We start from the raw sequence: 490441 nt of genomic DNA, 5'->3' as shown, positions 1-490441 counted from the left end.
GATTATTCATGTATATTTTGGATGTAAATACTTATTTTTATTTATATTACTATTTTTCAACTATGAAGTACGGTTCAGGGGCTACATTCAGCCTGCTTATATGATTTGTATTGCTTTCATTAAAAAAAAGAAAAACAAATGACAAGTTGTAGGTTTGAATGCAAACAGCACACGTTCTGATTAAGGTGTTTAAGAGAATATGGTAATTTAAAATGCTCTTTGCAATCCATTTGTTTTTGCAAAAATGTCTTTTGGGTGTGCGTGGGCCTCGCCATCTCCGAGGAGCAGATTGAATAAAGAAACAGTAAGATATCATGAAGTTATAAAAGGAGACAGTTTTATAACACTAAGAGTATTCCTAAGCATACTCACCATTTATGAAATCATAAGTCACCTCTTCACAGATGGTGAGGCAAAGCTTTTCTAATGCTTGAGGGCCTCTTATTATTCTAAGAGTTCCTGATGTGTATAAAAACATTTTTTAAACAGAACATTTCATTGTGGTTGGAATTCAGGTTTTGGTTGTAAAAGTGACTTTTTATTAGGACTTCTCAATATGAAATGCCTTGCAGTAAAGGAAACAAAGAAAATATCACCATTATATGATTATCCTTAAGTTCGTCAAACATATTGAGTCTCTGCAAATAACCCTGCATTTACTTACCAATATATTGAGCTTGAATTTGTCGCCATACTGCAGAATACAGTCTGTGGTGCTTATATGTGTTGCAAATTTTAGGTATGTTTTTTAATGCTCTTTTAAAGTAGTCTCGAATTTCTTAACTATGTGGAGGCATTTCTTATTGCTGGGAATATTAGATAAATATTGGCAGACTAGCAGTAATGCAAATCACTGGAAACTAATGGAGAAAAATGTTTCACCAGTGTCAGTGCAAAAGAACTCAGCTAAGGTTACATTCTGTTTGGATAATTCTTGTTTTCATTGGAGATGACATAATTATGGACAGGCTACCAATATCATGTCATATGCAACTATACATCTGCACCTGCTCATGCTTGATGCTGTTTCCAGTGAAATAAACACAAGTATTACTACCTATTTTAATACCCTTGAGAGCAGAGTTCTGCTGGTTTGAGGTTGGGTTTGGGGTTCTTTTTTGGCAGGGTAATTCTTTTGGGGTGGCACATGCAGTGAGTTAGTGTTCTGTTTGAGTGTGAGTTAAGAGACAGCTTGAAAGTGAGGCTATTGTAGTTGATAGAGTGTTTGGGAACTTTTCTCCTTCTTACAAATTAATGACATTATATAGATTAAATCAATTTAAATGGAGTGAGACAGTGAGATAATGTGCAAGCCTTTCAATCTGAAAATCTCTCTGCTGTTAAATTGACGGCAGAAGGCCAGTCTCTAATGGATGTATTTGTCTATGTTACAGAACAACTTCCTGCAGTCTGGACTTTTGCTTCAGAGAGGCTGAGGATTTGGAAAGTACATTTTTGTACCCCAGAATGAAAACATGCTAGTAGAGCTATGCACAGTATGTTTATATTCTGCACAGGAATTCATTGTGTTTATAATAATCAGATTGACATCTATGTTTTCAGTGACTACTTGGATGAAATAAAGAATGAAGTGTTAGTGGCTGAGCATGATCTCTGCTTTAGAGGAACTAAAGAGATGTTTAAAGTCATTTTCATACCTTTCTGATTGTGGGCTTTATTATAGAAAGCAAGCATTCTGTGCATTGGATACCAAAGAGTGTACAGTGGGAAGTCCAGACTATGCTTCTCCCAAGTTTAATCACGTTGTATGTAGTATCATACGTGCTTCTGTTCACTGTCATTTTCCATCATGAATTTTCTGGTTGTCTGTGCTCTGTGTTCACACAGTACCTCCCTCCTTGCTGATTGGCTAGTAGCACCAAGTAATCAGCTCATGCAGTATTTCTTTAAATCCCATTTTCAGGCATTTCATGGTCTGTGCATCCTGCTCCACATCTGCATGTCTACTTCTTCTGTAGAGCCGTTCATTTGTCTTCTGATGGGTTACAAACTTCTTAGTCGTTAATCTATTGTCTGATTGCTTACCTGTCACATCTGCAAGTGCCTTGTTATGCCATCACTCATTGCTGCTGTGGAAGACACAATACTGGGCTGGATGGACAAATATGCATGCCCAGTAGGCTATTTTTTATGTTCATACTTCAGTTACACTGTACTACCCTGCTTTAGCTTATATAATAGTTTGTAAAGGAGACCACAAGGAGGCCATAAGTTCATGTCAGTGAAATGAGACATCTATTTTCCAAACACATCATGTTTTCCTCAAATGTTTCTATTCCACTGGAAGCATTATAATCCAGGCTTTCCTCTGTCAGTAAATATATGAATGTTCTGCCATACGGTATCTGCAAGTGTTAGCATATAAAAAATTTCTGAAACCAGATAAAATACTCTGAAATATGATCAGTTAGAGCTTAGCCAATTTCACCAAAGTCTGCAGTTTAGCAGTACCATAAGTTTGCTTCTTCCTGTGGTCGTGGAAGCTGAAGCAAAGAGATTAAGGATTTGGGTTTGTGCTATCCTGCAACTGCAATTACTGTGAGGTCTGAATGTGGTATAAATAGACATAAAACTGGATTTTTCTGCAGGATATTAGAAAAAAATAATTGAGTGGTCCACCTGCTATAAATTGATTCCCTCAATCATTTGTCTGTGTACTTGCAGAGAGGGAAGTCTAGCAACCAGAATCTGCATGTGTTTTAGGGGAGAGTTTAGGTGCTTAGCCTTGACCCTACTAAGAGATTTCTGAGTAATTTTCAGATCAGCTCTGACTACACTGTTTGTATTCTACTGCATAATAAGATCTCATTTTCCGTCTTTGGTTTTAGTGCTATAATTTTTTCATCCCTAAAATGTCATCAGATAATCTGTCTAATCATAAGGAAAAGCAGATCTTGGTAGTCAATATGAGTTACGCAAATTAGTTCAGGGACACTACTGCTATGCAAGTATAGAAACTTTCAGATCTCTCTTTCACATTAGTCCACAATTAGAAGTAGGTATTTTTCAGAGTTTCAATTCAGATATCTTGGTCCTGAGGCATAACTGAAATCTTTCATGGACTCTGATATTAAATTTTGGCATTGTAACATGTCTTAATTTTGAAGCATGTGTCTAAAACATTTATGACACGAGGCACTTGGTAGTGGCTTCGTGATTACTTTTAAATTATTGACAGCACAATTATCTAGAAAGGCCCAAACAGCAGTGTCACAACGCTGTCCAGCATTCACTATCCATACGGTTACATGACAAAAGTTCAGCTTCACATAATTCAGTGTCTTTTTGCAGCAGGAGGGTGGCCACAAATGGCAGCCAACTCCGTGTGAGGCTTCTTGGCAGGAACCTACTCTCACCAGGAGGGCACGGGTGACCTGGGTTCATTTGCAGGACACAAAGCAGCAGGATAATGAGAGAACCCCTCAGAGCTATTTTTGGGGGAAAAGAATAACCCTCTGTATCCTATGTAGAACAAATTACTATACCGACTAGTAATGTTACTTCTGGGCTTAACTGCTGTGTGTTTATTGGCTTATGAAAGCTTTGATTGCTGCGCGTGACAGCCTATCATCTCAGCAGTTCACTTGTCCCATTTGGTTCTCGAATGATGTTAGAAGCTACGGGTCTGATTTGAGTTTACAAAGATATTGACTTACCCCTGTGGCTATCACATCCCACATGATATTTGCATCTCTGCAACAACTAAACCCAATGAATTTATGAAAGGTCTGGTGTTCAAAGAGTGGTTCTTCTCAACAACTAATTGAATTCTTGTGTGGTTCCCAAAGAGGTAAGAGTGACCATGTACATCACCATTGAATTATTTTACCTGTAGGTGAGGGTAGAGGCAACCATCCAAACACTTCCAGTTAGAATTTCATGCTCAGAAGCTATACTCTGAGCCAAACTGTGTTTCCAGAAAAAGTATGTACAACTTGATCCTTTCTAATTCTTTCTGAGTCATTAGCCCTGTAGGAACAAGTGTCTGCACTTGGATGAAGCCTTTAAGGAGCCGAGCTGGAGGCACAACTGACAACAAGCCAAGAAAATGAAGGCCCAGGGTCATCCAGAAATGTTTCTATTGCTCATCCCTGTTCTCTTGACTCGGGCTGCTTTGAACTAGTTTGACATTCAGTCCTCATGTTGTGAAATGCTGAAGCAAGCAGATCTGTGTTTATAATATGCTTAATATAATGGAACCTGTCCTGATTAGATCTTGAAACCGTGCTGTAATGCACTATCCTCGATTCCTGCGTGGCAGCTCATGTGCTGAGTGAAGTATTTCCATCCATTCAGTTTCTCTGTTTTTTTATTCAGAAGCTCTTAAGCCCTGTCTCTGGGTCCCCCGGAATTCCCAGGTGTTTTGAGCTGTTATGTGTACCTGGGGTGCTTGACTGGAGCATCAGATGTGCAGTCTTGCATTTCCTCCTTCTCCAGGCAGCAGAAAGCTAGTTGCTGTATTTGCAATGTATGTACCGCATACGTCAAAATTCTGTGTTCAGACGTAGAGATCTTGTACTAGCATTAATGAATTTCCATGAACAATTCGGCCCAGTGCTAGATCACAGCCCGCAGAGGGCAGCCTGGCCTCATGTTGTACTCCAGCGATGCACTTAACTGGAGAACTCAGTAGTCTGTTGGCATCTCTGTCAGTGTAACTTGCTGTGGAATAAACAACTGAATGTTGTGGACAATTAGCATCAGCCCTAATCTCAAACAGATTCAAAAGTGGACCAAAAAAAAAAAAGTGACTAAATTAAACCTTCTGGCTTTGTTTTTTGTTTGTTTGTTTGAACATATTGCAAGAAAAAAATTGCATGAGAGAACTAGACCTTGAGCTTTAAATATCTCACATGTACAACAGATAAGTTTATTGGTAGATTTCAATAGGCAAGAGAAAGAAAATATCCAGAATATGTGTACCTGAATGTACTGGGCAAGACTAACAGGAGAAAAAAAATCTTTTTCTTTTTGTCCGGTTCTCTTCAGGAATCTTTTGAGATTTGTGTTTTTTTACCATGATTGTAAGACTGTGCCTTTGGCTGGTTGGCCCATGTTCTTTCCCAAGTTTTTCCTGAATCTTTGTGAAACAGCCATCACAGTTTCAAGGAGATTTTGTCTAAGACGATGTGTCTACACGCAGGCATGTGCCTTAGCTGTTAAACTGATCAGTGCCAGGTTTGGGACTAGGGGTTGCTAACTTGACTGAGTATGACAAGGAACAAGGCATTTAGTTCCTGAAAAAGGGCCAATAGTTTGTGTCTCTCAAATCAAATTACATCCACCAGCCAATTAAGGAATGATCTTGATATTCTCCGAAGGGAGGCCTGTCCACTTCTATACTTCTCAGCCAGAGGGCCCTGCAATACAGTGTTCAAAATGGAAAATAGGTAAAAAGAAAATAGCATTTGAGGAGTTAAGACAGCCTCAGCAACGCATGAATTCCAGGAGTACGGGAAGAAACCTAAGCATCTTTTATGATCAGATGTGAAAGTACTCACCGATGTACCAGTGGCCCCAGACCTTCTACCCCACATAAGCATGGCTGTTCACAGCAGAATGTATGCATTTCTCAGAGCCTGGCTCATTGCAATTACAAATGAAGGTGAATTTTTGCTTCTGATTGCTAAACTTTCTCTGTGTATACGAGCACTGGGAGATTTTGACTCTGGTTTATTCAGAATATTCTTTGCTATTCTTGCCATGTTATTCATAAACATCTTTGCTAATGTGAACTTTGACCAAGGAAATATGTGTCATGTTTTACATTGATAGCATGATGTAAAAGTCACTTTATGTAAAAATGCTTGGACATTTAATGAACTCTGATTGTGTAATTTAATTCAGTTTAGCCACAACAAATTCTTTAGGGTAAAGTAGAGCACACAGTGAGATAACACCCTTACTTGATGCATATCTAAACCCTCTAATTTATAATCAACAACAAAGGCAGTTTATGGAACTACCTCTGTATCTCCTGAAGGCATGCACTGAATAAAAAATTAGAAGAAAAAATTATTAAGGCATCAAGATTCATAGAATCATAGAATAGTTTGGGTTGGAAGGAAGCTTTAAAGGTTATCTAGTCCAACCCCTGCTGCAATGCGCAGGGACATGTTCAACCAGATCCAGTTGCTCAGAGCCTCGTCCAGCCTGACCTTGAATGTGTCCCGAGATGGGGCATCTACCACCTCTCTAGGCAACCTGTGCCAGTGTCTTGCCACCCTCATTGTAAAAAATTTCCTCCTTACATCTAGTCTAAATCTGCTGTCTTTTAGTTTAAAACCATTGCACCTCATTCTATCACAACAGGCCCTGCTGAAAAGTTTGTCCCCATCTTTCTTACAGGCCCCCTTTAAGTACTGAAAGGCTGCAACAACATCTCCCTAGAGCCTTCTCTTCTCCAGGCTGAACAGGCTGAACCCCAACGCTCTCAGCCTTTCCTCATAGGAGAGTTGTTCCACCCCTATGATCATTTCTGTGTCCCTCCTCTGGACCCACTCCAACAGGTCCAGGTCTTTTCTGTGCTGAGGACCCGAGCTGAACACTACTGCAGGTGGGGTCTCACTAGAGCAGAGTAGAGGGGCAGAATCATCTTCCCTCTACCTGCTGGCCATGCTTCTCTCAATGCAGCCCATAATATGGTTGGCCTTCTGGGCTTCGAGTGCACATTGTCAACTCCTGTCCAGCTTTTCATCCACCAGTATCCCCAAGTCCTTCTTGGCAGGGCTGCTCTCAATCCCTTCATGCCCCAGCCTGTATTGATATTGGAGGTTGCCCCAAGCCACGTGAAGGACCCCTCACTTGGCCTTGCTGAACCTCATGAAGTTCACGCAGGCTCACTTCTCAAGTTTGCCCAGGTCCCTCTGGATGGCATCCCTTTCCTCCAGCATATCAACAACACTACTCATCTTGGTGTCATCTGCAATCTTCCTGAGGGTGCACTTGATCCCAGTGTCTATGTTTTTGATGAAGATATTGAACAGTACTGCTCCGAATACAGGCCCCTGAGGGACACCACTTGTCACTGATCTCCACCTGGACACTGAGCCGTTGACCACTACCCTCTGCATGTGACCATCCAACCAGTTCCTCATCCACCAAACATTCCATCCATCAAATCCATCTCTCTCCAATTTAGAGAGAAGGATGTTGTGGGGGCCTGTGTCAAAGGCCTTACAGAAGACCAGATAGTTGATATCCATAGCTCTTCCCTTGGCCACTGATGCCACTCATCATAGAAAGCCACTAGGTTGGTCAGGCAGGACTTGTCCTCAGTGAGGCCATACTGGCTGTCTTGAACCATATCCCTGTCCGCGTGCCTAAGCACAGCTTCTAGGAGGATCTGTTCCATGATCTTCCCAGGCACAGAGAGGAGGCCGACAGCTTGGTAGTTCCCAGGGTCCTCCTTTCTACCCTTTTTACAAATGAGTGAAATGTTTCCCTTTTTCCAGTCACCAGGGACTTCACTTGACTGCCATGAGTTTTCAAGTATTGTGGAGAGTGGCTTGGCAACTACCTCAGCCAGTTCCCTCAGGATTCTGAGGTACATCTCATCAGGTCCCATATACTTACGTATTCAGAGCTTAGTCATGGTACATACTTCATATGTGAGCCTGTGAGAACCTGGTGCAAAACCTGATTAAACTTCTGACTTTTTGTTGGGTTCTTCCTGATAAGGATGCACACATAGGGGTGGGTGATGCTGAAGTTCTGCAGCAGTAAATGCTGGCCAATGTTCAGCTGATCTTTCCAAACCTGACTCTTAGAAATGAATTTGTCATTTTGGCCCTTGTGTCCTAAGTTCCCACAGGTACATTAGCTGTTTTGATGCAAAAGCAATATAGACAAGATATTAACAGGCTTATTTGGGGGCTTTTCCTTAGCTGCCAGGATTACCGATATTTCTTGGTTGTATAAAGTCTATAACATTTATGTGATAACAAGATTTTACATAATCCATGTAAAAAGTTTTGAGTTCTTGAGTCCAGTAGTCAGTACTGACTTAGGATAACATAGGTTCAATATTATATTTTTTGCCACATAAGTATATATACCACAGACAATATGAAGGGTTGAATAACATGCAGAGTATTAAGAACACTGGTTCTATACAATGGAAAAATAAGAAAGATGGCTTTGGGATTTGTCTCACTCGGGGAACTTTCTTATTTGATTTTTTTTCTTTTTTCTTTTTTTTTTTTGTTTGATGGTTAAGTCTCTTTGTATATGTGGGATATTTTTGGGGGAAAAAAACTTCAGTAAAGCTTTTTTATTAATATTTGCTGTGAGTAATTTGGAGCTCAATTCTCCTTTGAAAGACATAAATGGGATTTTTTTCTCAAAAGAGATTAGCGGCAGCTGCCCTTGAAGCTCGCTGAAATCAGTGAAAGGCCATGTATTGATGTCAATATGCTGTCCCTTACTGACTAATTGCAGGTTCTAGTAAGAGTCTTATATTGAAACTAAGAGAGCTGTCTTGCTTTCATGTAATTCATGTCACAGACAACTATTTATTGTGACCTTATTAAAATTCTGATTAAATCATGTAATGCTGTAGATTTTTGTTCCTTTCTAGTATGACTGCTATAGGTCTGATTTCCCTAAGAAAGGAGCCAGTTATGTAGAGTTATGGTAGAATATGTGGTAAAAACTTGTAGAAAAATCCTAGTTTCCATCATTCTTCACCATCCCAATAACAATTCAGTGAATAATTCAGGACAGTTCTGGCCATCCTTGCCATTTTCCTTGCATACAGAAGTGGTTCACTGAAGCCTACTTCTGTAAGAATTTGTCTTTTGTTCAAAAAAAACCGCTTAACTTTTTTCATTGTCTGATTTCAAAAGGAAACATGCTGCATTGCGCCAAGATGGGTATATTCTGACTGATGAGTTATCTGCATCAGTCAAAGACATAATTCTGACTTCTACCTGCTTTTTCATCCATGCTAAGTCATTCTCCCCTGATTTTCATGAAAAAAAATTATTTCCATACAACTCACGGGATTTTACTTATTTTGAAAACTATTATCCTCTTTTTGTATGTGGCAAACTGGTTCAAAAATGATGAGGGACAAACAATGATATTATGAACCTCACTTTCCCAAGAATCCATGCTAAGAATACAAATGGTGTATTTATTCTTTTTGGGAAGTTGAGGAGAGGGTAGAGAGAACGGCAGGGTCTGTAGACTGGTACCAGCAAATTGTTGGAAAGTCAAAGCACAAAACTTGCAGTGATGTGTTACACATATATAGCATATTACAAAGATGGTATGGTGTCTGATGTTAGGTGTCCGAGTCTTGGTTCAAAAGCTGAAAAGCAAAGGGAGAAATTCTCACCCATGTTGCTCTGCAGATCATGAGTGGGGGCAGTGTATTGGCTGTAAAAGTTCAGTAATGATTAATGTTTTAACTTTTCAAACTTACAGGTCAGCTGAACATTATGATTCTTTTAAGAATTTTCTGTTTGTTTGAACCCAGTTTGCTTAATGGAAGGAAAACTGAATTATCTTCTATATATTCACACAGTGGCTACGTGACAGTGAGATGTGCTGCACGGAGAATACAGTCCAATATCTAGGATACTTTTCTTTGAAGATCCAGGTTCTGGTCTTTGTTCTGGCATAGATTTTCTTTGTGACCCTGGACAACATACATAGCTCCTCAAAGGCACTTAGGTATCTGAAAATACCAATAGGGGATTTGAAAACACCTATTGTTTGGTAAAATATATTAATCTGTTTGGGCATCTCTAAAAAAAATCCCGAGGTGCCTGTTTGCATCTCTTAAAGCCCAAATGCCTTTAAAAAATGTTGACCTTAGTGGATCTTTTGACACTAACTTGAGTTAGAAGCCTAGGCTGTCTGTACTAGGCTACTAGTACATAGGAGAATGTAGGAGGTAGAATCCTGCTTCCCAGCTGACTGATTCAGAAGCCTCAGGTAGATGCCTGAAATAAAACAATGTCAATCAGTGCTCCTTAATGGACTTCTAAAGTAGTCAGGAAATGGCTCAGTCAATCAAACAGCCTAACAGCTTGCTGCTGCTCAAAAGGATCATCTCTCTTCCCTCTAATGGTTCTTCCTCACCCCTTCCTGGCTGTGCAGTTCTGCACTCGCCTTCTGTCAGCTCCAGTGTTTATCTGAGTCTTTGGTTTCTTTCTCTATCCTCCTGTATGCTTACCTGGCAGAAAACTAACCCAGTGCAAGAAAGTGGGCACTTCTTTGCTAATTAATGAGCTAAAGCAGTTCCTTGAGGATCAAACCAGTGGTGATGGTGTTGCAAAGAGGGAAGCAGGAGCAGGTCGAATGAGAGAATAGGGAGCATGTAGGAGAGTAGGTGAGCACGCCTTGCAGAAGCAGCAATGAACTCTTGGACTGTCTTGTCCATCTTCTCTGACTCAACATCACTTAGATAAGCACCTGAGATCTTAATCTGTAAGATAGTAATAATGGTGTCTCACTTCTCTGTACCTCCCCTTCCCACTCTCTTCAGCTTCCTTCTACATTCCCTAGATATTGGCAGGATCTGAGACAGATGGATCTGAGGCAGCAACTACAGGAGCAGATTCAACTGCACACATGCAGACTGCCTGACTGATACTAGTGGCTGATGAAGATGTGCCCTCCAGAGCTGGTAACTGTTGAGTTCCCACTGCAGCTTTTCCTCTTCATTTTAATTTCTCTTCTTAAATCCTAATTGCTACAAAACTTGTAGGGATGTAGAACTCTTTCTGAGTTATACCTTTTAATCCACTTGAAGTGAAATTCTCCATATCCAGATCTGAAAATTTGGATGGACAGACAGGAAAATAAAACTCAATCAGCCTCAATTCCTCTGGAAACCCAGATAAAAAGCTCTTTTTAATAAATCAGTGCTGTATCTGATCCATTTTAGGATACTCTTACCAACATGTCTGTTGAATTTCTCTGCCTTAGAAACTGTGTTCTATAGAAACCCAAGTTACAAATACCTTTCCCTTCCTACTTCCTAGCAGTATAAAGAAAGGAAGTTCTTCATTAAAAAGCTAATTTCTGCATGTTCCTGAACCTTCTTTTTAAAGCCATCTATTAAAGTTTCACACAGGAGAACCCTTGATAGTGGTAGTCAGAAACTCACTGAAGGAAGTGCATAGGAAATGACTCAATTAAAAATACAAAATGCTGCCATGCTACATTGACTGAGGCTCTTTTGGACAAGAAGGAAAATTTGAGTTGTTTGCAAGTGGAAACTTCTACTCATTTCAGAAAAGACTGGGAAAGGAACTGTTTTACAAGTGGATGTCAGATCACCAGCTAAGGGTAATGCCACAGGAGTCTGGAAGGAGAAAACCACCTTGTGATTTGTTTCATTCCTGCTGCAGGATATAAAAACATTTGCAGTGGGCAAGAAAACAGAATGACATAAGGAATATGATTGAGCTGAAGTGTGGGGGACACTGGGGTTTGCCACATGGCAAATATTGCTGGATATGACTCAAAAGTCATTGCTGCATGTGAGCACAAACACAAATTCAGACAAACAGATGTGCCAATTCATATTTTGTGTATGTATCACCCAATGAGAAGGCATGTGCGTGCTGTCCATTCTGCTGCTGCATGCTTTCTTCTTACGTGCACGCCCTGCCTGCTCAGTTGGCATGGTGGGGAAGGTGAGCCGCATAACCATGCTGCCGGTTGGTCTGGTAGCGCAGAATGCTGGCTAGGCTGCACTTTGAAACAGCACTGGGAACACGTGATACATCAGTTACTAGCACCCATCTCTGCTCTGTGGACACGGTGTGATACAGTCTCTGCCACCTCTCGTTTACAAAGATTTTGGTAATTGGTTGTTTTGATGGGAAAATTGTGTAGGCTTCTTGCTAGTATGAAGATATATAGTGTATGGCAGAGCAAGGCGGAGGAGTGTGATTCAGCCTTTCCTGTCGTTTAGTTAGCGTGCTGGCTCCCCACTGAACATCACAGATTGGGCTTTCTGTTTCTTAGTTCATAGTTGCCCATTCTGAAATTGATGAGCCTGCTCTGATGTTTTCATTTCATTATTCTGCTGTGGTCTTCCAACCTGTTATTCTTGACAAACTAGATCATTGTTTGGCTTGACTCTTGCCAGTATCTAATAAACCGGTGGCATAGGGGTTTGCTTTTTCATGTGGCTTGGGAGTGTTTGGCTTGCTTAGGCTGGAGGCTCGGGTGCCCCGCGAAGGGGTGGCCACTGGACCTTCAGCTTCTTCTTCAGGACTCCCAACTCTCTCTTGAGGACCCTCAGCTCGTTCTTCGGGGCTTTGCAGTGGGCTGCTTGCTGCTTTCATTAAGGTGCCAGGAGAAAGCCAAGTACTCTTGCCTGTATGTCAGCACCAGGGCTGTTTGGCAGACAACATTGCTGTCATTTTCCTGTCTATTTACTACTTACACGCAGATGTGCAGGTGCACAGTCGCTGTTCGGTGGGTGAATTTCAAGTTGCGCCACAGACTTCAGCCGTGAACGAGCCGAACCGCGGCCGAACGGCGCTGCCGGCGGTTCTAGCAGCGGACCCGTCACCCCGGCGCTTCTCCCAGCGCTGCGTTGGCAGCCGCGCCGAGGCCGCGGGGCCGGTGTCGCCCCGCACGCCCAGCGTGTGGCACATCCCCGCCGGCGGCGCCGCGCCCCGCCGGTACCGGCCGCAGCCACGGCCGCCGGCAGCCGCGGCCCCTCCGCCGCCCCCCCCGCCCCCGCACAGGCGCACACTCGCGCACACGCACCGCAGGGCGGCCCCCGGCGCCGCCCCGCACCGCGGCGGGCAGGCAGCGAGGGAGCGCGGCGGCGGCGCGGACCCGCCCGGCCCGGCCCGGCCCAGCGCCGCCGCCCCCCGCATCGGCCGCCGCGGGCCGTGCGCCGCCGCAGCTCCGCGGCCCCTCGCCCGCCCGAGCCATGTCTGCCAGAGGTGGGTCCGGGGCTGCGCCGCGGCCCCTCAGCGACCGGGGCGCGGGCGGAGGAGCCGCGCTTGACCTTGCGCGCCTGGCCGCGCTGCGGCGCCCCGCCGGCTGCGCTGGGGCGGAGGGTGCGCGGGCGGTGTGGGAGCAGGGGGAGGCGAGGGGATGCCCACCGCCCGGTCCCGTTTCGCAGCCGGGCGGTGGAAGGGGCTCCGGAGCGGGCTGCAGCAGCGCTCGGCGCAGCCATCTCCGGGGCCGGGCGCCCCGCCGCACCTGCCGGGCGAGGCGCGGTCACCCCGCGTCGCCTCGCCGGGGGCGGCTGTGGCAGCGCGGGGGGCGCCGCGGTTCGGCGCGTTTGACACGGTACGGGCGTGTGTGCGCGCAGAGAAAGGAATATGGTGGCCGGGGGGCTCTGGGGTCCGGACTCGGGGGTTGTCCGTGCGCGGGCAGTGTTAGCTGGTCCGCACCGGTGTGTCCACTGGGCGCTGGCGAGGCAGGCTGGCGTGGCCTGGCGCTCGAAAAGCAGGTGCTCCGGGTGAGGGGGGGTGGTACCGCCAGGCCGTACCTCTGGTGGGCATTTGCATCTGGCTTGAAATTAACATTTAGAAGTTTTACTTGAGCTGCACATTTGTTTCGGTCATAGCCTGAACTCGGATAGCCTTTGTCCTTCGCGTGCATTTCTGCACAGACTCTGACCGTGGGTTTGGTGATTCTGGGCTGGGGACGAGCCGACCAGGCTCACTGACTGCAGATCCTGGCTTGTTCCAGTCTCCTGCTTCCAGTATGAGAAACTGATGCAGGTGTGGCCCAAAGGCTGGTGCTTCAGGGGTGTTTTTTTTTTTTGTTTGTTTGTTTTTTTTTTTTTTTATTACAGTTAGTACCAGTTCAAGGTCTGGAGGCACAAAGTTAAGCATTTTCTGTCCATTGTCATAACAAAGCAGAAATATTTGTAAGCATCTCCTGAAGAGAGAAAATTATCTGCAGGATAATGACAAGTAAAAACACTCCCCAGTTATCTGCAAATTGAAAAAATACTTTGTCAAAATTATGTATTACAAATTAACAAATGCCAGAATGTAGGGATACATCTTATTTGTTCATCCCTTTATTTCTTTGTATCTTCATGTCTTAAATACTGCTCAGCATGGATCAGCTCTTTCATTTGCTTGGATTCCTGTTGACATCCGAGTGAACTCCATGTACATGGAAGGCATCATGTGACCACTGAAAGGTTGTCAGCATTTTGTGGTTAGGACCGTATTTCTAAAGCACCGCACCCATTTTAGATATAAATAATAAATGGTGTTAGAGCAGTGTATTTCTTCGTGGCGCAGTAGAATTCTTGCTTTAGGAAGAAATGGACTGTATTGGTCTCCAAAGAATCCATTTCTGGAAGAACACTTAACTATATTAGCATCAGTACTGTGCTAAGGCTGCATTAGTACCTGTGAGGAAAACCCAGCAAAGCTTTGGAACATGGATTAGATTTGCTGTCTTCAAAGGGGTGTCTGGATTTGAGGAAGTGACAGAAAAACTTTGCAATTTCAGCTCTGCTGATGACTCCCCAAAAGTGGACCGTACAGAACAGGGAGCCATAGAACATTTCCAATGGCCATATTCCTTTTTCCTCCCCCCACCATCCCTCTTTCCTATTCATCTGCACAACACATGATGTTTGATGCCTGCTTGATTCTGCTGGAGAGCTGCCTGGAGAAGAAGGGTGAATTCTTTCTCAGCCTCTCCCATGCCGTCTATTTTTTTTCAGAGTAATTAATTGGGGGTGTGTGGTGGTGTCCATAGGACTTTAAAGAAGTAATGAATAAGATTCGTAAAATAAAGATTAAGTTGTTAATTTCTATCAATATCTGCTTTTCAATCTGAACAAATGAAATTAGTTGGAAAACAAGTGTGTCTGTGCGAGTAGTTATTCAGTAGCAACCAAAGGCTGTTTGTGTGTAAAGCAGTATAGACCATTGTTATTATTAAGCATTTTAAACGCTACTGCTGTTAAAATCTTACATATGAACTTATTTCTACGCACTTACATGGTATGATGGGTCTTAATGAGGTTACTCATGAGAATGTAGGTCAAGAAGTGAGTCTTTAATGAATTAGGGCTTTGTTTAAATATCAGATAGGGACCCTTTGCTTCATGAAGGTACATTGCCTCATACATATGCAGTCTCATTAAAACCACTGTATCATTAGGATCTGCATGCTCAGCGAATATTGGTTGTTAATATTTTATGTTTTGTTAGCTGTCCAGAAGGTGATCATTGTTATTCTGAAGGCATCAGACACTTGGAGCTGTCTCCTTGTTGATTATATACACCAAACGTAACAAGAATAGCAAAAGAGTTAAACATTCACCTGTGCCATTTTTATTGCTAAATTGCAGAAGATATGCAAGGGTTAGTAAAGGACATCACAAAATTAGCATATTCAATCTGTGCAGTTCTCTATTCATCTCTTTTGCTCCAGGAGGCAGCATGGTCTAGTGAGCTGACTGCAACAGATGACAGAAGAAACTCCTGAAATCCAGCAGTACCTCTGTACTTTTGGACAATTCCTTTTAACCCTTCTACTCTAGTTCCCTGTTGTTATTTAACCAAAACTATCCATACAATCACTGACATTATGACGGATTAAGTCATAACATAAAGCATAACTAATAACAGAACTTCTTGTAATTTTGCCTTAAATAGAACTCTGGATGAAGAGTTTTATGTTTCCCTACTTTTACAATGGAAATAATGGTAGCTAACTTTTTCAGAGGGGTTGCTGTGAAGACTAGTGGCTCACTTGTGCTTTAGGATGAATTTGCTGAAATTTTCCTTTATTTTCTTCCACCTTTCACAGACTAGGTTGTTGGAGTCCTTCACACCTGTCCCTCACCTCTCACGGTTATGAAAATGTAAGGTCTTTAATATTCTTCTGCTGCTTTCCTCACAGTACAGCGCTCTAGCAGATGTTTTGACCAAATGCCAGATGAAGCAGCACAGACAAGCGTTCCCAGAAGCTTGAACAAATAATCATTTTGGAAATCTGGTGATTGAACAGGGAGATGAAATGAACTTTGAAAATCCCTTTTCACTTCCCTGTCAAGTTGGAGGCACTCTCGCAACCTGCTCTGCAGCCTGTTGGGATCGGTGGAGAGCTGCCATTGATGGGCTTTTCAGTTTTGCAGTTGGCAAAAGGCTTCATATTCTACTTCGTGCTGTTGTTAAGTAGTTGCTGTTAGGACTCATACATGACTGAAGTTGGGTGTTGAAGCAAGCCCTATAGATTGTTGCTTACCTAAGGGCTTGTTTGCAAAGAGCTGTAAATTCTCTGGATGAAAGACATTTTTCTAAAGCCAAGTATAACTGTGACCTACTTGTGCATGTTATCTTAAACTGCTTAAAAACTGTCAAAAGTACTTGTTATCATGAAGTTGTAAGTTAATGGAAAAATGGCTATTTTTAACTACTATAAACTTTGGTTAAGCTAGAGCAAACAGGCATAAAGCATAATGTTTGGTATGGTCAAATACAAAGATTTTTGCTAATATTTTTTTTCCTAAATGTTGAAAGAATTAGCATGAGCTGTATTTAGTCCAGTAGGCAACTACTTCAGGAAAATGAAGGCAGGTAAAATAGGAGGTTTATAAAATAGTGGTGTCTTTTCAGCCTCTTTTGTGCCATAAAAAAATTAATGAATTTTGACAGAAGCCAGTGTTAAAGAAATACTGTTGGTGTCTCATATTAACAGGTTGTACTGTGCCACTCTGATGCTGCAGATTGTGGGTATTGATAATTGCATTTTTTAGCCTACTCAGTAGTCGGGTTGTTAAGCTTAAGATTTTATTTTATACCACAATCCTTGTCTTTTCCTATTTGATTTTCTAACAAATGCAGATCAAACATTTCAGACAAATAAATCATCGTAACAGTGCTGTGAGGGAGGTTTTGTGTGCCATTTTACAGGTGAGGCAGGAACTGAAATGATTTTTTTCTCTTCTCCGAGTCTCAGAGCCAGGTCAGAACAGGAGATTTTCTGCCTTCTGGGCCTCTTCTCAGGCTCCTTGTTTGTTCTTACGCAAGTTGAAAATAGATTTCTAACATAAAATGATAAACTTCCCCTCATTATGTTTTACTCTGGTAACAGTTCTTTCTTCATCCACACTACACACATCACTTGATTGATCTGTCTCACAGATGTTAACTTTTGTGTGAAGAAACCAACAATTTTCCAATGAGAAATTTACATACTAAATCTTGAGTTCCTCTATATTCCGCCAATAACCTTTATTTTTCTTTTCCAAATCCTTTATTCCTCCTTGGGTAGCTATGGATATGGCTGCTGTTGCTGGCAGCAGTGACTTTGATTGAGGTCTATGCTGACTGGTTTAAAAACGAGCTGCTGTGAGCTTCTGGTCAACATTTTATTATGGCCTGTGATTTTCACAGTGATATTGCTCATATCTGAAGGAGCCGGCCACTTAAAGGATGGCCATATTGTCTGCCATGTCCTTTCTGAAACCAACTGCTGTTTTTTTGTCTACTTGCTGTCAAGAGGTATTTCTTTCAGGTGTGTAATAGCATCCCTAATTTGTGGTGTGAGTAGTACATGGCTGTAGTGAAATGCTCTCAGGCTGAGCAACCTGGAGAGTGGGGCAGTGTGAGCTGGCTGGACATTTCCTTAATTTTAGAAGTGGACAAATTTAGCATGTTCACAGTAGTTAATTATTGCAGCTTCAAAAGCTTGCAGTCCTAGCAATTTCCACCATTTTCCGTGGTATAATGCTTCATAGCCCGAAGGAGCACGTTCTTGGCAGGGTTCGGTGCTCTGCAGCATAACCCGAGACAGAGCTGTGTGTGCAGTCATGCCGACACAGCTGTTTCCCACTTTGAATACCTATGCAGTGCAGAATTTGGAACTGGCTCTGAAGGTTTTTCTCTCCCCAGCTTTTGTCCTGGATTTCTGCTGTACTGATTTCATACTGTTATTTAATCCTATCTGTACTTTCTATTTCTTCCAAATACGTGTAATGACGTATGTTTTTTTTTCTAGTTACTCGGTTTAGGGTTTGAACCTCAATTTAATGGCTTAAGTAGCTCAGGATCAGCACCTGGATTGTCACTGCAAGCTGTCCTTGTCTGTACATGAGAACCAGTACCAGCAGATGAATCTTTAGGCCTGGTAGAGTTTTTGTTTTGGTGGGGAAGAGTATTTTACTGAGGTATCTGACTTAAATAGTAGTATCTCTTTTAAGCTGCTCCTTTTTTAAGTTTTGCTTCTTTGGCCCATCTTTTTTTTCCCTCAACAAAGCTTAGTCTGTGCTGTTTAACTTTTACGGATTAATGAAAATTAGTCCTGAATGCATGGAAAAAATTGCATAGACTAAAGACAACAACAAGAGGAAACTGGGACAATGAGGTAGAATCTATTTTAGATGCATGGCTTTGAAAGGAATTGCACAGAAGGAAAATAAGCATCAGCTTATGGATGGAAAAGCCAGCAAAATTGCTTTTAGTTAAGAACACCAGAACTTTGTGTTTTGCAGCCTCTGAAAACAGTTTTTTGGAGTTTGGGGTTTTTTCCTTTTTCTTTTAATAGGTTTGAATTTAGTGTTTGGATTATTTTTAATCTAACCTGTTAGTAACGGAAGATGAAAACCACACAAGGCTAGTTCTTGGGGCTGGTATAATATTTCTTAGTTTTGCAGGGTAAAGGCAGAAACGTGCAGTAGAAAGAAGACTCTGGTCTCTGAGACCAGCAAGTAGTCCCTAATTTTTCTATCGCTTACTGTTTAGGCTACAATATAATTAGATGTTTCTCTTTTTTAAAATCCAAAGAAAACTCCTAGACATCATATGTCTCAATAGCAGAGAAAAAGTGAAGAGACACACTTTTTTTTTTTTTATGCTTAGCCCTTATTGTGGGATGTTTACAGAAATAACTTCATTATTAGAAGTTCAAATCCAAATAAGAGTCCCAATCCTGTAAACATTATTGTGTATTACTTTTGGTATTTTTACCAGTCCCTTCTGTTCTGTGGGGAAATCCTTAATTTGTAAAAAAAGTTGGACCAGACAGGCTTCAGCAAGGCACACCTGTGATGGAGTGGTCTTGTGTTTCCCTTTTCCTGTTTGTAAGCCAGAATTAGCGCTTTAGTAAGTCAGTTTGTTCCATGTAAACCATGAAATATGGCCACATCCATAATGCAATGCCTGCTGTTTACATGCACTCATTTGAGTTAGACTTGAGCTCAGTGTGGTGCTGGTTGGTTGTGCAGAGCTTTAGCGAGTACCTGTCTGTTGCAGCACTCTCAAAACTAGCCAGCTGCAACAAGGTCTTTTACCATCATATACCAGGTTAACTTCGATAAGCAGTTCCTGCACCTTGCCCTGGCACAGCCACCAGTCCCCCACGAGGTCTCAAAGGTCCATCTACTGTTTGTGCTGTTTCTTCATACTCTTCAGGCTAGTCCCTTTGCTGCCTTCTCCTTGTCCTTCCTCATCCAGGGCACACTCCCTCTCCTCCTTTTGCTTTTTCCAGGTCTCTCTTCATTGGATGCTCCTTTTACATACCCCTTAGAGCTATTTAACTACTTGTTAACAGAACCAGCCACAGCTGCACCTTATCCACATCAGCCAACCCACCGCCCCTGAAGCCAGCCCACAGCTGTGTATTATCAATGCTAATTAACCCAGCTTCATTCCTCCACGCCTGAGTACCTGCCCTTTTTGTTGTGTGGGTCTTGCAGCCTGTGTTGACTTGTGTGCTGTTGCGAGGAGTTTGTTGTGGCCAGTCTTACGTAGCCTTGGAGTTACATGTCCATGGTTGGAAAAGCCTGCGTGAACTTCACATTTGTTGAAAACTATTAATCTGTTCATCTGAGCTCTACGTTTTGAAGTGGAAGGAGGATCTGTATCATCAGCATAAGAAAGACTGATGCGTAAAAAAGTACGATGAACCAGAGTGCTTTGTGGCACCAGTATGCCCTCTGCCGCCAGAGATGAGGTGCTGGGGTTCTGCTGTGCTGGTAGGGTCATGGTGGGAGAGACAACAGGAGAGAGGCTTGTTCTGTGCAGCTGTGACTGAGGGGCACTCTGGATGGAAGCATGGAATAGGAAGGATCCAGAAGACAGTGTTCTCAAAGGTGAGGCAAAAGGTACTTCTTTCCCCTTGTGATATGTGCATTTTCAGCTTAAAGGGTGGTGCAAGAAAATTAGTCCAAGCCAGCAAATTGGAGAGGCTCTGATTCCCTGAAGCCTTTAGACCTGTGCTTAGCTCTGCAGCATGCTGAAAGGTGCAGTACAGTGTTCACTGATGAAGCCAACAATGTCCTCTTTTATTTCATGCTCATAGACTTTTTTTTTTTTCTTGGTAACTTACTGGCATAGCACTTAGCAGTGATTCTTTTGGAGACAGGTCAGAGCAGCGTGTGGTCTTATTACAGTGGACTTTACAAGGGTGGCATGATAAGAAGTTCTGGTTTACTGCTTGCTTACTAATAAAGATATTTTATTCTGTTTCTGGAATGGCAAAAGAGGTCATGTACTGGCTTAAAGATGCATACATTTTCATCCAAACTGCAAAGCTCAAACAGTTTCTGTACCATTTTTTTTTTAGTACTTATCATTCCTTTTGCTGTACCTGGAACCTCAACTTCATAATTTCTAATGTGTTCTCATTTTAACTACTGCTTCCTCTAGTGTAAGTCTTGTATGAGTAAGGACTCTGGGATTTCATTCAATGAAAGGATTCTGCTTTAATTACTGTTATTATAGAGCTGATTTTGTTTCCATCGCATCAGGCTCGTATGAGGCATCTTTGATCAACAAAGTCAGCAAAACGGCTGTTCAAATTACAGTTTCCTTTTAACTAGTGATGAAAGCTTTCAGTTTATTTTTGGCATTAGTAAGTCTGGGAGACAACCAGGTTAGATAAGAGCTGAAAGCTCGTTAATGATAAAGGAACATAGCTAAGGGAGTGTGGTAACAGCTCTGAAAAAGATGTGCCTGCTCTAACTCTGTGACCCTATGTACAGAAAACGCAAACAGTTTCTGCCAAAGTCCTGGCTTTCCCTGGTGTCCTTGGTTGCCACTTCTGTTACTCAACATCTGTGGAAGAGCTGACTTCAATAAAGACTGTGTAAGGTAAATGAATTTCATAGAATTAGTGTGTAAAATAAGATATGGATTTAGCACTTGCTGTCTCACTGAAGATAATAGTAAATACCTTGTTCAGTGGAACAGGAATATAGTTGAGCCTATGGTCAATAGAAAACATGGAAATCACTGGTTTTCTCAGAATGAAAACTGAAAGGAGAAAAAACTTTTTTTCTTGAATGAAAGCACACCTGAGTGAAGTACAGATCTTAGCACCTTTATAATTGGAGGTGGTTGCAAAGGGAATTGTGCTGATTATTATCCATGAAGTGATATTTTATGCCTATTAATGAAAGCCAACATAACACAAGTATACTAATTTTCGGTGCTAGGGACTTTCTTTATTCCAGTCAGAAGGGTGTGTACATGCATGAACAGGCTGTGCCGAGGTGTGTGTGAATGTCTCCGTTCCAGAAAAGGAAATCTGGAGAGGTCTTGCATGGTTTATAATGAGTAGAGCTGTAAGACCTATTACCTTTCACTGGAATTGTGCCCAGTTTTATTTTTTTAATCTTAGCTTCACTTGTTTTCATGACTATCCTCTGCATATGAATGTAGGTACACAAGACAGGATTTGAATGTTTCTATGGCCTTCTGCTACTGTTGTAATTTTCTCTTTTATTGTCCTAGTAAGCCAATAAAACAATTAAATGATAATCAGACAATCCACTAAAAACCTGTGGCATATGAAAATAAGAACAAAATTTACTGCAAGAGACAATATTGCTATATAATAATGTGGTTATCCAAAACTGTTTATTCTGCTTCATGAGCTGGAGGTAATCCCAAAATTATCCAGTCCAGACTTTGATCTAAGGAAGAATAATAAAACTTTGATCATTGTTGAATTGGCACTGCTATAAAAAGCCAATGTCATATTTCTCTCTTAGTAACACTAGCTAAATCCAAAATAACAGATAAAAGAATTTGATGATTGCAGCTTAGGGATGATTTCTGACTTGACCTGAAGTAATCTCTGTCCAGAAATGTCTATAAATATTTTTTCTATTTTCTGTGGCCAGATGTTTTGATATTTGAGATAAATGTTTTTTGTGTACTTAGCTGTGCAATGCACATTTGGAGTCCAGTGTTTCAGAGAAAGAGGCTCTGGTTAACTGGTTATGTTCATACATAATATGATTAATTCTCAGTAAAATTCTGATGCCATTATCTTGCTTTCTGTCTTTCTGAAAATGTAATTTACAATTTAAAGATTTTAAATGGCTAATGTCTATGACTGTGTTATATAGTTGCCGTGGTGATACCATGTTTCTTTCCACGCTTGCAACTATTTTCCTACACCTTTGACTAGGAAAGCACTGCTGGTGATGTTCTTCCTTAAGAGCTGCAGCTGGACAGTGGCAATTTTTTCTAGCTTTAATATTATGAAGCTTAAAGGAGAATTAAAAGAAGAAAAGAATCCAACCTTTTTTTCATCATAAATTGGGATTTTTGAAAATTCCGAAACTGTATGGGTCAACAGAGCTCACTGACTAGTAAAGCTTCTTTGGTACTTTTGAATTTCTATCCATAATACATCCACTAAAGAAAATGGCTGAAAACTTTGACTGAAATGGCTGTTGATTTTAGGATCTTTAATGCATTTTGTATTTCTAGATATAACATGACCTTAGTGCTTAGGTAATGCAGGAGGTTTTCAAATCTGTGTGGCAGGAATGTTGAGAGGCTCATGTAATGTTTGGTACAGAGTTTCAGGAGTGAGGTGCCATGAAAGAGCTACATCTTGTTCTTCCTTCTGCCAGGGTGACACGGCACTGTTCATTAGGCTTGTACTGTACCATCTGTGGTGGTGCACAAGTTCAGCAGGGCAAGAGTCAACCATTGCCTTCTTTTGCTTTGAGTTTTCCTGCTGTCTCGCTCCCTGCTTGATGCATATAATCTGCAGATCTAACGTTTTCTTTAATAGCACTGCTCTTGTGTTTTGGGCAGTAAAGCCTATTGAGTTACACATGTACAGAATCTAGGTTTGGGAGATTTTGTGACTTTTTGCAGTAGCAATTTTCCCCTCTTGTCCTCTGGTGACAGCATGTGTGGATGCTGGCAGTTCTCATTTTTCCTTCCTGCAAGGCACACAGGCCAAGCAGACCAGTGCTATAAGATGCACTTTATTCTATGTCCATTGTTGCCACTCCATATTTATCAAAAGCAAAAAAGCTGTGTGCCTGAAGGGGGATTAAGAATCCTACCATCTTGCTATTTATGATGCTCAGGAGTTATTTTTAGTAAAGGTTGTTGGCGCTGCTGCCCAAGGGAATGGCTGAGAGAGGGTAGGTCAGGAGGCAGCCAGCTGAAACCAAGTGCTATGGCTGGAATTGCAGGGAAGAGGTAACCCCAGCAAAGATCCCTTTGGTGGTTGTGTGCGTGTGCATGAATGTGTGTGTATACACATAAACAGATTCGGAGTCTATGTATAGAAAATAACTAAAGAAACTATAATCACTTGTGCTCACTGCAGGTATTTGAATGAGGGGAGGAGATTAATTCTTGCTCTGTTCCACACAATTCCTCTTCTTGGAAGATTGTCAGTTACATGGAATGGTTTTTATAAGATAGTCAATTTCCATAGCTGAACCATCCCTCCAAATGTACAGATCCAGGAAGTTCTGTACGTTGCTAATACAGATTATGACTCAGTTTTCTAAGGAAGCAAGGTCGAGATTGAGCCTTGTTCTGCCCTGGTTATATTTGCTTCCTACACTTCCCTCTGGAGACTGAGAAGTCACGAGAGCAGTGGGTGAAGGAGGCAGTGAGTAAGAGCTGCAGAGAGTAGAAGAGGAATAGAATAGAAGGGTACCTGAGAACCGTGAGCATTTAAAGCAGAGCGAGGAAAGAGAGTGTGCATGGAAATCCTTCTTCCAGCTGGTACAGAGGCAGAACTGACACAGACCAGAACTGGCCCTGAACCTAAAAAAGATTAAAAGATACGGGAGTAGAGAACATTTAGAGAGTTACAGGAAGGAGTTACAAGCATTCTGATTTAAAAAGCTTTTTGTTTTTATTTCTTTGTTTTGTGGACACCCAAAGTGGGCTAGCAGTCAGTCAAAGGGAGTATGTGCTGGTGCAACTGTCCTTACAATTGCTGCAAATACTTCTGTGGTTTTCTGAAGAGAGCAGAGGGAAGTACTGGTTTGTAATCGCCTGAGGAAAAACTCCTAGCTGCCTGAAACCTCTGAATGCTTCACAGACTGATCTAGGCTGGTGCTCTGCCAGATCCTATTTTTAAGCAATTAGGTTTCTCTCTCAACTTTATGAAGTTATGCTTCTCTAGCAATATCACAAAAGCATAAGGCCTGGAAAGGGAGGGGGGAGCACGTGTGCAAGCAGATGACTTTTGAGGGGAAAAATATAAAACTAAGCTTGGTGCCATGTTTTCATGTTTGTGTAGCAAAGAGCTCATCCTCAGTGCGACTGAACAGCTCCAGCACTGGTGTGTTTCCATCCTGCTGAATTACACAGTCTGTGTTGCTCCTTAAAAGCAGAATCTGCAGTTTTCCTTGAATACATAGTTAATTCTTTTCTACTAATTCTGTCTTTGCACTGGGAGTTGATGTTTCAAACAGAAGTATTAAGAGATTTCCTGGAGCAATTGGGAAACCCCATCAGCTGGGGCATGTAAAGAAACTAGAAAGCACAATGCCAACAGAAGTCCTGTGTTAACGCACTGGGAATGGATTAATTACGAGATCAGCTGCGATGTCCTTTTGATTTCTGACATGTCTAAAGAGCCCCACAGATGCAGCCAGAACTGATCAAAAGTTTTTTCAGGAATATAAAAAGTAGTTTTTCTATTTTCATTTACATGAAGTGTATTTTGTAATCAGGAAGACAGAAAGAATAACTGGAAGAGAAAATAAAACTGCTGCTGCCAAAACACTAGTAATACTATTAACAGTTCCAAACTTAACCGTTTTAGTCACAGTATATCTTCCTTCATGCTAGCAGGAAAGCTTAGTTTACTCAGTGTGTTCTCATTTTCTGAATTCCAGCAATAAATATTATATCAAAAGTGTGGCCAATGGATCACAGAAGAGTTAGTAAAGCATGATGTTTTGACACCAATATGGGAGTTTTCAAGTGTTGCTCCATTTAAAATGCTGTTAGTATACCTGCTCAGAATTTCTTTCAAGTGTGGACTTCTTAGTAAAGTGTTCCTTGATGTTTCTTCCCCAGACTGTATTCCAGAAACAGTACTCATCATGGACTGAAATTGTTCTTGACTACTGTTAAGTTTTATTTTCTGCCCTACCCTCCTTAATTTCTGTAATGCAAAATAACTCAGTAGGTAATCTTTAATTCAGCTTTTCATTCTGTCCAACATTATTTACTGCTAATATTTACGGGTTCTGTAAGCATGCTACTCTTAATATTAATAGTGTGTCTTGGGAGTGCAAATGCTTAGCATCAAATTCATTTTCCACTAGGAACTGGATGTTAAAAGCCTTTCTAAAATGGTTATTTCCCTGCTTTATATGTCTTGAAAATGTCAGGCAGTGCTGTTGGCTACACCTGAGCATAGTATTCTGCAGTATCAGAAGGTAAGACAGATAAAACAATTTGATCTTTCCTGAGTGTTTCAAAAAACATTCAGCATGCCTTTTATTTTTCGGATCTATTTCTTGCATGATTGACTGTTTCGAAACTGCGGTGCCTGCTTTATAGGTAAAGTATATATTGACAAAAAATCGTTTGGTAGTGGAGCTCTTGGAACACAAGCTGTACTCACTTGGCTTGTGTAAATCTAGAATAACTGTGGAGGCCGGGAGAATAATTACAGATGTGTGGAATCCTCTAGTTAGAGAGATGAGTTGGTCAGATTTTTGGTCATCATGTGAAGTAGAGGAAAACACTGAGCAGAGGAATGGTTGTAGAGACAGTTCATCCTGTCCCGAGACGGAGAGGCACAGAGCTCTTTAAAGTCCCTTTCACTGTTAGAATTTTGTAACTTACAGGGTTCTGTGCTATGGGACATACGGGTTTATTCAGCTGTGTTCAGTCAGAAGCCCTATTTTGGAGTCTTTCTTTAAAATGAGGTTTTTTTGCATGTTCATTAGTATATGAGAGCAGCACAGAGAGCCTCAACAATATATTGCTATTTAGAAATTTAGCTGATAATGAAGATAGTTATACTTTGGCATATATAAAAGAATGTTAATTGTATACAGTGGTTCGTAAGCTACATGAAGCTGAATAAGCATTTCTGCCCCCCTCCCATTTGTAAGTATGAAGGTAGGCATTGTGGTCGTTGGGGAATCATTTGTCCCAGCAGTTACAAGAGTACAGGTAAAATCTGTATTTCATCCACAATCTGCTTTATCTGATCTAGGACATGCTAGATTACATGCTATCCTAGAAGAAGGGTGTGAAAATTACTTTCAGCTGTTTCTAGAGTGTTATGATTGACGTCAGGTATATGTTAGTGCAGGGAAGAGATGTATAAAACTAGAAATTTATCCTACTGTTGATGAGTTCCAGTTCTGTTTAGTAATCAAAATATTGCTGTCCCTTCCTCCTTCTGGGCTAAACCCTGCACTGAACTGAGTAGCTCTGTTGAATTCACTTGCTGTCCTGGCAACCATGCTGGAAAACTGCTGGAAACTTGAGGAACTCTACAAATTGTAGATGCATGTGTGTCAATGGTTTTTTTCAGTTATTCATGATGAGCTGATGATGATCATGATTTCTGGGTTAGCTGAACAAACAGGCAAGTAGCATAGTTTTCTTTCTAGTCATGCCTTACCTTCTGTAAAGGAAGTGCAGTATCTGAACATAGTTATGATTTAGTTTTAATACCTCATTGGAATAGCTTGTGTGCCAGTAGGGGCATGGAAGTCTTACCCCTAATCCAGAGTATTGTGGTTTTCTGTCTTGGAGGACATAAACACTGTCAGCAGGTTGAAGAGAGCTGAGACATTGTTCAGTAACTAGGGGCAGAGATTTATTGTGTGTTTTTGTGACCTTTGCATCTTTTCATTACATTTTACAGGGTAAATACCTTGTAAAAGTGAGCTACAAAAGGGAAGACAGTGTGTTGAGTTATGTTTTCTGATGCTGAATTTATTCTCCCTCTTTGATTTCTCTACTTTTTCCTTTTTTTTTAAGCAGAGATTTGGCAATTGCTGTTTTTCAATTTATTTGACACTTGGCCATCTGGAGCCGAGCAGAGCTTTAGTCACACACGTTAGCTGTGTGAAGTGGAGCAATGTAGGATCTAGGGGCCAGATTCGACTCAAAAGCAAGCACAGTGGAATTAGCAAAGCTGTGTCAGGATTGGAGTGGGTCTTTCAGATGGCCGTTTGCTGTGCAGGTTACTGAGACATTTCACCTTCTTTTCCCAGCTCTGAGGGACCTTGGTGTGAAGATTCTTGGGATGCTTGGGGTAAATTTCTGGACAAGTAAATGGAAACCAGTCAGATAATTTCCGGTACTTCGTTTCTATCCAGGTTAAAACAAATAATAAATACTTCTCTCTTGGTAATGCTCTGTAGATCACTTGGGACCTGCTAACGGCCCAGAGCTAGTGCTTGCACAGCCTATACTTCTAGGCTGCGTTTAGGGTGCATCTTATTCCCTAGGTATCTCCCCAAGCCCTGCATTGCTGTAGCTTTGTGCCTCAGCTTTTCCAGAAGGGATGGCTCCAAAAGCAGAAGAGAGTGCATACAATGTTATTACGTGGTTGAATGATTTACTGCTGATTTGTGTGTTGGGTGTAACTGTGTACTGGCTGCAGGGGATGGTACTGGATTCAGTGGGCAAGTTCCCTTATGTAATAGTATCTTTTTTTTTCCTTGAAAATAAGGCTGTCAACACCCTTCTAGGCAAAAGTGTATATTCCACAAATTATTAGTGGGGAGGTTTCCTCCTCCCATGATGGTGAAGTCCAGCTTCCTTCTGGGTCTCATGAACAGTCCAGAACAGTTTTTTGTACCTCCTGTAACAAGGCAGCGATGGGCTTGTGTCTCCTGTCTGCTAACTTTAAAGAAGCTTGTATTCTTCTCCCTTTTAAGTTAGGAACCTGAACCCTTTGATTCCAATTCTGTGTCTCCATGTGAGGCAGAATATTCCTTTTGTGACACTTGCCCTCTACTTGTAAATTGTCACGGTTTCCTGAAGGCAGAGCCTAGTTAGGAGACTGGAAATGGTGCCATGTGCAGGAGTGTGACTGCATACCTGAACTTCAGCAACAGCAATGTAGGAATCAAAGCCTTCTGTTGCTCCTGTCTACTGATCAGGGGTGTGATTGTAACTTGCCACATGACATAACATCTTTAACTGAGATAGTTTGGGTAACAGTATGAGGGAAGTCACGGCGGCTTGAGTTTTAGGAAAGAACCTGTATGTTTTGGTGAATAGGCTGAGCTGAAATCCATTATCACTGTGAATTAATTGTTGTTAGTTCCCAAGCTTCATATGAGTTTGAGTATGGCTACTGCTGCTGTGGTTATGCTTTTGATGTGGTTTTAGGCAAGCCCCTGAAATTAATTTGTGAATTCCTCTATCCTTTTTGGTTGCATTCTTGCAAGTTTCTACTCAGTATGCTGCCCAGACTCTCATCAAGGTTTTCTCCCATGTGTGGCATAGCTGGGCAGAATGAAAACCAGCAGGATTATAAGCTGTATATAGCTTCAGGTGTTACCTTTATTTTGTCAACATGTAGTCTAGCTAGCACCTAATGTCTTCCTTGCTTCTTGGCCTTTGGTTTCTCTGCTGAAGACAGCAGCTCACAAACAGCTGTGTTGGTCCATTTTACAAGCCTTTGAGGATTAATGATTTTAATGCACAATACAGTAGAGGAACTTTGTTGAATCAATGCTCCCTCATTTGGTAATCAAGCTCTTTAATAATTAAAATAATTGCCAGTAGCGGTATTCTGCCTTTCCTGATGTGCAGAAGAGTAGCTCTAGACTTGACACAAGCGCATCTATTACTGTGCAGATGAGCTGAAAGCTGAGCCTAACCGCTGCTGTAATGTAAGGTCAGGAGCTGCAGAACTTCCTTTTCAGCTGCTCTGAGAAATCTTCAGGCAGGTTGTAGAAGCTGTTCTGCAGAGTCACCTCACCCGTGTTTACAAGATTTTCAGATTTGGTATAGAAGAAATGGTTAAGAAGCGCAAATTATGGGAGATGAAGAATCACATAGCCCACATACAGAATCGCTCAGTGAGAAAACATGCTTACACTTGTGCTAGTTTTAGTGAATTTCATCATACAAAGTATCTGGTTATCAGGCATTTCCTGAGACTTACATGCACCATCATAAATTTTATTGCCAGAAGACAGACTGGATGGTGGTAGATACCTTAAAAATCAGTCAACTGTGGAATGAAAATAATTTGAGACAGCAGTCATGGAACACATTTTGAGTCTGACCTCTCACCATCATAGCCATCAGCTGTCATCTCTAGGTTTGGTCTTTGAGTGCAAAGTGTCATGCCAGTCCAGTGAACAAAACTGCCTGCTGAGGATGTGGGACAAATGAGGTGGCTCAAGGCCTTGTCTGGCAACATTTACTCTCGTGTTCTAAACTCAGACTGGAGTTTGCAGGGTGAAGTGGCCTACATCACTAGATTTTGGGGATTTCATTTGAGAAGCATTTATTATTTAGTTCTGTCCACTTCCTAAGTGAGCCTGAATTTGTGGTTTGCTGAGCATGCTCGTAATTGAGAATAGTTGGGTCTTCATAGCAAGTCATTGTTAGTGTGTTTAACAAGATTCCAAGCACTGCAACTGGGAAGTTTTGTGTCTGTGCTACCGCTGATGTCATTCAGAGCTGACTGTAGTTCTGCTATGCTCCACTTACAAGCACAGGCTAACTCAGGCTTCCCTCAGTGCTGCAGCTTCTCCCCTACTCTGTGATCCAACACACCAAGGGTCAATGGTTAGCGTGATCTATGATGGCAGGTGCAGGTCGTGATATAGGAGAGGATATATAAGATGAGGCTGTTATGTCCAGGGGGGTTAGAAAGCACAGATGATAGCATAACCTAGTAATGCTCTGTTGTTCCTTCTCTGTCATCTAGTCCACTGTGCTAAGTATGTCTCCCGTTACCTAATCCATAGTGGTGCCGTCTCACTTGTGCAAGAAGAACGTTAATGATATTTGGAATAGGCTTAAGTAGGATTTAAATGTCATGCAGATGTGGGCTAATCCTTTCCACAGGGTTTTAGCAAGCTTTTTATGCAAACACGTAGTTAGCCTTTTTGCTCAAATGTAGATAGGTACAAAAATCAATGGTTTTGAATTATAAATGCAAGTTCTTTTAAATCTACTTGGTAGCCTAGGGAGTGTCACAGTATCTCTAGCACGCTGTCCTGAAAAGATATAACAAACATTTACCACAGCATTTTATGATACAAATGCATTTCTAGTTGTTATGTGGTTATAGGGAAAAAAGTTGGGTTTTTTATTTCTTTGAACAGTGTGAGTTAAAAGACAAAATCAAGTGTTCCAGCTTTACTGCTTTAAAAGAAAGTTTCAGTAGGAAAATCTCTGTAAATGTATTTTTGCTCTTACCCACCCAGTCCTAAATTGATATATCAGATGATCAACTTGGAGGAAAAAAAAGTACAGGATAACTTAGGACCAGAGGCTTGTATTGAGGCTACATTAGGGAGCAAAATAGAACAGGTTTAAAGCTGTGTTTGGATGACCTTCAAATCCCATCTGTGGATTTCTTTTTAGCTTCAAGTTTCAAATGTCAGCTGCTAGTAGATCATTGCACCAGAAACACTTAGGCAATAAAAGATCAAGGATGTCCTCTCTTTGCATTTGTTTTAGAGGGGAGAGAACTGTGTTGCCTCATTAGGAACTGCTGTCTGTGGGTAGACTGATGGCTCTCGGAGGAATTGGGAAATTCTGCACACTGGGTTGATGCATTAATCAAGGGTGAATAATGGGAATATCACCACTAGGTAAAACATAAACATTAAAAATCCACTATCTTAACATATTAAAACATGATCCTTTGGTCTGGTGTTTGGGTTTTATGCCATGAGGCATGAATATCCACGGCTAAGGGCTGTAAAGAGTGTGTGGAACATTAGAGAGTGGGGGAAGAAAGCCAAAACAATACTAGGGTATAGGTGAGTATATTTAGTCATCATTATGATCTCTTGCCTCCTTGAACTACAGAATTTGCCAACAAATCCAAAAGGCAGGCTCAAGGGAGAAATCATCTCTCATCGCCCAATTTAGCTGTGGGCTTTTCCTTCGTGCTTTCATTGCTTACATGGAAGAAATGGGGATAAAGGGGAAGTATAAGTGATGCACTGTTATTTTAGAAACAAAACCTTAGGTCAGAGGTTTCCATCAGCCAGGATGATGCCTGAGTCCAGTAAAAACATACTGAGCCTTAGCTGCCTCCAAGAGGCATTTGGCAGAACTGAAGGGTTGCTCAGAGAGCTAAGAAGCAGCTCTGAAGTGCTGTAAAGGCTTCAGGATCTTTAATTCTTATCACTGATGTCATTTAACACTAATTCCCACTGGAACTTCCTCTGTGTTAATTATGGTCCTGAGGATGATAACTTGGACAACGCAGCTGCATTGCTGTTGCATCAGTTAATTAATCATCCAGGCTGGATTGGAGAGATGTGTTTCTTTACTCTCATTATAAACAGCTGTAGAGAAATGGAAAGGTTTTGATGATTGAAAGTCCTTTTCCAGCTGTGTTACAGTGTGAGGGCTTGCAGGATCTTAATACTAGTGTGCAGTTCTCATAGGTTCATGTTTTCAAAGGCACAGTAGTGCGTTTTCCCCAAAAAGAAATACGAAACACATCAAGCTCTACAAAAGCAGATCATCTTAGACTCCTCAATACAGCTGTGAGAAAAAGCTTTATGAATGAAATTAATCCAGCTGTAATAACTTTTTAAAATAACTCACAGGTGAAGGAGACAGATCATATTAGCAATGAACTGAAGATACATTGGGGTGGCTTTCTTAGGCAAATGTAGAGAGATTATTTCTGGGGTGGCTTTGGGAATAGTTTGCGTGCTCTGGTGATGTTGATTTCGCTGTAGGGTTATTAGTCTTTCCTCAGTGTCACTCTCTGACCTGCTGCTTGAAGCAATGCAAACATCTGAAGAATGCAGCTCATAGGATTCCCTAGCAAAGCCTCAGCTGTCAGAACGTGGCCTTTGAAGCGACCTCTGTCAGTTCGCCCCTGCAATGATCTGACCATCTCTTTATCTGGTCCTGTTAATAGTAAGGAATATTTATGGAATGTCTTGTCTAAAGTGCAAGCTGTAGCACCTGAATGTTATTTCAGCTAAACTTTGAAGCTAATGAGCTGACATGTATTTACATTGCTGAACTGGGTCATTCTTTTGTGAAATTTGACTTGGAACGTGCTGGGGTACAGAAGTAACACTTTTCTAACACCATTATTTGGTTGTTCAGGCAGATAAAAGCCTCAAGCTGCTTTGTGTAATGTGCCTCACAGATCCTCATGTTAGCTTTTTCTAAGGCAAAAATAACTTCCCGAATGTCAATAGAGGTGAGAAATTATTATTTTAGAGCTTGTAAATTAAACTAACTGCACAGAAGACATTTTCTTTGTATGTGGTGACAGGAAATGGTGATAAATATGATGATATATTCATAGTGATAAAGATATCCTAGAATCTGTAACTATGTTCTTCCTAGTTTGTTAAATAACTGATATCTGTGGCATTCTTGTGGGGAGGGGAGGGCTGTGTTTTATAGTAGGGCACTGCAGAATTTGGTTTGCCTCCAGCGATTTTTCAGGACCAGGCTGTGGCTTAAGTAGTGGTCCGCATTGTCTTTCTTTGGAAGCACATCTGAGTCTGGAATGACCTTCCTGGTATTACCTGGGAAAACCTCTTGCAGTGCCCTGTGCTTGGAGTATTCCCCAAGATGTACTTAATCATGCTACAGATGACCTGCCTTTGTAGTGACAGAGTAAAATAAAAAATGACCTGACATCCTGCCTTGCAGGGTGCTGAGGTATCTGCTAGAAGGGCCCTGGTATCTGCTGTTGCAAAACCAGTAAGATTTGTAGGAGATCTGTATTAAGTTCAGGCTTCCAAAAAGATGTTATGGACAGCTGGTGCTGTGTTTCGGGAGCCTCTGGTAATCTGGGGCTAACTCAGGAATGATTCGTTTGCAGCTGTATTGCTTTAGATATGCCTTTCCTTTGAAACAGTAAGTGTAATTGCAGTGTTTAAGGTGGATGTGATCAAGGCCAAGGCATTAAAAATTAAAAAAATTACAGGTTTCCAAACCATTGTCCCTTCTTTGACACTAACCTCATCTATGAAGGCAGCGATTTTCTCAGTACTACCTTTTTTTGTTTGTTTGTTTGCATCCAGTTCAGGTCACACACAGTGAAATTGTACTTTACCACTGAAGTAAACCTGCCTACTCTTGGCTGCGCTCGTAGGGTCATAGGGATTTTGACAGTGATAGGTGAGAGAGCACTTGCCCAGCAGGTGAAGAGGCTGAAGATAACAGTGTGAAACTGCTGCACAGATTGCTTCCTTCGGAATGGTCAGGCCACCAGACCCTGCGGCTCGGTATGCTCCGTGGTGGTCCTTTTCCTGAGCACTGTGTGGAACCATCAGTCACAGCCAAAAGTGTGCTGCCAATCGTATCTTTATTCCTACAGTTGTTTTTTTTTTTTTCTTTCAGTTTCGTTTCCACTTGCTGTAGCCTAGTAGTGAGGACTGACCATAAAACACCTTTCCTTTTACTCCTTGGCTTAGTCTTTTATTGTAGGCTACTTTATGATGTGTTGTGATTCCTTGCGCTAAAGTCTGAAAATGTTAAGTTGCTGATTGGAGAAACAAACAGTTTTAGTCATGAGATTAACAATTACTGGCTTTTTTAAAGACGTGGATTTTGATTTTCAGAAATATACTTGCCATAAAAAGTTTGCCCTGTGCATTTAAGAATTCATTACAGAAAATTGGTGAGGGAATAATACTATTTTGCTAGTCTCACAGGGTTTCATTTTTGAGGAAGAGCAAACTTCTTTTGGAAAAGTGATTTAAAGTCATTTAAATCTGTTAAAACCATTTTTCCTCCCACTTTTAGAACTGTAGGGATTCCTTTTAACACTAGCTGTGTTGAGTTCATCTAAGATGAACATTTAGTTTGAGAAATACTTCTTCCTTTGAGGCAACTGACCCTGATACATTGACCCGACTAAGCACATGTAGATATGGCACTTAGGGACATGGTTTAGTGGTGGACTTGGCAGTGTTAGGTTAATGGCTGAATTCAATGATCTTCAAGGCTTTTTCCAACCTTAACCATTCTATGATTCAGTGACTAAGATGAAATTTACTGGGTCTGATCTGAACGATTGCTGAGGAATAAAAAGTGTCATTCATCCCAAAAGATATATGACAAGGCTGATGAATGTTTATATGTATTTTTTAATGGCAGTTGGAGAGAAAGCTTTGATGATTTAGTGTGGAGGAGATGCGTATCTTTTGGGCAGCTGCTGATATGATAAGGCGAATCTTGCTTTAAAAAACTGCTTTATATTATTTAGATTTGCACTGGGAATCCCAGCAAGGCTGGGGTGAATGATGGGCATTGTGCGAAGTACCATTTATACATGGGGAAAGATCCGTGCCTGCGAACTTGCTAATCCAAATAGACAGCAGAAACAGAGAAACGATTTGTAGCCTCTATTTATTTACTTATTAATAAAGCAAGCGATGTAAGGCTTTTTTAGTAATTTGGGCTCTGAAAAGCTGTTGTAAAGGAGCTGGACTGGCAGGCAGCTCCGCTGAGATTTTGTCAGAGTAGCACAAATAAACACAGTTCATCAAACGGATTAACCATAACGTATATTACAGGTACACTTAAGATGTTGCAAAATGAGTGACAGACCCTGAATCAGTTTAATGAAATTCACTTTGCGTGGCAGAGAGGCGGACCCTTTGTTGCAGATGAAGGGAGGTTGGCCATTCCTCAGGGAAGGCTTTTCCTCAGAGGTGTGTGCCGGCGGAGTGCTGCCTTCCCAGGGCTGTGAGGTAGGCTCGTGCCTGTCCAGCACGTTTTTAACTTTGGCCATTATGGCCCAATATGTAGAGGATCTATGTAAAAACTGCATTTAAAAATAGTTTCTTTATTCAGATCAGAACACTGAAATAAAGCTACACCTTGCATAATTTTAGCTCTACCGTACTGACTGATCCCTAGCAAAGCAGTAAGAATCCCAAGTATTTAGAACACCAGTCAAATCTATCTTCTACAAAACCCCAAAAGCTGAAACTGGTGCATGGGGAGGCCCTTTGCCATCCTCAGATGGTGGCCACAAACGCAGGTCACTTCTGAGTCTTAAGTACTGAGGCTATCAGGTTCTCAAACAAGACTTGGCCGCCTGCAGCACGCGTAGAGGAAGGTACTTGAGAACAGGCTGCCCGGCAGACAGGCCTCCCTCATCCTCAGGCGGATCTTATGGGTGCGGGGGAGAGGCTGCCCGGGGTGACGGGCTCCTCAGGGCCCTGGCAGCGATTTCCCGCGCTGCGTCCGCTGCCGAGCGAGCCCGCCGCCGGCGCAGGGCGAGAGCGCGCTGTGAGGCAGCCCCTCCCTTCAGGGCGCTGGAGGCGGCGGCACCGGGGGCCCCTGGGGCGGGCTGAGGCGCCGCCGTGGCGCCCCCCGGTGGCGGGAGGCCGTGAGGGGCCGGGGCAGTGCAGGGTCTCTGCAGGCGGTGCCGAGCCCTGGGCCGCCCTCCCGCCCCTTTCTGCACTCAAAGCTGCAGCCTCAAGGCAGAAGTTCTCAGCTTTTTGCCGGCGTTCAGCTCACGCATCTCTTATTTTGCACAGCCTCATGCTCTTCCCTTGTGGTCACTTCCTTGTCCACCTGTAATTTTCCCATCTTCTCCAAATACACTCACCTCTTCCTTTGTGGCGCAGTATAAAATGCTGTTGATAAACTACATATACTGAATTTTCCTCACCTAAAGATAATTATCCAAAAAGATAACTGGGATACAGCCTAATTTTTTGTAAACTTTGTTCAAAAAGCTTGAGCATTTACATCTGAAAACCAGGTTTAGAACCACGTGGATCTCTGCTTTCTGTTTCCTAACCACAGCTGTGATGTGTGTTCTTGCATATTCTTATGATACGCCTCTAAATGAATAGAATATTATTTTTTTTTCGAAGTAGTTTGTGATTTTTACATGCTAGTGCATTGTTCTAAAATGATCAGGTTCACCTGGTTTGAGTGCATACACAGGGTGGGGGGCTTGGGAGGGGGCTTCCCATTTTGTCAGCTTGGCTTTCTCCCTGTATTGCCTGTATGTTCAGCACTGGATGTTATTGAAAATTGAGGTGAAGGCATTGTTTAGATACTAGACTGTACATACTGACCTCTGTGAGTGTTAAGACCAAACTGCTTGACCACTCTGCTGGGTCTCTCTCTGGTTACTCTGAACAGTCGTTCAGAGTTGAGTGCTTACCTGGGTAAGGATGGAATCTGCCCGCATCAGACTTTTTTCACCCTGACTTTCACTGCAGATAGTTTTTGCATGTTTGCATTGGATCTCAGACTCCTCTGTGTCAATCTGCAAGGCTTTGGCATCTCTGCATGTCTGTAAGTAGTTCTCTTAGTTCACCAGATTTGGACTTGTGACATGAAATAGTTGCAGTCCTATGGTATTTTCATTCAGTTTAATCATCTTGCTTTCATGCTGTTCCAGTGTGTAAACAGCTTACCCCTTGGGAATAAATGAATGTCTTTGCTGTTAGTTTGTTTTTAGATATCGATTTGATTGGCATTAGCCTTCCCAGACCTCCTGTGAGGCAGTTTTGCATTCCCAGCTTTAAAATGGGTTTGAATGAGAGAAAGGAGGAATGCATTACAGCCACTGTCAGACATTGCATCCAAAGGAACTTGCTGCCTGTAATTCTGTTTCTGAAGTCTTTTGGAACTGTGTCTGCAGGTGGCCTAGCCCTGGAGCAGGTAAGCTTTGGTCTTTTTTGACTGCAGACATCATAGCATTGTAATTGCACTGTGTGACCTCCTTGGAGCACCTCCATCCTTCCAGGTGGTGACTCTGGAATTACAGGCTTCACCTGTAAAAGAAATAGGCAACTCAGTTCTTCTAGCAACATGTAGATTTTATATCACTGACTAGTAGGTATAAGGAAAAATCTTAGGCTCAACAGATGTTTGCACAGTGTTTCACAAGTTCAGTTTGGTCTTGGAATGGGGAATCCACATCCCAGATATTTTTTCAGAGTGGTGCACCCTCTCTGACTCTTCCAACTCCTTTAATCACTTTTAATTTCCCTTGACAAAGAGGGTCGGTGCCCTAGGGTTGGAGTCATTTTCTGTAGCATCTGTATTTCTTCCCAGTTAACACTGAAGTGTCGGGGGTGAGCAGTCTGCCTGTCTGGGCTAGGCTGGGACCCTCGCCTTTTTCCCCGGTTGTGAAAATGTGCCCGCTTCCAGGGGAGAGGGTAAGGAAACTGCAGTGAACCTAAAATGAAACACTAATGCTTTGCCTGACTTCCCTAACCTTCACCCACTGAGTTGGGCTTTCCTTTGCTGAAATAGATCTGAGATACCAGATAATGTGATCTTGAAGCAATAGGGTAGGGAGGGTATCAAGGTACTCACGTCTCTGTTGCTGTAGTGGTATTTTTTTTCCTTGTTAAATTTCCTTTTTCCTGGTGCTATTCTTTGAAGACCAGCTGCTTTTATTACACCAAACAGAAAAGAAAAAAAGTTCACAGTTTCAATAAATAATTTAAAACAATTACAGGTTTTATTTGGACTTATGTGTTTCCTGTTTCTACTGTTTGTGGCAGAGAATAGTGTGAGAGGGATTGTTCAAATAATGTACTGCTTTTTCTGTTATCAGTGTGAGCTGGTGGCCTGCTGGGATCCTTTCTTCTGTGCCCTCAGTTTGTTATGGGAGAGAAGCAAGCAGTATTTTTATTTTTTATCTCTGTTTGGTTAAACACTCTGGCATGGGTGGCATCCCTTTTCTCTGTCTTGCAGCCATTTAACAGTAAATTGTTCTTTCATTTCTCTCAGCAGTGCAGTCTGGAAGTCTCCAACTGATTTGTTCTATTTTCCTGCCAGTGCACGATTTCAGAGGCAGTGAGGGAGCAGGTCCCTTTTTGTTTTGGGTAGAGAAACTTAAACTGCAAGACAGTTTCACAGCAATATGTTACATAATATTGCGCAAAGCGAAAAGTCATTAACGTGGAGGTGGGAAAGATGCCCTTACTACTCAGTGCAAAGCCGGCTTGCCTTTCTGACAAAGATAGTTACCTCCTACCTCTTCATTTCCATAAGAGGCTCTCTCAGAATCCCAAAGATAAGAAAAAATAATGGGAAAATTGTCTTTAATCTTTAGCAGAATCTGACAATACATGCCATAGGTTGAGACTATATTATTCCGTCTCCTCAGCTGCTTACTAGTGAGGAAATAAACAGGTGAAAAAAGACCCAGTGCCCCCTCCTCAAAGTTTCAGAGTGCTACATTTATCAGACCAACCATATTCTCATCTCATGCTATACTGGAGAAAGTCTGAAATAACCTGTGAAACTAAGGAGTTTTCCCAGTATGGCTAAAATCACAGTGTCACTGTGCATGGAACTTAGGAAAACTTCATTCTGTCTAGCTGTTGAGTTACAGTGACTATCGAAGAATCCAAAGAGGTGAAGCTCTCCTGGAGACGTTCCCCACCCAAGAAATGATAGGACTGCTCAGTTTTCTCTGTTATACCCTTTCTGAAGCAGCCCTTCATAAAGAGTTGTTTTGCAGAACTCTGAAGTTAGACAGGGGTATGATAACAAGAACAGTCTGGGTAAGCCTCCTAAGTGGTGCTCATCTGACTTAGACAATGTATAATCATAGATTAAAAATACCCTGAGCTTGGTTACATCCTAAAAATACTATTCAAAGTTCTTAGCAGCTGCTACTAGAAATAGTTTACTATTGGCTAGGCGGTACAGTAGAAGCTGAAGATGTAAAGACTAGGTATCTCTTTTTCTTTTAGATTTTCATCATGACTTGAATACACTGTGTTCAGATTAATAATTCACAAGCGCTTGCTTATTTTAGGCTGTTTATAAGGATTGAAGTGGCAAGTGAAAGGGAGTAGGGAATGTGGCATACAAAAGGTACTGTTCATTTATGTTGATTGGTTACGCAGGTTTTCCTGCAATATTTTGCAGTTCTGACTACTTCATCTCAGACTACAGAGAGTTCGGAGAAGAGAGACTAACATGATCTATACTGGAAACACATGATGAAAGACTAACCCCCCTGGGATTATCATTTTAGGCTCTATCCTTCATCCCCTTTCTGTGTCATATCAGTTGCTAAAATTATAAGTGGTATAGAGAAGATGGATAAGGACTATCTATTTTCTTTCCTCTTCAGAAAAATACCAGGGCGCTCAGTTAAATACAAGTCATGGGAAAGCTGTAGAGGGAAAAAATGAGAATGCTTGGTTAGATTTTGAAACTCATTGCAAAAGGCTTTTGATGAAATCAAGAAATTAACGAAATGAAGAAATTGAGTCTGTGAGACTAATGTATCCAAATGCTTAGTTTTAGTGAAATTAGAAAATGACTGATTTTGAAGTCCTGGGTATTAAGTGAGAGGGTTATGCTTAGACACTATCTTGAGGGCATCGCAAGACTGAAGAAAGGGAAGATGCTATAGCTGTATGCAGTATTGCATTTTTATAAAAAGAGTTAAGATTATATGCTAGTAAACAGTTTTTAGATGTCTGTACCATGACCGGCCCTGGGTGTGGCACCTGTGCTTCTAGGACTTTCCAGGTCCGAGCTGCATTTCTTCCTGGAATAAATCCCCAGAGATGCAGTTAGGCCAGTATTTTTTCTGCAGATTGCCAGTCCATGTTCGCCCCTTGAGTGGTCTTCATGTTAGCTTTCTTTCTGGAACCCTGAGAGCTATGCAATTGCCTGCATCACAAGAAATGCAGTCCTAGGGGTTTGTTTTTCTCCAGAAACACTTTCTGTGTCCTTTTAAAAGTTCAGAGAATTGTCACTAGAGTATTTGGTGCAGTATTTTTTTTTTTGTCTGAAAAAATCTGTATGTCTTTTGCTTTTCTTTTTAAAGTTTGAGGTTTTGCTTTTCATTGTAAGAACTTAGTTTAAAATCCAGAAAAGCTTCAGATTATGTATTTATATTTTTATATAAGTATTTACTTTTTATAGAAGTTTTTTTCTTCTGCGATTGTCCCCCTAAGACCAAATTGGTGTACGTATTTTGTAAATGCCACTTACACAATTTTTTGCCATATGACAGATCTTTCAAAATGTGTTGTGCTCTTCACAGGTGTGTGTGTTGTGAACACAAATCCACTTTACTGGTAGATGTCCTATAATCCTCTCGGTTGCCAACCCCCTAAATTCACTGAAGTAAACTGTATGTTGTCTGGGCAGAAAGTGCTTTTTGTATGCAGTAAAAACAGACAATGGCAAGCATGCTAATCACCTTAAAGAACGTATTAGCCAGTCAGTGGTTATGGGGCATTCTGAAGGAGTAGCATCATTAATCTTGTTACCACCTTCAAATTACATTCACCTTTTGCCTGTGGAAAAGATGCTTCTGTTTGCAGAGCATAGCCGTGTTGTGGACATGTGTGGACATGCATGTGGCGTACTTCACATCAGGAGCGAAGCGGCTGAATGTGCTGGTAAATGCCTGCTGCTCAGCACTCTATGGGCAGCTGCACTTGCCTGCGGATTCCTCTTTGCGCAGGGGCTGTAGGGGTGATGGTACTCCATAGGAACAGGATGCATAGGGTGAACTTACCAGCTGAAGGCTTGCATGCCTCTTGGCACTTGCTGGCAGTCTGAAGTGTGTCTTGGTAGTTGGTGAGTTCTTCAGTCCCCTCCTAGGTTTCCTTTCTCTTTCAGTGCAATGAGGAACATGTGCTCCAAGCTACATGAGACCTTTAATTTATATCTTCTAGGATTAGGAAGCTCGGCAAGCCCACCTTGGGTAGTTGCTGGTACTTTGAAACAGTGGTACCTTCATTGTCTTAGTAGCATTGAAGAGTTTTCCATGTAGGGATTCTAAACTTCCATATGCCATCAAATGAAGACTAACTGTGAGCTTAGAAGAAGAAAATACAAAGTGTTTATCAGTTACTTACACGATCTTGTAGAGGTTAAGTCTGCATGGAATTATGTTGTATGAAACAGTTTTAGAAACTTCCTTTTAGCTACTGATCTGTACATACAATGTTTGCACCCTATGTCAGATTAATTGATGTTGCTAATACTAGAGGTGAAACGAACAAGCTTGGAAATGTTGACTTACCTTTGATTTTGCAAGTAATGTTGGTGAATGTAAGGGGCCTAGAATTACAGACCTGTAAAGCAGACGTAAAGTTTTCCATAATCTGTCACTGACTTTTGTTTGAGACGAATGGTTTTTTCCAGACTGTTGTAGAATTATTTATCTATTCTTTTCATATCTCTTCCTTAAACACTGTCCAGTGTTCCGGTTGATTTTGTTTTGTTTACTTATGTGTAAATTATAAGTACGGTTAGATTGCCATACTGTTCTAGCCCAGGGAAGGCTGCCTTTAGTTGCAGATAATGCCAAAAGATGTCTTTCCTGCTAGCAAAATATTTGTAAGATTTGGGGTGTTTTTCAAATAAGTTAAGTTTGCAACACTCTCTGAGATTTATTTGAGTGAAAGAGTATAGACGTTACATCTGCCATTTGTATGTGTTTCTTCTTACTGCAGTCTGTTTCTAGCCTTGCAGCAGAGTAGAAGCTTCCTAAGAGCTGTGACCGTGGTACACATACATCATTACAAGTAGCTGCAATTATCTGACTTGATGTTCTGAATAATTGTTCTCTAAAGTATATTACATAAGGTAATCAGTAATATCTTATCTGTTCCTTTTTTAAAAAATATTGAGATTCTGTTTTTTAAACCATTATGTTTTACTTCATATTCAAATGAGAGTAAGAAGATTAACTTCTTTATTTTTGCAGCTGCATGCAAATGGATAGTATTTCCTTTACCAAGTATAAAGGGGATTTGGCAAAAGGCAGACTGTACAGTAGCTGCACGGTTAGGTGACAGATGAGACTGACATGAGGAAGTTATTCTATTTTTTTAAAAATTCTTTTTGTTTTAAACCTTGTATCACTTATATCCTCTTTATTTTTGGTTTGTGAGTAATCATCAAAGTGGTAAATGAAAGAGGCCTGAATTTTTCTGGACTCTTTTTTATAGTGTGGACTCCATAGCTGTAAAAAACTTAAGACGAAAAAAATTTCCTCTTTTAAAGAGTGTAACCTTTCCCCAGTATTTTTTAACTGCCGTAATTTTTTTTTTCCCATTTTGAAAGTTCAAAAGTGTGGGAGTTATGAAAGTTGTGTGTTTATAATTTTTTTTGTTGTTTTGAAGGCACTGTCACTGCAGTATAAAAACTAAAGAAAGAACAGACACCAGAGTTTTACTATACAGTTAAGTTTGAAAAAGTCACAGAAGAAGCCACGGTAAAACCTTACGACTTGTACGGGAGAAACAGTGCATAAATAGGCAAATAGATGGGGTCGGCTAAGGAAAGGAAAACCAGAAAGACTTTAGGAATATTCCCTTGCCTCTTGGCTGTCTGGTTAAATTAGGCAGATATTGTTTATGTGGCTTTGTGTCTGTAGTGCCTAACATTTTTTATCTTGTCTAGAAAATTCACCTGATGAGTGAAGATGTACAAGTTTAATGGCAGATTTATAAGACTTTACTTTCTGCTATTAGAATTCCCTTGCCCCATGGAGTTCCCAGAATGCCCGTAACAGGGATGAGGATTAGACGGTTGTCAGCATCACTTTTCTTCATTTCAGAACAACTGACTTGCCATTGTTGATGACTCTGACTTTTCTCTCTCATTTTAAAGATTTAAATAATTGGCATATTTTAATTAGAAGAAATGCAACTTGCTTTAATCCATTGCTACTGAAGCATATAGCTGTTACCAAGTGTGTAGTGTTAATATTTATGTGCAATAATATAGCATGAGGCTGAGAGAATATTTATAAGGCTGTGTGTATTTTCTCCACAAGATCTTAGGGTATTTTGCAGGATTTGGATTTTAAAACTGAAAGCTGCTTTGAACAAATTTGGGTACTCTGGGAGTTTGATGCTGTGGTGACAATGCTGTATGAAGTTTTAAGGGAGTAGAGAAGAGAGCAGCATTTTACAAATGAAAAAGCTGGAGTACTAAAAATTCAGGTCAATAGTTGCAAATTATATTTTCATCCATATGTGATTTTTCTTTGAATTTTGATTTAACTGAAATGGAATGGTAGGGGTGGGCCTTAAAAGAACTGAAAAAAACTTGACTAATGTCTTTGGTGTACCTACTAAATTTGGGTACAATAGTTTTTGGTGCCTGTTTCAGATAGTTAGAATTTGATTTTTGACAGGTGACACAGAGACCACCTTTAATCAGGCAAAGCAAGAGATTCAATGATTTTCTTGGAAATTTTGTTCCCAGTTCTGTTGGCATCCCTGTCTTGTTCCTTTACCCCCACTGTGTTGCCTGTTTGAAGCAGTATCAAGGACGGTCTTAGAGACGTGAATATGGTGTTATATTTAGTGTGCTTTCCAGGCAAACTTCTCATTCAGTCCTATATAAACATTCACTTACAGAAAAAAAAAAACAATGGTTTAAACCAAATGCTTTAAAGAAGTATAGACTATGGATCTACATCTGCCAACTTTTTTTTCTGAATAGATAATTCCTATTCAATTGAAACGGTCTCTCAGAAATATCCTAAGATGAATCTGTAGTCGTGAGCAGGGTTACTAATCAGCTTTACCTGAACACTTGTTGAATATTGATAAGATGAAAGGTGGAGCAGCATCATGTGTTTTCCTTAATACAGATGTACCTGACAGTCTCCTTTTTTGCCAGTGGAGATGATATGGTACAAATGAGTGTGAATTTGAAACATAATAGCAGTGCTTAGAAGAGGTTTTAGAATTGGAGACGTACTAGCAAATTACTGATGCAACGGACTGGAGGAAAATAAAAAGTTTCCTATTGAGGCCTCATCATGATGAATAGCAGAATAGCATGTTAGTTTTCCCAGGCTTGCTCTTCCCTTCCTTGTTTAGTCTTCTCAAGAGGAGAAAGTTACTGTGAAGTACTGGAGTACCAAAGCCAGCCAGTCAGTCTGGAAGCAATACTTCTAACAAGTGTTTGCCTGCCCATTGACAAGGCTAGAAACAGACTATAATAATAAACAGACGTGATATGGGAAGGAAGACATAAAAATCACTCCAGTACACAGAACACACTACTCTGAGCGTTTTGTTTTTAGCTCTTACCAAGAAAATGCTGTAAGGAATATGACAGATGTTTGGCCTATCAATGATATTGATGTTGGATATTTGTCAATTATACTTCAAAAAATTTAAAGATATTTGTCTTCGGTTCTCTGTGAATCTCTTCTATCAATGTTCTCATCACATCGCTTCTTATGCAATTTTTGTAATGCAAGGCAGTCTCAGATGACTCATCCTCGAGTGGGCTTGGGCAAAGGTGAAAGGGGATGCCTGCCTGGACTTCTGCAGGGTGCACTCTTGTCCCTGTGTCAGGGCTGAAATGGCATTGCAGTGCATCAGTGAGCTCATCGGAAATCAAGTTTCTGACTGCACTGAAATTCCTGAAACCATTTCAGCAATCTCAGATGTGGTAGTTATTATTTGTTTGCCTATTCCATATATAACTGTTTGCTGTACTTTTAGATGTATCACTGAATAGTTTATAGGTACGATAGGCTCTGATTACTTGATTATGGTACTTCCCACTTCTTGTTTCAGTGTTGCAAGAAATCGCTAGCTTCTAGTCCTAAGCATTACAGTGTGCTTATACAGTTATTGCATGTGCCAGTTTGGTTCCTTTTGTTTTGTTACAATTTTACTGGTAGAAGTCATCCCACGCAAGACTGTCTTCTTTCAACTTGTCTTCATTAGGCTATGCATTTGAATACAAGCACATAGAACGCTCAGCAAAGTGATAGGTCACCTCATTCTTAGCTCTTCTTAGCTTTCCTTTTCCTCCCTCTCCGTCTTCAGGGTTTTTTTTTGTTGTGAAGGGGGTAGAAGTACCTACCTGCATGTTTTTGAAAGTCAGCATTTGACTTTTTATTCTATGAAAAAATGTAGATGGACAGTAAAACAAAGAAGAAAAAGTTGTTCATGGTTAAAAGTAATTCTTTCATAGTTCATAATTTTCAGACAATCTGTTGTACTCTCAGGGTATGGATTTACCCTCAAGCAGTACTGTTCTACTACTGCATTTGCAAGTCTTATCCAGCAGGTTCTCTGAATGTGAAACCCCTGCTGCTCACCAAAATGGAAGTTTCACGTATCAGGACTTTGTGTCAGCCTACTTCATATTCCACTAAAGGTTGCAAAGTTCTTCAAATTCTTTGGGACAAATGGTGCTACATGTGTAATTCGGAGAACAGCATGGATGGCTGGCATACAGCAGCCATTATGCAGCATAAAGTTAGGTCTGTTCCTCCTTCATCTCCCGCGTGAGTGTTACAACAGAAGTTTCAGGAAACCTACAATTAAAGAAAACAAAGCACTTTTAAGGATTTATATGTTTTTTGTCAGTCTAAGACTGTGGTAGACCAAAGGTCAGTAAAAACAGCTGTTGTTTTCCAGTAGATATTTGTTTTAACGTGTGAGAGAGAGCAATGATGTACCCAAGTCTCCTCAGAAAGTCTGGCAGAGCTGGGGTTTAAGTTCAGACATCCTGGATGCTGTTGGAGGCTTTTCATTACCACCTCCTTCTTGCTGTACCATGCTTCACTCTTGCTGCCTTCCTGTTCAGAGCTGTGTGCTGTTAGTAAGCTATGTACTGGTAGTATCTGCACTTCCATAACAACAGTCACCTCCTTGGGCTTAAATACACACACTCAGACATGCATGTATATTGCAAACCCATAGTAATTTAAATAGGTGGCAACATAAGGACAAATTCTCCTGGGTTTGTGCTATTTCAGGTTTCACTGACAGTACAGCTCAGTCTCTGGCGTCCCAAAGGTTTACACTCATCTGAATTTCAAAGTCACTGGTGAAGTGTTCAGTTAACACACCAGGCTGATTTTCTTTAGGAAGTCAGTGTTAGGCCGATTTGATCAGTGGAATGCTGCTGAACTCCAGCGCTCACTGTCTTGCAGATGCACAGGGGATAAATACAGATTCTGGGCACATATGAGAAGACTGCTCTTCCAATTAGGCAAAAAGGTTGGCTGACTAAGTCTGTTCTTTAGTAATGCTGTAAGAGAGTAGAAGGTGACTTAAAAATCGTGATACTAGGGAAGATGTGATATTTGAGAAAGTGGGGGATACTGCTTACAGCTTGTTGTGGAAAATATTAGGAAGATGCTTGGCAAGCAGCATGAGTTTCTTCTCAGCTTGTTTTGCCTCCCATCTGTCTGCTTGACTTTGTTCCACTCTGCAAATGTAACTTCCTTGCATTGTCAGCTGGTGAAAGGGTGTTTGAAGGAAATGCTTCATCAAAACTTCATTACACGTTTAGGGGGAAATGGCAAGAGCAGTACATCTGTCAAAACAGGTTATTCCTGTCCCCAAATGAGGCAGCTGGCAACCCTGGTTGTAAGGAAAAGTCTCAGTGCTCAGTAGCTGCTACCTCTGATCCTTGAGCCTACCTCCAGCTCTGAAGACTTTTGTGTAAAATGCAAGCCGTTTGGGTTCATTGCTTTGAGCTCCTTCTGCAGCCTCCAAGTGCAGTATGTTGTCTGCACTTGAGGAGAAGCTGAGGGCTGTCGAGTGTGGCTCAAATCACAGCTGGCATCATCCACAGCATTCAGCTGCGATTGCCTTTGGAGTGAGGCCTGACAGATGCGTCACTTGCTTTTGCTGCTTTTTCTGGTGTGAAGGCATGGTGCCCTGTCACTTCTGACACACTGTGTTCATTGTCCCTCACTGACCTCCAGCCACAGGCTGACTTTTTCAGGGGACTGGAGGTGGGAGAAAGGCTGTACCTAGCTATTGCTAGGGTTGCTCTTCTGGAGTACACAAGGCTTTTGCTGCCAAGTATTCGTGGGAAATAATGAACAATTCCCACTTTTCTGTAACGCTGTAATTGGAGATGGTACTGGATATGCTGTCCCCACATGCATCAGTGAAGTCACCAATGCAAAGACAGCTCTGCTAATGAGATTCAGGAGATAGTGAAGTTGGATGATAGAAGGATTTTAGATATGACAGATACGTTAATTGTTTGCTGCTCCTGTCATTGGCTTGAAACCTTCCTGGGAAGTTATAATGGCTGAGAAACTTTGTAGATGTCAGAGCCCTAGAGAAAAAGCTGAAATATATGAATGGAGCAACGGAAGTGTTTTTCCAAGCATTCCAGTGGTAATGTATCACTTTCAGAGATTACTAGGGTATTTTCCCTTTATCTGAAACAGCGAATTTTACAGCCACCGTTGTGCTGCTGTTAGGAGCAAGAATATAACAGCCTTGTGCAAGAACATGTTATGTTTCAGGGGCCTCAGTGTAAAGACCAGGAAAATAATGCCAGAGTGTTTGTTTCTTTCCAGTTGTTCTCCACCCACATAGTTTGACATAGTCTGATGGAGAGACATAGGAACAATTAATCCAAACTAAATAAAGAAGTGATTTCAGAGTTGAAGGGGCTCTGATTGATCTTAACTTATTCTTGTAATGAGCCAACTGAAATTGATTAAGGTCACTCTTACGAACAAGTGTCCACAAAAGGCTTTAAAGTAGTTTCTGTAGTCCATTTCAAAAGTTAATTTGAATTAATTTTCTGAAATGTCCACAGGCAGAAGACCCATTACAGTGTACGTGTAAAGACTGCAAGCACTCAAAAATAAATCTACCTGGTGACACGTCCTCAGTACCACAGTACCTAATTGCTATAAAGAGGGAGGCACTGCAGTATCCCAGTGGGCCATGTCCCCAGTGTCCAAGTCTCGCCTCTGTGCAAAACTATTGCCTGGAGCCTGCACCAGGGACTAGGACTCCTTCTAAACCTGATGAATTTTTACCTGCCTCCTACTCCCAGTGCAGTAATTTACATTTGCTTTACTCTGGCTCTGATGCAAGCCATCTTCACCCACAGCTGAGAGAGCAAGCCTTTAAACACTTTTTCCAGCGCTTAAGACAGAATTATTCTGTGGTTCAGCTGCTGGATGAGATGAGTGCCAGGTTCCCCAAGGAATGAATGCACCACCTGGCCAACGAGCTCCAGTTGTCTGGCTCTGTGCCTTGAAGGCTTCCTGTACTGCCAGACCTTGCCAGTTAGTCCCAGCATGTAATTTTTTTCTTGTTGCTGCAGTTCTTATTAGTGACTCAGCCAAGATTGTTTTGAAGAAGCTCAGTCTCCTTTTTAAATTCAGAAAGGCTGTGAAAAAGGAGGAAAGGTTGGGTGCATGGGAACTGCTCTGAGCTGTTTGTAATGTTCCCTTTCTAAATTACAGCTGGAGTATCACTCATGCTCTGCCTGTGCCACTCTGCCACATGGAAATATTGTTTGAGAATATTCTGACGGACTCCTTTCTCTGCTGGTTGAAGTAGGATGTTTGTTTGCGCAGCTCCTCAAATTCAGGGCCCTGTCATACGGTATTATTAAAGGGTTGTGCTGGTCACAGGCGCTAATTCAGCAGCACAGGAGATCCCTTTTTTACTCAGAGCTGCCTAGAAAAGGCCTCTGCTTTTATGGAGTAATTCTAAGGGATATGCAGAGGTGGTTTTGTATCTTCGGCCTTCTCAGATGCTAAGTGTCATGACTTCCCAAGAGCCACAGTCCCTTGCTGTTGGATTGATTGTTTCCACAATAGTACTGCTGTGGAATAGGGCTGTAAAGAGATGAGATGGTGCGTTAGGATCACAAAGGAAGAGCTGCTCTGCATTGTTACAGGGACTACCAAGCCATTAAATACTCTGGTACTTCAAAGCCTTGCTTGTGAAGCTGTAGCTGGGGTAAAGACTGAGCCGATGCATAAGGGTTATATATGGAAATTGTCCAGGAGCTGAAGTCAGTGTAGACTGTGGCTGCCCGCTAATTAAGTTGTTTTTGTTGCTGCAGTGCCTGGGATGTGTGCTGGCAGGCTGTCAGCAGCTGCTACGTGCCAGCAGTGGTCTGGGCCGGTTAATGCCTCTCTGCTTTCTCCCAGAGCATGGCGGTGCTTGCGTAGGTGATTCTCATACTGTCCTGAGGACAGCTAAATCCTTTCTTACGTGTTTCAAAGGCGGAGACATTTGTCCCCGGTTCTGGAATAGATGCTGTCATCTCAGAACACAGCGTTGTTTTTCCTAGTCCTCTGGTGGGGCAACCAGGGACATAACCTGGAGGTCACTTGGACTGGCAACAATGCCAGCTTGTTTGTCCGGCCCTAGTTTGTGAGGCTGTGAGTATTTGTTTGCAGAGACCTTACTGCTCCAGTGTGTAATGGGGTTTATGCAAGGGAAGAAGTTTTAAGTGGGAATTCATTTAAGGGAAGATTTGGAGCCATCTTCTCCAAGGGTAGTTTTTTTCCTTAAATAGATTCGTTTACAGCTCAGGAGAAAAAAAAGGTTGTCACTCAGGCAGGTCTGGAACATGCATTTCGGCTACTTTTGAATAAGCATCTATATTATTTAGTTCTAGTGCAGAACAGTTACCTACCTCTCCAAGGCACTGGAGCCATTTGAACTATTTCCAAGGTGTTTCTAACTCATCTCCCATCAGATTGCCTTACAATAGTTTTCTTCATTGCATGGATTTAAACTTATGAGAAGATGCCTTTAGGTTTCGGTTGTGTTTGTGTTGGAGAGGAGCACGTATTCTGTGATGGCAGAGCTGAGTAGGAAGCAGTACCTTCTAGTGATCCAGGATTTTTCATCTGCTTTAACTGCATTATATGCTCCAAGTTTTTTATTTTTTAAACAACTTCAACAGGACAGGCTTTTTTTCTGGTTTTGGTGTGGTTTTACCCCAAAGTAATACTGTTTGCATAAAGCAGCAGTGTTTAATTTCTGACAGTGTGACTAAAATGCTTATCAGGACATAGGTACTGCTGATTATTCCTAGTATTACATCTTTTTTTCTATTCTTACATGATTATAATTGAAGTGTCATAGACTTACAGAATGGTTTAGGTTGGAAAGGACCTTAAAGATCATCTAGTTTGAAGCTCCCTGCCGTGGGAAGGGATGTTCCTATACTAAGCTCCTGTGTTTAGTTTGGAAGCTGCTTGTACTCTCATATTTGCTAAAACTGGCTTTTTGGAAAATGGGATTCTCATTCTTGAGTTCGAGGAATTACTGCTTTGCAAATTAATTGGTGGTAATAGTGAAAATTATGTCTGTGATTGCTGAGACAGATGACTAGGAAGTGAGGGGGGAATTGGTATGGTCAGATCGGTTGGAGATTTTAAAAACCAGTTGTATAAGGTATTCTGGTGCCTCTTGGAACAGGATATAGGTGGCCTGGAGGTGAGGAAAATTAAAGTCTCATCTTTGGATACAAAATGACCTCTTTTAAATTTAGAGTCTAAGGTGCAATACAGCATTCAAGGTTTTTGGTTTTATTTTTTTAATTGATGGTTAACACCACAGTTTATTAGTATTTTAGGCTGATGAAGAAAGAATAGTAATTGTAAGTTTAGTCCAGACATCACCAAGATAATTTTCCTGGCACTAAAAAAGCATGAGAACAATTCTAAATGCACCTTTAAATACACAATAAAATTAAGCCTAGCAGTGAGCCAGAGTTTCAGGTTAAAAATAGCATTCAATCTGAAGCTGAAAATAGTTCTGAGCTGGAAAAATTAGTGACACTGTAATAAAGTTATCTGGAAACTGAGCTTCCAAGAATATGTGATCCATGTAAAGGTGTCTACGTAAAAAGGACAAATGGTCGGAGTGGAACAAAGGATTTGTGTTTCCAGTGTAGGTGTCTTTAAGGTATGCGTTATCCAGCCTTTCAAATCTCTGATCAGAGACACATACTCTAGGTGGAATTTGTTTTGAACTGCCTTCTTTGGCAACACAGTTGACCTTGAGTTAGGCTTCTGATTCCCTTTAACGTATACAAACAACCTGCTAAAAGGCCAAATGATTTATTGGGTGGGTTGGGAGTTTTTTGGTTTGGTTTTTTTTTTTTTTTATGTCACTTTTGATTTATCATGGAATGAATGTGAAACTCATGATAAAAATTAGTAGAATTAGTGTGTGAGTGTCATCAGGGTGCATAAATTGCTCACTAAGTGTTTGGTGAAATGCCAGCTAAATCTTATTGGCTTGTATTATTTTTTGTTCATAAAATTGTTCCATGGGTTCTCAGATGCCAAGGGGTGGAATTGTTTTCTGATTCATCTGTGGTGGATGGCTAACTGTGACAGCTCATTCTTTAAATAGAAGAAAGAGGCCACATTTTAGCTGCTTTCTGTTCTTTGCAGGAGAGTGGATTAATTAATAACAAGAGAATGAGGTGTTAAAAGGCCTTGCTGGTATCCCTTTAATGAACATAATAGGAAAAAAATGAACAGAAGGAGTAACTTGTTACTAGTAGTACAGGGGAGAGGGAGGAATTCCCAGCTAGTGTCCCAAGTGTGATTGTTTCCATTTGGGATGCATGCATACGCACACCTTGGGCTTCTGAAATGATGAAACATCTTTTCTTACCACAAACAACTGTTAAGTTTCGCCCAGCGGCGATCGCCCTTTAACCTGTTCTGCCTGGACTTCGGTGTGTAACAGGTGTGCAGCTTTGAACTTGAGTGTGCTCGCTGTTCTCCAGGCCGGTGCACAAAGAAATTGATCTCATATAGCATATTTGCAGCCAAACTGGGGATTACAGACCAAAAAACTACAAAGTTTGTGAAAAACTGGCTAGCCCTTCAGGCTCAAAGTATTAATGTTTTGAAGTCCAATTAGCAGCCTGTGACAAGCAGTGTTACCTCAGGGCGTGATGCTAGAGTTACTGCGGTTCAACATCTTCATCCGTGACCTGGGTGGTGGGGCAGAATGCCCCCTTAGCATGTTCACAGCATGTTCACAGGTGGCATCAAGTTGGCAGAAACAGTCAGTGCGCTGGAGGGAGAGCGGGACTGCCATTGAGAGGGACTGAAGCAATCTGGAAGAATGGGCCAGCGGGAAACTAGCGACGTTCAGCAAAGCCAAATGCAGTTTTGCACATCGGATGGGGTAACCAAGCAGACTGAGAGCAGCTGGCCAGCTAGCACTTTTTCAGAAAAGGACTAGTGGGTCCTGATGGACAGCTTGAATATGAATAAGTATGTCTTTGTGACACTGAAAGCTTATTGCAGAGTGGAGTAAGGTTTACAAGATTTGAAGAATGTAGCTGGCAGATCAAGGGGAGCGATTGCTCCCCTCTGCTCAGCACTGAGGCCTTCCTCTGGAAAGGTTTTCAGTTTTTTCCAGTTTCACCCCTACCCTCCTGTGGAAGAAATACACTGACAAATGAACAACTGCAGCAGAGTGCTGCTTAGGGATCTGGAGCTTGTGACCTCCATGGAAAAGCAGAAGGAACCAGGTTTTGTAGGCCTGGGGAAGAGAAGGCTAGGGGCAGACACAGTTGTTGGCTTCAACTACCTGAATGGATCCATGTTTTCTATATGGCCCACTTCTCTGACTTGGTGCGTAGTGGAAGGGTGGAAGACAGCAGTCACAAATTACACCAAGAGAAATTCCAACTAAATAGAAGGAATTTTTTTTCACAATGTTTCTGAGCCCTTGGTAGGGTTACCGGGAGAAGTTGTGAAATCTTAGGAGATTTTCAGAAGTTGATGAGAAAAGGCCCTGAGCAGCTTGATCTCGTTTTGAAAGCAGCCCTGCTTTGGGCAGATGGTTGAACTAGAGATTTCCAGAGGTCCCTTCCAGCTTGATTTATCCTGTGCTTCTCTTTTAAGACTCTGGGATTCTGATGGCAGTAGACTGCGGAGTGTAGGGGCTCCTGCCCTTCAGCAAGGCAGTCCACACGCTGCAGGCTGCAGTCGGTAGGCACAGGCTGTACTTTCTTTAGGCTGAAATCTTTTCATCCTTACTCATATCTGAAGGGCACATTAAGTATATCAGTGGGCTGCTTGTAAAATAAAGCACTAGCCATAAGGTAGAATCTGGCACTGGAAGAGTTTCAGCATTCACATAAGCAATGATCTCCTTTTCCATCCCCCCAAGCATTGCTCTTGCTTGTCAGGGCTCTTCCTTTTAATCTTTCCTCCTGATGCTGAATGACCTGACAAATAAGTGATGGTCAACGTGATTTTCTGTATCTTTGGTCTCTTGTCCCACATGTGAAGTTCTGGCTGGAATTCTGCTTACTCTAGCAGAAAATTTGGTCAGAACGGAGAAAGGAGCTGCGCTCAGATGAGCTCCCTGTGCTCCTAGTGTGCAGTTCATAATGCATGGGGCAGTGAGTAACAGCAGTAGCAGTGTGGAACTATGGATTAGATATGGCAGGTAGCAGTGGATGTGGTTCTCATTTTCTTTCCTCCGAAACACAGAAAATAAAATAAACAGAACCACTGATTCTGTGAGGCATCCCTTACTCATTTCAGCTAGAAGCAAATGCCAATGTCCTACTCCTAAAGAAAACATGCAGGTATAAAAGCATATGAATGTGACTTAAAAGAAGAATAAACCTCCCTTTCTTTTGACTAAACATCCTCTATCAGTTTTAATCCTGCATATTTCTAAGTGTTTAACTTTATTTTAGTTTATTTCTTTATTTTATTGGTTAGATAAACTGAGTGCAGATACTCGGGAGGTCTGTCATGCTAGCACTTTGTTTTCCCTGCTTACCATAACAAAATAATAAAAACAACAATAAAACTCCAAACTTTTTTACTCAGTTTCACTAGTGGTGAACATCCTGATATGTCCAGTAAGGCTATGGACTAGACAGGTGTTGAATTTAAGGTTGTAAAAAAGCCCCTTTTGTTTAGGTTTCTGTGTCACCTTGCTTTAATCACAGCGATAAGAAATTTTCTTGGTCTAGAGTCACATCTTGTATGTAGTAATTCCAGGGGTAATAACATTTTAATGAAAGAATTTTTAATATAGTCCAATAGGCCATGATAAAAATTGCCTTGCAGAAGGAGGAAAAAAGAAGTTATAAGGCATCACTTGAATTATTCCAGTATTCTTATCTATCAACTGTGCTTTGTACTTAGAGCACATGGAGGACTACAAAAGCCTTTAACTGTTTCAGATTTTCCCCTTTAGCAAATTTTTGAGCCTTGGTCTTCAGATATATTGGTAATTTATATAAGTGACAGTTACCATAGGAGAGACAATTATTTTTTAGTTGGACTATATTGTTCATTTGGTCTCATTTTTAATACTGCCACTAGACACATCTATACTTAAAGCAAACAAACAAAACTGAAAAACTGCCTTGTGGGTTCCTGCCTAGAGTGTTCTAAGATACCTAGGTTCTCTGCCTGGCTTTGTTACTGATTGGTGGTGTGCAAACTTAGATGAATTAATCTCTTCTATGTCCTAATTTTGTCTCCTGACCATGGTTATCTTACCTGTTCAGAATTTAATTGGGACAGGAATGTTACTATGTTTTTTACAGATCTTAGCCCAGTAGTGTCTTACCCTTGGTAGAATCCTGTAGATATTACTGAAATAAAAATGAAAATGGCCACACATCTTGTTTTTTCCTGAAACAATGCTGTGGTTATTCTTGAAATGCAGAGTATGTCAGCTGAGTTGAACACTCATTTGAAGACATTCTTAAGGATAGACCTTAACCAGTGTTGTTTTTATTCTGGGTACAGAATGCTTTTGACCTGACTTGGGTCAGCAGAACAACTTAGTGCAAGATTGACTGACGAGGGGTCCTGTTTTGACATGGTAATATAAAACAGGGCAAATGAAATACAGACAGCTTTGTAAGCTTGAATATTGTTCTTGAGAAATTGCTAGTTAAGGTGGAAGAGATTCCAATTCATACCTGAGTTGTAAGGTAGACAAGAGAGACAGGCGTTTGCTAATGAAGTGTACTGGTGACACATTTGGGAAGTGTATTCAGCGTTGAGTGGGGATTAGCATACTGCACAAACTGTAGAAAGAGGTTGAAATCCGGTTTTACTAAGTAAGAAACCTCTGTGTGCTTGGGGACCGAAAAGAAAGGGGTTTGCTGTACAGTAGGAGTCTACCAGTGGGGGAATGACTGTAAGAGAAGAATGTTGATGCCTTGTTTGAAGGCAGGATGGTGATGAGTAGGTCTCTAAACAAGGTTGTGTTGCTTCAACCTAACAAAAGAGAAAATATACCTGTCAGGACATACATCCAGAAGTATATGACACTTGTGAAGGAAAAAGAGCCATTTTAACTAATGTCTTCCTAGAAAAAAAATAAAGATGTAAATACTATTCTGCTACTGACAGAATGTAAATATTTTCCTTTTCCTTGAGGACTGTTTGACAACAATCACAGTTGTAACAAACTTGCATCAAAATTGGGACCATTCAAAAAAATCTGTCGTAAAATTTTTAAAGGCAATGACTGAAATCACATCAGGATTTCAGTACGTAGTACATCATTTAGTAACTCCCCAGAGCTGAGGCAGAAAAGATGGCAAGGGGTTAGGATTCAGTTTGTCAGCTGGTATAAACTGATTCCTCCACTAGCATCATCTTTCTCAAAGAGAAAGGGTGGGGATTTTTAGTGTCAGAGAGCAAAATTAACCATAACTAGCTGAGGATCTGGCCCACTGTTATTTATTGTAAAGATCTGTTAAATGCCAGCCTCTGACAGTACTAAAAGTCACTCTTAAGCTTAACACACTTTCCTTCTGAAAGAAAAAACATTTGCTTAACCAACAAGTTGCCAATAAAAAACAGAATTATAGAAAAGTTAATTAATGGGATAATTTTAATAGGTCCTATTTTGTATCTTGGCAACAGAGAGCTTATGACAGTCAAGTGTCTGCCAAATGTTTTATCTTCATGTTATCCATTTGTGATCCATTGCCTGGCGTCTGAATTAAAAGCCAAGTAAGGGGAAAACAATCAGTATCAGCAAGTTCCCAAGCTGCCTTTGAGTGTGGAAAGTGAGGAAAAGCAGAGGGAGGTTGCACGTTATTGTAGCTTTGCAAACACTTAGCTTAGCTTAAGGAAAGACAAAGTTGTTAAGTAAATCTTTAAATGAAGTGTAATGGGAGACTGCCATTTTAGTCTTAGAAACTATTTAAAGCTCAGTGTATAATAGCTGGAATATTTGCATTTCATGCAAGTGTACGTTGAAATCCCAGTAGAATTGACTCAGCCTCCTTCCTTCCTGCATGGATATGTTGGGGAGCATGCAATTTACTCCTTCTCTTTGCCTTCTGATAATGATTGTAAGGACAAGGATGCCTGGGCTTTTTCATCAGGGCTGTCAGTAGCTCAATGTGTGACCTCAGAAAATAACTTGGCGTCTATGTGGGTGGAATTTTTAAAACTAGCTGCCTAAAATTAGACATCTAAAAATAAACAGCTTGTACTCTTGCAGATGTAAACTCTTGTTTCAGATTATTTTCTTGGAAAAATTTGGCTTCTGTGTTTGTTTATCTGTAAAACAGTGTGGTGTTGAGACACAATAAAATATTCTAAAAATCTTTGTGCAGAGAAAGCATGTAGAGGATGATTGTTCATTATTATTGTTTTTGTTATTTTATTTTTTCCTGAGGATGCAAGAATTTTGACCTTAACCTGATCAAATCAGCAGGTGACAGACTTAAAAGCAAAAAAAAGCAATTCTGGAAGTGTTTCTTCATCTAGCACTGGCATACAGGATGGAGCTCAATACTTCAGAGTGCAAAGCAATGAAAAGGAGGGATGTATTCCAATAGGAATTAGGAAAAAGTATAGAGAATAGGTGCATTGGTAGCTGTTAAAACACTGCTCTGGAGGCAGTCTCCAGCTAAACCACCATTTTGCTGCAATGTGGGAGAAAAACTAGAAGGATCGTTCAATATTTGTCCTGGTTCATATGCTTTTTCCCTTAAGCACTTCCTCTTGAATACTAGTGGAGGCATTGCAGGTTTTAGATCTTTATTTATGCCTTACGTAATTAAAATACTGTACAAGTTAATTAATGTTTTTAAAACATTCAGATCATCAAATGAAATGGATATGCAAGAATTTCAAATGATGTCTGAAGGGGTAGGGAAGGTCTTTATCTAACTACAGAGATGCAGTGTTGTGCCATTGGCCCAAATCTCTCTCATAATGCATTTATCTACAGGCTGCTGCACTGGATTCTAGAGATGTCTGGGTACTAGTAGTTCTGTATGAATATAGGCCTCCTTTTAAAACCGTGTGACAGTTTACAAAATGCTCTGGGATACACTAGGATGAAAGGTACATAAATACATGTAAAAGGTTATAATTAAGATGCAATTAGCAATGCACAAGAAAGAAGCGTTTGCCTGGCTACGCTCTGTATGTTTATGAAGTTTCATTTTCTGGAGCACAGAATGCATGGCATAACACTTGTTCTAAGCAGTTGCACTTGGAAAGAATTGCTGTGCACAGGCTCTGAGGAAGTTGCTGTAAATTTTTTTTCTGCTGTGAGACAGAGGCATTGACAGTGATGCAATAATTTCACAGGATGGGGAAAAGATTCTGGAGGAGTCACTGCCGGAAACTCTAAATGAGAAGAAGAATGATTAGCAATCACTAGTCTCAGCCTAGATTGGGAGGGGAGGGAAATTGCTGAAGTACCGAGGAAGAGTCTGCGGGTAATTTTCCTGTGGTGATCTGTTGGTTCTGCTGTGCTGTCACTTGTGAACCAGCTCCCGTGAAAAAGCTGTGGCATCCGCAGGAGCTCTGCAGGGGCGTTTCGTATTACATGGGATTTGGAGTGAGAAGAAATAAGGAGATCAGCTATGAAGGAACAGGGTAAGTTAATTTCCTTTGATAAGAGTCTCCTTTAAAGTCTCTTGTATTTTTTCTTCTGTGGTTTGGTTTTGTTTCAAGTAAATAATTTTATTTAAACAGAAGATGTAATGGCTAGACCATTGTGTTGGGATTCATGAGACCTAGATTCAGTTTCCAAGCTGGGTATAAAGTTTTGTGGTACTGGACAAATCACTTAGTTTGCCTGGTGTTTTCCTCATCTGTAGTATGGAAAGAAGATCTCAACAGGGATGAGATCTTCCAGGAAGCAGGCTGAGCTAATATGGTCTGGTGTTGTCTAGGAAGAACTGCTCTTGAGACTTGAAGGAGAAAGGATGATGTGTGGTGTGTCTCCCACTAGAAAGGGACAACGGGAAGATGCTGACGCATGGGTCTGTGGCTGGCTGAAGTGACTGACAACATTCTTGATTAGTAGGTTTTCTGATAGTACGTAGTTCATGGTTGTGGGGGCCTCTGTTTGGGTTACATGAAGTCTGGAGGGGGGGAAAAAAGGCAATAAAAGAAAATTAAAATCACACAAAAGAGCTCTTAAGTTGAAGAAATGTTAGATTGTTGGTCTGTGTAATGGAGTCATGGAGAACACTGATGTCTTTCTGTTTTTCTGGCACCAGTGTCGTTCTGCATATCCCTTGCAGCATGGGGATTGATTATTCTCAGTCACTTTGTGGGAATTACAATAGGCCTGAGAACTGTGTGGGATGGCATAAGCTAAATCCGATGAAATTGCTGGAGAACTAATAGCAAGTCTCTGCTGAGCTTTAATAGCCAACAAATACATCTCTCTGCTGAGCCTAATAGACCTCAATATTTCAAAGTCTCGTCGCTTGGTGCCATTTATGTGGTTTTTTTCATGGGGCAAACTTACAACGTGTGTGATGGCAGATTTCAAATTACCTAGAGTTTCTGGAGGCTAGACCTTCAGCATTCAGAAACATGCAGAAATTCTTGAGGTGAGACTTGGGACTAGTGCAACGTGTGAGAAATGGTAACTTCTCAATGGTGTACAAAACTACTAGGTACGGTTAGTGAATTTAACACTAAATAAAATCAACATATAATCAGTTGTATTACAGAGGCAATGTGTATGTACATACAAAGCCATGTAGAAGAGTTGAGTTTATATGTGTCTCAAACATAGCGTCTAATGCTATAGCTACTAATAATACCTAGTGTGAGCGTGATGACTTGTACAATATGTAGGTGTATGTTGAATCATTCTCATTTTCCTTCTCTTTCATCTCTTCACCTAAAAAAAAAAAGTATAAATGTGGTTAACTACAGAAGTCACACTGGCATACTTTAGGAACTTGTCTCTTAATGAGGACAGAAGAACTTATTTCTGAACCCGTTTAGCTCCTCTTCACCATTTTCTCTGAGACAGATACGCAATACACAGTTGTATCTAGAAGCAGAGTAAATAAAATGAATACATGTTAGTGGTCAACACTTCCTGGGAATGAAGTACTAGTGCTTTAATTTTTTTCATCTGTTGAACAGCAATAATTGTATCTGCTTACCACATCAGAGTGGTAGTAATGGTGATTAAAGTGTGGAGTGCTTTGATTATTAAAAAGAAGAATGGGAGCAGAGAGAAAGCAGTTTTTCTGATGAGCTAATAATTTTCAGTCAGGCAAGTTAAAGTCCAAATGGAGTGAACGCCCTGTCCTGCACTGCACTTAATTTGGCAGCAAATAAAATGTATAAAGCCAGAGGAGAAAAATGCCAGACTGAGAATAAAGGTGGAGAGAGCAGATTCTGTGCCTGTGTTTACATTTGGCTGTGTGGCCACATGAGTGTGTGTTTTTAACAAACTGCCTGAGAAGATGACAATTCGTTGTGGAGAAAATGAGGGCAAGAGTTCAGGAAATTCAGGATTTAGTGTTTGAAGCAGAGAATTAGAAGTAGTTGCCCAACATTTGCTTGGATTTTGCAGTTCCCACCCAGGAGCCCCAAAAGGTTTTTCTGTTTCTGGCATCTTTTCATACATGTTTAAAGGAGAAAGAGCACTTTTTTGTCATCTAAAGTGAAATCTTAGGGATAAAATGGGATCCTTGTTACAACAGCATCTCTCAGTCCATAATAGTGTACAGAGTTCAGTGTGTTCTAGAGAGCTTTGGGTTGCAAGTTGTCAGCTTCAGCAGCTTGTGTTTGGCTGCTTTTCAGCCTCATTTCCTAGGACAGGAGGGTTGTACAACTACTCTGTCAGTCTTCCCTCTCTCTGCCTTTCAGCAAAGCAGAACTTAAAGGTACCATTAGTGGGGGTACAGGAGAAAGGGGGCAATGAAAGGAAAGGGTGCAGTTTAGGAGGTATGGGTGGAAATTGAAGACACTGAAGAAGCAGTTGAGGAAGACAGCTTAAGGGTTCTGTGGATGAATTTAAAGGACATGGGAAGGAACTGGGAACGCAGACAAATGGAAAGGAACTGAAAGCATTTCTGGGAATGGTATTGCCAAGAGGATGTTACATGGAGGTAGGGCAAACCTGATGGGTGTTGGGGATGTTGGACGCAAATCTGTCAGGAAAAAATGATTAATTAATTCAGCTGCTTATGGAACAGTTTGTCTCTGGATACGTACAAATGCGTAGAAGGAAATGCCTGGAAGTCTACCCTTATGGCCAGCGTAATTGCCTCTGTGCAGGCGGAGTGTGCAGGAACCTGGGGAAGGTGCCTGGGACTTTGGCTTTCCCTGCTCTAAGTGTGTGTGGGAAGTGGTCACTGTGTCTTTGATGCCCATCTTCCACAGGCTCGCTCTTACTCTTTTGTTTAGGTGCAATATAGCCGTCAAAGACAAACAGTGGAGCAGGGATGAGATGCAGAGTAAAATAGAAAAGAGTCTCAGGACAAAATCAAGTCCGTTTGCTATCAGCCTTTGAGAGTGGTTAGGATCCTTTTGTGTGAAGAAAATTGTTGATAATCTCAGCTGCTTTGAGATGGTTAATACATTGGGACATGTCACTGAAAGACTACATGCCACAGTCCTGATGATTAATGGAATATCTAGAGGAAAATACTCACTCTTCCTTTAAACTGTTTGGGAACACAGACACACCTATTTTGCTTGGGCCACTCCCTTTAGTACTGTTCAACCCAGGAAATACTAGGAGTAAAGCCATAGAGTGAACCACCTCTGAAGGATCTGGGTTGTTCCTCCAGCTTGTCATCTGTGCTCTGAAAGGCTGTAGCTTTTCAGGTCCAGGAACATTACTGCTTGAGAGCACAAATGGAACTAGAAATACATCAGAGCTCCACAAACAGCAAAGGTTTGTCCTGGGCTATAGCTCTGCTATGTAAATCTCTATTGATAAATTACATAGGTTAAGCCATCCACAGGACATTAGTTCTTGGATTATACAGAAGGAAAACAGGCTGAGGAAATTCTGTTGGACTGAAATTGGAATGTTTCTGATAGAGTGATTTTGTTATTTAGTTTGTTTTTCTTTACTAATTTGACAGATAAACGCCTCCCCAGCCTGGTGTATTTTATGAACAGTGGACTTTGTTAGGTGGCTGAACAGTGCGTGCATGCATCCATGTGTTTCTCCCCGGGACTGGATTTTTTAGTGTGAGGAGCAGAGCACAACTCAGTGGGGTTAAGCAGTCATGTTATCCAGCTCTGACTCCATGTGTATTTTTGTGAGAGGTAATTCTCTGCTCAGTTTTGCAGTTTCTTTGTCTTCTAGGTAAAGATGGTGACAGCATGCTACTGCTGTGGGGTAGGTTCTGTAAAAAGAGGTTTTAGAGGGGTTTTTTTTGGTTGTTTTTTTTTTTGTGGAAGGTGGCATAAAAGTTTAAAGTATTGTTAATCAATGCTTTGAATGAAAAGCTGATAACCGATCTGTTTCAGGGTGCTATGGAGGGCAGCTTGCTTGGCATTTAACCTGAGGAAACATTGACTGAGCACACCTACAAGTTCTTGGCTGCCTTTGCAACAGTCTGTCACTTGTGTTTGCTGTTGCACAGAGAGGCAGGCAGCAGGATGTTGAGCAGCTGTTGCTGGTTTAGCGGTGCTTTTTCCTTGTTCAAAGGTGCTGCAGGTATGACTGTGCAGTACAGAATGGCAGCGTGTAGCAACCTGCAAGGAGTTATTAGGAGATGAGACTCATAGCACTTCGCTTCTAAACACCAGAAGCACATTCAGCACAGTTTTGGTGGTAAGTTACAACACAGTGATACAAAGTGGATACTCTGCATCCAAGAGGCATGCAAATCTTAGTTTGCTTAGTAAACATTTCTCTTTATTTGTACCATAATCTTAGAAAAAGGGGGAAGAGGTATACGGATAAGAAGATATGTTTCACTTTCTTGGTAACTCAAGTATGGGTAGTTGCTTTCTCTGTTATGCTTGGACAGATAAATAAACCCTTGGGGTACGCATTTGGTTTCAGGAGTTAGAGCTGGAAGTCAGATCCTATTTTTTCTTTGCGTTGACTAATCCAGTATTTGTCTCTTAAAAATAATCTCACACAGATATCTGTATGGATCTAGACCTGAAAAATATGCAGGTGGACATAGTAAAGAACCATGTACATCTCTTTATGAAAATTATCACTTTACATTAAAAAAAACCCCACCCACAACCCAAACTTTCTACCAAGTGTTTATAACAACAAATATTTTTTTTCCATTGTTAATTTGTCTTTGTAGACCAAACACCTAACCTGATGTTGAACTAGATGTAACAGTTCTGTTTCTGTTGTTTCTCTCAATGACTGCTGAATTAGGTGTGCAAAATTACTTCTTTTTCTGTCCTTATTTATTTACCATTTTATTTTTACAAGACCACTTCAGACTTATTACATTAATATAGATTAATCTCCACAGAAGTACAATATAATAGCATTCGGTGAAGTTCAGCGGTTTCTATATTGTTGTGTTGTGGGAAATTACCATATCATTATGTGAATGTACTGTTCAAACGAACATTTGTCCAAGTCCTGTGGGATTCATTCTAGTGAGATTAGGCGAATAACTGGTTCTCCGTTCCTGACCAGATAAATGGAGAGCTGGGGAAGTCTTGCTTATATCTCAGCCTGCCTTGGCCAGTGCAGGTGATCTCTTGTGTGGACATGGAAATCTCTTCTCACTGTTGGATCCTGGTAGATGAACTCCTGATTGCCACGCTGATGAAGCACAGGAGGGAAGATTGATTCCTTCTCCCTGCTACTCTGTACGTGTTTGCTCTTTCTCTTCCCTAGCATTAGGAGAAGGTTGAGAGTTGAGCCCTTTTGAAATCTAATATATAGAGAGAATCTTTTGAGGATATTTTTTTGTCATTTCATTAAAGTGCATAGTGAAAATAGATTGTTTTGGTTCAGTTTTGTTTTTAATCAGTTACACGTGCTGGCTTTCGTATTCTAGAAAAATGATCTACTACTTTTTGTAACAGTCTACTTTGAGTTGGAAGGCCTGACCTTATTCTGATGACAATCCAGTAAGCAGCTGGAGAACTGAAATTTTTTACATCTTCAGAATCAATTAATTGATTCTAGGAAAGGTACTGGGAGAGTTTGGATTCCAAAGAAAGCATAAATGTGGGGAAAAAACTCAATAACAGAACTATCAGAAAAGTACTACAAAATAATGCATTATCTTGTAATTCATTCATAGTTAAAAAGGAAATAACTGGAAGCTGCCAACTGGTTTCAGTCTGAAAACTTGCACAACATATGTTTATGACATAAGGTTGTCTACTGATAAATCTTGTGGTGGTCAGCACCTGTTTTAACTGATTCATCTGAAAATACTGCTCAGTGCTGCTAGAAGAAATTCATCAATCAATTTTTATTAGCACAGCCTGACAGGTTGGTTGGCTCGCCTACTTTCTTTAATTGTTGTTGTTTTGCTATTCTCAATTGCAGAGCTATTCCTAAATCATAACAGGGCAAAACTCCTACCAAAAAACTCAAGATGCATAGAGAGTGTTAATACCGGAAGGGATGTTGAAGCTGAACTGCATGGAAAAGGGATTTCTTTTTCGGTCATTGATTTGTGTCAGTGGTAAATCTGTATTTACAAGTACCACAGTGGTGATGTCAACACAAATAAAAGAAAACTAAGTTTTACCTTAGACTGAGGGATTATTTACACTCAAAAAACCCCAAACAAAAAAACCTCCTAGTATGGACTAGTAATAGTTGTTTGCACTATACATAAACTGAAGAATCAGACCTCCCATTGTGGCTCAACTGTCTAGGTGCAACATTTAATGTATTTTAAGTCCCAAGAAGTATAGAGACTCTGTAATGGTGACTAAGAATGCACCAGCAGATTCTGTCTCGAAGATGGCCAGGGACATCGTGACTTTACATTATGTTTTTCAGTTTACTTTAAAATAATTAAACCCCACGCTTTTGTTTAAAGTTCACATGCTGGAAAAAATACTTTTGTTAGTAGCCCACGACACACATGACCTTAACTGGCAAAACCAAATAAGCTCATATGGCATTTGGTTAAGCAGTGGCAGGATGAGATCAAGAAATTCTTGCTGAAGAAACACTGCTGTAAATCTTTGTTGCAAGTATAATATTAATCAAGCAGTCAACATAGTGGTCTTTGTAGCTATTCCATTTGACTCATTCACTATTCCTATAGTTTATGATACCCCTGGAAAGGTTTTTCCCAGTATCATAAGACTTTATATCCTATCTTCTATTCCAGAATTGTAGTTTGCTGGACACCGAATGCCCTCCACTTCCACTGCAGGATCAAGATTCTTGATTTAGTGCTGTCTTTGAGTAACTCTCACAGGATTTGATAGGCACAGCTTCCCAACATCGTACACGTCAGGGAAACCTCTTAAGATACGACCTGTTCTGTGCTGAGTGGCACTGCTAAAGAACAAATCCTGCTGTACCTGTCATCAAGTCAAGAACACGTTTCTCCTTTTTAATGTCCTGTCAGCTTCGGAAGTTTGCTGTGTTCCTCTGACTGTTGCTTTTCCTGTTGGTGCCAGATTACAGAGTTTATTTGCGTAGATTCCTCTTAACTATCAAGAAAAAAGCAAGCAAAATGAGACCATGGGATACCCAAGAGGACCAGACCCTCAGTTTATCAAATGCTGTTAGTTATATGGGATATGTCATTTCCTGGCATGAATAAATTGAACTACATTCCTAGTCTTTTATCTGCCCCATCAATGTGTTTTCAGATGTGTCCGTGCTTCGTTTTTGCCTGTACAGAGTCACTGTGTGAGAAGTGAGCTGCTCATGGAGTGATAATTTTGCTTAACTGACAGTTTCTTAGTTTTTAACACGGCTTTTGATCACTTCTGTGTATGCGTGCAGCTGATTTAACCAGAAGATAGTGCTGACCACAAGAGGAAGGGTTCAACAGTGCTGCAGGATTTATTTAATTACAAAACAAAGGTTAGCCAACACAGCATATTTAAAGCTGCTTTTAGTAGGAATGTTGGCAGTGGATGAACTGATCTGAGGTAATTTCTGGCATCCTGTAGCAGTGCCATATTTTCCACTATATAGAAAGGTAACCTCCTATTCTTAGTTTTGATGGACATTGACAAAAAGTTTGTACTGGCTTCTGAAAGGTCCTTAAATTAGTCTTTAGAGCACGAAGAAAGAATCTCTTTTAGGGCTTCACTGAAGCTAGGAGAGGGCAGTATGAGTGCAAAAGTTATCCTTTTAGAGTTATGGCATGCTCTGAGAATGGCTGTAATGTTGGAGAACTTGAGAGTTTGATGCAGCAAAAGAAATACTTAATTCTTCTTCTCATCATTTGTGCTAGTTCTACATCTGCAGGAGAAGGTCCACTGTTAGGAGAGAATGGGGAATGTTTAGTAAGTCCTGCAGTGACCTAGAGTAGACATTCTTTTAATATAAATCTTTGTTCAGCGCTTCAGTAAAGTTGCCATGTATTGTTCTGTAATTGTGTGACTTGTCAGAAGAGAGAGTATAATTATATCCAGTTTATTTTAATACATAACAAGAGGAGTGGTGCTTTCTTTGATGTCATGCTTGTAACACATTGCATTTTATAAAGGTACAAGAAATAATATAAGGGTTGAAAGAACACTGAGGTTTCAACTTTGATCTCTTTGCTTCCCAACTTATTTCTGTCTCAGTTACTATGAGGTCTACGTTGCAAAGAGAATGTTACTAAGAGTTTCTCCTCTCAGCTGGAAGGAAAATGTCAAAGTTCAAGAAAGGAAAAGTAAAGAAAAAAAGTCTGATTAAAGGAATTGCATTTATCTTGAAAGGCTTTGCTCTGTTTGAATAAAAGGTACCTACACATTGCTGAGGAGTAGAAAAAACCCAACAGTTTCCTACTGAATATCTGAAGGACTGCCAGCTTCTGCCAGGATCCTTTTTGCTAATTATTCCCTGGAGAGGCTTAGGCGTCTCTTTAACTTAAAGCATAGTGCATGGCCCTACGGAAGTCATGGGATTATTTATAAGTTTTGAGATAGGGAGGCACTTGAATTGTGTTGTTGAGTCAGTTGTTCAATCACAGACTCTTGGGAGTGCAGCAGTTTTTATATTTATATTTCATATAGCCCTCGCTATATACTACCTACAAAATTGCACCAGTTGTCAGCAATTGCAGATGGGTTTTTTTCCTATGTATAAGTAAAAAGATTTGGTTTTGCTGTAAGAATACATGGTGCAGTGTTCTTGACATTATATAGATCAATAGCTTAGCCTTGTGCTGCCAGGAAATAAAATGCTGAGCCACCTCATCTAGTAATAATGCAACAGACTGATCCATTAATGCGCACAGTTATTTTGTGTCTGATAATACTCTGGCAGATATTTTTGTCCATGACTAGTCCAAAATAAACATTGGGATTGATAAAGTAAGGTAAATAGCCTTCGGTTGAGTCATGCCTTTTGTCATTACTCGATAACTGCACTATTCTAGTCTCAGCAACCAGACTAACAGTGATTTTCCTTCTTTGGGGCAGAATAGCTAAAAATGGAATTTTCAGATCAGAGATGTACAGAATTATGTTTGCCTTATCTGGTAACATGATTCTCCAGGGGAACTGAGCACTTTTGGTGTTAAATAAGAGCTGCAATCTACTGGAATCATTAAAAAATAGGGTAATGAAGTTGGAAGGTAATTAAGATCAAGGAGAAGCACTCAGCTATGCTTTACACAACCTCTTTTTTAATGCTGACCAGTTACGGCCAAGTTGTTATCTGTGGTAGTTCTATAGTTTCCATTATCACAGAATCTATCTGAAAACTTCAGTCTTTAATGTACTTGTTGTCACAAATCCCTAGTGAGGGGGGAAAGTGATACAGGGAAACAGAAAGAAAGAGATTAAAGGAATGGTTTAGGGACAAACAAGTCTGTGGGAGAGCAAAGGCTCCATGTTTCTTAAATCCCAGGTTATCATTCCAGCCCTTCAGCCTTACTTTCTTACTATTAATCTCACTATTTATTAATAATTGGAATATTTGATTATGGAAGCAGATACTTTGGTAGCTGCGATGGCATTAAATGCTAAAAATGGATTTCAGCAAATAGAATTTAAATAGAGCAGAATAGGATCAACACAGGCAGTGCTGGATATGGCAGTAATTCATCTGGATGTTGGTGACATTCTTCACTAGTACTTGTTTTAGCGTAGCATCATACCTGAGGCCTTGGGTCGTTAACAGGAAAATACATCGGCAGATGCCTTTAAGCATAGGTGTTAGAAAGCATGGACACTTCAAGATTCAGTAAATGTAATTTTTTGTTGTTTTGTTAAAGGACAGCTATAGCCAGAATTGATTGCAGAATTAATCTTGCATGAAGATCAAATGATGCAAAGGGAGTGATGAAGCCACATAGTTTGGTTCCTTTGGCAGACTGAGGGTCAGTTCTGAATACACGAACTTTCAGCTTTCTGCCTCCAAAGAGGGCCCGTTTTGTGTCACCATTTGGGGATTTACTTGGCTGTCTCTGCTGTAGCTTTAAACCTGGTGGAAGAAATAATTTAAAAAATGAAACCGGATGACCTTTACAAATACCTGCTTCCTGCAGAAGACAGAAAAATAATTTGAGAAATCTTTTGGTAGATTTAAAAAATGTTACGATTGGTGAGTTGGGAATGACAAGGAAAGTGAAAGTTGTTTGGTTTGGGTTTTTTTTCAAGTTTCACAACAGTAATGTAGGAAGAGTTCGTATTTTGGTTTATGTTAGTGACTTTGAAGTTTTACAGATAGTTTTGTTTCTTGCTTTTAGATAAGCTTAAGAGATGCTTTTTAAAAACAATTTATGTTTGTTTATTTGCAGTAATCTTAGTGGAAGTGGATTATCCAATACAGAAACAATGTAGTTATGAAATTGATTTAAACCATTCTTTCATTTCCACTGGATGTGTATCTGATCCCTGGCAGTGGCCAATACCTGATGCTTGAAAGGAACGTTTTAAGACTTCTAGAGGTAGTAGAGAGTACTTTGCTAACTAACATTATTGTTGGTTTTTTTTCCTAACGTACTTTGAATATTTCATCTGGTGATTGATTTCTCTCTGTACTATTTCAGCCTAGCTAATAATTGCAGATGATGGTAAATGGCTGGTGTTTCTCTCTCTTTTGTCCAAGAAAAAGATGATTAGATGTAATCTCAAGCATATTGTTTAGATATTTTTGTTTGTTTAATCTTTATGTGCACTGCTTCACTGAAGGTGGATGCTGGAGTTTAGGGAAGTGAGTCAGATTAAATTTCTGAATGTACAGCAAAGGGAAAAGCATTCCCAAGAGCTTGTTATGCTGCCTGTCCAGCTTTACAATGCACTGCAAAGCTGGTCTTTTGTTGTCGAAGGCTCATGTGCCATGAAAGTTATCATACGTAGTTGATAACAGGAAGCTGAGCACAATGCTTTAATTCAGCTGAAAGATTTTGCAAATGTCATCAGTTGGGAAAGGAAATTGTCACCATGTGGTCTTAGTTAAATCTGAGATAGAAACGTAGTTGTGTTTTCTCTTGCGTTTTTTCTTGGTTGCAAATTGTAGCAGAAGAATAGAGAACAAAGCGATGTTTAATGTATGTTTTGAAAAGCACATCAAGAAGAAATCAATACATAAAATTTTCTTTCTTATTTCTGAATTAGTTTAACAAAATAGCTTGTGCATGCACATCTTGCTGTTAATGTATAAAAGTGAGATCCAATTTGCAGTGTGCCACCTTGGGAGATCCCCAGGTGAGTTTTCAAAGAGTTAATGTTTGATATGGTGTAAGGTGATACAAATGTAGCTGCTTCTTGTTCAGACTTGAACTTGCTGTTGTCCTTTCATACAGACATTCAGACTTTGTGGACTTGACAGACTTCATAACACACTGTGTTTTGCATGTGTGTGCTGCAAAACCAGGTGTTTTGGATGGAGTTTGGCTAGTGATTAGTTAAGTGTCAGTTAGAATAGTAGTGAAGGAAAAAATCTTGACTTGGCAGCTTGATAACAAGCCTAAATGGCAGACTCCTGCTTAATTGGGTTACCCAGCTGAGTTACAACACAAATAATTTTACCTTTCATATCACTTTAACCTGAGTTAGCCCTTTTCAGCAAGTCACTCTTTTTTTTGCTGGTAAAGATATGCCCTGTGGCTTCGTGGTCTTCATGTTTCTCCTGCCATAGGCAGTAGTGTAGCTTGCCTTATAGAACCTTGTATGGGTTGAAACCAGTAAATGAACATGGTAGAGACCTGTGGACTGTAAAATTCATATCTATATAGATCCTTCATAGTGTTTAGCATAATAGAAGATATTAATGCCCCTGAGTTCTTTTTTAACTATATCTTGTGCTTTTACAGACAACAGATTCTTGAAGTAATACTAAATAACCAGGGTTTTCAATCTGTTGTGAGCAGAATTTACGTCTAGATGTATTAGCACAGATCTCTTATTTAAAGCATCTACTTAGTAGTAACAGTGCTTAATGTGGACATCAGTAGTCATTATATGATCTCTGCTAAATATTTTTTCATAAGTGGACATTATTTTAGTGAGGAAGCAGAAAGCATTTAATGAATGGATTAAAAGCAAGCATGGTAGACAAGGAGGATATTTGTCTCTGAGGAATACATATTCTTTGCTGGAAATGGTCACCTGAGTTGAGAGTATAGCCAAAGCCATTCTGCAAGTATTTAGCTCAGTAGGTGTCATTAACTGTGTGAATTGTAGCGGATTTTCTTATGTGCTTTCTCCCCTAGTTAGTCTGATAGTGCTCTGCCCTTGTCTCTGAAGAGCAGAGCAGAGACAGCTATGTGTGGGCACTGCAGCTGGCTGGGAGCAGGGCTGCTGAGTCAGTTCTTGTGTATTTTCTTCTCAGCCAAGATAACAAGATTAGGTGGGCTTCATGTTCTAGAGAGTGAGCTGAGAAAATACCCTCTTCCTTTTGCTCCTGGATGTGGTGCCTTAGTTCTTCTGAAATATGTTGTGCTGGAAAGTACCAGAAAGTACGATGATGTTAGTACCTGGGCTCTTTTTTTTTTGTTGTTTTTTAGTCCCCAGAAGATATATAGCATTGAGAAGTGGTTCGTGGTAATTATATGATGAACTGGTGGTGCTTTTATAGCAGTGGACATGTCTGCTTGCTGGAATATGTCCTAACACATTTCAGTGGTGGTGGTAACACTGTTTCTGGGTCTGCACTAAGTGAACATATTAAATTTCTCACGGATCTGAACATAATCCCAACAATATCTCCCCGTGTGCACCAAGAGAATGGGTTTTGTTGCAGTTTGAAAGTATTTTCTGTAAACTATTGGAATATAATAAGCTGAGGTACTTCTTAAGGACTAAACCATGATTACTTCAAAAGCCACGAAGTAGCTTTGCACTACCGGTTTTTAAAGCTCAGCAATTTTTACGTAGCACCTGAATTATTAATGGCAATAATTGGAGGAGGAAGCTCTGTTGTTTTATCAGTCTCAAGCAAGCAGTAGCTGGTTGACTCTGCAGAGAAGGGCAGCTCCTTCTGAAGCCATGAGTGAACAGGTCCTTGGTGAGGCAGCCTGCAGCGAGGATGGCTTGTGTCACTATGCCCAGAAGATGACTGCCTGTTTTGGACGTTTAGGTAAAGAAATTAAAGGTGTGCATGTGGATTTTTTGGTCTCCGTTATGTGGATGAAGTGTTTTCTCAAGTTTACAGTAAATAGCTGGATGTTTTGTACATCAGCCTGCGGTCTTGAGTAAGTAAATTGTGTGTCAGAAGTGAAAAAGCTGCACGTGTGGAGTAATTTTACCACAAGTAGAAAGGTTTTTTTTGGTTGATTTTTTTTTTTTTAACTGGAATGTTAGAATTTTTTTTTTCTCTTGCTTGCTCTTTTATTTTATTGCTTGGATAACTATATTTCTTGGTATAAATAGACATAGTGCTTGCTAATTTTTCATTTATGTGAAGCTCCCACCTCTCCCTTTTTCTATACTCTCAGTATCTTTGAGATTTCTTACATGGGAGATGAAGATAATCCTGTCGCCTTGGACAGATGCATGAAATGTTATTTGGGGCTATCTAGCTGTGCAATAAATGTGTTACCCTCTGAAGTGGTATAAGGGAAAAGGAAGAAAGATCATTTTGTTTTACCTTGGTGTCTGTGGTTTTACTTCAGTTTTTCTCTGCAGTCAGGTTTTGCTGAACTAGTATGAATGACTTCAATTTCTCAGTTTTTTTGGTTGGGGTTTTTGTTGCTTTTGGTACAAGGATAAAGTGATGCTGAAATGCATTTGCAGGAAGTTTAATTCTGATGGCAGAAGCGATTAAAGACAGTATTAGCGCACTACACTTTTCTGGCTTTTATTTACCTGAAGGGCCAGTTTAATCCTCAGTGTTGCTCAGGAGGATGGAGGTGTATTTTTTCTACTACTTTTGTAGTAGAAGAAGGGCTACTACATTAGCCCTTGGTGTCTAATTTTTGCAGTTATTCGGTGCCTGCTATTCTGTTATGCAATTTATTTGTGGATTGCAGTCAATTTTTTTTCATTACTTCTGTTCTGGTAGCATTAGTACAGAAGCCTCTGTTCCTGGTTGTATATGAAATTTATATGTATTTTTATCATCTGGGCAGCCAGTCGGTTTGGTGAATTCAGAGGGGATTGAACACAAAATGCTTTTGAGAAGGCTGAAAATATTTATGAAGTTGGTAATGAGATAACATATTTAAAGTAGCTAGTCTGCTTAATTCCTGCCTCACATCCAACCCCTTGTGAAAACTGCCAGTCTGGAAAGTACCCATACCTCAAACTGTGCTCTGTGAAGGCTTGAGCCCTCAGCACCGGCTGCTCGGATCAGCCAGGGCTTTGACTTGGCAGGGCTTTAAAAATGTTTTGCTACTTGGCAGATACTGAGGAAGTTTCCTCAACACTACTGGGTTGGGCGCCCTGGATTCCTGAGAATGCCTTTCAAGAAACATAAGGACAGGGTTGTGCCCTTGTGTTTTCTGCCTTTTTCTTTTCTCTTCAGCAAGAATATTAGAAATTAATCTTTGCCACTTAATCGAGTGCTTGACTTAGGTGGTAGGAGGTTGCCACAGTCTTTTTGATTCTGGCTAAGGCTAAATCCCAGCGCTTGGAAACAGTGTTCGTACATGGCTGTCTCAGGCCTTGTCCTTTACCTTGGACACAAGGATCTGACCCTTGAAGCCAGCTGCTCCAAACAGCACTTTGTCTGATTTGGGAAGCTGCTGTAATGCTTCTTGGTCTTGTTTTGCTCACTTCTTGTCGTCTTGTATTTCATCTTAACAGGATGGAGGCTTTTAAAGACATACACTGTATTTAAAGATCATGAACAAAAAAATCATACTGTTTTGTGTTATAAGCAGCAGCTAGTAGTGATCTTTGAGACTGTAGTTACCAGACAATGACAGCAATAACCAGGGCTGGAAAGGGACGTCATTAGTCTCTCTCAGAGGAAGAAGGACCTTATCTTCAATTAAGCAGGATGCTTCTACAGTGCCACGTTAAGGTCACAAACTGCAAAACTGAGCTGTTCCCGTGGACCCCACCAATCCATGTGTCTTGGTGGCAGCAGGAGACTGGGTTGTCCTTTGCTATTTGAAATACCATTGGGCCCTTCTACAGCGGTCACAGGCTGACTGCTTCTGTGGAGGAGATGCTGTGGGAAAAGGGCACTGATCTCTGCCGCCTCCTGAGCTAACACTGCAGTTGCTGCACCTGCAGAAGCCATGCCTGCTACATGCAGGAACAGATGGGTCAAAGTGGGTTAAGCCTCTTTGCCTTTGCTCGGCCCGTTCACCTGTATCATTTATTTGCAACTCTTCTGGGCAAACTGCAAGTTAAAGGAATCAGCAGAGGCTTTATACAGCTTATATGGTATCTGATGATGTGGGAGAAGACTACAGTTTTGTCTGACTGCTGCTACACCACAGATCATCCTAGTTCAGTGCTTCCTGCAGTAGCTGGTGTAATGACTGTCTGGTGAATGTAGCTGGAAGGTTGGAACCAGCATGGCTGGTTGCAGCGGAAAGCGGGGAGTCAGTCTTAAACCAGTGCATCCATACTCCAATGAAGGACAAGCTTTTTTTCTGGGATGTACAGCCAAGCTGTAGCAAGTGTTGGAACAGTTTAAAAAGTTACCGCAGAGCTCCCCTTTCTGCTTTCTGAGGATTAACTTCTGCCGCAGAGTTAATGTCAGGGCAATGTGTGCTTTTGCCTCACCTACCTCTACGGGCAAAGTCCACCTTGACGTGTTGGTCAGGCTGGATAGTTGGCACTGCTGTGTCAAATGTCAACAGCCTTTGCCAATTATCCAGCAACAAACAACACCCTTATACTGAGCTGGGAGATACTTGTGTTAGAGTGCATCCAGCTGTCTCCTATGAGTCATCCCTCTGCTTTAAGCACAGATGGTGATCCACCCTAGGCTGAAGTGGTAGAAGCTTTTGGAGTTTCAGAAGATCTGTCTTTTCAACTGAGTGGCTGTGGTGTGTAGGTCTATAGGTTGTGAAATCTGGGAGGGATTGAAAAATGGCTGCAAAGCTTCATTTCCTAGGGGGAATACTTAAAACATGGCTTTTGCCGAGATCTCTGATCTGATAGAAGATACTCTAAGACATAAGTCAAATTGCTATATTTATTGAGTCAGCTCTTCCTAAAATATGTATTCGCATCACCCCGTTAAAATTAGTGGCGCAGGTTTGTTCTGGCTTTGTTCCACTGTATCCATGGTTGATTATAAAACCCAGAAGAATGGCTGTTTAAGGGGAACTGATTTTTTTGGCTTGTTTTCATGATAACATTAAAGTCATACAACTTGAAAAATAAAAAAAAACAATTGACCTGATAGGAGGTGTGTAATAATAGATGATCTGTAACAGTCTTCTCTTCAAAGCCTGTCCCCATCTGTAGATATTACTTGAACTCTGGGTTTTGAGGGAAGAGTTGAGTGACAATTTCTTACTGTGCTCAGTAAGCCTATTTGTTAGTTTTTTTTAACGTTCTGGTTTAGCAAAAGCCTTACTGGAAGCAGTTCAATTATTACACCACGTCATTTTGCAGCTACAGGTAGCTTCTGTGTGTTAAGGGGAATTGAAAGCCTGGGCCAAACACTGTCTGCGCAGCTGTCTCTCTCTGGGGGTTTGGCTGAGTAAAGAATCTAAAGTTGTCTCTGAGCAGGTCCTGGTCTGGGCTCTACTTGTAACTTTCTCGTACAGATGATGAAAGTTGGTTTAGGTTGGGTTTTTTGTGTTAGTGTTGTGGTTTTTTTTTTTTTTTTTTTTTTTTTTTTAATTTTTGCTTTGGCATTTCCTGCGGCTTTACAGTGCCCCATCGATGATTAACTCTGCCTTTACCCAGGGAGAAATATTCATTAGATGATTAGATTAGCAAGTCACTGAAATTGGATTAATGTAAATACTTCTTGTAAGTGAAGCAGGAAAGGTTGGCACAGTATCTGCAAAGCTTCTTCTGTCAGCTACACAGGAAAGTGGAAAGAGCACAAGCGAACCAGTCCTTAATAGTTAGGGGAAAGCTTAAGTGCTTTTGTATTGAATAGGGAGTGAAAGCTGCAGAAAGGATTTCTCCAAAGAAATCTGCTCATGAATTAGTGCTAGGCAGCCTTCACACATTCCTCAAAAAGGAGGACCAACAAGCGCTATGTTTACTATAACCTTTTTGCTGTAGCGCATGTGCAGACCTAGCACGGAACAGGGGCATGGTAGATCAAAAGCACAGATGTGCGTTTGTAGCTTATGATGATGATTCTTCCATAATAAGATTTTTGACACAGCAAGGTTTTTTGATTTTAAACTAATCCTCTTATATAACTCAGTTACGTTCTTTCTCTTGCCCTGAATATTAATCTGATTTTCAGATACTCTTTATGATTTTGCTTCCAATTTTTGTGTTCTCAGGGATGAGTTGCAACTGATTACAATAGTTGTAGATGCGAGTCACCTGATCAAGCATACTGTCGTAATCTCTTGAAGATAATCACTAAAAATATATCTTCCTTAATCGCCTTTGCTGGATAAGAGAAACAGAGAAGGATTGGTATGGGCAGTGTGCCGTGAGTAGTAGACTGACTACTTGCACTACTGGTTGCTTTCCCTAGCTTTTTCTGAATAGAAATGCCATCTTTCCCCATTTTAAACAGCGTTAGGAAGCTGTGTGGATCAAGTAAAACTGAAGAATTGGTGCTGGAAAAGGTGAAATTCAGAAATTCAGTCAAAAGGATGTCAGTTATTGAGGATGGGGATATTGCAGAGGTCTTGTATCTCATTCCTAAGCAGAGTTTACTGAAGCAACTGCCCTGCTTGAATCCAGATGACTACTACTTATGTGAGCAGTTAATTGACACTCCTGAGGATCTGGGTAAGTGAGGACTGGCATTAGATCTTGAGTTTTGGTTCGTGAATAGGCTAGATAGCTTTAGAGGTAGATTATATTTTTGTAGCAGCAGGATGCTTTATGACAGCAAGTGTGCTTGGGTGTGGAGAAATATTTTATCGCTGACAGAGGAGAGAAAGAGGAGTAAAAAGCCAAACTAGAATCTGAATAGTCAAAAGCAGTTGATGGATATAGTTGAAGCTGTCTCTATGTGGCCATCCTGGGACAAAGGGGGCCTTAATCTGCAGAAATTCTCAAGATAGAAAAATACTTTTTGAAAGCACAACATCCTGTGGTAATGTCTTCCGGAGCTTTCCTATGGGTTTTATGAAACTATGTTCCCTTTTGCTTGTTTTAAACCTATTGCCAAGTAGTTTCATTTGAAGCTGTCTCACTCTTTCATTGGAAGAGGTGATTAAAAGTCTGTGTTCACCTTCTTGTCACTTGTGAGTTTATTAGGCTTCTGTTGTAGCTTCCTTTCCAGGATAAGCAGTCATAATTTATTTAAAGGCTCTGTGCAGGAGCCAGTCAATGCCTTTGACTATCCTTTTTGCATTTAATTTTCTAATTCTACTATAACCCTTGAAAAATTGGGGAATAGAACTGTATTCAACAGGTAGCATAACATGGCTGTAGGTACAGTCATAACAACGCTCTTTGTTCCTCCCAGTAGTTCCTAAAATTTGGTGTATGTTTTTAATTAATATTGAACACTGGTTTATTTCTTCATAGAGCTGTCAGTGGTGGGAGGGCTTATATCTGGAATTCATCAGTTTAACTGATTCGTTACAATCCATTAATTTTTTTTTTTTTTTAAAAAGTTTTCTGGAAACCCCTATCTGTGAAATTGGCTATAAATGTTAATCTGAAGTTCTCAGATAAATTGCAAAAATACTCCCTTCTAGGACTTGCTTTATGGACCTCAGTTTTGGTCACCCAAACTGCTTATGTGGTGGAATTTTGCCCATACTTAGCAGATCAAAAGAACTGCTACATACTTGTCACTCTGCCCAGCTCCTCAGAATGTTAGTGCTGATTGATTGTGTATGGTGAGCAAGTATTTTTCAATGATCTACTTTCAAGTTTGTTGTTTCATCAGTGCCAGGTAATACTTTTTCATCTATGGAAATAGCTTTTTGCTAGTCAGCTCTGTACCCAGTGAACTTCACACTCTTAGAGTAATACTGGCCAAAACCCATATGCTGTTTCAGATGGTTATTACTTCTGAGTAATCAAATATTTTAAAACTAAATTTTTAATTCAAGTGTTGCTAAAACACATGTCAAATATATAATAAGGCTGTGAACCAGAAAAGGCAACTACCATTGTGCCTTGCCAGCCCCCACAGTGTTTCACATTGATATTCTGGAGAAAACTACAGACGATTTAGGCATTTTTATGAATCATAATTTAGGATAGAAAACTAACTGAATGAACAGTGTCCAGCTGTATGATCAATCCATGCAGGACTCCAAAGAAATTCTTTGCAATCATAGCAGGCTATGAGCCACCTTTTTGCACAGGTGCAGTTTTCTTCTAATTTGTATGGGGCTTAAATCAGTCTAGAAATCAGCAGTTTTGCAGTTCTTCACTCATTTGTAAGCAATCACAAAGATAGCAGGTCAGGTTCTGATTAACATTGTGCTACAAAAGATAATGCAAATAACCACTGGGGCTTTTTTTCCTTTCATCCTACATTTTGGGTCCCACTATTCAGTAGGATGGGTGTTGTGGTCCTGCTTTCCAGCGCGATGAGTAATGCTAGCTGAAAGGTTGCAGGCTGTCTGATGTCTCAGCTTTACTTAAATTACAACAATTGGAATCAGAATCTCACCAACTTAGAAGAAAAACAGTAGAATGGTTTTTGGAAACGGCCTGATTGTAAAAGCTGTGTATGACTTTAAGATGCAAAACGCATGTCTGTCTCTTAGGCCATGTGCCTGATTGCGGATTATAGTGCATCAAGTACTACAAGATTTAGCAGCTTATATACCCCGCCGAAAGACAGTTTGCTGTCTGTATTTGGCTTTACAAACAGAGATTGGAAATTAACCTGTTCAAGGCATTTGAAGTCACTAAACATTTTCCTTGCAGCTCGTAAGTGGAATCTAACCAGCAGGAAAGGCCCCTGTTTTAGGTTTTTGGAAGGTCAGGAATTGTCAACAAGTGCAGAGCTATTTAGTATTCAGGAGGCGAGAGTCTTCTGAGTCTCACTGATTGAACCCGTTACTTGCTTTTACTTAGCACTTGTATCCTGAAATTCTGTCCCCTTCTTAAAGGGGAAGTTCAAGTGGTGAAAGTTAAACTTGCCTCATCAGGTTAAATGGTGGCATGATACCGATAGTTAAAGGTACTCTAAAAATTGAAGAAAACATTTAAAAAAAATTCAACAAGACTAGAAAGGCTTTGTTTCACTGAAAGGACCCTCGTTCTGCATTTCCCTTGAGTTCATTTGACCAAAGACTGATGAGCCACCTCCCCTCCTGTTTCTAGGGGAGGAGGTAAGGGACTGTTCCCCATGAGAAGGGTGGCTGGCTGCGTGGTTTGCCGCAATAAAATCTGCCTTAGCCTAGAAGACCTGTTCAGCAAATGGCCTTGATTCTCTGGAGGCCAGGCTCTGACACAAAGGGTTCTGTGGAAAAATGTCTGACATTCAGGACTAGCAAAAGTTGAAACTTCATTGCAAAAAAGCAGTGGAATTTTAAAGCAAAAATTGGCTGTGAACTGTGTGATGTTGCTTCTTGTACGAGATACTGTTGTCTGTCGCTTGTACAGAAGACACCTTATGTGCCCCTCCAGGCTGATTACTCTTTGGGTGTGACAGTGGTATGCACCTGACAGAAAGGAGATGTATACCGTATTACCTAACCCAGCACCTCTATGACCTTTAGTAACTCTATGCAACAGTGAATTTAAAGCATGGCTTGCGAGAATGGCTGCTTGTGTTGGATTAGCTGCATGTAAAGGAAGGCAGAAGGAACCTGAGAAGATGAGAAGGGCATGGGGGGAATCCAGAGAGCATGAAAACAGCTTGATGGTAAGCCAGGGAGCAGACTGGACTGGTACAAGAAAATTTATGAAGAACCAAGACCCTATGTACTCTTTGCTGGGTTAAAAACTGGCTGGACGGCTGGGCCCAAGGAGTGAATGGAGTTAAATCCAGCTGACAACCAGCCACAGGTGGTGTTCCCCAGGGCTCAGTGTTGGGGTCGGTTCTGTTTCATAACTTCATCGACTATGTGGATGAGGGGATTGCATGCACCCTCAGTAAGTTTGCAGATGACACCAGGTTGGGGGGCAGTGTTATCTGCTGGAGGGCAGGAGGCTCTGCAGAGGGACCTGGGAAGCTGGATCAATGGGCCAAGGCCAGTTGCATGAGGTTCAACAAGGAGAAGCTGGTGAAGGGTCTAGACAACAAGTGCTATGAGGAGTGTCTGAAAGAACTGGGGTTGTTAAGTCTGGAAAGGAGGAGGCTCAGGGGAAGAGACCTTGTCATTCTCTACAGCTACCTGGAAGGAGGTTGCAGGCAGGTAGGGGCTGGTCTTTTCTCCCAAGTAACAAGTGATAGTACAAGAGGAAATGGCCTCAAGTAGCACCAAGAGAGGTTTAGATATTTTCTACTTAAAGGGTTGTCAAGCACTGGAACGGGCTGCCCAGGGAAGTGGTGGAGTCACCATCCCTGGAGGTATTTAACAAATGTGTAGATGTGGCACTTAGGGACATGGTTTACTGGTGACTTGGCAGTGGTAGGTTAGTGGCTGGACTTGATGATCTCAAAGGTCCTTTCAAACCTAAATGATTCTATGATTCTGTTGCTCTCTACAGCTTCCTGAGGAGGGGAAGTGGAGAGGGAAGTGCTGATCTCCTCTCCCTGATACAGTGATGGGACAAGTGGGAATGGTTGAAAGCGGTGCCAGCTGAGGTTTAGACTGGATGTGAGGAAGTATTTCTTTACCAAGAGGGTGGTCAAACACTGGAACAGGCTTCCTAGAGAGGTGGTCGAAGCCCCAAGCTTGTCGGTGTTTAAGAGAGATTTGAGCAATGCCTTTAGTAACATGCTTTAACTTGGTAAGCCCAGAACTGGTCAGGCAGTTGGACTCGCATTGTAGATCACTTCCAACTGAAACAGTATATCCTGTTCTATGAGAAATGGGGTCTGGGGAAAAGGTCTGTTTTTTCTGTCTATGTTTGCAGGGAGGAGGGATCCAAGAGATCAACATGGTGATGTGAGGGAAGGCACAGAGGTAGGGTGTTCCTCACAGGAATGGGCTTTACAGACCCAAAGTAAAAGGTCCAATTATAAAATACTAGCTGTAGCATAAACATTTGCTCACTGTTGTACATTGAAGTGTCCACACATCATCTTGCTTGCATCAGTAGAGTTTTCTTGCTGTGTTTTGGCAAGACAGCTAGAGCCCCCTGCTAGGGGAGCAAACAGGCACTGTTTTTTGCCCCATCGTCATTTTCCTTTCATAGTACCAAGATGTGCCCAAGATAACCCTGCAGACTGCAGTTTTTTTAATACCAGTCCCTGTTGTTACCTGGACAGAAAGAAGGAAGGCGGGGACGGGAAAAAAAAATTTAAAAAATTTCCTATTTTAATTTTTGGTTGTACCTGCTACTGGTGTTTGTAGTAGCTCCCCACAGAATGTATGCTTTATGTAACCTACAGCCAGCGGATTTTAATGGGGCTGTGTGAACTTGTCAGGTATCCAAAGCTAAGCTATCCTGAATGCAAGTGGTGATTCGAGAGAGAAAAATCCAGGTTCTGTTGTCATTGTAGTAGGCAGTACTCTTTAGATGCTGAGAGGTGCTGAACAGACTGCTCATGTACTTCAGATAAGGTGGTTCTTTTTGATAGTTTTTCAAATTGATTCCTTTGAGTGATCGATCTGGCCTGGCTTCAGTCCCTACAATTTATTTATTTATTTAAGTAATGCTGACTTACATGATTGAATAAGAAGCGTGCTTTTAAAGTTCTGTGTTAATCCAGGTTTAGGAGTGTTATATCATTCTTCTGCAGGACAGTGTCTGAATTCAGAATAGTCTTGATAAGTCAGCTAGATGGTTTGAAGTCATGTAGCAGAATTTCAGAAACTAAAAGTGTTAAGTGTTGAACTTGCACAGATAAGAAATGGAAAATAGCTAACAGTACTCCAGAAAAGTATACAGAAGATAATGATACTTAACACAATGTATTGTGTTATATATCTATATATTGATGTGTATCGACTGTATAAAAATGCTGCAAACCCCCCCATTCTTTTTCTGGGATATGTTAGTAGGAGATATGTACAGCAAGGTAGATAATTTTTCTCTGTTCCTGTTACTGAAAAGGACTCTGCTGGATACTGTCTCTAGTTTTGGATGTTGCAGTTCGAGAAAGATACTGGTAAATTGGAAGGAAACTATTGGAAGGCAGTGAGAATAGCATTAGGAAAAAGGACTTGTGAGAAATGATTAATGGAATTAGGTTTGCCTAGTCCAGAAGAATGGAGATGAGGGATTTAGTCACTCTTCAGATGAATAAGGGGTTGTCAAATGGATGTGTTCTGCATTGTCCCGAGAAGCACAGACAAACATGCTTGTGAAAAAATGCTGAGTAGTGGTTTTGTGTTTGAGTAGCAAGTACAGCTGAAACTGCCTGTGTTAGGCACTAATGGTCTTTGCTTCTGTAAATATGAAGTTAGCTTGATTTTTTTTTTTAAAGATTAAATTTAAAAAGAAAATTTTGGACCAGTTCTTCATCCTCTGTGTGTCTGCAGTATCTCTACTTCAATTTAAACACCGCTGCCAAATTTTTACTTGAAGTATTTGAACACGTAATGTCTTCTTAACCCTTGGTGTCCCATTTCAGATTTCCATTTGCTGTGGGGCAAGTTGTTGTCCATGTTTGAGGTCAATCCAAGCTAATTTGCTTAGGAGTACATCAGTGGGTTAGCATTAATCTGCATTAACGTAGCATGGTTTAGAGCAATGGAATTCACCTCTGTAGGTCTCACTGCTCCATCTCTGCCTAAGTTATTAGCTGTTATCCGATAAACAAGAACAAAATCACAGTTCCTACCGTTACTAGATGCTAGCAAGAAAGATGAGCCGAATCAGCTTTAAGTAGAAAGGAATAATGAAAAATTTGTGGGTTTTCTCCGTGGCTGTAGGCAATAACAGTGGTGTGAAGACTGTTAAGGGGAATTGAAGCAAAGGTACTGCTTACTCTGTTGCTCCACAGTACTGAGGGGTGTAGGCAGCTCTGACTGGAAAGAGCATATGGTGGCTACACCACCCCCTCCGCCCCGTTCTTTACAGGGAGTCCCGCCTTTGTGCTGTATCTGATTGAAACTTCCTCTCCCATGTCCGTCCTCTGCAGTTGTATAACCTTGATAGTTTAATCAAACAGCCAAGAGAGAAATGCAGTCGCAGTGCCGGGCAGAGGGAGCAGGACAGCGGCTGTGGGCTGCCCTGGCTGCTCAGGGCCACCACGGCCTGCTGCCGGCAGCGCGGGGGCATCCAGGCATCTGAGGTGGAACCTGGTTTCCAGCTGAAGAAGGTCTAGCCTGTTTGCCAGTGGATAAAATACTGGTGACGGTGGGATGGGGAAAGGAGAAATGGAAATTGCTATTTCTTCTGTGCTGAAAGCCATCCCTTGGGCCTGCTCTGCTCATCCCGAAGGTGAAATAGTGGGAGAGCTGCAGAGCAGTGAGAAGGGCATAGGAAATAGCTGTTGTCACTGGCTCCAGCTTTCACTTTGGGCATGGAGGGTGTAGAAGAGGAGAGAGAAGCTTGGTGCACGGCCTTTTCCCTTGCTTCATCCACTCCCATACATCCCTCATGTACTGCTTGGGGAGAGGACGAGTACTGACTGCTGTCAGCTCCTCCTCCATGCCTGAGAGGCGGGGATACCACTAAGGAGACTTATATGTATACAGGGACCTCAAAAGTGGCTTTGTCTGAGAGAATGATAGCTATTTGGTAGACCACTGTGAGCTGCTTTTTTCAGTGAAAAGGCAAATAGTTAATGGAAGGAGAAGGGAAGAAAGGGAAGTGGGAATGTTCTCCACCCAGGTGATGCAGACAAGGTACAGCTGAGACTGAAAGAGGACAATGTTAGAATGGGCGATTGTGGTTACACTATTTATATTATCCTGCTTTTGGTTTTTCAGTTATTTTCCTTTAAGGAATGGGTCTTTATGGTGGAATGCAGAAATTCTGTGGTACCAGGGAATGTTTATCACTGTTTGTTACCACGTGAATTAGACGGTGGAGCTGCCTGTGCAGTTTTCAATGTAAAACATAGCAGCATCTAACTGTAAAATGCAAAAATACAAACCCCATTAGCTTATTGGTAGACATCAGTACTTGAAGGATTCAGTGTTGTTTGTTTATTTTTTAAGTTGGCAAACTCTCCTTTAAAATACATGAGTCTTTCTTTTGGAGCAGAGGCAATAATCCGTCCGGTTTGGTGTAAACTAACTGTGAGCAAACCTTGCAGAGCAGCAGCAGCAAAACAGCTTTTATAGTTAGCTTTTAAAAATTCCTCTTGGTGCAAAAGTAGGAATCAGTTATGCCTGTTCTGTTTTGACTATTGATTGGTTGTATGTCTGCTTAATATTTTGATGATCATCCTACTATTGAAACAGCAACAAATAATTCAAAAGAAAGCTTCAAACATGTAAGTTTTTACATGCTGGAACAAGTGACCTCCCTAGCTAGCAGATAAAATCAGAGCCACTAATAGGAAAGTTCCAGAAGCTGGAGTGAGGTGATAAGAATTTGTGTGCTGTAAAAGCTTTTTTGAATATATTAATATTACACTATGTAGCCAAGTTGTATCTACTTGGAAAAGGTATTTTTATTTTTTCTTTGAGGTCCTTTGTAGTTCATTTGAAAGGATGCTGGACTGGGAAATAGCTGTTGGGAGTGAGATAAGTTTGCAGGACTGATACAGGTGCCTTTTTTAGAGTCCTTTTTATAGTTTAATATGGAATCAGAAGAGAAGGCATTTGTCACTTGGCACAGTGAAAAATGACTAGTACAGTTTAAATATAAGAGTAGTATATATCTAGTGTCCACATGGTGGGTTGCCTGATCTTCAGGGATTGCGGACTGGTGGTGTTGCATGCTTTGCTGTGTATTGTATTGCTGAGGCAGTTAGTGCTTAGTGGGATACTCTGGCAAGTCACTTGAGACTGCAAAGCAAAAAACTTGTTTCTTTGCTCGGCAAACTGATTGGTGGAAAGCTGCTTCAGTCCGGTGTTTCATGGACCTTTCACGGAGAAGCTCTTAAGACTAGTGAGTCTTTCCTGCATTCCTGCTGATTTAACTGAGCCAACAACTCTCAAGACAGGCTGTGGGGGTTATTCTGCAGAGTTAATCCAATTCTGAAGTGGATTATCAATATCAAATCGCCTTAACCTTAGGCATGCACAGTAAAGCATGACACTTGGAATCATAGAATCATTTAGCTTGAAAAAGACCTTTGAGATCATTAAGTCCAACCATTGCCTGTATGCTTTCCTGTTGGGGATTCCTGCCTTCGTGGAAGTGAGTTGCAGTTTTCAGCAGTAATTGTGGTTACTATCAGTAATGGTTACTGACAGTACGCTCCTGTTTTTATCAGCAACAATACTGGTTGTAATAATGATTTGGCTAGATGAATTAAATTTCTAGCAGGTGAATAGTGATGATTTGATATGGTAGTCTTAAAGAAAAATACTGAGTTTAAACCACTGTCACTACAGCATACTACTGTACTATATATCTCAGTTCCGTGCCAAGTATGTATGCATAATGTGAAAGTTCACACACGTGTTAAGAAAGCATGATCTCCTTTCTAAGGATTAGCAATAACATAAGCAGTTTGGAAGCCAGTTGTTACATCAGTAATATAAATGTGTGTTCAGTGGTTAATGTTTGTACATACCTACAGGCAGATTACCCACCATGGAGCTTTTAATGTTTTCGGGTCTGTTGCAAAGAAGTGTAATGTAACTGTCTTTTCTCAGCTGTTTCTAAAGATTATCTGGAGGTTTCAGGTGCTTTTTACATCTGTGTGTGTTATAGGCTTCTTAATGTTTAGAGCAAAGCCAAGTGTCCTTGTTTACTTATTTTGTTTTGTGATAATTAGTTTTATCAGTATTTTGCAGACTATTACTGTTCTGCAGAATAGCACCTACTAAGAAAATCTTGCTTGCAAGAACCTCAGAAAACCAGATTTTGTTTTAAGAAATCCAGACCTCTTAATAAATCAAAACCTGAGAAATGTTTTATTCCTGAGGAGTCTAATTTGAAAGAATATTAATAAATGGTTCTACTAAAAAAGCAATAAACCCCCAAGTCCTGTCAGATCAGAATGATCTTTTGCTGAATCAAGTGATTGATATATCTGCTAAATTTTAATTTCATGTAATATAAAAGAATGGTGACACATGATTATAAACACCAATATTACAGATTGGAGGTATCCAAAATATCATGACACAAGCTACGAAAGAAAGCCCAGCACAGCAGAAGAGATGTGGGTAGGACCCAGGCCATCAGGCAGTACTTGCTTGGGGATCAGCCCTATCGGTAAGAACATGATTATCCTAAGATGTAGGATTGCGGGGCTGTAGTATGTCCTAAGAAAGAACCATATTCCCCTCTGGTGGGTCTGTGTATGCTCCTCTAGACTTTAAAACTTGTAATAGGGCAACATAGAGGATCTGAGGTGGCAAGTCAGGCTGTGGGTCCCCTATAGCTGCTTAACATTCTGCTGGTTCCACACAGGGCAGCATGGTGAGGAGATGGGCTTAAGGAGAGGTTGGCACAAACTGCAGTCTGAAGTGATTACAGAGCAAAAACTGTGTGGAGGAAAGACTATAGGATGACTGCCATAAAGGAGCTTCCCGTGCAGCTTGCCTGCGGGCTTGGGAAGACTAGTAGGTTTACTGGAAGAACCTGGAGAGACAAAAGAGCAACACATGCAAGAGCAGCCTTACTAAACACCTTACGTTTATCGTCGGGAGCGAACACCCAGCTGTTCACAGCTAGTAATGGCAACAGATTGGTCAGGTACAGGCTGAATTCTGCTCAGCAGTGTGTCTGAGTGAATCTGAAAAACTCCACCAACGTCATCAACTGTGCCCAAGTCGGTTGCCTGGCTTCTTTTATACTACAGTCCTTAAAAAGCATTGCTGCTTGAGCTGTTTTCAAAAGATGGAAAATGTGTTAATTGTCCAAGTGGTTGAGGGAGAGGCATCAGAGGAACAGATTTCTGGAGCAGGGTATGTTCAGGAGAAACAGAAGCCAGGAAATACTTAAATGTATGGCTTTTGAGAATGTTAAAACTGGAAATTGTAGGCTTCCCTGTCAGAGCACTGGGAGCGCTGCTCAGTTTACAGGTCTTTTGCAAGAAATCCCATGTTGACGTTGGTTTTTCTCCAAGTAGGCATAGTTAGATCAGGATAACAATTAGAGCAGGTCATGAAAGTGCGACATTTCCTTCCTGGAGAAGGGAGCATTTTGCTAAATGCCATAATCAAGACTTTATAGAAGTGATGGCTCTCAACTGACCTAGGTAGCACAGTGGTTAAGCTGTGGAAGCCTGTGGCAGGCTTTCTTGTCAAAACTGTTTTTGCCGGAAGCAAGGACATTAACCAGAGGGCATTTTCCTGGATATTAATTAATAGAACAACTTCTCCCCTTTCCCTTTCTGTTTTCTAGCAGACATGATTGATGAACAAGAGATATCAGTCGGTTTTGAAGAAATTGTCAAAAACCTGTCCGCTGATACTTATAAGCCATGATCTCATCTGTGAAGAATGAAAGCAAGATAAAAATATGAAAGTCAGCTTTTAAAATGAGAACAACAAATCGTAAATCATAGCTCAACTGTGTAGTATCTTACACTTTTTCAACACTATCAAGGTACAAGAAAAGGTGAAACAAACAGGTTTAACTCTCCCTTTGTGGAGCGACCTTGGTGTGGTTCTCATGCCCCTTGCAGAATGCACAGGATAATTTTCACCAGAAAATAACAACAACATAAGCATGTTGTTTAGCTATAGTATATTCATTGCGACTCTTCCACCTACGCTGTGTTCAAGGGAGACTCTCCATTTATTTTGTACCATGGGAAAGGTTATTTAAAGGAAAAAGGTTATTGTGCTTTCCTTTTTAAAATTGCCACCTCTAAATAACAATAAGTACCAGGGATTTGTTTCCACATTTACTATTCCTCTTTCATCTCCAGTTTAGGATATCTGAGTAGACTCTGAATTGTACAGTGGGGTAAATTTTAGTCTTCAGGCTTAATACAGTGAGATTAAAACCAAAAACCATCCTGGTTTAAAACATTTTGTCTGCTCTTTGTATCTCTTTATTCAGGAGTAAATTACATTTGACTCCTAAATCTCCAGTGTAATTTACTGCAGTCAGTATTTTGAAATTTATTTTTATGTGCATGTTGTAGTCTAACATTGCAGCTTTCCATGGCTGAATGATATGAGGAAGGGCTTCTATTCAGCTATGGGTGAGATGAGATACAGCAGTGCTAATCTCTAGCACATGTGAAAAATGGAAATAATGAACTCGGAGAACAGAAATCCAGATACCAACAGGCAGCTTCTGTGTCAGCAGCTGCTGGAACAAAAAATGAATGATAATCATTGCCAGCCTTGTGTCTGAAGCTCACAGGAAAGGGTTAACATTATCCATGCATGTGTATCTATAGACTGTACTCTGCACATCAGATCAAATATTTATGAATGAAGGGCAGATGTGCCCCTTTCGGGAGGGTGCCCCTTTTGGGAGGCTGCCCCCTAACTGTTTACAAAATACTGTTTGAAAAAGAACACAGCCAGGCTGAGTTACAACCTGACATCTCTAACGTGTCAGAAAAGTGACATAATGGATTATGCCTCAGTGTTGGTGGGGTTCAGCCTGGCTCCCCAGTTGAGCCTCAAATGCTATTAATAGTAACACGCTGAGTCATAGAAGCAACAATGTCAGACCGCCTGGGCTGTGCTTCTCTTAGACGTTAAGACTGCTAACAATAGAAAGCCAGCCTAGATTTGTTAGAATAGAATAACTATTTTTTTTCCATGCATGTGCCTGAATCCCTATCTCTCCCTTAGTTACTTATTTGTTCAAGAATGTCACTGAATAAGAGAGATCTTTTGGGTGAGGCAGACTGGCTTGTTTAATTTCTTTCTGTTCTGGATGGCATTTACACAAAACATTTATAATTTATTTACTGCAAATATTTTTAACACTGCATGCATGCTCTCATTTTTTTTTCCAGCAGGTATCAGCCATCTGCTGCTCTGTCTGGCTGATGCCTACAGCTTTTTTCTTTACATTAATTTTTCTCTCCCTACATATAGTATAGCATTGAGAAGGAATTCCCTTGTGGAGGCGTGAGCTCCAATTTAAGTCCAGCTCTCGCAAATCAGAGGTTCTTCCAACTCTGCGTTGAACATAGCTTTTGCTTTAGGGTGCGGTATAAATGTAATTGCACCTCCATGTAACCTAAAGCACATTTTGCACTGAGTTGTGGTCAAGTTGAAGCTATAGACCAATGAATCTGCCCGTAATCTAGCCCAGAATCTCTTTGTATGTGACCCAGTTCTCTACTACTGATGTTACATTTGTGTTTGGCAAGTCAGTTCATTTCCCTTTGTCATTTTCTCCACCTCTAAACCATAAGTATTAAAATTTACTGTCCAAGCAAAGGTATGATGACATAGGTTTCTATTGGTGAAGTCACTTGTAGCTAGCTAAAATGAGGAACGAAGTAATTTATAAATAAGAAAAAAGTGACCTATAGTAGCAGAGAGAGAGGTTCCTCAAAATCTTGATACTGGCAGTATATATGTATTCAAAGTAATACATGTTAAGTGGTTTTTAATAGGCATTCAGGGGTTTGACTAATCGTATTTCAAAGCTTTTCTTCATAACTGCAAATGAAAGGATACTTATAAAAGAAAAGCTTTGTTTCTCATCTGACTCAGACCTGTATCTTTTAATAGAAAAGAAATATTCTGAATCTTGTTACAAGATGATGAGACTTGGCAATATTGTCTGGGTTTTTTTTAACATTAGCTTGCTGACCAGTCCTTTCTCAGAGTGTAATGCCTGGAAAACCATAAATTGGAAGGTCAGTTTGGTGCCCAGGTTCAACACTGGTGCTTTGTCTTGTTGGGGCTGTGAAATGCGTGTGGAAGTGCTGCTGTTTCAGTATGCTCTGAACAGTTCCATGAGGGCTCATGGCTATCATCTCAAAAGGAATAGCGTAAGAGGAGCTGTGGTTTACAACTATTTGATATTTCAGAATACAGCATGTACCTTGACTCACAGCAAAAAAATTGTTTCTGGCACTCCCTGGCTATGCTTCTGAACCCGGGTGTTCGCTGAGTGGTGACAGTTCTCTTTTTTTTTTTTTTTTTTTTTTTTTTTATTGTTATTCAAGGTACTGAATATAGTCAGTATACCCAGCTTGCACAGGTTGTATGTTACTCTCTTCTGTACTACAGTTAGAAGGCATTGAGAGACTATTTATTAGCATGTTTTGTGTTCTAGTAATTGGCATTTGGTAACAGCTTTAGAGTAAAACCAGGAGTGGATAAACAGTGCTCACCATAGAAAAGCCTCTGTGCCGCAGCCTGCCTCAGCGTTTGCCTGTGTTCGTCTTGTATTTCTCCTCTTGATCCTGGCTCAATTTGAGTAAATAAAGTAATAGGAAACTCACAAATGCTGCTTTAGCTTTCTGTGTGTGTTTGAACAGCTCTGCTGTTCTCTCTCACATCTTCTCACTTGCAGCCTTTTGCCAGTCATTCTGGAGCAAATTACGTTGCCAGCTCCGTTCTGCGAGGGCAGAGGAATGCAAGGTGGTGTCAGTGGCTGGAAATTAGGGACAGTGGAATTCAGCATTTGTTCCACAGCAGCAGCTGTAGCTGGTTGTTTCAGCACAAGGGGCAGAGTCCACAAGCAGGGTATGAGCTGCCATTAGCCATAGGAAAAGACCACAGTGGAAGAAGATAAGTGGCACAAGAAGAAAAGACATGGTGACGAGCAATCGGACCTGATCAGATCTTGTGGGAAATCTGACCGAGGAAGATAATTACCTGGAATAAGCTGCCTTTTTTTTTTTTTTTTTTTTTTTTTTTTAAATCCACCTCAGCCGGACACTGCTGGAAAAGAGATTGTGTTTAAATTACTTCAGTTAGTTCTTTCTGCTTCCAGTGCAAAGAAAATTTGTTTGCCATGGTGAAAGAAAAAGGTAATTATGTTTGTTGATAGACTGGAGATGAAACAACCTCATATGTCAGCCATAATAAGCTGAGGTTTAAACCTTCAAATTTAAAATGAAGCATGCTTTGATTGACAGTTACTGTTTTCCTTTCTATAAAAGTGATGTGCCAAAATCTGCAGTGGATTGCATTGATTATCTTTGTACTTGTTTTAATAAGGGTAGAGTCTGGAACACACACAATTTAGCATGTGTGTGCAGCTGGGTTCCTTCTGTGTGTACATGGTTTTTTTAATGTTTTTTTTTTATGTGAATTAACCCAAGTTTGCTGTTGCCTGTTTTTTATCTGTATTTGCTACATACAGTTCAAAGAGCTGTGACCACCAAAGCAGTTAGCTTAAAATTTTAAAGATAAACATTCAGCAAGTCCAGACTTGAGAGGGTCATATTTTACCTTTTTAATGAAAAAATGGATTATATGAGATTTTGCATAATGTTTGAATTATGCAGCGGTAAATTAGGTAACTGATACCTATAACATTTTAAGCCTCCTACCAAAACATTTACTAGTCAAAGAATTTAGAAACGGTTGTGGGGTCTTTCCTTGCTCTAATAGTGCTCTATAGCATTAATTGCATTATGAAGATGTGAAATTGTATCTGAGTAGTGGATTGCATCTGGTTTTGGAGCATTATGTGATCACAGATAGCTTCAGACAGAACTTCTCTGTTCTGTGAAGAGGGGGATCTGTGTTCTTTACTTTTGAGGACTTTGTAAAAGATAATGTGGGATAAATTCAAACTAGGGAACAAACAAATAAGCATGCTGAGAAAGAGTGAGCGGTTTTTCACCTCTGAACACCCATGTTAAGATTATTTTTTTTATGCTGTAAATGAAGTAAATGGAGTGAATTTAGCTTCATAGTTGTTTAGATTGACGAGAGTGGGACAAGTGCCTCATTAGCCTGCCATAGTATCAGATGTATCCAGGGAGTTAGTCATAGGCATATACTGTCTACTGATAATTTTTGTTGATGAAAAGCAGTGGCCCAGCATAAATAGTATTGGCTACTTAGCAGATTTGATATGTTACATTTACAAGATCATTTTTATAATGTCAGTGGTGAGCTGTTGACCTGCTACCAGTATCAGTAAGCCATACCAGCGATGATTTAAGTAGCAGTTTCACGCCAAATCCTTGCAAGTGCAAGTTTCAAAATCATTTCAATCAAGTATACCACTCACTTTTAAGAAAAGTGTGTTATCGTTCAGCTTATCACAATTGTTTCTTGTTTTCTAAGATCCAATTTAAAGATGGGCTGCTGATTTTCTTGAAATGTACATAAAAAGTCAAGCCTTTAGTTGTGCACTCAGTTTTGATCCTCTGATACATTTCTGCTCCCCACCCAGCTGATCCTCAGTTCTTTGAGCTACCGGTGCAACATGGGGCTGTACCTTAGGAGTACGAAGTACAATTTTAGCATCTCACATCATGAAAGTTGTTGTATACCTTTAAGAAAATTAAAATAAACCCATTATTTTTATAAAAAATGCAAGGGAGAAAACCTAGAATACTGGGAAAAATTTACAATAAATGGTTAAAAATGTGCAAAAGACTTGTGTTTAAATTGCCTGCTTCCCCCTCCCCACCAAGTTTAATACATTATTTACAATGGCTATTAATATTGATGTTGGATATATTTTTTTTTCCTGTTCACACAGATAATGGACTGAAATAACTGAATGCTGTCTTTAATTTTGTCGTACATTTACTGATATTTCATATCTCATGGCTGCAGAGTAAGAAAGATAGAATCTGTTTAGTATTTTGCTTTTCTACCTTATTACTTTCAAATAATCTCTCCAGCAAAGTTGTTTTTTTAAATTATTTCTTTTGTGGTTTCCTTTTTTTTTTTTTTTTTACACCCCCACCCCCAACTTCCTCCACCCACTGACTTTAGTCAGGAGATCAGGAGTTACTGCTACTTCAAAGCTGCTACAAAAATTACTCTCTAGAGTGATGCCTTGCAAAATGCAGGCCAGTGCAGTGTGGCTGGTACCCTTCCTTCCAGCCACTGCTTGAATTGCTGTTTGAACAGGCTGAAAATGCATTTAGTCCTGTGTTATTTCATAAACATATTAACTAGGCACTGGAGGGGCTGGTTTCAACTAGGAAAATGCAATTCCGAATCACTGAATTGCAAAATGGTTAGTAACAGTTTTTAGCAAATTAGCATGCTTCATTATGCTCATATTGTAGAATGATTTCAGTGTCTGCCTGGTTAGTTCATACACAAAAAAAATCCTGAGGCCAGGGTGTTTTTTGCTGACACCAAATGGCGCTTCCTGAATTATGTCTGACTGATACCACATTTTCATGTCTCTGACTGTGTACTTATCTATTTCCAATTATGAGCCCTTGTTATCTAGTTACTCGGGTAAATTATTGTCACTCTGTTGCATCCAAGGGCAACTTTCTTTCTTTATAACCTTTAACAGGAAGAAATTCTTACGCATGTCTTGTTATTAATTCTCTTCTGCAATATAAAACCCATACTGAATGATCTGCGTTCTTATTGAGGTTGATGTGTTAATTGTGACCCTGCTAGCCGTGTTCCTGGCTGATGTAAGTGTTGCAGCTTCATTTTTACCTCCATTACTTCACGTAAACTGAGGATTTAGCCCTGATTCTTGATTTCACGACCAGTTGGTAAGAAGACCATCCTAGCATTCACTTGCTAGTCTGTGAAAGCATATCGGGAATCAGCTTTGTACCTGATGAGATCTTGCATTGGATCATACATGGGCAAACCTGTGGAAGTGGATTAGTATCTATTCATGCCAAACTTATACATGCTTGGCTGCATAAAAGGAGAGAGAGGAAGGGTTGAAGATTTTTTGAACTGAGGAAGTGGATACAGAGGCTCTATGATTTCTGTTCTTCACATGTTGATTCTGTTGAAGGGTAGGTGCTGGCACCTACTGGGTACCAAGTTGCTGTAAGTCAGATTGTATTTCCATGTTCTCACAACTGTCTCTGTGGGTATTCAGTTTGTGCTGGCTTTTCCAGTAAACAACAGAGAAGATGTAGTTCACCAAATATTAACAACATTCCCTGTGTAGTTTGGCGTATGGCCTAGTTCAGTCTTGTAGAGAGGTTTAGTTCTCTGCTGTGTTTTCTTCATACTTTTGATAAAGCATGTTACTGATACCCCCTTAAGGTTTTGACCAAGAGGACTGTTTTTATGCTTGCAGTAGCTCCAATCTTGCCTTCTCTTCCATTGGCATATCCCAAGAGCTATGAGCCTCCAAAGCAGCCTTTAGTCTTAACTTTTTCTTTTGTTGCAAATGGAACGGCTTTAGATGGGGTTATTCTTGAAGAGCATGCAAAACATTACCTGCATGTTAATTTAAAGGTGTTCTGTGTCCGGAACACTATCTCTCCAGTGCTGTGTGTGTTTGCAGTCTAAATGTTTACTCCCAGTGAGAATCAAGAAAATATTGAATAATGGGATTTGGGTCCTGACACTGTCTCAGTGTTATAGTTGTTAATGAAACATAGTCTTGATCTGAACTCATGACTTTGGAACTTTTAACCCCAGGTGACCTGGGAAAGTCTCCAAGTTTGTTGCTTTTGGAGCACATGACAAGATTATGCAATCACACGTTGGCAGGGGGAGGGTTGGGGAGTTTTATTTTCTTTTTGCTTCAGTTTACTTAGTTTTAAATTTAGTTCTGCTTGACAGTTTGCTTTTGGAGTCGGGCATTTGGGGTTTTGTTTTGATTAAGTCAATGTGTTACCTTGTACAAGCCACAGAAGGCATTTTATAAACATACGTAGTAGTATGTGTTAAAAAAAAAAATACTCCTCTAGTTAAAGTACTGAATTATAGAACAGTTCTCTGTTGAGAGACTCTTAAGGTGACCTTGGGGAAGGAATTTGATCTCTCCTTGTGTTAATCTGTAAAATGAGGGTAAGAACATTCCTCTTGTCTGCCTTGATTATTTGAATAGAGGTCTTTGGAGCAGAGTTTCTTTTACTTTGTTTCACAGCTGTGGCAAGGAAATCTTAGCCTTGGAATGTAACTACTTCCACTTGTACAAAAAAAAATTTAAAAATATTCCAGTGTTGTGTGACTCTTCTATAAACAGCTTATTACTTTCTTAAGACAAAACTACTGTAAAGGAATTAAGTTTTTATTGAAAAATTTATGGTGTTGGGTTTTGTGTACTTTCTCTTTTATTTGTTGTTAATATTAGGTTTCAAATTGCATTTCTAGTGTGCAGCATTGATACAGAGAGAAACAAAAATAACCAAGGAGATGCCAGCTCAGGCACTGCATTTTTGTTGGAGAGTTTATTTTTTTTTAAATAGCAGTGCTCATAGTTCATATGAGGGTACGAATATTCATATCCAAAGACTCAAGCAAGCACAGTGTGCAGTCCTGCCATGCCTGATGGCTTCCCGTTTCTCAGCAGTGAAATTCCATACATTCCTTGCATCCTAGCTGCACTCCAAAGCCAGCCCTCTGAAGATACGATGGCAGCTATTTTATGTTGAGAAATGGGAGAACTTCTGCTGTTGATCTCACTGGAGGGGAGGGCTTAGTGGTTTTAGTCATTAAATTTGAGACCGCAGAGTTCACGGAGTCAGGCAGCAGCAGAGGCAGTTAAGCTGTTCCTCCGTCTGAAACAGTGAGTACTGTGGGCCAACCCCCCCCCAGCTTTAAGTAGGGGAGGTTCAATCAATTTGATGTATTGGCAATTAATAAACTTTTAATTACTGATTCAGGTGTTGAAAATAAAAGCAAGCAAACACACACTTGGAGAAACACACCCCACCTTCTCTCTGGACACTTCTTCCCCTTTCTGGTCTCCAGGCCACATGCCACACATTATACTTGGAACCTTTGTTGAGGTGATGGTGATGCAGGAGTCTGGGGTCAGTGCATTGTTGTTCCTTTTATTTTGTTGCTTCTTTTTTCTTACTCAGTTATTTTGTCATGGGTTTCTCTGCTGGCCCCGGTCCTTTTAGAGTCATACCTGCTCCTGAGTCTTCTCTTTGTCCCTGCTTGGAACAGCTAGTTTGCCTCAGCATTTCTCCTGCCCTGCTGACCCTCCTGGCCTGGCATCATTTTTGTTTCTGTCTTACCCATGCTCTGGTGTCTCACCTGCCCTGGCATAGTCTCCTGTGTCTCCTCTGTTTTTCAGCACCCCTGGTGCTCTGGCATATCTGTATTGCGTCTCCTGTGTGTGTCTCTTCTTTCAGTGTTTACTGCCCATTTCTATGTATATTTTTTTTGCACAGGTGCTATGTGTTTCTATGGTTCTGTTTTGATGTGCAATGGGTCTATTTTGTCCATTGCTGAGCTGGTTGGAAGAGCTATGACCAGCACAATGCAGTCCATGTTCACCTCCTACACAAGTCACCGCTGCAGCACCCTTGCCACCAAAGCCCTGCTGATCAAGTTGAATACAAGCAAGCAGACCTGCAAATTATGTAGTTGATTTTCTTGGGCAAAAATTCAAAAGGCAAGGCTTTTAAAGATAGGGTCTTGGCATAGTGAAATTGTGCATGTTTAAAATACATTAAGCTAGGACAAAGAATTTTTTTTCCAGAGGGGAGGTAGAAAGCTTGGTAGGAAAGAACGTGCAAGCCAGGACAATAATTTGGCCTCTGCTGTAGGAGAGTCAGTTCTCTTTGTGGAAAAATTAATGCATACCCGGGGAAAAGACCAAGTTCCACCAATCGAAACGTGCTGTGCCCTTTGGGTGGGAGAAGCCAGAGAACAGGATTTCATTGTTTCTGGGGGCAATCCATAACTAATTTAGAAAGGATTATTTATAACAAAGTTGGTTTTCCACCTAGAGAATAGTCAGTATCCCCAAACGGATGATTAATCCTTGCCTTCGTTGAACCTGGATAGCTTTCAGGCTCACTAGGGATCTGGCTGAGGAGAACACTTGGGCATTGTCTTAAGCCTGTTCTGTTCAGCAGAGTATCTTGTTGAGTCTAATTGAATCACTGGGATTTAAAGCTAAGTAAGTGCTTCAGTGTTGTCTCAAAGTTAGACCCTTTTTTGGAGGCTTTGTAATGTTTTTGCAGCAAAATTATATATATTATTAATGGCAGTCATTTCACATTGTATGTTAGCTGCATTGCTATGTAAGAGGCAACAAAGAGAGAAATAATAGTGGCTTTTATGTGGGCTTATCATATAGTGCTATAAACCCAGAAATTATAGATGTCTCGTGTAGCTCAGTTGTGTAGGTTGTCTGTTATTATGTTCCACACAGACTGGAAAACAGAAGCAGGAGTCTCCTCCAAGCTGCAAAGTAAGAAGTATGTACTAAAATAAGGGTCAAACCAAGTAATGCCAGCTGTTGGGAAGTGAAATCTTTTTTATGCTATATGTGAGCCTAATAGGCAAGGTTCTGTAAACAGTGTCAACGGGATAGCTCCCTAATTCCCAGTGTTGTTAGCACCAGTTCGATATCACAGATGTTAGGATAATCTACATGGCAGTATTTTGGAACTTTGTGTTAGTTCAGCATCTAGTACAGAAGCAGCATCTTAAAATGATATCAAATTAAAGAAGTGATCCAAATGTAAATTCAGCCTTGCAGAAGAGTGCAGGTTATCTTTTATTGCTTCTGGGTCAAACAAGAGTCAATACGTGGCTTGTTTGTTCAAAGAAGCAGTTGCATTTGTGGTTGGTGTTTTTTCTCTAAAGGCACCTCAAAACAGGATTTGATGGATTTGAGGATCTACTTGCTATCCAGCACTTGAAGTGCTAGCCAGACGGACAGGCCATATTCAGGAGTACTGTATTGGTCAGTGCATTCTCCATGATAGTCCCTTTACCATACAGTGTTAAAAGTTCATAGACTTCCAGAGCACACCATTATTTATTGCTGAGATAATATACTTCAAGGAATTGACTTCTACACTGCAAGTGCTCGTAAGGTCTAGGTGCCAACAAGAGCAGTTAACCACAGGGCAGGGCCTTAGATAGTCTGGTTTATCAGCTGTGTACGTGGCAAACTATCCCAGGAGTCAGGAGCCACACGGAGAGTTCGGTTGCTCATGAGTATGGCTGTCTAGTTTAGCTTGAGGCTGTCAGTCCTTAGAAATGCCAGAAGTGAGGGCGGTACTGAATGCTGGGTATTTATAAGATAGGTCCTTGGTTGAAGGAGAGAGTCTGAGTGTGGGGGATAGAGCTTCCATGGTTTAAAAGCAATGGCTGAGGACAGCTCTCTGTGAGGGTCTTGTGTAAAACCCTTGGAGAGGTTGCCGGTAGTAACTGAGGGGAGATTTTACTGCAGAAGCTGTTTCGAAAGATCTTTATGACAGACCTGTTTCTGTGCAGGCTTTCCCTTATTTTTCATACACACATCAAACTGCAGTGATGGTACGTCATTATGAAGATACCAAAAGGTACTTGGGAGACCGCTGTCTTAAGCAGGCCAGTGGTCCTCTTCAGATAATCTTAGGGTAAACAATGGGAGAATTAGCTTTTAAAATTAGCATTTTTATATTGATTTATCTCAAAAGGGAATTTAATTCCTTTTACTGTATGGAATGCTTCTGGCAGCCTCAAAAAAGGAAGCATAGGGGAACTCAGCTGGAGTTTGTTGCTGCTGACTGAAATCCCCACATAGGTTGCTGTTAAGGTAGTGAAGAGGCTTGTTTGACATTTGAGTGTTGTTATGGGTAACCACCACTCATCAATAAGCCAGAATTTCCATGCTGTCTGGAAAAATCAATTGCTTTTTCTGCTAACTTCAGCGACTTGTTTCCATACAGCCTTGAGGATCCTTGAGGATTTGCAATGAATAATGTGACACTTATTTTATTCATTGTTTTGAGTAAGATTTTGATGTGGACATGACATCAAGTGATGTGTATGAGCTGGTTGCTCAGAGTACTCTTAGGAGCTCTTGAATGTATACCCCTGTCCTATGTTAGGAAAAAAAACAAACCAACCCCCAAAATACTCTCTTGGAATAATGACTGGATCTTCATGTGTGTGGTGGGTGCATTGAAGGCATAACTCAAAATTATTTTACCACTTACAAGGCTGATAAACAGTTCCTACATGTTACAGGCTTGTAGATGTTGGGTGTGAAATGTACACTTAGCATGGTCCTCCGACCCTTCAGAAGGAGTTTTGAAGGGTGAATTGATTATCTTGAAATACTCTCCCTTAGTAAGTCAGTTGTGTAAGTAATTAAGAGAGATCTTTTGTAGGAGTGATGAAGATTAATAAGGGTGTTCTCAGAACATTAGATAAAGCAGTCTGGGTTCACTATCTTTTTATCACCCAATTTGTATCATGATCTGTTTCATGAAAAATTACTCTGTACTAATGTAGAAATATGGCAGACTAAATTCACTCCATGCCTCTTCCCTTTGATTTGCTAACCACTAATCAGTAATCCATCTGTTAACAATCGTGTTGAGTAATGCAGTTTTTGATTCAAAGACTGGCTTTGCTTAGTCCCATTTGTTTCAACATCATCTGTTTCACAGCATGTCTTAGCTTGCTGCATACTTCATTGCAAGATGAGTGACTTTTTGTTACTGAAAATAGCTTTAAAACTGCCTCTTGCTTTTCCTGTTCGAGTTTAAAACTACTCCTGATCATACTCAGTTAACAAGCTGTTCATGACTCTTCTTTGAAAGGTTTATAATTTCTTAAACGGTAATTGTCATATAAGAAATGTCCTGTAACAAATATAAATGGAATAGTTTTGTCAAGTCATTTTGTTTCTGCAGTATAGATGATGCTATAGAATGTGCCTTTGTTCACCTACCAAGTGACCAAAGGCAAGCATGTGTGGACAGACATGGTGGAAGTTGTTCCTCAGCAAATGAAAGCTAGTACTGCTGCTGTTTTAGACAAACTCTTCTAAATAGGCTCTGATACTTTTGTGTGGAGAACAGCATCAATAATACTGCTACAGTTTAACTGAACCATAGAGCTGAGTTAGCAATTAGGTATGTTTGTACAGGAGAAACTGAGAAATTGCTCAGGCTCACAGTGGGTTTGAAGCAAGAGTAGAATATCATCCCAGAGTGCCTAGGAAGTCAGGCATAAGTGCCTGCTGAAAATCGGTGAGATTTATGCTTTGTCACAGAGAAAGTGAAAATTGCACACTAAAGCTGTAGAATATCAGAATCTGTGGTATAATCATCAGAGCGTCTGGATAAGGTTATAACGCTAAGTAAATGCTACCAAATTTTCTCTCAGTCACTATTGAAAGCATGGCAAACTGCATCCATCAAGCCCATTTATTTTAATCACAGAACTATCACAGATTTATTGTAGCACACAGAGTTTTTATGTATGTTGTAGAAGGTGATCACTTTTCAGAGAGGGTCAAGCACATGCTGGTGTTAAATATTTTGCTTAATACTGAGCCATTCATGTGTATAAATCTTGGTAGGTCTCAGGCCTTAAGCCCTGATCTTGCAGTCTGTTCTGTGGGGAATTAATTGCAGCATCAAAGCTCTAGATAACAGAAAAGGGATGGGAAGAAAAAGGGAAAATACAGAGAAAATAAGCATGTTTGCAGTTGTGTTCTGAAACTATGAAACAAATATGATTTTTTTCCCTGCTGTATTTTAAAGCTCATTATTTCCTAGTCTTTTTGCATGTTTGTATGTATGTGGCACAAAGCTTTTTATTTTTGTGTGTAAGTAACATAGGAGTCTTCTCACTTTCGATTTCAAGTTACAGTAGTTAGTATTTTGAGTTACCTGGCATATGTGTCTCTAAATTTTTTTATTTAATTCTCTTAGCTGTATCAGCTCAATCCATGTGTTATGCATGCTTAGAAATATTTAGAAAAGTATTTAAGTACTGGCTTTCTTATTTAAAAATAATATGTTTCATCTTTTCTTTTTGGAATTTGATTTCTGCTATTGAAATCTTTGCATCCTATTTTCATGCAGATTAAGTTTGATATCTTTACTTACAGTGTTTTCTAAAATGTTTTTCTTATGAACTATCCTAACCTATCATCCTAGTTTAACTAGTTAAACCTGTTAATGTCTTTGTAGCTTACTTTTGCTTTTAAAGAATCTGTTTCTCAGGGTAGCAGTGCACCTCATTTCTAGGCTGGACATGTGCCTCTGTTTAGTGTTTTTTTTAAACTTTCAGTTGCTACAGTACCTGCCAAGGGGTGTGGGGGCTGGTGTGGAGAGAATTGATATAGATCTTGTAGTCACCCCCACATCTGGCCATGAGATGCTGTTCTGAGGGCAGATACTTCTAGTGTACTTTGTTGATTCTAGCTGAAAAACTGAGGCTGAGAAGCATATGTTATGGTGATAGTTGAATAGGATACATGAGAAAAATATCAGGTTTTCTTAGGTCTTCTCTTTGTTAAATAAGTAAAGAACAAGACCAGAGACAGAGGAGTAGGGGATTACCAGTACTTCTTTCTGAATCTAAACCAGAAAGACATGGGCTATGCTATCCACCTTTACATGACTTTCTCACATAATCCAGCCTTCTTTCCTGTGCTGCCCTACTTGCCAAACTCTAACTTTCATCGCACCAACACCCCCAAAACCCCGAATCTGAGTTAACGTGGGGGAGAGCTGCTGGTGCTTTGCCCTGTCAGTGTGAATGCATTGACCAGCTAGTATGCTCTCACATAGGAGTCTTCTCACCATCTATGACCATCAGTAGGGCACTGCCTGGTACAGTGCTGGAAGAGATACTGTCCCACTGTGTTCTGATTGCTACTGTGGTCCTGTTTGCATCTGCTGTTTTCAGCAGCAGGCTAATTGTATGGGCAAAATAACAATGCTTTTATGAAAATTACCAGAAAACATGTAAAAAAATTACGGCAAGTAACTACAAGCGTAAAAAATTTTTTCTGCCTTTTTTTAAAAATAGCTACTCTGGTTATATGTAGACAGAGAAAATAGTTTTAAGACACATTAGCATGCTGTAGGAGTAATGCACATAAATTTATAGGAAGATAGTTTTAAAATAATTCTTCAGATATGATTTGAATGGCAATACTATGAGCAAGCTACAGTCTAGGATTTTGGCTTAGGCTTTTTCATACATGTGTAGGCATGCAGTTCACCAGTAGTATCTCTTTATGGGAGTACCTCCTTCCGGGATATCCTGGCATTCCTGAAGATCCCTGTCTGATACCTGTGGCTAGTGACTGCAGTGGCTTCTTATCTGTCCCTTACAGCTGGGAGGTTTGATTTCAGTCTTAGTCACTGTTTGGTCACCTTAGCTGATAGGATTCTTACAGATTTAAGATTCAAGAACTGAGTCTGCAGATAAGTAAAACGACACTGTGTTTTTCATCCCTTCTTTTTGATAGGTATTTCAGTAAGTCCTCAAGGCTTCACTGTGCTGGGCTTTCATGAAAGAGGAATTCCTCAGAGAGTCTACAGGCTATAGACAGACAGGCTTTACAAACCCGAAGATATAGACATTTACCTCTGTGAGAAACACAAAGGACGGGGCAAAATTACTACTCCTGTCTTAACAAAGAGAGTGCAGAGAAGTGATAAGCCAGATCTGGTTCTTGAACTTGATTCTCTGGTGTCTCTCTCACAACTTTCATCCCAGAACAGCTTTTTTTGCAGCTCGTTTTGCTGTGCCCAGTGCCTACCTGTCCCAAGCAAGTGACTGCCCAGCTGGAGTAACAGTACAGCTGTTTAATAGCAGCTGAGATTGAGGGAATTTTTATTTTGAAACCGTCAAGTTTTGAACTTCAAATCGTGTAAATTTAAGAAATGATGGCCTCCAAAGCCTTATCAGGTACTAAAGAGAGGGCAGAGAACACTGCTGCCTGTAGAAAGATATGGTTGCATTTACTGCCTTGGTAATCTCTAGCACAGTCATCTTGCCTTCATTCCTGAAAGCAGAAAGGAATGAGGAAATTTAAAACAGGCTAGCAAAAAACTATGCAATAGTTTCACACCATTAAATCTTTGCTATATTTTTCATTCTTAATAGTTCAGTCTTCAGCCAAGAAAACACAACAGCCAATTGAAAGTTGGCATTTCAGAGCATCCTGTTTGTATTAGGCCACTCTTAAGGTATAAAGGACATGGCTGTGAAATCCTGAGAGTCCCCTTGCCCACGTTGCGATGGGCACAGCATGTTCTTAGCGCTCTGCAAAAAAAGCCTGTAGGTTGTGGAGCTAAAAATAGAAATTGTATATCCTAGCATAAAGTTTGAAGTTACACCTGCTACAACATGGTTAGAGTTGACTGAGCATAACTCCAGTTTTATTTGTGGAGGTAGACATGCAAAGGTGAAAACGACAGAAATTAACTTTTAAGAGAACAATAGCCCATATCCTCCTCCTGTTTAAATTTAGAGGAAGCTGCTTTTTACTTCTGTTTAGAGCAGAACTGAACCCAGCATGTTTTGCTGTGACCTCTGCTTTGCAGCATACACATAGCAAGGCATTTCCCAGAAGCTTCTGTCTGACTTCCAATAAAAAGCTGAAGTATTTTCTGGGTTGCAGCAGAGACATGGAGTCTTGCCAGCAAGAATCTGCAGCTAAGAGTCATTTAGCTTGAGTCTTTGGTTTCCTAACTGTTCTGTGTGCAGGGAGAAAATCATCAATAAAGGAAGCTGCAGTGTTTATTTCCATTGTTTTCTTTTACTCAGCAACTGTTACTTTTCAGGTAGTTGCTGTAATTTCCATTTCAGCAGGGTTTGGTACGAGTACCGAGGTCCTTTTTCTGGCTGACACAGCAAAATATATAATTGCTATTAAAACTTTGTACAATGATCTGCTCTATATAAAGCACTACGGACAGCACAGTTTTAAACTTTCCACAGCAAATTAATACCTTCATTTTGCTCAGAAAGTGCCATTGATTTCTCATAACAACATAGAGTTGTTACTTGTCTTTTCTATCTCTTTTTCTTTTTAATGGTTTCTTTGCAGATCTGGGATTATTTTGAGATGTTTTGATAAAATACACTAACGAGCATGCTCAAGCTGGTAGAGTTGCTTTGAATTTACATCAATATAATGCAGTTGCTAAATGTAATGAAATCAACATTGCATGATTCACAAGGGAGTGTAGGGAATGACAGAAATAGCGGTGTATGTCTAATAGAGTGATGTTAGCACAAAGCAATACTCTAGACAAAGATCGTCTTCCTCATAGAAGAAGCTGCTGTTGATTTTTTTATTCTTTTCTTTTTTTTGCCTTCTGAATTAAACAATGTAATCCAGACTTGCTAGTTATCCTAGTCAGTGTATGTGTTACTCCGGGTAAACTGGGTATTTAATGGGACATTGATTTGTCATCTTGGAAGTCCAAATGAGCTTAAGAAAAATGTTAATTATTCATTAGTTATTCATTTAAGCTGGTCTTATAAGCAAGAGTGGAAGTCTCAACATAGCTTGTCTTGAAAAGTTCTTCTGTGTATATCTCTGACCAGAGATTTTTTTTGTTAATAAAGAAAAAAAAAATGTCTTCAGGCAATGCCCAGCAGCATTGGAAGTTAAAACTGTTATAAAGCAACCTGAAAATTCAGGAAAATTTTATTGATGATCGCTTGCAATTAGTCTCTGTAAAATTGTGAAGACTATGACAGCTTAGACTTCTCTAGGTACTTTAGCTTTCATAGTTAATCTTGAAAAATGCTGAAGGAATAAAAATAAGACAAAATTGTTGCATCTGTTTGAGCTGTGTGCCTGCTTCCAGCATCTGTTTGTCCCAGTGTAGACGCTGCACAAGTTTCACCAGAGCCAGTTAAAAAACTGGTTTAGTTAGTAGCCTAGGTACTTTGGATGGAATGACATTTTTTTTGAAACTAGATCCATTGTTTTAGTAGGTGTTTGCACCTTGCCGATGTGGGCTAGACCAATAGATAAATTGTGTTTAATCTTACACAAAAGGATTGATGTTATACTGATATAAAATCACGTCTTGACTTAATCTGACATGTGTAGACAAGAATCTGTTCACATCAGTATACTGGAAATGGTAAATACTTGACTTGTGTTTATGTTACATTACCCATGCAGCAAGTATGTGCCTTATGATAGGAAGAAAATTGAACCCCAGTACTGAACTAAGAATGTATTTCTCTGATAGCATCTCTCAGAAAGCTGTTAATTAGTGTTCTTTTAATTTATTTTAATTTGGAAGATAGTTGCAGTGTTAATATATTTGGATTTGACACTTCATTAAAGGCAACACAGCTGTTCAAGTCAGTGTTTGTCCACTCATGCACTTTCCAATAAATGCTGCTTCCAGAAATATGGCAGATGTGGTATATGTGACAATCAGAACTGACTTATGTCTTGGGTGCTTAGGCGACTCTTTCCATCCCAGTGACTGGGAACCTTGTGATCTGTATTTATTCTCACAGTAGGGTGAGGCTGACAGTGCTGATACACCTGGTTTACAGTCAAGGACAGTTAAAACACAGAGAAACTAAAACATTCAGATAACCTAATTTTAAACTGATAGGTTACAGGCTCATATCTGAACTTAAGTGTCTGATTTTAGAGTTAAGGGCATGCCATCATGCCATCCAAAGAGCCTAGATATCTGCTGTGGAGCAGGGGTTGGAATCTAGGTTATCCAGATCCTAAACTGTTGTCTCGTCACTAATTGTACTGGCTGGAGTCTGATAAAGAGTTGCCTTATTGCACCATTGCTGCTAGTGCATGATGCCTGAGTGTATGTCCTCAAGCATGCCGTTGATGTGGAGAGGGCTGGTGCAGGCAGAGTCCAAAATATTTACTGTCTCAAGATATGAAATCCCTGTCAGGAGATGAACCTAGCTTCTAGCTCAGTTTTCAGACCCAGAGCAGCTCACAATTTACATGTCTAGTAAGCCAGCTGGACTTCAGTCAGAAACATTTAAATAAGGTGCTTATAAAGGTATTTCTCTTTCTTTCTTTAATTCTGTGTTCTGTCCTTACTTTATAGTTCTAAAGGGTCACCTCTGCCACTGAGAAGCCTTGTGGTTGTTGCATGTATCTAGAGGAAAAACCTTACAAGCAATTCTTTGCAGGGGAGCAAAAGTCAATTACATAGTCTTGACCTACAGTGCCAAACTGAGGCCAGTAAGACAAGCACCTTCATTAGCTTCACTTAAAGAGATCAATCTGGAAATAGCAACTAGCAGTATTTGTATTCATTTACATGGCTGTAAAGGCAAAACTGGAAAGAAGTTGTATCACTGGACCAGTCTTAAAAACATCTATTTACTGTCTAGTAAAGGGCAAAACCGTATATTTCACATCTATACCAGATCTGGATTCTGGCATGCAGAATACGTTAGGGTCTCCTCCACATGTGAGTTCGAGAAAGCAGAATGTGGAAGGTACAGATTTCACACTGCAGCATGTAAATCCTAGGGAGCATTTGCCCAAATCCGTGATCCAGTTCCTCATTTGAGCAATTTTGAAAGTCTGTTCTGTTACCTTTTCTTCAGTTGGCATCAGGCCCATCTCAGGCTGTCTGGATCTGAGAAGGAATTTTCCTTGTAATAATTTAATTTACTAGCACTTGTCTCTATGTTTGTTTCTGATTTTCTCTTTCTTTCTCATTGCATAAACTATGTGTTTCCTTGGCTACAAGTTAATAGTTAATAGTCTTGTTTGGAAGAATAACTTTCACTCCAGAAATACTATTGCATTGCAGACCGTAAGATGAGGTTCACTCAAGGCAAGGCATTCACTGGGCTTTTATTTAAATAGAGCTGCTAACTGAAATACTGGGTTTTGTCAGCTGCATGCTGTTTGCCAGTATGGGCTGAATAACTGCTTAAGGGAAATAGTTTAAATGAGGTTACCAGAGGAGGAGGTATTTAAAACTTTGAGTTTGAGTAGAAGAATTCGGCCATTTACCTTGAAAACTGAGGTGGGGGGGTGGGGGTGAAGAACAAAACAGCAGCTGCCATGCCAGCTTGGTGGGACTTAGACCAGAAATTATTGCTTGGAATATGTGTTATCCTCTATTCCTGGTGCTGTTGCTCCCCTGATCACAATTTGGGCTTTTTTATTATTAATCTTGAATTTATATAATGCAGAATGATAGCAGCATTTCTTCACAAAGGCATTTATAAAGGAGGGTAATATAGAAGGGACTTCATCAAGCAATGGGGCTTTTTTGCTAGAAATTCATTGAAGAAGAGGAGGAAATTGGTGCAGTAAATAAGAGCAAGGCATCTGTTGCATTGCTACATAAACAGTAACTGAAAAAATACCTAGAATCCTGGCTGGGGAGATGTTAGGAATTGATCAGGAAAGGAAAAGAGCTCCATAAAACACTGAGATAAAATAATGAAGATGATTTCCAATGACAGTGTGATGTAGGTCTATCAGCACTCAGTCCTTTGCAGGACAGGAAAGACAGGACAGGAATGGTATAAAGCCAGAGGCATGGGTAGAGAGGTGAGTTTTCTCTGAAATGTTCTGATGAGCATCACTATTTTGAGAACAATATTACAAGGAGGGCAACTTTCTACTGATAGAATGGCATGTGGGAGGGACATCTGAAGGAATATCGTTTTGTTTGGGAACATTCTGGGAAATGCTTTCTACTTCAAACAGTACAGTTGATACTTTCTACTTCAAACAGTACAGTTGATACTTTCTACTTCAAACAGTACAGTTGATACTCAATCTTGCTCTAGCTTACACCCGTGCATTTCTGTTGGGGCCCCAAGCTGCCACAAGACACAGTTGAAGAGAAAGTTAAACATTTTTTTACAGAAGCCAAATGTGAAACAATAAAACTTTTATTGCCACAGTGAAATACATAGTAAAGCTGACACAAAGCTTTCCTGTTCCTATCCAAGCTCTGCTTGGGGCTGTGGAATAGCTGATCAATTACCAGTACCTGGAATTTTGTCTCTGTGACTATATTGCAGATGCTTTGGTCATTTCTGTCTGCTCATGTTTCTTATTTGCATGCAGAAAGTTGTTTCTGCTAGAATTAATGGGAGTAGAAACAAGTAACATTGGCTTCTTTTCAGATGTGCTTTCCCTGTGTTAGGTATGTGCTGTGTCAAAATGGAGATGTTTGTAGTTTATGTTTAATATATTAATTTGCATGCGAAGTCAGGCTGCCTGGTTCATCTGGTTTCCTAAAACATGATTTGGAATTGCTTTCCTTTCAATCTTTTTGCTTGGATTGTATTCTTTCTTGGATTAAAATAGCCTGGTTCTTGTTGACTTGTGTGTTCATTGAATGGTTTGCACACACTCATGCTCTCGGAAAGAAAAACTTAGGCATTCTGAAACACTTTGTGGCACTGAAACTGGGGAGGGAATTTTTCCTCATCTTTCCATGGCAGCCTCAGTGGAAAGCAGTAGCAGTTGATGTGAGCGGCTTAAACTGCTGATTTTTGAAAAGGCTATATATATATATTTTTTTTTTTTTTTAAAAAGTGCCTTTTTACATGAGTGTAAACTGTGAACAAATACATTGTATCGTGATGAAAAGCATGTGAGAACAGAGATTTAGGCACAGGAGGAAACATTCTTTGTGTTTGGGTTTAAATCATACTTTTTTGTTTTACAGTGGCCCATCCTCAGGAGCCCCACCACCCCTCTGAAAAGCCGGTCATCCACTGCCATAAATGTGGTGAGCCATGTAAAGGTGAAGTACTCCGTGTTCAGGCCAGACACTTTCACATCAAATGCTTCACCTGCAAAGGTAAGACCTTGATATTCATCTGTTAGAAATCAGTCATTTTGAGCAAATGTAATGTACCTTGAACCAGTGATGAGAGGTCACGCTTCCTGCCATCGGCCAGTTACAGGATATTCTCCTTGTTCAATATCTGAGGGATTTGTGGTTGGGGAGGGGAAAGAACAGGGGTGAAACGGCTGACTTGCACATGTACAAGCAGCAAGGTGATTGGTACCACACAGAAAAAAATAAATATGCAAACTTTTATAATTTAATTGTATGAGACATTTGATTTTATTGGGAGGGGATAAATTGCCTCTACTTAAAAGACTCAAAATAGCACATTCTGCTCTGAATACTTAAGTGTTCATTCTTTTTCTTTTCAACTGTTCTCTGGGTGCAAGCTACACAATAGATAATTATACCTGAAAAAGATTTTTAAAAAATCTTTGTTCTTTTTAATATTATTTCCAATGTTATTTTCTTCATACAACTCTATGTAGACAGCCGGTTTCCTATATTCCCAAATAGCGAATTAGTCCTAATTAGAATCTTGCTGCTTTGGAGAATTTTTTTTCTGTTTATTTGGGAAACAGTGGAACAACACTAAACATCCAAGATGAAGAGCTTTATGGAGAGTCACAAAACATAGGAAAAAGAAAGTATAGCCCTAGCATCTACCCAGAAATCCAGTGTAAATACTTGACTTGGTTTCAGATGTTGTGTTGTATATATTTCCTGTTGTTCCCACATACGGGGTGAGTGTATGTTTAGATTGTGTAGTGTGATGGAGTGAAAAGGAATATAGTGTAAGTATTCTTAAGAAAATTCTGTCTTTTTATAGTTTTTAAGTGCTTTTTCAAGGATTTGGATAAATCTAGATTTTTTTTTTGAACTGTTAATAGCAACTATAGAGGAATTATAGAAGAATGAAGGGAGGTTAATTAACATGGATAATATACAGCTGTGGGCTGGCTTCAGAAGCAATGGGTTGGCTGACATGGATAATGTACAGCTGGTTCCTGCTAAGTACTTAAATAGCTCTAAGAGGAATGGGAGAGGAGTACCAGATGAAGAGAGACCTGGAGGGAGGAGAGGGACATTCCCCCCCCACCCCCGCCGATGTAGGAGAGACTAGAAGGGGGCCTGGCTGAGGAGAGGCTGGCTGGAAGAGGAGCCCAGAGAAGGAAGACCTGGGATGCAGCAGAGGCAAGAAGCAGGATGGACTGGCCTGAAGAGGATGAAGAAAAAGCACGGACAGTAGATGAACTTTGGAAACCTTATGGGGGATTGGTGGCGGTGCCGGGGCAAGGGAACTACTTATTGAAGTTAACCTGGTATGGGATGGTAAAAGCCCTGCTGCAGCTGGCTAGTTTTGATAGTGCTGTGACAAGCAACCATTGCCTTTCATTGCGGTTGATAAGGAAAAATAAGCTCCTTTTAACTAATTACTGAAAGTAAGTACCTGCATTCAAAAAAAAATAACCCACCAGAAAGCCCTTCTGATGGATACTGCCATGGGAGGGAAGCATGCAGGGTGGTCACTGAGGGATCTGCTCTGGGGTGAGGGGGAGCCTTAGCCATGCGCTGGAGAAGAGGTGCTGCCAGTGAGTGAGCAGTGCAGAGGATCGTTGCAAAAGGGGCAGGAGCAGGAGACAAGGTTTATCTATAGCAGCTGTGCTGACACCTCAGAAAAAGCCGAGCTTTTAAGCTGAGTGGCCAAAAAAATTTTGTTTGCATTTCTTGTGATTGGATTTTGCCTAAGTTCAAGAAATAGCAGTGTGTGCACTCTTGTGCACACTGTATATGTGTGTGTATCTATACATACTTGTGTGTATAATTATATGCACATATACGTGCACATGCTTGCTGGGGGGCCTCCGTTTTTCTGGGCTTCTAGTCTGTGAGGCTGGGCCTTCTCTTTCTCTGTGGAATAATTCTCCTCTTTCTCCTCCACCTCTCACGGGGTCTCCGTTCTCTGGGCCTCCCCTCCCACATGCTGGGATTCTCGGGGCATCCCACTCTTTTGGGATTCTGCTCCCTGTATGCCTCCCCAACTCCTGAGGTCTCCACCTCCATGGGACTTTATCCTCTGAGCCTCCAACTGCTTCAGGCCTCCCTCCTTTTGGGGCTCCCTCTCGCTTGGTCTCCCTGACTCACTGGGCCTCCCTCTCCATGGGCTGGGATTTTCTGGGACTCCCACTTTTATGGAGGCCTCCCCATTTTTTTGGTGCCTCATTCTCCTGGGAGATCCACTTGTGAGCATCCCACTCGCTCCCAGCCTTGTTGACTCTCTTGTCCTCAGCCTCGAAGGGCTTTAAGTCTCTGAGCCTCCTGGTTTTTTGGGAGGCCTCCAACAATTTTGGGCCACCCCGACTCTATACAAGACTCCTCTGTGTTGAGCCTCCCACCTTTTTATTGGCTTCCTGTGGTTTCAGGCATCCTACTCTTTTGGGGCTCTGCTTACCCCTCCCCAACCCCTGGGCCTCGCACACACACTCATGGGTCTCCCACTAGGGCTCTCCCTCTGTGGGCTGCTGTTCCCTGCGCCTTTTGGCCTGGGCCTCAGAACTGCATGGACCTGCATGAGCCTCTCCCAGTCTCTGCCCCTCACTGGGCCTCCACTCTGAGCCTTGTCCGCAAATACGAGTATCTCTGTATTTCTGTATATATATATTGCTCTACATATCTGTATTTGTATTTGCCTAAAAGCTGTTGGGAAGCTGCGTGGCAGGCAGCTGGGTTCATGGCAGAGCCTTGCCTCCTGCCAGCCCCTGTTCCGCAAAGGGGTTCTAAGGCTTTGGGTTGTGGAGCTGCTTTGGGAATGGGGAGAGCCCTGCCCTGTCCTCAGGGCAAGGAGCTGAGGGGCTGCCAGTAACTCCAGCTCATGCCACTGAGCCCTCTGTGACCACATCAAGGACTCGCTGTGGTGGGTTTTTTTGGTTTTGTGTTTTGGTGTTTTTTTTTTTTTTTTATAAAAAAGAGGTTTAGCAAAGCATTAAATAACTGTAAAACTAACCTTTGTGAAATCATCACCTTTGAAGGTGGGTGTTCTGAAGCAGGAGGCAATCCTGACTCCATATGGTTTCTATTTAATGGACAACACAGGGTTGGCTGAACTAAGTAACCATGGTACATAGGATGAAAGGTGGTAATATGGAGAAGTATACAGGCCCATGAGGAACAGGGGAAGGGTTGCTTCTGTAGGACCAGTGTCTGCTGCATTAAGTCTCAGCACAGCATAGGATAGATACAATGAAAGGGCTTCAGGCTTGAGGTTAACATGGCAGAGCTGGTGGGGAGCATTAGAAAAGATGCTGGAGTAAATCAGAGTGACTGAGTAACTGAAGCAGAGTAGCAGAATCTATACTACAGAGTCTCTTACTTTAAACCTAAGTTATCTTTTCTGAAAGTCCCTATGTAGCACGTATACTGCACATTCAGACTTTGAAAAGTGCCTTGAGCCCAGTCCCTGACTTTCAGTTATATTTTTCGTGTTCCAAATGTGGATGGAATAGTATGGTATAATGGTATAATTCTGTTCTGTTGTTTTCTAAATAAATGGGATATAACAAAAATTAGAAAAATCACTTGTGTACTGAAAAATGAATGACTAGAATCTAAGAAATTGTGTGTTTGCGCTACCTGTGATTTTTAGTTAAATACAGCTTGACAGCTCAAAAAATACTTAACTTTCTCCTGGATATTGATGTTTTTCATCTGTGTCAAAATGGAGTGGTATCAGCCCATCATGGAAGGCAGAGCAGGGCACTATCTGCACTATTTCTGAAATGCTTGGGGAAATGCATATGTCTTTCTGTATTATAGTTGCAGTATTTCAAACAGAATTTGATATATAATCCCTAAGCAGTTCAAAACCAGCAACAAGTTATTTCTTTCTGCCCATAGTGAGTAGTGGTTTCAATTTAAGGAAGATGCTGGATTAGGCTATTTCCAGCAGCAGACCAGCTGAGACACTTTGAGTCGTGAAGGAGAATTCAGGCCAGGCAGCAAACAGAATGCCTAGGACCTCCCGATAAAGCAGGGGGGCAGGTGAAACAGGGCTCTTGAGTTCTGCTGGATACAGGTTCATCTTGCTTTTTTGGGGGGTCTAATTTCTTTTTTCACTTTTTAGTTATACACTGCTTTTGTGACTATTCTGTTGCAAGGCTTGTTTACTAGGATACTTCTCCCCGCCCCCCCCCCCCCCCCCCCCCCCCCAACACAGGCAATATCTGAACTCACTGTAGCTTCCATTTATGAAGATATTTCCAAGATGATGACAGTTTACTATTCAGTGATATTATTGACCTCATGACTGCTTGCATCATGAAGATCACTAGAGAAAGGAGACCTATAGAAATATATCTTTTTGGTGGAAATGAAGCTATGATTTTTATTATCAGTTTGTTGGGGAAACTTTGAGCTTGTGGAAGGTGACTGGTTGCATGTGTTTGCTTAATTGTTTAGGAGGGAGAGAGATGACAGCGTGGCTTCTGCCTGTTTGTAGTATCTACAAATCCTAGTTTGAACTGAGAGGGCCAGTGCTGAATCTTCTCTTGCTGTTCATTCAGTCTGTGCCTTATTAGTTGGGTTTGCCAGCAAGTGAGTGTCATCTTTTCTGTGTTCATTTGTCTTGCACTGGGAGAAAGGAAAGCAGTGTATATGGGAGGTTGCTCCAAGTCCTGTTTTGAATCTTATACATGGGCTTCTTCTTATACATGCAGAGCTTCTTTATTGTTGGCCTCTCATATTTAAGTGAATGCAGTTTTTGTTTAAAACATACAGTTATTTAGTTAAATTGCATGTTGTCTGACCATATGGTTCATACAAGTGGGACACAGCTGTTCAGGTGTTTTTTTCCCTCTTAATCTAATGGGGTTTTAATTTGACATGACTGTGACTCTACAGGAGGTGGAGTTAGACCCCCTCAGTTTATACAGTATGTTGTTAGCTAGAGGAAACAGCTGATACTGGTACCAGAACGTATCAGCTGCATCTACAGGTGGCTTGGTTGGCTTTCTCCTTTCTGTATACTAAAGTTTGCTCAAGACTTCAACTTGTACATCTACAGTGTGAAAGACTTAAACAAGCTCATTCTTGCCTGACTGTCATACCTGCTGAAAACATTTTAAGCTTTTACCCATAGTCGTAGTCTGGTGAAGATGTGGAAAAGATCCATTTCCTCATAAAGCTGTCACACTAGTTAATAGTTAATATAGTTGTATAATAGCAGTATGTATAATAATATAGCATGTATAATAATGAAAGCCCCCATTCAGTGTGAACCTGTTCTAACTTTGCTCTGTATGAGATTCCTTTCTTTGGTTTTTTTATTGCTGTCCATGCTCTCAGCTTTGTGTTTACATCATGCTGTTAAGTGTATTTGATATGATCATAATCCTGCTTCCCTAGGTTATGTCAGAAACGCATAGGCACTCCATGATTGCTTGGCATGTGTGTCAATGGTGCTGTTGCACTGCAGGAACACGGTGACTTAAGCGTCCAAGCTGCATCAGCCAGCTTAGGACATGCTTGTGTGTCATGTAATACGATCGGTCATCTTCCCCTGTAGTTTGGTGCTCTGTCCATCCCTGGAATCTTTCTCAGAACAGGATAACTGCTTTCTGACAAAGATGGCAAGTAAAACCTCCACTGATTGACGTGTTTCTGTACCCTCACGATAAGTTGCAGCTATCTGTTACTCCCTGCCTGTTGAGAAGCAAATGTATACAGCTGCTTTGTCCTATGCCTGGCAAGGCTGGCTAGTTCTATTTGTGACTTCAGATAAGAGCTGATTAAAAACCAAAGAGGTGAAAATGATGTGGCCTGTCCCAGAGAAGGTGAGCTCTGTCTGGCCTCCTGATAGGCAAAGAATCTCAGGCAGTCAGCAGCTGACTGGGAGCTGCAGTTAACAGGGGAAAGATGGAAAGAGGAGGGATAAGAGACACTGAGGGAGTGAAGCTCCAGCAGCACTGTTTAGAGCAGCTGTCTTGGGCTGGTTTATAACAAAGTCATTTACCTTGCTAAGGCGTGACACTTGCGTGTTACAAGTTTCATTGCCTTCTGTATTACCTCCTGTTGTAATACCTAAGTCTTAATTTCTGTCTTAGAAGGAGTACACTACTCTTACCATACCAAATTGTTATTGGTTACCAGGCAATGGAAGCAGCAGGCTGAGAGGAGAGGGGTTAGAGGAGTACGTTGGAGGGAGAACAGGCTAAGATGGAGACCTCATTGGTTTACTTTTTGTCTTTAATAAGCATTAACATTAACAAGAATTCATTAGTAGCTTATAAAGAAATAAAAAGTTTTTCTTGTAAGCCTCTATGTACATGAATAACTTATCAGGGAAAACGAAGATTGCAGTGTCTGTTATGTATGCAAATGTATGTGGGATCAGGCCCTGAATTATGATGTGCATGAGCAGAGGTTTTAAAATCTCTATTTAAATTGTGATCTGATACAAATGATAATTTCCCATCATTTTCAGTTGATTAAAGTTCGTTTTACCCTGCTGCACGTACTAGGAGAGGAAACTTTGAGGCTAGCAAAATTGCTATAATAAGACTTTATTATTAAGCCTGTGAATCATCTTCTGGGTTAGAGGGAAATGCTGGTTTCAATGCAGTGTATTGCTTAACAGAACAAGCTTTGAGTTTCATAGTAACAATGTAAAAGTTTACATAGCTTGATTTTGGTACATGTAGAGATTGGTTGCATTATTTTAAGACGGTAAAGTAGTATTTGTAGTAGGAGTATTTCAAAGATTCAATGTCCCTGTTCTTGATGTTGAATATAAATTGGAAAACGTAGTTAGCATCCATATGGTAGCCTAAACTAAAATAAAAAAATAATCTCATAAATAACAGTCCTACCATGAGAATATGGATGGTGTCCTAAAGTTTTCTAGTCCTCACTATGTGGTATAAATGTCTGTAGTTTTACTAGGCTATGTCAGGTGGAAATGTTTTACTGTGTATGAATGTTTTACATGCTATAGTGATACCAGATACCAAAAGGCAATTACCAGCTAATAGTCTTGCTAATTATAAGGCAAAGCCAAGTATTGGCATACAGGAAACATTCCACAAACCTGGAGTATCCCACAGAGAATAAATGTTTAATTTACATTAAAACATTGTTATAAATCAGCATAAAGCAGTTTCTTAATTGTGGAACAAATGTGCTAGTTTTCCTCTTTTGAGTTCGATGCCTTTCAAGCTTGTTTAGGAACACCCCCATCTATAGGTATTTCCAGAATCCTCTGTGATATGTTTAGGTTCCAGGCACAAGTCTGTTTCTTTTATGCGGTAACTTTTGTGAGGCTACATTAACTGTAGTTCAGTGAGCTTGACATGGAAGGGGGAGGGTTCCTAAGTTTAGATTTTGAGATTCTCGCTAATCTTTGACTTTGAACTGGATCTTCCTCCCTTGAAGGACTGGGCAGAAGTTAGGGTCATGTAAGCAGACACTGTATCAACAGGCTGGAATGTGTTTTAAATCACTAGTTCTTTGACCTTTGATCTGTCATCAGATTCCTTCGATGGTGGCAGGAGGAGGCTGTTAACTGGCTGCTGGGTAGTTAGTGCTATTAATAGTTTGGTGTCAGTGGATGTAAAGTTTAAATATGAGGACATTCTTGTAGTAGATATCCAGTGTAGTGTTTGAAAAGACCTCTGCATTTCCACAAATATTTCTGAAACAAAGATGGATCTGTGGACACGGTAACATAACTGGTGGATAGAATGTGCTCCTTTCTGAGCATCTGGAAATTATACAAGGTCCCTTGAAGCTCTGGATCACTGAACGAAAGAGCCTTCTTTATGTAAAAGCTCTCCAGGCTTATAATTCTCTTTCAGTACACGATGGTTCTGCTTGCCAGCTTATGAACTCCCTTTTCAGCTTGGTTATTGAAACAGCCCTTAACATCATTAAGTCTTTTGATTTTTCTCAAGTGTTTGTATTTTCATTTTTTTCCTAAACCTGAGTGTCTCAGCTTTCACTTAAAGAAAAGGGCATTTCTAGTCATTAAAATGTGAAACATTGAAAAAATATGAGCCTGAAAAGCTCTAACAGCAGAATACAAATAAAAAGGACAGAAGTGTTACAGTATCCTGGTTTGGATGGTCAATTTAGGACTTTGGGAATCTGACTCAAGATCTTGAAGGACTGCAACTATGCATCCTTCATCCATGGTAGAAGGTCCCATGGAAGGGAATAAGGAAGAGGTTTTAAGGGTGACAATGGAAGAGAAGTACTTGCTGCTGAAGAGATTAGTAAACAAATTAAGTGAAAAAGCAAAAAGGGGGGCATGGTGTTTATCTGTATGCACAGGTGGACCTCATGAGGGCCAGCAAGAACATGTTTAAGGCAGCAATCAAGTTTGAACAGTTTAGAAAATCCAGGCAGCAATGGATTCTGCCCTTCCTGGGAAGCTAACGGAGGTTAAAATCTCTGCCATGACAGGAAATGGGATTCAGTTGTGAATTCATGTGTTCAGGTAGCTTGGTAGGAAAACAAGCCTCAGTGGCAGCTGGGAGAGTAACCGCCATTTCTGTATCTGCATTTCTCAGCTGCTGTGTCTGGAAGGCTGTTCTTTTTCTTGCAGCGATTCATATGTGTATTCCATTTCAGGTTCAGGCAAGGGCCTGGGAAGTTTGCCCTCAGATAGGCTGTTTTCCTGGAAAACAACCGTAATCCTCCCATAACCTGTAAGCAGCAGGGAGAGCTCTGTCTCATTAGTGCAATTTGGGATGTAGCCTTTGGGATAGCAATGGGCTGTTTCAGGACTGCAGCAGATTTTAAACTATATCCAATGCGTTGGCAGTGAAAGCTACCAGTCATCCTCCACACTTGTGGAAAACAGTCTCTGTGAGAATTCCTTGAGGGATCCCTTGCTCCCTGCTGAAGAAGCAACGGTGAGTGATGTGACTGTGAACTTTGATAGTAGGGCTCAGACTATACCTATAGTTCTATCTCACGCTGTTCTCGGATCCTCTGACCCTTTTCTGCCTTTCCATTTGTTTTCAGTAGCAATGTCCTATTGTATTCGGGCCTTTTTTTCCAAGTTATTTTTTCAATTTTCATATAAAACACTGAATTGTTAATTTTTGGTTTAGGTGTTTACAGGAAAAAAATCCCAAGCAGTTTCATCCCATTCTGAAATGGATCCTTGTTTTGCTCTTGGAGTTTTAATGTTATTAGTGACACGATCTTCGTTCATTTGAGCCTGAGGTCTCTTTCAGTGACCAAGCACTTGACAGGAAATGAAATTAATTGCACTACTTGGCTGATCTTGATGAATGCTGACAGATGTCATGTCAGATTTTAACAAGCTACTGGATCCCTTTTGAAAGTAGAGGGTCAGCAGGATGCTTTACAGGTGCTTGATGAGTGGGGCAGAGCATCCTTACGAGAATATGGAAGGTTGCTTAAGTTTGTTGTCAATCCTTCCTTTGTCTGGCTTAGGTAAGGTTTGGGTTTGTTCTATTCTTACACCCTTGGTTTGCTTATTTATAATCTTTTTTAGAGAGATCTCTCATCTTGATAATTACATCCAAGCTGTCCCAGGCTAAACTTTGATATTTTTCCACTAATTGCATTTTCTTCAAGGTTCATTTCCCATAGACTCATAAATGACTTTGATCTCCACCTATTGCTTGGCTTAATGTGAAAGGTGTTTTAAATGGTTGAATGATTCTTGAATACCTTCATGGATATTTCAGCTGGGAAGCTGTCACATTGCTACATTGGATACAGCTGTTGTTTGCTTGCTATTTAAGCTCAGGTATTAGCTATTGTCTGTTAGATTGCTGGAAAGACTGAAATGCATGTCAGGTGTGGACGTGGAGGTTTTCCTGTGCAGTATTGTTTGTATCTCCAGTATTGAGGAGAAAACCAAAGCAAGCTGACCTTGCAGGACTAAAGGCAGTGTCGTGGCATTGATTGGGAAGTTAAGGCAAAACTCTGAGCTTATCCAAAACTCAGTCATCACTAGGGATTTCAGTTGAGTGAATGCTTGCACGAAATGTTTGGAGGTTTTGCTCAAGTATCCCACTGAGAATTACATGTCATAATGACAGTGGCACTCATAGTCTTGCAGGCAGGATGTTTGAAATGGACAGTCAAGGTTTTTCAAGGGAAGAGGAGAAGGGCCTGGCTGGAGGCCAAGGAATGCTTCTCAGACCAGTTTAAGAGAAGGGGAGAAATGCAGTCTCATCTTTTGCTCAGGAGGTATTTTAGCTGCTAGACCTTTCTTCCAGCTGGTGACTAGATAATGAAGCAGATTTTAACATCACCTGTATTTGTTCCATGTACATAAAGCTCTTTTGACTTCCTAGGGTTGTTTCTGAAGTCAGTCTGTTGAAAAGAGAAGAGATTCCAAAGCCACTGGGAATGCTGGACACAGTTCCAAACAGCTTGGATCAAAATGCATAGTCTCATCAGTGTATGGCAAAAAAACCCCTCCAGTAACAGGAATGTAACAAACAGTTATTAGGATCTCAGTTACAGCTTTGGCAAAAAGCTGTATGCTATTTCTTAATGGTGCCTTGTGCACCATCTTTCTGCAATGATAGCACTGCAGCATGGTTTCTGAGATTTACCATTCTCATGTGGTTTTCTGATGATACTTTGTCATTCATTCATTCATTAACTTATTCCTTCAATAAAAGTGTTGAGAAGAGGAATAAAACAAAGGCAGAGAAAGACTTAGTTTATTTGAAATGTGGAAACTTTAAACTTTAATGAGAACGTGAACCTTGCTGTCATCAATACAGGATTTGTTAAGCTCTAAGGCAAAAAAAACACCCAACAAAAAACCAACCCAGATTTTTCCTGTATATTTGTTTAGATGTAGGTGATAAACTGAAACATTGCCAAATTCCTTTCTGCCTTCAAACAAGAAGTCCATTATGTCCTAAGGAATAAATGTTAGATGAATATTATCCTGCTTGAGAACAGCCCCATTATTCTATGAAACTTAAAAATACAAGAAAGAAATAAAACCCCAACAGGAAATTGAATTTGCACCTTATTTAATGCATGGTGACAAAGCAGATCATTAGACTTCTCCATTTAATGAATAGCATTCACGTCTGCAAAGTGAGATGCTGTAGTCATAGAGTTTGCTTGTGTGGTTTTGTTTCTTCAGTGTTGAAGTAATTTTTACTTAACATCAACGTTGAGTTATTTTACTAAGGGCCTGTTTTTTCAGCTCACTGACAATAACCCTATGGAAATCCTACATAATGCTCAGTAGGATCAAATCCTCTTCCATTTTGAAAAAATCTGATCTCTTCATTTTCATAGTCTCTGTTAAAGCTTGGAAGTGACTTAGCTTAAGAATAGTCCTGGTGCCTTGGAGATCACAGGCAACTGGGTAGCTCTTGAGCATCTGTATTTTGTCATAATAGCCCAGGCTTGCATACACTGACCTTGTAGCTTTGAGAGCTGACAGCAGCATTGACAGTATCTCTGATCTTTTTGTGTTCCAAGGTTGCATAACAGTAGCTCCAGAGAGGAGTTCAAGAGAGAAAAAGCTAGCAGGTTGGTGTTTTCCATGCAGTGGGAAGCAGAACGCTATTCCAGTTTATTCCATTCACAAGATAGGCGGGATCGTCTGTTTGGAATATGAAATTCTTTGATATACAGACTGAGAAAAAAAGCTGAGTTCTTTCAGGAGCTGTTGAAGATTATGGTTTTCTTTTTTCATTTAAAGAAAAAGCTGATTTTTTTAATATTTTTTTTTTTTTGTCCCTACACTTGTGGTACCTCAGGGAATAGAAATGCTCCCCAGTGTCTCCTGTTGCAGAAGTTCTGGTCATGTAAAACAATTTCTTCCATCCTATTGAGCAGGAAGAGTCTTGGGGAAATGTTATTCTCCTGTAGAACTATTTCCATGTGATGTATGTTTACAGAATACCTCTTGCTTTTTGCATTCTCAAACATGGTTTTTGCATTGCTATTGGCTCCACAAAGTAATTCTTTCAAAGTTGTTTTCCCCAGCAGTATAGGAAAAAACAGAAGAACACAATTTGATGTTTCCTATTAACTGTCACCATTTTGGTATTAATTTTTCTTTGATGACATGATACTTGTATTGCAGCAATTGCCTAGATCACCCTATTAGGATTTATTGTACATATGTAGCTATCACAGCTGGTCTAGCTTTATAATAAAAATAATCAAAATTCATCCATCTTTTTCTGTGGTATTTCTACAGTGGTCATAAATATCTGTGCTAAGGCAATATGTTTAAACTTGAGGGAATTTGTTGTCATATCCACGACTTACGCACAGTTGCAAAAAAGGAGGGGAAAAAAAGCTGTTAAAATCCCTTCCTTGTTTGCACATGGCATTGTACACCAAGTGTGGATACAGTCATGTTCATCCTTTCTGATTTGATCTCTGACTCAAAGTGAAAGCAGCCGACTGGAACGGCATTTTTCCAACCATGGGTGTTAACAGCCTGGGTGACCCTTATTTTGCCCATGTAGCTTAAAGCTGTGATTAGTGATAGGAACACATGTACTAAATTGACTGCAAAAATCCGTTGTAATGTGAGGTTGCCAGGACTTGTCTTTAATTCTTGCAGATTGGTGTGCGCTTCCTGCTGTGAGTATGCCAAAGATGATGAATCTGCTGGTGGTTCACATCAGAAGCAGTTCTGCTTGTGTCTGAATTCATGATTGCCAGCACGAGAGAATTTAACTCACTCTGAGTTATTGACAAAAAGAATAAGAAAGGGGACTTGATAAAGAAAAGGGCAGTAGAGGGATCTTCTTTTTAATAATAGTAATTACAGTCTTTAAAAGACTGGCCAAGTAATTTTATCCCCCATTTTCATTGTTAGGCTTCAATCCCTGTGGCCATGCAAAAGGGATAAAGCTTAATAATTGTGAGTGTGTGGACCCTTTCTTTCAAAGTTTGTAGTGGTTTTTGCAAGCAATGATCTGCCACAGACCTCTGTACAGTACTGGATTAAGCTGGATTTTCAGAAGAAGCTAGAATAGTGGTTGCATTGAAAGTTACTTCTCATCATTCTACCTTATTAGGCCCATTGCCCAGGCAGGTAAAGAGGGCCGTAATGACTAAACAAGTTTTTGAAAAGGTGACTCATTGGTAGAACTGGGGACCATAGTAAAGAGCCAGAGAGTTCATATATGCAGCTTCTGATGCAGAACCAGAAGCATGCCGAGTGCTTTCAGCTTAAAGCTGAAATTTATCTAGACCTGGATGTCAAAGCTACAAGCTAAATGACAAACTGTAATTTAAGAAATTGCATAGGCACATGAGTATTCCATAGCTCGTTATGAAGTTTAGCAGCTTCTGAAGCATCTAGTATTGACCACTCCATGACAATACTCCGGTTCATACACTGTAACTACAGGATCTAACAGTCTCAGCGCTGAAGTAATCCCTAACAACTTTTAGACATTGAAGTAGAATTCTCGGTTACTCCATGACTTAACTGTAAGGAATTGTAAGGCTCCACCAAAGGTAACTTAGAAAAGCAAAGCTATTGCAAGCGGGCTTAGGTTTCACCTCTGAACCACCAGTGGAAAATGATGAGATGGTTCCCGACTCAGGAAGGGTCTAAGGTGATGTGGTGTAGAGGTCACAGTATTTTCTGCCTTAGTGGTTGCATGGTATTATACCAGTAGTTTGAAAATAATATTTTAAACAAAATGGAGATCAGTAGAAGAAAACAAAACGGAGGAATGAAAGAGGGCTGTTTTTTTGGAGGTGTACCTGAAAACCAGCTTGGAGCATTTTAAAGCATTATAATAGAGCTTAACAATAGTTCTCTGTAATTCTCTTAAGTCACTGATAATTGAGTTTTGGTTGCTTGAGGATTTAATGCCACCATGAAATGTAGTTTGTTTGCACATGGTATATTAACACTGTTCTATGCAGAAATGTGAAACTGGAAAAATGCTAGTATACTGCTTTAATTCTAAGCTGCATTTTAATCATTCTGTTTATTGTTATTCTATTAATTATTGTTACAGTAATAGTCATTAGACCTTTGGAGCTTGGCAACAGGCAAACAGAATTTGCAATCCCTGCCCCAAACACCTTGCAATTTTAATTTTCAAGGCAGGTAGTTAATAAGATATTAGCCCATTATAACAGGGGAGAGAACGAATGGTGTGCAAATATCATGCTTGGAATTTGTGGCAGAAGGATGAGTTGAACCCAGTTCCCCTGATAATCTTCCTGCATTTCATATTGTCATTTTTCAAGGACTTTGTAACTGCAGGGACCTAGAATACTGCTTAGATTTTTTTCTTAATAATCAGAATTTATGTTATATGATATTTCTGATATTTGATCCAAACATACTTGAATGTTATGAAGAGTGATGAGATGCAATTACTTGCAGAGTGAGAGTTAAGCTAGCATCCTGGGCTGCTGTGAAGAGTAGTTTCTCATAATGAATTACGCAGAGCAATATACAGACGAGCAGGAGTGGCTGAAACCAAAATGCCTGGGAGCACCCATATATATATATTTGTGTAAGAATTCATCTAGCAGCCCCTATTTATGCTTTCTCACTGAGAATAAAGAGGACTTTTTAAAGCTTGCATGAAGCAAGTAGTATTTTTGGTGCTACTGTGGGATGTTAAATAGGTAGGTTTAAGTCCTTTGTTCAACCCAACCTAAAGCTCAAGTGTGAAATTCAGTCTCCTATCTCCCATGGCATTTTCTCTTCATAGGATTTGGCTGTTAACAGGATGGATTGCTTTCTGTCTCCTGTCTCTCTTTCTTAAAGCAGAACAAGCACCTGATTGTAATGTGTTTTGGTTTGGGTGAATAAGCATTGTGGAAAAATGCCAAATCACTGAAATCCTTGACTGATTCTTCACCCTCTTACTGATACAATTATTTTTCCGCAATAAGGTTGTATGTGGCCACAAGTCTATATCCAAATATTAGAGTTGTTTATCTAATCCATGATGTACAGGGAGTATAGTATATAAAAGACTAACACAAGACCAATGCAGATCAGGCACTCAAGGGTAACAGCAGTTCTTAGGGCATTAACTTGTTCAGAACACAGGTGGGGAATACTCGTCCAATTGGCTTTATTCAGTGTGCGATATACTGTTTTATAGTTTGACTGTATATATCATGAAGTGTATATGGTGGAGGTGTAGCTAGATTTTTAATGCTTGATTGTCTCTTCACTGCCACTTTCTCCCAGTATTTATGTCTAAATTAATACTGTAAAATCACCCTGAACATTTCAAAGGTGATACTTTTTAAAGCAAAACAAAAAGTATTGCTGCAGCAATGGTGAAGCAGGTCAGTGTGATCTGGGAACTGGAGGAGTTAATCAAAACCGTACAACATACGTAAAATATTCATTGTTTCATAAAGAATCAGCACCTTGAAAGCTTTTTAAAGCACATGGTTGCAGGAAAAATGTATGCTGGTGCATAAAATAGCAAAATCTGTCCTGTTTATGGAATCATTTATTTTCTTCTGCTCATCTTCAGTCCCAGAAGGGAAAGCAAGTTTGCATTGGTACAGATAACTCTGATAACGTGATTAACAGGATGATGTGAGGTAACCAAGGTCTTGGCAAGGACCAAATACATGAAAGCTATGATGATGTAAGATTGCTCTAAAGAAGGTCTTTATTACAAGCTGTCTTGTAGCCAGAGAATACCAACCATCTTCTGGGACGTCCAGGCATGTAGTAACAGGAGGAGAAAGTAGAAGTCTGATAGAAGGGAGAAAGACCACCAGGGTCCTCCAATTTGTCAGCAGCATCGACTGTTGCTGACATCCTTAGCAGGTGTATTTTCCCAATATATTTGTGTGTTTTGTTTTGTTTTTTCTTTCAGTGTGTGGCTGTGACTTGGCACAAGGAGGCTTTTTCATTAAGAATGGGGAATATCTTTGCACCTTGGATTACCAGCGCATGTATGGTACCCGCTGCAATGGTTGTGGGGAGTTCGTGGAAGGAGAAGTAGTGACAGCTCTGGGAAAAACTTACCATCCAAGCTGCTTTGCCTGTACTGTTTGCAAGTAAGTTATCCCTTTCAATTACCATGGTGTGAACCCACTACAAGGAAAACAGGGAGAAAGGTGTCACCCTGAGATACAAATCTCAAGACATTTCTCTTTGGGGAGCATTTGGTTGGAAAATATCTTCTGCAAGTCTGACTTTGAGGGTCTTCAAAATACCACTCAGTAACAGCTTGTCTGTTACATATAGTTCCCTGTTCCAGAAAGCTACTGTCACAGATGAAAGGATTAAGTACCAGGCTTACATATTGAGATAATGGACATGGGTTGAGTTGAGTTCAGGTGATCAGCCCAGCTTAATGGGAGAAATGAGATAAAGCAAAATTCAGGATGCTACAATAGTCGTTTCGGCTATAAGGACAGTTGAAAAATTGAAAATATACTGGAGACTCATTTTCACATCATGTAAGAAGACATGGCTTTCAGAAACTGTGATCCTCCTCTTCTTCCCAAATACTGTTTCTGTGCCCAGTAAGAGAACCAGTCTTCAGTTTTACACGAAATAAAAAGAAGTTAGCTAAGACTGTGTGGACGGGACAAAAGGTGGCATTTAAACTTGTTTTTGTTTAAACTCTCACTAAGGTATTAATACACAATTTAGACTACTGGGCAAAATTTCCACATGCTCTCATAGCCCATTCATTTGCACAGTTCTATACTTGAAAATCTCAGTTGAGCTTTACAGCTTAAACTTGATGCAAAGACCCTGTACATACTGTTCTTTACTGGCTGGCTCTAGCACTGAGACTATGCTAGAATTTAGGCTGTCGTAGCAGATACATTACTGCTATGGTGATCAGTATAACATTTTGGATATGCTAGGGGAAATAAAGCTTCTGCAGGTCTTCATAGGAGTGGTACATTTTTATAGTAGTAAAAATAATCTTCTAGACATAAAGTGGAAGTGATATAATGATTCTACAACTTAACTAAGCTAGAATTAAGATGAGCATCAAGTGGTTCATTTCTGCAGTTCTGAGCCCTGGAAGTAAAAAGAAAGTTTTCTTAAGTTTCAGTGTAATGTCTGAGGTACGCAGTTGTAGGTAGATTTCATAGAAAGGGAGAACCCAAAAGAATGGGGCCTGTTCCTTTGTAGTCTGGAAGAGAAGTAGGACAGTAGAGTTCCCCAGAAGTCAGAACCTGGCAGCAGTTGAATTGTCTGAAACTTAATAAAGGAGGATGACATGAACAAGAAAGGCAAGAATGTACATTCTGAGACAGTACCTTGTTGGAGATTCCATCATATGATGTGTCTGACAGACTTGCAAGGTGTTACCCTAACCTTTCACAGCTGTCTCTGATGAGTAGTCCAAGTGCTTTGTCCTAGAGCCTGGTACACTTTTTAAGATCTTTTCTAATGAAAGTATTTTGATTGGTCTTCCAGTTGGTTTTAAGTAGTGTGTGAATTTACTGCATATTGATAATCATATGATGTGTATGTTTCAGTTTTATTTCCCAAGGACAGTGTGAAAGTAGATGATACAGTATGAAACATGCATCAGTTTTCTGTACGTTGATTTACATCAATCTTTTTATGATGAATGAACAAAAGAGGAGTTACTGGAGTAGATTAATGGAATGCAGCGTTGCTGCTGATTTATATATGGCCCAGTTAGGAATGGCAATGGAAAGGAAACTAGAACAATGCCTTAAACGTTTTGTGGAAACAAGCAGATGTTCATTTGTTAAGCACAGTTTTGGAGTGAGGTGTGGTGTGGGGGGTCTGTACTCAGCAGCTAAAGCTGCTTACTAAAGATTTGGATTTGCTGAACCTTCTTATTTTAGTGAAATCCTCATACAAAATGTTGTTCGTCCTCTGTTTCATACACCAAATAAGAGTTAACAGCAATGTCAACTTATGCCTAACACACATTCTTAACATTTTATTTGGATCAGCAAATAATATCAAACTTCCATAGCCTTTACATTTCTCCTAACACCATCTGCACAGTTAGCAATTACAGTAGTGTTTCTGTAATGTAGATACTTATTGTAAATCTTCAAAGAGTGAATGTGGGTAACATTTGATATTTTTTTGCAAATGACTACATCTACTGTAATGTATATCATTGCTGAATACAGATGATATTAGTGTATTTATGAGTGACTAGCTCCACATTTCTTCACTAGCCTCAAGACCAATTCCGGTTCTTCCTTTTGAGTTCTCTTTTGTACCATTTGCTGTCCACAACATCATGCTGAGACCATCACAAATGTAGCTGTTGTGTCTAAGCAGATTTCACTGTCGTCTCCTCTTTAGATGAAGTGTGCTTGATAACTTTTTTAAACCAAAATACAAGTCTAACCTCTGCTCTGTTTGCATCTACAGATTGTATTTCTTGCAGTGCCTGGCTTTGCCAAGGCCACATTGCAGAAACAATTTGACCTCCGTTTCTGTAAAATATTGATTGCACTGGGTTGGGTGGGGGAAGGCAGCAAACTTAAGATATATGGAACAGAGGAAAATTTCTGGCGTAACCTTTGCTAAACCACACTTTTCTCTTTAACTCTCCAGGCGTCCATTTCCACCGGGTGATCGGGTTACCTTTAATGGAAGGGACTGTCTCTGTCAGATGTGTGCTCAGCCCATGTCCTCCAGTCCAAAAGAACTGTCTGCCTCGAGCAGTAAGTATGCCATCTTCCGGCTGAAGCCTCTCACTTTCCCAGGCTCGTCAACATTGGGTTGAAATGAACTTAATACAATCATTCATATTTGTTTTTGTTTTTTTTTCACCTTTAGAAATGTAAACTATCTCTGTGAACCATCTTTTTTCTCTTTCTTTTCCTACACCCCCCCCCCCCCCCCCCAAAAGTGCCTGGTACTACAGGTGGGAAGACACACATTTCAATATGTGTAAGATATTTTCAAAATTACTTTTCCCCAATGACTGGATTTTTTAAATGGCTGATTTTTCTTTTACAGGCACTGGAAAAATATCTAATTGATGAAATCTGAGGTTTCAGAGTTGGTAGATTCTGTTTTTTTTTCATGTATAATTGCACAGGTTTAACTATTCAAAAGAGGACAAAGTCAAAGGAAATTAATTTTCTTCTACTATTTAACTTTGATTTAATTAAATTAGCCTTTAAAAGGACTATCACCAGGATTATGATTCCAGTAGACTGCTACTGCAATGATACTGTGATTAGAACCTCAAGAAACCATTGTAAAAAAGAGAGAAAGCAAGTAGAGGGGCAAGGAAATGAAGACAGTTTGGGAGGGAAGTTAACTTGGTTTGCTGTTGGGTTTTAATGCTTTTAAAAGATAATTTGTAAATTACTGATATTAATCTCTGCCTCTGGTAGTTACTTTTGTAAGTCTTTGGGGATTTCTGATTCTTTCTCTGACTGCTGGATTGTATTCAGCACTCCAAGCTGTAGTGACTTACCCAATACAGTTTTATAATCCAAAATGGCTGCAGATTTCCTTGTGACACTAGGCAGTTTTCCACCAATGTTGGTTTCCTTCAGGGAGACACTCTGCATTTTGTACTGGTACTTGGCTTTGAGATCCTAGGATTATAAAGTGCAATGTAAAGGCAAAGCTGGATAATATTTGTCTCAGTGGATGAGTCAGGTGAATCTCGGGTTATCTGATTCGCCTGAGAATATGTAATCAGACACTTAGTAAAATGGAAAATGAGAGACTTTTTTTTTTTTTTTTTTTTTTGTTATCATGCCTTTCTGTCAAGTGATACTTTTCCAGTGTAACTGTAGATTGGGAGCTGAAAATGCATAGGCCTAATCAGATAAGGAAGAGTTTAGGATCCTGAAAAAAGCCTTACAAGATTTACAAACCAACAAAGAAATGTGTGAGGAACTTCAAACACCCACAGTCCTTTTGAGACAAAGGAATGGTGTCCAAGTTGTATTTGAGTTACTGATATTTAGGAGGCATAATTGGCAAGGAACAGCAAGGCATAGGGATCTTGGATAGTACTGAGGTTTTTCTAAATGTGTCACAGCAGTGGTTCGCAAACAGCTGGTGTTCAATAATAGAAGTATCTGGGTCACACTACATCTGGTTTATAGAAGGTGACACGCTTATCCAGCAGTGTGGCTGCTTCCCAGATACATGACTCCAGGTGCCAAAACGTCTCCTAGCAAATGATAGGTTCCAGTTGTCTGAGAGCAGGTGAAGGAGCTGGAGAGTCACTTCCTGACAGCCCCAAGTCTCTGCTCGAGTTGCTTCTTGGTTTCCATACTGAAGACATAGGTAGCAAGGATCGTAAAACAATCTTTCCTCCTACTTAAGATGTGATTGATTTTTTTTTTTTTTTTTTTTTAATCACAATTGGGTCCTGCTGACCAGACTGCTTTATTAGTACACACAGCAAGAGAGCTCCTGCTCTTGACAGCTTAGAGTGCACTACTTCAAAATCTTCAAGTACCTGCCCCTGTGCATCTTGTTCTTTTATGGACAAAGACTTGTAGAAAGATATAGTGTAGAGTTTCTGGTCATTTTAGAGCAAAACTCTCCAAAACAGGACAAAAGTGAAACCACCATGTGTTTATAGCTTCAGAAAAACTCAATTAAAATAATACTAATGAACCATCCTCTGTCTTCAAAGATTTGCCAGCTGCTGCTTTAGCTTTGTGCAAAAATTGACTTAGGTATGGAGAATTCTTTCTAGCTGACACTGAAGAGTAAATTTTAATTAGTGTGAACTGTTCCAGATTGTTTCAGCCAGCAGGAGAGACATGTAAGCAGACACACTAGATTTTTCTAATCCATTGCCCTTTTTTGAAAGGATGCATTTTTTAACACAGCTTCTTTTAGAAGAGATGCATATTCATACTACGCACCTCTTCTACATCCTATATTTCTGTCAGTTTCCCCTGATTGCTTCCAAGTAGATTATTAGAGGAGGCTTTCCTTAAAGTAAAGGAAATTGGAAGTGAGGAAATTCAATTGACTGAAAGTGTATCAGGTTTGAATTGGTTTATGTAATGTGAAAGGAAGCCTTCTATCCACTAGAATGTCTGCGTTCATGTTGACATGCCATTTTTCTGAGATCTGTTACTTCACAGGCTTATTTGACAGCATTGATGATTTCAAGGAAAATCAAAAGTCTCTAAATACAGGGGTTAATATCTTGAGTAACATGAACCTGAATATTGTAACACTCATTTATAATGCACACCAAGGAAAATCAGGAGGAAAAATACTGAATAATTAATATTTATTTTTTGCTTAATATTAGTTGGGTCCATGACACTTATTTATGTTGTTAATATATTTCTTTTGCTGCACATGTATTGCCTGGAATAATTATAGCTATTTTCCAGAAGAACGATTTCAGTGATTCCTTTTTTATTCTAGCTTTCTAAGACACTCTTTTTCACTATACAGATGCTATAGAGTAAGCATAATTCATAATTTAGTCAACCCTATTTCTTAGACACTGCTAGATGTACACGGTGCACTAACTTTGGGATTTTCATTCATTCAGCAGGAAATCTAATAACTAAATATGTGTAAGCAACTTTGCAGACAAATAAAATGGGTGTTGTTCATCTTTGTTACTGTTTTATTTCATATGATAGCTTGATAAATGAGGTGTGATCTGTAAGGCAAAATGATGCAGAGCAGCACAGAAGCAGGGGACAACTAGAAAACACTGACTAAAAGTGTTCATGGCTTGGATAGTTCAGGGGTTTCAAGGTTCTGACAAAGACAGGTAGTTATTTTCTTTGGGGCTCAGTAAAGGAGTAACGTAAGTAATTTATCCTGGTATTTACTATTTATGTTTTAAATGGTGTCCAGGTTTTGTGTACAACATCATGATTATCTGGTTTGTACTGTCTTCAGCTCTTCCTGCTCTCTACTGTGTTACAGCTACATGCAAACACACCTGTGCTTGTTATGGTCCATATTGTCTTTCCAGAAAAGCAGTTGTGCAGGCATCTATTATTTCTAAATTTTAGGCAAGACTGCAACTTGTGTGTTTGGTTATTTGGTGGTGGGTGCCCTGTTTCTCTCCCCTTCCCCTCCGTTTTACCTTCTTTTAATTAACATCTGCTGTATTGTACCTCTGTCCCATAGACGACAGCCTCATTTCACTGTCCCTCAGCATTTTGTATCTCCTATTCAGTGGACCGTCTTTGAAAACCACCTTCAAAAATCTGCAAATTACATTTTTTTCCTGATTTCATGCTGTCTTTTAAAGTGAAAAAAGTCATAGCCGAAGTCAAACTTATGATTTTTGTTGTTGCTGTTGTTGTTACTGTTATTTTCTGTTGTTTGGGGATTCATGGTTTATTGTTTTCATGTTGTCAGAGGAGTGAATTACTGGTTACTTCCCTTGGACCTGGAAATTCTACGTGTAGGCTTTCTGGTTTTTTCATACGTGTTTTATGTATCAGGGTAGGTACTTAAATTTCAAGGGTCTGTTCTCTACCAACAAAATGAAAAATAATGCTGCCCAAGTTTACATGTGTTGCGGTTGTAAAGCAAAACGAAGGTGGTACGGTGCTTAGATGATGCAGTCCTTAGTACTGTACTACTGCCCGAGTCTTACCTGTTGGTGCTAAAGTCACAAAAATTAGAAAGTTTGTGTGTTTTTTACTTGTGTAAGGAGAAATTCAAGAACCTGAAGTCTGCCTAAATCTTTGTCCTTCAGCCGTGTTAAGGTTAGGTACCTTTGAAAGAGTAGGATGAGCTTTATAATATTCTTTCCAGCCCCTGGCATCTCAAACTATTTTATTTTTGCAGCAGCCAAATGAGTAGTGACTGAGGGTGCGTGTTCTCCATTTCTGCTAGCACTAGTGTGTGAAGCAGAGGCAAGTAGGCTGACCACATTGACAAGCTTACCCTCTTTGATACTTCTACATTAGGGCATTTTATCAGTGAATTCTCACCAAGGCAGCTAGTAAGTGAACTGATGCAAGCATTTGAAGATAAAAATCCCTAGTTTAGTCAGACCTTCATTTTTAAAAAGTACCACACTGGTTTGCATTTCTTCTTGAACACACAAGAGGTGTCATGAAAAGTATAGCTGAGAGCAGAGCAGCCACAGAGAGATCCCCCACACTCAGGGGTAGGCACGTGAGGTGTTGCCAGCAGTCTGCACTGGTGGAGCTCAAACCAGCCATCTTGGGGCTCAAGGCTCATCTCTGAAATTCTCAAGAGACTACGTGTCTTTGAACACAGTTCAATACATTTCCCTCTTGCTCAAGTAGAGATTTTTCCGTTAGGCATTCCACTTAAGTAATAAGAATATTATGTTAGTTCTCCACCAGAGGTTGAGCCCTGTCTCAGCCGGTTCCTTGTATGGGTGCTGGTAAAGAAGTTTTAGTTATTTCTGATGACCTTTTTGCTGAAAGGTTGGATCATTTTAGCGATGTACATGAACTAACTAAGAAATTGCATTTCAAATAAAAGGAGGGCTTTCTAGATGAATAGGAAAAAACTCCCCATCCAAAAGACGCTGAAGCGTTACAATCCCCTAGCAAGAGTTTTCATTTTAAAAATTAATCATATTTTTAAATGATGATGGAGACTTTCAGTTTCCTCTTCTTCAGTGAAATAGATACTTGTGTCCTGTATATGCCAAGATACCCAGTGAGGATACTGTTGAAAAGAAGCATGAGAGTAAGCTATTTCAACTCCCCTTTCTTTGTAACAGACTCTCCTGTGAGTTAAGAGCATTACAGTACAGCCAAGATGTGGACCAGAGTTTTCAAAATGGCCAGTGTTACATATGCATAAATAATCTTTGGTGCAGCTGTTCCCCGACCAGCCGGCGTCCACGTGGAGATTTCACAATACTGTTTTGTATGTTTGTCCTTGTCTGTTTTGCACATTATGTTCTGGTTCAAAGAATCCAAGTTCTCTGGGACAAATGCTTTCATGCCTATCAGTAGAGCCTGACAGAGTTGGATCCTGGCTCACAACTGGGGATCTTAGCTCTACTGTGATATAAATAATAAACTTAACGCTCTATTAACTTGTGGGAGAAAGATATCTTTGTTAATTATTCAATAGCCTTATCATCTTCAAATAAGATGCAGTCAGTAAAGCTCCCAGTAAACATCTGAAATTTCCAACAAGGTTTCTGGTAATGTTGAATTAGAGCAGAGCCAACATACCTTGCCTCTTAAAGAAGGGGGGCAGGAAAAAATGGGAATTATCTTTTGCCTCACTACCCAGAAAGAGGGGTGGGTGTGGGTGGGAAGTGAGGTTGTTTTTTAAACAATGAAGCATCAGAATGGAGAGGAAACAAATTTACTTGCAGTCCTCCTTTAAAGACTCTCTAATTTGTAATGCAGTTTTATATTCGGGACAAAACTGACTGTTCATTAGAAAACAATATAGGTGATTGTTGCCAGTATACAGAAATAACATCTGAGCTGATTTATAGGCATCACAAACTGCTTCATTAGAAATTAGCTGAGTGATAAAATGGTTGCAAAATTCCTTTTAATTGTAGTTCTCATGAAAAGTCTGCAGCTAAGATTTGTGAATCTTTAGCCACATTTTACTCAGTTTTTATTATTTTGTTCTTTATCCTTTTTTTCCTGAGCTGTCTGAAAACTCCTTCAAGTCCATTGGGAAGACTTAAATAAGTGAGGTGGATGAGCTTGGCTGACTGTAAGCAAGCTATCTGCAATGATTTTTGGCCTTAAAGTGTTTTAAGCAACATCCAACACATGATTTTGAGCTCATTCTTAGGAAATACCATACAATTCCACACTGTGTGTCAAAGCTACATAGTGTATAGGTATTGTACAAATACGTGGCCCAGATGTGGATAGGCTTTGTGTGTCAGACACGGAGCCTGTTTTTTTGCCTTAAAGGATACACACTCACAACATAGTGCATACCCCAGGGAACTTAGGATCAACAGTTTTGGGTTTGAACATGCATTTTTTTAAATGTATTTTTTGAAATCCTGTGTGTAATTTGGAACCTTAAATGTTGAATATTTTTTGTGTGCTATAACACAAAGATTTTGTTTCATAATTGCTGGCTCATCTGCTAAAGATACAGAAACACTCACATACCTTTGTGGCATTAAAGCCTGCATACCTGTGTTTAGGTACTGAAGATTCAGTTGAGGATTTTGGGGGCTTGACAGAAGGGTGTCTTGATGTGCTTTGACTATTTGATGTAGTCTTATATCTCTTTTTTTGATTTAGCGTAGAATAAAAATGTACCACAGACATGATTGATTTCAAACACTGTGATTTGAGTCACTGATTTTAATCATGGTTTACCTAATAAAGCAGGAAACCTTGATTAGAATAACTTTAACCTTGTTTTACATTTAGATTTTAAATTATAAAAGGCTAATTGATAAGCATGAGGATACTCCATATCTGTACACATTTACTTAAGCTAATATAGGTTCTGCATAAATTCATCATATTCTTTAACATCTTTATTTTGCCCTGATGGCTACTTTTGCTCATGGTTTATGTCAAGCTCTATTTGAATGGAAATTGAAATTTAATTGGAATAAATAAAATAGCATTATGGATTTTTTTAAATTTCAGAAACTTAGTAAAATCTGCTAGACACACAAAGAAAGTAAATACATTAAAATATATTTTAATTTTGGAACTGTTGATTTGTCGAGGGTCTGTAGCTTAAAAAACTATTTACTTTCGATCACTGTGTCCTTTAAGATTTTAAATGTGGCAGATCTTACCATCCTGATTTTGTTCATATGTAGGAAAAGGAAAGCAAGTTTCTTCTTTGTGTTTTCACTAGGATCTTTAACTTTGATTTAATTAAAATTTTAAATTCTGATTTTTAAATGAAGTCCTTTATTTTTAAATGTCAGTATTTAATTCACCTGACTTCAACCTAAATTTGATTGTAATAACCTTGCAGGGCAATTACATTTGTGACAATATATTGAGCATACAGAGGATCTAAAATTTTACCCTGCCCCCCTTTTTAAGAATAAAATAAGCTAATCAGCATGTGTGAAATGATACAAAATTTAGAGAAATTATGCAAACCCAAGCACAGTTCCTTTCTGGCAAGGCCATTAGATTACACCTAAGAATATGCAGCTATTCCCCTGATAAATCCTTCCAATGACACTGGCCCATTTTTGTGATTACTCCAAGATTTACTCTTTTGAAGAATGTTTGCAAATTTTGAGGCGTTTTCGTAATTTGAATTGCTTTCTTGGATGAATTTTAGTCCTTGCTTATGTTTCATAACAATGGCTGAATTGGTCAAGTAGCCTCCATTTACTCAGCTATTTCTTATTTTACAATTATTTTTCACTGCTGCTTTATATAAATTGCCTTCGATCCTTCTCTGGAAGTTTACAAAGCAGTGTTACAGAGTAACTTTTGGGTGATAGAGACAAAGCAGTAACTGTACTGAGGCTATAGTTGTGGCAGAGCAGAAGGTTACTGATTTATGAGTTTTCTATCAGAAAATGTTCCTTCACAAGAATTAATGGTTTTCAGGAATGTGTTTTCAGTCCAGTTTGCCAATTCTGTTCTATAACTTCTGTGATACATATAAATTGGGCAGAAACAATTGTGAATAGACTATACAAATGTACTAAATAAGTATCAGTTCTTATTTCTATAAGCATAACCCCACCCTGAACTTGGAAGTCAAAACATACCCATCTCCTTAGCTTTTACCAGAGAGGTACTAATCAACAGGTTATTCCAATGAAAGTTCTGGGGGAAGTGCAGGGAATTGCTCAGTAAAGGGTGTTGCGTAAGAAGGCATCACTAGCTTGGAAAATACAACTATAGGGAGAGATCCGCAGAGCTAAGAGTATTTGCGAATTGTCATGTTCAGAAAGGCTGCCAGGTAGGAAGTCAGGAATCAGATCTCACTTTAAAAGAATGTAAAAAGTGAATTAGTTGTTAGCTAGACTGTAGTTTGCCACGGGTTATCAGGGCATAAAAACCTTCCTAAAAGTTGTCATCTGTTTCATTCCTATCGCTGGAGGTTGTATCCTGTAGAAATTGCTTGTTTTCCAAGAGTAGCAACTGAAAATTACCCAAAATAGTCTGCCGATGAAGAGACACAATGTGCTATCCATGAGCTGGGTATTAAACAGTGAAGCTTGTTCGCTGACTAAGCAGTTCACTTGGGGTACTAGGAGTTGGAATTGTGAACTTGTATTCAGCTGGAGCTATCAGGGTACTGAAGTGTGGTAAAAGAAATAACAGGGTAAAGACTTGCCTCAGCTGAGGTATACCTGGCTGTGGTTTATCCTTCAGTGTAGTTTTACAGTTGGGACTCTGGGGGTGCTGAGCTGCGGGGGAAAATTCATCTTTACCTTTCTTTTGCAGAACAATTAAAAACTCCTCCCTTAGTTTGTAGCACATCTGCTCTTTCTTCTTCCTCCTGTTTCATTCAACCTTTGGTTTTCAGTTCAAACCCCTGTATAAAGGGTTTGGTTGATGTTACAGAAGACTAACTTGGTGGTATGTTGCTTGCAGGGAGAATTTGCAGGAGTACGAGGTTAAAATATCAATTGGTTTGGCCTCCTTTGGGAAGGAGGTGTAGAAAGAAGGGAAATACAGTTTACTTTTCCTGTGTAGAAGACTAACACAAATGCTTACATCAATACAGAGGGGGAAAAATAAAACTCCTTTGATAAAATGTTGTGTTAACTAACTAGAGCTGATGAAGAGCATTCATCTTTCCAAAGCACTTTAAATTACATCAGATGATGAAAGAGCTATTTACAGTAGTGATACATCCTAGATGTATATTAACCTGTTTCTTAAAAAGGCAAGTCAGTGTTACGCACTCACAGATGGTTAACAGGGACTTGCATTGTAAGCAAAGAATGCTAGTTCATGCCACTGTGACTTCTTTCCATATTTTATTAAATAATTTTATTTTCTTTAAATATTTATTTTGAAAATATAATTTTTTTACCAACTTGTCATTTATAATAAACAGTCAAAGCTATACTCCACTTCCCATGGGAAATGTATTTCCCTCCATTGTATGCACTCAGCCTTATTGTTAGATTTCAGGAGTACAAGGCTGCCTGTATGGGTTTGTTTTGCCTTTAGCAAAAGGGCAATAGTGTGTTTTGTTCTGACAAACATTTCCCATCCTTGCATTGGCAAAGAGGAAAGGCTCTGGCAACAGATTTCTTGAGTTACATAGTGAGATCTAAATCCTGGATGTGAAATTCCAATATGTCCTTCTCTGACTTCCAGAACTCAAATGGTTCAATGATCAAATGGTTATGGTTTAAATTTGAAAGCATTTATTATACTGTAAACAGACAAAGTGAGTTGGTATTTTTAGCTTTGACAGAAATATCTTGATCTGGAAAAGCCTGTGTAATACCATCAAAACATTAACTTTAAAACAAGGCTTTAAAAGGCATTGCGTGATCTGTGGTTAAAGGGGACTGAGGAAAAACTCTGGCCTTCCTAACTCTATGAGAAATGCCCAATTCTTCAAATTGCCACAGAAGAATTATTGGCATGCAAGTTGTTTTTCAAGGTGGCTAAGAGTTATTTATAATTAGAAATTTCTTGACCTTGAATCCAGTTATAATATTCGCCTCTTTCTTCAATTCCAAATCACTGTTCCTCATGACTTGCTTTTTAGGTCCAGCTATGCTTGGCAATATATTTTTATGTAAGTCCAATGAAAACTTGTTTATTTCTTCTAAAAAATAAAAAAACTCCAAACAATAAAACTTTCCCCACACACCCCTTACTTGTTTCAGGGCAGAAGCCTGCTTGTGTTGTCTTTATAAAAATAATGTATCTGTGTTTTATAGGGAGGGGAGCAGTAACAAAAGAAGTGTAATAAAAGTATCGCTCCTGTGACTGGTGGGGGTTGTGGCAGCTTCAGACTTTATCTAGACATGGCAATGGCCATCAGGATTGTAAGGAACTTTTTGGTGACTTAATCATGCATTGTTAAGTCAGACTGCTACTAGCTCTGTTCACAGAGGTGACATTGCATGGAGTAGAGTTGGTATGCTCATGCACATGACTTTGCATAACCATGTTCATTAGGACAAAAGAGGGTAGAGATGATTTCCTTTTCCTAAGTTACGTGGGGTGAGCAGAGAATGTGAGATAAAGATGTATTTGCTAGAAAATTGTCAAAGCAATCCAAATGGGAGTGGGGTAAAGTCATGTGCAGTGTGCTTAGGGTTAATACAGCTGTATCTGCTCCAAGTCCACCTGTGCTGTGAGGAGGCTGCACAGCAATTGGCTGAGAGAAGGGGAGGGAGGCAAAGGAAAAAAATCTACAGCTTAATTTAGGCAGTTGCTAAATTAATGAGTTGCTGTGCAGTATGTTTCACTTTTGGATGTCTGGGGTGATGCAGATGCTAAAAAGGGAGACACATTTTCTCATCTTATCTTTACAAGCAAGGTGTCATGGGTAGCAAGGCTCACTCTGGCCTACATCTTTTAATTAGGCTGCGTGGGGGGTGGAGGTCTTAATCATATAGTATATTATAGTGCCATGGTACTTCCCTTTGTCCTGTCCCCCCACTTTTCCATGCTTTTGGGTGGGCTGACTCCAAATCACAGCCCTTTTGTCGTGGCATTGACATTTGCTTTTGTATCTGAACACACCAAATATGACACCGTTCGGGACTATTTTATCCCAGACCTATAGCTTAAATGTATTAGGGTATATCTTCAAATTGAGCAGGCCAAGCCAGAGTATGTGAAAGACACAGCAGGTATGCTTAAGCATCTCTGGCAGAGAATCACATGAGAAGCCTTTGCTTGGCTAAAAAATGGTGCTGTCAGCTAATGCTGTTATGAGAGTGAGTGAAATCAGTCTGAGCAAGTGGACATAGCTTGTGGAGGCATCACAGACAGCCCAAGGAGGCTACACTATGCTTTGCGTAACTGTATGTCCGGTGCTCTCTGATACAATCTTTTTCTCCCTGCTTAGGATGGATTTTGGGGGAATACATTATTTTCCTGATGTTCCCGGAGAGCATTCTTCTGAGTGGGTCCCTACTGAAGTCATACTGCAGTGCTTTTATTGAGAGATGGCTGTCATACAGCTGAAGATTCTGAGTATGGGTGCAACACACACATTTCTTATGAGAATCAGTGCCATGGAATATCTAAAATCTTCCTTCAGCTTAAATGTAATTCCACATAGTGTTTTTTGTGGTATGCTTTTCTTTAGATCATAAGTGCGTATAGGAACTGTACTGCTCACTCTGGATTTTAACCAGTATACTACACTTTCCTCCTCCTCCTCCTTTTCGTTATCTTGGCACAGCTGTGTGCATGGATGTACAAGGAAAGGGAGTAGGAAAGAATCTGGGTTATATGACAAAAAGAAAGCACAAAAAAGGTCAGGGAGTGCAGTCTCTTAGACCCAAGTATGAAGCCAGAGAGAACCTTGTGAGTACCATTGCACAAAATTTTGGGAAGGGTTTTCAGAAATTTTTTAGTCCAAGTCTGCTCTGGCATGTGGTTGTGGACCACTAGTCTTACCTCACAGCCCTTTTATTTGCAGTATGTGCTGGTTACAGGTTATAGGCAGCTGCAGGCTGTGCTTAGTGTGATACTGAGATCCTGCCTGTATATGTTGAGTGTTGGTGACATTCAGCCAAAGGCTTTAATGTGCCTCATGGAGGCCTGAGATCATAAATAGGTTTTATTTGTAGAATTTGGATGAACAAATGGTCTTTTCTTAGCCTAGCCCAGCCTTATTTGCTTTCTATTTTAGGAGATAATGGTAATTGCTAGTTTTTCATGTATATACCCAACTGTTGTTTTTTTTTTAGTTAAAAGCCATCTCAGCCTATAAGACAGTACTGGACCGTTGGTTTACTTGGATTCTAGACATTCAATGTATCTGTGATATTAACAGAATGGAAATAAGGATTTTATTGTAGTCATGCAAAACACTTCAAGGAAGCCAGAAAGAGTTAAGTAAACATCATTGTTGCTATAGAATGATAAAAGCATGTTATCAATCCCTTGTATTGCACATGAACACAACAGTAAGTGTGGCGATATTACTTTTAGCTTACGAAGAAGCAATTAAACAGGTAGAGATACTTAAGAGATCCCTACTTCCTCCATGTAACCGGTTTTGACACCGGGAAAGACAAAGATGCTGGACTAAGTAGACCTTTTATGTAAGGCAATTTTTCTTTTCTTCACTGCTTCAGAAATTTAGTTGGAAGCAAAATGAAGTGCTTTAAAAATCTCTTTCTTCATTCCATATCTGAGAAATCTAAGCCTTATGGAAGCTTCATGGATAAAGCTGCAAAAAGCATGGAAAATAGAGCAGGTATTTGGAAGGATTAATGTAACAGGGAACCTATTTGGCAGGACCTCAGGTCAGGAATGTGGAAGCTGGCACACTAGGGAGAAGCAGTAGCGCTAGGAAGCTGAGAAACGGGTGCTGTTTAAAACTGCAGTTCAGCACTCGCTGAGACTGGAGGAAAGATCCCATTTGTTGTCGCAGTTGGAAGGCAAATCACATGGTCTCAGATTTAGCCTAAGAAAAAATGAGCTGGAAGGTACCCCAAGACATGATGCAGTATCCTCCCAAAACCAAAGGTAAGATCAGATGTCTGATTGCTAGTCCCCTGCGCAGCCTCGTGCTGGAAATTCCAGAGCTTCCCTTGGTGACTTGTTCCAGCCTTTGCTGTCATTACAGAGTGCCATGGAAGAACAGAGGGACCTATTACATCGTGTCAGTCCTTGGCGTTTCATGATTTCAATTTGTAACATTTGCCCTTTAGAGCAGAGTCCTGATATCGGGACTTCTCAGGGTTGCTTTTCAAGTCCAAGTCATGTCAAGAGTTTGTGGCTTGCATTTCATCACAAGATACCATGTGCTTAGTCCCCATACTGCCCCCTCCCCCCCCCCCCCCCCCCCCCCTTTTTTTTTAAGGGATTTGAGAAGAAAAACAGTGACAGAATGAGGGACATGCTGCAAATGGTGACCTGGATAGCAGGAATGCCCAGCAGGTATCTGAGGCTCTCTTGGCTCATTATCCAGCAAACAAAAGTCAGGCCCTTTGGTGTCAAAAGGAGTGACTCCTCTCATTATCAGTTGCGGTAATAAACTTGGACTTGCCCTTTTGTGAGGTGTGGTGCTTCCTGGGCTGTAAACCCATGAGGAGATGGAGGTTTTCAGGGTGTACCTGGTCAGTCAGCTTGAGCAGTGCAGCCAGGATGGTCTTTTCCCTGGTGCCTGGGCTCTGACTGCTCAGATTGCTCTGTTCTTATTGGGCTCCATTTGTTGCTATTTGTTGATGTTCTGGGCGTATGTAGAGGGTGTTACATTTGCCAATGAAACGCTGAGTTTTGGGTAATAAAATATGGAAAATCCTTTGTTCTAGGCTGTGTCCTCTGTGGTTTTCATGTGTGCCTCAGTTGATGGGCATTCCCTTTCTGCTTCACTGGTCTTCCAGGCCTTCCCTTCCCTCAGTCTCTGTCCCCCGAGGCTGGGCACAGAAGCTGCAGCACAACCCTTGCAGTTCAGTGCTGGCTGCCACATCAGTCTCTTCAGATCTTGCCATGTGTTGAACTGCCCCTTACCAGGAAATCTCTTTGGGTGTTTTATGTTTGAATGGAGAGGAATGGGAGCTTGGGGCTGAGCCAAAAATTTCTGATGTGACATAAGATGTTGTGGCATCCTCTGGGACAGAGGGCATTCTGTGCTCCTGGCTTCAGCTTTGCATTCTGCCATCAAAGAGTCTTTCAGAATCACAGTGAAAATTGAGTGTCAACTGCCAAGGTAGTACCGAAATCCCTGCGTGAGAATCCTTATGCCAGCTAGAGAGCGTGAGAACTGCAGTTTCTCACACCTGCAGGTGAAAGACAGCATGCCCTGCCCTGCCCTGCAGCCATCGCTGCTGGCATACTGTCACCCCTGCCCTAGGCTCGCCCTGAGAAGGGGTCTCTCCCTCGGTTCCTGGCTGAGACGTGCCCCCGGCCCTGACGGGATGGACACAGCGGGCTTTGCTGCCACCCAACGGGGGCGCGCAGCACCCCGCCGGCGCTCCCGGGCCGCCCGCGCCAGCTCCGTGTCAGCTATCGCGATCGTGCTCAAAGCAATGCGAGGAATAATACCGATGGCTTTAGAAGACAGGAACTTTTTGCAGTGATGCTTTGTGTAGCTTGTTCCTAACAAAGTCTGAATTTTGTTCAGAGCTTGTCTTTGAGTCATAAACAGTGTGAAAACCAGAAGAGGTACTTTCCCTCTTCTACTAAGTATGTGTGTAATAAGGAAGACTAAACCTTTGTACAGGACCTGGAAAGTGTTTGAGGGAAGGAAGACATACATTTGCGTTGCTGCGTAGTTCTCTCCTTCCGTTATAGAGTACTGCAATGAGTGTGTGGTTAATGAGGGTTAATGAACTAAGTAACTGACAACAAACATGTGTGTTTGTTTATTTGCAGATTGTGCTGGCTGTGGAAGAGACATAAAAAATGGACAAGCATTGCTAGCTCTGGATAAGCAGTGGCACCTGGGATGCTTTAAGTGCAAGGCCTGTGGGAAGGTCCTAACTGGGGAATACATCAGCAAGTGAGTAACTTCTGCATCTCTTCTGCACTCTTGTTGCTAATGAAGAAGAGCTTGCAGCAAAATTCATCTTTCAAAATCCAGTTCTGAGCACCTTTCTGTATACACCAAAATCTTTGTTCCCAATGAGAGCTGAGTTAGGAAAGGAAACTGAAAATTGTGAGTGGAAGGTGGTATTTAATGATAGTAGTCTATATTTAATACCAGTATGGAAGAGGGTATATCTCCATGTTCCTACAAAGAATTAGCTGAATTCCTGCATGTTTTCTGTGTTAGCCAGGTAAAGCTTTGTGCCTTTATGCTTTCCAACATGAGATTTTGAAGGGGTTGGGGGGGGGGAAAGGAACCTGTCCATTGCCTGCCTTTGCTAGGGGATAGAGTAAGCATGATGATGTAATTGACCTGACACTATGTTTCTCATCTCTTTTATAAGAAACTGTTGAAGAGAGTTTTGAGCAGAATGAAGTGTAGAGGAGGAGAATGGGGAAAAGTAGTGTAATGATGAAATAGAGGGAATGAAGATACAGTTTCTGTTCCCCCTCCTCAAGCATACAACACAGTGAAAAAATAGGGAAACTGTTTCAGAAACCTGTCATTAAGGGCTATATAATATTTAATAAAAAAAAGCATCTGTAATTTCTCAAGAAAAGGTCGGTGCCTGAGAAATACTCCTAAGCTGACTAGTGTTTCCACTTTTACTGTATGTTCCTTATTTGTACTAAAAAACTACGTAACTTACACTTAAAAGTAACTGCTTATACTCTTGTAGGCTACCAAACATTTTTTTTTTTTGCTGAAGTGCAAATTGCACCACCTGTAGGTGTAGAGAGTATGTTCTAAAGAATAAGATTTACTTCAGTGGATGCCTTTTCTTGATGGGACTTTAAGGAATAATTCCAAGAGGCACTAATGAGAATAGGATTTTTTTTTTTTTTTTACAACAAAATATTTCCCTTGAACTCTCTCCCATTTACCTATTGCTGTGTATAGGAGTTTGAGGCTGAAGGCAAGGCAAAAGTGTAGGTCATGGTGTAACCTGTTTATTAAAAGGCGATTTGTGAATTTTCTTTTTCAGAGATGGTGCTCCTTATTGTGAAAAGGACTATCAAGTTCTTTTTGGAGTCAAATGTGAAGCATGTCACCAGTTCATTACTGGGAAAGTCCTAGAGGTATGTGTTTTGTAAAACAGAGTGTAAGAATTGGGCCATGTCCCATTGTGTCCTCATGCAACCGCAGAGAATACAAGAATTCTCATCAGAAAGCTTTTTCTACTGATTTTAAGGCAAAGTTGCTAATTTTCAGAAATATTTTCAGTGGTTTAGCTTTGCAGTCATCAAGAAAAGTATGTGATAGGGAATTAATTGCACTAGTTTCTATGGATCTGTGGTTTCTGTGTTTCTCTTGTAATGGTGACGTACAGAGTCTGTTGCACTGCTTGTTCTGTGTCAGGTTTGGTATACTTTTAGAAGTAACTCGAGTATTGGAATCACCTGTGGGAACTGTAAGTTTGCCAAAACTTATGACAAGAGATTTCTCTTTTTAAATGAGGCCAAATGATCTGAATGAGGCTGAGAAGGTGAGAGGGCAGAAGGTACTGGAGAGGTAAATTACATGTCCAGAAATGAGAAGGTAGAAACCATCTGAACCACTTCTTTTGTTGAGTCTTAGTTGGAGTCCTCAGTGTTCTCATTGAAACTGACCAAATCTTTTTAGACTTGTATCTTTTGTTGTCAGTACTGGTCTCCTTCTCCTGTGGCTGTGATGAGTCTCCTTTGAGCTGGAATCTTTGAACTATGCATGGATTCCTCTGTGTCATCTTCAAAATGTTTAAGGGGCAAAAGTGCAGAGGACTTTCCTTGTCACGCTGTCATTGAGATATGAGAAGCAAAACTGTTTTCTCTTTTCCCTGTAGGAAATTCTGTTCAATGGAAGGAACCTAAGCTTTGAACTCAGGTCTGGAGCTGGGTGTATGGCTTGACTCCAGCTTTAGTGATTTTTAATACCCTACTTTTCCTTGAAAAAAGGCCTTTACATAATAAAGTTTGTGGAATAAATGGGGAACCACAAAGAACTTCAGTTACAAGTGTATTTTGTGAAGAGGAAACTGGATGTACTGTATGTTTTTCAGTGAATAACAGAAAATAAACCTGAAAGTGTTACAGAAATAAAAGGAGCTGGGATTTGCTGGTGAACATGTATTACAGGTTCTCCTATTTGTGTCGCATCTACTACGGGTTTAAGACTGTGTCAGCCCTCATATAAATAGTTTCAGGTTTGACATGAAGTGGTAAAAGCTTGTGGTTCTAGTTCTGGAGGTTTCTCTAGTCCAATATTTGGAATATTAACCAGGCTGGTAGCCACCAAATGAGGGACTCTGAACGCATGTGGACACGCCGTGCATTTGTCACTGCATCTGTTGGAAGGAAGTACAATTTTTTAATTAGCCAGGTTCTTGAATCTGCCTCCTTTGCAATGTGTGTCTAATTCCTTTGGAAGCCTGCATAGATAATTAGAACAATCTGAGTTTTTCTTTGAGTAGGAAGGCTGTGTCTCTGGCTTTAATCTAGTGGTCTGCTACCGTCTGCTTATCTATTCCCATCTACTGATGAGTTTTTCATTTTAGTACTATGTATTGGTGACACCATAGTTGCATTCCAGTGCAGTAAGCACTGCAGGAGAGAAGTGAGTTTGGGAAGCATAAAATAATTCTAAACTTATTTTAGATGACATGATACAAGCAATGCAGCCTGTTCAGAGACATGGAGATGAAAATTATAAAAGGGAAGGTAATTGGAGCCTGTGGAGAGCTGGGAAGAAATTAAGCTATTCCTATTTGGAGCCTTCTGTGTGATGGAAGTGAATATAGCAAGCTTACACTCATGTTACTCTTCCTAGCATCAGTGAGAAAGAAACCTAGCTTGCTGAGAGGATCATGAGCTGTATCCTTTCAGAACCGAATAAATTGAGACTAAGGAAAGATTCAGTCGATTGACCTAGGATTTAGGTGTCCATCATAACCTGAACTTTAGCTTACATTATCAGAGACATTGTGTCCCAGGCAGAACCTTGATGCAGCAATTTGGTCCCAGGGTTGGTTTCTTACTCTCCTGGTAGCTATTTATTATCAGAAGAGACAACGTTTTGGTGAAGCAATGAAATATGACCAACCTCTTGCAAGAATCCACCTCTTCTAAGAGTCAAAATGAGATTACAAACCCAAAGATTTTTCCATTTCACCTAGCCCCTGCAGAATCAGAATATGCTGATGAATTAGAAACATAGACCTTTTGAATGATCTTATCAATACATGGAAATATTAAGCATGTTGAGTTCTGGGTGAGACTAGAAATTTTGCTTGACTATTTGTGGCTCTCATTGATTATCAGAGGCATAACTCATAATAATACAGTAGAGGGCAGCAGCAGTTCTCAATATGTAACTAAGACCAAACTCCTCTAAAGCCTGTAGAAGTTGAATTACACATACAGTGCAATTCTTGAAGGCTGAAACTTTCACTGTAAAAATGTGTACTGTGACGTCAGGGAGGCCGGTCAGACATTGGCTTAACTGCATTACAGTATGTATTGACAGTCTGAATAGAATTATAGAACAAATCACAGAATGGTTTGGGTTGGAAGGGACTTTAAAGATCATCTAGTTCCAACCCCCCTGCCATGGGCAGGGACACCTGCCACCAGACCAGGTTGTTCCAAGCCCCGTCCAACCTGGCCTTGAACACTGCCAGGGATGGGGCACCCACAGCTTCTCTGGGCAGCCTGTCCAATGTCTCATCACACTCATAGTGAAGAGTTTCTTCCTAATACCTAATCTAAATCTGTCCTCTCTCAGTTTAAAGCCATTCCCCCTTGTCCTATCACTACATGCCCTTGTAAAAAGTCCCTCTCCAGCTTTCCTGTAGCCCCCTTTAGGTACTGGGAGGCTGCTGTAAGGCCTTCCCAGAACCTTCTCCTCTCCAGGCTGAACAACCCCAACTCTCCCAGCCTGTCTTCATAGGAGAGGAGCTCCATTCCTCTGATCATCTTTGTGGCCTCCTCTGGACCCGCTCCAGCAGGTCCGTGTCCCTCTTATGTTGGGAGCCGCAGAGCTGAATGCAGTACTCTGTCCTGGTGGGGACTCGCAGGAGTGGAGTAGAGGGGAAGAATCACCTCCCTTAACCTGTTGGTCATGTTTCTTTTGATGCAGCCCAGGATTTGGTTGGCTTTTGGTGCCGTAAGTGCACATTGTCGAGCCATGTTGAGCTTTTCATCCACCAGCACCGCCCACAAGTGCTTATTCTCAGGACTGCTCTCAATCCATTCTCCACCCAGCCTGTATGGATACTGGGGATTGTCCCAAGCCATGTGCAAGACATTGTACTTGGCCTTGTTGAACTTTGAGATTTGCTTGGGCCCACCACTCAAACCTGTCAAGCTCCCTCTGGATGGCATGAATAGTCTGTGAATAGAGTTCTGTAGGTACCACCTGGGAATGCAGATGCAGAGGAGACATTCAAGCAGTTTCTGTCATTAAGTGATGCTTCAAAATATTAGAAGATAAAGGTGAGCAGCTAACATTCAATAATCAGAGCAATTTAGCAGAACCATGGACTAGTTTCTTGGCTTGTCCTAGAAACCTTTTACACTGTCAGAGATGTACTGTTCCAAAGGGGCAGTACTGATGCATCTAAATTAGACTAAAGGAACTAATAAGTCAAAACTTAGGATCAGAAAATCATGTGTCAGCACGTATGCCTGCTTTGGGCAGAAAAGGTACTCTTAAGGATGGGGTCAGAGCATGACATAAATCCTCTGGTAATAACGGAGATGAGGTATCAGAAGCAGCCACAGAACATAATTCACAGAACAGGATGCCACAGTTCAGGGAGGGCTTGCACCACTGTTTGAGGCAGGACAATTAACAGTCTCCTTATCCTGTACAGGAAATCACCTGCAACCTTTCAGTGCACCTGGAATTTTAATTCTGATGAAGCTTGAGATTCTCATGGGAGGATTATTGTCTTCCCTCTTTGTTTCCTTTGGCAACATTTCCTTGGCAAATCTGGGTATTTTTCAGGATGTATATCATGTGGTTGTCTCTTGTCCTGCTGCATGTCTTGGGAAGGAAACCATCATCTTGGTGTGAAGCAGCAGAATTACAGGAACTGTCTAGGTATAGGTTATAGCATCACTGACCAGCCCGAGTTGTACCTACTAACATTGTGGGGGGGGGAAAAACAAACCACTGTATTTTGTCTTTGTTAATAAATGGTAGTAGTAAATACACTGAGCAGTATTTTTCATTTTATTTTTCAATAAAATTATTTGTTATGTCAGAACAGAGTATACTATTTCATCATATTCATCTAAAGAAATTATTGGAAGAGATTGCTGGGAAGTATATAGTACACTGTCTGCAAACACTTCCCTTTAATGAATCAGAAGTCGTTAACAGCATGCCACTGTAGTGCTGCTTTATTTTCTCCTTATTCTTACTACATCTGGGACAGTCTGTAGAAAAACTGAAGGGAGATGAAAGCGTGAAGCCAAGCTTTGGGTTCATAGAGGCTGGTGGTATCTTTTTATCTAGTAAAACGTTTTTGGGTTGTTTGGGTTTTTTTTTTCCAATTTAAATAGAAATTGAGATTCTTTGCATCATTGCAGGCTTGCAGCTCCTGCTCATTTTTGTCTCTTAATATGGCTCAGCACCTCTGAAAAATCAGGCTTTCAGTCCTCTACAATGAGTAGCCAGCGAGAGAGACAGGCGCTCCTGGTGTGGTCCTCAGAGTCCTTGTCTCAGAAGTAGCTATGCCATGCCCCTGGTAGGCACCATCAGTAAAGTCTGTCAGAAAGTCCAGGTTTGAGTTAAGCCTTAAGATTCAGGCCCTGAGAGGGTGGACTCCCTCCAGCTATTCCGTAGAGGTGATCCCTCTGCTGAGTTTAAGAAATGCATTACTAGAAGCAGTACTTATTGTGCAATATTCGCATATCTCAGAAGAATGCTCTTTTTTCTAGGCCATAGATCTAACAACTTTCAATACTCATGAAAATATGCAAGAAAAATACCACGTGCATTTATGTCGGCTCGGGTATTTCTCATGTATTATTTGAGACATAACTTTCTGTGACAAATAATCGCAGATGATAGATGAGTGCACGCTAACACAGTAAGTGTGATTAAGTATCCAATATGAAATAAGATATTGCGACTTCTTGAGCATACTGGATACTTTAATACTTGAGTATTTCAGGAAATGTTGTCAAGGCAATAGAGATGAGTGTTTTTCCTTGGGTTTCTCCAGCAGAAAAGAATCTTTATTCATAAAAAATTAATAATTTTCCATTAACTCTGATGAAAAACGTTTTTATTGGGTAGTAACAGCATAGTAAGAGTGAGGTTTTTCACATAGACTTTTCACTAAGCTATTTTTTTCATAGCTTCAAGGCTTGCCTATTGAAAGATGCCTATTTGACCCTAATCCTGTAAATTTCTATGTAGACATGTATAACTCCAGAAATCGAAGTAAAATTCAGCACATGTTTAGCCATTTGAAAGATGCTAGCCTCCATAATTTTTGTCTAATGTGGTTATCATACACAATGTAACTATTCTCCAATGAGAAGCTTTCCATTGACTTCAGAGAATGGTGGATCACACCAATATCTATATATTTCATCCTTGCTTATCTAAAGTGTTTTACAGAACTTCTAAGTAGTATTCTTTTAGTTCTGCAGAAAGACAACATCAGGCAGAAACAGGTGGAGATTTTGCATGAAGTCATACAGAAAGCCTGAGAATAAGATTCAGGTCTTAAGATTTTCACTTTTTTTGGCTTTTGCTGATATGAACAGGATTTGATCTCACAGTCTAGAGATAAAGATGTATATATCTGCTATCAAATCCCTCAACCGTTTTGCTACTCTACGCATTTATTTTCATAATGGTACTTGCTTAATATTCATTTGCAAATAAAAAGCCATTGTGTGATTTCTCCTGGCTGTGCATAACTCAAGTTCCTGTTCTAATGGGCTGCTGCCTGCCCTGTGTTTGTTTTCTGTGCGCTATTGAAACTTACACCCCACCTTGTAAGCAGTGGCATAACGTCATTTTAACAGATGGACCTGAAAAGAGAAATGCCAGGGCACCAGAAGGCTCCCTTGACTTCAGCCTGCAAGGTCAAGTTTAAAATGTGGTTTTGATATTGTAATTTATGGTGAGCTTTGCCTGATTTTAAAGAGGAGTAGTAATTTAAGATGCAGCATTTAATGTGAAGGAGGTTTAGTACTTGTAGATAGTGTTACTTCAATGTGCCAGTATTCATGACTCTGAAAGAAGTCAATTCTGAGACACCTTGACTTCTGAAGTTAGAAATAAATAACAAAAGGGGGGGCAGGAGGAGGGGAATCCAAGCAAACAGCGAAAGCTGCTGTGATTGTCTAAGGAAACTGTATCCATATTTAAGAGGCAAAGAATGTGAGCCCAAAGAACCCGTAAGTTTCTCCAAGTATTGTTTTCAGAGCTAGATCTAGAAACCTGTGCTGTGAGGTGTTCAGAGAAGTTTCTGCTGGTTCTTTAGATGTGAATGTGTCTGTTTGAAATAAATAACAAATAGATGACAGAACAACATTGCTGTTTCATATATGAATTGTAAATTATTTATTCAAACAATGCCTGTTTATGTTGTTCAGGGATGTGCCTTCTGCCAACATCCATGTAAGCAACTTTGCTCATGTAAGTGTATTAGTGTTCAGATGCTTCAGTTGATTGACTTTCAGGGAAACTCAGTAGCCTGCATGTTTAAGTAATTTATTTTAAGGAGATTTATGCTCATAGCTCACGTGAAAACATCACACTTCTCTGCAAAGATCAGTACAGAGTTTAGTTTGGTATTTCAGTACCTTCATGCATCTGGTCCTGTGCTTTCTAGGTTGAGGAACCATGCAGAGAATCTCTTATAACAAATGAGATTGATTTCAATTCCATTCAGAAATGTTAAATGAAGGACTAACATGTATTATTCTGCTGAATGAAGTATTTAGTAAGGCTGTTTTCATAGTAGTTATGGAGCAAGTATCACAAAATGTGTCATTTACTGGATTTTAATGATGTAACCTATACTGGTAATACAGGTTGAGGTGTTGTAAAATTTTAAAAGGCTTATAAATGAAGCAATTAATGAAATGAACAAAGACTGATGGTATGATGGATCCATAAGGGTTTGGTTTTGGTGGTAAAAGCGGTCATTAAAGTTGTGGTAAAATAATATCCCTGAACAATGTATTACCATTCTGTTTTCATAGCACTAGGCATCTGCTGGTTTGGGCGTCTTACAGGCTCGGGAGAGACTTTGCTCTCAACCAGTATCTCCCAGTTACCACTGTCACCTTTACACACCATAAAAATGGAGGGAGAAGGGCTACACAGCAAATGAGAAGTAGTGGAGCTTAGTGCATGCTTTGTTAGGTCTGTCATTTGCTTTGTGTGTTTAATTTTAGTGCTGTTACAGTAAATGAGAAAACATGTTGCCTGAATGTCCCAGGTAAATGGTAAGAAAAAGCAGCAGCACTGCTGTGGTCGTTTGCCCTTGTAGTCAGACAGGTATATACTGCAGACCACAGGGCCTTTTTGATTATGGAAAATACCCGTTGAGACATCAGATGTGGTCAGTGCACAGGGCCCGCTGTAAATTCATCCAATGTTCATAGACTGTGTCTGAAGCGTGATCTCACCCCGAACGTGCAAATAGGATAAAGGGATACGTGTAGCAGCGGTGTGAGCGGTGGCCCCAGCACTCTGCCTGCATCTATCTGAACTGGACTAGAATACAATGTCAGTGTAATTGTTTCTGACAAAACTAGACTAACACTCAAGAGGCTGTATAAATTCTTTGATAGCTGTGGAAATAATATTTAATAAATTCTAGAGAAAGACAGCACTAATCTCATATTCCACAGACAGCTCTCCCCAAGAGAAAAACGTTCTGAGTTGTAGCAACATCAAATAGTGACACACAAGTGATGAGAAACGGTCCTGCCCCTGCCTGGGCTGGTGTTTTTCCCCCTTTTTCAGAATAGGTTGGCTGAGTTACTGCTGGAGTGGGTTTGATGTGCAGGGAGGATTATTTGGTGTTTTGGTGGGTGTGTGCAGGAGAGCGCGTGAGTGCGAGCAGAGGAGGAGTGAGACTCGGGGCTGGGTGTAGTTACAGCACTTCCCTGTGAGCTGCTTCTGTGAGAACACAAGCCATCTGCACATTGCTTCTGGTAGTGCTCCCAGTCTGAACGGAGGTGCAGGGAGTCTGCCCGCCAGGCTGAGGAGGGAATGGATTTACACTGAAGATTAGCAGAAGGTAAGCCCCTTCCTGTGAAACTAGATCTGAACTGGAGGGGTCATGGCTTTCTTTTGGCAGGGAGAAGGTGGTGCAGCTTTGCGATGTGACTTACCATACAGTGGTATCAAAACAGGGTACTTGTAATGTTGTTCTGTGCACCAGAAGGAAAGGCTGTGTGTAGTTATGTGGTTTAGATAAAGGGAGGGCAGATAACTCTCCCTTTTTTGTTTTTAAACTGCCAGTAAGAGAGGAGAATGGCATGGGGCTTGGGCTGTCTGATTGCAACTGCTTGCTGTTGTATGGAGGAACAATGCAATTCTTTATCTCAAATCATTCTTGATACAATTTGTTGGCTCTTTTGATCACTTCTGGAGATTTGTTGCATAGAAATAAGGTTAAGGTTTGTTTCCAGTCTCACTGACTGTTGGCTGAGAAACATGTTTTATCAGTGAATGTAGAATACTGATTTTTTTTTTTTCCCCCTAATGTGGGTTTGTTTGCATAAAAATGGGGAAGTGAAAAGTTTAATAATAACTCAGGGTATGGGTAGATGGTTCAGAAAGGTTGTCTAGGTAGCAGAGTAGTAATGTAGATTTAACTTAGTTTGGACTACCCTTCCCTGATGAAAAATATGCTGCTGTAATTGCCTAGAACACCACACTATGTGCATGGTCAAAAATCTAGAATAACTATACTTCCAGAAAAATAACATCAATTGCTTCAAGTAAAAACCTTTCTAACAGCATTTTGGGGATTCCACCCCCATATCAGAAGATTGAATTTGGCAAGAGGGGTATCTGTAGTTGGGAAAGACTTGTCATATAAAGCTGACAAAAGAGTATCTGAAGTTGACAGAGCCCCAACAGAAGTTCAGTTGCTGTGGCAGCATAATCAAGGCGTCAACTTCTCAGCAGTGGTTTGGAAACCATCCTTCAGTCAATTTGAACATCAATAGGAAGGGGAGGAATGTTAAGAGGATGTAGGGGTGGTGAATAAGAAGCAAGTTGTAACAAGTAATTTGAAAAAATAACCAATAAAAGCTTCCTTATTGCCACAAAGGGATTTGTGAAATCTTGCAGGTGCTTATAAAAACATGGCTTATCTGTAAAAAATGCTTTTGTGAGTCGTGTTGCTGATTAGGGTCTCTATTTCCTAGCACAGCATCTTCAGCTTCTACCTTTTCTTAGTTAAATGTTCTCTAGTGTGTTTCTTGCACTTAATATTACTGAAAAACTCTAGCAAGCTGATCAAAATAATTCAAAATGACATAATGACATTTCAGTAGAGGCATTTATATTAGTATACCTGTCACCAACAACAGCCTTTGTGATACTCAGGCGTTGCATGTGTTCCAGTAACACACAACAGATACTTCAAAAAAGTAGGTTTTTCATGTTGTAAAGGTGCACATAATATGTATCAGCTTTCAGCAGAAGAGTAACTTACCTGAGTGACTTTATTTTACTTGGTACATAGCTGTATTAAGAATTCAATGGCATGGTTGTCACTGCAGAGCACATCTTGTTCTCCTTTCGGAACAGACTGCTTTAGGGAAAACATAATACTCTATTTTGTAGCTCATATTGCTGCTTCTGTTCATCTTTTAAACCTTTGCATTGTGCTAGTGCTACCTGCTCACAATCATCCACGTCAGAGATACAAAATTAATAATGATCCCTGCACCAAAATACTTTCACTGAAAACAAAAGTTCCTCCAGTGTCACAGTCTTACCGTCGATTGGGCTGTAGGGATAGGGGTGAGAATGCACTCTGTAGCAATATAAAATTATTTCAGCCGCTTTTTGTTTCTCACAGACTGAGATCACCACAAAGAATGGGTAAAGTGGTGAAATATTTCTTTGCAGGATTGTGCTCTTTCATTTTTAAGTCCTGCTTTCAGTGGAGAGTTTGCTGCTGGCTTCTAGAAAGAGCAGGATAGAATGTAGACATGTCCCCTGTGAAAAGTAGTTATTGGGAGGAATGCAGCAATGACAGGTTTGAAACTGGAGAAGTGGAGACCAGCCTGTTGGGGCAAGCCTGTAGCTGTCACCTGTTTGTAATAGGCTCCATCCTGGTATTGTGCTCACTGCTCACTCAGGGAGGACTCAGTCCCCTCTTTTGTCTGCTTTGTCAGGGTACTTTCCAGGGGGCAGGGGGAAGAAAAGAGAAACAGAACCAAAGGATATGTCTGGAATCTGTAAGCACTTTGAAATCCACAGAACTAGCACCTGTCTTTACTAAGCAGGTGCTTTACAGATGAAGAAATAGGATACACATGAGTATTTTGTGGGTGATTATCTGTTTGAAATGGCCACCTGGAGCACAAAATGGGTAGATTTTAATTACATGCTCATACCACAGTAAAAAATTATACAGGTCTAATAGTTCTTCGGATAGATACCTGGTGTGTATGACATTTATGACAAGCCTTTTTCTTTGTAAGAGGGGAAAATAGGACACAGGAAGAGAAGCGCTTTTTCATCACCAGCAACACGGATACTCTGGCATTGAAACTGTCTGTGAAACTAGCTTAGGATGTTTTGTGGTTTACAGAGGTCTCTGGAATGAGCATTATAAATCATTTGAATATGAGTTAAAATGTTAAGAATTGACTTTTACATGTAGGATATGGAGAAAAAGATTTGTTATCCATACAGATCGATCTGCTGTTGCTTTGAATTCTGTAAAGTAGTTGCATGTTGGCTGGAAAATGTTTTTTTCCTAGCAATGAGGAGGGTAAGAACTGAGGCAGTAAAAGACTTTATCCAGACTTATCTTAGCAGCACCCTTGAACTACTGCTGCTGAGGCAACAATCGTGGAGACCCTGTACTCTGTTGAAAACTGAATAGCAGCAAATTATGTTAGGTATCCCTTTCTCCTTCATGTCCATCACCTCTTTCCTGTTCATCACCATAGTAATATGTTATATCATGGTTATTTTGTTGGAATAGTTTTCCCATGCTAACTAGAAATGTTGATTTTATACAGAGCTGAAGAAAACAAGGTGGGAAGCAAAATTCCTGTATCTTGGCTCTGACAAACATACTCTTACGGAGTGTTCATGCCAGTGAGAATTCAAAAGTATACTTGCATAGTTTTGCATCTGTAATTGGAAATCACATTTATCAGCAATGAGAAAACTGACAAATAGGACAAAAAATGGACTTCTGCCAAAAATGAAAGGCTCAGCTTTTAGCAGAGTACGTATTTGTGGGCTGACATTTATTCAAAGTTAGTCTATTTGAAAAAGAGACAACTATTTCTCTGCACTAACTGTCCACTGGTTACCCTGATGTTCTTTGATATTTCCATTTTAAAATAGTGTAGCATAAACACTTTGGCCAGAATTACAAAATGAGGATTCCTGAGAAATGTCTGGATGTAGTCACATCCAGGCTCATAATTATATATGGGTGACTGGAGTCAAGAGAAATGTGGTTATGGAGAAAAATATTTGAAGAAAATCTCTCCCTCCCCTAGATTGTCATCTGTTGCTTGTTGTTACCTCTTTCTGGAAGAAACTGTCAAAGGTAGTGAGTAGCATTGGAGTTCATCAAGGATAAAACTCATTCTTTAGGCTTTTTAAAGCATTTGCCGATCAGAATAGTCATAATGACAGTGACTTTTAGGATCAGTTTGCTACAAGAGCAGGCTCTAGGTACTAAAAGAAAAAATACTCTCTGCTCGATTCACCTAACATGTTTTCCTATTAGAACAATCTATGAGTCTCCCAGGTACAAATTAGCATAAAGAGAGTCCTTCATGTCTGCTTAGTTTCTTACGGACTACCTTTGTTTTATATTTTCTGGTTATATTCTACGGATGTCCTGGGTCTGACTTCAGGCTTAGTTTCTTTTCCTCCCTCCTTTGGCCCTCACAACTTTTATTTCTCTTTTGTTCTTGGGACACTCCCTCTGAACTGAATGCAGACATCGGAATGGAGAGCAGGCTTTGCTAAATCGCATGCCAAAGGTTGCATGGTTCCTGAAACAGCCTTCTGACAGAAAACTGGAAAGTCAGTTTTGTGTTAGATTAACAAGGAGATCAGCTGCAATTATTTAGGTCTTGTGGTGTGCTACATGGAGGTCCAGCAGGGCTGGGAGTCTGAGAATTTGAGTTCTCTGCTTGGCTCCGCTGCAAGCATGAATTTTGATCCAAGGTGAGTTTCTTCATCTCTCAAACTCGCGCTTGCTTCATCACTTAGAAAGTGGTTTGCACTTGCCCACTGAAGAGTTAACATGAGTTTTGCCTACTGCTACATTGACCTGTTTTCTCAACCTTCCCCATACTAGAGAGCCCTATCGTACTGCTGGACTCGCTGGGTCGGCACACTCAACCCCAGAACCTGGTGCTGCACTTGAGCTGTCTCTCTGAACCACAAGCCACATCAACAAAAGCTCCCTTCTAACAGCAAAACCCCTGCTATACCAGGAATTTTGCTGCTTGGCTTAGATGGGTCTCAGTCAACTGATTCAGCTCTACTGGAAATTTTTCCAGTGTAACCTTAAACTCTAACTATTCTGCTGGTTTGGTCCAGACCTGTGCTGCTTAGGAGGAGCCTGATGCATGTGTAAAAGCTTTTCTCTATGTAGAGCCCATTGGAATGGATTTTAAGGTCAGAGAAGTGGCTAAAATCATCTTGCTTGCCCATCTCTTTTCAAAATCATAGAGCTTTTCCACAGAAACCAACACAGAAAGCTTATCCTTAGGGAGATTATCCTGCTTTGTCCTGGCAGACTCCAGAGCGATTGTAAGGCCAAAAATTTTCCCTCTTGCTGCTTAAATTACCTTTACTTTTTAGAAACTTCACCTTATTTTGAAGTTAAATTTGTCAAACTTCAGCTTTTTGATGTTGTCATAGTTTTTCCAATTGAATTGAAAAGCTTATGCTCCTTCCTGCTGTTATCTCTTTTCTTTGCTTTTAATCACCTATCCATTGTGATCTAGTCATCGCTGAAGCCTCTCTCTGAATAATTATTTCACTCACAGCTGAAGATTCATGTTATTTTAATGGTTCTCCACTGAAGTCTCTTCTGTAACTCCACATGTACACACTCATCAGTATTATAATGATGATGTTGCAGTATCTTTAGTCAAAAGCAAAACCTTTTTTCTGCTTTTCCTTTATATTCTTTTTATACATTAAATGATCAGAAGAGCCAGGCCTTTCAGGTACCTTGAGAGCATTCTTCTGGGAGATTATTAATGATGTTCTCAAACCGCCTCTTTCAGTTGCTGTTGCCACAGTCTCACAGGGCCCTGCTTTCTTGATTTGCAGGCATATTACGTTAGATTATTAAAAGATACTTGTTTGGTTTAGATAGCTTAAATTAGCATTGTCTTTGAGACATCAGCAGATTTACCAGGAAAGGTTTTATATTCTTGTCCTAGCCAGTAGTAGAGGTACCTCATGCTGTGGGTAGGAGGAAGTGATCTCTGAGGTATCTGGCTCAGCTGAGCCTCCCCTGCTAACATGTCCATCTGCCAGAGAACTGCCTAGCTGTAGTTTTCTTAAGACTCTTGAGTACAAATTATTCAAGTCTTCTAATTTGTAAACGTTGATTCATGGCAAACACTATTAAAAAAAATCTTGTTCAATAGATAGTATCAAACAGGAAAAATGTCTTTCAGCATTGTCAAATACAGACCATAAAGATACACTTTGCCAATACTCCTGCCTTTTCTGTGTCATCTTTCATCATTTTTTATCCACAGCGCACAAGGGATCTTTGCCTGATCATGATTTTTTTAATCATGTTTTAAATAGACTCTTATTGTCTTTAAACATATTGCCCATAGTTATTTCTTTGTTTCTAGCTTTCTTATCAGTTGTCTTTATTTCTTAGTGACTTAGCCATTGATGATTATTTTTTTTTAGTTAATAGTAACTCAATTAAGATTTTTTTTCTGTGCATTGAACATATGGACCATGATTACTTTCTTGTTTGTAATTTAGAGTAGATAATTTGAGATGTTCAGTAGGTTGTCTTAAACATTCCTGGGTTTATCCTTTTATGGTTACTTTAAGAACTAGTAATATGTATCTTCCTTTAAAATTCCACATGCACACACACATATATATGTGTTTATGACACAGCTCTTTATTTCTGTCGGTCTATACATGCAATCAAATCATGATCAGAATGGAGATAATTGCTGATTTGGGGAATGCAAATAATCTTTTTATGTTAGAATGAGGTCTCGTATTTATTACCTGCTGTCAGGTGCAAGACTTTCTGATTTATGAAATAATTATTTTGTGGTTTTTTTAAGATAAAAAGAAGGTTTGTTACTGACTTTTCTAGCTAAATCTCAGCAGGGTGAAGTCAGCTATAGTTCTACTAAGTTGTTTCTCATTAAATAAATCGGTAATATCTCAGTGTTCCAAGATACTTCCCATTGTTTTGGAGATACCATTGCGGCACTGCAAATACTGCTTCAGTTAACGTGATCTGCTAATCCATATGCGTTGAGCTGTGTTGTTAGAAGTTCACCTAGAGGGACAGGCCAAGGGACTAACAGTCACTTCATGCAGAAAGCTAAAAGGACAAAGATGGTTGTTTTTCATTCTTGAACTCATATATTCCTGATAACTCAGTGGTCCTGTTACCACCAGACAAAAGAAAACGTGACCTACATTACTCGGAAAGTGGGAGATTTCTGGTGTCATGGAAGATTGCATATCATATGCATCCGGAACATAATTCACAAGACTTCATGCTGTCCCTTGACGTGTGCCTTGTAATTAACACTCGGCAGCAAACCAAACTAAGAGCTTTGCTTTGCTTTCAGCAGGCTAACAGCTGTGGCTGAAGTGGCTTTCTCACCTTGCTGCAGAGAGACTGGTCTCTCAACTGCAGAGCTCAGCAGACCTACACAACACTCTCAGTAGTCAGTAGAGAACTTTTGCTGGCTGGGTGAGACAAAGTTATAGTTATGCCAGTATTAGGCTGTTTGAAAATGCCCTTGGCGCTGTGTGAAGATATCGTAAAGTAGCTTTGCTGATTGATTCTGATTCCAAACTAATCGAGCAATATGAACGTGCATCTAATCACGTCCTTTAGATGAAGTATCTTTTCATGTCAAAACATCTGTGCTGGACAAAATGCATACAAGATGAAGAAATACTTAGTTCTCTAATGCTTTGTGAAGCCTAAATATTACAGATGACGTAGAAGGTCCACACCTATACTTATGAACTGGACCTGTTCCAGCATTGTTAAGAAATAGAGGAGGGTTTTGTATCAGGCCTTGCCAAATACTTGCTGTTGAGAAGCTAAAAAAAACATCTCTGCAATAAACAATATTTATAAGAAAATTAAATTGTGGATACTGGATTTTGCCCTGGTGCACCTAAAATAAGGGTAATGAAGGCAGTGAATTAACAGATCTGTATTAGAATGAAACAATAAAATCTAGTGCATTCCTCTAGATTGTTTCTGATTAACCACATGTTCAGTCACTGGAATTAGGTTTCTCTGTGCATAAATGTAACCCAGGATCCTAACAGAGATGATGTTGAAATGCTGGCAATAGGTAGTAAAGATGTGTTTGCTGTTGCTTTGCTCCTCTGTACAGCTCACAGTATTCTAACTGGCCACTTTGGGCTACTGTGGGTACACTTCTTAGCTGGAATTACCTTTTTAGAGTGGAATTACCTTCTTTGTACGACCTCCTGCTGTTAACTGTTTAAATAATACGAAGTTCTTAACTTTGGTTCGGTGTGTAGCGGTAGGTGGATTTGTCCCACAAAGTCAGAATGAATAGCTGCCATAAAGAACATAGTTAGTAGTTAAGCTTCTCACCTGTGTGCAACTTGCTCAACATTGGATGTTGCGGGAAAGTAAGAACTGAAAGCAGAGCTGACGCTGCAGTCACAAGCAACTACCAGTTTATTACTGAAGTAAGTCCAGTTGATATTCAGCCGCCATGAGGACTGTTTCTTCATGCCAACAGAGCAATTGCACAACTGGGGTTTTAGCCTGAATCATTACTCACATCTTTGCTATAAGGAAAAATTATATTACACACAGCTACTAATTGCATTGCTATTAGCAGCAACTAATGGGTATAACAATACTGTATGCTGATGGAATTAATACTAATCAGTTACAATATTACAGTCCATCTGTTAAGGAATATGCTAGCATGACATTGGCAGTCACTGTTGGAATGCTGGGAAGTATTTTTTGTATAAAAATCAGAAAGTGGGCATGAATCAACTGTGCAAGTGTTCATAGCAGCAGGGCAGATGCAGTTTTGGCTTACCCAAGACAGCACAGCAATCAGTGGATGGCGCCAAGGGTCTTCCATATCTCTTGCCTGCATGTTGTCATTCAGATTTACAGTCATGGCCTCACGCTCCATTTCCCACTTTCCCCCAGTCTTCTGTCTTGTAGCCCCATCAGCTTGGGAACTCCCAGTGTGAGCTCAGCTTCCCACTGCTCCATCCTGTCTCAGGTTGAATAGAAGGACAGACTGCCGAGAGCTGTTTCTATTGAGATGTTATGACAGTAGTGTTAAAAACAGCTTTAGAAGGTCCTAGTTTTAAAGATACATATCAAACAAGGATTTATCAGCTGAGAATTTTTTCAGCATTTAAATCACTTTACTCTTTCCTTCCTTTTGTAGTAATTATGGTAGATGTTGAAGTCCTTTAGAAGCCAGGTAAGCTGCACGCACTTCTGTATCTAAGCATAGATATTTGTAGTGACTTGCTAAACAGATAAAAGCCTGGGAAAAATGAGTGGACAGTTTGGGTCAGGATGTTATTAGAGGCAGATTTTGGTCTTCATAGTGTTTCTGCTGTTCCAGCTGCTTGTGAGCTCACAGAAGCCTGCAGAGAAGGAAACAATGGAATTTGATGTTATGCTGAACATCAAACAGGGTTGAAGGTTCTCTGACCTCTGCAAGTAATTAAAATAAAGCTTCACTGGAAAATGATAGGCTACTGCCACAGTTCCTGTTTAACAATTCACAACATTCCTTAAGGGGTTTAAAAGATGAGTCCAAGTTATTCTCTCTTCTGCTCCTTACTCCTTAAGAGACTATAAGAAATCAGGTCATTCTCCTCAGAGTCATGGCAGAACTAAATATTTGATTAGGTTTGTCTATCAAATGGGCCTATTATACCTGTTCATAAAAATTTTACAAAGAAGGAAAAGAAGGGGAGGGGGGGAATGACACACTTTTACTCTTAACTGCACAGCATTTTTTGTGGTATTTAGATAGCATTAGAAAAGTAAAGCTTTCTACATGTTTAATAGCTGTTTGTCAGGTAAATGCTAAGATGGCTTTGAATGGAGAATGAGTGCAGCTGTGCAAATGTAATGCAACAAATATGCACTTAATTGTGTCCTTTGGCCAGCAGAAAATGTCTGTTGGTAATTAGTTCTTCCTCTACCAGACCCACTGGCATGTGAGCTCTCCTAGCGGGATTCTTGTTATTGTTCTCTCTGGCTCTTGTTCGCTGTTATTCTGGAAGGAAGGACAGAACTGAAGGCATGAGTAATAGGAAATCTCAAGCTCTCACGTTCACCAAAGAGGAAAACATTTATTTAATCAGACTAGAGCTCTACAAGCACTCAGAGAATAAAAGTTAGTCTTGCGGGGAGTGAGGACAGAGTGGGGTGGACTCAGAAAATATAATCCTTGGCTTTTGAAGTACTGTTGCTGTGGGGTTAAAGCTGGATGTGTGCTTGATGCAGGTACTTTTATACTGGATTTCTGGGGCACATTGTGTCAGCTTGTGTACAGCTGTGTTTGTAGCTCCCAGGTTGGAGTAATTCTTGCAATACCCACCATTGCTTTCCTTGACACCTATGAGCAACAGTACAGTTTTGGCTTCAGGAACTCCCCAAAGGCATCTTGATAAAGTGAAGGCAAATGGGTGTTGTGCACATTGTGAAGAGGTTGGAGCATCAGCTGTGTGAAAAGGGGTTGTACAGGAGCTCAGTGCATTGTGTTCAACTGGTGCTTCAAATACCTCCCTACCTCCCAGCTTTTTAGTTTACCTTTTGAAGTGCAAGAGGTTTTTTTAAGCTTGATGGACACAGTGTGTAATGCAATGGCCATGTTCTGCCACCTTTCTTGTTCTAGACTATCGCACAGAGTTATTACCCCCACATTTAAGGGAGCCTTCAAAGTCCTCCGTAAACAGTATACGGTGGCTTTTAAAATGGCATTGCAGTCTGGCTTCATCAGCTAAGGAGGATTTGTATGTCCAAGTTGAAGTCATTTAAGAGAACAGTATGGTGGAAGAAGGCTAAAAATTGATAGCTGCTGAGCCTGAAAAGGTGATCTATGAAAAATTTGGTCTCTCATTATCAGCTATTATTAAAGGTTTTTGTATTGTTATAACACATAGTACAGCTTGTACTTTCATTTATGTTACCTGGGACGTGTCCTCTGCAGAATATACACATCCAGCTGCCCTACGTAGCCCATGATCCATGAATCCTGGCTACTGAGCCTCCAGACTTCATTCATAAGCTTCACAGAAGAGGTGATTATGTCATTTTATTCTCAGAACTGGTCATGAGGAATAAATTTCTGTGATGGTTTTCCTTAGTAGTGTTTCTCAAAAATATTTTATGAAGTTCATTAAATGTTAATTTAACCTTCGTAGATTGGGAAGCTGAAGCTCAGTGTTGCTAAAGACTTGATTCCCGTATAAATCTTGAAATTACCAGAATAAACAGAACCTTAATGCTATCTAAAATAATGTTAAAGCCTATTTTCTTTACATGAATATGCTATAATGCACGTATTGTGTATAGTGTATATCTATTCAGTAGTATATAGAAAATAAATAGAATGCGTATATCAAAGGTCAATCACGAATCAATGAGACTTGCCGAACCATGGGAAGCTACTCAAATTTAGGATCCATATATTTACATTACAGTGACACAGCTTTGGCCACTGTTCCTTCATCCCGCAGTTCTAAGGCTCTGGAAGTATTTGGTAAATTAGTACATACTACTACTTCTTTTAATCTAAATTTTTCTGTCTACTGTGTTCACATGGAATTTAATTTGAGAACCTATTTTAGATTTGTCAGTGTGGGTAGAAGATAAACAGGAAAGAAGAGATTGTATATTGTTATAAATTGATAACTGATGTTCTTCGCTTTTACTGCAAATACAAGTGCCAGTTGATTTAACAGAAAATTTATAGGCAGTGACAGTAATACAAATATCTAACTGCAGTGTGACATTCATTGCCTTGGACTTAGATGGAGATTTAAAACAGTGTTGGGCAAATTGTGGATAACAGATAGATTGTGATGTAGCCTCTAGCCAGGAAGTCCTTAAACCACTGATTACTTGAATGGGAAGGTGTGAAGAAGAGAAAAGGCTGTTCTGTATTTTCTTATTTCTTACAACCTTTTACCCCAAGTAGTCGCTGCTGGTCTCCGTTGAGGACAGGGTACTGGACTAGATAGACCTCTAACTGAAGCAGTATGGCAGATCTTGCATTCTCATCACTGTTTTTGAATGATGAGGGCAATATTTAACTGTAACAGGTGAACTAGAAGAGAAATGGCAATCATTTGTCAGCAAATGATGAGTGCACATAAAGCAGTGCAATGCGTTTGTCCCTCATTTCCCTTTGTTGTTTTTGTTTAGGCTGGTGACAAGCATTATCACCCAAGCTGTGCACGATGCAGCAGGTGCAACCAAATGTTCACGGAAGGAGAAGAAATGTATCTGCAAGGTAAGGATGTCTCCGTTCCAAAACAAGAAAATCGGACTTTGTAATCTTTCTGTTACAGACCTCAAGAGTTTATAAACCATCCCTGTCTAATACAGGCAAAGAGCGCTATAGCCATCCTATCTTCAATAATGCTCTTGTACTTTTTCACTTGAAACCCTTTCACTCTAGTAGGTGGCCATAACAATGGCTTTGTATTGACTCTACACCCTAGCTGAGGCAGACTGTGTTTTCAAAAGCTGTGTAGCAAAAAGGAAACTTACTAGGCTGCCTCTTAATTTGGCATCTCATGGGTAGCTTACCACACAGACTGGTATATGAGATAGCAAAGTGAGAGGGTTTCCCCTGAATTCTGTGCTCTTCTGGATCACTCTCCAGACTAAAAGGCAATGGGAAAGCATTTAGAGGCTGCAGTGAGCTTGTTTTGCATCGTGTAGGTCTCATTCCCCATGCGCACTGACAGAGTGTCTCCTCTGGTTCTTAATCATATTTGTTTGTCTTGCCTGCTTCCCTTTTATCTGGTCACATCTCTCTTTATTCCCATTTACTTTATTTTTATGTTTTTCTACAGTCACTTCTTTCTTTTATGTTAATTTTCATCTCCACTTTCTTAATAACACTCTCACGCTTGCAGGTATTGCCAAGCACATTTTTTTGGTGGTCTTCACATAAAAAAGAACATGCTCTTTTCTTTGATTGAAAAGTATCCTTGATCTGAATTCTACCTACTCAATGAGAAGGTAGCACATTAACTACACAGCTACGGTTATTTTTATTACTTGAGGTAGTATTACAATTAATGTTGGTAGAAAGATGTATAATACATGTTTATGCAAGCCAGAAATCAAGGTGAAAAAGGGAGATACGTGTTGGGATTTTATATGTTGTACTTATGTTAGAAAACTTGCTTGATATACCTGAAAGGGCTGTAAAAGAATAGGAAAAAAATAATGCAAGTGTGGTTGCAGCCATCTTTTGAAATCTTGAGAAATTCTTTCTGGAGGAATTCCAGAATAAGATAATATTTTTAAGGAATTCCTTTGAAGCTAACTTGTGTTATTTTGTAGCTTGTCCTCCCTTGCAGTCCATCTCTCTCATCTCTTGCTGACCTTACACCGCAGTCATCTTATTCCAGCTGTGCACAGAACTGGCTATCGAGTTGTGTAGCAGCTCTGTATTGCAAGAGCAAGGAGAGGCTGAAAGAGGGCTGGGTAAGAAGTACTGCTTTCTGATGGCACATTGGAAAGACTAATTTGAAAGCAGCAGTTACAGCACCTGACAATCTTAGTTTCCTCACATCATCATATGATAAAGTACAGGCAGAATTCAAGATGAGCCACCAGTTCATCCTTTGCTGTTATTAATAACAGCTGTTTGCAACTGATGCCATTTCCACCAGTCTATCAGAGAGTGGGAGATCATCTTGATTGGGCAGGCTGTGGTGTAGATTTCTGCAGATCCAAATAAGACAGAAGGCATTGCTTCTACTTAAACAGGGCTAGATTTTGTCCTGGCCAAGTTCAGGTGATATGAAAAAGGAGAGGAGAGACTCCTGGCTCCTTGATCTGCCATCATTCTTTTCTTGGCTGTTATCTCCCTTTCTGTGTTTTTGAATTAATGTTCTTCATGCTCACTCTGTTTCAGAGTGTCAAGCTGTTTTCTGACTAAACATTATTCCTGAGTGTGCTCCAGACCATCCTGCCAAAGCTTTCCTTGCTTAATTCAGCATGCTTGTAAGTGCAAGGGACCTAAAAGCCTTTCCTGTGCAGAGCTCTCAGCTGAAATATATCTCCTGACTCCGTCCAAACCATTTACCCTAGGGTGTAGAATAACAGGATTCCAAGTACTTATCTGAAATAAAAATAAAACACCACAATGCTAAAGCTAGAACCAAAATCACATTATGGATAAAATATATGAAAGTATATTTTCAGCTTCCATCTCACTTCTAATTGTCCTTTCCACAGGACATAAAAGCATTGCTTTGTGTAATAGGGAGACCTGGCAGGTTTGTAATAGCCCCTTGTATCAGAAATGTGTGGGAAACCTGCAAATGGATGAACAAGAAGCCTATTTGGGGGTTTTCTGTGTTAAGACTGGTTTGAGTAATGCTAGCAGAAGCACTCTGGCTTTGCCCTGTTCCAACACAGGAAAATGAAAAAGAAGCAGCATCAGAAACTTTCACTTTCCCATTGACCTCCTAGTAATATATTTACTGTAAGGACTGTCCCAGAAGACTGTTGCTGAGCTAGGATGTTGCTCAGCATTTAGAGGGATGTTTCAGTTGATTCTCACACAGGCTTGCAGCCTTGTTCAATGTTCAAATAATAATGTGAGTTACTGATTTTTAAAGCTGTATGTTGAAACAACACAAAGTAAAAAGCTTAATAAATGAACATGTTGGTTGGTTTCTGCCATGTGAGCAAACAAACATTTGTTAAGAATGGGAAGAACCACAACTTGCTGAACACTTTCTGGTGGGAAAAAGAGGGGCGATGCAGTTTAAGAATTTGTACCGTTCCAAGCGTTTCAGAATAGGTTGGCATGCTTGGATGAATGAAGTGTACAAGTTGCAGGTGGCTCAGAGTTCAAGATCATGAAAAATATTTACATTGAACTTCTTAAGCCTGCTTTATCTGATTTGAGTTTTTTAATGTCACCTATTTCAAACCTCTGATTAACCATTAGCTAAGTTTCACCATGAAAATGACATTCAGACTCTCTTGCATTTCTTGTTCGCTTTCAGTAGCTGCAGTACTCTCCTGGGGTGTCCCAGGTGTCCCTAAAATTGTGCCAGTTTGTGCTAAATACTGCCCCAAAATGCAGTGACAGCTTTTTCTTTGATGGTAGGGATAGTTTAATAGAAACTAATCTGAAGTACAAAGGAACAGAGATAATTTTTCTCAGGGTCACACACGAAGCTCACAGCTGAATTTGAGAGTTGAACCTAAACCTTCTTAGTTCATCAGCATTATAACGTGAACTCCCATCCTCATGAGTCCTTGGTTCTGTCTGACCTCCTAGGCGAATGCACAGGGCATGTGTGCTTCTTCTGATCCTGTAGGCTCTGTGGGGTCCTGGCCCTGAGGCTGCTGTTTATTTACAGAGAAGGCAGTTGGTACACTTCTCCCTGTTGTCTGACCGTTTCCTCATGCCAAATGCACAGTTTCTTCTTCCTCGGCTTAGACTCAAAGCCAAACATCTCAGACCCTTGATCCAGAGTCACAGCATTCTCTTCAGTCTCCTGGTGATGCTTATATTGTGTACTGCTGGGAAGTGAAATCATTCCTGCTGGTCCTTACTTCTGTACCAAGCCATGTAAGGGTTTGTTACAACAAAATTTCCAGGGATCCTGACCCATACCTCTCCTGGGCTCCCAGGGTGAGGTTTCCTCTGACTGCACTTGAGCTAATAGTCACCCACAGGAGACTTGGACTTTGCTCTGTTTGGTTTCTTTGTGGACAGAGTGAAGAGGTGATGTTTCCCCCTGCAGACAGACGAGGCTCTGTATTGGCTTTGCAGTGACTGGAATGAAGTTTGAATTTTGCTTCAGCTGCAATCACTGTTAAAAATAAGTATGAGCTTCTACTGCGTTTCAAGTTGGCTAATACCTGCCAGCAGCTTCCCAGCGGTGATCACAGTTTACAGTCTGTTCCAAAGGAGAACTGAAATGGGATGGAAGTGCTCCTTGCCCCTGACACTGCCCAGCCCTTGGAGACAGCCAGATATTTCCATTTTTACAGCACGAGAGAATCCCATGTTTTGGGATGCAAACAGCAGAGACCTTGCCTTTTGTAGGAGGATGTGTAGCGGGAAAATGCCAGTGCTACACATGCCACTGACCCTGCAGAGCAAGGGGTAGACATGTGTGCCAATGGCAGGTATGGTACGCTGTGATCCAGGGAGAGGCTCTTTCACATGCTGCTTTGTACCACCTGTGTCATACTGGCTTTGAAGTTGGTGAGGTACAGCCCTGACTGCTGCATTGTGCATTTTCTAATTTTTGTTTTACTGTTGCATTTTGCATAATTGCAGGGAAGAGGTGATCTGACTAACACTTTACAGTAACTGAATATGACGCCTATTGCTCAAGGAAGTCATAGGACTTTCCCAGTATTAATGGACTTATAATCAGATCTTCCTTTTTATGTGTGGTGCAGTACGTAAGGGGAGAACAGGTCAGGTAACCGTGGCTCAGTTCTTTTGTTTTTACCCTCAGTCCTGCCCAGAGTCTTTCAGTTCCTCCAGCTGATGCTTGCAGGCTTCTTCGCTGCTTGAGGCTGTTTGAGTTTTAATCAAGATACTGTGCAAAGTGCCTCAGGAAGAGACTGCTGTAGATGGGCCAAGGATTTGAATATTTTTTTGTTTCACTTCTATTTCTCATGAGGTAGAATTGAATGTGAATTACTTGCAAAGTTCATACAGATTCACCATCTGATGCAATGGAGGATTCTCTTTAATAACTGACTTGTCATGACCAGAACTCATCTGCTTTGCTCTGAATAAAGTTTTTCCTCCCTCAGGTTCCACTGTCTGGCATCCCGACTGTAAGCAATCCACTAAGACTGAAGATAAGCTACGGGTAAGCTGAATGCATGGCAATGACACACCAGATATTTTGTGCACACAATAACTGGATGATGCTTTTAAAGAATTACTTTTTCCATGTTTTTTTTGCATTGCGGTCACCGCTCTGGCAGAATAAATCGTGGAGGCACTTCAGAGGTATTTTTCTGATTTTTTAGGCTCACCACCTTCACATATGTGTCTCAGTGCACTGCCTTAAAGACAGTGCTATTTACTGACATACAGACATGGCAAAGTCTCTTAAGACACTTCATATCTCAATTATTGTGAAAGAGACTTTGAAGGAGAAAATGTGAATCGGGCAAATGCTTTGATATATTTTAGTATTTTTGCATATCTGTATAATTGCTCTATAGTTATCCCCTGTTCTGCCTGGTTATTTACAGCATTTAGACAATACAGACTCTCCTTCCTTTGCCAGCCCAGCCTAAAGTGATCCCAATTTGAATGCAAGAAGACCTGCAGTTACCCTTGGAGTCACATCAGTATATCCAGAAAAACTTTCTGGATCAAGTCCTTGATGGCAATAATGCTGCACCAATAAATGGTGGAGCCTAGCTTTTTGCATGCACCAGGCAATTCTAAGCCTATAGTCACTAATTAATCTTCTGGAAAATTTACTTTTTTTTGATGTCTAAGTTGCTCCTTTGAACTTTTCTAATTTTTCTGCATATGAATAAAATGTCTTTCAGACAAGGAAACTTAAGAGGTACTGGCATGGAGATACCTCGGATATCCTGTATGTTGTGTTCTATGTGTGACTCATGCACAGGGAGCCACATCCTTTAGAATTTATTCAGGTGCACTGGTCTGTAAAATATCCCCTGCAGAGAATTCCCTGTGATTGTAGGCAATGTGCAGATAAATTCTTGTTGAGCACAGTTCATGTTAGTGTGGGCTGTACTGATAATGCAGAAGTGGCCCTAGATGGGCATGTGATCTAGCATGGCCAACCATCCAGCATTTGCACATTGTTCTTCCCTGATTTCCCATGAGAAAAGGGAAAATTATGCCAGTCTGGATTTTCTTCCTAATTTAATAATTTGAACACAAGACAGTGTTTTGGCCCTGCTGAAGTGCCAGCATGCTTGTGCTTTGTAGTGAACGGTTGGGGTACAATACCTGCTTTTCACTTGGACCCAAGAGTGATCAAAGCACTCCTGACTACTACTGTGGCCTTTACAAACCTTCTTCAGCTGACCTTATACATCAGTCGGCTTATTTCCATTCCCCATGGAAATGGCCAAAGTCCTCTGCAAATATTTTTCCTTTTTTCTGTCACACATTCAAGCATGTCAGTCGTCGTCTACCTCAGCAAATTTTAATTGGAGTCAAGTAAATTAATTCACCCACCTGTAAGACTTTGCCTAAGTGAATTCTTGCAGGAAAATGAAGCGAAAGAATGCATATTAAGGGAACATCTGAGAAATGTTACAGCACAGCTATCCAAGGTGGATTTGTTCCTGGATGAGAGCTTCAATGCAGAGGTTTAATATGCCTTTAAAAGGCATTGACAAGGCGCTGTGCTGTACTGTACTGTAGAGATGGAGAATTTTTAACTTCAACTGTACATCACAGATTGTGTCTACTCCGGTGCAAAGTCAGAGCCCCTACCTTAAAATCAGTTTGAGTTCACTTTGACTGACACATTTTGTTCTGCAGCAAACAGGTAGGTACAGCAACAAGTGAAACTGGGGGAACTATGTGCTATTTGAACATGTTGCCACTAAATTATGAACTGTACTTTGACTTTCAATTTCTTATGACATACATTTAGACATGATGTGAGAATTGCAGTCTGGTTTGTGAGTTAACAAATGCATGATATAGCCACTTTCAGGGTCAGGCCTGGATTTTGTGGTGGTTCTGCAAAAAGCCAGTGACAAGGCCTATTTGCTCTGCTGGGTTTCCTTTCCCTATAGAGCAAAACAAAACAAAACAGAAAGCCCTTTCATTGTTGAAATACCTTAGAAGTTTTCATCAAGTTCTGTTTTCTCTCAGTAACTGAATCGTGATGTAAACTAATCAGCATTCTAGGTGGTCAAGATCTGAGAGGGAGTTCATAAAAACAATGGCTTCTTTAGATCTTCTCCTCGCTGGATTTTTATGGAAAATTACAAAGCCAAAACAAGCAGAAAATAAAGCAACCATATGTATGTTACAAAAATATTCATGGCTTAGAGGTTTTTTACAACTGCCTGGCTCTTAGTGATTCTGCAGGGATCAGTAAGCAACATAGGTATCATAATGCATGGATTATTACCTGTCAAGTAGTAATTAGTAACTTGATTGAAAAAGAGCTTAACCACTGAGCTGGGGAAACTGCTTTCCTTTTCACTCATTTTTCCTTTTTGTGTTTCATGACAGCATTCCTCATCTGAGTTCTTTTATCCAAAGAGTCTGGTTCTGCGCAGGCCACGCTCTGCAGAGGTTTGCTGTTGTGTTTTCATAGTGTTGATAACGGTCTTCTTTACTGAGAAGATTCTTCGTTATTGTCATTTGCTGTGCTTGCTACTACTATTGCCACACAGCTTTCCTGCTATCACTTGCCACCATGGTTACTGACGCTGTATTTTGCATCATGTGGTGCAGTGTTGTTTGTTAATTCTCACATTTTTTGTTTAATGCTTAAAAATACATATTTTTTTTAATTCAGATGAGCTTTTGGGGGCTGTAGTATTGTTCTTCCAGTGTTACAGAAAGTTCTTCTAAAACAAAAAATTAGACTGTAAATATAAAGCAAATTAAAATGGTGAAAAGGATCTGACTTTAAGGTGATGGCTAAAAAGAAATAGTTTTTCATGAACAATGGCTCATGTTTTCAGAAAAAAAATGCCATCAGTTAAATCAGTTCCTTTTTTATATGTATTGAGCAACTACCCATGAATACTGTAGTTGGGAAAATATTTTAAAAGTTGCAAGTTTGGACTTGTTCTGTGTGCTGCCAGAGAGCATCTGCCTCTCTCTGATCTGGGGCACATCCACATCTGAGTTGGGTGGATGGAAACCTAAGAACCTTGTCCTCTTGATTCTGGACTATCTTTCTACTTTCAGACTTCCTTGAGTTTGCTTTGCACCTAAAACCACCACCCATTTCCATTTCTTCTCCTTCAGGGCAGTGCTTATTTATTAGTTGTGTCTGCTGGGTGTAGGGGGGACACATGGCTGTACTGCATGCAGGCACACCTGAGGTAGTTTTCACCCGGTAACGAAGTAAAAATGTACTGGTACGGACTTCATACAGCCTATCAGTAGTCAGACAGGCTGATAGAGTCCATGCCACTGGATTTCCATTCTGTCTGCTCATGCTGCCTTCACATCTCTAATTGCAAAGTAGACATAGTCCTGTCATCAGCCAGGGCAGGATGTTTGTTAGGTGCAGTCTGCAGGATAGTGTTATATGGTTGAATCCAATGCTGTGATTCAGTGGGAGTTAATGCAAAACTTGTACCCTTTGTCCTGCACAGTCCTTTAAGATGTTGCAGTGCATTCACCACTCTTGAATGCCGCGCTCTGTTAGCTACAGATCTATGTATCAAGAAAACACAGCTGTAAAGATGTGTTATCAGTGCTCCTAAGGAGAGGAATGTCTCTGCAGTCCTAGGCTTTATGGAATGAAATGTTAAGTCTGAGAACAGCCAACTGTGGGACCATTTAACTTGCCTTTTAGGCTAGCATAGTGGCTTTTTGCACTCAGCTTAGCATGCACGAGTCTGAGTTTCCCATATTGAAATCCAGGAGCCTTAGGATTACAAAACCCAAATCCTCTCCAACATATTAGAAAAATATGCAAGGCAAACTATGAGCAGTCCATGTCAAAATAAAGGCATTTTTTGTAGTAGTCTTGCTTTGTAGACTGTGTAGGATACAAATACCTTAGGGTCAGGTGAATATCCTCTTGTGTAAATTTGGACAGTACTACATTCTGTTTAGATTTACATGCTGATTATACAACATGTAATTCAAGGCAGATTCTGCCTTCAAGTGTTCTTCTTCAGAGTGGACACAAAGATGCTATCATTGCTGTTGCTGTAAAGGTGGGAAAAGGCTTGAATCTGCATGAAAATTGTAGGTTGAAAATTGTAGGGTGAAGTCCTGTGAATTCTCAGAGATGTTTGCTGTTGAATTCTGTATGTTCTGGACTTCCCACTTTATTTTCTTCTGTTTTCCTCCTGACTTACTCTTGATGAAGGCTACGTTTGCATGAGTAGTCTTGTAAAAGTTTGTTTGGTAGCCACATGCCTTCAGTGATTATGTGCTGAAAATTCATTCTCCTCCCTGGCCTTTGTGTCTAAGAAAGGAAAGAAAAACCAGTGGTAACTTACTAATAATGTGTGTCTGTGTGAGTTTGAACTAAACCTGTTCTCTAGTTTCCTCTTGATGCATACATAGTGTAGGGTTTTTAGGCAGAGAAGTAATGAATGCATGCATTTGAAGGAAATACTCTTGTAAGGAGAAGGGCATAGTTAAACTAGCAGACAGGCACAATGAATGCAGTAACACTGAGGTGCTTTGTTGGTGTTGTACATGGCTGCTGAAAATTACTGAAATCCACAGGAAGTGTGTGTTTAATGAACCAAACCCTGGTTCCAAGTCCTAAATACCTGCTTCATCAACTGCAAGGTTTTACAGTTAGTCAGAGTAGCAAGTGTTATGAGAAAGCCAAATTTCTTGCTATTGCAAGTTGTGTCTGCCTATCAGAATAAATTACATCCTAGTCTTCTATTAGTTTATTTATAAACATGCTTCACTTAAAGTATCTTCTGAGGTTTAGAGAATTTGCTTAAGCTATAATGTTATTAAGTGAAAACATATTCATTCTTCTGCAGCTATTATCACCGCCTTGCATAATGAACTCTATCAAAAAACTAAGGCAGGTACAGTAAACAATGCTGATGATGCCTTTGTTAAACAATGGTGCATCCATTTGGACAGATGTTCTTGGGATCAGTTTTGATCTGGTTGCCTGTAAATTTTTATAGAGCATGAGTCTGAACATCTGTATTTGGGAACGCCAGAGCCACCACATTGTAGCAGCATCTGGATGATGTGAATGGCTCTAGCGTCAATTTATTTTTTTAAGAAGTTATTTATTTAGAAGATGTGCTGTGCATGATGACATTGACAAACTGAGGTAAATTCAGATTAACATCTTAAGATTTGCAATCTAATAGTATAATAATCAATTTGGAGCGTATGCATGGGTGATATGATAATTGAGCATTGACATTCACAGTGAACCTAATAGGATGAGCATGATGGTTGGTGTTACCTCTGCCAATTTGAAAATGAAGTTGGTAAAGAACTTTTGCATTGAAGACAAATGCATGGAATGAAGAACAAAACCATGAAAATAAGAAGTCTGTGATAAAGTGGGAAATAGAAGTCTTGCAGATACTTCGTATGCTTTGTGACCTAGTTCTTTCCTTTGGCTTCTTTAATGACATGCATGAATTTTTATTAACTGAATTTCTGTTGAATCTTTTTCATATACTTCGTAATCTTCCTGTATCTGGTACAGACATCCCTTATTGATACATTTACTACAGTTACATATGTCTGGGTGGAAAAGGAAAGAAAAAAAGCAATGACTCTTTTACTGTCAGAAAATGTGGAGAAAGGCCATGCACCACAAGAAAATTAAAAGAAGATCAGTTCTTCATAGAAATCTGTTTTAAATTTCTCTATGCCAAGGTGGCATTATGAAAAGCTCTATTCAAATCCTTCAAGAACAAGAGTAATCATATAAAGAGCGGTCCAGATCTGTTTGTAGAAGTCAGGCAGCTTAACATGTTTTGTTGCTGGGAGTGTAGAACAAGTGTCACAGGACCGTTGTGATGGAAGGAAATACCTTTAAATTAATGTGCTCATATTAAAGGATGTTTTCTCTAATTTCTTTACCAGTCTTCTTCCAATAATATGTGCAAGAGATGTTCACATGATGCCTCCACTGAAGGTTTGGTTACGTCAGGGATAGCCATTATTCCTGTTTTATCTGTGTTCTGATCAGTTCTCCTTTTAGGTGGAATTTACACCCCATTGCAGTTACATCAATAGAGAACTTGGCCTCCAGTGTGTCTCTTGCCACCTGTTTAAGATACAAAGTCACAACTGTGGTACACAGGGTCAGGGATGCTCAGCTGCTAATGAAGATGTAATATATGATCTAATAAAAGCCATACCCCATCACAGATTTTCAGTCTGGAGCTATTATATGCCTCTTCGGAGAGGAGCCAACCATAGCAACTATAAGTATGCCAGTAGAACAGCTTATATCAAGGAATCTTTAGTGCATGTTTGTTAAGGCAAGCAGCAGAAATATTTTTAAGTGCAATGCAATAGTCTTTAGGGGAAAGTGCAAAACTCTGAAGGATTCCAGACCACATGGGAAGCAGCAGAATAGGAAATAACTATCTGCAATGGAAACAGTGTGTGTAATTCAAAACAAAAAATAGGGTAAAGTGAGGCAGGAGGGGTGAGAGTAGATGTAAAAGTCCTCTTTTTCATGCAGTGTCTTCAGGGGGTTGTTGTAAACTTAAGCAAGATACAAGACTGGGAGTGAGTAGAGGAGCAACAGGTCTGCTTGGATTAAGCTCCTCAGGAGAGGAATGGTGTGTGCCCAGGCAGTGTGGAGCTTTGCAATAGATGGTAAAATGGATGTACACAGGAAGAATTACAGAAAATAGAAAATTGGTTTTAAAGGGTGTCATACCTGGCTTGTTATGGCCATGTTAATGGGATGGCAAGGAGTAACTTGGAGCAGAAACACAGTGAGGAAATGAAGAACAGGTGCTGTAACTTGCCAGTCCGTCTGACAACTGCCCCTGTACTCCAGGGTTAAGAGCACCTAAGAAAGTTGTTAGCAGGACGTGACTGAAACTGTCTTCTGAAGGTATTGAACTTTATTTAGTAAATTCAGAAATTATAAATACAAGTGAGTTTTCCTTTGCTGTAAAGGTTTTTAGCAGTGACACTGAGATGAGACTGAGGAGGTGGACCAAAGGTGGAGAACAACTTGTTTTCTGAAGTGATTATAAAAGATCCAGGGTGAAGAGCAGCCCAGAGGGCCTGCCAGCTGGGAAGATGCCATAACTGCCTGTAACACTTTTTTTCCTACAACAGGGAAAATTGAGCAGACAAAACAGACAAGTATGTCTGCCAAAAGCCAGAGGTAACAGGCACCCCTAACAGTACCTCAACTACTTAATACTGTTCTCTATGTTGTAATGAAAACAATTGTTTTCCATAGCAACTGCAGTAACATGCTACATGTGTCTCCACTCAGGCAGTGCTATGGAATGGCAGAATGGAAGGGGGAATAGGAAAAAAGTGTTTCTAAACAACATTCAGGTTTTCCAGCTTAATTCTTGTCACATTTCCATGAAACAAGTGGTTGTTGTTGATTTTTTTGCTTTGATTGCATCATGGGAGCAGCTTAAGGGCAGCTGAGAAATTTCTGTTCCCTTTTGAGAGTAGGAATTTGCAGCTACAGAGAGAAAAGGAAGAAACACATAAAGGTCCAGCTGAGAAAGTGTTCTCAAACATGCTTCGGAGAGGATTTGTGATTTTGTCAGTCCATGGCCACATGTGCTCTCTGTTTGATCTGAATCTTCACATTTTTTGGTGGAATATGTTCAAAGCCTTTTATTCTTCTGACCCTCCCTGAATGTGATGATTTCACTTCCACAAATGAAGTGAAGAGAAAGCTCATTGTATAAGCCATGACTAGTCTTGAGCATTTTTTATGCGGATAGTTCCAATAGCTTTCCTGGGAATGTAATAGCCAGGAAATGAAGGGTAGAAATACTCTGAGGTCTGTTGAAAGATCCTCTCAGGAATTATATGCTGAGAGATAAGAAGGGTTCAGTAGCCTGGTTTTCTTCAGTCCAGGTATTTCCTAAGAAAAATCAGTGAGCCAGGCTGTCAAGCCTTGTTTCTCTTCAGTGTGTGCCTGAAGGTCCCTTAGTTCAATGTCATAAGCTGGGGAGGTACGGACTTGTTTACCAAGATTTAATTTTTAGTGTCTTTGAAGTATCCCACTGCACTAGTGTTATCGGAGTCATCTGCTGATGCCTTGCATTGTGATGGGATTTAGCTCTTTGCAGTCAGTCAGGAAGCAAAAATTGTTGATGGTTTCTCAGTTGAGTGGGGTATCATTGACTACCTTGGTGTGTTTGTTGCATGCCAGGTTTAGGAGTAATTGCCACAGTAGCCTGGGTGACATTTGATCAAACAGGTGTTTTTCAAATTCATCAGGTTTTCAGGATCCCCACATCTCTGTGATAGGTTGTTTTGTCTCCTTTCACGAAACTTCCTCCAAGGAATCATGTCAGTTTAGTCCTGATGAAGTGCTGGAAAATCTCCTAGATGTGTAACAGCACTCGCTCTGTAGGGGTGTAACTGTTCTCATGAATTTCAGTTCACTGAACATTGTCATTAAACATCAGAACTTCTGCAACATGGGGAAACATGAAATGCCAATCAAGAGTTTAGCTTTCATGTTATATCTAGATTGTGCTGCAGATGTAGGGAACAGCTCCAAGCCAAGGATTTCTGGTGCTTCTACTTAGAAGGACCAAATCCAGTTCTGTATTCATAATGGAAATCCAGTGATTGAACATCTGAAAAGTAGTAATGTGTGTGCTGTGCTCCTCTCAACAATTTTGTCTGCTGAACTACTGATACCTTTAGCTGTTTGTGAACTAATGTTTTGATAAAATGACCACCAGGACTATCCTGGATTGTATTTTGTATGGCTTCTTGCAGTGTCTCTGGCAGGTGTTGTTTGATTTTGTTCATTATTGTTGTCAGTCTTTTACATTGTATGATTTAGAAAAACTCTTTCCCTTTCACAGCACTCCTTCCCTTACCAAAAAAAAAAAAAATCCCGACAAAAAAAGCACACTTGCCTCACAAGATTGTGAAATTTGCCAGAATGTTTGCATTTGTGTTGACATTTTTTCCTGAATTCAGTTAATTTCAAAATGTATGAAGATTTCTTCACTTAAAATCAAAATTACCCATGTTAATGGCTTCAGGTTGCTCTGAAAAGTTATTTGTTGTTTTTTCAGCCTACGAGAACATCATCGGAAAGCATTTATTCCAGACCAGGTTCCAGTATACCTGGCTCTCCAGGCCACACTATCTATGTAAGTATTCCTTCTGATGAATAAGCTGCTGTTCCCTTGCTTGCACAAGAAATACTCCACACTGAAATATGTAACTTTTCTACTGATGCTAATGCCTTTATTTAGTGATTAAATTGTTAAAATTCTCGCCATCAGGTTTTATAACTACAGAATTTCAAGAGCAAGGGTAGGCCTTTTCCAGGACTTGTTTACCTTAGAAAGATACAATAAATCTCTTGAAGTCACTTGGTGATGTGAAGAGGGAGAGAAAGCAGACAGGTCATTTGATTTTGTTAGGGGTTATGTGAGGAGATCTGTGCACTTCGATATGCGGTTCGTGATAGATCTGCTGTCTGCAGTTGCAGGACATGGGGAGGAGGGTCAGCTACACTAAAAGAAGCCTGGCTGATACAACATCTTCCATTTCAGAAGTCAAATGTTTTGGTTGTGGAAGGAAAGGTGGTTTTTATTTAAGAATAAAAATTATATTAAGCATCCTTCTTTTACTAAACAGTGCTGAAAATGCAAAGCTACTGATAGACTATCTGTGGTTACCTGAAATGTAGAGTTCAATGCGATTCCCTGAGTAATCAAGCCTCCTCTTTCATTAGAGGATGGCTTTCACTTCTTGGCCTCATCACTGGTACCTTTTGAGCCCATAAAATCTGAGAAATGAGAAGTGGAAATACACTAGCAGAAGGTTGGCCTGGAATGTTCAAAGGAATAAAGTTTTTATCCCCTTTTCATACTACTTTTCCAGGTATTTCAGTGTTTTAAATGTCAGTACTTTTTTTTTTTTTTTTTTTTTTTTGGCAGAGAAGTCTATAGGGTCAAAAAAAGAAAAAGTCGTCTTTGTGGCTGTACTAATCCGGTTCTAAGGAGGAAGAGCATGAACCCAGGTGTACTTGGGTGAATAACAGTATAATGCAGCCTTCTCAAACTTGCTGTATTTCCATGCATATAACCTACACTTCCAAAAACTCACATCCATTTAAGAGTCCTGTTCCTTGAAAGCTCATATAACCTTTGTACTCATATAAAACATGCTGTCAGATAACCTGTGGAAGATAACAACTGTGGAAGGAAGTCACAGGAAGGCAAGTTAGTGAGAGTCCCTTATGAGGAGAGCAAAAACGAAGGTATGCTGGGAAGAACAGACAGACTGCAGTCAAACTTTCTTTTCTGTTACCTATGCATAATGCTGAACCACTGATTTTATAGATAACCTTAGGATTATATGAGTGAAAATGTAGTGTAAGACAGAGACATTTATCAGTTACATGTATAATAATGCAGAAAAAATTACAAATCTCGGTTCCTGCGTTTGAGTTAAGTACTGGTTTTTCAGTGCATTTCAACAACAGCAACAAGAAACAGCTGATATAGTAAAAATGTTTACACTGCAGTTATCAAAACACAGAGCATGTCTTGGAGAACTGCCATTCTACTGGTAATACCAACTTCATAAGCTGTAGCTTATGAAATCTAACTGCTGCTCAACAGAGCAGTCAGTAGGGCAACACCAGGGTCTACATAAGTATCTACAGTAATTTATACTGGATTAAGACATATTTGCAACTCATTAACAGACTGTGGTAAAAATATTACAGAAATAACATACATTAATATACCTATGTATTTTAAGGGTTGAATTGCCTTGAAGTATTTTGTTATATCTGGTGAGTAAAATCTAAACAGATTTGAGGCTGTATTTAAAAAGTGAATTTCCTACCTATTTTGAACCTTACTTCTCTGTCAGAAAAGTTTTGTATTGTTTCTAATTCATGGCATTACTTAAAAAACACCAAGGCCAGTGGTTGTTAGGAGAGCTTGGGAAGGCAAATGCACTTTAATCTGAAAATACTAGGTGCTAGTACTCGGGAAGAGTGGAACTGAATGTGAGTAGAAACAGATCAGCCTTGCTTCCGTGTGCAGCCTATGTATTCATCAAATGTATTTCTGTAAGGTAGGTAAAAATGTATGATGATTTTTTTAAAAGTTTTAAGAAAGAAAAGACGTTAGCTATGTAAACTATATGTAAGGCCTCTCTCTAGCTCTTTTTAATGGGTACAGTTGTCTTTGGAACTGATTTCCTACTTCTATTTTTTTCACTAGTCAAGAGCTCCTTGCAGTTTTAGTGAAAAAAATAAGACAATGTTAGGACTATGTAGTACGCAGTTGGTAAGTAACATATGCCTTAGTCAGAAGCTTGGGTGTAGGTTGAGTGGTGAGTGCAATGTAATTTCGGTTGGGAGTTTGAATACCCAGTCCTGACAAATAGTCCTGCTTGCCTTTTTATTTCCTTGTAATAAGTTGTTTTTCCTCTCGTGTGCACAATTACAAGTTGAATTTCTGTCTGTGGTCTTCTGCATGGAGTCCTCTCATAATCTCTGTAATCTGCAAACTAAGTGGATGTTATCACACATTTTACATACGGGAAAACAAGAGCAGAAAGGTGAAAATACTTGCCTGAGGCCACAAAAAGAGTAATCTGCAGAGCTGAAATTTCCAGCTCACTACGGGGGATCAGAAGCCTTTGTATTAGCTCCATATATGCCATGTTCTTTCCTAAAGTGAGAAAACGGCGTGTGCTTTTGCAGGGGAAGCCTGCTGGAGCAGAACAAGAAGCAATCACTTTGCATATAGAGTGCCAAAAAAGGTTTTCCATAGCAACAGTGTGACAACAAATACACAAAAATCATAAATTGTGTAAACCAGACATTACCAGTGCATTTGTGTAAGTTAATTTATCTTCTGTCTTTGACCTTCAGGCAAAAGTAGACAATGAAATCCTTGATTACAAGGATTTAGCAGCCATTCCCAAAGTCAAGGCCATTTATGACATTGAACGTCCAGACCTAATTACTTATGAGCCATTCTACACTTCCGCCTACGAGGACAGACAGGAGAGACAGAGTCTTGGAGAGGTAATGAACCGACAAGCAACTCATTCTGCTAATACGCTGTATTCAAAGCCTGCTTCGCTTCTATCCTCTTTTGAAAGAGTTTCTAATTGACACTCCTAGATATTGTTGCTGCTGCTGTTCACAGTGCTTTTTTGTCTGTTTGGTCTGAGTTTAATGGAAACAGTCATGATGATGCCTTGTGTGCAAAACTGCACAATTAAACGCCTCTATTGACACCAGCCGCTGGCAGAGGAATGGCGGGGGGAGGCTCACAGGCTGTCCATAGGTGCATTCTCACAACTAACACGGGTATCATGGTCTTTGGGCACAACAAAGCCCAGAAGGTGAGGGAGAAGCCAACCTGGCATTGTGATGTGGAGCACTGATATTCACAACAGAATATGAGGAATACCGTGACGTTCTATGGGAGTAAAAGGATTAAGAACAGTGGGATGCTTTCTCTCACACATATGGAAGGGAAATACATTTCCAGAGCGTTTTGCCAGACTTACTGGATAAAATCTGAACTAGGTCAGGTTGAAGTGCTCTTCCACCTGGGAAAGCAGGTTAGTTGTGTTATGGAAATAGCTGCCTCACATTTTAAACTGCTGACATTTAGTAGATTATTCCGTCCTGCAACAATAATAAAAAACCCCACAACCCTATCTAATTTATTCTCTTAAATTTGTATTTAAAGGTGTCTTTCAGTTTTCTCAGGTGAACTTCCACAGCAGCAATTAGTATTTACATGGTTCCAGTGCAGATCGTGAAGCAGGTTTTGTCATGTAATACCATCTGGCTGTAAATCTTGAATGCAAATCTAAATGGACATGGAAATGGATTTACTTCCTTGCAATCTCAGTGGCTTTATGGACCGTAACTGAACTGAGTATGAAGACGAGCTGAGGAAAAAGGAAGTACAGTAGATCATTCAGGTACCAGTGGTCTGAAGATGCCAGATCAGTGACTGATAATCTGCTTGTTTAGTAAAGTGTTCTGCCCACCAACAGACCAGAGCTGCCTCAGTTTTTCCTCTTTTGTTCTTTAATGTTTTATAGGGATAGTCTTTGAAATTACAACGTGAGTTGGAAATTCAGAGACTGTTCAGCTCAGGGATAACATAAGAGATTAACAGATCAGAATATTACCGAATTTCCTTCCTCAAATTTGTGTTGGTAGTGAATCCAGCTGGCAGCTGGTTCAAGACCACTGTGAGATGCATTGGTGACCTCTGACCAGTTCCAACAGGCATGACCCATTCATTCCACCAAACCTTCTACAAACCCAAGTCTCTTGTTAGTCACAGAGGAGGAACTAATGTCACCCAGAGAAGGTGAATGATTTATTAATTCTTAAGGGACAGGTTCTCACTGGCAAAGCTGTATGGTGAAAGCTGTCTGCTGTTACATGTGTTCTGGGGATAAGCAAAAGCCTTTGGGGTTTTCTTACCCGGTATTTTCACCAGTCTTAAATCCAATTAATTTCCGGTGACTAAAGAAATTTGTTCTGGAAACAGAAGGGCTCTCACCTTATTTCAGAAGATCTGGGTTTTCCACCCAATGCTACTGCTGACTTCTGTCACCTTGGGCAAGTTACATCACCTCTTTGTACCTGTTTCTCCTCCCTTCCCTTGCCCTAATGAGAACACAAGCCCATTGGAGTGATCTCTTCCTTTGTTTGTGTTGTGGTAATTGAGTGACGATAATCTTGGTATATCACACATCAGTCACCATCATCTTTAAAAAGCAGAGGAGGTGACGTGTGTAGTCATGGCAGGGATTTGCAGACTTTGAGTGATTTAACCTGCGTTCTCTTTGTGAAGTGTGTGTATGTGGTGGTGTTAAATAAAAGGGGACCCTGAATTTAAGCTTGTGCACAAGAAATGCCCTTTACCATAATTTGAAAAAAAAGAAAAAAATCACCAAACTCAGCTAAGAAGGATTTCTGGGTGTACAAGGGAGATGTGCAAAAGCCACCAAAGTTAATCCAGAAGTGGAGACAAACCTTAATTACAGGGAATGAGCTACAAGAAAATTATATACTTTAGCCCTAGAAAGTGAGAAAACACAGCATGAAACTTTCTACTTTATTGCTATGGAAGGGAAATGCTTTGAAAAGTTTCTCACTCATAATCTCTCCTGTTTAGTTAAATCAGTCTTCTTTCTCTGGAAGTCTGTGATGAAAAATGTGTTCACATGGCACCATCTAGCGGGACCAGGCATTTTAGTTACAGACCGGCCAGCAGTCACTTGGGGAAGAGAGAGGGAGTTCATGAAGAGGTGGTTTAGCTTCTAATGCAAAAGAGATAAAGAGATACAAAATGAGATCTTTAAACAAATTTTCTGCTACCAAGGCTGACCCTTAGCGTAGTGATAATATTTCCAGAAACTGTCAGTTAGTTACTCAGCTTCTTTACGTCCTATAACTTCTGCCCTGCTCGCAGCAGCCTGATTAATACTGACATAGTCTTTTCTCAGCACTTACTTTTGTTGCAGAAATACTGAGAAAAGCAGCATTTTACATGCATGTCCTTTGTCCTTCTAGTGTTCTGCCTGTTGAAAGCACTGAATGTCTGTAACAGCTTTCAATAAACAAGCTGATGTAAAATGAGGAAAAGATATTATTTTTTTTTTAATGTGGTAAGTGCTTCAAAATGGAGCAAGCATCCTACCTGGTAATTCCATAAAAAGACAGTTAAAAGGAGGTCGGTGCAAAATGCTGGAACTTCTGTTATAAAATGACACCTGTAAAAGTTTGCATAAATTTCCCGGAGCACAAACTGAACTCTACAACCAGGTATTAGAGCAGCCCCTTAGATGTCAAAGTGATGGAGCACTGAACGTCTTGCAGTGAGTTGAAATTTCAGTGTAAATGGTTGGAACAGGCTCTTTACCTAGACTTTTTCTTTCCTTTTTTCTGGTTTGTTTCCACCCCACCCATCCCCCTTCTCTTCCTGCTTAATCTGGAGTCATCACTCTCTATTTCCACTGGTTTTACTATCCTGGAACTGAGCTGTTTCTTCTCAGACAACTTCACAGTGTATTTAGAACAGACTAATGTAGACTTCTGTGATAGACCAGATTTTAAAAGATCTCATAAATCCTGAAGAACCAAGCATTCCTTGGCAGACTCAGTTTGAGATATAGCAGTTCACCTGTGCATGATAAAGCATGTGCGGAGTGTGGTTCCATTTCCTGGAAGGCGGTGAGATAGTCAGGGATAGATAGTCAGGTAGTGATAGAGTAAAAATACATGAAAGGTCGGTCATGTATTCAGCACGTTATTTTCTGGGATGCTTTCCCAGTCTTAGATTCCTGTGACTACCTTTTACAGTAGTCATTGCCTTAGCATCTAGGCGACTGCAGCAGATTATGGAAATTGGTTGATTTACAGTAACACATAAACTACTAGTAAAAAACGTAGGAACACACATCACAGTGTGCTTTTTTCATTCGTATTGGAAGTTTTCAGATTAGCTCTCAGTTTTTTGTGGAGAATGATGTTACAAAGCACTGTGTACAATCTGTTTCATGTTCAGCAAAGTTTTTATAGCTGCTGCTGTGAGATCTATAATGAAATGGAAGTTTGCTGTATAGAACTTGTGCAGTTATAAGGATTAGGAAAACAATGTGAAAGATATTCAGGGCTTTGATGGAAAGTAATGAAAGCAGTCTTTAAAAAGCTTTATGAAAACTTGCTGAAAAGGAGATATTCTGTACGCAAACAAAAAGACGTCACTCCTTTGTTTGGATACTTTGCATTCACAGTGTCACCAGTTCCATGAGAGTTAATGGTTTTACAATGCAAAATGCGTAGCTGGTTGGTTTTTACCAGAAATTCTGCATACGTTTCACACTACCGCTGTTGTAGGTTATTGTAGTAGTTAGACCAGAATCAGCAGTTTTGCTGCATTATCTTAATAGTTGTATCATTCTATAATAAATGTGGTCTTATTTAAAAGCATAATCTCTTGCCCAGTTTATTATGGCAATTAAATAATATTGAAGTTTAGTGCATAAAGAAAGTAACTAAATCCTGATCTTCCAGCTTCAAATTGTTTTGTGATTAAAGGGTACATAACTGGTAATTATACATAGTCTTTATTCTTGTTCATGCCATCAATGTATGCATAATCCTATGTTTAATTTCTAAAGGTATTTCTTGCCTTGATTTCCCTATCTCTGAAGCAGAAGCTTTTGATAATATTATGCATATTTCTGCCCACTGGCCTTTGTGCAGTTCTTTCAATATACACGCTTGCGATTTCTGTCTGTTCCCCTTGCATAACCATGGAAGAACACAGAGATTTAAAGGAGATCATATCAAAGAAATGTTGATAACAGCTATGTACTCCTTTGCATGGGTATGAAATGTAAGCCTTGGGGAGAAGGATATTTTTGCTGGAGTATGTGTGTTGGAGGAAAAACATGCTTCATCTTGGAAGTTTTTCTGTATTTCTGATTTTTCATGCAAAGCTCTGAGTTAAGATTATTTACTTTTGAATTCCACTTTAAAGATTTCTTCCTAACGGGCATGGCTATTAAATTAATAACCCTTTCTGATTTTGATCTTCACAGCTGTTTTAATTACCGCAATGAGTAGATGGCTGCGAGATGATGTTGCATGATATTTGACTGAATTAATCACATTTATAAAGATTCTCCCAGAAACTTTAATTGCTTCAATGTTTTATGGACCAGTTCCCGAGCCGTGCAGAAGAAGCAAATTCCAGTGCTGCAATGGCCTCAGTAATTTCTGCATTGCCGTTCTACCTTGCCATATATCAGTGTGTCTGCAGCAGTGTTTAGATTACCATTTTCTGGCCCAGAACATGCAATGTTTTTTCGTAACCTTATTTTTATGTCTTTGCAGTCTCCAAGGACATTATCACCTACCCCTTCTGCAGAAGTAAGTTTGGTGGAACCTTTTGGGGTAGTATCTTACTGTGATTAGAATTATTCACTTCAGCAAATGTAGGTGTTTTTGTTATCAGTCTGGTCCATCTCTGTTTGCCACATAGATGTGTTTTCTGAATATTGAAACTTTAAGAAAAATTAAAAAGAAAACATTGTGTTCTTATTGACAGAATGTACAAAAAATGAAGCTACTGCTCCCACCTGTTGTCTGTAAAGCAGAGTAATTTGCCCAGCAGAGGTCACTTCTTGTACATTCATCCTTCTTGTGGACCGGGCAGACTCAGATATCAGGAGCTGGATCATTTACACAAGCTAAAATGCTTCTCTAAGCATCTAAATGATGAGCCACGTTTGCTACTAAAGTGCAGTTTTGTCTTGAGGAAAGCATAACAATGGTTTGGTTTGGTTTTGCTTTTCCATTGGAGTTATTTTGATCATCACAATAACATGAAACATTTGGGAAGTCATTTGTCAGGATACCATAGATGCCATTGCAGGACTGTTATCATTTTGGGGGTGGGGAGTGTTGCTTATTTGCAACATAAAAGTTGTAGTAATTGCTACTTATTAAAAAAGTGACTATAAAATTTTTTTGTAAACCTTCACATGCATTAACAGTAATTCTGTCCCTTTTGTCCTGCTTTGGCTTGCTTTGTGGTTTGTCTATTTTTTTAATTTTTTTTTCTTGGTGTGTGTGTGTGTAGGTGTTTTATCTGTTTTGGTGGGGTTTTATTTGGTTTTTCATTGGATTTTTTTTCCCAGGGAACCAAGTAAATTGAATTTTGCTATACAAGAAGGTGTCATGTTTTCAGATACAAAGGGAATCTAATTTGGCTACTAAATACTTTTTGATGTGGCTAGTCAAGATGTGGTAAATTAAGCCACAGAGAGCTCTCCGCTTCAGCTATTGAATTATTGCTGATCTCCACATTAGCTGAAGGTGAGCTCATGTATCTTGTGCAGTACACGCTGGGACCGACATCTTCTGGATGCAGCTTCCCTTATGGAGTCACAGGAATGTGGGCAAATCTAGGATTCTATAGAATTTAATAGTACTTACAGGTGGAGTTGGAACCTTCCAAGATTAAACTTTGGCCCAGACTATAAAAATGGATTGGAGTCTTTGGAACCAATCATTAGAGAACAGTAATAATGAAGCAGGTTGAAAGCTTAAGGGATATTGTTATTTCAGTAGCTTCTGCTGGTGTATTCAGTTCTGTGAAAGTTAAGTGATGCTGAAAATGTGTAATGTGCATTTACATTTATTAGTGAATGCTTCTATTCTGCAGGGTTATCAAGATGTTCGGGATCGCATGATTCACAGGTCTACTAGTCAGGGCTCCATTAATTCTCCAGTGTACAGTCGTCATAGCTACACACCGACCATGTCACGTTCCCCTCAGCATTTCCACAGACCTGGTAAGGGCAACTGCATTAGAAGTATACGTAAAACTGTAGTTACTTTATTATGTCACTTAGTAGCACAGCAAAGCACTTGTTTCTCTTAGCAGTGAAAATTTAGGATTGAAAAATTGTTGAATACTTTAGTATCTCCTGCCTGGCTTTTTGTTCTTGATTGATGCACTCTTTTGCACTTGACTGATGAATGTTTCTTACATCATAAATATGGATCTTCTGGGTTTGTTTCTGATTAATGATTTTTTAAAATCTTTATATGTTTCTGAAAGTGAGCAAAGATTTGCAGCAGTGAATCACAAACTTCACTCTGGAATTTGGGAAACGTATCACATATTGAAATCAAAAGTTATGGCTTGACTACACAGAAGTCAGTACCATAGGATGCTTCCCTCCTAAAAATTCATTTAAAGCTTGGTGCAGCTATAGAACGTCAGATTCAGCAGCAAAACCCCCAGATACTCCAAATTGCTAGTAATTTTTTAAAACAGAGACTCATGGTTTACAAGGTATATTTCTAAATTAAAGCTATAGGCAATTGCCTGGGAACATTTTAAAACCACAAACTTTCTTTACTGGTTTAGCATGGATGTACAAGCTCTATGTACAATAGAGAAAATGTACAGGTCATTCAGGTTCCCAGTGCATCCAAAATTACTGGTTGTGTGTATTAAAGGAAGATATGAAAATGAGCTGTTCATCCATGCCCAAATTGCATAAAAATGTATCTCTGAAGTGCTATTCACTGAAGACTTTTCAAGACTGATTTTATTGTTTATGGTGATGAATTAAATCTTTGTGATCTGTTTTTAAATTAAGTGATACAATCATGCAGTTTCATCTTCCTTGGTGATTACAGCTGAACAGTTTGGATGCCAAAAGCCCATATGCAATAGGAGCTGCATTTTTAAAATTAAAGATTTATAATAGAGCCGCCACTGTGGAACTTGAATGCTGTAGCCGTTTCCTAGTGGGGGTGGGCTGAAAGCAGCTAATTGTGTCTGTTAGTGAATGCCTTATTTAAAGGACCAAAAGGAGGTGGGACAGAAGCAAATTGTGTCTGATACTCTGATACTTAGTGCTGACAACATGCCTGTGTTTTAAGATGACGCTACAATTGAAACCGAAAGAGATTTAAAAGCGTGAAAAAGCTGCAAACTTCTGTATCCTGATTCTGGCAACTCTGAGGGGATTTTTCCATTTGTATCAGACATATGAACAAATCCAGACCCTATTCCAGACTTCACTGTGATGGAGTTTTGCTGTCTGCATTCAGTCAAGGACCTTCCCCAGAAGCAGTCTCTGTTTATGTAACTCTTGTGATGGGCGGATGGGCTTAAGCCGGAGTTTGGATCCAAATGTAAAATCTTCAAAAGTTCACACCCTGAGGGATATTATGAGACAATATTTGTTCAAACTTATCTCGGTTCAGATGATCTCATCTTTGGCTCACCTGTATCTGTTTCTCAAATGGCACAGAAGTAATTCTGTAGAATTCATCATTTTGATCTTTGCTATCCTCCTTTGGGGTAATTGTTAATGCTACTTCATAATTTTCCTACAGTAATTATTCATGTTGAATGATAGCACATGTATATTTACCATTTCTCTCCTAATGGCACTTCTTATCATCATGTTATTTGCAAGAATAATTTCTCTCTGAATAAACCCAGTGGCCCCAGATAACTTCTCTTTGCCTCCCAGCTAGCCTTTGAGAGAGAAGTGAACCACTGTGTTGATGTTGTCAGCATAAGGTTCTTCAAAAATTCGCGTGCTACAAGTTTTTAAAAAGTTTGCAGCCTTTTCCTCCTGCAGTGCCTTAACTGATGTTGGCAACATTTTTGGAATGTCTTAAAACAATAGAAAACAGCTTGCATGCCTCTTGATGGACATTTTTTGGTCAGACACTTTTGAAAACAGCTGCTTTTTTAACTAACTGAGCATCAAGGTTTGTGATGTTTGCATGCTGGTAACAGGCTACTTTTTGGTAACAAGGCATAGATCAGAAGCTCATTGAGCCGCTAGATGTTATGCTAAATTAGTGACACAGTTCAGATCTGAGCCTCTCTTCTAATACTTCCTGTAATTTTGTCTAACACTTATGAACCCTTTGGTACGTCTTTAACCTTTTTTTTTTTCTCCTTCCTTCTTTTCAGAATCCTAATTGTTCAATGCCTTTTTTTTTTTCTTCCTTTGAAGCCTCCTTCCCTGCCTTTCTCTTATTGTTTTTCTTTGTTTTCATTTTGTTCTGCCCCCCGATTCCCTGCTGCTGCAGAGCTGCTCTCTACTGGTGTGCAGCGGTTGTCATACCTGCGCACTAGCAGTCTCAGCTCCACTCACCATGACTCCCGCCCCAACTCCCCCTTCCGACACCACTTCATCCCCCATGTCAAAGGTAAGGAGCCAGGCCTCCCCAGGGAGTACCCTCCAGGCTGGAGATTTATTAGCATTCTCTCAAAGCTAATAAGGTGTATCTCCGTAAGGCTGTCATTGGCTGTATAGCTCAGCATGCCTCAAAATGTGCCGTTACACTTAAAACTACGTTAGAATAGACATAATGTCCTTTTTTCAGAGGAAATATGTCATTTCTAAGGGCCCTAGTTAAAGAGTCATCAAACAATTACCTATTAGAAAAGCATTATCATTTACTATTCAGAACCTACGTGTGCCTAATTTAGCTTCTTTCTAAAGTAGTATGTAACAATCACTACGGCAGTTAGCATATGAAATTTAATTATTATTTCCACATTCTTAACACATGCATTTAAAAATTGACTATAGATACAGCCTGGATTGAGAGCCAGGTGATCAAAAATGTGAAGAAGAAAAAAAAAAAAAAAGATCAATGGCAACAAGAAAGTTAATCACATTGGCAATAATTAAAATCTCTAGGCCTCTCCTCAACTAGTGAGAGTCAGCAGGCTCTGCAGTAGAATTGCAGAGATTTGCACTACTTGAAGATCTGGTAATTTATCTTCTTTTCAATCTGCTATTTTCCATGGTTTGATTTGAAGGAGGATTGTTCTTTCATTGTGTCCCTTCAAGGAGCTCATTCAGCTCAATAAGCTTTTAGTTCTGCTTCTTACTTTCTGTGAATGTGGTTTTACTTTCAACCGGAGCACTCTCTAGCTGTGCCGTCTCTTCTGTTGGGGGAGAAGGTCATAGCTTGTATCACCTACATGAGCTCAAATCGAGGCGGTTGAGTAAGTTGGACATGGGTTCTATTCTGGCACCTTTGATTGATGAAGATAAACTGGAGATAATCAAAAACAGTTGCAAGGAAGTTGTTGCCATGACCTTTCAAGAAATGCTAATAGGTCTCAACATTATAGCTCTTCATGTGTTCAGGTCACCATTACTAATTTTACTTTTGCATTTTCTTAGATGGTTTTTATTAATATGCACTTGCAACTTTCCTATTATGTCACTATAAAAAAAAATATCTCACTTCAAACTTAAAAGATTGGGACCCTTAAAAATAGATGCACTGCTCATTTCAGCATGCAGTTAATTCATAATCCTTTCAATTTCAACATTTTTTTGCTGTAAATCCAAATTAATGCTCACACTCTTTCAAGTGGCGTTTTCATTCTTTTTCTGTTGAGAAAATAGCTTCTTCAGTAGATAAATCAGAAGAACTATCGGAAATCCATGCCTATTGTTTTCAGATTTCAAAGAATTACCCGGTGTGTAGATTAGGTATGTATCTCGGTTATTGGTACAAAAGGCCAAGTGGGATTACAAGCACTATAGCAGGGGTCCTCAAACTACAGCCCGTGGGCTGGATACAGCCCCCCAGGGTCCTCAATCCAGCCCCCGGTATTTACAGAACCCCCTGCCCCCCCCCCCCCCCCCCCCCCCAGCTGGGGGTTGCAGGGGGAACCAAGCAGCCGCAGATGACTGCCTGCCACTGCATCCCTGCGCCAGCCCCCTGGTTAAAAAGTTTGAGGACCCCTGCACTATAGACAAAGGGGTGGGTATGCTTCTTATCAAATAATGTCACATAAGGCATTGTAAGAATCCACAATTTTCTGAAAATTTTACATAAATCCTGTCCAGGCCTAAGACCTTTATGTGTTGTAACTCAGCAAAGCTCCTGAAAGCTCAAGTTCATATCTCTCTGACAGTGTACACCATCTGAGGATGTGGTACGTTTGAGAAGGGGCAAGCAGCAGTACCCACATCTTGTAAATCACATGTCTGAAGTAGTCTTTTAATAGTTGGTTGAGAGAAGGAAGCACCTTCTTAAGGTGACGCAAGTTTCATGCCTAGGTTAATGTGGTGGGAATACCTGCATGGTTTTACTTTCTTTTTGTTTCCCCTCCCTGTGAGGGAAGATGACTACTTAAAAAAACCTAGAAATACATTTATGTGTATCAGTTTAACACTGCAAGCTGAGTTCCCTCAGAACACTGAGCCAAACTCAGACATTTATAAAATGTACATAGTTAAAGTAATTGGGGGTATTTTTGGTAATGGTTTGGAAGAAGACATTAAATGGTATAGCAGAGTTCCCTGATGACATGCAGACTGGGAGAGTAGTAGTCAATAAAGAACATGAGCAACAGTTTTCTCAGTGAACAGTGTAGCCAAACATAAGCCATGCTTCTAGGCCACGTTGTCCATCTGTACGTGCTGGGAAGAGCAGTGACTCTGAAGAAGATTTGACTGTTCCAGGGGACGTTAGGATGGGTGGGTGGGACAGCAGAAAGAGATGCTGCAGCTAAAAGAGCTAAGTAGAGATGTTAGGTACTTGAATAAGATCTACAGGGAATTGAATTGGTAGGTCCACAGTCCCTGATAAGTGACATAAGAAACACTGCAGGAGATTCAGAGGACCATCAAATAATTCCAAATCTGATAGCAAAAAAGTTATGGCTGTTAATGTATTACCACTATCAAACAGAAGGTTTTGGTGGTGATTTGTTCATTGTCTCTGTACCTGCGTGGTAATAGAAGGTTCTCCCATATAGCAGACAAAGATACAATAAGATCCTATGTTACACTTCAATTAGATAAAAATCATGATTATGTCTCTGACTTGTTTAGGGTGAAGTTATCTAACTATTGAAACAGCTTAGGAAAGTCTTTGGTTTCCCATTACTACAAAATACTGAAAGCTACAAAAGGTCTGAAGGCCTGACAACCTTTGTAATTTTTCCAGCATGTTAAGTGATCAATGAAATGCTCACAAAACATTAGATGAACAAATATTCATAATGTTCCCTAAGTCAGAGCAAGCTTTGGCTTGTCGTGTAAAAGGGATGTGATGGAGGATAGTTCTTAGTCAGATACACTCTGAAAATACACATCATGTATATACACGTATATGTATTAACAGTGCACATGAACTTAAAGACAAAATGCTAGGGACTGGTAAAATTTTTGTTAAATAAACCTTGCTACTATTAAATGTAGGTGTGTTTCCATAGGAAGAGACAATATAGCTTGCCCACTATATAATTTGGGGGGATTGTGTGTGGGGGTTTAACATTTGAGTAGTGTTGAGTGAAGTCCCGTTGCACTGTGTCGTTTTCACTACTTCATGCTTATATGTAGATATTTCGTTATCAACTGAAGAGGTTGATCTGGGTTTCCCACATGGTTCTTCATTTGTCCTCCTTGCATACCACATGTGTCCAACTACCCCCTTTGTAAGTCTGTGTGGCAGAAAAGGGAGCTTTATTGTGGCACTGGCTGCATCTAATGCAACTCCCTGGTATTCTGATCTGTAGGGGTTTGCCTTGGGTCTTCCAGGTGTCTGTTTTAAAAGTTTAAATAACTGCATTATTTCACCTTCAGAGTAGCGTTTCTGTGTCTACTAGGGAATTAGACCCTTGTTAATGTGCCTGAAACGACAACTATAGCACTGTCTGGGATTAATTAGATGTGATAAATACATTTGGAGTGATTCAAAGAAGAGACATCATGATCTTCCCTTTTAGTTGGTCAGTCTTTCTCAAAGCCACTTTTAGCAGAAAGGTGAACTCAGTGTAAGTTTGTAAGATTTCATGAAGCTATAGTTTTGGTTTGTTTGGGGTTTTTTCCCTTGAGGAGTCAGAGAACATAGATCATGCCAAAACATAGATCATGGTAAAGGGGCGTAACTTCCAGACAGCATAATGATAATGAAAGCAGCATATAACACATTACGCCTGTGTTATTTTGTATCATCAAGCTAGAAAAGTAGACTTTTAGACCAGTTTCAGTGTGTTTTCGTACAACATAATGCTTAAATAAGCATCATGCTCAAGCCTTGTAGGCAAGGCCCAATGTAAAGAACTTTGAGGAGTTAAGGGGCTAAATATGCCTCAGAAGAACTTAGTGAGACTTTGGTGTTGTAACATGTATGTTGAATGAGCTGGAAGAGAGTGTAATATGCATCAGCTTAGACTTCATTTAATCTCATTTGGATTCTCCGTTAAATTTGCTCATGTCTCAATAAAGTACTGTCTTTGCTATGAAAGAATCAAAACAAGTCCATGAATGAAAGAAACCCTGGCCCTACTGAAATCAGAGACAAAACTCTCATTGAAAGCCAGGATTTCATTTCACATGCCTAGAATTTTTCAGAGGCATTCAAGAATATTGCAAAGCCCCTGTAAGATTTCTGTGTAAAAAAAAAGCTCCACAGTAATGTGTATTCCTCTGCTCCCAGACCTTCCCTTAAGGAATCAACCCACCTTCATAGTGAATCTGGGCCTTGCTTTTCACAGGTTCCTACTTTACTTCCCTGAGGCAGGTCTCTGAAATCAGATGCTCTCTGTGTGTGATAATTATTTCCAGGGTTTTGTGGATGCAGCTGAAAATTCTGCTCTGGAAAACGGCTGTGCTTTGACTGTTTTGTAACTTTCAGTTTTGTGCGGGAAATAAAGGCTACACATTTGGACAAGACGATGATTCATAGTTTGACAAAACCTTTATAGGACTTAAGAGTTTCAGGTGCTGTTGAGCTTTTTCCTCTGTCTATTCAGAAGCAGAGCAACTAAATTACAAGTTGACAGAAGACTCGGTGTTGGTTGTGTATGGGATTTTTGGTCTGATTCTGTGAACTTACCTTGTGAATTGCACAGTGAACCCAGTGACGAATACTTCAGAAGGCAGCAGGAACCTACATTACACTGTGCTGCCTATAGGCAAGCAATTATATTCTTGACTGCTCAGGGAACCTGCTTAACAAATCGAGCCATAGAAGATGGGAACTACCTGATGGACCAAACAGAATGAAAAAAAAAAAAAAAAAAAAAAAAAAGAAAGCCTCTGAATTTCACTTTTGAGCCCGCTGTGCTCAAGTGATTGCTTTATATATTGAACTTACTCAGTTATCTCTTAACGTTCCCCACCCACCTACACATACACATGTTTGACTTCATGCCAGGGGGGTGGGAACTAGTTTTTTCCTATAGTGTTGGCAAACTGGAGTGCTCTTGTTGCTTTGTGGAGTTAACACTAGTTAACAGCATATCTGAGATAGCAAGAGAGGCTTTCCTGGGCAGGCACATCAAGGAACCCCAATTCAGAGCATGCGCAGCCCCTGCCTTTACCTAAAGCTGCAGACAGGCCAGCCAGGAGGCCCTGGGAGGCAGGTACAGATGAGCTTTTTTGCTTTCCTGCGTGCATATGCACTTTCCACAGATGTTGGCACTGCTTGCGTAAATTGTGAGTGATTTTACAGTGGCTTCTGAAGCACTTAAGCCTTGTTACAGGAGTGGACTCCTCAGGGATGCTCTAATGAGAGTCAAAGTAGATGTACCATTCCCTCCTGCAGTGGTTGGAAGTAATGCTACTGCCATCCTAGAAAGTGTAAAGGAGAGTCATTTGTCAGTACTACTGAGAGTCATTGGGAAGAGTGGCTGCTCAGGAACCCCAGGAATTACAAGCCAACAAAGCACTGTGTGCAGGAGGATACTGTGCTGTCTGCCTGATACTATATGCGTTATAGAACATTACCAGTTTTTTCTAAACAAATTATTTGTGTACCAAATACAATTTTAACCAACATACATTTATGGATGTAAGCATATTTAGTTGTGTGTAGTTGAGATAAAGAGAGGGGTGTAAGAAGGATTTCTTTCCTGTGTTTGTAGCATTGGTGATAGAGGCATTGTAAAATGAGCACGCCCACGTCTTGGCTACCAGTTCCCAACAGATGAAATGTACTTGTGACTCCTCTTTTGTGCCAAGTCCACAGGTCAATAAATCCCTTTTGATTATTCTCTTTCATTGGATATACTAATTGCTGATGGAAGCAGAAAGGCAGAATGACATGTCTCTATAAAGGTTATAAATTTTAGAAGTAACTATATCCTGAGGCCATGTCAATATTAATGGGGTTTTTTCCCTAAAAAACAATGATTTTGCTGAAAAGTAACTCATAATTTCTCAATAGAAACAAAAGACGTTAAGTAAAATCAGCTTAAATTAGGTGTTTCACCATCACAGTATCTCAAAGGCTGGACAAGTAGAACACGTCACTGGAATTGCCAAGTAAAGGACCGTAGATTTAGATCTGACAATATTGGTTGAATTAATTGTTCATACTGCTTTTCAGAGTTAGTAAACCTAGCGCTTACTGCTACCTGGCCAGAAGCTTAGCATTGCTGGACCCAAAGTAGAAAACCACCTTCAGTTTGTGTAGTTGGAAGAACATCATGTCATTTAGGGTTGAAATATCCAAGTGGTAAATATAAAATTTTGCACATTCAATCTTCTGGGCAGATCTTGTCCAGCCAAGCCTCCTGAACTGTGAATGTAATTTTCAAAACATGTATATGTAGATGGATTAACTTGTATGCTGGCAGAGGCCTCTGTGGCACAGGTCTCTCAGTGAGGTTTGTAAAGGGCATTTTTTTTCTCCCTTTTGGTGCCTTTTAGATTGGCAGATGATCATTGCAGTAAAAGAGGAACTTTTGTGTGAATTATAAAGAAAATTTCCTTTTTCCTGCACCTTCCTTGCCCCAAATATATAAATAAGAACTGTACCAAGTCCAGGGTTTTAGGTCCTCTAACAGGATGCAGGAAACCTGTAGCTGAAAGGAAGCTTCTTTTTTGAAAAATAAAAAGTTGTTTCTTTTTTGTTGTGTTTTATAACCCTCCTGTATTTGTGTGCCCGCTCACCTCCTTTTCTAGGGTTTTTTAAGCCCTTGTGCATACCTGAAAAATTGAAGATGTTTGATTCTCCCCTACTTTTCACCATTGTGATCACCCACACCCATGTAAAGTAAGCACCTTTGCGGACAGTTTTTGCTAGTGTGAAGAATGGCACAAAGGAAAAGGCAGCAACATTCCTTTTTGGTACACATACAGTCGTGTGTTCGGGTATTTGGCTGTTAAGTCTTGATACTTGGGGATCAACCAGCATAGTTCTGCAACAGCCCTCTCGCCCTGACAGACATGGGAACTTTCAGGGCCATTGGATTGGTGTGGTGGATTGTTAGGAGGCAAAGAAATAGTCCTGGTAAGAGTAATCCTACAAATGGAACAAACCGTGTGTGCAAAATGGAACTAAATTTTTTAGACATTGGATTCAGATCTGCCCCAGCAGCAGCGGTGAGGTATTGCTACCAGCGCCAAATTTGGCATTGGCAAAGGTTTGGGGTGGCACCAACAAAATGGGTGCAGCCACCTGATGGACTGCGTTGCTTTACAAATTCTTTTACCCTATCAAAATTTTCCTACCAGAGACCTAAACCAATGAAAGAGTGTGTAAGGAAAAGTTATGCCTTTTGATATGAGCCAAGTGACCTACCAGCTATTCTCCATCTTTAGCTTCTGTATGCTTTTGGTTTAGGGAACTGTAGTAACCACCAGCATCTGCTTCTATCTGCTTGGGAGCTGGTTTCATTTTGGGTTTGCTTATCAGCTAGAATGCTCTGTGTCTGTGACTTCTAACTCCAAGTAGCAATCTTCGAACTATATCATTGCTAAGTAACCTTCCATTCTTCTTTTCCACGCTGCCCATCTAATCACCAGCTACGAGCACACAGCTCCTGCCTGCATGCTGTCAGAATGAGTCTGAGCTGCTCAAACCTCAACTCCAGCCTGAACATGAATTTTTGTCTCTGCAGGAATAACAGGAAAAAAAAAAAAGTCACCAGGGCTACCAGTTCTCGTTATTGGTTGTGTTTATATTTTTCAACTACTTTTCTCCCTGGAGGTTTTGATTCCACCAGTTTTGTTTGGGTTTGATTGGGCTTGCTTTTTTTTATTGCTCTCCCTCTTCTCATTTTGTTTTCTCCATTCTTTCATTGGAGGCAATGAGCCGTCCAGCGGTCGGAACTCCCCTGTCCCCTATCGGCCCGACAGCCGCCCTCTCACTCCAACTTACGCTCAGGCCCCTAAACATTTCCATGTTCCAGGTAGGAGCTGGCACTGTATATGTCTCGGTGTCCTGTCACAGCCTAGAATGTAGCCTTTGTAACTTTTGTCTTGTCTCCATCGTTTCACGCTGTTTACCATGGGGTGCACCCTCAGGACTTGGAACTGCTCCTGGGCTTGCTGAGAGGAGTAGTGTGTTCATAAATGGTGGGGGTTCCATTGTGATTTTTAATGATTCTGTTGGTCAGGTGTTTCACATGCTAGAGTGCCTTGGTTTCCAGTGTCGGTTGATAGCCTGTGAGTTGGTTAAGAGCTATGTAGGGGTTGATTTTTCTCCCAGTTGCACCAGCTGAGCACCAGTGTAACTCTGCTAACTTTGGAGGAGCTGGTTTTGATTTACATGCAGAACAGAGTTGACCAGTGAGCCATCACATATGTTGTACATTCAGACTGCTGTGACTTGTTTCAGTCTTGAACCCAGTAGTTCTTTTTTTTTTTTTTTAAAAAAAAAAAAAAGCAAGCAGAGGAAGGTGCTTCTTTACTTGCTTTGTGCAATGGCTTGGTGTCCTCAGAGAGACCTGCAGATTCATAAGGATATGTATGCCTTAGGATGTCCTCTTTATGAAGGGCAGTCTGTTCTGAAGTGAGCTGCACAGTTCTTCGAGCCTCTGAGAAGACCATCTGTCTTGGATTTTGATGGGTTGAGGGTATATGTCCCTAGGGTTGTGGACATGCATCTTCTGACTGCATCAGTGCTAGCTGAAAGCCTTGTTGTACCCAGTTATTCTTCAGGTCCCCTTCAGTCTAGCATCCCTTCACACTGCCAGAGGTTACTGCTCTTCCTCCTTTCCTCAGATGTGGCAGATAAACTGTGGGACCTTCCCTTTCAGTCAGTGTGACCTGGCTTGGCTCAGGTAGGCTGTTTTAACTGCTTAAGCTAACCTGGCTCACTTTGACCTGCGTAAGCTAAGGCGCACTTGCACGACTAGCTCTGATTAAGTAACTCTAGCATGGTGGGAGAGCTGTCCTCTTCAGCTGGTGCAGTTCCACCACAGAAGGAGCTGTGTTCCCATGCTCCTCATAGCTTTCTGGTATAGATGTGCGCAAAAGTACTGCATGACTGCCCTTGCAATGTTTGTACCTATTTGCTGGTCAAGTAGCCATAACAGATCACTAACAGGAATGAAATACCTCAGTGTCCTTGTATGCAATTAATTTGCCTGTTTAGTCAAGGGTGTAGAGTTCTGCAGGGTGAGATTTGCCTCTGTTTCAATAGATTTTTGGGGTTAGCTTTCCTTAACACCAAAGGCTGAGCTGTCTCCTCCTATAGCACTTTAATTGGATCGGCAGTACACAGCATGTATTTCCAAAATGCTCTTTCATCTTTCATTCTAATGTAAGTGAAAACTTCTTTTCAGGCAGTATGAAGTAGCAAAATGTGTTTCTGACGTTAATTTTCTAGTTCCCAGTAGCTTATCTTGGTCTTCTAATAAGAGGCTGACAGATTTTTGCATTGTAGTACTGATTTTGGATTAACTTCTGGAAGTGTTGGCTTGGGTGGGAAGGTAGTTTTGAACAAATTGGTTCCTGTCTTAGATTACTATTTGTAAAAATATGGTATCTTTTAGATATGCTGTAGATCTACTGCATTAGAGTTCGGGAAGTGTTTTTATTCTGATTTACATTGATAATGTGCAACGTGGTGGGCCTTACATAAGAAAATTACAGAAAAGAAATTAAATCTATCCTTGTGGCTTGAGAATTAGTAGTATATCAGTTAACACTGCATAAAGAATCCCTTTGACTCACTGAAGTGTAGCTGCTGTTGACTATTCAAACAAGTAGGTTAGGCAGCTATTTTGTTCTCTGGATTTTGAAGTGAATTTGGGGCTTGCTGCATTCTCCTCTGCTCAATCCCGCCAGTCAGTTGGAAAGAAAATTGAGCTGTTATGACTGAAGCACAATTTTCCACAAAAGTTATTTGGGGTAGTTTTCCCCAAATGGCTTGTGTCTTCGCCATTGAAATGTCTTGCTTGTTTTCATTTCTTCTCTAACTTTTATCCCACTGTTAATCTTCTGAATGTTTAAAATTAATGGTTCATGACTCGGATGCATCCACATGTTACAGAATCAGCTCCAAAGGACTTCATATCACATGTCTTTGACTTTTCACTTGTTCTTATGTTTTCTTTTCTTTAAATAATCTGATTTTGTATAATACTAGAAATAGCTTTCTGGCTTTTTCTTGTGCTACGTCCTTGATTTGGTCTGTCTGTTGTTTTAGTGTTGAAGTTATCTTTAGCTACAGCTGAAGTAGTTTTTATATTCCCATTTTTCTGTTTCTCAATTTCACAGATCAAGGCGTCAACATTTACAGAAAACCGCCCATCTACAAACAACATGGTAAATGGCCTTTCCCTTTTCATTTCAAAGCTGGAGTGTCAACTACATGAAAAGGCATGCAGACTAGTGAAAAGCATTAGGGTTTTACACTGTAAGCATAAAAAATTAGTAGCCCTAGCTTGAAACAGCTGTTATTGCATGTTCTGCTGAGTGATTATGTTTCAAAGCATGTTGTTTAATTTGGATCATATGGTTTAAGTCTTGGCCACATTGATATTAATGGCAGAATTGCCATTAACTGGGATTTTTCTGTCTCTTTAGCATTAAGATGCCTTCCTGTAATTCACTTCTTTAAGTTTGTACTTTCAGAATAGAGGTACAGATCATGTTAAAACGAATTAACAACACACTGTTCTCTAACAGGGACTTCATGGAATATCCTTGTTTTAAACAAAGTACAATAATATATTTCAACAGCAAAGGTGGAAATGTTACTGTCAGACTGGAATTCCAAATGTACCTGTGACTTTAAATAAGAATCTTTAATTATTGAAGATAATATAGGTGTCTTAGCACTGGTAGGGCTAATTTGATTCTCAAGACCTGTGATACAGCTCAGGTAGTATGCTGTACTTGTTTTTCTGGGGGTTTGAATTCTAAGTTGGACAGCAGTGTTAGTGCTCTAATCTTTTCAGTGTGGACATTGTTACAGCAAGCCTGAAGTAACAGTGAGGGCAGAAGCCCACTGCCTTGCCAGTCTTTTGTACTGCAGAGCAAGGTCCTGGTTATAACGGAGCGTGTTCACTCTTCTGCTGGGAACAGAAACCTTCAAATGGGAGATGATTTGTATGTAATGTGGTGAAAGGCAGATGAATCCACTTTTTAAAGACTTTGAGTTTGCATCCCTTTGCAGACCCTTTATCCAATGAAATGTATTTAGGGTAAAGTAGCAAACCAGCAGTCTTACAGGTTTTAGGTGAACAGTTGGCTGAGAGCAGTTGAGCTGAGATGATAAGGAAAAGCCCAGGAAGCCCATTGTGTAGTCACAAGTGAGCATTGCAAATAATGCCGCTGCGATACTACATCAAGGGTTTTTTTCTATTTATTTTTTAAGTTTCAAACCATATGCTCATTTTTGAAAAAAATCTTAACATTATTTTTGTTTATTTTTATGGTTTTAATGTATCTCCTCACCTCCCATTAACATGTGAACATTTAACCACTGACATCACCAATTCTAATACGTAAGTACTGTTTGAAGTCATGCTTTTGTAAACTCTGGCCAGCTTCCTCCATACTTGCAATTATGCTTAGTTTCCCAATCAGAAACTGCACACGATTCCCAATAACGTCTAATACTGATGTTTGTAGTTACTATGAACATGTTGGATGAGCAACACAGTGCTTCACTTCGTTAACAGATGCCTTTCTGTTAAAAAAAAAAAAAAAAAAAAAAGGGAAAAAAAAGTCCAGAATCCTTGCTTCTGAAACAATAGCTTCAAATAAGCAAAGATTTGAGCTAACAGTTTGCAGATAAGAGGTAGTTAAAGCTGGTTTTAATGTAAACTGAATCCTATTGGATTTTACTTTTTTTTTTTTTTAATGTCAAGAAGTGAAAGCCATAATGCACATCCTCACATGCGTTTTAAGAGACTGGCTTAGACTGCAATCTTTAGTGGATGCCCCACTGCTGAGATGTTTTATTGGTGAGGTTCATTTCATTGCAAGTGCCTTTCCCTGCCAAGTTGATCTGAATGGATCAGGTTTGGTATTTATTAATAAATTCACATCTGCTTTTACTACTCTTGCATCCTAATAAGCAAGGGCATGCAGCAGAAAAAAATCCACTAGCTAAACAAACTTACTTCTTTCAGATTTCCTTTTTTGTTTTGCAGCTTTTCACAGAAACTTAGGAAATAATTAGCATCACTAGAGTTAAAATTAGAGCTGTTCTTCTGAACTATTTGTTTTCTTGCCCTAGAGGGGCAACAGATCAGTCCATAAATCTGCTTTCATTTTCATTAATAATCAGTTGTCCTTAGGAGATACTGAAAAATACTGTTAGACTGAATGTTCTCACTCTTGCCTAATCACTCTAACACTGTGCAACCCTGTTAAAATCCAAAGCTGATTTGGGGTTATTTTGGGGGTGGGGATGAGGGAGGAGATGAAGGTTTGATTCCAATCTGTTGGTGGGAGAAAGACATTACTTTGCTTCAAATTGCAATTAGAAAAGCTAAACATGAAAATGTTTGCTTTTGAAAATTAACTTATTGTGAAGTATAATTTTTTTCCAAAATAAGGAAGACCTTTATAATATTGATACAGATTATTACATAGCTAAGTTCCCTGATTGCCATTTAGATGCAGCTGCTTTGGCAGCACAGAGCAAGTCCTCCGAGGATATCATCAAGTCCTCCAAGTTCCCAGCAGCTCACGCACCAGCACCCAACGAGATACCAAAGATTGAGACAGACCACTGGCCAGGTCCTCCCTCCCTTGCGGCCATAGGTATGCAAAAAAAAAAAAAAAAAAACCAACAAAAAAAACCCAAGAAAAAAAACCAAACAAGTGATGTGGCTTAAAAGGTACTGGTAACCAAAGCAGATTAATACTGGAGCTGTAAAAAATGGATATTGAAGATTGCGTCTGCTCCAGGTGTTCACCACAAGGTGCAGTTTTTCTGGTGAGACCTCCAAGTGCCTGTGAGTTTAAAACTACTGAATAGTGTTGAGTAGCAGAGGTTTTGCTAAAAGACTTTGGAATTGATCACACAGATATTAACCCATAGACAAATTATGTAAACTCCTGTGCAGTAGCTTTAAAAATGTGGTATGTCACACAAGCCTGACTTCTTTCAGTTATTGTCTGTTTAATCTTTTAGTCCTAAGCTAATAGCAAAATTCCACAGAAAATATGATTGCTTCCAACTACATGACTAATTTCATGGCAAGAAGCAGTGACTGAAGTGGAATAATTAATGGACTAAAAAAGTCCTGAATTTCAGAGTTACACTTTCTACAGGCTTTGTATTTTTCTTCTGTGTTGTAGCACTTAAGGTTTTGTATTCTCTTTTGTTTAAATCATGGGCATCATCATTTCTAATTTTGTTTTGTTTGGTTCCTCTGTTATTTTATTCTATAGGGGTCAATAAAAATTAAGCTATCTAGCCTGGTTCATTTATGAAGTCACATGTGAAACACTGAAGGTGTTGCCCGTTTCAGGTTTCTGTGAAGGAGTGTAGGGTTCTCATTGCAACGGGGTTTTCAGAGAGATGCTGGAAGAGGAGGCATGGGGTGGGAGAGCTTAATGACCAATTGAAGGAGCTGCATATGCAGCGGCAATTTTTTGAGAATGTCCTTCATATAGGATTGCAGCCTGACAAACATTACAGTCACAGGGATAACATCTACATACTTGAAACTCTCCTGACAATGCTTGTCGTAACTACAGCATTATTACGTTGTATATCTGAGGTGGAACTTTTGCTGGAAATTTTGGCTCTCATCTGAATCTCTAAGAAGTGGATGACAACTTTTAATTGTTTCCAGTATAACTGCTTTGTATATTGGCTATCGAGTGATTTTGTTACACCTGGGAAACTAAACAGGACTGTTTGGAAACTGTAAAGGTAAAAATGTGCTCATTGGTTTTACTCAGAACTAAGAAGGCATCATACAAGTTTAAAACAAACCCACAAGTGCCAGGTTTCCCAGCTTGTTGTCTGATTTTGAGTGTGATATTTTGCTTAAAGAGCTAGAATGAGCTCATGTCAAAAAAAGGAATATTACTGCTAGTGTACTGAAAAATCTCGTGAAAGCCTGAGAGACTAAATGAAAAACAAATCGTTTCTCCATAACTTTTTGTGTCTCTACATAGCATTAATTTAACACTGCTATACAAAACATTTAATTGATACAAACTTTCTGATACTTCAGTTGAAAAAATTTAATTTTCATTTAAATTGCATGCTGAGGTTGTCTAGCATAGGATTGGTGAATATATCAGGACATAGCTTGTGCAGAAATCATACAATGCCGTCTAAATATTTACAGCAGTATCATGTCCTGTGTATTCATGGAAGCGTCCTGGTGTCCAAATTGGACTCTTTTTAAAGAATATTCAAGAAAATAAACATTTTTCAGTAGAAGTCAGGAACTAAAATGTGGAACACCTGTGTCTTAATTCTAGCTTTATCCAATGGATCAAATCAGTTTGCTTTGTTTTAGACTAAAAATAATGCCTTGTTTATTCAAAATATGAATGTCCATTTTGGGGATTAATGTAGTTTAATTTTCCATTTGAAATGTTAATTCAGATTTGCTTTTCTGAATCTAGATAAAAGTATAAATGTAAATCAGACTTTATGTTTTCAGTCACTGATACAGTTACTGGTGCCATTAAAAACCCCATGTTTCCAGAACTAGCAGTCTGAACTCCTTTTCTCACTTACATTGATTCATGGCTTTTGTATCCAGGACTGTTGCTTGGTTTGGAAAAAACACTGCCTTGTTTATTCAGTAAATCAAACTGACCAGTACTTTGAACTAGCATTGAAATCTTCAAGCTGCAGTTGAACTGATATACAAAGCTCTCCCTGTACTGTGGTTTTATGGAATTAGGAGCTGACATGAGACGCAGATCAAGTGGAAGAGAGGAAGATGATGAGGAGCTGCAGAGACGCCGACAGCTGCAGGAGGAGCAGCTTATGAAGGTAGTTATAAGCTTGTCTTCATGCTATTTCTGAACACCATCCAAAAAGTGCCCCTTTGTTTTCTGTAAGCAATTTCTACTAATGTCTCAATCAGCTTTATTTTATTGTGGTTTTTTTGTTTTTGCTCATTTATAGCTCAACTCTGGTCTGGGACAATTGATATTGAAAGAAGAGATGGAAAAGGAGAGTCGTGATAGGTCAGCCCTTTCTGCCAGTCGTTACGATTCTCCAGGTAATTCATGTAGGCAGTAAAGCTAATAATGAACATTGAATAATGAGCACCACATATACACATACCAAGTGGTTTCCCAGAAGAGACAGCACTGGGAACACTTGATAGATGTGTGCATGGTGTTCTGCCCTGAAAGAGTGACCAAATTCATTAGCTGGTTTTGGTGAGGCGGGTAGTGGGGTGGTGGGGTGGTGGTGGTGCTAATTAGAAGAAATATGAGGTTGAGGATTCTCAGGCACTTTTGAGGAGAGAGATTTTCTAATATAGATAAGGAGTGAGGTAAGTTAATCTGTAACTATCACATCACACACATGCTGATAGGCTGGGTTATTAAATTACAATAACACATATTGCTTAAACTAGTGGTTCCTATCAGTCTTCCCTGCCAGAGACAAAAAAACCAGCAACATTTACCGGTGGGGCTGCGTATTCCAAACACAACCAGTCTTTTGGCCTTGGCTGACATCTTGACTGGGTGTATTCTGTTCCAAAGCAAAGCGCAAAAGTCGGCTTTGGTTAATTGGTGGCTTAGATTCTTGGCTTTGTTGTATTTTGATGTACATCTGTGGCTTTCTCAGATCTCCAGGGAAAGGTTTGGGGTTTTTATTTCACTCTTCATCCACTGGTCATTGTAGCACAGCAGTTGTGCTTTAAGCCAAGAAGGGACAAGATGAGACTCTTTGGAGTCATCCACTGGAGTAGCTGCCAAGCAAACCAAGGTTTCCTTGTGTTCTCTGTTGTGTGAGTCTGTTCCCTGTATTTATGGTCATGAAGAGAATGTCTGTGGCTCTCCCTCACTATCTGTAATTTTTACAAGGTCAGAGTCTGAGCTGATGATTTTTTTATTCACCTTAGCACAGATAGGAGGACTTCTTTGTTGGAGATGTGTCTGTCCCTCTTTGCAGTGATAATCAGTGCAATCATCAGTTGCCTTTTGGGGAATCAGTGGCCTTTCCCAAAACCGCTTATTGCTGGCAACAACAGTGCCTCAAGTTCTACATTCTATGACTTTCTGTGGTAAAAATAGTATTTTAGAAAACCAAAAATTGCATTCTTATATGGGGGATCTTGTCTGAAGGAGCTGTGTTAACAGTAGAGGTGCTATTGATCATTATATGGACAATCTTTCTATTTATCCATCTTTTTATCTGTTATTGAAAACACATGCTTGACATTTCCACGTTGTCTTTATCTTACTTGTGCAGTTTCTGACATCAGTACAAATGCTAAACCCAATGCCCCCAGATACCTTATTTCACTTTCATTTTAGATGAAAGCAGGAGTCACAGAGCTCTGTTGAATTGTGTTATGTTACATCATGTACAGAATAACTATAATTTTGGATCGGAATGCACAAGTCTCAGTCTTGTTTGAATTCACTCAGCACTGCCCGTTGCAATCATTGTCCTGTTGGAGTCAGTACCAAAATGTCAATTAGAGTGTTACAGGACCAAAACTAAAAGCCCTTTTCTCTTTGTAGCAAAAAGTGGTGAGCTGAAGCATGTGACTTGCATGTATCTTGGCTCGTGCAGCAGCAGAAGCTGGTAGCATGAGTGTAATAATAGTTGCAGTAGGAAGGATAGAAAGGAAATTATTGAAAGTTTCGGAGAGTATAATAATATCTAAACTGCGTGAGTGACCTGGGAGAGTGGAATTGAATGGACTTGCATGGGAGACTTAACAGGCAACTTATCCAGTCAAATAATGCTGATCTTGGATTCTCCTTGTCCTTTATCTTGGTGCCATCATAAGATGCAGCACAATGCTTTATGTAGCTAAGGACCAAAAAGTTATTTTGCTCAGTTTTCTTACTTTCAACTCAGTGGAGACCCCTTTGATTTTGAGTCTGGCAAAATCACAGTGTCCCTTCTTGATGACCTGTTACCGTGGCATGATAAAGCTGTGTGTAACTTACAGAACGTATGGAAGGCTGTGATGAGTTTGGGGCTGAGATGTTAGTTTCTTAAAGTCAGTGTGTCTCAGTTGATTATGCATATTGTTTTTTAACTGTGTTTTTTATGCTAGTTGATTCCTTAAATGTTCTTGGTTTTGAGTTACCATGGGATTTTTCCAGTAAAAGATTTTTCCCTTCCTCATTCAACAGCACATGCTTCAGCCTCCAAAACTTCTTCTCTCCCTGGCTATGGAAAAAATGGACTTCACAGGGTAAGGAGATGGTGGGTTTGAGAAGCAAAAGGTGGCTGTAGTTATCAATGGTATTTATTTCTGTGTTAACTGTATTGGGTTTTCAGTTTGTCAAGGTTTCTTATAAGACCACTTGAAGTCAGATGAAAACGAATTTCCATTCCCCACAAACTACATTGCTAAAAAGGCAAGAAAGCAATGCAAGAAATGTTTTTAAAACTGAGGGGGGAATAAAAGGCTTAAAGCAATTGATTTCTCCCTATATACCAAACTACTTGTAAAGTCATGAACTGTGAATTCATGCGCATGCCCCTATTTTTCTGTTACAGCCGGTGTCTACAGATTTTGGTCAGTACAACAGTTACGGGGATGTGAGTGGTGCTGTTAGAGGTAAGGCTGAGGAGCCTTTTTACATGCTGCTTCACTACCGAACATGTTATGATGCTTAATCATTTCTGCTCTTTTGTTTTAAGGCTGTGGATGTGGTTACTTTGTATTTGTTCAGTATATTTTAACTTCCCCTCATTAACTCGGCAATAAACTCTGCAAATACCTATTAAAAGTTCGGGTTTATTTTGCAAAATCTGCTATGTGGAACTGATCTTTGTTTATGCCAAGGGACTGCTTTAGCATTGGTGCAAATGGAAAGCTGGTAATGTGTATATTATAAGGGATATGACTGAGTTATGTCCAGCAATTTCTTTGAAAATTACCGTCCACTGCACAGTCTGAAAAATGTGCCACAGTGATGAAGGGAGTATAGTGCCTTCTAATCCCCCTTGCTGCTCATGATTTTCATTATGACTTTGAGCTAGATGTGATATTAGTCATTGCCTAATAAAAATTGACAATATTTATGAAAGTTCTGAAACTTTGAGAGGTAATGTTTTGAAATGCTTTGAGCTGAGAGAGAGGCTTATCTCCAAAGTGAGATTGATCCTGACTATCTATGATCAGGCATCTTCTGCTGATTCTTATGTCTATGGGAGAATCTAGACAGCTACATGATGGTAGAGGTTAGGTGAGGTGAATCCTGTTGTAAACGTTTGAATTTTAATTGGCTCTTTATTCACTTGATTGTGGTTTTGTGTCTCTTAGTATTTCCAAAGTGACTTGCTTTTCCTGAATGATAAACCTGCTTGAAATGAAAAGGGCTGCAGTATTTGAAGTGTTTGGCTCTTTACAAAGTCCGAAAGCAGGAAGGTTGCTGGCCTTAGGGGATCGGGTGGGATTTTGAAAAGAAAAGGTAAACCAGAAGACACAAGGATTATCTGGTAGGTTGTGACTGATTTCTGTTCTTCCACGCTCTAAAGCTGATGAGATTTCTCTTTTGCTTTTCAGATTTCCAGGTAGAGTACGGGTTTTCATCAATCAACTGACCACAGAACTAAAAGCATCTACCTATTGAAGTCTGAATTTCTGCTGCAGGGAAGGGTTTCTTAAGACAGTAGCTTTGATTTTCTTGCATGTTTAAGCATAATCACCAATGTAGATTCATATCAACAAAAAACAGGCACAGCCTCAGATTCTTCCTTGTTACCTCCCCAGAACTGGGTTGAGACATCTCGCACCAGTTCTGGGACTTGCTCTGTAAAAATCCACTGTCTGTTGGTATATGAGTTATCTGTAATAGTTCCCTCTGGACAGCTGAGGGTGGATTTATTTCCAGCCTCTGTAGTACCAACCTCAGAGACATACAGTGTCTCTTCTGGAGGCAATTTTCTCCCAAACCAGGAGCCTTGAATTCCTCGTTTTTACCCTGGAATTTGCTCTCCAGACAAGGTGGCTGATCAATAGTTTTCTACAGTGCTGCCATCACAGATGAGCGAGTAAGAGGTGTGCTTGCAAATATAAATCCTTTTACTCCAAATACTCTCTGCAGGGTTTTTTTCCAGAATGGCTTGAGTCCGGTTGGCTCCTCGGCAAAATCCCAATATGAAATGGGAATTTAAGAAAGGGGTTAATTACTTGGATAATTTTGTTAATGGTATATCAAAATCATCATGATTGGAGAAGAGAGTAAGATTATGGGAGGAGAGAGGAGTTGTCCATGTATTGTGCTCAAAATATTATTTCTTTAGAAACAGTATCTGTGTCAAAACAGCACCTTTTTACCCTATTCCTGTTTGTGGTCATATTAAAAATTTCCAATTGTGAAGACAAAAAAATAAATCCCTCAGCTGATACGGTGACAGGAAGGAAAGCCCGGAGGTGTAAGAGTGCTTCGTATGCTCTCGGGTGGGATCTGAATTAATGCTTTTGCAGATTTTTCCACTTAGTCACTGGGGTGGGAAAGGGCCCACCACTCTCTTGGGGTCTGCAGCGTCCACCTGGGAAGTGAGGTTGGTAGGTTCAGTGGGGAGCTACTGCCAGCCTTAGCAGTGACAGGAGGCTGGGGTGGTAGAGAGGATCAAAGGTTCCCTCTGTGTGCCTCAGGGAAGTAGCAAGCGGGAGCCACGGCAATGATCTGTATGATAAGACTAAAATATAAAGACTCGAAGGAAGTCTCAGGGCAAATTCTCCTTTGTTTTCACCACTACTTGAGTGCCTTTACCCTCTGTGTGTGTAACCTATGTGTCTGATGTATACCTGTATCTGATGCAGTCCCTTCCGGATGGTCATGTCCCTGGAATGAGAATGGACAGAGGAGTATCTATGCCTAACATGTTGGAGCCAAAGGCAAGTGCAGATGTTATTCACTTTCCTTCAAGACAGTGAAGATTTGACTGTGAAATTCAGATAAAATATGGGAAATGTCTTAGTTCCCTTGTTTTTCTTTACCTCACCTCAGTCCCTGCTCCTTATGTGCCAAACCTCTCCCTTTGTTGTGGACTTTGCCTGTTGCAGGCGTTAGTACTCGGGCAGGCTGAGGGTAGCCCAGGTGTGCTCCTTGGGTTAAGGAGGCTTTTCTAGAGACAAAACAGAGATACTGAAGATGCCCAATAGCTAGGTCTCTGTCAAGCTTCCACTAGCCAAAAAGCCGAACTTGATGGGAAGGTCTCTCAGGTCTGACAGGTTGGAAAAGTGATGCAGATTATTGTGGCTCACAACACATTGTTGAAGCCATGTTAATTTAAAAATTAATGAATACATGGATCTGTGTTTCAAATTTGAAGTTAGATACCCACGTCTGTCTGGATCTGTTCCTTAGCTCTCAGCACTGTTAGCCTGACACCATTCAGTAATGTTGAATTCCCCATATAAGAAATTATTCAGGAAATTTCTTGGGAAAAGAGGCGATATCAGCTGAATATAATTTAAGATATAAATTTAAATGCTTTGGCAGCTATGTCTAAAGATACAGTTGTTCATTCAAAAATGAACACAGAGAGAGAGGATTCAACCAGGGCTGTGTTTTAAATCTTCTAACTTTATCTGTTGCTGGTGAATCTTTCAAGAAATCATGATTTTGCCAAAGTTACAGGGATCAGCATTTCTGCAGTTAAGCGAGGAGCTCGTTTTTCAAACCGGATTACTACTTGTGCTTCCAAGTCACCTCCAGACAAACTGTATAAGGCAATAACCCAAGTTATATAAGCTGAGACCCCAGTGCACTGTATATTTACAAGTGGGTTTATATATTATATAAATAAGACTTTGGGGACATCCCCAATTCCTGAGATACTCCTTTTTATTCACACTCCTTTTTATTTCAAATAAGTTCTTTTTCAGTGCAATAGAAATTCTTACAGCCACCACTGCTGTTGATGCACCCAGTGATTTAGAATGTTATTTTGGGTAACAAATTCTGTCAGTATTATTAGTGAAAAAAATTATGGGAATTCTCATGAGGTAATAGATCACTTTCTGTTGATGTTTGTAAAGATGATGCCAGACCCTCAACATGTGTAAATTGGCAGGTTTTTTATTCATGGCAATGGTCCAACACTAACTTAAACCTGATAAAGTAAAAGAAACCAACTCAAAGTCAGCGTAAAAAACCTGAAAAGTGAAAATTAATAAATTTAAGAATGAGCAAATCTTACCAAATGGTTCTCCAGAAAGGACAGAATTTGTGCATCCTGCCAACCCAGATAGAGACATGCCTTGTTGTGAATATCTAAATATAAAATGTACTTAGGATTGTAGATCTTGACTTAAACTCTGCCTGTTTAAATATGAAAAGTTACATTTTAGTTTCCTATAATGCTGTATAGGTAGCCATTTCCAGTATCAAACATAAGCAATGTATAGACTTAATTGTACGATTGTGACAATGTTAGAATCTCCTAAGAATCTTATCTTACAATTGGTATGTAAACACACGTTATTTAAATTATTATTACTTACAATAAACTCAGTGGTGTGTTCATTGCTGCCTGAATCTTATTTATTGTATTTCTGAAAAGTTCATTGGGATAATTGCTAACAATGGAATGAACTTAATTGCCTAGTAATTGCACAAAAATTGACAAAAGTGGATTAGGTTGAATTTCTTCTGATGTTAAAATCATTTAATTAATAGCATTTGAGAATAGCTCAGCTATCTCTCTGGGAGAGTTTTGGTGGTCTCGCTCCTGTTCCCAGTGGTCAGGTAAAGACCCATAAATAATAGTAAATGCTGAGCCAGTTGCCACTGAAGTCTGCAGAAAAACTTCATTGACTTCAATAGGGGTTGGACAAGGAGTCTGGGAATGCTGTTCTCCTACTTGGCAGAGATACGCAATGAGAAGGGCTGTAGAGAGGCTCTGTTAGATAGAACATGAGCTCTCCTGAGTCATTCCAGGCATTTATGGAACTGTCTGCCCCCCCCAAAAAATAATCCTAAAACAGGGTTTTATTTGCAGGGATGATTCCAGAAACTGATTTTAAGGCACATGGTTTTCTGAAATCCTTTCTAAGCAGCATTGTTTCTATTGGATTAAACTGATTTGAGACCCACTGACAGCGAACATTTTACTTCAAAGAACTTGTACGCATAAAACAAAAGCAAAATCATTTATGCATTCAGGAATTGATTATTGGCCAATAACTGATATGTATAACTTCTGGATGTTCTTTGCAATGTAAAGAGAAATCAAGGGAAATGCTAATGGGAGATGTGCTGGACACATAGTCTTCTGAAGCAGATGAAGATGCGTAAAACAAATATGCCTACAAAAGTATTTCCTTTAATCCATGTATGTATGGCACAGCCAGCAAGCACAGTGAGCAGTTGCTTGAATTCTTTAACTATCCAAAAGGCAAAGAAAATCATGTGATGGTTTCTGTTGAATGCAGTGGCCCCCACAAATTAATATCTTGCTTATTCAAATTTGCTGCTTTTTTTTATGTGCCTTCATCTGTTTCATCTTTTGAAGTCCACTGAGTGTGTGTCCTTAGAGCTGTCCTTTGCCACTTTGCCAGCCATCACTTAAACCAATGATTGACAAATAAATTTACCTTAATAAACTTAGACATTGATGGATGGAAAGTATATTGGCTAGAGAGGACTCTGACCAAAGCCAACTGATGTATTATATGTACCATAAAAATCAGTGGGGTGGGCAAGTACATAGTGGCTCTATAATCTGAGGCAGTTTGATACTAAACAAGTTTTTTTGGTTATGAAAATGAGACACATTTTGTTCTTTCTGCTTTAGAATATAAATACATCTCTTTTTCCCCCTTTTATACGTTGTTAACAGATTTTTCCATATGAAATGCTCATGGTGACCAACAGAGGGCGAAATAAAATACTAAAAGATGTAGACAGAACCAGGCTTGAGGTAAGAGAAGCAAGTTCCTAAATGCTCTTTCCTGCTGAAGTTGTTTGTTGTTGCACACTTGGAAGCTCAAACACTGAAGTGTGGGTCCTTGTTAGACTGGTAACATTTCTCAGCACTGAGCAGGGAAAGAGGAATCTGACAGTGGGAGGAAGCAGCTGCATCTCCATGAACAGTGCTGGGCCAGGAGTCCCACATCTCTGTCTCCCTGCTCATGGACTGAGCTTCTCCCAACACCCCTATGTTTTCTAGCAATTAATTATATACTTGTAAATTGGTGAAAGGCCCAAAACTTCTGGAGTGTTTTATGGTCATAGGATCCATTTTGGAATGCAGCAATACTTTGTTTGATCCTGGATCTCTTAGCTAAAAGTCCGTGACAGCCATCCTTGAGGATCAGAAGTCTAACTTTCTTTAACTTAGCCACGAGTCTTATGAATTAGTTAGACTGGCTGATATCCAATAATATGAGGACTTAAATCTCTGCCAACAAATAAAAATTGTCTACAGCTTTGTGGATTAGAAAGACTTAAGCAGCCCAGTGGAAGGCTGGGGATGTTTAAGTCATTTGTAGTTAATCTTCTGTGGAGATGAATGTAAGGGGCTGTGAAAATTTGGGTAAGTAACCATTTATGCACATTTTTATATAGTAGATACGTGATCATCGATTGGAATTCAATGCTGTGTTACATTAGTGCTAGAGGGAGACACTTACCCCATCCAGTATGCTCTAAAATGGCTGAACAAGAAGTAACTTGTGCACAAGACCACATCAAAAAATGTTTCATTGGCCATAGAGAAATGTGCTGGACAGTTAGTGTGGCCAGACATCTGTCTTCTCAGAACTTTGAATGTAGCATGTCAACCTGCAGCCCTTCTGCAAAGCTCTCCTGAAACCCAGTGTCTGTTGGAACTTCCAGATGTAAGCAGAGGTTACTAGCTAAAGCCTGGGACGGGCGTGCAGGAGCTGGTTTTGTTCTCTGGTCTGTCTCTGCCTGTTGGGTGACTTCAGACAGATCATTTTTCTGTCTCTTGCTTATTCAGCAACTGAAATAGTTCTCCTGATTTCCTCTGTAAACTTCTCAGTCTTAGGAAATTGCAAAATTGTATTGATACATTGAGCCACCCTCGCTCATGAGGACTTGATTACGTGTATTGTCAAAGCATTATTATTTCCTGCAATAGCTCTTAAACAGTGACATGATATCCCTAAGGCAGTCCTTTCTCCTGTTGTGTCTCTTTGGCTTTGACTGACCATTGTCTTCTCTCCTTTTTTTTTTTCTCTTTTTTTTTTTTTTTTTAAAAAAAAAAAACAACACCAAAAAACCAAAGCGTCACTTAGCACCTGAAGTTTTTCAAGAAATATTTGGCATGACGATACAGGAGTTTGACAAGTTACCTCTCTGGAGACGCAACGACATGAAGAAAAAAGCAAGACTCTTTTAATCTCCTTTAAACAAACCAACAAAAAATGATGCATAGTGTCATACAGTCCAAACTATTTGAAAGCAACTACTTATCCACCAAAAAGGGAAAATCACATAGTGGCACCTCTGTATGCAGCAACTGAACAAGATGAACATTTGCCCGCCTGAAACACAGGGAGAAAATATCTGGGCTCAGAAATAACACTGATAGGTTTCAGAGGTGTCACCCTGTTACATAAAATTATACAAGATAGGGAACTGCTCTGTTCTTCTCCCTCAATGATACTCCCTTTACTTCTCTCCACAATATGATGGACTTTATTGCTAGAGCCAGGAAGTGCCCTTAGGATGCCTTGTAGACTAAAGTAGTTGTAACCACTTCAAGAACTGGAAAAGAATATATATATATATAAATATATATATATGTATGTGTGTTTGCGTGTGTGCGCACATGTATTTATATCTCTCCATCTATCTGTGTGTGTGTATGTATGTGTATATATGTGTATATATGTGGAGAGAAAGGTAGATGCTCTGTAGTGAAGGAGAAGCCCTCTGTAAGTTATCTACGTGGTCACATTAAGTCTTTCACACAACTGTTTCTTAATTGGCACCCTTTTGAAACGTCATCTTCTTGGTGTGGTACAGTCTGCAAAGGTGGGCAGCCTGCTCACTCACAGTACATACCAGTTGAATTTGTGGGAAATGGACTCCTTGTACTTGTACATATTTGCTAGGATATAGGAAGTGGATTGCTGTGTCTGTTGTCAGTCTTCCCTCTTCTACACTTTCTGCTTGAATGAATAAGGCTGGAGCTTAACCAGTCCTTTGAATAATTTAGGATCACTTAAGTAATGGGAATGATGGAGAAGAGTCAGTTTTCTTGTCATTTAGTCCGGGAGATGGGTGGATGGGGGTGGGAGTGACAGAGTGAGAAAATGCTTTTCTAAGTGTGCCCTGGTTCGCACCCAGAGATTTCAGGACAGACTCCCTGCTAGTAATTACTAGTACAGCTCATCAGATTGCAGTGGAGTTGTAGGATTTTACATCAGCAGGGAATATGGTTCTCTGCAAGCTAACACATAGATTCATCCCTCTTGGGGAGGAATGTTTATGAATTAAAAGGTACCATCAAGGTGCCATGCTCTGCCAATAGAGGCTTTTTGATTAAATTGCGGTTGCTGTTGTCAGTATGGCACAGTGCATGGGGCCAAGCACTCTTTTTAGTTAATGTAGTTTTTCACTTGTGCTTGGAAAAGAGGGCACAGACTTTTTCTTTTTTCCTCTTTTGAAGCGTCAAAGCTCCAGCCTTGGTTATTTTTATTTCCCTTTGTGCCTGACTTGGTTTTTGAAGACAGAGTAATCATGCAAGACAGTTCCTGAGCTGCATTAAACTCCTTTACTGCTTTCAGTCTTCTTCCAATATGCTGCAGCTTAAAAAACTGCCTGTATGTACCTTAACTGCTTCTGAGCAAGTCCTATACAGAGGAGGACATGAGCACCAAAGTAATTGAATGAATGCATCGTGGCTGCAAGGTCAGCTTTTTCTCTTCCTTGGTGCTTAACCGCCAATGCATACTGCACTAATGAGCCCATCTCCTGATACGGGAGAGGGTTACGTAGGTTCTGTGTCTGTTAAAGAATATCAAGGTTTCGGTTTTAATGCAGAAACTTTTGGCACTGGAGACATCAGAGCCTTTGTATTTTCTGTTATATGAGACATTGGTATTAAAATCTGGAAGTCAGGAAGGGGAAACAGTCCCATGTAGTTGTGAGATTCATTATCACCGTGTTGAGTTCTGCCTATCACCAAATGGCATTTCACCATGACCTGTGCAGGACAGCCCGAATCCTGCTTCTTCTTTGCTGGTTTAGGAAATCCTGTTGCAACAGATCACTGTGGTTCCTTTGATAAAATCTGAGTTGAAGATTCAGTATGTGAGAGAGAGATACAAGGGGTCAGCACCTGCTCCGTGTCCCTAGAGCTAAGGGAATGATGAGTCTGGGGGACAAGCTGGAGAATATGCTGCCATGTAGATCTGGCATCACAGTCCCTACTGAAAAGAAGTCCTCAGTGAACACTGTGACATGTGCAATTGTGAGCAAGCTCTCCTGGATATTACTGAGAGTGCAGCATGGATCAGTTCAACATGTTTTACTTCACTTTTTTAGAACAAGCATCTGAAAGGGGTTTGAGGAATGCTGAGAAGTAAATGGGAATGTTAGGGGCACTGGCAGTTTGAGATGTGTTTTTGAGTGACTGCTGAAACCAAATCCATACGACAAAAGAATAGCAGTGGTTTACAGTCACAGGCTTTGTGAATGCTGGAGTCTCAGAAACTTAGTGTTTGTCACCTGCAAGGTGTGGCTTAACTTTGAGATGGACATTTGAGGTTTAATGCATTTGAAGTATTAAAATTCTCTAAATTTTGCCAGCCCACATCCTATAGACAATACTGTGCTGCTGCCTTCCCAACACAGTAGGCATTGCAGGTCTTTTAGCCCGAGTCACCTTGATAATAAACCTTTTTGATCTGAAGACCTGCTGTCTCGAGGATATGAGCTGCCAGTCTGCATTTCTCTGTCCCCATCTCTAGATTACTATTGAACTTCTCACACAATATATGAATACTTTATCCAGTCATTTCAGAAATGACTAAGCCAGGTTGTTCTGCCTCCTCTCACAAAAAAAAAAAAAAAAAAAAAAAAAATAATTGTTTTTTTCTTTTTAATAAAGAGCCCAGCGTCCTAGCCTGTGAAGAATGACAGGGTAATTTGTATCTGCCTCATCAGCTGAGAATTTTAAAGTGCAATTGCAGCTTGGGAAGGAATGAAGAGGAGCCAGCTTAGATGCTGCCGAAACAATAAATCTCTAACTGGATTTTTGGGCCACTGCTGGCTCATATCTCACTGCTGTGGAGTATAGTCGTTCAGCTCACAGCCCTCTTCACTAGACTAATTACTGCTTTATTTCTGATTGAGAACGTGAAGGGTTTTCTGAGCTGCAGCTTCATGCCTGTAGTTAATTCCCCTTAACTATCGCAGCTATTTACATATAGACAGACCCCAAGACATTGCAACCACACTGTAGCCAGCCACGGGGAGCGGAGGGGGTGGGGGTGTTTTCTGTAGTGGGCTGTTAGTTGTCACTGCAACATTTCTGTTTTTTCATCTGGTCTTCCCACCTAATAAGAACCGAAATGTACCTCCTGGGAGAATTTTCTTTGTAAGCAATGGATCATTTTCCTAGTATCAATTGAGTAGCATTTTCTTGGGCACTTCTTTTTAATTTCCCTCTTCAGTGTTCCCTTGAGACATGTCAGGAGTTGGACTAGATGATCTTTAAAGGTCCCTTCCAACCCAAACCGTTCTGTGATTCTATTAATATGCTTTAAGTGCATGCTTGCATTCTTCTGTCTCCTGCAAAGCATTTGAGCTTCTGATAAAGTCCCATCAAACTCGGTACTGTCAACAGAATGTCATTGACAAAAGCACTGAAAACTGATTGCTTTTGTTTTATCTCCCCCTTTCTGCTTTAGGAGTGATGTAAGAGCAAGGACCTGTCGAAACATTACAGAGTAACCACACGTAATGTGCGAAATGGCATTATGTACACATGCAGGTTCTCAAACACAGGTGCACATGTAGCATGCATACTCCCCATTTGGAGTTGAGGTACTATGTGAGTAGTTACCATGGAATTTCCAAATAGTGCGTAGTGGTGAATAGATAGTGGTCATTAAGTTACGAAGGTTGTCACTTCCATACATGCTTGCATCTGCAGGGCTCGTGGATACGTGTGGTGTACTGAGTGTGCAAAAGGTGAAAGGGTCAGTCTCTCAAATCAGGGAAGTGCCAGGCTGGCCACAAGTGATATCATAGAAAAGGCCTCCCTGGGTATATGTGAAGGTTTCCAGCACCCAGCCCTGGCAGTGCTTAGGTGGAAGGGTAATACCCTGTGCAGTAGTCTTCATAGTAACGCGGAATCCAGAGATCTGATTACTGGGTTTGGTGACCTCTGCAGATACTGGTCTGATAACTTCCATATGAACAAGTAGAGAACTGTTCCGTGTTACAGTGGGAACAGCTGGCCATGTCCTCTATACGTGTGCCTTAACAGCATAAGGTTCAGCCTACTGTGAGTCAGAAGCTGAAACAGATATGTTGAAATAAGTATGTTGTTCATCATCTCTGATGGTAGTAGAATTAAGCCAACTTGAAGAGCAGATCTGGAAATTACTAAACTGTCCACTATTTCTCAATGAAGCGATGTGATCTACTGTGGCCTCAGTTCAGGAAGCTGAACATAGGTAGCATCTCAACTCTGCCAGTGTCCTATCCAAAACCTGCTAAACTTTCTGTACAACTGCAAGTCAGTTTTTATGAAGTTTGCTCACAGAATTTCTTCCTTTTTTTCTTTCTTTTTTTCTTTCTTTTTTTTTTTTCTTAATTACACCAATGTCATGCTGGTTTCATTTCAGACATTTTAGAGGCATCTCAGAGATATATTTGTTTTCATTTTGGTTAGTAGCCTTTCATGAAATATGGTTTGTGATGCTTTGTGGACGTAGCTGCACTGTGCTGCAAGAGGTTAGACTAGGGGAACAGGAAGTTTCTTAATAGCTGCATGTGGGGCAAGATAGCTCTGTGGCTCTAGCAGTGCTTTTACTTCTGTCAAGACAGATGTCATCTCTCCTTGCAAAGTCCAATAGCCCGAAGTCTGTGGGCCCAGCACTGAAGTGCTTGCTGCCCTTTCCCTGTTGCAATTTGGAAGTCCTTTCTCAGCCCTGTAGTTCAGATGTCTTGCTGTTCAGGGGAGGTCATTAGGAGTCACTTTTGTAAAAGTTTGTTATGCTGAAATCAGATACATTTTGAATTTGATACATTTGAAGTGAAATCCCTTTCCACCAGCCATGTTTTTCCTGGTCGGGTAAATCGATGGATGGAGAAGGATTACGTTCTGGGAAGAAGGAGAGCTGGCATAAGCTTGATTTCTCCACGGTTTGCCAGTGTGGTGTTTAGCAGACCTAGAAGAAAACACAGGCATGAGCCTGTGGTACCTATTTCAAATTGGGTGGGAGAGTCAAGTTTGGAGTCCAGAGTCCATAGCTTATAAGCATCTACACTGAAATTAATGCTATAAAGTGTTAAAACAAGTGACAGAAAAATTAACCAAATTTTTTTTACCAAATGGTAAAAATATGAACATCCTCTAAACTCATCTTGAAATGACTTACCTTGGCTCATGCTGACTTAGGAGGAGATCTTGGCATATTTGGGCCATAGCCTCGTAGAGCAGGCTAAATGGAAACCAGCCTTTCTCCCACTCCATGATTCACTGCTTTCCTTCGGAAGGCATTTGTGGAGGAGGATGTCCACATCCTGGAAGTCACCTATGGCGGTGTGATATACCAGTCAGTGATAATGGTGATACAATAAAACATGTGCAGGAAACAAGAATATCAACTCATCTGTCCTAGTGTGAAATGCCACTCATCTTTCCATGCCAGAGACACGCTTAGGGCTGGACCCCACAGCTCCCTTCCCCATTCAGTTAGCCCCAGGTCATGGCCCAGTTCATGCCCCATCAAACTTTTTGGCCCTGTCAAGACACCTGCTGGACTCCAGCATAGTCTTCAGGGCAGACCAGCAAGGGCTGGTCTTGACAGTATGTGTTATGGTTTTACCCCATTGCTATGTAATGAAGAGTTAGAGCGAGCTACTGAGCACTGTGATAGCAGTACAACGCGCCTTTCTCTTTTGGTGTAGAAACACCCCTGTCGCTGCGGGTTGCAGTACTGCTCTGGCTGGTGAGTTTTGCCTTGTGATTTCTCCCACACACCTTTATGTGCTTAATAAAATAAGAAAAAAAAAATCTATAGCAATGCGAAGATACAGAGTTCTTAATCAGACAACTCTGCTGGCAGGAGCTATGCGATGCCCGCATTTTGGCAGGGAAAGAATAAGAAGTATTAATTTTAATGTAAGCATCAGTGCAGGAAGTGAGAAGGTAATTGGCCATTAATGTTGTTTGCCTGTATGCAAAATAAATTATTTGTTGCCCAAAGGGCTTGTAACAAGGAAATAGATTTCTGCTAATGATTTGCTAAAAAATGCTTGTCTGTGTGAAGAGGTAATACTTCCACATGCATTGCGGTCTTTCTTTGGAGGTAAGAAGAGATGACTGAAGGCAAACAGTGACCTGTTTTGTCAGGATCACCGCAGTTAATACAAATGTTTCTCCCAGGACTTGCAAAGCTGAGGTCCACAGGACCTTGCTCCTAGGCATTAGGAGATGAGGCATTTCAAGCAGTAGAAGCAGCGACGGGAATTCCAGCGGTGCCTTACCAGGCCGAGTCTCTAGCTCCCTTAGGTGCTTTGACAGGTCCCACTGGACAGTTGCCTGGGCTTTTATGGCTAAACACTTTCAGAATGCACTTCCCCCCCCCACCCCCCCAGATGCAAAACCACTGATATCAGCGGAGCCTCTCACATCCGCACGCTTTGGAGCAGGCTTTTTCTCGGCTGGCTAAACCAGGAGAGTCTCTGACCGCTGTGCACGCCTGCAGCAACGAGCTCTTTATGTCATTACCAGATCAGTCCTATCCAAGCAGTGCAGCTTGGTCATTGCTGACAACTCTTCCTGTAAGGGGGCCTTACAGCTGGGGGCTTTTTTTTAAGCTTTGGAAACTGATACTAATTTTTCAAAGGTATATGTTCCTTTAAATCAGTAGATTTTGGCAATAGGGTTTTTTATTATTTTACTTTCCTCTTCTCCCTCCACATGTTACAAACCAGCGTTTCGGGGAGGTGTCCCTGTTTTTCCATTCATCTGTGAGACAGCTCTCTTTCTGAGTCTCTGTAAAAGTGAATCAATGTCTTGTCCATACAGTAAGTCTGCTTGTATGCATAATGAAAAGTTGAGCTGGATTGCTGTTCTGTACAATTAGTGTTTCCACTGTCATACCGCAAACAGCACATATTGCACCCCTGTGCCACTGTAATCTGCATCACTGTTGTACTCAAGTCAACGAATAAAGTTTGGAGCTTTATTCTTAATTGCTGGATTCATGTTGCCTCATTTATCAGGGGTTGATTTTTTTTTTTTTTCATTTTGCAGAGTTATATCGAAGTCCTCTTACAAAACAGGATGTGCTCTCAAAAAAGAGAGGGAGGTGAGATATGAACGAGCAGAGCGAGACAGATGAACAGTTACACGGCTTCAGTGTATGGCAGAAGGTTTGAAAATGAACATGAGGCTTCCTGTAACTAACCCCTAGAAATAGATATTTGTACAAACCACATAGGAGTGTTAATTTTGTGTGGTTAATGTGTGGTTTAAAAGAACCCAAGATATCGGTGAGGTCAGCTAGGTCATGCTGTTGGTGGGTTCACAGGCTAAATGATTTCCTTTCTTTATCTGTACAAGTTCAGGTAAAATTTTAGTACCGGACTTGAAAAGATGTTTACATGTCTTAGTACTTAAAATTAGGTGTTGGCTTAATTACACAGAGTTTAAACTTGCCAGCGTCAGTCTGGGTGTAGAAAGTAGGGGAGGACACCATTCAAAGAGATAGGGCTATAAAACACCTATGAATGTGCTGAACGCCCAGGTCTCCAGCAGACTGTAATAGCAGCAGTATTAAGCACACTGCACCTCAGAGGAAGCCTCAGCAATCCCTGTCAGTACTTCAGAAGAAAGACATGTCAAGGGACTTCACTCATTATTGCATGTAGATATCCCCTGGAAAAGAAACCACTCACACAGCTCTCTAGAGGACCTGCCAAACATCATCACTGAATTAATTTGAGCCTCCTGCAGTTATGGGACCTGGAGCAACCAGAGCTGGAGCCTCATTAAGATTGGCCTCTGGGCTTGTTTGCTGAGGGGGAGGCGGGGTATGGTGGTGTTACTATTTGAAGTGAAGCCACTTGGGGATCAATCCTAAAAAAAACCTCAAAGCGGGTGGGAAAGAATCTTGCTTCAGGCCATTGATCATCTGAGCTGCAGCCCTCTGTTCAGGGGCAGGCACGATGCAGCACACATCCTGCACGGCACCCTTGAGCCTACAGAAAACCCCGGCAGCATCAAAGTCTGTGTCCTACAGAACACATTCTCCATCTTCTCTTCTACCCCTCAGCCCTCACAGACTCATTCCTGCCCTTGCCCTGCCTTGGTGCTCTACACAGGTTCCCTCTCACAGCAAAGGCAGAGGTTTCCCTGGGGTTTTACTTCAATGTACTGAATATATTTGAGGACTGAGTCTCGGATGAGGTGGGGGGTCAGGTTCCTGCTTGGAGAGCAAGCAGGGGAATTCAACACCAGTGTGAAGCTGGCCTTTAGCAATCCACCCCATTCACATCCCAAGATACGCCTAGATTTTTGTTGTGTTGTATGTGTGCTGGAACTTGTACAAGAGAAACTGCTGTGGACAAATCCAGCAAAGCGACCTGGTGGCAGTTAGATGCTTACTTTCTTTGGATGGCTTACCCCAGAGATTGGATTTCTGCTGTAGGTGGGACAAAAATCAAAGCAAAATCAGAAAATCAGATTAATTTATTGCAACTGCTGGAAATATGAGTCAACGAAGGGCAGAAGCACCGCTTCAGTGGAGTATTTAAACACAGGTTTTTGCTGTCTGTATTACTGCAGCACGTAGCTGGAAGAGACCTAATCCTGAACCAGATGATTTGCAGGTACAAGGTGGAGATGACCATTGCTTTGAACGTTTAATGAGCAAATTTTCAACAGGCATGTAGGTCCATGGACTTCAGCAGATTGGCACATGTGTTCCAGTATCCCTCATTTCTCTGTTTCCTCCATGTTTAGAGATGTTTCCTGCCCAGCCACTTCACAGCCCTCAGAGCGGTCAGACCTGGTATGAATGAGGCCATAACAACTCCTTCTCTCTGCTCTTCTTTTTAGCACCAGCACTGAGAAACTTGTGAGCAAACCTGGGCTGATAGCACACGGTGCTGTGCAGGTTACTGGTGGGTAGTGCTGGGCAAACATGAGTCAAGAGAAGAGTTAGGAAAAGACAGGGATGTTTTTAAACATCTGCCCTTTCAGCTGAAAGGCAAACATAGAGTCTAAGAGAGACCTCTTCATAGAGTCTAAGTGAGACCTTTCTTCAAAAAAGTTCTGCACTGCTTATTTCCCCTTCCCCTGGACAACCAGACGCCAGGGAGATGTTTCCTCACTCTCTACGGGGCAGGACCCCAGTCACCATCCGCCAGCCTGCAGCCCCCAAGCACTTCCATGTTAGGTGCTCCCTGGGCACCTCCTGCTAGCCTCCCTGGACATCTCCACACGGTCAGGGAGCGAGGAAGATCAGTGCATGGGGTATCTGCTTGAAAACCCACTAGTGTAGGTCTATGATTTGGCCTTGGAAATTTTCTTGAAAGTTTCCTAGCCATAGAAAGCGAGGAGAAAACCCAACCCAAAGGCTCTGTTTTGAATTATCGGTTGAAAATCCACTGCCTGAGTCTCAGCTCAGCAACAGTTACTGTGTAGAGCCAGCCTAGGACCTGTCCTGCCACCCCAAGCTCTGGAGGTCCTAAGCAGCCATCCCCCAGCCGAGGATCTCTGACCCAGCAGTGTAATGGAGCAGTTGCTTCGTTGCAGCCTTCCCCAGCCCGGAGCAGTTGGGAATATCATCGCTGTGGATGCGCGTCTATGCATAGAGCAAATTCACAAGGGTCTGTTCCAGTCATCAGCCCCACGGTGTGACAGCGCCAGCCAGTCTAAGTGCATTTTTAATTTCCCTCCAGTTAAATGTACAAGCCTAGTGAAAATCCAAGGGTTTTTTGGTTTTATTTTTAATCGTTAGACCATTTTGCCCTGCTCCCCTCCTCCTCACAAATAATGTGAGGTTTATGACCCCTGAGTAATGACTGTGGAATGCACTGCATCCTACAGCCATCCCAAGGCATCTGGCAATGGGAATCTTCACAGCATGTCAAAAATACACAGATAATACCACTGTAAATAGCTTAGATCAAAACAAGTCAAATGTCAATGCTAATTTGCTGTCAAGTATATAGCTCGAGACCACTTCCTCCTGCAAAAAGAGAATCCCAGTTCCCAAGTGTGACTTGCTCCCCACCAAAAGCAGCTTGTTCTCCACCAAAAATCTCCCCAAACTCTGAATGAACAAGAGTGGTTGTTTTTTTTTTCCCCTTGCTGTTTTATTTATCTGTAGCTTTTGTGCCTGTCTGCTGCTGAGTCTGAGGCTGGGAAATGCAACTTCGGTTTTGCCTGCCATTTTTCTATTGTAAAAAAAAAAGGACTCTTGGGAGAGATACTTACTGTTTTCTATGGCTCAGTCAGAGGGCGAGAGAGAAAAGTTGTTCCAGGATTTCCCATTACAAAGCATTTTTTCACATAGGCTCACTTTTATTTTTTAAGGACTGGGAGATTAAAGAGCCGGCAGGACTGGAGCAGGAAGTTTGCTGTACGTCCAAAGGTCAGGTGGGTCTCAGACAGCCACTGTTTCCAGCTCTCTTTTATATACACACTGCAGATTAAAATGTACATCCCGGACTGGATGTAGTCATGGTATGATGGGGGCCCAGCGGTTGGGGGGGGAAGGAAGAAAGGGGGAGCAGGAAAATGACACAGCACAGTCTCTCCTCAGGCTGGGATTTCAGAAGACAAAGCACTGGGTGGCTGTTCAGTGAGCTTAAGGTATTCCCACGCCCCCACAGCTTTTTCCTGCCATCGGATATGTCAGCATGACTGCTTGTGGCGTTGCTCTCAGTGACATTCGGGAACTGATCCTGCTTAAAAAAAGCATCTTTTACTTTTTATTTCGTCGCATAGAGTTGGGTTTGTTGGTTCTTGCTTTTTTTTTTCCTTTTTAAATGGAGTCAGCTCCCTGCTTTGCTTTAAGCAGTGGCCTCACAAAGCAGTTGTGCTGGCATGAAAAATGGGGTGGGCACAAGTGGACAACAGGGTCTAAAGAAAGAGTTAGAGCAGAACACGTCAGACTGCTAGGGATATTGCACACCTTGTGTCATGAAATCACTGTCTCAAGGCCATGGCAGAGAGGGCAGGTGCTGGCACTACCTTACTTCCTTCAATTCCAGCCATACTGTCGCATGTATGGCTAAGTAGTCAGTCAAGAAGGGTATAATCGTTTCCAAGAACTTGAAGGTTCACACTGCTGGAGTCGGATGCTTTTGCAAAGTCAGGAGTGTTTCAGATGTCACCCCAGACTGAAAGAGGGAAGCAAGGAGGTGGACTAAAACCCACCTTCATCGTGTATCCTCTGGAGGAGATGGCTGTTCTGCTGGGAGAGTAGGCCAGGTGCAGACTGGCCCTGCCTGGAGAGCCACCATACTGGCATGTTATCCTATGTCCCGACTGTTCCACTCACTCCAGGACTGTGCCCAGGTGCAAGGGGATGAAATACGGTATTTCATCCGATGCGGGTTTTTTTCCCCTTTAGGTATTCCTCATTGTCTTGTGTCTAGACAACAGGTCAGGAAATGCAAGTCCAATGATTTCACCTTTTTGAACTTGGGCGAGTCACTGAAATTCTCTAGGCTTCACGTTTCCCTCATACCCTTTGTGGTCTGTTTTTGCGAGAGATTGCCAACATGTCCCATGGATCAATCCAGTCTGCAAGGCAGGTTAAGCCCCATTAAGGCTTTTAATTGAACAATGCATCAGTGAGTGTGGGCAGAACCTTTTGCTTGCTTCTGCCACCTGCCTTGATAGACTGGTCAAGGAGGCACAATGCAGGCAGGGTCTGTGGGCCAGAGGGCTGAGGCTCACGCTGGATAGTTAACTGAAGCTCTGAAGATTTTGCATTGTCCTTGCATTATTGTCTCTGCAAGGAGTTCCGCTAAGCTAGAGACTCTCCATCCCTGCTCAGGCTGCAGGAGCGATGTCCTGAAGAAGGGCATTAGGGTGGTGGGTTGAGCCCTGGGAGACGTACAGCCTGTGCTAGGTGAGCCTTCAGGGCAGAAGGTGGGAGAGAGCCTCTGCCAGGCACGCTTGCCTTGGTGGATATTATAATGTCTTTGCTAAAAACTGCGGCAATATTGTTTGGACATAAGTCTGGAGAAGATGGTCTCTACAGAGTAAAGCCTTTCTTAGTGAAATTTCCAATCTTCATAGCTGGCAACAGTATGGCCAGCTGGGGCCAAGGGGCTGGATGTAAATGAGTAGAGCGTCCCTGGGCAACCCAATGAAGAAACATCAAAAAGCAAGTCAGGCGTGGCAGGAGCTGGAGGCTGACTGCTGCTGGGGATCTCCACACTTGGGAGTAGATCCATTTTCTGTTTCCCATTATTTGGGCTATCCCAGCTCCCACAGCGCCGTGTATTGGAGAGAAGAGTTGATGGCAGAACCAACCTGTCTTCAGGACTAGCTCAGAAGGGCTGCCCGAAGGAAACAGTGCTCCCCCTTGGCTGACTCTTCTGGATTTAGGCTAGATATTGCAGAGAAAACAAAATGCAGCTGAGACCATTCAAGGAATTCATTGACAAATGTTTTAAGGTCTTTACGTGAATGTGTTTGCTGTGAAACGGGAGACAAGCTAATAATCGAAACAGGTTTTACAACGAACGAACTGCTGCTGAGAAATGGAAATGCCTACTTTACAGCCTTGATACTATGCTGGATGTTAAATGACTGCCAGGAGCAAACTGTGGTGTCTCAGTTGGCTCTTACCCTAATTATCGTTTACAGAGAAGCCCCAGCTAGATGGATGAGGACTGTAATATGAAGGACTTAAGTAAGATTTATTGATGTGACTACATGAATAATTCCCCTTGCAATGATGCATTTATGAGCACAGATATTGTGGGAGGAGGAAAGCCAGTGTTTGATATTTTCAAACATTTGAAAGGGTGTGGTTTATTTTTATGGTTCTGGCTTTTGCTGTTCCCTCTACCTGCCCCCCTTCCGGGGGGGGGGGGGAAAGAAAAAAAAAAAATTAATCCTCTTACTGGCCAGGTTTGTGAAACAATAGTAGGTAATTGAAAATAAACTTCTGCTGAGGCCAATAAATATTGGATCTACTAAATGGACTGTCATGGTGCTTAAGCAACCCTGAGCACACCAGCTTCAATGCTCCAACGTTGCTCCAAACTCTTGGCACTCAAGGTTTGGGTTTTTTCCATAACTAACTAATTGTTCAGCTTCCTGAAAAGTATGTTTGTGCTTTTTCTCCCTCAGGAGCGGTCCCAGCAGAGGACCCTCTGGAGAATTTTCCTGTGTTCTGCCAGTTCTGGCTACAATGGAGTTACCACCAGGGCAGGCAGATCACCCATCTGATCGGGGGGGAAAGCTAGCTGAAAAACTGACCCTGGGAGGAAAAAGCGAGAAGCTTTTAGTCGTGTCAGCAAACCCATCAGCCACGACATGTAGCCAGCCTGCCGCCAGCGCTGACATAAGGGAAGGGGTGAGGGAAGGCATTACCATTCGGTGGCAACATGTTTTTAAATAACTTGCAAACACCTCGAGCAGTGCAAGTCTGTAAACATGTAAGCTGGTCGCAGCTGCTGCTGTCCTGCCGGGCAGCCCTGGCCATTCCCAGTCCCGCTGAGGCTGGGGAGACCCCACGGAGGCGGTAGTGGATGAGTACCCTGAGCTACCACAGCTGCAGGCACTGTAAGGGCTCTGCCGGGTGCCCCATCCCCATGGTGACCACACCACTGAGCCACCCGAGTCTGCAAAGGAAATAGTAAACCATTCGTTGAAGACTGGAGTCAGGAATGAGCCTTCAGGAAAACGTGTCCCCAGAGATGATCCCAAAGGATCTCTGCCAGTTGCTGGTGTCCCTGGTCTGCTTTCGCCACTGGAGCCACCTCCCTTAATGAGGGACATTCCTGCGATTCTCCGTTCTCTGCAGACCCTGATCCCCTTACCTCGTCTTTCTTTCCTCAATCAAACTGTCAGTACGGACAAACATGCCCATTACCGTGCTTGATCTTTTTGCCTGGCAGACTCCTAGCTGTCTGTGTCTGCTCCCACAGGTTTGGCCTTGCCCCACCGCTGTTCCACCAAAGCAGAATTTAACCCCTCCACAAGTCCCAGAATTTGACATACTCTTCTCCTCAAGGAGACGCCCAGGAAAGTTCACCCAAAATTAACTAAACTAAATTTATTAATCACTGCCTGCCCTGGGTGTTTTCAGCCTGAATTAAAATGCCTTTAGTTAGATGAGCTCACTGTGGAATAACGTAAACCAAAACAAACTAAAGACACTTAAAACCTGAAGGTTTGGTAAGATCTTCTGCAGGTCTCCTGGGAGGTACTGAAGCTGTTACTGCTCACCAGCTCACCACCACTCCTCTCCATGGGTCAGTCACCTCCTTACATTGCAGCGCTGAAGCAACGGAAGGTGCAAGCTCTGTGTGCAGACATGGGCAGGTTATTTCAAGGAACCATCCTTGGTGGTTGAACTGCAGTAGCTTTGTGCTAAGAACCAAGTGTCACAACAACAATACTACCACCGCCACTGTTGGTGGGTGGCCAGTGAGAAGCCAGGAGGAGGCAAAACACACTGAACAGGCTCCTGGATGAGATCTCTTGATACAGCTTCAGTACTGACAACACCCATCAGTAGAAACCTCTTCCTGTAGCAGGAACCCACACATTACCTTACTGTGTCTGTCTGTGGGGAGGGCCAGAAAGTTGTGGTCCAAGATGGACCATGTGCACTTGCACAGTCACCTCCCAGCCCACATTGTCTGCTGTGGCTGCAGGTCCGCTCCCTGGGGATGGGCAGATGACAACGTGAATGTACAGGGGCCTCAGGCGTTGCAGGACACTCTTTGCTCCTGCCACTGGCGCACGAGGTGACGCACTTAGCCGGTGGCAACCCTCGTGGCCTGTGCCCCTGGGCAACTCTCCCAGTTGCTCCCCCCTCTTCCAAAAACCCCATTTCTGGGCACCTGGCCTGCAGTGTGAAACAGCCTTTGTGTGATATTTTGTCAGCTACAAATAATTGAGAGAGGCCTACATAAAGTCCTAATTGTGTCACTGAACAGGCTCTTCAGTCATCCATCTTCCTATTAAACTTGTGAATTTCAGCTACTCAGCCCTGTTGGAGTTATTTTCCCCTTCCCCTCCTTCTTCTTTTAAGCTTCTATTTATATTCTCTCAGTTGTCTCTGCCAGAAGATCTCATGTGGATACATTAGGCCTTTTCAAAAGGAAAGTTGGATTACAGCGATTTTTCTCCCCGTAGGACACAACAGCTTCATCATTCATAACAGAGCAATACACTATAACTTCATTATAGATGGCATGAAGCTGGCCTATTTAAACAGAATACTTAATGATAGTCAGGAAGGCAGGAGAAATTCAGCTCCACTGCTCTACGTGGGAAAAGGAAAACTGGTTTTGGTATTTACTGAGGTGGATTTCTTGACTCTTAATTAAATCTCTTTTCACAGGAACAAAAAAAAAAAAAAAAAAAAAGTGGAAGGCTCAACTGCCATGGGAGAGATCTGTTACCTGGTAGTTACTTCCACTTTGTCAGGTGGTTGGACATACCCTAACATCTAATATTAATAGCAGATATGGGGGCTGGGAAGGAAGCTTGGGCTTCTCTGCCATACTTAGCCTCCACTGAAAGAAACTGCAGTTTGCTGGTGCTCTCCTGGATGGGCCACAGGTTCTCGTTCTTTTTGCTTTCTCACTTCAGCAGCGCTGACCTCAGAAGTGTGCTCTGCTTATTGACTGAGGCTGAGTAGAAGTGGTTTAGGACTAAAGAAAAGCTGCAGGCTGGAAAAACACCCTCCTTTTTGGGAAAATGCCAGAGTAAACACCTTCTGTGAGCTCACAGTTGACATCAGGCCACAGTTTGTGGTGAAGATGGGGGAGGCTTAAAAAAATCCCAGTGAAAATGTAGTAAGATGTAAAAATTAACATTTTCCCATATGTTGATAAAATTATTTTTTCTTCTCACCTGGTTAAGTTTTAGTGGTGTTGAAAGTTGCCAAGAGTTCAGCTCTGTCGACCGAGTCCTTCATTGACAGTTTGATAGTCCATACAGAGGGGTTTGTGCCAACTTGGGAGAGATTTTGCTCAATATTGGTTTACTGGTAAAATCCATGTGAAGTTTCTAATATTTCTTAGCTGAAAGCCATGATTTCCTATCCCATCCCCTCAAAAACTAGGACCACGACTAATTATGTATCAGAAATCTGTATCAGAAGCCTTTAGGAAGCCAGCAGCCATGTGCTGTGGTGCCTGTGGGTGTTACATGCTGGAATACAGGGCACTGGTACCCGATGGAGTCTGCTGGTGTGAGCATCCCCATGTGGAGTTTGGAGGGGAGGGGAACAAAGAATGTTTTTTACTTCTTTAACTGGTATTGAACACTGTCAAAGAAAAGGTGAGGGTCCTCTCTGGAGGGGAAAAAGGGTCTAGAATGAAATATAAAGAAGAAATGGCTCCAGGAACAACAACTGCCCTAGCTGTTGAGCACACTCTCTGGTCAGCATGTCTCCTATATTGGCTAGAAGAAGGTATTCTGTCAGGGGAAAGAAAACTATTCATGCTATTAGAGCTCCTCTGATTTGGTCTACAAGCAGTTTGGACTCAACAACTGAAAAGGAAATGTCAAAGAATGGGAAGCCAAGAGAAGCTCATCAAAAAGACATCTGGTCCTGCTGTCCTTAATGGGAAATCCCCCCTCCCTCCAGCCGCCCTCTTCCCAGCCATGCTCTTTTGAAACAGTTAATGTCAGAGAGAATCCAAAACATTGCTGGAATGTATCACGATGAAGCTTTTGTATAGCTGAGCAGCTAAACAGCTCTGGTTTTGTTTGTGTTAGGGCTGATTGTCTTGCCTTTCATGAGTGAAAGTCAGAAATGGCTGGACAGAAGTCAGTGGAGCAACACCAGTGTAAGACCAGTTTAAGCTGGGGGAGAATTTGGTCATCTCTTTTATGGCCAGAATCATGAAGCACTTCACAGGGAAGTGAGAAGACCTCAGAAGGGACACCCATAGACAGCATACATGCATATCTTCTGAGATGACGGGTTCATGGCCCGTTCTCCAACAGAGTATTCACTCCTCTTCCAGTAAGTAGCTTTGCTGGCAACAGCCATGCTGTCCCAGTGACCCATCTGCCTCTCTGTTTCTTCTGGCCCTTTCTTCACTGACTAAGCCCTGGCAGGCTCCCAGTGCCTTTCTGGAACCCAGGAACTAGTCTGGTGTGCTATAAAGCACCCATAAAGGTTATTTATGGGGAAAAATGTTTCAGTGTTGCTTGTGCTCCTGAGGTGGTAGCCCAGGTTCCTTATCTGCAGAAAGCCACGTGGCAATGTCATTTATCACAGCTCCTCTGACAAAGCCATGTTCCTGAGAGGCCAAGAGTTTCAGCATGGGATGTAAAGTCTTTGACCATATGACTCAGGACAGTTAGCAGACCCCAGCTGCATCCCCTTGGAGGATAAGCAAAGGGCTCCGTTCAATTTCCCAACAGCAACCATTCCCTTCACCCCCCCTCCCCCAAATCAGAAAATTATATATATATATATATATATATATATATATATATATATATATATATGCTGAACCCCTGCCAGTGCCTGCTCTGTACTCCTGGATAGAGGGAAGATCAGGGAGGACTTTCAAGAAGACAGCTGAGCTCGTGGCTGATGCCTTTTATCTACATGTGGTCCCACCTGCTTGTGTGGGTGTGCTTAGGTGGTCTTCTCCTTCCAGCTGCATGTGCCTCCCACTTGCCTGCTATTGTCCCTGTCTTGCCTGACTCTACTGTAGTCCAACTCGGGCCCCTCAGCTGGGGGAAGAATCTGCCATTTTCATTTTCCACCATTTCAGCAGGGGCATTGGTCCATTAACTGTGAAAATTATATTAGGAAGAGAAAGATCATTTGGCCAGAAGCAGGGGGAGGAGAGAGAAAGAGACTTCTCCCTTCCAGAGATGGCAGTGATGTTTTGATGGCTTAGCTGTCCCTAGGTCCACAGGCTTCATTGCTGTTCAGAGGGATCCACATGCGGACAAAAGGAATTCTCCCCCCTTAGATTACGGCAGCATTGCAGCCAGGGATGCCAAAATGAAGAAGCCTTTGGCTTCCTTGTTTCTTGGCATTTCACAGGACACAGCTCAGATCTGTCTCAAAACCCACCTCTGTTCAGACCTCTCATGTCAACTGCTCTGAAATAGTTTTATGCCTGCTTGACCACCACTGTCCACAAGAGATGTTACACCCTTATCTAAACAGGTGCCTGAGATGAAGTTTGAAAGAAAAGAGGACACAGGTGTGCCACCACTGATCCGAGCACATCTCACCGCTAACCCTAGTCTGCCAAGCCATCTTCTTTCTCCATCTTTCTCCAGGTGCTTGCACACATGGAGTGTTTGACACGGCTCCCAGTCTTTCAGGAGCTTACAAGACCAAGTGAATTTTACCTCTGACTGAGCCTGGTCTTGCTGAGTAGACTCCTGAACTAGATTTTCACAGCTTTGGGAAAGAGAGAAGGTAAAGCTCTGTGAAACGACAGATACCCTTCATGTGTGGAGGAAATTTCTACCTTTTATTCTGCCAGCTGGAATATTTTCCCTGAAGAATGGCAGAAGCTAGACCACTATGGACTTCTGCAATTGGGGGGAACAACATCTGGGAGAAAATACCCCGGGGAGCAGCCCTGCACAGTCTGAGTCAGATGTGATTCTTCCTGAGAATTTCCATCGAGCATAACTTCCCTGAAGTCGGCGGAGGGCACCTGCACTCAAGCTCTGATGGTAGGATTCCCTCTGACTTTCACAACGGAGAGGTCAGTAACTTTCACCAGACTTCGACTCATGATTAGACCAAGGACAGAGCAAGTCAAATGCATCCAAAGAGAAGAAAGTAATAGCAAACATTTAGACAAGCGTTAGACATTAAAAACTTTGCTGATGCAAGAGGTAAGTGTAACAGCAATAATAATGCTAATGAAGCAATGTACACCTGCTTAGTCAATATTTGGGAAAAAAAAGAAAAGCATTTAGCATCACCAGTGGGTAAAAGAGAGGATCATGCTTCTGAACAAGGTATGTAGCAAATAATTCTAACTGTTTATATAGAGTTTGTTTAGGCTTCTAAATTTATACTTGACTCCTTCTCTGTTTCATGGGAAACAAAAGTGCTAAAATGACAGTACGTAAGGCCAGAAAAGCAGAATCGTATTGACTGAAATCCATAGCATGGTACTTGAGATCTTTAGCCAAAGGTGATATCTCACTAGTGGTCAGACTGTTTATTAATACAGCATGAATATGTAGGGGGAAAAACATGACATGTAATCTATAGTGTGATCCTCTGCACTGAAGGATAGGATGTCAGCCACGTATAAAAAGAGAAGATTTGAACAGCATGAGCTTGGCCCTCAGAGCTTGTCACACCTGAATCATCACTAATAATAATCATCACTAATAATAAGCAGGAAAAAGGCAAGAAATACATGGGTACACAGGTAGAGGGTTGGTGTTTTATGGGCTTCAAGAAGCTCCACCAGGAAAACCAGTACATAAGTGTTTGTTCTAGCCAAGCACAGTGGTAAACATCTAGACTTCAGCACCGAAGCTGGGAGTATTAATTCCTCACAGTAACAGAGTCTGAGTATTTCCCAGTTTTATTAAACTGCAGAACACAACAGCCTGTTCAAAAAAAGAATATCCCAAAGTATTTTAGATACTTCCTACCACAAGAGGAAGGGGAAAAACAGGAAGAACTTGTATTCCACTGGCATTAGTAGTTGTCCCATTATCACTTCCCAGCAATTGCCATGGGCTTAACCAGCAGCCCTGGGATTCCAGAGCATCCTTATCATGGCTGGGAAGGGGAAGGAAGGGACAAGCAGGGGATGTAAAGGCTCTGTGGCCTGAAGACAGGAATCACAGGTATCTGACCTCTTGATCTTTCAAATAATCTTTAATTAGTTTAACTGGTATTATCCTTAATTAATCTTGCTGAGTTCAGAACGACTACTCACCTGCTTCGAGATACAGGCATGCTTCTAAAGTTTGCAAGATCAGGGACTTGCCCTGCTAGATTTTGAAAGCTAGAGCCAAGAAGTAGCTGGAAAGAGCTCTAACAGAAGTATTGCTACATGACAGATGTATTTTTTTTAACCTGTTTTTTCTCCAGTCATTCAAGACTGCGATCTGCATGCCAGATCTGATGGCTTGCCTGTCTTCTTGCATCGTAGTTACTCACTGGCAATGGACAAGACATGCTCCAGCCTCAGCTTCCTTGAGCAGCGATACCCCTTCATCGAAACTTGTTCTCGTATGACAAGTTTCTGTGCGGCAAAAGCCACTTCCCGGCTCTGCCAGCCACGCAGATCCTCTGTCACCCTGCCAAGCACCACCTGGGAGTGGGGGGACAGAAGGGGCACGCAGGGACCCACCCAATGGCTGGCAGGACAGAGCCCTTCCAGCCTGGCCGCTCACCTCCCCTGTGAGCCAGAAGAGCCTGCTTATAGCTGGTTTTGGAAAATGTAAGGAGGGCCATGTGATGGAGGCTTGGGGTTTTTTCTATATATGCATTTCCCAAGGCTGCCTTGGACTACAAATGTCAGTGGTCTGTGGACTGACAGGTCCAAAATTGGGAAGCATGGGTTCTGTGAGCATCTCCTTGGCTTTGTCTGACTGTCCTTCCCTCACTGACACCATGACCCCGCTATTGCACAGAAACAGTGATGCTCCCCCTACCATCTTACTCAGGTGGATATGTGGAAAGTACCATGTGTGAGTACCCCAGGCTCTTCAGATGCGAGTTGCTGGCCAAGAGCTCAGCCTGCAGAGCCGAGTCGAGGTGCAAGGGGGGTGTGTAGTTTGCAGAGCTCAGCAAGAAAAGGTTTGTTTGCATTGCAGGCCACACCACCATCTTCCCGTCCACGCTTCAAACCCTGAGCCAGGCGCAAACTTTATTTTGCCCAGACCCCAAAGCCTGCAAGTTTCTTGAGAGTCAAAGCAGTGGGATAAGGATTAATCTCAGAACAATGTGAGCTTGGTGTGACCCTGGCATGGTGTTCATCCTTCCCTGGAAGGAGGACTAGGTGCTCACACAGGAAGCCAGTGGATGTGGCTCTGGTGAATGATGCAGAGCTGGCTCCTGGTTCCTTGTCTTTCAGCTCTCCAGGAGGGCAGTTGATTTTCTAGGTAATGGTTCTATCTCTGCCCACAGGAAGGTGGTCAGAGCAGATGCCTAGCCTCTCCTCTTGCCTGGAAGGCCTTGGAAAAGGCAGGTATGGCTCCCGTGGCTCCACACTGACAGCTTAACCTTAATTCTGAAGAGAAAACTTACTCTATAATCCGTGTGGACCTTGTCTATTGTAACTGCCGATGTTTTCATTATCGATATTAAATTCCTGCAGTGCCTCCCAGATACTGCCCTCGGATCACATTGTCACCAGTGCCTTACAGTGAGGTCAGACTGGATGGGCATTTCTCCATTCTCTGTGCACTTTGGGCACGCCAGCTTGGTCCGCGGTGGTGCAAGCCAGGCACCGGAGCTGCTGGAGCCCAAGGAGAGGAACATCTTGCTGTGAGGTGTGCTCTATCCAGGGGCAGGTCCTACCAGGAAGCCTTAGTGGAACCGCTGGCAAGGGAGAGCACCAGCTCAGCGTGGGGCTCGGGGTCGTGGCCGGCAGCAGCCCCGGGAAGGTGGCAGGGGACCCCAACGTTGCAGCCGGGCAGCCCAGAGCAGGGCAGAAGGGGGCTCACCGGCGGGCTCCCGCCTGTGCGCTGAGCACCGGGAGCCAGCGGGACCACACACGGCCGTCCCGGGATAACCGAGACCTTTCCCTGAAGGCGGCCAAAGCGCCCCCGCAGCCAGCGAAGTCCCGCACCGCCCGGAGCGCAGGAGGCAGGCGGCGCTCCCCCGCCTTGGGCACAGCGCTGCGAGCAGCGAGGGGCGCGGGAGCCCCCCGGGCGCCCGCCCAGCACCCTGCGCCCCCCCCGCCCCCAGCCCGAACCCCGCTCCCCGCCCGGGCGCCGCCAGCCGGGGGGATCCACCCGGCGGGGAGGGGCCGCGCCGCGCCGTGCGGGACAAGCCGCAGGGCCGCTCCCCGCTCCCCGTCCCGCGATCCCAGACGCCCACCCCGGGACCCAGGTCCCCAGGTCCCCGGTCCCCATCCCGGAGCCCCGATCCCGGCCAGCTCCGCGGCTCCGGGGCGGGGCGGGCGGGGCGGGGCGGCCCGGGCCGGCCGGGGGATCCGGCGCCGCCGGAATAAGAGGCTACGGGAGCGCGGTGGCGGAGCGCAGCGCAGCGTCCCACAGCCCCGGGGACCCCTGGGCCGCAGCCCCCATGGATAAATACAAAGGTGAGGTGGGGCGTCACGCGTGCCCCGCACCGGGAGCGCTGCCGTGCCCGCCGCGGGGGTCGGGGAGCCGCGATGGCGGGGACGGGGCGCTGCGGGGTGGCGGACCCGCTGGCGCGGGGCGCGGCGGTTTGCTGTCCCCACGCGTGGGAGAGCGCGGGGGCGGTGTGTTGCGGCGGGTGGGGGTGGGGGGGGCAGCTCCGGAGGCGGTGTTTCCCGAAAGGGGGACCAGGGGTCAGCTGCCGGGGAGGGGATCCCCGTGAGGGGGACCCGAGCTCGGTGCCGGGGGGGGATTGTCCCGCGAGTGGGACCGGGCGGTCGGAGCGGGGGTCTAGCTCCGCGAAGGGGGCGGCCAGCAAGTGGGGCGGGAGCCAGAGGCCGGGGGAGGCGAGCTCCGCGCGGGGGGAAGCGGCCCCGCGAGTGGTGCGGGGTGCTGGGGGTTGCGGGGAGGTGGGAGGCAGCACGGCCCCGCTCCGGGATGCGAAGTCCCCCTGTCCCTGCCCCGGGTTACAGCATCTGCGGATCCGGAGCTTTTTGTGCCGCTGAAGAGCAGCGTCGTGTTTCGTTTTCCGCAGCCACCGGCTGTGGCTAACGCTGCCCGCTGCCTCTCTCCTCCCAAATTACCCGTTTGCATGGACTTTCCACCCTCCCAGGCTTAACAAGGCACGACATGGAGTGTCCTGTTTTCTCAATGCAAATAGGTCGGTGGCGAGGGAGAGGGCAGGTGAGCTGCCTCCCTGCTTTCCCTCCGGCAGATGCCATCGGGGCTGGTGGTCACCCACGGCCGCTTGTTCTCTGCAGTCAATGGCTCTGGCGCTTCCTACGTGACGCTGCTGGGTCACTGCCACCGAACCTGGTGCATCTTGGCCCTGTGGGCGCACTTGGAAACTTCTCAAACTTCAGTGTTCCTTGCCAGCTGGAGGAGGGAGGGTTTGGGGTGAGGTGCTTGGGCTTGGGGTGCTGGGGCATGTGTGGGGTACTCTGATTTCTGCTACTAAACGGTGTGTAAAAGTCTCCCTTGGAGGAGGTGGATCCAGCACTTCTGTAGCACAGAACAAGCCTCCAGGAAATGTTACCTGTTGAGAGGAAATGTAGTTCTCCTTCTAACTTCTGCCCTCCTTATGCAGCTTGAACATTTAAGTGGGGAACTTGGTACTAAACAAATACATCCCTGCCTGACCTCATTTGGGCTTGTTACTGTCAAACTGGCAAGGTTTGGCGGGCCCTCAGCAGATGCATTCAAGCTTGTAGCCCTTGTTCTCTAATCCTGCTTTCGCAGGGACTTGATACGTCAAGGTATCATATTGTGTGAAGTTAATTTTTGCCAGGAATGTGTATTTTTTTGACTGTGCAAGCACTTTAGCATTCTGACAGGGCTGGCACTGTGCTGCCTGTTGCATTTTGATCCTTTTCCTCCTTACAACCAATACTTTACAAGCCTGATAAGCATGATAATAACATCCTGCAAAAGTGATGTTATTAAAGACTGTATTGCAAGTCAAATATTGTGTAGCTGTTTGGGTGGGTTTTTTGCTGGCAGGGTCTGTACAATTCTATTTGGTTCCAGTAGCAAAGCAGCAGATTCATTAAGATTCAGTGATGTTTCATATATTGTCTTTTTAAATACGCACACTGCTCCCTCAGAGCAGTGGGGATGTTCTCTGCACATGTGTATTGAATAACGAGCACAACTGATTGCAGAGCCTTGCCAGTTCTTTTTGCATTAGTGGTAGTGCACAGGTGGGAGTAGGGGTGTGTTAATGTGGGTACTGAGGCAGCTGCAAGTGATGGCAACAGTTCATTTTGTGGGTGGGAGGTGTCCCCAGCACGTTGGGGTGGCTGGAGTCACCTGGGGCTGCTGAAGTGGGTGGGAGGAAGGGCTAGGGGAGAACGTGTGGGAGTTGGGAGCCCGGAGGAGCAGGTGGAGAAAGCAGGCAAGTTGTTTATTAGTAAGCACAGGGGATATGTGCAAGTTCTGGTGGGGATATCTTGTTGCTGCCGCAGTTGATGTGAGGAGTCTGCATCCTTGCTACAAGCCAGGCAGAGCACTTGTGCAGGGAAATCCTTTAATGATAGAGAGGGATGGACTCAGAGGGATGTTGAGCAATGAAATGATGTTCTGGGAAGAGGAATTTGACTACAACAACTTTCCTATGTTGCAAGCAACATTATGAAGGTTGCAAGCATCAGCAAACAGCAGCATTTCTTTGCTTTAAACACGGGCAGGGGTGTGCTTTAATCCGAACTCTAACCTGGTGCACACAGGAGGTGTCCCCCCCCTGTCCCAAAGGCAGGGTGAAGCAGCTGGGTGCGGTGTGCAAGGCTGGAGCTGGTGGCTGGTGGGGTGGCACCCATGGAGCAGGGAGAGCTCGGGCTGTTGGACTTGCATGGTGGGAAGTGAAGAAGGGATTGTGAAACTCTCCTGGGAACGGGTTTCCTTTCCCAGCCTCTGCAAATGGGGTTGCAAGGCCAGATGCAGGAAGACATTCTCTTGACTCTTGTTAGGGTCTTAAAGCTCTGAAGGATGATCTCAATATATGGCAGGGTTGACTTTTTTTCTGCCAGGCGACAGTAAGGAGTGTCTTCTGTTGGTGAAGGTGCTGTTTAAAAATCCACCTCCTCCCTGCGACTTAGGAAGTATGTGGGAGACATGAAGAGCAAGAGACCAAGGGGACAATAGGGAGACCTGCAGAGGGTGGGTGTGCATGAAGGTGGTCGCTGTACCCACAGCTGTGTAGTGACAACGACAAAGCCCCTCATTTCTTCCTCCTCCTCTGTTCCCTGCAAGCGCTCTCTCCCTTCTTTCCCATACGTTTGCCTTTGAGATTTGTACAACCATCCTGTCTTGTGCTCCCTGTTACAGTGGCACTGTGGCTTCTTGCCTACTCCTTGCCCTGCTTGTCAGACATGGCTGGCTGGTCACAGACCAGCCAACTCAAAATCCTGGGGGGGGAGAGGTGCTAAGCGCACTGTTACTGGTGAGGGGTGTGTTGGTTGCACCCTCACTTACCTGCCACCCCTGTCAAGCCCTCTCAGACCAACCCCTTGTTGCTGCAGCCAGGGGTGATTCCCCTGTGATGCAGCCCCATGTCGTCTGAAATGTCAAGTGATGTGAGCATTGAGATTAGTATTGTATTTTTAGTGTTAGAGCTCTGTAATGGAAATCAGAGTGACTCGCAGCCCAGTTCTTCAAAGAAAAGTGCTTGGCATTCTTGTTTTACTGCCTCTGAGCACAGACACAAGGTTCAAGTTTCTTATCTGAGGGTCTCCCCGAGCTCTGCAGGGCTTTGGTAGTGTTTGCAGTGCTCTCCCCAGGAGACAAGCATTGTTCTATCTATGGAGGAGAGTTTGTCTCCTTGACAGAAGTCAACAGTTTAGTATTGATAAGGATTAAAATGCTGGCTTGGTTGAAGGATGAGGTGTCTGCTAGGTAGTTAACATGTTTTAAGTGGGAGGAGAAAGGGGTGTGGGTCTGTTTGGGACTTCAGCACGTGTTCTTTTTAATAAGTTCTGGCAAATACAAGGAAACATGCTTGGGATTAAACTGCAAAGTGGAGACATGAATGAAAGACACGAGCCCTGGTAATAATCCGAGGCCCTTTATAAACACTTGCTTATCAGAATCAGAAATGGATTGATTCATATTAACATGATCTGGACTCTATACAAACGTATGTGGTTTCTCCTCAGCTGGTCATCAACACAGCTGTTGTTTAGCTAATTGTCTTGGTGTAATTGGGAGCTGGAGAAAACAGGACAATGTACTGCACTGTACCAAATCAATACAATTTTCAGCTGCTGGGCTGAACCTTCTTTTAAACGCAGGTGAAAATTAATGTCCTGTGTACCCTCATAACCTATATAGTAACTCTCATGTAAGAGTGAACCTGGTTGGTTTTGGAGCATGGAATGGACTCTGCTGGGGCATAGGCAGCAGGAGTGCAGAGTCATTTACCCAGCAAGGATTTAGGAGATGAAACCCTTTTCTGTGGCTGAAACCACAGCCTGCTTCAATTATACATCTACCAAGCCTTCTTACGCACTGTCACCTGTGCCTGTATAATATTTTTGGTCTCCTCTAGCACAGCTGCATTTCTTGTGTAAACAGGGCACCTGAGGATGCTCTGAGTTGAACTGGGTGCACTTGAGCCTCTCCAGACCAGGACAGGTTCACTGTAGATGGTCATGAGGCTGTAGGGATGCTGGCTTTAGCCCCATTAATGAGCAGTGATGGTCCTTGAGGCGGGTGTGTGGCACTGCCAGGCCTGGAGGTGCTCCTTTTGCTACCCCCAGTTTGTCACTGGGCCTTGCTCTGTTTCCTGAGAGTAAGGGGCAGGGATCCATGCAGTGAGGGACAGTGGGAGTAGAACCCCTGTAGCTCTGGGGACTGTTCCCTGCCTGTGTCCCTACCAAAACTGCCAGGAGCCCGCTGCTAAGGTTAGTAGATGCCCAAGGGCTCAGAGCTTGTGAGCACTGCTTCTGGAGTGCTCCTGGCAAGGCACGAGCTCTTAGTTTTTTCTCATGGTGTTGACTAGTGTGTGAGGCAAGCCTTGCTCCCATTCCCCCAGGCACCTTTGCCACTCCCTGCAGCAGCTCTGTGCACGCTGTGCTGGGAACCAGAGATATCATGTGAATTAGTTTATTGTTTGGGGGTTTCACTGATTGCTTTCATTGAACACCCACAGCCCAGGAACACAAGGAGCATCTATCCAAAAATGCCTGTAATGCTTTATTTTGGAGCATGGGTGGCTCTTTCAGCTCCTAGCAGCAGTGATGGACTGGGGGCAAGCTGGCAACTGGGCAGCTGACATTGCCTAGGCTCTGCAGGGCTGCGCACCAAAGCACCACAGGCTTTAAAATCTGAATTCAGGGTGCCTGCTCAGCTGCACCCTTGCTCCACAATGCTTCCATCTCAACATACAGCACATATGAAGGATTTAAGACTTGACCGACTCCTTCAAGATTTTATGGTAAATCCAGAACCTGAACACCAAGCTCACTAACCAGTGGCTATTTCCTTCCTTGCAACTGTCCTGCCTGGATCTAGGGAAATCGGGGATACCGTTCTCTTGAAGTCCTGTAAACTCTAATTTGCTGTACGCTCTGGAAAGGCCGGAGTCCTGTAAGGCAGGAAAGCACATCTTCAAGCAATAGCAACCAGAGAGCCTAGAGCTTCTGGGGATATCTTGGGGAACCAAAAACCAGAGGTGCACCTATGATTAAAGATGATGCAGAGCACGTGCACCTAGGACACAGGTGTTCCTCTTTGAAGCTGCCTGCCTGAAGCACAGATCCAGACCCAGCAAGTAAATTGGGATCCTGCAGTCACACAGCCAGTTTGACGACCTGCATGGAGTTGTTTGTTTTGTGTTGGAAGTAGTCATTTGTGCTTTTCTCTGAGGTCAGCAGACAAGACAGACTGGTCCGGTCTGTGCTGCAGACTGTAGGTCAGAGATGGGTCTCACATGGCCTTGCCCCAAGGAGCTGCTGGTGCAAGTGCCAACGCAGTTTCTGGGTTGGAACCACTTACTTGGCTCTGGTTTGGGGGTGGATGGGGAAGTGTTGGTGAACAGGAGAGTTCCTTGGCGGTAAGTAGCTGGGAGAAGGCATTTCCATTGAAAGAGGTATGCTGCAATTTGCAGAGGAGGGGCTAAATTTGGGCACTTGTTGCTCTGTGCTGCAGTGCATGGTAAAACCTTGTGTGAACTGGAAGAATGACTGTAAAAGTTCAAAAAGAAAAATCTGTTTAGAAGTTTTCAGTAGGAAGACACTGATCTCCTGGTACCCAAAGATCGTGGGTGGTTTTTTGTTTGTTTTTTTTAGGTTTTAAAAAATAAATAATAAATCCACTTGAATCCAGGGAGCAGAGCTTGAGAAGGAAAAAAAAAAACCACCCAAAAACCACCAACCTCCAAAACAAACACAAGTTGCTAAGGGTGGCCAGAAGAGCTGAGCCCTTTGAGTAGCTGCAGCAAAGCAGGGCTGGCACTGTGCCTGCAGGCACCCCTGCTGCGGGGCTGGGCATTGGGTCCGCATCCAGCTTCCCACTCCGGCTGTAGCTGAAAGAGAGAACAACTGGGGCAGAAATCACCGAAAGTAGTTGAACTTGTGGCTGGTGGGCCAGGATGGCTGTGAGAGCAACTGTCACTGAGCGCGAGGCTGGTAATTCCTGCTGGCAGGGAGCGTTTGGCTTACCATCGCCCATGGAGGTCGGCTGAGGCGGCGCAGGACCCACAGCATAGCAGGGTGCTGCGGCGAGGAGGTGTGGGAAGTGCACTCGTTTGGTCTAAAACTCAAAAGATGAGGGTCAGGACTCGCTAAAACATGTTTTGTTTGGGCTTTTTTCTTCCCCCTTGACCTATTGCTTTCTTTGTGGGCAAAATTCCATAGAAAGCATGTCTGAGGATGGTTTGGTGTATGGCAACATTGTCTTTGGTTATTGACTTCCAGACAGAGCTGTTTATATCTCAGACTTATGGGATCAGACTGAAACTCCCACATAACATAGGGACTTGGCCACCTGCAGTTTAACAAAAGCCAGTATTTTCCACCCTTGGGTGGACTGTGCTCTGTCATGTACGAAGATTTTTCTCATGTCTTTTTATTCTTTTTCTCTTTTTCCTTTGGATCTGCTTAAGATAAAAGCGTAGTGCAAGGCTTAGAAAAAGCTAGGGAATAGGGATCCACAAGCCTTAGCTGGCAGTTCAGCCTGGGGGCTTCTTATTTCTGAGTGTAGGAATCTCTTCTTGAGAAGCTCAGGAGCCGCAGCCACCCCCAGCACTGGGGTGGCACACTGGTGTTTTTCACTTGCTTTAGGAGACCAAATATTGTAAAAAAATATCTTTAGACTCGCAGTCTTGCTAATAATCAATGGATCTAGACTTTCCAGAGTCGGCACTGAGTTTGGGGTGCAGAGGTGGGCAGCTAAGCTTTGAGGTTGGCATGCTTTGTAAATAAGTTTGCGTAAGGCTTTGGCAGCAGTGCTTTGAAAGAGGTGAGCCTGAGCCAGGAGGTTCTTGCAGTTCATGCTCAAGTCGTGGCTTGAGCCCTTCCCTCTTGGACTGAGTTAGATGGGGAGCAAGTCTTGGGCTGCTGCAAGGAGGGGATCTCCTCCCTGTGCTCTGAGGCAGCCAGCTTAGGCAGGTGGTGAGGGGAAGTTTGTGTGCAGGCTCCTGTGAGCTGAGATAAGGTATCTGCAAAGAAATCTCTGATCCAAAGTTGCTCTGCAGATCTCATCATTGCTATTTATCACTACAAAGTTATGACAGTTATAAAGGCTTGGGAAGAGTAAGCTGGCTCGAAGAGAACATGCATTGCTCAAGGTTTTGTGATGTTGCTAGTGGCTTTAGCTACTACCATGTGAAACATGGAACTTTCTTCCACTGAGGAATGCGACCAAGTCATCTGCAGCCTTGCTGATTTGTCATCTCTGGAATAAGCCAGTGCATGTGTCTGGTCAGTCCCAGTGCCAAACAGCTCTGACTTCTGGTGGTCCTGCTGTGAACGAGCCAAAATCAGTAGTAATGCAGAGATGCTCTTTGTCGCCAGCAGGGAACAAGTACACAGTTGCAGTAAGGTGGCCACCACTTGTGATAGCAAAATACCACAGACTTAGGAACTGGGGCTGCCTTTAAAAGCAGTCATGTGGCAAGCTCAGACTCCTGCAGCGGCTTGTGACAGCTGGAGGCAATCTGCCCCATCCATCCCATCTGCAGCGTCCTTTCTGTTGCTTGGCTAGGGAGCATGTCCTGGCTCCTCTTTTTAAATCTGGTGTCTTCGAGGATCTTTTGTGTTTTATTACACTCTCTAAAAATGTGCTATGTAGTCCTGAACGGTGAGAACTTCTGCTGTTTTTACTGTCATGCTTCTTCATCGCCCTGGGGTATACAGAATCAGGCAGAAAGCTGGGATTGTAATGTACAGTTCCACATCTGCTGTAGGTTTGCTTGATCTTGGCAGCTGCTGAAGTATGATAAAGCCTGGCTTCAGAAGAGAACTGCTTAGACTAATTGAGCCCAATTAACAAAGCAGTAGAGGTATCTTTACCTTGCTGTAGTTAGTTGGGCTGAGGGGTGGGATATCCATCCATCTCACCTAACCACAGCTGGCTTTTCGGTCCCTGTTAGGAATTCGGTATGTTTGCACATGGGTGAAGGCAGCCTTTTGCTAAAAGACAAGCAGAGTGTGAAATTGCATGAGCTAGGTCTGAGTGGAGGTGCAATGCAAAAGCAGGCAAGCCTGGCTGCTGCCTGTGGTCTGGGAGCCATCCTCCCCTCGCCTGAGGCCACGGCAGAGGAGGCTGCACACTGACCAGGGTGGCTTTTGCTCCACTGTCTGCTGCTGCAGGGGTCTGGAGCCTGCTGGGAAGCACAGAGACTACGTGCTTTCTCTCCTGAACTCTTTCAGGCCCATGGGTGCTTTGCCTTGTCTGGGGCATGTTGCACTTGGTGCCTGGGGCTGTAAGCGCAACCAGCGCTGGAGCTGCAGGTGCTTTTGGACTTCAATAACTTCGCTTGTTGTGTTGGTGCAAAGTCCCCAGTGAAAGGCCTATGTGACTGTTTTGGGTGAGTTTGGTTTCCTCCACACCCCCATATTAGTGGTCCCCACTTCTGTCTCGCTTCCCTGAGCAGCAGCGTTGGACCCAATTGTGGTTGTCGGTGATGCTCAGCCTATATGTGGTCACGGTATCTTTAAAAGCCAGCGACCTCTGAAACAAGTCATCTCTGCAGAGCAGCTTCTTGTGCACTTTGCCTCCTCCACCCCACCAATTCATCTGGCGCTATCAACTTTGGCTGGTCTGTGAGAAGGCTGTAGGAGAATGTGAGGACTAACTTCTTGTGATGGTCCTAATCAAGTGTTCCCGGGCTCTCTCTATAACCTAACTAATTCTAACACTGAGAAATTAATAATGTAAACCCTTTACTGCTAACAAGGACTTGTCTCAGGGCCAGGGTTATATGGGGTAAGGAGCAACCCAAATGTTCTGAGGTTTACAGCAGAGATGTACTCGCCTTAACACAAAATCAGAAGGTCCTGTTTCTTCTTACTGATAGGAACCAGAAGTTAGCTACTACACAGTTCAGCAGAGCAACACTTGCAAATGATTTACTCTTGAGTTAAGCATGGTATTATTTTATATAAACACAGGTTCTTATTACTGCTTCAACTTTATCCTGTCTTCCCTTCCAGTCACATTGTAGGATCCATGCACAGTGTCTTTCAGCTTGCTCTGATGAGCAGTGCTAGGTGATATTATCTAGTTACCTAGATGCTGTGTCACTTTAATTTGCTGTAGTCAGAGCTTTGAAATTGTTCCCCTAGTGAGATGATACTTACTAGGTTTCCTTTCAGGTGCTGAAAGGAATTACTGGCTTGTTTGGTGCTGGTTACCCTAATGCATTACTTGTACAGAGCCTGTAACTGATTAAAGCATGTCAGAAATGTATCAGTGCTTGCAAGCGTGGCTTGGATTATATCTGAGTCCATCTGAACTCTAAAGCCTGGTTCTAGGAAAACCCACTGATTTCGTAAATCAGTCTCTAAGTGTGTTTGTTACACTAACCTATACTCTTGATTTCTGATATATGTTGTAATTCTGTCTCTGATCCTGATCAACAGCTATTGAGACACTGTTAATGTGGTCTGTCACCTGAGCGCTTGGATTATGGTAGCTAGTCATGCTTTCAGCTCGGCGGGCTCTTGATTGAGTCACCTATCTATGCCAAAATACTGATCAAATCTATTTGAATGGGTTACGCTGGCTTATACTGAGCCAGCCCAAACTGGCGGTCTGTGAAGCAGAGCAGACCTGGGCGGGGATGCGGTTTGCTCTAAGCCTGTGTCTGTTAGCACTCTGCGCTCGTGAACTTCACTGGATGTAGTTTTCAGATCAGGTTGTTCAAACAGATGCTCTCTGCGTGTAGAAGAGGTCTTTTTCTGGAAATTGAAGTGGGAGTTGGCAGGGTGGAGGGAAGTGAAATGGCAATCAAAATTCCCGTACGTTATCCCAAAGGCTGAATTCCCACGTCTGGCTAAGAGGGGAAACAAATGCTTTCTAGACCCAGGAGGCTCAGCATTCCCCAAACCAGAGTGATTTATTTTTAATTCTGATAGTTTGCTGGAGCTCTTAAACCAAAAGAGCAATGACAGTTTTATTGTACTGCTTAGAAATAAACGCAGGAGCTCTGGGCACTGCTGAGGCTGGGAATCGTGGGGTGCTGTAGGAAGGGATTACCGGGATGCCTGGCAGTCGGGCATCCCCACCAGCACAGGTGGGTGCTGGGGCAGCACCCAGAGGCAAGGTTTGGCTGTGGATGAAATTGTATTGAACAGCACGGGATTTCACATTCATGTTTCCTTGGCCTGGCTGCGTCAGCCTTCCTTCAATTCTTTGGCTGAAATAATGACATCCCCCTAAGGTTATGTGCTGGGTTTTTTTTTTTCATTTGCTGCTGGTATAATTCCAGCTATGGTGAGTTTTTTTATTTTTGTGGTGGTCAGTTACAAATCCCGCAGGAATGTCAAAGGCATGGGGACCAACAGGAGCACAGGCAGGTGTTGAGCACAGAGAATGGTACTTGTATAAGAGGGTTTGAAGATCATACATAGGGTGTCCTATTAGTGCTGTGCGTGTAATAAAGTGGAGTCTCCTTGCAGTTAACATAAGCTGTTTGCTGTCTCTGAAACTAGTGTTACTCCAAAACCAGGATGAGAACCAGGGACTATCGCATACCACTTGCAGATCACATGTTCTTGCATCAGTTTGCTGCTTGGTGTCTCCGTTAAGAAATGCGTAGGTCTGGAGGCTACTCCAGTGCTTTATTTAAGGTATTCTTATAACATTTAACTTGGGGCAGACAACCTCACACCGACAGCCCTTATTAGCTACAAAATCTTTGCAGTTTGCTTTTGTTCCCATGCTGGATTGAGGTTTTTTTGTTGGAAATGCTCTGTTTTCAGCATATGTTCTTGTTTTTCCTGATAAACATGAATGTGTGTTGGCCCATGTTTAGAGGAGGTGGGAAGGGCCAAAATAATTCCTGGTGCCATTCCAGCGTAGTCAATGGGCTGACCACAAGGATCAGGCTGGATCTAAGTTTTAAATAAGGTTTACTGCAAGTTTTACCAATTTTTATTGATACATTACTTAACCATATTTCTAGTGCAGTTGATAAAAGATGCCTTTGACATGGCAGGACATCTACATTTAACGTGACAAAAGCTGACTTGTGGTAGAGGAGGAATGCAGAGCTGGCGACTCCTTAGCCAAAGAGAAATGTTAACAGTTCCGGGCACTAATAGCACGGATGCGGCTGACCCTTACTCCAGACAATTATTTGGACCGTAAAAGACGAGGAGGCTCTACCACACTGGAGACACGCTTTATGGAAATGCAGCCAAATCGTCTGTGGGCACTTCAGGGCTGAGGGCCCCTGGTGTTCAGGGCTTTGGAGCTGGTAGTGGAGCCTGCACCAAAGCACAGGCCCCAGTGGTTCATGACATCTTCAACTTCTCTAATGCTTTGGGCTGAAGCCTCTTCAGCTGCTGAAAAATGGTGCTCCTGAGAGTGTTTGCTAATCTCATATTCTGGGTTGGAATTTCAAATCTTCTTTCAACCCGTGATTTTAAGATTGCCTCGTTCATGCATTTGGTTTTTTGCCTGTTATTCCCAAATGTGCAGACTTGCTCTGCCATAGTACAGGCAGAAGACAGTAAAATATTCTATTTTGAATATATAAAGGGAGCTGCTGCTTAGCACAAACAGAGCTGGCTTCTAGATGAAAGAGCCAAATGCCAAGCTGTTGTGTTTCAATTTGAGCAGGAGAAGCTTTGATCTGGAGGAGATGACTCAGTCAGTAGCAGGGAACAATACTTTACAGTGAGTTTAGAAATAACACCCCAAGATTTGGGCTGTGATGGCTTTGACACGTCAGTCATAGTGTATATTATGTGAAAATTAAAACCACAACATCTGAAATGAAGTGTAGAGGCTTTTCTGAAAAGAGAAAAACCACTTCTGATGTTGGTTGCCAAGAGTTTTCCTGAAGCCAGAAAGAACTGGGGGTGGGGGATTCCTATCGAGATAGGAATAATGAGCAATGTGGACAAACCAGGAAGGGGAAAGACTTCCTGCAGCACAGCTCAAGCCAGTGGTGGAACCAGGATGAAAACTGGGATCTCCTGGCCCCAGGGCAAGGCTCCATGTGTGCTGCCTTCTCTTCACCCCGACTCAGTGTGTCCCCTCTGTCACCCACCGCTCGCAGCACTCTGGATGGGAAGGCAGATGCGATCAGAGCCTGCTCAGTCACGGGGTTGGCTCCAGTTGCATGGAGCAGGGATGGCCAGCTTCTCGCTACTGAGCTGCTTTTATCTGGAGCCAGGTGTCCAGACCCAGGTCAATGCAGCTGTGTTTTGTGGCACCGCTGCAGACTGAATAAACACAGCTGGACCTGGTCTGGGTCTCAGCACCTGCCGCAGCACATCTGTAGAGCGAGCTGTGTGATTTGGTTGGCGTGCTGTGTGGCCAGGATCCTGGGGATGTGGTGAAACACATCTGGCTTGATGCAGCAAGCTGTTGGCAATTTCCAGGACTAAAAGAAAGTGTCACTGGGGTTCATTATTTCTGTGGCTTTATTCTACATTCAGCCACTGACCTACATTTTGTTCTGTGTTACTGTCCTCTATATACGGAGAGGGCCTCGGAACATTTCTTTGTTCTTTTTGGTGGCTGTGTGCACTAGGCAATGGAGACTTCTTTGGCACAGTCATCTTGTGAAGTATCCTGCTATCTAACTGTTTATTTCTGCTAAGAAGGATGGCCCGGCCCTCAGCCTTACAGTCCTACCTCCCTGCCTGCACCGTCTATGGCACTCATTCTCCTTCTCGCCAGCAGGCAGCTACTGGCTTTTTACTATGTTATTTTGCTGCTGGCTTGGCTCACTGACAGACTGGGCAGCAATGGGAGCAGGAGCATTTTACTGGGGAGAGGGACCAGTCCATTGGTTAACAAAACATTGTCAAGTGGGCTCACTTGGAATGTTGGAGATGTTCAGGTCCTTCAGAGATGCCTGTTGGCAACTGTGTCCCTACTCTGTGTTGTAGCCCTGGTCACACAATTTGTTACAAAACAGTAGTCTGATTAGGTGGTCCAAGCTAGGCAGGTATAGAGGTGATGAAATTAGAGAGGGGAAAGATCCTTTAAGTCATCTAGTTTATCCCATGTTCCAGAAAGTGTGCATCTCCCTACTTAAATGTGGTGTATTGCCATTGAAGTGACTTGCTTCCTTTGTCTCGGGATTATTTCATGGACTGTAAGGTCTCATTACACTTATGGATATGATGTATAAAGGCATCAAATTATTAGTATCCGATGTATATAATGGAGAAGTAAGATAATTTCTTTCTTGGCATGGCAAAAAAAGGCCATTTTTGCTGATGCCAAAGGACAGCCAGTGCTGTGATGTGAGAACTGGAGAAAGTGTGTCTGTACCAGGGGATGCATTGAGGATGCAGCTACCCACATTGCATGCTGTCACCAAATCAAAACCATTCTGGCTCCGAGTCTCACGGCCAGCCTGTGCTTGGCAGGCAGCTGCTGTCCTCCTGCAATGTCACCGTGCAACTGGTCAGCTTGTGCATGTGTGAGTGCAGAGGTTGTGCTTGGGGATAGTTCAGAAGCTCAAGGCTTGCAAACAGAAAGTGGACAGAGTGTGGTTGGAGGGAAGCAAGGTCTTCCCTGGGTGCAGGCAGGCAGCAGGGACTACTCGCGTTGTGGCTGAGAGGGCTCTCTTTCTCGCTGCAGCTGGTGGGCAAATGCCCACCTCTGGCAGGGTGTGTGAGTGAGGGGCTGACCCCTAGCTGGTACAGAGCAGGGCTGATGGATTGCATCCCTTCCTCGAGAGGAAGGGACAGGGTCACAGGTGCTTTCACCCTGGGGGTGCATGGGAGGGAGATGGAACCTGCTGTCCACCCTACAACAGAGGGCTGAGAGCTCCCAGATGTCACCAAACCTGTCTCTTCCTTTTTGCAACTTCCCTTTGTACATACCATTATCATGGTCTGTCTTGCTGATGCATTTCCAGGAACAACTACCACTTTCAAAGTCCTGCAGAGATGGGGAAAGTTCTTTCTATGAAGGCTTGTGGAACAGGTGATTGCATTATTTCTTGTTTTAAATAGTTTTACTGCAACCGTAGCTCCCCTGCCACAGAGAGCACTCCTTCAGCCCAAGAATCTTTCTTTTAGGTTATGTCTTCCCCTAAATCCCAATCTTTTTCAACAGAATAGTTTTCAATGTATTTTTACTGATGCTTTACTATTCAACTCCAAAGGGACTTTGAGAATTCTCCACCCCAGCCTCCTGCTCGGAGCAGGCTCAACACTGAACTCAGACCAGGTTACCTGGGGATTTGTCCTGTCAGGTCTTGAAAACCTCAGAGGACAGACTTGCCGCAACAAATTTTCATGGAGAATTTTTTTTCCTCATGTATCCATTTGGCACATCCCTGTTTCAATTTATGTCCGCTTCCTCTCCCACTTCTCTGAAGAGTTGGGTCATCTTGTTAGTGTCCTCACAGGTGTTGGAGGGCTGCTCTTAGCCCTTCTCCAGACTGTGCAAGCCGTGCTCATCTGCCACTTGTGCCCTCCTGCTTTGTCTCAACTCCTTGGTGTGCAGGATTGGGTGCTGTTCATGCAGCTGTGGATGTTGTAGCCTTTCCTACAACTTTCTCGAGTCACTTATCAGGGCAGCTTTTGTATTAGTGTTGAACAAAATGCTGATTTGACAAGAAATCTGAGCCTTGCTCAGCCAGGAATTGTACTCATTGCCTATGCTTGGACGGCTGAAATTTGGGAGGTAGGTGTGAATATAAATTAGGGAGGGAGGGAGGATGGGAGGAAGAGTGTTAGGTGAATTTAGCCTGTTCTCTGACTAGTATTTACAGATGGGATCAACATTGTAATTGAGCTTTTAAACCTTAATCTACAGAAGTGCTAAGTATTTCTGCTAACTCTAAGTATGTGACCACTGACTCTGGTAGAGGCTTGCATGGTTTCTTGGGTTAGAGTTAGCATAAAGGTGGAACATAAGTTCAATGAAGCTGGAAAGAAAAAGAAGGGATATTGCAGGGATGCAAAAGGGATTATGTTTGGTTGTGTCAATGGAGATGGAGACAGAGCTAAACTGACCATGACATAGAAGCAAATGAGAGCCCGATGGACTTGAAAACACATTGCAGTTTGGGCTAATCCCAAACAACCATCCAGCAGTACGTAGCATGGCAGTACAGGTGTATTCCTAGTTTCTGGTGGTGCTTTTGATATTCCTGTGCTTCAGTTTACTCCTGTCTTGAATGCATAGCATAAAAAACAGTTCGGGGGTGGGAAAGGCTTTACCCAGTGGCACCACTTGAATGTTAAAGGAAAAGTGTTTTCTTGTGAGTAGCACTGGCAATGTGTACGTTAGCAAAGACATTAGGAATGTGGGCTCCAGTCCTCCAGGAAACGGCCAAAAGGACCTAACCAGAGGTGTTACTGAGTGTTATCAGAGTGACACCTCTGGGAGCTCATCATAGTTTTACCTCTTGACAGAAACAGCCCTGTCTATTGAGTGCACGCACACAGTGAGAATACTCATCTACAGCTATAAAGCCTTTGCAATCAGTTGGGGTTTTTTTGAACAACTTCTAGATATCATAAAAGTGATCCCCATGAATTATAAATAGTAGTAAATGCACCTGAAAACTTGGGTGCCATAATGGTTATTAACTACTCCTAATGTATGTTGTAACAAAATGTAACTTCAGTCCAGAATTGATGGCTATCCTCAAAGCTATAGGTGTGTCCAATACTGCAGTATTGTCAGGGAGGTCTCTTTTAGATTGATGTGATAAACGTTCTATCGGAAACCAAAACAAGTCTGTAGAAATTTCCACTTGCAGCAAAGGCCATAATTTTTAAGTATAGGACAAAGATGATAAATCCAGCAGGGAACAAGGAAGTCATGTAGCAACTGCAAAAGATCCAAACATATGGAAAATTCAATTCTATGGAGAATTAAGTCACTATTATGTAATCAGGATCAATGGAAATGAGCTGATGTCAGTATTGGACTGGCTTAATGCATGGATGGAAAATTGTGTGCTTTCAGAGAGACCTACTAATAGGAGTGGAAGCTCCATGCACACTGCGGTTCCATTAACTGTTAGGGTTTTTTACCTAGGAGGGGCCTGATCCAGACCCAGCAGAGGTAAATAGGGTTTCTGCCAATCTGAAACTGATTTGGGGTCTGAATCTAAAAGATCTGTGGAAGATGGCAAATGGTAAGAGCCTAGGATGAACACCTACCTCATACTGGTGGTTCGGGGTGAAATATCCCTTTCTTTCCATCTCTCTGAGCCTTTTACACTACAGGTTACTTGCTCATCTCCAGGTGGAGCTACAGTGGATCAGCAGCCTCGAAAAGCCCCTGCCCAGGTAGAGATTTCCTTCCCAAACCTGTAGCTGCAGACTGGAAGAGGCTGTACTTGGCACCAGGAGGGAGGGGTGTCCCCTGTGCCCAGGGCATAGAGACTCCAGCAGTGCTGCATGCTGAGAGTGTTGCAAAAGCACCCAGAGACCTTCCTAGCCTTCTTATAGCGTGACTGTGATCCTGTGAGACAAGAGCATGTGGTAGGGAAGGGATGTAGAGCGGCAGAAAAGCCTCTGGAGCTGCATGAGGTGTCCTAGAGGAGGGTGTGTAGCCAAGGCACCCATGCAGGTCCTGTGCTTGAGTCTTTCTTGTGACAGGGCTTGGTAGCAGCAGTCTTGTAGCTTGTTGCTGAAAATAAGCCATCATCAGCCTGGCAGCTGTGCAGGAAACACCAGAGCATGCTCTTTGGAGTGAGCACACTCTAGCAGATGTTACTGGAGGCTTGGCCTTGAGGAAGGGTGGCAGCAATGCATAGCTCAAGGTATGCATGTGTATGCTCTGGCTAGTGTAAAGGAATTGGCAGCACAGAAGTACACTGTGTCACAGAACCTCCCTCCTGGAAGAGCTGCTTGGGTTCAGCACAACTTTGAGCAGTCTTCCTTTGGCCACTGGCTGTTGGGCACTTTGCTCCTGAGAATCCAGCCAAGCATTCTTCCTACTGTTGTGAAATCCAGGAGGAGGTTTTGGGGGTTTCTAGGGTGCAGGTTAGGATTTTTTTTGTTTGTTTGTTTGGCTATCTTTGTGGGAGTCTTGGGGTTTAGGTTTTTTGGTGTGGTGGTGTCTTGGGTGGGGTTTTTTTCCTGGTTTGTAAGTGAGGATAATGGGGAGAACATAGCATGTAATGGTTCAGTGAGAGTTTTACGCTCTGGGTACCTTGGGGACCGAGATAGTGATCAGGGCACAGCACTGTGACTTACTGAAGGTGCATTATTAGTGATGAGCATCAGTCACATATTGAAAAGGAAGGAACTTCTGGGGGGAAGCAGCAGGCTTCATACGGAATAGGCTTGATATTCTGGAGTGTTACTGTGTAAGAAAACATGCCTCCGAATCAACAAATTGGGGGGGGAAATGTCAGTTGTTAAATGTTAGTGGATGGAGCTGTCACTGAAGTGGGTGTGTGGGTGGCTTTGAATTAACAGATGCCAGAGGTGGGGAGAGAGTAATGAGAGCAGAAGGGATGGGTTAGTCTGACCTTCGACAGTTTCCAGTGAGAGCCTGAAGGGAGTGGGCGAAGTGAGTGTGAGGTCTCTAAGGGTGTTGTCGCAGGAGAGGACCTGAGTTGCTAAACACCTCACGCCCACTGGAAAGGGGAGCTGCCGACATGCCCTTAGCTCTTCCCACAGCCAGGCACTCCTGCTGCTTGCTCTATCCTTGCTCTGACAGTCAACCCACCCCCTGGCTGATTCACCTGGCCAGCCTAGTAGCAGGGAGAAAAAGAAAAACAAAATCCAAACAAAAAACCCACAGAAAGCAACCCAATGAAACTATTTTGTTGCTGCGTGTGTCTACCCCTGAATTACAATTGATATGGCTCGGTGCAGGGTGTGCTGGGTACCATAACCAGTGCAAGGGAGGAGTGAAAGTAAGTAGCCAAAGGCAGGGAGAAGGAAAGAAGAGCACAGGGGTCTCATTAGCTCTGTTGGTTCCTCATTTGGAAAGTTTCTGGGTCCCTGAAATAACCTTGATATTTCCCAAAGTGAACTTATGGAAAAGTATATGGAGGGGGCTATGACATGCAGAGGACAGACAGACTTATCTTCAGTTCCTTAGACAATTCTTCCCTATTTCTAGTAAGCCTGTTCAGTTTAACTGGAGAAACACTTTCTGTGCTATGGAATAATAGCTCTTAAAATGGTGCTAGAGAGGTGAAGGCACCCTTGACTCTGTGAGCAGTGTTAAAATGATTGCTTCTGCTTCCTGCCCTGCAACTGTGCAGATCCCTTGAAAGTTAGCCAGTGTCTTTCCTGAGAAACAGCTGCTTAGAAATTTGGGAGGAAAAATATTTTATTCCTTTCATTCTGGCGGATTTGAGCCTCACCAGCTGGTTGAGAAGCCTGCCAAGGCTCCACATGGTTGTGGAAACATACAGTAACTGGGCATAAGTAGCTCTAAGCCCTCCTTGGACTTAAGGGTGAAAATGTCTTAATGCTGGGAAGCTGTTGAATGTCTCTTTCAAAGCAGAAATAAATCAGAAGGGAATTGCTGTCTTTGCCAAGAAATAAACTTCGTCCTGGGGAATTTGCTGTCCCTGTTTCCACAGCACCTCTCAGGCTGTGCCTGTTGGCTGGAGCTGTCCAGGCCCTCCTGCTGTTAATGTCTGTGTCTGAAATACAATATTCAACCTAAAACCCCAGTTCTTAAACTAGATATTCTTTTTTGACTGATTGTATCTGTAACTTGTGTTATTTCAATCTGAGGACCAGGTTCTCTGTGTCGAGGAAAGCTTATTGCTGATTTCAAGGAAATTTTCTAGTTGTAGCAGGCTGGGTTAAACAAGGAGAGGCAGACATATTTCTGTCAAAATTACTTTGCTCTAACCAATGCCATTTCTGACTGTTTTTGTTTTTTCTTTTTTACCCTGAGTAAACCACACTGATTTGCTTCTCTCAATTCCTTTCCCACCCACAACATGGAGAAAAGTCTATATGAATATTTTGTTTGACTGCTGTAAAGCAAGTATTTTGTTTGCTGTAAATTGAAAAGAAACATGTTTGTCCCAGTCCTAAAGCCTATCTCTGGATGGAAAGCTAGATGTTCCCTGGCTTAGGATGCGGTAGCGGTACTCAGCCACAGGGACAGCCTTGTCCAGCTCAAATGTGTGCCCAGGCTGGGATGTTATGGTCCAGGGGGATGGGTGGGCTTGTAGATAAGTAAAGAACTGGCTGGATTTTGGGGCTAATGAAGAAAAAGGTTGTGATTTGTTCTCTGCCTGAACTCCTGCCTTCAGGGTGTGTGGGGAGGGCCCTTGCCTGCAGGGGACGGTTGAAGGCTATGTGGGCTGATTTTAGTCTTTTTGTGAGTTCTGTATACACATTCTATCTGCCAAAGATGCTCTTGTAGCCAGGAGCTGCCTGTGTGTGGCTTTTGCAATGGGATAAAAGCTGTAGGTGTTGCCAGTGTAGTAAGGGCTCTCCAGGTAGACTTCCCCTGCCTGGCTGGAATAGGTCAGTGTACTTGTAGCAACCCTGACTGCTGGTGAAACTCAGATCAAGGTTTCTTTGATGTAGAGCGAATTGTTCTCTTGGGATGGAGTTCAGGCTGCAGGAGGCCAAGAGCCCAAGACTTTAACAAAGCAGCATCAACCTATTTGTATTTTTTCTTTGTATACACTATACAAAATTTCTGAACAAGATGTTCTTCTAACCCTATGAAAAGAAAGGCCAAGAGGAAGCGTGATGCACTAGTGGGAGGCATTCAGATGCTGCTGAAATGGCGTGATGTAACTTGAAACGGTGCCAATGTTTCCACTGTAAATGGAATGCAGGTGAATGCCGATTAAAATGAGCCCGCACAATATCTGTCTGCTGCATCTGTCGTTTGGTTTAAGGTAGCATCTAGAAATACAGGTGAGGGAACCAGATTCTGTCCATCTGGTGATATATGAGTGTTCTTATCTCTGTATTTTCATCCTGAAACAGAAACCCAAACAAACCACAGATATGCAATGTTACTTGCTCTAAATAACTATGTAAAGAACCCTAAACACACATTACTACTTATGTTTAGTTTTTGATGAGTAGACAGCTTGGGGAAACGTTAGCTTTATTTATTACACCCTGTCATCTTAGTCTTGATGTGTATAAAACTCCGATAACTGGCTTGGTGACTGAGGGGAGAGCAGTGAACGTTATTGACTTTATTAAAGCTGTCAACATTCTCCCGTAACATCCTCCTAGGCAAACCGATTAAGCACAGGCTACAGAAGTGGACAGTGAGGTGAGGCGAGGCAAAAACTGGTTGAACTGTGATGCTCAGTGGGTTGTGACTGGAGGCCAGTCACTAATGGTGTGCCCCAGGGGTTGATACTGGGGCCAACACTCTTCAACATCTTCATTAATGACCTAGCTGAGGGGCAGAGTACATCTTCTCCCAGTTGTGTTATCTATAGAACTGCTGGAGTTGTTCATACACCAGATGGTGGTTCTGCTGTTAGGAGGGACCTCACTAGCCTGAAGGAATGAGGCAACAGGGATCTCCTGAAGCTCAAGAAAGAAGGGCAAAGCCCTGCCCTTGGCGGGGGGAGGGGGGGGAGGGATAAGCCCAGGCACCTGTACGTGCTGGGGCCAACCAACTGAAAGCAGCTTTGTAGGAGAAAAAACCCAAACTTGGGGGTCCTGGTGGACACAAAGTTGAACATGAGCCAGCAATGTGCCCTTGTGGCAACAGGTCAACAGCCTCTGGGGCTGCATTAGGCAGAGTGTTGCCAGCAGGTCAAGGGAGGTGGCTTTCCCCCTTTATTCATCCCTGGTGGGACACCTGAGGCTTGCTGGCTCCAATGCTGGCCTCCCTGGTACAAGAAAGAAGTGAACGTATTGGGGCTAGTTCAGGAAAGGGCCATGAAGATGATGAAGGGATTGGAGCATCTGTCAGAGGGAAGGAGGTTAAGACAGCTGGGACTGCCCCTCCTGGAGGAGTCAGTTGAGGGGTCTCATCCATATCTATAAATGCCCAGTGGTGGGGAGTAAAGAAGATGGGGCTTAGTGGTATCTGGTGAAAGGACAAAACGCCATGGGCACAAACTGGAACACAGGAAGATTCTGTTTTAATATAGGAAAAAGTTTTTTCACCAAGGGCTGTCAGAAAGTCGAACAGGTTTCTGTGAGCAATGTGCTGCAGCTGCCCCTGCTCCAATGCAGGGGCTTGGGTTAGCCAGTTTCCAGAGGTGCCTGCCCATCTTACCCGTGGGAGCAGTGAAGCCTCTCTGTCGTCAGCACAGCCCCTCTGAAGGGATTTTTGTCATCAGTGAGAAATCTGGGATGGAGTATGCATTGCTCCAGGTCTAGCAGCTGCTCATGCTAGGTACACCCTTAGTAATGGAGGAGGAACTTCTAAACAAAAGCGTATGCAAGCCATCCTGTCGTGCTTCTCCACAGAGGCACAATCTGTATCGGTCAAGGGAGTTTTAGCTTCCTGGAGCAGGGCCTGTGTTCCCATAACATGTGACACAGCTGCATGGACAAACACCCATCCCATCACGCTGGATTTACTTTTGGCACGCTCCAGGTATCTTGAGTGAATTCCTGGCTCTTAAGCTATTCCACAGATGAAAATCTTGAGTGTTGACAGTGTACTGTCAGGGCTGGAAAAAGAGGTTTTTCTGTGCTAATGGATTTACTGCTTCCTCGATTTCCTCAAAACACTGCTGAATGTGTCATGCAGAAAGGTGGTTTCATCAGCAGTTCAGTTTGGCTGGAGGGAAGATGCTCTCTTGGTTGGTTCAGCATGAAGTCTCCCTTGGCAGGTTAGTTCCCAGGCACCACCAAGCTGCTGTTTTCCGTTCCTTTGCCATGAACAAAAGGTGAGCTCCCACCCCTGGCCAGCTGTGGTGGTTGATGTGGGCAGAGCTGCTTGCCAGGTTGCCCTCCAGCCCAGCCAAGCGTGGTGTTTGCCTTGTCGATCCTTCTTGGCTGCCCTCTATTTTAAGAGGTTTGGAAGTGTCTCTACGATGGTCCTTGCCAGAGGATCTGGCACTTTGGGTCTCCTACACATACTGGAGTTCAGCTGGGCAGGAGGGAACTTCTAGTGGAAAGGCACATCTGTTACTCCTTAAGCGTGACCACTTTCAAGGTTTCCATCCCTACAGCAAAGCAGTTCTTAGCCAAAGGCTCGGTAATCTCTGGTTTTTCAGGAGGAGAGGGAAAAGGGAGTAAGTCTTCAGGATAACAGATTATTTTTTTAACTGAAGAGATGAGTTTTGTTTTAAATTACAGCATATTGAGTCAGTGTCTTTGACACCCACAGCTGTGTTGGTGGCAAGCTGCCAGAGGGCTTGGTCAGGCAGGACCCCACGTGGCTGCTGTAGCCTTGTGCAGGATGCACCTTGCAAGGAGCCTCGCACAGCGGCTCGTGGAGGATGCCACACGGCTCCTGGGCCTGGCTTTGCTTCTCCGGCAGGAGTGTTCCTGTCAAAGGGTGCAAGCCTGCCCAGCAAAACAAATGACATTGTTTTCACATGGTGTAAAACCACTCCCTCCATCTTCCCCTGCACCACTGCCTGTATCCCGCCTGTAAATCCTGAGGGGAAGCAGCGGGCTGAGTCATCTGGCACTGTGTGTGCATTTACAAAATAGAAAGAGTGGAACACTGCAGAGGCTGGGAGGAGAAACCAATGCACAAAAGATCTTGGCCAGAGATGGTGGGTTCCCCCATGCTCTTTTCCTGTCCTCGGGCTTGGTTGCTGACACAGACTGCCAGGTTTCAGCTGTGAGGTGATCAATATGAGGTGGTTCAAGAAAAGAGTCGATGAGGCATTAAACTGCTGGGCTAAACTTGCTTGATTTTCCCTTGGAAAATCTTACACGTGAGGCTTTTCAAGACGGGGACAGCAGTATTGAAGAAGGCTTGCACAGGGAAGGGCTTTGAAGATGTGTGATGCTGGCAGCAAAGATAAGAGGACTGGCTGTGCTTGCCCCACAGCACCCAAGGTGATGGGGAGGCTGCCTGCGCAGCTCTGCCCGTTTCGGCCGCTCCCTCCCTGCGTTAGCTGCAGCCTGCAGCAATGTAGCTTTGATCTTGCTTGCCCAAGGGTAAGTGAGAGGGAGCACCAGGGCTGCTCCTGGAGGTTCCTTTGGAGTAGGGTAGCCTGCTGTGGTGGGGTGCAGCCTGTGCTGTGACGCAGCGGGGCTGAGCCTAGCCTGGTCCTGTTCCCTCAGGGTTAGCTGGTTGCTTTGCAGCCTCGCCGCATTCTTTCCTTTCCTTCTCTCTATTCTCCTTTCCTCCTGGCATGACAAAATCTGAGCAGGGAGGTTTGGGTTGCTCTGCTGGGTCTCTCCTTCCACCTGCTCTGGCAGCTGATCTCCTCTTAATGAACAAAATTGCCTGGGGATGCCATTTACCCAGGGGAGGCATTTCCCCTGCACTATTGCATTGATTTAGTGTGGAAACTGCATGTCCAACCTGTTTATGGGTGCTGTTATCTCTTTCCATGCTTTCCCTGGAAAAGCTGCTTTTTCAGCAGCAGGGCTGTGTTGGCAAGCTTTCTCCTCTGTGGAAGGGGCAGGGTGAAACACCTTGCGGTCCTGGTTTGTACGACGGGAGGCGGAGGAGGAGAAGCGAAGTGGGGAGGGATTGCTCCTTTCCTCTCTGCATATCCCACCCACACTATGAGAACAGGGAGTTTGCTGCTGAAGGAAATGGGAAGTGAATAAAGGAAAGGGCTCCTTCGCGTGCAGTGTGCGCAACCTGTGGGACATGCTGCTCGGGCCAAAAAAGTCACTCCTATTAGCCTAGCCTTTGAAAAGGGCTTGCTAACTGGACATGACCCAAATCTGTCAGAACTCAAAGCGGTAAGCCTCCACTGTGCCTCGTGGCCAGGCAAAATCAACCTGCATGCTTGCAAGGAACACAGAGCAAGTATGTCGTGGGCTCCTTGGTCCAGGGGGTTGTACAGCAGCTGGCATGGGGTGGGGTGGTCCTACAGGCAGCACCTGGAAAGCCTAAGCCTGTCCCTCACCAAGGCAGTGCAGCCCAGGGTGGGAGAAGACACTTTGTAAGATGCACTGGCAGTATCTCTGTAAAGACTTGCTGTCCCATCTGGTCGGGGTTGTGCCATACCGAGACTCAAAGCTTCGGCACCCCAAAGTGCAGAGCCAACCCGAGCCCTGTCGGCTGTTTCGGTGGCAGGTCTGCTCCGCTGTGGAACCTCGGGCATCAATTTGGGCTCACTGGCCCGATGGCTTCCAACTGCTGCTGCATCCCCCTGGCTCCCCAGGATCCCGGTCTGGGATTTGAGGCCGGGGGATTTCTGTTTGTTTGTTTAAGAATGTTTTATTCATTTATTCCTAATTGCATACAGTTCTCATCATTGCTCAGGCTGTGGCTTTCAGCTGTCTTGAAATGAAAAGAAAATACATGTTTGTCTTCCAGCACCTTGGAAGCCAAGGGAAGCCTTAGCCAGAGCCAAGATGTAACGTGGCAGTAAAAACACTAATATCCGATGTTCCCCTAGATTTGTAATTAAGAGCCGATGATTTTCCCAAGGTTACCAGACGGGCACTAGCCTACAGGACCTAGTTGTCTGGCTGCCATAATGCTAAACCTGTTCCTATGGCAATTAGTTGTTTGGTGTTGGGTTTTATGCTGATTTCAGGGTTTTTTTACTTTATTTCCTTTACAGTGAAGGCTGCTACGTATCACCCTCCTTCCTGAGGCAGCCAGAATCTCAGCACAATTTCTCGGTACTGCAGCATCCCATAAGGGCCACAGGCAGTGCCAGGCACTCCGCGGGGACATCGTGAGAAGCAGCCCTTTTCCCAGGGGTCTGTCGGTCCCAATACCATCGCGGAGGTGAAGGGGGCCACTGCAGCTCCAGTGGCTTCTACGGGGGGCTGTGCTGGGGCTGCCACTTGGTCATTTTTTCTCATAGTATTTTTGTCAGAGGAATGCACCTCCTGACCTGCTGCTTGCAGTGCTGCCTGGGAGAGCAGAGGGCTGGGAAGGGGGGTCCCGGCCGTGCTCCAGCTGTGACTCGCCAAGCTGCTTCTATTTTGGGAAGGGCTGGGTGTTTCCAGGTCCCTCGGGTGCGTGCTGCGTTTGCCTTCTCGCCTTTGTTAATGCTACTTGGACAATCACGAGGGCCTGGAAACCAGCCATAATTAATGATTATTTTTTATTATTATTAAGTAAGAAAGAAACAAAATGCATCCTGCTTACCTGCCTCTCCCTCTTCTGCAGAAGGGATGCCTGCCTGAGTGGGAAGGGTGCAGGAAGGGCTGTGTTGGTGCAGGTACCAGCCAGTTCTTTTGCCAGGCTGGTGCTTCCCAGGCCACACCTAGTGTAGCAAGGGAAAGAAAAGATATTTTTGCCCTATTGAAAACTTGGCTCTTGCTTCCTGCTTATATTAGAAGGTGAAATGTGTTAGGAATGAGCACAGTGTATGTCTCGGGAGCTCCTCTCCTCTCTGCTTACTGGTTGGGAGGTTTTAAAGTGACTGCTGGTTGGGAAAGCGCAGGCTTGCTCCTGCCTGCTTTACCGCTGAGACATCCCTGCCCCAGCCTGGGCATGGGCTCGGATCCTGTCCCAGCACAGGCTTGCGTACAAGCGAGCTGTGCGCACAAGGACGCGTCGTCAAGGGATGGAGTTAACAGCATGCTTGGCTGCTTTAGTTGAACCAGGGCCATAAACAGGCCAGTCACAACAGTACAGCGTTTTGTAAATGTCTGCCCTTCTGAGCTGCTAAAAGATGGGCTTATTAGTGATGGATTAAGGGAAATACATGAATTTAACACAGCCTTCGGATCATGTGCCTACTGGGTACATGCAGGGGCTAGAGGACTTTGCTTCAGGTTGTGTCTAAGTAACAGCTGTGCTGAGCAGGGATAGCCATGGGGATGGCTCCCTCAGGACCCTTCAGCTCCAGCTCCTTCCTTTGCTGCATGACTGTAGCAGTATGTCCCAGGCTCCTCATTTCCCTCTCTTTCGTGGGCATCCTGAAAAGTTTTTGTTCAGCACAGCTCCCATCTGAAGTACTGCTGGAAACCAGATGTGTCAGCTCAGCAAGATGTCTTGCCTAAATATTTTCAAACAGAAGTTTAGGGTTGCCTTGTGACTCTTCATTCAGGAGTAGTTTGGTTTTCAACATTGACTTTCAGTCTTGTGGCCAGCCTTCTGCAATAAGGACGGACCTGATCTGACTTTTTCCTGTCTTGCTTTTACCAGGAGCAGCTCATAAAGTCTGATGCTGCTATCCTTTTGCACTTACGGCAAGTAGGTTTTTCTGCTGGACTTTTCTCTTTTTTTTTTTTTTTTTTTTTTCTTTTTTTTTCCTCCTCTAGAAAATCCTGACCCATCAGGAGCTTGCTGGGGGTTTTTATTTTTTCTAAGTGAAGTTGCACAAGAGTATTTTTAATGAAAGTTTCTCAGACCCTGACTGGTATTTCTGATCTCAAACAGCCTTTGTGGTGGTGGTGCTGCTGCCCAGGAAACCCAGGTCCCCAGGCCTGAGCCTCAGAGATCACTACCTCTTGGAGGGACTCCTATCCCAAGGAACAGTAGTAGCATGTATACGTATATATGTAAGGGAATGACTTAAGTGGGAGAGGGCAGCTCCAGAAGAACTGGTGTTTGATATGTAGAGGAGTTGCTTGTGCTGCTGAACAATCTGCGCTCAGTTTTGGTCTCCGGTTCCTCCCATCCTAGAGGACAGCCCCAGTAGCCAGTGGGGTTATTGGCTATTGGAGGGTGGTGGATTCTGGTTATTTTGGGATCCCCAGAGCTGGACGTCAGGATCTGATGTGAATTGGAAAAATTCTGCACTGTCTATTTGTGCCTGCGTAAAACTGGAGTTTCCTGATAAGAGGGCATACCTCTTCTCTGTGCTTAAATTTAAACTTTTGGTAGGCTTCAGTGGGGATATATACTTATAAAATCTGCACCAGATGGAGGTGCAGCTTTGGTAGATACCTGTGGTGATTGCACAGCAGCAATGTGATCTTTATGTATACTGGAAGCATTTCTGTGCTCTCAAAGAAATGCTCCTTTTTTTATGTAACCCATTTTATTTTAAACCCAACCTTCAGGGTCCAGGGAGCCCTGCCTAGCCCGTTGAGCTGACGTAGCTAAGGAAGACCCATTTGCAGCCAGTGACTATGGAAGTGAGCATGGTGAGCATTGCATCTGCTTGCCTTTGGTTCATGGCCCAGATACCCAGGTGGCTGCTTGGCTGATAGTACCACTGACACCAGTTCAGAATTTGCTTCAGGAGGTATCTTGGCTTCTGTAGCCATGTGCCTTTGCCAGTTTGCCACTATGCCCTGAAATGTGGCACCTGTAGTATATCTTCTCGTGATGAGTCCTTGTTCAGGAGTAGATGCACTTGTACAAAGATTGTTCAGTTTCCCTCAAAATTTTGTCAAGACCTTGTGATAGAGAGGCCCTGTGAGAGCTGGGGGGATAAGTGATGGAGCGTGAAAACTTCCATTCCTTTGAGATTATGGTTGGATCCACAAGCTTGAAGCAGATGGGATCCAACACAGCTTGAATGAAATTCACAAGGAGTATTTGAATGCTGAGACATTTTGCAGTAAATGCTTTGTGTTAAGACATCCTGTGAGCTTCCACAAAGTGTTACTGGAAGCCTGTTTAAGCTTGGCAAACTTCCAGAAAATTTCTTTCTTGCACACTTGACAGATAAGCTACTCAAGTGCCTTAACTGCAGTGACCCACTGAGCTGGGAGTGGGGCTGTCCTGAGGGACGGGTGGTGCTGGGTGCTGCTGCTGGAGCTCATTCCTCCAGCCTGACTCACCACATCTCTGCTGCACCTGGTGAGACAACACAACATCAGCTCTGTTTGTCTTCAGAGAGCTGTTCGTTCATTTTAGTTGTCTCTGTCACTGTCTGCATATGAACAGTTAGCAAAAAGAATCTCTACTATAGGGGAAAGGCTCAAGGAAAAGGGTATTAATGCCCTCAGGTAGGAACAGACAACCCTGGTGGAACACCATCTTTGGCTTCACTGCAAAGCTGCAGGTCTTTTGGCCTTGGATTTTACTGCAGACCTCTAGTTCTGACTCTTGATTTTCTACAAGTGTTGAGACCACCTGCTGGAAGGACCTACACATTGAGTTTGTTGTGAGCTGCGGAAAACCAGAACAAACATTTCTGCTGGTTTCAGCTGTTGCAGCCTCAGGTTTGTTTGAATCACCAGTTCAAATAGCAGAGATCTCAAAGCAGCAGAAATCTAGCAATGCTCCTTGGTGACTGGAAACCAGTGAGTTTTGCATTTAGTTTGGTCTCTGACTAACATCACACCTCTCAAGCTGGAGCAGTGCTCCTGACCTGGCAGGTCACTCAGCAAACAACAGTACTCCATCGACCCTAGAAGACTTTGGTTTAAAAAAACAACAACAAAACAACCAAAAAAACAACAAACCCACACAAAACCAAAACAAACAAAAAAGAATGAACAAACAAACAAAAAACCCACAAACTTGCAATGAAGGAAGAGAAAATGTGCCATGTACAAAACCGGTTCTCTAAGAAATGTCATGTCTCTGAGAGCTTTGCAGAAACCCTCTCCTGTTTGGGAATGATGAAAGCAAGACAGCTATTAATAAGCTGGGAAGAGAAATAGGAGCAAGAGGCATCTAGTTTTTGACAGTGGCACCTTTCTCATCTTTTCAACAATTGCAAGGGTTTTCTTCAAAAATGTTTTGAGACACATAGTCATGAAACTGCATTTCTAATATGAGCTAGGGAGCACCGGGAAAGCTAAAGAAACTTTTTTGGCAGCAGTTCATCTTCCTTAGTCTAGTGTACTTACTTGCCCAGTCTGTGTCCCTTTTAAATTCTAATTACTTCCTTGGGCACCACAAACACTCTGGCCTTGTCACTTCTCCTTTTGAAGTTTGCTTCTCATAATGCAGCCTTTTCTGAAGCGCTTCTGCAGTCCTAACTAGGCAGCTAACTAGTCCAAAACACTCCCTTGCTTCAAAATCTCTTAATTCCTTTTCAATTATAAAGAACAGCTCTCCTACTGCTGGCTGCTGACTCTTGTGAGAAAGGTAGGGTGCCTTGTGTCAGGCAGGAGAGCAAGTCCCTGCAGCCGCCTAAAACAGGGCAGAAAACTTGAAAAGCGAGGTGGCTAGAGAGGTCTAGATGCAGTGAGGTGTGTTAAGAAAAAAATGTGTCTCGGAGCTGAAGTGTCAGCATCAGTTGGTGCTGGGTATGTATCCTTGCCAAAGCTTGGGGTATCAGACCCATCGCTGAAGTTTTGTGCTTTGACCTAAAAGGCAGCCAGGGATGAAGGATGAACGCTGAGGAAAGTGCACTTCTGAAAAATCTCTGAAGTATTTAACTACACGGTAGTCTTTTCCAGGTTTGCAGGCCCAGTTTATCAAGTGTTGCAAAAGTGGAGTCTGCAGTTTGGCAGAGATACTTAAACAAAGAGAGGCAGAGTCTGTGAGCACTGTGCTGCCCAAGACACTGTTTGCAGGACCTGAGCATGGTCTCTGCGTAGTGTCACGCTGTGTGAACATGCCAGCCCGCTCGGGACAAGGTGGAGTTGCTGCAGCATTGGAGGATATAAACTGTTGCACACTTTTTTTTTTTTTTTTTTTTTCCTCTTGACTGGCCTTTCCTCCCGCTCCCTGCTTTATCCCCCACTACCTCTGCTCACACCCAGCTAGGAGCAGACTCGCTGGTTCTTACTGAGGTGTTTTGGCCTGCATCGGGGATTTCACTTGGTCTGCTGCTGCTTTATACCAACATGCCATACATCCTCAAATGCCCTTTTGAGATGATGCCCTGAGACAGGTGTACAGAGGGTGTAGGTAAAATGTGCTGGAGCACTGCCTCTAAAGAACTCTGGATGAGGATGGATAACCATGGGCAGGGAAAGCGTATTACTTTGTTGCTGAGGTTCCTATAAATCCAGTTTCTCTTATACATCTCTGAAACGGTTTCCTGTGTTTTCCTTGCACCCCAGGAAGGGGAATTTGTAGAAGCAGAAGTTGGCAATTTCCACCTGGAAGTTTCAGACAGATGTTATTCAAAATGAAGAGGAAATTTGGATCGTACATCTCTTGAACAGCATGGAGGAGCCAAGGACTTTGGTTTGAGCAGCCCTTGGGAGCTTGGCAGCCCTTGTGCCTATGGTTTTGAGTCTCTGCCTATGGGTTTTGGACTGCATTTTGTGCAGTGTGTGACCTGTTCAGCAGTTTACCCAGGCAGCTCTAACAGATGTCCTTGCTGAAGGCTGAGATGGAGTTAATCCCTGCTCCCTACCCTCTCCATCTGGCTGCCAGGCCAAGCACTCTTTCCCCTTCTTCATACAGGCAGCTGTGGGTAGGCAGCAAACTCCTGTTGGTGCTAGTGTGAAAGAAGTTACTGCCCTGGGGTCACTGCCCAACAGGAGTCTTGTTTTGGGTGAAAACAGGCTGAGTTTGCTTTTCTTTTTAACCAAAGTCAAGTGATGAAGGACTAGGTACAACAGTAAGTAGAAGCTCTTCAGTGGACCAGAAGGAAGTGCATGGCGGTTACATCTCAGTTGCTGTTTGAGGTGGGACTCTGTGGGTGGGAAAGCCCATGCTCCTTCCCTTCTCTAGTAATATAAGTGGATGGAGCAGCCTCTAGAGAAGACTATTCAAATCCCTGCAGAGGAGGCACCTGAATCTACCTCCATACCTCAGAGGCAGGGGTGAGAGGGCATCTGTCCTGCCTTTGCAGATCCAGCCACCTCCTTCCCCTACTCTTTTTCTTTCTTTTATTTTTTTCCCTGAAAGAAATGAGTGAAATAAAGCTTACTTTATCCTAAAAAAACCCCAAATAACAACAAACCACACCTCTTATTCTTCTGAGTGACTTCTGCAACAAAAATATGTCTAGCCCTAAAAATGGGGAGTCTTTTTCCTAGTCACTTGTCTTCACTTTGCTTTACCTGTCTGTCTGCTTCTTAGAAAGCCTGGGCAAGCAGGTAGCAATAAAACAAATGAAACTGCAGGAAACAATCCTCATTTTTCCTAACCCAAGGAGAGTGGAAGGCTCTGTGGCTTTGCCTTTGGGACTGGAGCTTAAGTGTAGAACGGGTGGAAGGAAAGTCAAAAGGTTGAGTAGATGTGTGCAGTGGCAACCTCCAGTCCTTCACTAAGCAACATCCAAGATTTACTGCTCCCTAAGCAGGTAGGCTAAGCAAGGTCTTTGCCGCCTCTTTTTCTCTGGGCTGTCGGCAGGTTGGATGGCCAGCAGTTCCCAGTACCTTCTCTGCAAAACTTGGAAGGCTGCTGGGTTGGCTGCGGCTGGCAGTTCCTTACCAGCCAGCCCACAGTTGTGAGGATGTGTGTCTCCTTATGCTTGTGAGCACAACTCTCTCAAGACCAGCCCCTGCTCGCAAGATGCTAATCATGTCCTCGACTGAATTGCTTCCAGCACCAGAGGCAGAGCAGTGGACTAGCCAGGCTGTGCTTAGTAGTAGGTAAATAAAGAGTTCCTTCAAGTTATTACTTTCATTAATAGCTATTAATTTATTAGTGTCAACATTTAACTATATTATATTTAACTTCTGGATGGAAAACATGGCAATGTGATTTTTTGAGCAAGGACAGTGTGGGCTGCCCTAACTGCGGGGAGCCAGGCGTGAGCTGCTGATCCCAAACCACTGCTGCCTGAGTAAGCCAGGTAGGAAGGGATCCTTAGTTACTGAGGATGATATAAGTGTTCGTTAGCATGTAATGCTGAGAAAAGAGAAATGCCAGGCTGGGTAAATCATCACCAAGCTACAAGGACACCTCTGAAGTTTGTTAAGAGGGAGATGAAAGAGTCAAACACGAGTTTTGAAAAGCTCCAAGGAAGCTGAATTTGCTGGAAGGGCTTGAAGTCATTCATCAGCAGTTTCTTGTCACAGATTTTCTGCTGAAATGGTAAATGAAAATAATGATCTAACTCTTAAATCTGTGATAGGATTAGTGATACCTTCGGCATATTTATGTAATGGGTTTCAGAGATTTAATTCAGAGTATTGTTCCCAGTCTGGATAACTGGCTCTCGTTCATGTAAACAAAGTGCAAGACAGACAAAGTAAGAAAATCTTTTTTATCCGGTAAATGGTTGTTTTGCTGGTTTGAGAGCTGTCTTTCATTTCCTATGCCTCACAGTCAGGATAGAAAGGGAGAAGTTTTCCAATTCACATGGAGGAAAAAAAAAAAAAAAAAAAAGAAACGCCAGTCTTTGTCCTAGTTCTCGGCTGCCTCAGCCCCCTGGGCTCCTGCGGGTCCCTGCTGGGGCAGAAGGCGGAGGTGCAGCACTGTGCCCTCACTCTGAGCCTCCTCGGTTCCACCTCAGCATCTCAGCGAGTCTGACTTGCTGCTGTTCGGCGGTGAGACTCAAGGCCAGGGTGCAGGTTGTGGCTTCTCCTGTGTCCCTGATGGTAAAACTAGGCTTATTTCTCAGTCTTGGCAGCTCTTTCACTGCTTGCCCATGCCATACCTTGTCAGAGACTTTCCCCCCCGTGCAGCAAAGCAGCTGTGGACAGTGGGAAAGGTCCATCACCATGAGTCTAACTAAGAGCTGTCCATTAGGTAGGTCACTGCAGAAGTTGCTTATCTCAGGAGGCAAATGTCCATGGCTTCTCTGATCTACACTTCTTGAGTCTGATCATCACACCACATGGGGCCTGGATCTGTAGGGAGACAAACAGGTTGTATCTCCTCATGCAGTGATATGTAGCTCCAGCAGTCTCTATGGCACTGGCATCCTGACCCTTTACCTCCACTGGTATCACACTAGTTAGCGTATTACTGCATCACTTATCCCAGTGCGCTCCTGGCTTATGAGAAGTATTGTTTTGCCATTTTTCCTCCAAATATTGTCACCTGTGTTTCAGCAGGACAAGTTTCTTTCATGTGGTGAATGGGACCGAAGTTGGAAAAGTAATGTGCGTGCAACAATTGCATAAATTGGGTGGCTTGGGAGAGGCTCTCTCCTGGAGCTCTTCCCCACGAGTGACACTTGTTTTCTCCAAGGCAGCCAATACTTGTTTTTATGAGTACTGGGCAGAGAGGCTGCGCTATGAAAACATATTTGGGACTTTCTTGGGCAACGTGGATTAATAACACAGATGTCAAATGGTACCAGAAACTTGAACCACATTTGAAAACCTGTTGAGTGATGAAAGTGATGTGTGGCTTGTGAAGCAGGGCAGAGCCTCGGTTTCCCTGGAGCATCACTGCAGCATTAAGACAACATTGGTGTTTCCCCACAGGCCACATGTGTCTTGAAACAGCTCATGTGGTGCCCAGCTGCTTTGGTAATCCATAGCAAACAGGGGAGCTGCCTGCTTCTGGGAGGCTGCTCTTCCACCCTGACTTCAGTGAAACGTCACGTTGGAGGTGTGGGAGAGGTATAAAGGTGGTATCTCTTGGATGTAAGTGAGGGCATCCTGCCCTGTCCTCAGATCACCTTCTTGCATCTGTGCTTTCCCCATGCTTGTGGGAGGGTGGGTGGGAGCAGTGGCCTGTTGTGGTGGCAGATGTTGGAGCCCTGCTGGGAGATGCTCACCGGGCACTGGTGACTCCTGGCAGGAGAGGGTTCGTAATTTGACCTCTGCAGTACTGTGTGGTCATTCCAAAACCTTCCCTTTCCATTTTCTCTTAACCCTAAACTGAAGTTCAGTAAATATTGGTTTGCTTTGAATCTTCTTGATTGATATCTGTAGACCAGGGGATTGTTTTAGGGGGGTGACATGTTAGTTTTTTGTTGTTGGTTGTTTTTGAGCATATTTCTCTGCTGCTGACTACACACTAGCATTCCAGAGAAAATCTCTGGTTTGCACGTCACTGCATCAATGCTGCTCAATGCTTCAGCTGCATGATGCTCCCTCTTAGTGTTTAGGCTCCTAGGTTACCCTGAAGAGGATGGATAAGGACTGTATACAATGTTTAAGCAAGGGGTTGGGCAAGATTATTAAGAAAGAAATCTAGAAATCGATAGCAATGTTGCTGTAGGCTCTGCCAGCCTACCCTGATATACTCCAGGATACTTCTAAAACCTGTTTTTCCCATGCACTAGTGCAATAGCCTTGTGTAGTCATTCCGCTGTTCAGCTGTAGGAACAGAGGCCCAGCCCTTGGTTTTGTGGCCAGCATAGCTTGAAGAGTCCTTGCTACAGAGGAAACAGCAAGGAAAAGACTGAGGACTCCAGGGCTGTGTGTCTGTTTGTGTCTCTGACCCCAGATCTCTTGCTTTTGCTTTCTCAAACATAATTGCGTTCCCCTTCTGTAATGTTTCTATTGTTTGTTGGAGAAATGATGCCATTAAATCAACAGAGAATGGTGGGAAAATGCTTTGATATGAGGCTTTCAGAGGGTGTGTGCATGTGTATGTGTGTGTGCACGTCCTCTCTTAAAAAAACCCAAAAAATCAACACAACCCTCTGTGTATCTAGCAGCTTCCTTTAATTTGTGTCTTGCCTGTGAGAGAGAAATTTACCTCCAAATATTTTTGGCAGTTAACCTCCTTTATTTGTATTGAATTGGTACAAACTGTGGGGTGTTGTTCCAGGGTTGTTGTTCACAGTCATTGTGATAGTTAATCTCATTAGGACCTTGCATTTTCCCAGTCTCTGTTTTGGGGATGTGGTATCACAGGCCACGGGAGGAGGAAGCCCGTGGCTGTGGGCTTTGGCAGGCATTAGGACAGCCCTGTGCCTGCTATTTTGCCGCTCTTCTGTAACGCAGAGAGGGGTGGAAATGTGCTTTGCTCTAGACATAGCCATGTGGAGTGATGAACAAGGATGATGCAAAGTCTGCAACAGTGTTTTGACTACAACCATGCTCCTTAACCCAGAAGCCTTGGCAAAGATCTGAGCTGAGGTACAGGAGCATGTGTTGCCACCTTCGTGGAGCAAAGATGGCATTAAGGCAGAGGAGAACAAGGCTGGGCTGAGCAGGCAGCTGCGGGATGCCTTCTTGTGCTGGGTTTGAGCAGTGGAGCCCCACAAGTTTGTCATACAGTTGAGATTTTTTCATGTTTCTCTTTCTTGAAGACGGCTGCTCTGTTTGATCAGACACCTCTTAGTAGCGCCTTCCTGGATATAGCTATGCATTACATTAGCAAACAACGAATGTCCTTTAAGTTGCAGGTCAGGTGGTCACGTACCCCCCCAGTGAAGTCAACCACATAGCGATGGAGAGGAGAGAAAAACTTCATAAGACAGGGAAAAAAAACCACCAACCATCAAACAAACGGCAAAACCCACTGACCTTAGCTGAAAAATGAAGGAGTAAGGGGGAAAAGAAGAGCAGAAAGGACTGGGGAGAAAAGGTAATCAATGGTGGCAGCTTTAGAAGAAATAGCACGTCTCTCTGTCACGGCATTGCAGGATTCAACCCTGGGGCTTGGCAGCAAGCGATTCCTGCTTTGTATGAATTGTTGGGATTGTTTTCCTCCCCCACTGGGAAGGGAGCCCACTAGGCCCTGCTCTTGGGGATATTTGCCTTAGAAAGGGTACCCTCTTCAACATCCTGCCCTGCCTGACTTGGTCCACGTTTTCCTAGCTGATGGTTACCTTGATTTGGTTTAATCCTTACTTACCCTTTTGGCTACTGTGCTGATGTTACTTCAGTTGCTTCCTTGATACTTTCCTTGCTTGGTCCTGCCCCGGCAGGAGTTACCGCATTATACAAGGTATATGTATGCTGAGGACGCAGCACTTCTCAGGGTGACAGTCTGATCAACCCCACGTCCCAGCATGGTTTTCCATAGTGCTTTGTGATATGGAAATCCCGCATTTGATGCTGCATGCGTCACTAAGCACCTGAGCAGAGACCTGCAGTCCATAGACTAGTAAAGCTTTGGGAATCTTCTGAGTCTGATGGGCAGGGCAGTCCGCTAATACGGCATGCTGCAACAGGAAGAAATGCTGACTTGTCTCAGATGTCATCCAACAAATTTGTTTGGCAGTCTGCAACCTCCAGTGACTCGCCAGTTGCTCTGTCGTGGAAAGACTGAGACCCTTTGCAAAGAAAGATGTCACTGTGTTGTATTTATGTGTATACCCTCTATTGCATAAATAAAGCAATATGACAGTGAAATACAAGACTTCTCAGTAAAAACTCCTTACAACACAGTAATTTTCATGTTTTGCTTCTCTATTCCTTTTTTTTCTTCTTCCCCTCAATTTTTCTTGGATGCCATTTCCCACCTTCCAGCAAAGGGAAGAGAAGTCTGTTTGCTCAGCTAACTGAAAAAAAGCTTTGTGTGCATTTTCTGCTGCCGTTTTGTTAAAGTTCAGAGTTCCTAGGTTAGAGCTGCTGCTTCTCAATACGAGTCTTGTTCGAACTTCCAGAGCAGCCCACGCAGAGCTGCTTGGGTTCATTTGCGCAGTTCACAGCCCACAACCAACCAGCCACATTGTTTGCCTCTCTCATTCCGTGATTCATACTTTGCAACAAAGACGAGTCTAATGCTCCCAACGTGAGTGTTAAGCCAGGCAGTACTGGATTTTAGGTACATCAATAGAAGCAGTCTGGGTGGGTTTTTTTTCTTTCTTTCTTCCTTGTGAGCACTCATTATGTTCTGAAAATCAGACAGCTTTGCGGCAGTGGTCATAACCATCTGACACTTGTCTGGCTTAATAGTGAAACTGTGATAGGAATTCTCCAATGTTACAGTTTTGAGGGATTTGAACTTGTCTCGGGTTTGTGAATTTTGCCTCTTATTTTGTTTCATCTAGCAGTGATTCGCCAATGAGAAAGGTCACTGTTTACTGGAAGCTTGGTGGGGTTTTTTGTGGGTATTCTATTTTTCTTTCCCCTGATAAACACAGCACTTCTCATTTTGCTGTGGGGAGATTTCTTTTTTCTAAAGTATTTATAATTTTATAATTATTTTTCTGTGGAAAAAAATGGAGAAGTTTCAACTCAACAGCAATGGGCTGGCCTTCTTATTATTTTTTTTTTCCATTAAAAGCTAGAAGAAGGAAGGCTGGCCAGTCATTGCAGATGCGTGTCTGGGAAGAAAAGCCTGGTTTCTAATGATCAAAACCGTGCTGGTAAACTTTAGTCCATACTTGTCTGTGTTGGGGTTTTTTTCTGCTTATCATCCTGGGTGAATGCTGGTGGGGTTTCAGGGTGATAGGGATGCTTTTTAGCAGAGGAGCCTTCTGGGGTTCAATGGAGGTGTTGCTTCTTCCTAGCTTTGCATTTGGGCAAGCCGTTCACCATGTGTCCTTCCTGGCACTGCAGTGCCCCTGCACACCGAAGCCAGTGGCATCCAGGGCACGGCAGATGAGCCGTGACCGCTGCAGAAGGGCCGGAGCATTGCTGAACCCTGTTCTTCACTGTTCCTCTGCAAGACCCTGAAGCTGGCAGGATGAGGAGGGTCAGTTTGCCTGAGGAAGGATCTGCTTTGCTGTTTTGGAAAGTGGCCCCGTGTGTAGGGGTCATCCAGCTGTTACAGCTGTCACCATCCACGCATCTGCCTTTCCTCACAGCTGGGGAGAATGGCCTTCTCTAGCTGTCATCGTGGGTGACTTTTTCCCTCTTGCAAAGGCCAACTGTTACTGTAAGACTCCAAATAAGCCAAGGAGGCCTGGGCTGGGTCCTTCAGCTTTGCTGACAGCACTCGCTATTCAGCAGCCTGAATGCTGTCTCTGTACCCGCCTGTCCTCTCTGCACGCTCATCAGCTGCCCTATTGATTTTATGCAGCAGAGAAAAAAAGAAACCAGGGCAAGAAAGGAACTGCTTTCTGCCAAAGCAGCCCCTGGGGAATCCCAGTGCTGCCAGCCAGAGCCGGTCAGTGGGAAATGGGGGCCGAAAGGCTGCCATGGGCTGTACTGGAGAGGAGGTGTTCCAGGGAGGCTGGGGATGCGCAGGTACCTCGAGGTGCCCCTTGGGAGCCCCTCTGCTTCTGCAGCCTGATGCTTGCATGAATCACAACGTTGTCATTGGTTTCACTATCTCTGGACTTCTCGAGGTTTTTGAAGCGAAAAGCTTGGCATTCCACAGGCTGCAGGTATTTACCAGCTGCCTGCATACATGTGGTTTGCCAGCAGCTGAGCCCAGCCCCTTCTAGAAGGGGTGAAGCCAAAAGTACCAAACCCAGATCCTGCTTCAGCAGGAAGGTGGGAAATCTCCCAGCAGTTCAGGATCCAAGGAAGTGTGGTTTGGGAGTGAGATCTGCAGGCTGGGACACAGGAAAGCTAGATTGTATTCCTGATCTGCTGGAGAATACACCCATATCCTTGGACAAATTGCTTAATCTCTCTCTGCCTTAGTTTCCTGTTAGCAAATGATACTCCTTATCTTTCACCTCTCCTCTCAGTAGAGGAAAGAGTCTGTCTTTTAGTATGTATCTTATTACAGTTCCTTGTCCGGTGACTGAGGCCCCTCTACCTTGATAAAATAAATAATTGATTTTAGATTAAATGGTCTAATATAATCCTGCCCAGTGGTTACTAAAAACACTTGAATGAAAGTTCATTCTGAGCCTGTCTTTCCATTTCCTCATAAGGCCAAGACACAAAGTAATTAGATGTAGACGTAGGTTGTTATTGTAGCACAATGGCAAAGATCAGTGGTTGTTGGTAGGAATGGCTTTTATAATCTAGTTTAATGGTCATTTACCTTTCAGTGACCTTGGTGTCAGGCGAAATTGGCAGCTCTTTTGCAAGGAATGTGCTTCCTCAATGGGGGCTTTGCAAGCTGCTGCATTTTTGGCTCTCGTCTCACATGAACTAGGATAGACGCTGCTGCAATGCAAGAGACTTTCTGTCTGCAAAGAAAGGCCGTAGACTCCTGCCAAAAGAAGCCCTTTTCAGTGCTGTCCTGCTGCCACTGAATTGCCGTTGAAACAGACCGGCCGTGTTTTGAGCAATTCTTTGCTTATTGCTGAGACCAACATTGCAGCCTTCGAACAGAGAGAGTCTGCTGTGGTCAGAGGTCTGCCCAGGAGTTTCTGTAAATAGGATTGCGTTGTCTTGGAGTAAAAGGAGGGAGAACATTTCTCATCCAGTTAAGCGCATCCAGGAGGAGCTGGTAGTTCTGGTTGTAACCCCCATGCTGTAAGTCCTTACTACGTCAATAAAGATGTGATGTTTCTGTACACCTTAAAGTTCAGTCCTTTCAGTGATGATCATCCATTCACTACAGATGCAAATAAGCCATGTTTTTCATTGACTGTGATGCTTCTGTACCTCCCTCTGTCGTGTGTTGAGAAATCCTTATGGGTTTTGTCTAGTGACTGATGCCTGTGGCCATGGAGAAGAATAGCATGATATGGGGTACCATTAACCATCACAGCACAGCTCGTATCTGTGGCCATCCTTTGTAAGGAGACGGAGTAGGTCATACCCTGGGGCTTGAGAGGACTGGATTCAGCAGAGGTATTCACAGTGATCTTGGCAAGGTCTCTTAATTCTTCTGGGCCCATCTTAACCTTAGAGGTAATCTCCCAGTTTCTGTGGAGTAGGCTGAATTTTTGCAAGTGCTATGGAGGTATTTATTTCAGATGGTGCCAGAAAGATTACTTGAGTCACATTGTGCTTGGGGGTTCACGAATAAGTGCTATGAGAGTTGAGAAGAGCCATGTAGCTGTGGTAGGAGGTTTCTCAAAAGCATCTCTGAGAATTGCACTGCCTTGTGACCCGGGCTCTGTCTACTTCAGATCTCTCATCCTGCTGCTCACAGTCATTTGATTTTGGAAATGCATTGCTTCATCTGTTAACTGTTGCCCTGCAGAGCAAGCCTAGCTACAGATGTCATCTCTTTATATGCTCTTGTTTCTAAACTGCTAAGATAAGGAGCAAAAACCAGTGCGGCTTGGAGCAAGAGCCATTTGTTTCAGGCTGCCTTGGATAACCACCAACCTGTTTTTCCCATGAGCATGTTCAATGCATCATCACCACAGCGTGCCAAGTCTTTAGCTGAGATCTAACAATGGTTTCCAGCATTCAAAATCCTGAGATGGTTTGACGTACATGGGCTTTCAGTTGTCTTAGTCCTGTTGACCTGCTGCAACACTTGCTTGCACAGAGGATCTTATAGACCCTCATTGTATTAATTCTTCTTACTTCTCACGCTTATCGCTCCCCAGTAAGTATTAGCTCGTTCTCCTTCTGATATAAGAGAATGAATGGTCACATTCATTTCAATGGCAGTTTATTTTTGCAGGTATCAGGTTTGGATTGGGAATGTCCAGCTGAGATCAAAGAGATACTTGCACAGAAGCAGACGGTTTCTATGCTGCTTCTTGCTGAAGAAGAGCAAAATGAATCTCTCTTGAGTCCCTGAAGTGTGAATCCATTGAAGTCTGACAGAGTCTTTCCACTGACCTCTGTGGCCCCAGGATCACATCCTAAATGAGTTGCTTTGAGGCACTAGAAGCCTGAATTCAGCTTTGGTGGGCTGGAAAATGTAACCTACTGTATGGGCTGTGCTATTCATAAGTGCTCGGCCCTGTGTGAGTGCTAGCTGTGGATGCCTGGGAGAAGAATAAAGTCATTTTCTGCAGTCACAGGGGTGGAGGAGGGAATAGGAATTATACACCCTTCCCTGTGAACCCAGTATCATGACATCCATGTGGGCAGCTCTTGGGAGCTGGCCTGCTTCTGAAGCTTCAGATTAAGGTTAGGTATTTTTTTACGCTGTTTCTTCCGATTCCATCCCTGACACAAATGCCCTGTCCACCACACCTGACCAGCAGGAACCAACCTCAATTTAAATTTTCTGAAATGGGCCACTGAAGTACATGAGTGATCATAGAAAAGCTGGGATTTACCTTGGTGGAGTTTAAAAAAACTCAGAAGCAGCAGCATCGTTGAGGCTTGAGAGAAGCCGGTTATGAGCATGTTTGACACCCAATGCTCACAGTTCATTGTGTAATGATATCAGTGGCATCTAGTATTGTTGTCAACAAATAGTACCTGTTCCCTTACAGTTTATGAAAAAAGCTGTTATTTCTTGAAATGATTCTTGCTTGCTCTGGGCAAAACAGCAGCTACTCAAAATATTCAAGTTAATGCAGCATGATATAGGTGTTTTCCATTCCCTACTGATCCTAAATCAGACCAGAAGAGAATTAGTTGGGTGTAGAGGGTATAAAACAAAGTGTGAAGAGCTGGGTTCCTCTGGAGCCGTTACTGAGTGATCTGGAGTCATTAGACTGCTTTACAGTCAAGCTAGTGAAGATTAATACAGTTTGAGAGCAGTAGCATGTTTTTCAATTAATGGCTAGCAACATAAACCTTTACAGTGTAATTTATGCTTTATTTATCGGTTTGCCTAAGGAATGGTTGCCTCATGGCTAAAGATGGGGGGGTAAGGGCAGGTGAGAGCCATCACCTTCTTAAAGAAATATTCTTTGTGACCTTGGAGGTGGTACTGCTTAAACTAGATATGCTGCAAACAGTTCGTACTATGAAACCAAAATGTTAACACTTTTCGCATTCATTGGTGTGAACTGTGACTCGCGGGGGTACCATGGGAGCATACAGCGTGGAAATGCTCTAAGTAAAGAAAATGGAGCATCGCCCCAGTTAAATCATCCATATGTCGTGTTCCTCGGTGACGTGCTGGAGTCACAGCCCAGCTCGCAGCCTGGCAGTGGCAAACCCAAGCTTTGCTGCCCATCTCCCCCGCAGCTCCTTAGCATCAGGGAGTGATGGAGTGAGGTAGCAGGGGAGCCTCCCAAGGCGAGGAACAGCCCCAGCTGTGTTTTCCACGCTTTTCCCACACACCATCATTCTTGCGTGGTGTTTCCTCTCTCCACATAATGCTCTGTTATTTCCTCGCTGGACCGGGCTCCTGCCACTGCTGCTAATTAGACCACGATAAACTTTGCTGTGAACAAAAGCAAGCAATTAAACGCCTGTTGCTTCAGCGTGAGCCCTGTCAGAGAAGTGATTTGTTGTTGGCAGAGCTGAGTAGCACCTCCTTGGGAGGAAAACAAACCTATTAGCCCGGCTTAGCCACCAGTGCTGGGAGCGGTGTGCTGGATCTGCCATACGGCAGGTTTTCCTGAGGCTGTCTGGGGCGCTGCTCTGTCTCGGGTCCTTCAGTTCCACGTGGCACAGTGACCTGTGTGGTCACTACCCAAGCAAGGTGGCCTGAGAAGTTACTGGATTATGATTTATGGATGTGGAGGTTTTGGGGTGGGGGTTTTTTGTCTCTTTTGGGGAATACACGTAAACGTTTTCAAATTGTTACAGGCAGAGAAATGAGGAGGAGGCGGCTTGGAAAGAGGGAACAAAAAGCAAGGTCTTTAGTAGATCCCAGTCTACGTGAAGTTTGAATGATGTTTACCAGGACTCAAGATTCAAGTGTCAAGATCTTGCTAGCTGCTTTTGTGTAATCTCAGGCCTAGTGCTCAGCATCCCTCGGGGCTTTTCTCCCTTGAGCAAAGAGCCCTGTCGGAAGCATAGCTATATACATGGGATTCTGTTGCTGTACGAACAGACTAAGGGAACATGGAGGTTTTTAGGTTTTGGGACTCTCCTTTCAAAACTAGGGGAAGGGTTCAAGCTGGAAAATGAAACCTGTATTATCCCTGGGCAGAAAAATGGAAAAAAATCTTGGAAAACACAGAATTAACATATGTCCTGTTTTGACACGCCACCCAACTGCTTCACCAACTGTTGTCTTTGTTGCTGTTGTAGCTCTCGAGCAGCTGCTCACAGAACTTGAAGATTTTCTGAGGATACTGGACAAGGAGAATTTGAGCAGCACTGCCATTGTGAAGAAGAGCTTCCTCTCCGACCTTCTGCGGGTCTACACCAAGTCTGGTGGTACAGGCAAGGAAAATGGAGGATGGGACAGTGGGCTCTCATGGGAATTGCTACGGGGCCTTGAAGCAACGTTTTCTTGGAGGCTGGTGGGAATGGGAGACATGAAAATTAGAAGGAGAAAATGAAACAGAGGTTATTTTTGCAGTGACCTCTAATGTTTATGTAAAATTACTGTAGTTGTGTGTCCAGCTTTACAAGCAAAGGATTCCCAAGATTCCTGATCCTTTCTGTTTTCCTTATTAAACCTTAAGTTTATTTAATCCACTTTGTAAAATACACAGGATGTACTGTTTGGCCAAGTGAATGTTTAAGTAGAAATTTTAACTTACGGAATTTCCTGACTATAAAGCATTTAATTTTTTTTGCTTTTTATTATTGCTTGGGGTTTTTTCTGCACATTGCCTCAACCAACATGCTCTCCCCAAATGTATTCAGCAGAAACACTTTTTACGTTGGCCTTTGTGGAAAAACTTAGCAAGATGAAAGCAGTGGGTGGGTAAAGAGTTCACTTCTCCCTTTGGTTGCAGGTGGTGATGAGGAATATATTTATATGAACAAAGTGACCGTCCATAAACAGCAAGGTGACCAGGAAAAGCAAGACAAAGGTAGGGAAGTGAAGATTAATAGTTGCATCGCATCTAACAGGGTGAGGAAGGCACATAGGTGGTTAGAGGCTTGCTTTACCAGTGCGGGGTGGGGGGGGGGGGCTCTGGCAGCTCTGAGGGCTGAGGCAGTTGATGGTGTGGAAGGACTGCCGTTTTCATGACATTCCCTTAGAAATAGTAGTCTTTGCCAATACTGTGAGGTTATTCCTGGAAGTAACGCTTTGGAGGGCATTATTTTGGGATAAAAATGTTGCCTTCTAAGGCTTGAAGCTGCAGTGTCTGAAATATTTCAGGAAACCTTCATGTTTCCTTTGGCCACAAAGCAAGGCACTTCACCTCTTTGAGACCTTAAAAGCACGTGTCATCTTTAGTGTGTTGCTCTGTGCTAGCCCAGAGGGTCTGTGTCACCCCAACCTTGCGAGGCGAGCCCCCAGGTGCAGCCTGCACCCTCACTATCTGCACGGGAGAGCACCTTCGTCTCCCGGGGATGCGAGACTTCTGCAGTGTACAAGCCAAGAAATTAAACCTAGATAAAATATTCATTTCCAATTTAGATTTCCCAGCTTTTGAATTTGTAACATGGCAAAGAACATAATTGTCTAAAAATGTTCTGCTCTTTGAAGTTCATCATGAAAGCTGTCTTTGATAGTTGCGTAAAATGAGATTATTGGTGGCACACATCTCCTTAATGCACACCTAGCTGGAGGCTGACCCTACCCCAAAGTTTTCCATTCAGATAGATGAGATGAGGACACATCAGTGCAGCCTGCTGTTGATGTGCTGGTCCTGCAATAGTTGGGATAGCTCCACTCCAGAGTTGTTTGTTTTGGGTTTTTTTGTTTTGTTTTGTTTTGTGGTGGGTTTTGTTTGTTTTTGTTTTGTTATTTAAAATACCTGCAGCTGAATTTAGGTCAACTTCAAATACTGCTGAAGACAGGATATCCATCCATCCAGGTTACACATGCAGCCTCAATGTGATCTCCAGACAGGGCCCTCTGGGTGATGCTGTGATGCTCCGTAACAGGATTGCCCAGCGTCCTGGTAGCTCCCAGCTGCTAGGCAGGAACAGAAACTTCTCTTTATATAAGTTCTTTTTTTGGTGGATGAAACAAGGCTTGCAATGATCTACCATGCTGAAACACAGGGGCAAACTTCAGACAATTTATTTTTGGAGTTTGTTCTTTTATTTCAGACTTTTCCCTATCAAGGCCATGAGCCTACCCACTCAGACACTCCCTGTGGGACCTGGCACTTCTCTCTTTCTCCGTTTTCAGCAACCTCCCTATTCCAAGTAAAACTTCTGAGTTATTTGGAAATGCTGAAGTCAGTGAGACACACATATGGAATCTTAGCCGTAGCTGCAGCTGGGTGTATGGCCCTGATCCTTCCTCTGTAACTGGGTGGAGAGGTCTGTGCCTGTCCGGTCTGCAGTGGGACCTGCAGGTTCAAGTGTAGCAGGTGGAGGGGCCCTGGTACCCACTGGTGCAAGGGGCTGTGATACAGAGCTCCAGTGATTATGCAGCTCCCTTTACCCTTTTTGTCTACTGCCACTCTGTGCTCTTGGTCTCACCAAAAAGTCTTCAATGGGATGTGGTGACCACACTCTTTTGGCTGAGGCCAGCAGGACCTCTTGTGCCCTGCAGGGTCTCTTCACCACCAGAACTGTGCTCAGGTGTGCTCCAAGCAGCTCAGGGTGAAATGCTTTCCAAAGTGATAATACATCAGCTCCAAACCTCCCTCCTCCAAACCTTAAAATATGCGATTTCTACAAAAAACATATTTCACTGCTCACTGTATCTACTTGCAATTCTGTCTGTAGGGATTTAAGCGAACAGTACGCTGCTTTTGAGATGCCTTTTTATGGTACAATAATTGAATTCACTGAAGTGAGTACCATCGTTTACTTGATCTCATTTACTCGAGAAACGCAGCAAGTCTCTACCCTGCAAGTCTACGTAGCTCTTCAGTGAGCCAAATGCGATCTCTTCCTGGAGGGATCAAGGTGCAGGAGTCTGGGAAGCGTAAGGCTCCTGGTGATGCACGTTGCAGTCCTCTTAGCCCAAATACTAGGAGACATTTGCTTTTACAAAGAACTGAGAGTACAGACAAGTAACAGTTAGTACAGATGTGAATTTTAGCAGTCTTTTTGCTGTTTGTTCTTCTTCCTTCCCTTTCCTAAATGCTCTCCAAATTCCAGGTTTTAGAGAGACATCTTAATCGGAAGACACCTGAAAAGTGTTAATGCTTGTCTAGGAGAAAATAACTGCTTCCCTCCCACCCAGTAAGGGAGCAGCCTGTGATTTGTGGCCCTGTGTGTAGCAGAAGGAAGGGGCATGTGCAGCACTCTCCGTGCAGAAAGCGTGTGGTCACTGCTTGTCCCCATAGGCTGGCCACAGTGATCGCAGCCCTCTGCAACCTCAGAGCAGAAAACCCCGTAACCTCTCCCAGGGGTCTTGTCAGGATGAAGGTTAAAGGGGTGTTTCTTCCTGCACAGAGCCTGAAAATCAAAGCTCCAACATGTCCTACTCTGCTCCTCAGCTGGAGTACGTGGGCATGTGTCCATGGAGGTGGGCAGGTTTCCAGCAGGGTGAGGACTGAAGCTGTGGTCCCCGTCCTGTGCCCCAAGGTTGGGGGGAGGAGGAACCGCTGGTACAGAAATCAGACAGCATTTTCCTGGCACGGTGAGGTTCAGTGGGATGATTACTAGGTTTGCTGGAGAGTAGAGAACAGATGGCCACCAATTGTGAAGGGTTTGGCAGTGTTTTTTGCTGCTGCAGGGATTTCTCTTCTGTGGAGCTGAGCATAGGAGGTTCTGCCTGATGCAGGAGGACGCAAGCTGGCCTGCTTCTCTTTGCTAAAGAGGCCCCTAAAAAGTTCCCTGATGTACAACTGTGAGTGCAGAAATAATCCCCTCGGGGAGTAGCCCATCTGGGGCTTTAGGAAATCTCAGCCTTTTTTCTGATGTTTCCAAAAGTAGCCATGGCCTCAGCAGCTACTGTTGGTGGAAGGTGTCTGCCCGGACAGTGCCGTCTCCTTGGTCCTTTACAGAAAAGGCTAACCTCCCACAGCAACCTGTAGAAGTGTGTCTGGCGGTATAATCATGGGGTATTTTGGTAGGTGGGTCTCCCCACGTCCTCAACTGCTTTACTCTGAACCTTACAAGACATCCAGCAGCCCCACTGGCAGGGTGCAGGCAGCTGCTTGAAGTTGGCATCTGTTGATCCAAGGATCTCCATGCCCTCCTGACTTGCTGAAGTTAGCCAGTGCTGATGACCAGTAGATCTGCATCAAAAGGAGAAATTTGTCACAAGAGATGTCTTGGGCTCTTGTGCCACCAGGCCAGGAGCTGGCTACAGCCTGGCAGGGCAGAGCTGTCATCATGGCTTCCAAGCCCCAGACGTGAACAAAGTAATGTGGTTTCCAGCTTCTATTTTTAAAGCCCAGAAATATGCAGCAAAGTCCTGGCCCACGTCTTCTGAGTGCAGTGCTAACCACTGCTGGGCACTGCATGATGCCTTGGCGGTTTCTGTGTGTGCCCAAGGAATGCGGCTGGAGCATCAGCAGGTGACTAAGGCAGCCGGAGCATCAACTCGCTGCAGATTTTGGACTTAATTCCCTCACTTAATTTACTGGACTTGCAGAATCTGGATACCTTAGCCTCATTTCTCCCAAAGGATTTGGCAAGAGACACTGTGCAAAAGGGACTTCCCCTCTACACAGTATAATGCCTTCAAAGTCCTTCATTTTTCAGCCATTTGTGCCTTGCTCCCACTTGTTCCTGAGCACTGCTGCATTGTGCTATCTCAGAGGTCGTGGGATTTGGGCACTTATTTGAAGCCACCGAGGAGTTTTGTGGTGGGGGAAGAGGGGCCGAACACGAGATTTCTGAGCTTTTCGTTTACCCTCCGGCCACTGAATCACTCTGCATTCAGCTGCTTGGAAAATCTGACTTTCCAGAGGCAGAGGCAGATCGCCTGGAGCAGTTCTGCTGCCATATGCCCTTTCACACGTTTGTCCTGGGCTGCTTCAAGAGCAACTCTTCCTTCAGTAGCGATTAGATTACTGTTCTTGGCTGCCTTTGGTAAACCGTTGTGCATCTCAGCTAGGCAGCAACCTTTGCAGTTTGCTGTGGGAGCAGGGTGGTATGAGCTCCAGTTTTGTGGAAACACAGTAGAGGCAGGGCCAGTCACTGATCTGTCTGCTCTCCGTAGCAGAGATCAGAGCTAGCAAGGACTAAAGTACTATGGATTTCCAGGCACTCTGTAGTGTCTGCCCATGCTGCTTCTCAAGACTCTTTAAAGTTTCAGCAGTAGGTCTGGGCTTCCCAGTTTTCCCCCCAGAAGGAAAAACATGCCCTAAAACCAGAGGCCAGCTCTTTTGCTGCATCTCCTAGTGCCACATTCCTGGGCATGGCCTGAAATGACATGGTGGCCCTGCAGCACTGCCTGTAATTGTCACTCTGGTTCCTACTGAAATAGCACCTCGCTGTTCCTGCACAGCCCCGGGTAGCGAGTGCGCTGCTGGGAAATGCCACATGTCATTGATATAATTGTGTTTCTGGCTTGCAGCGCTGGACCGGAGAGACTCCTTGACCAATGGAGACTCAGGACTGCATTCATCCCCTCCTCAGAAGAGCCTGCCGGACCTCCCCCCTCCAAAGGTATGTTCTGCAAATCCTTTGCTTTTCACTGTCTAGCCCTCAGCCTGGGGATCTGAAACCCCAAGACGTCACTTCTGTTATGTACTGTGCAGCATGGCTAAATGGAGAACCTCTGCCTGTGTATGTTAGTGAGGCAAGTAAGTCTTGGTGAGCTTTATTTAAAGAAATAAAAAAAAAAAATTCAGCTAAGGCAGGGGTCCTCAAACTACAGCCCATGGGCCAGATACGGCCCCCCAGGGTCCTCAATCCAGCCCCCGGTATTTACAGAACCCCCCGCCCCAGCCCGGGGGGGAACCAAGCAGCCGCAGATGACTGCCTGCCACTGCATCCGCGTGCCGGCCCCCTGGTTAAAAAGTTTGAGGACCCCTGAGCTAAGGACTCCCCAGTGTCCAGGTTTCCACCTTTACTTGTCGTCTTTATGAACAGTGCAGGTCAGCGTGCAGCTGGTGCAGGCGCTGCAGCCGGCTGGTGCTCCGAGATGGCTGGGTATCCAGAAACCCCTGTGTTTCCCAAAGCTCATGAGCAGATGGAGCAGGCAGCTGTGGGAGCCTGGGGCTTCACGTGTGTGTGCAGGAGTACTGTGCAGAATGGGCTGTGTTCCCTGCCAGGGAAAACCGCACCCATAGCGTGGCAATCCAGGCAGACAGAAGGAAGACAACTGATGTTTTCAAAGAAAGAAAGAAAGAAAGAGATGGTGGCTCTCAACTGTTGCTTTGGAAATATCCCCTGAGATGTAAAGCAGGTGTGCCTGGGCTGCTGATAGGAGCTTACAAAAGCCATTATTCAGCTGCAGGGCAGCGGGGCGATCCCCAGAATCTCCCTAGCTGGCAGAGCCTTGCAGTTTGGCCATCTGCAAAGAAGATCAGGTTTGCTTCCAGCTGAAGTGCGTGGGGTTGTCTGTGCATTGGGCGACTGTCCTGGGTGTTATGCGGGTTGTGCAGCCCGCTTATCCGCAAGCTGTCGCTGGGACTGTAGATTTTTTCCATAGGGCAGCTATAAATCTAGCAAAGGTCCAGTTCAGCACCATCAGCTTTCAGTGGGATTTCGTCTCTGTGCCAGTAAGCCAGCTCTGCTGTCCTAGAGACACAGGTCACCCTTGACACATGGATATTGCTGTTTGGTAGCTGGTCCCATGTGGGAATTGCTGTAGCTGGAATTTTGGGATGTGAAAGGAAAGGAGGGCAGGGAGTGTGCATGGGGAGGACGGAAGACATGGAGGGGTGGTGCATTCATCAACCACGGAGAGAGATCTACTCCTTTCCCAAGAATGAGGATGCAGGGTGATGCCCCAGGACTTCTGCTCAGGGGGCTGTGTGGCTCAGCGGGGGTTCACTGGAGGAGCTGGGAAGACAAGGGGATAGAGTGGGATGCAGCCAACAAACCCTTGGAGGCAGTGCATTTGCCTGATGGGAGCTGCTCCAGCCCCAGGGAGCCTCTGCCCATGCAGTGGCTCAGGATATGGCGCTGGAGATGGAGTTGCCTGGGAGCAGTGCCCAGAACAGGAACTGCTGTTTGGCTTTGGATTTCTCAAAGCGGGAGGGGGTAGTGGCTGTGGCAGGGAGGGAGGCAGGAGGACAGCAGTGCAGTGGAGTTGAAGGCATGAGCAGTGGAACTGAGTCGTGACCAGGGAAGCAGCAGCTGGGTGTCCCCCAGGCATCTCTGCTTGTACTTGGTGCAGCCCAGCATTCTGATGGGCACTCAGGAAGTTAAATGAAGGAATTAGAAAAAAAAAAACAAAACACTCTTGGATTTTAGCTGAGAAGGGTACCTAAGCCACCTGTCTTCTCCCAGGCCTGTGCTGGAACTGCCTCCTCCCCCCTGCTTACCACTGGGGCTGACCTCCCTTGGATAAAGCAGTCAAGTACCTCCTTGCTGTGAGCATCTGAGCACCAGGGAGCTGTTGGCAGCAAGGGTGCCTGAGCATACCTCAGGGGGTGGGGCTGGGGAGAGCTTTAATGTGATCTCAGGTAGTGTGTGACAATCGCTGCTGTGGGGACATGAATCTTCCCTGCCGTGTTTGCTGCTCCTGGCAGGGGCCGGAGCCATGGCCACCTGGGCAGTGGAGGAGGGAGAGGGGCACAGCTCCTTACACAAATGGGAATGTTAGGAGAGGACCTCAGAGTATACTTACTCTAGCCCTGCAGAGTTTTCTTTGGTTTGGTGATGTTAAAGCACCCTGTGGTGGTGTTCTAAGCTTGCTTTTTGAGGCACAGGAGAAATTTGGTGGTAAAGCTCTGCACAGCAGATTGTCCCTGGTATTCACTGACACCAACAGTCAATGGGCAAACTGACAGGGGTGGCCCAGTTGGATCCCACTAATTCCTTTGGATTTGTCCCAAAGCAACCTTTAACGAGTGAGTCCTGCAGGCTGTGGCTCAGATATCAGTGACTTTTCATCCACAGTAGCCCTGGCAGCTCTGCCGCTTTCTACAACCGTTTACTGAGAAAGTCGTGCAGATACAGATGCCCAGGATGGTTTATTTGCATGTTCCGTTGTGCTGTAATGCAACAGGCAAATGTTCTGTGTGGACCAGCCTGGGTTAAATAACACAGTATAAACTCTTTGACTTAGAGACAAAACTACTCCATGCCTTTAGGGAAAGAGAAAAGAAAAAAAATAGCTTCTGGGGCAGCTGAGGTGCAGTCCCACCTAGTCCCTGTTGGCTTCCATAGTTTGGAACAAAACAGAGCAACCCCTTTCCCCACGGCTCCTTCCCTGACACCTGCGGGATGGTGCCAAACAAACCCACAATGTTTCTTTGTGTGAGCTGGCTACATGCAGGAGGCCACCACAGATGGTAATTGCAGACACATTCCCTTCCCAGGGAAGGGATTAAGTAAAGCTTTGGAGTGGCTAGGTTTGGGTTTGTTTCTTTAATTTAACACATCAGGACAAGTTCTAAACCTCTAAGTGTTTGGAGGCAAGTGTTTTCCAGCAGTCCCCCCCTGCATGGCTCTGGAAAGCGAACTCAGTGTCTGCTCACAGCATCTGGCAGACCCACACAGGGAGGAGTTTTCATCCAAGACACTTGAGAAGTTTGCAAGGTTGGCAGAGTTCGTGTTCTGTACCATGTGGGTACAGAGATGCGTGATTCTGGCCGGTGTGGTCAGGGCTCCTAGCTCCCTCAGGCTCAGCAACATCCTACTTCGTGGGAAGCTGCTGACCAGAAAAGTCTTTTGCTTCAAAGCTTCCTCTCTACTTCTAGGCAGCAGTACCTGTTGGTGGAAGTAGCCAAGGCAGGATGGGCAGCTTTGAACCTGCTTTTGATGATGCTGGCACAACCTACAAAGAGATCTTGCCTTAGACTGCTCTGCAATGCTAACGCCCAGCTGGCCCCTCTTCTCCAGGACACCAGGAGCAATCAAGTAGGCTGGCCTGAAGGACCATGCATGATCCATGACATTCAACGTTGCTGTCTCTATAAAGAGAAACCTGCTCTTCTGCCTGTGCTCCTGGGAGGAGTGGGGCTTTAGCCCTGCACGCACTGAACATCCTATCCAGGGTTTGCATAGGTCTCGGTCAGAAGCCACTTGAAGCGCTGTGAGGCAGAGCATACCCTTGTCAGATGACAGGGGGTGACTTGGCCTGAGTGACACCTCCCTGGGGAGCAGAGGGATGCTACTGTCAGGTCGTGAAGGGAGGTGGGATGCCAGGTATTTTGGGAAGAGCACAAGCTGTGCGGTCATCCCACCGTGATCTCTGGCTCCACTGTCCTGATGTTCAATAGCTATGTGAATTGGTTGAAAAGTAAAAAGTTTGTTTCTTCTTATCTCCCCCCGCCCCCCGCGTTGGTATTTCTAAAGGATCAAGGCACTGTTTTTCCTGCTAGCCCTTGCTTGTGTTTAGGGAGGGGTTTGGCAGGCACCACAGGGATTTTCCAGCACTTGGATTCTTTTCAAAGGCTTGTTTTCCATCAGTGTTGTTTATCCGTTTCCTTCATATTTTGCTCAGAGCACATTAAAGATTCCTGATGTAGTTCCTAAAGCAGGGATTTTTAGCTGTTTGCTCTCAGTTAGAGACTTGGAGACGCGACCAGCAGCCGCTCAGGCTATGCTTTTCAGTGTAAAGCCAGGATTGCACCAAATGTCTGCTCTTCTGCTTCCCTGCTCGGACAGTCAGTAGCACAGAAGTTCATCCCCAGTTGCAATAAGCAGCTGGGTGTGTGTGTGTGTGTGTGCGCAGCAGGCAGAAGTCCCAGTGCACAGTAAGGCCAACAGGTTGCAATTACTGCTTTTGAGGAAACTTAAGAGTTGATCTTGCCAGGGCTTTCTGCAATATTAAATAAAATAACAGTTATGACACAATTATACAGTCATTTTGAAGAACTTTATGTCTGAGCTAACTGTACACTGGAAACCCTCAGCAGTCTTTCCTCTTTGTCATCTCAACCATTTGACATGGAAATTCTGGTATACACGCCTAAAAGATCTCATCCACTAGGATGCACTTTAGTGCATCTTAAAAAAAAAAAGAAGGATGCCCCACTTTTTTTCAAGGATCTGTTTTTACCTTAAATCATGCTTCCTTTATTTATTCTGCAGATTCCCGAAACAAAACAACCTCCAGTCCCCAAGATGGAATCCCCAGAGGGATATTATGAAGAGGCTGAGCCATATGATGTCTCTGTAAATGGTATATCACAGCTAACTCTCAGGGTGGGGGTGTGGGAGATGGAGGACTTGAGATATATGAGAACAAGTAAACAAAAGCGTGGACGTTTCGTACAGCTTGTGAGACAAAACTGTTTTTTAATGCTGGTCACAGTTGATATTGCAGATCTAATGGTAGTTGGAAAGAAAAGGCTACTGAATTACTCATTTTTAACTTTCCTGTAGAAATAAGTAGTACACTTGGGTTAATATAATATCACTGTAAAATAATATAGACCACTGTGTGTTCTTTTGGTGGTTTTCTGGCAGATAGGCTGTAGTCAAATGCAGGTTTCTATTCAGGAGTGAGTGGTGGAACTTTGGTGGCTTGCATTTGTGTCCTATTGCTCTAACTGTCCCTTTGAGGCTCAAAATCCATGACTCTGGTCTGTTAGACATCATCACTGTTTTTACAATTGGCTGATTATTCAACTCTGTCTCTTGTGGCAGCTTAACTGTCTGTAAACTTGACTAAAAAGCCACATTTCATGTGAGGGGACAACATGCGGGTTCACTCACCACCCGGGTCGGTACCTCCCAGCAATGTCCCCAGCAGTGCCACCGCTACCTGTCACCGGTGGGCTTTCCACCCCTTCCGGCATCCTCCTTTTGTTGAACACCCTTCATGAGAGATTATCTTCCTCTGATGTGGTAGCAGAGATTATCTTGTCATTGCTTTATAATCCATTTAAGCCCAAATGATGCAGATTATATCGCTTTGCTGCAGAAGCCGGTCTCTGCTCGTCCGCCTTGGCTGCAGCAGGGTGGGGGAGGTGACATACGTGGCGTGGGGCAGAGCTGAGCGGAGAGAGTCGAGGCAAGCAAAGTGAGAGTTCAGGGTAAAAGATCTGGATCTAAACCCTTGGGTGTTGAATCCTAGCTGCTTATATGAGAAGCTGAGTCCTTTCCAGCCCTGGTGTGCACCACCAGGCTCAGAAGCTCCCTGGCAGGAAGGCACCAGCAGTGCCACTGTTTTAAGTGGCCAGGGTTTGGTGTAGCCAAACAGCCCTCACTGCACGTGTGCGCCTTGCGCTCCTGGGCAGCTTGTAGCTCGCTGTGGGTCACTTCTCACAAAGGCTTAGGAGTTACGATGCTAAAAAAAAAGGGGGATGTAGAAAGTTCTTAATTTTCCTGAACCATCTTGTTTCGACTGCAACCGCGTTACAGTGGTGAACAGGAAGATTGTGTCCAGCTCCGGCACGAAAAGGTGCAGCCTCATCACGGCCAGGGTGAGCCGTACCATTTGGTGCAGAGGAGAGGTCCCCCAGCTCTGCCGTGCGTAGTTAGGTGTCAGCTTGGTTTTGCCAAAGTGCTCTGGGTTGTTTGGCTGAGGTCAGGGCTGTGATGTGCAAGGTGCAGGGGCTGAAGCCCTCCTGCAGCCAGGGCAGCACAGGCTGCTGCAGCCTCGTCCCTGCAGGGATTTTCCAGCTGCCTGCACTGCAAGATACGTGAGCTTTTTTCTCCCTGCTGCATATTGGGAAAGTAGATGTCATGGCTCTTAGCACATTATCTAAAGACGTACAGTGGATTAGCTGGAGTATGGCCAGGGATCGTGTGCTGGGAGACCCAGGTTATGTTATCCAGGCAGCTCCATAAACTCACGTTCCGTTCAGAGCCTTGGCTGGCAGGGGCGATAAGCACACACTCAGCTTAAACCTCTGCTTTTCCTCGCTAACCTGCAGCTCAAAGATGCAGATACACCCACCATCCATTGAAATCCAGGCCGGTCAGATGCCTAAGGAAATAAGAGATCAGAGCCCTGCAAAAAAGGAGAAAAAGACCCATACGATGGCAGCACTGTCAAAATGAGCAGTCTGCCTGCTATGAGTAGCTGGTTTTGTTTGACACTGTGATACTGAGCAGTATCACGCCGTGAGCGGAGATAGGAGCCCATGAAGTGAGCAGAGATGGGCTGGGCAAGTCCAGGCAGTCCCTTGCAACCGAGGTGTGTGATGCCTTTGCCTCCTGAGACTGCTCAGCCACCCGTCCCCTCTGCAGGTCCCTTCTGCACAAACCGCCTGGTGTGCTGTAGTGCCCATGGCTTTTCAGGTGGTTTGCGTGAGAAGGACGGCAGCAGCATGTCACTGAGGATCTCTGTGCTTTTTGGCAGCCTCATGTTTGAGGTGGTGCCTTGGGGTAAGTGAGAAGGAGGGGCAGGGAGAGTTGTGGAGCCGCAGGCGTGTGGCCGGAGGAGGCTGTGGGGGCTCAGGAGAGGGTGAAGCATGGTGTGCTGTGTGGAGGGGGAGGTCAGGTGGCGATGCAGGGAAGCTTCTGATGCCCCAGTTTGCCTTAAGAGATCAGGCTTCAAATTCCATGATGTATAGGCAAACCTGCAGGTCTCAATCCTGCCTGTTGCTTCCACAAGTACAAAACTGGGCTCCCCATCCCTTTATCTCATGGTAATCATACCCTGTGCCTGTCCTACGTGGAGTGATGCTCATTGCTAGCGACTGCCTTGAGACCTTGATGTGACTGCTTAAGGGCAGTCTGGACATGCATTGGTTTTCCCTGGCCAAAGATGCTAAAGCCTGACTCCAGTAACCCCCCAAGCCCTCTGTGCTCACCCCCTCCTCCCTACAAGCTGGGTAGGGAAGAGGCCAGCGGTCCAGGGAGGTGCCAGTAGTGTTTCTGACGGAATTACAGCATGAGCCTTGGAAGACACCCATGAATCTCCAAACAAATGGGCGTAGTGAAATCGAACAAAAATAGGAACACCACTAAAATTAGTGGGTGCACTGCCAAGAAAGGACATCAAAGCAAGCCTCCAGATGGGCTGAGGAGATAGAGTATTCATGCAGCGTCAGAGGTGGGACTTTGAGGCACTGTAACAAGCCATGGGTGAATTAATTAAAATGAAGCAGGCGGGCAGATCCGCTGGGTCTCGGGGTCCCTCTTTCATCAGCAGGATTCCCACCCCTCCGCTGGGGGTGCCTCTGCCTTTCATTTTACAGCTTCAGCAAATGCTGCTGCTTCCCTTCCCTCCTGGGCTGAAATGTGTTAAACCGTTATCGTCCTCGTCCTCGGCTGTGTTTGCATAATTGAAGGGTGCGATAAGAAACAGAGTGAAAATGCAAGGGGCGACGTGACTGCCAACTGAGCAATAATTATTCTGGCTGAAACAGCTCATCTGCCCTGGCTGATTTTAATTACAGTGACGATTCTGTTTTAAAGGGAATTGCCTTGTTTGAAGGGATGGGTTGAAAACATTGTCCCTGTTTGGAGTGTCACCGTACAGCACGCTCCTCTGTCCACAGCAGGGATGGGGCAGCCTCACCGACGAGGGGGGAGCTTGGGCTGGAGCCAGGCTGATACTCTTGTTCTCCACATTTGCTTATCTGTGGCTTTCTCTCTTTGTCTCCCTTTCTCTTTCCTTTTGATTGTGCAGGTCTTTTTGGTAGGCTTGCTGCGGCTGGACCCAGGCCAGGGTTGCAGGTTACTGAGGGCGTTATTTATGCCACAATAACAATGGGTATGGCATGCTTTCCAAACCTGAAGTGCCTTTCTTCTTTTAAAAAAACAAAAACAAAAACCCAGAAACAAATATACAAAAAAACCCTCTAACTACTCAGTTTTAGCAAAGATGATCAGGTGCCTCCCTCCTGGCATTGCCCGTTATGTGCATGGAGGGGTAACCACCTCTCCTCTCTCTCTGCCCATGCTGGCTGTATGCAAGGTAGCATTTTTTGTGCCTTTCCTCATGCTTAAGATGACAAGGACGAGAACTTCCCTAGCTTTTATTCCCCTGACTCTGTCACTGCTGCGGGGCTGATATGTGGCAATGCTGGTTGTATTGGCAAGTAGCGGTTCAGCGAAAGTTGGAGGTGCCCTGCTCGGGCACAGGCAGCTCTGGTGTACAAGACAGTTGGAGCTTCCTTCATCGTGGTATTGATTTAGCTCCTTGGGAGCTCATGGGAAGACAAACAGGAAAGAAAAGGTGGATTAGATAAAGACATCCAAGAATGGGGCTACAATTGATGTCATAGCAATGAGAGAATAAAACTGTGGTCTTAGCTGAAACCACCAGCAGGGAAATGGAGACCTTACTGAAGTGCCTGAGCTATATAACTCGGGATTGAGTGCGCCTTAGTAGTGACAACGGTTGCCTCAAGTCACCCAAACAAGATTTGTCCCAGTTTGCCATAGCCCGGAAATCACCTTTCCATCATGAGGCTATAGCCAGCCAGCAATGGCTGCAATAGGGAAGAGCTCATCTCATGAGGCACTTGTGGTTGTGGCTGATGCAGAAAAGAGCCACCAGGGCTCCCACTGAGAGCATGGAAGAAAAGTGTTATTTCCCCAGGAGAAAGGTGGCAGCCCTAATGCCGAGGTGAGGGGCACTAGAGACACCCACAAGGGCCAGAGGGGCAGTTAGCAATGTTGCTAAGGAGGGAGATTTAGAAGATAAGATTCACTTTAGGCATCCTTGCTCCTGCTGCATGAGGAAGGGTCCCTGGCAGTGCAGAGGTTCAGCTTCTGGGTATTTCTAGGGGTGAGAAACCTCAGCACTTCTGCTCCATCCAAATGTCTGCCCAGGGTGCCTGTGGACAAGGCGTGCACAGTGACAGCGCGCTATGGGGTAATGTTCTCCCATAAAAGACGGGCAGTCCAACACGCTGAGGGTACGGAGGTGGTGAGCCAGCAGTGTACTGTCAGCACCAGTTGGAGACTTTGAGAGGGAGCATTTGCTTTTTAGTAAGTTTAATTGGTGCAGCTTTGATTGCTTGAGGGATGTTACAGAGCGAGATTTCACTGGGGGTAAGGCTGTAGCTTTGTTGCTGCATCTTCCTTTTATTTTAAGAACAAATAAATCCAGCTTAAGAAATGTTCTTCAGTGAAGCTCCTAATGCTTTTTTTTCCTCTTTTCTGGCTGCTTTTCCTCTTTTTATTTTGCACTAATCTGATAATGTTACTTTTACATGGATAATAAGATTTGCTGAGAATCAAAATTTGACTAAATTCTGATGAGGGAAACTTAACAATATTGCTCTGTGCTGTTTGGTAGGAAAAGAATGCAAAACCCTAAACAGGTGCTGCCCAAATCTTACCATCTTGCAATGTGAGCTTACTTTGCAAATAAGAGCCCTGCTGTAAACACCAGCAGAACATTGCAAATTCCCCTGTAGTCAGTGGGAACGCTTGTTCCTGATGAGCCTGGTACCAATGACCAACTGTTCCTACCAGCTGAAAACTCCAATACCTACAACACCTTAGAGGTGGGTGTTGGAAAACCCAACTCATCGTAATAATGTAGTAATCCATTTAAGAATGAACACAAAAAATACGATTACTGTTATTTACAGCTGCCACTTACGAGTAATTTTTGCTGCTGCAACAGTGTATTACTTCAAAGTCCCTTAGATGCCGAGTAGAGAGACACCTGCTAGCCCAGAGAGGGAAAGTGGAACGACACCTCGGATACAACAAATCATTGCTTGCTGCATGCATGGCCTCACAAATACTATTTTTACTTCTGACATTCAGAGGACAAGGGCTGATTATAGCTTGCTGTTGCCTTAAAAATTGTGTTTGGCTTGAAGTGGAAAGTAGAAAAAGCATCTTGGGGGGGCGGGGGGGGAAGCAGTGAACATCAGAAAATGTTTAAGGGAATGTTGTCTAAATTGCGGTCAACTGAGAAGTGTCTTTTGAGTGTTTTCTAACTGAGACTATTAGGCACAAAAAATTGCAATAATATCAATATTGGGCTAGAAAGAAAAAAGGATCTATGAGGGTTATTTTCCTATTGATTATCTTCCTGTAGGAGAGCCTCAAAAGACACGTCCCTGTGATGAAAGCTTTTGCATGTGTGAGCATGGTTGAGGCAAGCAGTAGGCTGAGCTGTCCTAGAAATGTACGTAATGATAGAGCTTTGCTTTTGTTATAGAAGATGGTGAAGCTGTTAGTAGCTCCTATGAATCTTATGATGAAGAAGAGAGCAGCAAAGGCAAGTCAGCAACCCACCAGTGGCCATCCACGGAGGCCACCATTGAGCTGATGAAGGATGCCCGCATCTGTGCTTTCCTGTGGAGAAAGAAGTGGCTGGGACAGTGGGCAAAACAGCTGTGTGTTATCAAGGACACCAGGTTGCTGGTAGGTAGATCCTCCACTCTCTGCCTAAAACAACTTATTTGCATGAGCTGGGGAGGGAAGTGGCACCTCAGGCCATGTTAACTAGCTGACAAAACCAAAGTACCGGTAGAAGTAGTGCTTCAAAAACAATGTCCCAGAGATTTGGGGATCTCGTTCCATTTTCAGAAGGGATGTGGTCATCGGGCTGCTGAGGGGGGCACAAGGGCACATTTGCAGCCAAAATCCCAAACTCTCCAAATGCCTAGAGATGCTTTTTGGGGAAACTTTTTGAGGTGGTTAAGCAGAAGGGACGCTTACCCCACTGGCTAACCACATGCTTGACCCTCTAGCAGTATCTGTGAGAGGTATTTCAGACTATACATGCATGTACATAGACGTATGTGTATCTCTAGACATACGGAGATGTCCTGTATGTAGTCTGTGTAGACACTGCAGCCTTGTAGGACCTATAGGACTTTCTTGTGTTCAGTGCACTTAATATGTGTGTGTGTGGTTGCACCGAGCCACTTCTAGGGTGGAGTTTACACCAGTGAGCGAGAGGGAAAGCTCGTCCTCAGCCTCTTACTACCTGCCCTTCCATCTTCCTTCCCCAGTGCTACAAGAGCTCCAAAGACCACAGCCCTCAGCTTGATGTGAATTTGCTGGGCTGCACTGTCATTCACAAGGAAAAGCAAGTGAGGAAGAAAGAGCACAAGCTGAAGATCATCCCCATGAACGCTGATGTCATCGTGCTGGGGCTGCAGAGTAAAGACCAGGCAGAGCAGTGGCTCAGGGTCAGTGGCGCCTTTGGGGCTTGCACCTCTGGTGCTCCCATGCTTCTACTCTGGCTTTGCTGGGAAACCATATCTTATCTCAGGCCTGTCCTTGTGTGCTCTGGCTCCCTTCCTCACTGTAAGCCCATACACAAATACACCACTTCATTTTCATGCCCTGGGATGGCTTCTTCCCGCAGCTCCCTTGCTGTGGAGGGACCTCCCAGCCAGCTGCCGTGCCCAGGGATGTCTGGGGTGGGTGCCCAGCACGAGTTGGCTGAGACTGCGGGAAGATGTGGCCCTTTCCCTGAGACAGCAGCAGCAGGAGCCTTTGCGGAGCCCGGAGCAGCAGCGGGGCTGCGAGGCACCGGGACTGCCTTTGCTGGCAGCCTCTCCCCGGCTGACTTGGGTCCATCTGGCGGCTTGTGCTGGCTGCCTGCTGCAACACCAGGAGAGTCCCCAGGGTCGCAGGGAGAATAAACTATACGCCTCCCAGGCTGCTGTGGTTTTCCCTTTCCTGGGTGGGGAAGAAATGTTGATCCCGTTCCTGCAGCTCTCTCACAGGCTATGGCTTCCTCTGCTGCACAGGTAATTCAAGAGACCAGCGGGCTGCTGTGTGAAGGAGGCAGTGAAGGCAACCAGTACATCCCAGAGTCGCAGCGGCTCAGTTACCCAAAGGTACGCCTTGTCTCTACAGAGAGAACTAGCACTTGGGCTTTTCCACCCCGTTCCTTTAATAAATAAGAGTTGTAGGTACAGTAATTTTATCGGAGAAAAGACCAATATGAGAGTAACCAGATCCCTGTTCCGCTTAAAAGGAGCGTTACTGGAACAGTCTTCCTTTTCCTTGCCATGTCTTTCTCCCAAAACTGACTCAGCACTGGGCTCTCCTCCATGCAGGACTGCAGCCACTCTCATCCAAAGGGACAGCTGTGCTCACCAAGAGCTTTGGAAGAGACACGCACCCTTGGATGCCAGGGTTTGGGCCAGTCTCTCTAGTCCAGGTTTAGGTGGCGCTTTCCTGGGAGGCAGCTTGTTCCAAAACAGCGAAAGGAGAGATAAACCTTCATAAGTCACTGGTCAACACCAAAATGGACCTGTCTGGGCACCTAGCCAATTCCTGTGCCCATGTCCTGCGATGGGGACTGGCAAATGCTCCCACCAGCCAAGCTGCAGGGCAGGAGGCCAGGGGGTGGCACTGGTGGTGCCACCGTGCCATCTCAGAGGCAAGCCCAGCCGGGGCAGTTCATGTGCTGGATCTGCTCGTGCCAGGCTCAGAAATAATGTGAGGGCACGGTGTGAGCGGGCAGGTGAGGGAGGTCTTAAGAGGAGGGTGGGATCTTGTAGTTTGGGGAGAGGGAAGGCACTTGCAGTGGATGCTGGCTGGAGGAATGTCATGTGCATCTGTGGAGCTTGTGTCTGGTGCTTGTTGACAGGTGGAGGTATCTGAGAGGTACTCTGCAGCCTCCGAGAGTGGGAGCAGCACAGATGGCCACCCAGAGACAGCAGAGACAAAAGATGGTAAACCCTCACCCTGGGAACGAGAGGGAAATGGAGCCATCGACCCTGCATGTGGCAGGGGGGGTCTGTAGCTTCTCCTGCTCCCACCGTCTCAAACTGACCTGCTGCAGGGTGAAAGCTGCGTGTGAATTCCCTGCCTGTGAATTTGATTTCAGTGCCTTTTTCCATAATGAATTGACAGGTGGATGTTGGGATTTCTCAGCAGTTACGGCGTTGGGGTAGGGCTTGAGAAACCTGGGTGTGATACCTGCTGTGCCAGAGAGATCCTGTGCATGACTCTGGGCAAGTCACTTTGGGATTGTTTGAGATGGCATAAATGCAGCCTAAGTGACTTTCCTCAGATCTCTCTGCAGAGAGACTTGGAGTGCCTGTGTGAGATGCTGAGCTGTCTCCAATGGGACAGTTACACCTTCACACTAGGGCATCCAACTCTGGGCTTTAAGCTGAATTCCCCATCTATAAGATTGGGTAGGGAAATATGTAAAAAGCAGAGATACTTTATTAAAAGGATGGAGGGACCCATCTTAATATCACAGAGGGGGAAAGAGAAATCTATGATGAGGACTCACTGGAGTCACCCAACAGAGCTCAGCTGCTGAGTCCCTCTACACTAGGGCTTCATCACTTTGTTGTGATAGTGGGAAGGAATATCTGGACTGAAAATATCCAACTTCATTTCTTACCTGGATTATCTGATGAATAGACAGCAATATTTGTGCAATCACTGATGTGCTCAGTAGGAAAATGCTGGGTAAGCCACACGTATACCTTTTTCTTTTCTGGTAGTTAAGAAGAAGGGAACAACTGGCCTGAAACTGAGCAACCTGATGAACCTTGGGAGGAAAAAATCCAGCTCCCTGGATAGCCCAGAGAGATCCCTGGAGACTTCAAGTAAGTGGCAGCACGAGCCCCTCTGCAGGGACTTGTCTCAGGGCTGGATTTCAGTGTGCAGGGCAGGATGAGCACCAGGCATCCTCCTGCTCAAACACACGTGTGCCACGCTGTCCCGCTGGGGCAGGCAAAGAGGCCACAGTCTGCTTGGTCCGTGCCAGTAAGTCCACGCAGACCGCGGTGCCTCTTACACATTAAGGTGACTGTGTGGCTTACAAGGGCAGGCAATATGGCTCGCAGGGTGACCCAAGAGGAAGGGCAGGCAACACCAGACATGCATGCGAAGGGCCTCTGTGCTGCTCTTCCTAGGTGTGGGAGTCAGCAGGGAGAGTTGTATGGGTCAGCTGGTATTCACCATCCAGGACCAACTTCATCCAAACATCTGCAGCCAACTTGCTGCTCCAAACCCAACCTGAATTTCAAGGGTCTCACTTTGAACAGATTTTTACCCTTTTCTCCCTGTTTTGTATGGATAAGACAGCTCGTCTTTGTGCTTTTGCTCTTTGTTGTTGCCTGTGGCTTTGTGTTCTGTGGTAACCTCGGAAGTTACCCATCAGAAATCCCCATTCATGAGTTTGGATTCCCTGTCGCCATGGGATGAAAAATGTGCCTAAGTAGACTGTGCTTGCTTGCAGGTTACCTGAATGTGCTAGTGAACAGCCAGTGGAAGTCCCGCTGGTGTCAGATAAAAGATGGTCACCTCCATTTCTACCAGGACAAGAACCGAAGCAAACTGGCTCAACAGCCCCTGAGTTTGGCAGGTTGCGAAATTATCCCAGAGCCAAGCCCTGATCATCTCTACTCCTTCCGCATCCTGCACAACGGGGAAGAACGGGTCATCCTGGAGGTAAGGTGTATAACTCCAAGAAAGTTCTGCTTTAAGTCATCAGCTTGGGTGTCTCAGTGGGCCTAAAGACTGGTGAGGTCCTCCAGAGGAACACACAGTCCAGCAAAACAGAACCTGAAGCATGAGACTTTGGCTCATCTGTGAGTGGTCACCTAGAAGGTGTCCTACCTAGCTGGTAACCCAGGCTGTATCTGATGCTGGTGCACCCAGAGGACCATTCAGCCTTCATCTTAGGCACTCACCTTAGGATGGGATGAAGGGTCCTCTGGAGGTGTCCATCCCTCTCCACTGACTATAGGATAACCTTGGATGATAAAATTATATGGGACGCATTTCAGGTGGTTAATGTTAGGTGAGATGAATGCCATTTCAATGATTTAAGTCTGTGGTTAGGAGGAACAGAAAACAGAGAGTCCCAAAGCCATGGGTCATGCATCCCAAAGTAAACTGATCACAGATCTTCACTTGAAAGTGCAAGTGAATTGATGTCCATCTGTTACTTTCCTTCACTTGCATCCAGGACTGTTTATCTCTAATCTTAGCTTTCCCTGACGACAGTGCAATTATAGCAGGAGGTGGACAATGTGAGCAATTTCCTGTATTTTTCTAGTGGGTGGAATATTTATAGCTAAACAACTGACTTCAAGGGCCTGCCGTGAGGCTTGAAGGTGTTTTTGTTTAGCTTCTGATTCAGGATATATCTGTGTCTAAGAAATTTTGCCCAATTACAAATGTGAAGAAGAGGTGCTGGGAAAATCTACATTTTGTGAATGGAAGAATGTGTATTTTGTTGGGATGTCAGACTCCATGTACAGACTGGCTAGCTGGCGGGCTTCCCAGGGACTGAAGTCTCTGCAAACTAAAACAGATTGAAAGCTTAAAATATACTTTCCAGTTTGGGATTCATTTGCCCTGAATTTTACCTTGAGAATACTGCTCTTAACTCCTCAAATCAAAGCCAAAGATGGCTACATCAGCCCGCTTCTTCTTGCTTCAGGTAGAAATCCCCTGCTACTGGGAAGTGCACGTGGCTCTGTGCTAGAGCTGACTTCAAGGCACTGTATTTAATTCTTCATTTTGCAAACTGTCAGGCTGTTCACTGCAGCTGGGAATTCGGTACTGCCCATATGAAAGCAAGGGGCTCTCTTTGATGTTCTCTGATCCTGATCCCACTTTAAACTCTTCCCTTCCCCTCTCCCCTGTGCAAACAGCCCTGGAAGCGGTTGGGGCTCCAGCTTAAGGAACTCGCAGGCTCCCTGGAGCGCTGGGGTCTCCTTGCACTTGCAGGGCTGTGTTTGACAAGCCCATTGCTGCGCTCTGCTGGTGCAAAATAAAACCCATGCACTTGCCTTGCCAGAGCTGGCTCCCCACCAGCATCTCCAGAGAATTCTCTTACTCTTGTAGGCAGCCAAGTTGATCACCATTGCAAGGAAAATGCAACTGACTAGAAATTTTAGGAAGGAGTTAAGCAAAGAGCTGCATTCAGGTATCTTCCAAATCTGTGAATCAGTCCATACACAGAGCGGTTAATTTTTCTTTTAATGCAGTCTCAGGTTTAATATAAGTAACACTCAACAGTTCATCTTTCCCCTTGCCAGCCGAGAGGACTGCCAGCATACTTCCCTACTCAAGGCTAAGTCAGCGTTAGCTTTGGGACCGCAGCGGAGCTGCTGTTGCAACCTGTCCTGTCTGTCTGATCTCCTTGTAGGCAAAGTCCTCGGAGGAAATGGGCCACTGGCTGGGCCTCCTCTTGTCAGAGTCTGGTTCAAAAACAGACCCGGAGGAATTTACCTACGATTACGTGGATGCCGACAGGGTTTCCTGCATCGTGAGCGCTGCCAAGAACTCCTTCTTGTATGTCAGTGGTAACAGGTGGGGCTGCATGGGGCTGGTAGAGGGGAAGCAAACCGGAGCGGGGGTCCCTCCGCTTGCGGGAGGCTGCCTGCCGTGGGAGTAGCTGCTAAATTCACAGCTGCAGCTTAGTCGCTTTCTTTGAAAGCTCAGTGCAGGACAGGAGAGCACTTGTCATTGTCCCACCACGATGCATCTAACCTGAGCTGCAGCCTGCCACAGGGCATGGGGCACATGCCCAGGTGGCTTTTGCAAAGGCAGGGTGGTGGGGTGGGCTTGGCTGGGGCTGTGGTGCCGCACGTTCACCATGCCACTGGGGCAGAGCAGTCGTGCTGCTGCAGCGCTGTGCCCAGGGGCTGGGGGAAGACAGCAAAGAGGAACTGCAGCCCCGCTCTGGTAGGTGCTGCTTAACGGGCAAGGGGAGCAGTGATCACACTGCTGCATGCCTCTGCCTTCTCATCCCCTGCGTCTGGCTGCATGCCCCTGGCCAGACCCCAGGACTGCAATGTTTGAATGCTCGAAAATGCAGCACAGCACGGCCACGTGGCGAGACCAGTCCCTCCTGATGGGACGTCCCGCTGCCTGTTCACAGCTTAATGCAGAGGAAGTACTCTGAGCCCAACGCCTACATCGACAACCTGCCCAAGGCCAGGATGCAGCAGGAGGAGCTGTATGACGATGTGGACCTGCCTGTGGTAAGATGTCAGCGCCGCAGGCAGCTACCCTGCTGCAGCAAGCTCTGTGGAGACCATGGGCAAACATCTGGCCGGGGCCAGTCTCCACCAGTGAAGGGGGAAGTTTTCCAACAGTAGCAAAGGGGATTCCCAGCCCATGGGGAAATCCAGGCTTTTGCAATAGGGCAGAAGCGAGCACTGGAGAGGAGTTGCTAAGGAATGGGAGAGACGTTTCCAGCAGGGTACTGTAGGGATCCTCAAGCAGCTGGGATAAAATCCCACAGTTTCCATCAGCAAACAGTATGGTGATGTGGTGATAAATAAACTGGGCTCCAAACAATGCACTATTAAAATTCCTTTTGATGCCTGTGAGAGCAAGTCCTGTGTGTAAGGACAAGAAAGATGGGCCACGCTAGGGATGGGACTGTTATCCCAGGAAAGTCACAGAACCTGGCAGGGGTTGCTAGATGTACAAGTGTGTGAGATCCTTGCATGGGGCTGCTGCTACCATTGGAAAGACCTATTAAAGTAGAGCAGGAGGGGCCTATTCCTTCAGTACACCAAAAAGCCCTGTACGGAATGACTTAAGAGAATCGGGCTGTAGTTTCTCTAAGGTTTAAGGAAAATTCTCCAGATTGCGTGAGGTGATGCTGCTCTGCAGTGAGATGTTTCCTGCACTTCTGGCTGCAGTAGGTGGTCCCTTTTCAGAAGAACATTCTCATTTTGCAGGAAGAAGTACCCAAGAGCGAGAGTAAACCGCAGGGAGACCAAGACAGAGTATACCTGGATCTCACCCCAGTGAAGTCCTTCCTATACGCTGCTGAAAAGAAGCCATGCCAGCCTTCACCCCTTGGCTCACCATCTTTAGAAAGGGCTGCCAACAAGGCTGCAGCAGAGAGTGCAGCCGAGACAGCCCTCGTGGCTAAGGAGGCCGAGCCCTGTAGTAAGGTGATGGAGACCTCGGAGCAGGTACTGTCTTGAACTGTGGTACGGGGCCAGGCTTCATCACTGAGCCACTGCCCACCACTGCCTCATCCCGCTTTGTTTTCCTCCCACAGAAACACCTGGAGAAGCCAGAGCCCAACGAGGCACTGCCACGGATGCCCGCCATCAAAATCCAGCCCCAGCAGCAGAACATCGCCTTCCCCCAGCCAGCCCCTGAGGCACCGCTGGGCGCAGTGACAGCGGGCAGCCCCCAGCTACTGCCCGCACACCGGCCCAAGATGCCACTGCCAGGTGGGCGGGCTGCACGGGGGGGCAGCAGGTGCCTGCTGCAGCAGGGGCTTGGAGGGAGGTGGTGCTCACAGGGAGCCGAGTTTTGCCCGATGGTTCAGCTTCCCGCTACTGTACAGTAGCTTTACAGTGCCCAAGGGGCTAAGCTAAGTTTCCCAACTGGTGACTTTCCAGACCTTCATTCATTTTCTTTCCAAGCACCTGAAAAGATTTTCCCTCCTACTTTTTCCCCTGACTGAGCTTGTGTTGGTGGCTCGTGTTTCTAGCAGCAGCAGTGGAAACCAAGCTGGGCAAGAACAGGACGGAGGCAGAGGTGAAGCGTTTTACAGAGGAGAAGGAACGGCTGGAGAAGGAAAAGGATGAAATCCGGGCTCAGCTCACACAGCTGCGCAAGGAGAGGCGGGAGCTGAAGGAAATGCTTGGGGGCAGCACAGGTACAGCAGGGCAAGGTGTGATGTGTGGAAGTGAGCCAAGGTGGGATCACAGGGAAGGAGGGGGCACTGAACCGGGCCCAGCTGGGACCAGAAGGGGCAAGGGGGAGAACTGGCACTTTGAGCCAAAGCACATAGCCCAAACTGCACTAGAGCAAGAGCTTGCTCTGCCACAGTCCCTCCTGGGGGAAAACGCACAGGACGTGCCCTGGTCCCTGCTACCCTCATAAGCTCCCCAAGTACCTGGCTGGCACCAAGTTACCCCTCCCTTCACAGAAAAGAGCCTGGAGCAGAGGCTGAAGGAGATAGAAGAAGAATGCAAAAGGAAGGAGAGTCGGAGGGTTGACCTGGAGCTGAGCCTGGTGGAGGTGAAGGAGAATCTGAAGAAGGCAGAGTCTGGTCCTGTGACATTGGGCACTGCAGTGGACACCACGCATTTGGAGAATGCAGCCCCCCGGGTACGTGGGGGGCACCCCTGGGATGCACAGCAGCTTCCCAGCAGCCAGGCAGTTGCACTTCCTCAGTTTGCTTAATAATGTAATAATTAATACAGTATTATATGATCATATATAACCTTATATAATTGTATAGATTATAGTTATATGTCATCCCTAAGTACTGTATTATTATATTTAATGTAATGAGGTAACAGCAGCAAGGGGGAGGTGAGAGAAGGGCTGTACTTTCCTGTAGGACCTTGAGTGACGCCCTCCAGGGCCATGCAGGTCAGGACCCAGCACCTTGTGCTCAGCTGAGCAAAGGGATGTTTACGGGGAAGGAGATTCAGGCATCTGAATTCCTTCTTGGGAGCTTGGTTCCCATGAAATGGAGATGGTCACCACCTGAGCCCCTCTGTACCTCTGCTTGAGTCCTCAACACCCAAACACACCACACACACACATCTTGGTTGTACTTCAAAACAGACATGTCACTGAAAAAAATGCGCCTCTGTGCAAGCGGGATGTGACTGACTAGGAGATGGAAAAGGCAGCAATCTCAGTAGTCTGAAGTCATCACCCTTTCTATTATTTTTATTGTAGATTCAAGCAAAAAGTGCTAGTGCAGCAAGCAGCGCGGAGAACTCACCAGTCAATTCAGCAACGGCTTTAAAAAATCGTCCTTTATCAGTCATGGTGACAGGGAAAGGAACGGTCCTACAGAAAGCTAAGGTAACGCACCAACCGGTACAGGAGAAAAATCCACCTGGGACAGCCGCTGCTTTTCCCTCGTAGCAGTGGAGCAGACTGCCTTCTGGTGGGATGGGGCGGTGGGGGGGGTCCCACATCTGGGAAGCACCCCTGACTGAGCACCACTCAGAGCCAGCCAGCCTGGTCTTCCTCTGGTCTTTTCACCTGGGTTTGCCTTGGCTGCAATTTTAAATTATTAAATACACATAAGCTTAAATGCTTAAAATCCCTGGCACACCCTATGGCCAAAACCACTCTGGTACCAGATGATCGGGTTGATCCTGTGCACATTATGGCTACTGTGGCTTGCCAGATTTGCCTTTTGACTAATTTGCCTTTATTCCTTGGCAGGAATGGGAGAAGAAGGGAGCTAGTTAGAACCACGTTTTTCAGAGATGAACTAAAGACTGGAATTGCTCACGCATGGCCAAGGGGATTCAGTTATCTGTAGGTGGAGACTGGGTGTGCAACACAACCACACACCAGGTGCCTCCTCCATGCCGCGCCAACTGCCCAGATGCAGCAATGGAGTCAACAGCTGCCGCTACGAGTTATCCCAAATGATCTCGCTCTTTCCAGACAAGTCCCAATCACGTAGCTAAAACAATAACAACCAGTGGCAATCCTTGCATCAAATTCCTAACCCAGTTGACGTAAACAAGAATGTTACTGTACATAGGGATGTTTTGTGTATTTCTACTCTGAAGGCTTATCAGTGAGTTATTAAGGTTTCTATACTAGTGACAGTAGTGTGTTCAGAAGGGTCCTTTGCTGTTCTTTATAACCCGGTGGTTTTCAACCTGTCATGGCAAACTGCAGCCAACTAAAGTCTCACCTGTCTTGCTGCCAGTCATCACGCAGCTGCATTTCACCCAGCCTTCAGCCAAGGGCGCTACCCCCACCTGAGCGATGCTTGAGACATGAAGGAGAAGCATGCAGCAACCTGTCCAGGGGGGTTTCAATCTGTGTCCTGATGCATCCCAGCATGTGCTTACTCCTGCCAGCCAGCTGCAGACTTGCCAGAGTACGGAGGAAGATCCCTGCTCACCTTCTCATGCTGTAAGCTGTGTTACAGACTGGTGGCACCAAGAGCTCTGGGCAAAGATGATCTTCCAAGCAGATTCGGTTAATTTTCTTGAAGATCTTGTTCTGCTTCACCTGAAGAGTTTGTTCTGGGGGAGAAAAAAAATATATAGTTGAAGGTTTATTAATAATTTACAAAAGGCCCAGGCCTGCTCAGCTGTTGTATGGGGAAGCTGGATCCCTATGTATCATTCAGGGCTTGCCCTTTCTCAGGGGAGGGGAGGTAAAGCTGTCTGGGTGCTCCTGCCCCAGCTGCAAGCACCACTTTGCTGATGCTCTCTGGTCCTCATAGAGCCACAGCTGTACAATCTGCTGAGGGTATCCCTGTGCGAAAGGGGCCCCTCCACATGGGCAGGGCCCAGCAGCCTGACCTGCTCTTCTCCAGGTTCTTGGTCCAGATTAAACCACCCCATCTTGGTGCTGTCACCCTTGCTTCCAAATTATTAACCTTAATCTAGCCTTTGGGCCCTTCCAGTGTGGCCCACAAAGCCCACCCCTCTCTGCCCTCGCCAAGCTCTGTAATAGAAGATGTTGGGCATTTGGAACTGTTAAGCTGAGAGACACTGAAATCTGAAGGGGGTAGGGGGAGCGTCAGAAGTCCATACACCCTCTCCTCCCTGTAACCTGCTGTCGTGGCTGGTGGCCTGGGGACACCTCTGCCTGTCTCTTCTGATGGTCCTTTAGCCCTGGAGCCCAGGCTCAGTAACTGGGTTGACTGTGCCAGGGCTGCAGCTGCTTTCCAACCCTGCAAAGCTAAAGCAGAACCAGTACCCCGGCTGGGGTGTTCCTGGGGTCCTTGCAGCTATACCAATAGACAGCACTTCAACCCAGGGTAAAAACAGGCAAAATGTTGTGCCTTCCTAACCCTTGAAAACCTTTCACAGGCCTGAGTCCACCTCTAAACAGATGCTCTTTCTTCACACAAAGGCCCAAAAGCTCTGGGGGTACAGGGCTCCGACACCTGGAGCCTGTGGTGGCACTGGGGTGAATGACAACATGCTGATGAGGGGCTCTGGGCTTGCTTGCCATTACCACAGAGCTGGGGTGCAACAGAGCACTTACTCCCCCTGCCCCCGCCCCCCCCTTTTTGTTGTTTGGTTTTTTTTTTACTTTGACATCTTCACTGTGGTGCAGATGAAGGAATTGCTAATCCCAGGCCTCAGGAGTACATCAATCAGCCCTAGCTGTCAGGTCTGTCCCTGTGCAAGGGCTGCACATAGGAAAAATCCATGCAAATAAACCACTGGAACTTCTGCTTCAGGACCCAGGGGACTTTCCTCTCCAAAGCACAGGGAGGCCACAGACACCATGAAGCTTTTGTTTTGACCCATAGCGAGCTTGGCAGGAGACCATCTCTACCCCCTAAACGTATGTGTAGTACCATGTCCTCACTGTACACCCTGCTGTCATCCTCTAGAAGTTGTCCAGACATTTCACAGTGGTACTGAGACAGCGATGGATGAACGAGAGCAGCTCTGCTTTCCCCACCACAGCCCAGCCAACTTCAGTGGTCCTGCTGGGATATCTCCATCAGGGGGTGGTAAACATAGGCAAGGCAAGTCCTGAGCAACACGTGTTCCCCAGACAAGAAGTGTTAAACAATGTCTCTGCATCCCCATTGTTTTCCTAACTCAAGGCATTTCCTTTGTTGTAACTGTGACCTATAAAGTGGCGCTTTAGAGGGTTTTATAATAAAATGTTGAGTATATTATGTTACTAGTGTTTTTTCTTTGTAACGTGGCTTGTCCCTGCTCTACTTGCCAGTGCATTTCAAGCACATCACACCCCTAGTCTCTCGACTGTGTTACTAAAGTTCCTTAGCTATGCCGTCTGTAACTGCAATGGACTGTATCTTAAATAATTTAGCCCTCTATAGTTAATGCACTGTCAACCAAAAAAAATTCTGGACAGCTAACCCACTGAAAAATAGCAATAACCCTGACAATTTGCATGAATACCTGGAACAGACTCCGGCCTGTATCTCCATAGCGCAGTCCTCTTGCACAAAACCAGCGGAGAGAAATACATCCAGTACCTTCCTCTGGCCACTAGATAGCAACTGTCTGCAAGGCTTGGTGCCTGCTGCGGTCATGGTTGGGAAAACCAGGATGGGGTTTCGCTAGAAAGGAAGGAAAACAGTTAAGTGAAGAAAGTGGTTGAGGCCAGTCATTACAGAACAGGCACCCATGAAGTATCTTTTGGTGGCTGTACCACTACTAGCTCCGGCAGCAAGCCTGGGAAGGCAGCGAAGCTACAGCACAAAGTCCTGGAGAAGGTCCCGCTCCCCTGCCTTTCCTAGCCCACCCATTGACACAAAGCTGCCAACAAGCCCATTAGTGTCCTGACAGCCTCTGAACCCAGGAATCCAGCCAGAACAACTCGATTTGGGATTGCTGATTGCGTGAGCTGAAGGGGAAGTAGCAATTGCTTTTGCCCTTCCCCAGCAGCACTGGCCATCACCTATGGCTGCCTTCCAACCCCTCAGCACCAGCTGCCCCCAAGCACACTTCTGCCTTTTGATCCCCACGGACCATCCTGGCAGCAAACACAGCTGCCAAGGGTCATGGCTGCACCCAGACTGAAGGGTTCGCTCCCCCAAGCACCACAAAGCCCTTGTGCCTGGCCCAAATGCAGTCTCTTCCTACAAAATACCATGTTTAAGGATCAGGCCCAGAGACACAGCTGTGTTGGGAGGCAGAGCTCCTACTGCTACCGAATGTCTACATAATTTCATGCTTATTATTAACACTTTATTAGTTATTCCCAGCGTGACTCTCACCTGTGCACAATGCAGTCAGGCCACTACAGGGCGTGCAGCGTGTCACAAGCAGAAGACCGTATTCATCTGGAACTAAATTTGCCGCTACAAACCCTTTTTCTAAGCAAGTTTATCACCTAAGTACCTTCAGTTCCTGCTTTGGATACACAGAGCAACCCTACAACAGCTACTGGGGGGTCACGCCTAGCTGATCAGGAGAGCTTGTGATTTGCAACTAAGACACACATAAAGCACCAGATTTTAAAGGAAAAAAGCAGCAGCCAGGTGCTTTCAGGACAGCTTCAGCAGACCTCACGCAGTCTGGCCCTGGCTGTTGGTGCCCGGGGAGGGTGGCAGAGGGGTCCGAAGCCCAGCTTCCCTGCTGCAGCCTTTGCAGTACAGGCACCAACACATTTAGTCATCACAAATAGGTGTGATTTTGCTTGCTGAGGGAAGGTAAGGCTAAAGGGGGTGAAATTCATGGTACTTACTTAAATCCCAGTTTCTTAAAGGAGAAACAGGCTCTCCCCTGAAGTCAGCACATGCCCCACAACCAGCCAAGGCTCGCCCAGCAATCCTACAGGGCGAGAGTAATTCACAGCTCCGTGAGTAACAGCAGCCCAGACATCTAAGGTGACCTGGCACAGACATCATCCTCTGCACTCCCCTGATGCCAGACAGGATTAGCGCTGGCTTTGCAGGGACCCCACCTCCTCGGTGGCTGTGCCAGGTGCAAACATCAACCCAGCCTTAAGGGAATGAGCTCCCATCAGGTAAGTTCTTGTTAAGTATTTCTGACCGAATCAAAGCAAGTCTGTGAGAGTGAATTTAATAAGGGATCACGTCAGAGACCCAAGCCACTTGCTTTCTTACTCTTTTTTAATTAAAATTTGCAGGAGAAAGGGCCTAGACATTATTCAAACTGATTTTTCAAAAAGAAAAACAAAACTGCTCCAACAACTACTCAGCAGCACCCTGCTTGCCTGTGACCATCCAGTATATCCTGACCTTTGTTATCAGTTTGGCTTTTCCCACCTCCTCCCAAAGCCCCACCACATTCTTACCTTGCAAAGTGCTTTGGCCTGTACAAAAGGAGAGCTGCTGGGTGCTGCCACTGCCACCGCACATCTGCAAAACCATCCGAGGCTTCAGTGATCAGCCGCATTTGGGAGGAAGGTCACAGTCACAGCACACGTATAGCCCCGACACATAGGCACCAAGACCTCAGCCAGATGTACCCAGAGCTTAAGGACTGGGTTTAGGAACCAGCTTTCCTGAAGCTGCTCCATGAGTTTCCAATCTTTCATGCCATCTCTATGTGACAAACTGATGCACAGAGCTAGATGTATCCCATCCAGCATGAAAATGTTGTCCCCTGCGTGAGATTTTGCAGTCTGTGATTCCTGAATCGCACACAGAGGCTTGTCTGTCTGTGCTTAAAACGAGCAGGATGGTACAAATGCGGGGTTTCCCCCAGCTCAGGACCCAGGCAAGCATCTTTTGTCCCAGTAAAGCCCATGCACTCGAAAGAGGTACATACTAGCTCTGTACTAAAACAAAGAGAACTTACAAAGATTACAGCGAACCGCACTTGCCACAAAGCGAAGTGCTCAGCAGCGCTGTACAAACTATCCTGCAACAGGGACACAAGGCCCTTTAGGCACTTGTATTAGGGCAGGAAAGCATGTCCCAGCTCCAGAGCTGCCTGCCAGACAAGGGGAATATGCTTCCATTTGAGAGGGAAGACTGATCCTGCAGAGGACAGATGCCTGTGAAGAGGGAACTAATGATGCTGTCGGAGAAACTACAGCACAGAAACTGCCGGGGAGCTGCAAACCCAACAGGGCAGCGAGGGCGAGACACGGCAGCCTCTGACCCGTCACACCACAGAGGATGAGTGGGGAGGCCAGGGAGAGTTTCGGAGCAGTCTGGCTGGAACCCAGCTGGCTCTACAGACAGTCCTGCGCCATAAAACACCAACCACATCTTTGTTGTCAGCTGTGAGCCTCATCTAGCCTGTTCTCCCTACACGAAGAGACAAGCGACGGTTTTACAGCTCAGGCAACACTTAACTACAGCGGTGCCCAAGTAGGTAACATTAATAGGTTAGTTACTCTTTTTTTCCCAAACGTCAGCCCTTCCTTCTATTTTGCTGTGCTGTAGGACACAGACAATCTACTAAGATAACAATGAAAAGAAGAAATTCTTTCTCCCAGCCTGGTTTCTCCCACAAGGTACAACAGTACTGCTCCTGTCTCACTGCCAGCTTTCACCCCCAAGAGTGCTCTTAGACCATTCTTCTTTCGACAACAAACCTGCACAGTTACTTGTGCTTCTCTTTGTACTTTTAACATTACTATTCAAACATAGGGCCAAGACACCTGGGTGAAGGGATTTTTCTTCTGGGAACAACAGACGCTATTTTCATGAGTGCTGGCAGTCACAGTTAACATCTCTGCCCCAGCCCTGCCCAGAGCTGCTCCTGCTCTCCCAAGGTGACGGATGCCATGGGAAAGGCAGCACAGAACAACCCAACACTGTAAACTACACGCCCTGGGGGAGCAACTGCATAAATTTCACAGCTTCCTGGGCAAACTGATCCAGGGATCCCGTGAGGCTGATGCTCGGAAGGGTGCAGGCATGTGGCCAAACTGTCTTTGGAGACACGTGAACCATCACAGCCCACCAGAGGCACAGCTTGTGCTAGAGAGACCACTGCTGTGCTGGGGACAAGATCAGCTTAAAACAAGGGGAGGCAGAAATGCTCACCGTCTGTGCTCAGGCCAGGACAAGCACCCTGTTCTCCCCAGGCAGCTCCACAAGGAGAGCAAAGTGACATGACAAAGCTCTGAGCCGTGGAAACAGTACCAAAAAGACAAGGTCAGACCTGACCTGGAATGGGCTAAAAAGAAGGAATAAAAGAAAAATATGCACCAGCAAAGGAGAGAGCAAAGAGGTGGCCAGCAGGAGGAGAAAGGAAAAGGTGACTAAGATCTGGGAGGAGAGGTCCAAGCTTCTTCCTCCTCTAACCTGCACGTTGCCTACCACGCTCTGCTCCCAGCACCCATGCAAAGCTGCTCAGGAGGTTGTCCTGGTCCTGTCCCCTCCAGGTCAGACTGTGGCTGGCTGACAAGAGTGAGGCTGGGAGGGGAAGAATGGAGTTCAACTTCAAAGCAGACAGACCAAAGTCCAAAGACCAGCAGGATGATACAAACCATAGCTTCATCCAGAGTCTACAACAGGTCAGACCTTTGTTTGCAAACAAAGTTGGGGGACCGCCCTTACTTGGGGTGTTTGCAGCACAGGTAACTGGATTTGACCTGGATCAAATCTAGGAGAAAACCAGTCAACGCACCCACTGAAAAACAGCAACGCACACTGTCACAGCACTGCTTTGGAGTTGAATAAACCATTAAATGCTCTTGCAAAACCAATCCTTTTCAAACCCCTCCTTATCAGAATTACATGGCTACAAAATGCCTATGAAGCTAAACTATATTCATATTCAATCACTCCAAATAAATTCAGAGAAGAAAGCAGCATGGACAACTTACAAAACAGAATAGACACTCCTAATCAATTCTGCTTCCTCTTCCTAATCTTCCTGCGTGTAACATGCCGCTCACTCCAGCACTGGACTGCCAGTGTGTAATCTACATTACACCCCTTCAGCAGGAGCTCCAGAACTGCTCAGACTTGTACACATTTTTAGACCACCCCAAAGATCTCGCAAGAAAGAAGTCTGTTCAAAAAAACTATCCCATGACACTAGAATCTGGAAGAGGAAATGCAAAATGCCAATAATAAATACTTAAACACAAATATTTACTTTGATTAAAAAAGAAAGGGCACACTGGGAAGCCCAGTTTGTGCAGTGCAGGAACTGGGAACGGCATCAGCACAGTCCCTGTGCTGGAGCAACTCAGTCATTGCCAAGGACAGTGATGGCTTGCTGGATCGTGCCTGCATGTGGCAGTAAGTGTTCCTGGACGGAGAACTGGAGCACTCTGCACATCTGTGTCAGTGTCTCTGATCCACATGCCTTTTGGTGTGCCGAGGGACCCTGGAGAAATGCCGCAAACCCCTTGGACTCCATCACACATGGGAGTGCAGAGGAAGACTTGGGGATCTTGGAGAATTACCCCGGAGAACTCCTGTTGCAGAAGGGAAGCACAGATGTGGGACAGGGGCTTTAGAACCAAGGGATAAGCTCATGCTCAGCCCATTACAACCCACCAAGCACCTCTTGGCCTTAGCTGACAGGCATAACTCCTGGGGTCAGGTAAAGAGCAGAATATTGGTCAAGGGGGAAACCCACTTAATTGGCAGCTTCTCACTATGGGCACAGACCACCTGTAGGGAGCCGGGAGCTCACCACCTCCTTTTGCTATTCTGCTGAGGAGGAGTAAGGCAAAGGGGAGGCTTTTGCACCATGGAAGACATGGAAAGCAATAGGGAGGAGGTCATGCTCCAACAGAAACACTCCCTCCAATTAAAAGGGAGCCAGAGCTTTCCACCCCAGGGTCAAGGAGGGATTGTTTCTTCTAGCAGGGCAGAGGGGGAAAAAAGGAACAGAACAGAATGGAAGAATACCAAAATTATTAGACCTTCTTGGGCTCCTCTCAGTCAGCTTGCTTAGTGAATGCATAAAACAGGGCACAGCTGCTTGACAGAAGCCCTTGTTCCCTTCAGCAGCCCAAACCTCTCCACTCCCCATGTGACAGAGGCCACATCAGCACCAAGACCTGGTCACCAAACAGTTACCCAAGAGTTACAGCCACACCTCTGCTCAAGGAAGAGATGAAGATGTGGGACCCGTTCAGAGGGGCTAGGCAGAACAGATGACACCTGCCGTGGCCACCATCTGCTGATCCTTACTGCTCTCACAGTGAGCTCCTTCCCAGCCGTGGCATTCACACCGGTAGCTCCCAGGCCCAAGGACGCATACACCCTGGTTCATGCATGGGTTGGGTTTGCACAGGTTCACGGGGCTTTTTGCTTCTGCAACAAACACAAGCAGGACAGCAGGCTCAGGCACCCCTACAGAGCATTAATAGCTAGGACCCATGTCCATCAGGAATGCTACACAAATAACAGCAACTATATACCCCAGGCATCAAAAAACATCATCTAGGGCTAATGGGATTGGAAAACCACATTAACATGGCAGAGGGTGCAAGCTCACAAACCCGTCTTGCTGTAGAGGACAAACTCCTCTGCATTTAACCTAAAGAAGAGGATGAAGAACGGCTTTGCTACATGTTCTAATCTGGAGGAGAATATTCTTAATAAAGCTTAAAAGAGTGACATCGTGTTAGGCTGCATATCAAAGAAAAGCAAAATTTAGCATCTTCAGAGCTGTGTACTGAACACATAAGCACCTCTGAGCCCCTTACATCCAGACACTGCCAGTGCAGAGCAAGACACATGCCTGCTCCAAGCAGTTTACAACCCCAAACACCCCTGGAGTTCAAACCCCACTTTGCCCTGGAGAGGATCTGAGTTTCCACCAAAGAGGAGCAAGGATAAGAAGTCAGGTGGAAAGCAGGGATGGCATGAATAGAAAACAACACAGGAAAAATTTCTGGGTTTCTTTTCTAGGAGGTTTGAGAGAAAAGCCTGCAAACCATGGCCCAAGTCATTATTAACCTTGTTCTCATGAAGTATGTTACAGCTTTCCCAACCTTCTTAACAGGGCTCAGCTGTCAGCAGGGCTGACAAGTGTTTCATGCTGCCTTGCTGCACATACATTAGGTTAAGTAGCAGCATCCCAGAGAAATTTGCTTCCAGTCTGCTGGCAACATCACCACAGCGTTGGTAAGGATGTGAAATTCCTTTGCTGAACAGCTACATGGTGAAAGGCTGGAACTGCTAGCCTTGCCCTTTGCGGTACAAAAAATCATAGGGAGTAGGAAAAGGGGGAGAAGGAAAGAATATTAATTCTATCCCTATACATCAGGGTGGTTAGTACAGCTTAGCACATGCTGTGTTCATTCTCCCTGTACAGATAATGGTATGTGCACATCAATTCTCAACCTACGCCTAAGACTGGCAAAATTAACATTGAAATTCAGGTTTTTTGAAGTCAAATCCTAGATCTGAGACAACTCAGTCTTCAGTTCCTGTTAATTTTATATGGAGGCAAGTTGGGTTCAACAACATTTTTGTCATCACAGGACAACTCAGATGGGGTCCTGCCTGACAGCGTATCCTCAGGGATGCACACTTTTGCTTTCTTTGTAGGTTGGTAGAGCTGCTGGCAATGAAAGCCAGATCTCTTGGACACACCACTCCTCTTCCAGGTGCTGGAAGAGAGCTTTTCCATGGTGCTCTACTTCACACCTTGCATCCACCACTTCCCCCCATGGCTGCTCCACAGAGTAACCTTGCAGTCCCCGTTTGGCAGAATCATGCTGTTTTGCCCAGACACCATTTCTCTGAACTCAAGCCTACCATTAACACAGTATCATCTTAAATAAGCTTCTTGCACTTCAGGGATTATACCCTTTGATGATCCCAAGAGCCTGTATTTCCATTAATCAGATTCATATATATTTAATGCTTGGGATCTTTTCTCTTAGATCTGGATCATTGGTTTTTTTCCTGGTCTCTTTTCAGCTGAGCCTCAGAATAAATACAATATTCCAGGTGTCCAGAGGCAGGGTCTGTTTCTCAAATACTTTTATCACGAGTCATAATTTTTTTAAAGTTCTCTCACAGACAATGGTTCTGTTATGAGTTTTGTACTTGGGAGCAGAAGACTGAATGAAGGGCTTATCTTTACATCGCCCTTGCTCCCAGCCTATCTAGTGCAAACAGCGATTACCTGCGCATGAAATGAAAGCAGCAATTCAGTCTCAGGAAATGATATGTTATTACCCTTACTCATTGAACCTTGCCACCTCTTCCCCTTCATCCTTGGCACTGTAGTTAATTTCATGGTACAGTAGCTTGTTTTTATAACAACACAGCTGAAAATACCACTGGAAAAGGAGCACACTGAAAAGCTCCAGGTAGAAACTGTCACCTCAAAGAGAGAGTGCTGTAGTTCTTCCTAACCCTGACGGAGCCACGGGCTTGCCCAGAGATTAAAAGGACCTTTGATTGTGCTGAAGCTCAACATGCTTCTTCATTTGATCTTACAAACAGGTTAAAACATTAACAAAAGCGAATAGCTAGATGTTAAACTTGGACTATTTTGAACGAGAAACAAAGCATGGCATTTTAACTAGAAGCACTTTCGCCACCACTAACGCCTGCAACCCAGGACTGCAATCCTTTCTGAAAAGCTGTCCATCAGACACTGTCACTCACACTCAGCATGCAACTGTTTCAAACTTGGCATCAGAATCAATTTTTTCCCAGCTGGGGACTGGCCCTCAGGACTTGAGGTCTTGAAGAAAGTGCACATTTTTTTTGCACAGACATGAGCTTTTATGTGGATATTTGAAAATTCTTCCCTCTCAATTTGGAGATAAGGATTTGGTCCTGCAAATAAAACTAATCACAGGTTGTCTTACCTTCAGGATTGTCCACACTGCAGATTCTCCTCTGCAGCTCTGGGATCCTGTTGAACAGGTCCTGGGGGTCTGAGTCGAGAATTGCCTGCTTTGGATTGCCAGTCACCTTGGTCAGCTCTGCTCTCATGAGGCTGCTGCCCACACCAATCAAGAAGAGATCTTGGTCCCTCACGTTCTTAGCAGCTTCTGCCACTGGATCCTGGGACTTGGAGTCAGTAAGCAAGACAATCACACGCGGCAGATCATCCTGTATGTCTGCAGAGACTGGGGTGCTCCTAAACCCGTGCTGTGCAATATACTGCAGGGCTTTGCCTGTCAGGGTTCCTCCCCCACTGAAATTCAAAGCATCAATGCTCTTTATGAGACTGAACGCATCCTTGTGTTGGCCCACTTCAATGGGTATCCTGACATCATTATCGTACTGGGCCACCCCCACATTCATTGGTGAGTCCTGGCCCATCACTGCTTGGAGGAACCTCTTGAGGAACGCCTTGTAGCGCAGGAACCCTTCCAGCGTGACCCCTGCCGAGCTGTCCATCAGGAAAAGGAGAGCCACACCACACTGGAGGCTCAGCTTTGGTGCTGAAAAGGGAGACAGCAATTCATCATTCACAGGGCAACAAGACAAGTGTGCCAGGCACCCCAGCTGGGGCCTGCTGGAAGCCCTGTGGTGTGGAGAAGGGACATTGTGCCCAGTAACCTAAACGGTTTGCCAGACATGTCATGAGCTGGAGGACAATCGTGCCAGGTTTATTTTGGCTGGATGCCACATAAGCCTTCAGAGACAGGAGGTATCTAGGGGAGTCTGGGGGGATCCCTGAACTTTTGGATGGCAAACTTCAAATTAGAAATTACAACTCCACTCTCTTAGTACTCTGGGGAAAACCCAAGTTTCAGTGTATCGTGTATTGGAGAAAGGAGAGAGTCAAAGCACCAGACCCTCACCTGTAACACCCTGAGACACTTTAAAGTGCGAGTCTTGATTCAGGGGGAAGAAAGTACAAGGCATTTTTTTAAGATCAGGACCTTCCTGGGTTTCTTACATCGCACCCCCAAAATCAGGAGTCCCTCTTGTGCCCATGTGTATTGGGAGGGGACCAACAGGCACACCTATGTGCCTCCCCCAGTTTCGCTATTCTCCTGCTCACCTGGCACCTGCATTTAGAAACCACACCACACAAGGTATGACACTGTCTGTAATCAGTGCTGCCCGCACCCATGAGGTTTCTAAGCAGCACGACCCAGCCACTGGGCCTGACAGAGCCATAACCAGCATGAGCAAGCTCAGCCTGTCTCCCGGAGAAAAGCCCGGTGGCTGCAGCCCGACCCCATCGTCCCCGTGGCTGTGCAAGGGGCGCTGCAAAGGCAGGACACAGCCCAGAAGGAAGAGCACAGGTTCCCACCTACCGCAGTGGATGCCTCCTCTGTAGCCCACCGGGCAGAGGCAGTGGTATCTGTCCAGCCCCTCTGGGACACACGTGTCCCCGTTCTGGCATGGCTGGGAGTCACAAGGGTCTAAAGGGGACCAGGGAAGGGAAAGACAGGGAGTCAGCAGGCAGCCTGCCCCTTCCCATCCCGTGCAGTGTGAGCATCGCCATTGGGAAAGGGGTCACACCTCCGCCCCTCTTGCTGCAGAGTCTGAACTAAGGCCGGGCCACGTGCGCCCTCACCTCCACGGCAGTTTCACTGGATGGCTCTCCAACGGGCAGCGGTGAAGGCAGCAAACCAGACCGACCTCCTTCCTCTGCTTTGGAGTAACACCAGTGCAGTTGCATTCGGGTACATACAGGTTGCTAAAGGCCACACAGCCCTGCCAGATTCACCCTGACACCAAAGGGATCAGAGTCCAGCCCGCTGCTTGGACAACATTGTACTCACAAAGCCACTGTCACCTGAACCAGCAAAAAGGTGGGCTTAAGGGCAGATCAGAAGGACCATAGCTGTTTCCAGAGTCACAAAACCAGGCTGGCAATCAGCAAGCGTCAGGCTCCCTGCTAAACTGATGATGTTCATGGTACCAAGTGAATGGGAGTGGAGGCATCTTACTGCCCACTGGCACTAGGAAGCAGTGCAAGCCTCTGCCCCTGGGTCAAGAGCAGATGAGGATTAACTGGCTCCTCAAGTGGAAGGAGAAATGATGGGGAGATATTTTAATCCAAAAGAACTCCGATCACAGATATCCGTGAGACAAAAAAAAATAGACATATCATCAACTTCTTGCTAAGGATCACAATCTCTCACACAGAACAAAATTTCTAGAAGTTACCCCCCATCTTTTTATTCTTCAGTTATTAGCTTTCCTGCTTTGTAAATATAATTTTTAAAAGGCTAAGTCCTATCTGGACATACCGTTCGGAAGCATCTGGATGGGTGTTTTATTAAGACTCTCTTCCACCTGAAACAGGAAGAATAAAACCTATTATGAATCTGAAGATTAACAAGGTATCTTCGAGGCTGATTTTACTGTGTTTTCAATGGAACAAATTTCCTTTGAAAATGCAATTTTTCAAAACAAGTTTCAAAAGAAAATGCCCATTCTGAATGGGATGGCAGAAGAAAAAACATAATTTCATCGAATCTACTCTTGTTTTTGAATTCTACTTTAATATTTTACATTTAAAGATTATAGATGTATTTTTAAGGCTCCAAATTATTAATTTTTTTAGTTGCTACAGAAGAGATGTTAAAATTTTTGCTCTAAATTGGAATAAAAAGGAAATTTTACAGAAGAGAGAATTTCTTATTCAATATTAACTCTGCACCTAACTTACCCAATTAACTACTGGACAAGCAAGGTTTAGACTATGAAGAAATCCTCAGCCCTCAGCTGTGCCTCACAGTGGAATTTTTCAACTTCCTCCATCATTTCCCTGCCCTAAGGTGACAAAAAAAACCCCAACCAAACCCTAGAGCAGAAGCGTATATTTGCCACAGGTCAAAAGGCAGTTAATGTTGCTTCCTGCCAGTGAGAGGATTTTTTCTTTTTTTCATCCCTGTTAATGAGGTTTCTATTGCTCTAATACCTACAATTTTACTATGCCACTGATTTTCCAGTGCTCTGAATTGGGGCTGCTCAAACTTGCAGCAGCTGTGGCCAAAATCATCACTTCTGGGATGCTGCAAGCAAGCCACAAGCTGCTCTGCTTTCCCACGTTGGCTCCAAGGTACAAGTATCTGGAAATGCTGACAGACATTAGGATATGGCTGAAATTCTCCATACAATCATCCCCCAGTACATCTATGCAGCAGGTCATCGATGCACAGTTCAGATCTGGGGTGCTTTTCAAACATCACTCTGCCTAGTATCAAAACAAACACAGGAAGCATCCCTTCAAAGGAAAAACAATTCCCCCGACCGATTTCTGTACACCACCACTTTCACTCAGCTATTTTTATCAGCAAAGAGCACAAAGCCGCCTTTCCCTTCACAGCTCATTTTTAAGGCATTTCTCCTGCTGTACTGACAGCGGTGACAATATTACTTGAAAGATCTGACATGCTTTATTGGATTTCAGCTCCAGCCTCCTCTCCCAGAGCAAGACGACATTTCCCTCACGCAACTCACCGCACTGTGACTGGGGGTGGGGGGGATGCGATTTTCTGCCAGTGACTGGAGCCTCTCCATAGGAAAGTCCTTCCCAAGCCCCCCAGGGAAGCCAAGCAAAGCAAAAGGGGCTTCTCTGAAAGGAAGAAAGCCGGAGTAGACAAAAACAGAGCTAGCACCAACACAGGGAGCCAGACCTAGAAACCCTCTGCAGCAGAGTCGGTACAGAGGTGTATAAACTCCAAAGCACCTTGGTTCAGCAAGTAGGAAACTAAGCCCAGTTCCATTTTTATTATATATGGTGCTCCTGGGCTAATCATCTTCTGCTTCTTTGTTTCAGCTCCTCCTCTTACCCTCTGCTTCTCACATCAGCCAATGGTCAGAGCAGGGAAGCCTCTTCCTAGGTCTAGAGACCATGTTTGCATTAATCTTCTAATGGATCTTTATCCCAACAAATAGTCAAGGTCACATAAAAGCCTCATTACTGTATATCTCCCTTCTCTCAGCCCTGCTCACTTTTAGAGACGTGGGTGTCCATCTCACCTGTAGAAAGGGCACAGCAAAGCCTGCACTGCATCTGGCTGCTTTGAGCCTTTCCAACACACGCAGTTTCCAGCCAGCTCTTTCACGGTCTCTAGGGTCCTGCGTTCACAAGGGTGGGATTCAACCTTGCAGCCTGTCGCAAAGAACAAATGCAAACTAGGATCAGCTGCCTGAAAATACAAAGTCTGTGTGGGAGCGGAGCGCCATTCTGAAACGGGTTAGTCTTACTTACCTACCTCCCAAGGGCAGAGCAGGCAATGCTTCAAGAGCCTCCATGAGACCCCGAAGAGAAATTTTCTGTCAGCAAGCTCACCAGCCTACCCCGCTGTCTGGGGTACTCACTATTCAGCCTCCTTTGCTTTGCTATAAACCTCACACTGCTGAGTTCAGGGTTCAATGACTATTTTTCAGCCCCTCTGGTGCCTTCATCATTCATGCATTTGATTTTCTTCTACCTCTGGACAACTATAGTTCTATTTCTTCTATCTCTTGCAAGCCCTTGGTGGCCTCTTCTTAATACACAGCCAAGTTCATTAGAAGATTTAACACAACAGTGTTTACCCCTCTACCCCCATGATGTTGCAAGGGCCAATATTCCCATTTTCAGAGGTGAACTGAGACACTGAAAAATTTAGGATCCTGCAGCTCGCAGGTATGGCAGAGGTGGCAAGCATGCCATCCCTCCAGTCTGGGCACCAGGAACGGGTTACCTTGAAGTGCTACACCTGCCGATTCCCCTGTACGCTTTCTGACACTGCCTCGTCTTTCTCACTCAGTGACACGGTCCAAGCTCAAAGCGTGGGCACGGAAGCGGAGCCAGGACAGGGGTTACCTGGAGCAGTGGCACTGCAGACAGAGCCAGTGAGGGTGCTGTACAGGCCGTTGGCAGCATCATTGGCATCTCCAGCAAAGAGCACGTGCTGCTCCATGGGCTCGCTAGCCAGCACGTGCAGCTCCTCCCACCTGCCAAGCAAGGGTTGAGGGCGTTCAACCGCTTAGTCATCCCCAAAGAATTGAGTATCAAAACAAACCCTGTGCAGCAAATAGAGAGCTGATGCAAAACCGTAACACCCTTCAAACAGTTTTCAAGATCGTGGTGTGTTCACTCTGAGGCAGCAGCACAGCTCCCCAGTGGAAGAGCTTCCTTCAGCTCTGGCCCTTCTACACCAGCCACCAAATTAGTGTTTCCTCAATGCCTGCATTAGCCCACAAATCCCCCTTGCCTCTTTCCAAAACTCATATCTAGCACAAAATCATCCCTCGCTCAGTAGGACTTGCTATTTGGGTAGCTGGGCTTCTATTTCCCACTACGTAGAAAGTTTCCTGCCTTGGAAGTTTTATTCCCACTGCAAAAACCGTGATGTGTCTCTCCTTCACCTGCTTTGCAGGCATCACGGTACTGCCCTGGGACTTCCCATCCGAAATGATGATCAGGACTTTGGGGACACTGGAGTTTCTGCCACCAGGGAATCCCTTGTGGAGAATGTACTTCAGAGCCCGACCTGTCTCTGTGCTCCCACCTCTAGAAAGAAGGGATATAAAATCAGAAAAGCCGAAATAAAAGCTCTTCTCCTGCTACTGAATTTACCATTTGATTTTCAAATTTCCACCCTCTGGTAATGGGGAACTTAGCATATTTCTGCCTGTTGTCACACCGTACATCTACAGAGATACCTAATCCTGTCATTCTCGTCACCTTCCTATCCACAGATCCCATCTGCTCCCTCCTGCCTCCCTCCTCTCCAACCCAGAGTAGTCTCTGGAAGACTCCTGGTGCACATTGGAGCAGAGTATTTGAGTTTTATTTCCAGCTCAACTGCTTCTGTTTTTCCACCTGGAAACTGCAGTCACTTCTTTAAGAGTTGTGTGGAAAAGCTGTTTTACAACAACCTCTTGTACTCCAGATAGAAACACAGTACAAATGGGCAAAACGAACAATGACCAGCATTTCAAAGTGATTTCCTTTCTCTGGACACATAAACACACTATAAATTCTTGTCATGTACCATCCCTCACCCTCCACAGGTCCTTCTGCTGTTCTTAGGCCAAGAGCTAAGGCACAGAGCTACGCGTCCCAGCTTGTCACTGACAGGCTGCAGTCCCACAGTGTGCAGGGGGTCCTTGCCTTTTTCCTCTCTGGTTGACCTTCAGGTTAATTTGCTTTTCTACAAAAAGTCATTTGTCTGTCCTGTAGTAAAGCTCCTTGAAAGACAAATGGTGAAAGCTTCCTAGTGTATCCCTGCAAACTCAGAAGGACTGAATGAACGCAAGGCATGCTTCCTTCAGGGCTTCACCAGCACCTTTTACATGAGGAAAGTAAACATTAAGAAAAGCCACCTGATGCTTCAGTTGTCTAAAACCATGCTGAACACAGTTAAAAGCAACACTCTCATCTGCTAGGCTGTTTGCCAGCAGCACCAGTATGGCAGAGAAGGTGCATCAGCCACTGACATTCACATAAGCTGTACCTGTCACTGCTCCTTTTGGAGATGGGATCACCTGAAAGAAGCACAAGGCCATTTAAAACGTGGCCCAGGTTATTCACTTCAGCTTATTTGTGGCTCAGATGCCCAAAGCTGCCTTATTCCTCATACGGCCTGCACTGCAGCTGTGTCCTGAAGCACTGGCAGAGCCTGGGAGCCCTCGGGGCTGGGGTCTAGGCTATCACGGAGCTTGCCTGGGGGTCTCTCCCATCAACAACTTCTTCCAGTACATGTAACTCAAAAAGCGGGATGAAGATAGTCCTGCCATCCTTTGGTTACAAATGAACAGGATATTGAGAGATGAAGGGACAGACTTGCAGAAGCGTCAGGTGATCCTGTCTGAAAATCTGCTCTGCAGAGCTGACTGATGGGGTGGTCCTGAAGAGACGTGGGCCTGGGGAGCAGGATGGAGGGATGTCCAAGTCACCTCTGAAGGAATGAAAACGAAGCGTCATCTTGGACCAAAGATGACAGAGGCAGGTTTGACCACTGATCCCAGGTCCTTGCCCACAAAATATCTATTCCCTTCCCTGGCCCCACAAAAGCAGTTTCTGGTGGTGCAAGGAACCAGCTACCTCCATATTTTGACTGCCCTCAAATTCTGCCCTGGAGAAGGAAATGTTTCAGAGGTAGAAAGCGGTTAGTTCAATACCCAGCAATCCTCTCAGCAGCAAAGTACTAAACCCACACCAGGACTCAGGTGCCAAAGGGGGCACATTCCAGTGGTGACACGTGACATAAATCAGCAGGTAAATGGTTTGTTGCTAAGTGTTATGGAGCAGCAAACATCAAGCCCTGCAGCCGTGCAGTAACTCCCAAGGAAAGCAACCTTGAATGCAGTATTAGTAGAAAAAAAAAAGTTAAGCTTGCCAGGGAACAGCTTTAGTCAAAGATGCTTTAGAAATCCTGAGACTCATTTCTTGTGAGATTAATAAAGAATAAGAATTGCTGGGAGCCTCCTTAACCTAAGAGCCTGATTGCCCTGCTGAGCCCATCTACACCAGAGCGTCTGTCTGAGAGGTATGCTGCACACCAGCAAAAAGCCCCTGGGAGGGAACAGAGAGGTCCCTCTGGCAGCAGCGCGCACCCAAGAGAAGAGATGCTCACTGCAGGCAGGGAGGGTTATGGCCAGTGTCTGCACAGCACTAGGGTCTCTTTGGCGATGGCATATGGGATGTGAACTGGGAAGGAGCCCCTCATCACAAAGGGTGCTGAAAAAAAAGCAGAAAGGAATAAAACGGGGAGTGCTATACATACACAGAGGTCTAGGAGGGAAAGGACAAGGTGTGCAGCCCACAGAAACAACCACATTCACTCTAGTTGTTACTTCTTGCTGGTGAGCTCCATGGGGCAGGGACTGTCCTCCTCTGTTTTCAAGACATAACTTTAAGTGACTATTAGAGATGCCTACTCAAGGCTAGGCTCCACGTTCTAGGAATCATGAAATGTCATCAAAATTATAGATAAAATTATGATCTCTGTCGGGCTGAGACAGGAACGATTACATTCTGAGCCAAACACTGAAGTTTTATGTAACTAAAAGCCATGGGTAACCTAACGGAGACCTTGGAGAGGAGGTCTGTTGGACTGTGCAGCTGGATCCCAAGGTGGCTGGGTGAAATCAGCCCCAGCTGCCCCAACTCCACACCCACCCCTGCACCTGGAGACTCAGGCTACCCAGGCACCTCAGCCCCTGCTGCCAGCTGCTCGATGCAACCCATTTGAGCTTCACATCAACCACCTACGTTCCCCACCCAGTTGTCACCAGGCTAAGACCCTGCTACATCACACCACACTGGGCAAATCCTTTCTCCCCCTGTAAAAAAACAAGGGCAACCTACGCTGCAAGTTCTTCAGTTACTGTCACTAGCTTTGATCCCTGCCTACAACACATTCTCTCTTTTTGGTTTTGGAGGATTAAACATTTGCTTATCTCAGAGGGGTAAATCCTGCATGGACATGAGTCTCCCTCTTCCTTTCTCGATAGTTAGCCATCTGCACAACGTGAGAGGTCTGTAATGTGCCGGCCCCAACTGGACATTTGATAACAGAGAGGGCCCAGCTCACTGGGAACACACTCCAGACCTGTTGATAATGAAGCCACTAGATTGGAGGAGACTTTCCCAGCTGTCTTCTAACTCCATCCAAGGAGTTGTGGTATAAATCACTTCCCATGACTGCCTTTTACAGCTGCTTTTATTGTCGTCCAGAGCAAGCAAGGGGAACCAAACGACAAGTGTTAGTCCTTCCTTGGAGGCATCACATTCTCCATCAGCTGTGCTGACACAAACACACCCCATTCGCTTTCTGAACATCCATCATTTACTTTAGCACCTGACATCCAATTTGCTTGTTCTAGAAAAGCATTTGATCATGCCTAGGTTTATTATTTTTCATCTACCCTCTGACCTCCACAGAAACTTTCTAATTCGATACCTGCCGGGCCTTTTTGCTTTGAACTTCTTTCTGTCAGTACTGCCTCCTCTGCACTCCACCATTTCAAAGCACACCCGACGACTGCGTGTTCACAGCATGTCCAAATCTGACTTCTCCTGACCAGATGTCAGCAGCTGTCAAACACTCCAGTGAAAAGTGCTTGTGCGTCAGGGAAAATAAATTGTGCACAGTCAGTCTGATGACTAAATCTTGATGAACTCTGTAAGCTGTGCCCATGTGAGGCCCGAGGATTAGAAAAAAAGGAATAAAGAGTCTCTGCACCAAACCTCATTAAATTCAGTTTCTTATCGATCTGCATTTGGAGGTTCACTGGATTTCGACGCAGTGGGTGTGTGTTTAGGGCAGTACTCCAGTAAGAGTCTTCTGAAACCGAAGGAGATCTGGACTTTACCTGCTGCCTTTTCTCAGAAACAGCACTAAGAAGGTTTCTCTCCTGTAACCAGCCATTGACTCATATATGAGAGAAATCCGTAAGAAACTTAACTTCCGAGATTACTGCCAGATTTCGTTGAAATTGGCCCATGAATTCAAAAGCTACTTGGATGGGATTCACAGAGAGAGACCGGCAGTCTCCGAATAAATCACAAAAGCTTCACTTCAGTCCAGTGCTGCCTCCTTCCCAGTGCTCCCAGCTCTATGCCCAAAGCACAGGGCTGAAATCAGGAAATGCCTCGCTGGCCAAAGGCTCGTCAGAAGTACATCAAGAAGCCTCTCAACCGGGACATCAAACACCTGGGTTTTTTGGAAGCCAACTGGAATCCATACGTAACTATTATCGACCTTTAAATGTCAGTTTTTCATCTAAACTAGATGAAATATCCAAGCACGAGGTCATTATTTCCGTTTGATCTGTCAGCATCCGTGTGTTGTCATCAAGGAATTTCAGTGCCAGACACCAAACACTGCTTTGCTTTCTCTGCTCTCACAGATATTCAAGCGACAGCCAAAGAGAAGTGTATCTTGTTTTCCTGTAAGATTTTGCTGTAATTTTATGTGAGAGGTTTTCTTGATTTGATTAACTGGCCGGAAGCAATACAATAAACCCCAGCCAATCGATCTTGCTTGAAAAAGCTGGAAGTGATCACATTTGCTTGCAATATGTGCATCATGTGGAGAGCAGCAGACACCCGTGAGAAATGTCAATCTAACCTTTAGCCCTAACACACATCAGCTGAAGAAAGAGCAGACACCCGCAGGCCATATCAGTACCTCATCTATCATCAAAACAAGTGTTATTTTGGGGTGGTTCTTAGATCCTTTGTAGGTCCAAACGTATTTCTCAGAGATGAAAAGTTTGGATTTTGAGAGTTTCTAAGAACAGTGCTGCTTTTGTTTTCTGGCTCCATTTCCTGAGGTCATGGGAATACATCCAAGTCTTAACATTCAGGAAGAAAAAATGTTTCTGTCTGAAAACCTGATCCTCTTGAATTCAGCAGACACGCATGCACAGATACCTAGGGCCCAGCAATTTGTCACTAACTCAAAGGCAGAACAAAGGAAATCGTAACCACCAAAAAATGAAAATGCACCCAGTCCTGCCTTTGCTCAGCCAGGTGGAAATGCCACGCTTGCTCTTCCCTGGAAGGACATAACCCATTGCCTCGCACAAACAGCCAGAAAAACTTGCCAGGAGGGTCATGGAAAACTCCTCCTTATTTGCCACGTTATAGTGGGACACTGAAAACTTTCTCCTCTATCAGCCTTCAATGACAAAGACAGACAAGGCTGCGCATTTTTAGCAGACTGTGGATTATGGATCACAGTGTTCATCCACTGCTCTCCCCAGGGGCATCATGTTGGTGTATGCATGGCAGAGGCAGAGATGTCTGGACCTCAAAAAAACTCTCGGTCCAGATATCATACATAACCCAGAAAAAGAGAAAAGCTGTAAAATAAGCTGACCTGAACATAATCCTCTTGATACTCTCTTTCACTTCTTGTTTGGTTAGATACAAATCCAGTGGGAATTCAAGGTGGGGAATTGAGCTGAACTGTATCACTCCCACGTGGACCTAAAAGAAAAGGTTAAAGATTATGAAAGGTGTCTATGAGACAGTTTTACTAGTTTGATCAGTTTACAGATTTGGGAAGACTAAATTATACTGAGACAAACCGTTTTCCACGTTGAGCCACTGGCACTCTAAATGAACATCCAGAAAGAGCACAGACCACGTCATTACCTACACCGACCACAAACAAGGCAAAAATAATTCATCTGCAAACAACAGGAGCCTCTGCTGCAGTTACAGGCAGCTCAAGACCTATATTTATCCATTCAGAGCAGCTAGTAGCCTCAAGGACCATAAGCTTATAAATATAAAAACCTTTTATACCAAGCCATTTACACATCGTGCCGGCAATCTTTCCATTACTAAAAGCAGCTCCCTCTGGCATTGAGCACAACAGGCAACACAAATCAATTATTTTTCCACTATCTCCTCTAAAACCATTTTCCATAGTTGAAAATGCAGACTGAGTTGTTTGTATTGGGCAACACATCCAGAATATTTCACTGAAGCCTTATAAGAAGTTTTATGGAATGTGATGACTTCAAAGGTGAAAAGGCAACTGATTTCCAGTCCAGTGTGCATGAGGATTAAGAGAAAGACAAGGAGAAGAATGGTATTTTGAAAAAAACTGACCCATCCAATCTGCAAGCATTGAATGGACAAATTCTTTTGCTTAAGCCTGCTTTGCAGTTGGTTCCTAGATGGAAGCCTCTACTTTCAGTCAATTCAGTTTGAGGCACAAAACGCAATGCTCGTTTACCCTGAGCCACCTAGCACCTCTCAAAGCCTCACACACGCACTGTGACTCCTTACCATCACTGCCAAGCTGCAGAAAGCTTCCTGTGCTGCGCCTAAGCTCAGAGCTGCAGGGGGAAAGATTTCTTAGGTGAGAAAATGCAGGAAGGGGATGGCAATTTCAGCTTCCACAGGACCCTGCAACAGGGGCAGAGCAGCAGCTTTCCATTTTAGGACCTGGAACAATGGTGGTAGTCGGTCTGGAGGAGGTTTCTGGATACAAGTCTAAACATCCCTGCTGTGGGAACCAGGAGCAAACACAAGACCTGCCTCTGTTCCTTTGCTCCCAGACCTCTCTGGAGAATCGGACATGGACTAGGGGTCCTCAAAGTCACAGCAAGCCCAGACCCACACTCTGTCCTGTGTCAGGTTCCTCTTCCTGCTACACAGAGACCTTGCATCCCTGCCACAACCTTCCCAAAGACCTGACATTTATTTGGAAATGCTCTGATAGGGAATCAAGCACAGCAACTACCCCAGCCTGCTCCAAAGCCCCTGGCTAGGACAGCATGATGTAGGACTGGATGCACAGCTGGGTCTGGCTTGAAATCCCCTGAGAGAAACCCTGGGATGTGTCATGCAGGCCCAGAGGTGCCTCAAGGGTGGCTCCAGGAGTGGGTAAGACCTGAGGGAGCCCAGACAGTGGCTCCAGCAGCACAGCTCCCATCGCTCCTTGCAGACGCATGGCACCCAAAATCAGATGCTGACTTGAGCCAAGGTCCAGAACAGGAGTGGGTAAGAAAAAACTCGGCATATCCACACCTGTTCTGTCATCCTAACATGTTCTGTACCAGGTATCTGTAGACACCAGCTGCCTGGACTTCAGCTGACAATCCCAGCTGGCCAGTTCTATGTTCTTCTCTCTGGTGAGCACCAGCATTAAGTGCACTGAACACAAGCAGGTGGGCAGCATGGTGATCATATCTGGGAGACCTATGGCAGCATGCAGATCCTTAGACACCGCAGTATGCAGCTGGTGCCTTGCAATGAACTCTTTCCCTTCTGCCCTTTTGGCTTATTTTGGAACAGAGACCTTCTAGGAGGAGCACAGCAAGCTTACTGTTATCATTTACATCTGTGTGTAAGGTGATTGACTTCCCAGAGACTAATTCTGCAACTTTCCAGGGAAAAACAACAAAAAGATCAAAAGCATCCAAACCAAAATAAAAATCAGTAAAAAAAAAAACCAAATCACAATCTTTAACCTGAAAGAGTATGTCTTTTCTCAAGTCCAAATGGAACTCCTTAAAACCTGTGAGGAATCAAGTGTCCTCCAATACCACTGCTTCACAAACCTCCACTGCACCTTTCCGAATAAATCCTCTGACCCCACGGCAGGTTGAATTTTGCAGTTTCACTCAGCACATTATCACTGACCTTTCCACACATTGCCAAGCCGCTTAAAAACTAAAATGAGACATTTCTGACACTCACCCTGTCTGGACGGATGTCCAAGGCATCACAGAGCTTGCCTACAAAGTGCTTAGACCTTTCAAAGCTTCCTTTGCCAATGCTGTAGGAGCTGTCCAAGAGGAAAAGGACATCTAAGGAAGCAGAGCACTGCATCACTAGGAGAAAGAGATAAACAAAAATCTGCCTTTTATCTTGTCTTCAGAGATGTGTCCCTGTATCACCCCTACCCACACGAACATGACTGCTCCAAAGTACAAGTTCCTGAGGTGCTTATGCTGCAGTGGAAGCCCATAATTTCACTGACAAAAACAATAATAAATCATAATTCAAAAAAGGTAGCCTGCAGACTCTGAAGAGACATTTTCAAAGGATTTACACAGACATTTTACACACCAGCAGCATTTATCAGAACCAACTTCAAGGGAAACTGAATCCAGAAGCCCAACAGAGGGAGCAAGCACACCAACCTTTAAGACTCCTTTCGACCCAAACCATTTCTCTATCCCCATTACTACCACCTTTTGCTAGCAGGAATGATGTGGAGAAAAATCTGAATTTATAATTAGGGTTTTCTACTACCAGAATATGAGAGATGAAAAGTTATAAAGCATTTTCTTCTGGGTCACTGGTTCTTCTAATAGGGCAACCAGCCCTGCCCTGCAGCACTGCCCTGGGGACAAACCGGAGCACGGCCCCTCTGCCAGCACCCTCCTGGCTTGTCAGCCTCGTCCTCCCAGCCCAGCTGAAAGCGGAGATGCAACAGCCCGGGTGCTCACCCACCGTCACTGGCTCCGGCTGCCTGCCTAAGCATGCACAGAGAAAACTGCTGTGCCTCCAGCCCAGTATGGAGTTCAGCAGTGTGAGGGGCAGGAATCTCCGTATTGCAGGTGCACAGCTGCAGCAATGCAGCTCTTTTGCAGGGACTTGTAAGGGGGATGGCTGCAGCCCACCAAAGGGCTCTTGGTGATGTGCATCAGTGAGAAACATCCAAATACAACAGGGGATTTGAAAAAATATGACAAATATTTTTATGCAATGACAAAATACCAAAACCAGGATGGGAAGTCTGAGCTGGACATACAGTGCTAAAGGATGGGGCTGGAGGGCATGCCCAGCATAGGAAAAAAATGTCATTTATCGCTTGGCAGAGAGACAGTCGAAAATAACATCTCACAGGAGAATGCACGATCCAGTATGTAAAGTAACCGACTGCACGTACATCAAGGGAGCTGTGGTTTGCTGTGGAGCATGGTTTGCTGTGGCCAGCCAGAGCCCAGTCGTCCCTGCTCACAGCATCGTGGCTGGTGCTGGCTCTACAGCCTGAACAAATTAGCCACACGGGAGGTCTGATCAAGGCTGTGACTAAGCACAGCTCCTTAAATCAGTATTGCTTGAAACAAGCTCTGAAGGAACCAACAGAAACACCAGCCAGCTGGAAAATAGCCAATCTGGGAAAAACAGAGTAGGTCAGCATCCCAGAAGAGCTAATACCAGTGAGGGGGAAAGCGGGGCTAGGGCAGAAGCAGCCACAACGCTGTGCTGGGGACTTTATGGACTGAATGGGGTCCAATAAATCAAAAAAACTAAATTAGAAAAAGAAGAAAAGCAAATAAAGAAGGAACTCAGAAAACAGAAAATACCTGCGTTAAGAAACAAACTTACACTGGCCAGCAGCTGAGATCTTGCTGATCATCTTCCGGTCAGCATGAATTTCTTGTACACCCAACACCAGTAAAACTGTGGGATCAAACAGATAATCACCATCAACACTAAAACCTGCCTTTAAAAAAAAAAAAAAAAGAAAAAAGAAAAAAGACAGACTTGCAGGCTTCAATCTTACAGCAGCAAAAACAGTTTTGCTATCTAGATGTCATTTACAAAAAATAATTTGGTGACACAGCAGTGTAACTATGGGACAAAATTCCTTCTAGCAGGGACACAGAAAGCACAAAAAACACCTGTGCACTATCCCGTATCAACTAGATACTTCACATACAAATCAGTCATGTTCAAATTCTCAGAAAAGCTGTTTCTCCAGGTATAATTTGCTCCTCTCCTGTGAGAAACTATATTTCAGAGGTTTATCCATAAAACTCCCGGAGAGGAACTGATTTGGCTCTCACTCCTCAGAATGAGGAACTCTAGCTGGAGACAGGGAAGCATCCGAGACAGAAACCACCACCGATGCAAAATGATGACCTTAAACATACCTTGGGAAAGCAGGAAAATGCAGATGGACTCAAACAACAACAGGCTCATGATGACAAATCTGAAAAAAAAAAAAAAAAAAGAAAAAAAAAAGGAGAGGAATATTAATCCAATACCTAAAGCTGGTTTCTTTACTGGTGGCTGATCACGTCCTTGCTGGTTGTCTCATGTAAGTTCAGAAACACTTGGTCTGAGCAGCAAAAAGAACACTTACCCTGGGGAGAAGGGTGGGAAACAGAAGAAAAAAGCATGAAAATGAGGGAACGATAGAAAAGGAAGTCTCCCTATGTATTCAACTCCTTTCCTATCAAAACCAGAGAAAGCAGGCTTCGCAGGGGAGGGAGGGACTGCCCAGCCTCCCCTCCTCTCCTTCCTGGCCACCCAGACCTCCACCCTCCTCACCACTGCACGTCTCTCTTAAAGCCGAGTCCCACCAGGGCCCTTTGGTTATATTTGGTTAGATAGAAAAAGGGCCCTTGGGGAGCCAGTGGAGATCCCAACAGGGCTCCTCTGGGGGTTCCCAAAGCACAGGGCAGAGCCACGTCCCCCCCAGCCCCACCATCACCTGGGGCTGCGGCTGAGCCACCCCTGCTGCAGAGCATGGGGTGGGGGACCCATCCCCTGCCTCGGCCAGTGCTGCCGCCCAGTCTCGTGGTGGGTCTCCAGCAACACTCAACCACAGGCTCTTTCATGCCTTACATTTTCCAAGGACAGCTTTCTGGGGAGACATCTTTATGTATAACTGTTCAGCAAAGTCAATTTTCCGCTCGTTTTCCCTTTGAAATCAGCAAGGCTGCCATCACTTTGTAGGTGGACTTCACTGACGCTTTCAAGCATGCCCAGATTCAGACCAAGCATGTCTGGCAGAGGCCTTGGCTTTCCATTCAAAACATGTATATTTTCTCCAGATTAAAAGCACTGGGTGCTCTCACTAGAGCAAACGTGACCAGATTCACACTGGGTCTCTGCCTCTCTCATTGCAGAAGCAGATTTTCTTCATGCAGTTAAAGACAAATAAATGCATTTCTCGATAACCAGCTCATTAACCAATTGTTTTTCCAAGAAAATGGAGAGAGCTTTTCATCAAGAAAGACTTGCCTCTGTAGCAAATGATATATTTAATAAGCATCTGGGAAGAACTGATGCTCATTAGTGAAATTGCCAATATAGGCCCATTGCCATTGCTCCAGGTGCCAACGGTTTGAGAGCGCGATCTGGCAAACCTCACGAGTCAGGGCAACGAGGGTCGGGAAAGAGCTTCCCAGGGTGTCCCACAGGGTCCCAGCCACCTGGCCCAGTCCAGCCCTCAGACACATCCCTGTACATCAGCTCCTGCAGGAAGGAACGTACCTAGTTAGAGGAAGGAGCCAAGCAGCGGCTCCTCTCTCTGTCTTATTGTTTAACCTTAGATTTATCGTTCAGTGCTGCCGTCTGGCTTCCTCGGTTTCCCCAGTTTTTCATACTGGGTGCCAACACCCCCCATGTTTCCATAGGTGAGAAGACCCTATCAACACACAGGCGTATGCCCAGGGATGCATAAAACTTTAAACCCTAGGAAAAAAACCAAACTTTAAACCCCAGGAAACAAGCCAAACTTTAAGCAACAGAAACTTCTCCTCTGGGCAAGCTCTTACCTTCTCAAGAGTGGGTGAGACCCCTGCAGCGATGGGTTTGTCTCGTACTAAAGCATCAGTCTGCAACCCTCCCCCTGCCAGGGGAACCTCTAGCACCCACCCCAGACACACCTGGTCAGAGGAAGCCCACTTAAGCCCACGCACCTTGCACCCCTCACATCAGCAAAGGCAAGACACCGCCAGCAGGTCCAGCTCAGTTACCTGCACCAGTCCCTAATGAAGAGGGGACGAAGGAAGTGCTGTCGGGGATTACAGACACAATAACACTCCGTGTCTTGCAGTGCTCTGCCCAGTACCCGGTGCTTTACAAGCATCACCCCCCAACGCCTCCCAGTGCCCCTCCGGACTGCCACTGCCGAATTAACAGATCCCAAGTGTTGTTTTAGTGAAGGGAGGTAAACACAAAACGTGACTTCATCAAGGAAGCTCTTGTGTCCCTTGATAGCTTTAAGCCCTGGCACATGCCACAGAGGTAAGGTCATCCTTCTGCCACTCCCCAGGACGCTGTTTCCAGGAGCTAATTCCAGAGCACACAACACCCAAAGGAGGACAAGCCTCTGCCTGACACCAGATGTGACAGGTGGAGGAGGGGCAGATTTCTGGTTGTTTTCATACAAAACATTGACAAGTCAAGATGTTTCTACAACTTGGGTTTATCTTGGGCTTAAATCAACTAATGTGTAGGATGAATTCCTTGCCTTTCAGCCCAGCTAGACTCTCCAGGAATTCAAAGAAAGCTTCATCATCACACTCTGCTCATCAGCATTAGCCCAGGATTAGCAGCAGCCCGAGAACTTTAGACACCGGTTTTGCTGGGAGACGGGCTGGTGAGTGAAGGATCTTTTCATTTTATCTCCCTGGCCATTAAGAAAGGGAATTTCAAAACGTCTGCATTAGTGCCGAGTTAAAAATAATCTTTCTTTTTTAACCATACACATTCAAAACTCTTATTTCTTGTACCCCAATTCTCACTTGGCCACATAAAAGATGAAAACAACTTATGCAAAGCTAAATACGAGCGTAAAAATGTGTACCTTACTTGGAGGAGTGAGACTAGAGGGGGAGAAAAGCTCTTCTTGACAAGTATCTTCCCAACACGTCTTTCGTCATCTGTAGAATGTCTGAGCTTGCTTATTCTTACTAATGAGACAAAACCAAATTGTGACGTGAAAACACGGTGAACCCAACACCACCAGCCACCGTAGTCACCTGGATGTCGAATCGGGTCTAACTGCACAGCCATGCCTACAGCAGGGCAGGCACCTGCCTGAGAAGGGATCTGGAAGCTACTGTGGGCTCATGTCTCTGTGAGAAGGAGAAGAAGATCCCGTTCCTACACAGACTGTTACCAGAGCAGTTGACATCACGTGCACTACTTAGGGGCAAATGTCACCCTTTTACTGGGACAAGTAGAAGGACTTAAAAGTACCAGGCAGCTGCTTTAATTACCACTCCTTCTCATCTCAGAGACCTGGCTGGCAACAAAAGGCATCTGCAGCTCATTTTTCAAACCATCCCTCTTTTATTTAAGAGTAGGGAAGAAAGCAGAAGAGATTATGCTGTATATTCATTAAAGTGTATTCTTAACAAGGCAAAGCAACCCCCTGTCCCTGCAGTTCTAACTCGGTGGTTCCCTTCAGCGGTGCTCGGTCTGCTGGGGAGGACCTGGCACCAGCTTGCTGAGGGCAGCCTGCTGCTAGGGGCTCGGCTGACCTTCAGGTGGAGGAAGGGAAGAGAGGAGGTCAGTTTTGCTGCCCCCTCTTTCAGTCGCTCTCAGCCTGTTTTCCAGAAGTAAAATTTACTTTTTTCTTCTTGCCTAGGTTTGGAGGCAGTGGGCCACCTCTGTTGGGAACCTAGGCATCCCCTCTGCCCAGCCACCAGCACTGCCCTGGCTGGGGCAGGGGCAGCTACTGGTGGGAGCAGGAAGATGACAGGTAAATGTTTAACTTCTTAAAACACACACATCACAAATTTCAGTCCAAAACTTCTGACAGTTTTGTTCTCCAAGTGATAAACAAGATTAAGCTTCCATAAGATGTTCCACAAAACCAGCCTGTTTATCCACATACACAGCTCTGCAGCAAGCGATAGTTTTGACAGGGTCTTTTCGCCCATGCAATAAGGGCTCCTGTACATCAAGTGACCTTGATCTTGCAGCACTGCTCACATGGGGTACCGTCAAAATCAACATACAGCAAATTAGGTCCTGCACAACCCACAAGTTACGGAATAAAAACCACTGTTGTGACCTGTGAGCTTGTGCTAAACTTACTGTGTCACTTGTTCTGACAGAAGTGCTCATGCTGCTGGCTTTGCCTGGAGCTAGAGCAGCAAGAGTGTCTCCATGAATGTCTCATCTTTTTTATCTTTTGCTGGATGCTGCATGCAAGACCACCCAAGGGAGGCAGAGCCTCAGCACTGCAAGCACTCAGCACTTGCTCACGGCAGCAGGCAGCTAGTGCAGGTGCTGGGAAGAAACCTTCTGCGGAGTGGCTGAGGAAAGGGGCACCGTGATCTGCAGGAACCTGGTGTCTCAGGACAAACCAATGGCAGCACAAGAAAATAAATAAGTAAACAATATAATTACATTGAGATTATGAAAGAACGCAGATAAATTGGTCACATACCCTGCTGACAACTACCCATTTGAGGCTATGGGCTCCAGTGCAGTTACTCTGTCCCGTTGCCAAGGCTGTGCAATCTGGGAAGGCTACAACTGGGTGCCAGGCTCGGGGCCTGACCTGCATCGCCTCACACCAGCCAGAAACATGCACAACTGAGATGGATCAACTACTGATCCATGTAAACCATGAGCAGGTGTGAATGGTTCCCAAAGAATCAGGTGGGAAAGGACCAGGTGCTCCCCACCCTTGCAGCGGGCAGCTTGCTTGTGCGTATCAGCAAGATATCTCTCTGCTTCATTCCTTAGATGTACCACCCTGCCTTTGTCCAAAAGCCTCCCAGTGGGACAGGAAGACATCAGGTTTGTCACCTCCTCTTACAAGACAATAAACCTCCGTTATTTCACTTGGTGGTATCCCTGTCCCGAGAGCCTCCCCTGCAGGTGTTCCCAGCAGTGCTAAAAGGGGTGCTGGTCACCTGCAGCTGAAGCAAACCATCAGCTAAAGAGCATCAGCTGGTCGCTAATGAAGCCAGGCCTCAAACCACAGGCACCTGCTAGCTGGCTTAGAAGGACAAACTTCAGTGTCACAAGCAGGAATAAGGACTGAAAGACTGCAGTGACAAGCCTCCCTTTTGAGGAAACAAAACTCTGTTCTGTCCTTCCCCAAACACCCAATACTGCAGAAAAGGAAGAATTCCACCCTTCCAAGCCAGTCAGTTGCAGTGATTACCTACAGCAGAGGCTGCAGGGAGAGAGGAAAAATCGTTTTTTGACATCTCTGGCATTCAGCTCAGCTGTCAGAACGTGAGGCAGTCTGCCCTCATCTCAGCGCACGTAACACCAAGGTGTTCCTGATCACCTCATACCTGGCTGCTTTTACAGAATTAACCCCAATTCACACTTATCCTCCTGCTGCATCTCTGTGAGCCCCAGAGACAAGCCTGGGAATTTTCTCCATGGCATCACTCCCGCAAACACATACAAGCCGTTACGTGCATGCATTCCCAAAGCGGCGCTCTGTGGGCCCTTGCTAAAGGGTCTTTAGAAAGTGAGAATTTTCCACGGGTTTTTTTGCAGAACTGTGGTAAGGTCAAAAGAGTCATTCCAAAGACTTATTCCTCTTCGAGCCTTCCTGGAAAACCCCAGACACCTTCAGGAGCACACACTGAAGATGATGTGGTTATCTACCCCAGCACACAGGGCACGAGGAGCGGGCCAGCACACACGCAGCCTCCCCTCTGAAGGAAGTGGGAAAATGCGGTTGCGTGTGGGACCTGTCTCCTGGTGATGCCTCATCTCCACTACACAAAATAAAATTGAAGTTAACTAGCAGAAGCCCCCATGAAGTCATTTTCACAATTTCCAGGTCACATTTAAATGTCTGTTCACATTTTCCCAGGTAACTCGGAAGCAGGGTCCTGCCACCTCCCTGTTCCCTTTCCACTCCAGGCCACTGGGGCTGGTATCTTCATCCCTCTTTAACATGTGCAGAAACCAAGACTGAGAGAGACAAAGCAACTTGCTCACAGGTGCATGAATTTGGAGCACAACCAGCAACCAGCCTGAGTTCTCCGGCCACCGCACCCCCTACAGGGAAAGCTGCCGTTGCACGTACTCAATGACGGGCACTACTCTTAATTTCTTTAACGAAGTGCGAGTGTCTGGGCATGTTACAGACACCGTTCCGGGGTGGGGGTGTCCTTCAGTCTTTGCTCGATCGTGACTTGATCAAGTGGTCTTCGTGGCTTCTGCAGAAAGGTTTTCATCGAGGACGTGAGACAAGAGACGCCTGAATGACTGCCCCAGCGCGTTCTGCACCTTCCCCCGGCCGCACCCCAAGGCCGGGGCAAAGAGGTTGATTAAAGCGTTAAAGCACGGGGCAGCGCTGGTGTGCGGGGGGGTGTCTGTTGTTTTAATAACCCGGCACGGCGCTATCTGTTCATTACAGTGAACACGTTCCTCCCCGGGCGCCGCAGCAAAGCTCACACCCTCGGGGCACGGGGCAACCGGACCAGCGGCAAAACACCCGGGGGCGGGGGGTCTCAGCGCGCCCCCGCTGCCCCATCTGCTCCTCGGCTCGGCAGTGGGGCTTTGGGGGGCCTTCTGCCACCGCCCCCCATCCCGGCCGCCGCCCCGCGCCCTGCGGAGGGGCCGGGAAAGCCTCGCTGCCGCCCGCCCCGGCGAGACCCACGGGCCGGCCCCCCCCTCCCCGCCCCGGGGCCCCCTCCCCGGCCGCCGCCGCGGAGCTCACCCGGCCCCCGCAGCCCCCGCGGCCGCCGCCCGGGAGGGCCGGGGCAGTCGGAGGGGCCCGCGCCCCGCTGCGCCGCCGGCCCCCCGCCTGCCCAGCCGGGCCCGCACCCCCGCGGCGGAGCCTGGGGATGCCCTCAGCCCAAACGGGGGGAAAGCGGCCAGCGCCTCGCGTTACCTCCCCTCCGCGGGACCCCGGCGCGCAGCCCCTGGCACCCGGTGGCTTTGCGAGCCGCCTCCGTCACGCTCGAACTGCGCTCAGCTGCGACAGCCCCCCCCGCTCCCCCCTCACCGCCCGCCCTGCGCAGCGGCACGGGCGGGGAAACCCCACCCCGAGCACCCGGGTGCCCGAGGGATCACGGGAGGCTCGCGCCGCCGGCGCCGCTCGCCCAGCACAGCGCGGCTGAGGGCGCCGGGGCCCGGGCCCGCTCACCGCCCGGCGGCACCGGCGGGGCGGCAATAGCGGCACGGGCGGGGCGGCTTCGCACCCCGCGCTGCCCTAAGGGAAGGTCGTTGCGCTCCCCGCTTTGCTTTGAGAACTTTCTTCCCCTAGCGCATGCTTTTCCACACAAAACCGATGCTCTCCCAGTGCACACACCTCCAGGAATTATTTAGAGGGCTCATTTAAAAAACTGTGGGTTGGGCTTTTTTGCTGGTTTGGGGTTTTTTGTTGTTATTTTTGTTTGTTTACAACTGGGGATATGCAACTGTAGGAGCAGAAAAGCACTCTACAAATTAGTATTTTTTTGAAGTGTTAACATCACATAGTTTGGAATTAGAAAATGTAGTTATATAAGAATAAAGTGGGATTTAAGTAAATAATAAGATTATTCTGCTAAGAAAAACTATAGTAAAGTACCAGACCCCATTCCTAGACCAGCCTTCCTTATTCTGCTTTTCACTTCTTTCCTCCAGTAGGACATGCGGTACCCCCCATACTGACCCCGTAGGCAGCCCTTACCCTCGGAAGCCGAGCAATGCAAGAACTCCACGGCAAGAATGAGGACAGAAGAGCTGTGCCTTCGGCAGCCAGCACCTGGACCCCACTCAGCTGTTCCCTGTCCCACAAAGGTCTGGCTTGGTGTGAAAGGGTACGTAATCAGGCTAGATTACACTCACCCGCCACCGAGCAGCAGCTCCCGCAATAAAAGCCAAGGAAGAAAGCAGCAGCAGAGCCATTAATTTTAAATACTGTGGCACTACTTGATGGCCCAGCTTTGGAGAGAACATTTCTTGTCTTACACGATAGTTACCACAGCATAGCTGTGAAAAACCTGCAATTCTAAAAGAAAAAAACCAAACATTAAGAGCATCACAGTTACTGTGCTCTCAGCCCCCCCCAGAGAAATCTAACAGATTGAAAACAAAGGTCACAGCTAGGGATTGATTCAGATTAGCTAGTAGTTTAGAGAGTAATGCAGTTCTCAGGAGGTTACAGGAACCTGGCTGGAGCTACCAAACAGGGCCTGGCAGAGCCCAGCTGGTGCCGAATCCCACTGGGAAGTTCTCCCTGACCCCCCCAGGGTCAGCTGTGCTGCCAGCAGAAGGAGCAGCAGACCACTGAAATGCACACACTGTGCACAACACTCTTGTAAATAAAATAAGCATCTTCCAAAAAAAGTAAAACTATATTTAGGAGCAGAGGTGTCAAGACCCACTGGCAGGAGGAGTGTGAAAGCAGACAGCAAGGCCTCAAGAGTCCAAGCCTCAAGACAGCCCTGACTTTCAAAAGCACCGTACCACCTTAACGGGACAGGCTTCCTCAGCACCTAACGCGTGCAAGTACTGGTAACTGCACAGGATTGAGCACTTTCAGTCAAGTATCTGGCACGTCTCTTCTCACACAAAACTCAACACCTATCAGTAATTTCATAATCTGTGCAGACACAACACTCCCTTCCATCTACCTCACAGTATATAGTTAGGTAGGGAATGCAACACCAAGTGCTAAATAATAAATTTTTAAAATTCTGTCAAACCCCACTAAACAGTATACTCTAGCTCCTCCAACTGTGATTCATAAATGAAAATGATCTCTCAAGGATTAAGAAAAGACTGGTGTTTTTCAGTGCTACCTAATTTTTATTAAGTTTATACTACTACCCTTTGAGAGGTGCTAGACTTCCAGGTCACTTCTGTTTTTCTCCTCCAGAAAGGATGGCAGGGAATTAAGAAATTTTATTTACCAAGAGCATGGATGTTACAGTTTAAGTGCCTGAACAAAGGGTATTATACAGAACATGATCACACAGGGAAATTTACCTCAAAATCAGATTCTATACTAGTATCTAGGTAAATACAGTCTGTAGCTAATAGTTTATCATTTCAATTACAACTGAAAAGTAACAGAGAAGCAAAAGGAACGCAAGGCTACATCAAGAACGTAACAGGTTTCCATATTTCTTGCTTGATTTGTCCCTCCATCAATGTTCCCAAAGTTTTCATATGAAGTTAAGGAGTGAACTAAGTCTCAAAGCCATACAAAGTCTCTTATTTCTCCTTGCTGTGCACTGTCTAGAAGGTTTACTGTCAGGGACAAAGATACAGTTTTTCAAGAAAATAAACAGTACCAAAGTTGAAGTAAGCTTTACGATTACAATAATTTCAAATCTAAGTTTGCAGAACACACAATGGAATGGCCACTCCATACTTATGCACATTCAACAGCAAAATGAAAGCAAATAAAAAAAAGCATAGCAGCAGACGGTGGTATAAAACAAAAACAGAACAGAAATTTTAGCTTAAAGCTTTGAAATCCTTCAAGTTATGTATTTATTTAACAGTAACAATCCAAACATACAGAACAGCAGACTTTTTACAAAGCAACTCTCTTTTAGGCTAATGAATACACTTGCTTTTCCAAAAGAACCACAGCAACCTGGTATACATTCAAATGACATGGCACGTCAGGGACTTAGTGGTCCAACAGTTTTTTCATTTCAGTGGATCTAGCTGGATTCTGGTTTAAAAGGAAGAGTAGGATCTGTTCGTGCCTTTTAAGCTGTGCAATAAACAGAAAAAAATAGAAATATACTATTATTTTATCTTTTTAATTGCTGGTTTCAGATTAGGGTAGATCCTAAAACTACAAACTCAGCTAAGTCCCATATAAGTTCAATGAATATACAGTTCCTTTCTGCTATAAAAATCTTCTGGAGGGGGAAAAAGCTAGCAGAGTTGTAGCTGACTTGTCCCTGGCCTTCTTTCCCCACCCCCCACCCCACCCCCTTGAAGCAGCAGCTCTCTCCAATCAAACTGATAAAATACCAAATTTAAGATCCTGATCTCAGTCCTAATTTCGAGTTACACACACGTCTATTTCCCAGTTTTCAGTTATGTTGGAATCTTCTGTTTTCTCTTCATCTGTCCTGAGACTTTGAGCCAAAATTATCCATGTAAGGATACCAGAAAGCGGCAAAAGACCAAACTGAAGTCAGAAAAGACACTAGCTAGATCAAACTGGAAGATCAGAGATATAAAGGAAGGGAAAGGGAGGTTCAACAGCCTACAGCGGGACAGAGAAATCAACTACGTTCAGGAACAGCACAGTTCTACTGCCCTTCTGCCACTGCACGCCTGGTAACCACGCTTACTCTGAATCGGCAAAGGTCCAAATGACCTTGAACAGAAATGCTTTTTTCCCCATCTCCAAAATATCATAGTGCCTATTTTTGCTTTTGACCTTGTTGCCTCTGGCTGGGGGAGAAGGGGAAGTTCAAACCACGCCTGAAAGGGGTTTCTGTCTTTAAAACTCAAAACTGCTCATTTCTCTGACAGCAGTCCTCACTTTGAGAAAGGCCAACACATCCTTTCCAGTATACTTCAAGTGACTTTTGGTAATCTCAAGTTCTAATTCTTCATGAACAGCTCAAGTTAAAATAAAAGATGTGGAAGCTTAAAACCAGAAAGCTTTCCAAAATTTCAGGAATGTGCCATGTCTGTAAGGGACATTTCATTTTTTTCCAAAAGGAAAAAAATAACCCATCTTGCAACTGGCAAACACTGTTTAAAATTCCAGCATTCTACTGAACTCAGATTCTCAACCCTAGCTCCATGACTGAAACCGTGTCATGTATTAATATGAATCTCTGCTAACTGAAATACACATAGGAAGAATCTTTTCACATGTGCAGCTGTTTGCTAAGTTGTAGCCACAGCAAAACACAGCCCTATTACTGAAAAAAAAAATAAAATAATCCAGGTGCCCTTCATCTAAATGACACAGTTGATGCAAAAGACAACAACGACCTTTACACAACAGACATAAGCAACACTCCTGAGCCTTCATACTCTAGAAAAACAAACAGAGCTGTATGTGTGGCCAAACAGACTAATGAATTCTCTGTGATGGATACACTATCCTCCCTCAGTTTCAGGGTGCTCTAGTTATTACCATGTATAAAACAAATAGAGAAGAAGTGTCAGGATACTCACTTTGCTTATCTTCAAAGCTTAGGTTAGTTATTATCTGCCTATTTCCACTTGCCTCCCACACAGGGTTTCTTTTACATTCTGAAAATGTGAAAAAGCAAGTATTGCTGGGACCGAATCTTACCTGCATTTTTAATTCTCTGCAGCAGCATTTGCTCTCACCTCCATCACCTACAAAAGACAAAGCAAGTGAATAAGCAAAACACACGTGGCCACTGTTTCTCAAATTTAAGAGATCATGTGTGGAATTCTCTAAGCTTTTTAGAAGGAAAAGCCACTTAGGCATCCCACGCACCCACAGTTCTTCAAGTAATTTAAAGGAGTTAAGTGAAAGTATGTACCTTGATGTTCAGTACCTATGTTTTCAGCACTACAGGCTTTGACTAAACCTTCTGTTATGAGTTTGTCAGCTACATTCAAACTACCATTTTCACAAAGTGTCTCCACTGTTACCAAATTAACACTTCCATTAATTCCTTTCACTGTAATTGTGACGTATTTATTCAGTAACAGTTCTTTCAACTTCTCAAGTAATAATGGAGACCACCCAGCTTTCTCTATTCCTGTAAAAAAAAAAGAAAAAACACATACCATCAAGTTTGTTCTATAAATTCCTTTATGATACAACTTGAATCTTACATGTAATGCTATCACTGTTTTTAAAAATGCGATGCTAAATTTTCCTAACAAAATAGCTTAGATTCTTCAGATAATTAACTAAACCCACTTTCTAAAACACCTTTCGCAGCAGCATACTATTGTAGCAGATCACGTTGATCACTATTAAGGAATGAACACTGTCATCAGAATAAGTACAGATTTATAACATACAGGAAAACCAGTCAGGGGTTATTGGGGGGTGTGTGTGTTTACCTGCAAGCGAACACACTATTATCTGAAAAGGCAGCTTTAAGTAGGAATTGGTGATTGGCAACACCTTTGAAAGCGGTAAAGTCTCTGTGTTCCCATAGTCTGCATACAATACTTTCACTACAGACCGAGAAGCTTGTAGAACAAGAGCTCTGTACCAATGGCCATCACCTGAAGAGATAAAAAGAAACACATGTGAAGTACCATCTTATAAACACAGCTTATCATGAGAACAAGCATCTGTATAGTTCTCCCATAATTTTAAATACTCTGGTATATGCAAAAGGCCAACTGACAAGAAGCAAGCCCACAGAACAACGGAATAATTTCCAATTGCTGTATTCAAGAAGATGAAAGTGTTCCTTTCAGAATTTTACTCAAATTACACAGGTAAAATTTTTACTCCAATACTGTTTGAAGGATGTCTGCACTCTATTTCTACCTTCTTACTTTTGTTTTCCAATGCATATTCCTCCTCAAAACATAACCAAAATTAGTAAGAAAAAAAATACAATCCTTCTTCTTCCTCAATTATCCTGAAAATCCATTAATATAGTAATAATAATAAAAAAAAAAATCAATGGAAGTTAAAAACAACTATCAAACACTTAAGATATAATCTTGTGGTCCATAGTATTTCTTTTGAAATTCATCTATCCTGTTTTCCATAGGCTGTTATCAAATCTAGCACCCAAGTTCACTTTCAGCACTTTGTCAGATCTCCTGTAACCACCCACATGTAGTCTACACTTAATAATTTTTTTAGAAGTAGAGTTGTCTTACAAATATTGAGCTAGTGTACCAGCAGAGCATCCCCTCTTCTGAAAGACTAAGATAATAAATTAAGTCCTCTCACTGTTAAGAATACTTTTGACTTGAACTAACAGTTCACTAAGCCAGGACAGGTTGTTAGGCTCACAAGGCTGAATGATCAGTTGCCATAACCAGTGTCACCACCTCATGCTTGCACAAAGCAACAACAAAAAACATCCAGGCATCCACAAACCAGAAGTGGGTCTGTATAGATGCAAGCGCACTATTGCTCTGCCATGAATTTCAGTCCCCTGTGACTCAAACACAAACTTCAGTTTAAACAGTAACTAGCTTGCTTTTCTCTTAAAGCTCCATACGTTTTGCAGGGCACAACCTATTCCTTGTTTTTTCTCTCAGACTGTCACATTGTTTCTTTGCTCTAAAGATGCAGCCAGGCTTTCCTGTGCAACAGAATTAAGAGCTCTTTAAGCACTTTGAAGTTGGCACTCTTCCTTTTCCTAAAGCAAAAACAAAGCTAGTGTTTTACATGGGTCAAGGAAATAGAAGAACAAATGATTGCCTCACCTGAAAACCTGGCACAACAGGCTTCACCTCGTTTTGGTTTGAAAGGCTGGTTCTTAAAAGATTTACAATATCCCTCCAGATCAATCAACAACTCCTTATGTAGTTTCTCTTGACCTACTAAAAAAAAAAAAATCCCACATTTGATAACCGCATTTAGGCATAATGAAGAACACACTTTTAAGCTCCCCTGCTCCCACCTTTGCATTTTTTATATTTTCCTGCTGTCTGAGATACGTTTCCACTCGGTTCACTTCACTACAGGCATTCATTTTATTAACTAGCTTGCAACAGTGACTTCTTACTGGTAATAGGAACAGTGTTTCTTACCTTTAGTTTGAACTGGTACAGCATAGAACAAGTGAGGGCTCACCACCTCTGTTACACAGACAGGTACAGTTTCATCTATAGCTAATTCAATCGACTTCCAGCGCCTGAGTGAGGTTTCTAATAGAAACAGTAAGAAAATGCCATTTACCACTTTCCTCCAAGCACATATGTATTACAAACAGCCATTACAGAATATCTTTTTGAATTTTAGAGACAACTGCATGTCTTCACTTTGAGAAATCTAAACGGAGATAATTCTTGCTTAATTTGCTGTTCAAAAGCTATTAGCATATGAAAGCAGCTCAAAGTAAAAAACACATCAGAAAAATAAGATACAGGAAAGTAAATACGGGGAAGAGTTTCAGTTGTAGAAAATTTGTAATTGTCTACTTTCAAATATTCAAATAGCATTCATTTATGACAAACCCACTGATTTTTACCTTTCTGTCTATAATGCCACCTGCTGGACAGCTTGTGTTTAACTGCACAAACTGACAATAATAAACATGCATAGTTACATTAACCATAGTTAACGTACAACAACAAGATCATGGTTAAAAGGTTGGAATACTGAAAATTCTTGATCATCTAAAAGTTAACACATGTAATTACCTCTTTTGTCAGCAGACTTGTCTGGAAAGTTATTTTTATCTTTTAAAACGTCATTTACAGCAAATTTTTCAAAAGTTAACATCTCATTGATCACTTTTGGATGACCTGAGGAATTGTCAATAAGCTCCACACCTGCCCCATCTCTGGAAAGGGAAGTTACTCTGGCTTGAAGCTTTCTCCCTGCAGTATACATATGAAATCTTGCTGTAGCTTCTGGAATCCAGTTGCCATCAGCAGGCTTTATACCTAGGAAGTAGGAGACCTGTTCAAAATACCTCCATTAAGTGACTTTCTTCAACACTGTTTTCCTTAAAAAATTCCTTGCTTTTTTCTTGGTTTTTTTTTTGGTGGTGGGGTTTTTTTGTTGTTGTTTTTGTTTTGTTTGTGGTTTGTTTTGTGTTCGGTTTTTTTGTTTGTTTGTTTTTAAGCACAACTCTAAATACCAAGGCTACTTTTACTATCTTAGGGACAGACATCATATTTCATCCTTTTAACTAGTCTGCCTCTTCCTCCCTTCTTCTAAAAGATGACATTTTCTCTGGAGTCCCAAGTTTTGTTTTCTACTCTTTATGATATACTACCAAGTAAATCCTTGTGCCTTAGCATGAACACCACTGCTAAGACTGTTTATGAATCCCTTTAATAGCCCTTTTATCAAAGGCATAGAAACTCTGTGTTTTAAGAGAAAAAAAACCAAAACAGCAGAAGACACTTGGACAAAATGTGGTTTTGACCTTTTTCCTGCTTCCACATTTTTTATTTTTAAACCAAGTAGACTACATAAGAAAGAAAGAATAATTCTGTAGAATTTTGAGTGATTTGGTGTGGAAAAATATAGAGGCAGAGAATTGGTAGAAGACAGAAACAGCAGTACAGTGCCAAACTCTGCAGGAATCAAATGAAACATCCCTACAGAAAACTGAAAGGCCAGCTTGCTTCACAAACACAGATGAGCACCTTTGCCTGCAAAAAATCTGGGAAATAAATAAGTTGCACAAAAGCACATTTACTCCTAGCAAGGCAGCAAACAAAAGCTAGTAAGCACTACAGAAGAAGCAGTACTAAACAACAAGCTCCTTTGACTGGTAAACCAGTAAGTAACCTTTATGCATATCACACTACAGCACTGTCAGGAGCTCAGGGAAGAACCACCATCTTTCTGTAAAATGCCAGTCTGCTGTGTAGTAATGCTAGAACATCAGCTCCCACAACTTCCAGAAGCTGGAAGCAACAGAGATACTATAAAACAAATGCCTCCTCTTGTCTGTAGTGTGTCCCCCCAAAAAAACCCCAAACCAAACCCTGCCAGAAACAGTTCTGTGAAGCATAACCCTGTCATCACCTCCTTCTCCCAAAGCAGCAAGTCTCTAAATGCAACAGCTCTTATAAGAGAAAGAATGCCTAAGATCATCCACCTGAGAGCCAGCATTTAATCCCTTGAAATGGAAGTTGTAGGAATGAGGATGAGATCTGCCGTATTTTATCCAGTGGTACTTCCTCAGTATTTCCATAGTCCACAAAGCATACTTTAGCAGTTCCACATGAAGTAACATTTTGCACCAAAGCACGGTACCAGTTACCATCATCTAATTTTAAAACAGTTAAAAAAAAAATACTTCACACATTTAGCAATTTTACCAGCATTTATTTTTTAGTAAATATATCCAATTCTTTGCTATCCTCTGCCAATGCAAACTATCAGCTATCTAATTTTATTCTTTTTTGCTTTATGTTCACCCTGCAAAAACAAAAATATTTTAAGCTGTTACTTACCAGAGAAAAAAGCACAGCAAGGTTCTCTATTCTCCAGCTTAAAAACATTTGGTGGAGTTTTCTGACAGTATTCAGACAACGATTTGTTAAGTAAGCGTAGAGCAAGTAAAACTGAAAATCAGAAAGAAAAAAACCAAATATGAGATCAACAAAATAAGCTGACTTGAACTTTATCAATATTGTTTGCTGTATAGCCTGCTTACAACAGATTTGATGGGAGATTTCTGTGAATTTTAGAATTTCATAAAAAAAACCAATAACTGAGTTGCCTACTTAACTTACTAGACTTACTAGCAGGAAGAAATGAGATAGCTGATATATACTGACAAATTAGTTCAACATGGTTAACAAAACAACCAGGGATTCTTCCTGCTGATCCAACAAGCACCCTTCACTCCAAAATCTTAAGTATATTTAACAGCCAGATAACACCATAGGAATTAACTAGTTCAATCAGCACGTGAGAGATTACAGGATCTCACCCTGCTTGCTTATTTATTCTTGATATCAAGTCCTTTAGCCTTCTCTAACACATCACTTTTAGGGAGGAATTCAGTCACGTTTCAAAGGCAATAAGCCACAAAGAATCTATACTACCCCTAGGTAAATCAAGGAATATATTTCCCTCACTTCTTAAGATCTGCCCTGTATATTTTTGTTTGAATGCATTTAGCTTCCATGTCCAGCCACCTTGTTTCATCACGCTTTCTCTAGTAAGTTAAAAAAGGCAGCGGCTATTAGAAGTCTTTATACATGCAAAAAGAGGAATAAGATTATTTTTTTTTAAGGTTACCCAAGAGGAAGTCAAGTCTCAAAAGCTATTTTTTCTCATTTTCATGTCATTTTACCTCTTTTGAATCTTTGTAAGTTTTTATAAAGTAGAACAGGACAGAGTACTAGACAAGAACTCCAGTAAACATCATATGGGCACTGGGAACATCTCTTACTTGCTATCTTCTGTTTGGGTATCCTTTGCTAGGTTATGGTAGGTCTTTTCACTTTTCTCTACGTTCTTAGATTAAGTTTTATTCAACTGCTTAGCTTCAACATTTTCAGATTTCCATCTCAGAGGCACTACATACCGTGATCTAATTTCATCATCATTCCACTTGTATTCTTAGATTAAAAAAAAAAAACTTCAGAGGTAAGCTCTGGTGATATAAGCTCACTTGAAGCAGTAATGGATTAGAACTGTAACAAGTGACAAATCAGGAAGCAAAGAAACTAGGAGAAAGAAAAAAAGCTGAATAAACTTACCACTCTTATTTGAAATCTGACAGTAGAATTCTCTAGGACTGTAAAGTGTACACACTACAACATCTACTGTTTGTTCAAGAGTTAGTTTACTCCACTTGTAAATTCTTTCTTCTGTTGCATCCTCTACAGAGGACAAAAAGAAGTAGAGAAAGGAAGATAATTTTTTTTTTTTTTCTGTAAAAATTACTTTATACATCCTGAACACTCATTCACGTCCTCAAATTCCTTGTTATAAATAATCCAACAGACTAATTACCAGTGAAAACCTCTTTGCAGAATAAAATCAAGAAAGAGGAATGTGCCAGTTGCTTAATGTATTTGGTCACTACTTGGAAGGGCAAGCCATAGATGAATGGGGGAAGAGTAATCACAGAGGTACACACTAGGTAGCAATCACCTAAGCAAGAGGGACACTGGTAAACCTTTGTTCCTGGGAAATGGAGCGGGGGGCACAGAAGAGGGAAACAGCTGTCACCAAGAGTACTGGAAATAGTCCAAGGAGAAGAAAGAACAAAAAGATTAATAGAAAGACTAGTTGTAGGAATTTGCACTATATATTACACTGAAGTACCTGAAAGAAGCTTACTATTTAACTCAAGTTGCAGATCAGGTGAAAACTAAATTATGGCACACTGAAGAAGCCATTGTTTCCCCCATTAGCTTATTATTACATTTTCTTGTATCTTTCATAGCTGTTAAGTTTGTTACAGCTTCTGGTAGGCAGCACCATGCAGAAATACTGTCAGCCTTTTTAAGACCTTAGTCAAAGTGGCTGGCCTCCAAATTTGGTAGACTTTTCCAGTTCTAGGTGTTTAGGATTTTTTCTGAAAATTAAGCTCAATAAAGTTGTTTTGAGCTTCAAGGATGGGCACGCTGAGATGCTCTTTCATCTGCTCAGTATGTGTCTGATAGTAGATTACTTTAGGAAATCATACTGCCAACAAAGAAAAAACCCAAGCACTCAACAACAAAACCCAAAAATCCAAACACAAGCAAACCACAAAAACCCACCCACCGACCCCCTGCTCAGAAAGGGTCAAACCAGGCTCTCAAATCTTCTTTATTTTCAGTGGAATACAAGACTGTCCTTCACACTGTAAGCAACTGCCAGATCCTTACTGGAAGGAACAAAGCACAGTTGGCATATTTTGAGAAATATGCTCAGAAAAGTAGAAGCTGGTTGAATTTTCCACTCCAGAAAGAAGAAACATTGATGAGATAAAGAAGAATTAACAAATGGTTCAAAGTCTAGAGAAAGCTTTAGGATGCTTAACAACTGTGAAATAGAACTGGTTATCCTTTCATGTAATGGTGATATTTCTTCTAACTGGTCCTCTAAACCGAGAAATACATTGTTTCTTAATTTCTGGCAATAAAAATCTACTTTTATACCATGCTGGATCCAGCAACCACAGATTTAATTCCCAAGTTTAAATAAAGCGAACAAGTTAATGAAAAGTTATTTTGCAAGTTGACAGTGAAATATATCTGTTCAAATTCCAGTATAAAAACCACAAGTATTAAAACACTAAAGACAACAGCTGATACTATGTTTAGAACTGCATTCAAGAGCTCCCACTCAGTGCAAAAAGTTAAACAAAGCTGAAAAGTAAACAGGAGACTTGAGTAGTACAAAACAGGTCTGGGATGGTGACCGTAGATCAAAATGTGTTTGGAAATAGCCACAAAAGTTACTGTTAACTTGAATTTTATACAAGATGCCTTATCCTTCTGAACAAAGATAGGGAATAACCATGTTCTGCCCACGAAACATCTAGTGAGTAAGATTAAGGAATTTGGACATAGTCTTGACAAAAAAGGCTTCCCTCAGTCTTCAGTACAGATGGATCAGGAGAGAATATATAGTTTTACCAGACACAGGATGGAAAAGAAGGGCTGAAAACATGCTTCATGTGAGAGAAGCTAGGAATCTTCCCACAATACAAAGAAATCTGACAAAATTTGCAAATCTCTGTAACTGAAGCTTTGGCCACCAAATGCAGAAAAGGCAATTTAGACATAGCCTGGAAGCTGTATAGGCTACTGCAGTCAAACCAACTTTCAAAGACTAAAAATGTGGGTTTACATGTAAAATATAGGACAATGAAGATGAAACACTATTTGAGCTAAAGGACAAAGGCATAAGAACAAGCAGGTACTAATTAATCATATACTACTTTCACTGGAAATTCTAAGACTTAACCAGAGCAAGTGAAATACTAGTACGGTCTTCCAAAAGTAAGCAATCACAACTTTGTAATGTATGTACACATACATACATACACACAAGCAAACACACAATTTCTTTATGGCAAAGCTGCCACAGCTAAACTGCAGAGCTGTGAAATCTGGGTTTCATGAGCCAAACTGGAAAGTTTTTTGATTAAGAACTTCTGTCCTTTGTATGTACCTGCCCTGGTAGGAGGTTAAATAATGCCAATTCAAGAGGACACGCTCGTACTCACCATTTGCTTGCTTAACATCACTCATTCGGACTGTTGGTAAGGCCATCCCCGATTTCTCAGCTGCACAGCCTCTCTCTATAAGATAGCTCGATAGATTTATTACTGGAGTAACAGATGCATCTACAAGCTTCACCACAGATCCATAACTCTCTTTATCCACTACTTCTACTGTAAACACTTTGTCTTTCACCAGTTGTTTCATAAAAGAAATAGCTTCTGAGGTCCAGGCTTCTAATGGTGGCTTTACACCTAAAAACACATAGAATGGAAGGGTTCCGGGGACAGTCCAAGTTTCAACAATATGTGGAAAGTTTTTAACAGTGTTACTGTACCAACAGTTAAGCAGAAGATATACCAAGTGACTCACCCTCACTCCTCATGCTTGTAACAAGATTCAAACCCAAGTATTTAGATTCTGAGCCTTTCAGTACTTGGATTTAATAAAAATCTGCAGAGATGATGTACAACTAGTTTATTACACAAAAAGAAGTATAAATTCAGACCTAATACTTACTTAGTATGAATGTCTACAAAGTGTCAGTCTTTGGGTGTTACGAATACAACCTCTAGTTTTGAATATTACGATCTCACAACCAATGGATCTGCTACTATAAGCTTCTTCCTCCTTAAACATTTACTCTTCATGCTATTCAATTAATTTCTAAAAGGCAAGTTATAACCAGAACTTTATAGTAACATAACGGCAGAAGTTGTCTTCCAGAAAGATGATTTATGCAACAGTAATCCTTGATTCTAACCAGGAAACATCTTATCTGATCACCTTTTTGTGCCCATGTTGTGTTTAGGGTATTTTCTTAGTCTTAGAGCACCCATTATCAGTTACAGGCATCATGATTTGCCCCAGAAAAGAGATTTCTTTAGGTCACATTCTGTATTCGTTGGTTCAATCTCTACATACAAGGGAAGCATCATTTCATGTTTTCCTCCAAAGCAAGCAGCTAGAATGCTGCTCTGAACTTTATAAAAAAATTGGAAAAGCAAATTAAATATCAAGTATTGTAAAGGAAGGAGAGACATCAAGTATTCTAAAGGCTGGGAAATGAAGCAAAGGAGTACACTATCTTCCATAGTGATGGGAACAGAGAAACCATCTCTGACAGCAGGTTAAACAAGTATGTCAACAAAAAACCCGATCAGATTATGATCCTTGCTTGAGACGGAAAGATGAGCTAGGAAGCGTCAACATCCTTGTCAACTTGACATATTTCACAAGCCTATGGTGAGGAGTCTACCAATAGTTTCACTAGATATGTCCCAGAGGAGAGTGACACATACAGTTCTGAATTTCAAGATACAGAATGAAATTTTACCTTCCCTTGCAGTGTTAGAAGCACAACAGATTTAGTAATTTCACAAATCCACCTCATAACTTAATTCTGCTTAGAACAAAAGCACATACAAAACCTAACAGGTGTGTTTATATAAACACAGTTTACCAGACATAAAACTGCAGGTCACCAGGTAAATTACAAAAGACTTACCACATTTTGTAGATAGGCCACAACAATTAAGAATTCTGGAAATAACACCTGCTGTTATCTCCATCCTTCCTCTTATTTCAATAGAAGATATTATAGGTGTGATCATTATGGAACCCCACTTATTCTTGCCTCTATCTAGTTTGAAACAGCTTATAATTTATTACATACCTGCCAAGGTACATCTTATGGCTTGAGCTGGCAAGTGCATTAATCTTGGAATCAGAGGACGAAGTCTTGTCAGTGGAAGAACTTCAAGATTACCATAATCTATATAGCCCACCAAAACTGTATTTTCAGAAACACATGCTATAACAGCAGCACGATACCAAAGATTATCTTCTAGAAAGGAAGATACAGATGTTAATTGTACTTTCTTTTAACTTCTGAGAACAGAATGATTTTTGGGGCAGACCAATATAAAAATACATCAATCAGCATAAAACAGCAGCATTACAGTTTACACAAACCTTCACAAAACCCTTATGGATGCAACATCTACCACCACCACCCCTCATACGAACTGAATGTTGCAAACTCCTTCTTTCCATAGAGATCCCCCTCTCACAAATACACACTGCAACAAAGAATTGACTGCATTATGTCGGTGTAGTGTTCAAGTTCAATAAATTTAAACCAACAGCAAATAGTTATCTCAGCCTACCATAATGACATGCAAGTCAAAGGCCACATAACAGGTACAATAATTTAAGTATTTTAACTTAATTAAGTTTGCATTTCTATTTCTCAAATATTTTAATTTTATCAAGACATGTGAGGTACTGAACTGATATAATTCCCTAGCTAGGCACCTGAAATCAGTGCCCATACAAGCGCCAAGACAGCTTACTGGTAGTACCCATTTTTCAGAACTTGCAAAAGAACATCTATTTCAGCTTATCTGTTCAGTTTCACAGCTGATTTACTCAGCCCAGCAAAACCACAGAAAATGGAAAGAAATAAATGACCAGGAATTTTCAATCACAAAGAAGTTAAGAGCAGCAACATTTCTGACCAGAAAAAAAGGCCTTAGAGCAGCAATGTGTGACCTTTTTTTTGTTGTTGTTAAGTGCTAGATAAACAGAACTATCTGTGAGAAAAAGAGATTAACCTTCATCCTTCTCCACTCAAACAAACAGGACTTCATATTCTAATAAATAAAAGGTGTTTCTTTCCTATAGACTTACCAGTTTCTAGCACAAAACACTGCTTTACCCAGAATGCTAGCCTATGTAGAGGCAAGACTCAGTTTTGTCATAAGACTTGTAAAATTTGACAGCAGTGATTACTGTCAGATGGAAACTAAGTTATGAACGTACAATTCAAGATTACCAGCTCCTGGCTAAATAACATTTTGAGAAGTCATCTATCAGAACAGTATTGTTACACAAAATGCCATTTCTTCTGTCCCTTTTTTAGGGTCTAAAATTTCAAGTCTATCTATTTCCAGTCACAGGACATAGTACTCACCCAAAATTTCTTCACGCTTTCTTAAAAAGCTCCTTCATACAGAAGTTAATCCAGTCTTAAGAGTCTGCTCAATAAAGGGACCATTTTATTGTTTAAAAATTTTTAGACTAGTATTTTATAGATTTCATCATTTGCTATTAATAATTTTTTGAATCAATACCAAATGCTACCCACAGCTAAAGCCAGACAGAAATAAAATAAGCTCTATATGAAAAATTTCTAGACGTAATTATAAAATGTGTTCATTTGTTGTAATAAATAAGAGTGACATAAATTAAGAGCCATATTTTCACTCCATTTTTACCTGTGAACTGGGCACAGCACACATCTCCAGCAGCAGGTTGAAAAGCTGAACTACTGGGAGATTTGTCACAATATTCATTAAGAGACACTTCAAGCTCAGCAAGTTGACCTGGTATTAAAATATAAAGGTTTTGGAACATACACTGCCTTGTTAATTATTACATAAATACATAAATCTTAAGTTCAAAGCTTGGAAGAACATCTTGTAGTGTAACGGAGATTAGTTCACATCATGTTTAACATAATATCAAAATAGTGATGAGACTAGGACTTTTCAGTCAGGAACATCGAAAAGAGTCCTCACTCAAGCCTGAGGAATCACAGTGCTAAAGAAAGCGCAGAAGGAAAACCAGTCACAGACTTTCTCAACACAGGAACAAAACTCAGGCCAGTAGGAATTGAAAGCAAGCCAGTGAAGCATCTAGAAAGAAACGAAGGAAGACAGCTCCTCAAACAAAAGGCAGATGATGAGGTCACTTCTTGCCAAAGGGCACACTATGCTGGGAGTCTACCCAGAATTCAAAGGCTGCACAAGTACACTGAAGAGAAATACACCAGATCACATTCAGCTAGAAAAGCCCTTTTAGCTGAAAAAAAATGCAAAACGCTGGCTTGGGCAGCACTAGGAAGACACAGCCCACAAACTTACTCTGCTCTTATTCTCCCCCAGGTGTCTGTTTATAGGCACTGTGGGAGATGCACCAAAAAGCCCCTGCAGCCTAGCACTCTAGTCCACTATAGTGTTACTTGCAGTCTTAAGTTTTACTTAACGGAAGACACCAAAGCAGGGTTTGGGCACTGTTACCTGGCCTTCTCATACTCGACATTCCTCCCCACCACGTCCCAAGGAAGCCCACTGCCCTCTGGTGGTAAAGCAACAAGGTATTATAGGAACAAACAAAGCGATTAGAAACTCACATTCCTGGAACAGGTGAGAGAACATATTAACATTAAATATTTGTTATCAAATTGTCTTTGGATTGCTAAAATCCGTACCACACCATCTTTCTAATATGCACTACTCAGACTGCTCACAAATTCACTTTACAGGTTAGAAAGTGGTATCAACAGCTAACACTGCCATGGCCTAAAGCTACAGGGAATCACCGTAAGACCAGCAACCCCTTCCTCCAGCTACTCTCTACTGAAGAGAAAAATACCATACTAGATATCTAACATCCAGTTTTCCATGCGTCACTTACAGGCACTGCGTGTCTGCTGGCAGTAAAAGTTTTCTGGATTTTGAATGCAGGAAACCACACCAGGAAATACATCTCCGATACATACGGAAACACACTCTGCAACTGAATTAGAACAGTGAAGAAAATCTTCATGTTCACCTGTTTTTTCTTTACTTCCCTTAGTATGGTTTTCTGATGCAGTATCTGGGGAAAAACAAAACAAAATGTTGCTGATCAAAAGCTAAATGACTCTGACAATTTAAACACGCTAAAGCAGTTTATTCTTTTTGCTGACCCTTTGGACTTTGAAGGCTCCTGTCATATTATCCATAAAATGAATGCCCACATAATCACTAAACAAACACTTCGTACTATTAAAAAGCATATGTACTAGTGTCACTAGTGAACTGAAGGAAACTCCACTAACCAATGTTTTTAAGTAGGAGGTGCCACTAGTGAACAGCTAGAATATTTACTATGTTCAGAATATCATGCAGCACAGGAGGACCTAAAATTCCCCAAAGTTTTTCCCATCTCTTATTAAGAAATCTGGATTTGCTCGCTTACCTCTTGGAGAGTCTCCTCCTGTGGCATTACTTCCTGGAGTTACATCAGACCTTATTTTTAAAGGTATTTTATCTAGGCAGTCTCCTAACATACACATGGAAGGAACAAAGTTACTTATCACATAAGATAGTCACCATTTAGTTTCATTTCAGAACTATCTTCTGCGCCTGACCTATATCAATATCCCTCTCAGAAGGTGAGCATGTTCTACTTACTGACCAAGCGCTTAATATGCTTAGAATGTAGAATAAAAGTAGTTTCAGAGTAACTCAGCTACTTGAGTTTTCTGAAGACATTCACAGCTCCAAGACTGACTAAAGAAAATGAGCAAAGCAGTAACAATCAACATTTACTCAGAGTCACTACAGACCACTAGCTGAAAAACTGATTACAGCTTTTCAGACCAAGGATTCGTAACTTACCTCCAGACTGACAACACGGAGCATGCAACCAGTTACCAACATTTACAGAGAAATCTTAGGTTTCTTAGCTATTACCTATGCTGTTTCTGATGCACAAAAAATTCCAAGCTTTCAGTAGAACTATTTTCAACTGAAAACTTGAATACAGCTGTTTAAGTTGCTTGTAAAGTCTTGGAATAGCTGCATGCAGGAGTTCATTAATGCAATGGTATTTTTGTGATCTTTTCTCCAAGAGGCTGGCAAGTTATATTGCTTTGCCATTAGCATGTTGTAAAGCAATCAAATGTGAAAGTTGAATTTACACAGGACTAAGGTGAACCACCATTTTACAGATTATAGGGACTACAACATTGGAATAAGCTTCAGGAATTTTAGCAAGCTAAGAGCAGCATCAGCCATTTCTTCCTTCAAAGCCTCTGTGGGCTGCACATCAATGAACAGAGTATGTTCTTGTACTATATTGCTCTTGCTCTGCAGCCAGGGGAAAAAAAAAAACCAACAAAACCAAACAAAACAGCCCTCCAAATAATGACACAAGGCACACCTTCCCTGCATTGATCTGGTTCCACAGTCAAAGCCACCCCACCAGCTCAACTGAAAATCTGAATTCAGACTCCTCAAAGGTTGGGTGCTCTGCTTGTCTCTATCCACTGAGGCTCTCTAAGTTAGAAATACAAACATGCTTAAGAGTTCTCCACCTAAATACAACAATACTCAGTGGCTGCACTTTCTTTGGGATACTTTTTTAGTGAGCATATATGAAATATAACAAAAGCTGGTAAAATCTTTAGTGGAACTAGAAACCGATACCATAATTTTTAAAGAGTTAAAAATGCATGAGATAAAAGAAACAACATGGTCCCACAATTTGCATGCATCTAGTGAAAAGGGGAAAATAAACAAGATTATCCAGAAAATGCTGAATTGACTACAATTCTACTGGAAAAGTAACTTCAGTGAAATCTAATGTTGTTAAGCATAACAAGGTATATCAGGTGCAGACATTTTAAAATTACCTCTAAATGGAAAAGAAAATTAAAAAAACAATATAAGAGGCAGGTTGGGAAATTGACAAGAGGGAGGAAAGCAAATTAAAAAACTCCTCTTTTTATTAGGCAGGGGGAGGGAAAGTGAACATGAAAGACTTATCAACTGTGTTTGGGTTTCCCCCCCTCCTTCCCTCATGCTACCAAGTACTTACCAACATCTGGAAAAACAACATCTACAACAAAATTCAACATAATTTCTTCCTGTAGTATGTCAACAACAGTTACTGAACAGTGCTTTCCCGTGAGTTGGGAAGAAAAGCTGGCCATGCCTTCATTCCATCGTTCTTCTTTTGGGTCATAATTAGCCAAGGAACACTTAATGGCCTGGAAAGAATTACAATTAGGACAAGTGGGGATAGGAGGTTGTTTGCCCTATAGAAAAAGCAATTAAATAATTAAGGTCCTCAGAAATGTCATCTTGCATACAGAAGTTAAAGCTGCTGTTAGAATCCCAAGTGCTATCAAGTCAACTAACTTCTTTACAAGAGAGTTAAGAATTAGCACATCAAGTTCAGGCTGTAAACTGTATTTCTTCTGTTTCTCCCACTTCTGTAAGGCATGGTTATGGCACACATCACATCTGACCACAGGTGCATGTCCCATCATGCCCTCAGCAGACACTAAGGGCTTTAAGCCAAGACACAAACTTCTCAAAATCATTTATGGAACCAGCAGAAAGTCATGTAAACAAGCTATGAAAGACTACTCCAAGAGTAGCTAATCATAGCTGTCACTGATTAAAAGAATGCTTCTCTATTCTTCTTAGTTAAACATACTAGCTGAACCCACAGATCAAAGCTAGCCCATCTATTTTGCAATGGTGGACGTTCACATAGTACGGCAATGAACTCAGACCAACAGCTGCCTTTACTCCAAAGTTTGCCCAAACTACAAGTCATTTCTCACTACTGCATGAGACCAGATTAGAGTGCATAGGCAGAATGTTTCCCCTGCTGTTCTCTAGTGTATAAGGGACATGGGGTCCCAACCACTCTGCAGCGTTTTTTTTATCAGCTCAGAACCCAATAATTCTACGATTAGGAAGAAAAATGCCAGGCAGCCTTCCTCACTCCTATGGAAACATTTCAGAAGGTGAATTCAGTGTAGTATAGCTGCTTTTATCCATCACTTTCACTGAACACAAAATACTGTGATAATGACAGTTACACTGAGACATGAGTTACACTTGTTTCAGAGCCATTCATTTAAAACACCTCGGATAGTATTAAGAAAATTGAACTCACACATGGAGGAAACAACAGTTCAATGTCTTTGTGCAGGGCTTTAATCCAGGAGAGAGGAATATATTCTTCATTTCCATAATCTATATAGAATATTAGTGCCTTCTTTTGCAATAGATCCACATCTTTTATCAGTGCTCTGTTCCAGGTCTGTGTAGGAATAAACGATCATCTTAGTAAAAGCACAACATATTTTGCTTTACTTCATCAAGTTTGTTTATCAAGGGAGCTGACCAATCCTGAAGAGACTCAAATGAACACAACTCACTGTAGTGTTGACTGCTGTGAAGATAAAATTCTACTCCTATGGATACTGACTACCATTCAGTAAATCAAGAATCTGCCAACAACAGAGGAAAAGGGGAAGAAATACAGAGAAGGGGTGGGAAGGGAAGCAGGAACTAGATGTAGCTATAGAAATGCAACCAGAAGGTCAGGTAAGAAACGAAGAATAACTTCCTTGATTAAGCTGAGTCACATTCCAACTACAGTAGTTTAAATTTGCTAAGAACACACACAGCCTTCAAGCAACAGCAGGACAAACAGTGCCTACAGGGCTCAAGTACACAAACACAGAAGTAAACTTTTCAGAAGGGGGGGAAAAATAGCAGTACCTTAAATTTGTGTTCCAGATGTTATAAAGATGTTACAACCACAATTCCACCACAACAAACTAACCTCTAATTAGCAGCCTTCATTGGTCAAGCCATAACAGCAGAACATGTAAACCATGATGAGCTCAACATAGAATGGTTGTTTTATAACAATCAGACATTACCTGATCCTGAGAATACCTTGCAACACAGACTTCCCCTTGGATAGCAATATATTGCTCTTGAATAACTGTGTCAGCATAACACTCTTGCAGTTTCAGAGAAAGTTTACTGATTTGGTTTAAAATTTCTGGAGAACTCATCTGTATATAAAATTCACTTTGACTCTTGAACTCTGTTACTGTACCCTAAAGAGAAAAGCCACAGTAGATGATAATTATGCAAGAACAACCTATAGTATATTACTCAGGGCCAGTGTTCATTTCAATAAATACATTTCACCCTACACCTGATTTTGTTCTTTTGTTTTTAGTCTAGCAATAATTAACTGTAGGGAACAAAATCACACATTATTTCTGTGAAGGTAAAAAATCCTTCTCACTTACTCCCCCCGAGCCCTGCTTGCATTTACTCATCTTCATAAGAATAAAGAAATGTTACATGTGAGCAAAATGAGACAAAGTGCTGAGGTTATAGCAGCTATAGATACTTAAAAAAAGCTACAAATGCACCTGACAAAACATTGTAGGATTCTTTCAAAATAAAAGTACCTGTATTTCCATAGCTGGTTTGATCCCTAGAGTCTGGAGATCTGAAAGCATTATTTTCTTCACATGCTTTTCTGTCCCAAGAGACTCCAGAGAAGTTGAATTACCCTGTTTCAAACAGCTACAAGTTATGTTTAAACTGAAGTTGTTCAGCCATAGCTCCTTGTAGTAAACAAGAACTTTTTATCATTTCAAGAAACCTATAAAAAAGTGCTTCTGTGGCCTTCAACAAGAAGTCCTACAGACTTTGTATTACTCTTGAAAACAAAACATCACAGATAAATACTAAACAGACAACAAAAAACAAGTCCTCAAGTCTCACACATTCACCTCATTCTTTTACACCTGTTTTACAGGACAACTCAGCTATATTTCCTCCTTATGATGCTCTCCTGAAGATCAGGAATTGAATTTCACCTGCTTCCTTGCAGCCTTAACACCACAGAGCAGATTACAGCTACTGCTTTAACTGCTGGCATCCATTTTTTGTAAAGCCTAAACATTTACTGTAACCTGCCTGATGCACACCATCTCCATCTGTGACATCCTAAAAACATTTAAAAAATTACCTCCCACAAAGCTTTAGGGAAAACCTCTTTTACATTTGGAGCAACATACCACAGGCTGCACAATGACAAAGATTACTGTTGCAACTGCCAAATTAATTGTTTACTTGCAGCAAAGATCCTTCTAGAAGATTTTCCATAAAAACACATCTCAGTACAATTGCAAAATACATTAAATATTGTTCAATATGCAATATCAGCTCTCTTTCTTCTGCAGAACTTACCTGAGTTTCAGAAGATGAACCAGGGAAAAATAAAACTTTTTTAAAAAATATATCAGCTACAAATTGTTTATTCATATTGTACATCCCTTTAATATCAAGGTCCCTCACTATCACTTTTTCACTTTTATCAGAACACAGTAGCAAATACACACACAGCAGAAACCTAGGAGGACAAACTAACCGAAGTCTCATGACCCGAAATGAAGACTCCTTTCTAAATTCCTTTAAAAAGTTAACCAGATGAAGAGCTACTTCAAAGTGGTGTGTGACAAAGGACTGTTTTCCTGTGCAGTGCAAATGTGAGGCTAGTTGGAAGTAGGCACATTTACTCACTTTCATAAATATCATCCCAAGAAACCCAGAAGACAGCAAAATTATCTCCTACAGAAACATTCATAGGAAGACTACAGGAAACGTTTGGCTGAAAGCAAGATTGAGAGGCTTCAAAACTTACAAAGGAGAACTTTGTCATGTTGGATTCTTGCTACAGCAAACAAACAAAAGCTTGTCTGCATCTGTTACTATACATTACTACACTAAATGTATTTCTCAGATAATTTACAAGGCTCTAAGCATCATTTTATGATCTATGCAGAACACAAGATGACACCAGAATTTTTCTGAATTGGACAAGCTACATCTGTTTCCTTCCTAAAATATTTCTCTAGCAGTACCATACATGTCTTGATTTATTACTTTTGCACAAATACGTTTTTCCATACAAAAAATGAGCTGTCTGACAGTATTGCTAAGGGCTCTGGAAGTAACATAATTTTGAATGCTTCTCCTGTAACTTCTGATTCAAAGCACTGATTTTTCTAAAAGGAGTAGATTATAATCCTTGGAACCTGTTCCTTTCCTGTCCAGGTTTAATTAAGCATACTGCAACTCTGTCACAGGAGATACACTCAAGACATAGTGAAAACTTTATTCTATACCTTAAGATAAACGCCCTTATTGGTTTCAGCAGGTAACTTGCCTCCATTGTTATTACTTACACTGTAATCAAAGAAAAAGATGTTAATTTTGACGAACCAAAGACAGACAAGTAGCATTCATAACACAATTTGCAAGTAGAACAAAAAGGCTATGCTCATAGTATGTGGGTTTTGTCAACCCTTATTCCTCCTCCAAGAAAATGTAGAATGACAAATTTGTTAGTTCTCTGTCACACAGTTTTTCATGATGCCATCATCAATAAATAGTTTTGATTAAAGTGGAGAAGAAATCTTACACTGTTGTTGTGGAGTTCTGGTAACAGTAGTTCTGGAGTTCTGTAATCCCAAGCCAACCTTAAGAACTGTCAAACCGCAAAACCCAAAGTTGCTATTTCAGTTGAATACATAAATAATATCCAGATAACACACATGCCAGGCTGTCCCCATGACCCCCCAGTTCAGTCACTGTAGCAAAACTTGTGGGGAACAAAAAAACCCACGCAAGCCAACAACCAAAAAACCACCCCAAAACTCTCTTGTAAGCTTTGATTATGGACAGCTGCAGATTCACTGAACTGCAATCATCACTCCTTGCAGGAGATTATCAGTTTAAATGCTCAGAGCACCCCTCTAAACTGTTCCAAAGCCAGCCAGTTTGTACTAATGGTGCTTACTTTAATTGAAACAGATTATGGAGTGATCTCTTGAACATCTGAACTGGCATGTCAAAAATTGATAACAAGCAACTAGAGAATGGCCTGGCTGAGCAACTTCTTCTAATTGCAGCTGTGCTCCTCAAAGACCAAATATCCACTAAGTTCACTGAGGCTACAGTTACATTCGTTCCTCTTCAGAGGCTGTTAAATGCAATCCTTTAACCATGGCACAGCTGAAAAACAGAGTCCTCTTTCCTACATCACCAACGTCAGTGACAAAGTCATGTGATAAGCTGGTATTCTTACTGCATGCTCACATAATTCTGACACAGGTAAACATAATGCTTTTGCTTTAAGTCACACTACAGAACACCTTAAGAACCCCAACAGTATCTTTCAAGTCACCCTTCTGAAGCAGCAGAGCTGACTTTTCAGAAAAGTATCAGCTAATGCAGCACTAGCGTAAGAGTAAGCAATGTATTTTACTCAAATAGTGCCTTTACACGGTCATTTAAGTCATATCAGGAGGGATATACTGTCTTTCTGTAAATATTACTTGGCACAACTCTTAAACTTACTTCTGTTTAAGTGGCTCACAAACAACCCTGTGTGCTGCCCAATCTTTTTTCTGACAATCTACACTGCAATAGTGTACTTGCTTGCACTGTGAACACCTGAGGGATCCTAAAAAAAAAAAAAATGGTCAGAGAGAAACTGTATCAGAAAAGAGCTACTAAGATACAGGTATCATGTATTATTAAATATAACTGCTTTACAAGACTGTTCCGCTACGGTTCTAAGCACATACAAATAGGTATTTGTATTCATGTATAACTATCTGACAATACAGCCCCAGACACCCCACATTCCCTTCTATATTTAAGAAGGGGGAAAAAAATCCAAAAAACCCCATTTTTTATTAAGGAGGCGCTCTCTTCTGTTTACCAGTTCCCTAACTCCAACTATGTTCTCAATAGTCACTGTACTTGCATCTGAGAGATAAAAACATACTTCTGTTTTAAGACATTTCTGAGCAAACTTTCTGATCCGGTTTCACTGATAAATACACCAGGCATCACAAACTACAGGACAACAGGCACCTACCAAACAGACTGCAGCAATGGCAGGTCCTCATTTGAGGGGACGAGCTCAACGAGCTGAAGAGACTCTTCTTATATCCAAGAGAGAAAACATTCTGAGGAGAATATCGCCATTTCTTTGGCTTCTCATTAATCAAATCAGAATGCGACAACTGTGGATGGAAAAATAAGTGATTCTTACTAAAAAAAAAGCTGTCCATTAGTACAGAAATATTCTAATATACCAAAATGTGAAAACAAAAAGAGTCAAAACTTCAAATTTGAGAAAAAGCAATATATACTGATAATTACTGCTATCTAGAAATGCTCAGAACACTTGGGGCAATTACAGAGTGCAGTAACTTACAGCATTTCCTTTATCAGCTGCAGCTGTCAACAGCGAATTCCCTCTATCAGTTACGCCTTCCATGGAACCTCCTAGAAGCAGAAGTATTTGCAAAGGGATCTGATTAACAATGCTAATGCATGCCTGTGTTATTGGGTATTTGCAGAAAGACATAAAGCTCTTATCTACTTCTACTGTTCTGCTAGCACAGTATGTTTGAGCAAATGGAGATGCTAGGACCATGACACACTCTGGAAGTCACTTCTTGTTATCACTTTGGTACTATGTTTATTCAAACCTACCATCAGTGGTACTTTCACTGCTCTGTGCTTATCACTCAATGTGAGTCCTAACGTCCTCCATCCATAGGTTTGTTTCAATTAAAATTGTTCAGCAGGAACAAAAAAAATGCATCACAAAACCTCCAATATCCACAGGGCATGAATTCAGAATAGGCAATTTTACAGTAACTGAAAGAGTAGAAGTTTCTTTCAATACTGTTGAACACATAGCCTATGTTAAGAATAAACTTACGCATAGTTTTGTCACATCAGCAAGCATTCAGAAACAAAATATTCTGAAACAAGAGATTTTGACTTTCCAGTGAGTGCCTTACAATCCTTGTGGTCTTCCCAGACAGTTTATTCTTTACCAAGCAACTCTTACAAAAAAAGTCAGCTAAGCCTGCATACCAATACACTAGGAACTCTGCTTTTGTAAGTGGGCAACTCATTAACCTACAAAAAATGTTTCCATTGTAGACTACACATGCCATTCAGAGTTTGTTCCAGTCTGGAGGGTTTATTAAGCCAAGTTCTCCACCAAGCAAACATAAAGCTTACATGGCCTTTTTTCTGCCACCTGGAAGCAAGTTGATCTTGCAAACTTTGCCTAAACTACAGCTCTTGCCTGACATGAAATCAAATTTCATGAACTCTCCACACCCAAGATGACTGCATGTAAAACCACCTCACATCTCATTGAACCAAGTCTTCCCCTGCCCTCCATTTGGAGTAACAGAGAACATGGGTCAGGCAGTACTGAGGCACTGACAAAGGCATGAAATGTTGAAGGAACTCCCAGCTCCCACTGTACGTATCTGTGCCTAATTCCCTAGCTCTCCAATTATCCCGTTTTCTCAATTATCTAAGACATTCCAGCCCACCAAGTTTGGATAATTAGAAGTTAGGTATATTTATAAGCCATACTCATATTGATGGCATTTATCAATAATCAAGCATACACACAATTGCAGAACAAAGATACTTTGTCAAGCTTTGGACAAGGTCTCACTTTTATTGCACTCACGCTGCAGGTAAAACTTTCTGTACCACTTCCACACTTGGCAAAAAATACCTTGTATCGTTTGTTTACAAAATAATGATTTTCAGAAACAGCCTCAAAACAGAGCTTTTCAACAGGAAGTCAGCACCTGTAATTCTGCTGCTCTAACTTCTACCAACAACTCTGTTCTTCACGCCACCACATAGTATGACGAAAGGTGGCTTTAGGCCAGGTAACTACAAAAGCATGGATTTCAAGATTAATTCTGGCAGGCACACAAAGTATTTTTAAGTCATATTCTGAAGCTATGTTTAGGCATCCAGTTTGGAAGGCCAATTCTCTGCTTCTTTAATTTGCACAAAAAATACTTTCTGCGTTAAAGATCTCAACACCACCCCAGATTACACAACAGAAAGTCCTTTAGGAGAGGAACTGATGAGCCAGAGTGGCCGTCACCACCTTGACAGATTCACTGGAGATGTGTCTCTCTGGAGGAGACCTCACCCCAGACCAGTCACCCCTGCACTGAAGCAGCAGCTGCAGCCACCGGTTCCTCACAGCCGGGCACACGGCCACAGCCTGACACCCTGGAATGGGCAGAGCCGGCACCGAGTGGAAAGCGCTGCACCAGGCTTCAGCAAAAGGAACTTCTGGCACCTGCTTTCCAAATATTAACGGGCAATATAATCATTTTAAATACAAAAATACTTTTGCCACATTATATGGGATAAGTCAGATTAAAGTGAACTGGCAAATAAAGCAGGGCAGTCCTTGCATAAACACTGCCTTTAACTCAGCCACAAACGAGCTTTCACAATTCCAACTGTGTGCTACCAGTGCGCACCATTTTCATCGACCCCGAAGAGAAGTAAGCACCCCCACTGCAAGGCCTCCGAACCAGCCCCGCGCCCCCAGCGCCGCTCACCCCGGGGGAACCCCCCGTCCCCGCCACACGGCAGGCCCGGCCCGGCCCGCCCCTTACCGATCCAACGGTGGCAGGAGATGAAGCCGCGACCCTCACGGGGAGCTGTGGCTGCCGCCGCTGCCCTGCCAAGTCCGTCCCGCCCGGCGGGCAGCCCGCCAATGGGGAGGGGCGGGGCGGCGGCACGTGCTGCCCGCCCGCCCGGGGCTGGCGGGAACCGGCGCGGGCTGTGCTGCGGCGCCCCCCGGCCGCCCGCCATCTTACCCTGAGGGGAGCGGCCTGAGGAGCACCGGCACCGCGGGCTCTGGGGCGGCTGCTGCGGCGGGGCTGGCGGCCGGCACCACCTCAGGAGAGCTGCGCCCGTGCCTCCCTGTCCCTGCACCTGAGAGCTACAGCTGTGTGGTTTTCCCTTGAGCTATGGCGTAGTTGGCTAAAGACATGTTAGTCCTGAATTGTGTTACACCCGGCGTTTTGCAAGTGGCTGCTTTTATTTTATTACTCAAAATCTCTACAGGTTTTCTCTCTGTCTTCAGCAAAATGCAGCGGGGAACAGTGGAATGCCCATGGTTGCACTAAATAACCCTTGAGTGCTGTGCCACTCTTTGCGATGCAAAAAGATGAAAGAGTAAGAGTTATAAAGTACTAGCTACAGAGAGCAACGAGTAGCACTTTTTTCAGGAAAACCTATGGGCTATGCTCACAACTCTGGCAGTGCCTGAGCAGCCCGGGGCTTCTCCTGACTTGGCCTCTCGGCGCGTCATGGCAGCAGGCGCCTGTGTGCCAGCCAAATGCTCACGGCTTAGCAGCAGGAAAGGTGTATAGCTGCTTTCTGTAATTTCTCCAACAACATGAAAATCCTCTCAGGACATCAGTTAGACAACCTTGTTGCATACAAATTCAGAAAGTGGTTGTAAGATCTATGCAAGAACGATGAAAGTTGATACATCCTGTTGATTCATTTGCAATTTAAAATATTTGCATTTTGCCTTGCAGCCTAGAAAATGCATGGCTTCATCTCCCATTTCCAGCCTATTCTCTGATTTCATTTGTCCTTTCTCTTCTTTCTTATGCAAGGTGTTTTCCCCTTTTCTAAGTTTTGTTTCCTACCCTCACGGCTCTATTCACACTGGAGAACATCCTTCATTCTCAGCTCTGCTGCAGTTGTGCTGCTACTTAGACATGCTCTCAGGTGTTCCTAGTGCTGTGCAGTTAAACTCTCAGCAAAAATAAATTCTATTTTAGTGCCTACATCCTTGTACTTCTTACTAAAGTGTATAAAATCAGCTATGATTTTATTCTTACAAGTTCTGTGGGGCAGGGAATAATTCTCTCTGCCCACAGAGAAGAAACTGAAGCACAGCTATTTTGCCTTAGTCATTGTGAGCCTGGCTGTGACTGCATGTCCATTCTCAATCTTCTGTGTTTAAGTCTAGGATCCTGCCGGCCAAACTGTTGTTCCCTGCTAAGCATTCTCAAAAGAAAAGGGAACAACACATCAAAGGTTTGCTGAGATTTTTCTAAATGGTTTTGATACTACCTACCAAAGTCAGAGGAAAGTCTTCCTGGCTCCAGTGAATCTCTAGGCCTTAGCTCCAATCTGAGTAGAAACTGACTGTATCGGATGCCACTCTGAAAGCAGGAAGGGAAATTAGGTAGGATTAGGTGAGATTTCAAAAAATCCATCTGCCAAATTGCCCAGCGTTGCATATCAGAGTAGGTGCAGTTGGACATAGGAGGTCGCAGGGAGACAGAGCAATTACGATCATACAGCCTCTGTTACTGCCCTGTACCTTGTTCCTCTGTCCCCAAGGTAAGCTCAATTTTGTGTCTAAGAAGCACTGATACTAGTGAGGCATTAAGAAATACTTCCCTGTCATTCATACCTCTCAAAAAAACCCACAAAACACTAGACTACCTTTGTGACTTAAACTATCTGCATTTCTAGTACATTTAGCTGGCTGGCCATTTCAATCCCCAGGGCCTGCTGAATCAAAACAATGCTGCCAGTCTGAACAGTCCTTTGAAATGACACTAATTAACACTATGCAGGAAGTATATTGACAGGCTGCAATGAAAAGGAAAATCAAGTATCCCACTGGAGACAGAACTTCACCAGCATGTGAACTGGCACAAAGTTTTCCTGAAATTAAAAATTGCAAGGAATGACTGAGCCAGGACAAATGTTGTTTTCATTGGTTTTGTTTTTTAAATGTCAGTCCTTTGAGACTTCCGTGCCTCAGGATACTGCAAGGAAATGACAGCAGTAAAATTAATTCTAAAAAGAGAAAATAACAGGTCTGGCTGCAGCAGTGGATAAGGATAAATGGGAAGGAGTGTCAGAGGTAACTGGGGAGAGTGCTGTTAACATGGAGGCTGATCAGGAGTAACACCACAGGAACTGCAGGAGGTTGATGTGGCTTGCCTGCAATTTTTAGTAACAGCTTTGGGCTTGCCTATATGTAGGCTCTGTAATAACTGTACCAGTGTGTCATTAGCTCTAATTTGTAGCATCTAAGTGCCTAGGAACTAGCTGGGACACCACTGAGCTACATGCTGAACAAAGGACAGTCCAAACAACATACAATGAAAATATTTTTTTCCAGGTGTAACTTAGACCACTCGTATAATCACAGTCACACTTAGGATTTACTGTGCATAGATTACACACACCAGTGGTGGCAAGGGCTTACCACTGGGATGGTGGCTTCAGCAGAGATGCTGTCCCTACCTGACACGTGGAGAGAAGATGGGGCTCCTGGGGCTTTGTGGATGGTGCTCCCTGAAGACACCTGGCAAACTGCATGCTTGGAATAAAATAGTTAGACAATGGAAGTGATTCCTAATGAAGAAAAGAGTAACTCTTTATGTTATCTTGCCATGATCTGAAATGAAGGAATCAAATTGGCCCACGGTAATTATGTTAGACCAGCCTTCTGACAAGTGTAGAGGATGGGACTAAGGCAACGTGGAGCCTGCTCCCAGCTCCTCCTCAGCAGTACCAGCCATGGGCCTCCAGTGCCAGTGATCACAGAGGAGTGTGGGGTGTTCAGGACATCTGCTGTGTCAGCCACCAAATTGTTCTCCCTTAAAGTGGAGTTGCTAATGCTTTTTTTAGTTGAAGGAGAAAGCATAGGATTGTAAGCCCCTTCTGTGGGCAAAGCTATACAAATGCTATGTATAATTAATAAACATCACCTGGAAATCGAGCAATTACATGAACACTTTTATTTTTCTTAGATAATAAAGCATGAGCCAAAAGCCAAACTACAGCCTTTTGAAAATACGGGCCAAATTCTGGTTCTGCCTCTGCAATGCAGAGCTTGTATCTGCAGCAGAAGTCTGTTGTGTGTGGCTGTCTGTATTTCAGATGGTAAGTCTCTCACTCAGAAATTGTCTTCCTCAGCATTTGTACATGAGCATCAGTGCTGGGACTACAGCTGGAGCCCAGTGGAGTACAAAAAAATCCTTTTTACCTGCCTTTAAGGGAGAACTCCATGAACCAGGCTTAATTTTCTTAAACTGATTTCAGTACTGCTGAAAGAAAATGACCAGAATAAAAGATGTAAATCAGCTGAAATTCTGCCAGATCTGGTGGGACATGCTAAGCCACACATGACTAACATCAGTGGGACTGCAGATGAAGTGTACAGCAAAGCAGGAGCATAAATCTTAGGACTGGGGCCAGAGTGCAGTGGCATCTCTGCAGGTGCCTTTAAATAACTAGAGGACCAAATAAGCATTTGCGACTGAAGTGACTGTGTGACAGAGCAGCATGGCTGTGTGAAGTTTGCTGCTCAGCTGCAGAACAGTAACAGGAGTGGCAAAGAAGCATTTCTGAAAGCAAAGCTTAGACTTGGGCTGCATGGCAATTTGCAGGTAAGTGTTGCATGGCACTGTTTTCTGAAAATGGACAATTCTATGCCTGATTTTGTGTATTTGTAGCAATATGGAATGCACAGCATATTACGAGCAAAGCAAGGGCTAGATTTTTGCCTTCAAAATATTATTTAGAGGTTAAAGCTGAGGCCATGGGTTTTCTCTACAACCTACTTTTGTTTATGCTTTCACATAAACAATGTTTTTAAAGACATACGTCTTCATCTGATTCCTTCACTGCTTTAGAGGTGATAGGATATTGTTTAATTATCTGAAGAAGATAATTATCTTTCCCAAAATAATGGGCGTGCAAAGGTTGATAGTTATGATAGTTCTGAATGGTTTGCAGATTGATTTTCTCTAAGATCCCAGTGTTGTTTTTAAGGATCTGTAAAAAGATTGCAAGGGAGCATTTTCTAGGACCACAACATTTGCTTTTGTGGTTCTGAAATTCCAAATACCTGGCAAGAGTAAAGAGAGAAATAACTTGCTCTGAAATAATGCTCCCAATTAATGCTTGCAAGTAAAGTTATGCAGCACATTCTATTTTCAAAGTCATTCAAGGTACGAACTGAAGATACCATTGCTGGGTTTTATAGGTATAAAGCATAAAAGTATGTTTATGCTTTAATATATATGTATGTAAAGTTAAATAAGCCAAAATAAAGGAGCAATATGATCGAACATCAATCATTTAGCTCCACTGTCAGTAGGGGATTGGACTAGATAGGCTCCTGAGGTCCCTCCCAACTCAAATTATTCAGTGGTTTTAACTTGCTTTTCTACTGTTACGTTTTAGAAGTTCCTGCAGGAAAGATGCTAGTGCTTACTTTAGCTGATCCGCTAGAGTAAATGCAACTGTTTTCACGTAACAGCTTGTCTGCAAGGATATTTTTTTCAATTTAGTTTTTGTTAAATAAAATGTCATTTACGTAGTGCTCTGGATTCCAAAAAGCTGTGTTCTACTGAAAAACTGTTGCTCCCAGCATTGAAACTCCCGATTTTTTGATGCCCAGCAAATTTTTCACATTTTTTTTTTTATGCCTTCAGAGTAAGGAATGAAAGCAGGCGTTACCAGAGGCTGGATTGGTTAACGTGTCTGGCTTTATTTACATGGCATGTGGGTGAAGACGCTTTTCTCGTGTATAGGCGTTGGTTCTGGAAAACGAGATCACTTTTACTTAGAGGAGACCCATTAGTCACTACTTGTGCACCCATCCTGCAAAATGGGGAGGGATGCGGGGCCGTCTCAGAGCAGCTGGGAGGCAGTTTGCCCTGTATGGGCGCTTCTCGGGGCCGTGCTCTTGGGTAGCGGCCTGAAATGCCTGACACGAGGCCCCTTGCCCAGAAGGGCTGTATGTTTCAATAAGGAGGAAAATAAAACCCTCGCCGTTGAAATGCTGTTTCTACACGCGCTGTAAATTACGCTCCGTGTGAAATTCAGCAGCTTCAGCGGGGAAGCTGCTTGCACCTTCAGGTGATGCCTCGGCTCGCCCCCTTCAGATGTTGGCGGGCTCTCGGCAGCAGCGCCGGGAGGGGACAGGCGGCGGCGAGGAGGGTGGTGCCGTCCCCGCGGGGCGCTCCGGCGGTGCTCAGACGGCTCTCGGACCCCCTCGGGGCGGAGGTGCTCCAGCCTTCCCGAGCCGCCGGCCCCGGTGCCTGACCGCCCTCACCGTGAACACGCCGGCCTGCCAGGGCCAGACCTTGTCCGGGCCGCCCCCGCCGCTCTCCCGGCACCGCCCACTGCGGGCAGGCCGCCGGGATGGCCGCGCCCCCCGGGCCGCCCCCTCTCCCGGCCCGGAGCGCCGCCTGCCGCCGCCATCTTTGTTGATGTGTCAGCTCGCCGGGACGGCCGCGGCCGGCGGGGTGTACCGCCGCCATGGGGCAGCTGCCGCCATCACTGCCGGCCTCGTAGCGAGCGGGTGAGGGGCCGCGCCGGAGGGCGGGAGGTGCGCGGCTGCCCGCTGCCGCCCGGCGACCCTCGACCCCGCGGGCGCTGCCGGGCTCCCTGAGGGGGGCGGCGCGGGGGCACCCGCGGCCGCGGGGGCCGGGCGGGACGGCTGGGCGCTGCCCGGCGGGCTCGGGAGGGGGTGGCGGTGCCGGTGCAGGGTAAGCCGCTTCGGCCGCCCCCCGCGACGTGCCGGGGGCAGCGGCCGGTAAACCCTGGGGGGGCCGTGGCCGCCCAGGGGCCGCGGGGGCGGGGGCAATTGCCTCCGGTGCCCTGCCGGCGAGGTGGGCGCTGCGAGGGGCTGTGCGTGTGCGGGGGGGGGCACCGGGCTGGCGGTCGCGGCGGGTCTGTGGGTGAGGCTTGGGGTCTGCAGGGAGGAGAGGGGCGAGGTGACATCAGGTCCCGGGGTGGGGGGCAAAGTCCTCCCTTAGCAGTGCCTTCTGAGTCGGGACCTCCCGAGCAGGTAGCTCTAGCTCCTGCCCTGGCTCGTAGTCTCTTTGTTTCTTGACAGCTTTCTTCTCCACGTTATTAATTAGATGTTCCAGTTTCATTGGTTGTGTGTTGATTTCACTATATGGTTAAATAATTAGATAAGAAAACCCAGCTACTGTTAGACCAGTACGAGGGTTATTTTTTAGAGCTGTCCGCACTGTTGTTGTAGGGTACGTGTCCTTGTTTTTGCAGATGGTATTTGCAAAAGCTGCTTGCCCTCCTAGGTTGGAAAGGAGGAAGCTTTACTGCAACTTCAGGGAGATGATTATGATGTAGGCTTGCAGATTTTGGCTCTTGTCCTGGAAAATCGTCTGCACAGGTGAGTCTGGTATGTGTGTACTTCTAGGGAGACTGTGCAGACCAGGAGAGGATCTCTTGCAGAATGGAAATCTGTGTGTAAGATGAGAAGTAGGGTAGTCTGGCTTTATTGTTGGATTACTTTATCTTATTCTAAAACTGCTTTTCAGAAGTTAAAACGTTGCAAGCAGAATACACTAAAAACCCCATGTGACCAGTGTCCCAGTGTGTTTTGTTGTGTAAGATTTTTGAAGCAGTATGAGCCATGGCTGTATTTTCATGTTGACAAGGAAATGTAATCACTTGCTGCTATGAATGCTTATATTGTCATTGACTTGAGGAGGAGATGGTTAAGCTGTAGAAGTGTGAGAAACTGAAAGTCTGAAGATGTTTCAAGAGTCTCAATTTGAAATGTTAATCTGTTTTACAGAGAAAAAAGTAAACTTTTCCTGTGTTGCCTCTGAGTCCTCTTCTTTTTCTGAAATTCTTCAGTCATCCGTTCTTGATTTGGCTTTAAAACTGTATTTTCTGTTGTTTTATAAGACTTGGTTTAGGATTGTTGACAGATGTTTGTTGGTTTTGTGAGGTTCATTATTTTGAAGTGTTGGGAGAAGGACTGAAGAACCAAATACAGAGAGTGGTTTCTTTGTTCCTAATTAGCAGCTGTGTTGCTTATTACTACCCAAGGCTAATGCTGAATTTCCTGAAGCTGTCTTCTTAAACAGTATGGAAAAAAAGCAGGTGCTTTTCTGGATTTAGTAGTGTTATTAGGCAGGAGAAATATGTTAAATCAGTAGCCTGCAACTTTGTTAACATGTGAGTTCCAGTAGGCAATATCCTGTCCTTAATTCTGAGTTGGCTTGTTCTGAACTTATTTTCCTGTTGCCAAAAACAATATTGGAAAGCTTTATGGGTAATTCTTATCTTCAAGTCATAGACCAAGACCCTGCTGCCTCAAATAGAGGGTGGGAGAAAAAAATCTCATCAGAAACAAATCAGTATCAGAAGAGAGGAGAAAATCACAATCCTAATTTCAAGAAATACATGGAATGCTGATTTTTCTCTTTTTTTTTGATGTATGTAATACTGCCTCTTTACTAATTAGCAGAAGTCAGTCTTCTGTAGAGCTTAAGTGGGCTCATTCACATCCTTAAAAGGTTGAAGTTTTTAGCTTGTTTCTTTCCAGGGATATTGGAGAAACTGTAGGAAAATCAGGTTTGAAAACAGTAGAGCCTTACCACCCTCACGAATGGTGTTTTTCAGTAGGTGGTAGTCATGCAGACAGTGATGCCATGGGTGGACTTCTACAACCCTGTTGCATGTTCTGGAAACAATGTTTGAAAACAGCTGTTGATAGCAAATACGCTGGCATCTTCAGTGCCAAATACGCTAAGACCCGTATCTTACCAATACCTTGACACTACAGTTTTGCAAGAAGGTCTGCCACTGCTCTAGCTTTTATAGTGTGAACCAGTGTTATGACTTGGGTTAGGTGGGGAAGACCTGTCACAGAATGTATGCTTTGTCCAGCTTGTGAACTCAATCAGAAATTTGACTTCTTCCTCTGCCTTAAAATGTTCTTCTTTGCATAGGAGATGTTATCAGTGTCAGAACATGAAAGCAGACAGGGTAATGGTAGTGACTAACAGGCTAGTACTAGCCTTGTTCTAGGCAGAGTTTGAGGCATGATGCTGAAATCCTGGAAGGATTGTAAAGTGCTGTTGCTGGCATTGCATCAGCGGCTGAAGGAGAGACTGGTTTTCTTAAAAGAGTAAGAGTTGTTCTCTTACTCTACTAACTACTAACAGAAGATTACAAGTCTGTGCATAAACTCCTAAGTATCCAAGTCTCATTTGAAGTTCATGGTAAAAGGGTGCTGCTGTTAGTGTATTGTTTTCCCAAGACATGAGCTTCCGACCTTGGGACTAGTATGACAAAAAAAATAACACTTTCAAGGCATATCCCATGACTTGTGTTGTGATGGGAACAAACCCAGTCCTGCTTGTTAAACCTTAACTGATGAACTTCGTTTTTGGACTTGTGCTGTTACTTGACTCCCTATGTGGAGTTAAGATGACCATATTATTAACCACTTGCATGACATTTGTAGAAAACCTAGTGATGCCTTGAAGGAATTCATACAACATTGCTCAACTATTTAGCTTGTGACAAAAGCACAGATAAAGTTTGAGTAAACCTTGTCTTCTGAAGTACTCGCATTAAAAGAATTGATAGAAATGCTGAGCTTTGCACCTTGTCACTGCTATGGGACTATGCAATCTGTGTTTATATAAAGTCAGATTAAAAAAGAGAAAAATAGTTGAGATTAAATATTAAACTGATAAAAGCAAGGAAATCCTGAGAGTATCCACTGTGTATATTCACTGTTCTATGCCCCTCCCTTCAAGCATGTGCATCAAAGCAAGTCTTTGTGTGAGCTGAATCAGGGAGCTGTGTCAAGTTATGCCTGGGCTTGAGGACTTGGTGTCCCAGTACACAGCCAGTTTGCCACTTGTACTCGGAGTCACAGTTGTCCTGTCTGTGTTGCAGTCCTCTAGCTTTTCTCTTGTAGGTGGTACCGCATTATGTTGTATCTTCCTTCTCAGCAATATTAGCTGACGTCCCAATAATCTTCTCTGTCATTTAGAGCATTCAGTCTTGGGCAAAAGTGAATTAATATTGGGAGAGCTAGTGTAGGTGGGACTCAGGTGTGTTTGTTTCCTATATATATTGATCTCTAAATACAGGAAGCCCATCAGTGTATGAGACCTTGTGGCCACTCCTCCGTTTTGTATGGAATACAGGCAATGGTGATCGACTTAATCTCTTCTTAAACTGTTCTTTCTGATACTTTTTCTTAGGTGTTGTGATGCTTTTCAATTCAGTTAAATCTCTTTTTTATTGTGTTCCATCACTTCTAAACATGGGTGGCTTGCTGCTCTGATTACCTTTACGTGTGGAGATGTAACCAAATGCATTTCAAACAGTCCTTCTAGATTCGTGTTTATGTATCTTGTGCTAGATTAAGTACCTGGTTTTGGGACCTTTCCGTCCCAGTCCCTTTCGATTTAGCTGAAACCTTTGATTTGTCCCTCTATACAGCTGGTGTATGGCAGAGCTGCATTTTGTATCTTGTCATGTAGAACAGAACTTCTTTAGCTGAATCCTCATATCTTTATAAACTTAAACTCAACTCCTAAAGATAATTCTATTTTAAACTTATCTCTCTTGCAGCGTTACCTGGTGGTGTAACGTTTAGACTGGGAAAGCAGTTTGTGATGGATTTTTTCTGAAAGATGCCATTCAAAATGCAGATAAATTGTGTTAATTGGAAACAACAGGGAAGTTTTTGCTAGTCAATGTGATGAGCAGCAGACAGTAGTTGAGGATATTTTGCTTCAGAAAGAGAAACAAAAAACCTTACCCAGCAAGTAAAGCAGAAGGGTGTGTTCAGTCTGTTCAGATTAGTTAAGGTGAAAGTATTATTAGGATTACACTACAGCTAACTGCTAACACATACTGTACAATTTCTCTTCCATTTTATTTTCAGTCTTGCTGTCACGTGGAATTTTTAGCAAGGGTTCTGGTGCAATGACAGGTTGGCACTGACTTGAAAAAGCATTTTAGTTTGCTGAAATAGTGATTATTGTCTAATAAAGATGTGAAAAGCTCTTGGAGATGCAACTTGTGGTTTACAATGGACAGCACGACTATGAGAAGAAAACCATCAAAATAAATTATTTCTTTAGCATTCTTGTTGGAGTGTCATTGTACGTATGATGGCATGTAAGCTGGCCTACAGCTTCATCTCTTACCTGAGTGTAATAGGCTGGAAATTATATCTGAATTGGAATGAAGATGCAGTTCCTGTGATTCCAACAGTTTTCTTGTTGTTAATGATTGCTTTAATGTCTCAGTCTTAGAGTAATGTGTTTAAAGATAATAGAAAGTACTTATTATTCTGTTGTGATTCATTTAAGATTGTTGCTAATAGAATGTTTTGTAGCATGATATTTAAAGGAGAGGAATAGTCCTTTGTGGAACAAACTGTTCAGACAAATTACCATGTTCCTAATAAATGCTATGGCATTTGTGAAGCTTTTTTGCATGTAACTTCTTTTAAGTGTTACCTTGGTTGCTTCACATGTGTGGGACATGTCAGTAAACCTACAAAAATCATTATCATTCTCTTCGGTGTTCTTCAGCCAATAAATCCTTATTAACTCTTTGACTTAAAGTCATCTTCAGTGTTACACTGGGGTATATTGCATCTCATGTTAACAATTGCATTTTCAACTGAGGCTGGCTAATCACTTGTACTCTGGTTTTGTGTTACCCAGAAACCTGCAAGAGGGAAGTGGATTGCTCTCCAAGTGGACTGTTCAAATGGTGTTGATGTGCTAGTTTTGCTTTTGTTGAGGTCTTCTGATGGACATCAGAGTTTCATCGAGAAAAATTCTTGACTGTTGAAACTTACATCGTATATCACTGTGTTTCATTGATACATGAGTTGAAATGTTAGGCAATATTAAAAATAAAATCTCTTTAGCAGAGCCTTTAGTCTATGCTGCAATGACTAGTCATTGGGGCAAGAGCCAACAGATTATTGAAGCATAAATGATAAACGTGGTTTTGTTAAAATTATGTATTTGTCTTTGCTTCATGAGCATTAGTAGTTGCTTACATGGGGAGGTGCTTCTGAGTTGTGATTTTGCTTGAGTGTAATGAACCACTTGTAAAAATTGGTCTGTGGACTGGAATTTAGTACCACATGTACTTAACGTGAGTGAATAGGAGGCAGAGTTGTTTAAATAGTGGAGTACATATTGATAACATATTTCATGCTGCTGCTTTTTAAAGTCATGTTTTTTGTTGAATCACAATTTCCAGGGGTTGAGTGTGAACCTGCTATCTCAGGATAGATTTAGGACATTGCTGATGTTTCTTTATATGAATTTTTGCAAATCATGTCAGAAAAAAAGACCTCTTGGAAGGTACTGCTCAATATTACTGTGTTAAAAGTCAGTCCCCAGTTGCATGCAAAAAAAATGTTAGATTCCATCCTAAAAAAAAGAGCTGAAGTTTTATCTCATCTCCAAGTTGTCTGTTTGCTGAAAAAGGGGAACTTAAAGTGCTTGGTGCTTTTACAGGTCAAGACATGGAACAGTGTAAGACATGTAGTGGAAATTTCATTTGTACTTGACCCCAGGAGAGCAGTGTTAAGTCAGTAGCTTTGTCTGGGAGTGTTGCTGAGAGCTTTAATTGGTAGTTGGAGGGCTGGAGTAATGGAAAAGTATGTTACAATGTGACTGGAGGTGTAAGTGTGAATCTTCAAAATAGCTGTAAAATTTCCTCTTGGAAAATTCATGTGACTGCATTTTAATTTACTATTGGGTGATACAAAAAAAAAAAAAATCGGCGTTTTCTTTGGCAGCTGTAATTCCATGAGGATAATGCTTTTCATTTTTTTAAAAAAGTCTGTCTGCCAGACCCCCTACAATTCTAGATTTAGCTGTTTGGAAATGTTTTAGTAGCCTTTTTGCATGTGTATCTCTGGTTTTTAATTGTTATTTTTATTACTGGATCAGCTTTGACAGGTTGCACAACTAAGTTGATAGTATTTCTGTCTTCAGAATAACTCTTGATTTTTAAAGAGCTGTTAGAAAGCTAGAGTCATGAAAGTAGAGGAGGGTTTCTGGTATGTGTTTAGACCGGCTACCATTTCAGGTGGTTCAGTGCTCACTGCTGTCCAGAGAATTGGGGGTGAATGAAGAGGGCAGTCATGACAAAAGCGTTACATTTTTAAGTGGTTTAAGTGGGTTACAGAATTTTCTGTTCATCTAGCACCTGGGTTATGCAGAGATAAACCCCACAACTTTCTAAATATGTAGGCAAGCTGTATATCTGCTTTCCTAAATTCAGCTTTGCCAAAACTGGAGTGATTCATAAATGTCTGCATCTGGCATCTCCTGTATCGGAATGAAGCTGCTTTTTCCTTGCTTGCTCCCACAACACTGGGATCTGCTAGCAATGGAAGTTTGTGTAAACTTGTAGATCAAATGAGCATTTTTTGGTTGAATTGGAGAGGAGGCCACAGAGGAGCAAAGATATTTGTAAAATAAGTTGAAATCTTGTACCAAGAAAAGTAACCCAGCACTGGGATAGACAGCTGGTTGCGTGAGTTTTGTAGTGCTGCCCAAGGCTTCTGGTCTAGTGCTAGGGGAAAAAGGGAGTGATTTGCTTTCACTGGGCAGGCTGAGGGTGTTAAGAGCAAACCCCTTTTCTAGCTATCTTCATAAGAAGCTGTCCGTAGGACAGGCATTATCTCTTCTCCCGGTAACTGACAGGGCAAGCTGCGCACTAAACCTGAATTGCATAGTTCAGAAACTAGAACAGATATGGCAGCTTAGTGAGTGTTTCAGAACATTTGAAGAGACTACTGCTTAAGGGTGTTTGCTTAGATTTTTATCGTGAATTTCCAGTGGAGCTTATCTTGAGAAGGTGCCATCTTGGAAAGCAAAATAAAGATTAACAGCAGCAATTGTGTGAGTTATTTATCCACTGCAGTTTGAGAAAGAACCAGGAAATAAGGATCTTAAATTACAATGTAAAGAGAATTGCACTGAAGCGATTTGAAGGGCCTTGGTTTCTATGTAGGCTTTTTCCTGTAATCACAGGTGGACTTTGTTTAGAGGTATACAGTGTTTCCCTAGCAAATCTACAGCACAAACTGCAGTAGCAACACAACTACATGAGTGCTGAAGTGACATCCATATAAGAGTGGTAGGGACTTCTCCTAACTCGAGCTGCTTGTGTTGGTGTCACCAGATTTTTCTGTCACTTAGCTGCTTGGTACTTAGGACCCTGCTGACTGTTGGGGTCATCTGCCCATGAGCCATGGAGCACTTCATCACTCATTTCTTTGTCCTCCACCTACTCTCTGAAATGCATCATATCTGTATTGCAGCTTCTGGTCATTTTGAGACTTTAGTCTATTACTTAAAGAACATTTGAGTACTCTGCTGTGACAGATACGAAATGGAAGGGGAAAGAGGATAGCTTTGTAAATTTACGTTGTACTTCTATTTAAAAATGAGCTTGTTTAAATATCTGATAAAACCTATCTGAATGCTTTTTACATATCCAGAGGTGAAGAGCATACGTGATCTTAGCTGATGTGAGAACTATGTGGTTTTGCTGTTTTGTGGATTGGACGTATACTTGTTTGGAGAATAGATGGTTCCCTCTTCATCAGTGGTTCTGCTACAAGGTGCTAAGAGGAGCACAGCTAGGAACAAAAAACATCTACCAAAAGATGATGCAAAACCCTTTCTGGCTAAAAGCTGACATAATTGACTGCTACTGGCCATTGTATTATGTAATGTGTGGTTGAATGTGTCTGGTGTCCAGTGAACTGCGTTTACTGTAGTAACTTCTTGTCTCAATGCTCTTCACTTTATTTCGAAATCCACGCTGGTTTGAACAAGTTTTTTGTGTATGCACACACCTTTGACGGATTACATTAGTCCCTCCTTCACTTTTTTGCCCCTTTTCCCACAGTATGTTTAAGCTTTGTAGCTTAAATATATTTTTTCTGTTACAGCTGTGATTTTTGTTTCTCAGGACCTTGATAGTCGGTCTGTTTGCTTACAGAACCATGCCAGGCATGCACTTCTGTCATTCTTTAATCTGTTTATTGTAGAGGAGCCCCACTGTGATAAGTTTCTAGGTGACAAGGTGCACACATTCTAATTTTTTCCCCTTGTTGTTGGTCGAGTCTTCTAGACAGCCACACCTCAGTAAATGCTACAACAAAATAAATAGTTGTCATTTAATATGCTTCTTCGGATGTTATCTTTGTTTCAGCCAGTTTCAAAAAATATTTTCTCCTCCTTGACCATTTACAACATCAGTGATGATAGCTTGGGCCAGGCTATCTATTTTATGAAATCAAATGCTAGCGTATCTGCTTAGGAAAGTCCTTTGTAGTCAGGGATTTAAAAGAATCATGTTTGTGCTCCGTAAGAAGATTGAAAAGACAGGCAGTTTGAAATGGCGTAATATTGAATTAAAATGTACCAGATTTTCAGTGCGTGCCTGTAATAACAGACTAGCAGGCTGTAGCTGGGAGGGGTTGTGTTCCTAATTAGATCTGTGCAGACAGTAGGTAGTGTACAGGGAATTGCTTTCATCATGAATTAGCTTCTAGTGGCTGGGAATTAGCAGTACTGGAATACAGGGGAAGATTTTCAACTGGTATAGTGGATAACCTGATGGACAGCCAAGGGTTGAGGGTGTCAACAGCTTTTGTAAAAAGTAAGAGTGTTTGTACGTATATACTTTTCAGCAGAGGAAAGAGGAGGGCTGACTGTTAAGAGGTGCTTTTTTCTTTGCCGGTGAATGGACTCTGAAGTGAAAATTTACTGTTAAAGCATGTGTGGAAAGGAATAAAAAGGAATTAACTTTTGACACTCCTTCCCCCCCCCCCCCCCCCCCCCATCTTCCACCTTTATTGCAGCATTTTCTTTCAATGGGCACAAAAAGTGGGAAGAAGAGGGAGGGAGAAAGGGCTGAAATTTTGATGTTAAAATGATAGGTCCTAGCTGTCTGCTAATACAGAAGAACAGAGTTCTTAAATTTTCAGACAAAGCATTCTTCCGGTGAAGGTGAATAAGGAGCTAGTATGGTGGTTCAGTGTAGGTATTGCTTTTTTATTTGTAATCGTGTTTCTGGATTATACCTGTAGGAAGCTGTCCATTGCTGGCTTCTGTTCAGACACCTGTGTGTTTCATGTCATGTTTAACAGTATACTTGGAAGAGTGATGCTAAGACAAGAATAATTAAACTTACTTTATTATCACATCTGAAAATTAATTCTCATAACCTTATTTATGAGAATATAGTTGTATTAAAATCAGAACTTGAATTGGAGGAGCTTTTAAAATTAGTGGCATGTGTCTCCTAGCTGGTAAATGGTTTCCTTATTTCTGCAGGTAATTACTATGGTTTTAGTCCAGGAACTAAATAATAATGTCTGGTCACGTACTTTCTTACACTGTTATATAGCTTTATAAATCTTGGATTAATAAACAGTCAAATTAGTGATCAGACATGCCATCAATGGCACTTTTGGAAATTCTGTTTTCACTTCACTGTAAAAATGAAACTATAAACAAGTACATAGTCATGACAATTTTCATAGCAATGACACAGTACCATTATTAGAGCTTTTTATTCCAGAAATCCAGCTAACATGATGTGGCATAGTACATGCTCAGCTTACAAGACTGAGATCAAATCTTGCATACAAAAAGTTCCTTGACTTGTCCACTTAGCAGATTGGTTTGGTAGAACAAGTTAAGACCTTTGTCTTACATACTGGTAGTTTGCAGAGCAGGTCTATACTGTTAAAATAGCTAAGTAGTAAACATTATTTGACTTAATTTAAAAGTAATGTTAGGCTTTGAGATAGATTATTTGTGGACAATAGAATGTAGATGGAAATACCCAAATAAATTCCAGTAGCATGTAAATTTTATTCATCTACAAATTTTACCTTTGTGTGCTGTGATTCTGGAAGGTTTTCTATATGTTTGTAACTTCGTATCTATGAATAGCTCCTGAGGTCAGGGCTGAACAAACAGGATGACTGCTACTGAAGGTAGCTAGAAGAAATAAGTTTTTTGTCTTTTTGGCATGTTACAGGACCATATATCAAGGTTTTTGATATTCCCCCTAGATAATCAACACTTACGTTGAATATACTTCACTGAAGAGCTTAAATGAGTGATTGTCACATTGGTTCTTACTTTTATCATTTGATTAACAGTTAATAGGGGATGTTTCTATTGTGTAACAAAGTGAATTAAAAATAAAATACTGTTTCCTGAGTCCTTGCTTTCCCTTACATACCTGGGAGTCGTTTGTGCCCTGTAAAGTTGGTGTGCTGTCTGCTCGTTGTATTGGCAGGCTCTCTGCGCCCAGCTTTTGATTTCAGTCAGTTGTGCTATCAGCAATTTAGCAGATGAGCACATCTCAGTTACAGTAGTATGAGAAATGGTTGCAACCCTTGCCAGTACTAGCCTTTAATGTTGTGTGTCCTGTGGCTGCAGCTTAGCTACTTCTCCAAGTACTAATGTAATACTTAAAATGAACATCATATGCACTGATGCGGATTTAAACCTAATTTTTGTGAATACCACAAGGTAATGAGGGAAAGTATGTATGTTCTTCGTTTCTTCAAAGAACACGTCTATGATGAGGAAAAAATGTGTCTGATAACAAGAAAAAAAAGAAAGGAAGGCAAAGTTTTGGTTTTGAAGGGTACAACTTGCCTGTGTTCTCATGTATATAATGCAGAGAGGCGTTTTGTTTGCTTGTGCAAGTGGGGCCCATGGGCCCATTATTGCTGTCAAGGAAGCTGGTCTGAGCTCTGTTCATGTTCCTCATTCTCTGCCACTCACATCACCAGGTTTTGAATTGATGGGTTTCCACTTGCTTTGCTGTGTATTACTGCATTGTGGGGAAATGCAGGCAGCTGTCTCCTTAGCTTTAGAATAGGGGCAGGAACACAGGGAAGGTGTGTTAAGAGTGTCAAACTAATTGTGAGCTGTAAAACGAGAGGAGGAGGATTTGTCAAACTAGTTGTGTGAGTGCTAAGGGTCCTGTCACAGCAGCAGAAAATGTTGTAAGCCAGTGACAGAAAGCTTTCATGTGCTACACTAGATGTGTGGCAGTTTCACAGGATGGATGGTTATTCATGGTATGTGGGCAGGCAAGCTTGGGCTGGGCTAATCTCAAAATGCTAATTTGAGAAGTTCCTACTCTGGGCCTTTTAAATTGACTTAGTAGTGCTTACATTCTCCTGTGGCGTAGGCAGCAGAGGAGACAAGACAACCATGACTGAGGAAGATACTGGCCATCCAGTTTAGATGATGAATAACCCTGAGGAAGGAGCAGAGCAAATGGTTGAAGGTAGAAGCTTAGCAAAACAGTACAAGAACTGCTCACCTGGCACTCTGCTGTCTCTCAACATACTGTATGTTTTCTGATGCATAAGCAACCTGTCATTAGATAAAACCTGATTCATCTGCTTGAGTCAGGATTTGCCTTTTTTGATTGTTTTTGACACTGCTGAAGATATCATAAAAGACACTATTTTGTTTTCTTAATGCAGTGACAGTGTGACACCATAACCTTAGTAATTCCCTGATTTTTGGAAGAGTCACTTGTAAGGATGGGTGGGATAATAGAAGATGGATAGTAAACCTGGAAAGAGATGGAGCTGCTATCAACTATGTATCTGGTGTCCAAATATTATCTGGGGCTGCTGTATTTGTTTTTGATGTGAAACAAGTAGTAGCATGTTTCATTTCAGCTGGCTACTACTCGGCTGACAATGTTGTTTGTTTTAAGCTGCTTTCACACAAAACATTTGCTTACAAAGCAGGAGCCTTTTCTTCAGTGTCGTTACTACTGGGTTTTGTCTCTGGCCCTACAAAGGAGGTATCTGCTATATTCAGTTGCCTGAGGTAGGCACAACAAACTTTGGTTGTTCAGGAGACATTTGAATATCAAGGTGAACTTGCATTGACGATTGCTCCACATTATTTCTTTGGATATTTCTGGTGTGAAAATAAACTGTGATCCTATGATGAATTGTAAAGTTTTATCTCTGTTTAAAAGTAATTAGAACATGAAAACTAGTACTATCCAGTGGCAATAGGGGAAATAAAATATCTGCATAGGTCATGAACAGATTCAGATAGATTGGGCAGATGGATCTAAAATCCAGTGTATTGGAGTTGGAAATAATAGGTACTTAATGTGGTAAATTATATTCTAAGTACCATAGAAAATTAGGGTAGGTCTGTAGGGAACACTGAATCATCATAATTTACTGTTCATGCTTTAATTGATTTGTATAGTCACTATGCAAATTCCCTATGCATTTGATACAAAACCTACACTTCAGTAATGATTAAGTGTAAGATATTCTGGATATGGAGTTGGTGGCATTTTATTGCTCTGCTACTAATTGAATTATGCAAATAATTGTAGTTCTGCTTCCACGTAGATTAATTTTTCTCTCTAATACTATTTCACAGTACTATTTACAAAAGGAAGTAACACAGTAAGATGAAAACTTAGTATCCTTCCCAAGGTACTGTCTTAACAGAGCTGTACTTTTTCCCCTGTTGCTTTCATATGAAGAGAAGTTCTATCCAGTTTGCTGACTGGACTGGAGATTTTGGGTATAGTAACCAACATGGAAGTTCACGTATCTGGCCTTACTACTTCTTTTCTTGTGGGAGTGGTGAACTACAGCAGCTGGGCGATGATGAGCAGCTTTGAGGCAGTAATACATAAAAAACCCTGCACATTTTGGGGGTTTTGGAACACTTTAGGAGGTACTTCAGAAAAGGTTTAAAATGAGCCAAACCCCTGCTCTGATCATCCCAAAGAAAGTGTCAGCAAGCACTTGGTAGAGAAGAAAAAAATGTACCTCAGCTTTGTACTAATACAGCCTCTTTCTACAGCTTACTGTGTGGATTTTAAGCTACCTATGACAAGAGGGAACAGACAGTAGAAGGTGTATTTCTTCTTTCCTCTTAGCTGCATCATTTGCAAATTATCTTATGGCTGTTGACTGTATTAAACGCACCATCCTCAAAATAACAGTGTTTTTAAAAGCTTTTTGATTAAGTAGGAACTAGTGTGTTGTTCTGCTATCAAACTGAATGCTTTTTCTTGTTATGTTCATTCTCTTTGCTTACAGCTTGAGATAGTCAGTGGGGGTTATTTCTTTTGTTTGCTTTATTTTAGAATAGCAATAGTACATTTTGAACTCTCATAGTAGCATAAGTTCTCAAAAAGTAGATAGGAACCAAACGAGCAATTGTTTTGGCTGCACAAACCAAGTGCAGATTTGTTGGCTCCACTGTTAACCTAAGCATAAATCCTTTGAAGCAAAGGGGAATCAGAGTTTCTATTAATATCAGAGAAGAACTGTTTGTAAAATGGTGAGTCTCTTATAACTTCTTACATTCACCATCTATGTTCTCATTTGTAGCTTTCCTTACCATGTGCTTTCTGGTTCCTATTGATTTGAACTCATTTAGGGGCTGCAGCGTTGAGATTTTTGCTTCAGAACAAAAAAGGAAAAGTGGTTTGCTTGTAACTTAAAAATGTGTAATTGTCATTTGATGATTTGTGACTGTTATCCAGTCATGGCATGTTCCCTTTCATACTTTCAGCCTTATGCAGTTTTCTTTATGCTTTACTCTTTTGATTAACTGGCAATTGTAGCCCAACTGTTGGTTTCAGGTACTAGCAGCAGGTTTTTCTTTGATGGTAATTTCTGGTAGAAACAGCTGGGATGAGGCTGCGGCTCTTTCTTCTAATCATATTTTTATACTTAACAGTGAAAGGTGATAGTGGTAGCAATTAGTCACAGGCCTAATGGGATTCATGTATTCCTCTGTTTTAGCAATGTGAGCCTCAGTACTAACTGTTGGTTAATAAGGCAGGACTCTGGAGGAGTGTAGCCAAGTGGCGCAAAGGGTTTGCTTTCAGACTGAGTCAGTGCGCAGAGCTTGGGCCATGTAGTTGAATGACTTTGTGTGACTGTGTAAGAGAAAGCTAAACAAATGAGAAAGCAAGTATGAAAACAAGCTTGATGTTGCAAGATGGTAAGGTTACTGCTTCCCTTGAGATAGTTGATGGAATAGCAGAGTTGGAATTTATAAATGAAAAGTTTGCCTTGTTTTTAAATAGTCTAATTTATCCTGTATTGGAGGCTAGGGTTGCATCTAAAAGTTATGAATGCTGTAATGAATTTCTCCTAACGGAAATGGTGTAAGAGCTTCTTGTGCTTGCTAAAAATGCCAGCAGTCTTTCCAGACACCTGACCATCTGGGATTACTGAAAAAGAAGGTACAGCATTATACCCAGGCTCTTCCATAAGTGTTCTGGCTATTTGGATCTCAATATGGTGTCCTTCTACTAGAATACTTTCTGCGTAGCTTTTCAACTCCTCAAATGTTTGCTCTGCAAGGTATTTTTTGAGAGAGCAGATCTGCCACAGACCATCTGTGCTCTTCCAACAGGGGATTTTGGCTGCTTGAAAGCAGATGGGAAAAGAGAATCTCACCCCCATCCTCCCCCAGCCCCTTCCTTTAGGTTACTGGATACAGATACATTTTGCTGTGTGGGTGGTGAGTGAGGATGTGACAGTAAAGTTGTTGAGTATTTTGGTTGGATGAAGGAGTTGTCCTATGTTGTAAAAAGGAGTAAGTCAAGACCTGTTACAGAATGGTCATATTGTTGCTTTTAAACCACATATAGGAAAATGAAAGCTGTAAGGCTCTAGGTTTTGTTTTTTTTAAGTCTGAAGTGTTTTTCAGAGTTGATTACTTGAAATTTTTGTGCATTTGATAGAATTATTAATTCTAAAAAGCTCTGCTTTTTTACTGTCTTGGCATTTATTGTCCCACTACTTCCTGTTTGCTATCCTTGATCTCTCACCTTCTTCAGAAAAACTTGTGTTGGAGCATTCACTTAGAAGTCAGGCTGGAAGGTCAACAAACTCTGCATAACACTTGCGTATCTAAATATTTTTCCCCTATGAATTTTACTTTCCAGTAGCCTTTCTTCCCTTATCTTAATCTGTTTTCATTTTGATTTTGTGTATAATATGTTGTGTAATGTGGATTTTACTTCTAGATTTCCAAAGGAAAATGATGGAGGGATATTTACCAGAAATGCAAAGCACGCTGGAGCCAGTCAATCGGTTGGACAATGCCTCTTCCAGGTCCCCAGATAATGAGAAGTCTGATAATGCTTCTGGAGTGAAGGACTGCTCAAACATCAGTTATACTGGAGATGGTGCTGATGTCTTGGAAGGGGAATCGAGGTTGTTGCCCTTGGACCAGGATTTAACAGCTTTTGGCATAAGCAGCAATGGGACCCTGTCAGAAAGAGAGGAGCAGCAGCGTGGAGGGGCAGACTGTGGTGCCAATACCTGCTCTGAAAGAAAGATAGAAGGCTGCACAAAACCAGAACATTTATCTAGTGAAGAATTGGAACGAAAAGATCCAAAACCTAATCAGACAGAACAATCATTAATGGAAATACTACAAGAGCTAAGGGAGGAGTCTGACTTTGTGAAAAAGCCAAGTGATAAAATCTATTCAGAAAGCCCTTATGACACAGACTGCACAAAGAAGCTTATTTCCACAATACATCAGAATTCCTCACAGGAGGATTTGCTAAAGGAAATAGAGTCAGAACTCTTATCTACAGATTTTTCAAAGGAACGGAAGTTCCCAAATGGTGTGCAAAAGGGTGAACATGCCTTGGCTGTGTTTGAAAAATGTGTGCAAGATAAGTACCTGGAGCAAGAACAAACTATAAAAAAGTGAGTATTTGAGTTTGCTCATCACGATTGGAGGTGTGTACTGAACAAATTTGGGTGGATGTTGTGTACAACTGCATACAACATTTTGGTAGGAAAAAATCTCTTGTGAGTTATAAGGACAGTTAATAAGCTTTTTTAGTTATGCTGTCTTAAGTGAGGATTTTTTTTTTTACTTGTATGTACTTGTAAATAAAAATGTGTGCTTAGGTCTCTGAATTCTTGTGGAACTGAGCAGGAACTGAATAGCCAACTGTTCAGTTGAGTAGCCTGCCAGTGTCTAGAATTACTTAAATACTGTAAAAGTAACGGTGATGTAAAAATAGTCCAAGGTTCATTCAGTCCATATATGTCATTGCAGAAATGAATCTTTGTCATTATACTAACTCCTGCAGTGTGTGTTTCATTTATGAGTTTGAAATTGTTTGTTTCTTTTTTGAGTAGTATTGTCTCCAGTAATAATCCAGTAAAGCTTCTAATTAGTTGAGAGCTATTCTTCGAGCTGGAAATGTCATATATAAACTACTGTCTTACCACATTTTATAGGAGGGCTTTTGAAATGCGTGGCTTATAGACTTTGCTGTAATAAACTGGGCTTAATAGTTCCACCAGCCAGTTTACTACGTGAAGAATATTTATATTCATCAAAAACCAGTTCATTGCTTGATTTCTTGATTCACCACTTGGCATTTTGTATTCTGTTACTCCTTTAGGAATGTTTTTTGCTAACAAAATGTAGCCTCTAAATTCAAATTTATTCCTGCTTGCAAAGTAGAAATTAGTGTCCTACTCTTCATATAAGGCACTCTGATACCATGGTATGGGAGGACGTCAAAGGGAATGAAAACAGGCAAAGGGAGAGATGCCCAATAGATAAAGTGTTCTCTTGCACCTCACCAGTTGACCTCTGACAGAAATGATAAATGTGAGGAAAGCCAGTTGATGGCAGGAAAGCTTGAGAATGCATAGTTAGACATTCAGTAATTATGGAGGAGGAGGAGGAGGAGTGGGAATCTGCAGTGGTGGGTGTGTAGATGGTTGTAATTCCAGGAGATGCTAAGTTCATGAGTTATTTGGGTTTTACTTACAGTAAACTCAAAGGCAGGTCAGTGTTTTTGGCTATGGATCAATTACTTTCTTAGAGACAAATGTTTATATAGATACATGTCTGTATTATGTATATGTACAGAAAGTTTTTTATATAAACCTGCAGTGGTTTGGCCTCGGCTGGATGCCCGGTGCCCACCAAGTCGTTCTGTCACTCCCCTCCTCGGCAGAATTGGGGGGGGGGGGGGGGGGGGGGGGCGGGGGGAGAAAATAAGATGGAAAAAAACCCTAACTTGTGGGTCAAGATAAAGGCAGTTTAATGAGGCAATAGTAAAAGTCATATGCATGGAAGTGAAGGAAAACTAAAGATGTATTCTCTACTTCCCATCAGCAGGTGATACTCAGCCACTTTGCTGGAAGCAGGGCTTCAGTATGTGTAGCAGTTGCTCTGAAAGACAAATATTGTAAATAACAAATGCCCCTCCTTCCTCCTACTTTCTCTTAGCTTTTATATCTGAGTAGACATCATATGGTATGGAATATCCCATTGGTATCTTTGGGTCAGCTGTCCTGGCTATATCCCCTGCCAAGATCTTTCCCACCCCCAGCTTACTAGGGTGAAGGTGTGGGGGTGGAGACACAGCCTTGATGCTGTATGAGCATCACTGGTGTGTTATCACCCCCTTTCTAGCTACGAATACAAACACAGCACTCTGAGGGCTGCTACAGGGCTCAGCCAGACCATATACAACACGTCTTTTGTGTGTCTCTCTTTATTTTCTTTCTTTTTTTTTTTCTTTTTCCCAGCTGCACCCCTTTGACTCTTGGAGACTCACCTCAAGAGTGTAAAACTGCTGTGGAACATTTTATGTTTAGTCCAAAGGGCATTCTGAGTTGGGTTGATTTTTGTCCCTTAGTTTATAATCAGCAGAATTTCTTGTAACATTGCTCTGAAAATAGCGCAGTTATCTCCTGTGATCAGATCTAATCTAGGTGAGCAGCAACTGTGTGAATTAGGAATTTCATTTGTAATCCCAGAATATTCTTCAATAGATTAGAAAACATATCGGAAGTGCTAAGCACTCTTTCGCTGATGTTTTTTAATTCATCGTAATTTAGGAAACTAGGTTTTTTTAGAGTATTTTTTTTTTCAAAGAAGGGGAACTAAAAATGATAGTGTATGTGTAAAGGGATATTTAAATATCTTGTTCAGGTAATTGCAAGCCTCCCACAAATTCATGCAAATAGTGGTCTAGAATATCCACCATCTAACTGTATCTTCAAACATCTAAATACATTTGAGACTCTTGTTTATACAGCAATACCGACAATGTAACTTCTGAGTTTTATGTATAACTATCTTCTATTGCAGTGTTGGAAGGTCGAACTAAATACATGTCAGCTTCAAACAGCTGAGCTGTGAAAGAACAAACTATTGCTAAAAAATTTAACTTCCTAAGGATTGTGAGCGTGGACGTTGTTGTAGTTATGTACCCACTCAGGACTTAAATCAGGGTTCCATTTCTTACCAGGTTGTGAACTTCAAGGGCTACACTGAGCAATCCATGAAATGAATACATCTGTGTGTGTTCAGATATTTGACTAGTGGAACTATCATGACTTGAAGTTACTGTCTTACAAATTCTTTAAAATTATTAACATTTACAGTTCTGTAGTTGCATAGAGGTACCAAATGACTCATGTCATCATGGACCGTAACAACCCCAAAACACTTTCTCACAATTTTCTCACAAGGAATATGCTGCTTACTGGTCAGGCATTAAGTTTCACATGTACAAGAGAATTCTTTTGTAAGGCTTTTGTAGATTTCATTAGTGTTTCTGGCTGTAACTCCCAATAATATTATCAGATCAAAGAGCAAACCCCATATATCTCAAAATTAAAACCAACCAACCCCCCAACCCCCGTACTGATGTACTTTGCTTTTCATTCTTTTTTTTTCTTTTTTTTTTTTTTTTTTACAGATTGATTAAAGAAAATAAAAAACATCAGGAACTGATTTTGGAAATTTGCTCAGAGAAGGACAACTTAAAAGATGAGTTGAAAAAACGAACAGAAACAGAAAAGCAGCACCTCAGCATTATTAAACAGGTACAGATAACAAAAAGAAGTGCTGGTTAGTATGTCACCTGTATGTGTTGTCACCGTTGCCACTGATAAAGACATCCTTGGTAGTGTAGAGGAGAAGGAAGGAATGACTGTGCTTAATATCCTAAGCTTTTTAAGAGTCTAAATCTGCTTTTCCAAGAAATACTCATTGGCTAAAAACATTTAGTGTCTTTAGATAAACTGACTTTCTAGATTCACATCACTTGAGGGTTTTGTATCTGGAAGTCTCTCTTCAAGTGAAGAGAGTTACCATTTCATGGGTTGTCCTGGTAAGTGGGTTTTGTGGACCTTGGCTTCCTGCTGGACACAATGTATGTTGGAAGGCCTGTTAGACCATTTTATGAAGAAATGACACATTCAGTCTTTTATCCTAATAGGATGATTTATTTCTTGTATGTAAACATCAAGATCTTAATTTGTAATCTTTATCTTCTGTTAACTGTTTCATCTGCTAATAGAAGTGGATGGGAGTGTAGTTACAGTTGTTAAATGTTAACAATATGTGGAATAACTGTAAAGGGTAGAGCATATTAACTGTCATTGTGCACATTATTTTGGTATTGTCCATTACAATATACAGGCATTTCCCCAGTGAATTGTTAAAACCATGACAGGCCAAAGAGGAACATAGAGTGTGAATTGGTATTTTAGTGTGGGAAGAAAAGGTTCACATCACGTATGGCTGCTTGCCTGTACACAGAGTTATCTAATGATGTTCCTGCAGTTGCTTGGCCAGCTTTATAAACTGATGATAGATTACAGCTTAGAAATCTGGCAAGAGATAGCATTTAAAATACTAATTTCTGTTTGTCAGACTACTGGTGATACTGCCCTAGTTCTCAGGTCTCTCAATTTCTGCAATCGCACAGAAATCTATTCTGCAGTGTGGCAGGCTTGTAGTGTTCCAGAGAAATGTATTCACGTATGTAGAAGTTTGTTTGGTTAATTATCAAAGAATCTTTGAAAATCCATGATGTGATTGAAAATGGAATGGAAAAGTCTTATTTTTAAGTTACAAATTAAAATTGCATATGCCTGAATAAGTCAGAATGAGCAGCTTACTTGTTTTGTCTTGTGTGCATTTCTGTGATAGCTTCATGAACTCATACAGTGCTGTATCACACAGCAGTTGCTTTATCCCATCCTGGGGGTGTGGGGGAAAAATTGTGAGGGAATTTGTTTTGCTTTCTGGTCAGATAAGTAAGTTCTGTGGTATTACATGCTTGCAAATGATTTCAGAAAATACTGGTTTGGAGTGTAATACTTCTATATTGTAGTTGGATAGCACCTTGAGTGGCAAGATACATTGCAGTGAAACACTTGAGTTTTTCCATTTGCGATGCAAGTGCTTTATTGTTACAGTTTCTGATTTAGTGTTTTCTGGTAGCTTTCAAGTAAAGGAAAGCTTAGCTGTGCCCATAACTGTATGCATGCATGCTTGTATGTGTAAAACCTGGGGGTTTTTTATGGGAAATGATTCATTTGCGAAGCTGAACAGGGTGTGTTTGTGATCAATTCATTGTGTGGTTAGCAGAAGTATTTTAGGTTGTTCTTGCCTTTTATGTAGCATTTTGGAATTGCACAAAAAACCTGACTCTGAGATCTTGTACTTTTTTACACATACACCCCAAACCAAACAAAACCCAACCAAAATAACCTTGGTGACTGGCTTTCCCGTGGAACAAAGGGATAGTCATTACGATAGAATTTGAACAACCTTTGGGTAGTGTGACAGCTTATGTAGCCATCACTTGCTCTCGCACTAGTGTTGCTGTTCCTTGTCCTGGACTTGCATGGCTGTGCAGTGAACACGCTCTGGGAAGTGCTCCAGTTGAACACTGGTAATCATTCTTCAGCTGGATCAGGTCTCTGACTTGGTTCACTAGGCTGCTAAAAAAAGTGCCAGCACAATGACTAAGCACCTCTTATTTCTGGAGTTATTTTTCCGGTGAATTAATTTCTAGTCCATTTCAGTATTGCTACACGACTGCTTTGTTGGCATGGTAGAGGATATGGCACAGGGATAGCAACAGAAGGGTGGCAGGTGAAGCAGCTCTGGATAGCCAGCACTGCTCTGGCGCCTCAGCATTTGCTGTCAGTCTAAGTTTTTGTGTGGTAAGTTCCTGTGCCTCATGTTATACTTGATTTGATGCATCTTCAGTCTCATTGATGATAAGAATTGACATCTTTCGTGCTTGTACTGTAATGCAAATCTAGATGCTGATATGGATAGTTGCAGCTTGACAAGTGTAAAATACAGGTTAAAATCTGTTGAAGTATCTAATTTTGTGTGAAATGTTCCTGCCTGTACAAAATATGACCAAAGTCTTATTTTTCCTATAATTATATCATATGTTGTCTTTTAGTTGGAAGCAAGAATGGAAGAGCTTAATAAAGAAGTGAAAGCTAGTAAAGACAAACTTTTAACTCAAGATGCAGCAGCCAAAAATGCTATTCAGCAGTTGCATAAAGAGATGGCTTTCCGAATGGAACAGGTATTATGGAAATACTGTTGTTTACTGAATATCTTATGAACAAACTTAGTTCTTGTAGGAAGCATGAAGCCTCAGTTGTTAGATCACTAGGTAAGGCAAAATTTTCCAAAACTGGAACTACTACCATGCATTTATCTATGTATTTTTGTAGCTGGCATCAGTTGATTGCTAAATAGCTGTTAACACTGATAATGTTTCTATGTGTGGAATTCAGCCCTCAAGGAAATCTCATTTTCCTTGCCTGTAAGCTGATATTGATTCAAAAGGAGATAAAAGCTGGCAGCAGGTTTTTTCAGACAGGCTATTACAAATCCTAATATTTTTCTCAACTCCAGCACAAAGCTCTTATTTTGTCTTGTGTATAACTGAGAACTGAGATGATTTTTTTTTTCTTCTTAATGTCATATAATGCCAAGTATTTTCTCTGTTGTATGAATTCTAAAGCCCAGTGTATGATTTTTATTTTTTTATCTTTTTAAGCAGACTTTGTAGGCACTGGATGAGGGTGATCTGTAAAAATAAGTCATGGGATAATGATTGTGCAGTTGACATGTGGATGAGGGAAGACAGATGACTGGTGCTGCTTATTTGTGAAATGATTTTGTTACTAAAACTTGGCAAATACACTTCTTTCCTTCTGAAACAACAAATTATATTCCAGATTACTAACGTATTGATACCTCATTTGAGATGTTCAGCTGCAAAGCTATGTATTTACTGTTAAAGCATGATTAATTCCACTACTTAAGTGGGATCTAATGTTAGTCTTTTTTGAGTCCTACTTTGTTATGCTACTGTACTACAATATTGAAAATAGCCAGTAATGTTTTATAAAATCTAATTATGAAATGCAAGATTGATTTATTCTATTTTATTATTTTTCAAGGCAAACAAGAAATGTGAAGAAGCACGCCATGAAAAGGAAACAATGGTGATGAAGTACGTCCGAGGGGAGAAGGAGGCACTTGACCTCCGAAAGGAAAAGGAGATACTTGAGAGAAGAGTGAGAGATGCAAACAAAGAAATAGAAAAGCATACTAATAAAATCAAACAACTTTCTCAGGAAAAAGGAAGATTGCACCAGCTCTTTGAAACTAAGGTACTCTTAAGTATTGCTGTATGTCTTGAGTGAATGATTAAAAGCACTATCAGAACAACCTTATCCCTTGTTTGGTTTTGCACTTGGTGAAAGAAACCTGTTTTCGTTTGGTTTTGCTGTGTAGCTATGAAAATCTCTTTCCACCAAGGGAAGGGGAAGAAGTTACTGAGTTCTCATTGTCCTCTTTTTGAAGTTCCTTTTAATAGTTCCTTGAATACTAGTTTGTGAAACATTAGGCACTTTTTTTTTTTTTTTTTTTTTTACTAAATTGCAGATGCCTAGATTTTAAGGGAATTTCTAGCTTGTTTGGTATTTTTATTTTGTTAAAGGCTGTAATGGCATTAAGCTATTGCAGTCTTTTTTTGTTGTTTTTCTGTGTTTTCACTCTGTATTTTCTCTTTTGTACTGCTGAAAATTGGTAATAAAGCAACAGAATTTTTCAGATCCAATTAAAAAAAATGTCATTCTTTTTTTAGAAGCCAGTAAGAGATTTCCACCAAACTCTTAAATTATCCAGGTGTTTCAGCTTTTGCAAAATCCAGACATTAAGGAATAAACCTTCTGCATTTGACACTTGAACAGCAGTCTTGTTGCAGAAGCACTGGATGATCTAAATTCATAAAATAAAAGTTACGAAATCTTCTTAGGATGGTGAAGCCACTCGACTCAACAGAGAAATAGAAAAATTGAAAGAAGAAATCAACTCTCATGTTATTAAAGTAAAATGGGCTCAGAACAAATTGAAAACAGAAGTGGATTCACACAAGGTTAGTGAAGTGGTACTGGTATCATGACATCAAAATGTAGTCAGAGGAATGTAGTTGCTATACTATTTACTTTATATATAGTATTAAAATCTGGTTCTGAAGTGTTCTTTGTTTAATTTGAATATACCTGCAGCAAAAGTCAGAATAGTGCTCTTAGAGATACTGAAGATACTGATACTGAAATGGAAATGTTGAAAGGATGTGAGGGGAGGATGTCTGGGGGGGATTCTGTTTTATCTGGTGAGCAACTTTATTTGTGTTTTTTGTGTGAATTAACTGTCGACTTTAGTTTTTATGTGATAGAGTTAAATCTATCATCTGAAAATGAGCATGGCACATAACCAAGAAATCCTTTTGTTGTGCTTTCGTTGTTGGTACAAACGAAATTGCATAAACAGTTGAATGGAAGCAAGAAGAAAAATAATGCTGATTTCTTTTTTTCATAATTCTTTCCAGACTGAAATAGGAAACTTTCCTAGTCATAAAAGTTTTTTTCCCAGATTAAGTTGGCTAAATAGGTTTAACCCATTATTTATTACTGTCTTTGTAGGAAACCAAAGAACGCCTCAAAGATGCAATGACAAAATTAACTGAAGCAAAAGAAGAAGCGGACCAGATAAGGAAAAACTGTCAAGAAATGATAAAAACCTATCAAGTAGGCACATTTTCTCAGGAGGTGAAATTAGTGTTTAGCATCTGAGTCTTCTTTTTCCTCCCTTTCTATCTTAAGCTGTAGCAAGGAAGAATTAGCCTGTGAGAGCTACAAAACTGAAATGACTAGTCACTGATTTATTTATTTGGAAAATTGTTAAATAAAAGGGAAAACGTGTCTATTAGCATGCGGGGTGTGTGTGTCTTTCTTGACATGTTCAGAATTATTAGATATGTACCTACAGCAAAGACTCAGTTATGTGAAAAGCTGTCTGCATGCTCGTAAAACTAGAAAGGAGAATGTAAAACTCTAAAACTCTGTTTACATTTCTTCAATTCCTTTTAGGAGTCAGAAGAAATTAAATCAAATGAATTGGATGCAAAACTCCGAGTAACTAAAGGAGAACTAGAGAAACAAATTCAGGAGAAGTCTGATCACCTAGAGGTAAATGCATGGTGTGTGGAGGCAACACAGTTGGCAACCTAATAGTTAAGAATGCCACGAGTTTTCAATTTTGAGAATCTTACTTTAAGCTGCTTACAATTTTTGCCGAACATTTTTCTTTGTGCCTAGTACTACATCCAAGGTATCTGCCTCCAGCCCTGCTTTTTGGAGGATGTTTTTAGCTATTACCTTGGATTCAGTTTTTAAAAACGAAGTTATGGGACAAGTGTGATATGATGAGAGTGAAATAACTGCTCTTTCATTTATAAACACGAAGTTGCTGTGATTTAGAGCACAAATTCAGACTATAGGCAGGCCTTTCTCTGACAAGTATTTTGCCAAGCTACATGGCAAGGAGAGACAGGGAGCAGTCTCTGTTCTGTGTAGAGATTCACTAGCCCAAAAGCTAAATTCTCTAATGATTTAATACCTGCTCACAGCTCCTGTGCCATCTTCAGTTAACCAAGTGTCAGTTCGCCTGGAACTTTCCCCAGGGGCTGTTGCAGTGTAGATTTGTACACCTAAAACCAGAGTGCATAATCTCACTTTTGTTCTCAGTTCTTCTGAGAATAATGAAGCTTTTAGGCTTTGCTTTTTGAATAAGTGAAACAAACCTCTAGGGTACCTGTTCTGCCTTAAGCCTGCTCAGCTGTTGCAATGGCCTGCATTGGCCTAGATGTTTTTTGACATCCCAGGGGATGCCACTGTCCATTTAGATTTCTCAAAAAGCTTCTCACTCTTTAAAAAGGTTCATCATGCGAAAATAAAAGAACTGGAAGACTTGAAGAGAACATTTAAAGAAGGCATGGATGAACTTCGAACACTGAGAACGAAGGTAATGTGTGCTGTGTTGGATTGCAGTGGAGGCTAAAGGCATGGTGTTGGGGTTTGGAACAAGACTGTATTCAATCTGTTAATTGTATTTTTACTTCTTTCGGAATATGAAGTGTGATTAGAGGCTGGCTGGCGTGACACTAGAAGGGATAAGTAACTTGACTCTGGGTAGCCTTTCTTAGGGAGTTTCTGTTGATCCATAGTACAACGATGTTTTGTTTCATGGTATGCACCTCACTTTACTGAAAAGTTGAGAAACATTTTAGTAAATATCTTGTAAATTCAGTAATTTTAGAAGTATTTTTCATTTTCCAAACTTTTTCTACCTGTGAAACTAGTTTTGTAGGGTTCATACATGTGATCTCTGGTAAAGGAGTATATGTTAGCCGTAAATTCTGAACAGTCTAATAGATTAGGATGCCAGTCCCTCTATCCAGAGCAGGGTTTAACTCAATAGGACCTTAGAAAAAGGGAGGAAGACATAATAAGGGATTGAGCTGGTAACTGGGGAAAGATAATGTCTTTGGATCCTGGTCCATTAGACTGGCAACTTTTTAAGTCTTTGGACAAAAGTAATATTAATCACGCTTGGTTGATATTTTTTTTTCCTTTTTTTTATCTGTTTATTTTTCATACTGTATTTGATCTGAAATACTTGGGATATTGTCCTAAGCTACTTGGAACTGCCAAAAATAACACAGGAGCTTTGTACAACGGTCCAGACATTTGATCAGAATAATTTAGTTCTGAAGTTTCGGAGGATTAATAGTTTCTGTTTCTTTTTCTATTTAGGTGAAGTGTCTAGAGGATGAGCGTTTAAGAACAGAAGATGAATTATCCAAGTATAAAGAAATCATTAATAGACAGAAAACTGAAATTCAGAATTTGCTGGACAGAGTCAAAACTGTAGATTGTCTGCAGGATCAACATCAGAGGTACAGCTGTGCACTTTGAGGAATGATTTAAAAGATTAGCTGGCATGTGGAAAATTTTTCTTTATTGAAATTATTGATGCTTTAAAATGTATTGTAATTTGAAGAAACCCTGTCCTAACTTAAATGTGTTTCTAATCTAAATCAATATTGTTAGTACTGGAGATAACCTTGGTGGCTACTTATAAAACAAGGGGATTGAGGCTGATAAATGTAATTCAATGTCTTTCATTATTAGAATAGGAAGTGCTTGCTTTCTGGCATGCTTTATAGGAAATTACATCTTCTAGGTGTCTGTCCAGTGCTTATTTTATTGAAAGATTGGGGAAAAGCAACTAAACTGGAAAGACAGATTGCTTCAAAATTGCGAAGGATGAGTTAAAGCATTTAACAAAAAGGATTCAACATATCTGACATGCTGTATTCAGATGGTAGGGAGCAGTTGTATTTCTAATGGACTGGAATTAATTCTGCTGTGTCAAAGCTTGCTCATTTAAGAATGTGAGGGAAATAATCTCAGAAAATTAGGTTTGTGAGCACTTCAGAAGTGTCTGAGCATAGTCATGTTTCTATATGGTGCATATGGACTAGAATATACAAATGCTATCCATTTCACTGATCCATTAACCACCCACATGTCCCTTCTGTGCTTGTAAACAGTTCTTACTTAAAATTGAAAAATGTTTTGGTGATTACATGCCTTCCTCAGGGTTTAAAGAATGAAGCATTTTCCATTTGCTCTGTGCTGGTCAGCTGTATTGGCACCATGTCATCAGCCTTTCTAGGGAAACTGCGATATGTTAGACACAGCTGAAGCTTACGCTTTGATCAATAACAGTTATTTTTCACTTGGGATCTTGCCAAATGAGTTAAAATGACTGTGATGGCAGTGTGAAACTACAAATGTGTTTTTCCAGTTATCTTTTGCTCTCAGTAATTGAGACATGCTTAAATATGTGTCTCATTCCCATTCAATTTGGATAGACATTTTTTATTAAGTATCCTTCCCATACAACACTTATTATCCCTACATCAAGTTTCATATTGTCTTGTATTTCTCTTTTAGAATTACTTTAACATGTTTCCAGTACTCCTCAAAATGTTTGATAAAGCTGTGGAATCTCAACCAGAGATTTAAAACTTGAACCAGTAAATTCCCGTTATCTATGAAAGGGAAATCCTGGAATCTTGACCTCTCTTTTTTCCTATTGTTGTGTAGAATAAACAAACTTACTGCCTTTCATTTTCTTGGAAGCAAATGGAAGGAATTTCATCTTAATTCACACAACCTTTTGTGTTTTCTTTATGAGGAAAGAACAGAGGAAGGGAGGTTTCTTTAGTCTAGGGAAAAGTTGGAATTGAGTTGTCCTTAAATATATAAAAAGCTATTATAAAGGGAATGTTTGGCTATCCTTGTTCACTGGAAGAAGGATGAAAATAGGGATTTTTGCAGGAGAGATGATTTTAGGTTGAATGCTGGTAAGAACTTTATGGTTGAGCTGGATACTGATTACCTTCAGTGTTGCGTGGTCTCCTTCATTGGAGTATTTTAAGGATAAGGCTAGCGGTCTTTTAGGATAGTCTGAATATCTAATTTTGTCTGGTTCAACCCTATTGACTAGAGATTTCTGCTGTCATAATGAAACAACATATTTGGAAATGTGAAATACAAGCATAACCTTGTGGCGTAGGTTTTTAGATGGGAACTATAAGTGAGATATTTTGCATTGTAAATGGCTGAAAAAAATCAGTCTTAAGGCTTCTGAAAAGTGGAATTACCCTAAAAAAGTCTGTAAAGGCAGGATGCTATATATTTGATGTTATATTCTAGTAATGCAATGCTAGCTAACTTCTGTTGTTGTTAACCACATGAACTTCTCATTTTGGTAGCTGGAAGCATATAACTTAGCGTTCTAGTAGAATTCAGTTACTCAGTTTTGCAAAATTACAGTTTTCAGAGTTATTAATGATTTGGGTTGCCTGAGCCTCACCTCTGCTTGAAGAAACACGTTGATACAGGTTTGTTGATTTAAAGTGAATTGAGCCACCTGGTAATTATACTGTCTGATAGGGAGTTAAATGAGATCTGTGCCCTTGCTTTGTATAACTTTAATTTTATTTTAAAATTCAAATATATATATGCTCTCAGTGAGAGAGTTGGGGTTTTCTGCAGGTGTCAGAAGGTAAGGTTTTAAACGGGTGTAGAAAATCCTATGATGGAAGAACTAAGGAAATAATGCAGGAGCAAATAAGAGGAGGACATTTTTAGTCTGTAACTTTTTAAACAGCTATTTAGTTTTGGAATTACTTTGAATCACTTTCTCTAGAATGTTGATCACAACTGAAGATACAGCCTTCTCACTCAAATGGATTGCAAGTGGTAAATCAAAAGTCTGCAAATGTGAGTGCTTCGGTAGAAACAAGAACTTGTTTTATGGAGAATTGGGGGACGGAGGGATAGTAGAGTAAGACAGGTCCTTTGAACTGGAGCTGCACTGCGCAGATAAGGGTGTTTGAGAAGTCACCATACTGCTGTCCTGGAGAAGCTCAAAACCTGGAGTATTTCTGCGTCTCTTAAAGATAAATCCTTTCACAGAACGACAACCTTTGTGCTTGCAGACCTTCCTCTTATCTACGGGATCTGGTTTTGAGGGTTTTGTTTATACAGAAGCTCGTGAAGTTGAATACAGAGAGATGGTCTTCCTTGAAGAAGCTAATGGCTGCATGTCCTTCTCTAGGGTACAGATATCTGTCACTTCAGCACTGCAACATGTCATGAAATGGAATCTGCAAACTCCCATGGCATTTAAAATGATCCAGTGACTAACAGATGCCCCAGGGTCATTAATTGTTCCTCTGCCTGTTTGGTCCTGTCCTGAATGCTTTTATTTCAGTAAGATTTCATATCTGTAATCTCAGGTTATCCCTAACAAGATACAATTGTTTTGACAGAGATGAACAAGAAATCAGTGCTTTAAAGGAAGAAGTAGATGGTTTCAATTCTCTGGTTGCTGATCTTCAGAAGGACATTGAAGGTAGCCGGAAAAGAGAATCTGAGCTGTTGATATTCACTGAAAAATTAACCAGTAAGAATGCACAGCTTCAGTCTGAAAACAATTCCTTACAGACCCAGTTGGATAAGCTTTCTTACAGTGAAAGAGAGCTGCAGAATCAGCTGGAATGTGTTCAACGGAGTAAAGATGATCTGGTGAGTAGTGTGCATAGTGTCCTTTGCACTAGTAAGATGTCTTGATACCGACAAAGATGTGGCACATTAATTCCACCTTGTGTCTTTACTTACTTGACTGCAGTTTCTTATTGAGTTTGCCAGTTTGATAGGATAATAGCAGCGGGATGTGAACATGTCACATTTCTAAGGGGCAAGAAATTCTGAGGCACACTGCCCTGCAATGGGAGAGTATTACTGTTTTGCTCTTCCTGCCTTTCTGGGAATACAGAGTTGTCCTCTGTGCAACTGTCATTGAAACAATCAAAAGGTTGTAATTTGGCTGTGAAATTTATTACTGTAAACTGTCTCTTAGATCCTGTTTGTACTATGAGATAAATGTAATTTTTAATAAACTTAGTGTGTCATGGAAGGTAATACGACTGCACTGTACAGCTCTGTATGGCTCTGCTGTATCATGTAGATGTTCTGGAGGTAGTTCAGGAGTCTTACTGCAGCATTGCATTGTGCTGCATACTCATTTGCAGTGGTAATATTTAGTCTTAACGTAATGTAAAATGTGAATGATTCTTAGGTTAAAAGCTCGGGGATTTTAACTTACTAGCAGTTAAGTTATGGAAAAGTTACGGCTGTTGAGCATATTTTATTGTTAGGCTGAAGTTTTTTTCAATGTGACTGAAAATAAGACTGCAATTTCAGGCCACCAAGTTACAGAAGGAGGAAGATCAGCGAAAGCTAGAGGTCGAGACGCTACAGGCTCAGCTAGCTTCAGAGCAGAAAGAATTGACAGCACTGAAGACCCATGTGGATGAACTGAAAGATGAACTGGCTACCCAGAAGCGCAAGCATGCAGCAAACCTGAAGGATCTCACAAAACAACTTCAGCTAGGTTGAAATTATTTTCCGATATCATGAGTCAGCCCCATCTGTAAGCCCCCTCACAGTGTCTGGTAGAGACTGAGGTCCTGTCTGCGTATGTGCACTGTTTGAATGTAGCCCTTCAAACTCTCCCTGCCCCTGAAGACACAGCATGAGTGAGCAAGTTAGATCTTGTGGAAGCTGCAGTTACAGGAAACAGGCCTTACTTAGCGTCAATTTTCAGTTTTAAATACAACTTTTGAAATGAGCTTAGACATAAAATGAAAGATTTGTTTCAAAAGAGCTTGGTCTGTTATCATATACGTGACTGCTGAAGTGACACTGTAGGTATATATGGATCCTAATCTGTGTAGGAGTATATTCAAAAGCTGCCAGAAGTTTCCTAGTTGCTGACTGTATCAGGAATTGCTGGTGTCTGTTATTTTTTAGTATATTAAACAGAGAGCCTCATTTTTTAGATATGGAGAGACTGATGGCTAATCTTGTCAGCAAATAGAAATCATTAAACATCTAATAATGCCTGTGCTCTGAATGCAAATAGAATGTAATCAAATCGGTCTGAAATGTATTTGAAAGAAGGCGCCCTGTTGGCATTGTGCAAGACAAGTTCCCTGTCTCTCTTTGTGCATACATGAACGGCTGTGCGCTTTCCCTATGGAACGAGTGGTGCTTCTGGCACACATACTACACACAGCTCCCAGCGGTGATACAGTTGGAGATCTTGGAACAGTTGCCATTCTGTCATTCAGTAGTTATTTACATTGCAGTCTTAATCAAAAGTAAAATCAAATTTAAGTCTTACTGTTCCCAGTTAATCCTATGTATGACATTACCTCCTTCAACTGGCAACTGCTGCAGGGTGTAGGGATCACGGTGGACATTACATCCAGGTATTTCTTGGCTGGGAGCAGGGAGAGGAGGGGGCTATTCATTTTTGGAGTTTAAGTTGTTACCGTTATCTTCCAGTGGTCAAGCCATGTTAAATCAGTGCGGGTCAGAGAGGATTAGGGGTTTTGTATGTGTTGTAACACTATGATTTTTGGGTTTTAATCTGCTGTTGGTAACCATCATTTTGTTATACTTTTAGCACGGAGGAAATTGGATCAGATGGAAAATGGTAATTACGACAAAGAAGTCAGCAGCATGGGGAGCCGTTCCAGTTCATCAGGTAATATAGCACATAGCAGGGCTGCCAAAACAATCCTTCGATCTTAGAAAGGTTGCCATGGTGTGCTGCTGTGAGGCTTCCTCTTACTGTGGCTTGTGCATATGCACTGTGTGGGCAACCTCCCGTTAAGGCTGACAAAATAGCCTTTCAGCACCAAAATGCACTGGGCTGAATGCAGTTGTAGATGCTTGTTCATATTATGAGATTAATGTTTATAATGTTTATATATTTTGGTTCTTTTTAAATGCCTACCTCTTTTATTTTGTTGCTTTTTTTTGTTTGGAGGTAGTTCAGAAGACTCAGTTTTATAGAGGACCCTCTTAAGTGCTGCCAGAGGCAAAACAGAAATGAGCCGTGGCTTCCAACATTGTTTAATTGCACTATTGACAGTTGCAACTGTGTAAATGATAAATCAATTAGCATGTTTAGAAGCATCAGTGTATTTGTGTAAAATTCATTACTTTCTATCCGTTTAGAAGTGGTTATCTTTAGCACTGAAAACATCTGTTTCCTTCCTCGGTATCTTCGGGTTTTGAGTTGGGTTAGTGCCATCAGTGTCCTGTAATCTCACTGTATGAGAAAGATAAATACTGAGAAGAACAGAAAGAAAAGAAAATACTTCCAGCTCTAAGTGATCAGGGCTGTGGAGTGTTTATACATAGGGCTTTTTTCAGTCTGTACCATTTTCATGTGTTGTAATGTTAGTGGACTTCCAAAACAGGTATGTTTAAAATCAGCTCAGTCTCGTATAAATTAATATTAATGAACGTGAAGGTCCTTCTGCAGGAATAAGCATTACTGAAGCAAGCACACTTAGGCTCAAGGAACTATGCTAGAGGACTACACTGCTGTCTCGCCATGTGTCATTCAAATGGTATAAAATTATTTATATAAAAGCCTGCTAACATACAAGAGAAACTGACGCTCTGAAGAAAATATCCTAAGCTACTGAAATGTAATGAATGCATGCACTGTGTTAGCGGAGACATTTTACCTGGTATAAAAGCAAAAAGAGCTTTTACAAATATGGATATGTTGGCAGGGTCCCTTAATGCGCGCAGCAGCAATGAGGATCGGTCACCTGAGAATACTGGATCTTCTGTTGCTGTGGATAGCTTTCCAGAGGTCGACAAGTCTGTCTTGGTTGAAAGAATACTAAGGCTACAGAAGGCACATGCTCGAAAAAATGAAAAGATGGAGTTTATGGAGGATCACATTAAACAACTGGTGGAGGAAATCAGGAAAAAAACAAAGTAGGTTCTGAGTTCTGTTTGTACTGATTTTCAGTGTGGAGCGGGTGCACAAGACCAGTATTCTGCATTTTACGTAAGACAAGTAATGGTCTAAATGAAAATATTTAAAACAAAAATACCGCAGTGACAATAGATCTCAAAGTTATGGTCGGTCTTGGAGTTTTTTTATTTCCTTATCTTCCCCAGCAATTACAATAATTGCAGAGTTGTTTATTACTAAAAATTTTCAGGAGAAGTAGATTGGTGCAAGTGTGTTTTTCATAGCAAAATGGTCACCAGGTGGCTGATTTGAGGTGGACTGCTGCCACTGGCTAACAGAACACTCCATTCTCTTCATGTGCTTAAAAGAGGGCTGATTGTAAGTATTTGTTTTGGAAGGAGAATCTACAGAATTCCAGATGGTAGTTTGGCATGCTTGTCAGACAAACAATGTACCTGAGCCAGAGATGGTCAGCATTTAATGTGTGAGCAGGGAAGGTTCCGCTTACATGGAAATCTCATCTTGCATGATGATGTCTGGAACTTCAGTTAGGAGGGGAAGAAGTCGTGCCATATACCTTCCCCTGGAAAATACAGTTGTCTGTTAAGTATAGCTCTTGCTTAATGAGTGTATACATCTGTGTCCATCTGATACTGTCTCACAGAACATGAAAACAGCTTGTGAAGACTATTGAGCAAAGACTTTGTAATTTTTGTTTCATCTGTAGGAAGCTTAAGATTCTCTGTCGGGAGTCTTTCAGCAAAGAAAAGTAGAGGCATTTTTTTTAAGTACCTTTCTTGCTCCAGTAGCAATATTACTTTCTCAAAATAATTGTTAATATGTAAACCTTGCACACTGTGGTGACTCAGCTTGCCAGCATCTCCTACAGCACTTCTGGTATGCCAGGTTTTCCTCTAACCTAGAAATTGCAGGAGTTGATTTTTACTGCCTTTTCAGTAACACAGTACTGCTTGAAAATAAAATTATAGTCTTATGTTAGGGATCTGAAGTTACTTCAATGTCTGACTTTTCACTGCCTTGTAATGCCATGTTTTTAATTTCCTCCCCCCAGAATTATTCAGAGTTACATTTTGCGGGAAGAAGCTGGAACACTATCATCAGAGGCCTCTGACTTCAACAAAGTACACTTGAGTAGACGGGGTGGGATTATGGCATCTCTGTATACATCTCATCCCGCAGATAGTGGTCTCACATTGGAGCTCTCCTTAGAGATAAACAGGAAGCTACAGGCTGTGTTAGAAGATACATTACTGAAAAATATTACGTTGAAAGTGAGTAGTTATGCCAGTTCTTCCACACGCTCTTGTGGTTCTGAGGTACTGCCTTCAAAGAGATGTACGCTGTTAAAAGAACAAAACTTTTCAGAAGTCAGCTCATTGTGAATTGGTGCCACTGATGGCATTGGGTTAATGAGAGTTATGTAACATGATTGATGCTAAACCTCTGTTTTGGGACCCTTGTATGCTGCACTAACGGGCTGCTTGTGCGTTCCGTGGGGAAGGGCCTCCCCACACTCTCCCCCAGTCACGTGGAGCTGGGAGCATGGGCTCTGTGTGCCTGGCCCTGTGCCAGCCACTGGGTATCCCGTTGAGCCACTGGGGCAACATGTCTGCTGCAAGGGAAAGATGGCAGGCTGGAAAATATTGTGCAGGCTGCCCGCTGGACTGCGGTGTCCTGCAGAAGTTGGAGCTCTCTTCCTGTAATTATCATTCCCCTTGAACATTATACTTTCTAGACAGCCTGTAGAATATTAGTAACTGCAAAAAAAAAAGACTTGTTTAGAGCTTTACATCCTTTATTTAAATGAGCTTGGTTTTCTTCAGCTCTGTCTAATCATTTGCACTTGTTCTGGATACTTGAAAGTATCAACCTGCTGACATAAACAGTTATTCTAACGTATTCATGTATTTTGTGCTGATTGACTCATTTTCCCTGTATAACTTACCCTATACTTCTTCCCCCCCAAAGGAAAACCTTCAAACTCTAGGAACAGAAATAGAACGGCTTATTAAACACAAGCATGAACTGGAACAGAGAATAAAGCAGTCGTAACAAACTTTTATGGAATAACCAACGTGAAGATGCAGAAAAGGCAGGTGCTACAGACCAATGTTTTTTACATTTTTCCTGAAATTTGATTGCCTGCCAGCACAAGCATCTGGTATTTTGCAAATACAGCCCGTAACCATACAGGCTTACTCGTTTGAGAGATCTACAGGGTTTGGCATCAGCGTGGTTCTGTCTACCCAATACCAGCCTGAGGTGTTGCTGAATTCTGCTACATAGTACATTTATCTAAAACTTTTATTTGAAATGACATACAGATGGTTTGCAATGCATACTGTTTTAAGTGAGTTGCAGTGAGATTTCAATTTCTGCACTGTGTAATTAATCAGTCTCTTAACGATGGAGCTTGAAAAAATCAATAAATTATATTTTAGTTGCTGTTGAACATATCCAGTGTTACTGAGCTTTAAGGCCTTTCAGACATCCTTTCTTGCATATTATTTCTGATCTTTAGGTTGATTAAGCATTTTTGACACATGCATGGAAAATGCTTTGTCACGAAATTTTGATTTTAAAGTGGTGGCCATGATACTGTGTATTTTCTGTTTGGATTAACATTCAACTGGTCAGTTTCTTTATTCAAAAGAAGTGAAACAGTAAAACTAAGAGATTAAGAAGCTCTCTGAGTCAATTGTTGAGTATGTGTACTTCAAACAAATGTCAATTCAACAAATCTTGTAAACCCTTGATCTTTAGGTATATGGATCTAAAGAAGTGTGATATCAGATAATTGTTTAATAAAGTTCTTTGGCCTTCTGCGTAACTTCACAGCATTTAAAAAGTAGGAGTTTTAACTGCCTGTTGTTAATGTATGTACAGGTAGACATCATGACTGCATCTGTTTGCAAAGACAAATGGAAGCTAACTAAATTTTTTTCATTAACTGTCTCTAGATTAGCCAGTGAAAGTAATGGTAAAAAATGGGAAATGCATCTAAATGGGATTTTAATCTATTGGTTGGACTGTGAAAGTGGCACAGAAATCTGTGTGACTCCTTAATTTAACTGAAGAATTAGTTGGTCAAAATGACATGAACTGAGAACTGTTAGTCTTTCAGTGGCTGAGAGGGTAATGGAGGAAGAGGATCAAGGTGACAAGATACTGGTTAGTCACAATGTCATCTTCACACTTAATTCTAGGATAAGTAATTTACAGGATCTGAAATCTCTATTCCAGCAGTAAATGCATAAATTTCTGTATTTACTGCCTTTTGACCAAAATTAATTGACCAGATCACAATGTAAATACATACTTGGGGGTTTTATTAAACACTTGAAATTCCTATTATCATGAAAAAAGATTCAGTGTACAATTATGATAGCAATGCTTTAGCTATTTTAATTAGAAAGTATACCTGGGGGGAGGAGAGGGAGGGGGACAGGTAATCTGTCTTCCTGCAGGCACCATTTGCATCATACACAAAGCAAGGGGCCTGAATCCAGCAGCACACAGGAGGATAATTCATCAAAGCATATAGGTGACTTAAGGGTGTACACTCCATTTTTCAGAGGCCGCTGGGTCACTTGAGCTTTGTAATGAACCAAATTGAGCAAAAGAGCCTGATTTGGTTTGAGTAGTTTGATTCAAGACAGTAAGACTTCCTTTTTACTTTAGAGATGGGCATCTCTGAAAGTCCTTGTGGGATCAAGCCCTGGTTTGTGGTCCAGAGAGCTTCAAGAGGCAGGTCCCTTCAGTGTCAAAATATTTCTTTAGGAAGGGGGGGAAAAAACAAATTGTTTAAAACCTGACTGAGCATTGTAGATACTGTGAGCCTTTACTCTGGGTGGGGTTTTATACATATATTTTTCTAATTCCTGAGAGCAATGGTTATCTGAAGTGTTAGGGAATTTGGACCAGTCCAGTCATGAGACTACCTCTGCTTTACTGTTGTGTAAGTGATGTGAAGAGGAAAATACCTGGCTCTGCTGAAACAGATTTGTCACCACCTTCCAGGAAGTGAACGGGCAGTTGTTCGTGACTGAACTAGGCCTTCTGCTGAAAGGAAGTATTTAGAACAATTTGCATGTCGAAACATAGCTTAGCTCTTGTACATTTGTGTTTTCAAGATCTGGATATTTTCAAGCATTCAGCTGAATAACTCCAGTATTTTAGATACTATGTTAATATTGTAATCATTTAATGTATGTTCTCCAGGTGTACAATGTGGATGAAGGGGAGGTGTGATGCAGATGGAATAAGTGCAATGACATTGTGAAAATTCTTATTTCTTTTTGGCATGGTTGTTTCTCCTTTTAAGTTACTTGAGAAACCCAGTTAGCTGTCTCCCAGCCCTGCTGGAAATGCTGCTTTCTCTCTGTAGCACTAGTAACTTCTCACACTTTTTTTTTTTTTTTTTGGTCTTGGTTATGGAGACACACAAAGCAGCCAAAATATCACATTATTTTTTGTGCACGGTATTTTCATGGACCAAAGTAATTTTCTGTAGGCATTATTTTAAACATACCTATTCGAGATGGAAATTTCATTCTAGCTTGTGCGTTGGCAAATGACACGCTATCTGGTAAGCCCAGAATGCGATGAATATGTGACAGGGTCAGCCAGCAACTTTGCTTAACAAAGTTGCTCGTTTCTGAGAGGCGGTGGTGTATTAGGTGTAAAAATGTTGTTGACAGTCCACCTGTCTGTTGTTTCCGTGGAGTAGATTGTCAGGAGTGTTACAATGTTGGTGCATGTAAGAACGCTTCCTGTGAGAAGGTGTATTGCTGTGGGGTGGCTCACACGGGTGAGCACCAGCGGGTGCAGGGTGGGTGTGAGGCTTGCATAGCAATCACATTTCACTTACCCTTGTTTTGGAAACTTTATATTATGAACCCGTGATTGAAAACTGACCTCAGATAAACTGAACTGTAGAGATAAACTGATAAACTAATTTTGAAGGCAGCCTGGAGCAGTTAGCTACGTACCTGTCATTGAAATTCAGCGTCCATTAGACATGTAATTGCCACAGGCTGCTTTGGAAAATTCCAAGCTTGTAGTTGGTTGTGTCCTACAGGCTTAAACATCTGTTTCTTAAATACTCAGGGTGCTCTCTTAATTCAAACATCGCGTCCAGATGTTGTTAGAGGCCCTGCAGGAGAACTGTCTATGCTTTTCCACCCTCCGTAAAATCCAGCACTGTCATTGTCTGAAGCCAGACCCTCTGAAATGAAGAATGCCATTTTATGCTATAGAAATTACTGGCTTTCTGCCACATGGACTTGTGCAATATTTTCAATTCTAGTCTCCAGAAAACACTGGAGACTGATTTGTTCCCTAGGTATGTTCTCATCATTTCACTTGTTGCTGGCAACACCTGCAGTTATCTCCAGCTAAGAAACCTGAAGTCACTCTCTGGAAATATTTTTCGTGACAATATTTTGGTTCATAACTCGAAAAATTAAAAGAAATCAGATCTCTGGCTCCCACTGAATCGAGTGTAACGCTGAGTTCCTGCGTGCTGTAGAGACCCGGCTCTAGGAAGGGGTTCAGAGAACAAGGCCGGTCGGGATGGGCTGTCACCTGCTGCCCAAGGGACACAGCTGCAGTGGTGACTGTCAGCAGTAGGTGGCACTGGAAATCAGATTTACCAGGTCTCAATCAGATTTACCAGGTCTCAATCAGATTTACCAGGTCTCAATCAGATTTACCAGGTCTCAATCAGATTTACCAGGTCTCAATCAGATTTACCAGGTCTCCGCAACGACCTGAAACCTGTCGGAGGGCAGTCGGCTGCGTTGCAGGGTGAGCTGGGTGGTATCCTGAGCTCTTCCAAGGTGGATGGGGGTTTCCTTCCCATTTTTTTGTTCTAACTGCAACTATGTTGAATCTTCCGATCTATGTATGTTGTCTGAATATACACAGAATGTCTATTGATTTAATTTTGTAGATACCTGTTTCTGTATAAAGTTTTTGAAGATATAACTATACCTTATGTATATATTGTACTTTGAAATAATAAACATACAAATGTATGGAAGCCTGGTTGGAGTCTGTGGTTTGTACCGTTGCTTGGTTAGTGCTGCCTGACTCTGGATTGTGCTGACAGCCCTCGGTGAAGGCCTGTGGTGGTGGCAGCAGGGTGCCGCGTGTTGAGTGGTCATCTTTGGCGAGTGCAGTGGGAGCCGCCTCTTGTCACAGTGTGGAAACTAACTCAAGGTGCTTGTAAGCCAGTACTCTGGGCTAAAAGCAGCTTCATTGCCAGCAAACTGTTCTTGCCAGTCGGGATGCTGGGAGGGCGCCGTAAAAGCCCCTTGGTGTTTCCCCTCACGCAGATGTAACTGTAGCAATGATCTGCCCTTGGAGGCCCTGTTCCTACCCGCAGCTTGGCTGGGCAGTGCTTGCTGCCAGCCCGAGCTGTTCTGTTGCGCTGTCTGAAGAGGAGGTGGCAGTGCCCCGTACCTCTGTACCGCCACTCGGGGTGAACAGCAAAACCAGGGAAAACAGGGCTGCGCACCTCTCGTACTGTACTTCATCTCCTGGAAACTGGGGGGAGACTTCCCATTCGTAAAGATGGGCGATGGGGGTGCTGCTACCAAGTACTACTGTGAGCTGCCGCTGTTCCCGGTAAGCGGCCTTGATGCTGGAGTCTTCTTTTTCCCCTTGTGTTACGTGAATTTGACAGTCCCACGCTCCCTTGTAGCAAGGGCTGGTTCCCTTGGCCACAGCTCCACGTTTGGGACGCTGCTGCTCCGGTTTGTTTATTCCCTTGCAGAGATCTAATGTAGTTTGATTTTTAGCCATGATAGTATTGTTTAAAAAAAATAAGTGATGCTGTCAGGTTACTGGCTGTTCATTGTGGCTGGGAATCAAATTTGTATGGGTTGTCCTGCCCTTGTGAGCTGATTGTACGGAGGCAGAAAAAGGAATACCGTGAAGGGCATAATTTATCAAGTTTATTCTAGTGTCTCCCAGAGTACTGTAAGTGAGAGAAGGAGGTGTCGTATTTTCTGTTGAAATTTAATGGCAAATGACTACTAGCTTTACAAACTCAGGGTGAGGGCGCCCAGCAAGTTTTCTGGTTCCTGTTACCTGTGCGAGCCTTGGCTGGAATTGTTTGGTAGTTCAACACTTTTCTTCCAGCCTTTTTCACTGATAGCAGATACAGCTCTTGGTGATAACGTAACCGAAAATCAAGACTGATTTGTGCTCCCTGATGCTTAGCACTGCTGTTTGGAAACAACAGCCTGAAACTGCACTTCCTCAAATACTAATTTTGGCTGTGGTGGTAGTTGCAATTACCTGTTGAGCAAATGACTTCTCACCCCAGTTTTTTTACGGATCAGTCTGTATTTCAGGCTGACAGCACGACTGCGTGTACAGCAGAAGGGTTCTCACGGCGCGTTAGTGTTACGTGTTCAGTCCTGAAGGCAGGCTGATACTGCAGCTATTGGGTAATAAATATACAACCCGATGCCAGCAGTTTAGTTGATGAGCTGACTGCAAAAGAGCAAACCAGAGCTGCTGGTTTCCTCTCCCTCCCCGCTCTATTTTAAGGATATTTTAATAGAGGTATGGTTGGGGGTTTGTTGTTGCAGTTGGTTTTAGGCTCTTTTGCATTAAAACACAGTGGGTCTGTGCCAGATTTTGCAAGATTTTTGCATGCATAAATGTAACTGTCGCAGTAGAAGAGTGCTGCTGAACTAGTTGTTCCTATCTAATGTGTATAAATATGCTGTTAGCGGTGTTTGTTGCTGTTCTGCTCTGGTGGTTTCCCTGTAGTCAAGAAATCCTCCGGCCTTCAGGTTTTAAAGGGCTTTTCACCACGTTCAGCTGCACACTGATCTCAGGGGGGCTGTTCTAATGCCTCAAGTGAAGCACCTTGCTGACTAAAAGGCTGAATCCATTCTGGTCTGAATGCCTGTGGGCTTCTTAAGAAATGTCTATTTACAAATAATCCCATGTGTGTGGAATAAGGAAAAGCAGCAGATGAAAGCACGAAGAAGCCTGTGAGCTTAACCAAAACGCTGGTGTTTGACACAAAGTAGGTGAGCAGAGCCTAGCAGGCACGGCTGTTCCCTTCGGAGTGCCTGATGAGCCTTTAAATGCTGCCCTGGGCCATCCAACTTGGAGTTCTTCAGGAACTGGTGCTGCCTTTGAAGACGGAGGTGGCTTCAAGCAAGTACAAATTCAGGGCAATGTTTTTTCAAGCTGTGGTCTGCAGCCAGGCAGAAGGGTTTGTGAGGAGCTGGTTAAAAATACTCCAAAAATGGTTAGATCTGAGATTATTTTAACTTCAGTCAGTGCCTGGCAGGGGGGAGAGGAAGAAGATGAGAATCCCTTATATCAGCACTGTGGGTAAAGGCAGTATATGGCCAAGTTACAGGCTGAAAAAAATAAGCCTAGCACCGGTCACCCTAAACCTGTTCCATGGGTCTGCGAATTCCCTGGAAACTTTGGCAAGTCAAAGAGGTGGAAAAACACTGAACTTGGGCTCAGAGCTGTGACCTGTTAATGCTGCAAGTGGCTTGTACTAACAGCTGGTCTGGCTTCACCTTAGTAATTAGATTATCAGGGAAATATTGATTAGACGGACTCTGGAAAATGTTTAAGGGCTTCATCCTTCTGGGGAACTGATCTTCAGCCTGGAAGGTGACATGAGGAATCGGAACAAGCTGCTGACGGCTTGTCACAGGCTTAACATCAGGAGTGACACAGGCTGCTGCCAGCCGGGCTCGCGATGCTCCTTCCCTTTGCCGTGTGTCTGATCTGGCCCTCGGGCTCAGCCAGACTGGTGGGGATGGCTGGTGGGGACAGGACCGCACTGTGGTGGAGGCGGAGGCAGGACTGTCCCAGGGGTGATGTTACTGCCCACTGCTGTCCACCTGCTTCCAAGCTGTGCGGTTATTCAGCTGTTCAGGCGGCTCCCGACGCGCTGCAGGTCACTGCTCAGCCTTTCGAGGCAAAGCAAGGAGTACGTGTTTTCCCCGGCAATGCGGCACTGTGACCTGCCACGTGTCGGAGGGCGATGCACGACTCCCACGTCCTCCACGCTGTAGGGACAGAGCTCCTTGAGCGAGGCAGGACGGCTGGCAGTGAAACACCCGCACAGCTCCAGGTAAACCCTGCCCCAGCATCCACAACCCCTTGTTTCGCTTGGCTTTGATCACATATTTCTGGGCTCTAGAAAGATCCAGCTGGAGCCAAGCAGGCGTCTTCCATCAGTGAGGACTTGGGGGGGGGGGGGGGGGGAAGCCTCTGCTTTGTGACCCAGTCTGGTGGAGCAAGCAGCCATCGGTCTGGGTACCCGTGGCCCCAGATGCCACGCTTTGAAACCCGCATGGTTTTTCTTGGGCCATGCAACCCTGATACCAAATGCATCCAGACAGGCTGGCGGCCGGGGATGACTGCCACCCTGGCACTTCAGAAAGGCAGGAGCACCTCTAAACCAGGACCTGACAAAACAGGGGCTGGACCAAGTTCCCTTCGCTCCTCAGGCGGGTGAAGCCCTTGGAAAAGAGATGTGACAGATTGGCAGTAAGCCCGTAGCACGAGGCTTGCAGATTACATTTTTTTGTTGCCTGAATTACGTCAAACCATTTCCCTCCCTCGGACTTGCCTTGCAATCTACCAAGGCTGCTTGTTGACGGTGAAAGACCAGTCAACTATTTCAAACTGATTCGACCTTGCTTGGGTTGGTGACAGAGCCCAGACCTTGCTGGTAGTGGTCACCTTGTAATGCCAAATCCACTGCCACGTGTCCCTCGTTAGAGGCAATGTTTTGGCAGCTGTAAGCCATGCCAAGGCACGGTGGCGGGTGAGCTCCCCCCCGTCGCACTGGAGGAGAGTGTGATGTAGCTTTCCTTGGCTTTGGCAGTAGCTGAAACAATAGAGATGTCCCCAAAGGCTGGGGCATGCAAGCCAGCAGGGCTCCTCTAGAGAGCAATAAATGGAGGCATTTATGTTTAATTAGTTGTGTATCAGAGCAAACACTGGGAAAAAAACAAGCCAACCAACCAAAGCAGCGAGTTTACTGCTGACTGCTGGGGAAGCTTCTGCCAAGAAAACAGCCTTGGAGCAAGGAAACGAGGCCCTTCCAAAAAGTGACTCAGAGCAGCCTTGCAGGCTCCTGTGCTGGCACCCTGTTCCCACCGTGCTGGAGGGGGGCACGGAGGGGCAGCTCCCAGCCAGGCACCACCCTCTGTGCAGGTGCCTTGTGACCAGCAAGGAGCCCATCTCGGACATGGCTGCAGGGAAGGTCAGCTGGGATCCTGATCCCTCATATCATGGAATGGGTTGGGTTGGAAGGGACCTTTAAGATCATCTAGTTCCAGACCCCTGCCACGGGCAGGGACACCTGCCACTAGACCAGGTTGCTCCAAGCCCCGTCCAACCTGGCCTTGAACACTGCCAGGGATGGGGCACCCACACCTGGTCTGGGCAGCCTGTTCCAGTGCCTCATCACCCGCACAGTAAAGAATTTCTTCCTAATATCTAACCTAAACCTACCCTCTCTCAGTCTAAACCCATTCCACCCTGCCCTATCACTACATGCCCTTGTAAAGTCTCTCTCCAGCTTTCCTGTAGATCTCCTTTAGGTACTGTGAGGCTGCTGTAAGGCTTCCTTCTCCAGGCTGAACAACCCCAACTCTCCCAGCCCGTCTTCATAGGAGAGGAGCTCCAGCCCTCTGGTCATCTTTGTGGCCTCCTCTGGACTTGCTCCAACAGGTCCATGTCCCTCTTATGTTGGGACCCCAGAGATGAACGCAGTACTCCATCCAGGTGGGGTCTCATGAGAGCTGAGTAAAGGGGCAGAATTACCTCCCTCGTGCTGGGCACGCTGATGATGATGTATCCCGGGGCATGGATGGCTCTGGGCTGTGAGCGCACATTGCTGGGTCACGTTGAGCTTCTTGTCTACCAGAACCCCCAAATCCTTCTCCTCAGGGCTGCTCTCGATCCATTCTCCACCCAGCCTGTCTCTGTGCTTGGCATTGCCCCGACCCAGGTGCAGGACCTTGCACTTGGCCTTGTTGAACTTCATGCGGTGCGAACAGGCCCACCCCTCAAGCCTGTCAAGGTCCCTCTGGATGGCCTCCCTTCCCTCCAGCGGGTCAACTGTACCACTCAGTTGAAAACTTGCTGAGGGTGCACTTGATCCCAGTGTCCGTGTTGCTGATAAAGATGTTGCACAGCACTGATCCCAGTACAGACCCCTGAGGAATGCCACTTGTCACTGGTCTCCACTTGGACATCAAGCCGTTGCCCACACCTCTTTGAGTGTGACCATCCAGCCATTTCCTGACCCACCGAGTGGTCCTCCGGTCAAATCCATGTCTCTCCAGTTTAGAGACAAGGATGTTGCGCAGGACAGTGTCACGTGCTTTGCACAAGTCCAGGATATACTAAGATGAAAAATGCAAGTATTTTCCAACATGAGATGGTTCTTTCGATTTTTCAGTCTTCTGGCCTGAAAGACCAGGAACCTGATACATGCAAAGCACAGGGACGTTGAAGGAGCTCCTGTTCATACCAACCTGCCAGCTCAGCTAGGACAAACCTTCGAGCAGGGACAAAGTCAGCCAGAGCAGTCAAGGCAGGACTGGAAAAGGAGCCAGTCTTCCCTGGAGAGAGACCAGACCTGGCTTTGTTACCTGAGGCCATGAAGGCAACCAGACAACTGAGTTTGTGCTGCCAGGAATGTGGAGCAGGCCCTGTGATAAGCCTTTCACTTTTTTTTTAAAGAAAGGCCATCCTGGCAGCAAGAGCAAACACCACCTTGCTTTTGGAGTGTCACAGCCTCTCCTCTCTGCAGAATGAACCTGGGGCACTGCAAGCCCAGATCTGGAGTGCAGCTGGCAGCATGATCTTAACTTCTCCTTGTTCAACCCCACGGCACCCAAAACATGCACTTTTGAATGGATATATGTGAAAAAGAAACAGCAAAGTCTGGCTCTCTTTGGAAATGTGGCACAAAAATAGCTTGCACAATCCTATCTGCTTTGGAGGTTCCTTTTGGGAAGTGTCTGCCTGTGCTGGGCTGTGTGTCGGCTCCCAGTCCCATCGGTTTTCCCTTCCCCTCTTTCTTCTCCGTGCTCCTGGGACTTTGCTGCCTGTGGAGGAGCCAGGGACCCCAGCCCCTGCCAGACCTCACTCAGCTTCATAATTGCTCACCCTATGTTTCCACCAAGGAGCAAGACACGATGGCAGAGCAGGGAGCATCCCCTTGTGCTTCCAGTAACACTTCCTCACCGAGCGATGGCTGGGCCAGTTTTTCTCCTTCCCTTAGGACAAGCAGTCATGAGGGCAGCACGCTGCTGGTGTTTCTAGCTTGCTGCTAGTTCCTGGTGGCCAAGAGTTCGGCAAATTTGCTCTGCGTGGTGGGAAGGACGGCATGTACCACATTCACCCTCGACATAGGAGGCCGTCCTGGGAGCCGGCACTGGGCTTGCTGGGGCTGGGTGCTGCAGCCAAGGCAGCTGGGAGCCGGGAGCACCGGGACAGAGAGCACAGAAATAGCAATATATGGGCAGGGGGAGAGAAAAGGAAGATGTAGGTTCTAACTCAAGGCCTTTATAGGATTTCTGATAGGTTTAGAGGAAGAAAAGATTGTTGTTGGGGGGTGATTGTTTTTTGTTTTACAAAAAACATAGGCAAGAAGTATAATTGGTAACATAAGAAAACACAGATCTGTACTGACAAACTATACGTGTGATTTGTCTGTCAGCTCTTACAAGAAAGGGAAAATTGTGTCATAAGAGTATTGGGGATGAAAAATGTGAGGATTTGAATGAATCCACCAAGAGCCCTGCATTACTGTTGTGGGAAGCTGAAGACACCTTGAAGGCAGAACTGCCAGGAGTAAGGAATGGGCTTTGCTAAATGGCTCGGGGAAAAATACAATCCTAAATCCATTCTATTGGCACGGTGTGCATCCAGAGAAGGACAAACAAATGTGACGGTAGAGCTGGGGATGCAGTCATGAAAAATACTCAGAAGTCCCTAGCTATTCTTCACAGTTCCTTCGAAATCCTGTTGTACGGCTCTTAAAAATCTGAAAATGGTTAGTGCCAAGCACGTAGGTCTGTCATCCTGGGTAATGCTGCATCATCATTTCCCGATGCTCCCATTTTCCTGTCCATATCCCTCTGTTGTCCCATGTGAACGTTAGAGCAGAAGCTCTTGGGAACCAGCAGCACTGGGTTTTGCTTGTGCAGAACCAGCACAAATTCTTCCTGATCCTTGCCAGGATCTTCTAGGCACTGCTATCAAAAACGCTTTAAAGTTTTCATGTTGTATAAGGACAGTTTTCATGCAAGATAACTAGTGATGTGTGAAAATTAAAGGAGCAGAGAAATTGCATTAGCTGTCGCAAACAAGCAAGGAAAGAATTGCAAACTAAGTACTTTCCAGTTTGGATTTGCAGAGGCGAGCGCAAGGTGCACAGAAGAGGAAACCGAGTGTGCAGCTAGCAAGTGTACATGTCTCAAAGATGCCCTAACTGCAGTGCCAAGAAAATCAAATCTGCAGCCAAGAAAAACACCATTAAAATAATGCAATGACATAATCTAAATGCTGCTAGTGAATCTAAATTACACACAGAACAATCAAGAAGGAAAACACCGACAACATTCACTTGTGTAACAGGGGTGTAGACCTCACAGCTGGCAGGCAAGGGAAGGACACAAAAGCAGACACGGGTAAAACCAGTGTTGTAAAGATGGACTTGATCTTACCGAAAGCACCAGCCAGGCCTGTCCCTGAGGGGCGATACTGCAATAAGCATGCAGACTGCACACTCAGGTTTGTACCTTTTAAACTAATTAGTTTTAAATCCGCCACACCTAAAAAACCCACTACAGCAGACTGGTGAGTGTGGCAAGCCAAGAAAGTGGCAGTTCAGCATCAGGACACTGCATCTTCCTCAGACAAAAAGCTGGATAAAGACGTGATTAATATTTTTTAAAAGAACAAAGGAACACGCTTCACCAAGGGCTTTGAGATCTCCGATCGAGAGAGGTCCTACCTGTAAGGTAAGTACTGGTGGTTGCACTGCAGGTGGCAGACAGCTGTGGGGTATGTTCCCTAGACTTCTGCTCCGTGCCTTTTATCAGCTACGAAAATTTTGTGGGGCCAGCACTACTTACACTAGCAATGCAGTCAGGTTATAGAACTAGACATGAGAAAATGCAAACGTAGATCCACACCAACATATAAACGGGCTGGCTCAGACCTAACACTGTATTGTGCTAAAAAGCAGTGAACAAAAATGTCTTGATCAGAGGGTAAAAGGCATTTTAATCATCCAATATGCTTTATTAACGGGATGTGCTTCAGGGGTCTCTACTGATAAGCAGCATTTATTATTCACACTTCACAAATTCATCTGCATTGTGGACTTTAATATAAGCAACACGATGCAACCCCTGATAGGCGGGAGAGAGGAAATGCACGCGCCACACAAGATGTTCCCATCAAAATCTCAGTTCCTCTTAACGCAAAGCGGACCTACGGGATGCAGCGCTGCCAGGGCCCAAACACAGACACCCTACCCAGCAAGCACGCCCTCGCGTTGGGAAGGAGAGGCCGTCTGGCGTCGTTAAGCACAGCCCTCAGCTGCCATGGCCTCGGGAGGGCCTGGGTGGTGGCGGCCTCAGCCTTGGCTGGGGGCTCGGGGCGCAGCCACCGGCTCGGCGGGGCTGTTTGTGTGGGCCTGGGCAGACCCGCAGCACTGCCCGCCCCCGCTCCCGGGCACCAGCACGACAGGGAGGCCCTCGGCAAAGGCCTTTCGGTGTGAGCCTCCAGGCAGGCGCAAACCCACAGGCAAGTGGCTTCACACCCTGCCCTGCCCTCCTCTTCCCCCTAAAATGCCTCTGCCTGCAGCTTCGGCACCCACGGGCCAGAAGGGAGAAGTGGCGCCAGAGCCAGCAAGCTGCAGAAGGCACCCGAGAACAAAAGACTCATGTTAAGGCTCCAGCTTCAAGCAAGCTTGGCCATTAGCTTCAGGAAGTCTTTGTCATCTATGCCCAGGAGGAAGCAGATGGAAATCGCAGAATTAATTTGGTCTGAAGACCTTGCGTTCAGGAAAAACACACGTGTCAGGCCCCATTACTCCAGATCGCCGGCACAGGGGAGGGATGAGCCACGTGTGGCATGGAAGCGTAAGCACGCTGGATGCCCATGTGGTCCCCATCGACAGCATCCCGGCAGTGTGTCCCGGCTGGGCGGCCGCTGCTGAGCAGGGACCTGTCCCTTCCCCGCCACCACGCCCTGGGTGGATGGCTGAGATCAGGGATAACCATGGGCAAAGGGAGAAGAGAAGGGTCTGGAAGGGCAGTTCTGGCCCTCTCCAGGGATGGAAGATCCCACGTGGGAGCCAAACCCTACAGGACACACAAGTCTTCTCTTTCCAAGGCCCCGCAGACCACATGTGTGAGCTCAGCAGCTTGCACCACATTGAACATCATGGGTAGCAACGCGAGCCTTGCTTCTCACTTCTTTCCATCACACAGTAAGAGAAAAAACAGGAGATGACAGCTATGGTGACATCTGTAACTACCCGATATGGAGCTGGAGCTCTGCAGCACCATGGGTTTTGTGCAGAGGCTGGCAGAGGTTGCAGCGGGCTGCGCTACATTCCCCTTGCTTTGCAATTGCTCTTAAAAACATTGAGTTCAAGGATCATTCATTCTGAGCTCCATTCCCCGTGCTGCAGATGCTGACCCTGGCAGCTTTTTAGAGGGGATGTATCCAGTTCCTTTGGTTAAACTTGCTTTGCAGCCAGAAAGCCTGCCTGGTCTCGTAGCTCACACTTAGAATGTGTGCGAAGGCAAACGCAGTGCAGCAGAGACACCAGAGAGCTGCAACCTACCTACCACGGCCAACAAGCTTCAAGGCTGCCACGAAGTTGGCAGCTAAAACTACTCTTGAGGTGCACTCACTCCTCCTGTAGATGATATTGATGGCTTGGTAAAGTTCATTTGAATGTTCCCATCTCCCCAAAGTAAGACACTATGTTTTGGTGTGTGACAAGCAGATACAAGACCTCTCCATGATGCCGTGGTGTCATCTCCACACACTCTGCCCCAGCCATGCTGCAGTGCCAACCTGGGACAGGGTTTGACTTTTATTCTCAGTGCAGAAGAACCCCGGTGCAGCAGTTTTTGGGAAATAATAGAATCATTTATGTTGGAAAAGACCTTTAAGATTATCAGGTCCAACTGCTAAATCACAGACAAGAGGCTGCTCTAAAGGGTGCTGAGGACATGTGTCTCAACCATGGTTTCCATGATACTGAGGAGACAGGCTAGTGACCGAGTACCAAAGTAGGTCAGAGAAGGAAGTTTAATTTCCCGTTGCAAAATGGGAAAGCATTGCAGACCACAAAGCCTTGCAGACCATGAGAGGGTCGAATGCAGAAGCGTTCCTTCCAGCTCTTGCTCTGGCACCACAGTGCACCCAAGCAATGCCATGTTTCTGCATGGACTCAGCTCAGCTCCGAGGCCAATGCTGCACATGCAATGGAGTTACAGACTTCAGAACAAAGCTGAACACCATGCACGTACTTACCACCCCTGTGCTCTGCGTGAGTATAAATAGGCTGTGCATTAATTCACACAAACAGGCTGATAGGCTTCTGACACAGTTTGGGTCACAGCCTGTCAGGCAGCTGTAACTCAGGTGTACTTTCTAGTTCTCCCCTTCCTTGTGCTGACTCAGTTTCCAGGGAGAAGCGGTGCTGCTGCGAGTCTGAGAGGTGTTAGACAAAGGAAATGCAAAGAAAATTTCTCAGTTTATCCACAAGGCTTGTTTCAACCGGCAAACTCGCCTTACTTGAAGTGCCACCTCTGCGCTGGTGTGCACAGAGGAGGGAGAAATGGTGCTTTTCACTGTCAGGTGGAAGGATATCCCAACCAGGGCTGAGGTGACCCTTTCTCCTCTCACCCCCCACTGTTGTCCCACAAGCGTTCAGCATATTGCACCCAGCTAATACGGGGTGATGGGGGCTCAGAGGAGGGCAGTGCTGAGATGCTCAAGTGTCTTCTCCCATTTGTCATGGTCCAGAGCACAGTACAGGGTGCAAAGGGGATCAGTGAGCATGGGTAGCCTCTCAAGCTGCTCTAACCCGAGCACCTGCCTTTCTCTCAAAGCAGAAGCGTTTTGTAAAATGCAGCCACTACTAGACCACAGACACTTTCAGAGAGTCATCAACATTGTCTTGAAGTAGTTGAACAGTTATTGGAACAAGTGCATGATAAAAGCCCTTCCACCCCCTTTCCCCCTAGCATCGCTTTTGGATCCCATGATTTCTTTGTTTAAAATAATTCAGCAGTAGACTCTCAGATAGTTTCCGTCTAGTTAAAAATAGTTGCTTGCCTCATATGGCTTTAGCATGGTACTGTCAACTGTAAAATGTTCCACCTTCCAAAAAAGTAGAGTGAAAAATGAAAGTGAGCTTTCACACATCATTACTCTCCGCAGTTAGACCTCCACAGCTCATTCCAAACCCATCAAAGGAGGAGAGGCGAGCTGGGAGGGTGGGCAAGCAAGGCGCTTGTGTGAGTGCCTGGTGCCCCGTGGGTCCTTGTGAAGCTTTGCTCCCTACACAAAAGCAGCCAGGCTGATGGTTCACTCATTTCCGCAAACAAAACACTAGCTTATATTCAAGAAACATTTATTTGTTGGATTATTGGAATGTAAGAAGAGCTTAGTCATCATGGCTGTATGTCTCCCGGCATCACTTGGAAGAACATGCTCCACCAGTATGGCCCAGTTAGCTAACGTTCCACAGCCAGCCCATAATACTGGGGCAGGAGAGCATGAGAACCTGAGAGCCTGTCAGCCGTCTCACAGCTCTTGTGCTCTGTAGGCATGCGGATCAGTGATGGGCTTGCACAGGGTGTCTGGCTGTCCTGAGCTGCATGTGTTTGGGGCAAAAATAGGGGTGATATGGTTGCAATAGTGGACAGACGGTGGAGGTGGGTTATTTCACATGGCTCTCTGTATCTCTTGAAGCTTGAACATGTTTGCATTCAGGCCCAGCTGCTGGAGGGCATGTGGGGGGACCCCTCTGCCACAGAAGTGTCACAGGGTGGTGGGAGCGAGGCAGGGCAGAGTGATGAATGGCAGGTGTTTCGGGTCCAGCCTAGGAGGAGACAGACGCAGCCAGCTCCTGATGCTTCTGCCTGAGGAGGGAAGCACGGTGCAGCAGGAAGAGCTGAGCTACGGTTTGCCACATGGCCCCAGGTCAGAGGGAAAAGCCACCCGTACGCAGCAGCTGAAGCATCCATCACAGCTTCTCCTACTTGCTGAACAGCCTCGGTGGCGTCCACCTGCTCCCAGTGCCAAAGAACTTTGGAGAAACCAGAGGAGATGCACAAGTATCCCTCACTTTGCACTGCACACTTCGCAGCATCAGAAGCTGGCTTTAGAGGCTGTCTGACAAATTGCTGGTTAATACCCACATTAATTCATTTTTTCCCTAAGAGCTGCATTTGCTGTGCATGCCAAGCCATCCTCTGCTCTTCTTCTCAAGGTGATACACTGAATTCTGCTCCCTGGGCTGTGGTAATCAGCTATTGCTGGAATACGATCAAGCCGCAGATGACAGCTGTGGGAATTGCAGGGACTCTGCATTGCTGAGCACCACAGTCAAATCCTGGCCAGCATCAGTGAAGCAGGATTTGACCACAGAGTCAAACCTCCCACAAAAGACCTAAGCGAGCCAAGTGCTGCAGCCTGCCCATGGGGTGCTCTCAGCACCCATCTCTGCCCCCAGGCAGCACTCTCTTGTGCTGCTGCTGTGTTTATGAGATCCTGAAGCATACCCGTCACACATCGTCCCAAATTGGTAACTCCATCGTAAGCATTTGCTCTGGGTCACTCTTGACAAAACAAGGGATAAGCCTAGAAATCAATTCCTGCTACAGAAAATGAGTGCTTTGAAGTAGTGAAGAAAAGGTCCAAGTTTTCAAGCTTTGGATGCCTACTTGTGTACCAGACCCCGGCTGTGTTTATGGGAAGGGACGTTTTCACATGCCAACAATTTTAACACACACCACGCCTCATGCAATTTTTCTTTCCATTTACAATATTATGTATTTTCTATGATAAAGTTTGAAGTGCGGCTTTTGTGCATGAATGATACAGTTTCCATAATATTTTTTCATATGCAGAGACATTGTTTTGATCTCATGGGGCATGAGTCAACTCCTATTTGAGGCCCTTGGAGTCCTTCCAGTGACCTTCCTGGAGCCTGGCTAACTGGACAGCCAAAGCCTGACTTGTTATAGGTGCGAGCTAGCACAACCTGCTGAGTCTCAGGGCAGCTCAGTAGAGCAGGTGAGCCAACAAAAGCCTAGATCAGGAAACTACGCTGGTGGCATTCAGTGTGCTTGGTGCAAAACCAGAGTCTCTGCCCCAGAAATTCCCATGCTGCAGCACCATGAGCCTCCCTGGACAACCTGGCAGCAGTGAGTGTTCAGCCCTGCACGGTCCCCAAAGTCTGCCCCTCCAAAGCAGGTGCCAAGTCCCTTAATCTCAAAGCTTTAGGAGTCAGGCTGAGCTCCAGGACTCATTTGGCTGAGCTCCTTGAGCGGGATGAACATTACCCTGGGTTGCCTGGATTACAGAGGCCAGGTCCTGCACCCTCACAAAAGCAGGAGCCCGGTGGACCCGACTTGGGAGTGCTGCCAATGTGCACGATGGCACAGCAGAGCTGGAGTCGTGCTCTAGCATCACTTCCCATTAAGACTCCTGAGCATGCAAGGGTGGTTCCCATGGAGACCCTCAAGACCCCCCATACAACTGTGGGATCCCATACAAATTCAGATGTGTGCCCATCCAGTATGCATGAATTTTATTGCCTCTTCTTCAGGACTGTTGGAAGACTAATTATTTATTTTTTTCTGGTAGGACTAAGTTTTGATGGGGAAATGTGAGGTTCCTCAGTTCAGCAAAATTCTGTCAATTTGTCTCAGCTCAGAAAGGTGCCCCTGTTCCGTAGGGCCAGCAAGGAAGAGAGCATGCCCAGACACTGCAAAACACACCTCAGACCCCAAACAGGCAGCAAACAGGTCAGCCCACCAAGCTACCAAGCATTGAGCATCCTCACCGTTTGCGTGGCTTACTCACGTCTCAGCAGCTGTTACTGATGAAGAGCTAGCGAGTGGTGTTCGTGTCACGATGCTCAGCACACGGCATTTCCATGGCTGCCCAGAAAGCGGTCGGTGCCATCAGCAAATGGCACTGGGGAGAGGTGGGGAGCACGGAGTCCCTGAGGAAGGCCCAGCAGGTGGTAGGCTCTGCCTGGCTCTGCTGCCCGCTCAGGCAGGGACCCGGGATGGCTGCAGCCCCCGTCCGCATGGGCAGCTCCTTCGCCTCCAGCCCGCTAAGGAGACACCACACCACTGGGAAATCGAGCAAAATAGTTCACGTTTATGAAACAGCTCCTAAGAGTTTTAAAAAGGGACTAGCGGTGTTTACACACAAGCTGGACGGACTTTAACGTGGTGCATGCTCTGTTGTGTCAACTCCCACACCTGCATAAGGTATTTTGAAAAGTCCCCATGAAATGAGGGAGCCAAACTTCTGAGTCTGATCAGCCCTGTGCTGGTGCTCTCTATGGCCACATTGAACCTTATGGCTAACGGAGCTGCGGGATGCTATGGAAAACCTTCTCTCCGGAGAGCCTCTGTTCATGTCTGAAGCGAAGGCTGGTTGAAAGCAGGGAGTGGAGCTGTGGGGCAGCTGGTGTTGGAGCAGCCTGGGTGCAGAGCCCTGCTGCCGGGGCTGATGGAGCGCTCCCCAGGGAGAGGCAGTACCTTGGAGGGTGCCCAAGCCTGGCAGTGCTGCAGCAGGGCACCTAACGCTGCCTCCATCACCTCTCAGACAAGGAGGAGACCTCGCCAAAGAAGAATGAAGTTGAAGCACATTTTCTTGTGCTTTTCTAAACTACCAGAATTACCAAATGTGCTTTTCACTGTTTGTTTTGGTGTTCTATGCCAGAAAGTTTCTGGAGCCCATCTTAGCGACACAGGTTCTCCTCTCTCTTGCATCATTTGCAGAAGGCCCTGCCTGGACCATGTTTACTCGTAGGGTGACACTAGGAATCAGTCCATAAAAGGTTGTTGACCTGGGAAGAGAGATTTTCTAGAATTTAAGGGCTGGGCAACTTCTTGGAAACTGCCTTATCAGCACGGCTACAAGCTGGAGCTTTAACAACTCTTCCTGAGTTGCACATCTCTAGTTCCCATTCCTGCAGCTTGGTATTCAGCTCTGTACACATATGCTTGTTTTGCAGTTTGTTATTTATAAAAACAGCTTTGAGCAAAGGCTGCCACAAAACCATGAAGCCAAGCTTGATTGCTTTGCTGTTACTGAAATGTGGTGCCAGCTAAGACCTGAAGCAAACCAGGAAAGGGGAGCAGACGTCTGTGCACTGAGACTGAGTAAAGGCTGGTGCCACAAACCTGGCATGTCCTCCTTCACCGGTGGAGAAGGGACTTGCGGGGCACTGCTGGGGTGTCAGGGTTTGTTATCAGCAGAAGCAAAAGGTGGTAAAATAGGAACAGAGAGGCACTGCCTGTGCATAGTAAGGAGTGTCTCCAGCGTGAAGGTTGGTCTCTAAAAGCGGTGGAGGAGGACTGAGAGGGAATGGATGAGTGCAGAACTCTGGGGATTTAAACCAAAGCCTGATGATACATCAAAGTCTGCTGGAGGTATGAGCTTACACAGGGGCAGACTTGCTCTGAAGTTTCACCGGAGTCTTCACCATAAACCCCCAGGGGGTAGGAATGGGGTGGGGTGGGGGGGTGGTCTGCAGTGCCTCAAGCCTTCCCCGCAGAGTAGAACTGGCAGCCCAGCCAGAGCAGCCACCCCTTGTCCTCCCCCAGTGCCTTGGACCAGCCCAGGCTTTGGGGCGATGCCGCTGGCTGCTGCACGGCTGGCAGTTTCCATCCCACCTGCAACTGGGGTGCCTGGGGAGGCATATTTCCAGGAGAGCTGTAGAGAGGATGGGCTTTGCATCTGGGATCCAGCCTTCATCCTGGGGAACAGAGCACGGATCTGAGGCAGGGCTGCAGGAGCTGGCCGGCCAGCAGCTCACCCATTGCCCTCGCTGGGATGGGCTGCTCAGCAAAGCTGGCATCTGCCTTGGAAACAAATGTCCATGGAGCCACGACACACAGCACCGGTAACTTCACCTCCTGAATCGCTGCTATGATAATCCTGTTTGCTCAGTCTTAGTGACTGAAGAGAACCATAACCAAGAAAAACAGCAGGATTATACTCCAGCACCTGTTCCCACTGAAAGGATTACCATAGCTGGCCGTGCAGGATGACATCCTCTAGGTATCACCATGAAAGCGGCCCGAGTGACATGGCAACCCACCAGAAGAACCCCCCCTCTCTCCCCTTCTGCGTGCCCTTTCCCCAGGTATTTTCAGCATGGCAGCTGAAAGCTCCTTGCAGATGGAGACCAGTCCATGTGGACAGAAGTGTCAGTGTTTGCATGTCTCCAGCACACAGGCTTGCTCTCCAAATAGCATCATCTCTTGTTTGACTCTCTAACGGAGAGGCGGTGTGAGAAATATGGGCTGTAAACTGCAGAGCTCAGAAGACAGACGACAGCAGCTTTAAAGCACTTTAAACCAAGTTGGTTTTCCTACTCATCACTCCTTGTACCTTTGTGGTTCAAGCACAGGATCGGACCCACTCATCTCACAACATGTAAGAGCTCTGTTGTGCTGCATCTGCATCCACCATGCAATGGCAGCTGATGTAACAGCTGTTTTACTGCAAAATTAAAATGTTTGATTGCAGAAAAAGAGGTCTTCCTCTGTTTACATGGGAAAGTAGGAAAACCAGAGAAAGTCCAGAGGAATTTTGGAGGGACTCAGCTGGATGGTTAGCTCAGGCAACATGAATGCAACCCTCCTGTAGATGGAGGACTTCTCTTTAACCTCACCTTCCAGACGTGAAATCTGTCCCACTGTGCCCTCTTGGCTTGATTTTGGGAACACCTGGGGTACCAAGGCTAGGTCAATTGCCATGAAGTTGCCAATGGGCTTTGCAGCAGTGCCCTGAGGGCTCGTTCTGCCACCGGTCTGGAAGCCTGAAAAAGAGCCTTTGGAAGAGAGAAGGGATGCTCTGGAAGGGAGAAGGCGACCACCACCTTCACACCCTGGGGGAATGATTTAAGAGGGGGAGTCTGAGTGTAAAAGAAGCCTCATGTGCCACTGGAGCCTGGAAACAGGCCCCTCTGGTCCTCCACCGTTGCCCAAAGGTGTGATTCCCTGAAGCAATGCTAACGCCCTGTTGCCATCACCCAGCAGCAGTGCTGTCACGGGCCGGGGAGCTCCAGCTGGGACCAAGCACCTGCGTTCCCACTGTGCTGCAACAGCTCAGGTCTCCTAAGCCCCTTCAAAGCAGGGCATCTCCCAGCCGTGGCAACTTTTAGTCCCCCATAGAGCTGCAAGGAAGGCACAGTGTCCCTTAATGGAGCAGAGAGGTGCTGCAACAGCACCGAGGCCCCCATGACATAAGCCTCTCCATCATTCTCAAAAGCATCCTCCCATCCCCTAAGCAGAGGCCTCGGTGAATGAATTACTGCGGTCACAGATGTTTTTTTCAATGATGGAATGTAACATTAAACTAAACACTGGAATAGGGAGACAAACAAAGCAGAAAAATCAGGGAAATAATCCTTAGCTTGTAATGATTTTTGCAAAACATTGTCGAAATGAGGTTTTATTGGAACTAAAGTGTATTTATCATATCTGTCAACACTGGAAAATGATGTTTAAATTAAAGCTTTATTTTAAACCCTGAAGATGACCCAGAAGTGATGATATTTATAAAGAGTTTACCATACAACACAGTATAAAAAGTACATTTAACCTCTTGCTATTGAGTCAAATTAATTGTTATATATGAGATGGGAATTACTTTTACCCTTCTGACTATCAAAAGAGAAGAAAAACCACAGGGAGGAGAGCAATGACAGCTCACAGGTCAGAGTCTCCTGTGAAAAGGACAATAGGAAAACGGTCCCCGTTGGAGAAGGCCACCCCGATGCTGAAGCTTGTCTAGATCCGGGTGGAGACCAGGCAGTACCAAGCAGCAGAGCCCTCTGATCCCTGCCGTTGCACACAGGATTTCAACCTCCGACCTGCTTAACAGCTGTTCTCAAGCCCTGAGCCAGCCAGGCCCCCATTTTTAACTCAGTTATGCTGTGGATGGGTGGCTCTTTCCAAAGTCTTCACCCTGTTGTTTTTGGCCACGGCTTTGACAGGACAGCAGGACTGCAGACGACTCCTTGTGCCAGCTCAGCTTCAAAGCAAGGAATGTCCTGTGGTCCTGATATCAAGTACAACGCACTGCAAAGGCTGTTCTGACAAGGCTGAATAATGCACGGTATAAACTGGGCGTAAGAGTAAACTATGTAGCTGTTTTATCTGGCCAAGAATGTCCGCAGGGCTGATGATGCTGGTGCCCCTCCTGTGTGCTTGCCATGATCCCGCTGCTTCCCAGTGGCTCAGGTGCCGTGCTCAGCTACCAAGGGGGAAAGGCCACCTGGGTTTTTAGGGATGCTGAGTTCTCTGGCAGCCCGACAGCAGTGGTGAGAATGCCTCTGCCAGAGGGGACTGGTGGCTGTCAGGTGACAAGGGCTGACACCCCCTCCTCCCCTACCCAACAGCTGGGGTTGAGGGGACCTCTTACAAACCCTCCTTTTTACCAGGGAGGGGCTCAGAAATATTCTTCTTGGGTATTTCAGTCTTTGAACCTCAGATAAAGGAGACTGCATTCCTTTATCTGGGCTTCATTAATAACCCATAAAAAAAAGACAAATGTTTTCCTTTCTTGGGACCAAGCAGAGTCAGTGTGCTCTGCTCTGGTCATGGCTGTGGCCATAGCCCAGATGGCCACCTATGTGGGGGATGGAGACGATGGGCTGCGATCCAGCGGCACAAACGCAGCCCATCAGGATGCTGGCTGGCTGTAGACCATGCAGCAGCAGCCCCGGCCTGCCACTCCTGCATGCAATGCAGAAGCTATCGCTGAAGTGGCAGGGAGCCAAGGAGGTGGCTGTGGGTAATGCTGCGAAGCTGTCCGGAGAGGGGAGAGGGGAAGCTGGTGGGCAGAGCCGAGCCCTGGGTGGTGGGAGGCTGTGCGCGGGAGCAGCCGGGAGCCGAACGGTGACACGGGGAGATAAAGCTCTTGATGGATGGACCTCGGAAGGTTTGAAGGTTTTTGTTCTGTTTGGATAAGCAGTCAAATATTCACACAGATAAGCTTCAGAAATGCATCTGATCTGAAGCCATTTTCATCTTAAAAAGCAGGGCTGGAAATAGAACAAGAGAATTCCTCCAGGGCTTGGGTGGCTCCTGGGTTTTCCATCACCAGCACCAGACTGTCCAGACCTACCCGTGCAAGCAAACCCACCGTCAGTGCAGCTCGAACAGCCAGACCCTCCCTGAGCCTCAGGCATTTGGCTGTGCCCAGGTACTCATCTTACTCACAGCCTGGGGGATAGGGGAGGTGGTCCTTTGCTTGGTCATGCTCAGCACTTGGTCAGCTTGGTCCACATAGCTGCTATGGGTGGTTTAAAACACCGTTAAGGAAACCCCCTTGCTAGCATTTGTGTATATCTTAATGTATCCGTTGGCACGGAGTTTATGTAACATTCCCTGGCGCCTCTTCACCAGCAGTTATACCCACATCGAGCATCTCATTGCATGCAAAGATCTGCAATAACCTGGTGATGAACAGCTGCTGGTGGCAAGACCAGACAGCAGCAGAGATGATCCTGGCAGCCTTCTGCCCTCCTTGTGCACCACATGCAGACCCAGATGAGGGCTGCAGACAGCACCAAAGATGGCCAGCGGTTATCCTGCAACTTTAAACTGGAGCGCTTGAGTGGAGTGCTTTTGGAGAGTGCATCATTTCCTTGGAAATAAATTATAATGTTGTACTTTACTCCAGCGAGTTTCCTTGTACCATAAGTTGTTTAAAGTTTCTCATTATGCGTTTCCCATTTGGACAGAAAACAGACTAAAAAGCCTGAGGCACCAAGGCTGGTAGGAAAACGGAAATCCTGCTCCAGCCATCCGAGCGGGCAGGGAGCAGCTCCCTGGCTCTGGGCAGGCGCTGGTGGACCCAGCGAAGGTTTGGGGCAGGAAAGGGCAGGCAGGAGCAGCAGCAATTTCTGGCTCTGCAGAAAGTTTTCAGGTGACCCAAACACCTTTCAGGTTCAGCTTTGAACAAACACGACTCCCGGTCAGTTATGCAGGGTTTCTGTCTGAGCATCCCCCCTCTGTGGGGTGATGCCTTAGGGAAGACCCAGGTCCAAACCTGAGGGCAGAGCAGCCGGGGGCTCTCAGCAAGCTGCTGGAGTCCACCCCATCCAGGGTCAACTGATGGTTTCCCCTTCCCCCGTGTCCCTCCCTAGGCTTCCCGACTTTCTATTTATATCTTTGCCCTAATAAGTACCCCCCAGCTACCCCCTAGCTTTAACCTCTTCCTTGCCAAGCTTGGAGTTTACATGAGAAAGCTGTTTACGTTATATAGCTTTGTAATAGCTTCCTCCTACACCACCTCCCTTCCTTCCCCAATAAAAAGCCCTACGGCACGCTCGGCAAAGCCTGTAAACTAAGGAGGGGTTTAGAGACCCAACCAGTTTTTGGTGAACCCAGTGGGGAAATGATGTCTCTCTTGAAGGACATCGAAGCTAGAGCTCATAATAGTAGGAAACCAGTGTCCACTCTAAGTAAGGAATTGTGTACTTGCAGCTACCTAGCATAAAACACAGATGTCCACGCAGCAGGCCACAAGTCATCGTTGGATACAGGGGGTTAACCTGCACGTTTTCCTCACCAGTTGGGGTGGCACTGATGGTGGTAACCAATATGTTTGCTAAACTCCAAATACTTGAAGTTGCGACAAGTGAGCATGGAAAGAGCACAAACGTGCAGCAGTGTTTTGAATTCACCTAGACTGGTGAACAGAAGCAGAAGGCAATGAAAATCCATTAGCCTGACTGTTCCCTGCAGAGGAAAAACAGGCACACAAAATCCAATTCATTATTCTCTTTCTTATTTAATGCCAAGTAAGTCATTGAAGTTTACTACTTGATCCATCCATTTTCTTTAGTAGTAGGGATGCAGGAAATCTTCCTCTTTTCAAAGGAGGTTTCAAATTTCCCACTGATAATCATGTAAAAAATACTTGGAGTGTATGAGTAAAAAATAACCGCATTTCAAAGGGAGCTCGAGCCACGCAGATAATGATAATTTTTCTCTTCTGAAGTGCAGAACTGAAGAGCAGAGGTCCCTGGGGGCTTGGAGCACCATTGTTCTTCTTCCAGGCTGTTATCTGGAGACTGGCCCTGTGATAGGCTTCGATGAGGCCACCGAAGGGATTATCTGCCCAGAGTGCTAATGGCATGCATTTGACAACATCAACCAACCGTTTAATTTATGAGGTGCCTTGAAACGTAAAGGCAAAGAAATCCATACCATGCAACAGTGCAAGCACATCCCGTGCAATTAAAAAATATCTGATTAAAGCCCAGCCTGCTCCACACCACCACTTCCCTAATTATGGCTACGTAGAAATGTTCCACCTTCCTAAAAGGCACTTTAGCAGATTTTGTAGTGATGGCAGCGTTATATAATGAGAAATATATTAATGGAAACTATCCAGCACTGAAATCATTCCAGTTTTTTTATCACCACATTCCTTGCTCCCGCATGAGTGAAGTGAGCAGGAATAAAAGCAGCTAAACATCATCCACCAGAAGACACACAGGACGGGGATTACTCACAGGTCACTAAAAGCTCGGTGGTGCCCGTCAGTGTTGGGATCCACACAAAGACTTTGGGCAAACAGAGATGCCTTTCCTGGGGAAGCATTCTTCCACTGCCCTCGGCTCCTTGCCATGTCACCCTCTTGCAGCTGGGGACAGCTTAGTGCCACCACCTGGTACCCGAGTTGCTCTTTCAGCTCCCCTGGACCCTATCTCTGCAAAAAGTTGAGTCTGTCCTGTGCTTTTCACTGTGCTCTGGCTACACAGCAGATAATCAGACTTCAGTGATGTTTCTCTTCTATCACACAAATATTTGTACAAAATTAGATTTATTTTCACTTTTCACATGCAATGAGAAGCTTAACGGCTTAGTCATTAAGCTCCTGAATATAATAGAGTGGCCCCAGAAGGGAGGGAAGGTTTGGGTGGTGAGTTCTGCTTTTCCAACACAGGTCAGGCAAAAGGACAGGTCAGAGGGTGCTGCTCTGGGTCTCAGATTCTGCAGCATCACTGCTGGATGCGAGGTGTGTGATCACAGCAAGGGATCCACGTCAGGTCGGCTACCAGAACAGATGACTTCAGCCCCATCACTCTGCATGCTTCGATGCCCCTCGTGCCATTACCTGTGTTCATTGCAACCCGCGTGGATCAGCTGAAACAAACCTTTTCTGAAAGTGCTGGTTTCCAGCCTGAGGGGCCCGTTGCCCACGCAGCTGCACAGGCAGGAGAGCCAGTCTGGGCAGCAGGACACGCGATGGGGGGGGTTGAGGGCTGGGGGGGAGGATGCGAACACCAGCACCAGCCTGGATGGGCTGATACTGAAAACTGCAGACACATTCACCCTGTTGCCAGCTAGCTGGCACTAAAACAGGAGCAAAATCTCTCCCATGGATGCTCTTAAGGTGGTTTAGAGCACTGTTACAATACCTGTTGTTACCAATAATTACTGCAGCAGCAGCTGCCTTGTGCAGAATATTATGTAAAAACTCCCCAAAGCTCGAGCGTTTGACACAGGCTGATTTGCACACAGATCGGATGCTCCTGTGTCAGATCTGGGATTTCAGGCGCAGCCTGGGTGCACTGGTGTTGTGGCTGTCCTCGTCTGGTGACGGCAACCTGCCAGGGTACCAGCGATATGCTTCCATCGTGGGAGCGTGTGAGCAACAGGTTCCCCCCACTGCCCCTCCTGCCTCCCCCTTGCCTTCACCCCGTACCGCAGCAAGGGTTGCTGCCTGCCCAGGAACGCATCCCGCATCCCACACTAGCCGAGATTTTTATGTGACGGCTCCCAAGTGAGTATCTAGGGGAAGAGCAGGCAAACAAGCCATCCCTTGCTGAAGGCGGGCTCTGCGAGTGGGCAAGCTGCTAAACAATGGGAGCTTTGGGGGACATCTCCCCATTTGCCTGCTCCAGCCCAAGAGGAAGCTCTCCTCCCTCGGCAGCACATGTGCTCTGCGTTGGCGAGCCCATGGGGGGGACACAGGCTGGCACACACCTCTGTGTCACAGGACACCCCTGGGGTCCCCTCCAATGCTCAGGCAGGTGAGAAGGGGGCACGTTATATACCCAAATGGGAGCAGAGGAAGGGCGGCTGGGGGCACGGTGGGCTGCCCCTGGGGGTGGCTGCGCCCACCTGCCCACCACCATGGCTTGCACAGGGTGCCAGCGGGATCTGTAACTCTTGCTGGACCAGTCAACAAGGGGCTCTCCATCTGTATGTGGAAATTTTAATCCTGAACGTCATTCCCTCTTCCCCACTAGAAAATCCTGTCAGGGGCTTGTTGCAGTTCCTTCTTACCAAGCACTCTCTACATTTTGGCCACAAAGCAGTGTTAAAATTTTACCACCTGGCAAATCTTTTGTCATGAACTACTGCGCTGTCCCTGCCATTTTGCCTTACAGGGGCAGGGTATTACTCTGCAGCCCTGCTTTGATGAAGGGCAGCTGATAGCATCTGAGGGGGCTTCAGCACCCTCCTGGCCCTGCAAAATGTTGTCGGTAGCTACCTAGTTGTTGGTAGCTGAAACATTTATACATCTAGCAGCTGCTGAGTGAGATTTTGAGCTTTTTAATGGCTCTGATTGTCTCTTTGGCATATACACTTAAATCTGCCCTTCAAAGCATTGTGCCAGTGAGCTCAAGACTGATTATCAAAATAATTTTGGTAGGAAGAAATCTAAATATCATGGATTTAAGAGAGATGCTGGGCCAGGCATGCAAAGGTAAATCACTCATCACTGCCTAAAGGTGTGCAATAGTGGCTAATGGCTGGAGCACTGAACTAGTAGAAAATACTGATTTCATCTCATTAAGGACAACCGGATTCAGTGCATTACACAGGATCAGAAGGGAACAGCACACTGCTACATCTGAGATGCTCTGCTAACCATGGCAGTGGCAACAGTCTGGGTAAACTTCTGTTTTCTCCTTCAGGTTGTGTACCTGGAGGTCAGGACTCACATTCTATTTGTTTGGTACTTTTTGCACTTCGGTACAGCTGCATTAATTACCCTAAGCATCAATCCTAGAAGGAATGGGTACAACCAAACTGAAACACTGCCCGGCATCTGATACCATTCACGTCTGCATGCAAACTGCTGCCAGGGCACAGCCAAAATATTCATGCTGCTGGGTGCTAAGGCTGAGCAATCAAACACCACCATGAAAAACCCAGGAGCCAAGAGGGTGGGAAGACAGAATGTTAGTTTGTGAAGCACACGTGTACCAAGCCACCAGTTTTCACAACCAGGAAGCTGATCACCAGTTTACCTAACAAAGCCAAACACTCTTCCACTTCCAGCACGGTGGGACTGATTCTGTTGCTGGTGTTTGCAGGGTGGAACGATGACTCAGGGGAGCGGTGCGGCTGGCAGCTTGCACCAGCACGCCCAGCACAGCCGAGGCAGCATGGGCGCACCCTGCAGCACCCGCGCATCCCCCCGCGGCACTGCCACCCCTGGGTGCCACGGGCACCTCCTGTTTGGCACCACGCAAGAGAACAACAGCTCCAGGCTGGGTGAGGGCTCCAGGTCCAACAGATCTCTCGGCATAAGCTGAAGCCCCTTGGAGAGGGGGAGAAGATACTAAGGAGGAGGCATGTGTCCTGGGAGCTATGGATGGCCAGGTAGCTGTGCGGCTTTACATCAGCTTAGAAGCTGCTCAGGTGTGCTTCAGTCTGCTGCTGTTACCCAAAAATAAGAAAAATTTTTAGGGATGTTTTGGGCATGTTTCAGCTGCCTGTCCCTTGGTGGCACAGTCATGTATGGCAAGTGACTTACTTCTCACACTTCTCAACCTGGGTTTCTATAGTGCATTTACCTGCTGCATTCCTATCCAAACCAATTAGGCTTCACTGGTAAAAGGCAACACCCAAGGTGTGGCCAAAGATGCCCCAGTTTTGCTGTTCGCAATGTCATCCTGAGTTTGCACACCAGCATCACCTTTTTTATCCTTTTCCCATCTTGGTCACTTTTACAAGCAGTGCTTGGCAGCCTGAAGTTACTGAACGGCGCAAATAGCTCGCCTGCTGTTACCACGTCTGCTCCTCACGGGTGGGCTGGTGTACAAACACCTCAAAGGCAAAGCGTATTGATTTCTTCTGAGAGACAATTATCACAAATATTGTTGATCTTACATTATATGTGACCGTTTATATAAAGAGAAAGACTCCTTACTTCCTCCTGGGACGTTCAGGGATTTGGCAGGTTCTGAAAGCGAGTCAGTGGTGCATTGGGTAATGCTCTTTGGGGGAGTGTGCTTAATGCTATTGAGGGAGATCATGTTAGTGCTTTTGACATGATCAAACAGAAAAGTTCCAGCCGAACAATGAGTTTTTAGGATGAAAAGCAAAATGTTAAGAAGGTGTGTACGTCTCTGTGAATTTGCTTCATTTTACTCGTTGATGTGGTGGTAACAGAACTATTTTTAGGTATAATCCTTCAAACAGAACATGACTTCTCCTTTCTGATTAGTACAAAGCTGGCTGCTAGTCAAAGGATAATTATTTCCCAACACATCACCTAACACACACCAGCAAACAAAACACTCATTATTTGAGCTATCCAACGTTAACTGTTATTTAGCAGTTAACATTTTGTTGACGGCTTTGAATAGGACTAATTGCTCCAGCTTCATTAGTAGAGGTCATTTATGGCTGGTAACAATACTTTCCTGGAGATAGTCTCTCGCATAAGATTAGATTATCAGGTCAAATTCTGCTCCCAGTGGCAATGATGCCTGACCGCATTTGGCCTCAAGAAAGTCTGCTCTTTCAGTTCATAGCTGCACAATTTCCAGCCCTGCAGCTGATATATTACATAAAGGAAGTAAGTGCACTCCACTCGACGGGAAATTACAATAAATTAGGAAAGCGTGCAGCACAAGGAAGGTTTGCAAAATAGCCACTTAAAAGTTATTAATAAAGCCTCAACTTCAGATAGGGTTTAGGGAAAAAAAAAAAAAAAAAAAAGCTGCTAAAGAAGCTGTCCTTATACTTGAAAAAACGTGCATACCCAAAAGGGGAAAGCAGTGTTCGCAGAAGAACCAGTGCATGTTGTATCACAAAACACCCGGCTGATGCTGCCAAATGCTGTGCGCACCACAGGCACAGTTCAGATCCCAATTTTAAGCTACGTTTTTTTGCACATAGTTTCATTTGTTCATCAGTTACTGCTCGGAGCTACAGCGAGTTGATGCCAAGGGTCTTGGTCGCAAAACACAGCGAATTTGCAGCACGCTTTTGTGCAGCTCTCCCTGGCGGGGAGATCCTTCTGCGGGCACAACAGCCCGCCGCCGTGTCTGAAACATCCCTAACTGTCCTGAACACACAGAAAACTGAAGCCTGGCTTTCCACCTGATATATTTTCATTTAAGCACGTGGAGAGATGCAGCCTTCTTTTCAGAAGTGCTGAGCAAACACTGCCTAGAGTGTGGCCGGCGCCTTTGAGAAATCAGGCGTCTTGCATGTGGAAGTCTCAGGCGCCCTTGCCAAATAATTTTCATCCTGGCACACAAAGGATGTTTTCTCTGACTGGATTTCTGTTTTACCTGTGTCTCCCTTTCCTCCAGGCCTGCAGCTCTTTGCTATTACTTTCTTGCCCACGTACGTGTGCAGCCACATGCCTACCACCTATACTTTCTGACTTGCAGCTCCAATTGTTAATCCATGTCTGGTTTTTGTCAGAAAAAAATATTCATCGTGAGTGTTTGACTCATTGCCTCCGGAGTATTTCAGCTGCCCCGTAACACTTTTCAGAGTATCTTACTTCTCTGTGAAGAACAGCCTGTTCTGAGCGTGATCCACGGCAGACTGCTCGCCAGCAGCCTCCCCTTCCTCGCACACGTGCGTGCCATATGTCCTGCTCTGCCTGCACTGTTACTGTGCCACCGTCTTTTTTACACTGTGCAAGATGGACCTGCACCCGCATCCACACTACCAGGTGGATTATTTTAGCAGTCTATGAAGGGACTCAATGCGCCAGCCTCCAGACTCTACAAGAAGGTCCTCGATGGGCCAAAACTCATCGGCAGACAACTCCTGACCACTTTGCTCACACCTGGCCCTACTACTGAGGTCAATGGGCAAAACACATCCTACTTTTCAACTTCTCAATGCCTTTACACTCATCCAGGGGAAGCATGACCCAGCACAGCTATTCAGCAGGACAAGCGGAATGAGTATGGCCATAGGTTTCCCACCTAAGTCGAACCCTGTTGAGCCAAAACTTTAATCACCTTTTAAAGTCTAAGGACATGAGCATTCAGATGCTTAAAATTAAGTATGTGAACTGACTTGAGAGAAGAAGAGCCAAGTCCATGAGGCTGTCCCATCCTGTGCAGTAGGCACTGTGCTTCCACAGGATCTAGCACTCTGCTGAGGGCGAGAGAGAGCTCAACAGCCACTTCAGCTCCCAGCTGGGTGCTGGGGCCAGATCTTGCCCTGCTCTACCTAGCAAGCAGGGACTCAGTCCTGCCCTGGTTCGCTGGGATCCGCAATGCACAGGAGGAGGACAGTGCTGCCTCCCCACCCCATCCCAATCCAACGCGCAGCCAACATCTCGCTGCACTTGCTGCCATCAGACATCGCCATCCCATGCACCCTTTTGGTCCTGTTGTCTTTGCTAGAATCACAGACAAACCCAGAGTTTTGATAAAATAAATCATCTGGTGGCAGAGCCTACTTCGATTCACACCTGATCTGATGCCACCCTGGCATTTTAAGGAGCCCATCTCACTATTATCAAAGGAGACACCATTAACTGCAGCTCACATCAAACCCCAGTAACACCAATGGAAAAGTATTTACTCCCCTGGTCCCTTTATTTTGTCTTTGCATAAAAAGCGTAACTTCCCCCCCCCCCCCCCCATCCCGAAAATACATCATTATAAATTGCAAAGGACAAATTCCTTAATTTTTAAAACAAAAAAAAAATGAACACATGGTTTCCAAAACAAACCATTGGCCACCACCCTAAAGAACTGGCTTTGGGAAGCGCTCTTCCTGGGACCCGATTTCTAATTTAGCTATACTTCTGAGTTTAATAAAGCTAAAAATGGCTTCACTTTCATTCTGCACTGCCTTGTTGTTGCTCTATCTGCCATGTATTCATTGCAGTAATGAAAAACTTTATGAAACCACAAGGATACAGTGTACCTTCATAAAGCAATAAAGGAAGACAATCTTTTGGACCAGGGATGCAAATCTGCAGCCCTTCGGCTCACAGTACCTTCTTACTTGGATCAGTCCACGACATAACATTCAGCTATGATAATCTGGCCCCCAAGGAATACGTGACCGTTGGCAGCACACTGAAGCCACACTGCTCATGACCATTAGCTTTACGATCTACAAACTAGATAGCTTTATTTCACCCAGGGACACAGAAGGGGTTTTGGTGGTGTTTTAAGTCTGTCCCAGAGTCCAATCCTGCTCCTGTTATGCCCCAGCCATTCCCTCAGAGGTTAATTCCTTTTTTAACAGTAAGAGGGAACCAAAGCCTGGACTCCTGTGACACCTATCTCCCCTTACAGGGCACGAGCCTCCTCCGGCTACTTTTGGGGCTAGGTTCCCCCCCAACCTCCACGCTCAGCACTGGGACCCAGTCCTGGCGAGCACACACCACCCACCTCGCTCGGGCAGGATCAGGCCCACTGTCGGCACAAGGTGGACTTACTTGTGGAGTGGCGCGTACCGCACACAGAGATTCTTTCTACTCGAGACCATTTTTAGCTTTCAAATTAAATGTCCTCTGTAATCTTAAATATTCTGGTCTCCTGACTCCCAGCCACGTACTCCTAACAACAACAACAACAAAAAAGGAATCTATTCCAGAAAGGAATAGTTAAGAGAAAATGAGTGTATTCATTATCAGAGTGGAAACACCTTGTATTTTAGCCATTAATTTTAAGGGAAGTCAGCAGACCTCTGTGCAACAGGAACACAACCTTATTGGGTTTCAAATGCGTTTTTTACAATACTGTGTCAGGAAAAGCCATTAGATAGAGTTGTATTGGTAGCCTGAGCCATCTTGGGAGAAAAACAAATGCTGTTCTTCCCATTATAGGTTAAGTATTGTTTCAAAACCTATAGAGACACGCTTGCTTGTGCTGCAATGGTATTTATTGCACATAGACCAATTACTTACACAGTAGTAAATTGCACCAGAGTACAAATATGTTATAAAACACACACACACACAGAGGAAAATGGAAATGACACACAAGTGCTAAAACAACAGCAGATTCACGTGGGCATTGGCAAATAAAAATAATAAAGTATCTTAAGATATGTTAATTTATAATATGGATACATTTACAGTACCTTCATAAAATAATATTTTTAAAAAGTCACTCTCTCAATAAAACGATAACAGATCAGGCAAAAACAGAAAACGGGGTTCAGGGTCGGTGTTACTCAAACCTCCATTTCACTTTTAATTCGCGCGTGTGTACGTGTGTGCAAGTAACATCTTCAAATAACTTTGCAACTCTTAACACTGTGCAAAAAATGGCTTCGTTGCCATTTAAAAACAAATGTGCAGTTAATTTTTGTTGTTGCCGGGATGTGTCCCCCCCCCGTTCATCTGTAATTACAATGAACAAGCTGCAGAAGGCTCCTCGCACCCCCCCCCCCCCCTAAAACACTATCAGTGGTATGTAAGTAGGCTGTTTAATATAAACATGGTCCGTGTATTCCCCTGTACAATATGCACAGTTTGAGGTAGTTTCTCAGCCCGGCGGCTATTGCCTGGCCGCAGGCGATAAGCGCAGTAGCGCACCGCTCCGCCGGCGCAGCGGGGATCGCGGGCGGGTGGTGGTTCCCCCTCCCGACATACACCTGCGCTACTCCGCCTCCTCCTCCGCGGCTACCGGCGGGGGCCGGCGGGGGCCCGGGGACAAGCCCCCCGAGCGCTGGGCACTGCGGCCGCAGCCCCCCGGCCCCCCGCACTCCGCCCCGGGCCGCGCCGTCGGTGCGCTCGGCTCCCCGGGCGGCGGGTGCCCGTTGGCGGTGGTTCGGTTGAGGTATGTCACACACCTGCTCCTGTTCCTAAGGAAACACCCGCTGTCCCCCTGCGCCGGCAGGGATCAGCTTTGCTCGGCCTCTCCCCCTGCCCCGGCTCTGACGCGCCCCCCCCGGCCCCCCCTATACCTTGGACTCGGAATCGGACGTTTTGCTATTTCTCTCCTCCAGGCTGGACTCGCTGCCGCCCTGCGCGCCCCCGTTGCAGTCAGACCAGGTCCCGGCCAGGCTGCGCTCGGGGGAGCCCACGGTGCTGACGAAGCCCCCCGGCAGGCGGGCCAGGTCCCCGCCGCTGGCATGCAGCCGCCGGCCGGCTCTCCGCGGGCAGCAGAGCAGCCTCTTGAAGGCCTTGCGGAAGTCGGGGCTGCGGCAGTAGATGATGGGGTTGAAAGCGGAGTTGGCGTAGCCCAGCCAGTTGAAGAAGACAAAGAGCCAGTCCGGCACCAGGTCCCTGTTGAAGACGTTGACGATGTTGACCAGGAAGAAAGGGAGCCAGCAGAGGGTGAACACCCCCATGATGATGCCCAAAGTCTTGAGGGCTTTCTGCTCCTTCATGGCCATGATGCGGGAGGTCTTCCGCTTGCTGGCGCGGCCGTTGCCAAGGATGGGGTGGTGGTGGGGGTGAGGGTGAGGGGGTGCCTGTGGTTGCTCGTGGCTGCTGTAGAACCGGCCCTCGCACCTATCGATCTTCCTGATCTGCTCCTTGGCTTCTCTGTACACCCGGAGGTACACAAAGATCATGATGAGAAGGGGGATGTAGAACGAAATGATGGACGAGGCAATGGCGTAAGCCCTGTTGGTGACGAAGTCGCAGCAGCCCGGGTCCTGGTAGCACTCCAGCGCTTGGGGGTCCTCGTCCCGCCACCAGTGCATCATGATGGGCAAGAAGGAGACCAGGGCTGAGATGGCCCAGACGGTGCAGATGATGCCCTTGGCCCGACCCTTGGTCATGAGGCTCTGGTAGCGGAAAGGCGAGGTGATGGCCAGGTAGCGGTCGATGGCAATGACGCACAAGGTCTCGATGCTGGCCGTCACGCAGAGCACGTCCAGGGAGGTCCAGCACTCACAGAGGAATGACCCCCAGAGCCAGGTGCCCCGCACCACCAGCGTGGCCCCAAAGGGCACCACCAGCAGCCCCATCACCAGGTCGGCGCAGGCCAGCGAGGTGATGAAGAGGTTGGTGAGGGTCTGCAGCCGCTGCGTGCGCCCGATGGCCGCGATCACCAGCACGTTACCGGCCACGATGAGCAGCACCACCAGGGCCATCAGCAGGCTCATGCCCACAGCCCACTGCTGCGACAGCAGCTCGGCGGGCAGCTGCCGGCTCCCGGGCGGCGCGGCCGTCACCCCGCCGCCGGCGACGGAGCGGTTCTGGGGGCCGCAGTCTGGCGGCAGCCACCCATCGCCCATGGCTGCGCGGGGCGCTCCGGCCGCCGCGCCGCGGGCAGGAAGGCGGCGCCGCCGCCGCTGCCGCCGCTGCCGCCGCCGCCGCCCCGGGCTGCCGCATGGCCCCGCGCCGCGCCGCCGGGCCGCCCCGCCCCGCCCGCCGCGTCACCGCTCGCCGCCAATCGGCGCTCGGGGGCGGAGCCGGCCCGCCCCGCCCGCCGCCGCCACTGCCCCGCGCCGCCCGCGCACTGCCCCGCGGCCGGTGCCCGCAGACCGCGCGCCGTGCGGCCCCGTCGCGGCGGGTGCGGGGCGGGCGGGCGGTGCGGTGCGGAGCCGCCGCGCCGGGCACCCTCGGCGCCGGGTGGGAGCGGACTGGCAGCGGCAGCGAGCCCGGCGGCGGCTGCAGCGCGCTGCGGAGCGGGACTTGGGAAAGGCGGGTGTGTGCCCCGCCGTCGCTGCGGCCCCGGTCCGCAGCCGGGCTGTCACCTCCCCCGCGGCCCCGAGGCCGGTGGGTCCCGATCCCCGGCGGGGGGGTAGGCGGCGTATGTGCGGGGGGGCGCGCCTCATGCCAGAGATGCCCCGCGTGCCTCCGTTCCGGGCGCACCCTGCACGCCGCCGGTGCAGGTGCTCCCCCTCGTTACACCTGGAAAGGGTAAAATGCCAAACACCGGCACGGCGGCGCCATTCTCCATCGGAAAGCAACGGACACCCTCCCACGGGATGTCCCCAGCAGGGGCGAGCCCCTCGCTCGCAGCCCCCCGCCACCAGCGCCTGCTGCCCCAGCCCGGGCACCCCCCGCACCCCGCTGGCCGGGACCCCATGGAAACCTGGCTCAAGGGGTGATGCCACCGGCTCCGCGCGGGACTGCGGCTGGGGGTGCATCTCCCCGACGTGGGCCCCTCTTGCCCTGGCTTCCCTGCAGCGCTGGGAACTGGGAAACCCAGCTCCAGTTTCTGGCTTTCCTCTGTTGCATCTCTCTGGACTTTCAAGACTGCAGCCAGTAGCTTTTACCCGCTTCTGGTGAAACCACGCTGAATCTAGGGACTGCTCTAAGTATTAGTACTGCTACTAATTAGTTACTGTAACTTGGTAACAAGCAATAAAGTACGTGAAGCATCTCGGGGCTGTGGTGCCCAGATAGCAGGCTCTGAGCAGATCCCTGCCCGGCTCCCATCCACTTCCATCAAACCTGCTGCTAGGAAACAGCTCGGCTGGGTTTTCATTTACTTGCTCAGCCCTCAATTCAGCTTTGGAGGTGGGAGATCACTCCTGGGTGCATTTAACCGGTTTTTATTCCTCTTTTAAACCTTGCAAAATAATGTGGAACAGCTGTTGGGTAAATGAGAGCGATGTCCCCTCTCTCCTTTTTTTTTTAATCACCAGCGTGTCTTACGGCAGCACCATGCGTTCCCCACAGCAGCCTGGGAGCAACTGGAAGGCACATTTATTTTTTTTCCCCCCTATATATATTTATTCTACTAGGACTGCTCTGCTGTTCCAGCTGGACCATAAAAATCCCTTCCAGGCTTAGACTTGATTTACAAGGTCACAACCTGGGAGAAGATTATTTATTTATTTACACGCTGTTTATTTAACCCTGACTAAAGGCCACGCACCAGTGCGGACCTGCTGCTTGGCAAACCATTCCCTCCTGTTCCCATGGACTTCGCTTTGCTGCTCATCAACTGCTGGACCAAAGTGCGACCCTCTTCGGTGGGAAGGGCAGGAGGCACGGTACCTTCAAGAACAGAGGGAGACCTTATGCTGAATGAAAAGCAGAAGGATGGTGGCTGGGAATATTTGTCCAGATCTGGTATCTGTAATCCTGATTTTAAAACAATAATCTGAAACCAGGTTTGGATAGTGGAGCTCTGGGATAGAAACATTTTTTTTTATTTTCTACATCTAGCTGGAACACTTGAAGTAGGTATGAGCCCTGCAGTGCATCACCACACCAAAGCCTTCACAGCTAAGACACTAGGATGAGTTTTGTGAATGTGCATAGTCCATTTCAGCGCAAAATCAGCCAGATAGATAAAAATCTGATAAAATCTTAAATACTTCCCCCAAGATGAGACTGTCTGTGGGAAGCAGCGTTGGGGGTACCATGTAGCTAGTTTGTTTGCTGTTCCTGAAACATCATCCATCTGTCATCGGTTCAGATCGTTATTGCTATAGTATCTTTATACATATTTATATATGTATAAATATTATGTAATATATAAATACATACATTTAACAAATACCATAACCTAATCGAATGCCAGCTCTTTGCCTATCGAGCTGTCTTATCAGATTTCCAGCTGGAGATCCTCATCCCACCGTGAGAGAGGATAAGCTTAAAGGTTGGAGAAGTAAAGGGAATTACAAGCAAGTATGCAATAAACCAGAAGATGTGTAATCGTGTATTGCTTCCCAGTATCTTTGTTGGTTCAACAAGCGTCAATCTGGAATGCCAGATCAGAGCTGGAGCCAGAATGTCTTTGGGAAACAATGCATCTCCAAAGGAAAAAATAAGCAAATTTACGGTTTCTGTACAGAACATCCCTCTGGCCCTTGCAGCACAGAGCAGCCAAAAAATTGCTGTAGGCTTAACCCCTTTCAGAGCGTCACCTTTTGCAAATCTCTTTTAACTCAAAATTTCCTTGGTTTTTTGCATTTCAGACAGCCTCTTGACATGACTTTAATACAGTTCTTTGTGTGCATATTATTGAAGGAGGTCAGAGAAGAGCTTCCAGAACTGAAATGGTTTGTTTCTACTCGCTCTTCAGATCACAGTTTTTAGTGGGCAACAAATTTGTTTTTCCCTTTGGAAGTCATTAAAAAAAAAAAAAAGCCCATACTCTCAGCAGTTATGACAGATCAGTCATATTTCATAGAGGCTAATGGGTAGACTGGATGAAAATCAAAATGTATTGCATTTGAGGAACCCTGTTGGCATGGGCTGCGAAGATTCAACATTTCAGGAACTGAAGTGGGTTATCTAGGCATATTTTTAAACCCAGTCCTTTGAGATGCTTTGCTCAGCTTCCTGCTTGTTTTCTTGCTTCCCTCGCCATGCAAAACAGATTGCAAGATGCGGGTCCTATTGCATAGGTGTACATCTACATACACAGCGTGCTGCCCTGGGGAATGTCAGGACCAGCGGTGGGGCAGGAGACTGGGAATGGGGCTGGGCACTGGAGCTGACCCCTTCCTTCATTGTTGCAGCAACTAGGGCAGCACTGGGGGCAGTGGCTTTGCTGTTTCCAGCTCTGTGTCCTGGGGACAGGCAGATGACTTGCTGCTGGAGGCAATCCCTGGATCTCCAGGGATGCTCTGAGCTCTGTGTACCATGCCTTGGCACTCTTACATGGCCTGCGAGGTTGCTTGGAGAGGGAGGGTGTTGGTAGAGAGGTGATGAACATGGATGGTGGGGTTAGCAGACAAGGAGAGTAGAGATGCAATTTTAGCTTATTGAAGACGTAATCTCTTAATGTAATTGGAGGAAGAAAAAATCATCAGGGAGGGAGAGGAATAATTTTGATGAATACAAGGAGAGTTAATGAGTGGTAATGTGATGAAAGGGAAAATTTTATATGAATATCTGAAAGAGCTTTTAGGACATCAAACCCATTAGGTTGCCAGGAGTAGCAGTGGAAGTCTTATTACCTGGGCCTTTATGGTTAGGTTTGACAAAAGTCTAATTCTCAACTTTGGATGAGACCACATCGTGTCTAAGATCCAGATGTTTCCAGTTCTTACGTTTAGCTTTAACATGGTTCCTTACCATTTCTCAGCAACTTGGGTCTTGACAAGTAATTGTCAGTTTTCCTTGTGCAAAGAAAAGTTCGGTCATCTTTGCTACTGGGTAACCAGCTGGATTTAAGGAAGCTTTTACTGGAGAAATGAAGTGAAGGAACAGTTTATCTGTGACTGTGAGGTTGGTGTGGATAAAGCAGAAACCTCCTGTGGGCCAACAGTCGGGATGAGCAATTGCCTGCCAGGTGCAAGGGGTGACTGTGCTGCCACTTACGACCCAGCAGGATCTTGTCTTCCTTGTCCAGCCTTGGTCCAGTCATGCCCTCATTGCAATCAAATTCCGGCACCATCATTACTAACATAATATCTTCTCAAAATATTAACTGTTTTTTCTCTTAAGGCATTAGTCAAAGCCCTGAAATGCCTGGAAGGTCTCCCATTGACTTCAGTGAGCTTCATGTTGTTGTCATTCTTTCTCTGGAGAAAAAGTGCTGTGTAAAAGCAAACTGAAAATGAATTTTCTGTCCCTTTTTTTCCTGCTGTCCTCCTAAATCTCTCTGTGAACTTATCATGCATCAAACCATTTTGTGTTCATTATCTGGACAGCTTGATTAAAACCTGAACTGAAGGGAAGCAGATGAGAAACAACTCTGCAAGTCTTCATGTGAAGTGATCAAGCTTCACCCTCTCTGTGTTGTCCCAGGAAGAAACTGTCACTTGGCTCTATTCACACTGGACATTTGTTATTAGAGAAATAGAGACATGATGGAACATTGCCACAAGATCCATGTCTCTTGTTTTTAAAATAAACATCTTGGCTTTGACTTGACATTTATTTTCCATAAATGCCTCGGCTTCAATTTGGCATTTCAGCAACAGCGGGAGGCTGTTATCCTGTGACAACATGCAATTCCATTGACATTATCTCTTGATTACATGTGACAGTGCGCCAAATACTGTATGTAGTTGCTTTTAGTTAAACAATGCCACAAAAATACAAACCAAATCTATCAAATAACAGAAGCGACGTACTTTCCAGCCCTATACTATGTGTGTGACACCATAGTTACATGAGGTACGCTGTCTAGTAGTGTGTGCTACGTTAGTAAGCACACTCTGACTTTGACTTATGGGGGTCCAAAGTAATCAATGTCTATTAATTCCTCGATGATGTCAATTAATTGACTCGAGGGCTGTGGTTGACACGTTGGTTAGCATGTACAGGACTGAGAGTGTCAACATTTTGAAAAGCTCTAAACTAATCTGAACACACACGAAGAAGTCCTGATGCTCTGGAAGACCCGCCACAGTAACCCAGCCCTTGTTTAGAGCATTTTTTCATCGGGACACCCTTTTACAAGCATGCTGAGTCATTAATCCCCTTCAGGTGAGAAAACAGATGCAATGACTATCTGTCTGTCTGTCGTACACCGAGTACAAAGGTGCTGAGGAACAGCCCAACCAAGGCTTTCTCACCTCCTGAAATCTGTGTTGCATTGTTGCTAAAGAGTCAAAACTCAGGAAAAGGCTGAGTTTGACCAGTGAGCACAACTCCATTCAATCCTCCAAGAATGGACTGAGGACTTTTTTTTCCCTAGTGCTCTTTAGAATTTTTAAAAATATTTAAAAAAAGATGTTAAAGATCCTCTGATTTCCACCATAGGATTGAGGCCAGGTCTCTATTTTTGCTGTATTTTATGAGAATTGTGATGCTTTTTATAATCCTACCCACAATTTTAAAGTAGGGCCCTGGACTGAGTTCTCACTAGAGGACTGAAGGAAGAGGCTGCTGTGACTCTCTAAATGTGTCCCTTTCAGAAAGTAGGTTTGGTCTTGTACGTGCAGAAGTGGATTGAACTGGGTGTAGAACTTCTGGCTCATGCTAGTTATATTTATTTGCCACACAGAAGCCTAATACAAAAGGAGTTGTACCAATTTATGCTAGTTGAAGAGCTGACTCTTCATCCATCTAGCTAATAGTTTTCAACATTCCCTCCCGCAGCCTCACTCCATCCCTCCCAGAGGAGGTCTGCAGTTCAGCTTTGAAGTATCTCACCCAGAAGAGGTTCTTATTTTGCCTTTCTCAGTGACACTTTGCCATCTGCATGATCTAAACTTGCTGTTGCTGGCTGGGCCCCTGACTGATGTCCCAGTTCATGGAGTGCTTTTACTGTTGCGTTACCATTCATCCTGCAATACTGAATTCTTCTTGGGCGAAATTTCTGGAAGCAGAGTAATTTTTTTTTGCTGTTGATGAAATTTTTGTGATGTTAATACCCATAATTATTTGATAGAAGCATTTTATTTACAACCTGGATTTATATTAATCTGGAGTAATAATGACGCACTCATTAATCCAGAATATAGCTAAGCCTTTAATTGCTCAATTTGCCAGTTCTCAGTGTCTGTATCTCCCTATACTTTTTGACATCCAAACTCCTTGACAGAGACACTGGCACTGTGAGAATAGCTTGACTATGGCTGCCTCTTTTTTAAGCATCAACAATTCCTTTGAGAAGGGCAGCGAAACATTTTACAGCAGGCCAGAAAACCCTGCGGTGGCCAGAACCTTTGTTTATACAGAGAGATTGTGTTCGGAGACCAGAGCAGAGGAGTGATGACTAGGAGTCCTCTGAGATTTTTACTCTAGTCTATTCCTGCTTCAATGCATACTGGCTGCAAGAAGTTGCTTTATTTCTCCACCCCAAAGCTGACCCATCTGTAGGATGCAAGTTGCACACTTTGGAAAATATCATCTCACATTTTGATTGGAACAAAAAGCTAATCCTTTACAAGCACCTCTTGAGATGTGGACGTGAGGTGCAGCGGGAAAGGCACAGTGACAGTGTTTTGGTGTCAAGCAACATGCTGGCTAGTGAAGTGTGCAGGTCAAGAAACCATTTAATTCCCCTTTGCATCATGGAGGACTAGAGCACGTAAGCTAGTGGCTGGAACGTGCAAAAAGACTAATTCAGATGGCTTAGGCTGGAACCAGCATTTTCGGGTGTGTGGGAGGTCTGTGTATATGTTCTGGACGGCAAAAGTCTGACTTAAGCAGCACAGCTGGGGGTCCAGCTCCAGCTGGCTGTGATGGGTGCTTGGTAAAGACTGATTTGGATGTCTGGGCAGCCCAGTGTTGTTGGCTGAGTGTCTCCAGATGTAGGACTGAGGCTTTGGATCCTGTAGGGGGGAAATGGGTTAGGGCTCCCACTGGGAGAAAATATATTCTGGATTCTTTTAAGCAAGAAAAGTCAATTGCAGTTCATGCTAACTTAGGGCAGTAGCCTGGGAAAGAGCTCTGAATAGCTGAGATTGTGTCACAACATGGGATAAAGCTGAATCGTTATTCCTTTTTGGTGGCATTGAGTACCTTTTGAAGCTTTTGGGGGATGCCGAGTTGAAAATTTTATTTTTTGAACCTGTCCTTCAGGCAGTTCATGATGTTCAGTTACAGGCTTTTTCTAATTAACAGTCCTAAGCCGCCTTGGCATCTTTTAGGCCAACTTTGATTTTTTTTTGGTTAAGAGGAAAATCAAGTCTTGCTTTAGGTTTTATAAACACTAATTGCTGCCTAATGGCATCCATCTGTAGCCCTGTGTGATACACAATACTCACCTGCCATGCCACACACTCAGGCAGATACTGTCTTTATTTCATGTCAAAAAGAGGAAAGCAACTTTAAAGTAATGAGGGATGTACCCCTCCGAGAAGTGTGGGGATCCTGACTGCTCCTATTTGGTGCAAATGATCATAGTATTAGATAAAAGAGGAAGAAATAGTAGGATTCATCGGTGTTAGATAGGGGGTTTACAGAGCCATGTGAGGTTGCTATTATGCAACGTAAGAAAACCCAAAAGCTAAGTGTTATCTTAAAATAATCCCTCCATGGAAACCTGTTGCAACAACTTTGGTCTAATTCTGTGGGGTTTTTTCCCTAACCTGTTGCTTTGGACCTTTCTGATAAATGTCTTTGATCTCTCGTTCTGGGAACTGCTGAAGAAGTTTAAATATCCTTAACATCAACCTTAGATACAGTCAGTGCACGTCATTGAGTGAAAACCCAGAATAATCGGTTGACTTTTGTCTACGTCAGATCTGGGTGACCTCGCCTGCTACCCATTAATGTACTGACCTGGCTGATTTGAAGACCACCTGAGTCCTCTGGCAAGTGGGAAAGGAGAAGCACTGGAATCCTGTTGTACCTACTTCTTCTAAACACATTCACTGTGTTTAAGCCAATGCTTAGAGTAATGCATCTGCTTCTACTAACCTTTTCTTACTAGCTATGAGACACCTCTGCTCACTGTTTCTTGGTGGGCTTGGTTCTGCTGGTTTGGATTAAGCTGTGGGTCACCTATGGATGTTTTGTTCTTCAATAGTTGCGGACCAGGGCATTCACTTTTTTTTTTCCTATTTATCATAAAATCATGCTGAGATAGTGATAAACTGCCTCACTGTTCACCAGTTTGTTTATTGATTTGTAATAACAAATTAAATCATGATATTCCAGCTCTACAGGTAACAGCATCTTTCTGATGGCTAATCTTCTGTTTAGGTACCACGCATTGGGAATTACCTCTTCAGTCTGCATTTAGCACCAGACACCTGGTATGATAAGGTGAAGTGCTCAGCGTTCCCCAGTTTCCTGGAGGTAAAGTGGATAAATATGTGCTCTGTACTTCTGAAAACCTGGGCAGAATTTAAAGCTGTGTAACTATGTCTTTCAATAAAATGAGCATGGTCTTAAAGCACAGCTCTTACTAGAAATAGAGCTGAAGTGATCCTGGGTCTGTCTTTGGTCTCAGTGTCTTTCTTTCCACCATAACTTGTCCCAAAGTCTTTTATGAGCTAGATTACTCTTTGGTATTTAAAACCATGTGTTGCATAGGCATTGGAGCCTGACAATAATTTGTCTGATTACAGGCTTTGCTCAGAAATTTGTATATGATTTTCTCTCTCTGTTATGGACTCTATAAACACGCAAGCAACAGGACGTGATCTGGATGTCAGCCCAGTGTTGGCAGCTCCAGTCCATCCCTACGCCATTCCTGACAATCCGTGGTGGTGGTGCCAAATCGCCAAAGACTTCAGGGCTCCTTTGTGGATGGTAAAGCCATAACACTGGTAAGTAATGAGGTTAGTAATCTTAAGGTCTTAAAACTAAAGAGATGGAAGAGGGGATGCTCTGATCCAGCCTGGTAGTGCTAGATCAGATTCCCAGGGATCTGGGGAAGAATGGAGGGTACCGTAGCCCCTCACAGAATTAGGCCATCAGTGAACACCCCGTGGAAAATTACAAAGCCTTCTTGTCAGACTGCTCAAGCTGTAATTAGTTCAGTTTTATGAAAGAGGAGGGAAACAACATGCAGCATTAGCGTTACTAACCTCCTCAATACGATGCCTCTTCGTGGGGATGTCTCAAATAGTGTTTCTCTTGAAATGGCATTGCCTTTGAAACAGATCACAGTATTTGCTACCTTAACAATTCTAACCATTGTTATGCTTAGAAATATTGCCCAAGTTCTAGAAATTGTATCTTTTTGATTAAAAAAAGATGCAGAGAACAGGGTAGTCAGTCAGTATGGATAAATCACCAAAGTTGTAGTGACTTCACTGGAGCTCTACTGGAGGCATTCAGCACAGTTCTGCCAGCCCTACACTGCTTTAGTTTTGTTCAGTGTCTGACAAAGTAATTCTTAAGTCCTACCTCAATTTTCATTGTAAAAGCCTAATTTTTAATTCAGCTTAACTAGCCCCCTTTGCCCCCTCCTTTTCAACCAACAAGACATTTAATAATATACGAAGAGCTCACTGTGGCTTCAAGCTAAATTTGCTTATGACCAAGTGACGTAAATGATACCTGCAAGAAATTCTTGATGTATCTGCTCTTTTTATGCAATGCCTTTGGACAAGAAGCGAGATTAAGCTTTTTTTTAGAGTTTTATTCTGTTAGCTGTTATACTTAATGCATATAACACCCTCATATCTGAGTAACAAAAGCTTACACCTGCCAATAAATTTGTAATGCATTAGTAAGACTGCCATAATTGCATCTAATAATTACTCTCTCTGCCCTCACTGGGGTTTTGTGAAGCTGAATAGCTGTGAACCACTTTGCAGTCCTTATCTGAAAGGTGTGCTATAGACAGAATAATATTACTATTTTAAATAGCAGAACTGTTATTGAGACACTTCTGTGTTCAAGCTGTTCTTGACAGTAACCACAGGCTACTCACTGCAGCCTGGAAATCTGAAACTGTTAAGCTTGCAGTTAGCTTAGCTATTCTCACTCACCAAACACCTTGTTCCTTATGATTTATTTATCCCTTTACATTGCGGACTATTCAAGAATAAGATGGGGGGGGGGGGGGGCGTTACACATTCATTATTCATAATGATGCAAGGAGTTTGTTTCTGCATACATTTCGGGCCACAGGCTCTCTAGGAACTCTTTACCTTCCTAATTGCTTTGCCTGTGCGTTTGCTGTTTGTCGTGTGTTGTCTACAGGACTCAGGGGTCACTGTAAACTGTATCATGTGGCATTGCTTCTGTTCTAGGCTGGTGGGTCTCAAACCCAGGAAGGGCATTTCTGGAAGGCACAGAAGGACTTCTGACACGAACATTAGGGCATCTTGCTGTTTCCCAGATCTCTGCCGCTCTCATTCAACTGTTTCTGAAATCACAGATTGACCCTCCCATATTTTTGGAGTCTGGGTTGAGCAGCTGGCATTGCTCTTGACTTTTCACTTCAGTTCTACTAGCAGTTGTACTACAGCGGAGATGGGTGTTTTGAGTGAGATAGGAGAATGAATCTGGCACATGGTAACAGAGATGCCCTCCTACAAACCTAAACCAGGCTAGTTAGGACAAAGTTAGGAGGGGAATCAAAGGGGAAGACAGGTTACATGACTTTCGCAGTGGCACCCAGAAGGACTGTTGCAAGGTTGGACTGCAACTCACAACTTCAGCACCTCCATTGGTGTTCAGTCCGTGTGATTACTGCCTACTGGTTCCACTGAGCTTGTCTTTCTCTTTATACCCATTTCCTGCTCTTATTACTCTTGGCACCAGTTACTGCACCATGAAAAGACATTCCTGTGGGAGTAGGACTAAGGGGGTAGGGCTCTTGATTCTCTTGGTGCAAAGGTCTGATAATCCTGACCTGCTGTAAGGTCTCTGGGGAGTGGTGACCACTCTTACAAGCATCACAAGCAGGAATTACATGCAAGACATAAAATAATCCCTCCACTCTATTGAAAATAGAGTAGCAAATCAATGCTTGGCATTAGTCTGCTGGCAATGGCTGTGTTCAGATTTGGGTGCCAACTTTTAGAAATATGTGAGCCTAGTGGCATGGTCCCAAAAGCAAGCAGTGAGAACAACCAGAGACCCTGACACTGTGGCTGGAGTGGAAAGATTAAAAGAACTGGGTTTGTTTACTCCAGAGACCTCACTAAGGGGACACAATAACACTGAAAAATGCTCCTGTGAAGAGGAGAGGAATAAACTGTTCTCTACTGGATAGAGGACAAGGAGGAATGGACACAGATTGCAGCAAGAACCATTCATGCTGCAGTGGCAGCAACTGGACCCCTGTCGCGGTTGCCTGGGAAGGGAGTAGCTTTGTGCAATTAAGTGAGGTCTCCAGGCTAGTCATTGAATTTTGGAGTTTGGATGACTTTTATACATAGTAAAGAGACGTTAATTCTGGCTGTGCTTCAGCTCACTTTGGAGAAGCTGTTATCCCTGGATTGACTAGTGAGGAAGCCCAGTTTCCTACATTAGACAATTCATTTAATTACCTAAAGTTAAATGGGGTGGATCTGGGCCTCAGTGACTTGCCTTTATCCTATGACTCATCATCAGACCCTGTGGGTCCTATGTCGTGGGCTCCGGTTTTTGCTTTCATCATTGCTTTTCAGTTTCCTTGGTTAGTTCAGCAGCAAAACTTTGCTTTAAAGAAGTTTGAACAACCTTAGCATAATACATATTTCCTGTTCTTTGGGAGAGTTAAAGATTTGTTTGCTACACCAAAATGTTTAATGAATCACCCTTTGAATATATAAACATGATTCTGAAGGTTCTATCAGCTAAACCATTCCTCCTCTAAAATAATTGATAATGAAGAACGTTTTACCAAGTGGGTCGTATTCCAGTTTAAGTGCTAAAAAGCCAGATAAAAGGGCAATAGATCTTAGTTTCAGTTTTCAAAGATTCTTTATAAATATGATCAAATAGAGTAAAAAAACCGAGGAAAAAATACCATGGCAACATCCTAATAATCTGGCTGTCCTATCAGGTCAGAAGATGTAGCATTAAAAAAAGTCTATCCGTAACACCACTACTGAGGTGGACTAAAACAGTATTGGGGCATTGTCTTAGGTTAATTAACACCAAACACTCTTTTGTAGCACTGCAAAGATCCCTTCCTTAGAATAATCATACTGGCCTAAAAGTTTTGAAGTTACACATTTAGTATAACTGAGGGCTGTCTTAAACGCTCTCTTTTATGAGTTTTTTTTCTGAGCCTTTGGCGTGTGCTTGCTTTGTTTTTTATGTTGTATGCCTGTAAGGAAGTGAAAGATAAGGGTCTCCAATGAACTCTCTGGAACTGAAACTGGGAAAGGCATGAACCTGAGATTTAAAACTGGAATGAAAACACTTGTATTAGAAAAGCTGCTGCAACGTGTCAGGAAGTCTGTAACGTGGCATATGCCATACCCATGCTTCCATGGCCCCTGTTAGCAGCAGGAACAAACACTGATGGGGTGGCTGCAAACTGTGATGATGATTCTAGCCTGTCTTCCCCAGGAAACAAGGCTTAGAAAATCACATTCGGTAATGTGTTCACATACAAGCCTTTCCTCCTGTTGGCTAATTTCAGCCAAGGTTGACAGAGGACAAAAGATCTCCAGCAGAACAAGCTCCTAGAAATGTTAATGAAAATACAAGTTGGGTAGAGTGAAGAAAGTCTACTTGTGCCTCACTTAGGCAAAGCGGCTGCAGAGCTCCTTTCGCAGCAGATATCAAAGAGCACACACAGCAGAGACCTATCTGAAACAAAGCTTTCAAGTTTTAATTTTCACAGGAGTAGTTGCTTGAAAGATATTTGGTTGGAGTTATGGCACGTAGAGGCTCTGCTGCCACCTCCTCCCAGTCTCCCCAGCTCCAAGTACTTTGAACCCTTTTGCTTTCTATTGATTAATTAAAAAAAACCCCACAGGTTAAAACATGTCCTGGGAATTACATTGCTCTGTCCTGTATTTGTTCCCTACAGCTATTCTTTATTTCACACTTACTGCAGTTATTGTTACAAATCAGGATTGACTTCTTTTTTTTTCCTTTTTTTTTTTTTTTTTTTTTTTCTGTCAGCTCAACCACGTCTCCTTGATACCTTATAATCAGGCTGTATTTTTCTTCCAGCTCTATAAACAGCGAAGCTCCTGGACTCAGCTAGACCATAGCTACTGCTCTTACACTGCTGTAAAGGCATGAACTGTATCAGAGCACAGCTTGCTCCTGCAGCTTCTTTGGCTCTGGAGCGGTGTTTGTGTCAGTAAGCTAATCACACATGACTTGGACAAGAGGCAGGCAGGAGCAGATAAGGGGCTGTTTTTGCAGAGTCCGTTCTTTGTCCATGACCATGTTTTGGTGAATGAAATCATCGCAGTGCAGACAGCAGTGTGACTGAACAGGAAAGGAGCCTGGTTGCCCCTTAGTTACAATCCCCACTTGGTTATGTGCTCCCAGCCTTGAGCAAGTCATTTAACTCTTGTGTGACTTCTCTGAGAAGTAAAATTTAGCGTAAGAGCATTAGTCTGTTGTCTGGAGGTGAACTTCAATACGTTTAAAAATAATATACATACTAAACAGCCAGACAAATGGGAAACATGCTTTGGTTTCCACTTAGGAAAGAGAAGTAAAAACCTTCCCAGTGATTTCCTTATATGTGTGATAGAATAGGAAGAAATAGCATTTTTTTTTTGTAGTGTAAGATTTGTCCCTTTGGTGTGAGTGGTAAGCTAGTAACTGGGACATCGTTAGTCCTAGTGCCATGAGCTACTTATGGCACAGTGTAGTTCCATTTAAAAAAAATATATGCTGCCTCTCTTCCCTAGATGCAACGCAAACAAATCAGTAGTTTCCTAGAGGAGAAATTCCCACATTTGTCATTTTGGTGGGTGAAACAGAGACGGTCTGTCTGTGGGTGCTGCCCACAACATATCAGCCTGGCTTTCTCCCTTCATGACATAGCCTAGACCCTGCTCTGAAACAAGGCAGTCCCCTCTTGTTTCCTTGGGACAACACCACGACCCTTTGTAGCTGTATGTACCAGGTATATAGCTATCATTTATTCCTGCTGTTTCTACGGGGCACTCGCAGAGCCACCTGTCTGGCATGTGACTGATTCTGAACCACCGTGAGAAGAAAGGTGGCCAGGGAGGAAAACTGTTCCAGCCATATGGGACCTCCAAGACCTTGAGATGCTGCTGAGTCGGAAGAATGGCGTATTTCTTAATGACAACAGTGAAACAAAAGGGAATTTCAAAAGGAGGAGTCAGAATACCTGGAGGGCTTTTTTGGCCAAACTTTGAGGTAAGACCTCAATGTTCACTTGTGTTGTCCAAGGGGAAGTGAGACACAGTTTCAGTATGGAAATCCTGGTTTCATCAGAGTTGAAAATTTAGCTCCAAATGAGATGAGAAGAGCCAGGACTCCCTTTCCAGTGCCTGGATGCCCAGCAGGAGCCATCCTCAACAACCACAGCAGGTGAACTGTGGTGTGCCCTGCAGGGCCTAACAACAGGTGTGCCTTCACAACAGGGCCTGGTTTTGAAAATCTGATTGACTGCATGTGTTCTTATTTTTACAGGAAGATGACTGCAGAAAGGAAAAGGACTCAGATGAGCTGTGAAGGGAAAGAAAATCAACAGTATGTGACAGGCATCAGCCCTGTTGTGCTGCTGAAGAGGACTGATGTAAATATGGATGGAGAGGAACTTGTGTGAAAGTGAGTGGGGTTAGCAACATAATGGGAGCTGCCCTGAAGAATGGCTTTGGACAAGACACTTGAACATGTCTAAGCCAGCTGAAGAAGAAGAAGGAACATCAAGAAAAACTTCCCACTGGTGTGATCCAGTAGACTGTTGGGTAATCTTAGAGAAGCAGCAGAGATCCCTAACGTTACAAACCACAACACAAATGTGTGTCCTGCTGAAGCAGAAAGGTATGGGCTACTCCTGCTTTTGGAATTCAACATAGAAAGGGCTGTCTGCTTTGAGAGAAAAGAGACAACACTGAGACTAGAGGAGACTAGCTAGAGATTTATTTTTGTAAAAACAGAAGACCCATGGACAGGCTGATCCACATAGTTTATTAAATATGGCAGGCTGGCCTCCATTATGCCTTATTGTTTGATGTGTCTTCCCTGCAAGGCTCAAAAATATGAATCTTCATCAATTAATGCTGGATGTAGTTTTAAAACCTCTCTCGGGAGCCACATCCAGAAATTCAGGACAGCTGGCTGGGTCTGAGCCAGCAGGTTTTGACTTGAAAACAAAAAAAACCCTCCTATGAACTGAGAGGTCTATTACTATCAGTTTGTCTTTGTTCAAAAAGAGCCATTATCTGCTTCCTTAGAATCAAAGGTAAATAGTTCATGAACACAAGAGAAAACGAAAAAGGAATCCTCTGGCCGGAGAACTGCCCATTCTGAGGCAGCCTGTTGTCAGGTCATGACATGGTGTTCCTATTGTCACTGATCTGATTAAACAGGGAAATAGGTTAAAAAAAAGTGAATAGGCTCAGAATTTTTCATAGCCACTGGCTTTGTGCAGCGATCAGCGTCCAGGGTCTTCAGGTTGCGACTGACAGACTTGTACACCGTGCTTTCAATTTCAACTCACCCAGCCTGATCGGGTGGAGAGTACTGTGCTACCACTCACACTTAGCATGCGTATTTATTAGCGCTTTTGTTGAGTTCTCCTAATTCTCTCCATTTCCCACCAATTTTACAATCTCAAGGCATTAGACTGTACTATACATTTGATCCAGAAGCTATTCTCACGCCTTTCCTGGTTAGATGAGTTGAGCGTGGCATTGCAAGCATGCTGAAGACTCAGTTTGCAGGTGTTAGGTCATGCTGGAATAGCTTCCCCTGTACAGAGTGGATGCATGAAGGGAGAGGGCAGGATGTGTCTGCAGGTCCCTGGCTTCCATGCCTGCTCTCCCTAAGTCACTCGGTTTACCCACAGCTGGCTGAGGTAGGGCAGGGGGCTGGGACCTTGGCTGGGCAGGTGTTGCTGACTCACTGCACGGCTGACCAGCGTTTGTGCTGCTCTGCACAGGTTCTGGAGTCTTGTATGTCAGGGATTCTGTTATCACTGGGAGGACGTGCAACTGCTTGATACTGCATAAAGTGCTGTAGGGGGCATGAGGGAGGTATTACGGAGTTTTCTGTAGCTGACGGTGTTGCAAAACCAACTTACTGCTGCGAGCAGGCAGAAGAGTAAATGGAAAGTCCAACTGCTGTTACTGTCTCAATTCACCTCTTAAGCCCATTTGTAACCAGCCAGCCTGAGGTTTGCCACACGATACTTTTTCCCCAGCTAATCACTTTCTGATCAAGGAATGTGTCCTGATGCTTCTTCTTTACCAGCTCAATAATCCAGTCCATGTTCTGGGTGGAGATCTGCATGGTGACACTGTAACCCTCATATTTGATTCTACAGGCTGGCATTTAGCGTGTAGATTAGATTTTTATTTTCTGGCAAAGCTCTTGCTAATTTAGAAGGACTTTGGATTAACCCATGAGACCTAGGCTGGACCACAGAAACAGCCTACACAGACCCTTTTCTGTGCCTCATGGCTTCTGTCTCATGCCCACTAGAGCACTAGCGTCCATCAATACAGTCAGCAAAGTTTGGATCGTTTCATCAATAACAGCTAATTTGTCTCTACTGTAATTACATTTTGGACTTTGTGCTGCTTTGCTCTTCAACACAGTGAAACCTATCAAGTGTTTATTGCTGTCCTGGTTACCTTTCTTTCAACTCGTCAGCCATGCAGAGAGCCCCCCATTTTTTATCACACACATTGTCATGACAACATGTTTGTGCTCCACTGTTTGCTATTTTATAGCCTCTAAAGCCAAAGAAACAAGGCTGCTGTAGCGCAGCTCTGTGAGCCACAGTACTTTACGCTCTTGTTCTGCCCTGAGCTCTTTCCTGAGCTCACGTCAACTTCTGTTTGCTTCCCCTTCTCTGGGGAAAATAGGAGGAAGGGGCCAAACAGCTGAAGTATGGGGTGATGTCAGGATGAGCCAAAGAGGGAATGAGGGGAAAACAAGAAGTGGCATTAAAGTGATTGAGACAAACCTCTACTGCCATAGCACTGATACATGGGACAAATCCACCCATCCTCTTCTCACTTTGGATGCAAAAACACGACAATATGTTTAGGCAATACATTGTCTCTCAGCCTTCTCTTTGCTGCGAGATGTTACAGCTTGATGGAGGAAGGGAATCCTACTTTCCGAGTAACTTTTTTCTTTCTTATCCTCAGATTCCCCATCATTAACCGAGGAAGCAATTTTAGCCTACTTTAATATGCTGTATGAGCCAGGGATTATGTTTCCATGGACAGGGGGTGTCTTCCAATAATGGGATCATGGCTAGCACTATATCCTGGCTGCTGTTCTTCTAAGCATTAAAGACCCCATCTAAATTATAGAAAAATGCCAGTCATTATGTTAATAAATACGACAATCCCAATGGGTTTTAAATAGCACTTCACAGCTTCGACAAGCCTGGCTCAAAATTTCCTTGCAAATGAGAAAGTTAACACCTGGCTGGGAAATTTATTAAAATTGCAAATGTTAATTTGCTTCTAGCTTGACTCCGGTCACTCATCTACTGCAAGAAAATTGCACAGGGAGATTTGACCCCAAACACTGAATTATTTGAAGAATACTTCAATTTCAAGAATATCTGAATTGGTGAAAATGTTAATGGAAATAATTATATTCTTTAGAATACATTGATTGGAGCTTACCTTGATGCTACAGAGTTTTCCAAAGTGGCCTGGTGGATGCTTCCAGGGACTTATGATCGCTGCATGGAAAGTTTCTGTTGCACAATATTTTTTTTTTCCCTCTAAGAGAACTAGTGCATCTCCTGGCACTTGCAGTGCCTTAGCAAAAAGCACTTAAGAGTACCACCCATGGTGAAGTTGTGTTCAACACATAATGATATGTAATTGGAAGTGGAGTTGTCTCTGGAAAAAGAATCTGCAGCCTTAAACTTCCTCCCAAACCACTCATGACCATAGGACTGTTTTCTGCATTATTAACACATAACACAAAGATTTGTGTCACCATACAGCCAGTGAAAGGGACTGAAAAGCCTTTGAGCCCTTCAAATGAAAGGCACCATGTAATAAGTTCTGGATATTAGGTTGGATGGAGTGTCCTTTCTTTGGCCTGATCCAGTGAGGATATAAATCAGTCACATCTCCAAGTTTCTTAATCTAGTTTGATACGTCAAGCTGTGGCTGCTGGGTTTGGGGAGGATCCTGGAGTATAATATCTGCAGATGCCCTCTTCAAGACTCCTAACTCCAAGTCACTGTGGCTCATCAGGGTGATGGACTGGAGTAAGATGGATGGACTGCATCTCCTGGTGAGATTCTTGCCATCCCTATCCCTGTTTTCTGCCATTCTCTATAAATCACAACAGAGTTTGGCCCAGTACAGCTATCTGTGTTGAATTTCCCCAGCACACAGCAAGTTCTTCCCTTCCTGGTACATGACCTGATTTGTTCCTGTACCCTAGGGACACAGATATCATCCCAGCAGATCTGTCCGGATCTCTCCGGCTCTGTCCTTCTGCCGGGTGAGGCCATTTGGGTGCCAAGACTCTCACATCCTCCCTCTCAGCATCTGATGTTACTTCGGCATAAAGAGAAAACAAAGTAGGTTAAGCTTGATTTTAATTAGATGTTTCCTGCCTTCACAATGAAAGTGGAAAACACATGTGGGTGTCTCCTCACTAAGTATGAAGGACAAAACAATGCTTTATAGGAATGGCGCAGATGTTAAATGCTTTGGCACATCTTGTCCAGCTCACTTTCCTTTGAAGTCAGGCTGGGGTGATTTACTTAAAATGCTTCCCTTCTGTGTGTGTCATGGAGTGCTTTAGATGATGAGGAAAAATGAAGACATCCTTAGTGAGCATGCTCTTTGAAACAGAAAGGGTTCTTCTAAGAAATAGTCCATTTTGCCCAATTCCTAGCTCTGTAAGGAATGATAGGATGTGAAGTATCATTTAGATTCAGTCTCAGAAAGGGGTATGATATTTTGATTTCAGCATGGCTGAAGGGAATTGTTTCCTGTAACTCAGGGTGTATGAGTTATAAGGCTTCTACCTGGGCAAAACCATTCATGTCTGCAAGATGCCACCATTGCCCTGCCTGCATTCCTGCCGCTTGCCACTGTCTGGAGCTACCTCCAAAGGTGCCTTTCTGGAGAAAGGAGCTGATTTCCAGGGAAATACACAGGGGCAGTCAAATAGCAGTCACAGCCTGATTAACTTGATGGACTACAGATCTGGCTCGACATGACACTGTATATCCCATGGATGTGGTAAGAGACACTTACATGTAAGTCTACATTTCCTAGAAGACATGGACTTGATGGTTGCCTCTATCGTTGTTTTGACTTAAGTCCTGTAACTGAACCCAAACCCGTTGTTCATGTGAACTGATCAAAGCTCTGGCACTAGCCTGGAGTGAGTTGGCCTCTTGAGCAGAGGGATTAACTGGGGGCACTGAAGGTCAGTCAGGGATGTTTTTCTTGGAGTGCTGCCTTCCTCTTTATGTTGTGCAGCCCTCTGGGCAATGAATTAAAATAAAGACACTCTGAGGAAGTATATGCAAATACACTGTTCTCCTGCACAACCCATGATCCTGCACAAGTTGTGTGGACACAACTGGTTCTAACCGCGGTTGGCAAGGAGAACTCAAGCCCAAACTACAGCCCAGCAAACTGGAGACATGACCATGGAAAGTAGGAGAGGAGAGCTCCCGCGGCCCCTTCCCCTCCTCCAGGGCACAACCAGCTTTGCCTTTGTCATTCTCATCCATTCCCCACTTGTTTTGCGGAATCTCTTGTGATGCAGGTTCTGGGTCACCCTCAAGCAATCTGTTGCACTGCCTCCCTCCACTTCCAGGTAAAAGATTTTTCCTGCTGTCTGGGTCTCCCATGTCACAACTGATGCTTCGGCTCAGGTGTTCCCAGCCCCAAGTGAAGTGCAGCAGGGTTACTCCACCTGCCTTTGCAGACAAAGCTTTCAGCCTGGGTGGCCCGGCATGCTGCTCATCTCCTTTGCAAAGGGACAACGTCAAGCACAGCTTGTAATTCAGCTTGCCTTCTTTTCTGCAGCTCTGTTTGATTATTTCTGCCCTGCTCTAGTCCCCACAGAATTATCTTTATTCCAGACTTTTTTTTTCCTATTTGCCGAGATATTTTCGTACTTTAATGTGATTGACTTGCAGCCCCTCTCAGTTTAGTGGCTTCTGCAAATGTAGCAGGTATAGTCTTTCTTGGGGGAATCATGAGATTTAAAAACCTATATATAGCAAAGCTTAGAAACGGGAAGTGAACCTGACATACAAATTGTCCAGCTCCTCCAGACGCTAAGGGGCATTGGCTGAACTTTTTCTTTTAATAGCCTGCATTAGCATCAAGGAATACAACTGTGGCCTGACACAAAGCTGTTGTTAGAGATGTTTGCATTTTCCTAATAGAATATAAATGTCCTCAGAAAACAAAGCTTCAGCAAAGCTTTATTAGAGCAGGCTAGTGAAGCTGAGGCGATGGAAAGGCTAGCTAAAGGCTTTCAGGTGTGTGCTCTTTTTCTTGTCTGTTTGCAGTTTTATTGCAGTGTTCATATTATGATCTTGGCACAGATAAAACCCCCATTTGTGTGTGATCAGGAAGCAATACTTACTACCTCATTTTTGGGCACTGCTGCAGGGGAAAAAAGAGTATTTCTTTCTTATGCACACAGACAGATGTTTCTGGATAAGGTAGATGATATCCAAATATTAAGGAAATAACTTCCAAGAAAAATTTCTGTCCTTCCTGGTACTAATCCTGATTTTACTCTTTTTTTAATTCAAAAAGGCTATTTACTATTACTTTGACAAGGTTTCGTGATGTGCAGCCCTGCTAGAAGAGTTATTGTGACCACACAAACCATAATGCTATCCATCTAGCCCATCAATCACATTTCCCAAAACACCCAATGAAAGAAAGCAGTATTCTATCCACTTCCTGACTGTTTTTACTCAAAATAAGCAGAAACTAGATGAGAATTTCTTGAGGTCATGCAAAACTGAGTCAATGCAATCCTGACTCCAAATCTGCTACCCTTAAGGTAGATCTATTGCATTTGCAGATGATGATGACATTATGATGGCATTACTTTCTGTTAAACATCACGCTGCCCTTTCACTCTCATTCCCTGGACTCTACTTCTCCACTTTGTAAGGCAGATCCACAGGCAGGGACAAAGACCTGAATTGTCCTATCAGGTTACCCTAATGCCCTGTTGGTGTCCTTGCCAAGAAGAACCTGACTTGGAATAAAAATTGTCAGAGCTCTGTTGATTTCTGTAGAGTCAGGATAATTTGTGCCAGCAGAAGTTTTCTCAGGACTCTTAACAGGAAAGAAACTAGAGGATTACAGGGAAAACTGTACTGATATTCATGGAAAAGGCTAATCTTGTGTGTGAATATGGTCATACTCTGGCTAAAGTAATTGCTGGCACTAAAGAGTAGCAGAAGTTAGAGCCTGTCATTGAGAACAATCTGTCCTGGCTCATCTTACACCAGTTATCATGAGAGTTGTGGATGGGGGCAGATGATGCTGACCCAGTCCCATCTGGCAGGGCTGGCTTGTCCATGGCTGCAGAGCTCTGGGGGCAGCACTGGAAGGATCAGCACAGGAAGCCCATTTGCCCTTTTAGAGCAACTTATCTGAGCTCTCTTGTGCAGTCTTCTGCAGAAGGCAGCAGCAATAGAGCAAGGGAGAAGGCAGAAGATACAGTGTCCGAAGACAGACAGGCTCTGATCCATGGTTCATCAGTGGTTTTGGTGAGGCCAAGCAGCTGAGAGTGTTAAGAGGTCTTGGGAGGACAACACAAGAGAAGGGGAACTGTTGCAGTATTTGCTAGAGTAGAGCCCATTCAAGGTCAGAAACCCACGGGTGTAACACAAACATAGGCAGGGATAGCTATAGCTCCAAACTAAGCAGGCAAAACAAAGGGTTAGTAAATGTCCTGAGATACCCCAAATCCCATCAGAAGTCAGAGGCAGAGCCAGGAAGAGATTTTTTCTAATGATTGATGGTTTTGTTTATTTTTAAAAATTATTAAAATCCCTCCAACTCCCCACCCCACAAGATTCTGGAATTTGATGTAAAGAAAACATTTCATTTCAGATTCAAGCATCGTAGGATGTTCTAACATCTATTTTCTTGAATAAAGGGGAATGAAATTTCTAAATAAAGAGCCATTTCAAACTAGAAACCAAATGTTCTCGCTGGAGTTGCCAACATGAAAAATTTCAGCTTTCACCATTTATTGTGGTTTGTTATTCATGGACAGTTGAGCACAACTGAGACAAATCCACAAATTGTTTACATTGCTGGCAGGTCTCCTGATGCTCTGCTGAGTCCCATCGTGAGGAGCTCCTCCTGCATGTGGCCTGCCAGGACAATTTGCTTAATCTACCATTTCCCAGTTGGCACCTGCCTTACCAATATTATTACCTGTGGCCTGTATCACTTGACATAGCAGCAGCAGACTGGAGCCCCTGTATAGCACCTTTGTAGAGCTGGGGGCTCTAGAAACCCAAAGGGTTGTCCTTCCTCTGTGTGTATTCAGTAGGTATGGTCGCAGTGTGAGCTTGGGCTATGGTGTATAACCCATGACAGCCACCTACCCCAGCTGTACTACCAGTGCTGGGCGCCACTGCAGAAAAATGTGCACCACTGGAAAGTCTCAGTCAGAGGCTGCTGTTGTTGAAGCTGATTTGTGGCCACCTGGAACCTGCAACTCAAGAAAGTCCCCAGTTGGCTTGACTGAATCATTCCAGAGGTGTCTGCAAGCTGGACTACCTGCAGGCTGGGTTAGCTATGCCAGTAATTATTCAGTAGCCAGTGTATCTCTCCCAGGCATTCCAAGAAGCCTTCAGCTTCCTGAACCTGGGAAAGGAGAGGTTAAACTCTCAGTGGGTCCTGTCTTTATCAGCAAGTTCATACTCATCTGATTATTAAAACTGTTTTCATAGATTTATTAGTTTAAGAGAACCTGATTCCTTTTGTCCCATGAATATCGCCATAGTGCTAAAAGAAGCTTATTAAATTGGATATTTGAGTGGAAAAAAATGCTTAGCAGCTGTTTGCAGATGCATGTGGCTTGACAAATATTAAAATGACATAAAACTGTCTCCTCCTTCAGGTAAATCTTAAAGCTATTTATAGCTATTAGCTATTTATCTATTATGTGCAAGCTCTTCATAGCTGTTTATAGCATCGTGCAGTGCACTACAGGGACACAGTACTTCAGCACCGCTGGGAGTTACCATGGTGTTTGCAGGGAACAGAACACGAGGACCTGAGTTTGGGTACTGTTTTCCTTTTGCACCACACACACACACGTGCACACATGTACATGTGCCCACACACTTCCGGTGCCACTTACTTGTTAGTACAAAAGGGTGAGGCTCCCTGGTGTGCCTACAACAGCGCCTATTTACATTAGCAGGGAACGTGGCTGGTATGATTTATGCCATGCTGCCACAGGCATGTGCTAGTAAGATATCTGCTGTAGATGGGAACCAAAAAAATTATATGACTCGCAGCAGCTGCAGGAAGATATAAGCGGAGTGCATTAAAGTTTGCATGAAGGTTTAAACATCTCCACTGTCGAATGGTGTTCTGTACCTGCTCCTGGGATTTGTGTCATAACTAACATCAAAAAATTTTGAAATGGAAACCTTCATCTCTGCATAGAGACCACAAAATCTTGAAAAGGGGGAAAATGAGTTAACTTGTATGTCCAGAGTTCAAGTTGTGCTCTGTTCAAGAAGAGAAGCACAGACTTCTGCTTTTAAACGCTAATGCACTTTTTTTTTTTTTTTTTAAAACACAGAAGGAACTAAAACCAGAGAGATTTAACCTGCAATCATGTCCACTGTTTTCCATCTCTGACCATTTTGGGTAATGACACAGATAAACAGAATTCACTGGAGTCTGGGTTTAAGCTCCTGGCTCATGTTCCCAGGAGTGTTGCCAGCTTCATGAACTTTGCCCCAAGTTCTGTTTGGAGTTTTCACCCATGGTTTGACAAAAAGTGAAAGGTATTAATGATCTGATGATTTACTGTTTTTTCATCTCGGATGCCAATGTTATATCATCAAGCTTCATAAACAAAGGGCCAGATTCTTATTTATAGTCAAGATGCTTTGTGCACAAGTCAGCATGTCATGCACAGAATCTGCATGAAGATTGCTGCCATATTCCTCTGATTTTGTTCCTGCTTAGCACAGGCTGATTCACCTGTGTTCTCTTCAAACTGTCAGGGCTGCTCCATCTTACGTTACGCTTCAATGGCAATAAAAGACCAGGAAGAATTCAGTCGATGGGCGAGCAGAGGAATACTGGCCATACAGTTTCCATAGCCTCCCATAGAATAGAAATTCTCAATTACTCCTACACAGCTGGGAGATCATCCTCGCCCCAACCATGCTCCTGTTGCAGAAAGGCTGTGCCTAGCAGTGAGAAACCATGGCTTCGCACAGGAAAATCTAATCCTTGTTCACTGGGCTAACTAAAAGGTATATTGAGATTTCTATTAAAACTGATAGGGTTTGGTTATGAAATTAAGCTTATTATTAACAGCTTTATGGAAAAGACTGTAGGATTGGTTAACCCAAGGAGTAAGCAATCTTGAGTTTACATCTCATCTGAAATGTGCTATATGTGAGCACTCTAAGAGACTTGTTTTCATGGGGAATTCCATGGTCATTTGCCACTTGCTGGAAAAAATTCTCGGTTATATATTACCAAGAGGGCAAAATCTAGGTTTGTTTCTCTTACAAAGGACACAGACATGTTAACTTATTTTCGCTGCCCAGGTCAAAGGAGTTCAGGAGTCCAGGTAAAGAGTTGACTTTCTCCTGAACGCTGGTCAGAGCCACTTGGGAAACTGTTTATTTCCAGACACACTCCTTGGATAGTATTGCTGTAATTCTTAATAATTAAATACTCACAAAACTTCTCCTGTGACATTTGCAACACAGGAAAATCCCACTGTCTGAAGTTGTAGATAAAGCTAGAACTCATGGAGTTAAAGTCTCCTAAATATCTGGAAGTTACCACCATAAAACCTTGTCCTACCTTTTGCATCCAAGGCAACAGGACCAGTAATAGTTAGCACTCTACTCATCAAATACTCAATCAAATACCCTTGCTGGCACCCCTCTTTCTAGGCAGCAGTGGCATTACAATGATCCAGACATTTATTTTTCCCTTTCCTTTAGGGTAAACGTGATTCAAAGATACTCTGGTGTATGAGACGTAGCTGAGAGAAGTAATGGGCCTTCTGTGACATATTGTGAGTGGATGCAAGGAGACTGAAATATCTAAAATCAGTAAAAGCTGGTGTGACAAAAAGCCCATGCTCCCAGCAAGACTTCCAGTGGCTCTGCGCTAGCAATGTCTCCGTAGAGCCCATGGGGACTGATGCTGTCTGCTGCTGTGGGACATGGCTAGAAAGGGAACTGCTAGGAGCCCTTGATGACAGATCATTGGTTTCCTGTTTTTTCCCCTTCTTATCTGAACCTCTGGACTCACTTGTGTGGAGAAGAAGGGAAAAAAAACAGAGCTGGCACTTTCTATTGTGTTTTCCCAGCTTTTTTTTTCAACAGACCTGTGATAAAAAAAAATAATAATCCATTTCAGCTTAGAATAGCAGAAATGGTATCAGAGAGTTTACAGACAAAAGGAACTATCTGGTTTAGGTGCCATTATATTTAAATGGATTGTTTTCCCTAAAGCAATTAATCCTCTGCGTTTCCTTCAAGCTTTCTCACAGCAGTACGCGAGGTGTTTCCCTTGTGCAACACATGGAGCAGAGGATGCTGAGACTGCATTAGCTCCAAGTTCCACACTGCTACCCATCCATCAGCGTGCCGGGTGCTTTCAGTAGAACACAACTGACTGTACTGTTGGTTTAGGAAAAGGAGTGCTCACCAGAAACTACCAAATATTTTGGAAGGTGGAAAGACAAGTAATTAAACTGAGAACTGGACTAGGATACCAATGCTGACACAAAAACGAGGTACAGCAGAGGTCTGTAGAGAGTGATGGTGAGGACTTTGGTACAGGGTCTCTTTTCAGTTTGAAGAGGTAAAGAGGGCATGGTAAATCTCCATCTCAGCACCTTTGGTTCACCTCCCACCTGTGGTCTTGGTAAACACTTTGAGAATGGTTTGGAAGGCTCTCCCTATTACAGATCTTCACAGGGCCCAGCAGAATAGGACGGCAAACCCCAGATGGAGACTGTCATTGCTAACATAACTCTTCCACCAAATAAAATACAGGGTTTCAAGATTCTTTGTCAATGAGTTACCTCACCTCCAGTTACACTGTGTTTATATATACAGCACTTTATGTAAGCAGAAAAGTGTGTGGTTTTATTAATGATTATGTGGGTAGTAAAATTTTCACTAGCACCAAACATCTAAGTCAGAAACTGTCACAACTGGTTTCCGCTGCTGGTATCTTGAAGCTGTTTTTCACGTAACGTTAAGCTTTTAATTTCTTTCACTAAGAAATTTTATCCATATCAATGTTTATGTAACATCAGCAATCACAGGTCTTTACAACAGAGTTCAAAAGAAGTTTTAAAAACAGGACTTTGCAGAGAAATTTGTTAGATCACTTCCAAGTCTACCTATATAGAGGTTCTATGCATGCACGTACACATATGTGTTTTCCATTCATACAGCACTTCCCATCTAATGGTAAACTTTGTGTAACTCCATTCTGTTTATAAAGAGTTAATTCCTGGCACATATTTAGATTCATGTAACAATTATAAGAATAACTAGTACAGTCAGGTGTAAAGACATCAAGCAAGGTTAGCAAGGGAATAAGACTTTGAGGTCTGTGTTTCTATGCAGAAAGAGTATAATCCCTGACTCTTCTATTGTAACTCTAGATCTAAGCACCTATAAAGTGCTGTTGCATATTCTTTTAGTCTGTGTTCTCCATGGTGGGGAAGCAGGTATCACACTTGCTGTGGGGCTAAAGGGTGAGAATTAGCAGCCTTAGTCCATATGTTTATTAACTGTGCAGAGGCAATCATGCAAGATATTCTTAGCACGCAAGGATTAAGAAAAAGTCTGTCCCAAAGAATTTTCTGCTTGAGGTCATCTTACAAACAGGAGGAGGAGAATGAATTGAATTTAGCTGTCACTCTCAGCAAAGTGTGGCTGGCACACGAGATTTGGAAACTTTTGGTATTAAGGATCACAACATTAAAAACCAAGCAGCCAGCCCCCTTACCGAAAAGATCATTTATCTAACTTTTGTGATTGCAGAGAAACTTGAAAATATATCTATGAAGACAAAATATTTAGTTTTTAAGAATATTTTGTGATTATAAGTCAAATTTTTTACCTGGAGAAAGTGTGAAAGGGAATGCAGCCCATTTTGTCTGCATGATGTCTGTATACTTATTGTGAAATTAAGTTTTTGGGGAGAGGAGAATACAAGTCTGTTTGGAACATATTTTTTATTTCTGTTGAATTTGTGAATTGTGCAATAGAAAATGAGTCCTGTCAACTGGTAGGATCTTTGAAAAGAATTGAATGTGTTTCTCCTATCCAGTTCTATTTATGAAAATAACCAGCAGCTGGTGAAAAATGAAGCCTGTGTATCTCACACTGCCCCAGAAGCTGTGAACAGCAGCTAAATGCAATCCTGACAGGCCACAGAGATGCTGTGAGGCAGAAGCTGCATCTGTTCACTTCCACCCTGGGAAATAGATGAGTATGAAGGCAGAGAGCAGGAAACCTCTTCTGGCCATTTTTTTGCTGTTTGTTCCAAAGAAGTGATGGAAGAAAACAAATTTTCCTAAACTTCAGAGGGCAGTTTGAAGGCAGGAAAGTGACAGGCCTGATTCCCTACTGTCTTGCTGAGGATTTTGAGTCTTTGGAAGAGTGCTGCAGTTAGACCAGGAAGCTAAATTATTTCCATCCTTCCAACACTGAAACAAAATTAGAATATAATTCAGAAGCCCTAATTGGGATCCCAAGTGGCTGTTGCCCACGCAGCTTCTTTGAATTGGCAAAAATTCTTAGAGGAGCACAGAAATACAAAGCAATGCAAGAAAGCCCGTGAGGTGTCAGGTCTTGGTCTTTGTCTCACCTCCTTCCACTGCAAAAAAAGAAAGTTACTTTGCAGTTTTACTTTTCATTAGCTAGTCATTATTTACTACACCTAATCTGTAATTGATGTCATAGATTTTACATTCTGTGAAGTTAAAATATCACTTCTTTCATTAATAACTCATTTTGTAAAGGTTTACAATGTCACTGCAGGCCATTTTAGAAATACACAGGATTCCTGAATGCTCCTTCAAACAGAAATCAGAATGTCTCTGTAGAGTAACGTGCTATTACACTTATGTTGCACAATAATATTGCAATTGTGATGTTTAAACTGCAAGTCACAAGAAGATAGAACCAAAATCCAGCTTCTCCGATTTCAAAAAGCGTTAATATGAGTATGTCAAATTCTCACATGCCTCACTGAAGTGCAGGGCACAACTTGCATCCTGAGGAAAGAATATAACAGAGCTCATAACATTGCAGGGAGCTATTTCCATCACATTGATTCTTCTTGCAGCCTGGGACCCTCTCTGCCACCTTCTGTGTTCAACCAGACGCCCGGGAGCCCGGCACGCCACTGCTCGGCGGCTCCCCGGGCCATGCGGCCCAGCACATGGGCACGGCGCTCGCTGCCTGGCACAGCCCCGCTGCTGCAACGGGGCCAGGCTGCAGGGCTGGATTCACACCCTCCTGGCTCTTTGTTTCTGACATCAAATGCATCTCTTCATGGGGGACTTTAGCCAGGTCTACAGGGAGCCAGGAGGCATGGTTAGAAGGCTAATTAAATATGAGAAAACTCTCATGACTGACACTGTGGCCTTGCCATGTTGTACGCTCCTCGTGCCCAAACACCTAACTACTGTTTTCTCCTCACCCGCTTACCACCGCTCAGAGAAGCTTTTCATTAACTCACCTCAGCTGTAGATCTAACAGCTGACAACTGCTGTGCCAGCTGCAAAGGTCACAAAGGCATTTTTAAGACCTAGAGCTGGCTAATGCACCCAACCCTCGCTGTGCAGCAGTAAAACATCACGAGGAGGGGGATATGATGCCATGTCACTCCCTGGTGGTTGAAAGCTGTGCCAGGGGACGTTTAGACTGGATATGAGGAAGCATTTCTTTACTGAGAGGGTGGTCAAACACTGGAACAGGCTTCCCAGAGAGGTGATTGATGCCCCAAGTCTGTGACAACATGCTTTAACTTCTGGTCAGCCCTGAAGTGGTCAGGCAGGTGGACTAGATGATCGTTGTAGGCCCCTTCCAACTGAAGTAGTCCAGTCTTTCGATTCTTATGCCGATTTGCCCATTAAAGCTAGAAAAAAGGCTGTGAATGCATGATTAAATATATCATAAATATAAATAAATATAAGTGGAAAATGAGTTTGTACTCACCCACTTATGTCATGCGTGTTGAATAGAGGAATTTGCTCTCATCCCTGGTTACCTGACATCCAAAGTATTCATTTTCCATTTTTCATTTGCAGCATGGAGACTCCTTTCTCTTTCCTTTAATCGTACTTGGCTTCAGAGTGTCTTTTAGTTAACCATCACTCACAACTAAAACCATATGAAGGTACACAGCACAATCCTTTCAGTCAACAGAAGCTTTTCACAGCTTGTCCCCAAAAAACATTTATTACTGATGGAGTCATGCTGTCACATCAGATGACTTCTGCTTTCCAAAGACATAGACCTGAAGCAACATCAACATAGATTTTCACATGCATTTCTGACACATTTAATAGGTGAGAATTCATCACCATGAGTTGTAATTTCAGCCAAGGGTGGCATAGTGGACCTGTGTATGGATACACACCACTACCGCAGGCTATACCAATCCTGTACAACCCCAAGATGCTAGAGGAAATATCAACGCTCCTGTTGCGGCAACGTCACCTCAGATTGTGCCCCTCCATGAGACCTCACCGGGAGGCAGAAGTAACTTCCCCACAACTCCTGTACTACTGAAAGATTAGCACCAAGTCAAGACTGACTGGGTGTTAAGCTTTGTGACTTAAGGTTCCAGTTTAAGAAACCATGCAAACACACTTGTATTGTTTCATACACACAAATTCCTAGGAATGAAGAAACAAAGCCTTCTCCTCTCTAGTGTAAAACTTGTGCCACCCGAGGTGCCAGAATTCCACTTGCTTTGGATTTGTACTAGACAAAGCAGGATTTGCACTGTGGTTTTTGTCTGAGATTTCTTTCTTTCTCCTCTTTGGTCCATCTCTGATGAGTGTTTAATGTGGCAAACTGAACAACAAAAGAAAAACAGCCACTGCCCAGACTACTCCAAAAATGCTGACTTTCCCACTTCCTTTACCCCCTCACTTACAATTCTCCATGTGGCAATATTAATAAGGGTGAACTTCTGCAGCTAGAGGTTTAAAAGGCAATCGCCTTTAAGCAGTTACAAGAAAATGAATTTGTCAAGCAGGCTGACGGGCCAGTCAACCTCGGCAGCTGTGTAATCCTACCAGGGCAATTTCCCAGCTCTGTGGCAGCACCAGTAATGTTGTATCTGCTGAGTTGATTACATTTTCTGGTATGTCAGACTTAACTAAAGAAGGAAAAGAGAATAGAAATTTATGTTGGCATCTGCCTGCTGCAAAGAGCAGCAGTAGAGCTTAGGCATTAAGCAGTAGAAAAGAATAGAAAATAACCCCAAATTGATATTGCCTGGATTGCTCATTATAATTTAAGAAGCTCCCTCTGGTCTCCTTAATCCTCTCCATAAAAACCCCTACATTGATACATAAAAAGCAACACAGCCTTATGACTACAGATGTTATTTTTCTAGTACTGCATTTTACTCCAGAATAGGAAGGAACCAGAGACTGAAGCTTGCTTTGGTATTTAAGCAGGCATTTGAATCATAATGGGCTTCTCTGTAGATGGCCTTTCTGAGGGCTGCAGCTGAGCTTGCTTCTTTAAAGTTCTCTGGACATTGCTTTTGGGTGTGGGTGTCAGTTGACAGTCCTCTTGTCATAACCATCTGAACACCTCCTGTAGTTATTCTCTGATCCCCTCAGACAGGGAAGTGTTCTCTTTCTCCTTCAAGGAGAATTAAGACACAGAAGCTTGAAGTTACTGCTCTGGCTGACCCAAGGAATCCAGGCAGGGGTGGGAATGGACCCCACAGTTTATCATTCAGTCCTCTGGTTTAGATATTACTGATTTTTTGGGGACAGCAATTTTTTTTTTTTCACGGTGCAGCAATGATATCCAAAAGCAGTTCATCACAAATCAGCTACATGTCTTGGAAGAGAAAGACAGGATTGTTATCTTTGATGGCTCTGGCATGCATCTAGGTTATTGTCTAGATCTTTTCCACATATGTGCCTCAGCTGATGATACTCTTTTCAGCCACTGGAATTTTCTTACCTGAAAGAAAAGCTACTTTGAAGCTGTACAAAAGTAAACCACCTATACATGACAGAAATCACTTTATTAATATGAGAACCAGATAGACTCAACAAGGGTTCTAGTATTTCAGCCCTCTGCAGAATATATCCTGCCTTTAAGAGAGAATCTAGAGCAAATTTGTGTTTTAGTCCTCCCACAGCATTGTATATAACCAGCTGCACATGGGAAAATTCTCCAAAGGGTGACAAATCTTTTTCCTGCAGTACCTGGGAAACCTTCAGCTTCTTAGGATTAGAAGCATAAAGAAAAGATCACACAGCAATTAGCTTGCTGCTGAAAATTTAACGCCTCCGTGATATTTTATGCAATGTTTTGCCTGTCACCCGGAAGTTTTGGTTGTGGGAAAAAAAATCACTCCAGAAGCACTACGTACTGTAAATGGGCATATAAGAAGTATTTCAGAACCTTGTTAAGTTTGTGTAGTGCTCTATTTGCTGGATGACAACTATGTGCAACACTGCAGATGATCTATGAGAAGAAACAGAGCCTAAAGAGATCTCATGATACAAGGCAGAAAGTTTCAGAGGAACAGAGGAACAGAAAAGCAGGTACAAGAGCAACCGGCCTTGGAACAGAGTCCCATGCTGAACAACTCCTTTGTCTGCCTGACTGCTACTGGGGATGTAGTTATGCCACAGTTACACTGACACTAGCAGTGAACAGAGAAAGGTTTGACATTCCTTTTCCTTTACTGGGAAGGGTTACCATGTGAAAATATGGTAAAAAAAAAAGTCTGTAGACAGAAAAGAGCAAGCCAAATCCTCATATTTTCAAAGCATTTTCCTACTGAAATTTAAAAATTATCATAATTAGAAAAAGGAAATAAGCCTTAACTGATCCAGTGAGTGATTAAAAGGGGTACAGAACCACAGAGATACCATTAATTTTCCTTCTATGTTTTTAAAATCTAATTTAAAAATGGATCCATATCTTCAACATTTGTTAATGAAAGAGACCATAGATATATCTGATATAACAATCTTGCTACTTTTAACCATACTTAAACAAGTGCAAGGCTTTGATTCTTGGGGGGAGGTGGACTTCACAGAATGGTTAAGGTTGGAAGTGTCCTCTGGAGGTCATATTGTCCAATCTCCCTGCTCAAGCAGAGTCACCTAGAGCAGGTTGTCCAGGACCATCCATGTCCAGTGGATAATGTCCACTTCAAATACCATGTGAATTGCTACAATGGGGATCAACACTGGCATAAGGGTTTTCAGGCCATTTCTCGCTGGAGCCTTGTGGTCCATTTGTGTATAAGCTCAAGAGAACTGAGATAACCTGATGTTTTCAATCAGCAGAAGGAACAAGAATGACAACACGAGTGAATGAAGTTCTAGGGCATGAAAGAATACACAAATCACCTTTTAAAGTCATTACCTCTGAACTTCCAGCATGTAAAGCAGAGCAAGCTAAGCCTCAGATAATTTGTTAATTTGTTCTTACAAAAGCATGCAGTACATTTTATACTGCGTCAGCCAGTCCAGCATGCTCCGTTTACAGCATCAAAGGGACGTGAACTTGAACCTCAGCTGAAACAGAGACCATTCTAGATAGTGCCCCAAGATTAAGCAATGTTTTGAAATCAAGTTCAATGTAAGTCTTCTGCCCTCTGTGGAGTAAGTTATCACTAGTTCTGCAAACAGAAAAGAATATCTTATGTTTCCCAGAGTAAAAGGGACCCCACAGACTGAGAATCCAGCCAAAATCAGAACAATCTCACTGTATATCATGTTTATTTTAGCTGTATATCTTGGGGTAATGAAGTAATCACTTTTGCAGTGGGCAAAAGGACAATATTTATAAAGATTCAGGCAACCACGCATTTATGATTTTGCTGCAGATGCATACATCTTTCTGAGGCAACAAATCTACAGCAGACTGAATATTCTTCCCCACTTGAAACAGGTGGAAACTGAAGAGGCTGAAGAGCCATTGTGGTTTAAATACCGTGAAATGGTTTGGTGTTTTTCATATCTATATTTAGCAATGATAAACATTGCATACAGAGATTCATAAACCTAAAGAGGGTACTGAAAGTCCCTTGTGCTTTTATGAGTAATATAGTGATACCTGTTCTCTTAGTGAAGCAAAATAAAACAACTGTTTAAATGTGAAGGAACCATAACAGTTCTCCAGGAAACTATCTTGTGGTTAATGCAGGTATAAAACCACACATTTAATTCATGAATCTTGTTAGAATCATACAACTTTCTTTCTTTTTGTTCTAGAAGGTGATGATGGGAGTCAACGTCACTTCACATTCTTAATCTGAGTTGTCCAAAAATTATGAGTCAGAGGCCCAAGCAAGACAGACCACAAAGCTGCCTACTTCTGACACTTAGCCTGAACCAGATCATTCAAAATCCTGTGACAACACAGAATCATAGAATCGTTTAGGTTGGAAAAGACCTTGGAGATCATCAGGTCCAACTGTTAACGTGCGCCACTTCATGTGATGGTGCGTTATCGAGGATGCTATGTCTCCCACATACCTCAAAAGGCGGTGTCCAAAATCTCTTTGTTCTACATGGGTGCAGATGAGGCACTTCCTTGCATGCCTAAATTGATTAAAGAAGAATATAGAGTCATACAGGCAAATCAGCACTGGCAGGTGTGGTGACTTGTTTTGCCCCTGCATGTATTCAAGCATGCCACAAAAGACTGGATGTGCCTCCCAATCTTGCTGTCAAAGTAAAGGAGTCTATCTGAGTAACAGCCTGAAGTAAAATCTTTTACTAAATTTAACTACGCACGTTATTCAATATTCTGTCTCCTTCGCCTTTGTCCGTGTACAGAGGTATGACCAATGCGCCTGGTGACTCATACCAAGAGACGAGAATAGCATCAATGAATTACTTGAGTGTTTACAGCAGGATTTGCCAGAAAGGTACCTCGTTCACAATTTTAGATAAGACTCCAGCTGCAGTTTGTCATACAATATCCAATTGCCCTGAAACCTGAAAAACTGTGACTTTATTAAGCTTGTCTTAGCTAAAAGTTGCTATTTCCCTATCTTACATTAACTGGACTTCCACATGGGTCTTACATTATTGCAAGACTGTCAGAAGTCTCTCTGTGGGAGCAGTAAATGCCAGTGAACTGTAAAAGCGAACCATCCATTTCTAATAGCATACTGAAGGAGGGTGATAACTTGTTGAGCAGATTATCAGGAAACTTTCTTACATGATAAATATCTTTAGTCATTCAAAAATACAGAGACTGAAACAGGTCTGGAGCAAACAACTTATGTAATGCAGATCTTTCCAGAACCATCAGATATTTCAGCAGTTTTTCCTGAATCCTAGTTTTATTACCTGAGCATTGCTACAACTCTCCAGAGAAGACTGTGCACACTGTATCTATGGATAGTGTAATTGTGAAACAAGGGTACCAGTTCAAACGTTTACTGGTACCGGAACAGTAAGTTTTCTACAGAGAATATTCTTCTCAGATGCAAAGACACTTTTACTAAATTTTGATTTGAAAAGTGTTTTAAATCAAGATAAGTTTGGTGGTAATAATCCACCAAAAGGCAATGGATTGCAAATCATTTAATCTGTGAGTGTAAGACTGTACATAGGTTTGTCTTTAGGTTGGTTGTTAAAGAGGCAGTACCTGGACCTCTCTTAGAAGAACTACATCCACAGATGAAAAAGAACTATCAGATTCCTCCAGAAATCTCCAGGAAAGGAGCAAAACATCTCTTTGACATTTCTAGTAGTTTTAAAATATACAGTGTGCTCTTCTCTTTTTTCTTCCTGTGGGTTATTATGAAAAATAATTCACTTTGCATCAACATTTATGTGATAGAAAACTCCAAGAACTGTAAAAAGGCTGCTCTGGGACTCTGTTTACAGGCATCTTCATTCAAGGATCTCTAATGTCTCCATGCTGCCATGATCCGAGTTGCTCTACACAGCTATATCTACAGGCAAAAACACAGTTCAGGCATAACTATACAGGTTTGTCTATGCCTGCCGTGTACAGTTGAGCTCTTCTTTTTCCTTTACCTTTTCTGGTAAGGCCACTGTGGAGTTGCTGTTCCTCGTGACACTTGCATGATTCTTTTGAGTTGGTAGCAAAGCCTACTCATCTGTGAGTTTGCTGTGGAACTTGTGGTTTCATAACTTAGCAACTTCAAATAGAAACGGGTATGATACTGCTTTTCTACCTCTAGCAAAGTAAATAACAAGTGCCTGAATGTGCTGTGACCAGGCTGACACAATCAGGTGTTGTGGAAAAAAATAGTGTCCTCTTTTCAGTCTTTCATTTCATTCTTTTATTGCCCAATGCCATTCAGCCTTCTATGCTTGTCCAACATCTGATCAGTTCATTAAACAAAATATTTTAGTTCTTGTGGGTAAACATCTCAGAGAACATGTTTTTCAGTGCTGTGCAGGATAAGGGCATGGAATGACAGGCTCATTCCTGCCCTTCATACAGTCCTTAGCTACCTCTTGCCTTTCTGGTGTTCCTGTCTGAATATGGTTTTTTTAAATCACTTTAACAAGGCTAAAACTCAGCTCCCCATGTGTTTTCCAGTACTTTGCTATTTTTAAATTCACAGTACATTTTCTCTCACTTTTCCTCGTTTGCTCCTCAGTCACTCCAGGATTATTGCTAGACCAATGAAGACCAGAACCCACTGTGTGTGTACCATGCTCACAGCTTTAAACTACCCCTTCACCTTGGAGTTCTTAGCATTTACACACAGCAGGCAGATAAAGGAACAGAAGGGAACAAATGGTGGACTCTGCAGTGATGGCAGCATCAGGTATAAATCCAAGTCCTCAGTAGATCCTACTTTTTCCTCTAAAATCTCCTTTCTTTTCCTTTTGTGCATCATGTACGTGGAAAGCCTTTATTTAGCTCTGAGGTTTTCAGGTGACAGTGGCTCATTTTGAGTGTCTTTGCAGTAAACTCATCTCAGTTGAGTAAGTGGGAAGACCTAGCCTGAGCTAGGTACACCAATGTATCTGAATCACACAAATGTAATTTGCATTTCAAGCTTACCTGGTGCATTTAGCTGTTTCTTAATGAGAAATTTACTGAAATAATGATGCTGTGCCTGCCTACACAGCCCCCCATAGCAAAGCACTGATTGCATTGGGGATCAGGGTGAGCATCTTTCATCTGCATTTTGAGATACTAGCCAGTTAAAAAAAGAAAAAGTAAATAAGTTTGGGATCTTTTTAACTGAAAAATTTTTCCTCAGAGGAAAAGAAGCAGTGTCGCTGGTCTTCAGAGTACATTTTGCCATGGTACTTACTTTTCCTTACCCTGCCTCTCCAGCAATAGTGAAGCAGCAGGTGTCTTTAGCTATATCAAGTAGGAAGGCATTTGGTGGCCATGAAGTCATTACCTATGGGAAACAAGACTCGCATTACCCAAAGACTGTGCTGTCATGGCAGTGGTTTGAATGCCATCCCTTTTCCTTATAGTCAACACTTGTTTTCATTTGAGGCTGCAGATCAGTCTCTGAGACTTTGCTGAATTTACACTAATTCTTAAACGGCCATCCGTCTGTATTACAGAATGTGGTATCAAACATGTACTGTTAGCAAGAGGGGCTGAAGGAAGAATGGGCAGGAAAACTAAAGTGTCCTGTCACCTCCTATAAGCATGCCCCTGGGCAGACAGAGCTACAAGCAGAGGAGTGAAGGTTACACTGACAAGTGGCCCTAGCTACGTCTAATAGCAACAAACGTGTGCCTCCATGACTGTTAATACAACAGTCTTCCACTAACCGCAGCCAATCAATTTCCTTCTTCATGCTACAACCCACTGGGGGTGTGAGACGCTGAATTTGCACGTCTGAGCCTTGGTGGCAAAGACACATGCTAAGTGATGGCAGATGTTTGCTCTGAGTGTGCACCTGCAGTGCTTACAAAGGCTTCGGGGCAGGGAGGCAGGGAGAAGAAACAGCATGGAGTGCGGTGATACAGTCTGCCCTTACTTTTGGTTTAAAGTTGGACAAGGTATAAAACACAATAGCTGGAAAACTTTAGGAGGATGGTGATTGAGGTATCAGATAGTCAGCACTTATTTCTGGATGAGATGACTTTTAGGAGGAATGTAATTTGTGTTGAGTTAGATTATACCTTACAGCTGAAAAAGCTGATCGAGGATTTTTCTTAATTGTAAACACATTTTCCTTTGACAGTTCTTTAAATGAAATGTTTCCTCTTGGAAATAGTGAAACATTTTTTGTTTTGATGTTTTCCAAATTAAACTTCCCCTTTTGAAAAGGTGTATTTTGCTAAAATTGTATGTAAAACTAAATGTCTCAAAAAAGAGCATTAAATGAACAGCATCCTTCAAAAAGTAGCACTTAAAGGGGAATGAAACATAAAAAGTTTGCATCCCTGAAACATTCCTGCTTTGTCTAGAATTAAACCACTTTCCTCTGATTTTTTTTTAAAAAGCTGGGATACACTGAGTTAAAAACCCTTTATCTTTCTACAGAGTAAAGGACATCAATAATGTTACGGAACATGAGTGGAGGTTAAGCTCTGCAAGGGTTGAGTAAAGACAGATGGCAGCAATAACCCTTCCCAGAGACAACTGCACTAACACGCCTTTGCCACTCTTGGAGCATTTTGTTTGAGAAAACCAAAATAAAATGGCTTGGAAAGATGATACACTGTGTGTCACTGGCAGTAGGAGCATGCAGGAAATTAGCGATGGAAAATGTTCTTGCAAAAGTTGCAGAACTCTAGGGGTAGGTCTAATTTGCTAGGACTCTTTTCTCCTCAGAAGCTAAGTATTAATCAACACAGCCAGTGATAAAGGCTTGACTTTTTGGGGTTACACTTAGCTGAAAAACTTACTGTAGTTGTAAAGCTGACTCTTACTTCATGCATTCTTGATGTACAGTACTTGGGGAGGAGGGGGATGCAAAAAGCTGCATGTTTTTAGACCTACTGATTAGCTTTCTCCCATATTTAACTGTATATTCAGATAGCTGGACCTAAGTAGACTTTGTCTTTTAATTAACCCTTGGTGACAATAAATAATATGAACAGAAAACTGGAGTGGCTAATAAGTTATAGGATACTGCTTGCAACCTTGCTGCACTAAGTGCACACTAACTTACTGCCTTTCATATGAATTCCCACTCTGCAGAAAAAGAAAGCAAGAAGGGGACATGGTGCCTTCCCTGAGATCACTGAAGAAAGTAAAAGTGCAGTTCTGGGCTCCCACACTGACACTTTCACTTTTTAGCATATATATAATTACATGAGTAATTATATAGCATATATATAATTTTAGCATATATAAATTACTACTTCTACATCTGTCTACATTTTAGCACAATTCTAAGCCATGTTGCCACTTAATGACCCAGGCACTTGATCCACAAAATCTTCATTCAAGCACCAGGAGTTCATGGTGTCACTCTGTCCCTCACTGTGTGTCATGCAACCAAGTGACAAAACACATCAGTCTCCATCTCTAAGCTAGAGAAGCTCTCACACCTCTTAGAAGGCTGTCCCAGTCTCACAGAGCTCTCTATGATACTAGCTGAGGTACCTACAGCACCTCTGGTTGTGCCGTGTTATGGACTACAACTGTCCCCAGACCTTTATGGACTTGGTAATTTTTACCTACTTTATCTAGGGATTCAGAGAGCTATTTATCAGTGTTAAATGGAGATCAGAAACTCCTTTTCCTTTATGGTTTTGACATCATTTTTGAAAAGCTTTGGTCTTGGTTTGTATTGTATAACAGAGAGTGGTTTTGTCACATCCCAATTACCCAATAGCTAAAAGACCACAACGTGACAGTATTTATAAAATCAGTATTTTTTTTTTCTACCTGTTATGAAGCAAAAAAAGGTTCTATCCGTTCTCCCATATACAGACTGGAGATCAATAGTTTGGCGTAGTAACTTTATGCAGCTGAGTAACACAATGCATAAAGTCACAACAGCTTACTCGGCGACTCAGTCAGTATGGTGTTATTTAATATAAATATAGGGGAATCATCTTGTGTGGATGTGGAATGCATTTCAGTTTTATTCAGCAATGTGAAAACTATTCTAAAATGACATGAAAGCATCTGTTAGATGTCTAAAGGAGTCTGAAATATGTCAGGACAATGATGGTTTTAATAGCAATTTCATATAGTATTTTAAGGGTTATAACTGAGGAGACTGCATATATTATTTGTGTGTGTGTGTATGTGAACACTTACCTCTTCTGCATATACCTAGTAGATAAGCAGTGTAGTACAATCCTGGAAATTAGTGGCTTTAATTTTTAGCATCACCATTGCCCTTGCAGGTCCATTTTGACCAAACCAATTTTCTTTCCATGCACATCCCTCAAGTACTTTGTTTAAGTTTCAGCCTGATTAGGATTTAGAATATGACAGCGTTTTTGAGTCGTTATGAACATCTGATCTAACTAGTTCAGCATAAAACCTAGAGTTTGTTTATCTGCTTTCTGGCTTCAGATCAGGTAGGGCCAGCTATGTCATTTGACCCTGTATCGACCTGATGTCCCAGTCTCGGGTGTGCTCTGAGCACAGCTTTGAGCTGGAGCACAGACCACTTTAAGGCAGTGGAGTGGACCTGGGCACAGCCAGGGAAATCCTCAGGAGTCACAGCCTGGCTAGGCCATAATGGTTGGCTTGCTGTGCATGTCACATTTTAGCAAGAACAGTGATAGATCAGGAGATCTGGGATAGTACTATAATTAATAGCTTATGCTTAAAATGAAAGCACAGCCAGTGTCCATTATTGTAGGATTATAAATGGTTCAAAACTGTTTTTCTAAGCAAAGGAATTAAATCACAGTGAGTTCAGTAGTTGTGGTTACTTGACAGTGTGGCTTTCTCCAGCAGAAACCAAAGAAGTCTCTCTTAATTGATGTCTTCTTTCCAAATGCTTGGATCACAGACAGGTCTGAACCAGACCACCAAGCAGCATGAACTTTGGCTGGTGGCTGTTGTAAAAGCAGACTCAAATCCAGCTCTATAAATCCAGAAATAGGTCTCACTTCTGTCATTTGTCAAATTCTAGCAATTTGGGAGTGTGCAACCTCTAAGGTTTGTGAAATCCCATGATTTTCAGTGAAAAGTTCAACAGGAGCCTGGAATTTTGAACATGGCTCCATGTATACAGGCTAATGCAGGAGCAAACTTAGATTTCAGAAAAGTATCTCAGATCGATCTTGATTTCTCAATCCTTATACTGACATGCTTTGCAACTTGCTTTCTGCAATAGAGGAGAAAAAGAGGAAAAACATGCATTTTCTGATCTGACAACCTCTTTGGAACATAAATGGGGATATAAATGGGGAGATAAACATCCTAGGTCCATCCTAGCTTGGGTTCTGACATAAACAGTCTGTTCTGCAAATGCTCATCAACATGCCAAGTCTTCTGAAATACAATGTCTTTTTTATGCCCTGAATTTCTATTTAGCAGTAGAAATGCAAGGCATTGTATTAAATCAACAAGTGGTATCTTGTGGTGACTGGATAGTACAGACAGTCCTTTCCAGCTCTTTCTGAATACGTGGACAACAGCAAGCAGGTTGAGTGTAGCCACTGTCACTGCAGATCTCCAGCTGTTTCATTAAATAGTCTATCAAAAGATTGAAAAAAGGAGATTTCTGTCTTTGGCTTCTAAGTCACTGCTGGAGACCAGCTGTTCCCAGACTTACTTTATAACCTGCCTCTAGCTTGAAAATGAAGAAAACTCAGCTTTTTTTTCACGTACATATTCCTACGCTATTGCTTGGTTTAGAACTACATTATATTACGTTAGATGTTCAATATTAGTGTGGCATTAAATCACAGAGAGCTGAACCCACAGAAGCCATTTTCCAGCCCAGGCAGTCAGGGCAGCAGCTTCGCTGAGCCTGCAGCTTGCTCGGTGGCTCTCGGCAGATCCCTGGCATGGAGGGAGCTGTGGGAAGTGTGGGACTGGCAAGGAGCACCACAAATTCCAGCAGTGGAGAGCGAAGGACAGGAGAAAGGCAGAGGCAGAGGCAGCGCAGAAACAGCCCTTCAGAAATCAGGTTAGTTTCTTATGTCGAGCTTCAGTATTACTTGCTTTCAGCCTCACACTCTAGAAACGTTACTGTTGGTTATACAATTGTAACCCCCCCAAAAATATTTTTTGCCAGACAAAAGCAGTGAAGGAAACACAGGTGATGATCAGATGAGCTCTTCAGCTTTGATAACACAGACCCCCATCCTAAAGAGACCATGTGGGAGCAGAAAGCCCCATATGTCTGGGGCCGGTACAGTACGCATGCACAAAGATGAGTTTTAGCTAGGCTTCAGAATCCACGCCTGACTGAGATGGAGTGAGACAGTTTGTGCTTCTCAAGCTCTGTTTCTTCCTGGCAGAGCTGGAGAAATGCCACATCAAGGACTCACTTCAGTGTTTCTACCTAGCTAGAGCTTGTGGGGAAGGAATCCCCTCCATTATATTCAGGTTTTCTTTGCAACACCAAAGAATGTGAACAATTACTTCAATTAGACTCTTTGGAAGCTGACTGAGTCACTGGAGAACCGTTTGTAGGGAAAGGATCGCTTCAATCCAACATGCACACACCAGGAATACAAATTGCCAAACAGAATTTACAGCTCCATTTTAAGAGAAAGTTCAGAAGGAACATGAGAGGTGTCAACTTCCACAGCAGCTGGAACAAACCTGAAGGCTGAATTGAACCATCATGTAACAAAGTTCTTGCTAATGCACTTTATTGCCCACAGGCCAGATGCTGCCTGTGCCTCCTACGCCACATACCTGGCACTTAGTCTCTTCCCTTTGATTAAAGACAATAGATATTTTTAGACCCCATTACTTCTTCGCCGTTATTTCTTTCAGGCCTGGGCCCCCTGTATTTGGCCATGGTGATGGTCATTACGAAGGAGGTGTGCACAGGTCTCCTGGGACACTCCTTGACTGGACTTTGTTCCCCCAAACAAAAAAGGAACAAAGAGATTGCTGAACACTTGCTTAATTAACACAAATATGTATGGCTTATCAGGGTGTTTAGATGTAAGGAACAGTAAAGAGGGATAAGACCTGGCTTTTCAAAAGGATTTAATTCAGCCTGTAATGGTTTGCAGATATATCCAGCAAATCTCCAGATAATTAGGTCTGTTTCTGGCATACCAAAGCAAATTGTTTACATCTTTTACCCATTAAAATCACATTATCTGGAATACCCTCATTGACAGCAGAAGGATGAAGCTGAAATGCATGAAATACTTTGTGCAAGACAACACAGCTATAATGGTATTTTCCATTAATTTCCATGAATTTCATCCCTTTTCTTGGACAGACTGTCACAAGACAATCAGCTTTCAGAGCATGTGCATTACCTACCACTGCTGAAGCCCTAACCTGGAGTAAGAAGGGGCTGCAGCATCTCAGATGGATGCTTAAATGAAAAAGTACTGACAGATTGCTGTTCTCTGCCTTTTCAAAACCCCATCCCTGGCAGTGTTCAAGGCCAGGTTGGATGGGCCTTGGAGCAACCTGGTCTAGTGGCAGGTGTCCCTGCCCATGGCAGTGGGGTTGGAACTAGATAATCTTTAAGGTCCCTTCCAACACAAACCGTTCTATGACTGTAATATATTGTCACTTCTGTTACTACTGAAATGAAAACACACAGGGCTTTCCTGCTTATGGAAAATGAAAATATTCTCATCTATCACATAAATGTTAAGCCAAGCCAAAATTAGTAAGAACTTCATTTTAATACCATGCTGAGATTTTATTCACTGAATCTCTGCCTCAAGGTATGCTGCTGCTTTAGAGCAGAACTCCCACACATTCTGGTTTATTACCAAAGCTCACATTGTATAGGCAATTCTTAATCGCCGTGTTTTGTTACTCAGACAAATTTATCTAAAACTATCTGTGAATTTTTGTAAATACAGACTGTGCTGTCTGAGGATGAAGGAGTTTGGGACTAGCTGCATAAGGGCATACAAACATGGGTTTTGCTTGCTTAAAAGTTGCAAGCCAAGAAGCTCATCAGGCCATTTGAAAATTCCCCTTTGCTGCACTCACAGAGGCAAAGGCTGGCAAAGCAAGGCTTACGAACCCCACCCCAGTCTAACTCTCACGATAGGAAGCACTCTAAATCTATAAAAAGGGACTCCTGGTCTATCTTCTCAACTCTTACTTTTTAATCCTGGGGGGGAAACCCTGCAAATTTTTTACAACTTGATTTTATTATAGCTAAAATGATAGATCAACATGCATCTTTACCCTGTACATTGACCTCCTCAAATGTGACAGTAGAGTGCATGACTTAGATCTCCCTTTGATGTATTGACTTCTGTCTGATTTTCTGGGTCTACCATAGCTGAGGATCTGTCCAAATAAGAGTAAAACTTTTTTCATAATACCTTTTACTTCATCAGAAATGGATAATTTAAGTGTGTCCTTCCGTTGTCCCTTAAAAAGGTGAAAAATCCTATTCCTCATTGATACAGAAGGATGCAGGACAGGGGGGAGTTAAGAACAGATCCGATTTGTTAGCATGCATTTAAAAACTACCTAGAGTTTCTTTGGGGTCTATTAGAAAGGTTGATAACTCTGTCAAAGCTTATACAAATACTTTAAGTGGAAGGTTTTCCAACCTAAAGCTGAATACAATAAAATATGCAGTGGAGAAAAAGATAATGAAACCATCGTTTCATGTATTTTTTCTATTTGTGTATTTGTAAAATGTCTTCCAATGGATGCACAGATTCATTTATTGAAGCACACCCACATTAGGCTTAACACTTTCAAAGAGCCCCCACATGATGTTCTACCAAACCACAGGGACCCGTGGGTCAATTAGGTGGAAACAATTGAACTAGATTTCCAAATATTTCATTATTCTGTTCACAGATACATTCATCAATTCCCCACACATCCAGCTACAACATAAAGAAATGGACCTATGATTTCCCATACTTTACACAGCATGCATGCTATAATTCAGCGTGGTAGAGAAGAGGGCGATTGGTAGGACAACTCAAGGCATCGGATACTTACTGCTTCCCATGAGCAATGGGAAAGAACCAGCTCCCCAGCCAAATTCTGATCTCAATCACTTCAATGTCAACCTGAAGCAACTGCTATGAAATGTATGGGTTTGCACCTGCATGGTTGAGAGCAGAATCTAATTCTCAATCTATAATTTAGAGGGGGATCACCCTGCTATCTTGCTATTTTCCACATTTTGGATTGCTCTAAAGTGCATTCTGAATCCTTAATGAGCATCAATGATTCATGGAAAAGGCATCATCATTAAACTGATTTGCTTTAGACAATTCTGTTCACCTGGAGGTTTCTATTCTTTCTATTCAGTGGAAAGAATAGAAAAGAAAGCAAAAGGAAAAGGACAAAGCATCTGGAAAATCAGGGACTTGACTTTAGCCATCACCTAATTATAGTGTTGAACTAAACCATCAGCCTTCCATTTCAGGCTTGTTCAATGCAAAAGTAGTAGAACAGTGGTACGTAGCAGTTACGGTGAGAATTTGGATCTATATTGCAGATACTGTCTGGTAAAGATGTTAAAAAACAGTTAAAACATGGGTTTGTGTATAAACTATTAAAAACTGCATAGGAGAATCTCAAAACTAAGTAAGTAACAGTTCTCTGGGCTCCCAAACACTCTGAGAAGTATTGCTAGGCTTACATGAAAGTAAACTTCATTATCATTAATTTTCAAATGTGAGGCACAGAGGTTAATCAAATGGTGCAGCTTTTAATTCTCTCCTTTTAAATGTCTGTACAGTACTCAAGATTTAGTATTTTGTCTCGAACAGTCTGCTGGCTGGGAATGCTGTTGTGTAATGGGAGGTTGCTTTCTCATTTTCAAACTTTGGAGTAACCAAATAGGTACATAGTAACAAAGCTGTAAAAGGAGAACTAGATCCATTTGGTGCTGCTGAAGTTTCCCACTGAAAACTCTATTATGTAGCGAGAATAAAAATAGCATGTAATAACTAGTCCGGACTTTCTAGTGGAAAGAAGGGCGAAAGGCCACTTTAAAACGTAGGCTGAATTGTGATAAACCAGCAACACGCAGTTTAAACAACTTTGGTTGAAGTGTGATAGAGAGGATGCTCTCCCTCCTCCTCTCACACTATTAGCTAGCTTGTCCATTTTGCTGTCATTTTTAGAGATACATCTTAGTCATAAAATCTGATTTTGAGCAATCACTATCTACGAATGCTACAAAGGGGAGCGTTTTCCTCATGCGGATCCATACATCTCTGTTAGGAAGAACAATACGGCAAAAACATCAGGTTGTTCTTAATTACTAGACTATCAACTCTTTCATTTCACTGCATTGTAAGGGCCCTCCGAGAAAAGGCTTTGTTCATTGTCTGGGTGCCAGGCTGCAGAGTGATTATGCCTTAAAATGTAGTGAGGAAACAACAAACACTAAATCTGGCTCTCTGAGCTCACCTGTAAATCAATTCTGCACACACCTGTCTGCAATGAGGGGCTGCCCAAGGCCCCCCAGTGAGGGGTGTGCCCAAAGCCCCCACAGCTTAAATATCAGGGTAAGAAGCAACATTCTCACATGAGCATGGAGCAAGTAAACAGCTTGGTGGAGTGTGAACTGGCTGTGAAGGTCTTTGCTGCATGTAGGTATGTTCCAGGGCAGAACTTGGGTGGGTAAGTGCTGGTTATATATGATCTCTTTATGTATGCAATAAAGGATCTCACATGGAGTCTGTGCCTTCATATGCTACACTGTGTGCTGTTCAATGAGGGCAACAGAGATTGCTCCTTTAGATAAAATCTGCCATCCACTAAAACACACAGATAGAGACTTGAGGAGCCCTGGAGCAGGCATGTGCTGGATGGTCTTTCAGGAAAATGTAAGCTAACTCTGGAAAGTTACGTACAGATAGCTTTCAGATTGAAAACCCATGGAGTGGGTGTCTCCCGCTTCCAAAATGAATGTCAGTGTTAGCTCTCACAACTGCTGATATTCTCAAATGCCCCTCTAACATCCCACCTACATGGACCATCTGTCTGTTCTTGCTGGGGCCTTGGTGAGTGCTGGACCACCAGCAGCAGCTGGGTACAACCTCACAGCCAGCTGCTGGAGTGTACCTAGCTCCCGGCAATGAAGAGCTAGAGGGAGAGAGTATTTTTATTAACAGAAAATAATGAATGTATAGAAGGAGTCCTGTGTAAACAGGCTTCTGGATGCAGCTCTGTAAATGAGCAGATCAGAAGAGCAAATGACCCTTGACACTGCTAATGAGTCACTCCCACGCCATAAAGGAGAGTGATTTTTGTGGAGCTGCTGTTTCACAGCTACTCTATAGAAGAGAAAATCTGCACTAAGGTTTTATTTCTTTTGTTCCATGATTCAGGAAAAAAGAAGGTGCTATGATGAAAGCACAGGCAGGAAAGGAGATGAGGATTCCATTCTGAATTCTGTTAAATTCTTTCTTTTTCCGTATCTCAGTACCCAAGGTACATCCTTCTGAGACAGCTATACCCATGATACAGCTGAAGTTTGATGCATTATTGTTTGAAGAGCTATTTAAATCAATGTGAAAGAGAGATCTGTGTTTAGGATAAGATATATATATACACATCATTACTGCATTGATTACTATTCTTTGTATAAAACTTCAAATAAAGCCATTGTGTTTAGTGGCGCTATTCTGGATTCTCACTGTTGCAAGATTTGAGATTCCATCTTGATAAAGAAATTACTCTAAGTATGAAAGGGTTGTGCATGCTAATTCTCATTTGTTTAGTATAGGGGTATAAAGCTATGCCTATAGATTAATATAACTTGCAGGAAACCTTTCAAATGCATGATGCTGGGAGATTCAAACTTCCCTTTGTAGCCATATGAAAATGTATGATGTCATTCTTTTGGGGGTTCATTAGGGGCATAGATCAGCAACAGACATACATAAAATGCCTATAGAAATGTTGCTGGTGTTCTTGTGACGTGTAGAACTTAAGGTCAAGCCTTAAAGCTGAATTTAAGAAAGCCAACTTCTTCAACACAACTTCTACTTCTTTAGAAAGCTACCTTAGCCTATTTTTACTCCTGAGAAAAAATTTAATCTTTTGATTTTTTTGCTTTGTTTCTGTTTCCCTTACTGATAATGAAGTAAATTTGAGAACAAATCCTGGCAAGTTCAAGAAAAGAGGGTAAATATTGCTCTCTGGGATGGAGAACCATGGCTTCTTTAAAATTGCTAGCAACAAGCCAACAAATCCAGAAGGCAGAGAAAGGGCAGCAATTCTAAAATTTCTAAGCAGTTCTGACTATTCCTGGTAATCAGCATTGCTCTCAATCAGCTGAGGCTGGAGAATAGAGTGACAATTCAGTCTACCTTTTTCCACGGCATTTCAGTCACCTCTCAAGATGGTAATGACCTGCAAGACTAAGTATGTTATATTTCAAATGTTTTAAGCAAGCAGCTAATAGAGCTTTTTAAAGTACTGATACCATCACTATGAGGTCCATATGAGAAAGGAAAAGGGATCAGATTGTCTGTATTAAAATTTCCTTTGTAATTCTAATCAATGCACTATGAACTTTGATGTGAAGTGACTCCTAAAATATGCTCTGATTAAACTTAAATCTTCAAAATACACTGTGTTATTCAGTGGTTGAAATAAGTTCTATCGGAAGAAAAACTAATTTCACTGGTGCTAGAATTACAGAATTCGGCAATGGAAATTAAGTAGATGTCCCTGCATTGATCAGGATCGTGTGCTCTTTTACCTTTTTTAATGCTTTCTTTTTCTTTCATTTGAGCAAAGTGAATTTCCACATTACATTTACACCTCAGAAACAAAATAATTTACTTTTAAAAGCATGTTCCAATGACAGAAAGAAAGAAACCTGTTAGTTTAACAGAAAATGGCTCCAGTGTCTAGAATATTTAAGTAAAATGGCTACATTAGAGAAGTTAGTACTTTCCTGTGCTCAACTGTTGTAATGGAAAGTACATTTTAAAGCAAAAAAAAAGAGAAGATTTTAAAAAAAGGCACAGAGAAATAAAAAGCCAAACAGTCATAAAAAAAAAATCTATAACGGAGCTGGCAAAGCTACATGCCAAGTTTCAGCTAAGGACATTGAATTTCAGCTGACAGGTTCATCTAATTTACTGCTTTGTTTTGGACATCAGGTTAAAACTCTTTAAAGAAAAGCTGGACCAACACAGCTACGTCCTGAGTCTTCCAAACATGATGAGCTCAGCTTGGAGAAGGAACTGAGTATTTGACCTTACTGTGCAGAACGTGGGTTCTCAATTTTCTTTCTTTCTTATTATTTTTAAAGTGGTTATTAAATCATGTATCTTATCAAGAGCATATTTTTTCAGGGCTAGGATTTAAAAGCTCAAGAAGGCCTTCAGACAACACTGAAATAATGACTTGTGTTTAAGGGTGAAATTCAGACTGCTTACTCAGCTTTGGAGAGCAATCAGATTGCTTGCATTCCACCAGTGCCCGACCCCCGAAGAACCTAACTACCATCTCCATATTTGATTGCTGAAACCTCTGCATATAAGCTTAGGCACCCCCAAGTGTTTGGGAGGGCTGTGGTACTGAGGTGCTAGTGCTTCCCTTCCCCCTTGGGCAGCCGCAGTGGTCCAAGAGCCCACTGCTGCTCAAGCATTACTGCCCCACTGTGGGGCTTGTGTGTGGGAGCCCTGGCTTGAGTTCTTGCTCACAGAGGTGGATGTCATCTGAGTGAAACCCATTCCTGCTCTGAATCTCAAGCGGACAAACGGCTAACGACCGGCCCTGACTGGTGCTTGTGGACAAGAGAAGAAAGGGATTTTAGATGGACTTCCCATGCAAGGCATTTGTTAAGCACCTAATCTTCCTTTACAGTCTGTGAGGAGAGAAGAGGATCCCACTTGGGTACCACTGGCCTTTCCTACAATTGTACAGAGAAGTCCTGGCATCTTGTTCAGTTATTCTCAATCATTTGCAGGCACAGGTATCAGTTAGCAGTTGTGGGATGAGGCATCCCTACAGTTCAGGAATTATTGGTCCCTGAAGTGGGGTGT

The 490441-nt window shown here is 43.0% G+C and overlaps 6 protein-coding genes across 27 annotated transcripts; 3 read left to right on the top strand and 3 right to left on the bottom strand.

Moving 5' to 3' along the window:
• Window positions 1–10516: 10516 nt before the first annotated feature.
• On the top strand, window positions 10517–219157 carry ABLIM1 (actin binding LIM protein 1). Of its 10 annotated transcripts, XM_080403369.1 has the most exons (24): window positions 57709–75795; window positions 107585–107719; window positions 123553–123736; window positions 126252–126361; window positions 141098–141224; window positions 142297–142390; window positions 162178–162265; window positions 166786–166844; window positions 169217–169279; window positions 175921–175998; window positions 178749–178904; window positions 183756–183791; window positions 185089–185218; window positions 195469–195573; window positions 197888–197935; window positions 200240–200386; window positions 202498–202589; window positions 202725–202821; window positions 204926–204987; window positions 205296–205356; window positions 206308–206315; window positions 207571–207645; window positions 210594–210674; window positions 212004–219157. In XM_080403369.1, the coding sequence occupies exons 1-24, from the start codon at window positions 75552–75554 to the stop codon at window positions 212115–212117; spliced, it is 2394 nt and encodes a 797-aa protein (XP_080259495.1). In that variant the 5' UTR covers window positions 57709–75551; the 3' UTR covers window positions 212118–219157. The 10 variants fall into 10 exon arrangements, with proteins under 10 accessions (XP_080259501.1, XP_080259495.1, XP_080259502.1 ...); XM_080403375.1 differs by lacking the exons at window positions 57709–75795; window positions 210594–210674; window positions 212004–219157 and adding an exon at window positions 10517–12941 and having other exon boundaries at window positions 206308–209278; XM_080403376.1 differs by lacking the exons at window positions 210594–210674; window positions 212004–219157 and having other exon boundaries at window positions 57709–57999; window positions 206308–209278.
• Window positions 219158–229619: 10462 nt separating this feature from the next.
• On the top strand, window positions 229620–303864 carry AFAP1L2 (actin filament associated protein 1 like 2). Of its 2 annotated transcripts, none has more exons than XM_080403364.1 (19): window positions 229620–234397; window positions 277169–277303; window positions 277825–277902; window positions 282471–282562; window positions 287105–287195; window positions 293094–293299; window positions 293893–294072; window positions 294640–294729; window positions 295488–295572; window positions 296359–296463; window positions 297099–297310; window positions 299019–299164; window positions 299754–299856; window positions 300565–300804; window positions 300894–301071; window positions 301335–301502; window positions 301776–301957; window positions 302540–302668; window positions 303038–303864. In XM_080403364.1, the coding sequence occupies exons 1-19, from the start codon at window positions 234382–234384 to the stop codon at window positions 303062–303064; spliced, it is 2463 nt and encodes an 820-aa protein (XP_080259490.1). In that variant the 5' UTR covers window positions 229620–234381; the 3' UTR covers window positions 303065–303864. The 2 variants fall into 2 exon arrangements, with proteins under 2 accessions (XP_080259490.1, XP_080259491.1); XM_080403365.1 differs by having other exon boundaries at window positions 230431–234397; window positions 293097–293299.
• A 6469-nt stretch (window positions 303865–310333) lies between these two features.
• On the bottom strand, window positions 310334–332446 carry VWA2 (von Willebrand factor A domain containing 2). The gene is made up of 13 exons (XM_080403378.1): window positions 329502–332446; window positions 328954–329028; window positions 327313–327446; window positions 324977–325086; window positions 319462–319656; window positions 318967–319097; window positions 318135–318267; window positions 317613–317727; window positions 316397–316442; window positions 315455–315562; window positions 314048–314629; window positions 311406–311528; window positions 310334–310681 (listed from the first exon to the last, which is right to left on the bottom strand). Exons 1-13 carry the CDS (start codon window positions 329548–329550, stop codon window positions 310623–310625), a joined length of 1860 nt encoding a protein of 619 aa, XP_080259504.1. The 5' UTR covers window positions 329551–332446; the 3' UTR covers window positions 310334–310622.
• Window positions 332447–336601: 4155 nt separating this feature from the next.
• On the bottom strand, window positions 336602–369710 carry TDRD1 (tudor domain containing 1). Its single transcript, XM_080403351.1, has 24 exons — window positions 364205–369710; window positions 361960–362030; window positions 361618–361765; window positions 361092–361197; window positions 359858–359918; window positions 358133–358237; window positions 357587–357769; window positions 356812–356958; window positions 355720–355891; window positions 354097–354180; window positions 353551–353733; window positions 352350–352457; window positions 350747–350917; window positions 349077–349325; window positions 346612–346734; window positions 345355–345465; window positions 344997–345167; window positions 343582–343827; window positions 342970–343086; window positions 342643–342759; window positions 341308–341475; window positions 340776–340997; window positions 340559–340605; window positions 336602–339004 (listed from the first exon to the last, which is right to left on the bottom strand). The coding sequence occupies exons 1-24, from the start codon at window positions 364401–364403 to the stop codon at window positions 338918–338920; spliced, it is 3396 nt and encodes a 1131-aa protein (XP_080259477.1). The 5' UTR covers window positions 364404–369710; the 3' UTR covers window positions 336602–338917.
• A 98-nt stretch (window positions 369711–369808) lies between these two features.
• On the top strand, window positions 369809–429040 carry CCDC186 (coiled-coil domain containing 186). 12 transcript variants are annotated; one of them, XM_080403354.1, is made up of 19 exons: window positions 369809–369942; window positions 385482–386175; window positions 389205–389331; window positions 391716–391844; window positions 392731–392943; window positions 393591–393710; window positions 394261–394386; window positions 394708–394806; window positions 395555–395641; window positions 396433–396575; window positions 399525–399780; window positions 400459–400648; window positions 401726–401806; window positions 402849–403059; window positions 404112–404331; window positions 405029–408737; window positions 408818–424782; window positions 428404–428566; window positions 428770–429040. In XM_080403354.1, exons 2-16 carry the CDS (start codon window positions 385496–385498, stop codon window positions 405110–405112), a joined length of 2766 nt encoding a protein of 921 aa, XP_080259480.1. In that variant the 5' UTR covers window positions 369809–369942; window positions 385482–385495; the 3' UTR covers window positions 405113–408737; window positions 408818–424782; window positions 428404–428566; window positions 428770–429040. The 12 variants fall into 12 exon arrangements, with proteins under 12 accessions (XP_080259480.1, XP_080259489.1, XP_080259479.1 ...); XM_080403363.1 differs by having other exon boundaries at window positions 405029–408757; XM_080403353.1 differs by having other exon boundaries at window positions 405029–408777.
• A 9428-nt stretch (window positions 429041–438468) lies between these two features.
• ADRB1 (adrenoceptor beta 1) lies at window positions 438469–446726 on the bottom strand. Its single transcript, XM_080403379.1, has one exon. It carries the CDS (start codon window positions 440794–440796, stop codon window positions 439510–439512), a length of 1287 nt encoding a protein of 428 aa, XP_080259505.1. The 5' UTR covers window positions 440797–446726; the 3' UTR covers window positions 438469–439509.
• Between the last annotated feature and the right edge of the window lie 43715 nt (window positions 446727–490441).

The sequence above is a fragment of the Falco punctatus genome (genome assembly GCF_963210335.1).
Source record: "Falco punctatus genome assembly, chromosome: 9".
In the NCBI taxonomy this organism is placed as follows: domain Eukaryota; kingdom Metazoa; phylum Chordata; class Aves; order Falconiformes; family Falconidae; genus Falco; species Falco punctatus.
The sequence above is the reverse complement of the archived record's forward strand: the minus strand, read 5'-3'. Positions and strand labels throughout refer to the sequence as shown.

Coding starts and splice junctions, on each gene's coding strand:
- VWA2 (XM_080403378.1), bottom strand. CDS start 329,550: ATGAGCCTGTTGTTGTTTGAGTCCATCTGCATTTTCCTGCTTTCCCAA. Junction 327,447..328,953: donor GATCTCAGCTGCTGGCCAGT/GTAAGTTTGTTT, acceptor TCTTTCTCCTAG/TGATGCAGTGCTCTGCTTCC. Junction 311,529..314,047: donor CAGTGTGGACAATCCTGAAG/GTAAGACAACCT, acceptor TGTTTGTTGCAG/AAGCAAAAAGCCCCGTGAAC.
- ADRB1 (XM_080403379.1), bottom strand. CDS start 440,796: ATGGGCGATGGGTGGCTGCCGCCAGACTGCGGCCCCCAGAACCGCTCC.
- ABLIM1 (XM_080403369.1), top strand. CDS start 75,552: ATGCCATCTTTCCCCATTTTAAACAGCGTTAGGAAGCTGTGTGGATCA. Junction 75,796..107,584: donor TGACACTCCTGAGGATCTGG/GTAAGTGAGGAC, acceptor TTTGTTTTACAG/TGGCCCATCCTCAGGAGCCC. Junction 166,845..169,216: donor AGACTGAAGATAAGCTACGG/GTAAGCTGAATG, acceptor GTTTCATGACAG/CATTCCTCATCTGAGTTCTT.
- TDRD1 (XM_080403351.1), bottom strand. CDS start 364,403: ATGGCGGGCGGCCGGGGGGCGCCGCAGCACAGCCCGCGCCGGTTCCCG. Junction 359,919..361,091: donor TGTGAGCCACTTAAACAGAA/GTAAGTTTAAGA, acceptor CTTTGATTACAG/TGTAAGTAATAACAATGGAG. Junction 345,168..345,354: donor TTGCTGTGCTTTTTTCTCTG/GTAAGTAACAGC, acceptor TTTTAAAATTAG/ATGATGGTAACTGGTACCGT.
- CCDC186 (XM_080403354.1), top strand. CDS start 385,496: ATGATGGAGGGATATTTACCAGAAATGCAAAGCACGCTGGAGCCAGTC. Junction 391,845..392,730: donor TGGCTTTCCGAATGGAACAG/GTATTATGGAAA, acceptor TTATTTTTCAAG/GCAAACAAGAAATGTGAAGA. Junction 404,332..405,028: donor TGAAAAATATTACGTTGAAA/GTGAGTAGTTAT, acceptor TCCCCCCCAAAG/GAAAACCTTCAAACTCTAGG.
- AFAP1L2 (XM_080403364.1), top strand. Junction 295,573..296,358: donor GACAGCAGAGACAAAAGATG/GTAAACCCTCAC, acceptor CTTTTCTGGTAG/TTAAGAAGAAGGGAACAACT. Junction 302,669..303,037: donor CGGTCCTACAGAAAGCTAAG/GTAACGCACCAA, acceptor ATTCCTTGGCAG/GAATGGGAGAAGAAGGGAGC.